The sequence below is a fragment of the Taudactylus pleione genome, unplaced genomic scaffold (genome assembly GCF_031769625.1).
Source record: "Taudactylus pleione unplaced genomic scaffold, aTauple2 ptg000027l, whole genome shotgun sequence".
In the NCBI taxonomy this organism is placed as follows: Eukaryota; Metazoa; Chordata; class Amphibia; order Anura; family Myobatrachidae; genus Taudactylus; species Taudactylus pleione.
The window spans coordinates 3,002,915-3,425,000 of record NW_028284429.1 but is presented as its reverse complement, the minus strand read 5'-3'; the positions used below and the strand labels follow the sequence as shown (position 1 = coordinate 3,425,000).

The 422,086-nt window shown below is 48.0% G+C and overlaps 2 protein-coding genes, 2 non-coding genes and 1 pseudogene across 7 annotated transcripts in view; 1 reads left to right on the top strand and 4 right to left on the bottom strand.

Moving 5' to 3' along the window:
* The window catches only part of OSBPL5 (oxysterol binding protein like 5), a 130,238-nt gene extending 28,438 nt beyond the window's left edge, over positions 1-101,800 (bottom strand). The window contains exons 1-14 of one of the 4 annotated variants that reach the window (XM_088451799.1): positions 101,411-101,798; positions 55,131-55,251; positions 54,044-54,200; positions 45,133-45,206; positions 28,558-28,638; positions 24,081-24,182; positions 19,795-19,998; positions 17,773-17,857; positions 16,163-16,334; positions 14,089-14,275; positions 13,698-13,882; positions 5,945-6,026; positions 5,109-5,207; positions 3,714-3,810 (exon numbers count right to left, since the gene is read on the bottom strand). In XM_088451799.1, coding sequence (XP_088307925.1) covers positions 3,714-3,810; positions 5,109-5,207; positions 5,945-6,026; positions 13,698-13,882; positions 14,089-14,275; positions 16,163-16,334; positions 17,773-17,857; positions 19,795-19,998; positions 24,081-24,182; positions 28,558-28,638; positions 45,133-45,206; positions 54,044-54,179 — 1,504 coding nt within the window. In that variant the 5' untranslated portion in view covers positions 54,180-54,200; positions 55,131-55,251; positions 101,411-101,798. Of the gene's footprint in view, positions 1-3,713; positions 3,811-5,108; positions 5,208-5,944; positions 6,027-13,697; positions 13,883-14,088; positions 14,276-16,162; positions 16,335-17,772; positions 17,858-19,794; positions 19,999-24,080; positions 24,183-28,557; positions 28,639-45,132; positions 45,207-54,043; positions 54,201-55,130; positions 55,252-86,534; positions 86,884-101,410 lie in introns of those variants that run through there. The other 3 variants (XM_088451801.1, XM_088451798.1, XM_088451800.1) reach the window with 3 other exon arrangements.
* On the bottom strand, positions 36,577-36,730 carry LOC148539153 (5.8S ribosomal RNA). Its single transcript, XR_015871191.1, has one exon. It is a non-coding gene; the product is annotated as a 5.8S ribosomal RNA (ribosomal RNA).
* Positions 37,552-38,289, bottom strand: LOC148539152 (18S ribosomal RNA; annotated as a pseudogene; the record flags this gene model as incomplete).
* Positions 101,801-122,630: 20,830 nt separating the features above from the next.
* On the bottom strand, positions 122,631-417,021 carry LOC148539149 (receptor-type tyrosine-protein phosphatase eta-like). The gene is made up of 35 exons (XM_088451820.1): positions 416,757-417,021; positions 412,411-412,677; positions 411,966-412,241; positions 395,433-395,693; positions 394,992-395,243; positions 394,050-394,325; positions 390,145-390,405; positions 388,649-388,915; positions 387,717-387,992; positions 382,046-382,306; positions 381,426-381,692; positions 373,386-373,661; positions 362,200-362,460; positions 343,610-343,876; positions 343,164-343,439; positions 331,747-332,010; positions 329,343-329,618; positions 320,861-321,127; positions 320,416-320,691; positions 313,685-313,951; positions 308,457-308,738; positions 287,572-287,832; positions 260,668-260,805; positions 258,514-258,724; positions 246,149-246,267; positions 207,358-207,442; positions 199,047-199,091; positions 198,500-198,590; positions 198,211-198,301; positions 196,556-196,629; positions 196,328-196,462; positions 147,385-147,504; positions 136,908-137,071; positions 135,929-136,064; positions 122,631-124,073 (listed from the first exon to the last, which is right to left on the bottom strand). The coding sequence occupies exons 1-35, from the start codon at positions 417,019-417,021 to the stop codon at positions 123,933-123,935; spliced, it is 7,452 nt and encodes a 2,483-aa protein (XP_088307946.1). The 3' UTR covers positions 122,631-123,932.
* On the top strand, positions 338,566-338,673 carry LOC148539150 (U6 spliceosomal RNA). Its single transcript, XR_015871193.1, has one exon. It is a non-coding gene; the product is annotated as a U6 spliceosomal RNA (small nuclear RNA).
* Positions 417,022-422,086: the final 5,065 nt, after the last annotated feature.

Sequence of the window (422,086 nt, the reverse complement as noted above, 5' to 3'; positions counted from 1 at the left end):
ACAATTATTTTTATTTTCTGAATAAGATATTTTGTTCTATTGGTAAAATTTCCGACTTCCTCCCTTAGTAACATAGCAGCGGATTTAATGGAGAGAGTGATACAAGGTAACCTGACCGAGAAGGTCTGAGAGAGGAGAATAAATGTTCCTAACTGGGTTTTCATCTTTGCAGTTTTCCCACCACAGTCAGAGGATGTGAGCGGAGGCTGTCAGCCGGCAAACCACAGAGACATGGAGTGACAGCACCTCCCGACTGATCTCACATCCAGGAGGTCAGCGAGTCTACAGTCCTATAAATATCTACAGTATATCTGGGTATAGGCTGTCACACGTGTGTATGAACAGGGACGTAACTAGGTATTTGAAGGCCCCATAGCAAACGTTTGTAAGGGCGCTGTATATAACTCTGACAAGGAAGATGGGCCTCATAGCAGCTGTACCCCTTGTACCTATGGTAGTTACACCCATGGGCATGAAAGAGTCACATACAACATAGGGGCCTCTGCAAGCCCAAATAAATTGGCAACATTTGGCTCTCAGTAATGGGAGAGTCTGCACTTCTAAAGCTGCATACACATACACACACACACACACACACACACACACAACGATTTTGTTACCAACAATTTTATGAACGATTATCTGTCAGATTTTTTTAAAGTGTAATGAACGATTTTTTTGAACTACAAACGATTTTTGCATATTCCCTTAATGAAAATAGTTCAGTTGACAAGTCTGACTGAACTACAAACGTGAACGCGCATGAACGATAATCTGAACGCGCATGAACGATAATCGTTCATTGTTTGAATCAGAAAGTGAACGATTTTCCAAACGGTTATCATTAAACGATATTGTTTAACAAGAGTCGTTCAAAAAAATCGTTGTGTGTGCTGCATACACACACACAACGATTTTGTTACCAACGATTTTATGAACGATTTTCTGTCAGATTATCTGTCAGATTTTTTAAAGTGTAATGAACGATTTTTTTGAACTACAACGATTTTTGCATATTCTCTTAATGAAAATCGTTCATTTGACAAGTCTGACTGAACTACAAACGTGACCGCGCATGAACGATTATCGTTCATCGTTTGACTCAGAAAGTAAACGATTTTTTCAAACGATTATCATTAAACTATATCATTTAACGATAATCGTTCAAAAAAATCGTGTGTGTATGCAGCTTTATACTTCTAATCTCCCAAATGATAAGAGGATTTTTAAAGTTAATTAACTTTTCTATCGCCTTCTGGTGCAAAAAGAAGGATGCTGTACAGCTGATTCCAAACTATCTACTTGTGAGGTGGAGATTTCAGCGGAGATCTATCAAGGGCGTTTGAAAAGAAAGTGGTCTGAGCTTTACTACAAGAGACCACAGCAGGCAGCCGGGGCTCTTGTTAGCTTGTATGCACATGGAGACCAATGTGCCGCTGCTCCCTGCAGAACATCAACCAAAGTGCTCTGCAGGAAAGCTGATAACGGTCAGAAATAACTGCGGACATTTCCTTAAACCTCTTTATTTTTTTCAGCAATGCCAGCCGGGGCCTCGTGAATCTTACGGCTTATATATTTATTTCCTTTGCAGGAAAGCCTGTGCGGCTTATGTGACCTTCGCATCCTACTCTGCAGCATTAATATATATATGAAAGCGCGCAGAAATGCAAACACGGCCTGCGCACTTATGTGACGGATTGCGCTAATCCTACCGAATGCACATTCACTTTCTAATTTATAGCAAATATACATTTCCATTATTACTCTGTTCCCTTCCTGTGTATTTCCGGCAGAAAGTCCCAGAGTCAGCTGGAAATATTTCTGCACAAAACGGAGTTAATGGGAATCGCTGCCATTGTGTACAGTGTGAATAGATCCGGTAACATACACACAATTAGCGGTTATACTAACAGGACGGTTATCTGCTCTGTGCTGCTGACAGGACAGTTCCTCTATGAATGTCTGCACTCCTGTATATAGTAACATTCTCAGTGTATCTGTACAGCCAGGTAAGGCCAAATGCGCAAAGTCAGAGATGTCTACTATGAGCGTTCGTGCGCGCTGTAATACCGAATGGTGCGCCCTTATACGCCATTATGGAAAATTGCCTATGGCAGGGGCAGTTTCTCTGTCTATGGCCTCCTATGCATCTGGTAATGCAGCCGCTTAAATGGACACTCCCATAATATGCGCACTGAATGGACCATTTCTGCGTGCACTACCAGCCACCGCCCAGGAATGCCCGTCACTTTTTTGATACCGTGTGAATTGATCTCAACAGCCCATTTGCGCCTACTCTCTGTAACGCATGCGCCGCAGAGGTTTATACAATATTCGCCATTGGATGTGAATCAGCCCCACAGTGTACAAAGTCAGCCTTTTTCTTTTTATTAACTCTTTACCACCTGGTGCAAACATACAAATAGTTATTTTACTGGTAAGGTTTTTTTCATTAAATGTACGAAAAGGGTGAGAAATATTTAGGTGTCTCATAGCCCAGTAACATCAATAACAGCTCAATTGTCTGATACCCTTTATTTCTAATTATTCATTCAGTAAGTGGATGGTTTATAAATACATGGAAACAATGATCTGCCCTGATAAAGTGTCTGGTCGCCTAAGCACAGAGCAGGCAGCCAATAGTCAGGAGAACGCAGCCTATCCAGTCTCTAGGAACCACAGACGTCTCATCACTAACCCAGCCAGCAAGATAAACAGGCTTTTGAAATATTTATACTGTCTGTCGGCAAGTGCTTGTATAAATGAACTGTTAACGCTTCTTGCTGTTCAATAAAGTTCCCGTATTTGCACCAGTCATCATTTTGTTGGAAATGATGTGTGTGCGGGTGTTGATATTGCAGTGTTATATAGGCACACACCAGCAGATGACTCACACTATGAACAGCCCAGTTACTTAACCAGTGGTGTCGGTTTATTGAAGTATAGTAGGTACAGTCGTACTCACTGTTGCAAGCACACTGGTGATGGAGTGGAGCTGGGTTCTATCCAGGTCACCAGCCTGTGAGAGTGTATGCTGCTCGCAGGTAGCGGTACAGGATGCTGGAACAGCTTTACAGCAGGTAATGGCAAGGTTCTCTCATGGGGCTAAGTAGGAGAATTCTGTCTCCCACCATGACACTCTTCACACTAAAAACAAGATGGCCCCTGCATGTGCTCAATAGTGATCACAGTGGCCATCTTGGGATAGGGCATGAAGCCTCCCTGGAGAATAGGAAGACCAGAGTCTGCACAGTAGCTCGCTCTTCTTTCAACACATTTACTTAGTACAGTGTATAAAATGATAGCTGGAAGCTGATTGGTTGCTTTGGCCAACGCCCCCTCTTTCCTCTTTAGAAGGGTTGATAAATCTCCCCCTGAAAGTGTGTGACAGTCAGCAAATATTGGTACACTGGCTGACTCCGGTTATCATTTGGGAACCTAATCAGGTCTTTCCATTCAGCCAATTATAACTTAGACCTAACCACACTGAGAAATGCAGTCCTGGGGCAAACAGAGAATTCTTTGTTGTAACCCTTATCAGCCAATCACATAATTGCTTTTCCGGAGCCCTGATGAAAGCAGCAATACGATTGGCTGACAGGGAATTACAAAAGGTGGAGCTATTTTCTCCTGCATAACTGGAATCTGTGTTTTCTTAGCTGCCCTGCGAGAGCCAATAATAAAGATCAGGCTGACGGCCATCTTGTTCATACCATAAAACCTGGATCTGGCCAAAATGCTCCCAGTGATGCAAAATCCGTCCTTCCGGTTGCTGACGTGAAACGCCGACACTGGAGGGTGGTGACTTACCTGCAAAAGATGCATGTTTTAATACGAATACATTTCGCATGCACTCTGTATGACATGGAGGCAGGATTATGGCGGGATGGGAGGGGACATGCAGTGAGGTATAATTCCACATGACGGGGGTGACATGGGGCCAGGAGTGTAACGCAGTGATGGGCGGCCCAATACTCTTCATGGGTCACCCCCTACCCTTATTCTCAGTAATATGTTATTACAGATAGAGGCCTCTTATTTTGCTTGAGGTATTTTTATAACCTATCAGCAGCCATTGCACACACGTTACAAATGTTCCCAGAAATAATGCTACTACGCATGCACAAAATGGCCGCCGCACCCTTTCTGGTCATTTGTACAGCACTGCTGATATGGGACTCCGGAGAGCTGAGGTAAGTATTTAAGAATATGGGTGAAGGATGTGAGGTGCCCCCCGCCTGTGTCCTCCTCACACCCTGCACCCACTATAGAGGAGCCACTGCACTCATGGGGGGGGGAGGGGTAATTGGTTGGCAATGATGGTCGTGAGGTGCTGGTGTTTCATAGTTTTCTGCGGCACATCGCAACCACCAACATAGTACAATATATATATATATTTTTCTTTTTTCATAGTGGTGGGATGTTGTGTTGGTGCAACAAACATCCTCGCTAACTCGATACTGCCCATGTTATTGTTCTGAACCCATCACACCAGCTCTACAACCTGTACACGCAGATGCTGGTGGCTCCCTGGGAGATAGGGGCGGCCATTATGGCCATGTACATACAATATAGCAGGGAATGAGCGTCAAACTTAGCTGCACAGATTTCCTGAAAATGGGCAACAGGCAATAACATTCCAATATAACATCACTAACATCATACATTCAAAGGGTACATAAAGCAAACTATGCCACCACCAATATAACATCACTAACATCATACATTCAAAGGGTACATAAAGCAAACTATGCCACCACCAATATAACATCACTAACATCATACATTCAAAGGGTACATAAAGCAAACTATGCCACCACCAATATAACATCACTAACATCATACATTCAAAGGGTACATAAAGCAAACTATGCCACCACCAATATAACATCACTAACATCATACATTCAAAGGGTTCTTAAAGCAAACTATGCCACCAATGTGCAAATATAGCACTTAAAATGCTTCCAAATTCATGTGCTACAAGGTAGGTCTGCCTCAGTCTATGGGTAAATGGCGCAGTGACGGGCGGTGACTGTGCCCAGTGCCCACTGAATGAAGAAGTGATGCAGCTGCGGGTCAGGGGATCGATGCCTGGAAACATTTACCTGCTCTGCTATGTAAAATGTGTGACTATTGGTCTGTGGGTGAAACCAGCAGCAGCGGAATTTCTCTCCCAGTATGGAGTTGTACGGCTTTTTTATTCCCTGTAAGATAGAGACATTAGGGAGGAAGGTACAGGAAGGACACGGTCAATAGCTTTGTATTCCTCGTTACAGTGCCTGGAGTCCCCATTCCCTTTACATTAGAGAGGTTTGTAACAACTAATCAATTTACCTTTGTACTGCTCACTTTATCATGAGCCATTTGTGGCTTTTGTTTTACCATGAACAAGATACCTATCTACTTATTGCCCCAATACTGAACAAATATGTATGTCTGCAGTTGTGAGCAGAATACAATGTACATGTTAGAATATGGTATAAGAGCGCACAACTGTAGCACACAGGAGTCTTGTGGGCATGTGGTAAGAACATTGTTTTTCTGTATATAGATAACTATAACTGTACTGCAGAGGTGGGCTATCAAATAGGCCACTAGGCTCCTGCCTATGGGGTAGATGTACTAAGCTATGGAGAAAGATGAAGTACCAGCCGATCAGTTCCTGTCATTTTTCAAAAACAGCTTGTAAACTGACAGTTTGCAGCTGATTGGTTGGTACTTTCTCTCTCGCCAAGGCTTAGCACATGGACCCCTATATCCCTGATTGCTCCAATGTGCGCTTTATTTCAGCAAATATATGTGGGAGTGGGGTTGGGGGGATGGACCCCTCTCCCCCCCTTTGGTAAAGTGATATTTATTTTCCAGATAAAAATATCAGTTATTATGATACATTTACATCTACTTTCAAATATTGTGATTAAATAAGGAAATGTTTTCTCACCTTTGGTTTCTTGTAAAATCCTGATAAATACCATTTCAGAACTTGCTTCATACGACAATAAGGGTCGTCCTCAACAGCCGCCCTGTAACCAGACCAGATTTACTGTCTAAGCCGCGGGTGCAATGTCACACAGGGCGAAGGTCAATCTGCACAGTCAGCGCAACAATACTAGCCTACCGTGTATCTATGGCAACAGCAGTAATCTATATTATTACACACACACAGTTACCGTATATATCGCGGTCAGAATGCCGGCACCAGAATCCCAAAGGTAAGTAGCAGGGTTAGGGTTTAGGCTTTGGCACTAAAGGAGGAGGGTTAGGTTACGGGTGCAGGGAGGGGGGAGGTCGTATTTGCCGACGGGCTGCCAGGTCAGTGCAGAAGAGAGGATGGGGTGGCTTCAGTGGGTGGAGCGGGGGCGTGCCGAGGCGAACGCATCATCGTGTCCCCGTCCCCTGCTTTATAATGCCGATATTACTGGCATTGGGCGGGGCTACGATGATGCGATTCAGTGCAAATTGCGTCCGTTCACCGAACCGCCCACTTTCACATGCGGGCGTGGGGGGTCGGCGGCTATTCCGGGGGACTCGCCTACTCCTGTGGGGTGCTGGGAGCAGTACCCGATTTTCGGGAGACTCCCGGCAGGTGTCGGTAGCCTAACCCTGTCGGGATTCTTACCGCCGGCATCCCGTACCCATCCCGTTTGCAAGCTGTCGGATCCTAAGTTGGGACCAAAGAAATAAAAGTAAGTACATGTATGATATGTGCATGCAGGGTAAATACTGGCTGCTTCTGCATGTAGCCCGCAAATCGCGGACAACTTTAGTCTTACACTCCTATTTAAATTTGCGTTAGGACACGCCCCTCCCAAATCCAACTCTGCGCCCGTTACATCTGCCCCACCTGCAGCGATACATGGTTTTATCAAGGTGCAAATGTGCCCCCAGCTGTGAAACAGCCCCCAGGGGTACGACGTCCTTACATAACCCGCTGTGCGCTAGGATTATCATTATGCAGCAATAAAAGACCAAAAAAATTATTCTTCTGCATTCCTGCTATTTCCTGATGACTCCATACAAAACCTATTTGTGCTCTAATTAATAGAAGTTGGCTGCTCTGCAAAGTTTTACTCCATATAACTAAATGGAAAGGCGTCTCAGGTATACATTATAAGTAGTAATACATTCCTAGCTATGTGCGTCTTACCAGGCAAGCAGAAAAACTGCAAGACTTGTACTTTCCCTGCCAGGATTGTCAGTCTGTTCTGGAAAGTGCTAATTGCAGGGCCAGAACGCAACACAGCTAGTTTATATAAAATATCCTGTATATAAAACGTATGACGGTGCCCGGCGGGAATAGATGGGGTACGTGCGTTCTGGCTGTTCTCGTGGCATAGTGTATAAATAAGCTTTTCCTGCTCTGCAAACCTGTCAGGAAAATGCCTGTTTGATAGATTACCATTAATAAAACATACACACTAGGATAAATACCAACTACGAATGGTGACAAGACATATATGTATACACAAATAACATCTGGGCCACAGAGGGCAGGTTACTCTACTATAAAAGGAAAACAAAATATTACATTATTAAAGGCTGGAATGTATTTCATTAGTATAAGTGCAATAGTCCAGATTTAATTTAGCAGAAAGCTATGGCCCAAAGTCAGACGTATATTGTAGAGTCTTGTAACGGATATGATCCAAAGCTGCATTTAGTTTGGTTTATTACCAATTTTATATATACAGCGTTTGACTTTCTCTAACCTATTATGTATGTAGCCATTTATTTTATATCTTGCTGGAAATGTGATCATTGTTTTATTTTATTAACTGTACTTATGGAATTATTATTGGCCTGTTAAGCATATAAACATACTGTACTGGTAGAGCTGGAAGGAGGAGGGGGGAACATTTAGGTGAGAAATAATGGAAACAATAGATATATACACATGATACTTCCCCCCTTCTGGTGTAATGACAGATATTGGACTGCAATTAATTAAAAAAAAAAAAGGAGCAAGCAGCATGGAGGAAGGTGACATACGACCTGCTCGCTACGCCAAATGCGTCCTCTCCCCTATGGAGTACGGCAACGGCTTCCATATTTCACACAGCCCAATGGGCATTATGCCAAGAGAAAAACTGCATTATGCTCTCACGAAGACAGATCACAAGACTCGGAGAGTAAACAGAGACCCGCGTTACCTTCTGTACATTAATGCGCAAAAATGAGGCGAGAGACATAGATCCACTTTACCCAGATTTCTCAAACTTTCTCTTACCAATTACCCATTATAATTTCATTATTTATTACTAATATTTAGTTTTGGTTACATCTGACAGATTTATGCGCCCATTGAATCTGCATGAGGCGTCGTTTGGATGTCACATGCTACAGATTGAAAAGCCCAGCGCTACATAAAATAAACTATTAATTTATTTCATAATCCACTTAAATCATCCAACACAGAGAACTACAAAAATGGCTTCAAAATAGATTTATCCTGACCGCTCTCTTGAATGCATCTAAATTGCTCTCCTATCTCCTGCCTCTCATTTACATACTAGAGCCGCAAAGCGTATGTAAGAAGTGATGGGTTTACATACATACATACATACATACATACATACATACATACAATATGCCGGTGGCACTCAAGGGACCTAACAAATGGTTAAGAAAACGCAATGACATAAACAATAACTGTGCAGGTAGATTAACATATTCAATTGTATCAAAAAGTGTCACTTCATGCTCACACCTGTCCTTTCCTAATTTGAGAGGTACAGGAATTTTTTTTTTACAGAACCTAAAAACGTAACAAGAACAATGGGGGGCAAAGGTCAGATATCCAGCATTGGCACACGTGTGCGTCCTCTTTGTGAGTGTACAGTGCATCTGCCCAATTCATGCTATATCAACTGGCAGAGATTCAGGGCCTGATTCAGAGCCGCTCGTAAGCGGCCGCTCGTTCGCTCCGAGCGATGTTTGCACATCTGCGCATGCGTATGGGTCGTAATGCGCATGCGCCAACCAGTCAGTACGGTCGGAAATCGTGTGCTGGCAAAATAGCAAGGGCCTGCTAATTTGAGTGACAGGATGAGGCGTATGTGGGTGGTAACAGGGGAAGGTGCTTGAAAACGGGGAGTGGAGATCCGAACGCAGGCGTGCCAAATGGTCAAAACGGGCGGTTTAAGGGTGTGCATAATTAACAAAGCAGCGTCATCGACCACGTCACTTGGTTGTCTCTTAGCCTGAACTGTTCGCATGATTACAGTAGGAAAATGCTACCACAAGAATAGCGAGCAGTTCATACGCCTTTCGATGTACTCGATTAATCTAATAAATAGCGGAGATGACGTATGATGCGAGCGGCCAAGGGGCGTCTTTACAAAATAGCGAGCACATGTTTCGGACGCTCGCTCAGACATAGAGGAGTCAACAGACCGCAAAGAGCGAGCGCTCAATTTAAATATCCGGCCCCTTTTTCTGAACGAGCGTCCGCAAATAGCGTCCGGCTCTGAATGAGGCAGTATCCAGGGACCAGGCCAGCGTGTGCATACAGTCTGTCTGTACACAGGCTTTAGCTATATAGAGGTTTTATAGCGGAGGAAGATAAAATAAAGGGTCAGTGTACTGCTGAGTGCCACTTATGAGGATGAGCACAGATTGGATTCACCTCCCTGGCAGGACGGAGCCAGACCCCGGACAGACCTGTATTTCCATTCATAGTGTAATCATACAGAGCAGAGACAATGCAGTAAGACATCTGCTGTTAGTCATCAGTCTATAATGGACTGGTGGACTGTGTAATCCTGACAAGCCTTAGATAGCCGCCGCTTCTATCTGTATGAGGTCGGGCATTAATGAGAAACTCCGGCTGTGCTCACCTAGAGGCGCACAATCCCTCCAACTACAAATACACAATTATATATATCACAGAGCTGGCGGCAAATGTGCAGAGAGCGGATACAAAGCAATAACCCAACCATAATGCAGAAAGTACATTTACTGTATGAGGAATTGGAAGACTAGGTTATAGGTTTCTTATGGTGATATAGGGGCTATTTATCAATAATCACATACTCAATGCAATGCGAGTGTGATCTTAGTACCCACGATACAGTATGCGATAATGCCGCCTGAACCATACTTAGCAACTCTCCCCGATTGTTAGGGAGACTCCCTGAAGAGTCTAGTAATCTCCCTGTCTCCCTGAAGAGTCTAGTAATCTCCCTGAGTACACCATACTCCCATTATATAGCTGTTATATATAACCCCCCCCCTTAATGGGATCATTAGTACAAATTTCCCTGCATTGGGTATAAGGCACAATGATTCCTATGGCTACATGCATTGTCTGAAAAGTATCAGTCTGTTTTCCCAACACATAGATCTTACTGACTGCTTCGGGGCTCGGTTACATGTGGATGTAAGTCAGGCTTAGGACACGCCTCTCAGATGTAGCAGTACACGCCTATCACATGTATGGCACACCTCTCAGATGTAGCAGTACACGCCTATCACATGTATGACACGCCTCTCAGATGTAGCAGTACACGCCTATCACATGTATGACACGCTTCTCAGATGTAGCAGTACACGCCCATCACATGTATGACACGCCTCAAGGTGCCCACACATATAGCGACATTTTACACGATCTGGCCGATTCCGACACATTGGAATGACAGATCGTGTAAAATATGGCCAAATCCTGAGTAAATCGTGATTCCCCACTCACGATTACGATGCGATGCGCGTCCCCGCTGGTCGCACATCGCATCGTCAGATCTGCCGTGCAGTAGAGCAGATCTGACAATCTAGGACATGATGCACTGTAAAAAGTCTGACTGCAGGAGAGATCGTTTGAAGATTGGACACCAAATCCTGTGCAGAGCTGCCGGGGAGAGTTTCAAGGGAAATCAAATTGTACACATCGGCTGACCGTGAGCACATCGGTATATGTGTGGGCACCTTCAGATGTAGCAGTACCCGCCTATCACATCTATGACACGCCTCTCAGATGTAGCAGTACACGCCTATCACATGTATGACGCGCCTCTCAGATGTAGCAGTACACTCCTATCACGACACGCCTCTCAGATGTAGCAGTACACGCCCATCACATGTATGACACACCTCTCAGATGTAGCAGGACACGCCCACTTTACCGCAGCGCTCATAGGTGCTGTTTTCCCAATCTCCCCGACATGCTTTTTCAGAAGTGGGCAAGTATGTTCTATGCTATATGTCCTGCGGAATTAGGGGCTCGGAAAAGAGACAGTCCCTGCGCAGGGCTAGGAGTGAAGAGACTGCATCAGTGGTCTCCTCCAATTCTATCAGGACGCCTGTACATGCATACTCTACAGGCCACGCATGTGCATAATCTACAGGCCACGCATGTGCATAATATACAGGCCACGCATGTGCATAATCTACAGGCCACGCATGTGCGGCGGCAAATTTTGCGAAGTGTAGCCCATAGTGTTTTCGGGGAATATTCTGCAAATATTTAATGATACATAGGCCCCATAGTGTCATGATACATAGGCCCCATAGTGTCATGATACATAGGCCCCATAGTGTCATGATACATAGGCCCCATAGTGTCATGATACATAGGCCCCATAGTGTCATGATACATAGGCCCCATAGTGTCATGATACATAGGCCCCATAGTGTCATGATACATACGGCCCATAGTGTAATGATAAATACGCCCCATAGTGTAATGATAAATACGCCCCATAGTGTAATGATAAATACGCCCCATAGTGTAATGATAAATACGCCCCATCGTGTTATTTGTTCATTAGGACGCGGTTTGTTGGTAGATGCGCAGAATACATGTCGCTAGGTCATTAGCGTTCTCTGTAACCTTATGTTTATGGTGCGGAGTCTGTAGGAGTTTATGGTGAATGATCCGATAGGAAAACATAAAATGCGCTATTAGATCTCACTCTCTCCAGCAGTATATGTAGCCGATGATAAATATCACATATCATGCTACATTGTCTATTGTTGTATAATATAACATGTTTGTTGTATAGTATTAGTCTGTATATGGTTTAATGTATGTATGTATACCGTATGTATGTATGTACCGTATGTATGTATGTATGTAATATTGTCTGATGTGACTGTATAACAATGGCAGCAGCACCGCTCGTGGCACATGGTGGTGATAAGAACTTCAGGACTTTTCGCTGGTTGGGCGCGGTGACAGTAGAGGGGGCTCTGATCTGTACCACAAAGTGCATATAAACCTTATTATTCTGGTTACTAGCTGCGGTCTCATTCCCGTACATCGCAGTATTGCTTCATCCATTATTATAGGTTTATGACGGGCACTGTACAAGCAGGAGCAGCCCATGTTTAGCTCTCCAATGAGCGGGCAACTACAAGTAGCAGCATGTCCGACAGTCTAGCAATCCGGTTTGTCCCAGAAAATCATTAACCATTAGTACACGTTCCACAATCCCAGCATGCACTGGCTGGAAGCTGCAATAATGGTGACAAAGGGGAAGGGACTGAGGGCCTGATTCAGAGCAGAACGCTCTGACCAGAGCGCTCGCTCTGAATCAGGGCCCTCCTCCCTAAAAATGGAGCGGCCTCTTGGACGCTCGCATAGCTGTGGGTTACCACCCACAGCTATGCGAGCGTCCATGATGATGGTCGCGATGGTCAAGACCATCGCGACCATTGGGCTTGCGACGAGACCCTGTGGTAGGGTCTCGCTGCCGCAAGCCCAGGAGTGATTTTGGCTCTATCAGAGCCAAAATCACTCCCACTGACATCATTACTGATGTCAGTGGGGCCGGACTCAGACGGTAGGCGTTCCCATGGGAACGCCTCCGTCTGGCAGCCACACCCCCGGCACGCCCACCAAAGGGGGCATGCTGTCATTCACCATCGACAGCACGCCCCCTTTGGTGCGAGACCCCGAGCGACGAATTCCTTGTCGCTCGCCGGGTCTCGCGCATGTGCACGACGGAGCTCCCTCCGTAGTGCGCATGCACATTCGCCCACCATCGACCCGCTTGCGAGCGTCCTTCGCTCGCGAGCGGGTCTGCATCAGGCCCTGAGACGTATATACTAAGAGCAACCATAATGCAATGAGAACTAATATACATTGTATAGCTTTACCTTCATACACTGCATAAACGCATAAAGGGGGCGATACGTATTACCGGCTGTAGCTCACTTTGCCGCTAAAAACACTCAGGTTATTAATATTCTATATACTTCAGCACAGACATTTACACACAATGGGGCTGGCGTGGAGCTGTATGCAAGTCTGTCGTAATCAATGCACATTGCGTCCACGGGACTAAATGCAGAAATTCCCCCCGTATGCCAGTGTGCGTGTATCTCTGCGTCCAAACATGTGGTTTTATAGCCATCATTACGATCACTGCGCATTTGCACCAGCGTCCTGCACCTGGTGCAAAAGATCTGTTGAAGGAAAAGGTGGAATTAACGCTGCAGATGCCGCAATTCCAGCGATGCGTCTGCTATTAACTTAGCCTATGCGCATACGCCCCATTACCACCCAGTTACTGAGCTGCGTACGGTTGCGTATAGCCCCCTACTTGCGTTCGCTCTGCGCCAGAGCTTGCGTGGTGAGAAAACACGCATGATACATTTCCGCAACTGACTTGCGTTCACCTCGGCGCCAGCCTCAGTACGTGCCAATTGGCGGGGCGTTTTATTATAAACGGTTACCCACTGGGGGGCGCACTCACTGGGAGAGGATGTCTGCGTGATAGTAATAGTCGGACAGTTTGTTCAGGAATGAGCGCGGTTCCAGGATAAAGGTCGGCAGGACGACCCTGGACAGGTCCATCCCGGGTCTCATCTGCTTCAGCAGCGTCCACATCAGACTTTTGTTTTCATCAGAAACCATCTCCGTCTGCGACGCTTCTCCGATCTAACGGAACAAGAGGAAGACAAAGGAACAGCGGCTGCATTTTCTGAGTAATGGCGGTAGGGCAGGGGCAGAATCCCTGGCGCACCCACCGGTTGTTGCCCTGCGGTATCCAGAATACTACAATGGAATTACAGGGGACACAGCATGTATAACACCTGTCCAAAATATTTATGGGGGTTTTATTATCCCAGAGCGCCCCGCCATACCTCCCCAAATTCCTCGTACAGCTCCTCCATGTATGTGGTCCCCTCCCTGTCCAGCGAGATCTCTCCGTGCAAGTCGGACTGGTCGCTCTCGCTAGTTTTCCGGTTGTGCTCATTTTCCGACTCCTCCACATTATCTTTTTCCGACTTGTCAGAAAAGGCGTCGTTTTCCTGCGCAGATTCATTAAGCCTAAAGAGGGTTTGTATAAATAAAAAAAAAAAAAGATCTGATAACATTTAGATATAATTGTATACAACCACCCGAAAAACACCCGTGCGCCCAAAAACTGCATCCACAGTTAAAGTGCGTATCCACTTGCTGATAGAGGAACAACATTGTAATCGTACAGTCGTTCCTCATCCTGTAATGAGCCCACAGTGAACGATATGTCGCTCAGTGCAGACACCCTCCCTCATCCCCAAACATGCCCAACCGGTTGTTATCGGCAGATTGACCCGCATGTTCAGGCGATGATTGATGTCGAAAACGACCAGCGTGAGCGCGCATCGCTGGTCGTTTTCGACATAAAACTGAACCATCATTAAGTGTTTGAACGATAACGATGTCATTATTGTTCAATCGCTCATTTTAATCAGCAAGTGGATGTGCGGAATAAGGTTTCAAAGATTCTAAACTCTTTAATGATCTCTTGTGTTGGGAATCTTTTAATTAAAAATCAGGCAATTTCAGAACAATGTGCCCTAGCGAGTGAGGAGGGTGGAACTAGAAACTAATGGCAACAAAACACTACACGGTCTGTGTGACCGAAGCCCTCTCAACATCCGCCCCATAGAGAAGTTATTTATGGAAAGTGGCGCTTTGCTAACACAGGGGCTGATTCTCAGTCGCATGAAAGCGGGCACAAGTGCGGAAGTCTGCAGCAGCCAGACTAGCCTGCTCATTTATCAACGAGTTTATCACTAAAACTAGTGATAAATGTCACTGTGTATGATAAATGGTGCTCCAGCCAATCAGCTCCCAACTGTCAACTGTTAGAAAAGTGGGAGCTGATTGGCTGGAGCACCATTTATCACACGAAGAGACATTTATCACTAGTTTTGAGTTATAAACTCGTTGATAAATGAGGCTGTAACTGCCCTATGCTAAGGAGAGGGGCCGCACGGCTTCATGCATCTAGTCACACTGCCCAATGGTTTTCCCTAACCGTCATCATCATTATTACCGTCACTTACACCTACCACATGCCAGGTTCAAAAGATCAGAAAATGGCATCTCAACGGCAGGACTCCTAGCAGCACAGAAATCTGGCTACAGTCCCACATCGGTATACGGTCAGAAGATCAACAGTATCCGTGTTGACACCATAATGTCGAAATGATTCAAACTGTTGACAGGCACCATGTCGAGTTCCTCAAAATGTCAACATGTAAACTGTTGTAATGTGAAGTGTCGACAGTCTGAAGATGCTGACGGTTAGGGTTAGGCTGCGCGCGGGGGGGGAATTTCTCGAGATCTCCTCTAGAACTCATCCTCATGTGAACACCAGGACCCCAAAAAAGATGCTGGAGCCACTGCCACTGTAAGGGAGGTTAAGACACCACTAGACCACCAGGGACCGTCAAAATGTCACCCATGTAGACATGATGAATGTACCCAATCCCCCTCGAAAAGGTAGCTGCCCAGTTGACAAGTAAGCAAGGAGCCACTGTCAGTAAGTAGGCTTCTGTGTGTGTGGTTGGGCTCACACCTTGTTGACCGTTGTGGTCAGTACTGGGGAGTAGGTGGCAGAGAGAGACCTTCATTGGCCTTCTAGGCCTCCGGTCCATATATCATCAGCTTGGGCCTCTATATCTACACCACTGGGCAGTGAAAGCTTATAGACTATCATCTACCCAAATTCGCCTAAAGCTTCTACTGCAGACGTGTGGCGGGGAGCAGCATTTAGATCACATTAGAGAGCAGGAAGAAAGAAACCAACAATGACTAACTGTTGCTATAACCTGGGCTATACCTTAACTTAGAAAATGGGCAGAGATTTATATTTGAAGTTGTAATGGCTTAGCTAGGCGTGACCCCCTCGGCCGTTACTGGGGCTGGTAAGAGCTGGGACCTTACTGGAAGAGCTCTTGCTCGGAGACGGTGGAGGCCTGCAGCAGCGTGTAGAGGCCGGTGTGGTTGATATCGGATGCGATGATCAGGTCACCGTCCTTTCCTTGCTTGGGCAAATTGATCTTGAAGAGACTGGAGCAGCGGAGGGCTAATTCCAGAGCATCCATCCAGCATCGGCCTGAAACAGAAGACACCTGAATGATGTGGTGGGGCTCAGTAATCTGATATACGCTTATACACTGTAAGATTGGCTCTGGCGGTTATCCCCGTATGGTATAATGATTAGTTCTCTCTCTACATAGTGTTATAAAGCTTCTCAAAGGGTATATTACACTGTGAAATGTGTCTGGAATATAACCTGAAAGATTGCAGAACAATAACCCCAACCAGGTCTACCCACAACCCCCAACTAGACTACCTGCAAGTATCCGCTGTCTGACAACATGTCGTATGTACACGCTTCCAAAAACTTAAACAATGAATAACTCAGTATACTAGGTGTCGTGTATTCAGTGGACAAGAACAGTGAGCCTACAGGGAAACAGATAAGCAGGATAGTAGGTGCATGCATGCAGAAATACATGTCAGGAAGAAGCCAGGAGGACAGACATAGGACAGAAGGCCCTGCTCGTCACAGGTCACATTTTAGAAGGAGAGGGTAATAAGAGACAATAGGCGCTAAAGGGTTATTAAGCTTAGCGATCCAGGCAGCTGGCTGTGGTTAGTAAACTGCTGACGTGGCAGGAGGGTGGGCTGAAGCTGTGAGAGGGGAGGATGACGTAGGTAAGGGCAGTGGAGACGGGGAAATAAGGGGGGGGGGGCAGGGATGAGAGGGAGGAGAGCAAGATGGGCAGAGTGGAGGGACATGAATAGCAGTCAGGGACCAGGGTAGTGCGGTTAGAGGTCCCTGGTGATACAGATTAATAACACGGTGATACAGATGAATGACTGAGAGGACATCTGAAAAACAGAAGTAGAGACAATATTGGGGCAGATGTACTAAGCTCTGGATAATGTGTTAAAGTGGAGAGAGTGATAAATGACCAGCCTATCAACTCCTAACTGTCACTTTTCAAACACACCCTGTAACATGACAGTTAGGAGCTGAGTGGCTGGTAGTTTATCACTCTCCAATTTATCACTTTTCAGAGCTTAGTACATCTCCCCCAATGTCTTTGTATTAGATTATTAGCTAATAACAATATTTCCTATGTACGTCTTTGTAAAATGATTGATTTCAGCAAACATGGCAGAAGCCCTAGTGTGCGATACTGATCGATCGATACCAGCTTTCATTGCCATAGATAGGAGATCTACTTTCAGGAAACTTTTTTTTTCTCTTTCTTTTCTTTTTAGTGGGTGGTGGGATGGGGGGTTGCACCGGCTTCATAAACTCAGGGTCCATGACACGTCTATGTTTTATATAATGTGTTACTTTCCTAAAGTCCTTGTGGAACAGATTTAATGGATTTTGGTGTCTATGAAATCATTTACAATCAGTAAAGATGGCGCAAATCTAAAGGAGCCTCCGTAACTGCGCAGAATTCCGGTGTGTAATATACCGGGACCCACGTCCGTGCAGCCACCGTTACTGAATGTAGGAGACACAAGCTTACCGTCCGACTCTGAGGCGGCTCTGAATATTAAGTGGCTGCTGGGTAGAGGTAGAGTGATGGAGCCAACGTTCTCCCCTTTAGGACCCTGAAACACAGGAATCATACAGGAACAGCGTCAGATGTACGGCAGGTGTAACGAAACGCTTCCGTCTCTATAGTGTTACATCGTCATCTGTCAGGTGCTGCGCTGGGTTATCACTTCCAATACAAAAGGTTCTTCAAAAGTAAACCCCAGTTCATACAGTAGCCGCCAAGTTACCGGGAACAGCCCCAGGTTTAAGTTTTATTTTTTCTTTCCCCAAAAATATTTGTTTTTCAGTATTGGCCAAATGTTCGGCTCAATTTCTCTTTTTTGGATATTAGATGCAGCTTTCGCACTAGTGTTATTCCATGGACTGTCTGCACTAATACATAATGGAGTGCGATATTTAAAGTGCAAATATATTATGTTATAATAACCATGTACAGATATAAATAACCAGCAAATATATAATTCTGGCTATTATAATGCTTCCAAGTCATACCAGGCCCGGCTTTGTGCGATGCGCTTAGATTCACCTCTCCAGGCGTCTAATATCCCTGAAACTGGTTTCAAATTGCCGGCACCTGTAGATTTGGGGCTGATAGGCAGGGCCCTGTTTCCCAGCATTACATGGTCACGTAATCTTATTTCACTCCATGCAATGTGCTTTAAGCAACATTATTTTTGATTTCTGTCTATTTATGGTACAGGCAGCGTTGGAGTGGGGTACAAAGGGTGTGAGATCGACCCTCCAAATAAACAGTTGCAGAATTGTAGTTTATCTGTGTTTTTATTGTATTATTTCTGCTGTTCTTATTATAATCCCATGTTATATCTGTTGGAATAAAAAGCCGCCCTCTCATACCTGGGTTCACAGCACCCATGGGGCAACTACCACGGAAAACGCACGTACATTTAAAGTGAATCCAGAATTTGTGTTGTCACAATACCATTATTACCATTATTACATGTGGTTCTTGCTACACTATAATAGTTTTAGATGCAAATCATAAAATATTAATCATAGCAACGTTAGCCCCAACCCAGCCCTCGTCCTTAAAAAACTAGACTAGTGTTATATAGTAGCACCCTATAGTCTGCTGATTAAGTGGGTATGATCAGCTGGCATTTAGTAACAGCCACGACAGGGTTTGACCACAAGAATAAAAGAATAGGGTGAGAAAGTTGAGAGATAAACCACCAACCAATCAGCTTCTTTTATTCTACAGGCTCTGGGACTCGTTTATCAATGAGTTTAATCATTTACAACGAGTGATAAAACTTGTTGCGTATGATAAATGCTGCTCCAGCCAATCAGCTCCCAACTGTCATCTGTTTAAAAAAGTGACAGTTGGGAGCCCTGCCCCCAAAACATCCTGACATCACATGGAGGAGGCGGGGCTACCAGGAATAAGAGGAGTGACTGGAACGTTGTAACGAAGCTCTGGACAGCTCTGCAGTGGTTCTACAGGCTGCAGGGTGCCGCTCTCTAGGCCTTGCACCCATGACGGCGGCACCACTTGCAAACCCCTAGTGGGACCCAGGCATGAGGACCAAACAGACGGACCACTCCTGGCTTTACTGGGACCGTCCGTGCGATCGGAAGACGGGCGCACTCACTGACCGACAAGTATCGGTTGTTACAACACCTATTGCAGTAGTTTTCAAACATTTTAAACCAAACAAAATGTCACATTGTAAAAGGAACAAAACTACACATTTACAGTAAACATAACAATTGTTTGAATCACCAACACAGACTGAGGAATAAATAGATTTCTTTCATGTTAAAGCACCCCATTATGGGTTTGCCCATGAGGTTTGCGGCTACGGTTAGGGGCAGCACGCGGCACACCTGAGCAATATTACCGATCAACTGAGGATTCCTATTAAAAAACAAATGCTGTGAATTTTCATGTGGTAGAAGCATCCAATGGGGACTGGCCCACAAATCCCATTCCCTCTATAAGCCGGAAAGACGCAAAATGTACCAAAATTACCTTAACCGCCCAAATAGACTGATCCAGCGGGTGATAGAGCTTAAAGCAGAAGCCATCTTTCTTGGTAGGTCTCTCAATCAGCTCGCAGGAGTGGAGCAGTAACGTCCCCACCCACTGCCCAACCTTTGGCGTTTTATATATGAGGAGCAGTCCTGGCTTCAGAACGCACCACAGCTTCGTCCAGCTCTTCAATGTGCCGCGGATCTGTAACAGAACATAGACATAAGCTGGCCACACGGATCAATGTATCTGGTTTCCAAGCAACTGGGTGCATTTCCCCATCACAACATCAAGTACTAAGCCTTGGGGAGCGATAAAGTTATGAGAGATAAAGTGACAGGAGGTGATTAGTTGGTACTTTAAGTGACAATTAGGAGCTGATTGGTTGGTACTTTATCTCCGTCCACTTTATCACTCTTCAGAGCTTAGTACATAGACCCCTAACAGAGCAAATGATACAGGTTAAGGTTACAATATATTTTAACACCAATAGATAGGAAATTATATAAATCAGATTTGTAGGTTTTGTGGAAAATTTAGGGAAGGACAAATCATGAAAGAGCCGATTGTAAAAGACTTAGGGCCTGATTCGGACCCACTCGCAAGCGGGTCGATGGTGGGGCAATGCGTGTGCGCGAGCCCCGGAGCGAGTGAGAAATTCACTCGCTCCAGAGCTCGCTACAAACGGGGCGGCTGTCGATGTTGATCGACAGCTCGCCCCGTTTTGTAGGAGGGGAGGGGGGGTGGCTGGTCAAACGGAGGCGTTCCTGAAGGAACGCCTGCCGTTTGTGGGCGGCCCTACTGACATCACTCGTGATGTCAGTAGTGAGCTTCCTGCTCTATTAGAGCAGGAAGCTCACTGGGGCTTGCGGGAACGAGACCCTACCAACAAGGGTCTCGTTGCAAGCCCAATGGTCGCGACCATCACCTGGCCACTCGCAAAAGCTGTGGGTGGTCACCCACAGCTTAGCGAGCGGCCAGGAGGCCGGGTAAAAAAAAAAAGCGTCCACCTGATTCAGAGCGAGCGCTCGCTTTTTGCGAGCGCCTCTGAATCAGGCCCTTAAAGCACTTGGACAATGTAACCACTGTGACTGGGCGACGAGTTACATAGAATAAATAATATCAACAAAACAAAAAGTCTTAAAATCCTGCAGGGTGCAGTCATAGTAATCCCTGAGACTTGTAAAATGTTACTTTCGACAGATAATAATTAGATTGATCAATTCGAATCGCACCATAATGGTCACAGATTTACAAAGATATAGATGTGTCCTGTTACTTAAATCGCATAACGCATGGCGCGAGACTTGTGCCCGCAAGCGGATACGCGCACTGGGTTCGCACCCGCACCACCATAGGAATGCATGGTGTGCTCACAGTGCGTGCCATAGCGTAGCATATGCTGCTGCGGGTAATCGCAAAACAGTAAAATATGGGCCTAATTCAGCAGCGGACACAAAAGCAATCGCAGCTGCAATCGCCAACGGATCGCAGTTGCTAAAATATACGATATGATTTCCAAAGCACATGGACGCCCGCGGCTGCCATCTCATACCCGTACGATGATGTGCAGACACAGCGTAAACATCGGTACCATTTACACACAGCAGGCAGCCATGCTTCATCGACACATCTCCTGACAAACCGTGACCTCTCGTGCTGCTTAGAGGCCGCAGTGCCTGATTTATGCGCGCCCACGTAACGGTGTTTAAGCGGTCTGACACGCCTGCGTTTTTCTAACCACCCCACCCCCGTTACCATCCTCCAACGCTGACTACCCGTCACTCACTTTGGTCCCTCGGTATGAACATAATTGTAATATAATTGCTGCGCGTGCACGGTGCGACTTACATGCATGCACAATGTCAAATAGTCGCTTGAACCACGTCGACATAGTCATTGTGTCCGCTCCTGAATCAGGCACTATGGACCTGATGCAGCAGGGATCGCAGTTGGTAATACGCACACAATCGACCAATTGTTGCGTACTGTAACATGCGTCGCAGTGCACCTGCACGAACCAGCCACTGCGATCGGGACTCATCGCAGAGTGATTGTCAGGAATTGGCGTTTATGGGTGGTGATGGGGGAGTGGTCGGGGAAACGCAGGCGTGTCAGTACGTGTGAACGCCGTTGCAGGGGCGTGCATAAATTATCCACTGTGATGCCTCATAGCGCGCTGGATTCCCTCTGCCCATTTTTCAGGTTGAGCTTTTACTATTGAGACCATTCAGCGCTACAGGGGCCTATTCATCAACACTAAAATAACGTTTTTAAGGACATTTTCCTTAAATAACGTTATTTTGGTATTCATGAACAGACTTAGCACAGGAGATATCACAGATATCTCCTTGCTAAGTCCCCCTGCGTTAATTTCCACACTCCCCATACATTAGTACATTAGTATTAGTACATTAGTTAGTATATTAGTACATTAGTATGGGGACATTAGTACATTAGTATATTAGTACATTAGTATGGGGACATTAGTACATTAGTATATTAGTACATTAGTATGGGGACATTAGTACATTAGTACATTAGTATGGGGACATTAGTACATTAGTATATTAGTACATTAGTATGGGGACATTAGTACATTAGTATATTAGTACATTAGTATGGGGACATTAGTATTAGTACATTAGTATATTAGTACATTAGTATGGGGACATTAGTACATTAGTATATTAGTACATTAGTATGGGGACATTAGTACATTAGTATATTAGTACATTAGTATGGGGACATTAGTACATTAGTATATTAGTACATTAGTATGGGGACATTAGTACATTAGTACATTAGTACATTAGTATGGGGACATTAGTACATTAGTATATTAGTACATTAGTATGGGGACATTAGTATTAGTACATTAGTATATTAGTACATTAGTATGGGGACATTAGTACATTAGTATATTAGTACATTAGTATGAGGACATTAGTACATTAGTATATTAGTACATTAGTATGGGGACATTAGTACATTAGTATATTAGTACATTAGTATGGGGACATTAGTATTAGTACATTAGTATATTAGTACATTAGTATGGGGACATTAGTACATTAGTATATTAGTACATTAGTATGGGGACATTAGTACATTAGTATATTAGTACATTAGTATGGGGACATTAGTACATTAGTATATTAGTACATTAGTATGGGGACATTAGTACATTAGTATATTAGTACATTAGTATGGGGACATTAGTACATTAGTATATTAGTACATTAGTATGGGGACATTAGTACATTAGTACATTAGTACATTAGTATGGGGACATTAGTACATTAGTATATTAGTACATTAGTATGGGGACATTAGTATTAGTACATTAGTATATTAGTACATTAGTATGGGGACATTAGTACATTAGTATATTAGTACATTAGTATGAGGACATTAGTACATTAGTATGAGGACATTAGTACATTAGTATGGGGGCATTAGTACATTAGTATTAGTACATTAGTATGAGGACATTAGTACATTAGTATATTAGTACATTAGTATGGGTACATTAGTACATTAGTATATTAGTACATTAGTATGGGTGCATTAGTACATTAGTATATTAGTACATTAGTATGGGTACATTAGTACATTAGTATGGGGATGTGGAAATTGTGGTATTCATCAAATTCCGAAAATGATCAATTTTCGGAATTTGATGCAGTTACTATGCGCCACTGTGAGGTGGCGAATAGCAGGTGAAACTTACCTGTATCAGCGTGTGCAGGTCCCCCGACGAGTCCCCGGTGCTCTACTCCATCCTCAGGCTCCGTCCTGCTGGTCTGTCATGTGCTCCCCAGCAGAGCACAAGAAAGTGTGGGGGGGGGGGGGGGGGGAGGACGGGGGGGAAGGTGATTGTAGGGGGGAGGGGGTGGGGAGGGTCAGGGGGGGCGGTATGAAACTTACCGCATCTGTAGGCAGTGCTGCGCATGCGCTGGTTTTACAGATGTAACAGCGCATGCGCAGCACTGTTTCCAGATGCGATAAGGTAGTGTAGGCAGGAAAAGTATCTATTTCCCGAAAAGCTGTCATCGCAAAAATGACAGCTACCGGAATAGATACTTATGGAGAGGTGGAATGATGAATTCCACCTATAATTAGCTAGAACTCCATGAGAGTTCTAAAGCTAATTATCTCCATTGAAATTTTACGTTTAATGAATAGGCCCCACAATCTGTTAGGATGGAGGGGCGCGGGCCTGGTTTTACAAATATAGGCCTGTATGCTTGGAGAGGATGAGACAGAATATACATCAGTAATACCTTTAGCCAGTCTGCCACAATGACCACACTGGGGTCTTTCAGGGCACTAAATAGCTGCTTCGTGGCCCTTTTCTTCTCCTGTCTGTAATTCTGTTTTTGCACCTGTATAATAGAAGCGAGACAGAAGATTAATCACAGATTAGCAACTCTGAGCCCTGGGAGTATGGAATCTGTGTGCACTGCTGTGCCCTGGGAGTATGGAATCTGTGTGCACTGCTGTGCCCTGGGAGTATGGAATCTGTGTGCTCCGCTGTGCCCTGGGAGTATGGAATCTGTGTGCTCCGCTGTACCCTGGGAGTATGGAATCTGTGTGCTCCGCTGTGCCCTGGGAGTATGGAATCTGTGTGCTCCGCTGTGCCCTGGGAGTATGGAATCTGTGGCTGTGCCCTGGGAGTATGGAATCTGTGTGCGCTGCTGTGCCCTGGGAGTATGGAATCTGTGTGCTCCGCTGTGCCCTGGAAGTATGGAATCTGTGGCTGTGCCCTGGGAGTATGGAATCTGTGTGCTCCGCTGTGCCCTGGGAGTATGGAATCTGTGTGCTCCACTGTGCCCTGGGAGTATGGAATCTGTGTGCTCCACTGTGCCCTGGGAGTATGGAATCTGTGTGCTCCACTGTGCCCTGGGAGTATGGAATCTGTGTGCTCCGCTGTGCCCTGGGAGTATGGAATCTGTGTGCTCCGCTGTGCCCTGGGAGTATGGAATCTGTGTGCGCTGCTGTGCCCTGGGAGTATGGAATCTGTGTGCTCCGCTGTGCCCTGGGAGTATGGAATCTGTGGGCTCCGCTGTGCCCTGGGAGTATGGAATCTGTGGGCTCCGCTGTGCCCTGGGAGTATGGAATCTGTGGGCTCCGCTGTGCCCTGGGAGTATGGAATCTGTGGGCTCCGCTGTGCCCTGGGAGTATGGAATCTGTGGGCTCCGCTGTGCCCTGGGAGTATGGAATCTGTGGGCTCCGCTGTGCCCTGGGAGTATGGAATCTGTGGGCTCCGCTGTGCCCTGGGAGTATGGAATCTGTGGGCTCCGCTGTGCCCTGGGAGTATGGAATCTGTGCGCTCCGCTGTGCCCTGGGAGTATGGAATCTGTGCGCTCCGCTGTGCCCTGGGAGTATGGAATCTGTGCGCTCCGCTGTGCCCTGGGAGTATGGAATCTGTGGCTGTGCCCTGGGAGTATGGAATCTGTGGCTGTGCCCTGGGAGTATGGAATCTGTGTGCTCCGCTGTGCCCTGGGAGTATGGAATCTGTGCGCTCCGCTGTGCCCTGGGAGTATGGAATCTGTGGCTGTGCCCTGGGAGTATGGAATCTGTGCGCTCCGCTGTGCCCTGGGAGTATGGAATCTGTGGCTGTGCCCTGGGAGTATGGAATCTGTGGCTGTGCCCTGGGAGTATGGAATCTGTGGCTGTGCCCTGGGAGTATGGAATCTGTGGCTGTGCCCTGGGAGCATGGAATCTGTGTGCTCCGCTGTGCCCTGGGAGTATGGAATCTGTAGGTCATTATATACACCTTATACACACAGCCTGCAGGTCATTATATACACCTTATACACACACAGCCTGCAGCTCATTATATACACCTTATACACACAGCCTGCAGCTCATTATATACACCTTATACACACACAGCCTGCAGCTCATTATATACACACAGCCTGCAGCTCATTATATACACCTTATACACACAGCCTGCAGGTCATTCTATACACCTTACACACACAGCCTGCAGGTCATTATATACACCTTATACACACAGCCTGCAGGTCATTGTATACACCTTATACACACAGCCTGCAGGTCATTCTATACACCTTATACACACACAGCCTGCAGCTCATTCTATACACCTTATACACACACAGCCTGCAGGTCATTCTATACACCTTATACACACAGCCTGCAGGTCATTCTATACACCTTATACACACACAGCCTGCAGCTCATTCTATACACCTTATACACACACAGCCTGCAGGTCATTCTATACACCTTATACACACAGCCTGCAGGTCATTCTATACACCTTATACTAGGGATGTGCAGGCTCGGATAGGTTCGAGTTTGCACGTGGAGTTCGGATTTTTCCCTCCAAAAAAACGGAACTCAGAACGAGGCAAAACGTCATCTTACATGGACGAACATCATCATTCCTGGTCTTTTGTCCAGGAATGATGATGTTCGTCCATGTAAGATGACGTTTTGCCTCGTTCTGAGTTCCGTTTTTTTGGAGGGAAAAATCCGAACTCCACGTGCAAACTCGAACCTATCCGAGCCTGCACATCCCTACCTTATACACACACAGCCTGCAGCTCATTCTATACACCTTATACACACAGCCTGCAGCTCATTCTATACACCTTATACACACAGCCTGCAGCTCATTCTATACACCTTATACACACAGCCTGCAGGTCATTCTATACACCTTATACACACAGCCTGCAGGTCATTCTATACACCTTATACACACACAGCCTGCAGCTCATCCTATACACCTTATACACACAGCCTGCAGCTCATCCTATACACCTTATACACACACAGCCTGCAGCTCATTGTATACACCTTATACACACACAGCCTGCAGCTCATTCTATACACCTTATACACACACAGCCTGCAGCTCATTCTATACACCTTATACACACACAGCCTGCAGCTCATTCTATACACCTTATACACACACAGCCTGCAGCTCATTCTATACACCTTATACACACACAGCCTGCATGTCATTCTATACACCTTATACACACAGCCTGCAGCTCATTCTATACACCTTATACACACAGCCTGCAGCTCATTCTATACACCTTATACACACAGCCTGCAGCTCATTCTATACACCTTATACACACAGCCTGCAGCTCATCCTATACACCTTATACACACAGCCTGAAGGTAATGTTATACTTTATTTTTTAGAATAGTGTGCCTTAAACATATATTGTGTACATTGAGCCATCAAAAAGCAAAAAGTGTCACTATCTCAGTTATGCAAAAAAATAAATAAATCTGTATTTCTTAATATTTGAATATGGGAGACTCAACCTGTAATACAGTCACCTATGCTGTAATAATACAGTCACCTATGCTGTAATAATACAGTCACCTATGCTGTAATAATACAGTCACCTATGCTGTAATAATACAGTCACCTATGCTGTAATAATACAGTTACTGGGCCTATTCCCGGCACAGGAAGAGCGACACCGCCGAGTCCGAATAATAAAAAAGTGACAGAGATAACACCTGCAGCAGCAGCAATGTATGTATCATTTATGTACCTTCCTTAAATATATGATTGCAAAATGAGTGTAAAATATTTATATTTATTCTCAAAGACAAATATCCACAACATCCACATTGGAGACTCAGTTGACTGTAATAGTGAAATCGTTAACTTTGTATTATGACCAACATATTAATGAATACATTTTACATGCTATACCATATAAATATGGAAAGTAGCGGCTTGTTCCTAAGTAAACCAATAAATCACTGGAAATTGTGGAATGGCAACAGAGGTTGTGCGACAATAACTGGCAGCGTCCTTTATTTAGGCTCAAAGCAGGTTAACACTCAGCAGTTCTGAATGGAAGCTCAGGACATGTAATTACCGTATGTCCTTCTCATCTCCTTCTCTCCCCCAGCACATCTCCTCCCAGGCTGGTGTATGGCAGTGCCCCATTATCTCCCCCAGCACCAATCTGTACATCTCCCAGGCTGGTGTGTGGCAGTGCCCAATTCTCTCCCCCAGCACCAATCTATCCGCACATCTCCTCCCAGGCTGGTGTGTGGCAGTGCCCCATTCTCTCCCCCAGCACCAATCTATCCACACATCTCCCAGGCTGGTGTGTGGCAGTGCCCCATTCTCTCCCCCAGCACCAATCTATCCGCACATCTCCTCCCAGCCTGGTGTGTGGCAGTGCCCCATCCGCTCCCCCAGCACCAATCTATCTGCACATCTCCTCCCAGGCTGGTGTGTGGCAGTGCCCCATTCGCTCCCCCAGCACCAATCTATCCGCACATCTCCTCCCAGCCTGGTGTGTGGCAGTGCCCCATCCGCTCCCCCAGCACCAATCTATACGCACATCTCCTCCCAGGCTGGTGTGTGGCAGTGCCCCATCCACTCCCCCAGCACCAATCTATCCGCACATCTCCTCCCAGGCTGGTGTGTGGCAATGCCCCATTCTCTCCCCCAGCACCAATCTATCTGTACATCTCCCAGGCTGGTGTGTGGCAGTGCCCCATTCTCTCCCCCAGCACTAATCTATCCGCATATCTCCTCCCAAGCTGGTGTGTGGCAGTGCCCCATCCTCTCCTCCAGCACCAATCTATCTGCACATCCCCAACAGACTGATCTAAGTACGGGCAGAGCTCTCAGATATCTGAGACAATACGGAGGATCAGGGATTATCTGGCGCTGTGCAGCACAATACAGCTCTGTAAGAAGCTCTGCAGGGATGCGGCCTATATAAAGGCATTTACCTTGAGTGTGTCCATTTTGACAGTTTTAGATGTGGGCGATAAACATTCCTTGTCTGTTCCATTGCAAAGTTTATTATCGACCTGGAAAACAGAGCACAACGATCGGGTTATTCTAAGCACGGACAACTCACGTTGTAAAATGGAGACTCCGGAAGTCTTTTCCAGTTACATTTTCAGACACTTAAACGTAGTAAGCGCAGAGCTACACAAAACAGGTATCATGCCCAACACCACATAACGGGGCCCATTTATCAAGAAATATTTGCAGATTATGCCCCGAAAATACCCGGAACCGCAAATATTTAATATCCCCCGAATGTATGACAGAGGGACCACAGCATAGATCTCAGATACCTCCATTCCCGCCGGCAGCTGCAGCCCACATAGGTTTCTATGGGGGATGCAATGCTGCCATATTTACCAGCTCCCGGAATGCGATGCATTGTGGCGATTGGCCCCCGCAGCTACCGCCATCTGAAGACGCCGCCACTTCGCCGGCACATCGCAGGGGCGGGATTCTTTCGGAGCCACTGTCCCTCCAAGTGCATTTTGTTACATCTGGGCGGTATGATGGAATCTGCAATGTGATCATGGGTGTTAATATCGCGCCCAGATCGCATTGCGAATACGATCATTAATGAATGGGCCCCAACATACGCTAAAGATGACAGCCTTGGTTAGTACGGTGCCGGCAGCTGCAAGTGCTGAGACTCTGACATCAGGATCATCTGTCTGCGCACTTCCCTCCATACAGCCCGGACGCGGTCGGCAGACGCATTGTACCCTGCACAGAGGCCACGATTACCGCACACACCATGGTGCCCCAATGTATACAGATGGATCATACTGGTAAAGTGGACCCTGCTTAATCCGTGAATACTATATACATTAATTACCGGGACTTTCCATTCTTCATATTTCATTAATTCATTTACCACGCTACAGCTGGGTACACACTGACAGATATATTGGGCGATCAATTGATCGGCCAATATATCTGCTGCCCGTCGGCCAGTGTGCACCCACGATATGTCTGCCTGTTTTTCACAGACATATCGCACTGGCTGCGCTGCACAGCCGATGGACAGCTATGTCTGCAGACCGTCCGTACACACATAACGGCAGCCATGGGGAGGGGGGCGGGAAACGCCCCCACCAGCCGCCGGGTCCCGCCCCCCTGGGGTTCAAGCAGATGATGGCCGTTTAGTGTGTATGAACATCATCTGCAGATATATCTGTCAGGTGTGTACCCACCATTAGGGGTCTATTTACTAAGCAGTGTTAGGAGATAAAGTGAATGGCGATAAGATACCAGCCAATCAGCTCCTAACATGGCAGTTAGGAGCTGATTGGCTGGTACCTTATCACCGTTCACTTCATCTCCTAACACTGCTTAATAAATAGACCTCTTAGTGCCGTACAGTACGTGCCATTTCCGCTATACATGCGTAATTGCAAAAAGAGTTATATATCAATTTAAATTCCATCCTGGGACTTGTAGTGTGCCATCAAATTTTTTAATACTTGCATTTCAGGTCTTTTTCTCTGCTACTTTTTATATTTAAAAGGAGAGACATCCTGTGTCTATGCCTGAGCCGGTCTAGGTGCTTAATTATTGGGAGATATATATATATATATATATATATATATTGGGAGAGAGAGAGAGATTATCTATATATATATATATATATATATATATAGATAGATAGATAGATAGATAGATAGATAGATAGATATAGATATACACACACACACACACACACACACACGTACGTACATAAATACATACACAAACACATATATATTATCATTTATATATATGGCGCCACAAGTGTTCCGCAGCGCCTTACAAACTACATGAACAAATAAGTAACCAGTGACTTACAAATACAATACAAAGCAGGACATGAATAAACATTGTTATATTAGCGACCTTTACGCCCACATAAGCAGCCAAGTGTTAGTTGCCCTAGTGGGGAGTAAGAGATAAATTAAATTACAGTAGGGAGAAGCACAAGAGTATATATGAAGATATTATCTATATCTAATTATTTTGATGTGACTTGATTTTGTTCTGCCACATCATTATACATCAGTTTATATACATATGTGCGTCTCCACTAGTGGTTATATGTTTCGCTAATTGTTTTACAAGTACGAGTGCAGCTATAATAGTTTTAAATATCCAATTTAGTTAAGGGGCACATCCACTAGCAGACCAAAAAACGACTGCACAATTACGACATTGTAATCATGCAGTCGTTTCAGTCTGTGCTGTGCTGTGCTGTGCTGTGCTGTGCCTACACTGACCGAGTAGTCATTATCAGTGTGGGCTCATCAATCATCCCCTAACATGGTCTATCTGTCGTTATCGTCAGGTTGTACAGCATGTTCAGCCGATGATTGATGTTGGAAACGACCAGCGGGAGAGCGCATCGCTGGTCGTTTACGACATTAATGTGCATGATTCATGCGTGATTGAACGATAACGGTATCGTTCAATCGCGCATAAAAATCGCCAAGTGGATGTGCGCCCTTACACTCATTTTTATGAAGTCTATTTCTTTTTCTCTCCTATACTATTATATTATCAGCGCCTGGTCACTAATTGTTCTCTTTGTTTTTATAGGGGTCTGATAAATACGCCACCGACAGTTCCATGATTTAAAATAAGACAACAAATTACGGACGGTGCTAGCGCGGTTCTCTGGATCTGCCGCCATCTCCCTGGGCTGTAATGGGCCCAGCCCTTCTCTGCACTATGGACGCTCGATTTCACCAATTGGGAATTTTCACCGTGATGGGGCATTGGCACACAGTAGGTGGTACACGCGGGGAGAGTAGAGCAGGGTTGGACCATTACTGCCGCCATCAGGGATTCCAGCAGATCAGGGTGATGGCGCAAACAGCTGGAGAATACTTTCATTATTCATATTCGCTCTCTGAACACAACCCATCACAAGTTGACAGTGTTTAACAATATTTCTGCCTTTATTTCAGTATATTCATAATTGTATTTTTATTTATTATAGTTTTTTTTAAGTTCATTTTTTATCATTTGCATAGATTCGCATGAATAGCAAAAAAAAAATCCCGTATTACTACATTGGTTGTCCTGTATTATATAGTATTGTAGATTGCGAGTTATGCTCAGTTTGTAGTTGTCTCGATTGCTTTACATCTCTTGTTGCGGCTTTCCGTGCGTTTTATGAATGTTATAATTTACCTTTTCACATTGTATTCGCCTGGTCTTTGTATTGTCCCTTGGCCGGTAGACGCAGGAAGTTTAGAAGAACGGGTCTCTTACGTTCAGGTAGCCCCAGACGGTATGTTCTGTTATCCTGACAAACGGCAGGATCACAGAACAGACCCCAATCTCCACCTGATAAAGACTCAGGCCCTGATTCAGAGATGGACCCTGAAAGAGCGCTCGCTCTGAATCTGGGCGTTTTTTTTTTTTTTGGTGCAGCCTCCTGGCCGCTCGCATAGCTAAGGGTGACCACCCACAGCTATAGCGAAAGGCCAGGATGATGGTCGCGATGGTCAAGACCATCGCGACCATCGGGCTTGCGACGAGACCCTTGTGGTAGGGTCTTGTGACTGCAAGCCCCAGAGAGCTTCTGGCTCTAATAGAGCCGGAAGCTCTCCCACCGACATCACTGGTGATGTCACTGGGGCCGCCCCCAAACGGCAGGCATTCCTTCGGGAACGCCTCAGTTTGGCCAACCACCTCTCCTGCCCGCCTACCAAACAGAGCGAGCTGTCAATCACCATCGACAGCTTGCCCCCTTTGGTGCGAGACCCGGAGCGACGGAGCACCCGTCACTAGCCGGGTCTGTCGTGCGCATGCCCTGTGGGCAAACATCGACCAGGTTGCGAGCGCTCAGCGCTTGCGACCTGATCTGAATCAGGCCCTCAGCCCCATAAAAGTCCCTATTTTTCAATATTGACCAACTGCACAACAGAGACCCATGAATAGAATCTGCGCTCTCCCTGGTACGCTGCTGCCATCTTGCGTGTCGTCTGCGTGAATGCACCGGACAGCAGCAAAGTATCCTTGGCAGCTACACGGTGGTCAGAAAGTCTTTGAGTCCACTTAAACTTTAATAACTCTGGATGTGCCGATGATATTATCAGCACAGTGTCCCTGGCAAGTCGTTTATATATATGTTTACGTTTGGATTCACTTTTATTTCTTCAATGGATTGAAATTGCCGACGTTCGGAGAAAAGCACAAGTGTGTGGTTGGATAGATTTGTCACATTTGATAGTGGAGATGCTGACGGTTAAAATCATGTATATTAGGGTATCCCGGAGGTAACCGTCTTCAGTATGGAGGATAGTATGGAGATAATGAGTCCATAATGTGAGGGTAGTTGTCATAAAGAGTTCAGCTAAATATGGTGGAACAACCACATTGTGACAGCAGCATGAAAAATGGCCGCTAATCTCCGCTACCAAGAAGTGTAGGACACCAGAGGTCGCATATTGCTCGTCCATAGTACCCAGTGTAGTATTGTGGTAAATAGATTGTAAGCTTGCGAGCAGGGCCTTCCTACCTATATATCTGCCTGTTATTACCCTATTTTGTTCTATAAATGTTTCCAATTGTAAAGCGCAACGGAATATGCTGCGCTATATAAGAAACTGTTAATAAATAAATAAATAGGTCACGTCCAATGCAAGCAGCGTATTAGTTGATCTTGTTACATATTATTTGTGACGATAATATTCTTGATTGTAAGATATCTGAACTGTGCGCTCTGGGCGACCTGTAAGGGTTCCACCACGTCGGTGTCCTCGAGGCCGGCCTTTAGGCATGTTTGATGTAAACAAAGCATGGAGAAGTGAATAATGAAATAACACAGCAGTCGGTGATTGAGGTCCACGCAAGACGCGGTGATATTTGTGGCTGTAAATAACCATCACAGTTTCCAGAGCACCCAGCAGGTCACATGTTCCAGGTCACCCAACAGGTGCACAGGGAGAGTTCGCCAACGGTCACGATGCACTGTAAATGGCGGGCAGACGTCTTGCCACATAACTCCGTAACAAAGCAGCAAATTCAAACGCCAATATTTTTCTGCAAATCTACGGACCAAGACCTTTAATTGGGTTTGTGCCCTGCTCAGACAACGGCATCATAGAAATAGGTCACTCATTAAACAGGTATTTCTGCTATTAGTATATAGATAATGCAAATGTATTAGAGTTTCAGAACCATCCTGTATTCCAAAATGTTAGGAAATATGTGCAAACACTTCTGGGACGTTCATTCACCGGTCCCCAGTCGAACCAGCTACATTCGGTGTCCATCGTCACCTTCTCAGGACAGTCGGACAGAGATGAAGTACAAAGCGCCAGTGTTGCAGAGCCCTTGGGCTTCTCAATGTTTTATATTCACTAATTAACTATGTGCTGCCTGCTTGTGTCATATGTCTGAATTAACAAGTGTTTCTCAGTGTACTGGAGAATATTCAGTGAGGACAAGTCAGTCAATCCAATGACCATCCAGCGGGCAGGGTCTTCCATCCAGTTTGGCATGAGGTGTAAGGTACCTGATAAATGTAGACTGAAGGAGTATCTATAGATTGCTAGCAGTACAGGCGAGGGTTGTTTGTGCAGTGGAATGGCTGAGGTACAATACGGCTATGTCCACAATTTTGTGCTAGGTGACACCTGTGAGACTGGACCAGTCAGTCACCAACACATAACAAGGGGCAGCCATTTTGTTAGACTATATTCTCTTACATGTTGGTTAGTCTATCGAGTCAAGAGGAACCAGGCGCGCCAATGAGACACAGGTTTGGAATCGATGGTCTGTATTGGTCACCCTACAAAAGTAGCTGCCTCAACTGCATTTAGACGACGCGGGAGTCGGACCTTTAGATATTTCGAGCTCTTGAATCGACATCCGGGCAGCCACCCTGACATAGACAAAGAAGACTTTATAACATGTAACCCAGGGATGAAACACAAGTGCTGAGAATCACCCGGCTTGTATAATGCAGCAAATTCACGTCATGATTTAGCTCTTCGGGTCTATTGTTCTACTGCCGTCATCGGGGATAACGAAATTAACTGCAGCTCGGTCCCTGCTGTCTAAATGTCACTGGGGATTTTTAGTCCCAGCTTTCCCCAGCAGAATACACTCTGCATTACCGCGCTCACAGGCAAACAAACAAAACACACACAGGATGATAAGTATCTTCTTAAAAGTGCTGCTGGCTATGTCGGCTTGGGGGGGTCATCCATTGTTTTTGTTCCTGCTCCCCAAGTTCCTATTGAGGCTGTAAGCACAAACCTCTATCTTGTGTGTGCGCAGTATTTATCAGGGGTGGGATATGAAATGTCGCCAATCAGCGTTTAGTGCCTGATTCAGCAGAGGATGGAACTGCAGAGCCGCACACCAGCAGCTTTACAAATCCGTCCTTGCTAAAATGCAAATGTAGCAGGAGGTGTCTGACCTCCTCCTGCTGCATCTGCGGTCACAGCACTGCGACCGAAGTCTCAGCCTGGAATCATTATCGGTCGCAATATTGCACGGCACCAGCTAACTGAGTAAGCCTCAGCTTATGCAGGCTGGCCGGCATGGGAGGTCAGGTATCTACGGCCACAGACGCAAATCCTGGCCTTGCCAGTCCCGGAAAACAGGGGAGACATGCCCCCGTTTCCTGGAACGCAGGCCATCCCTGCCCATCATGCAGAGGCTGCGAGCGATCTCGCAGAACCAGTTCTGCGCAGGCTCCCGATAATCAGGAATCTGCGTCCAACAACGGTTTAGCGTCTTCTGTTAAATCAGGCCGTTCGTGTATTTCAGGCCTACCAATAACATGGACGGTCATCATTGTGCCTTTCGCCAGTCACATTCATAAATTAATGCCTACATATCTCTCAGATAGTCTCTCGGCCGCTGGAGGGCAGTGTCTTAGTTTTGGGGTAATTACCAATGTATAGAGGAGCGCAGATGAGGTTCAGGTTACTTTAGCATCGCATTAAGCACAGGGCCTGATTCAGACGCACTCGCAAGCAAGTTGATGGCCTGGCAGTGCGTACGCGTGGCGTGCGTGAGCCCCGGAGTGAGCGTGAAATCACTCGCTCCGGCGCTCGCATCCAAAAGGGGCGGCTGTCTATGTTGATCGACAGCTCACCTCGTTTGGTAGGCGGGTCGGGGGGGGTGGCTGGCCAAACGGAGGCGTTCCCGAAGTAACGCGAGGGGGACGGACGGAGCGGGCAAGGGGGGGTCCGACGACCCGGGGCGGCCGGCGCGTCAGCCCGCCGAGTTGAATCCTCCGGGCGGACCGCACGGACCCCACCAGTTTACCTCTCATCGGTTTCGCGCCCTCTTGCACTCTCTCTTCAAAGTTGTTTTCAACTTTCCCTTACGGTACTTGTCCGCTATCGGTCTAGCGCCGGTATTTAGCCTTAGATGGAGTTTACCACCCGCTTTGGGCTGCATTCCCAAACAACCCGACTCCGGGGAGAACGGGTCCCGCCGCGCCGGGGGCCGCCACCGGCCTAACACCGTCCGCGGGCTGGGCCTTGATCAGAAGGACTTGGGCCCCCGAGCGACGCCGGGGTGGGTCCGGTCTCCCGTACGCCACATCTCCCGCGCCCGCCGGGCGGGGATTCGGCGCTGGGCTCTTCCCTCTTCACTCGCCGTTACTGGGGGAATCCTGGTTAGTTTCTTTTCCTCCGCTTAGTAATATGCTTAAATTCAGCGGGTCGCCACGTCTGATCTGAGGTCTCAGTCGGGAGAGCGGACAGGCGGGTGGACGGGGATCCCCGCCGCCGCCGCCTCGCTGCCTCCCGCCCTCGCTTTCTCGGCCCACCCGGGCCGGCGGCAGCCCTGCGTCGGTCACAGGCAACCGCGCGGCGCTCTCGGAGGGTTGGCGCGCGCTGGGGTTCGCCGAGGGGAAGGCGGGGTCTGCTCTTGGGGGGACGAAGGCTGGCTGCGCGCTCCGGGGAGGGGGGGACGGAGGCGGGACGGCCTGCGCGGGCGGGCGATCGATGGGGGAGCAACCCTCAGACAGGCGTAGCCCCGGGAGGAACCCGGGGCCGCAAGGTGCGTTCGAAGTGTCGATGATCAATGTGTCCTGCAATTCACACTAATTCTCGCAGCTCGCTGCGTTCTTCATCGACGCGCGAGCCGAGTGATCCACCGCTGAGAGTCTTGGCTTTTTCTCTCTCTCTCTTTCTCGGTCGGCAGGGGTACTCTGCGTTCCGGTGGGGGGGGAGAAACCGACGCCCTGGGGCCCTGGTGTCCGGGCGCCCGGCCGCCGCATCCCTCCGGGGTCCGGGGGGACGGCGCGCGGGTCGAGGGGACACGGCCGCGGAACCAGTCCCCCGCCCGTGTCCGGCCCCCGCGGCTCCTGCCGGCGGGAGGCGCGACGTCTCGGGTCTTCTCGACCTACCGCCTCCTCCCCCCCTCTCCGGGGTGGGCGAGGAGGCGAGCGGTACCCGGATCGGCCTGGAGGGGACCTGTTGCTTCTGGGAAATCGGCTCGCCCGCCGGCAGCGGGGCGGCCCCGGGAGGCCGGCGCAGAGGGGAGGACGGGCCCCGCGGCCATTCCTCCGCCATCCGCCGTGGCCTCTGTCCCGGCGCCACTCCGCCCGCCCGGCCCCTTGGGTCGCGGGGAGGGGCGCGGAGGCCCCCGTCCGTCGGGAGCGTCCGGGGAACGCGGGTGCAGGGCCTACTCCGGGGCGGCCGTCCGGGGTCCCCGTCGCCCCCGGCCGCGGCTGTCCCCTCCGTGCGACGGAGGCTGCGGCGGGGGCGGCGGGTTCCCGCTCCTGTCACTCCGCGCCGCCTCGTCTTTCTCTCGTCTCTGGGCCCGGCCGCGGGGACCGGGTGGAGGGGGCGGCTGCCGGGATGGCGAGCCTGAGCCTGTCGCCCTGGCCTGCCACTCCCCTCGCCCCGTCCTCGCACCCTGCCGGGCCCCCCTCTCTCTCGGTGCTGCTTCCAGCCGGCGGACCCCGCGGTCCCGGGCCTGGCTGTTAATGATCCTTCCGCAGGTTCACCTACGGAAACCTTGTTACGACTTTTACTTCCTCTAGATAGTCAAGTTTGATCGTCTTCTCGGCGCTCCGCCAGGGCCGTTTCCGACCCCGGCGGGGCCGATCCGAGGACCTCACTAAACCATCCAATCGGTAGTAGCGACGGGCGGTGTGTACAAAGGGCAGGGACTTAATCAACGCAAACTTATGACCCGCACTTACTGGGAATTCCTTGTTCATGGGGAATAATTGCAATTCCCGATCCCTATCACGAACAGGGTTCAGCGGGTTACCCGCACCTGTCGGCGAAGGGTAGACACACGCTGGTCCGTTCAGTGTAGTGCGCGTGCAGCCCTGGACATCTAAGGGCATCACACACCTGTTATTGCTCGATCTCGTGTGGCTGAACGCCACTTGTCCCTCTAAGAAGCTGGACGCGGACCGCCGGGGGTCGCGTAGCTAGTTAGCATGCGGGAGTCTCGTTCGTTATCGGAATTAACCAGACAAATCGCTCCACCAACTAAGAACGGCCATGCACCACCACCCACAGAATCGAGAAAGAGCTATCGATCTGTCAATCCTTTCCGTGTCCGGGCCGGGTGAGGTTTCCCGTGTTGAGTCAAATTAAGCCGTAGGCTCCACTCCTGGTGGTGCCCTTCCGTCAATTCCTTTAAGTTTAAGCTTTGCAACCTTTGCAACCCCTCACGAGTGATGTCAGTGGTGAGCTTCCGGCTCTATTAGCTCACTGGGGCTTGCGGCAGACGAGACCCTACCACAAGGGTCTCGTCGCAAGCCCGATGATCGTGACCATCACCTGGCCACTCGCAAAAGCTGTGGGTGGTCACCCACAGCTTAGCGAGCGGCCAGAAGGCCGGGCACACAAAAACCCAAAACGCCCTGATTCAGAGCGAGCGCTATGAAAGAGCGTCCGGCTCTGAATCAGGGCCACAGTACACGGATTATAGGCTTTATTACAATAGTGATTGGGTTATGGACTGGACAGATAAAGGTTCCCTTTCATTCTAGCAGCTGGCTTAAAATATACTGTAATATCTGAAAGCGATAATCCCAACGTAGAGGCGACAGGAGGCGTTTGTGAATGTGACGTGTCTGAAAGACGAGAGAGTATAGGAGCCTAATTAGTTGTATGTGACACACAAGGTCGGTACTCCCACTGAATGTAAAGGTTACATATGATGGAGGTTCTCCTCATATCCTTACACCACTAAAGCAATGACTCATTTATCAACACAAACGTGAGTCATATTATCTGTGTATGGAAGCATGGTCACCGCACATACATAGCTACATGCTAATGAAGGATGGTCACCGCACATACATAGCTACACGCTAATGAAGCATGGTCACCGCACGTACATAGCTACACGCTAATGAAGCATGGTCACCACACATACAGAGCTACGCGCTAATGAAGGTTGATCACCGCACATACAGAGCTACATGCTAATGAAGGATGGTCACCGCACATACAGAGCTACACGCTAATGAAGCATGGTCACTGCACATACAGAGGTACACGCTAATGAAGGTTGATCACCGCACATACAGAGCTACACGCTAATGAAGGATGGTCACCGCACATACAGAGCTACACGCTAATGAAGCATGGTCACTGCACATACAGAGCTACACGCTAATGAAGGTTGATCACCGCACATACAGAGCTACATGCTAATGAAGGATGGTCACCGCACATACAGAGCTACACGCTAATGAAGCATGGTCACCACACATACAGAGCTACGCGCTAATGAAGCATGGTCACCGCACATACATAGCTACACGCTAATGAAGGATGGTCACCGCACATACATAGCTACACGCTAATGAAGCATGGTCACCGCACATACAGAGCTACACGCTAATGAAGCATGGTCACTGCACATACAGAGCTACACGCTAATGAAGGTTGATCACCGCACATACAGAGCTACACGCTAATGAAGCATGGTCACCGCACATACAGAGCTACACGCTAATGAAGCATGGTTTGGCGGCATTTTGTGGGACAGCCGCCGGCCTTTACCGCAGCCTGAAATTTGCACATTGTAATATTTTGATTGGTACTTTCCCGTAAGTGGTTTCTTCACTACTGTGCCGAGGGTCCTGCGCATGCGTGGTCTACTGATCACATGACCTACTGACCACGAATGCATGGCACCCATTGTCGGGGAAGTTCTTATGGTAAAAAAATAAAATAAAAAATAAAAGCATCCCCAAAATTTACATTTGTAATATCTACAAACAGGACTCCAGGACTTATACAGTCAAATAAACTACATTGTTAAATTAGATGTGTGTCTTGTTTACTTGGTTTACTTTATTTCATTGCACCATACACTCCCAAGGAAAAATTATATAAAAAAAAATATATATATTAACCCACAATCACTGTCCAGGAGCTGTAAGAGTAGCCATAGGGTCTACATTCTTGTTATCATTGGCCCGATACCACCTTGGGACTATAGTCCTGTACTGATCAGCGGAGGGATGTTTGGGACCAGGACTGGGGACGGTAATGCTGCAATCCCTACAATTACAATAGTAGTGCCATCAGTTAGCGGATAAAGGGCTCTATTTATTAACATTATTTTTACTAAAATAAAGTGAAAAAGGCTGTTTTGTGTTTTCACTTTATTTTAGTATCACCTATAGTTATTATAGGGCAATTGGAGAAGAATTCGTGAAATTCTACTCCAACCCCTAAGTAGCACTTACTTTTAGTAATCAGATCGCATTTCCCATAACTGTAATGGGAAATGTGATCCGACCAAAGTTACTAAAAATAAATGTGAAAAAATACCTAGGGAGGCCCTGTGATAATAACGTCACCTGAAGATGGCGTTATCCAAGGTCTCCCCCGGTTACCGGACTCCTACTCCGCTCTAACAGGCAGAGCTGAGCCCGGAGCCGGCCCAAGTGATCAGCTGTGTGTTCGAAACAGACCACACGCTGATACACTGTAAAAAAAAAAAAAAAACGGGGGCCGGTGATCCAGCGATGTCCTCCCCCCGGTCAGCTGGTCTTCCATCCTGCACTGGGGCTCGGTCATCACCTGATCAGGGCCCAGTGCAGGATGGGATGTCAGCTGACCGGAGCCACGGAGGACATCACCGGAGGGAAGTGTAATTAAGGGAGGGGTCGCAATTGTGGGGGTGGGGCTTAGCAGTGACCGGTCAGCGCATGCGTGGGCACTTGTCACAGTATTTTTTGCGAAAATACCGTGATAAGGCTGCAGAGGGAATTCTCAGGGACAGAGCTTTATCGCAAGCTCTGTCCCTGCCAGGGATTTTTAGTAAATCCCTGTGATATTACCTGAATTCAATCTGCATTCAAAATGCAGATTGTAGTAAATAGAGCCCAAAGTGCCCTCAGTGCTTCAAAGAAGAAGTTCAAGTGTTGGATATCAGCAATAAGTCTCATTACCCACTGGAGCCGCATTAAATGCCGGTGACTCTGCAAGTTACACACGATCACTTTTATCATGCGGTGACAATTTGCGCTTGTGGTCACTGGTGTAGACAGCAGCAGAAAAACTGCACAGTGCAAATACTCCCAGCTGAAAGGGCACTTCCATTAATAAACGCTAGTTAACGTATTTCAGCGCCCAGGCCCTAAAGCTGGGTACGCACTGGAGCGATGTCAGCCTGATTTGCTATTTCGTAACGACAAATCGATCAGTGTGTTCACTCAATATGTGCGCTCCCGCAGTCGATTGAGGCGTCGTCAGGTTTGATGTGTTTGGATAATGGGCTGTACAGTTGGCTGTGCTGTAAAAGAGGACGCAGCTTTTTTCCGTACACTCTGTACGGGGCCAGCATACAGAGAAATGGCGGAGGGCAGCGGGAGGACGTCAAATCAGTCCGACATATCGTTTGTCATCCGGTTTGCCGTACACACTGCACGATAGGCACAAAATCGCTAGGTATGATGTGCAGTATGGACTAGCGACCAGCGGGAGCGTGCAATCATGCATACGCACTGAGCGGTGTAGGCGATATCTCGTTACGAAACTTCATATCGGTCAGCCATTGCTCCAGTGTGTACCCAGCTTTAATGAAGGAAGGAACAGTGATCGTTCATCAACTCGTTGGATGGGCAATCCCCGTCCGATGTCGGAACGAATGCCCGCCATCTCAGTGGGTACCCAGCTTAAGAGAGCAGAAAATAAGGAATATATGTATTTATAAAAAATAAAAAAATGCAGACGTTGTAAACACAATAAGATGTGGCAACATTTATACTGGTAGAATATGTACTGTATAAAGATCACCGCAATGTCGGCCATTGTTATCAGCGATTTATTCTTATGAGTGAAGCGCAATGATTTCTAATTTTTACTGACAATCTGGCTAATTAGCATAAAATTTCCCAAGCTGGAGTATCAGGCCATGAATAATGCATTGCTCATTGTTTTATGTATCGTACGTTACTGCAGAGACGGTGAGATGAATTATTTACACGCAGGATCCGGAACAGTCAGTACTAGGTCAGCGCCGTTGTCTGCAGGACTAGGCCGCTGTTTACAGTAACCAGCTTTAAATACAGTTATTACATGAAAACTCTATTATACGTTGCTGAACAAAGCATCTCTGAGAGGACCTAACAATGTGCACTTCTCAATGGGCCACATCGCAGGGTGCACTTAGGCCCTGATTCAGAGCCAGACGCTCTGACAGAGTGCTCGCTCTGAATCAGGGCCGGTCTTTTTTTTTTTTTATTTAGAACGGCCTCCTGGCCGCTCGCATAGCTGCGGGTGACCACCCACAGCTATAGCGAACGGCCAGGAAGATGGTCGCGATGGTCAAGACCATCGTGACCATCGGGCTTGCGACGAGATCCTTGTGGTAGGGTCTCGTGGCCGCAAGCCCCAGAGAGATTTCAGCTCTAACAGAGCCGAAATCTCTCCCACTGGCATCACTCGTGATGTCAGTGGGGCCGCCCCCAAACGGAGGCGTTCACACGGAAACGCCTCAGTTTGGGCATCCACTCCCCCAGCCCGCCCTCCAAAGGGGGCGAGCTGTCACTCAACATTGACAGCTCGCCCCCTTTGTTGCGAGACCCGGAGCGACGAAGTGCACGGCGCTATCCGGGTCTCGCGCCTGCGCACTGGCCCACCATCGACCCGGTTGCAAGCGCACTGTGCTTGCGACCGGGTCTGAATCAGGCCCTTAGAACGGAACCCGGAAATTAACATTCTAACTCGCCACGGAATCCGGAGCAATTCATCATTGCTCCGGCGCTGTAACTGCTGATGCGAAATCAGGCATTCCCGCGAGCGGCTCCACTGCTCCTTTTCCGAGCAGTGACGGGAGTGTGCATAAGCAACCTACAGGTCACGCATGCGCATAAGAGCCCAGATGTCCGGCAGAAGGATCCGAAAGGATCCCTTTTCGCAACCCGACCCTCCTTTGAATAAGGGAAGGAGTGGATCGCAACCCACAAGCAGGAAAGATGATGAATAGGCCCCTTCGTGAGCTGAAACTGTATTCTGCAAGGTCACAACCTACTTCAGGGCAGAGGTAGAACACTGTGGCAATGACAACAAACAAAAGATCCCTAAATTTGGGAGCATGTCCCCTTCTGCGTTTTCCTCCTCCCCATCATAATGGATGCCAGACCGCTCGCCAATGCTTTTTCCAGGGCCATGAGGGGTGTTTTCTGGTGCTTTCAGGCAAAGGAGGTGAACTAGAGGGAATGGACTTCAATAATATATATTTGGATAATTATATACTGCTCACGGTTATGCTGGGTACACACGGACAACGGATCGGTCAGCAGACCTGTCCACGGTCAGAGTGTCAGATCGTTAAGCTATACAAACAAACCAATCGTCCGGTCTGTGTGTCTGGGCTGACAACACAATTGGCCGGGCAGTTACATTTGCCAGCCTAGCTGAGAGGTCAGTGTCTGGGCGTCAGATATATCTGTGCTGCAGGGCCGACCTGATATGTCTGAACGACTTCATTGACAGACATCGTGTGTACACACCCGCCGATGCACTCACGATATATCATTAGTCGATAAAACTAGCGATAAATCGCCAAGTGTGTACAAAGCATTAGGTAGGTGGTAGCATTACATTATAAATCACATTACACATAAAAGGCCAGGTTTGCACGGGGTCTTTTTTATTTACTTACAACAAAATATATTGCAATTAGCAGTTTTTTAAGCTTATTTCTCCTTGGTGCACTACAAGTTCCAGCGTTGGTCACAGAACTGGTCCAAGATGCCAGTGAAAAATGGTTGTGAGCTGCGCCCCTTTTCTGCCTTGTGTAATGTACAGTATGTAGGTGGTGATGACACTGCTGGGGGTTTCCAGGTCCCTTAATATGGATATGATCTGGGTGATTACAATAGGTGCCAGTGGAATGTGAATTGGAGGTTAGTCCACACAATGGGCCCTTACCCAGGCTTGCAGGTTTATTGGTAACAGCAGTAACACTCACAGTGGTGGCAGCTGTGACTATTTCAGGTAGTATATTACCTATACAGTGGTATAGCAGCATGACACACGCAGGGTCATTCGTGTGCCTTGACGTTACACTGCCAGGGTCTCAGCACAGAGGAGTAGGGATGGCCATCAGTGGGGTTTCCGTAGATGGTTACCATCGATGGGCCCATCAGTGATTACCATTGATGGCACAAAAACCATCTATGGTGAACCATCGACGGTTTGCACCCCTCGATGGCCACCGCTACTTGGTCCACAGCCCGCCGTGTGCCCATCAAAAACGGGAGCAGGGCTAAGCTCCTCATGAAAAAAAAAATTAAAAAATTAAAAATAACCATCGGCTCCCACTTGTCTATCAATGAAGAACCATTGGCTCTTGCCATCGATGGCTAACTCTCGATGGCTATCCCTACAGAGGAGTCTGAGGGCCTGATTTGGCAAGGAATGCAAAGGAGAAAATGCACGCACTTGGCCAATGTTTTGCACTGCGCGTGCACGAACTAGCCAGTGCGATCGGGTTATGGTACTCAGACTACACGCAGTCAACCACTATTGTGCGTATGGGTCCGGTGGTTCTCGATGTTACCGCTATCTTGAGTACTGTGGTCTCCGCGCGTATGCATTGATTAGCATATTCTCGCGGCGGACGGCTGCGTGCGTTCGTTGTTGAATCAGGCCCTGAGACAGTGAAGGAGCGCACTCCTCTCCAACGCAAACAGGTAAATACCTGGGCGCCTACAGATCCCTTTTGAGATATTTATAAGCGAAAATAATTTGGAACGGGATGTGCCTGATAATTTATTTAAAAGTAGAAAATAAAAGTAATGACAAGTTCAGCACTATAGCGCCGCGTGCACGCCACCACCAGGAAAGCATCTCCGGGTGCGAATGCCCACAGCTACCTTCCTCCTGCACATCTCAGGTTGCCAGTGGAACATGTGACATCACAGAGGATGGGGGAAATTACAGAATGTTGGCGCATATCACAAATGCCCGGCTTGTACCGTGTCTGGGTAATGGGTACACTTCAATAGGAAGATGTTAGATTATACCCAGGATATATAGACTATCCATTATAAATTCAGCAATATTCCAGCCTGATACCTTGTTAGCTGAGTTTGTGGTGAATGGGTCGTCATCCTTCACAAGAGGTAAGTTGCTGGGTTCCACATCTTTCCCTGTAAGAGAAAAAAACCCAACAATTACAATGTGCCAGCAGCAGGCGCAGCCCGGACGGCACTGTCGAAGCTGGATAATTGGCTGAGACAAGACCAGCTTAGATTAGATCGTAACGACGCCATCTTGCGACTGGCCGCAAGACGCCATTTTAGAAAATGAGATCGCAAGACGCCATTTTGCGAATGGCCGCCCAAGCGCCATTTTAGATAAACTCACACTTAAGTACATATGGCGATGTTACTATTAACACCATGCGATTGCATCTTTCACCATTTCTCATTTACACACAAATACGCAAAATTGCGCTGTTAACATGTTGCATTTTAGCAAATGCATAGGGCTCAGTATGAAAACGCTGTTTATTAGCTTCATGCGCACGCAACTGCCCCAAGTTAACTAGCGTCTTTATATGAAAACCCAAATACTCACATATTACATATTCACATGAAAGGTTCCATAAGCTTTAAAGTATAAGATTCAAGTTTGTTAATTTATTATAATTGCTGTGAAATAAAGGTTATTTGGTAGCTAAGGTTTAATACATGATAAGTAAGCCATGTTTGGTATTATATTGATCTGCACTCTTTCAACAGCATTCCGATATCATCGGTGTGAACATCGCAAAATGCATTCTCAACTTATGGACCGCAGAGACTTAAAGCACCGAAATGTACATTGTATGACCAACTGTTAGGATGTGCATGAGGCAGGAAAACAGAGACCACCAGCTGTCGGAGACTGGACTGTGTCTATTTGAATCAACCTGTTAAATGCTCTGCAACAGATGCATCCTCCTTGGGAACCAATGGCATCAGCGACAAGCCTCTCTATTGTGTTGTCTGTTTCTGTGAGAGTATAAATGTGTGTTTTGTGACCCCAGTCTGGAGTCTTCTTGCTGAATGCTGATTGATGGAGGTTTCTTGCTGAATGCCGGTATCTGGTCCAGAGCGCTTGCGTATGTATAACTGTACTTGGGTCTGTATAATTTCTTTGCGCTAAATTGTACTTAGATCATAGCGTGTAACTGACTGTACTTTTACTTGAATAATACTTTGTGCTTCGGAAACACATGTTCCAGGTCTAAGGTTTTTATTTACTGTATGACTGCGTACGCAAATAAGCGTCAATCTTAGAGGTTTATAGGCAGGCTTTAGAAGGTATAGGTAGAAGCGTATAGAGGTTCAAATTCAGTATCGTTAGCGCACAGCGCACAATTGTGTTTTTTCAGATTGTTTTTTTTATTCTAATTTTTACCGTTGCAGAGTGTTACAAATATCATAGTAAATTCCAGGCTTTAACAATTTTGTCCCTGGAGGTTTATTGTGTAAAAAAAATGGCGCTTATTCATATATTTGCAAATGTATGTAACTAATACCTCTGAATCGCTATTATCATGTATCATATCTCTTTTTTTTTCTGTGTTCAGAGTAAACCCCGCCCTTTACAAGCACCTGTGTTATGCAATTAAGCTGATCGGAGCAACTACCATTTTTTTTGCAAGTTTGGAGAGGCATGAAGGCAGTCAGCATTAGGAGGAGGTGCTGATGCTTATAGTGCCATGTGGAGGTTTTTTGGGGTACCTCCAAGGTAAGTTAGCTCTCAGCTTATATATGTACTGTTATCATGCAGTACATCAATTGTAATTATATGACCCAGAGTGGGTGCTACCATTATATAGCAATAATTATTTTGGGGGGAGCGTTTGGGAGTGGGGCCCCCGGGGGGGGGGTTCTGACTGGGCCTTTCTCATGGCATCACCACTTAATTCACAAAGAATACCTTTATCACTTCTCTATTTGTTTGTATATTATTTGTGTCATTTTAATTCTCTCTCATTTCATTAACACTTATTGATTTATACTTACACATCTTTTCTTTATACTTCACTATCACCTTTTTCGTGTGATGCCCTGGGGATGGCCCTTGGTTGGAATTTTTTTGGGGTGCGTTGCTTCTCGGACGTGAACTCATTAATGCTAGGGACGCCAGTATAGAGGAGCCTTGACGATTGGCCTGGCGCTTATTCATATATTTGCAAATGTATGTAACTAATACCTCTGAATCGCTGTTATCATGTAGGATTTAAGTATTGTTTTTGCTGCAGTGTGCTGGGGGACAAATCTCTTGTTTTTTCTGTGTTCAGGTTTATTGTGTACCCAGAATTGTCCCTAGAACTCAATACTGACTAACAAAATGGCACAAATTTCTCTTATTTTGTATTTAAAGAGCAATTGTCAATGTCCGCTCTCACACTGGGTGCCAGGCGTGGCCCCGCGTCTCACACTGGACACCAGGCGCGGCCCCGCGTCTCACACTGGGCGCCAGGCGCGGCCCCGCGTCTCACACTGGGCGCCAGGCGCGGCCCCATGAGTGGCTTCACTGCTCCTTTTCGGAGCAGTGACGGGACTTTGCAGGCACAACCTACAGGTCATGCATGCGCACAAGAGCCCCGACGTCCGGTGGAAGGAGCCGGACAGGGGCAGAGGGATCCAAAAGGAGCGGGTTGCGACTCAAGCAGCAGTAGGGCCATCCTGTCTGAGCTGAATGTCTTTATGTCAGTTGTGGGCAACATCCAGAGCATGGGAGCAAGTCCTGGAGTCTGGGGGAGCAGCGGAAGAACCTAGCACTCCCTGGTCATAGATGTACATATTGGGCTCCTTATGCACTGGATAGTGTATTACACAGGTTCTCAAACTTGGTCTTCAGGACCCCAAACATTACATGTTTTCCATGTCTCCTCACAGGATCACAAGTGAAATATTTATCTCCACCTGTGGATCTTGTAAAATGTGTGAGTGATGAATACACCTGTGCACCTGCTGGGTGACCTGGAGAACGTGACCTCTGTGGGGTCCTGAGGACAGAGTTTGAGAACTACTGGTGTATTATACAGTAATAATTAAGCCTATAGATGGTCTATAGCAGTGCACTCCTAACAGTGCATGTTTTCCAGATCTCCTAGTCGGTGCACAGGTATATTTATTACTGGCTGACATGTTAATTAAAAGATCCACAGGTGGTGCTAATTATTTCATTTGTGATACTGAGAAGAACATGCAGCACTAGAAAAGTTCTATTATATTACTATTTCTATTGTGGTCATGGTGTGGGTCGAGGAGGGGGGTTTCCGGTTGGGCTTCCAGGCAACTGGAAACCCCCCTGCATTTGCCTATGGCGAAGAAAACAGAGTCAAACAAAACACCATTCTCTAAAATGAAGCAGTAGAAGTCACAGTCTAAAAAAAATGCACCCAGCTTATGGTAAAACCTGCATGAAGTGTGGTGAAGCAAACACAGCGCACACTGAAGTTTGCAGTACAGATAATAAGGAATGGATTGTTCCTTTAAAAAGGTGCCTATCCATTAGGCGACCTGAAAGTCTGAACGTCAAGCGTTCAGTCCTTCAGGTCGCCGGGTGCGGTACCCGTACCAAACAGCATTCACTGAACGTCATTCAGTGCAGGAGCCCGACCTCCTATCTCTAAGCATGCCGAATGTCGTCAGGTTGACGGGCATGTTCAATAGACAGTCGGGGTCAGCAAGGACTCAGCGTGCACGCGCATCGCTGGTCCTTGCCGACTATCCATTACCCGACTTTGTGAACAATGCAACCAAAACCTCCTGGTTTTGATCGGATTGCTCTCAGAGTCAGGTAATGGATAGGCCCCTTTACAGTGAACGAGAAGGTCATTCCCTTTAAGCTTGATACAGGCATGCAGGTAAATTTAATATCTTTTCAAGACTATTCATCCAGCCAATGTGAAAGATGCATGCTATACTGGTGAGAAAATTCCTGTAAAAAGGTACATGCCTGGTGACACTGAACAAAAGTTTAAAATCTCTCTACTGATTGCGGATAAAGATGTGCAACCAATTTTAGGACTAAGGACCTCATTCAGACCCGGTCGCAAGCACTGAGCACTCGCAACCGGGTCGATGTTAAGGCCCTGCGCACGCGCAGCGGCCGCACTGCGAGTGCGCAAGCCCCGAAGCGAGAGAGAAACTCTCTCGCTCCGGAGCTCACTACAAAAGGGCCGGCTGTCTATGTTGATCGACAGCTCGGCCCGTTTTGTAGGTGGGGTGTGGGGGGGGTGGGTTCACAAACGGAGGCGTTCCTTAACGCCTACCATTTTGTGGGCGACCACACTGACATCAGCAGTGATGTCAATGGGGAGTTTCCTGCTCTGTACTGTGGTCTGCTGGGAGACTACGTGTCAGACCAGCAGGATGGAGCCGGAGGCTGCTGCGCGGCAGGTAAGTGCAGGACGGGGGGGGCACACAAACTTACCGCAGCTGTAGGTAGTGCTGCGCATGCGCTGCGTTTACAGATGTAACAGCGCATGCGCAGCACGGATTACAGCTGCGGTAACTTAGTGTAGACAGGGATAACTATCTATTTCCCAAAGAGCTGTCATCGCAAAAATGTCAGCTTTTCGGAATAGATAGTTATAGGGAGGAGGAATGATGAATTCCACCTATAATTAGGTAGATCTCCATGCCAGTTCTAAACCTAATTACCTCCATCGATTTTTTTGTGTTAATGAATAGGCCCCTAAGGGTTTTATTCATCATACGATAAATGGCCCGGTACCCATGCGGAAACGCTAGCATATTTAAGTTACCGGGCCATTCATCATCAGGGGTTCTTTGGTATTTCAGAGTTTACTGCTGAGAACAAGTGCCATCTTCAGACGGCGCTTGTTCTCGGATCCCTGCTCCTTTCTATGGGAAGGAGTTCTGGGGATGCGAAGAGGGATCAGAGAGGATCCCTCAGCCGCCTCCTCACTACCTCCCCGGCGACTGTGCACATGCGTGACCCAAGGTCATGCATGCGTAGCCGGGATGACAGGGAGCAGGTAAGTAATGCAGCTACAGAAGTAACTGCGATACTAACCACAGGGACAACTGCTTTTCGGAGCATCTGTCCCCTCACCGGAGCAATGATGAATTGCTCCGGTGTCAGGCTTCCCCCGCTGCGAGTTGGATCCTTAAGGATCCCTCACAGTGAGTTCAATACTTCATCATTGGAGGCCATACGGCCTTCGATGATGAATAGGCCCCTAAAATTGTTACATGACTGTCCCATGAGAATTCAACAAATGCTCATAAGACTACAGAAGTATGATGTACAATTGCTGTACTGTCCCGGTAAATACATGTACATTGCTGACACACTTTCTCATGCTGTGGACAAAAGTGAAGGTTCTGGAAGTCTGATGGACAAAGAGATAGAAGCATATGTGGATTTGATTGTTCTCGTCTTGCAAGAGACACTGGGAGAGAAGCTACAGATTAGAAATAAACAGACAGATGACACAATGAAATAGTTAAAAATACATCATTCTGAAAGGATGGCCAGGAGAAAATAATGCTTCTCCGCTGCCTATTCATGATTATTGGATGTACCGCAGTGACCTTACTGTTGTCAATGACATCATATACAAAGGCGATAGGTTTGTCATACCTGCACGACTAAGAAAAACTCTGCTGTGCAAGATACATGAAGGCCACTTAGGAGAAGAAAAATGTAAGCGGAGGGCACGTGAAGTGATGTATTGGTCAAGAATGAACCAAGACATAGCACAGACAACAGCTACATGTGAGTTATGTCTTATGTACAGACCAAAGCAACAAGTCGCATCGCTGAGTCCTCATGCAGTGTCAGAGAGACCATACCAGAAGGTAGGCGCAAATTTGTTTGTTTGTAATGGGAAGACGTACATTGTCGTGACTGATTATTATTCTAATTATCCTGAGGTGATGACACTACAGACAACTAGTAGTAAAGCTGTAACTGCATGAAGTCACTCTTTGCCAGGCATGGTGTTCCTATGGAGATGATCACTGACAATGGTCCTCAGTTTTCCTGTGCTGAATTTAGACAATTAGCTGATGAGTGGGAATTTGTCCATATTACATCAAGTCCCCACTACCCACGGTCAAATGGATTGGTGGAAAGTTCAGTAAAAACTGTTAAGAGTCTCAGGAAACAAGCGCAGGATGGTAAAGAAGATTTCTACAAAAGTCTCTTAATCTCCCGCAGTACCCCTCTGCAGAATGGATTCTCTCCAGCACAAATGCTGATGGGAATTGGGAAGGAGAATTAGAGCAAATCTTCTAATACATGAAGAACTGCTTAAAATGCATAATTCAACATTAGTCAGACTGAGTAAGGAACGACAACAGGTGAAACAAAAACTGTTCCATGATAGACGAGCAAAAAGCCTGTCTGATCCTAGATCGGGTGACCAAGTCCATCTCAGAGACCATGAGAAAGGCACAAGTAGCACCAAGATCTTATACTATACGCACAGAGCGTGGAACAGAAGTAAGAAGAAATCAGGTGGATTTAAGATCCCAACCAGTATTAAGACAACATGACTGAAGAATATCCTTCATCTGACATGTATGATAATCTGGATAACGGTGAACAAACCATGATTGAAAAAAAGTCCAACATGGTTGATGAAACATAGACTGAGGGGTCTATTTACTAAGCAGTGTTAGGAGACAGAGTGAAAAGTGATAAGAAAGTGATAAGGTGCCAGCCAATCAGCTCCCAACTGTCATCTCACAGCCTGTGTTTGAAAAATGACAGTTGGGAGCTGATTGGCTGGCAGCTTGGGGCCTATTCATCATACCTTAAAAATCGATGGAGGTAATTAGGTTTAGAACTCACATGGAGTTCTACCTAATTACCGGAGGATTCATCATTCCTCCTCTCCATCAGTATCTATTCCAAAAAGCTGTCATTTTTGCGATGACAGCTCTTTGGGAAATAGATACTTTTCCCTCTCTACTCTAAGTTACCGCAGCTGGAAACAGTGCTGCGCATTGCGCTGTTATATTCGTAAACCCAGCGCATGCGCAGTACTACCTGCAGCGGCGGTAAGCTTGTGCACCCCCCCTCCTCCGCTCACCTCCCCCCATCCCGCACTTATCTGCCGCGCAGCAGCCTCCGGCTCCATCCTGCTGGTCTGACACGTGGTCTCCCAGCACACCACAGTACAGTTTAGAGAAAAAAAAAATGTTTTTATTTTTTTTTCTAAACTTTATTATGTTCTGCTGGGAGAACACAGTGTGCGAGTAACCACCGGAGCCAGAGGAGGGACCAGAGCGCCGGAGGGAGCTGCGGGGGACCTGTCCAGCTGTCCACAGGTAAGTGTTACCTGCTATTCGCCACCTCACAGTGGCGGATAGTACCTCCATCAAATGCCGAAAATACATAATTTTTGGAATTTGATGAATACCATAATTTCCATATCCCCATACTAATGTACTAATGTATGTGGAGTTTTTTAAATTAACGCAGAGGGACTTAGCAAGGAGATATCAGTGTTATCTCCTATGCCAAGTGTCATCATGAATACTAAAATAACATTAAAGGAAAATGTCCTTAAAAAAACGTTATTTTAGTGTTGATGAATAGGCCCCCTTATCACTTTTCGCTCTGTCTCATATCACTGCTTAGTAAATAGACCCCTGTGTATGAAAGATCCAAAAAAAGAGAAATTCACAGACCTGAGAGACTCATTGAAACATGTTAGATGATGTTCTTAACCACTTAACTGACGAATTCTCTCTCCAAAAACCGCTCCGAAATTGTCGGTTTTTTTTATGATTGAATTAGGTCAGGAACAGCTTTTTAAAACTTATCCAACACGATTTTCTAAAAATCAAAAAAAAATTTTAAGCGCTGCATACCATAAAAATGGCAATTTTTATGCTATATAGTACAGTTGGTCATCGATAGTAACATCGATTGTGGCCACAGCTACCGATGTTTCCTTAACATCGTTTGGGGGCTGTCATCTATATACGTGTGTCTGTGTAAATATATATATATATATATATATATACATATATATATATATACACACACAGATAGATAGATATGTGTGTGTGTATATATATATATATATATATATATATATATATATATATATATATACACACACACACACACACAGATAGATAGATATGTGTGTGTGTGTGTATATATATATATATATATATATACACACACACACACACACACACATATCTATCTATCTGTGTGTGTGTATATATATATATATATATATATATATATATATATATATATATATATATATATATATATATTATGGGCAGGGCTTTGATTTATTTATGGGGGTGGGGTTATCATCAATGGGGAGAGGCTGCCGATAGCGGGGGTGGAGTGAGGGAAGGACAGTGCTGTCTTCTCTACCCTGTCCTCCTGGCAGCCGCCAAGGGGGGGTGGGTTCGCCGGCGCTGGGCTGGCCGATCACTGCAGTGATCGGCCCACGGGGAGGGGCAAAGTGTGCAGAGGGACCAGGAGGTCCCTCTGTGATTGGCGGCTGCTAGAAAATGATTTTCCAGCAGCCGCCCATAGAGCTTTTCTGACTGGCCGTATCTGATATGACCATGCCAGGCAAGTGGTTAACATATTACATTGTTGCACTGTAGGATACAGGGTACAGAAAAGAGGATGTGATGTTACTGAATTATATATGCTTAATGTGTGCAGACACTCCCTTATTGTATGTGAAAGCCTGAACCTTCAGTGACGGTCCCTAGGACCATGGAGAATGCTGGGAAGTGGGCGAGGTCTGGGGTACAGGGTGTCTATAGTTTGCTGTGCTTCTTTATTCAGCCATTTGCAGTGATTACCCATGCTTCAGTGTCCTTGTGAATGCATATACAAGCATACAAACAATACATTCTGCAATGTGTTAATGGGCGCGGATATAGCACCCAAATTGCATTGCAATGTGATCATTGATAAATGGGCCCCTAAGGGTTAATGCTATATCCTGGTACCAGACTAAACGCACCTGTGCTAAGAGCATGGATATCATGGTCAGCCCCAAATGACAAGTTCCGAGTCAGCTTGCTGTCGTCCGTCTTCTGAGGGGTGACGGTGGTGGGACACAATGAGAACCTGCGCCGAAGGAAGTTCTCCTCCTTCATTCTGTGCGCTGGGGAGGTTTTCTGAAAAAAGAAAATAGTACAAATTATCAGAGGATTCAGTAATGGCCGATACAGACACAGACAGGACCATAGGATCAGCAGTAAGAGAATTCCTTACACTGCTGGGGAACCTGGCTATAGTGTGCGAATGGTACAATTCTCATAATGCTCTGATAGAGCCTATTAGTGTAACAACAGGGCGCAGCGTGCGTGACGCCGGCATAGAGGAGCTGTTCTTCTCTGTATAATACAGACACCGCTATATACTGTATTTTCCTGGCTCCTGGCTGATGAATAATCATTACTGTTCCCTAGTGACGGTAAAACACTCATATTATTTTGTTGTATAGAGAAGAGATTTGCACGCAGAGTAATTATATAATTGCTGAGTCCTGACACCAATTATCACGTATATAAACATACAGCCGTCTTATAGGACATGTATTATATAAGGGAGGATCCCAGCCTTACTGTAAGTTATAGGGATATTAGTAGTCATCAGGTTCTGGAACCATAATACACAGGGCAGGGGTCCGAGCTGACGTCTTGTATCTAATAATTTACAGGAGGAGGGAGCTATTCATTATTATAACGCACACGTTTCCCCAACACTGAAGTGAAGCCATCAGAACGCAATCATTATATAGGAGGACACCAGCAGTCACCATGTATACATCTATTACCCTCATTATATAGGAGGACACCAGCAGCCACCGTGTATACATCTATTACCCTCATTATATACACCAGCAGTCACCGTGTATACATCTATTACCCTCATTATATAGGAGGACACCAGCAGTCACCATGTATACATCTATTACCCTCATTATATAGGAGGACACCAGCAGTCACCGTGTATATACATCTATTACCCTCATTATATAGGAGGACACCAGCAGTCACCGTGTATACATCTATTACCCTCATTATAAAACCGGTTTAATTCACCTCAGATTATCACGACTAAGTGATGTGGCGTTGCGCACTTCTTGTGGCGCCATAGAAGTAACAGCTAATAATAATCCTATGTGGACACGGAAGGTCTCAGGGAACAGAACGTCTCACCTTCCTGCAAACAATACACAGAATTACAATATTTTCAGTCAATGTTTGAGCCTAAAACACCAGTAACAGAGACATTAGTCAGCAGATTAAATATACGAACACGTTGTCCTTCCACTCCCATGGGACTAATTCAGAGGTGGACATAGCGGCGATGTCAGCCGCAAGTGCCGACCGAAATTGCACACAGATCCCTGCAATTCCGTTGGGTGTTTAAGGGAGTTACCGGGGGGGTGGTTACCCAGAGAAGTGTCATCATAAATACTAAAATAACGCTATTTAAGGAAAATGTCCTTAAAAACGTTATTTTAGTGTTGATGAATAGGCCCCTATGTGAGCTTAACCATTTGCGGAGAACATTTATAATTTAGTGCTGAATATAGTAACAATCCCCATCGCTGTGTGTATGACTAATAAATGACTATACACTGCCTGACACAGGATTATAAAGGATCTATATATAGAAGAGGCAGCAGCCGGTGGTTCCTGAAAGGGTTTTTAGCCAAACATAGAATTCAGGTTAGTGATCATTATTATATGTCCAACTATCCTGCAACGCTGCGCAGAGTTCAGTCCGTGCGTAATCCATATGTGACGCCATCTAACGTATACCTCACCCTGATAGTGTAATAAAACGCCCGGGGAGCCTGCATTCATTCTCGGGGAGGCCGTACGTCGTCTGGGCGCTACGGGGAAGGATTTGATTGGTCAGTCTTCAAATAACCTCCATCTATCTAAGGACCCGGATTCAGAGTTGTACAGAAGCCCGATGATTTCCATATATGTGTGATGGCGGGCTGATACAAGCTGCGTACATGGACGCAGCATCGGAACATCTGCGCGATCCTCTGCCGGCTGAGGGACCATGGGATCACACAAGCTGGCGACCGCAGTTGCTCAAAAAAAGGCCAGGAAATCCCAGTCATCCGATAGGAACCCGGCTTCATCCCTCCCCCTCCCCCCTTACCACCCCCCCCCCCCCCAACAGCAGCGACACGTCTCTTTCTGGGATAGAGGAGGCCTTCAAAGCCCCCTCCCCGCCTAGAAATGGCAGCAGGCAGAGCAGCATAATCGGAGATGTGCCCTACGTGCGGAAACCATCACTTATTAAACGTATTTGCTACAAGTAATTGCCGTAACCGAACACATCTGTATTTCATCAAATCGCCCACTAGAAGACAAAGAGAAAAAAAAAACAAAAACGTTTATCGCTATGGAGGCCGGTTATTTTCTCGGAATCGGTATGACATACCGCCGGCTGCATGACCCTAAGTCTCCACCAGGTGCGCTAAACCTAACCCTCCCTCCCGCGGCTGTCAGCTCGCGGCGCCCGGCAGCCCTTCGATCGTGATGCCGGGCGTCTGTCTCCCGGCGTCGGGAAAATGACAGGCATCTAGATATAGACGCCTGTCATTTAACCCACGTCGAGATAAAGCAGTCGGGAAGCCGGCTGTCGGGGTCACGTGAACCGGTTTCCCCGATTACATCCCATTTTCTCAGTCTTTTTCCCTGAAGTTATCTGAACAGAGAAGATGAAGATAAACCAGTGTGAGCTTTGCGCCATCTAACTGGGACAACCATGTAGAATTGGGGAGGGGCTCAGCCTGCTACTTTTTGCCTTACATAACTATAGATGGACACAATTTATTGGCTATTGTTATTTTCATTGATCGACCCATTTTCATTTATATCTTATTTCATATTACATACTATATTGTACTGGGCGCCTGTGTTCCCATAATGACTTTGGGCATATTCAATTCCTGGCGAAAAGTTCCGTACTCTTCGCATGCTGGACTTTGATTACTTCGCCTGTTTTCAATGTGGAAAAGTATCATGCGCGTGGCCTTTCGCCATATTTAATTAGAAACAGTCGAAAACTGGAGCCGGCAAAACTAATATGAGAAAAGTGCTGTCAGATTTGGGGAAATCAGCCTGACACCCCCCAAAAGATGCTCTGACATTGGGGATCACTATAAATACCCCCGAATAGCCCTGCTGAAGGTATTTGAGGTACTTAAATGCTCTCAATAGCTGCTATTTAGCGTCTTTGCAGAAGTGGTGAAGAAAATCATTTAGCAGTTTTTTATGCAGAAAATAAGTTGTCCCAGCAAATTTGGGGTACCTGAAAATCAGCGCTAGCATATTTTTAAGTTGCTAAAGTGAAGTTTTAAAAATAGTTAAAAATCCACCTGCCGCAAGCACCTGCAATCTTATATATAGTTGGGGACCCCCTTGGACTCTATTTCGCTAGTTTTTAAGTTTGTCCCCAAAAACTTTGGACTTTTTTGCCCCCAAAACGAAAGTACTTTTTTTGGTTGATTTAAGGAGTTTAAATCTTTTTTTTAACGCAATTTTCCTTTGGGGGACTCTCCCAAAGGTGTAGGGGGTCCCGCAGCTTTGTACCCCAAAAGCTCAATTCTGCACTTTTTTTCGACACCTATTCATAGGCGAAAACTTATCGCAGGTCCCGTTGCATTGAGTTTCCGCACCGGTGATAAGTCTTTGGAATTGAAAACAGAGGAAACTTCTCGCATGGCGAAATGACATCACCGGCGATACTTTTCCGCAGAAACAGACTTATCGCGGCTAATTGAATACGGCCCTTTGTATTAGTGTGGCTGTAATAGATCTCCCTGTGTCTATGGGTCAGTATATGCCCACGTGCTGAGACAGGGGGGATATTACTGTGGGGGCTGGTCTACACCTACTGAACAAGAACATATGAGAATTGCATCCACTATACAGAAGGAGAGAAGTGTTACTGGGTGCAGTGTCAGATCTATAATGTAGTGCGCACAATAACTTAGGGGTAGGTGGGGGGGGCACTTTCTACACCCTGCAGGGTCTTATATGGTTACTAGGTGCAGGCGGCACAAATTTGTGGCGATTTCTTTGGAAATTTAGCACCGGAACAGAAGTCTCTTGTACTGTGCCAGCCGCTTCCCTCCGTCTTGCTCTGGTGCCACATCTGCAAAGGAGTCGGTGAAAATATGGTGACGCTGGCAGCTTGCAAGCGGGACCCCTTACATGTCCCCGACTTGTTATATTATTATAGTATTGTAAATATAAAAACAATCACATACACGTTATCCAAACATTTGCGCAGCTGTACATTTCTCCAGATGTGCCGTGCACCGCTGGGCGTGCAGCATATGCCCGTTGTTTGCTACACGTCATCATCAGGGTGTACATAGTCTGGGACAAAGGACACGCCTCCTAACAGGCGTATATATGCCAGGACGCATTTTGCATGAAATCGCCTTTTCTGAACCTCGTTGATGTGAGAACGCCCGGTTACCCTTATTGGACATGATTCTGTATAGCAGCGTTTAATACGCACCCACATTCTGAGCCAGAGCAGCGCAAATCTACGCAATATACGAGCCACACACAAGCGCGCGTTCAGCTCTGCACCAATGACACTAAGGGGCCCATTTATTAATGCTCACATTTGCAATGCGGTCTAGGCATGGTATCACCGCCCATAGCGCCGGAATGCCTCATCCGTTACCTGCAGGGACAGAGGCTCCGGAAGAAGCCTGTCCCTGCGATGTGCCTGGAGAACTGTCGGGCAACTACACATGCGCGGCCGCCATTGTCGGGGGGAGGGTTCTTATAGACCCTCTCCTGGTAAGTTTTGCAATGTGTAGCCCATTGCCCATTGGCTGGGACCAGTATTAGGAACGTATCACATTCCAGATGTTGGTAGATCCCATGGGGGATGTAACTGCCTGCAGGAATGGAGGGATCGGAGAAATATGCTGCGGCCCCTCCTTCATACATGGGGGTGATACAATATTTGTGGTTACCCCCCACCCCGAAAACACCCAAATAAGCCACAAATATTTAATGATAAATGGGCCCCTAAAATGATTTTTATTTGCAATGAGAAAAAAAAAACAAAAACGCTCAGATAGATAGATATGAGAGAGATAGATAGATATGAGAGATAGATAGATATGAGAGAGATAGATATGAGATACATAGATAGATATGAGATAGATAGATAGATAGATAGATAGATAGGTATGAGATAGATAGATATGAGATAGATAGATAGATAGATAGATAGATATGAGATAGATATGAGATAGATATGAGATAGATAGATAGATATGAGATCTAGATATATATGAGATATAGGGGCCTATTCATCATAACTAAAGTTTCCCAGGAGGTAATTAGGTTTAGAACTCGCATGGAGTTCTACCTAATTACCAGAGGAATTCATCATTCCTCCTCTCTATAACTATCTATTCCGGTAGCTGTCATTTTTGCGATGACAGCTTATCGGGAAATAGATAGTTATCCCTCTCTACACGAACTTACCGCAGCTTGAATCCGTGCTGCACATGCGCTGTTACATTCGTTAACCCAGTGCATGCGCAGCACTGCCTACACATGCGGTAAGTTTGTGTCCCCCCCTCCGCGCAGCAGCCTCCGGCTCCGTCCTGCTGGTCTGTCACATGGTCTCCCAGCACACCACAGTACAGATTAGAAAAGAAAAATAAAAGGTTTTTTTTTTCTAATCTTTATTGTGTTCTGCTGGGAGAACACAGTGTCTGGCCAGCCTCCGGAGCCAGAGGACGCATCAGAGCGCCGGAGGGAGACGTCGGGGGACCTGTCCAGCTGTAAGCGGGTAAGTCTCATCTGCTATTCGCCACCTCACAGTGGCGGATAGTACCTCCATCCAATTCCAAAAATACATAATTTTCGGAATTTTATGAATACCATAATTTCCATATCCCCATACTAATGTACTAATGTATGGGGAGTGTGCAAATCAACGCAGGGGGACTTAGCAAGGAGATATCAGTGATATCTCCTGTGCTAAGAGGCTACATGAATACTAAAATAACGTTATTTAAGGAAAATGTCCTTAAAAACGTTAATTTAGTGTTGATGAATAGTCCAGATAGATAGATAGATAGATAGATAGATAGATAGATAGATAGGATAACTTGTAAACTGCATCCTGCACATGAGAATGTTGCGATGTTACTGTGCCGCCAATCCCCCAGCATAATAATCAGATTTATTTTAGTTGGCTGATTCTCATCCTGACACATAACTAGAAGATGATAGACGTGCGCTCCCATATGTATGACTGATCCAACCAAGAAGGAGCCGTCTCATCAATCCCTGACATATGGTCTGTTCTACTAATTACACTATTTTTACTACTGCACCAAATAAAGAATTCCAGCATCTGCGGAGACCGCGGGCAGAGAGCGGCGGAGAGCGCGGGCAGGTTCGTCCTTCTCAAAACAAATGAAGCTTCTGCCCAAAGATGTAAGAAGTCGGGTAAATAAAATATTTGTAAGATACATCTGTGATCAGCACATGATAACTCTGCCCCTCTATGTATTAACACACGTCTCACCCTGGGATATACTGATACCGCTTCTCATTATCGGCGCTGCTATCTACAAGACAACAGCGCCGATAGCCTGGGTCATGTATGAAAGGTCAGATCGCCTGACTTTTCGGCCCGCTGTAGCTGCCGCTATCGATTGTCACCCCCCGCGATTGAGGACCCCCCCTTAATTACACTTACCTGCAGTCATCGGTGCTCCGGTGATTAACTCCATAGCTCCGGTCAGTTGACATCCCATACTGCACTGGGACTCAGGTGACGACCGGGCCCCAGTGCAGGCTGGGAGACCAGCTGACCGGAGAGAGGACATCACCGGAGTCCCGACCACCGGTCCCTGGTAAAAATTTTTTTTATATTTTTCTTTTTTTTTTTGCAGTGTATCAGTGTGTGATCTGTTTAGACCACACAGCTGATCACTGGGGCCGGCTCCAGGCTCTGCACGTTAGAGCGGAGCAGGAGTCCATTAACCGGGGGAGACCCTGGATAACGCCACCTCCAGGTGGCGTTATTATCACAGGGCTTTCCCCGGTATTTTTTCACATTTTATTTTTAGTAACTTTGGTCGGATCACATTTCCCATTACCGTTATGGGAAATGCGATCTGCTTACTAAAATAAGGGGTCTATTTATTAACATTATTTTTACTAAAATAAAGTTAAAAAGGTTGTTTTGTGTTGTCACACCCTTTTCACATTATTTTAATATTACCTAAAGTTACTACAGGGCAATTGGAGTAGAATTCATAAAAATCTACTCCAAGCCCTAATTATCACTTATTTTTAGTAAGCAGATTGCATTTCCCATTACAATTACATGGTAAATGTGATCTTGCTTTGTAAGCAAAAAATAAAAAAAGTAGAGGTAAAAAAACAAAATCAGAGGCTTTTCCCATTAGTGTAGAAAGCAGTGAGGGGGTACGGAGGGTGAGGGGGTACGGAGGGTGAGGGGGCCACATGGGGAGGTCAGACAGGACAGAGTACAATCCGAGAGCAGAAACAGAGGCTGTGTACAGATTACCGGAGACAGCAGCACAGACCCTGTATTCCATAACACAGAAACACTACAGGGAGGACAGATCATCCCCCTCCCCTCCTGTATAATACAATCAGAGGCACCGCTGGAGGAGGGAGACCTCACATATTACCAGTACAGGCATGGACCAGTCTCTGGCTCAGACTGGCATTACCAGAATACCACTACACACGATGAGAGAGAGCAGCACTCTGCCAGCGCGATGTACACAGGTTCCGTTACTCAGAGACATATAACCTACATAGTCAGTGGAGTGAGATAATAGCGTGTACTGGCTGACTACACGGCCACAGGGGAATGGTGACAGCTACATGCAGGGGACCAGCACCGTGACCGTGTTTCCTGCACAAGGAGCTCTGAGAACAGGGCAGGTGGGTTATACTAACCTCATACACTGCAATAGGACACACAGGCCCCAGCGGCGTTATAACATGACGACATAGAACTGCAACCAGGCAGCGCGCCTAAGGTGGCTCTCATCCTCTGCAATAACGTAAAGGGCTTCCAGTCCTATTGGGAGAAAGGCGCTATATACTGTGGTGATTAATAAATAAGCCCCACAATGCATTAGGTGCAGCTTGGTGGATACAGATTCTTTAGTTTTCCAAAAATGGGCAAAGAATTCAATTTACTCGTTTTGGACCCCTGATGAAGAAAGGCCGGTAACTAGCGTTTCTGTTTGATGAATAGGCCCCTGTGTTTGAAAAAATTACAGTTAGGAGCTATTTGGTTGGTACTTTATCCCTCTCCAATTTATCACTTTCCAGAGCTTAGTACATCTGCCCCAACTGATGGGAAAAATCTAAATTGCTTATTTAGAGATTCAGAATAAAGAAACTATACTTACTGTAGAACATCCATAAAACCTCTTGGGACAAAATGGTTGCAGGTCAGTGTTTTTGGCGTGCTGCCGCAACGGCGAACTAACCACGTTCTGACCAAACCCTGCATCATCCCCGGTATATTTACCTGATCCCATGGCAGCTGTTTAAGGACTGATACAATGATATTCTGGGAACACAGATCCTGTAAGTGTAACAAGAAGTAATTGCACCCCTGGGAGACAGATCCTTGCCCGGGCAGGTTTACCATGTTCCAGATCTTTAGAGACCAGAGATAAAGTAATTAGCGCATCAACAACTTAACAAGTAACCGGCGCAGCTGAGTAAACAGCCGGGTGTAATACGTTTTATATACCTGGCCCATGCATATCCTAAAAGCATTTTTACCCCGGCATATTATTTAATGGACAGAAGATCTGGGCCATCTGTAACCACCTATTCATTACAGTCACCCAGAATTTGCACCAGGTCTCTCAATTGGACCTTTTGCACAGATTCTTGAAAAGCGCGGTCGTGCGTCACTCTACAGAGCGCTCGCAGCTTCCCAAGGGGCTCATACACCATTAACTAAATGCACAATCTATTTGCTTTCAACTAAAGACACCAGGGATGTGGTCAGGTGCAGGATGCGTATAGATTTATGGCCTGTGACGCACATTACCGCCATGTCTGGGCGCTCGGCAGAGAGGTTACATTATTCCAACTTGTGGACGTCATTTGTCAAATTAATGAACCAGGGCGATAGAACAGACAGGGGCTGCGCTCCAGCATCTCAGGCCCAATTATTATGACATTGGCAGAGGAATCTAGAGCCTGTTAAGTCTCTCTACGCCCCAGCCAGTATCTAGACAGCGGAGAAAAGATTAAACATTAATCCTGTGAGCATCAGGGACCAGCGGGGATAGGATCTAGAAAGCTTTTTAAAACCTGTTTGCAGCTCGCCAGCAACTCTTCAGCCTTCTCAGTATAGGAATTAGAGCAAAAAAAAACAATATATAGATGGACGTGCATTCAGTCACATTGCTGTATTATACAGGGACGCTGTGGTGAAAAAAAAAAAAAAGGACATTTTAGGATTTTTGAAATCTAGCTGCTAGCACATGGTCTGTCAGGGTGCTTACGCTATAGATTGTAAATATATTGTTATTATATATATATGGCGGTTACTACAGTGATGAGCAGCAGGGGCCCTCCGAGCAATCACTGACACCCCCCAGCTCCTCTCGGTTTGGTTGTGAGAGGTTTGGTACATCTGTAACACTTGTTTTATCTATGATAATAGGGTTTATAAGGCCTGCTGATCGGTTATTATTACACATAGGTGCCTCTTCCATTTATCAAATGTATTAATTTAACTTACCACTGGGGTAATGTGTGGCCCTTTTGAGGGTTAGAGGTATTTACTAAGCTTTGGATGGAGATAAAATGAACGGGGACAAGGTACCAGCCAACCAGCTCCTAACTGTCATGTCACAGACGGAGTTCTTTGAAATGATAATTGGCTCTTTATTAGTATGTTTACATGTTCTAATTTTATGTAATAAAATATCGTTTGTGTTTTTATATGTGTCTACAATTTTTAAGCGCCCCCAATGTTATGATGTGTTTACAGGTCTAGCATTTGTTTTTTTCTTACAGTAACAAATGGTAATTCAGATTTACTTATTGGGAGGCTGCTCTAAATTTCCTATAAAACTAGGCGCAACCCTATATAAAATGTAACCAATTATAATTAATTGTGTTTGAAAAATGACAGTTAGGAGCTGGTTGGCTGGTACTTTATCTCCATCCAAGGCTTAGTAAATAGACCCCTTAGTGATGATATCAAGTTTGCAGCACAGTGAAATGTGGAAGGAGAGATGATAAAGGCAGCAGCACAGTGAAATGTGGGCCTAATTTAGACCCGCTCGCGAGCGCTGTGCGCTCGCAAGCGGGTTGATGTTGGCCAAGTGCGCATGAGGAAGCCAGCTCCGTCGTGCGCATGTGCGTGACCCGGATAGCGACGGCCCAGCCGTCGCTATGGGTCTCGCTACAAAGGGGATGTGCTGTCGATGAGTGACAGCACGCCCCCTTTGGTGGGCATGCCTGGGGGCGTGGCTGACTAGACGGAGGCGTTCCCATGGGAACGCCTACCATCTGGGGCCGGCCCCACTGACATCACAAATGATGTCAGTGGGAGTGCTCTCGGCTCTGATAGAGCCGAAAGCACTCCAGGGCTTGCGGCCACGAGACCCTACTACAAGGGTCTCGTCGCAAGCCTGATGGTCGCGATGGTCTTGACCATCTTTTTGGCCGCTCGCTATAGCTGTGGGTGGTTACCCACAGCTATGCGAGCGGCCGGGAGGCCGCTCTAAAAAAAAAAAAAAAAAGAAGAGAGAGGGAGGGCACTGATTCAGAGCGAGCGCTCTGAAAGAGCGTCCGGCTCTGAATCAGGCCCTGTGGTCACTGAGGAAGGAGAGCTGATAAAGGCAGCAGTATAGGGTAATGTGGTCACTGAGGAAGGAGAGCTGATAAAGGCAGCAGCACAGTGTAATGTGGTCACTGAGGAAGAGGAGCTGATAAAGGCAGCAGCACAGTGTAATGTGGTCACTGAGGAAGAGGAGCTGATAAAGGCAGCAGCACAGTGTGTGTAATGTGGTCACTGAGGAAGGAGAGCTGATAAAGGCGGCAGCACAGTGTAATGTGGTCACTGAGGAAGGAGAGCTGATAAAGGCGGCAGCACAGTGTAATGTGGTCACTGAGGAAGGGGAGCTGATAAAGGCAGCAGCACAGTGTAATGTGGTCACTGAGGAAGGAGAGCTGATAAGGCAGCAGCACAGGACAGTTTTCCGCATTCAAGGTAGAGAGTTTCCCAATTTTACTTTTGGCAAATCTCAATGGCAATACAGATCTTATAGAGAATTACAGATTAGGGCGGTATTCAATTAGTTTTGCGTTTGCGATAAAGTTTCGCCTGCATCACACATTTTGGACGCGGAAACTTTTCGTGAGTATCCCCGCTATTCGCCCTATTCAATTCCAAACCACGCGAAAATGGCAAGCGGCGATGTCGGAACAGGCGGAAAGTGCTATCAGAAATGGGGAAATCAGCCTGAAGCCCCCAAAAGATGCACTAACATTGGGGATCAACGTAGATGTGTAATAATAGCCCTAATAAAGCTATTTGGGGTACTTAAGCTGTTACAATAGCTTCTTATTAGCGTCTTTGCACAAGTGGTGAAGAATGGCATAAAGCAGTATTTTTTGGTGAAAATAAGTAGTCTTGTCAAATTTGGGGTACTTGAAAATGGGTGCAAGCATATTTTAAAGTCAAGTTTAAAAAAAAAAAAAAAAAGTGAAAAACGCACTTGCTGCATGCACCTGCAATCATAAAACACAAAACACCTTACCAATCCTTGCAGCCCCCCAAAAAGTCTATTTCGCTAGTTTTTATGCTTTGCCCCAAAAATTAAAGTACTTTTTTTGGGGTGTTAACTTTTCTTATTTTCAGAATTTGACAGTTGTCCTTTGGGGGGTGTAATCAGTGGGTTAAATAGTTAATTTCTACATAGGCATATAAGTAACACACCTATACCCCTTGCTAGGCCTCTTGAGGTTTAGAATGAGATTGTCTTAATACAGTTACTGTTTTTCCATAGAATGGTCAAATGACCTTTTGGGGTCAAAGAAGCCATAAATATTGAGGCCTAGCTCTACCTGTCATTTCTATTGCAACTATAAGTATAATGAGCCATTCATAGCTTCTATGTTCTTATCAGTTAGCTACATTCCATCGTAAGCTATGTAGAGATGCTAAGCATTATGGGTAATTAACAGTGATGTCCAGACTATTACAAAGGAGCCTTGAAATAGAGTTCATCTCCAGACATTAGGATACGTCATTACTGTATGTCTTTGTCTGGTAATATCTTAGTGCTTACAGAGCATGTGCAAGAGAGATAAGTTTGGTCAATGCTACGCTGGACCAATGAGTGCTTGATACCTAGCACTGTATGTAATTGATATGGGCTTAATATCCGGAAAGCCAACACCCCATACTAAGGTATATAAACCAGAGGTACACAAAGGACCCATTAGCTCGTGGTAGATCTGAGACTGCAGTAGGATGCTGCCAATGTATATTATATATTATCTGGGCGTTGGAAAACGAGGGCTCCCCAGAGAAGATAAGATGAAGTACATCTTATGCTGAAGATGATGAATTACCGGTGTCATCTGAATACATAGACAAAAGTTGAGTATACTGTATACTTTGTATGGTGTTTGTTTATTGTTTGTTACTTGTAAATAAAGTGTGTTCATTTGTACTCACTCATATTGGTCACATGTGGGTACTATTTCATTTCCATCAGAACGAAACCCACCGTTATGCAGGGGGCTGTCCCAGGGGTTCTGAGTGATTTCCCCACCTTTGCACCCCAAAATAATCATTTTACACTTCTTTTTCCTGCTATTTGGAGGCAAATCTTTTTTGCCTATTACATTGCATTGAATTTCCGCATACGCAAAAAGCGGGTGGAATTGAATGCGGAGATAAGTTTCCGCCACGCGAAAAAGCAGAGATCGGCGATACTTTTCCGCGGATCTCAGCTTTTCGCGTCTAATTCAATACAGCCCTTAATGTTTTATTTCTCTTTCAGGGGTATATACTGTAACTCAATATGTCCCACCTGACCCCCTTTAGTCATTTATCAGTTTCGGCGGCGGATACAATAGTTCTGGAGCAATTCAATATTGCTCCTGTGAGCAACTGCTGCCCCGATCCCTAACACTACTGATACCGTGCGAAGTACTAGCCGAGGATCCCTCTTCCTAACCCGGATCTGAAGATGGAGCAGGGTCCCGCAGTCAAACGACGGAAACTTTCAGCTGTTTTCAGAATTTGATGAATAAGACGGTCCCCACACTCGTGCATGGGAACTGCGGACAGTTGGGCCAGATTCAGAGATGTACGGAAATTTCCGATGTTTAATGATTGGCGATTGCGCAGGTTCCTTTTCGAGCCCTCTCCAGGTACGCGTCATGTAAAGAAACCCATAGGCGTCTATTGCCAACACCTATCTGGTTCAATCTCCGGAAAGTTTCGCCATCTGGAACTTGATACATACTGGCCTACTGCAGCCCCCTAGTATTTTATGCAGCAAACTGTTTTCAGAGGCTTGAGCCCATTTTTAAAGGTTGAAACCTCCTGCCCCCAGAGAGCTCTCTCCATAGGAATGAGCGCGTAAACGCCACCTGGAGAGGACGTTTGCTGTCGGAGTCACACTTTCCGAGCTTAATAAATAGAACACTCTACTGAGTAAGGACCATAATAAACAGGCCCTTTACCTAGAACTATGTGAACCATGTAGAAACTATTGATGCAGCATTATGGGCTATGGAACCTTCATAAATAGACCCCAAATGTCTTATTTAAATTTAAAATAATCACTGCTTAAAAAAAAAAAAAAAATGTTTATACATACATACATACACACACACACACACACACACACAATTTATATTCTTTTGTATCAGCAAATGCATTAAATCATAAAAAGTTGCGTTTGTAAAATTGCATGGCTGAAAATCCTTTAATCTCCTTATATATTGTAAAAAGTGGATGTTATAATCCGGCAGGCATGATTTATAGGAGAAAATCCTTTAATCTTCTGATATACTATAAAGGAGATAGTTCTACTTTCACAATATACAAATCCACAGCTACACGCAACAAGTTGGGATTGGTCTGATCTATACGGTTACAGGAAGTGCCCACAGATCGGCGCAGAGATGGTAATTGGAAATAAACGCATCTAATCAGAGTCTGCAACCAAATAGAAAAGGAGGAGGAACGTCTGTGGGGGAGATGGAGATCCCGCACATTGCAGAGTGCTAAGGGGATGGGTACGGGGGTGCCGTAGCTCAGGATCTCTGCGGTTAGTATTGCAGCTACAGAATTCGCAGCGTTACGTACCTCTCCCCCGTCGGCTTGGCTACGCATGTGTGACCCGAGGTCAGGCGTGTGCAAACCCGCCGGGAAGGTAGTGAGAAGGCGGCGGAAGGATCCCTCTTCACATCCCCGGAACTTCTTCCCATAGGAATGAGCAGGGATCCGAGAACAAGCGCCATCTGAAAATGGTGCTTGTTCTTACAATCAAACTGCGAAAGCTTTAATTTTTCTAGGTTTGCTGAATATCAGGTGATCCTATGTGGACCCCAGATGATGAATGGCCCGGTAGCGTTTCCTCATGGTTACTGGGACATTATTTGATGAATAGGTCCCATAGTGAGTAAGAAGATAGACAGTCAGACATCAGTTAATCGACAGACAAAATGATGACAGTGCAAAATGTCGACAGGTTCAAATGGTCGACACATATGGTCAACTTTAACTCTAAATTGTACTTGTCAACCTTCCAACACCATATGGTGTCGACCTATTAATTGTTGATCTTTCATCTGGATCCCATTTTTCCCTGTAATTAGTTTTGACCAACACCAGCTAACTAGACATTCACGTACCACACGCAAAACAGTCTCATCCTGTACATGTCAGTCTAGGAATATTGTACTGCCTGTCATTGTAACCCTTGATTTGAAAAAATAACCATACGGTTATGGTTATGTGGCCCGCCTCATATGGTGAGGTGGGCCACAAGGGACCAAACATCCCTCCACTGTTCATAAATAGCTACAATTGCCTATTGAGAACAGAAGGTATTTACATAGATCTCCCCTCACACCCCCCCCCCTTACTACTCTCAATGTCACCAGACCATTATGCAGCACCCCCCATCCGCAACTGATCTGGCTTGCTCACTCCCATATTTTGGGTGTGTTAGAGTATAGAACTAACAAGATGCTGGGGGTCTGGGCTCTCACGGAATGGCCCGCTGTCCCCATACACTAGTATCACAGATATCTCCTGCTTACCTTTCTCTCACAGAATTGCCCGCTGTCCCCATACACTAGTATCACAGATATCTCCTGCTTACCTTTCTCTCACGGAATTGCCCGCTGTCCCCATACACTAGTATCACAGATATCTCCTGCTTACCTTTCTCTCACGGAATTGCCCGCTGTCCCCATACACTAGTATCACAGATATCTCCTGCTTACCTTCCTCTCCCGGAATGGCCCGCTGTCCCCATACACTAGTATCACATATCTCCTGCTTACCTTCCTCTCCCGGAATGGCCGCTGTCCCCATACACTAGTATCACAGATATCTCCTGCTTACCTTCCTCTCCCGGAATGGCCCGCTGTCCCCATACACTAGTATCACATATCTCCTGCTTACCTTCCTCTCCCGGAATGGCCGCTGTCCCCATACACTAGTATCACAGATATCTCCTGCTTACCTTTCTCTCCCGGAATGGCCCGCTGTCCCCATACACTAGTATCACAGATATCTCCTGCTTACCTTCCTCTCCCGGAATGGCCCGCTGTCCCCATACACTAGTATCACAGATATCTCCTGCTTACCTTTCTTTCCCGGAATGGCCGCTGTCCCCATACACTAGTATCACAGATATCTCCTGCTTACCTTTCTCTCCCGGAATGGCCCGCTGTCCCCATACACTAGTATCACAGATATCTCCTGCTTACCTTCCTCTCACGGAATTGCCCGCTGTCCCCATACACTAGTATCACAGATATCTCCTGCTTACCTTCCTCTACAGGAATGGCCGCTGTCCCCATACACCAGTATCACAGATATCTCCTGCTTACCTTCCTCTCCCGGAATGGCTCACTGTCCCCAAACACTAGTATGACAGATATCTCCTACTTACCTTCCTCTCCCGGAATGGCCGCTGTTCCCATACACTAGTATTACAGATATCTCCTGCTTACCTATCTCTCCCGGCATGGCCTGCTGTCCCCATACACTAGTATCACAGATATCTCCTACTTGCCTTCCTCTCCCGGAATGTCCGCTGTCCCCATACACTAGTATCACAGATATCTCCTGCTTACCTTTCTCTCCCGGAATGGCCCGCTGTCCCCATACACTAGTATCACAGATATCTCCTGCTTACCTTTCTTTCCCGGAATGGCCGCTGTCCCCATACACTAGTATCACAGATATCTCCTGCTTACCTTTCTCTCCCGGAATGGCCCGCTGTCCCCATACACTAGTATCACAGATATCTCCTGCTTACCTTTCTCTCCTGGCATGGCCCGCTGTCCCCATACACTAGTATCACAGATATCTCCTGCTTACCTTTCTCTCCTGGCATGGCCCGCTGTGCCAATACACTGGTATGGGGACAGAATTAATCAAGCTCCGAAAATACAATATTTTCTAAACTTGACTGCGGGAGCATTCGGCATCTTCAAGCTGCAATTTCCCTATGGGAAGAAGTCCCGGGTTGCGAAGCGGCATCCTTTCGAATCCCTCCGCCCCTGTCAGACTCCTTCAGCCAGACGTCGGGCCTTTTGCGTTCCTGCGTGATCTGTACGTCACGCAGGCGTAATAGTTTCAGTGCTCGGAAAGGTGAAGCGCTTCGGGCAGACAGCTTATTTTCGGATCAGCTGTATCCGGCTGGAGCAATGATGAATTTCAACGGCGCCTGTGTCAAATTATACAAATTATAATGCTAATTAACGGTTCTGAGAGAGAGTAATGTCATGGCAGGGGCGTAGGGAGGACGAAGCACCCGTGCTCCAGGCGTCAGCAGCAATGTAAGGCGCTGTCCAGAGTCTGTCCGGGTGGGCGGCCGCGAACCGCTCACATACTGACCACCGAGATCACCACAGTACTTTTGAGTGAAATGACACATACTGGCAGCAGCAGTCAGTGTGTGGTCACCTAGAGGAGAGAGTGCCGGATCATTTCACATAACAATTCAAGAGATTCTGGCACTTGGAGGACTGAGGAGACACCAGGAAAGTTCTGCTGGCAGAAACGGGGCACCCAGCTGAGTGGGTGCCGAGAGTTCTCCTGAGTGACCTGCACATTCCATCCTCCTCCAAACTGAGCGTACCCTGCCTCTCACCCTGGGGACCCAAATCAACTACACCTTGGAGGTGACAGAGGGGTTCTGCTAGTGGGGAGTGACCTCATCTCCCTTATGGGTGCAGATGAGCCCACCTCAATGTTACGGTTACCTAGGGTAACCAGTGTGAACCCCCATAGAACCCAATTAACAAGGTCCAGTGGCACAGAGAGCCACACCGGGCCCGGGGGGCATCCTTAGGGAAATAAAAAAAAAAAAACAAGCGCTGCGCACACTGGGGAGGATGGCGCGGTGGGACCCTCAGCCCGGTGCATAGACAGTGGGGAGCGCTCCCCACAGGCATCGGAGACTGCGGTGGCTGCTGCTTAGCAGGCGCGAGCAGTCCCCCAGTGCAGACCAGCACACAGCAGTGTGTACTGGGCTGCTGTGATGTAAGAGGCAGGGGGGGGGGTGGGGCGGCGCCAGGCCCCTCAAGCAAGCCCGGGTAAATAGTACCCACTCCAGCCCTTTAGGTGCCCCTGACTAGGTCTTTCACCACTAACAACCGCCCGCTGTTCACCGGTACTTAGGCGGCCGACTCGGGGTAGTAGAGGTTTACACAGATCCCCTAGGAGGACCGGAGTAAAGTGTGACAGCTAAAGAACCGGTGACTGAAGCACAGCTAGTCCATCAGAAGGTTAGGATGCAGGTTTGAGAGCCGAAGGTGCGGCTAAGTGCCGGTAGTGTGGCTGGAGAGCCGGTGGTGAAAGCAATGTGGAAGTTGGAAAGAGGGGAACCACTTGAAACAACTGGTCCGGGGAAACACACGAACCGCGCAGCAAAGCTGGGAGTACTCACAGGAAACGCTGAGTCTAGCACAGGAACCGGAAGGGCATGTACGGAGACGCTATACCCAGCAAAGCCATGAGGACGCTGCCTGGTATAAAAAGGGTGAGGAACCAATCAGATTAATGGACGATCATCCTGCGTTCCCAGTAACCCGTGACGTCGCCCGGCATCTAGGTTGCCTAGAAACCGGTAGTGCAGTTCGCACACGGGAGGCGGAAGTGGATGCGATGTCCGTAGTGTCGGAGAGTGACAAGTCTTGGGGGAGTTAGTACCAGTAGTAGGGCGGTAGCAGTAGTGACAGATGACAGCTGGGTGGTGGTCAGTGGGGTAGAAGGACACAGATGATAGTTGGAGGGGTAGTAGCAGGGGCCCATCACAGCTGGATGGGCGCAGTATTATGGACACATGACAGCTGGAAGGAGGTATCAGTAGTAAGGCCACCGGAGCTGGCTAGGAGTAGTAGGAAGGACACAGGTGGGGTGTAGTAATAGTAGGGACACATGACAGCTGGGGAGGGGGATATCAGTAGTAGAAACACATGATAGATGCTTGGGGATAATGGAAGTATTGATGCAGATGACAGCTGGGGGTAGTAGTACGGATGGCATGACAGACCAGGGAGGATACAGAGACAGTACAGATTTAGATTATAAACTTTCTATCATCAGATGATAGATGTGACCCATAAACTTAAACCATACGTGCCAACTCTCTCTGATTGTCAGGGAGACTCCCTGAAATAGCAGCAATCTCCCCGTCTCCCTGAAGAGTCTAGCAATCTCCCTCATTGCATCTTACAGACATTATGAAGCATTTATTTACAAAAAAAAACCCAGAGATATTTACTTTTAAATAGGATCATTAGTATTATTTCCCTGCATTGGTTATAAGGCACAATGATCCCTATGGTTACATGCATTTTCTGAGAAGTATCAGTGTGTTTTCATCAACAAGTAGATCTTACTAACTGCTTTGCGGATCATTTACATTTGGATGCAAGTCATTTTTATGACACGCCCCTCAGATGTAGCAGTACACGCCCACTTAACCGCACGCTCATAGGTGTTGCTTTCGCAATCTCCCTGAAATGCTTTTTCAAAAGTAGGCAAGTATGACTTAAGTTTAGTTTAACTAAAATAAAGACAGGAGACCAAGTTATGCCGTTTAAATTAATTGGTCAGCTTTATTTGGTTACAAGGTAGACATGGTGGCAGGAGAAAGAACGGCAAATAACCAGCGTCCACTTGTCTTAGGCCGGAAGTATATCACAACTTGTGAGGGCCAACTATCCCAGACAAGTGTAGGGCTGATCGTAAAACTTGCAAGGGCCAACTATCCCTTTCAGAGCAAGTGATGCGGCCCCAACACCCATGCCAATGCACCATTCATCCTGCTCGGTCGAGAGGTGCCGCTGACCCCAATAGGGTGAAATCAGCCTATCAGTGCATTGAAGGGGTGCGCTTCGCTATTACTGCTGCAAGATGGACGCTTCAATATTGCCGGTCTTTCCCTGCTAATGAAATAAAGCCGACACAAGACACAAGGGGAAGCAATCGGGAAGCCGACTGCCTATATACCGGCAGCCGGCTTCCCGACTGTCTTATCCCGGCAAGGGTGAAATGCCGGGCGTCTAGATGTAGACGCCCGCATTTCCCCGACGCCGGGAGACCGGCTCCCGGCATCACGATCGTAGTGATGCCGGGCGCCGCGAGCGGACAGCCGCAAAGGGGGAGGGATAGGTTTAGGGCTCCCGGGGGGGGACTTAGGGTTAGGCACCCCCCCGGGAGGGTTAGGGTTAGGCTAGGGGGAGGGAGGGTTAGGGTTAGGCACCCCCAGGGGGGACTTAGGTTTAGGCAACGGGGAAGGGGGTGGTTAGGGTTAGGCACTTGGGGGGGAAGTTAGGGTTAGGCAGCCCTAAGGCTGTCGGTATATATCATACCCATTCCGACACAAGAGGGTAGGGAGGGAGGGAGATCAATTCAAAGAGGCAGATTTTACCACAGCAGATTCTCTACACCCTCTCACTAAACCCGCCCCTTAACCTAACGTCCTATCACATCTGCCTACATACTGTCAACAAACATTTTTAACTTTATTAACCCCTCTATCCCTGACTAGAAGTTTATGTGCCGTCGGCTCTATTCCTAACCTCTGTTATATTAATACAGAATGACATCCCAAACACTCCCTTAAATGCTCAGGTGTAGTATTATTATCCTTTATTTATAAAGCACCAACATAGGACATACAGTAACATACAGTACATCTAGGGCATCAGGATACCAACAACATACACTGGCATAAAAGGAAGAGATGGCCCTGCCCAAATGAGCTTACAATCCAAGAGGTCTCTAATTCCCTGGTTCAGACTTCGTTCCCTTTATAAAGGCTGACACTGACCCGGTAATCAGGGACTGCGTAATCGCAAGAGATTGCGGTCTCCCAGTTACCTAGTTTCCTATACTACACGCCAAAGGCAGTCACCTCTTCCAGGAGCTTGGTCCATCTAACCCGGGGTGTATACAGGTCTGGGAGGCTGACACTTCTATGGACAAAGCCACCAGCGGTTTATTCAACGGATCTCATTTTCTGGGTGTGCCGAAACTGGCGCAGCGTCACTGGCCCCGACAGTGCGATTTTCCTGCCCATCCCGGAGTAACCTGGGGATTACTCAGAGGACCAATGGTCACGCAGTTCATCCATTGGTTGCATCCCCGTACGCAGCAGTGGATCAGAGACGCTGACGGTTGGCGGCTTTTGCATATTTTAGCACAAACACAGCGTCCGTGCTACAGCGCCATCTCCGAATCAAATCGCTCTTATTTCCATTGTGCCTTTTCCGTCAAGCCTAGTTTTTAGGAGATACCTTTGTCTACAGCTAAAGATTACTTTATTTTAGGTAAAGTGCAATGATCGGAGACAGATCACTACTGTACGCCTCAGATTACTCCCCCGGACAACTTCCCTCATTAATAGCTGCACAGATAGAACAGGCAGGGTGGGGGGTGGGGGGCTTCCAATCTGACACCTCAGAATTAGTGTTATTACAGATCCGCAGCCTCCTATCCGTCTGTCAGGTGTCTCTGGTCTAGTTTGCACCAATTTACAACTAATCTGTCGCCGTCAGGAAAATGGGAACTGTCAGATAAGGACACTTCCCGGATTATAGAATAGCGCACAGGGCTGTCACAAGCTCACATCAAACCGATAATGAGATATACTGTGTGTGATATATATACACCCATCTCCACACACACACATTATATATATATATATATATATATATATATATATATACACACACACACACACACATATTTTTGTTGGGACCCCATTAACCTTCCAGTATATTTTTGGAGTGCGGGAGGAAACCCACGCAAGCACAGGGAGAATATACAAACTCCACACAGTTAGGACCGCAGTTGGAATCCACCATCTAGCATTAGAAGAGAACGGTGCACAAAGACAGTAATGCATACAGGCAGGAGCAGCTCTAGTTACGAGTAGAAATCAGAGGAGAACATCCAGACGGGTTCATGCGGACAGGAAGGCAACAGAACCTCAAATAACTGTGATAAGTGGATGGGCTGCAGCAGTAGCAGAGCACACCAGAGGACAGGACCCCGAGGCTGCAGTGGGCACAGAACCACCAACACTGGGCAGGGAAGACTGGAAAAGAGTCTCCTGGCATGTCCAGTACTGACACTAAAGTGGTCATGTGACACCATACTACGGCTGCTGCATTCTTGGACTTTGTATTCAGTTAGAGCTTCATAAATCAGTCTTGTGTGTGCCGAACATAATCTTTTATGGCAAAACAGTGTCCATGGAAGTGTAACTTTATATCGGGATCGGTATGCAATGCCTAACCCTCCCCATGGGGTGCCTAACCCTAACCTCCCCCCCCCCTCTCCCTAGCCTAACCCTACCCTGGGGGTGACTAACCCCCCTTTTCCCTAGCCTAACCCCCCCATGGAGTGCCTAACCCTAACCCTCCCCATGGGGTGCATAACCCTAACCTCCCCCCCGGTGGTGCTTACTCTTAACCCCCTCATTTCCCTGGCCTAACCCTAACCTCCCCTTTCCCTGGCCTAACCCCAACCTCCCCCCTTTCCCTAGCCTAAACCTCCCCGGGGGAGGCCTAACCCTAACCCCCCTATTCCATAGCCTAACCCTCCCCATGGGGTGCCTAACCCTAACCTCCCCCCCGGTACTGCCATACATACATAAGATGGCATAAGTGCTGAGTGAGCAGGTGAGTGCCCAATATTCTGCACAAAGCATTTTTAATGCGCTGCACCAAATAGCATCGTACTCGCCCAGCGTCAGGCAAAGTAAAAATAAGCCGCCCGTACTGGTATATTAACGAGTTTCATCCATTTTATCCTAGAAAATTACTGACATTTGCCCATGCCAGCTCCTGTCTCGCTATCCGTGATCTGGAACGCGTTGCTGAACTGTACAGGGGAATTGGCTGCAGCCGCTGCAGATTTGTCACCGAGGACCATAAGTCAGTCATCTTGTTACTGCCACTTGTTATTAAAGGATCTCAGCGCTAAACTGGAGATTAGTCCTAAAGGAGAAACTCAATTATGTCCCCAATGGGAAGTCTCCATGATCAATCAAAAATAGGAAACGCACTCTGATAATAAGAGAAGTGTCTACAGTCCAGCAGCAGCTGAGAGAGCAGCACGTTATGGCCCCAGATATGTCCTAGGCAGGGAAGAGTTATTATTACATGGAGCAGACATTGGGGATCATTTGTGAATACAGAAACCCACGCACATGAGACAAACTGGATCCATCAATCAGGTGCGCCCATTGGAGCGTGGCCCATCCTGATGTCTGTCTGACAGCGCCCGATGCAGCCTCTCTGCAGACCTGGAGTTTGTTACAGATGTCATTATGTTACCAAGAGATAGAAAAACAAAAAGGAATCAAATTAAAGGCCATGAACCATAACTCCCAATAGCCCTGATTTACGTAGGGCAGAATGGATTGCTGGGCTGTCCCGCTGGTGCATGGTGTGGAAATTGGGAAGTATGGTCCATGTCCTGCTTACCGCACAGAGGGGCATTTCATGGGTACGGCGTGCACGAATATTGGCCAGTAGCAGGTGCATGCGGCAATGAATGGAATTCGGAGGAGTGGGCACACGGCTAAGGTGAAGCCTAGCACTTGACGAGCATTAACATACCCCCGACATACACAGGGGGCCCACAACACATATCTACTTCACCAGCACGGGGGGCACTGTGATATAATGTGACCTGGGATTTCCGTGTGGCATGATGTGACCTGGGGGCACTACAGTGTATTTTACCAACATATAACATCAACAACATGTATGTGCTGGGAATGTCTGTGCAGTCCTGAGGATCAGCAGAATACGGTGCACACTAGCGGTCAACTGTGTCGGCGATGACCACTCCGGTAGCTTCACCAGGCTCTGCAGGTTGTCTATAGAAAGTGAATGTACAGCCATACTCACTGATAGAGATTATACATAGGCTAGATGTACAGTATGAGGACACATCTATATGCACAAACCCATCTGGACAGCTTCATTTACTGCAACTTCTACCTAAGATGCTTCTTGTTGGAGCCTCATTCTTCATTAAGGTCCTAATTCTTCTGGACTCTGGAGTATTATACTGTATGTACATTTACATTTTAAATTTGCACTGCTGTAAATGCAATCAGTAATGTGCTTCCACTGGGAAATATGGGTAGGGGATGTGATAGGCTTCGATTATAATGGCTTAGTGGTCAAGGACAGGTTATGGACCACTCAGAGGGCGTAGGAGTCCATTATTCCCTACCAAGGACATAACTACCATAGGTGCAGGATCTATTGGACCCACAGCTGTGGGGTTTTGGGGGCCTCTGTGTGAAAGTTACATGTGTTATATACACTTTGCACCATTGGATGGTACATAGGGGCCCTTACTAACTTTTGCTGTGGGGCCTACAGGCATCTAGTTACACCCCAGCCCCCAACTAAACAGGCTCTGCAGGATATTCTCCCTGTGCTTTCATGGGTCTCCTACCACATTCCAAAAAATATACTGTTGGGTTAATGTTTGTTGGGAGCCAATTAACCTTAGTGTCTGTGTGTGAGCATGTGATATGGAATATAGGACCTGATTCAGACCCGCTCGCTTAGGCGCGATTGCTCGCTCTGAGCGATTTTCGCCCATCTGCGCATGCGTATAATTCACAGTGCACAAGCCATTCTTTGCGATCTGATTTTGGAAGCTCGTAAGCAACTATCAGGTCGCTGCTCTGAGTGACAGATTGCACAGTTTGTGGGTGGTAACAGGGGAAGGTGCTTGTGAACGGGGGAGTGGTGTTGCGAACGCAGGCGTGTCTGGCCACCAAAATGACGTTTAAAGGGTGTGCATAATTAGCAAAGTAGCGTCATTGTACACGTCACTGGCATGTATTTCAGCCAGCGCTGATCGCAGTGCTTGCGGAAGGTTAAAGCAACCCCAAGGGCTGCGAGCAGCTCCGATGGCTCACGATGGTCCCGATTAATCCTTCATTTCCCGGAGATGACGTGTGTTGCGAGTGGCAAGGGGGCGTCTTCAGACATTTGCAAGCTCACGTACCTCGCTAAAACATAGTGGGTGTCCTTACGCGACGCAGTGAGAGCACTTAATTTAAATATCCGTCCCCTTTTTGCCAGCAAGCGATCGCATCTTGCGAGCGGGTCTGAATGAGCTCCATAGGGTATAAGCTGTACTGGGGCAGTGACTAATGTGAATTGCCAAATACTCTGTAAAGCGCCGTGGAATACGTGTGCACTATGTATAAATAACTGGAAATAAATTATAATATTAAATTAGGATTTCTTGCCTGGCTAAAGTAAATCTAACTTAGCATTTGTACAGAGAAACCGATGGACCATCCCCATCTTACCAGTGTCCAGACAAATCTTACGTCTCCATTGTACGTACACACACACACACACACACACACACACACACACACACACACACGGCCATATTGCTGCTCTAGACGTTATGTGGGTATGGTGTGTTAGAAGAAGGCACCTGCAGTAGCCTAACCAATAGAGCGCCTCGGCGCTGCTCCCCCGCAATTCAACGGGAGGAAAGGTCTGCAGACCTCCAACATTCCTAAACACAAACATTCTGGCAAACAAAGCCAGACTAGAGCCTTACACGCCGTGCCCCTGCCATAAAAGCGGATGTGCCCGTTCACAGTGACATAAATAAGAGGATATTGGGCCTGATTCAGACCCACTCGCGAGCGGCTGTCCGCTCGCAAGTGGGTCGATGTTCTGGACTGAGCATGCGCACGACGGAGGGAGCTCCGTCGTGCGCATGCGCCAGACGCGACGAGCGAAGGAAAGTCCTTCGCTCGTTGTGTCCGATCAAAGGGGGCGTGCTGTCAATGTTGATTGACAGCACGCCCCCTTTGGTAGGCGTGCCTCCCTGACGGGGGCGTTCCCACGGGAACGCCTCCCGTCAAAAGCCGGCCCACTGACATCACTAGTGATGTCAGTGGGAGTGATTTTGGCTCTGATAGAGCCAAAATCACTCCAGAGCTTGCGGTTGAAAACCTCAACCGCAGGCTCCGGCTCGCAGTTTCGATGGTCGCGATGGTCACGACCATCGCGGCCATCAAAATGCACGCTCGTATAGCCTGTGGGTGGTGACCCACAGCTATACGAGCGTCCAGGAGGACGCTCCATTTTCATGGAGACCGGCCCTCATTCAGAGCGTGCGCTCTGCTCAGAGCGTACGGCTCTGAATGAGGGCCATTGTTTTTATTATTATGTGCTGGTTGGAAACAGATTTTCCTGGTAGATATTTAAACGTACTGTATCTTAGTATCAGACCATCTGCTATACTGGGCATACGTCCGTCTCACCGCAATGTGGCACAGGGAGAGAGCTGGGGAAGGGTATTGATCTATGCTACACATGAGGAAATCCTGGTAGGAGGCAGAAAGGTCAGTGGAGCCCAGAGGCCTTTATACTGAATGGCCATAATAAAGCGTGGGGGTATCTCTTCTGTGTTCATTGATCCTTGTGCTAAATCAATAGTCTGTGCGCAAATAGTGACAGAGAATGGACAGAGGCAGATGCAGCGATTGTGAGCGTTACATGAGGCACTTTCTCCAAACTCAGGGGTCTATTTACTAAGCAGTGTTAGGAGACAGAGTGAAAAGTGATAAGGTACCAGCCAATCAGCTCCTAACTGCCATCTCACAGGATGTGTTTGAAAAATGACAGTTGGGAGCGGATTGGCTGGCACCTTATCACTCTGTCTCCTAACACTGCTTAGTAACTAGACCCCTTCATCTGCATACTGCATGGAAGAGATTTATGCACAGGACACTCAGGGTCTAAAATGTAGCCTGGTATGTGCCCAGCCATTCTGCCACCCGAGGCGCCAATAACACGGGCTCCCATACATACTGCATTTCCCAATAGTCCTGTGTTTGGCGGAAGAGTCCGCAGATTGCAACGAAGGTGCGGCATCATTATATAGTGGGTTGTAGCCCGTTTTAGGGTAACTGGGGCTAAGCTGGTTTTGTCTGGATAAACGATGGGAGGGACGCTCATACAGACAGCAGTGTAGGAGTCGTGGACACTAAGGGCAAATATTGTCACTTCCATCATTAGAGAGTCTGCCAGCAAAGTGGAAAGGAGCTCGGAGCAGATGCCAAGTGGTGCAGTACCCAGCAGGACAGCCCATGACGTAGATACCGGGGAAGCCGTGCGCTGCACTCAGCTCCGCGACACCACTGGCTGGTAGAGTTATCGCGCCGCCCTTCAGGCCAGTCAGTCGTCAGCCAGCAGAAGTGCACGGAAACTGGAAATCTGGACTTGGGCTTAAGACCCAGATTAACCAGTCACTACGAGGAGCAGAGCTTTGCTACATAGGCATAAACTCAAAACTCCAATTTCCTCAGGATATTAGGACTTATTTTAATAAAATAGACCCGAGAGGTCAGGTATAATCAGTGCTCAAGGATGGTGAAAATGTCGATTCGAAAAAAGTGGAAACTCATGGACAGGACCCCATGCTCCAATTAGCGCTACCCATGCCCACCGTGAACCTTGTCGTCAAGTCCCATTTAGCAACAGATACTGTACGCTCGCCCCCTTACAGGTTCTGAGTGTGAACTGCCTCCCCACAAGCAAGACGTACCATTGCTTCCCAAACTGGTTGCCCTTCCCAGAGACGTGCCATCGCTTCAGATTCTCTACCTTCACCCGCATTCTACCTACAGTGAATAATAATCATCATCATCCAGTTGCCACATGTCAGGGTCATTGTAGAGCAGTGTTGCAGTGTCTCTCAACCTTGGTCCTCAAGGCTCACAAACAATCCAGGTTTTAAAGTTAGCCAAACTTGAACACATGTAACTATGTACGGCGCTGCGGACCACTTGTGGCGCCCTATAAATAAAATGTAATAATAATAATAATAACTTAAGTACTTCAGTTATCCACCACTGAGTGCCATCCTCTGCCCTGTGTGCTGCCTCTCATTCCCAAACCATGGCCCATAACGTGTCTGTTCAGCATCAGGAGACTTGTGCTACACAGAAGCCTCTGCCCCCTCCTCCAGACTATACTGTGGTCTTATTACGCTCAGCGTGTCTCCATGTCAGCGAGACCTGGAGGTGGTCACCCTGTGCTCATCAGGAGATGATTAGCAGCAGCCTGATAGGAAGAATAGAGAGAGGGGGGGGGGGGGGGATTAATCTCACACCACTGTTACATCACATCTTATATCCAGCACAGCTACTGCCAGTGCCCAGCCCATGGTGCCATACACAGCACAGCTACTGCCAGTGCCCAGCCCATGGTGCCATACACAGCACAGCTACTGCCAGTGCCCAGCCCATGGTACCATACACAGCACAGCTACTGCCAGTGCCCAGCCCATGGTACCATACACAGCACAGCTACTGCCAGTGCCCAGCCCATGGTACCATACACAGCACAGCTACTGCCAGTGCCCAGCCCATGGTACCATACACAGCACAGCTACTGCCAGTGCCCAGCCCATGGTGCCATACACAGCACAGCTACTGCCAGTGCCCAGCCCATGGTGCCATACACAGCACAGCTACTGCCAGTGCCCAGCCCATGGTGCCATACACAGCACAGCTACTGCCAGTGCCCAGCTCATGGTACCATACACAGCACAGCTACTGCCAGTGCCCAGCCCATGGTACCATACACAGCACAGCTACTGCCAGTGCCCAGCCCATGGTACCATACACAGCTACTGCCAGTGTCCAGCCCATGGTACCATACACAGCTACTGCCAGTGTCCAGCCCATGGTACCATACATAGTTACTGCCAGTGCCCAGCCCATGGTACCATGCACAGCCAGTGCCCAGCCCAAGGTACCATACATAGCTACTGCCAGTGCCCAGCTCATGGTACCATGCACAGCTACTGCCAGTGCCCAGTCCATGGTACCATACACAGCTACTGCCAGTCCATGGTACCGTACACAGCACAGCTACTGCAAGTGTCCAGCCCATGGTACCATACATAGCTACTGCCAGTGCCCAGCCCATGGTACCATGCACAGCCAGTGCCCAGCCCATGGTACCATACACAGCACAGCTACTGCCAGTGCCCAGCCCATTGTACCATGCACAGCCAGTGCCCAGCCCAAGGTACCATGCACAGCTACTGCCAGTGCCCAGCCCACGGTACTATACACAGCTACTGCCAGTGCCCAGTCCATGGTACCATACACAGCTACTGCCAGTGCCCAGCCCATGGTACCATACACAGCACAGCTACTGCCAGTGCCCGGCCCATGGTACCATACACAGCACAGCTACTGCCAGTGCTCGGCCCATGGTACCATACACAGCACAGCTACTACCAGTGCCCAGCCCATGGTACCATACACAGCTACTGCCAGTGCCCAGCCCATGGTACCATACACAGCTACTGCCAGCACCAAGCCCATGGTACCATACACAGCTACTGCCAGCACCAAGCCCATGGTACCATACACAGCTACTGCCAGCACCAAGCCCATGGTACCATACACAGCACAGCTACTGCCAGTGCCCAGCCCATGGTACCATACACAGCTACTGCCAGCACCCAGCCCATGGTACTATACACAGCACAGCTACTGCCAGTGCCCAGCCCATGGTACCATGCACAGCCAGTGCCCAGCCCAAGGTACCATACATAGCTACTGCCAGTGCCCAGCTCATGGTACCATGCACAGCTACTGTCAGTGCCCAGCCCATGGTACTATACACAGCACAGCTACTGCCAGTGCCCGGCCCATGGTACCATACACAGCACAGCTACTGCCAGTGCTCAGCCCATGGTACCATACACAGCACAGCTACTGCCAGCACCCAGCCCATGGTACTATACACATCACAGCTACTGCCAGTGCCCAGCCCATTGTACCATACACAGCCAGTGCCCAACCCATGGTACCATACACAGCACAGCTGAGCTCACTGATTACAGGTAGGCAGCAAGTACTATAGTCAACAAGTGCATATATGCAAAATCCAAGCATGGCAGAGTTTGCTGGGACTTAGTTTCTCAACTCCTGGGCAGACAGAATGGCATATATTTATTAAAAGTCCTAAATCCTGCCAAAACAGCGCTCCCCGGCACCTAGCTGAGATAACATGGTGTTACCATCATAAAACAGTATCCTAGCGAAATTCCGGACCTTGTATAAAGACGAAACCATAACTAGAGAACAGTAAAACTCCCAGTGTGTAATGGGATGGAAGACTTGTTTTTTTGGCTAATCCATTCCTTGAATTTTTTTTTTAACCGCTATTACAAAAAAAAAAAGTTGACAGCTAATTACTACATTCAGTAAATTACCCTTAATTCTCAATGAGGACTACAATCATCACCAAATGTTCAGGCTTCGGAGAGCTGGACACCCTTTGGTGTAAGCCATTATTAGACGGCGTTCGCCACTGCAGCCTTCTCACCAGTCAGCCTTTATTGGCACCTGTTGTGCGGATGGTGCAGTATATAAAGAGAGGTCGGAACCTGGCAGTAATGTTATAGCGGAAGCAATCACCTGGCTCTAACCAGAGCCACTCTACTGGCAAGAGAGGTTTGATAATAGGCACACAAATAGTCTCCTATACCACAGTATACGGCAATAAGAAGAGATAGCTTGCCGGGCCCCATTGCCACCGATGATACATAGGCCCCGTAATTCACATGAGTGTGCTGGAATGTAATTAGTTTGGAAACCAACTTCTCAAATGGCCAAAGAACTACACTTATGAATTGTATAATGATACCTTGGCCGTGCTCAGATTGTGTAGGAAATAACCAATGTTTTTCTGTACGGTGTGGCCGGCGGAAGTGGGACCATCTACAAGAAGAGAGGCCGTGGTGCTGCCTGTCTGCAATAAATACAGCTATGTATCAGGTGTGTATTCTACGTGTTCTTAGCTTGAAACCTAAAGGAGTCATATGTAACTTGTCACAGACATCACTATATGTATATGCCACCCAGCATGACCGTTCCATCGGCACAATGGCTTACATTTTTCCCACTCATCCTCAGACTGCCGAATGTAGGGCCGTAACTAGGGTGGTGCGACCAGCGCCAGGGCACCGCAGGGCAGGGGGCACTGTTTGGGCCGGTCAATGTTCCTGTTTATTATCATTCTCACTTGTAGCTTCATCTTCTTTTATCCCCGGCATCTCCTGGCCTCCCCTATCTCTTCCCTGGCCCTTCCCCATGAGGCCATGGCCCTCTCTCAGGTGCTCTATATTATGTCGCTATTTATCCCCAGCATCTCCTGGTCTCCCCTATCTCTTCCCTGGCTCTTCCCCATGAGGCCATGGCCCTCTCTCAGGTGCACTATATTATGTCCCTATTTATCCCCAGCATCTCCTGGCCTCCCCTATCTCTACCCTGGCCCTTCCCCATGACGCCATGGCCCTCTCTCAGGTGCACTATATTATGTCCCTATTTATCCCCAGCATCTCCTGGCCTCCCCTATCCCTTCCCCATGAGGCCATGGCCCTCTCTCAGGTGCACTATATTATGTCCCTATTTATCCCCAGTATCTCCTGGCCTCTCCTATCTCTTCCCTGGCCCTTCCCCATGAGGCCATGGCCCTCTCCCAGGTGCACTATATTATGTCCCTATTTATCCCCAGCATCTCCTGGCCTCCCCTATCTCTTCCCTGGCCCTTCCCCATGAGGCCATGGCCCTCTCTCAGGTGCACTATATTATGTCCCTATTTAAAAAACCAGGGGGGGGGGGTGCCAATGCTCTCTCTGGCATAGGGCACCAAAAAGTCTAGTTATTACAGCTGCGGCTGAATGTGTCCGGATTTCTGTGTACACATTCACATCACAGCCAGGGACACTGTGTAAGAGGATCATGGCCGAGTTTGTGCATCCAATCAACAGAGCAATTAACATAGTACCATTAGCCGATAACAAATACATTTCATATTCCACGTACAGTAGCTTAACTTTTCCTTCAATTATGGGCATAGAAAACAAGGAGGCCAATGGGGATTTAGGCGACATGAGTTCTCTTAATCACTGAGCCAGTGTTAGCCTCGGTTCTAATGAGGAAGAGATTTTCCTGGCTTGCTAGAGGAATTTAGCAGCGTCCTTGCGCCAGAGTGAAAGGAACAGTTACTCCCAAATCCTTGTGGCTGAATCCGCATTTACCAAAGCAGAGAACAGAATGTGCAATAATCCCAGGAAGCTGCAGGACACGGGGCAGACCAGGAAGGCTGGCAACCGGTGCATGGTGCGGGGTTATTATTATGGGTTTAGGCCTGGACGAGAAATGCTTGAAACAAGGAGGTAGTTAACCCATGACTGCCCAGATGGTGTGGAAGTGCAAGGTGACAACCTCAGGAGAGCCCAGGGCTGCCTCGCACTACTATAAATCACAGGAACTGTTTGTTTATGGCAATAAAACAGGTGGCACAACATTTGCAACATAGTAACTGTGCTGCAATCCAATACATACATGCACACGTACAGGGTTAGTGTAGCAGGGAGACTGTCACTTTCTGTATCACTGCGATAAGCGGCAACAGAAAATCTGTGTGATCTCTGCATAATAGTAAATAGGGGCCTCATTGCGTTTCCATGCAGCTACGACTGAGATAAAAGTCTCCCAACCTTCAGCACAAAATACTCAGCGACAGTTAACGTGACCACAAACACAATGGTCTGCGTCTATTTACAGGATCACTCAGACATGGAAGAAAAGCACTGGTGCTTACCGTCTCAGCCAGGGAGAGGGTCTAACGGCATGTGGGGGCAACGGGTCTCTGCCCTAAATGTGCCCAGCCTGATGATGCTGAATCACCACAGCAGAAACTTGGTAGCAAACCATCGCACTGCCCCCCCTGTGCCCACCTCCGTGCTGTGGCTGGTCTGGGATCTGCTCTCCCAGAGGATTGCAGCCTGGTAGTACCACAGCCCAGCTCTCGCCTTCCCTTTGCTGTGCAATCTCCCTTTTCCTTCCCAGCTGCAGAATTAGCAGATGCTGCTTCTATGGCAGACAAGTTGCAGTGTGTGTGTGTGCGAGGATGTGGTGGGGAGACAGCAGCACAGAGAGATCCACAGGGAGAGGATACAGCTAAGGAGGAGGACGAATGATGCTGCTGCTGTACCACAAGTGTGATGCAAGCGGAGGGGACCGGATTCATCCAGCTCTGTGCTCTCCTTTATATCAGCGCCCTCATTATCTCACACACAGGTGATGTTAGCTTATAGTGTACAAACTTCTGATGTCATCACTTCAGTGTTCATTAGGAAAACGTGTGTATTATAAAGAATGAGGCACCTCCTTATGCACATTATATAAATAGATGTGGTCCCCGTCTGCCCAGGTCACATACTCCTGCCAAAAAGTCCCAAAACACCATTGGCTAGCCTGAGAACTTAGGTAACGGACTACAAGTCTCAGACGTTTGCTGATAAGCAATGTTATTTAGCATATCACTGCATAGTATATTAGTTTGATGTTTTTTGTTTCTTTGTTGTTAGCTCATTGAGGGGCCTATTCATCATTACTAAACTTTCCCTGGAGGTAATTAGGTTTAGAACTGGGTTCTACCTAATTACCGGAGGAATTCATCATTCCTCCTCCCTATAACTATCTATTACGGTAGCTGTCATTTTTGCGATGACAGCTTTTCAGGAAATAGATACTTTTCCCTGCCTGCTCTAACTTACCGCAGCTGGAAATAGTGCTGCGCATGCGGTAAGTTTGTGTCTCCCCCCCTCCGCTCAACTCCCCCCCTCCCCCGTGCTCACTTCCCCCCCATCCCGCACTTACCTGTCTGCGCAGCAGCCTCTGGCTCCATCCTGCTGGTCTGTCACCCAGAAGACCACAGTACAGATTAGAAAAATTTTTTAAAAAAAGTTTTTTGTATTTTTTCTAATCTTTATTGTGTTCTGCTGGGAGAACACAGTGTCCGACCAGCCTCCGGAGCCAGAGGACGCACCAGACCGCCGGAGGAAGACACCGGGGGACCTGTCCAGCTGAAAGCTGGTCAGTTTCACCTGATATTCGCCACCTCACAGTGGCAGATAGTACCTCTAACAAATTCTGAAAATTCATAATTTTCGGAATTTCATGAATACCAAAATTTCCACATCCCCATACTAATGTGTGGGGAGTGTGGAAATGAACGCAGGGGGACTTAGCAAGGAGATATCAGTGTTATCTCCTGTGCTAAGTGGCTTCATGAATACTAAAATAACGTTATTGAAGGAAAATGTCCTTAAAAACGGTAATTTAGTGTTGATGAATAGGCCCCTGAGCCTGATATTAACCTAGTGTTATGCGCGGTTTGTTTGTTTTACTCAATTTATTGCTAGCCATATTAGTGGGAGGCTGCTGGGCTTGTAAGCAATCAGTAATTTAACATGCCAGGTCTTCTACATATGGGTCATTAGTCGGCTGGAAGTGCCCTGTATCAGAAGTGCTCAAATCAAAAGTGCAATTTAAGATTAATACTGGCGTTAGACCGGCATTGAACAGAAGGGAAACAACCGATCTACACTTCTAACAACCTGATCTAGATTTAAAGAAAACAACATCAACAAAGGTGAATCCACAGTCTCACTGCTACATGAGCCTGTTGACTGCATAGCCTGGAGGTTCATCACTGGACTCGGTTTGGGTTTGGTTGCTACAAAAACTCTGGCCATTACTTGCAACTATTTGTGCTGCCTCTGTGCTTAACAGATAATCTTACTGAACACTGTTAATATCAGCTTACCTCTCTAATAATGTCTTTTTACCTTACCTCTTTGGCCTAGTCTTACATGATCTAGCTACTACTACTCTCTACTCTAATATTCAATTTCTGCTCCCATCTTATCTCCACTTTTTAGAAACTCCATAATATATTTTTGTTGTGCTGACACTGTACCTCATCCTTACCATGACCATGTTGTCTTCAACTCCTCCCTTCACTCAGTTTCTAACTAATCTTTTGTTCTGCCCTGACTCCACCTCTATCCTTTCCCCCTGGTCTCCTCCACCTCCTCCTATCTCCCCTTCTCTCTCTGCCTCCATTTTCTTTATCTTATACTCCCAAGGATCGTACTACCCCACTGATAATCTCTCCTCCCTCACTTCTCTCCCTGTCACTTTACCCCCACCTTCATCCATGTCCCCTTAATTTCCCTCCCTGCCCACCTCCTACAGGGTCCCCCCCTAGCACAGGAGCCCCGAATGATCCCTACACTCTATTCATCTCGGTCTCCCAAAGTAATCTGATCTCCACGCTATAGCAACCCTGACAATGTCATTCACATCTCTCCTATCACCTCTGTCCCTCTATCCTGTGCCCTCTGGAATGCCAGATCAGTCTGTAACAAACTGGCCCCCACCCATGACCTTTTCATCTCCAACTCCCTGAATCTCCTGGCCACTGAAACCTGGATTTTACCCTCTGACACCACTTCTCCTGCAGCTCTCTCCTATGGAGGCCTCACCTCCCACACCCCCAGGCCTGGGGGTCGCCATGGGGGTGGTGTTGGTGTCCTTATATCCCCTGGTTACTCATACCAACAATCCCTTACATTCTCCACATTTGAAGTTCATGCTATACCTCTTCCAACTAGTACACCTCAGAGTAGCGGTCATCTAACGTCCCCCCAGCCCTCCCTCCAAGTTCCTTGACAACTTTGCTTCCTGGCTCACTCACCTTCTCTCCTCAGACCTTCTCTCTATTATCCTAGGTGACTCAATATTGCAATTGATATCCCCACAGATTCCGCTGCCTCCAAACTACTCACCCTCACTTCCTCATTTGGCCTCTCCCAATGGACCTCCTCACTCTCCCATGCAAGTGGGCATTTGCTCTAGTATTCACTCACCATTGTGATATTTCTGCCTACTCCAATTCCCCATTCCCCCTCTCTGACCATCACCTTCTCTCTTTTAACCTATCCCTCTCTCCTTCCCCTCCACTACCTCCAAAAGCCACCATCACTAAGCATAACATTGAAGCTATCGACGCTGCTTTCTTTTCTTCCCTACTTGACTCACTTCTCTCCCCTATCCTCTCTTTCTCCTGCGCTGAACAAGCTGCTTCCCTATACAATGCCTCCCTTACTTCTGCTCTTGACTCTGGGCTTGATTCAGACCCGCTCGCGAGCACTGAGCGCTCGCAAGCGGGTCGATGTTGGCCCAGTGCACATGCGCACAACGGAGGCGGCTCTGTCGTGCACATGCGCGAGACCCGGATAGCGTTGGGCAAGCCGTCCCTTCCGGGTCTCGCTACAAAGGGGGCGTGCTGTCGATGTCACTCAACATCGACAGCACGCCCCCTTTGGTGGGTGGGCCAGGGCTGCCCAGACGGAGGTGTTCCCATGGGAACGCCTACCATCTAGGGCCGGCCCCACTGACATCACAAGTGATGTCAGTGGGAGTGCTTTTGGCTCGGTCAGAGCCAAAAGCACTCCAGGGCTTGCGGCAACGAGACACTACCACAAGGGTCTCATCGCAAGCCCGATGGTCGCATGCTCTTGTCTCCTCCATTCTTAAAAAACCTAACCTTGATCCTCGAACTACCAACCAATCTCTCTCCTCCCTTTTGCCTCCAAACTCCTTGAGCGTATTGTTTACAACCGCCTCACCACATTTCTTTCCTCCCACTCCCTCCTTGACCCTTTTCAGTCTGGCTTCCATTCTCTCCACTCGATCTCCTTGCTGCCAAATCCAAGGGCTACTACTCCCTGCTCATTCTCCTTGACCTCTCTGCTGCTTTTGACACTGTGGACCACCCTCTCCTGCTGCATATCCTTCACTCCCTTGGTCTACCTGACACTGCTCTCTCCTGGCTGTCCTCTTACCTCTCTGACTGCTCCTTCTCTGTCTCCTCTCATGACAACTTCTCCCCACCACAGCCTCTTACAGTAGGTGTTCCCCAAGGTTCTGTTCTTGGACCTCTCCTATTCTCTCTCTATACGTCCTCTTTAGGTAAACTCATCAGCTCTTTTGACCTCCATTATCATCTCTAGGCTTATGACACTGAAATCTTTCCCCCGCTCTACTGACTCAGATCTCTAACTTTCTCTCGGCTATCTCTTCCTGGATGTCCCAGCGATTTCTCAAACTTAATATGTCTAAGACTGAGCTGATTGTCTTCCCACCCTCCCACATAACATCATGTCCCACTATTTCTTTATCAATAGATAGCATAACTATCTCATCTAGTCCCAAAGTGCATTGTCTTGGAGTCATCTTGGACTCTTCCCTCTCCTTCAAACCACATATTCAGAACCTCTCACAGTCCTGTCGTTTCCATCTCAAGAATATTTCCAAGATTAGACCCTTTCTCACCCAGGATGCCACTAAAACCCTCATACACTAATTGGTCATCTCCAGATTGGACTACTGTAACCTCCTTTTATCTGGCCTCCCCAAATCCCATCTCTCTCCTCTCCAGTCTGTGCTCAATGCTGCTTCTCGGCTTATCTTACTCTCCAAACACTCTACATCTGCCTCCCCTCTCTTACAAGCCCTCCACTGGCTCCCATCCCCTTTCAGAACCCAATTCAAGGCTCTCACACTCACTTACAAAGCCCTCACCCATTCCTCTGCCATTTACACCTCTGATCTCCTCTCCCCTCACTCTTCTGTCCGCCCTCCTCGTTCGCTTAATACACACCGCCTTTCATGCAGATTACTTCCTCCCACTCCCAAGATTTTGCCCGTGCTGCTCCCTACCTTTGGAACTCCCTTCCTCTCCCCATCAGACTCTGCACCTCTCTACAATCTTTCAAATGAGGTATTAGGACCCACTACTTCATTCAAGCCTTCCAACTCTCATCCTAACTTGCTGCTACATGCTCATTCCTCCCCGCCTACCCCATCTGTGTCACTCCTGTTCGTCTGCCCCTCCCTTAAAGAATGTAAGCTCTTTTGAGGGCCCTCTACCCTCTTGTGCTTCTCCCTACTGTAATTTAATTTATCTCTTACTCCCCACTAGGGCAACTAACACTTGGCTGCTTATGTGGGCGTAAAGGTCGCTAATATAGCAATGTTTATTATCCATGTCCTGTATTGTATTGTATTGCAATTCACTGGTTACTTATTTGTTAATGTACTTTGCAAGGCGCTGCAGAACACTTGTGGCACAATAATAATAATAATAATAATAATAATAATAATAATAATAATAATAATAATAATAAAAGGCAGAGAGAGTTCTGGGGACTGTTGTTCACTTGGCTGCTACATTTTTGCACATTTCGCAGAACTTGGCCTCAGGTGTTCTCAGACCCAAACCCACTGCTCAGCTGAGCAGATAGGGCCATCGCGTCTCTATTTAGGTCTGCAAACACAGGGCCAGGCAGGCGTGCAAATCCCGGGAAGCACACAGGCGGGCAAATCCCGACAGTGACGGGCCGACAGAGGTGGAAATCCCAATCGTCCATTAAGGTAAGTATGCTAACCTAATTCCTCCCCCTAAGTTAGGGGTGCCTAACCCTAACCTCCCCCCCAAGTGCCTAACCTTAATCCCCCCTCTAAGTGCCTAAACCTAACCCCCCCTTCCCTGCCACCTAAACCTAAGTCCCCCTGGGGGGTGCCTAACCCTAACCCCCCCCCCCAGGGGTGCCTAACCCTAACCCCCCCTTCCCCTAGCCTAACCTCCCGGGGGGTGCCTAACCCCAAGTCCCCCGCCAGGAGCCCTAAACCTCCCCCGCGGCTGTTGGCGCCCGGCTTACCTTCGAACGGTAAACCGGGTGTTGGGCTCCCGGCATAGGTCTAATGACAGGCGTCGGGATTTCGACGCCTGTCATTAGACACTTGCCGGGATTAGACAGTCGGGAAGCCGGCGGTCGGGATTCCGTCCGTCAGCTTCCTGACTGCTTCCCGACCAAACAGGTGTGCAAAGCTAGGGGACAAAACAGAAAGGTCTTGTCTCGGTTTTGGGCACGACTTTTTTGATTTTTGCATGTTTTGGATGGCTGGCGCAACGGTGTGTGGTATACTAGGCCTGTATTTACCATGTCAGATTTGGGTTTTTTTTGTAATTGGTTCCCCATAAGGAAAAAATAAAAAAAAGTTTAATCAAAGACCAAGGGGTGGGGTGGGATTCAATTAGCCCCTATAGTGCGAAAAAAGTATAGTAAGTATAATAAGTGTATGTTTTTTGCTTCTATGCCTCAGAGACAGTCATCGTGGATTGCCGACAAACCGTCCCTAGGTCCCTAGTGGTCTAGCGGAGTCTTACTTGGTCCCAGCAGCAATGGCATCTTCAGCTACCCCTGCCCCCACAGCCTAACCCTAATGTCGACATTCTAAGAACATCAGTATTTCACATTGTCACATTCCGAGGATGTCGATATGTTGCCTGCCGACATTTAAACAATGTTGACATAGCTTTCGGCATTAGAACTGGACTGCATCCTGGTGTAACAATAAGCAGTGACACTCTCTCCTGATTGCCCTCATCAGCTCATGCACAATCCGTTAGCGTTGCCGCTAGATTATATAGATTCACTGCTCTCTAATCAGATTACTAAATTCCTATTTCCATTTGGACTAATCCAGGAAGGAAAATTCCTGTTGGATTAGTTAAAGGGAACAATGGAGAAGTTCGTATTTAACGTCTTTTTAATTTCAAATTGTTACTAATTGTATCTTGTATCTAAAATTCATTGGTCTATTTGTTTGTTTTCTGGTTATGCATTCGGACACCCCTGCGCTTATTAGGATGAAGCCAACGCAAGGCGGTCCAGTTGGATCCTGGCCAGATTTTAGGGGTGTTAGGTTCAGGTCAGACCTCTCATTGGTGTACACTGGGAAGAACTTTGATCCGGGGAGCCGGTTCTGAGCTGTCCACTGGATGCATTTTGACAACATCACGCAATGAAAAAAAAACCATGTTGAACATTTAAACCCGGGCAATGCCGGGTACTTCATCTACTTTATTAATAACTGTGAATACACTATTCCCTCTTGTGTACAAATATGGTAATGATATTTTAGATTTACTACTAAAACAGTCAAGCTGCATCTGTACTGGGTAAGGTCTTTGACGGCTAAAACATCCGATGGTTAATGGTTTACGCTGTCTTTGCTCTATGACGGTCAGTAGTGGTCTTGTTTTTTTCCCAGATGGAGGGGGCACAGAGCTTTGCCCCACTCACCGTGGCACATAGATAAGCCCCAGCCCAAACGGGATTGTCCAGAGGAATGCCATGCCCTCCAGCAGGGAAAGCCAGTGATGGGTACAAAATCGATTGTTCACCATCGATAGTTTCATGCCACCAATGTTATTCACCATGTTATTCGATGGCCTTCGCCAATGTCTACATTATGGTGGCGGTATACACAAGATGCACGTCCGGTGTAAATATGACTGTTCTTTGACCTGGATACATCTTGAGACGCATCCAACAACGTATACACGCAAGTATGTTTTTTTCAGTTTGCAAATGCATCTGAGTGTAAATATAATCCCACTCTTTACTATTTGCTCACGGTGATAATAAGGGATAAATACTTTTTGTTATCTGTCAAGACTTGAAGGCATCAGGTTTGCATAATCAATACATAATTATATGTTATATCGATCACGGCAGCCCCTACAGCCTGTAGGATCACATCCCTGCAGTATTTTCCATTCTCTCCATTATATTATCCACAGCAAAAGAAAGCGCAATCCACCACATTGCTGTAATGCCAACAGCAGCCTTCAGCCCTGATAGCGTCATGTATTCACCCTGCAGTTTTCCAGTATCACACAGACACACAGTATTATGCAGGCGTTCCCCCTGTATAATCCGTGGTAGCGTGTACAGGGGCCCGGACGCTTACTGTACACTTATCCTTCCAGAAAAAAAAGAGACTATTAACAAAGCTATATATCTATTACCTTTAAAAAAAGGTAACAAATAATGCTTTAAAGCATTTACATTTCATTAAATGAAATACAGATAAGCAGGTGTGTCATTATATATATATATATATATATATATATATATATTATATATGTAGCACCGTGAGACAGGGGTTACCAATGCAGTCTCAGTGCGGAAGCCTTGGATTTAATACTAAATGCTTCGGGACAATTGTAATGTCAGATAAATAGGAACATTGTAACGAAATTTGCTATAACAGAGTTTGGTTACGGTCATGAGACATTCGCTGTATGTGGCCTATGATTCAATTCCTCTGGTCTATTCTTCTCCCCTAACTGTAACGGAGAGGACATGATCCTTGGCTATACCTCACCAAAATATCTGTTTGTGGATCGCGTCACAACACACGCAAGAGAAGGCAGCGTGATCGCACATCATGGCGGTGTGTTCATCACTTCCATAAAACCACCCTTTTAATGATTCTATGAATGGGGATAAACCACCCAAAATGCAGTCCTGCCCAATCAGCATAAATGCCTTGGGTACAATGTAATGTTATATATATATATATATATATATATATATATAGCAGATAATAACACATAGCCCCTATGTAATAATTGACCTCAGTCCCTACTTCACTGGAGATTATAGTCTAAATTACCTATACTTACTGTAATGGCATGGGACTCCCAAATTTCCAGGTGTTCCCCTGGGCTCCCTAGTTTTCCAGCGCAGTGGGTGGGGCATAGCACTGATCACCATCATGGTTTTGTTTATTAAAATCAGATTGCAACAATATTACACAAATATAAATTAAAATACATATATACATTGCACATTGTTGCATAATAAACAATATCACCATCATGGTAGTGCCCCCACTGTGTAAAGTCAGGTTTACCCTCTGACTCGGAGTGACCTAGGAGGCTCACAAAAATTTGTTTTCATAAGAAACTAAACAATTTACCAGTTTTTTTTATTCGAGAGAAGGGATAAGCCCATGCAAGCAGAATATATAAACTACACTGATGTGGGCCCAGTTGGATTCCAACTCATAACCCCAGTGCTGTGAGTTAGCAATGCTAACTACTGTGCTACGATGCTGCCCATGATTCCTCTGCATGGGGATAGTTCAGCCACTGAGTGCTGGCGTTATGGTGTACTCCCTTTTTGAATCTCTGTATAGATGTATGACAGGGATGACACTTAAACTCGGTGTAAAAAAAAAATAAAAAAATCTTGATGTCTACTACATCCGTTTCCATGACCCATATTTGGTGGCAATGAGTCAACATTGTGTTACTGAAAGAACATTCGCCTTTATAAGCCACCTGAAACAAATCTGATACCCTCAGGAGGCATGAGAAATATTTAGATCAGAGATGTACACGGACCCCCGTGTGTGTCTTTTGGACCTGGATTCATCTTCGTGTTTTGGTTTTGCAAAACCACCCTGACGTGTTTTGATCTGCATTTTATTTTAATTTATAAAAACATGTAATTTGGGCCCGATTTTGTTACTACAGTATTGTTAACATCAGTAACATTAATTTCCCCTAATTTCCAATTAATTTTGACCACTCACAGTTCACAATATTGCTCACCAATATTGTCCCAAGGCTGGCTGGGTAAACTAAGGAACAGATCAGCGGCACAAACACACAGCAGTTTAAAATACCATGGGCTTTATTTATTAACATTATTTTTAATAAAATAAAGTGATAAAGGCTGTTTTGTGTTTTCACACCCTTTTCACATTATTTTAGTATCACCTATAGTTATTACAGGGCAATTGGAGTAGAATTTGTAAAATTCTACCCCAACACCTAATTATCACTTATTTTTAGTAATCAGATCGCATTTCCCATAATTGTAATGGGAAATGTGATCTGGCCAAAGTTACTAAAAATAAATTGTGAAAAAATACCGGGGAAAGCCCTGCGATAATATCGCCACCTGGTGGTGGCAGCGTTATCCAGAGTCTCCCCCGGTTACCGGACTCCTGCTCTGCTCTAACGGGTAGAGCAGAGCCCGGAGCCAGCCCCAGTGATCAGCTGTGTGGTCTAAACAGACCACACGCTGATCACTGCCAAAAAAAAAATTAAAAATAAAAATAACTTACCCGAGTCCAGAGACCGGTGATCGGTGCTCCCATGATGTCCTCCCTCTGGTCAGCTGGTCTCCCAGCCTGCACTGGTGCCCGGTCGTCACCTGACTGAGTCCCAGTGCAGTCTGGGATGTCAGCTGACCAGAGCCACAGAGGACAACACCGGAGCACCGATGACTGCAGGCAAGTGTAATTAAGGGAGGGGGGGAGGGGTTCCACGATCATGGGTCGGGAGTTAGCACCGGGGGCAGGGCTTAGCGACGGTCGGCGCATGCGTCGACACTTGTCACGGTATTTTTTGCGAAAATACCATGATGTGTGCAGAGGGGATTCGCAGGGACAGAGCTTTATCGCAAGCTCTGTCCCTGCAAGGGATTTGTAGTAAATCCCTGTGATATTGCCTGAATTCGCAATGCAAATTCAGTCGGTAATATCACACTACAATCTGCATTACAAATGCGGATTGTAGTAAATAGAGCCCTAAAGCACCTCTATGAAACATTGCCAGATAGCAGTGGCAGACAGGATGGCAGTTTAATAGACATACAACCGCATAGAAACCAAGAAAGTTTTCATTAATAAAGAACTAGATCAAAGGCCCAAGAGCAGTACAGGGAAATAGAGGTGAAGCATGTATGTAGTTGAAGGCAGGTTACTGAAGGTAGGATGGATTAGTTAGTTAAATTTCTTTGTGAATCAAACAAATTAAATTATGAGGAAGGAGGGGGGGGGGGGGGGAGAGCATAGGCAAACGCAGGGAGGGGGGGTTCCGGTTCTCTGGAAAGCTCCCTCCCCAGCCCACATCATGACAACATTAGAAATAGTAATAGAATAGAATTTTACTAGTGCTGCATGTTCTTAGTATCACAAATTAAATAATAGTACATCCTCTACATCTTTTCACATGTGTCAGTCAGTAATAACTGCACCTGTGCTCCAATTAAGAGATCTGGAAAACATGCACAGTTAGGGGTACACTGCTATAGACTAGGGCTAATTAGTAATATCATATAATACACTATCCAGTGCATAACAAGACCAATATGTACATATATGTCCAGGGCAGTGCTAGGTTCTTCTTCTGCTGCTCCCCCAGACTCCCGGACTTGCTCCAGTGCTCTGGAATGGTGCCCATGTCTGATATAAAAACATTCAGCTCAGGCAGAATGGCCCTACTTCCACATTTAATGGCTTACTGTGATCACTGGTCTTGTATAAACACAGTGCTAGTTATGCCCTCCTCATGAACTGGACACACTTGCTCTAAAATCAAGCATTTGGAACCCCCCCCCTCTAAACATCCTGCGTTAGCCACTGGGGATGGGCGGGATGTAGGCTCCTAATATCACCTAATGTGACGTGTTCTTTAACCCTTGTTGGGAATCCTTGGCTATTAACATTGCATTATTATTAATTTTTAAATGTTTAGAAATGTATTAGAGCAATAACCAATAAAAAAATGTTTGTCTATGCAAAATATACGGTCCCCAATGCCCCCCCAAAATACAGCCCATTATGAAAAGAAAAGTGGTGCAAGATGGAATTGTCCTTGGGCTCTCCCACTCACCCTTATTTTGGACATTAAGAAGGACATGCACAGTGTAACAAACCAAGCACTTCAGCGACAGGGACTGACAATTTTTTGGCTGAAGTCCTTGGTTTGTTAGGGCTCCCACAAAACAATTTTTTGGAAGGACTACCTTCGATCATTATTGACGAGGTTGAGAAGAAGGGTGTGGCAGTGGAGATTGCATATGCTGGTCCAAACTGCTGGAAGTTGATACTGGACTGCTTGTTATCATTTTATACTTGCTGCAAATGATGTAACAGGGAGAAGGTCCCTAGATGATCAACGTCCCTACCTCTACTTTCTTTGGCCTCACAAATGTTACAAATCCATTCATAATGTGTCAGTAATTTATATTAGAAGTTGGTTTATTATACATTTTCTGATATACTGAACCCCTTTGCAGGATCATCTTAATATATCTGGCCTTCACAAACGTCAGGATTTGGGTAAAAATAATTCCACACCCAAGTGATGGCTTTTCTGGTCTTATGCCCAGGCATGACAATGGCTTTCTTTTTATCACAAACAAGAACTTTTGTCACTGGTGACTGACTTACACAAACATCCTCAGAGTCCACAAATATGTCCTCATCCTCCTGTTGCACTTGAACAATAGCATCCTGAATTTGTATTATGTCACCATCTTTATTTGTGCTGCTCATCCCCACATTGGCAGAGAGCAGACATGAAGAAAGAAAGCTTCTCTAAGAGTACAGTGGCAGAAATGTCAGCCTCACACAAAGCACTCATGGACACCCTAAAGCTGTATACACAGGTAAAAGATATTCTGTCCAACCATCCAACTAGTTGATTGGTTGGAATGAAAGTCTGGTAAGGTATGAAAGCAAATAACAATCAGCAATTTGCTCCCAAATCCCGGAAAATGGACAAAAACTGTTTGTTAAATGTTTGATCTAAACAATTTGTTCAAACTTGTCTGATGACCATTTTCATCTGTTTTCTGGCATTTAGGAGCAAATTGCTGATCATCAGTTACTCCCATATGTTACCAGATTTTCATTCCAACCAATCAACTTGTTGGATGGTTGGACAGAAAATCATTACGTGTGTATGCAGCTTTAGACTCTCCTCAGGGATTTGTGAGGTTTCTAAACACGCAAATTGTTTTTCAGCCTTAGTGTTTTTGTTTTTTTTCTGCAGCGATTTGACACCTCTTCTAGAAGCGGAGTGAGAAGGTGTTACATCATCATGGGAGGTTACAGAAGAAGATGCCAGACAGACAGCTGTTCTAGAACCACCATTCGCAGATAATGGCCAAGTCCTGAGCCTTTCCTTGCCACTGCGTGTGGTGTATGGCATGCTGGTAATTTTATGTTATTCGGCAGGAAACTTTCCCTTTATTATTATAGAGGTGATGTTTTTTTCGTTTACCATTGTGAAATATTGTTTTGATTTCAGATGCCCTATCTTAGACACTCTACGCCCTTGAGCACCAGCTTTAGAAGATGAAGTACTTGGTCGCTGCTCCTGCTCTTCTATCAACTGATCGTGATCCATATCGAGTCACATTGCTTATATTATTAACGTGGTGGCACGACACCTACTGAGAGTTATTATTTAGCAAAGTACCACTGCCTGGCCTGCCAGGACACACAAGTTTTATAAAAAAGTTTTCTTCTTTAAAAAAACAGAACAAAAAAAACAGACAACTTCACAGTGCGACTCACAGCGCTGATATTAACACGGCACCCACTCAGCGTAGTTTAACTGTACCAGTGTCTGGCCTGCCTGAACATACACAAGTTAAAAAATAAATATATATTTATTTCTTTAACAAATGACCACAAGATCACTGCTCCTAAAAGGGTTTTTTTTTTTTTAAATGAACACAGTGTCCCTTTAAAAAGAAAACATTGCTAAAGGTGTTTTCCTTAATTGCACACAGTGCCCCTGGATTGATCACAATGCTCCCAGAGTCCCTGATGGCGTTTCATCAATGAATGATACAGTGTCCCTGTCTTTACTGGCTTTAGATACACTGTAGTAATTTTTTAGCTGCTGCTGCATAACCACAGGTCGGGACTCTGATCCTGTTGGAAAGCTGAAATTCCGGTGGGTTTAACCCACTTATCTCGAATTTAGATTTAATGTGCTGACCTGAGTCCTGGAACAAATTGCAGAGGGGAACAACCGGATATTATGAATCTTACAGATGTTTGTCAGTGGCAGCCACAATATATACACAATATCTCCGAATGCTTGTCAATAACATGTCAGATATTCACTGTAACATTCCAGCTCACTTTCTAATAATAACCCCATTTCACATAATAACACAACACCGTAATCTCCTGGAACTCCAGAAATTGCAACAATTACACCAAACCTACAAGTTATAAGTGAATGCGCTGGGCACTGACATCTCTACAATAAACAGGCTGAGAAAGCCATAAAACACTGTAATACCACAATGTAAAATACATGTACATTTTATTTCCTCCTGGTGTCTCCAGCATTCAGAAATTGAAAAGAAAAACAAATAAAACCCAAACAATAAAATATATATTCATACATCAATATATTGCAATACTGTATGTGTCAGATGACTGTATGGCCACATCCTATAATGGAGACCTGGAGTTATATTAAACTGTACACATTAGCAAAGTATTCTTGGCTGGCTATGCTGCAATATGCTCACACTGTCCCCCATGTAATGTACAATGGGAACAATTCTAGAACGGGAAACTTTAGTCTAGGAATTAATCATCAGCTTTGCAACTAAATTGGGTGCAATGCAGCACCAGCCCACACTGCTATCCCCACGTGGGCCAAAAGTGAATTATCCAAGGGTCACTTTATAAACACATCATTCACTTTCATTTCAGGCATCAGGCAATATCATATTGGATGGAAGTGATACATTTCCCTGCATTCATGCATCTGCACTGACTGTACTGCAGGGAGAGAAAAGCCCCAGCTGGGGAGAGGATTTTCCTTTCCAGGATATATAGGCACCAATTCAACATAAGAGGGAAGGATTTGCAGCACAAGTCGGTGGCATTCGCTGCAAATGGTGGAATATATATTATAAGCAGGTTAATATTTAGCAGTATACTTACAGTACAGCAAGGCATGAGCGATGGCTTCCAGCACAGGTCCCCTACAGCCACAGGCGGATGCTCTCTCCTCGCTCATTCTCCTTACAAGATTGCCATACAGTGAGATGGGAAGACTGCCAACTCCAAGAGAGCGACTGAGCAGCCAATCGGATCGTGCGAAGCTGTCACCGCACACAGGGCCATCTATCCATCAGTTTCACTTGCAGGCCTGTCATGTGCTCAGGGCCCAGAGGTACAGCCTGCTGAGAACACCTGATATTTAAAACTATCAATTGCAGAAGTAATTTCAGATGTGCAATACAAGTGATTCCAGCAGGGAGAGAGCTGCACAGCTGTGTTACAGCAGACAGGCAGCCCAGCAATATGCTAATGGTGCTAGCACATCAATAGCAGGGACAAGCACTCTCTCTCTATTAGAGATAAGGCCGGTCTTATGGTCCTGTCCTTTCACTGAAGCCATTTATCCTGTCTGTACCGGGATGGTGACAGCTAAGCTCTCTCCCCTTCCCCTCCTTCATTTACTTAAGTGATTACTAGAACGTAATCATTTTAAAACCCTCTCCATTCTCTAAGAGCACTGATTGCTATTTTATATACATCGTGGGACTGACGCTATTATTACTCTGACAATGCAGAGAATAAATCTGCCCAGCATGTGTGGGCTACATGCAGAAGCAGCCGGTATTATTTACCCTGCATGCAGACATAATACATGTATTTGCCCCCCAGCATTGCAGGTGCACAGTAAAGGCCCCCATACATTAGCAATTGATTGCAGCAATCGTGTAATTTGCAATCGATTGTGTATAAAAATCTTTCCCTTTTTCAATCGATTTTGGCAATTCTGCAATCGATTGAAAAAGGGAAAGATTTTTATACACAATCGATTGCAAATTGCATGATTGCTGCAATCAATTGCTAATGTATGGGGGCCTTTACTCGCTTTACTTCCTAATTATTTCTCTAGATTGTAAGCTCTTGCGAGCAGGTTGCTTTCTGCCTGTTATATCAGCCTTCCTCATCATCCAACATTACTATTATACTATCCCTTTAAACCGAAACACACATGTTCAGTATTACACAGGTTCTGTGGCTCATTAAAACCAGGTGAAATCCAGGCTTGAAGTCAGCCAGACACAGAATGTGTAATTCCTGAGTGTCCCAATATAAAGGGATAGTATGGTACGCCTAATTATATGAAACCTACTGGCCCTATAGCATTCCTCCCAACATGACCCTCTCCAGGGACACACTGCTCTATTCCTGGACTTCCCTGGTAATGTATGATTGCCATCACCTGTGTTGAACTAGTTAAGTGATAAGAAAGGTGTTTCGCCACAGCTGATGGCAATCATAAACTAGGAGGGAAGTCCGGGGGCAGAGCATCTAGTCCCTCCTGGAATGGGTCACATTGGGAGGTATGCTATTGTGAACATTCCAACATGACCCTCTCCAGGAGGGACACAATGCTCTGTTCCTGGACTTCCCTGGTAATGTATGATTGCCATCACCTGTGTTGAACTAGTTGGGCGGAATTCAATTCATTTCATCCCCTATCGCGCCCGACGGAGCTATTCTATTCTTGCTCCTGTCGGGCGCGATGAGAGCTGAAATGTGCGAAAAGTGACATGTTTGGGCGCCCAAACATCACTTTTCGCGATCGCGCCCAGCACTTCGGTCGGGGTTAGCCAATCTACGCGGCTAAACCCGATCACTTTGGGTGCGATCAGCGTGAAAAGCTGGCACAATTGAATAGCGGCCCGCGATCTCCTGTCACTTTAGACGGGAGATGCGGGCCGCGAAAACAATTTAATTCCGCCCGTTAAGTGAGAAGAAAGGTGTTTCACCACAGATGACGGCAATCATACATTACCAGGGAAGTCCAGGAACAGAGCATTGTGTCCCTCCTGGAGAGGGTCATGTTGGAATGTTCACAATAGCATACCTCCCAATGTGACCCATTCCAGGAGGGACTAGATGCTCTGCCCCTGGACTTCCCTCCTAGTTTATGATTGCCATCACCTGTGGCGAAACACCTTTCTTATCACTTAACTAGTTCAACACAGGTGATGGCAATTGTAAATTAGGAACAGAGCATTTTGTCCTCCCTGGAATGAGTCATGTTGGGAGGTTTGTTATACAAATAAATTATTGCACATCTGATATTTTTTTTTGTATTCAAAGGCACCTTTGCCTCCTGTACGCAGGGCTTGTGCTGCCATGAGGTGACTGGCGACGGCTGCATAAAGAGAAAACATTTTAGGGGTACCTGAAACGGTATACATTCAGGAAGCCGGCGGACGCAATGCCGACCGCCAGCTTCCCGACTACTTAATCCCGGGGAGGGGTAAATGACAGGCGTCTAAATCTAGACGCCTGTCATTTTACCGATGCCAGGAGACCGGCGCCCGGCATTCCGAACGAAGGGATGCCAGGCGCCGAGCGCGGACAGCTGCAGGGGGGGAGGGTTAGGCTTAGGGCTCCTGGGGGGGACTTAGGGTTAGGCACCCCCGCGGGAGGGTTAGGGTAAGGCTAGGGGAAGGGGGGGTTAGGGTTAGGCACCCCCGGGTGGAGGTTAGGGTTAGGCACCCCCCGAGGGACTTAGGTTTAGGTGGCGGGGAAGGGGGGGTTAGGTTTAGGCACAGGGGAGGGAGGTTAGGGTTAGGCACCCTAAAGGAGGGTTAGGGGGTAGAATTAGGTTAGTTTATACTTACCCTTAGGACGATCGGGATTTCCTCCTCTGTCGGGCTGCCGCTACCAGGATTTGAACCGCCTTGAAACACTGAATGGGTGATGTCATTATATCCATTTAAGGTGTTTAATTTGTCCCAGTGCCCTCATAGCGCAGGGAGCTAAGCCAAACACAGCTTCCTTATATTCACCCGAGTGCCCTGCTAGATTCCTGCCTGGTGTTGCTGGCATAGGATTTTATGGTTTGGATGCTCGCTACCATTGCTCTGTCTGATGATTGTGGGATGACTTTAACTTGCTAGGTAGGACAATCTTGCAGACTGTGAATTGAGTCCTCATTAAATTAGGCTTACCATACTATCCCTTTATATCTAGGCTTACCATACTATCCCTTTATATCTAGGCTTACCATACTATCCCTTTATATCTAGGCTTACCATACTATCCCTTTATATCTAGGCTTACCATACTATCCCTTTATATCTAGGCTTACCATACTATCCCTTTATATCTAGGCTTACCATACTATCCCTTTATATCTAGGCTTACCATACTATCCCTTTATATCTAGGCTTACCATACTATCCCTTTATATTTAGGCTTACCATACTATCCCTTTATATCTAGGCTTACCATACTATCCCTTTATATCTAGGCTTACCCTACTATCCCTTTATATCTAGACTTACCCTACTATCCCTTTATATCTAGGCTTACCTTACTATCCCTTTATATCAAGGCTTACCCTACTATCCCTTTATAACTAGGCTTACCCTACTATCCCTTTATATCAAGGCTTACCATACTATCCCTTTATATCTAGTCTTACCCTACTATCCCTTTATATCTAGGCTTACCCTACTATCCCTTTATATCTAGGCTTATCCTACTATCCCTTTATATCTAGGCTTACCCCACTATCCTTTATATCTAGGCTTACCATACTATCATTTATATCTAGGCTTACCATACTATCCCTTTATATCTAGGCTTACCATACTATCCCTTTATAAATAGGCTTACCATACTATCCCTTTATATCTAGTCTTACCCTACTATCCCTTTATATCTAGGCTTACCATACTATCCCTTTATATACAGGCTTATCCTACTATCCTTTTATATCTAGGCTTACCCTACTATCCCTTTATATCTAGGCTTACCCTACTATCCCTTTATATCTAGGCTTACCTTACTATCCCTTTATATCTAGGCTTATCCTTCTATCCTTTTATATCTAGGCTTACCCTACTATCCCTTTATATATATAGGCTTACCCTACTATCCCTTTATATCTAGGCTTATCCTACTATCCCTTTATATCTAGGCTTACCCTACTATCCCTTTATATGTATGCTTTCCCTACTATCCCTTTATATCTAGGCTTACCCTACTATCCCTTTATATCTATGCTTACCCTACTATCCCTTTATATCTAGGCTTACCCTACTATCCCTTTATATCTATCCCTTTATATATAGGCTTACCCTACTATCCCTTTATATCAAGGCTTACCCTACTATCCCTTTATATCTAGTGTTACCATACTATCCCTTTATATCTAGGCTTACCCTACTATCCCTTTATATCTAGGCTTACCCTACTATCCCTTTATATCTAGGCTTACCATACTATCCCTTTATATCTAGGCTTACCCTACTATCCCTTTATATCTAGGCTTACTGTACTATCCCTTTATATCTAGGCTTACCCTACTACAGAGGCGGGCTGGGCCGGGGGGCAGGGTGCCATGTGCCCCCCGGGCCACAGCGCCATGCGGACCCCGGGCAGTCTGTGTCTCTATGACACAGCTGCCTGCACCCCGCGTGTAGTGCTGACCGGACGGAGTTCGGTCAGCACTACACAGTGACTGACAAACACACAGCCGCCGGCGCTGGCAGCTGTGTGTTTGTTTTAATTAGCAGCCAATGAGAGTCTGTTAGACTCTCACTGACTGCTGCTGCACCCACTGCCGGAGCCGCTCCATCTTCCGGCTCCTGCAGTGGGTAATGGGAGAGACGTCATGGCATCTCTCCCATAATGCAGAGCGGGCCGACCTGAGAGTACAGACGGAGGAGCGGATGGCGGCGGCGGGAGTGGGGATTCAGGTAAGTGTTTATTGTTTTTTTTTAATTACATATGTCTACCTCACTACAAGGGGGAGAGCACTACTGGGGGCACTACAAGGGGGAGACCACTACTGGGGGCACTACAAGGGGGAAACCACTACTGGGGGCACTACAAGGGGAAGACCACTACTGGGGACACTACAAGGGGGAGACCACTACTGGGGACACTACAAGGGGGAGACCACTACTGGGGGAACTGCAGGGGGGAGTCCACTACTGGGGGCACTTCAAGGGGGGCACTACTACTGGGGGAACTACAAGGGGGGATCACTACTGGGGACTACTACTGGGGGCACTTCAAGGGGGGGACTACAACTGGTTGGACTACTACTGGGGGAACTACAAGGGGGGGGACTACTATTACTGGGGGCACTACAAGGGGGGACTACTACTAGGGGCACTACATGGGGGGGACTACTACTAGGGGCACTACAAGGGGAGGGGACTACTACTGGGGGCACTTTATCGGGGGACCACTGCTGGGGGCTCTATATAAAGGACAATACTGGGGGTACTGCATAGGGGGGAGACTACAACTGGGGCCACTATTTAAGGGGCACTGCATAAGGGTTACCACTATTGGGGGCACTGCATGGGGGGTGGCTTGCTACTGGGGGCACTGCATAGGGGTACCACTACTGGGGGCACTGCATAGGGGGTACCACTACTGGGAGCACTATATAAGGGGCTTACTACTGGGGGCACAAGGGGCACTGCACAGGGGGGACCACTACTGGGGGCACTATATAAAGGGCACTGCATAGGGGGGATCACTACTGGGGGCACTGCTGGAGGCCTACATAAGGGGGTCCTCTACTGGGGCACAACGGGGCACTGCATATGGGCACCACTACAGGGGGCTGCCCCTAATCTTTATTTTTACTTTACATTAATCCCATATGGACCCGCCTCCTCCTTGGAATACTTGAGGGGGGGGGCGCCATAGCATGCACGTGCTCTGTGCACCCTGGCTACACGCTACTCCTCTGCCAGGGCCGCCTGCATACATTTGCCCCCCAGGCTAAAAGTTGCCAGCCAGCCCCTGTCCTACTATCCCTTTATATATACTGTAGGCTTACCAAATCATCCCTTTATATATAGGCTTACCATACTATCCCTTTAAACTGGGACACTCAGGAATTACACAGGTTCTGTGTCTGTCTGACTTCAAGTCTGCATTTCACCTGGTTTTAATGAGCCACAGAACCTGTGTAATTCATGAGTGTCCTGGTTTAAAGGGATGATATGGTAAGCTTATGTATATAAAGGGATGATATGGTAAGCCTAGGTATATAAAGGGATAGTATGGTAAGCCTACGTATATAAAGGGATAGTATGGTAAGCCTACGTATATAAAGGGATGATATGGTAAGCCTACGTATATAAAGGGATGATATGGTAAGCCTAGGTATATAAAGGGATGATATGGTAAGCCTAGGTATATAAAGGGATGATATGGTAAGCCTAGGTATATAAAGGGATGATATGGTAAGCCTAGGTATATAAAGGGATGATATGGTAAGCCTAGGTATATAAAGGGATGATATGGTAAGCCTATGTATATAAACGGATGATATGGTAAGCCTAGGTATACAAAGGGATGATATGGTAAGCCTACGTATATAAAGGGATGATATGGTAAACCTACATATATAAAGGGATGATATGGTAAGCCTACATATATAAAAGGATGATATGGTAAGCCTACGTATATAAAGGGATGATATGGTAAGCCTACGTATATAAAGGGATGATATGGTAAGCCTACGTATATAAAGGGATGATATGGTAAGCCTACGTATATAAAGGGATGATATGGTAAGCCTACGTATATAAAGGGATGATATGGCAAGCCTACGTATATAAAGGGATGATATGGTAAGCCTACGTATATAAAGGGATGATATGGTAAGCCTACGTATATAAAGGGATGATATGGTAAGCCTACGTATATAAAGGGATGATATAGTAAGCCTACGTATATAAAGGGATGATATGGTAAGCCTACGTATATAAAGGGATGATATGGTAAGCCTACGTATATAAAGGGATGATATGGTAAGCCTACGTATATAAAGGGATGATATGGTAAGCCTACGTATATAAAGGGATGATATGGTAAGCCTACGTATATAAAGGGATGATATAGTAAGCCTACGTATATAAAGGGATGATATGGTAAGCCTACGTATATAAAGGGATGATATGGTAAGTCTACGTATATAAAGGGATGATATGGTAAGCCTACGTATATAAAGGGATTATATGGTAAGCCTACGTATATAAAGGGATGATATGGTAAGCCTAGGTATATAAAGGGATGATATGGTAAGCCTACGTGTATAAAGGGATGATATGGTAAGCCTATGTATATAAAGGGATGATATGGTAAGTCTACGTATATAAAGGGATGATATGGTAAGCCTACGTATATAAAGGGATGATATGGTAAGCCTACGTATATAAAGGGATGATATGGTAAGCCTATGTATATAAAGGGATGATATGGTAAGCCTAGGTATATAAAGGGATGATATGGTAAGTCTACGTATATAAATGGATGATATGGTAAGCCTACGTATATTGTCGAAGTCAAATAATTGGTTATGATCGTTTGTAATTATTATCTGACGATCTAGTCGTCTGTGTCTGATAAAGAGTAAATCGGACGCTACTCTGCATCGGCGAAATCCGATTTGCACAAATGCGTATATGTATATTTATATCTATGCAAGGTTTAGTCAGTGATGAAACACAGGTTCTGTATACATGTCTGTGACTAGTAATTAAAATACACAAAGATGCTATAAAGTGTTTAGGAATATTTTAATTGCAAAGTTAGAAACAATTGTCAGAAGTTTGACTATCATTCGCAATTGTATGCCTTGTGTTCAATGCTAATGTGGTTAAGAAGAAATGACAATTTTACTCTAAATAAGCATAGGGAAGCCTTTGTTGAGTTATCAGACTTCTTGACTCCTGCATAAGCTTGCAATGTCACCTGTGAGCAGAACAACTTCATTGTATAGGACTCCTTGGAATTAGATTCAGACAGATATAATCTAAAAAATGGCAGTTAATGGAAAAAGCTATATATATATATATATATATATATATATATATATATATTAATCCATGACACATACAATGATGCACATTTGCACACACATATATTCATGCATACACAAAGACGTTTACATGCATATTCACATATATATATACATAGTTGCTATTTCAATATACAGACGCTCAACGTATACTGATGAATTCCTGTAAATATCTCACATTCACTTATGCAAGCACATATATAAAAGGTTCCCTAGCATGAGCATAATATTAGAGGTTTTGTTAGCTAATCATTATGGAGTAAAATGTACATATATGATATGTAAGGTATAGAACTTAGTAGACATGTCGTGTTTGGTATCATACTGACACCCTGTTTAATTCCAGATATCCGAATCTATCGGCGAAGGAGTCGCATCTTGCGTTCGGTGGTTATGGATTATGGGGAATTATTGGTTAGAATGTGTACTCTGTATGTAGTGTCTTAACCAGTTTTAACTCGTTTGGAGGGATGGACCATATCCCTGTTGTCACCATATGAACTGTCCTATGACCTGCATCGTACCAGAATGACAAGAATCAAGAACCAATGAAATCACGTATGCTTGTCTCTATTGTTGGTGTAACACTCTGGAGGGTATATAGGCTTGTGCTTTTGGGGCTAGATCTCAGTCATACCCATTTGATGACCACAGACATCAGGATTGATGACTGGGACGTGGATCTGGGGCGCATGCGTATGTATTGGTTGCACCTCTTTGTATTTAATTGTCTTTGCGCTAATTGTGATAGATCAAAGCGTGTAACTTACTTTTTTATTACAATAAGAACTTTTTGTGCTTTGGAACCACAATCAAAGTCTGGAAAGCAATTATTTCATGTTTAGCGATATTGGGGTATTCATAATATAAAGGGATGATATGGTAAGCCTACGTATATACAGGGATGATATGGTAAGCCTACGTATATATAAAGGGATGATATGGTAAGCCTACGTATATATAAAGGGATGATATGGTAAGCCTACGTATATATAAAGGGATGATATGGTAAGCCTACGTATATACAGGGATGATATGGTAAGCCTACGTATATATAAAGGGATGATATGGTAAGCCTCCGTATATAAAGGGATGATATGGTAAGCCTACGTATATAAAGGGATGATATGGTAAGCCTATGTATATAAAGGGATTATATGGTAAGCCTACATATATAAAGGGATGATATGGTAAGCCTAGGTCTATAAAGGGATGATATGGAAAGCCTACGTATATAAAGGGATGATATGGTAAGCCTAGGTCTATAAAGGGATGATATGGAAAGCCTAGGTATATAAAGGGATGATATGGTAAGCCTAGGTCTACAAAGGGATGATATGGTAAGCCTACGTGTATATAAAGGGATGATATGGTAAGCCTACGTGTATATAAAGGGATGATATGGTAAGCCTACGTATATAAAGGGATGATATGGTAAGCCTACGTATATAAAGGGATGATATGGTAAGCCTATGTATATAAAGGGATGATATGGTAAGCCTATGTATATAAAGGGATGATATGGTAAGCCTAGGTATATAAAGGGATGATATGGTAAGTCTACGTATATAAATGGATGATATGGTAAGCCTACGTATATTGTCGAAGTCAAATAATTGGTTATGATCATTTGTAATTATTATCTGACGATCTAGTCGTCTGTGTCTGATAAAGAGTAAATCGGACGCTACTCTGCATCGGCGAAATCCGATTTGCACAAATGCGTATATGTATATTTATATCTATGCAAGGTTTAGTCAGTGATGAAACACAGGTTCTGTATACATGTCTGTGACTAGTAATTAAAATACACAAAGATGCTATAAAGTGTTTAGGAATATTTTAATTGCAAAGTTAGAAACAATTGTCAGAAGTTTGACTATCATTCGCAATTGTATGCCTTGTGTTCAATGCTAATGTGGTTAAGAAGAAATGACAATTTTACTCTAAATAAGCATAGGGAAGCCTTTGTTGAGTTATCAGACTTCTTGACTCCTGCATAAGCTTGCAATGTCACCTGTGAGCAGAACAACTTCATTGTATAGGACTCCTTGGAATTAGATTCAGACAGATATAATCTAAAAAATGGCAGTTAATGGAAAAAGCTATATATATATATATATATATATATATTAATCCATGACACATACAATGATGCACATTTGCACACACATATATTCATGCATACACAAAGACGTTTACATGCATATTCACATATATATATATACATAGTTGCTATTTCAATATACAGACGCTCAAAGTATACTGATGAATTCCTGTAAATATCTCACATTCACTTATGCAAGCACATATATAAAAGGTTCCCTAGCATGAGCATAATATTAGAGGTTTTGTTAGCTAATCATTATGGAGTAAAATGTACATATATGATATGTAAGGTATAGAACTTAGTAGACATGTCGTGTTTGGTATCATACTGACACCCTGTTTAATTCCAGATATCCGAATCTATCGGCGAAGGAGTCGCATCTTGCGTTCGGTGGTTATGGATTATGGGGAATTATTGGTTAGAATGTGTACTCTGTATGTAGTGTCTTAACCAGTTTTAACTCGTTTGGAGGGATGGACCATATCCCTGTTGTCACCATATGAACTGTCCTATGACCTGCATCGTACCAGAATGACAAGAATCAAGAACCAATGAAATCACGTATGCTTGTCTCTATTGTTGGTGTAACACTCTGGAGGGTATATAGGCTTGTGCTTTTGGGGCTAGATCTCAGTCATACCCATTTGATGACCACAGACATCAGGATTGATGACTGGGACGTGGATCTGGGGCGCATGCGTATGTATTGGTTGCACCTCTTTGTATTTAATTGTCTTTGCGCTAATTGTGATAGATCAAAGCGTGTAACTTACTTTTTTATTACAATAAGAACTTTTTGTGCTTTGGAACCACAATCAAAGTCTGGAAAGCAATTATTTCATGTTTAGCGATATTGGGGTATTCATAATATAAAGGGATGATATGGTAAGCCTACGTATATACAGGGATGATATGGTAAGCCTACGTATATATAAAGGGATGATATGGTAAGCCTACGTATATATAAAGGGATGATATGGTAAGCCTACGTATATATAAAGGGATGATATGGTAAGCCTACGTATATACAGGGATGATATGGTAAGCCTACGTATATATAAAGGGATGATATGGTAAGCCTCCGTATATAAAGGGATGATATGGTAAGCCTACGTATATAAAGGGATGATATGGTAAGCCTATGTATATAAAGGGATTATATGGTAAACCTACATATATAAAGGGATGATATGGTAAGCCTAGGTCTATAAAGGGATGATATGGAAAGCCTACGTATATAAAGGGATGATATGGTAAGCCTAGGTCTATAAAGGGATGATATGGAAAGCCTAGGTATATAAAGGGATGATATGGTAAGCCTAGGTCTACAAAGGGATGATATGGTAAGCCTACGTGTATATAAAGGGATGATATGGTAAGCCTACGTGTATATAAAGGGATGATATGGTAAGCCTACGTATATAAAGGGATGATATGGTAAGCCTACGTATATAAAGGGATGATATGGTAAGCCTATGTATATAAAGGGATGATATGGTAAGCCTATGTATATAAAGGGATGATATGGTAAGCCTAGGTATATAAAGGGATGATATGGTAAGTCTACGTATATAAATGGATGATATGGTAAGCCTACGTATATTGTCGAAGTCAAATAATTGGTTATGATCATTTGTAATTATTATCTGACGATCTAGTCGTCTGTGTCTGATAAAGAGTAAATCGGACGCTACTCTGCATCGGCGAAATCCGATTTGCACAAATGCGTATATGTATATTTATATCTATGCAAGGTTTAGTCAGTGATGAAACACAGGTTCTGTATACATGTCTGTGACTAGTAATTAAAATACACAAAGATGCTATAAAGTGTTTAGGAATATTTTAATTGCAAAGTTAGAAACAATTGTCAGAAGTTTGACTATCATTCGCAATTGTATGCCTTGTGTTCAATGCTAATGTGGTTAAGAAGAAATGACAATTTTACTCTAAATAAGCATAGGGAAGCCTTTGTTGAGTTATCAGACTTCTTGACTCCTGCATAAGCTTGCAATGTCACCTGTGAGCAGAACAACTTCATTGTATAGGACTCCTTGGAATTAGATTCAGACAGATATAATCTAAAAAATGGCAGTTAATGGAAAAAGCTATATATATATATATATATATATATATATATATATATATATATATATATATTAATCCATGACACATACAATGATGCACATTTGCACACACATATATTCATGCATACACAAAGACGTTTACATGCATATTCACATATATATATATACATAGTTGCTATTTCAATATACAGACGCTCAACGTATACTGATGAATTCCTGTAAATATCTCACATTCACTTATGCAAGCACATATATAAAAGGTTCCCTAGCATGAGCATAATATTAGAGGTTTTGTTAGCTAATCATTATGGAGTAAAATGTACATATATGATATGTAAGGTATAGAACTTAGTAGACATGTCGTGTTTGGTATCATACTGACACCCTGTTTAATTCCAGATATCCGAATCTATCGGCGAAGGAGTCGCATCTTGCGTTCGGTGGTTATGGATTATGGGGAATTATTGGTTAGAATGTGTACTCTGTATGTAGTGTCTTAACCAGTTTTAACTCGTTTGGAGGGATGGACCATATCCCTGTTGTCACCATATGAACTGTCCTATGACCTGCATCGTACCAGAATGACAAGAATCAAGAACCAATGAAATCACGTATGCTTGTCTCTATTGTTGGTGTAACACTCTGGAGGGTATATAGGCTTGTGCTTTTGGGGCTAGATCTCAGTCATACCCATTTGATGACCACAGACATCAGGATTGATGACTGGGACGTGGATCTGGGGCGCATGCGTATGTATTGGTTGCACCTCTTTGTATTTAATTGTCTTTGCGCTAATTGTGATAGATCAAAGCGTGTAACTTACTTTTTTATTACAATAAGAACTTTTTGTGCTTTGGAACCACAATCAAAGTCTGGAAAGCAATTATTTCATGTTTAGCGATATTGGGGTATTCATAATATAAAGGGATGATATGGTAAGCCTACGTATATACAGGGATGATATGGTAAGCCTACGTATATATAAAGGGATGATATGGTAAGCATACGTATATATAAAGGGATGATATGGTAAGCCTACGTATATATAAAGGGATGATATGGTAAGCCTACGTATATACAGGGATGATATGGTAAGCCTACGTATATATAAAGGGATGATATGGTAAGCCTCCGTATATAAAGGGATGATATGGTAAGCCTACGTATATAAAGGGATGATATGGTAAGCCTATGTATATAAAGGGATTATATGGTAAGCCTACATATATAAAGGGATGATATGGTAAGCCTAGGTCTATAAAGGGATGATATGGAAAGCCTACGTATATAAAGGGATGATATGGTAAGCCTAGGTCTATAAAGGGATGATATGGAAAGCCTAGGTATATAAAGGGATGATATGGTAAGCCTAGGTCTACAAAGGGATGATATGGTAAGCCTACGTGTATATAAAGGGATGATATGGTAAGCCTACGTGTATATAAAGGGATGATATGGTAAGCCTACGTATATAAAGGGATGATATGGTAAGCCTACGTATATAAAGGGATGATATGGTAAGCCTATGTATATAAAGGGATGATATGGTAAGCCTATGTATATAAAGGGATGATATGGTAAGCCTAGGTATATAAAGGGATGATATGGTAAGTCTACGTATATAAATGGATGATATGGTAAGCCTACGTATATTGTCGAAGTCAAATAATTGGTTATGATCATTTGTAATTATTATCTGACGATCTAGTCGTCTGTGTCTGATAAAGAGTAAATCGGACGCTACTCTGCATCGGCGAAATCCGATTTGCACAAATGCGTATATGTATATTTATATCTATGCAAGGTTTAGTCAGTGATGAAACACAGGTTCTGTATACATGTCTGTGACTAGTAATTAAAATACACAAAGATGCTATAAAGTGTTTAGGAATATTTTAATTGCAAAGTTAGAAACAATTGTCAGAAGTTTGACTATCATTCGCAATTGTATGCCTTGTGTTCAATGCTAATGTGGTTAAGAAGAAATGACAATTTTACTCTAAATAAGCATAGGGAAGCCTTTGTTGAGTTATCAGACTTCTTGACTCCTGCATAAGCTTGCAATGTCACCTGTGAGCAGAACAACTTCATTGTATAGGACTCCTTGGAATTAGATTCAGACAGATATAATCTAAAAAATGGCAGTTAATGGAAAAAGCTATATATATATATATATATATATATATATATATATATATATATATTAATCCATGACACATACAATGATGCACATTTGCACACACATATATTCATGCATACACAAAGACGTTTACATGCATATTCACATATATATATATACATAGTTGCTATTTCAATATACAGACGCTCAACATATACTGATGAATTCCTGTAAATATCTCACATTCACTTATGCAAGCACATATATAAAAGGTTCCCTAGCATTGAGCATAATATTAGAGGTTTTGTTAGCTAATCATTATGGTGTAAAATGTACATATATGATATGTAAGGTATAGAACTTAGTAGACATGTCGTGTTTGGTATCATACTGACACCCTGTTTAATTCCAGATATCCGAATCTATCGGCGAAGGAGTCGCATCTTGCGTTCGGTGGTTATGGATTATGGGGAATTATTGGTTAGAATGTGTACTCTGTATGTAGTGTCTTAACCAGTTTTAACTCGTTTGGAGGGATGGACCATATCCCTGTTGTCACCATATGAACTGTCCTATGACCTGCATCGTACCAGAATGACAAGAATCAAGAACCAATGAAATCACGTATGCTTGTCTCTATTGTTGGTGTAACACTCTGGAGGGTATATAGGCTTGTGCTTTTGGGGCTAGAACTCAGTCATACCCATTTGATGACCACAGACATCAGGATTGATGACTGGGACGTGGATCTGGGGCGCATGCGTATGTATTGGTTGCACCTCTTTGTATTTAATTGTCTTTGCGCTAATTGTGATAGATCAAAGCGTGTAACTTACTTTTTTATTACAATAAGAACTTTTTGTGCTTTGGAACCACAATCAAAGTCTGGAAAGCAATTATTTCATGTTTAGCGATATTGGGGTATTCATAATATAAAGGGATGATATGGTAAGCCTACGTATATAAAGGGATGATATGGTAAGCCTACGTATATACAGGGATGATATGGTAAGCCTACATATATAAAGGGATGATATGGTAAGCCTACGTATATATAAAGGGATGATATGGTAAGCCTACGTATATATAAAGGGATGATATGGTAAGCCTACGTATATATACAGGGATGATATGGTAAGCCTACGTATATAAAGGGATGATATGGTAAGCCTACGTATATAAAGGGATGATATGGTAAGCCTACGTATATACAGGGATGATATGGTAAGCCTACGTATATAAAGGGATGATATGGTAAGCCTACGTATATACAGGGATGATATGGTAAGCCTATGTATATAAAGGGATGATATGGTAAGGCTACATATATAAAGGGATGATATGGTAAGCCTACGTATATACAGGGATGATATGGTAAGCCTATGTATATAAAGGGATGATATGGTAAGCCTACATATATAAAGGGATGATATGGTAAGCCTACGTGTAAATATACTTGTGTTACACAGCAGCTTCTTCTCTTCTTTGGTGCCATACTGTACAAGTATTAAAGCACTTACACACCCTCCAACATGACCCCTTACACCAGGTACAAGATGCTCCGCTCCTGGACATCCCTTTTAATTTATAAATTGCTGTCATCTGTGTTGAACTAATAAATTGATGAGAAGAGTGTTATAACACTGGTGACTGAAATCATATATAGAGTGGTAAATCCAGGAGCAGAGAGCTCTGTACCTGGTGGAACGGGTCATGTTGAAGGGTCTGCATTCATTGTTGGTAAATTGGGGTTACTGTTCAGAAAGTTATTGTCTTCACAGCAGAAATGTCAAAAGTAACATATGAGGGATTTGGGCTGAGATGACAGTTGTTTTATTGACATAGTGAATCATGTCATTATAGCAAATCACTGGAGGTGAGATTACCTACTGTACATGACATGTAGCAAGGACCAGAGCTGAAGTTACACACTTTGAGCCTCCAGGCAGATCTTGGGTGTTATGGCATGCTAAACCTGGCAAGGCACGCTGGCATATGTCCACATACATCTTACCTCCGTGCGCTACAAGTCGCGTTAAACATAACGGGTGAGCGCTGTACTGCGCTGTACTGCTCTGTAGCGCCAAGCGTCTTTTCCTGCAACTTTTTCCCTTTACATGTGTCTTATTCATAGGCTTACCATATCATCCCTTTATATACATAGGCTTACCATATCATCCCTTTATATACATAGGCTTACCATATCATCCCTTTACATACATAGGCTTACCATACCATCCCTTTATATACATAGGCTTACCATACCATCCCTTTATATACATAGGCTTACCATATCATCCCTTTACATACATAGGCTAACCATATCATCCCTTTACATACATAGGCTTACCATACCATCCCTTTATACATAGGCTTACCATATCATCCCTTTACATACATAGGCTAACCATATCATCCCTTTACATACATAGGCTTACCATACCATCCCTTTATATACATAGGCTTACCATATCATCCCTTTACATACATAGGCTAACCATATCATCCCTTTACATACATAGGCTAACCATATCATCCCTTTATATACATAGGCTTACCATATCATCCATTTATATACATAGGCTTACCATATCATCCATTTATATACATAGGCTTACCATATCATCACTCTATATCTAGGCTTACCATACTATCCCTTTAAACCGGGACACTTATTGATTACACAGGTTCTGTGGCTCATTACAATCAGGTGAAATCCAGGCTTGAAGTCAGCCAGTCACAGAATCTGTGTAATTCATGAGTGTCCCAGTTTAAAGTGATAGTAGGGTAAGCCTAGATATAAAGGGATAGTACAGTAAGCCTAGATATAAAGGGATAGTATGGTAAGCCTAGATATAAAGGGATAGTAGGGTAAGCCTAGATATAAAGGGATAGTATGGTAAGCCTAGACATAAAGGGATAGTACGGTAAGCCTATATATAAAGGGATAGTACGGTAAGCCTATGTATAAAGGGATAGTATGGTAAGCCTAGGTATAAAGGGATAGTACGGTAAGCCTAGATATAAAGTGATAGTAGGGTAAGCCTAGATATAAAGGGATAGTATGGTAAGCCTATATATAAAGGAATAGTATGGTAAGCCTATATATAAAGGGATAGTATGTTAAGCCTATGTATATATAAGGGGATAGTAGGGTATGCCTAGATATGAAGGGATAGTATGGTAAGCATAGATATGAAGGGATAGTATGGTAAGCCTAGATATGAAGGGATAGTATTGTAAGCCTATATATAAAGGGGTAGTATGGTTAGCCTACTAATTTGCAAAGTTATGCCAATAGGTCGGACATGCAGCTTCTGCTGATTAAAATGATATGCGGCATGTATAGATTGCTAGGTACAGGCAGCTTGCCCAGTACAGAGCAGTGTGGAGCAAGACATACCTCCCAACTGTCCTTGAGGTGGGGACAAAGTTCTGAGTGTGGCAGTCACCCAAAATTGGGACTACCGCACCAGGATCAGGACAGTTGACTGTCCTATTCTCTCCTACCTGTTTTTCCAGCTATCACTACCTGTTTCCACTGCTTGTGTAATAGACTCACGGACTTCTTTTTGGATTTCTGGAATGTTGTTGCTGTCTTGAGAGAAAAGGATAGGTACTTGAAATATGGAAAAACGAGGCCTCCCTACCCCAAACCAGCCTCAACGTTAAATCAGCAGCACCTGCGTTTTTTAAGTAGGCCTCCCCTCCCTCCCTGCAAACAACACTTAAATTAACAGCATTCACATTTAATAAATACATTTTCCGCCAAACAGTCCCACATGTAACAATTAGTATTCACATTTCACATATAATATATAGCCCTCTTTCTCCATTATGCCTCTCATTCAATTATTAGACCCGAAGCAATCAAATAAACATCCCCCACCATCACATCACAATAAATTAATATCTTGTATTAGCTCTCACCATTACATTAATTGCCCACACCCCAGCCAGGTATAAACAGTCCTCCATCCACAGAACTTACCTTCGTTCACCCCCTATAGGTTCTCTTGCCTATTTTCCCAGTGAATACAGGTTGAGTCTCCCATATCCAAAATGCTTGGGACCAGGGGTATTTTGGATATCGGAATATTCCGTATTTTGGAATAATAGCATATTATAATGAAATTTCTTGGAAATGGGACCCAAATATACACACAGAATGCATTTATGTGTTATGTACACCTTATACACACAGCCTGCAGGTCATTTTAGACAATATTTTTTATAATTTTGTGAATCAAATAAAGTTTGAGTACATACATGAAATTCATTTATGTTTCATATACACCTTATACACACAGCCTGAAGGTTATTTTATACAATCTTTTTAATAATTTGTGCCTTAGACAAAGTTTATGTACATTAAACCATCAAAAATCAAAGGTTTCATTATCTCAGTCATGCTGAAAATATTCCGTATTTCGGAATATTCCATATTTCGGAATATTTGGATATGGGAGACTCAACCTGTACTACAGTAGGCCAGTGGGCAACTGGTGATAGTTACAGTATAAGGCGTAACCATTGGATACACATGATGGACTCATTAGCTATCATGTATTCTAAACTAGGAACTTGTAAAATTACTATAGCTGCATACACACACAACGATTTAGTAAATTAACGATTTTAGTAAACAATTTTGGTTCATTTTTTAAAAGGAAAAATAAACGAAAATCGTTTACTAAAATCGTTCATTTACTAAATGTAATGAACGATTTTTTTGAACTACAAACGATTTTTGCATATTCCCTTACTGAAAATCGTTGAGTTGGTCAGTCTGACTGAACTACAAACGTGAACGCGCATGAACGATAATCATTCATCGTTTTAACTCAGAAAGTGAACGATTTTTTCAACGATTGAACGATAAACAAAATCGTTATCGATAATCGTTCAAAAAAATCGTTGTGTGTGTATGCACCTTAAGTCATAAGCGATGTCACTAGTTTTCCAGCTCTGTTGATATACCATATACAATCTGCTCTTCTCACCTTCTCTCTTTGAGCGCTGCCTTCACCCGAGTTGTTGATTCAGCTTGTGGGCCATGGATGGTGTTCCCAACACCAGGATTTGACTTGGACTCCTTGAACCCAATGATTTGTTGGGGGTGTGTGAGGACTGGATTTGGGATAAACTGATCAGGTTTTAGCTGAAGAAAAAGTTTGGCTGTGTGAAGCCATCATGCCCAGTGGACATCTTCCAGGACTCTGGTGGATCACGCTGACCATTCACCAGAGTTTTGTAAGTTGCCTCCATACTGACTGGTGAATGGTCAGCACTAGTTGTGTGGGGAGCTGTCTATTGGTTATGACTGGTTGCCAAAGTTCATCTCCAGTTTGTATAGGTGAGACCGAGCAGGACCCCAGAAGGGAGCATTTCAATTTGGGTCTGCTACATCAAGACTGGGCCATTTTCTCCCTGTGTGCCCTCCTGGTCAAGGGTTGCAATCTTCCGCCTCTGCACATTAGTGCTAACCACTCTAAGAAGCAGTCAGGGCTGCCAGGAGACAGTTTCCGGTACTGGTACTGAGGGCATGGGCAAGTAAATGAGGGTGTGGCCACACCCCATTGTGAATACCAAGGCCTTCCTTGTGCTGCAAGGACTTCATCATATTATCTTGATGGTGGGGCTGCCAGGCCCAGGTTGCCAGACAGGACCGGGCACTCTGTACCCATCCCACCCACTACTGCCCGCCTGCACCCCTGGAACTATGAAACAGTAATGTACAAAGTTATAAAGGATATATTTATTGGTAAACAATCACAGTGCACAGCATAAAGAACCAGTGCATGGATTACAGAACACAACACAGTGTGAGGAACATACTTCATGCTTCTCCCTGCTTCAGTATTATCTTTGGTACTTTTAATAATATTAAAGGCCTTCACTGCATTAGTAAAAACCTATATATAGCTCTGTGCACATAATCACAACATGGAGTCATTATATATTAAATTACAAATACAACAAATTTCAAGTATTCCAACACCATTGTGCATAATTAGCAAAATTAATTTCTATTTACCCCTCTGTCATATAAAAATCCATTTTCATGATCACAAATACAGCAGAAACAAGTGCAGTCAATGTAAAACTTCCGTCCAGTCATCATAGGTCTGTGTTATCGCGTACAGAACAAGACTTCGCAATTACAATGTAACAGACGAAGATGAAAGTGTTTTTATTATAGAATGATAATCTGAATGCTCAACATGACAATATATAATATCATCAACCCTTCTACTGGCACAGGTTACAGACTCCTGACATCGCTTCATATGGTCATACTCCTATATATACTCCTCCTATATATACTCCTCCTATATATACTCCTCCTATATATACTCCCCCTATATATACTCCTATATAGCATGTTGCTAACAACATGAATGAAACAACAACCCCAGCAATGAATTGGAATGCAGCTACATTTGGTCCCTTTGTATCAGTGACGTGCGGTGAGGTGAATGGCTGGGGAGGCACACATGGATATGGGTCTGTGTGCTGGGAGCCTGTCTCACCCCTTACTCACTGTAACTCTCCCCTCACTACACTAAGCTTCAGTGTCCATTGATTCTTCTACCTGCATCACTGTGTCTTCGTTTGGTGCTGCTGACTGAGCTCTGGCCTCTAAACACTGAAGTGCACTTCCTGATCATATGACAGATCCAAGGCAGGGGCATATCTATAATGGGTGCAGGGTGTGCGTGGAATACGGGTCCCTGGGTCCAGGGGGGCCCCGCGCCGCACACCCTGCACCGCGGCCATTTTCCTGTCGTATGCGCATGCGCAGTACAGGGTAAATGGCCGCCGCAGCCATTTTCCCGGTGAACAGCACATCCTCTATAGACTCTGGGCGCACTCTAGTGCCCAGAGTCTATAACTCCGGCGCTGGTTGCGGACAGCTCAGTGCGCTGCCGGCCGCCAGACAGAGAGGAGGGGGCCTGTGTCGGAAACTGCACACGAGCCCCCTCCTCTCTAGAAACGCCCCTGATCCAAGGTGTCCATCAGTGCTGAAAGCACGCCCCCATACTCAGAGGCATGCCTCTATTAGCTCTCTTTCTGTGCAGCTTACTGCCCGTGGTGTGGCCCCGCCCCCAGCTCTGCAAGCAGCGTCTGACTATACAGAAGTGAGGCTGAGCTGTTGCTGCCTCATCTCCCGTCTCCCTGCAGTCCCAGGGAGCTCCACAAAGCTGGTGAGTGTTACCTATAAAAATGATTACAATAAACAAAGATGTTTCTAAGTTATAAATATCTTCTTTGTATTATTCTAATCATTTTTATAACAGATCTCAGGAGTATGACAGGGGAGGCTCCCCTGAATGCACGTCCCAGCTTTGTATAACAGCCTATACATAACAATTTTGCACTCAAGACAAAGAAATAATCCATTCTCAATTGCATTCAGTGTGTTCATCAAGTCCCGATCTGAGGAGATGGTATTGCCATCCTGACAGTCGCCACCTTTGTGCCAGCGCCCAGGAATGTTGGGAGTATATGTACAAACAGCGCAAATCATTCTGTGGTCGGTATGTACATACTGTATACAGTAGCTTGCATAATTTCATTTCACCCATAAATACGATTTTCAGTTTAAGAACACAGAATAAGTTATCTACAAACATGTATTGTTATAAATCAGCACCTTTCTCTGTTAACAGGTCTCTACAATGAATTGAAATATATATCTATATAGATTGATATAGATATATATTTTATCAGTATCAAAACTAGAACTTCTGCAATGATTGAAACAATTTTAAAAATATATAAAATATATTTATGGCATTCAGTGCACAATATGTTTGTATACTGTATACAGTATATGGGATTTTGTAACAGTGATAACTATATCCTGCCTTCTATAGGTCAGTGCACAATATGTTTGTATACAGTATATGGGATTTTGTAACAGTGATAACTATATCCTGCCTTCTATAGGTCAGTGCACAATATGTTTGTATAATATATATATATATATATATAATTCATATAATATATATATATATATATATATATGGGATCCTGTAACAGTGACCACTATACCCTGTATTCTATAGGTCAGTGTTATATTGGCACATCATCACTGAGATACATTATTATTACAATACAACATTGTACTATATCTTTCCAGCAGATTAATAGTACGTCTATAAGAAAACCCGCATATTTAGCAATTCTCCTTAGAAATAAAGTGCAGTTCCCCTTTTGGCTCTGTGATTTGCCGGGTAATCCAGCAGCCTGTGGTCTGATAGGAGGTGGAGTGATCAGATTCTTGTGTTTCGCATGGGAACCATATTGAAGTTCTCATAGACGGCTTCTGAATTTTGGTAAATGGGATCAGTATTTGCATTTTTCAGACTATTGATGAAATCCAGTACACACTGGTTCAGGAACAAGTACTGGCTCTATATGGTAAAGGAACACACAGATGAAATAATCACAGTGCTGCAGAAGAAAATGTAATGTTCTTTATAAAAGCTCCAACGTATATATACACATGTATATCCCTGCTTCAGTATAACATGCTACACGCTAGGTGACGTTACTTATTGGGCTGCTGCACATTCATGCTGCTTGTGACCCTGACTTATGGTGCGTACACACGGTACGATAAAAATAAACGATATTAACGATAACGATATTGTTCAACCCTCAAACGACCAGCGAAGCGAGGGCACATATGGACAATAATGATATCGTCCATCGCCCGTGCATGCAGGCCAACCTGGGCGATATCGTCCAGGCTACATAGGGACTCGTGATCGTTGATCGCGGGTTGCTGGCCCGTCGTTGGTGGGTTGATGGTGTGCTGGATGAACGATATCAATCATCCAGCACAACGGGAAGGTGCGGGACGACCAGTCAGCGATATCGTTATCGCTGACTGATGTGCGCGCCATTAAATCTAGTATTCTGGCCTGGAGTCCTTTAGTGACCATGTCCGTGTTTAGTCCTATTGTCCATTTAGTGCATGCATATTCAGCTGCTGCCTGGTAGAGTATACCTGAGTCTCACAGTGAATACAATTATTTCCTTGCGGACGTTCCTAAGTTCCTAGTGAAGACTGGTCACCCTTTTGAAACTGCATCCCAGGTGAGTCACCCTCAACCGTAGCAGCTCAGTGGGTCCGGAGCCACATGTGACAATAAGTAAAGTCTGTGACAGTTTGGTGATGCCATGTATCCTGCTGAGATCCCATACACACAGGTCTTCAAGCTCAGGAATGTAGGGATTTATTATCTTGGGGTATTGCAGAAAGGAACTTGATGGACAGAATAATGATTCAGGCAGACAAACAGCAATAGTACATGTGGTATTGGCATGGAGGCGCCAGGTGCTGGATTCAGACGGACTGAGTACAGGGCTGACTGTGATACAGCTAGCAGGCCAAGGTCAGGGCAGGCATTGGGCAAGAGCAGAATCCCCTCAACGAGCTTAGATCAGGGCAGGTGGCAGAAGCAGAATCCAAATGCAAACCTGGGCACAACAAAGTCATGCTCACAATACGGCATACTCGGCACACTGGGTCAGCAGAAGCTTAAGATGCACAGATGGAGCCTTAAAAAAGACTGGAGATCAAATAAGAGAAGGCCAGGAGGTCTTCACCTATAGCGGCCAATCAGCTTTGAGGTAGCAATTATCAAATACATTCTAAAAAATGATAGGTAGAAAGCTGATTGGTTGCTATTGGTAACTTCTCCACTATTTGGAGGTTTGATACATAACGGCACCCCCCCCGTGCCTCAAAATGTGTCACGTTGGTATATAACATATATCTGACCAACCTCTCATAGGAAAGGAATAATCATCTACTATATATATATATATATATATATATATATATGTTTGTTTGCTGGCGAATATCTTCCACAGCTCTCAAGGTAAAGCTGCCAAATGTTACATAGTTATTTAGTATAAAAAAGTAAGTTATGGCCACATAGCGACAACACAACAAATCTTATATATAAAAGTCATTGGTCTGTTTGTTTGTCTGGTTATGCATTCAGACACCCCTGCACCGATTGGGGTGAAACCAATGCGAGGTGGTCCAGTTGGATCCTGGACAGGTTTTAGGGGATTAAACTTAATAACTTGACAGTAATGCTTTTGTTTTTGCATATAATGTTTTGAAGAATTATGAAGCATTGATAACCAACTCTTTCAATGTCTCTTAGATACAGTCAAGGAGGAGATGGAAAGGTCAATATATTTATCATGACACTAGAATTACATGGATTCTTGTGTCAATCTACTCTGACTTTGCACTGCTAGTCGAGCTACCTGGTGTTCACAAAGAATTGCCACAAGGCAGGATACACTTCACGGCAAAGAGCTTACAGGTAGCGCCACCCAGACTAGCACAAGATGGAATTTGTGAGAGATGTAGGAACACTTGAAAACTTGAGAGAGTAGCTAAAGGTACAGTAGTATTGGAGAGGAACTGCAAATCAGAGTGAAGGTTAATGTACAGGTGCAGCTGGAGGACTGCAGGAGCAGTGTGAGAGGCTGTGCACTGGAGATGAGGCAGGACTGCAGGAGCAGTGTGAGAGGTTGTGCACTGAAGATGAGGCAGGACTGCAGGAGCAGTGTGAGAGGTTGTGCACTGAGGATGATGCAGGACTGCAGGAGCAGTGTGAGAGGCTGTGCACTGAAGATGAGGCAGGACTGCTGGAGCAGTGTGAGAGGCTGTGCACTGAGGATGATGTAGGACTGCAGGAGCAGTGTGAGAGGCTGTGCACTGAAGATGAGGCAGGACTGCTGGAGCAGTGTGAGAGGCTGTGCACTGGAGATGAGGCAGGACTGCAGGAGCAGTGTGAGAGGCTGTGCACTGGAGATGATGCAGGACTGCAGGAGCAGTGTGAGAGGCTGTGCACTGAAGATGAGGCAGGACTGCAGGAGCAGTGTGAGAGGTTGTGCACTGAGGATGATGCAGGACTGCAGGAGCAGTGTGAGAGGCTGTGCACTGAGGATGATGCAGGACTGCAGGAGCAGTGTGAGAGGCTGTGCACTGAGGATGATGCAGGACTGCAGGAGCAGTGTGAGAGGCTGTGCACTGAAGATGAGGCAGGACTGCAGGAGCAGTGTGAGAGGTTGTGCACTGAGGATGATGCAGGACTGCAGGAGCAGTGTGAGAGGCTGTGCACTGAGGATGATGTAGGACTGCAGGAGCAGTGTGAGAGGCTGTGCACTGAAGATGAGGCAGGACTGCTGGAGCAGTGTGAGAGGCTGTGCACTGGAGATGAGGCAGGACTGCAGGAGCAGTGTGAGAGGCTGTGCACTGGAGATGATGCAGGACTGCAGGAGCAGTGTGAGGCTGTGCACTGAAGATGAGGCAGGACTGCAGGAGCAGTGTGAGAGGCAGTGCACTGAAGATGAGGCAGGACTGCTGGAGCAGTGTGAGAGGCTGTGCACTGAGGATGATGTAGGACTGCAGGAGCAGTGTGAGAGGCTGTGCACTGAAGATGAGGCAGGACTGCTGGAGCAGTGTGAGAGGCTGTGCACTGGAGATGAGGCAGGACTGCAGGAGCAGTGTGAGAGGCTGTGCACTGGAGATGATGCAGGACTGCAGGAGCAGTGTGAGAGGCTGTGCACTGAAGATGAGGCAGGACTGCAGGAGCAGTGTGAGAGGCTGTGCACTGGAGATGATGCAGGACTGCAGGAGCAGTGTGAGAGGCAGTGCACTGAGGATGATGCAGGACTGCAGGAGCAGTGTGAGAGGCTGTGCACTGAAGATGAGGCAGGACTGCAGGAGCAGTGTGAGAGGCAGTGCACTGAAGATGAGGCAGGACTGCTGGAGCAGTGTGAGAGGCTGTGCACTGAGGATGATGCAGGACTGCAGGAGCAGTGTGAGAGGCTGTGCACTGAGGATGATGCAGGACTGCAGGAGCAGTGTGAGAGGCTGTGCACTGAGGATGATGCAGGACTGCAGGAGCAGTGTGAGAGGCTGTGCACTGAAGATGAGGCAGAACTGCAGGAGCAGTGTGAGAGGCTGTGCACTGAGGATGATGCAGAACTGCAGGAGCAGTGTGAGAGGTTGTGCACTGAAGATGAGGCAGAACTGCAGGAGCAGTGTGAGAGGCTGTGCACTGAAGATGAGGCAGAACTGCAGGAGCAGTGTGAGAGGTTGTGCACTGAGGATGATGCAGGACTGCAGGAGCAGTGTGAGAGGCTGTGCACTGAAGATGAGGCAGGACTGCAGGAGCAGTGTGAGAGGCTGTACACTGAGGATGATGCAGGACTGCAGGAGCAGTGTGAGAGGCTGTGCACTGAGGATGATGCAGGACTGCAGGAGCAGTGTGAGGCTGTGCACTGAAGATGAGGCAGAACTGCAGGAGCAGTGTGAGAGGCTGTGCACTGAAGATGAGGCAGAACTGCAGGAGCAGTGTGAGAGGCTGTGCACTGAAGATGAGGCAGAACTGCGGGAGTAGTATGAGAGGCTGTGCACTGAAGATGATGCAGGACTGCAGGAGCAGTGTGAGAGGCTGTGCACTGAAGATGAGGCAGAACTGCAGGAGCAGTGTGAGAGGCTGTGCACTGAGGATGATGCAGGACTGCAGGAGCAGTGTGAGAGGTTGTGCACTGAAGATGATGCAGGACTGCAGGAGCAGTGTGAGAGGGCTGTGCACTGAAGATGAGGCAGGACTGCAGGAGCAGTGTGAGAGGCTGTGCACTGAAGATGATGCAGGACTGCAGGAGCAGTGTGAGAGGCTGTGCACTGAAGATGAGGCAGAACTGCAGGAGCAGTGTGAGAGGCTGTGCACTGAGGATGATGCAGGACTGCAGGAGCAGTGTGAGAGGTTGTGCACTGAAGATGATGCAGGACTGCAGGAGCAGTGTGAGAGGGCTGTGCACTGAAGATGAGGCAGGACTGCAGGAGCAGTGTGAGAGGCTGTGCACTGAAGATGATGCAGGACTGCAGGAGCAGTGTAAGAGGCTGTGCACTGAAGATGAGGCAGGACTGCAGGAGCAGTGTGAGAGGCTGTGCACTGAAGATGAGGCAGGACTGCAAGAGCAGTGTGAGAGGCTGTGCACTGAAGATGAGGCAGGACTGCAGGAGCAGTGTGAGAGGCTGTGCACTGAAGATGAGGCAGGACTGCAGGAGCAGTGTGAGAGGTTGTGCACTGAAGATGAGGCAGGACTGCAGGAGCAGTGTGAGAGGCTGTGCACTGAAGATGATGCAGGACTGCAGGAACAGCGTGAGAGGCTGTGCACTGAGGATGATGCAGGACTGCAGGAGTAGTGTGAGAGGCTGTGCACTAAAGATGAGGCAGGACTGCAGGAGCAGTGTGAGAGGTTGTGCACTGAAGATGAGGCAGGACTGCAGGAGCAGTGTGAGAGGCTGTGCACTGAAGATGAGGCAGGACTGCAGGAGCAGTGTGAGAGGCAGTGCACTGAAGATGAGGCAGAACTGCAGGAGCAGTGTGAGAGGCTGTGCACTGGAGATGAGGCAGGACTGCAGGAGCAGTGTGAGAGGTTGTGCACCATGACTGCAGGAGCAGTGTGAGAGGCTGTGCACTGAAGATGAGGTAGGACTGCAGGAGCAGTGTGAGAGGCTGTGCACTGGAGATGAGGCAGGACTGCAGGAGCAGTGTGAGGGTTAATACACAAGTGTAGCTGCAGGACCACCCATTGGTCTGAAAGCTTCATATGTCCTGACGTTTTTAAATGATTCTCATCTATTTCAAGAACTGGGCATAAAAGGAAATGTTCTGACATCGCCTGTTGTAAAAGCGCAGCACAAGGACACAGAAAGGGTTAAACCATGATTGGCTCACACTGCTCATGGCTCTATAAGAGCAATTGTAGCCAACTCCCCCTCCTGCACCATGTGCAAAACAATAGCTGCTACAGCACCGGGAGCGTTGAATGTGTTAAATCCTGGTGCAGTGCGGTGTGTGAAAATCAATAAAAAATAAATAAATCTATTCTACATAAATGTACTGCAGCAATTACGGGGTTCTCCTAAATGTAGCAGCAGTGGTTAGCTTTACAAAATCATAGCTCTGGGCTCATGGATTGCAACCAGGGCCTTAAGTTGTGTGGAGTTTATATGTTCCCTATGTGGTTGTGCGAGTTTCCTCTGGGTACTCCACAGTAGCCTCCCACAATCCAAAAACATACTTGTAGGTTAATTGGGTTCTGACAAAAAAAACAAACAAACTTACTCCTAGTGTGTAGGTGTGTGTCCATGTAGTAGGGAATGTAGATTATAAGCGCCACTGGGGCAGGGACTGATGTAAATGACCAAATATTCTCTGTAAAGCGCTGCAGGGTATGTTTGCACTATGGGCCCGATTCAGACCCGCTCGCTAGGAAGCGTTCGCACACGGACTGCCGATGTTTGCGTTGTGCGCATGTGTACGCAATGCAGTGTGTGAACCAGTCCGTGCGATCGGGAAGCCTTCGCTTGCTGCGCATAGACAGCCCGGCTGAATGAGTGAAAGGACAAGCCGTTTGTGGGTGGTGACAGGGGTTGGTCGACGAAAACGGGGGAGTGGTGGTGCGAACGCAAGCGTGCCCGAGCATCTTAACGTCATTTCAGAGGCCTGCATAATTAAGATGCAGCGTCAGAGTACACGTCACTTGGCTGATTTTTACACTGAAGTGCTCGCAGTGCTTGCGGTAGGGTATGGTCAACCACAAGCGATGCGTTCGCTTCCGATGGTACTCAATGTTACCGATGGTTGCATACACATCCTGGAGATGACGTGCATTAATCTTAAGACAGGCTGGTGGGCGTCTGCATACACAATGCAATCGCATGCCAAGACATAGTGGGCGTGCTAATGCCTTGCCGTGCGATCGCCTGCCTTTCTGTGGATTGAACGGATTTGCATACGCTGGCTGCATGCAAACGCATCTAGCGAGCAGGTCTGAATCGAGCCCTATATACGTAACCAGGGCCGATGCAAGGTTTCCTGGCACCCTAGGCAGGAATTCAGCTTACGCCCCTCACCCCATTACACTTACTGATACTTAAAATACATGTGTTGCTAATATACTTACCCTGGTGGCCTTAGGAAAACTGGCCACCAGGGTTAGTATGGGAGTGGTGGGGGAATGTAGTTTTAAGACGGAGCTGTAATGGGGTGGGGGCTGGAATGTGGCCGCTACGATTTTGGAGGGTGGAGGAGGACAGCATAAAGGAGGTGGGACCAGCCATAGAAAAGATTGAGCAAAGCAAAGGGGTGTGTCAGAGACTCTGAGGTGGCCAAGCATGTAAAACTATATACAGAGGGAGACAGAGAGACACCTGTACAGAAGTATATCTATCTATCTATATATATATATATATATATATATATATATACATACAACTGTACAGTGTATATATATATATATATATTATATAATATTGATATAGATATAAAAGAGCTTGCATACTTTGTGCAGATTAGTAGCAGAAGCCAGCAGGGAACGATACCTCGATCAATATCATTGAAGGATTGACTGGAGTCAGGATCAGTCACCTGACTGGTCAGACAGCCTTTACGGAGCTGAGGCTGAGCTCCTTGGCTACACTGATAATAATGCGTTGGTGGGGGCGTCACCTATTTGACATCACACGGAGGCACCGAGATACACAAGCTGCACAGTGAAGGCTAATGTAGCCTTCCACTTCACTGCACCGATATTTGATGCCTGGTGTTTGAACTGCGGGTGGGTGAGTGGGCGGTCAGGAGGGAGGGCACCACCAGGGTTTTAGTGGGCGGGGCCTTGGACAGACGCTGGTGAGGCAGCCAGAGCCCAGCCCCCGGGTGGACATAGCGGACAGATGCTGCGGGAAGTGAGAAGACATTGTGCAGCACTGCCAGTGCACACTGTCTCAGTTTGATCAAGGGAAAAGGGAATCTGGGAAGACTTCTGCACCAGTAGGTTTATTTTTCTTTAACTCATATATAAACCCCAAATTGAAAATTCACAAATTATATTATTTATGGAATAACTGGGGGTGCTTCCGGGGACAATATTAAATCACTGTCAACAAAAAAAGAAAAAGAAATGTCCTCTTTGTTGGCGCACTGTTTGATAATAATATAATTTAACTGTTATTAATTGTATTTAAAATAAAAAAAACTTTCAGAAAGTGAAATCTAATGAAAACAATTAAGTTGTGAATTACAAATATATTAAATAAATGATGATTGTGTCTTGTGTCTCTATTTGAATTGTTATATAAATAAATTAATTAGTTGGTCATATTTTAACCACACTGAAATTCGGCATCTAGTTAACCCTATGAACCTAAAATGGGTTCTTATTAAATTGATATATACACCACTATCATTTTGTATAGTAAGGAAACTGGTTGCATCTCCTACTGATACAATAATGTCTGTTTGGTAACAGATCCTCTATAAATAAACAAAGTAGCAAATTTAATTACAAGTGTATCGATGTGATTGTGTATACACCACTAGATGGCGCTGTTGTTCTAATTACATTCCTGGAAGTGTATAGGAAAGATTCCCGGACTGCACACCTTGAATATATATATATATATATATATATATATATATATATATATATATATAATGGGAGGTGCTACCTGTTGAGACCAATTGCAGGCACAGAAACAGACAAATCACAGGTGCACAACTCCAAATTACTAATTGTATATCAATGCAATAAAATGGTGGGTAGGCCCATAACCTTGGCCATGATTGTGCTAAAAACCTCTATTGATTGCAAAATTTTATTGCATTGATATATAATTAGAAATTTGGAGTTGTGCACCTGTGATTTGTCTGTTTACATTCCTGGAAGTGCCTGAAATAAAACAGCACCTTGCTTGTGATAAATAGATTATGCTTTGGGTGCTGACTATGCTCTAATACAGACGATATATTTGGGCATATATATTATTAGTGTGTGTATGTAACACATAACAGTTAGCATCCAAATGGAGTTTATTTGGTATTACACCCAGCACTGCACTGATCACATAAATTAATCAGTAATTTAATGTTATGGATATATTAGAGCCCACACAAGTTTCTGAATAATGATCTTTATATCAAATCAGGGGTCATTAACGTACTGTATGTAAAAAAATTTCTTTGAAAAAATTCAATAGAAAAGAAATGCTAAAAATGACAAAGCTAAATTCAAAACTCCCACCCCCGTGGCCAAGCATTTTTTACGATTCCATGAAGGGAACCCAAAGGGCTTACAAGCTTTTTTATTTCAGGTGCTGTTTTATTTCAGGCACTTCCAGGAATGTAAACAGACAAATCACAGGTGCACAACTCCAAATTTCTAATTATATATCAATGCAATAAAATTTTGCAATCAATGGAGGTTTTTAGTATAATCATGGCCAAGGTTATGGGCCTACCCACAATTTTATTGCATTGATATATAATTAGTAATTTGGAGTTGTGCACCTGAGATTTGTCTGTTTTTGTGCCTGCAATTAGTCTCATCAGGTAGCATCTCCCATTATATATATATATTTAGGGTGTGCAGTCCAGAAATCCTTCCCATATACTCCATTTAATGTGCTTTATTGCACATCTGAGGGAAAGGAGACACCCTCAGTCTGGATTAGCACCCCTACCTTATTGGTTTAAAAGCATGGAGTCTTGTAATGAATATGCACACTGGTATTAGGCACAATTCTAGGTAAGTCCTACAAGTTTTATATACTGTAGTGCAACTTTGGTTCATTTTTTGGGGCGTGGGTCCCCCTGGATTGGCTTTGTTGATCTGTTTCAGGGCACCGCATTATAACACATTTTTCTTTTAGAATGCATTTTAACCCCTCACTGTTTGTTTATTATATATGTACCTCACTTTTTATTTTCATTCTTTATATGCAGCAGTAGCTGCTCCTAACTATCTCTTTACACTGCACTTTTCTTACTATGGTGGTGCCCTGGAGCAGCTTAGCTGGGCTAGTTTGGGGGTGTCCTGAGCTCTGGATTTGAACCCTAGTATGTTAGGGACCTACCCTACAGAGGTTACCTGGATATGGTGGGTAGGCCCATAACCTTGGCCAAGATTATGCTAAAAACCTCTATTGATTGCTAAATTTTATTCCATTGATATATTATTAATAATTTGGAGTTGTGCACCTGAGATTTGTCTGTTTTTGTGCCTGCAATTAGTCTCATGAGGTAGCACCTCCCATTATATATATATTTAGGGTGTGCAGTCCAGAAATCCTTCCCATATACGCTGTTTTATTTCAGCCACTTCCATGAATGTAACTGAACCATAGTGATAATTAGAACAACAGCGCCATCTAGTGGTGTATACACAATCACATCGATACACTTGCGATTAAACTTGCTACTTTGTTTATTTATAGAGGAACTGTTATTGTATCAGTAGGAGATACAACCAGTTTCCTTACTATACAAAATGATAGTGGTGTATATATCAATTTAATAAGAACCCATTTTAGGTTCATAGGGTTAACTAGATGCCGAATACCAGTGTGGCTAAAAGATGACCGACTAATTAATTTATTTATATAACAATTCAAATAGAGACACAAGACACAATCATCATTTATTTAATATATTTTTAATTCACAACTTAATTGTTTTCATTATATTTCACTTTATGAAAGTTTTTTTATTTGAAATACAATTAATAAAAGCTAAATTATATTATTATCAAACAGTGCGCCAACAAAGAGGACATTTCTTTTTCTTTCTTTTGTTCACACTGTCTCAGTCACTGACAGAGCGGTGGCTGTGGCTGGCTACACCAGTGCCGCGGCCGCCACGGAGACTTCACACAGGCAGCCATGCACTATATAGCACAATACACAACACCATTTATGGACGGTACACGGCACCCTCCAGTGGCTGGCGCCCCAAGGCAGCTGCCTAATGCTGCCTAATGGTGGCGCTGGCCCTGTACGTAACTGTTAGTTAATAAACTGTTCTTTGTTAATGCGCTCCCCATTTTTTTTTTTTTAAATGGACCATGGAAGGTGACAGCTCTTACCTTGCTTCAGTCACTGGTATGAAACAGTATATTTCCTGGGATTTGGAATTTACTATCACCTATTTATTCAAACGTATTGTTCAGTCATTGTTCCTATTATAGATCTTACTAGAAATGGGAGAATGCTATTAGGAAGTCTGGGAAGCATCATCCATGCAGCCTCCTTTGTACACTATGGAACATATCCAATTTTGTGCACCTCGCGCCCAATTTTTGATCACCGCGAGTACGCACGCTCCCGAGATGTGTAGTTTCCATTAAAAAAAATTGTCACACATTTTTGTTTTGCTTGTAAAATCCTGCGGGGGAGAAAAAAAGACATTGCACGGAACACAGGGCACTCGCCGATGTATTTGGGCCGCTCCTGGTCTCTCACTCTCCCTGTCAGGAGGGGGCTTGTGGAATATGTATTTCCTGGCTGCTGCTGACTCCGACACACGGGGGGGGGGTGAGGGGGTCACACACACTCACCAGGGGTCACACACACTCACACGATCTCACATACATGTGAGTCAGGGCCTTCAGCTTCCCTAGTAATGCAGTGGTGTTACCACATTATTTGGTGATTTGCCATCTCCGAGTCACTGCTGGAATGGAGAGCGGGATGGTCATTTCCAATAGCCAAGATAAGGTGGTCATGTACAGTGCATCCGGAAAGTATTCACAGCACTTCACTTTTTCCACATTGTTATGATACAGCCTTATTCCAAAATGGAATAAATTCATTTTTGTCCTCAAAATTCTACACACAATACCCCATAATGACAAAGTGTAAAAAATTTTTTTTGAGATTTTTGCAAATTCAATAAAAAACCCCCCGAATTTATTCAATTTTGGAATAAGGCTGTAACATAACAAAATGTGGAAAAAGTGAAACGTTGTGAATACTTTTTGGATGCACAGTAAAATGGATGCCAACAGACCTGTCAGTAACCATTGGCTGAATCTCCTAGTTCCTTTTTGGTATGTACTAAGGATGCTACACTGAAATCATGTATAAATGATGGATATCTTTTCTGGTGACTGTCTCGGTGCTCTGCTCGTCCTCCTACAGCTAAGCAGATCTTACAGCACTGCCGTCTTGGGCCGTTGGCGCTGAAATTGTCAGTATCAGCCCTTGAAGCTGCGTTTTTATACTCGGGAGCCAGATGTCTGTCCCCTGGGTATAGGAGCTGGGTAGAAGCCGTTATCTCACCAGGAAAGCGGGAGCTACTGTATTCTAATCTGCATCAGTCACCATGGGACACTTTTATGTTACAGTCTCTAAAACTATTTCATTGATTGGATTTCAGGAACCTACCTCAGTTTGCACCATTAATCCTCGATGCATCCGTAGGTCATGTACAGCTGCATACACATCGACCTTATCTTCCGCTTCAATTTGCTTCATGATGCGATCGAGTGCCATCAAAGTGCCCGTTCTGCCCACTCCAGCGCTGTGGAGAAATCAGTCTTGTATTAGCAGAGATTATGCATAGAAATTAAACATGCGTGTCCGTTTTCTGTCTAAAATGTCTTTAAACACTTTCCGGAACTTGCTTTAGCAACTAGAATATGTTAGGGGGAAATCGTCTTGGGATTCGTTCATTGAGAACATGTGACAAAGCCTATGATGTCACTTACCCTATATGTCTCTGTATTAAGAGCATTTGTTCATTGAGAACATGTGACAAAGCCTATGATGTCACTTACCCTATATGTCTCTGGATTAAGGGCATTTGTTCATTGAGAACATGTGACAAAGCCTATGATGTCACTTACCCTATATGTCTCTGTATTAAGAGCATTTGTTCATTGAGAACATGTGACAAAGCCTATGATGTCACTTACCCTATATGTCTCTGGATTAAGGGCATTTGTTCATTGAGAACATGTGACAAAGCCTATGATGTCACTTACTATATATGTCTCTGTATTAAGAGCATTTGTTCATTGAGAACATGTGACAAAGCCTATGATGTCACTTACCCTATATGTCTCTGGATTAAGGGCACAGGGGAGATTACATTTCCAAGTCTGTGGCTACTAGAGCTGTTACTAACCATGACCCCAAATCCTTCATAGCTCAAGTAAAGATCACTGTCTGTCAATGCCCAAAGTGTACGGGTACGTTTTTCACCATTAGGTGGTATATAAGGGCCCTTACAAAATGTTGCTTCTAGAGCCCACAAATGTCTGTATGTTTAGGTCACGCCTTGTGTGAATCTAACCCTACTAACCATTATATATTTAATATGTGAGAGCTCGGCAGGAGCCAGCATGCACTGCACATACAGTACCTGCAGTGAATCAGTATAGGTGAACTTGGCGGGCAGGATCTTGCTGTATATTCACGGAGTAAATTCCTGAACTGTATCAGGTCGTTGGTCGCCTTGGGCACGCCATGATCCGGCCAGGCAGTAAAATGGAAGTGGCGTACTTGTGTAGACTTCCTGCTCTGCATCTGAGACAGTGAGAGGAAGACACCGTTAGCCTGGTGGGGCAGCATGTAAGGTTCACCCCTCAGGAGCTAGGGCTTTGTGTTCCTGTAAAGCACATATTTTGTTTGCTAGCTGTATAGAGCATCACAACCATCTGACAGACTGACAGCCGTGTCTTTCACATTGCAAACCACTAAATAAAACTTTTTAACATTACAGGACATACCCTGACGACAGCCATATTTAAAACTAAGCCAATAGTCTTGAAAATACAATCCATTAACTTTTTTCCTACATATAATATGTTTTTTGGATACTTGGGCAGCCTGTAAAATAGACAAACACACTGTGTGTAGCAGACCGGTACACGTTACAGTAAAAGTGCATGGGTAGCGTAAATATTTTTGTAGTTGGTGATTTTAATCACAGACAATGATGAAAGGTCCCAGGAGCTGACTCCCCAGATCAGCGCTACAGTTTGTAGATGAGAACTTTACAACAGAGACTTAGGGGTATATTTACTAAAGTGCGGGATTTTTGAAGTGGCATACCTCCTAACTGTTCCGCATTCAGCAGGACAGTCCCGTTTTTTTGGGACTGTCCCGCTATCCCACCCGGGGGCCGCAGTGTTCCGCGGTGGGGGGGAAGTTCGGGGAAGCATACATATGTATACCTATGCAGAGCAGCGGGTATGAAGAGCGAGAATAGATGCTGTGCGCACAGCATCTATTCATAGTACTGGGGAAAGCCCAGGGGCAGCCCAACATCTCGGATATGCTGGGCACGCCTCTTACTGATGTAATTGGGGGTGTGCCACTAGGCCACGCCCCTTCTCAGGAACGTGCGCACTGAGGGCGCGCGGATGTCCCGATTGGAGCTCTTCAAATGTTGGGAGGTATGAAGTGGAGATATTGCCCATAGCAACCAATCGGATTCTAGCTGTTATCTTCTATAAGGTGCTAGATAACTATTAAGTAGAATCCGATTGGTTGCTATGGGCGTCACTTTTAAAAACCTGCACTTTAGTAAAATATATATATGGGTTGGCGCCAGCGGTCAAAATACCGACAGCGGCATTCCAACAGCCAGAATCCTGAGGCCTGCAGGCAAGTTCCCCTACCCTAACCCAAGCCGAATACTTACCGTCGGGATTGTGGAGCCGGGATCCCGACCACATGTTTACTGTACCAAAGACTTTATATGTATATATATCAGTAAAAATTCCTGCTAATTAATCAGCACATTCCTTGAGCACCCAGAATATCGTCTATAATGGGTGCAGGGCAGTATCCTCTATAATGGGTGCAGGGTGTATCCTCTATAATGGGGGCAGGGTGTATCCTCTATAATGGGGGCAGGGTGTATCCTCTATAATGGGGGCAGGGTGTATCCTGTATAATGGGTGCAGGGCAGTATCCTCTATAATGGGGGCAGGGTGTATCCTCTATAATGGGTGCAGGGCAGTATCCTCTATAATGGGGGCAGGGTGTATCCTCTATAATGGGGGCAGGGTGTATCCTCTATAATGGGGGCAGGGTGTATCCTCTATAATGGGGGCAGGGTGTATCCTCTATAATGGGGGCAGGGTGTATCCTCTATAATGGGTGCAGGGCAGTATCCTCTATAATGGGGGCAGGGTGTATCCTCTATAATGGGTGCAGGGCAGTATCCTCTATAATGGGGGCAGGGTGTATCCTCTATAATGGGTGCAGGGCAGTATCCTCTATAATGGGGGCAGGGTGTATCCTCTATAATGGGGGCAGGGTGTATCCTCTATAATGGGGGCAGGGTGTATCCTCTATAATGGGGGCAGGGTGTATCCTCTATAATGGGGGCAGGGTGTATCCTCTATAATGGGTGCAGGGCAGTATCCTCTATAATGGGTGCAGGGCAGTATCCTCTATAATGGGTGCAGGGCAGTATCCTCTATAATGGGGGTAGGGTGTATCCTCTATAATGGGTGCAGGGTGTATCCTCTATAATGGGTGCAGGGTGTATCCTCTAAAATGGGGGCAGGGTGTATCCTCTATAATGGGTGCAGGGTGTATCCTCTATAATGGGTGCAGGGTGTATCCTCTAAAATGGGGGCAGGGTGTATCCTCTATAATGGGGGCAGGGTGTATCCTCTATAATGGGGGCAGGGTATATCCTCTATAATGGGGGCAGGGTGTATCCTTTATAATGGGTGCAGGGCAGTATCCTCTATAATAGGTGCAGGGTGTATCCTCTATAATGGGGGCAGGGTGTATCCTCTATAATGGGTGCAGGGTGTATCCTCTATAATGGGGGCAGGGCAGTATCCTCTATAATGGGGGCAGGGTGTATCCTCTATAATGGGGGAGGGTGTATCCTCTATAATGGGGGAGGGTGTATCCTCTATAATGGGGGCAGGGTGTATCCTCTATAATGGGTGCAGGGTGTATCCTCTATAATGGGGGCAGGGTGTATCCTCTATAATGGGGGCAGGGCAGTATCCTCTATAATGGGTGCAGGGTGTATCCTCTATAATGGGTGCAGGGTGCATCCTCTATAATGGGTGCAGGGTGCATCCTCTATAATGGGTGCAGGGTGTATCCTCTATAATGGGGGCAGGGTGTATCCTCTATAATGGGGGCAGGGCAGTATCCTCTATAATGGGGGCAGGGTGTATCCTCTATAATGGGGGCAGGGTGTATCCTCTATAATGGGGGCAGGGCAGTATCCTCTATAATGGGGGCAGGGTGTATCCTCTATAATGGAGGCAGGGTGTATCCTCTATAATGGGGGCAGGGTGTATCCTCTATAATGGGGGCAGGGTGTATCCTCTATAATGGGGGCAGGGTGTATCCTCTATAATGGGGGCAGGGTGTATCCTCTATAATGGGGGCAGGGTGTATACTCTATAATGGGTGCAGGGTGTATCCTCTATAATGGGGGAAGGGTGTATCCTCTGTAATGGGGGAAGGGTGTATCCTCTATAATGGGTGCAGGGCAGTATCCTCTATAATGGGTGCAGGGTGTATCCTCTATAATGGGTGCAGGGTGTATCCTCTATAATGGGGGCAGGGTGTATCCTCTATAATGGGGGCAGGGTGTATCCTCTATAATGGGGGTAGGGTGTATCCTCTATAATGGGTGCAGGGTGTATCCTCTATAATGGGTGCAGGGTGTATCCTCTAAAATGGGGGCAGGGTGTATCCTCTATAATGGGTGCAGGGTGTATCCTCTATAATGGGTGCAGGGTATATCCTCTATAATGGGGGCAGGGTGTATCCTCTATAATGGGGGCAGGGTGTATCCTCTATAATGGGGGAGGGTGTATCCTCTATAATGGGGGAGGGTGTATCCTCTATAATGGGGGCAGGGTGTATCCTTTATAATGGGTGCAGGGCAGTATCCTCTATAATAGGTGCAGGGTGTATCCTCTATAATGGGGGCAGGGTGTATCCTCTATAATGGGTGCAGGGTGTATCCTCTATAATGGGGGCAGGGCAGTATCCTCTATAATGGGGGCAGGGTGTATGCTCTATAATGGGGGAGGGTGTATCCTCTATAATGGGGGAGGGTGTATCCTCTATAATGGGGGCAGGGTGTATCCTCTATAATGGGTGCAGGGTGTATCCTCTATAATGGGGGCAGGGTGTATCCTCTATAATGGGGGCAGGGCAGTATCCTCTATAATGGGTGCAGGGTGTATCCTCTATAATGGGTGCAGGGTGCATCCTCTATAATGGGTGCAGGGTGTATCCTCTATAATGGGTGCAGGGTGTATCCTCTATAATGGGGGCAGGGTGTATCCTCTATAATGGGGGCAGGGCAGTATCCTCTATAATGGGGGCAGGGTGTATCCTCTATAATGGGGGCAGGGTGTATCCTCTATAATGGGGGCAGGGCAGTATCCTCTATAATGGGGGCAGGGTGTATCCTCTATAATGGAGGCAGGGTGTATCCTCTATAATGGGGGCAGGGTGTATCCTCTATAATGGGGGCAGGGTGTATCCTCTATAATGGGGGCAGGGTGTATCCTCTATAATGGGGGCAGGGTGTATCCTCTATAATGGGGGCAGGGTGTATACTCTATAATGGGTGCAGGGTGTATCCTCTATAATGGGGGAAGGGTGTATCCTCTGTAATGGGGGAAGGGTGTATCCTCTATAATGGGTGCAGGGCAGTATCCTCTATAATGGGTGCAGGGTGTATCCTCTATAATGGGTGCAGGGTGTATCCTCTATAATGGGGGCAGGGTGTATCCTCTATAATGGGGGCAGGGTGTATCCTCTATAATGGGGGTAGGGTGTATCCTCTATAATGGGTGCAGGGTGTATCCTCTATAATGGGTGCAGGGTGTATCCTCTAAAATGGGGGCAGGGTGTATCCTCTATAATGGGTGCAGGGTGTATCCTCTATAATGGGTGCAGGGTATATCCTCTATAATGGGGGCAGGGTGTATCCTCTATAATGGGGGCAGGGTGTATCCTCTATAATGGGTGCAGGGCAGTATTCTCTATAATAGGTGCAGGGTGTATCCTCTATAATGGGGGCAGGGTGTATCCTCTATAATGGGGGCAGGGTGTATCCTCTATAATGGGGGCAGGGCAGTATCCTCTATAGTGGGGGCAGGGTGTATCCTCTATAATTGGTGCATGGCAGTATCCTCTATAATGGGGGCAGGGCAGTATCCTCTATAATGGGGGCAGGGTGTATCCTCTATAATGGGTGCAGGGTGTATCCTCTATAATGGGTGCAGGGTGTATCCTCTATATGGGGGCAGGGTGTATCCTCTATAATGGGGGCAGGGTGTGTCCTCTATAATGGGGGCAGGGTGTGTCCTCTATAATGGGGGCAGGGTGTATCCTCTATAATGGGGGCAGGGTGTATCCTCTACAATGGGTGCAGGGCAATATCCTCTACAATGGGGGCAGGGCAGTATCCTCTATAATGGGTGCAGGGTGTATCCTCTATAATGGGTGCAGGGTGTATCCTCTATAATGGGTGCAGGGCAGTATCCTCTATAATGGGGGCAGAGCGTATCCTCTATAATGGGGGCAGGGTGTATCCTCTATAACGGGTGCAGGGTGTATCCTCTATAATGGGGGCAGGGCAGTATCCTCTATAATGGGTGCAGGGTGTATCCTCTATAATGGGGGCACCGTGTGTGGTTACAGGGTGGCCCACAACACATATCCTGCACCCACTCACTAAACGTACCATCTGCAGTGACTGCCTCCCACTCAGGAGAAATCTATGGGAAAATGGCAATGGCACAATAGTAAAACCAGCTGAAAAATGGCGCCAGGCCACACTGTGCATGCGGCGGCACAAGGGGGCCACTCGTACACTGGACACAGACCCTCTCCCCTCATAAGACACCCCCGCATTGGGCCTGGTGCTCTTGTGGCATTTACTCTATTCAGTGGCGTAACTATAAATTTTGCTCCCCTATGCCAAAAAAGTTTCAGGCGCCCCCCCCCCCCCCGCCCAAAGATCAAACACACCCAAAGACTACGTTTAAGGTGTGTGGTTACATGATACAGCAACGTGCCTTACACATTATGACACACTAAGTAATGCCACTTATAACACAGTGTGCCACACCGGAATGCCCCTTACAACACATTATGCCACACCGGAGTGCCCCTTACAACACATTATGCCACACAGCAATGCCCCTTACACATCCCACACAATAATGCCACATATAACACATAATGACATACAGTAAAGCGCTTATAACAAATTTATGCCATGCTGTAATGCCCCTATTTCACATTATGCCACACTGTAATGCCACATACAACAGATTATGCCACATACAACACATTATGCCACACAGTAATGCCCCTTACACATATGCCACACAGTAATGCCCCTAATAGCACATTGTGCACACAGTAATGCCAAATACACATTATGCCAAACAGTAATGCCCATTACATCCCACCCTGACAGATCTACTTCACCAACCCTCCTTTCTGCTCCTGCCAGTCCGTCACCTCAGATCAAGACAGGTTGCACAGTTTTTATGTCCGTATAGAACCAGATTATTGGGAACATAGTTTATAACCTGTAAACTGTGTATTAAATTAGTGCCCCTTATACAGTGCCCCCTGTAGTTGTGCCCCAAAATGCAATGCCCCCTATACTAGTGCCCCTTATGCAATGCCCCCTGTAGTAGTGCCCCTTATGCAATGCCCCCTGTAGTAGTGCCCCTTTTGCAATGTCCCCTGAAGTAGTGCCCATTATGCAATGTCCCTGTAGTAGTGCCCATTATGCAATGTCCCCTGTAGTAGTGCCCATTATGCAATGCCCCTGTAGTAGTGCCCATTATGCAATGTCCCCGTAGTAGTGCCCATTATGCAATGTCCCCTGTAGTAGTGCCCCTTATGCAATGTCCCCTGTAGTAGTGCCCATTATGCAATGCCCCCTGTAGTAGTGCCCCTTATGCAATGCCCCCTGTAGTAGTGCCCATTATGCAATGTCCCCTGTAGTAGTGCCCATTATGCAATGCCCCCTGTAGTAGTGCCCCTTATGCAATGCCCCCTGTAGTAGTGCCCCTTATGCAATGCTTCCTGTAGTAGTGCCCATTATGCAGGGCCCCCTGTAGTAGTGCCCATTATGCAGGGTCCCCTGTAGTGCCCCTTCTAGTAGTTAGCCGCCTGTAGTTAGCCCCCTGTAGTGCCCCTTCTAGTAGTTAGCCGCCTGTAGTTAGCCCCCTGTAGTTAGCCCCCTGTAGTGCCCCTTCTAGTAGTTAGCCCCCTGTAGTTAGCCCCCTGTAGTGCCCCTTCTAGTAGTTAGCCCCCTGTAGTTAGCCCCCTGTAGTTGCTCCCCCCCTCCGCGCGCACACAAACAAACAAACACACACAAAAGAAAAAAACACAAACACTTACCTTTATCCCCGCTCCAGTGCTGCTGCCGTCCATACCCCGGCGTCCGCTCCTCGGCACTATGGGAGTGACGTCATTAAGTCACTCCCATAGTGCTCTGCGGGACCCGGAAGACAGAGCTCACTCCTGAGCTCCGTCCCCGGCGTCCGCTCCTCGGCACTATGGGAGTGGTCATGACGTCGCTCCCATAGTGCCCTGCGGGACCCGGAAGACGGAGGGAGCTCCGTCCTCCGGCCGCCGCCGGGGGTTTGCATAGGAGCCGGGCGCCCGCTGGTAACACACTCAGCGGGTGCCCGGCAGATGGAGGGTGCAGGGGGTGCGATCGCACCCCCTGCACCCTCCGTAGTTACTACTACCCTTCCTGGTACCTGACCCTACCTTCCCCCCCTAGTGCCTAAACCTAACCTCCCCCTCCTCCCCGCAACCTAAACCTAACACTCCCCCTCCTCCCTGCAACCTTCCAGGTACCAGGAAGGGAGGGTTAGGGTTTGGCGTAGGGATAGGGGGAGGGTTAGCATACCGAACAACAACTGTAGGTATGCTAACCCTGTCGGGATGTGGGAGTCGGGATTCTGACTGCCTGGATCCCGAGCGCTGGCATCCCGTACCCAACCTGCATAGAGAGGATCGTTCCTTGTTACCTTTGTGCATGAAAGCCAAAGCATGCCGATGCCTAGACAATAGCCAAGGCCGAACTTAAAGTAAAGGGTTAAAAATAGGAATATTCTGCAAAACTAGAGGAATATTTTCATAATAATAAACATTTGAGGCCTTTGTGGCAGGGGACCCGATCCATCCCTGGTTATAGGTGTAAACTCTCCTGTGCTTGTAGAGGAAGACAGGGAGAATATAACACTATGGCCCGTATACAATTTGAAGCGTTAAGTCCGGATCCGCGTTAAGTTTCCGCCGATGACGTCATTATCGCCTGTTTTGGTTTTACCCCGTATTCAATTTGAAAGACTTTCCGCCTAGGCGGAAAGTCAATGCAATGTAATAGGCGGTAAAGTTTTGCCTATGAATGGTAGGCGGAAAAAAGTGCAGAATTGGGGTTTGGTGGTGCAACATTGCGGGAACCCCCGTGCAGCCTTCAGACAGTCCCCCAAAGGTGATCTGTGTCAATTTTTTTTTAAAAACAACTTAAGGACCCCCCAAAAATTGAGTTTGAAAAAGGGGTGAAAAAAAAATGTTGGAGTACAAACTTAAAAACTAGCTAACTTGACTCTGGGGGGTCCTCAAGTATGCCCCAAGTGTTTTTTTGACTGCAGGTGCTTGCGGCAGGTGGATTTGTCATGATTTTTCAACTTTAAATATGCTGACCCCCATTTTCAAGTACCCCAAGTTTGCTGGGATAAGTTATTTTCTGGAAAAAATACTCCTAAATACTATTCTGCATCAGGTATAGAAAAACGCTATTTAGCAGCTATTGAGCCCATTTAAAAACACCAAATTCCTTCAGCAAGCCAAATCGGGGGGTACCATAGTGAACCCCCATGTCAGAGCATCATTTGGGGGGTGTCAGGCTGATTTCCCTAAAACTGACAGTACTTTCCGCTTGTTAAAGTATCGCCGGGTCCCATTTACGCGTACTTTCAAATTGAATACGGGGTAAAACGTGCAACCTAAACCTAACCTCTCCTTCCTCCCCGCTAGTACCTAAACCTAACCTCCCCCTCCTCCCTGCAACCTAAACCTAACCTCCCCCTCCTCCCTGCAACCTAAACCTAACCTCCCCCTCCTCCCTGCAACCTAAACCTAACCTCCCCCTCCTCCCTGCAACCTAAACCTAACCTCCCCCTCCTCCCCGCAACCTAAACCTAACCTCCCCCTCCTCCCCGCAACCTAAACCTAACACTCCCCCTCCTCCCTGCAACCTAACCTCCCCCTCCTCCCCACAACCTAAACCTAACCTCCCCCTCCTCCCCTAGTGTCTAAACCTAACCTCCCCCTCCTCCCCACAACCTAAGCATCCCGGCCGCTTCCCGTCTATGCATCTGTGGTTCATCATTAGGGAATATTAGTTCTCGACTCTCTACACTACAATTAATATAGAGAACAGTGGATGGAAATGATGTGGCATTCATACTAATTTCCCCAATCAGGGAGAGCGGGGAGACAGGACGTTGTAGCTAGAGGAACGCAGCGCTCAGTATAATAACGTAGGGAGAGTACTGTGACGGAAGTCATTAGTGCTAAACATAGTAAGGGAAATAGAAGGTGCATCGGACACATTGGGCCTGATACTGAGTAGGACACAGTCGCATCTGCGACGTAACCACTTACCTGACAATTTTTCTTCTAAAAAACGCTCAAATTCTTTTTTTTTTTCTCCAATGGTGAATTAGGTGAAGAGCGTGCATTTTACCGTAACCAAAACGATTTAATAAAAAAAAATAAAAAAAATAAAAAAATTTGTCAAAAAAAATAATAGTTTTTTCAAACATCAGACCAGGTACACACTAGGGGGCTGAGGAGGGTTCATTTACTTTTCCCCAGCGGCTGCTAATCTCTTCAACTGCTGAGTGGGGGGTCCTGCAGTGATCGGCAGCACGACAGACACTGGGGGAGGGTGCAGGGAAGCGGAAAGTCCCTCTAGGAGCAGCAGCTGCGTTAAGCTTCTCTTCCTGCAGCCGCCCCCACACTGTGCATCGTTTGCGACCAGATCAGATAACGGACAGCCTATGTAACATTATTATGTAACATTTTCGATTCCTCACCATTGGTGACCTGCTGTCTTATGTAAACGCAATAATACATTTGTTGAAAAAAAAATTTTTTTTAATTTAAAAAGTTAAAATAGTAATTTTTATGACAAAATTATAATTAAATGGTAAAAAAAAAATTGTACAAACAAATGCATCAAGCTGATCGCAACCAATGTTGGGATAATTCACCATCGCTCCTACGAACGCTAACGCACAGTCTGCTTTATTTCTGCTGTAATTTTTAATTGATTTAGTAAAATAAATGTATGGATGATGTGCCATTTGCAGTTTACATAAACGGATTGATTTGCGATTGTGCCTTGCAGTAGGAGTGACATATTACCTTCTGCTTTACACACCTGTGACAGAGACAACACTGGAGAGTCACTATAAACCAGACCCAGAATGGTCCTATGGTGCCTGTTATACGCAGGCTTTTCTGTGGTACAGTATCTCACTGCATACTATTGGATGGCTTCTCATGCCAGCACTTAATATTGTACACAACAGTGTGTCAACCGTAGGCTGCTGATGGCAGTTACTGTACATTTCTACACCCATGTTATACAGATGGAGCAGCCTTTAGTGTGGCATTGTCTGATCCCGCTCGCCATATAGATATCACCATCTCTACTTTCCTATTGAAGTGAGAGGATGTAGCGGTGCAGTACCAGCACGATCTTTCAGCACGTTCACATAAAGGCAGTTGTGGAATTGACACTAAAGTCTGCTCCATCGGCACATCCAAAACAGAGTTCGAAAACTCACATCTGTCACTGTGAAGTCTCTGGTTGTCCAGTCTGGCAGAACACGCTCATTGGTCATAGCCACTGATAAGTTCCCATAAGTCCTGCTGCTTTTTGAGGGCCAATATTCTTCACATTTTACCTGTAACAAAAATTGTCATGTAAATGAACAGTCACTGTAGGTATAATTATTTAAGGCAGGGGTGAGGAACCTTTTTCTGCCGAGGGCCATTTTGATATATATACCATTATTCGCGGGCCCAGAGCAGGCCACGCCCCCTCCATGTGATATCACACAGGGGTGGGGCCACAATCGCCGGTGATTACAACAATGCCCGGAGCATCCTGAGGATGCTCCAGGGAACTGTAGGGGCAGCGATGTGACCGCCTGATGCGTCCTAAGGATGCCCCAGACGGCACTGCTGCATAGATTCTGGCTGCAGGGGGACATTCTAGGCACCCTTCTAGCCAGATGAGGCTAGCAAACAAAAGCTCTAAGGGCCAGACCAAATTATTCCGAGGGCCTTATACGGCCCCCGGGCCTGAGGTTCCCCATCCCTGACTTAAGGTATAAACAAAGCCCACATACAGTAGACAGAACAGTTCTTGTGGGCAGTACATAGATTCTGTGATGACGTTCTGAGACTACTTGTATTCTAATTGTATGTTGGAGACTGTTCTTGAAAAAAGTCTGTTTAGGGCCCAAACATCATTCGCTATCATTGCAACGTAACAATAAATTGACTTGGAGACATTAATGCAGTAAAACTTTGAATGCCTGGTGTGTGCCTTCTCGTTGATGAACACATATGCGCCCTCATTCAGAGCCACTCGCTAGCGGCAGTACGCTCGTTCCAAGCGATGTTCGCACATCTGCGCATGCGTATGGTTTTTAGTACGCATGCGCGAACCAGTCAGTGCGGCTGAAAATCGTTGGTACGCAATATAGCGAGTGCCTGCTATTTTGAGTGACAGAATGAGGCGTATGTGGGTGGTAACAGGGGAAGGTGCTTGAAAACGGGGAGGGGAGATCAGAACGCAGGCGTGCTTAAAGGTCAAAACGGGCGTTTAACGGGAGTGCATAATTAATATAGCAGCGTCATTGACCACGTCAATTGTTTTTTTTTTAACTCAGAACTGCTCGCAAAATAGCGGTTGAAAAAACCAACCACAAGAATAGCGAGCAGTTCATACGCTGGTCGATGTACTCGATTAATCTAATAAATAGCGGACATGACGTATGGTGCGAGCGGCCAGGGGGCGTTTTTAACAAAAAAACGAGCGTATGTTTTGCTCGCTCGTTCAGACTTAGAGGTGTGAACAGACTGCAATGTGCGAACGGATCATTTGAATAGCCACCCCTTGTTTTTGAACGAACTAATGCAAATAGCGAACGGCTCTGAATGAGGGCCATGGTGTATTGTATTGAGAGTGATACCACCAACATGATTGGACACGCTAGAACACATGACTATGCAACGACCACACACCTCAGGCCTGATCTACTTCCTACTGTAATCGGGATCTCATCACAAAACAACAGCTGTTACACTCCACATGTGTAAACAATAAAATCTCTCACAGAGACACTGCTCACAGAAAAGTAGCTAATCACTACCTCACTGACAGACACACGCATCACTGCCTCCCTGACAGACATACACATCACTGCCTCACTGACAGACATACACATCACTGCCTCACTGACAGACATACACATCACTGCCTCACTGACAGACATACACATCACTGCCTCACTGACATACACATCACTGCCTCCCTGACATACACATCACTGCCTCCCTGACAGACACACACATCACTGCCTCACTGACAGGCATACACATCACTGCCTCACTGACAGGCATACACATCACTGCCTCACTGACAGACACGCACCTCACTGCCTCACTGACAGACATACACATCACTGCCTCACTGACAGACGCGCACATCACTGACACATACATCACTGCCTCACTGACAGACATGCACATCACTGCCACACAGACAGAAACACACATCACTGCCTCCCTGACAGACATACACATCACTGCTTCACTGACATACACATCACTGCCTCACTGACAGACATACACATCACTGCCTCACTGGCGGACATAAATATCACTGCCTCACTGACATACACATCACTGCCTCACTTTCAGACACACACATCACTGCCTCACTGACATACACATCACTGCCTCACTGACAGACATACAAATCAATGCCTCACTGACAGACATACACATCACTAGCTCCCTGACAGGAATACACATCACAGCCTCACTGACATACACACACATCACTGCCTCACTGACATACATACACATCACTGCCTCACTGACATACACATCACTGCCTCACTGACATACACACACATCACTGCCTCACTGACATACACACACATCACTGCCTCACTGACATACACACACATCACTGCCTCACTGACAGACATACACATAACTGCCTCACTGACAGACATACACATAACTGCCTCACTGACAGACATACACATCACTGCCTCACTGACATACACATCACTGCCTCACTGACAAACACATCACTGCCTCACTGACATACACATCACTGCCTCACTGACATACACACATCACTGCCTTACTGACAGACACACACATCACTGCCTCACTGACATACACACACATCACTGCCTCACTGACAAACACACACATCACTGCCTCACTGACAGAAATACACATCACTGCCTCACTGACATACACATCACTGCCTAACTGACATACACATCACTGCCTCCCTGACAGACACACACATCACTGCCTCACTGACAGGCATACACATCACTGCCTCACTGACAGCCATACACATCACTGCCTCACTGACAGACACGCACATCACTGCTTCACTGACAGACACACACATCACTGACACATACATCACTGCCTCACTGACAGACATGCACATCACTGCCTCACAGACAGAAACACACATCACTGCCTCCCTGACAGACATACACATCACTGCTTCACTGACATACACATCACTGCCTCACTGACAGACATACACATCACTGCCTCACTGGCGGACATACATATCACTGCCTCACTGACATACACATCACTGCCTCACTTTCAGACACACACATCACTGCCTCACTGACATACACATCACTGCCTCACTGACAGACATACAAATCACTGCCTCACTGACAGACATACACATCACTGCCTCCCTGACATACACACACATCACTGCCTCACTGACAGACATACACATCACTGTATCACTGACAGGAATACACATCACTGCCTCACTGACATACACACACATCACTGCCTCACTGACATACATACACATCACTGCCTCACTGACATACACACACATCACTGCCTCACTGACAAACACACACATCACTGCCTCACTGACATACACACACATCACTGCCTCACTGACATACACACACATAACTGCCTCACTGACAGACATACACATCACTGCCTCACTGACAGACATACACATAACTGCCTCACTGACAGACATACACATAACTGCCTCACTGACAGACATACACATCACTGCCTCACTGACATACACATCACTGCCTCACTGACATACACACACATCACTGTCTCACTGACAGACATACACAGCACTGCCTCACTGACAGACATACACATCACTGCCTTACTGACAGACATACATATCACTGCCTCACTGACATACATATACATCAGTGCCTCACTGACATACATATACATCAGTGCCTCACTGACATACACATCACTGCCTCACTGACAGACATACACATCACTGCCTCCTTAACAGATACACATCACTGCCTCGCTGACATACACACCACTGCCTCACTGACACACACACACATCACTGCCTCACTGACATACACACACCACTGCCTCACTGACATACACACACATCACTGCCTCACTGACAGACATACACATAACTGCCTCACTGACAGACATACACATCACTGCCTCACTGACATACACACACATCACTGCCTCACTGACAGACATATACATCACTGCCTCACTGACAGACATACATATCACTGCCTCACTGACATACATACACATCACTGCCTCACTGACATACATATCACTGCCTCACTGACATACATATCACTGCCTCCCTGACAGATATACACATCACTGCCTCACTGACATACACATCACTGCCTCACTGACAGCAGCACATCACTGCCTCACAGACATACACATCACTGCCTCACTGACAGCAGCACATCACTGCCTCACTGATATACACATCACTGCCTCACTGACAGACATGCACATCACTGCCTCACTGACATACATAAACATCACTACCTCACTGACAGAAACACACATCACTGCCTCACTGACATACACATCACTGCCACACTGACATACACATCACTGCCTCACTGACATACACATCACTGCCTCACTGACATACACACACATCACTGCCTCAATGACATACATACACATCACTGCCTCACTGACATGACTATGCAACGACCACACACCTCAGGCCTGATCTACTTCCTACTGTAATCGGGATCTCATCACAAAACAACAGCTGTTACACTCCACATGTGTAAACAATAAAATCTCTCACAGAGACACTGCTCACAGAAAAGTAGCTAATCACTACCTCACTGACAGACACACGCATCACTGCCTCCCTGACAGACATACACATCACTGCCTCACTGACAGACATACACATCACTGCCTCACTGACAGACATACACATCACTGCCTCACTGACAGACATACACATCACTGCCTCACTGACATACACATCACTGCCTCCCTGACATACACATCACTGCCTCCCTGACAGACACACACATCACTGCCTCACTGACAGGCATACACATCACTGCCTCACTGACAGCCATACACCTCACTGCCTCACTGACAGACACGCACCTCACTGCCTCACTGACAGACATACACATCACTGCCTCACTGACAGACGCGCACATCACTGACACATACATCACTGCCTTACTGACAGACATGCACATCAATGCCTCACAGACAGAAACACACATCACTGCCTCCCTGACAGACATACACATCACTGCTTCACTGACATACACATCACTGCCTCACTGACAGACATACACATCACTGCCTCACTGGCGGACATACATATCACTGCCTCACTTTCAGACACACACATCACTGCCTCACTGACATACACATCACTGCCTCACTGACAGACATACAAATCACTGACATACACATCACTGCCTCACTGACAGACATACACATCACTGCCTCACTGGCGGACATACATATCACTGCCTCACTGACATACACATCACTGCCTCACTTTCAGACACACACATCACTGCCTCACTGACATACACATCACTGCCTCACTGACAGACATACAAATCACTGCCTCACTGACAGACATACACATCACTGCCTCCCTGACATACACACACATCACTGCCTCACTGACAGACATACACATCACTGCCTCACTGACAGGAATACACATCACAGCCTCACTGACATACACACACATCACTGCCTCACTGACAGACACATCACTGCCTCACTGACATACACACACATCACTGCCTCACTGACATACACACACATCACTGCCTCACTGACATACACACACATAACTGCCTCACTGACAGACATACACATAACTGCCTCACTGACAGACATACACATCACTGCCTCACTGACATACACATCACTGCCTCACTGACATACACACATCACTGCCTTACTGACAGACACACACATCACTGCCTAACTGACATACACACACATCACTGCCTCACTGACAAACACTCACATCACTGCCTCACTGACAGAAATACACATCACTGCCACACTGACAGACACACACATCACTGCCTCACTGACAGACACGCACATCACTGACACATACATCACTGCCTCACTGACAGACATGCACATCACTGCCTCACAGACAGAAACACACATCACTGCCTCCCTGACAGACATACACATCACTGCTTCACTGACATACACATCACTGCCTCACTGACAGACATACACATCACTGCCTCACTGGCGGACATACATATCACTGCCTCACTGACATACACATCACTGCCTCACTTTCAGACACACACATCACTGCCTCACTGACAGACATACAAATCACTGCCTCACTGACAGACATACACATCACTGCCTCCCTGACATACACACACATCACTGCCTCACTGACAGACATACACATCACTGTATCAAAGACAGGAATACACATCACTGCCTCACTGACATACACACACATCACTGCCTCACTGACATACATACACATCACTGCCTCACTGACATACACATCACTGCCTCACTGGCAAACACACACATCACTGCCTCCCTGACATACACACACATCACTGCCTCACTGACATACACACACATAACTGCCTTCCTGACAGACATACACATAACTGCCTCACTGACATACACATCACTGCCTCACTGACATACACACACAACACTGTCTCACTGACAGACATACACAGCACTGCCTCACTGACAGACATACACATCACTGCCTTACTGACAGACATACATATCACTGCCTCACTGACATACATATACATCACTGCCTCACTGACATACACATCACTGCCTCACTGACAGACATACACATCACTGCCTCCCTGACAGATACACATCACTGCCTCGCTGACATACACACCACTGCCTCACTGACACACACACACATCACTGCCTCACTGACATACACACACCACTGCCTCACTGACATACACACACATCACTGCCTCACTGACAGACATACACATAACTGCCTCACTGACAGACATACACATCACTGCCTCACTGACATACACACACATCACTGCCTCACTGACAGACACACACATCACTGCCTCACTGACAGACATACACATCACTGCCTCACTGACAGACATATACATCACTGCCTCACTGACAGACATACATATCACTGCCTCACTGACATACATACACATCACTGCCTCACTGACATACATATCACTGCCTCACTGACATACATATCACTGCCTCCCTGACAGATATACACATCACTGCCTCACTGACATACACATCACTGCCTCACTGACAGCAGCACATCACTGCCTCACAGACATACACATCACTGCCTCACTGACAGCAGCACATCACTGCCTCACTGATATACACATCACTGCCTCACTGACAGACATGCACATCACTGCCTCACTGACATACATACACAACACTGCCTCACTTGCAGACATACACATCAATGCCTCACTAACAGACATAAACATCACTACCTCACTGACAGAAACACACATCACTGCCTCACTGACATACACATCACTGCCACACTGACATACACATCACTGCCTCACTGACAGACATACACATCACTGCCTCACTGACATACATACATATCACTGCCTCACTGACATACATACACATCACTGCCACACTGACATACACATCACTGCCTCACTGACATACACATCACTGCCACACTGACATACACATCACTGCCTCACTGACAGACATACACATCACCGCCTCACTGACAGCAGCACATCACTGCCTCACTGACAGCAGCACATCACTGCCTCACTGACAGACATACACATCACTGCCACACTGACAGACACACACATCACTGCCTCACTGACAGACACGCACATCACTGACACATACATCACTGCCTCACTGACAGACATGCACATCACTGCCTCACAGACAGAAACACACATCACTGCCTCCCTGACAGACATACACATCACTGCTTCACTGACATACACATCACTGCCTCACTGACAGACATACACATCACTGCCTCACTGGCGGACATACATATCACTGCCTCACTGACATACACATCACTGCCTCACTTTCAGACACACACATCACTGCCTCACTGACAGACATACAAATCACTGCCTCACTGACAGACATACACATCACTGCCTCCCTGACATACACACACATCACTGCCTCACTGACAGGAATACACATCACAGCCTCACTGACATACACACACATCACTGCCTCACTGACAGACACATCACTGCCTCACTGACATACACACACATCACTGCCTCACTGACATACACACACATCACTGCCTCACTGACATACACACACATAACTGCCTCACTGACAGACATACACATAACTGCCTCACTGACAGACATACACATCACTGCCTCACTGACATACACATTACTGCTTCACTGACGTACACATCACTGCCTCACTGACATACACACACATCACTGTCTCACTGACAGACACACACATTACTGCCTCACTGACATACACACACATCACTGCCTCACTGACAGACATACACATCACTGCTTCACTGACAGACATACACATCACTGCCTTACTGACAGACATACATATCACTGCCTCACTGACATACATATACATCAGTGCCTCACTGACATACACATCACTGCCTCACTGACAGACATACACATCTCTGCCTCCCTGACAGATACACATCACTGCCTCACTGACATACACATCACTGCCTCACTGACACACACACACATCACTGCCTCACTGACATACACACACATCACTGCCTCACTGACATACACACACATCATTGTCTCACTGACACACACACACATCACTGCCTCACTGACAGACATACACATCACTGCCTCACTGACAGACATACATATCACTGCCTCACTGACATACATACACATCACTGCCTCACTGACATACATATCACTGCCTCACTGACATACATATCACTGCCTCCCTGACAGATATACACATCACTGCCTCACTGACATACACATCACTGCCTCACTGACAGCAGCACATCACTGTCTCACTGACATACACATCACTGCCTCACTGACAGCAGCACATCACTGCCTCACTGATATACCCATCACTGCCTCACTGACAGACACACACATCACTGCCTCACTGACAGACATGCACATCACTGCCTCACTGACACACACACAACACTGTCTCACTGACATAAACATCACTGCCTCACTGACATACACACACATCACTACCTCACTGACATACACACACATCACTGCCTCATTGACATACATACACATCACTGCATCACTGACATACACATCACTGCCTCACTGACATACACACACATCAGTGCCTCCCTGACAGACATACACATCACTGCCTCACTGACATACACACACATCACTACCTCACTGACAGACGCACACATCACTGCCTCACTGACATACACACACATCACTGCCTCACTGACATACATACACATCACTGCCTCACTTGCAGACATACACATCACTGCCTCACTAACAGACATAAACATCACTACCTCACTGACAGAAACACACATCACTGCCTCACTGACATACACATCACTGCCACACTGACATACACATCACTGCCTCACTGACAGACATACACATCACTGCCTCACTGACATACATACATATCACTGCCTCACTGACATACATACACATCACTGCCTCACTGACATACACATCGCTGCCTCACTGACAGACATACACATCACTGCCTCACTGACATACACATCACTGCCTCACTGACATACACACACATCACTGCCTCACTGACAGACATACACATCACTGTATCACTGACAGGAATACACATCACTGCCTCACTGACATACACACACATCACTGCCTCACTGACATACATACACATCACTGCCTCACTGACATACACACACATCACTGCCTCACTGACAAACACACACATCACTGCCTCACTGACATACACACACATCACTGCCTCACTGACATACACACACATAACTGCCTCACTGACAGACATACACAGCACTGCCTCACTGACAGACATACACATCACTGCCTTACTGACAGACATACATATCACTGCCTCACTGACATACATATACATCAGTGCCTCACTGACATACACATCACTGCCTCACTGACAGACATACACATCACTGCCTCCCTAACAGATACACATCACTGCCTCGCTGACATACACACCACTGCCTCACTGACACACACACACATCACTGCCTCACTGACATACACACACCACTGCCTCACTGACATACACACACATCACTGCCTCACTGACAGACATACACATAACTGCCTCACTGACAGACATACACATCACTGCCTCACTGACATACACACACATCACTGCCTCACTGACAGACACACACATCACTGCCTCACTGACAGACATATACATCACTGCCTCACTGACAGACATACATATCACTGCCTCACTGACATACATACACATCACTGCCTCACTGACATACATATCACTGCCTCACTGACATACATATCACTGCCTCCCTGACAGATATACACATCACTGCCTCACTGACATACACATCACTGCCTCACTGACAGCAGCACATCACTGCCTCACAGACATACACATCACTGCCACACTGACAGCAGCACATCACTGCCTCACTGATATACACATCACTGCCTCACTGACAGACATGCACATCACTGCCTCACTGACATACATAAACATCACTACCTCACTGACAGAAACACACATCACTGCCTCACTGACATACACATCACTGCCACACTGACATACACATCACTGCCTCACTGACATACACATCACTGCCTCACTGACATACACACACATCACTGCCTCAATGACATACATACACATCACTGCATCACTGACATGACTATGCAACGACCACACACCTCAGGCCTGATCTACTTCCTACTGTAATCGGGATCTCATCACAAAACAACAGCTGTTACACTCCACATGTGTAAACAATAAAATCTCTCACAGAGACACTGCTCACAGAAAAGTAGCTAATCACTACCTCACTGACAGACACACGCATCACTGCCTCCCTGACAGACATACACATCACTGCCTCACTGACAGACATACACATCACTGCCTCACTGACAGACATACACATCACTGCCTCACTGACATACACATCACTGCCTCCCTGACATACACATCACTGCCTCCCTGACAGACACACACATCACTGCCTCACTGACAGGCATACACATCACTGCCTAACTGACAGCCATACACATCACTGCCTCACTGACAGACACGCACCTCAATGCCTCACTGACAGACATACACATCACTGCCTCACTGACAGACGCGCACATCACTGACACATACATCACTGCCTCACTGACAGACATGCACATCAATGCCTCACAGACAGAAACACACATCACTGCCTCCCTGACAGACATACACATCACTGCTTCACTGACATACACATCACTGCCTCACTGACAGACATACCCATCACTGCCTCACTGGCGGACATACATATCACTGCCTCACTTTCAGACACACACATCACTGCCTCACTGACATACACATCACTGCCTCACTGACAGACATACAAATCACTGACATACATACACATCACTGCCTCACTGGCGGACATACATATCACTGCCTCACTGACATACACATCACTGCCTCACTTTCAGACACACACATCACTGCCTCACTGACATACACATCACTGCCTCACTGACAGACATACAAATCACTGCCTCACTGACAGACATACACATCACTGCCTCCCTGACATACACACACATCACTGCCTCACTGACAGACACATCACTGCCTCACTGACATACACACACATCACTGCCTCACTGACATACACACACATCACTGCCTCACTGACATACACACACATAACTGCCTCACTGACAGACATACACATCACTGCCTCACTGACAGACATACACATCACTGCCTCACTGACATACACATCACTGCCTCACTGACATACACACATCACTGCCTTACTGACAGACACACATCACTGCCTCACTGACATACACACACATCACTGCCTCACTGACAAACACACACATCACTGCCTCACTGACAGAAATACACATCACTGCCACACTGACAGACACACACATCACTGCCTCACTGACAGACACACACATCACTGCCTCACTGACAGACATGCACATCACTGCCTCACAGACAGAAACACACATCACTGCCTCCCTGACAGACATACACATCACTGCTTCACTGACATACACATCACTGCCTCACTGACAGACATACACATCACTGCCTCACTGGCGGATATCCATATCACTGCCTCACTGACATACACATCACTGCCTCACTTTCAGACACACACATCACTGCCTCACTGACAGACATACAAATCACTGCCTCACTGACAGACATACACATCACTGCCTCCCTGACATACACACACATCACTGCCTCACTGACAGACATACACATCACTGTATCAATGACAGGAATACACATCACTGCCTCACTGACATACACACACATCACTGCCTCACTGACATACATACACATCACTGCCTCACTGACATACACATCACTGCCTCACTGACAAACACACACATCACTGCCTCACTGACATACACACACATCACTGCCTCACTGACATACACACACATAACTGCCTCACTGACAGACATACACATAACTGCCTCACTGACATACACATCACTGCCTCACTGATATACACACACATCACTGTCTCACTGACAGACATACACAGCACTGCCTCACTGACAGACATACACATCACTGCCTCCCTGACAGATACACATCACTGCCTCGCTGACATACACACCACTGCCTCACTGACACACACACACATCACTGCCTCACTGACATACACACACATAACTGCCTCACTGACAGACATACACATAACTGCCTCACTGACATACACATCACTGCCTCACTGATATACACACACATCACTGTCTCACTGACAGACATACACATCACTGCCTCACTGACAGACATACACATCACTGCCTCCCTGACAGATACACAAAACTGCCTCGCTGACATACACACCACTGCCTCACTGACACACACACACATCACTGCCTCACTGACATACACACACCACTGCCTCACTGACATACACACACATCACTGCCTCACTGACAGACATACACATAACTGCCTCACTGACAGACATACACATCACTGCCTCACTGACATACACACACATCACTGCCTCACTGACAGACACATACATCACTGCCTCACTGACAGACATACACATCACTGCCTCACTGACAGACATATACATCACTGCCTCACTGACAGACATACATATCACTGCCTCACTGACATACATACACATCACTGCCTCACTGACATACATATCACTGCCTCACTGACATACATATCACTGCCTCCCTGACAGATATACACATCACTGCCTCACTGACATACACATCACTGCCTCACTGACAGCAGCACATCACTGCCTCACAGACATACACATCACTGCCTCACTGACAGCAGCACATCACTGCCTCACTGATATACACATCACTGCCTCACTGACAGACATGCACATCACTGTCTCACTGACATACATACACAACACTGCCTCACTTGCAGACATACACATCACTGCCTCACTAACAGACATAAACATCACTACCTCACTGACAGAAACACACATCACTGCCTCACTGACATACACATCACTGCCACACTGACATACACATCACTGCCTCACTGACAGACATACACATCACTGCCTCACTGACATACATACATATCACTGCCTCACTGACATACATACACATCACTGCCACACTGACATACACATCACTACCTCACTGACAGAAACACACATCACTGCCTCACTGACATACACATCACTGCCACACTGACATACACATCACTGCCTCACTGACAGACATACACATCACTGCCTCACTGACAGCAGCACATCACTGCCTCACTGACAGCAGCACATCACTGCCTCACTGACAGACATACACATCACTGCCACACTGACAGACACACACATCACTGCCTCACTGACAGACACGCACATCACTGACACATACATCACTGCCTCACTGACAGACATGCACATCACTGCCTCACAGACAGAAACACACATCACTGCCTCACTGACATACACATCACTGCCTCCCTGACAGACATACACATCACTGCTTCACTGACATACACATCACTGCCTCACTGACAGACATACACATCACTGCCTCACTGGCGGACATACATATCACTGCCTCACTGACATACACATCACTGCCTCACTTTCACACACACATCACTGCCTCACTGACATACACATCACTGCCTCACTGACAGACATACAAATCACTGCCTCACTGACAGACATACACATCACTGCCTCCCTGACATACACACACATCACTGCCTCACTGACAGACATACACATCACTGCCTCACTGACAGGAATACACATCACAGCCTCACTGACATACACAAACATCACTGCCTCACTGACAGACACATCACTGCCTCACTGACATACACACACATCACTGCCTCACTGACATACACACACATCACTGCCTCACTGACATACACACACATAACTGCCTCACTGACAGACATACACATAACTGCCTCACTGACAGACATACACATCACTGCCTCACTGACATACACATTACTGCTTCACTGACGTACACATCACTGCCTCACTGACATACACACACATCACTGTCTCACTGACAGACACACACATTACTGCCTCACTGACATACACACACATCACTGCCTCACTGACAGACATACACATCACTGCTTCACTGACAGACATACACATCACTGCCTTACTGACAGACATACATATCACTGCCTCACTGACATACATATACATCAGTGCCTCACTGACATACACATCACTGCCTCACTGACAGACATACACATCTCTGCCTCCCTGACAGATACACATCACTGCATCACTGACATACACATCACTGCCTCACTGACACACACACACATCACTGCCTCACTGACATACACACACATCACTGCCTCACTGACATACACACACATCACTGTCTCACTGTCAGACATACACATCACTGCCTCACTGACATACACACACATCACTGCCTCACTGACAGACACACACATCACTGCCTCACTGACAGACATACACATCACTGCCTCACTGACAGACATAAACATCACTGCCTCACTGACAGACATACATATCACTGCCTCACTGACATACATACACATCACTGCCTCACTGACATACATATCACTGCCTCCCTGACAGATATACACATCACTGCCTCACTGACATACACATCACTGCCTCACTGACAGCAGCACATCACTGCCTCACTGACATACACATCACTGCCTCACTGACAGCAGCACATCACTGCCTCACTGATATACCCATCACTGCCTCACTGACAGACACACACATCACTGCCTCACTGACAGACATGCACATCACTGCCTCACTGACAGACATACACATCACTGCCTCACTGACAGACATACACAACACTGTCTCACTGACATAAACATCACTGCCTCACTGACATACACACACATCACTACCTCACTGACATACACACACATCACTGCCTCATTGACATACATACACATCACTGCATCACTGACATACACATCACTGCCTCACTGACATACACACACATCAGTGCCTCCCTGACAGACATACACATCACTGCCTCACTGACATACACACACATCACTACCTCACTGACAGATGCACACATCACTGCCTCACTGACATACACACACATCACTGCCTCACTGACATACATACACATCACTGCCTCACTTGCAGACATACACATCACTGCCTCACTAACAGACATAAACATCACTACCTCACTGACAGAAACACACATCACTGCCTCACTGACATACACATCACTGCCACACTGACATACACATCACTGCCTCACTGACAGACATACACATCACTGCCTCACTGACATACATACATATCACTGCCTCACTGACATACATACACATCACTGCCTCACTGACATACACATCACTGCCACACTGACAGACATACACATCACTGCCTCACTGACATACACATCACTGCCTCACTGACAGCAGCACATCACTGCCTCACTGACAGCAGCACATCACTGCCTCACTGACATACACATCACTGCCTCACTGACATACACACACATCACTACCTCACTGACATACACACACATCACTGCCTCACTGACATACACACACATCACTGCCTCACTGACATACACATCACTGCCTCACTGACAGACATACACATCACTGCCTCCCTGACAGCAGCACATCACTGCCTCACTGACATACACATCACTGCCTCACTGACAGACATACACATCACTGCCTCACTGACAGACACACACATCACTGCCTCACTGACAGACATGCACATCACTGCCTCACTGACAGACACACACATCACTACCTCACTGACAGACGCACACGTCACTGCCTCACTGACATACACACACATCACTGCCTCACTGACATACATACACATCACTGCCTCACTTGCAGACATACACATCACTGCCTCACTAACAGACATAAACATCACTACCTCACTGACAGAAACACACATCACTGCCTCACTGACATACACATCACTGCCACACTGACATACACATCACTGCCTCACTGACAGACATACACATCACTGCCTCACTGACATACATACATATCACTGCCTCACTGACATACATACACATCACTGCCTCACTGACATACACATCACTGCCTCACTGACAGACATACACATCACTGCCTCACAGACATACACATCACTGCCTCACTGACAGCAGCACATCACTGCCTCACTGACAGCAGCACATCACTGCCTCACTGACATACACATCACTGCCTCACTGACATACACACACATCACTACCTCACTGACATACACACACATCACTGCCTCACTGACATACACACACATCACTGCCTCACTGACATACACATCACTGCCTCACTGACAGACATACACATCACTGCCTCCCTGACAGCAGCACATCACTGCCTCACTGACATACACATCACTGCCTCACTGACAGACATACACATCACTTCCTCACTGACAGACACACACATCACTGCCTCACTGACAGACATGCACATCACTGCCTCACTGACAGACACACACATCACTGCCTCACTGACAGGAATACACATCACTGCCTCACTGACATACACACACATCACTGCCTCACTGACATACATACACATCACTGCCTCACTGACATACACATCACTGCCTCACTGACATACACATCACTGCCTCACTGACATACACACACATCACTGCCTCAATGACATACATACACATCACTGCCTCACTAACATACACATCACTGCCTCACTGACATACACACACATCACTGCCTCACTGACATACATACACATCACTGCCTCACTGACAAACATCGCTGCCTCACTGACATACACACACATCACTACCTCACTGACATACACACACATCACTGCCTCACTGACATACACACACATCACTGCCTCACTGACATACACATCACTGCCTCACTGACAGACATACACATCACTGCCTCCCTGACAGCAGCACATCACTGCCTCACTGACATACGCATCACTACCTCACTGACAGACACACACATCACTGCCTCATTGACAGACATACACATCACTGCCTCATTGACATACACATCACTGCCTCACTGACATACATACACATCACTGCCTCACTGACATAAACATCACTGCCTCACTGACATACACACACATCACTACCTCACTGACATACACACACATCACTGCCTCACTGACATACACACACATCACTGCCTCACTGACAGACATACACATAACTGCCTCACTGACATACACATCACTGCATCACTGACAAACATACACATCACTGCCTCACAGACAGACATACACATCACTGCCTCACTGACATACATACACATCACTGCCTCACTGACATACACACACATCACTGCCTCACTGACATACATACACATAACTGCCTCACTGACAGACATACACATCACTGCCTCACTGACATACACATCACTGCCTCACTGACATACACATCACTGCCTCACTGACATACACACACATCACTGCCTCACTGACAGACACACACATCACTGCCTCACTGACATACACACACATCACTGCCTCACTGACAGACATACACATCACTGCCTCACTGACATACACATCACTGCCTCACTGACAAACATACACATCACTGCCTCACAGACAGACATACATATCACTGCCTCACTGACATACATACACATCACTGCCTCACTGACATACACATCACTGCCTCACTGACAGACATACACATCACTGCCTCCCTGACAGACATACACATCACTGCCTTACTGACATACACATCACTGCCTCACTGACAAACACATCACTGTCTCACTGACAGCAGCACATCACTGCCTCACTGACAGCAGCACATCACTGCCTCACTGACAGACATACACATCACTGCCTCACTGACAGCAGCACATCACTGCCTCACTGACATAATGTGCCTCACTGACATACACATCACTCCCTCACTGACAGACATACACATCACTGCCTTACTGACAGACATACACATCACTGCCTCACTTGCAGACATACACATCACTGCCTCACTAACAGACATAAACATCACTGCCTCACTGACAGATACACACATCACTGCCTCACTGACATACACATCACTGCCTCACTGACAGGAATACACATCACTGCCTCACTGACATACACACACATCACTGCCTCACTGACATACATACACATCACTGCCTCACTGACATACACATCACTGCCTCACTGACATACACATCACTGCCTCACTGACATACACACACATCACTGCCTCAATGACATACATACACATCACTGCCTCACTAACATACACATCACTGCCTCACTGACATACACACACATCACTGCCTCACCGACATACATACACATCACTGCCTCACTGACAAACATCGCTGCCTCACTGACATACACACTCATCACTACCTCACTGACATACACACACATCACTGCCTCACTGACATACACACACATCACTGCCTCACTGACATACACATCACTGCCTCACTGACAGACATACACATCACTGCCTCCCTGACAGCAGCACATCACTGCCTCACTGACATACGCATCACTACCTCACTGACAGACACACACATCACTGCCTCATTGACAGACATACACATCACTGCCTCATTGACATACACATCACTGCCTCACTGACATACATACACATCACTGCCTCACTGACATAAACATCACTGCCTCACTGACATACACACACATCACTACCTCACTGACATACACACACATCACTGCCTCACTGACATACACACACATCACTGCCTCACTGACAGACATACACATAACTGCCTCACTGACATACACATCACTGCATCACTGACAAACATACACATCACTGCCTCACAGACAGACATACACATCACTGCCTCACTGACATACATACACATCACTGCCTCACTGACATACACACACATCACTGCCTCACTGACATACATACACATAACTACCTCACTGACAGACATACACATCACTGCCTCACTGACATACACATCACTGTCTCACTGACATACACATCACTGCCTCACTGACATACACACACATCACTGCCTCACTGACAGACACACACATCACTGCCTCACTGACATACACACACATCACTGCCTCACTGACAGACATACACATCACTGCCTCACTGACATACACATCACTGCCTCACTGACAAACATACACATCACTGCCTCACAGACAGACATACATATCACTGCCTCACTGACATACATACACATCACTGCCTCACTGACATACACATCACTGCCTCACTGACAGACATACACATCACTGCCTCCCTGACAGACATACACATCACTGCCTTACTGACATACACATCACTGCCTCACTGACAAACACATCACTGTCTCACTGACAGCAGCACATCACTGCCTCACTGACAGCAGCACATCACTGCCTCACTGACAGACATACACATCACTGCCTCACTGACAGCAGCACATCACTGCCTCACTGACATAATGTGCCTCACTGACATACACATCACTCCCTCACTGACAGACATACACATCACTGCCTTACTGACAGACATACACATCACTGCCTCACTTGCAGACATACACATCACTGCCTCACTAACAGACATAAACATCACTGCCTCACTGACAGACACACACATCACTGCCTCACTGACATACACATCACTGCCTCACTGACAGACATACACATCACTGCCTCACTGACATACATACATATCACTGCCTCACTGACATACATACACATCACTGCCTCACTGACATACACATCACTGCCTCACTGACAGACATACACATCACTGCCTTACTGACAGACATACACATCACTGCCTCACTGACAGACACACACATGACTGCCTCACTGACAGACATGCACATCACTGCCTCACTGACAGACACACACATCACTGCCTCACTGACAGGAATACACATCACTGCCTCACTGACATACACACACATCACTGCCTCACTGACATACATACACATCACTGCCTCACTGATATACACATCACTGCCTCACTGACATACACACACATCACTGCCTCAATGACATACATACACATCACTGCCTCACTGACATACACATCACTGCCTCACTGACATACACACACATCACTGCCTCACTGACATACATACACATCACTGCCTCACTGACATAAACATCGCTGCCTCACTGACATACACACACATCACTACCTCACTGACATACACACACATCACTGCCTCACTGACACACACACACATCACTGCCTCACTGACATACACATCACTGCCTCACTGACAGACATACACATCACTGCCTCCCTGACAGCAGCACATCACTGCCTCACTGACATACGCATCGCTATCTCACTGACAGACACACACATCACTGCCTCATTGACAGACATACACATCACTGCCTCACAAACATACACATCACTGCCTCACTGACATACATACACATCACTGCCTCACTGACATAAACATCACTGCCTCACTGACATACACACACATCACTACCTCACTGACATACACACACATCACTGCCTCACTGACATACACACACATCACTGCCTCACTGACAGACATACACATAACAGCCTCACTGACATATACATCACTGCATCACTGACAAACATACACATCACTGCCTCACAGACAGACATACATATCACTGCCTCACTGACATACATACACATCACTGCCTCACTGACATACACACACATCACTGCCTCACTGACATACATACACATAACTGCCTCACTGACAGACATACACATAACTGCCTCACTGACATACACATCACTGCCTCACTGACATACACATCACTGCCTCACTGACATACACACACATCACTGCCTCACTGACAGACACACACATCACTGCCTAACTGACATACACACACATCACTGCCTCACTGACAGACATACACATCACTGCCTCACTGACATACACATCACTGCCTCACTGACAAACATACACATCACTGCCTCACAGACAGACATACATATCACTGTCTCACTGACATACATACACATCACTGCCTCACTGACATACACATCACTGCCTCACTGACAGACATACACATCACTGCCTCCCTGACAGACATACACATCACTGCCTTACTGACATACACATCACTGCCTCACTGACATACACATCACTGTCTCACTGACAGCAGCACATCACTGCCTCACTGACAGCAGCACATCACTGCCTCACTGACAGACATACACATCACTGCCTCACTGACAGCAGCACATCACTGCCTCACTGACATACACATCACTCCCTCACTGACAGACATACACATCACTGCCTTACTGACAGACATACACATCACTGCCTCACTTGCAGACATACACATCACTGCCTCACTAACAGACATAAACATCACTGCCTCACTGACAGACACACACATCACTGCCTCACTGACATACACATCACTGCCTCACTGACAGACATACACATCACTGCCTCACTGACATACATACATATCACTGCCTCACTGACATACATACACATCACTGCCTCACTGACATACACATCACTGCCTCACTGACAGACATACACATCACTGCCTTACTGACAGACATACACATCACTGCCTCACTCACAGCAGCACATCACTGCCTCACTGACAGCAGCACATCACTGCCTCACTGACATACACATCACTGCCTCACTGACAGCAGCACATCACTGCCTCACTGACAGCAGCACATCACTGCCTCACTGACATACACATCACTGCCTCACTGACAGACATACACATCACTGCCTCACTCACAGCAGCACATCACTGCCTCACTGACAGCAGCACATCACTGCCTCACTGACATACACATCACTGCCTCACTGACAGCAGCACATCACTGCCTCACTGACAGCAGCGCATCACTGCCTCACTGACATACACATCACTGCCTCACTGACAGACATACACATCACTGCCTCACTGACAGCAGCACATCACTGCCTCACTGACAGCAGCACATCACTGCCTCACTGACATACACATCACTGCCTCACTGACAGACATACACATCACTGCCTCACTCACAGCAGCACATCACTGCCTCACTGACAGCAGCACATCACTGCCTCACTGACATACACATCACTGCCTCACTGATAGCAGCACATCACTGCCTCACTGACAGCAGCACATCACTGCCTCACTGACAGACACACACATCACTGCCTCACTGACAGACACACATATCACTGCCTCACTGACATACACATCACTGCCTCACTGACATACACACACATCACTGCCTCACTGACATACATACACATCACTGCCTCACTGACATACACATCACTGCCTCACTGACATACACACACATCACTGCCTCAATGACATACATACACATCACTGCCTCATTGACATACACATCACTGCCTCACTGACATACACACACATCACTGCCTCACTGACATACATACACATCACTGCCTCACTGACATACACACACATCACTGCCTCACTGACATACATATCACTGCCTCCCTGACAGATATACACATCACTGCCTCACTGACATACACATCACTGCCTCACTGACAGCAGCACATCACTGCCTCACTGACATACACATCACTGCCTCACTGACAGCAGCACATCACTGCCTCACTGATATACACATCACTGTCTCACTGACAGACACACACATCACTGCCTCACTGACAGACATGCACATCACTGCCTCACTGACAGACATACACATCACTGCCTCACTGACATACATACACAACACTGCCTCACTGACATAAACATCACTGCCTCACTGACATACACACACATCACTACCTCACTGACATACACACACATTACTGCCTCATTGACATACATACACATCACTGCCTCACTGACATACACATCACTGCCTCACTGACATACACACACATCACTGCCTCCCTGACAGACATACACATCACTGCCTCACTGACATACACACACATCACTACCTCACTGACAGACGCACACATCACTGCCTCACTGACATACACACACATCACTGCCTCACTTGCAGACATACACATCACTGCCTCACTAACAGACATAAACATCACTACCTCACTGACAGAAACACACATCACTGCCTCACTGACATACACATCACTGCCACACTGACATACACATCACTACCTCACTGACAGACATACACATCACTGCCTCACTGACATACATACATATCACTGCCTCACTGACATACATACACATCACTGCCTCACTGACATACACATCACTGCCTCACTGACAGACATACACATCACTGCCTCACTGACATACACATCACTGCCTCACTGACAGCAGCACATCACTGCCTCACTGACATACACATCACTGCCTCACTGACAGACATACACATCACTGCCTCACTGACAGCAGCACATCACTGCCTCACTGACATACACATCCCTGCCTCACTGACAGCAGCACATCACTGCCTCACTGAAAGCAGCACATCACTGCCTCACTGACATACACATCACTGCCTCACTGAAAGACATACACATCACTGCCTCCCTGACAGCAGCACATCACTGCCTCACTGACATACGCATCACTACCTCACTGACAGACACACACATCACTGCCTCACTGACAGACATGCACATCACTGCCTCACTGACAGGAATACACATCACTGCCTCACTGACATACACACACATCACTGCCTCACTGACATACATACACATCACTGCCTCACTGACATACACATCACTGCCTCAATGACAAACACATCACTGCCTCACTGACATACACACACATCACTGCCTCAATGACATACATACACATCACTGCCTCACTGACATACACATCACTGCCTCACTGACATACACACACATCACTGCCTCACTGACATACATACACATCACTGCCTCACTGACATAAACATCGCTGCCTCACTGACATACACACACATCACTACCTCACTGACATACACACACATCACTGCCTCACTGACATACACACACATCACTGCCTCACTGACAGACATACACATCACTGCCTCCCTGACAGCAGCACATCACTGCCTCACTGACATACGCATCACTACCTCACTGACAGACACACACATCACTGCCTCATTGACAGACAAACACATCACTGCCTTACTGACATACACATCACTGCCTCACTGACATACATACACATCACTGCCTCACTGACATAAACATCACTGCCTCACTGACATACACACACATCACTACCTCACTGACATACACACACATCACTGCCTCACTGACATACACACACATCACTGCCTCACTGACAGACATACACATAACTGCCTCACTGACATACACATCACTGCATCACTGACAAACATACACATCACTGCCTCACAGACAGACATACATATCACTGCCTCACTGACATACATACACATCACTGCCTCAGTGACATACACACACATCACTGCCTCACTGACATACATACACATAACTGCCTCACTGACAGACATACACATAACTGCCTCACTGACATACACATCACTGCCTCACTGACATACACATCACTGCCTCACTGACATACACACACATCACTGCCTCACTGACAGACACACACATCACTGCCTCACTGACAAACACACACATCACTGCCTCACTGACAGACATACACATCACTGCCTCACTGACATACACATCACTGCCTCACTGACAAACATACACATCACTGCCTCACAGACAGACATACATATCACTGCCTCACTGACATACATACACATCACTGCCTCACTGACATACATACACATCACTGCCTCACTGACATACACATCACTGCCTCACTGACAGACATACACATCACTGCCTCCCTGACAGACATACACATCACTGCCTTACTGACATACACATCACTGCCTCACTGACATACACATCACTGTCCGACTGACAGCAGCACATCACTGCCTCACTGACAGCAGCACATCACTGCCTCACTGACAGACATACACATCACTGCCTCACTGACATACACATCACTCCCTCACTGACAGACATACACATCACTGCCTTACTGACAGACATACACATCACTGCCTCACTTGCAGACATACACATCACTGCCTCACTGACAGACACACACATCACTGCCTCACTGACATACACATCACTGCCTCACTGACAGACATACACATTACTGCCTCACTGACAGACATACATATCACTGCCTCACTGACATACATACACATCACTGCCTCACTGACATACATACACATCACTGCCTCACTGACAGACATACACATCACTGCCTTGCTGACAGACATACACATCACTGCCTCACTGACAGACACACACATGACTGCCTCACTGACAGACACGCACATCACTGCCTCACTGACAGACACACACATCACTGCCTCACTGACAGGAATACACATCACTGCCTCACTGACATACACACACATCACTGCCTCACTGACATACATAAACATCACTGCCTCACTGATATACACATCACTGCCTCACTGACATACACATCACTGCCTCACTGACATACACACACATCACTGCCTCAATGACATACATACACATCACTGCCTCACTGACATACACATCACTGCCTCACTGACATACACACACATCACTGCCTCACTGACAAACATACACATCACTGCCTCACAGACAGACATACATATCACTGCCTCACTGACATACATACACATCACTGCCTCACTGACATACACATCACTGCCTCACTGACAGACATACACATCACTGCCTCCCTGACAGACATACACATCACTGCCTTACTGATATACACATCACTGCCTCACTGACAAACACATCACTGTCTCACTGACAGCAGCACATCACTGCCTCACTGACAGCAGCACATCACTGCCTCACTGACAGACATACACATCACTGCCTCACTGACAGCAGCACATCACTGCCTCACTGACATAATGTGCCTCACTGACATACACATCACTCCCTCACTGACAGACATACACATCACTGCCTTACTGACAGACATACACATCACTGCCTCACTTGCAGACATACACATCACTGCCTCACTAACAGACATAAACATCACTGCCTCACTGACAGACACACACATCACTGCCTCACTGACATACACATCACTGCCTCACTGACAGACATACACATCACTGCCTCACTGACATACATACATATCACTGCCTCACTGACATACATACACATCACTGCCTCACTGACATACACATCACTGCCTCACTGACAGACATACACATCACTGCCTTACTGACAGACATACACATCACTGCCTCACTGACAGACACACACATGACTGCCTCACTGACAGACATGCACATCACTGCCTCACTGACAGACACACACATCACTGCCTCACTGACAGGAATACACATCACTGCCTCACTGACATACACACACATCACTGCCTCACTGACATACATACACATCACTGCCTCACTGATATACACATCACTGCCTCACTGACATACACACACATCACTGCCTCAATGACATACATACACATCACTGCCTCACTGACATACACATCACTGCCTCACTGACATACACACACATCACTGCCTCACTGACATACATACACATCACTGCCTCACTGACATAAACATCGCTGCCTCACTGACATACACACACATCACTACCTCACTGACATACACACACATCACTGCCTCACTGACACACACACACATCACTGCCTCACTGACATACACATCACTGCCTCACTGACAGACATACACATCACTGCCTCCCTGACAGCAGCACATCACTGCCTCACTGACATACGCATCGCTACCTCACTGACAGACACACACATCACTGCCTCACAGACATACACATCACTGCCTCACTGACATACATACACATCACTGCCTCACTGACATAAACATCACTGCCTCACTGACATACACACACATCACTACCTCACTGACATACACACACATCACTGCCTCACTGACAGACATACACATAACAGCCTCACTGACATACACATCACTGCATCACTGACAAACATACACATCACTGCCTCACAGACAGACATACATATCACTGCCTCACTGACATACATACACATCACTGCCTCACTGACATACACACACATCACTGCCTCACTGACATACATACACATAACTGCCTCACTGACAGACATACACATAACTGCCTCACTGACATACACATCACTGCCTCACTGACATACACATCACTGCCTCACTGACATACACACACATCACTGCCTCACTGACAGACACACACATCACTGCCTCACTGACATACACACACATCACTGCCTCACTGACAGACATACACATAACTGCCTCACTGACATACACATCACTGCCTCACTGACAAACATACACATCACTGCCTCACAGACAGACATACATATCACTGCCTCACTGACATAAACATCACTGCCTCACTGACAGACATACACATCACTGCCTCCCTGACAGACATACACATCACTGCCTTACTGACATACACATCACTGCCTCACTGACATACACATCACTGTCTCACTGACAGCAGCACATCACTGCCTCACTGACAGCAGCACATCACTGCCTCTCTGACAGACATACACATCACTGCCTCACTGACAGCAGCACATCACTGCCTCACTGACATACACATCACTCCCTCACTGACAGACATACACATCACTGCCTTACTGACAGACATACACATCACTGCCTCACTTGCAGACATACACATCACTGCCTCACTAACAGACATAAACATCACTGCCTCACTGACAGACACACACATCACTGCCTCACTGACATACACATCACTGCCTCACTGACAGACATACACATCACTGCCTCACTGACATACATACATATCACTGCCTCACTGACATACATACACATCACTTCCTCACTGACATACACATCACTGCCTCACTGACAGACATACACATCACTGCCTTACTGACAGACATACACATCACTGCCTCACTGACAGACACACACATGACTGCCTCACTGACATACACATCACTGCCTCACTGACAGCAGCACATCACTGCCTCACTGACAGCAGCACATCACTGACTCACTGACATACACATCACTGCCTCACTGACAGACATACACATCACTGCCTCACTCACAGCAGCACATCACTGCCTCACTGACAGCAGCACATCACTGCCTCACTGACATACACATCACTGCCTCACTGACAGCAGCACATCACTGCCTCACTGACAGCAGCACATCACTGCCTCACTGACATACACATCACTGCCTCACTGACAGACATACACATCACTGCCTCACTGACAGCAGCACATCACTGCCTCACTGACAGCAGCACATCACTGCCTCACTGACAGCAGCACATCACTGCCTCACTGACATACACATCACTGCCTCACTGACAGACATACACATCACTGCCTCACTCACAGCAGCACATCACTGCCTCACTGACAGCAGCACATCACTGCCTCACTGACATACACACACATCACTGCCTCACTGACATACATACACATCACTGCCTCACTGATATACACATCACTGCCTCACTGACATACACACACATCACTGCCTCAATGACATACATACACATCACTGCCTCACTGACATACACATCACTGCCTCTCTGACATACACACACATCACTGCCTCACTGACATACATACACATCACTGCCTCACTGACATAAACATCGCTGCCTCACTGACATACACACACATCACTACCTCACTGACATACACACACATCACTGCCTCACTGACACACACACACATCACTGCCTCACTGACATACACATCACTGCCTCACTGACAGACATACACATCACTGCCTCCCTGACAGCAGCACATCACTGCCTCACTGACATACGCATCGCTACCTCACTGACAGACACACACATCACTGCCTCATTGACAGACATGCACATCACTGCCTCACAGACATACACATCACTGCCTCACTGACATACATACACATCACTGCCTCACTGACATAAACATCACTGCCTCACTGACATACACACACATCACTACCTCACTGACATACACACACATCACTGCCTCACTGACATACACACACATCACTGCCTCACTGACAGACATACACATAACAGCCTCACTGACATACACATCACTGCATTACTGACAAACATACACATCACTGCCTCACAGACAGACATACATATCACTGCCTCACTGACATACATACACATCACTGCCTCACTGACATACACACACATCACTGCCTCACTGACATACATACACATAACTGCCTCACTGACAGACATACACATAACTGCCTCACTGACATACACATCACTGCCTCACTGACATACACATCACTGCCTCACTGACATACACACTTCACTGCCTCACTGACAGACACACACATCACTGCCTCACTGACATACACACACATCACTGCCTCACTGACAGACATACACATCACTGCCTCACTGACATACACATCACTGCATCACTGACAAACATACACATCACTGCCTCACAGACAGACATACATATCACTGCCTCACTGACATAAACATCACTGCCTCACTGACAGACATACACATCACTGCCTCCCTGACAGACATACACATCACTGCCTTACTGACATACACATCACTGCCTCACTGACATACACATCACTGTCTCACTGACAGCAGCACATCACTGCCTCACTGACAGCAGCACATCACTGCCTCACTGACAGACATACACATCACTGCCTCACTGACAGCAGCACATCACTGCCTCACTGACATACACATCACTCCCTCACTGACAGACATACACATCACTGCCTTACTGACAGACATACACATCACTGCCTCACTTGCAGACATACACATCACTGCCTCACTAACAGACATAAACATCACTGCCTCACTGACAGACACACACATCACTGCCTCACTGACATACACATCACTGCCTCACTGACAGACATACACATCACTGCCTCACTGACATACATACATATCACTGCCTCACTGACATACATACACATCACTGCCTCACTGACAGACACACACATCACTGCCTCACTGACATACACATCACTGCCTCATTGACAGACATACACATCACTGCCTCACTGACATACACATCACTGCCTCACTGACATACATACACATCACTGCCTCACTGACATAAACATCACTGCCTCACTGACATACACACACATCACTACCTCACTGACATACACACACATCACTGCCTCACTGACATACACACACATCACTGCCTCACTGACAGACATACACATAACTGCCTCACTGACATACACATCACTGCATCACTGACAAACATACACATCACTGCCTCACAGACAGACATACATATCACTGCCTCACTGACATACATACACATCACTGCCTCACTGACATACACACACATCACTGCCTCACTGACATACATACACATAACTGCCTCACTGACAGACATACACATCACTGCCTCACTGACATACACATCACTGCCTCACTGACATACACACACATCACTGCCTCAATGACATACATACACATCACTGCCTCATTGACATACACATCACTGCCTCACTGACATACACACACATCACTGCCTCACTGACATACATACACATCACTGCCTCACTGACATACACACACATCACTGCCTCACTGACATACATATCACTGCCTCCCTGACAGATATACACATCACTGCCTCACTGACATACACATCACTGCCTCACTGACAGCAGCACATCACTGCCTCACTGACATACACATCACTGCCTCACTGACAGCAGCACATCACTGCCTCACTGATATACACATCACTGTCTCACTGACAGACACACACATCACTGCCTCACTGACAGACATGCACATCACTGCCTCACTGACAGACATACACATCACTGCCTCACTGACATACATACACAACACTGCCTCACTGACATAAACATCACTGCCTCACTGACATACACACACATCACTACCTCACTGACATACACACACATCACTGCCTCACTGACATACATACACATCACTGCCTCACTGACATACACATCACTGCCTCACTGACAGACATACACATCACTGCCTTACTGACAGACATACACATCACTGCCTCACTGACAGACACACACATGACTGCCTCACTGACATACACATCACTGCCTCACTGACAGCAGCACATCACTGCCTCACTGACATACACATCACTGCCTCACTGACAGACATACACATCACTGCCTCACTCACAGCAGCACATCACTGCCTCACTGACAGAAGCACATCACTGCCTCACTGACATACACATCACTGCCTCACTGACAGCAGCACATCACTGCCTCACTGACAGCAGCACATCACTGCCTCACTGACAGACATACACATCACTGCCTCACTGACAGCAGCACATCACTGCCTCACTGACAGCAGCACATCACTGCCTCACTGACAGGAATACACATCACTGCCTCACTGACATACACACACATCACTGCCTCACTGACATACATACACATCACTGCCTCACTGACATACACATCACTGCCTCACTGACATACACATCACTGCCTCACTGACATACACACACATCACTGCCTCAATGACATACATACACATCACTGCCTCACTGACATACACATCACTGCCTCACTGACATACACACACATCACTGCCTCACTGACATACATACACATCACTGCCTCACTGACATAAACATCGCTGCCTCACTGACATACACACACATCACTACCTCACTGACATACACACACATCACTGCCTCACTGATATACACACACATCACTGCCTCACTGACAGACATACACATCACTGCCTCCCTGACAGCAGCACATCACTGCCTCACTGACATACGCATCACTACCTCACTGACAGACACACACATCACTGCCTCATTGACAGACATACACATCACTGCCTCACTGACATACACATCACTGCCTCACTGACATACATACACATCACTGCCTCACTGACATAAACATCACTGCCTCACTGACATACACACACATCACTACCTCACTGACATACACACACATCACTGCCTCACTGACATACACACACATCACTGCCTCACTGACAGACATACACATAACTGCCTCACTGACATACACATCACTGCATCACTGACAAACATACACATCACTGCCTCACAGACAGACATACATATCACTGCCTCACTGACATACATACACATCACTGCCTCACTGACATACACACATATCACTGCCTCACTGACATACATACACATAACTGCCTCACTGACAGACATACACATCACTGCCTCACTGACATACACATCACTGCCTCACTGACATACACACACATCACTGCCTCAATGACATACATACACATCACTGCCTCATTGACATACACATCACTGCCTCACTGACATACACACACATCACTGCCTCACTGACATACATACACATCACTGCCTCACTGACATACACACACATCACTGCCTCACTGACATACATATCACTGCCTCCCTGACAGATATACACATCACTGCCTCACTGACATACACATCACTGCCTCACTGACAGCAGCACATCACTGCCTCACTGACATACACATCACTGCCTCACTGACAGCAGCACATCACTGCCTCACTGATATACACATCACTGTCTCACTGACAGACACACACATCACTGCCTCACTGACAGACATGCACATCACTGCCTCACTGACAGACATACACATCACTGCCTCACTGACATACATACACAACACTGCCTCACTGATATAAACATCACTGCCTCACTGACATACACACACATCACTACCTCACTGACATACACACACATCACTGCCTCATTGACATACATACACATCACTGCATCACTGACATACACATCACTGCCTCACTGACATACACACACATCACTGCCTCCCTGACAGACATACACATCACTGCCTCACTGACATACACACACATCACTACCTCACTGACAGACGCACACATCACTGCCTCACTGACATACACACACATCACTGCCTCACTTGCAGACATACACATCACTGCCTCACTAACAGACATAAACATCACTACCTCACTGACAGAAACACACATCACTGCCTCACTGACATACACATCACTGCCACACTGACATACACATCACTACCTCACTGACAGACATACACATCACTGCCTCACTGACATACATACATATCACTGCCTCACTGAAATACATACACATCACTGCCTCACTGACATACACATCACTGCCTCACTGACAGACATACACATCACTGCCTCACTGACATACACATCAATGCCTCACTGACAGCAGCACATCACTGCCTCACTGACATACACATCACTGCCTCACTGACAGACATACACATCACTGCCTCACTGACAGCAGCACATCACTGCCTCACTGACAGCAGCACATCACTGCCTCACTGACATACACATCACTGCCTCACTGACAGCAGCACATCACTGCCTCACTCAAAGCAGCACATCACTGCCTCACTGACATACACATCACTGCCTCACTGAAAGACATACACATCACTGCCTCCCTGACAGCAGCACATCACTGCCTCACTGACATACGCATCACTACCTCACTGACAGACACACACATCACTGCCTCACTGACAGACATGCACATCACTGCCTCACTGACAGGAATACACATCACTGCCTCACTGACATACACACACATCACTGCCTCACTGACATACATACACATCACTGCCTCACTGACATACACATCACTGCCTCACTGAGATACACATCACTGCCTCACTGACATACACACACATCACTGCCTCAATGACATACATACACATCACTGCCTCACTGACATACACATCACTGCCTCACTGACATACACACACATCACTGCCTCACTGACATACATACACATCACTGCCTCACTGACATAAACATTGCTGCCTCACTGACATACACACACATCACTACCTCACTGACATACACACACATCACTGCCTCACTGACATACACACACATCACTGCCTCACTGACAGACATACACATCACTGCCTCCCTGACAGCAGCACATCACTGCCTCACTGACATACGCATCACTACCTCACTGACAGACACACACATCACTGCCTCATTGACAGACATACACATCACTGCCTCACTGACATACACATCACTGCCTCACTGACATACATACACATCACTGCCTCACTGACATAAACATCACTGCCTCACTGACATACACACACATCACTACCTCACTGACATACACACACATCACTGCCTCACTGACATACACACACATCACTGCCTCACTGACAGACATACACATAACTGCCTCACTGACATACACATCACTGCATCACTGACAAACATACACATCACTGCCTCACAGACAGACATACATATCACTGCCTCACTGACATACATACACATCACTGCCTCACTGACATACACATACATCACTGCCTCACTGACATACATACACATAACTGCCTCACTGACAGACATACACATAACTGCCTCACTGACATACACATCACTGCCTCACTGACATACACACACATCACTGCCTCACTGACATACACACACATCACTGCCTCACTGACAGACACACACATCACTGCCTCACTGACATACACACACATCACTGCCTCACTGACAGACATACACATCACTGCCTCACTGACATACACATCACTGCCTCACTGACAAACATACACATCACTGCCTCACAGACAGACATACATATCACTGCCTCACTGACATACATACACATCACTGCCTCACTGACATACACATCACTGCCTCACTGACAGACATACACATCACTGCCTCCCTGACAGACATACACATCACTGCGTTACTGACATACACATCACTGCCTCACTGACATACACATCACTGTCCGACTGACAGCAGCACATCACTGCCTCACTGACAGCAGCACATCACTGCCTCACTGACAGACATACACATCACTGCCTCACTGACAGCAGCACATCACTGCCTCACTGACATACACATCACTCCCTCACTGACAGACATACACATCACTGCCTTACTGACAGACATACACATCACTGCCTCACTTGCAGACATACACATCACTGCCTCACTGACAGACACACACATCACTGCCTCACTGACATACACATCACTGCCTCACTGACAGACATACACATTACTGCCTCACTGACAGACATACATATCACTGCCTCACTGACATACATACACATCACTGCCTCACTGACATACATACACATCACTGCCTCACTGACAGACATACACATCACTGCCTTGCTGACAGACACACACATCACTGCCTCACTGACAGACACACACATGACTGCCTCACTGACAGACACGCACATCACTGCCTCACTGACAGACACACACATCACTGCCTCACTGACAGGAATACACATCACTGCCTCACTGACATACACACACATCACTGCCTCACTGACATACATACACATCACTGCCTCACTGATATACACATCACTGCATCACTGACATACACATCACTGCCTCACTGACATACACACACATCACTGCCTCAATGACATACATACACATCACTGCCTCACTGACATACACATCACTGCCTCACTGACATACACACACATCACTGCCTCACTGACAAACATACACATCACTGCCTCACAGACAGACATACATATCACTGCCTCACTGACATACATACACATCACTGCCTCACTGACATACACATCACTGCCTCACTGACAGACATACACATCACTGCCTCCCTGACAGACATACACATCACTGCCTTACTGACATACACATCACTGCCTCACTGACAAACACATCACTGTCTCACTGACAGCAGCACATCACTGCCTCACTGACAGCAGCACATCACTGCCTCACTGACAGACATACACATCACTGCCTCACTGACAGCAGCACGTCACTGCCTCACTGACATAATGTGCCTCACTGACATACACATCACTCCCTCACTGACAGACATACACATCACTGCCTTACTGACAGACATACACATCACTGCCTCACTTGCAGACATACACATCACTGCCTCACTAACAGACATAAACATCACTGCCTCACTGACAGACACACACATCACCGCCTCACTGACATACACATCACTGCCTCACTGACAGACATACACATCACTGCCTCACTGACATACATACATATCACTGCCTCACTGACATACATACACATCACTGCCTCACTGACATACACATCACTGCCTCACTGACAGACATACACATCACTGCCTTACTGACAGACATACACATCACTGCCTCACTGACAGACACACACATGACTGCCTCACTGACAGACATGCACATCACTGCCTCACTGACAGACACACACATCACTGCCTCACTGACAGGAATACACATCACTGCCTCACTGACATACACACACATCACTGCCTCACTGACATACATACACATCACTGCCTCACTGATATACACATCACTGCCTCACTGACATACACACACATCACTGCCTCAATGACATACATACACATCACTGCCTCACTGACATACACATCACTGCCTCACTGACATACACACACATCACTGCCTCACTGACATACATACACATCACTGCCTCACTGACATAAACATCGCTGCCTCACTGACATACACACACATCACTACCTCACTGACATACACACACATCACTGCCTCACTGACACACACACACATCACTGCCTCACTGACACAACACATCACTGCCTCACTGACAGACATACACATCACTGCCTCCCTGACAGCAGCACATCACTGCCTCACTGACATACGCATCGCTACCTCACTGACAGACACACACATCACTGCCTCATTGACAGACATACACATCACTGCCTCACAGACATACACATCACTGCCTCACTGACATACATAAACATCACTGCCTCACTGACATAAACATCACTGCCTCACTGACATACACACACATCACTACCTCACTGACATACACACACATCACTGCCTCACTGACAGACATACACATAACAGCCTCACTGACATACACATCACTGCATCACTGACAAACATACACATCACTGCCTCACAGACAGACATACATATCACTGCCTCACTGACATACATACACATCACTGCCTCACTGACATACACACACATCACTGCCTCACTGACATACATACACATAACTGCCTCACTGACAGACATACACATAACTGCCTCACTGACATACACATCACTGCCTCACTGACATACACATCACTGCCTCACTGACATACACACACATCACTGCCTCACTGACAGACACACACATCACTGCCTCACTGACAGACACACACATCACTGCCTCACTGACAGACATACACATCACTGCCTCACTGACATACACATCACTGCCTCACTGACAAACATACACATCACTGCCTCACAGACAGACATACATATCACTGCCTCACTGACATAAACATCACTGCCTCACTGACAGACATACACATCACTGCCTCCCTGACAGACATACACATCACTGCCTTACTGACATACACATCACTGCCTCACTGACATACACATCACTGTCTCACTGACAGCAGCACATCACTGCCTCACTGACAGCAGCATATCACTGCCTCACTGACAGACATACACATCACTGCCTCACTGACAGCAGCACATCACTGCCTCACTGACATACACATCACTCCCTCACTGACAGACATACACATCACTGCCTTACTGACAGACATACACATCACTGCCTCACTTGCAGACATACACATCACTGCCTCACTAACAGACATAAACATCACTGCCTCACTGACAGACACACACATCACTGCCTCACTGACATACACATCACTGCCTCACTGACAGACATACACATCACTGCCTCACTGACATACATACATATCACTGCCTCACTGACATACATACACATCACTGCCTCACTGACATACACATCACTGCCTCACTGACAGACATACACATCACTGCCTTACTGACAGACATACACATCACTGCCTCACTGAGAGACACACACATGACTGCCTCACTGACATACACATCACTGCCTCACTGACAGCAGCACATCACTGCCTCACTGACAGCAGCACATCACTGCCTCACTGACATACACATCACTGCCTCACTGACAGACATACACATCACTGCCTCACTCACAGCAGCACATCACTGCCTCACTGACAGCAGCACATCACTGCCTCACTGACATACACATCACTGCCTCACTGACAGCAGCACATCACTGCCTCACTGACAGCAGCACATCACTGCCTCACTGACATACACATCACTGCCTCACTGACAGACATACACATCACTGCCTCACTGACAGCAGCACATCACTGCCTCACTGACAGCAGCACATCACTGCCTCACTGACAGCAGCACATCACTGCCTCACTGACATACACATCACTGCCTCACTGACAGACATACACATCACTGCCTCACTCACAGCAGCACATCACTGCCTCACTGACAGCAGCACATCACTGCCTCACTGACATACACATCACTGCCTCACTGATAGCAGCACATCACTGCCTCACTGACAGCAGCACATCACTGCCTCACTGACAGACACACACATCACTGCCTCACTGACAGACACACATATCACTGCCTCACTGACATACACATCACTGCCTCACTGACATACACACACATCACTGCCTCACTGACATACATACACATCACTGCCTCACTGACATACACATCACTGCCTCACTGACATACACACACATCACTGCCTCAATGACATACATACACATCACTGCCTCATTGACATACACATCACTGCCTCACTGACATACACACACATCACTGCCTCACTGACATACATACACATCACTGCCTCACTGACATACACACACATCACTGCCTCACTGACATACATATCACTGCCTCCCTGACAGATATACACATCACTGCCTCACTGACATACACATCACTGCCTCACTGACAGCAGCACATCACTGCCTCACTGACATACACATCACTGCCTCACTGACAGCAGCACATCACTGCCTCACTGACATACACACACATCACTGCCTCCCTGACAGACATACACATCACTGCCTCACTGACATACACACACATCACTACCTCACTGACATACACACACATCACTGCCTCACTTGCAGACATACACATCACTGCCTCACTAACAGACATAAACATCACTACCTCACTGACAGAAACACACATCACTGCCTCACTGACATACACATCACTGCCACACTGACATACACATCACTGCCTCACTGACAGACATACACATCACTGCCTCACTGACATACATACATATCACTGCCTCACTGACATACATACACATCACTGCCTCACTGACATACACATCACTGCCTCACTGACAGACATACACATCACTGCCTCACTGACATACACATCACTGCCTCACTGACAGCAGCACATCACTGCCTCACTGACATACACATCACTGCCTCAGTGACAGACATACACATCACTGCCTCACTGACAGCAGCACATCACTGCCTCACTGACAGCAGCACATCACTGCCTCACTGACATACACATCACTGCCTCACTGACAGCAGCACATCACTGCCTCACTGACAGCAGCACATCACTGCCTCACTGACATACACATCACTGCCTCACTGAAAGACATACACATCACTGCCTCCCTGACAGCAGCACATCACTGCCTCACTGACATACGCATCACTACCTCACTGACAGACACACACATCACTGCCTCACTGACAGACATGCACATCACTGCCTCACTGACAGGAATACACATCACTGCCTCACTGACATACACACACATCACTGCCTCACTGACATACATACACATCACTGCCTCACTGACATACACATCACTGCCTCACTGACATACACATCACTGCCTCACTGACATACACACACATCACTGCCTCAATGACATACATACACATCACTGCCTCACTGACATACACATCACTGCCTCACTGACATACACACACATCACTGCCTCACTGACATACATACCCATCACTGCCTCACTGACATAAACATCGCTGCCTCACTGACATACACACACATCACTACCTCACTGACATACACACACATCACTGCCTCACTGACATACACACACATCACTGCCTCACTGACAGACATACACATCACTGCCTCCCTGACAGCAGCACATCACTGCCTCACTGACATACGCATCACTACCTCACTGACAGACACACACATCACTGCCTCATTGACAGACATACACATCACTGCCTCACTGACATACACATCACTGCCTCACTGACATACATACACATCACTGCCTCACTGACATAAACATCACTGCCTCAATGACATACACACACATCACTACCTCACTGACATACACACACATCACTGCCTCACTGACATACACACACATCACTGCCTCACTGACAGACATACACATAACTGCCTCACTGACATACACATCACTGCATCACTGACAAACATACACATCACTGCCTCACAGACAGACATACATATCACTGCCTCACTGACATACATACACATCACTGCCTCACTGACATACACACACATCACTGCCTCACTGACATACATACACATAACTGCCTCACTGACAGACATACACATAACTGCCTCACTGACATACACATCACTGCCTCACTGACATACACATCACTGCCTCACTGACATACACACACATCACTGCCTCACTGACAGACACACACATCACTGCCTCACTGACATACACACACATCACTGCCTCACTGACAGACATACACATCACTGCCTCACTGACATACACATCACTGCCTCACTGACAAACATACACATCACTGCCTCACAGACAGACATACATATCACTGCCTCACTGACATACATACACATCACTGCCTCACTGACATACACATCACTGCCTCACTGACAGACATACACATCACTGCCTCCCTGACAGACATACACATCACTGCCTTACTGACATACACATCACTGCCTCACTGACATACACATCACTGTCCGACTGACAGCAGCACATCACTGCCTCACTGACAGCAGCACATCACTGCCTCACTGACAGACATACACATCACTGCCTCACTGACAGCAGCACATCACTGCCTCACTGACATACACATCACTCCCTCACTGACAGACATACACATCACTGCCTTACTGACAGACATACACATCACTGCCTCACTTGCAGACATACACATCACTGCCTCACTGACAGACACACACATCACTGCCTCACTGACATACACATCACTGCCTCACTGACAGACATACACATTACTGCCTCACTGACAGACATACATATCACTGCCTCACTGACATACATACACATCACTGCCTCACTGACATACATACACATCACTGCCTCACTGACATACATACACATCACTGCCTCACTGACAGACATACACATCACTGCCTTGCTGACAGACATACACATCACTGCCTCACTGACAGACACACACATGACTGCCTCACTGACAGACATGCACATCACTGCCTCACTGACAGACACACACATCACTGCCTCACTGACAGGAATACACATCACTGCCTCACTGACATACACACACATCACTGCCTCAATGACATACATACACATCACTGCCTCACTGACATACACATCACTGCCTCACTGACATACACACACATCACTGCCTCACTGACATACATACACATCACTGCCTCACTGACATAAACATCGCTGCCTCACTGACAGACATACACATCACTGCCTCCCTGACAGCAGCACATCACTGCCTCACTGACATACGCATCACTACCTCACTGACAGACACACACATCACTGCCTCATTGACAGACATACACATCACTGCCTCACTGACATACATACACATCACTGCCTCACTGACGTAAACATCACTGCCTCACTGACATACACACACATCACTACCTCACTGAAATACACACACATCACTGCCTCACTGACATACACACACATCACTGCCTCACTGACAGACATACACATAACTGCCTCACTGACATACACATCACTGCATCACTGACAAACATACACATCACTGCCTCACAGACAGACATACATATCACTGCCTCACTGACATACATACACATCACTGCCTCACTGACATACACACACATCACTGCCTCACTGACATACACATCACTGCCTCTCTGACATACACACACATCACTGCCTCACTGACAGACACACACATCACTGCCTCACTGACATACATACACATCACTGCCTCACTGACATACACATCACTGCCTCACTGACATACACACACATCACTGCCTCACTGACATACATACACATCACTGCCTCACTGACATACACACACATCACTGCCTCACTGACAGACATACACATAACTGCCTCACTGACAGACATACACATAACTGCCTCACTGACAGACATATACATCACTGCCTCCCTGACATACACACAAATCACTGCCTCACTGACAGACACACACATCACTGCCTCACTGACATACACACACATCACTGCCTCACTGACAGACATACACATCACTGCCTCACTGACATACACATCACTGCCTCACTGACAAACATACACATCACTGCCTCACAGACAGACATACATATCACTGCCTCACTGACATACATACACATCACTGCCTCACTGACATACACATCACTGCCTCCCTGACAGACATACACATCACTGCCTCACTGACATACACATCACTGCCTCACTGACATACACTTCACTGTCTCACTGACAGCAGCACATCACTGCCTCACTGACAGCAGCACATCACTGCCTCACTGACAGACATACACATCACTGCCTCACTGACAGCAGCACATCACTGCCTCACTGACATACACATCACTCCCTCACTGACAGACATACACATCACTGCCTTACTGACAGACATACACATCACTGCCTCACTGACAGACACACACATCACTGCCTCACTGACATACACATCACTGCCTCACTTGCAGACATACACATCACTGCCTCACTAACAGACATAAACATCACTACCTCACTGACAGACACACACATCACTGCCTCACTGACATACACATCACTGCCACACTGACATACACATCACTGCCTCACTGACAGACATACACATCACTGCCTCACTGACATACATACATATCACTGCCTCACTGACATACATACACATCACTGCCTCACTGACATACACATCACTGCCTCACTGACAGACATACACATCACTGCCTCACTGACAGCAGCACATCACTGCCTCACTGACATACACATCACTGCCTCACTTGCAGACATACACATCACTGCCTCACTAACAGACATAAACATCACTACCTCACTGACAGACACACACATCACTGCCTCACTGACATACACATCACTGCTACACTGACATACACATCACTGCCTCACTGACAGACATACACATCACTGCCTCACTGACATACATACATATCACTGCCTCACTGACCTACATACACATCACTGCCTCACTGACATACACATCACTGCCTCACTGACAGACATACACATCACTGCCTCACTGACAGACAAACACATCACTGCCTTACTGACAGACATACACATCACTGCCTCACTGACAGACACACACATCACTGCCTCACTGACATACACATCACTGCCTCACTTGGAGACATACACATCACTGCCTCACTAACAGACATAAACATCACTACCTCTCTGACAGACACACACATCACTGCCTCACTGACATACACACACATCACTGCCTCACTGACATACACATCACTGCCTCTCTGACATACACATCACTGCATCACTGACAAACATACACATCACTGCCTCACTGACATACACATCACTGCATCACTGACAAACATACACATCACTGCCTCACAGACAGACATACATATCACTGCCTCACTGACATACATACACATCACTGCCTCACTGACATACACACACATCACTGCCTCACTGACATACACATCACTGCCTCTCTGACATACACACACATCACTGCCTCACTGACAGACACACACATCACTGCCTCACTGACATACATATACATCACTGCCTCACTGACATACACATCACTGCCTCACTGACATACACACACATCACTGCCTCACTGACATACATACACATCACTGCCTCACTGACATACACACACATCACTGCCTCACTGACAGACATACACATAACTGCCTCACTGACAGACATACACATAACTGCCTCACTGACAGACATATACATCACTGCCTCCCTGACATACACACAAATCACTGCCTCACTGACAGACACACACATCACTGCCTCACTGACATACACACACATCACTGCCTCACTGACAGACATACACATCACTGCCTCACTGACATACACATCACTGCCTCACTGACAAACATACACATCACTGCCTCACAGACAGACATACATATCACTGCCTCACTGACATACATACACATCACTGCCTCACTGACATACACATCACTGCCTCCCTGACAGACATACACATCACTGCCTCACTGACATACACATCACTGCCTCACTGACATACACTTCACTGTCTCACTGACAGCAGCACATCACTGCCTCACTGACAGCAGCACATCACTGCCTCACTGACAGACATACACATCACTGCCTCACTGACAGCAGCACATCACTGCCTCACTGACATACACATCACTCCCTCACTGACAGACATACACATCACTGCCTTACTGACAGACATACACATCACTGCCTCACTGACAGACACACACATCACTGCCTCACTGACATACACATCACTGCCTCACTTGCAGACATACACATCACTGCCTCACTAACAGACATAAACATCACTACCTCACTGACAGACACACACATCACTGCCTCACTGACATACACATCACTGCCACACTGACATACACATCACTGCCTCACTGACAGACATACACATCACTGCCTCACTGACATACATACATATCACTGCCTCACTGACATACATACACATCACTGCCTCACTGACATACACATCACTGCCTCACTGACAGACATACACATCACTGCCTCACTGACAGCAGCACATCACTGCCTCACTGACATACACATCACTGCCTCACTTGCAGACATACACATCACTGCCTCACTAACAGACATAAACATCACTACCTCACTGACAGACACACACACATCACTGCCTCACTGACATACACATCACTGCTACACTGACATACACATCACTGCCTCACTGACAGACATACACATCACTGCCTCACTGACATACATACATATCACTGCCTCACTGACCTACATACACATCACTGCCTCACTGACATACACATCACTGCCTCACTGACAGACATACACATCACTGCCTCACTGACAGACAAACACATCACTGCCTTACTGACAGACATACACATCACTGCCTCACTGACAGACACACACATCACTGCCTCACTGACATACACATCACTGCCTCACTTGGAGACATACACATCACTGCCTCACTAACAGACATAAACATCACTACCTCTCTGACAGACACACACATCACTGCCTCACTGACATACACATCACTGCCACACTGAGACATACACATCACTGTCTCACTGACATACATACATATCACTGCCTCACTGACATACATACACATCACTGCCTCACTGACATACATACACATCACTGCCTCACTGACATACACATCACTGCCTCACTGACATACACATCACTGTCTCACTGACAGCAGCACATCACTGCCTCACTGACAGCAGCACATCACTGCCTCACTGACATACACATCATTGCCTCACTGACAGACATACACATCACTGCCTCACTGACAGCAGCACAACACTGCCTCACTGACATACACATCACTGCCTCACTGACATACACATCACTGCCTCACTGACAGACACACACATCACTGCCTCACTGACAGACACACACATCACTGCCTCACTGACAGCAGCACATCACTGCCTCACTGACATACACATCACTGCCTCTCTGACATACACACACATCACTGCCTCACTGACAGACACACACATCACTGCCTCACTGACATACATACACATCACTGCCTCTCTGACATACACATCACTGCCTCACTGACAGACACACACATCACTGCCTCACTGACAGACACACACATCACTGCCTCACTGCCAGACACACACATCACTGCCTCCCTGACAGACATACACATCACTGCCTCCCTGACAGACATACACATCACTGCCTCACTGACATACACATCACTGCCTCACTGACATACACATCACTGCCTCACTGACATAAACATCACTGCCTCACTGACATACACACACATCACTGCCTCACTGACATACACACACATCACTGTCTCTCTGACAGACACACACATCACTGCCTCACTAACATACACCTAACTGCCTCACTGACAGACATACACATCACTACCACACTGACATACACATCACTGCCTCACTGACATACACATCACTGCCTCACTGACAGACATACACATCACTACTTCACTGACATACACACACACACACACACACACACACACAGCACTGCCTCACTGACAGACATACACATCACTGCCACACTGACATACACATCACTGCCTCACTGACAGACATACACATCACTGCCTCACTGACATACACACACACACACACACACACACACACACACACACACACACACACACACACACACACAGCACTGCCTCACTGACATACACATCACTGCCTCACTGACAGACATACACATCACTGCCTCACTGATGTACACACACATCACTGCCTCACTGACATACACACACATCACTGCCTCACTGACAGACATACACATCACTGCCTCACTGACAGACTTACACATCACTGCCTCACTGACAGACATATACATCACTGCCTCCCTGACATACACACACATCACTGCCTCACTGACAGACATACACATCACTGCCTCACTGACATACATACACATCACTGCCTCTCTGACATACACATCACTGCCTCACTGACAGACACACACATCACTGCCTCACTGACAGACACACACATCACTGCCTCACTGACAGACACACACATCACTGCCTCCCTGACAGACATACACATCACTGCCTCCCTGACAGACATACACATCACTGCCTCACTGACATACACATCACTGCCTCACTGACATACACATCACTGCCTCACTGACATAAACATCACTGCCTCACTAACATACACACACATCACTGCCTCACTGACATACACACACATCACTGTCTCTCTGACAGACACACACATCACTGCCTCACTAACATACACCTAACTGCCTCACTGACAGACATACACATCACTACCACACTGACATACACATCACTGCCTCACTGACATACACATCACTGCCTCACTGACAGACATACACATCACTACTTCACTGACATACACACACACACACACAGCACTGCCTCACTGACAGACATACACATCACTGCCACACTGACATACACATCACTGCCTCACTGACAGACATACACATCACTGCCTCACTGACATACACACACACACACACACACACACACACACACACACACACACACACACACACACACACACACACAGCACTGCCTCACTGACATACACATCACTGCCTCACTGACAGACATACACATCACTGCCTCACTGACGTACACACACATCACTGCCTCACTGACATACACACACATCACTGCCTCACTGACAGACATACACATCACTGCCTCACTGATAGACTTACACATCACTGCCTCACTGACAGACATATACATCACTGCCTCCCTGACATACACACACATCACTGCCTCACTGACAGACATACACATCACTGCCTCACTGACAGACTTACACATCACTGCCTCTCTGACAGACATATACATCACTGCCTCCCTGACATACATACACATCACTGCCTCCCTGACATACATACACATCACTGCCTCCCTGACATACACATCACTGCCTCACTGACATACATACACATCACTGCCTCTCTGACATACACATCACTGCCTCACTGACACACACATCACTGCCTCACTGACAGCAGCACATCACTGCCTCACTGACATACACATCACTGCCTCACTGACATATATACACATCACTGCCTCTCTGACATACACATCACTGCCTCACTGACATACACATCACGGCTTCATAGAAATACACATTTCTGATAGAAAAATGTTAAGAAATGTCAATTTGCTTCATTACTTAATGGACCGGATATCAGTCCTTAGCAAATAATAGTTCCACGTGAAGCTATTTTGTCACAATAGGGACCATGTTATAAGATAGATATACACCACTCTTGAGTGTGCGGTCGCGCTCTAATATATGCACGCCTTGGGTGGTTGAACCAAAGCGAAACATGACTATAAAGTGCCTTGTGCCTCTTTTACTGTATGTCACTGTTGTGTAGTGAACTGACAAACTCACAAAATGGCCGCCAGCACTGCGGTACACATAGCGGTAAACATAAATGAATCAATATGACGTAAAAGATGCCGGTCAGGTTGCTTGCTGCCAGCCTCCCATTACATAAAATGATCACCAATAATTCGTACAATTACATTGTGGCCAGAGAAGGAAGCATGAAACCATTTAGTACCTTTCCGAGTTCAACGCATCGTGTCAGCATGACGACGGCACGGACATCTTTCTCCCTGATCATGCGCCAGAAGTCATTGACGGTTTTAGGTAGTGGCCCCTGTGCTGCTATATACTCTTCTGAATAGCTGTAGCCCTGAAAAGCAGAGTAATATAATCATGTATAGTAAAAACTTCAGAGTTACCGAGTCACATACTGTATGTGTAATATTCTACTAAAGATACTTACAGGAATAAAGTTTGCATTAATAAAATCGTCTGTGTTGTTCCTCGTATTGGACAGTTTAACTCGAGAAGCATCATCTAATAGAAAAACAAATGATTAGAATTATCTGCTAATTAACAGCATACTATAGTACAACACACATTTAGATGTGTCCATTAGAATTTAATTTGTTAAAGTTAAGAGGCCTTTTTATGATGTATCTGGATTTTTCCCTGTTTGGCCTTGATTTATCGGAGCTATTTACCTACCCTCCAACATGACCCGTTCCACTAGTTACAAAATGCTCTGCTTCTGGACTTACCCCTCATTTATGATTGCAGTCACCTGTGCTGAACTCGGTAATTGGTGAGACGGGAGCTTCAACACAATCGTAAATTAGGTGGGAAATCCCGGAGCAGAGCATTTTGCACCTGGTGGAACGGGTCATGTTGGAGGGTCCGTATTTATCAATGCTTGCATGCCGGGATAGCGCTTTCGAAAACAGTCTGTCCCGGAGAAGAACGTTTCCGATGAAAAGTCTTTCGCTGCAAGCTTATCACAGCGGCGAAAGCTTCCTGATAGAAACTACTGCACATGCGCAAATGTCGCAGCTCACTGTCACCGCAGCTTTACCAATGGGAAACGGTAGCTAACGGCATCTGATGAGAACATCAGCTTGGGGAAAGATCATCTTTTCTGAGCTTGATAGATTCGAGATCTGCGAGGACTGCAGCGCCCGGAGTTGACCGAGTAAACGTTGGACAAATCCGTTATTCCCCCTGCGTTAGGGGTTTAATAAATAGCTCCCATCTTAAAATTGACGCTTTTGCGGTGGAATCTGACAAATGGCCCCAAAGATCTATAGCAAGGAAATTCCTTTATTCACCCCTCTAAATTTACAGGAGACAAACAAAAAGGAAAACGCACATACACATACTGTACATTGCATGATGTACTAAACTTACAGAAATGTTATTATACATTATGGTAAAAGGTTGTAACTGCAATTTGGTAACAAATTCATCTTCAGGGGGAGGAGTACTAAGCCTTGAAGAGAGATAAAGTACCAACCAATCAGCTCCTAACTGTCATGTTACAGGCTGTGTTTGAAAAATGACAGGAGCTGATTGGTTGGTACTTTATCTCTCTTCAAGGCTTAGTACATAGATCCCTCAGTCTCTACAGAAAGCTCCATATGCTAACGTGGAGCGTCATCCGATCAGACATCTGCTGTAAATCGATCAAAGCTAATTGCTGTTTGGTTGTTGCAGCACATGTGCACCCCCCCCCTGGTTCTATCCGGCACTACAGTTAGTAAATGGTGAATTATGCGGTAGGAAATGCACTTACTGTATATTACTTTCCATCTAATAACACATTCAGAGCACAGGATTTAACAGTGAGCGTAGTGTCATTCATTGCTCATTACATGAAATTAGCCAAGCACAAACTTCCTGCTTAAATGCTTTAAATGTACAGTAGGGGGTATATTTACTAAAGTGAGAGATTTTAGAAGTGGAGATGTTGCCCATAGCAACCAATCAGATTCTACTTATCATTTAACTAGCACCTTTCTAGAAGATATTAGCTAGAATCTGATTGGTTGCTATGGGCAACATCTCCACTTCTAAAAACGCTCACTTTAGTAAAATATACCCCTAGGCCGGGGTGATACTTACATGGCAACACGTTGTTGTATCTGTTCTTGTCTTTATTGTCTGGATTCTCAGCTGCTGACTTAGATTGTTTTATACCGACATGTCCCAATTTCTACATTTAAAAATAAAACAAAAAAAATGTGTTGACCAATATAATGAGCAGCTTTCAACCCACAAACCACAAGATCCCCCAGTAAAATGGTAGTAACGTGCCTTCATGAGTATGAAAAAGTTACATGGAACATTAAATATCTACAGAGGTCACAGCACAAGCTCCCTATAGGGGGCGCCGTCATTAGGAACAACGTACCTCATACTCCTGGCTAAATCCCAGGTTGGAGTCAGCGCTTTGCTTCTTGAAGTGGCTGGCGAAGCTGGCGCTGCTCACGAGTTGAGACCTGCTGTGGTATTTAAAATGTGTCAGTTACGTTCGGTCATAACGCAGTAACACAATAACACAATAGCTTTACAGTAAGCGCCTGCAGGAAGGCTGATTACTTTTTCCCAGGTCTTGGCGGGAAAAGAGAGAGACTCTCCGATTATTAAATAAATTGATGTAAAAAACAAAAACATTTATGTATGTCTAAAACAATGCTTTGTCTGAATATCAGAATTGCTGTGCCTATAGTAAGACAGGAAAGGAAATACATTACAGACACACAAGATATATTATTTCTACTTCAATACGAATATTTATTTGAACTCATTTTTCGTTGTATAATTTTGATTTTGGAAGGAGAGTGTAGAAAATGATCACTACAGCCTGCAATGTTCTTGCATATTGTTAAACTTCCCATTTTGACTTTTTTCTCTATAAAAGTTTTGCTGTGAAACCCCGACTATAAAAAGATACTTACAATATTCCTGGACTAGGGACATCTCTTTTCTCCGATTTACCACGCCTATAGAATAAAAAAACTAATAAAAAATACATATGTGCTTATGTACAGAATATAATATATGTCTATGTAGACGTGATGTATGGTGAAATTCTATGCACTTGTGTATAAATACACCACAATGGTCTGCTTCCGATTAAGGCACACGAGATGTTAATTAATCAATTAATTTTAATGTATACTAAAAATCTATTACACTGTCAAATGAATAGGCCCATTCACGTATCTATGACACACTATATCAATAAATAGAAACAATGTAACATCGGTATATATAAAATTACAGTGTTACTAAATGTTCATAATAAGCATTTAGAATCAATTAAATCGTTCAAGTAAAATATTCAAGGCTTAAGGTGCATACACACGTAACGATTTTTTTAACGATTTAACTATAACGACATCGTTATCGTTCAATCGTTGAAAAAATTGTCCAGTTTCTGAGTTATAACGATGAACGATTATCGTTCATGCGTGTTCCCGTTTGTAGTTCAGTCTGACCGACCAACTGAACGATTTTCATTAAGGGAAGTTACAAAAATCGTTTGTAATTCAATAAATCGTTCATTACACTTTAAAAGATCTGACAGATAATCTGACAGAAAATCGTTCAGAAAATCGTTGGTAACAAAATCGTTACATGTGTATGCAGCTTAATTGGTGAAACAGGGAAGTTTAGCTGATGATAAAAATGTCCAATGTTTATATCGCTTTTACACTGGCGTCCCAGTGTAATATAAAATGTAAATGAGTTATCAACGCCTTTCGTTCCCTGTTAACTGGGAACTTTTTCAAGATTGCTGAAAAAGTTCCCAGTTAACAAGGAACGAAACGCGTTGATAACTCATTTACAGGAGCTCCATTTATGTTGACAAGGTAACTACACAGCGGACCATCACGTTATACCCGAAAGAGATAGAATTTAAGTGTTTCAAATCACTGGAATTACTGGAATCAATCCCGTAAGGAGGACTGCTATTATTTAGAGCGACGGCTATCCCCAGCACTCCCAACAGCGTACATACAGAGTTGCTTCCTGTAGTGTGTCCCCGTCCACAGGCGCGGACCTATTTGCCAGGTGCCCGCTGACACACAGTGGCCGGCTAGTTAAGATTGCAATTAAGCAGTGGTAGCCCAAGACACCGAGCACAACCTTACTGTTTGTCCAGGACTGTACACCAGTTTACCTGGAAGGTGTGTCTCTGTTCACGGGTACAGACCGAGCTTTTGGGAACCTGCTAACACACAGAGCCTAGCTCAGCCCCGATGCGACCTGAGAAGCCTCAACCCCCCCACCTCTGTTTGGCCCACTGGCCAGTTAATATTAGAGTAGGGATGACCATCGGTGGGTGAAACCATTGCTGGTCCACCTGTTGATGATTTCCTGTAATCAAGGTAAACCATCCATGGGGATCATCAATGGCTAACCACCGATGGCCATTCCTACTTTATACTAATTGATCCTGATTTTATGGCTACTTGCATTGCTTACAGGTAGGTCCAATATTAGCAACAGCACAGTGGCCACCATAGCAGTCCCCAGCCATGATTTAACCTGCGGATATGACCTACGTGCATCACTCGCAGGTATACCCAATCTGTGGCCTACAGTAGTATTGGTAGCACAGGAGAGGATAAGGATTTGTAGAGAGGATAAGGATGGGAGAAGGAGGGAGGTGGGAGAGAAGTTTAGACTACGGAGATAGGAGGCCTACAGCGTGTGAGGGTATTGGAGGAGTATCTGCAAGTGAGTGGTGTATTGCGATTGGTGAACATGTTTTGGGAAGGTCTGTGCACATGATCCAAGGCTATGTCCATCACACGGCATGTTTTCACCTTTTGCCCTTTGCTTAAGTGTCATGAAATTATTACCAAAGGTCAATTGCATTATGTGACCTGGAATACATAAATGCTTACCATCAATGTAGTGGGTAAAAGCCACTATGAAGAATAGGTGTTTATACTGTGCAGAAGCCTGGTGCTGCTGATTAATGGAGGGATGCCTTAAGGTGCATACACACGAGATGATATCTATGAACGATAACGTTCAACAATATATCGTTCATATCATTCCGTGTGTATGCAATGAACGACCAATGATGCGCGCTCCGGCTGGACAAAAACGATATTGTCCATCGTCCATGCATGCAGGCCAACCTGGACGATATCGTTCATTTTCCATATGGGAGAACGATCGTTGGTCGTGTGGATGAATCTTTGGTGTGCGGATGAACAATGTCGATCATCCAGCACACTGGGAATTTCAGGGAAGATCTTTCAGCGACATCTCTTGCTGGGCAAAGCCTTGTAGAATGGTGGCCTACATATAGTTGTGTTACATAGGAGAAAAATATTGTGCAACCCACATTGTATTCTCTGCAACACAGCAGCCAATGAGATAAAGCAGTGGTTCCCAAACTGCACCCCTTGGCACCCTGGGGTGACTCGAGACACTTGCAGGGGTGCATCTGGTTGGTGGTCCAGCACCAAATCAAATTCTTTATGGTCAATGTAATTTAAATATACGGACAAAAAGAAGTGGAACCCTGCCCCCACCACATAACTGACCCTAAGGATGACAGGTAGCACATCCCTGTCCCCACCACATAACTGACCCTAAGGATGACAGATCAGCACATCCCTGTCCTCACCACATAACTGACCCTAAGGATGACAGGTCAGCACATCCCTGTCCCCACCACATAACTGATCCTAAGGGTGACAGGACAGCACATCCCTGTCCCCACCACATAACTGACCCTAAGGGTGACAGGTCAGCACATCCCTGCCCCCCACCACATAACTGACCCTAAGGGTGACAGGACAGCACATCCCTGTCCCCACCACATAACTGACCCTAAGGATGACAGGTCAGCACATCCCTGTCCCCACCACATAACTGATCCTAAGGGTGACAGGACAGCACATCCCTGTCCCCACCACATAACTGACCCTAAGGGTGACAGGTCAGCACATCCCTGCCCCCCACCACATAACTGACCCTAAGGGTGACAGGTCAGCACATCCCTGTCCCCACCACATAACTGACCCTAAGGATGACAGGTCACCACATCCCTGTCCTCACCACATAACTGACCCTAAGGGTGACAGGTCAGCACATCCCTGTCCTCACCACATAACTGACCCTAATGGTGACAGGTCAGCACATCCCTATCCTCACCACATAACTGACCCTAAGGATGGCAGGTCAGCACATCACTGTCCCCACCACATAACTGACCCTAAGGGTGACAGGTAGCACATCCCTGTCCCCACCACATAACTGACCCTAAGGATGACAGGACAGCACATCCCTGTCCCCACCACATAACTGACCCTAAGGATGACAGGACAGCACATCCCTGTCCCCACCACATAATTGACCCTAAGGATGACCGGTCAGCACATCCCTGACCCCACCACATAACTGACCCTAAGGATGACCGGACAGCACATCCCTGTCCCCACCACATAACTGACCCTAAGGATGACAGGTCAGCACATCCCTGTCCCCATCACATAACTGACCCTAAGGATGACAGGTCAGCACATCCCTGTCCCCACCACATAACTGACCCTAAGGATGACAGGTAGCACATCCCTGTCCCCACCACATAACTGACCCTAAGGATGACAGGTCAGCGCATCCCTGTCCCCACCACATAACTGACCCTAAGGATGACAGGTCAGCACATCCCTGTCCCCACCACATAACTGACCCTAAGGATGACAGGACAGCACATCCCTGTCCCCACCACATAACTGACCCTAAGGATGACAGGTCAGCACATCCCTGTCCTCACCACATAACTGAGCCTAAGGATGACAGGTCAGCACATCCCTGTCCTCACCACATAACTGACCCTAAGGATGACAGGTCAGCACATCCCTGTCCCCACCACATAACTGAACCTAAGGATGACAGGTCAGCACATCCCTGTCCCCACCACATAACTGACCCTAAGGATGACAGGTAGCACATCCCTGTCCCCTATCACATAACTGACCCTAAGGATGACAGGTCAGCACATCCCTGTCCTCACCACATAACTGATCCTAAGGGTGACAGGTCAGCACATCCCTGTCCCCACCACATAACCCTAAGGATGACAGGTCAGCACATCCCTGTCCTCACCACATAACTGACCCTAAGGATGACAGGTCAGCACATCTCTGTCCCCACCACATAACTGACCCTAAGGGTGACAGGTCAGCACATCATTGTCCTCACCACATAACTGACCCTAAGGATGACAGGTCAGCACAACCCTGTCCTCACCACATAACTGACCCTAAGGATGACAGGTCAGCACATCCCTGTCCCTACCACATAACTGACCCTAAGGATGACAGGTCAGCACATCCCTGTCCTCACCACATAACTGACCCTAAGGGTGACAGGTCAGCACATCCCTGTCCTCTCCACATAACTGACCCTAAGGATGACAGGTCAGCACATCCCTGTCATCACCACATAACTGACCCTAAGGGTGACAGGTCAGCACATCCCTGTCCTCACCACATAACTGACCCTAAGGATGACAGGTCAGCACATCCCTGTCCTCACCACATAACTGAGCCTAAGGATGACAGGTCAGCACATCCCTGTCCTCACCACATAACTGACCCTAAGGATGACAGGTCAGCACATCCCTGTCCTCACCACATAACTGACCCTAAGGATGACAGGTCAGCACATCTCTGTCCCCACCACATAACTGACCCTAAGGGTGACCGGTCAGCACATCCCTGTCCCACCACATAACTGACCCTAAGGATGACAGGTCAGCACATCCCTGTCCTCACCACATAACTAACCCTAAGGATGACAGCTCAGCACATCCCTGTCCCCACCACATAACTGACCCTAAGGGCGACAGCTCAGCACATCCCTGTCCCCACCACATAACTGACCCTAAGGATGACAGCTCAGCACATCCCTGTCCTCACCACATAACTGACCCTAAGGGTGACAGGTCAGCACATCCCTGTCCTCATCACATAACTGACCCTAAGGATGACAGGTCAGCGCATCCCTGTCCCCACCACATAACTGACCCTAAGGATGACAAGTCAGCACATCCCTGTCCTCACCACATAACTGACCCTAAGGATGACAGGTCAGCACATCCCTGTCCCCACCACATAACTAACCCTAAGGATGACAGGTCAGCACATCCCTGTCCTCACCACATAACTGACCCTAAGGATGACAGGTCAGCACATCCCTGTCCTCACCACATAACTGACCCTAAGGATGACAGGTCAGCACATCCCTGTCCCCACCACATAACTGACCCTACGGATGACAGGTCAGCACATCCCTGTCCCCACCACATAACTGACCCTAAGGATGACAGGTCAGCACATCCCTGTCCTCACCACATAACTGACCCTAAGGATGACAGGTCAGCACATCCCTGTCCTCACCACATAACTGACCCTAAGGATGACAGGTCAGCACATCCCTGTCCCCACCACATAACTGACCCTACGGATGACAGGTCAGCACATCCCTGTCCCCACCACATAACTGACCCTAAGGATGACAGGTCAGCACATCCCTGCCCTCACCACATAACTGACCCTACGGATGACAGGCCAGCACATCCCTGTCCTCACCACATAACTGACCCTAAGGATGACAGGTCAGCACATCCTTGTCCTCACCTCATAACTGACCCTAAGGATGACAGGTCAGCACATCCCTGTCCTCACCACATAACTGACCCTAAGGATGACAGGTCAGCACATCCCTGTCCTCACCACATAACTGAGCCTAAGGATGACAGGTCAGCACATCCCTGTCCTCACCACATAACTGACCCTAAGGATGACAGGTCAGCACATCCCTGTCCCCACCACATAACTGACCCTAAGGATGACAGGTCAGCACATCCCTGTCCTCACCACATAACTGACCCTACGGATGACAGGTCAGCACATCCCTGTCCTCACCACATAACTGACCCTAAGGGTGACAGGTCAGCACATCCCTGTCCCCACCACATAACTGACCCTACGGATGACAGGCCAGCACATCCCTGTCCTCACCACATAACTGACCCTAAGGATGACAGGTCAGCACATCCTTGTCCTCACCTCATAACTGACCCTAAGGATGACAGGTCAGCACATCCCTGTCCTCACCTAATAACTGACCCTAAGGATGACAGGTCAGCACATCCCCGTCCTCACCACATAACTGACCCTAAGGATGACAGGTCAGCACATCCCCGTCCTCACCACATAACTGACCCTAAGGATGACAGGTCAGCACATCCCTGTCCTCACCACATAACTGACCCTAAGGATGACAGCTCATCCCTGTCCTCACCACATAACTGACCCTAAGGATGACAGGCCAGCACAATTTACTTCACTTTACTACTTCACTGCATTTTTTTTCTGAATCTCTCAATAACAAACGTTTGGCTTAGGGGCGCCATGAAAACAATTCTGATGCACTAGGGCACAGTGATTTAAAAAAGTTTGGGAAGCGCTGAGATAAAGCATGTTCACCAGCTGCAAACTATCCCTGTTTCTAACTGTATGACCATTCCCTCTGCACCACAACAGACCACTCACAGTGCTTAACTATTAATAAATTACTGACCAACTGACTGATAATCGGTAAAAGAAAATCAGCAAAAGCATTTTATTTTACCAAATAACTAGGCGCAGTGCAGCGGTATCTAACCTCTTTCCTCCATAGTCACCTATATAGCTAACAATAGGTTTAAGTTATATAAATAATCCCAATGTTTATCACAATGTGTCACTTTGCAACATTGTTTTTTTCATCACAAATTTATGAGTATCAGCCAGAGGTTCAGTGGCGCTATCGGTTAGCGTGCGATACCTATACATATGAATCACGGTTTATAGACCGGCTTGCATGTCCTGTACAAGGATAATTAAGGGCTCTAAGAGGCATATGTATCAAGCCCCTTTTTTTAATTGAAATCATTCAGAAAATGCAGTTTGTGTATGATGTAAGTATTGGGGCGATAAATCTAGCAACGGCCTAATGCAGGAGATCTACAATCTGATCCTATCTACAGGTTCCAAATACGCGCAGCTTTTCAGTGCTTTGCCCCGTAGTTTGGCGCTACCCTAAGATGGCATTTTTGCAGGGGAGGGATCTTGCAATCTAGCGATCCCTCTCCCACAGTCTCCATCCTCTGCCATAGTGTTTCAGTACATGATACCGCGCACATGCATCTTATCTTTGTGACATCTGTAAGATCCCATCAGGATATTGGGGACTACTTGCCAATATTAAACGGTGAAGCTAATTGTCTATGTCCTGAGATACTGATAAGTACCACGACTTTTCTTAAATAGCAGAATGTGGATTTTATAAATATGTATATAATTTATTTATATTTAAATGTAGGTTCAGCATTATTTAGAACCTATATCTTTACTTTTTCTTGTCTCCTGTAAATCTCCTATCTGTCTGTCTGTCTGTCTGTTACCCTCCTGCTTTATAGCTTACAGTTCTGTGATTACAGTATACCAGCATGACACAACACCATACAATGCTGCCACCTGCTGGTGACAAAGATGCATTATGAATATATGCAGGGAGCAACAGATTGCCTAAAGCTACATAATTGCATGGTTATAAGGAAAACACTGACATCCAGTACAGATCTTGTTGAAATCTACTTTATATACTTGCAAACTAGTGAGTAAATATTGGTGGAGGATGTGACCTGGGCAGATAAACGTGTGGATGCTGATACTGTACAGTGTACAGTTATTCATGGGGAAATATATTAACCTACGTGATGCAGGGACCGGAGCAAGTCTGTCAGATTTTTGAAAGTGCCAATCATTTAAAAGGAAAAGCCAAGTCGGCATTACAGAGGCATGAGGCATTTTCAGTTCCTTCTGTTTTTATGGGCTGCAATAGGTTCAGGAGGCATAATGTTTGCTTCCACAGAAGGTCATTTCCTAAGTGCAAAACATCCCACTTTGGACCCATGTGCCTCAGTGTGTGCCAGCATTGTGCCTAGATGTCCATCAGGGCACTGCTCTGCGCACGTAGACCCAATTGGTAATAAAAACAGTCATTTTTATGGTCAATGGAAGCTTGAAATCAGGTGAAATCGGGCAGTGTGTCAGGAGAAACCTCTGACCTGTATAAGGTGCATCACCCAGACCCAGCGGCCCATGACCAAGGTGTCTGACTCTAGATACGCGTACATGACCTATAACATGTAATACGTGTTCACACTCTCACATGTTCCAATTGCTTTACCTTCTTCTCCACCAGATAATAAATCCTATTATGCCGATAACCAGAATGCCCAGTATACTTCCAACCACAGCTCCTATAATCACGTCTGAGAGAAACAAACACAATATCAGCCATGTTGTACCAGTGTAAGGTGGAATCACAGTACTGTACATTGTCACTGGTAATACACCTCAGTGAGGCAATCTAGATGAAACGGAGAGAGAGAGAGAGAGAGAGAGAGAGTGAGAGAGAGAGGGAGAGGGAGGGAGAGAGAGAGAGTCAGAGAGAGGGAGGGGGAGAGAGAAAGAGAGGAAGAGGTAGAGAGAGAGAGAGGGAGGGAGGGGGAGAGAGAGGGAGGGAAGGAAAGTGGGGTAGAGAGAGGGAGGGAAGAAAAAGAGAGGGTGAGGATGAAAGGGAGGGGAGAGAGAGGTATAGGGAGGGTGGAGAAAGAGGGCGAGAGAGGGAGGGGGAAGAGAGCGGACGAGGGAGAGAGAGGGAAGGAAGAAAAAGAGAGATGTTTAGTGAGAGAGAAAGAGAGAGAGAGAGAGATAGGGAAGAAAAGAACAGGACAAGGGAGAGGAGAGAAAAAGAGAGTGTGGGAGAGAGAGAAAGAGGGGGGGAGAGAGAGAGGAGGGGAGAGGAAGAGAGGGAAAGAGGAGAGAAATAGCGGGGTAAAGAAAAAAGGGTGAGAGAGAGGAGGGAAGGAGAGAGGAGGACCGAGAAATAGAGAGAGGGAGGGAGAGAAAGAGGGTGCGGGAGGGAGACAGAAGGAAGGGGGCAGAATGAGCGAGAGAGGGTGCGGGAGGGAGACAGAAGGAAGGGGGGAGAATGAGAGAGAGAGGGTGCGGAAGGGAGACAGAAGGAAGGGGGGAGAATGAGACAGAGGGTGCGGGAGGGAGACAGAAGGAAGGGGGGAGAATGAGAGAGAAAGGGTGCGGGAGGGAGACAGAAGGAAGGGGGGAGAATGAGAGAGAGAGGGTGCGGGAGGGAGACAGAAGGAAGGGGGGAGGGAGAGAGAGAGGGTGCGGGAGGGAGACAGAAGGAAGGGGGGAGAATGAGAGAGAGAGGATGCGGGAGGGAGACAGAAGGAAGGGGGGAGGGAGAGTGAGGGTGCGGGAGGGAGACAGAAGGAAGGGGGGAGAATGAGAGAGAGAGGGTGCGGGAGGGAGACAGAAGGAAGGGGGGAGAATGAGAGAGAGGGGGTGCGGGAGGGAGACAGAAGGAAGGGGGGAGAATGAGAGAGAGGGGGTGCGGGAGGGAGACAGAAGGAAGGGGGGAGAATGAGAGAGAAAGGGTGTGGGAGGGAGACAGAAGGAAGGGGGGAGAATGAGAGAGAGAGGGTGCGGGAGGGAGACAGAAGGAAGGGGGGAGAATGAGAGAAAGAGGGTGCGGGAGGGAGACAGAAGGGGGGAGAATGAGAGAGACAGGGTGCGGGAGGGAGACAGAAGGAAGGGGGGAGAATGAGAGAGAGAGGGTGCGGGAGGGAGACAGAAGGAAGGGGGGAGAATGAGAGAGAGGGTGCGGAAGGGGGACAGAAGGAAGGGGGTAGATTGAGAGAGAGAGGGTGCGGGAGGGAGACAGAAGGAAGGGGGGAGAATGAGAGAGAGAGGGTGTGGGAAGGAGACAGAAGGAAGGGGGGAGGGAGAGAAAGAGGGTGCGGGAGGGAGACAGAAGGAAGGGAGGAGAATGAGAGAGAGAGAGGGTGCGGTAGGGAGACAGAAGGAAGGGGGGAGGGAGAGAGAGAGGGTGCGGGAGGGAGACAGAAGGAAGGGGGGAGGGAGAGAGAGAGAGTGCGGGAGGGAGACAGAAGGAAGGGGGGAGAATGAGAGAGAGGGGGTGCGGGAGGGAGACAAAAGGAAGGGGGGAGAATGAGAGAGAGGGTGCGGGAGGGAGACAGAAGGAAGGGGGGAGAATGAGAGACAGGGTGCGGGAGGGAGACAGAAGGAAGGGGGGAGAATGAGAGAGAGAGAGAGGGTGCGGGAGGGAGACAGAAGGAAGGGGGGAGAATGAGAGAGGGTGCGGGAGGGAGACAGAAGGAAGGGGGGAGAATGAGAGAGAAAGGGTGCGGGAGGGAGACAGAAGGAAGGGGGGAGAATGAGAGAGAGAGGGTGCGGGAGGGAGACAGAAGGAAGGGGGGAGAATGAGAGAGAGAGGGTGTGGGAGGGAGACAGAAGGAAGGGGGGAGAATGAGAGAGAGAGGGTGCGGGAGGGAGACAGAAGGAAGGGGGGAGAATGATAGAGAGAGGGTGCGGGAGGGAGACAGAAGGAAGGGGGGAGAATGAGAGAGAGAGGGTCGCGGGAGGGAGGGCGAAGGAAGAGGGGAGGGAGAGAGAGAGGGTGCGGGAGGGAGACAGAAGGAAGGGGGGAGAATGAGAGAGAGAGGATGCGGGAGGGAGACAGAAGGAAGGGGGGAGGGAGAGAGAGGGTGCGGGAGGGAGACAGAAGGAAGGGGGGAGAATGAGAGAGAGAGGGTGCGGGAGGGAGACAGAAGGAAGGGGGGAGAATGAGAGAGAGGGGGTGCGGGAGGGAGACAGAAGGAAGGGGGGAGAATGAGAGAGAGAGGGTGCGGGAGGGAGACAGAAGGAAGGGGGGAGAATGAGAGAGAGGGGGTGCGGGAGGGAGACAGAAGGAAGGGGGGAGAATGAGAGAGAGAGGGTGCGGGAGGGAGACAGAAGGAAGGGGGGAGAATGAGAGAGAGAGGGTGCAGGAGGGAGACAGAAGGAAGGGGGGAGAATGAGAGAGAGAGGGTGCGGGAGGGAGACAGAAGGAAGGGGGGAGAATGAGAGAGAGAGGGTGCGGGGGGGGAGACAGAAGGAAGGGGGAGAATGAGAGAGAGGGTGCGGGAGGGAGACAGAAGGAAGGGGGGAGAATGGGAGAGAGAGGGTGCGGGAGGGAGACAGAAGGAAGGGGGGAGAATGAGAGAGAGAGGGTGCGGGAGGGAGACAGAAGGAAGGGGGGAGGGAGAGAGAGAGGGTGCTGGAGGGAGACAGAAGGAAGGGGGGAGAATGAGAGAGAGAGGATGCGGGAGGGAGACAGAAGGAAGGGGGGAGGGAGAGAGAGAGGGTGCGGGAGGGAGACAGAAGGAAGGGGGGAGAATGAGAGAGAGAGGGTGTGGGAAGGAGACAGAAGGAAGGGGGGAGGGAGAGAAAGAGGGTGCGGGAGGGAGACAGAAGGAAGGGAGGAGAATGAGAGAGAGAGAGGGTGCGGTAGGGAGACAGAAGGAAGGGGGGGAGGGAGAGAGAGAGGGTGCGGGAGGGAGACAGAAGGAAGGGGGGAGGGAGAGAGAGAGGGTGCGGGAGGGAGACAGAAGGAAGGGGGGAGGGAGAGAGAGAGGGTGCAGGAGGGAGACAGAAGGAAGGGGGGAGAATGAGAGAGAGAGGGTGCGGGAGGGAGACAGAAGGAAGGGGGGAGAATTAGAGAGAGAGGGTGCGGGAGGGAGACAGAAGGAAGGGGTGAGAATGAGAGAGAGGGGGTGCGGGAGGGAGACAGAAGGAAGTGGGGAGAATGAGAGAGAGGGGGTGCGGGAGGGAGACAGATGGAAGGGGGGAGAATGAGAGAGAGGGTGCAGGAGGGAGACAGAAGGAAGGGGGGAGAATGAGAGAGAGAGGGTGCGGGAGGGAGACAGGAGGAAGGGGGAGATAGAAAGAGAGAGGGTGCAGGAGGGAGACAGAAGGAAGGGGGGAGGGAGAGAGGGTGCTGGAGGGAGACAGAAGGAAGGGGGGAGAATGAGAGAAAGAGGGTGCGGGAGGAAGAGAGAAGGAAGGAGGGAGAATGAGAGAGAGAGAGTGCGGGAGGGAGACAGAAGCAAGGGGGGAAAATGAGAGAGAGAGGGTGCGGGAGAGAGACAGAAGGAAGGGGGGAGAATGAGAGAGAGGGGGTGCGGGAGGGAGACAGAAGGAAGGGGGGAGAATGAGAGAGAGGGTGCGGGAGGGAGACAGAAGGAAGGGGGGAGAATGAGAAAGAGAGGGTGCGGGAGGGAGACAGGAGGAAGGGGGAGAATGAGAGAGAGAGGGTGCGGGAGGGAGACAGAAGGAAGGTGGGAGGGAGAGAGGGTGCGGGAGGGAGACAGAAGGAAGGGGGGAGAATGAGAGAGAGAGGGTGCGGGAGGGAGACAGAAGGAAGGGGGGAGGGAGAGAGGGTGCGGGAGGGAGACAGAAGGAAGGGGGGAGAATGAGAGGGTGCGGGAGGGAGACAGAAGGAAGGGGGGAGAATGAGAGAGAGAGTGTGCGGGAGGGAGACAGAAGGAAGGGGGGAGAATGAGAGAGAGAGGGTGCGGGAGGGAGACAGAAGGAAGGGGGGAGGGAGAGAGGGTGCGGGAGTGAGACAGAAGGAAGGGGGGAGAATGAGAGGGTGCGGGAGGGAGACAGAAGGAAGGGGGGAGAATGAGAGAGAGAGGGTGCGGGAGGGAGACAGAAGGAAGGGGGGAGAATGAGAGAGAGAGGGTGCGGGAGGGAGACAGAAGGAAGGGGGGAGAATGAGAGAGAGAGGGTGCGGGAGGGAGACAGAAGGAAGGGGGGAGAATGAGAGAGAGAGGGTGCGGGAGGGAGACAGAAGGAAGGGGGGAGGGAGAGAGAGAGGGTGCAGGAGGGAGACAGAAGGAAGGGGGGAGAAAGAGAGAGAGGATGCGGGAGGGAGACAGAAGGAAGGGGGGAGTGAGAGAGAGGGTGCGGGAGGGAGACAGAAGGAAGGGGGGAGATTGAGAGAGAGGGGGTGCGGGAGGGAGACAGAAGGAAGGGGGGAGAATGAGAGAGAGAGGGTGCGGGAGGGAGACAGAAGGAAGGAGGGAGGGAGAGAGGGTGCGGGAGTGAGACAGAAGGAAGGGGGGAGAATGAGAGGGTGCGGGAGGGAGACAGAAGGAAGGGGGGAGAATGAGAGAGAGGGGGTGCGGGAGGGAGACAGATGGAAGGGGGCAGAATGAGAGAGAGGGTGCGGGAGGGAGACAGAAGGAAGGGGGGAGAATGTGAGAGAGAGGGTGTGGGAGGGAGACAGGAGGAAGGGGGAGAATGAAAGAGAGAGGGTGCCGGAGGGAGACAGAAGGAAGGGGGGGAGGGAGAGAGGGTGCTGGGGGGAGAATGAGAGAAAGAGGGTGCGGGAGGGAGACAGAAGGAAGGAGGGAGAATGAGAGAGAGAGAGTGCGGGAGGGAGACAGAAGGGGGGAAAATGAGAGAGAGAGGGTGCGGGAGAGAGACAGAAGGAAGGGGGGAGAATGAGAGAGAGGGGGAGCGGGAGGGAGACAGAAGGAAGGGGGGAGAATGAGAGAGAGGGTGCGGGAGGGAGACAGAAGGAAGGGGGGAGAATGAGAAAGAGAGGGTGCGGGAGGGAGACAGGAGGAAGGGGGAGAATGAGAGAGAGAGGGTGCGGGAGGGAGACAGAAGGAAGGTGGGAGGGAGAGAGGGTGCGGGAGCGAGACAGAAGGAAGGGGGGAGAATGAGAGAGAGAGGGTGCTGGAGGGAGACAGAAGGAAGGGGGGAGGGAGAGAGGGTGCGGGAGGGAGACAGAAGGAAGGGGGGAGAATGAGAGGGTGCGGGAGGGAGACAGAAGGAAGGGGGGAGAATGAGAGAGAGAGTGTGCGGGAGGGAGACAGAAGGAAGGGGGGAGAATGAGAGAGAGAGGGTGCGGGAGGGAGACAGAAGGAAGGGGGGAGGGAGAGAGGGTGCGGGAGTGAGACAGAAGGAAGGGGGGAGAATGAGAGGGTGCGGGAGTGAGACAGAAGGAAGGGGGGAGAATGAGAGAGAGAGGGTGCGAGAGGGAGACAGAAGGAAGGGGGGAGAATGAGAGAGAGAGGGTGCGGGAGGGAGACAGAAGGAAGGGGGGAGAATGAGAGAGAGAGGGTGCGGGAGGGAGACAGAAGGAAGGGGGGAGAATGAGAGAGAGAGGGTGCGGGAGGGAGACAGAAGAAAGGGGGGAGAATGAGAGAGAGAGGGTGCGGGAGGGAGACAGAAGGAAGGGGGGAGGGAGAGAGAGAGGGTGCAGGAGGAGACAGAAGGAAGGGGGGAGAATGAGAGAGAGGGTGCGGGAGGGAGACAGAAGGAAGGGGGGAGAATGAGAGAGAGAGGGTGCGGGAGGGAGACAGAAGGGGGGAGAATGAGAGAGAGAGGGTGCGGGAGGGAGACAGAAGGAAGGGGGGAGAATGAGAGAGAGGGTGCGGGAGGGAGACAGAAGGAAGTGGGGAGAATGAGAGAAAGAGGGAGCGGGAGGGAGACAGAAGGGGGGAGAATGAGAGAGAGAGGGTGCGGGAGGGAGACAGAAGGAAGGGGGGAGAATGAGAGAGAGGGTGCGGGAGGGAGACAGAAGGAAGGGGGGAGAATGAGAGAGAGAGTGTGCGGGAGGGAGACAGAAGGAAGGGGGGAGAATGAGAGAGAGAGGGTGCGGGAGGGAGACAGAAGGAAGGGGGAAGAATGAGAGAGAGGGTGCGGGAGGGGGACATAAGGAAGGGGGGAGAATGAGAGAGAGAGGGTGCGGGAGGGAGACAGAAGGAAGGGGGGAGAATGAGAGAGAGAGGGTGCGGGAAGGAGACAGAAGGAAGGGGGGAGAATGAGAGAGAGGGTGCGGGAGGGAGACAGAAGGAAGGGGGGAGAATGAGAGAGAGAGGGTGCGGGAGGGAGACAGAAGGAAGGGGGGAGAATGAGAGAGAGAGGGTCGCGGGAGGGAGACAGAAAGAAGGGGGGAGGGAGAGAGAGAGGGTGCGGGAGGGAGACAGAAGGAAGGGGGGAGAATGAGAGAGAGAGGGTGCGGGAGGGAGACAGAAGGAAGGGGGGAGAATGAGAGGGAGGGTGCAGGAGGGAGACAGAAGGAAGGGGGGAGAATGAGAGAGAGGGGGTGCGGGAGGGAGACAGAAGGAAGGGGGGAGAATGAGAGAGAAAGGGTGTGGGAGGGATGTCAGAAGGAAGGGGGGAGAATGAGAGAGAGAGAGTGCGGGAGGGAGACAGAAGGAAGGGGGGAGAACGAGAGAAAGAGGGTGCGGGAGGGAGACAGAAGGAAGGGGGGAGAATGAGAGAGAGTGGGTGCGGGAGGAAGACAGAAGGAAGGGGGCAGAATGAGCGAGAGAGGGTGCGGGAGGGAGACAGAAGGAAGGGGGGAGGAAGAGAGGGTACGGGAGGGAGACAGAAGGAAGGGGGGAGAATGACAGAGAGAGAGAGGGTGCGGGAGGGAGACAGAATGAAGGGGGAGGGAGAGAGGGTGCGGGAGGGAGACAGAAGGAAGGGGGGAGAATGAGAGAGAGAGAGGGTGCGGGAGGGAGACAGAAGGAAGGGGGGAGAATGAGAGAGAGGGTGCGGGAGGGAGACAGAAGGAAGGGAGGAGAATGAGAGAGAGAGAGGGTGCGGTAGGGAGACAGAAGGAAGGGGGGAGGGAGAGAGAGAGGGTGCGGGAGGGAGACAGAAGGAAGGGGGGAGGGAGAGAGAGAGAGTGCGGGAGGGAGACAGAAGGAAGGGGGGAGAATGAGAGAGGGTGCGGGAGGGAGACAAAAGGAAGGGGGGAGAATGAGAGAGAAAGGGTGTGGGAGGGATGTCAGAAGGAAGGGGGGAGAATGAGAGAGAGAGAGTGCGGGAGGGAGACAGAAGGAAGGGGGGAGAATGAGAGAAAGAGGGTGCGGGAGGGAGACAGAAGGGGGGAGAATGAGAGAGAGAGGGTGCGGGAGGGAGACAGAAGGAAGGGGGGAGAATGAGAGAGAGAGGGTGCGGGAGGGAGACAGAAGGAAGGGGGGAGAATGAGAGAGAGGGTGCGGGAGGGGGACAGAAGGAAGGGGGGAGAATGAGAGAGAGAGGGTGCGGGAGGGAGACAGAAGGAAGGGGGGAGAATGAGAGAGAGAGGGTGCGGGAAGGAGACAGAAGGAAGGGGGGAGGGAGAGAAAGAGGGTGCGGGAGGGAGACAGAAGGAAGGGGGCAGAATGAGAGAGAGAGGGTGCGGGAGGGAGACAGAAGGAAGGGGGGAGAATGAGAGAGAGAGGGTGAGGGAGGGAGACAGAAGGAACGGGGGAATAATGAGAGGAGAGAGGGTGCGGGAGGGAAACAGAAGGAAGGGGGAGGGAGAGAGGGTGCGGGAGGGAGACAGAAGGAAGGGGGGAGAATGACAGAGAGAGAGAGGGTGCGGGAGGGAGACAGAAGGAAGGGGGGAGGAAGAGAGGGTACGGGAGGGAGACAGAAGGAAGGGGGGGAGAATGACAGAGAGAGAGAGGGTGCGGGAGGGAGACAGAATGAAGGGGGAGGGAGAGAGGGTGCGGGAGGGAGACAGAAGGAAGGGGGAGAATGAGAGAGAGAGAGGGTGCGGGAGGGAGACAGAAGGAAGGGGGGAGAATGAGAGAGAGGGTGCGGGAGGGAGACAGAAGGAAGGGAGGAGAATGAGAGAGAGGGTGCGGTAGGGAGACAGAAGGAAGGGGGGAGGGAGAGAGAGAGGGTGCGGGAGGGAGACAGAAGGAAGGGGGGAGGGAGAGAGAGAGAGTGCGGGAGGGAGACAGAAGGAAGGGGGGAGAATGAGAGAGGGTGCGGGAGGGAGACAAAAGGAAGGGGGGAGAATGAGAGAGAGGGTGCGGGAGACAGAAGGAAGGGGGGAGAATGAGAGAGAGGGTGCGGGAGGGAGACAGAAGGAAGGGGGGAGAATGAGAGAGAGAGAGAGGGTGCGGGAGGGAGACAGAAGGAAGGGGGGAGAATGAGAGAGGGTGCGGAGGGAGACAGAAGGAAGGGGGGAGAATGAGAAAGGGTGCGGGAGGGAGACAGAAGGAAGGGGGGGAGAATGAGAGAGAGAGGGTGCGGGAGGGAGACAGAAGGAAGGGGGGAGAATGAGAGAGAGAGGGTGTGGGAGGGAGACAGAAGGAAGGGGGGGAGAATGAGAGAGAGAGGGTGCGGGAGGGAGACAGAAGGAAGGGGGGAGAATGAGAGAGAGAGGGTGCGGGAGGGAGACAGAAGGAAGGGGGGGAGAATGAGAGAGAGAGGGTCGCGGGAGGGAGGGCGAAGGAAGAGGGGAGGGAGAGAGAGAGGGTGCGGGAGGGAGACAGAAGGAAGGGGGGAGAATGAGAGAGAGAGGATGCGGGAGGGAGACAGAAGGAAGGGGGGAGGGAGAGAGAGGGTGCGGGAGGGAGACAGAAGGAAGGGGGGAGAATGAGAGAGAGAGGGTGCGGGAGGGAGACAGAAGGAAGGGGGGGAGAATGAGAGAGAGGGGGTGCGGGAGGGAGACAGAAGTAAGGGGGGAGAATGAGAGAGAGAGGGTGCGGGAGGGAGGACAGAAGGAAGGGGGGAGAATGAGAGAGAGGGGGTGCGGGAGGGAGACAGAAGGAAGGGGGGAGAATGAGAGAGAGAGTGCGGGAGGGAGACAGAAGGAAGGGGGGAGAATGAGAGAGAGAGGGTGCGGGAGGGAGACAAGAGGAAGGGGGAGAATGAGAGAGAGAGGGTGCGGGAGGGAGACAGAAGGAAGGGGGGAGGGAGAGAGGGTGCAGGAGGGAGACAGAAGGAAGGGGGGAGAATGAGAGAGAGAAGGTGCGGGAGGGAGACAGAAGGAAGGGGGGAGGGAGAGAGGGTGCGGGAGGGAGATAGAAGGAAGGGGGGAGAATGAGAGGGTGCGGGAGGGAGACAGAAGGAAGGGGGGAGAATGAGAGAGAGAGTGTGCGGGAGGGAGACAGAAGGAAGGGGGGAGAATGAGAGAGAGAGGGTGCGGGAGGGAGACAGAAGGAAGGAGGGAGGGAGAGAGGGTGCGGGAGTGAGACAGAAGGAAGGGGGGGAGAATGAGAGGGTGCGGGAGGGAGACAGAAGGAAGGGGGGAGAATGAGAGAGAGAGGGTGCGGGAGGGAGACAGAAGGAAGGGGGGAGAATGAGAGAGAGAAGGTGCGGGAGGGAGACAGAAGGAAGGGGGGAGAATGAGAGAGAGAGGGTGCGGGAGGGAGACAGAAGGAAGGGGGGAGAATGAGAGAGAGAGGGTGCGGGAGGGAGACAGAAGGAAGGGGGGAGAATGAGAGAGAGAGGGTGCGGGAGGGAGACAGAAGGAAGGGGGGAGGGAGAGAGAGAGGGTGCGGGAGGGAGACAGAAGGAAGGGGGGAGAATGAGAGAGAGAGGGTGCGGGAGGGAGACAGAAGGAAGGTGGGAGAATGAGAGAGAGAGGATGCGGGAGGGAGACAGAAGGAAGGGGGGAGTGAGAGAGAGGGTGCGGGAGGGAGACAGAAGGAAGGGGGGAGAATGAGAGAGAGGGGGTGCGGGAGGGAGACAGAAGGAAGTGGGGAGAATGAGAGAGAGAGGGTGAGGGAGGGAGACAGAAGGAAGGGGGGAGAATGAGAGAGAGGGTGTGGGAGGGAGACAGAAGGAAGTGGGGAGAATGAGAGAAAGAGGGTGTGGGAGGGAGACAGAAAGGGGGAGAATGAGAGAGAGAGGGTGCGGGAGGGAGACAGAAGGAAGGGGGGAGAATGAGAGAGAGGGTGCGGGAGGGAGACAGAAGGAAGGGGGGAGAATGAGAGAGAGAGGGTGCGGGAGGGAGACAGAAGGAAGGGGTGAGAATGAGAGAGAGAAGGTGCGGGAGGGAGACAGAAGGAAGGGGGGAGAATGAGAGAGAGGGTGCGGGAGGGGGACAGAAGGAAGGGGGGAGAATGAGAGAGAGAGGGTGCGGGAGGGAGACAGAAGGAAGGGGGGAGAATGAGAGAGAGAGGGTGCGGGAAGGAGACAGACGGAAGGGGGGAGAATGGAGAGAGAGGGTGCGGGAGGGAGACAGAAGGAAGGGGGGGGGAGAATGAGAGAGAAAGGGTGCGGGAGGGAGAGAGAAGGAAGGGGGGAGAATGAGAGAGAGAGGGTCGCGGGAGGGAGACAGAAGGAAGGGGGGAGGGAGAGAGAGAGGGTGCGGGAGGGAGACAGAAGGAAGGGGGGAGAATGAGAGAGAGAGGATGCGGGAGGGAGACAGAAGGAAGGGGGGAGGGAGAGTGAGGGTGCGGGAGGGAGACAGAAGGAAGGGGGGGAGAATGAGAGAGAGAGGGTGCGGGAGGGAGACAGAAGGAAGGGGGGAGAATGAGAGAGAGGGGGTGCGGGAGGGAGACAGAAGGAAGGGGGGGAGAATGAGAGAGAGGGGGTGCGGGAGGGAGACAGAAGGAAGGGGGGAGAATGAGAGAGAAAGGGTGTGGGAGGGAGACAGAAGGAAGGGGGGAGAATGAGAGAGAGAGGGTGCGGGAGGGAGACAGAAGGAAGGGGGGGAGAATGAGAGAAAGAGGGTGCGGGAGGGAGACAGAAGGGGGGAGAATGAGAGAGACAGGGTGCGGGAGGGAGACAGAAGGAAGGGGGGAGAATGAGAGAGAGAGGGTGCGGGAGGGAGACAGAAGGAAGGGGGGGAGAATGAGAGAGAGGGTGCGGAAGGGGGACAGAAGGAAGGGGGGAGATTGAGAGAGAGAGGGTGCGGGAGGGAGACAGAAGGAAGGGGGGAGAATGAGAGAGAGAGGGTGTGGGAAGGAGACAGAAGGAAGGGGGGAGGGAGAGAGGGTGCGGGAGGGAGACAGAAGGAAGGGGGAGAATGACAGAGAGAGAGGGTGCGGGAGGGAGACAGAAGGAAGGGGGGAGAATGACAGAGAGAGAGAGGGTGCGGGAGGGAGACAGAAGGAAGGGGGGAGGAAAAGAGGGTACGGGAGGGAGAGAGAAGGAAGGGGGGAGAATGACAGAGAGAGAGAGGGTGCGGGAGGGAGACAGAATGAAGGGGGAGGGAGAGAGGGTGCGGGAGGAAGACAGAAGGAAGGGGGGGAGAATGAGAGAGAGAGGGTGCGGGAGGGAGACAGAAGGAAGGGGGGAGAATGAGAGAGAGAGGGTGCGGGAGGGAGACAGAAGGAAGGGGGGAGAATGAGAGAGAGGGGGTGCGGGAGGGAGACAGAAGGAAGGGGGGAGAATGAGAGAGAGAGGGTGCGGGAGGGAGACAGAAGGAAGGGGGGAGAATGAGAGAGAGGGGGTGCGGGAGGGAGACAGAAGGAAGGGGGGAGAATGAGAGAGAGAGGGTGCGGGAGGGAGACAGAAGGAAGGGGGGAGAATGAGAGAGACAGGGTGCGGGAGAGAGACAGAAGGAAGGGGGGAGAATGAGAGAGAGGGTGCGGGAGGGAGACAGAAGGAAGGGGGGAGAATGAGAGAAAGAGGGTGCGGGAGGGAGACAGAAGGGGGAGAATGAGAGAGAGAGGGTGCGGGAGGGAGACAGAAGGAAGGGGCAGAATGAGAGAGAGAGGGTGTGGGAGGGAGACAGAAGGAAGGGGGGAGAATGAGAGAGAGGGTGCGGGAGGGGGACAGAAGGAAGGGGGGAGGGAGAGAAAGAGGGTGCGGGAGGGAGACAGAAGGAAGGGGGCAGAATGAGAGAGAGAGGGTGCGGGAGGGAGACAGAAGGAAGGGGGGGAGAATGAGAGAGAGAGGGTGCGGGAGGGAGACAGAAGGAAGGGGGGATAATGAGAGAGAGACGGTGCGGGAGGGAGACAGAAGGAAGAGGGGAGGAAGAGAGGGTGCGGGAGGGAGACAGAAGGAAGGGGGAGAATGAGAGAGAGAGGGTGCGGGAGGGAGACAGAAGGAAGGGGGAGGGAGAGAGGGTGCGGGAGGAAGACAGAAGGAAGGGGGGAGAATGAGAGAGAGAGAGGGTGCGGGAGGGAGACAGAAGGAAGGGGGGAGAATGAGAGAGAGGGTGCGGGAGGGAGACAGAAGGAAGAGGGGAGAATGAGAGAGAGAGAGGGTGCGGGAGGGAGACAGAATGAAGGGGCGAGGGAGAGAGAGAGGGTGCGGGAGGGAGACAGAAGGAAGGGGGGAGAATGAGAGAGGGTGCGGGAGGGAGACAAAAGGAAGGGGGGAGATTGAGAGAGAGGGTGCGGGAGGGAGACAGAAGGAAGGGGGAAGAATTAGAGAGAGGGTGCGAGGGGAAACAGAAGGAAGGGGGGAGAATGAGAGAGAGGGTGCGGGAGGGAGACAGAAGGAAGGGGGGAGAATGAGAGAGGGGGCGGGAGGGAGACAGAAGGAAGGGGGGAGAATGAGAGAGAGAGGGTGCGGGAGGGAGACAGAAGGAAGGGGTGAGAATGAGAGAGAGGGGGTGCGGGAGGGAGACAGAAGGAAGGGGGGAGAATGAGAGAGAGGGTGCGGGAGGGAGACAGAAGGAAGGGGGGAGAATGAGAGAGAGAGGGTGCGGGAGGGAGACAGGAGAAAGGGGGAGAATGAGAGAGAGAGGGAGCGGGAGGGAGACAGAAGGAAGGGGGGGAGGGAGAGAGGGTGCGGGAGGGAGACAGAAGGAAGGGGGGAGAATGAGAGAGAGAGGGTGCAGGAGGGAGACAGAAGGAAGGGGGGAGGGAGAGAGGGTGCGGGAGGGAGACAGAAGGAAGGGGGGAGAATGAGAGGGTGCGGGAGGGAGACAGAAGGAAGGGGGGAGAATGAGAGAGAGAGTGTGCGGGAGGGAGACAGAAGGAAGGGGGGGAGAATGAGAGAGAGAGGGTGCGGGAGGGTGACAGAAGGAAGGGGGGAGGGAGAGAGGGTGCGGGAGTGAGACAGAAGGAAGGGGGGGAGAATGAGAGGGTGCGGGAGGGAGACAGAAGGAAGGGGGGGAGAATGAGAGAGAGAGGGTGCGGGAGGGAGACAGAAGGAAGGGGGGAGAATGAGAGAGAGAGGGTGCGGGAGGGAGACAGAAGGAAGGGGGGAGAATGAGAGAGAGAGGGTGCGGGACGGAGACAGAAGGAAGGGGGGAGAATGAGAGAGAGAGGGTGCGGGAGGGAGACAGAAGGAAGGGGGGAGAATGAGAGAGAGAGGGTGCGGGAGGGAGACAGAAGGAAGGGGGGAGGGAGAGAGAGAGGGTGCAGGAGGGAGACAGAAGGAAGGGGGGAGAATGAGAGAGAGAGGATGCGGGAGGGAGACAGAAGGAAGGGGGGGAGAATGAGAGAGAGAGGGTGCGGGAGGGAGACAGAAGGAAGGGGGGATAATGAGAGAGAGACGGTGCGGGAGGGAGACAGAAGGAAGAGGGGAGGGAGAGAGGGTGCGGGAGGGAGACAGAAGGAAGGGGGAGAATGACAGAGAGAGAGGGTGCGGGAGGGAGACAGAAGGAAGGGGGGAGAATGACAGAGAGAGAGAGGGTGCGGGAGGGAGACAGAAGGAAGGGGGGAGGAAAAGAGGGTACGGGAGGGAGAGAGAAGGAAGGGGGGAGAATGACAGAGAGAGAGAGGGTGCGGGAGGGAGACAGAATGAAGGGGGAGGGAGAGAGGGTGCGGGAGGAAGACAGAAGGAAGGGGGGAGAATGAGAGAGAGAGGGTGCGGGAGGGAAACAGAAGGAAGGGGGGAGAATGAGAGAGAGAGGGTGCGGGAGGGAGACAGAAGGAAGGGGGGAGAATGAGAGAGAGGGGGTGCGGGAGGGAGACAGAAGGAAGGGGGGAAAATGAGAGAGAGAGGGTGCGGGAGGGAGACAGAAGGAAGGGGGGAGAATGAGAGAGAGGGGGTGCGGGAGGGAGACAGAAGGAAGGGGGGAGAATGAGAGAGAGAGGGTGCGGGAGGGAGACAGAAGGAAGGGGGGAGAATGAGAGAGACAGGGTGCGGGAGAGAGACAGAAGGAAGGGGGGAGAATGAGAGAGAGGGTGCGGGAGGGAGACAGAAGGAAGGGGGGGAGAATGAGAGAAAGAGGGTGCGGGAGGGAGACAGAAGGGGGAGAATGAGAGAGAGAGGGTGCGGGAGGGAGACAGAAGGAAGGGGGGCAGAATGAGAGAGAGAGGGTGTGGGAGGGAGACAGAAGGAAGGGGGGAGAATGAGAGAGAGGGTGCGGGAGGGGGACAGAAGGAAGGGGGGAGGGAGAGAAAGAGGGTGCGGGAGGGAGACAGAAGGAAGGGGGCAGAATGAGAGAGAGAGGGTGCGGGAGGGAGACAGAAGGAAGGGGGGAGAATGAGAGAGAGAGGGTGCGGGAGGGAGACAGAAGGAAGGGGGGATAATGAGAGAGAGACGGTGCGGGAGGGAGACAGAAGGAAGAGGGGAGGAAGAGAGGGTGCGGGAGGGAGACAGAAGGAAGGGGGAGAATGAGAGAGAGAGGGTGCGGGAGGGAGACAGAAGGAAGGGGGAGGGAGAGAGGGTGCGGGAGGAAGACAGAAGGAAGGGGGGGAGAATGAGAGAGAGAGAGGGTGCGGGAGGGAGACAGAAGGAAGGGGGGAGAATGAGAGAGAGGGTGCGGGAGGGAGACAGAAGGAAGAGGGGAGAATGAGAGAGAGAGAGGGTGCGGGAGGGAGACAGAATGAAGGGGCGAGGGAGAGAGAGAGGGTGCGGGAGGGAGACAGAAGGAAGGGGGGGAGAATGAGAGAGGGTGCGGGAGGGAGACAAAAGGAAGGGGGGAGAATGAGAGAGAGGGTGCGGGAGGGAGACAGAAGGAAGGGGGAAGAATTAGAGAGAGGGTGCGAGGGGAAACAGAAGGAAGGGGGGAGAATGAGAGAGAGGGTGCGGGAGGGAGACAGAAGGAAGGGGGGAGAATGAGAGAGGGTGCGGGAGGGAGACAGAAGGAAGGGGGGAGAATGAGAGAGAGAGGGTGCGGGAGGGAGACAGAAGGAAGGGGTGAGAATGAGAGAGAGGGGGTGCGGGAGGGAGACAGAAGGAAGGGGGGAGAATGAGAGAGAGGGTGCGGGAGGGAGACAGAAGGAAGGGGGGAGAATGAGAGAGAGAGGGTGCGGGAGGGAGACAGGAGAAAGGGGGAGAATGAGAGAGAGAGGGAGCGGGAGGGAGACAGAAGGAAGGGGGGAGGGAGAGAGGGTGCGGGAGGGAGACAGAAGGAAGGGGGGGAGAATGAGAGAGAGAGGGTGCAGGAGGGAGACAGAAGGAAGGGGGGAGGGAGAGAGGGTGCGGGAGGGAGACAGAAGGAAGGGGGGGAGAATGAGAGGGTGCGGGAGGGAGACAGAAGGAAGGGGGGAGAATGAGAGAGAGAGTGTGCGGGAGGGAGACAGAAGGAAGGGGGGAGAATGAGAGAGAGAGGGTGCGGGAGGGTGACAGAAGGAAGGGGGGAGGGAGAGAGGGTGCGGGAGTGAGACAGAAGGAAGGGGGGAGAATGAGAGGGTGCGGGAGGGAGACAGAAGGAAGGGGGGAGAATGAGAGAGAGAGGGTGCGGGAGGGAGACAGAAGGAAGGGGGGAGAATGAGAGAGAGAGGGTGCGGGAGGGAGACAGAAGGAAGGGGGGAGAATGAGAGAGAGAGGGTGCGGGAGGGAGACAGAAGGAAGGGGGGAGAATTAGAGAGAGAGGGTGCGGGAGGGAGACAGAAGGAAGGGGGGAGAATGAGAGAGAGAGGGTGCGGGAGGGAGACAGAAGGAAGGGGGGAGGGAGAGAGAGAGGGTGCAGGAGGGAGACAGAAGGAAGGGGGGAGAATGAGAGAGAGAGGATGCGGGAGGGAGACAGAAGGAAGGGGGGAGAATGAGAGAGAGAGGGTGCGGGAGGGAGACAGAAGGAAGGGGGGATAATGAGAGAGAGACGGTGCGGGAGGGAGACAGAAGGAAGAGGGGAGGGAGAGAGGGTGCGGGAGGGAGACAGAAGGAAGGGGGAGAATGACAGAGAGAGAGGGTGCGGGAGGGAGACAGAAGGAAGGGGGGAGATTGACAGAGAGAGAGAGGGTGCGGGAGGGAGACAGAAGGAAGGGGGGAGGAAAAGAGGGTACGGGAGGGAGAGAGAAGGAAGGGGGGAGAATGACAGAGAGAGAGAGGGTGCGGGAGGGAGACAGAATGAAGGGGGAGGGAGAGAGGGTGCGGGAGGAAGACAGAAGGAAGGGGGGAGAATGAGAGAGAGAGAGGGTGCGGGAGGGAGACAGAACGAAGGGGGGAGAATGAGAGAGAGGGTGCGGGAGGGAGACAGAAGGAAGAGGGGAGAATGAGAGAGAGAGAGGGTGCGGGAGGGAGACAGAAGGAAGGGGGGAGGGAGAGAGAGAGGGTGCGGGAGGGAGACAGAAGGAAGGGGGGAGAATGAGAGAGGGTGCGGGAGGGAGACAAAAGGAAGGGGGGAGAATGAGAGAGAGGGTGCGGGAGGGAGACAGAAGAAAGGGGGGAGAATTAGAGAGAGGGTGCGAGGGGAAACAGAAGGAAGGGGGGGAGAATGAGAGAGAGAGAGAGGGTGCGGGAGGGAGACAGAAGGAAGGGGGGAGAATGAGAGAGGGTGCGGGAGGGAGACAGAAGGAAGGGGGGAGAATGAGAGAGAGAGGGTGCGGGAGGGAGACAGAAGGAAGGGGGGAGAATGAGAGAGAGAGGGTGCGGGAGGGATACAGAAGGAAGGGGGGAGAATGAGAGAGAGAGGGTGCGGGAGGGAGACAGAAGGAAGGGGGGAGAATGAGAGAGAGGGGGTGCGGGAGGGAGACAGAAGGAAGGGGGGAGAATGAGAGAAAGAGGGTGCGGGAGGGAGACAGAAGGAAGGGGGGAGAATGAGAGAGAGAGGGTGCGGGAGGGAGACAGAAGGAAGGGGGGAGAATGAGAGAGAGGGTGCGGGAGGGAGACAGAAGGAAGTGGGGAGAATGACAGAAAGAGGGTGCGGGAGGGAGACAGAAGGAAGGGGGGAGAATGAGAGAGAGGGTGCGGGAGGGAGACAGAAGGAAGAGGGGAGAATGAGAGAGAGAGAGGGTGCGGGAGGGAGACAGAAGGAAGGGGGGAGGGAGAGAGAGAGGGTGCGGGAGGGAGACAGAAGGAAGGGGGGAGAATGAGAGAGGGTGCGGGAGGGAGACAAAAGGAAGGGGGGAGAATGAGAGAGAGGGTGCGGGAGGGAGACAGAAGAAAGGGGGGAGAATTAGAGAGAGGGTGCGAGGGGAAACAGAAGGAAGGGGGGAGAATGAGAGAGAGAGAGAGGGTGCGGGAGGGAGACAGAAGGAAGGGGGGAGAATGAGAGAGGGTGCGGGAGGGAGACAGAAGGAAGGGGGGAGAATGAGAGAGAGAGGGTGCGGGAGGGAGACAGAAGGAAGGGGGGAGAATGAGAGAGAGAGGGTGCGGGAGGGATACAGAAGGAAGGGGGGAGAATGAGAGAGAGAGGGTGCGGGAGGGAGACAGAAGGAAGGGGGGAGAATGAGAGAGAGGGGGTGCGGGAGGGAGACAGAAGGAAGGGGGGAGAATGAGAGAGAGAGGGTGCGGGAGGGAGACAGAAGGAAGAGGGGAGAATGAGAGAGAGAGGGTGCGGGAGGGAGACAGAAGGAAGGGGGGAGAATGAGAGAGAGGGTGCGGGAGGGAGACAGAAGGAAGGGGGGAGAATGAGAGAAAGAGGGTGCGGGAGGGAGACAGAAGGGGGGAGAATGAGAGAGAGAGGGTGCGGGAGGGAGACAGAAGGAAGGGGGGAGAATGAGAGAGAGAGGGTGTGGGAGGGAGACAGAAGGAAGGGGGGACAATGAGAGAGAGGGTGCGGGAGGGGGACAGAAGGAAGGGGGGAGAATGAGAGAGAGAGGGTGTGGGAGGGAGACAGAAGGAAGGGGGGAGAATGAGAGAGAGAGGGTGCAGGAAGGAGACAGAAGGAAGGGGGGAGGGAGAGAAAGAGGGTGCGGGAGGGAGACAGAAGGAAGGGGGCAGAATGAGAGAGGGTGCGGGAGGGAGACAGAAGGAAGGGGGGAGAATGAGAGAGAGAGGGTGCGGGAGGGAGACAGAAGGAAGGGGGGAGAATGAGAGAGAGAGGGTGCGGGAGGGATACAGAAGGAAGGGGGGAGAATGAGAGAGAGAGGGTGCGGGAGGGAGACAGAAGGAAGGGGGGAGAATGAGAGAGAGGGGGTGCGGGAGGGAGACAGAAGGAAGGGGGGAGAATGAGAGAGAGAGGGTGCGGAAGGGAGACAGAAGGAAGGGGGGAGAATGAGAGAGAGAGGGTGCGGGAGGGAGACAGAAGGAAGGGGGGAGAATGAGAGAGAGGGTGCGGGAGGGAGACAGAAGGAAGGGGGGAGAATGAGAGAAAGAGGGTGCGGGAGGGAGACAGAAGGAAGGGGGGAGAATGAGAGAGAGGGTGCGGGAGGGAGACAGAAGGAAGAGGGGAGAATGAGAGAGAGAGAGGGTGCGGGAGGGAGACAGAAGGAAGGGGGGAGGGAGAGAGAGAGGGTGCGGGAGGGAGACAGAAGGAAGGGGGGAGAATGAGAGAGGGTGCGGGAGGGAGACAAAAGGAAGGGGGGAGAATGAGAGAGAGGGTGCGGGAGGGAGACAGAAGAAAGGGGGGAGAATTAGAGAGAGGGTGCGAGGGGAAACAGAAGGAAGGGGGGAGAATGAGAGAGAGAGGGAGCGGGAGGGAGACAGAAGGAAGGGGGGAGAATGAGAGAGGGTGCGGGAGGGAGACAGAAGGAAGGGGGGAGAATGAGAGAGAGAGGGTGCGGGAGGGAGACAGAAGGAAGGGGGGAGAATGAGAGAGAGGGTGCGGGAGGGAGACAGAAGGAAGAGGGGAGAATGAGAGAGAGAGAGGGTGCGGGAGGGAGACAGAAGGAAGGGGGGAGGGAGAGAGAGAGGGTGCGGGAGGGAGACAGAAGGAAGGGGGGAGAATGAGAGAGGGTGCGGGAGGGAGACAAAAGGAAGGGGGGAGAATGAGAGAGAGGGTGCGGGAGGGAGACAGAAGAAAGGGGGGAGAATTAGAGAGAGGGTGCGAGGGGAAACAGAAGGAAGGGGGGAGAATGAGAGAGAGAGAGAGGGTGCGGGAGGGAGACAGAAGGAAGGGGGGAGAATGAGAGAGGGTGCGGGAGGGAGACAGAAGGAAGGGGGGAGAATGAGAGAGAGAGGGTGCGGGAGGGAGACAGAAGGAAGGGGGGAGAATGAGAGAGAGAGGGTGCGGGAGGGATACAGAAGGAAGGGGGGAGAATGAGAGAGAGAGGGTGCGGGAGGGAGACAGAAGGAAGGGGGGAGAATGAGAGAGAGGGGGTGCGGGAGGGAGACAGAAGGAAGGGGGGAGAATGAGAGAGAGAGGGTGCGGGAGGGAGACAGAAGGAAGGGGGGAGAATGAGAGAGAGGGTGCGGGAGGGAGACAGAAGGAAGGGGGGAGAATGAGAGAAAGAGGGTGCGGGAGGGAGACAGAAGGGGGGAGAATGAGAGAGAGAGGGTGCGGGAGGGAGACAGAAGGAAGGGGGGAGAATGAGAGAGAGAGGGTGTGGGAGGGAGACAGAAGGAAGGGGGGACAATGAGAGAGAGGGTGCGGGAGGGGGACAGAAGGAAGGGGGGAGAATGAGAGAGAGAGGGTGCGGGAGGGAGACAGAAGGAAGGGGGGAGAATGAGAGAGAGAGGGTGCAGGAAGGAGACAGAAGGAAGGGGGGAGGGAGAGAAAGAGGGTGCGGGAGGGAGACAGAAGGAAGGGGGCAGAATGAGAGAGAGAGGGTGCGGCAGGGAGACAGAAGGAAGGGGGGAGAATGAGAGAGAGAGGGTGCGGGAGGGAGACAGAAGGAAGGGGGGATAATGAGAGAGAGACGGTGCGGGAGGGAGACAGAAGGAAGAGGGGAGGGAGAGAGGGTGCGGGAGGGAGACAGAAGGAAGGGGGAGAATGACAGAGAGAGAGAGGGTGCGGGAGGGAGACAGAAGGAAGGGGGGAGTAAGAGAGGGTACGGGAGGGAGAGAGAAGGAAGGGGGGAGAATGACAGAGAGAGAGAGGGTGCGGGAGGGAGACAGACTGAAGGGGGAGGGAGAGAGGGTGCGGGAGGAAGACAGAAGGAAGGGGGGAGAATGAGAGAGAGAGAGGGTGCGGGAGGGAGACAGAAGGAAGGGGGGAGAATGAGAGAGAGGGTGCGGGAGGGAGACAGAAGGAAGAGGGGAGAATGAGAGAGAGAGAGGGTGCGGGAGGGAGACAGAAGGAAGGGGGGAGGGAGAGAGAGAGGGTGCGGGAGGGAGACAGAAGGAAGGGGGGAGGGAGAGAGAGAGGGTGCGGGAGGGAGACAGAAGGAAGGGGGGAGAATGAGAGAGGGTGCGGGAGGGAGACAGAAGGAAGGGGGGAGAATTAGAGAGAGGGTGCGAGGGGAAACAGAAGGAAGGCGGGAGAATGAGAGAGAGAGAGAGGGTGCGGGAGGGAGACAGAAGGAAGGGGGGAGAATGAGAGAGGGAGCGGAGGGAGACAGAAGGAAGGGGGGAGAATGAGAGAGGGTGCGGGAGGGAGACAGAAGGAAGGGGGGAGAATGAGAGAGAGAGGGTGCGGGAGGGAGACAGAAGGAAGGGGGGAGAATGAGAGAGAGAGGGTGCGGGAGGGAGATAGAAGGAAGGGGGGAGGGAGAGAGAGAGGGTGCGGGAGGGAGACAGAAGGAAGGGGGGAGAATGAGAGAGAGAGGGTGCGGGAGGGAGACAGAAGGAGGGGGGGGGAATGAGAGAGAGAGGGTGCGGGAGGGAGACAGAAGGAAGGGGGGAGAATGAGAGAGAGAGGGTGCGGGGGGGGAGACAGAAGGAAGGGGGGAGAATGAGAGAGAGGGTGCGGGAGGGAGACAGAAGGAAGGGGGGAGAATGAGAGAGAGAGGGTGCGGGAGGGAGACAGAAGGAAGGGGGGAGAATGAGAGAGAGAGGGTGCGGGAGGGAGACAGAAGGAAGGGGGGAGGGAGAGAGAGGGGGTGCGGGAGGGAGACAGAAGGAAGGGGGGAGAATGAGAGAGAGAGGGTGCGGGAGGGAGACAGAAGGAAGGGGGGAGAATGAGAGAGAGAGGGTGCGGGAGGGAGACAGAAGGAAGGGGGGACAATGAGAGAGAGAGGGTGCAGGAGGGAGACAGAAGGAAGGGGTGAGAATGAGAGAGAGGGGGTGCGGGAGGGAGACAGAAGGAAGGGGGGAGAATGAGAGAGAGGGGGTGCGGGAGGGAGACAGAAGGAAGGGGGGAGAATAAGAGAGAGGGTGCAGGAGCGAGACAGAAGGAAGGGGGGAGAATGAAAGAGAGAGGGTGCGGGAGGGAGACAGGAGGAAGGGGGAGAATGAGAGAGAGAGGGTGCGGGAGGGAGACAGAAGGAAGGGGGGAGGGAGAGAGGGTACGGGAGGGAGACAGAAGGAAGGGGGGAGAATGAGAGAGAGAGGGTGCGGGAGGGAGACAGAAGGAAGGGGGAGAATGAGAGAGAGAGGGTGCGGGAGGGAGACAGAAGGAAGGGGGGAGAAAGAGAGAGATAGGGTGCGGGAGGGAGACAGAAGGAAGGGGGGAGAATGAGAGAGAGGGGGTGCGGGAGGGAGACAGAAGGAAGGGGGGAGAATGAGAGAGAGGGTGCGGGAGGGAGACAGAAGGAAGGGGGGAGAATGAGAGAGAGAGGGTGCGGGAGGGAGACAGGAGGAAGGGGGAGAATGAGAGAGAGAGGGTGCGGGAGGGAGACAGAAGGAAGGGGGGAGTGAGAGAGAGGGTGCGGGAGGGAGACAGAAGGAAGGGGGGAGAATGAGAGAGAGGGGGTGCGGGAGGGAGACAGAAGGAAGGGGGGAGAATGAGAGAGAGAGGGTGCGGGAGGGAGACAGAAGGAAGGGGGGATAATGAGAGAGAGACGGTGCGGGAGGGAGACAGAAGGAAGAGGGGAGGGAGAGAGGGTGCGGGAGGGAGACAGAAGGAAGGGGGAGAATGACAGAGAGAGAGGGTGCGGGAGGGAGACAGAAGGAAGGGGGGAGAATGACAGAGAGAGAGAGGGTGCGGGAGGGAGACAGAAGGAAGGGGGGAGGAAGAGAGGGTACGGGAGGGAGAGAGAAGGAAGGGGGGAGAATGACAGAGAGAGAGAGGGTGCGGGAGGGAGACAGAATGAAGGGGGAGGGAGAGAGGGTGCGGGAGGAAGACAGAAGGAAGGGGGGAGAATGAGAGAGAGAGAGGGTGCGGGAGGGAGACAGAGGGAAGGGGGGAGAATGAGAGAGAGGGTGCGGGAGGGAGATAGAAGGAAGAGGGGAGAATGAGAGAGAGAGAGGGCGCGGGAGGGAGACAGAAGGAAGAGGGGAGGGAGAGAGAGAGGGTGCGGGAGGGAGACAGAAGGAAGGGGGGAGAATGAGAGAGGGTGCGGGAGGGAGACAAAAGGAAGGGGGGAGAATGAGAGAGAGGGTGCGGGAGGGAGACAGAAGGAAGGGGGGAGAATTAGAGAGAGGGTGCGAGGGGAAACAGAAGGAAGGGGGGAGAATGAGAGAGAGGGTGCGGGAGGGAGACAGAAGGAAGGGGGGAGAATGAGAGAGGGTGCGGGAGGGAGACAGAAGGAAGGGGGGAGAATGAGAGAGAGAGGGTGCGGGAGGGAGACAGAAGGAAGGGGTGAGAATGAGAGAGAGGGGGTGCGGGAGGGAGACAGAAGGAAGGGGGGAGAATGAGAGAGAGGGTGCGGGAGGGAGACAGAAGGAAGGGGGGAGAATGAGAGAGAGAGGGTGCGGGAGGGAGACAGGAGGAAGGGGGAGAATGAGAGAGAGAGGGAGCGGGAGGGAGACAGAAGGAAGGGGGGAGGGAGAGAGGGTGCGGGAGGGAGACAGAAGGAAGGGGGGAGAATGAGAGAGAGAGGGTGCAGGAGGGAGACAGAAGGAAGGGGGGAGGGAGAGAGGGTGCGGGAGGGAGACAGAAGGAAGGGGGGAGAATGAGAGGGTGCGGGAAGGAGACAGAAGGAAGGGGGGAGAATGAGAGAGAGAGTGTGCGGGAGGGAGACAGAAGGAAGGGGGGAGAATGAGAGAGAGAGGGTGCGGGAGGGTGACAGAAGGAAGGGGGGAGGGAGAGAGGGTGCGGGAGTGAGACAGAAGGAAGGGGGGAGAATGAGAGGGTGCGGGAGGGAGACAGAAGGAAGGGGGGAGAATGAGAGAGAGGGTGCGGGAGGGAGACAGAAGGAAGGGGGGAGAATGAGAGAGAGAGGGTGCGGGAGGGAGACAGAAGGAAGGGGGGAGAATGAGAGAGAGAGGGTGCGGGAGGGAGACAGAAGGAAGGGGGGAGAATGAGAGAGAGAGGGTGCGGGAGGGAGACAGAAGGAAGGGGGGAGAATGAGAGAGAGAGGGTGCGGGAGGGAGACAGAAGGAAGGGGGGAGGGAGAGAGAGAGGGTGCAGGAGGGAGACAGAAGGAAGGGGGGAGAATGAGAGAGAGAGGATGGGGGAGGGAGACAGAAGGAAGGGGGGAGAATGAGAGAGAGAGGGTGCGGGAGGGAGACAGAAGGAAGGGGGGATAACGAGAGAGAGACGGTGCGGGAGGGAGACAGAAGGAAGAGGGGAGGGAGAGAGGGTGCGGGAGGGAGACAGAAGGAAGGGGAGAATGACAGAGAGAGAGGGTGCGGGAGGGAGACAGAAGGAAGGGGGGAGAATGACAGAGAGAGAGAGGGTGCGGGAGGGAGACAGAAGGAAGGGGGGAGGAAAAGAGGGTACGGGAGGGAGAGAGAAGGAAGGGGGGAGAATGACAGAGAGAGAGAGGGTGCGGGAGGGAGACAGAATGAAGGGGGAGGGAGAGAGGGTGCGGGAGGAAGACAGAAGGAAGGGGGGAGAATGAGAGAGAGAGAGGGTGCGGGAGGGAGACAGAACGAAGGGGGGAGAATGAGAGAGAGGGTGCGGGAGGGAGACAGAAGGAAGAAGAGGGGAGAATGAGAGAGAGAGAGGGTGCGGGAGGGAGACAGAAGGAAGGGGGGAGGGAGAGAGAGAGGGTGCGGGAGGGAGACAGAAGGAAGGGGGGAGGGAGAGAGAGAGGGTGCGGGAGGGAGACAGAAGGAAGGGGGGAGAATGAGAGAGGGTGCGGGAGGGAGACAAAAGGAAGGGGGGAGAATGAGAGAGAGGGTGCGAGGGGAAACAGAAGGAAGGGGGGAGAATGAGAGAGAGAGAGAGGGTGCGGGAGGGAGACAGAAGGAAGGGGGGAGAATGAGAGAGGGTGCGGGAGGGAGACAGAAGGAAGGGGGGGAGAATGAGAGAGGGTGCGGGAGGGAGACAGAAGGAAGGGGGGGAGAATGAGAGAGAGAGGGTGCGGGAGGGATACAGAAGGAAGGGGGGAGAATGAGAGAGAGAGGGTGTGGGAGGGAGACAGAAGGAAGGGGGGAGAATGAGAGAGAGGGGGGTGCGGGAGGGAGACAGAAGGAAGGGGGGAGAATGAGAGAGAGAGGGTGCGGGAGGGAGACAGAAGGAAGGGGGGAGAATGAGAGAGAGAGGGTGCGGGAGGGAGACAGAAGGAAGGGGGGAGAATGCTAGAGAGGGTGCGGGAGGGAGACAGAAGGAAGGGGGGAGAATGAGAGAAAGAGGGTGCGGGAGGGAGACAGAAGGGGGGAGAATGAGAGAGAGAGGGTGCGGGAGGGAGACAGAAGGAAGGGGGGAGAATGAGAGAGAGGGTGTGGGAGGGAGACAGAAGGAAGGGGGGACAATGAGAGAGAGGGTGCGGGAGGGGGACAGAAGGAAGGGGGGAGAATGAGAGAGAGAGGGTGCGGGAGGGAGACAGAAGGAAGGGGGGAGAATGAGAGAGAGAGGGTGCAGGAAGGAGACAGAAGGAAGGGGGGAGGGAGAGAAAGAGGGTGCGGGAGGGAGACAGAAGGAAGGGGCAGAATGAGAGAGAGAGGGTGCGGGAGGGAGACAGAAGGAAGGGGGGAGAATGAGAGAGAGAGGGTGCGGGAGGGAGACAGAAGGAAGGGGGGATAATGAGAGAGAGACGGTGCGGGAGGGAGACAGAAGGAAGAGGGGAGGGAGAGAGGGTGCGGGAGGGAGACAGAAGGAAGGGGGGAGAATGACAGAGAGAGAGAGGGTGCGGGAGGGAGACAGAAGGAAGGGGGGAGTAAGAGAGGGTACGGGAGGGAGAGAGAAGGAAGGGGGGAGAATGACAGAGAGAGAGAGGGTGCGGGAGGGAGACAGACTGAAGGGGGAGGGAGAGAGGGTGCGGGAGGAAGACAGAAGGAAGGGGGGAGAATGAGAGAGAGAGAGGGTGCGGGAGGGAGACAGAAGGAAGGGGGGAGAAAGAGAGAGAGGGTGCGGGAGGGAGACAGAAGGAAGAGGGGAGAATGAGAGAGAGGGTGCGGGAGGGAGACAGAAGGAAGGGGGGAGGGAGAGAGAGAGGGTGCGGGAGGGAGACAGAAGGAAGGGGGGAGGGAGAGAGAGAGGGTGCGGGAGGGAGACAGAAGGAAGGGGGGAGAATGAGAGAGGGTGCGGGAGGGAGACAGAAGGAAGGGGGGAGAATTAGAGAGAGGGTGCGGGGGGAAACAGAAGGAAGGGGGGGAGAATGAGAGAGAGAGAGAGGGTGCGGGAGGGAGACAGAAGGAAGGGGGGAGAATGAGAGAGGGAGCGGAGGGAGACAGAAGGAAGGGGGGAGAATGAGAGAGAGAGGGTGCGGGAGGGAGACAGAAGGAAGGGGGGAGAATGGGAGAGAGAGGGTGCGGGAGGGAGACAGAAGGAAGGGGGGAAAATGAGAGAGAGAGGGTGCGGGAGGGAGATAGAAGGAAGGGGGGAGGGAGAGAGAGAGGGTGCGGGAGGGAGACAGAAGGAAGGGGGGAGAATGAGAGAGAGAGGGTGCGGGAGGGAGACAGAAGGAAGGGGGGAGAATGAGAGAGAGAGGGTGCGGGAGGGAGACAGAAGGAAGGGGGGAGAATGAGAGAGAGAGGGTGCGGGGGGGGAGACAGAAGGAAGGGGGGAGAATGAGAGAGAGGGTGCGGGAGGGAGACAGAAGGAAGGGGGGAGAATGAGAGAGAGAGGGTGCGGGAGGGAGACAGAAGGAAGGGGGGAGAATGAGAGAGAGAGGGTGCGGGAGGGAGACAGAAGGAAGGGGGGAGGGAGAGAGAGGGGGTGCGGGAGGGAGACAGAAGGAAGGGGGGAGAATGAGAGAGAGAGGGTGCGGGAGGGAGACAGAAGGAAGGGGGGAGGGAGAGAGAGGGGGTGCGGGAGGGAGACAGAAGGAAGGGGGGAGAATGAGAGAGAGAGGGTGCGGGAGGGAGACAGAAGGAAGGGGGGAGAATGAGAGAGAGAGGGTGCGGGAGGGAGACAGAAGGAAGGGGGGACAATGAGAGAGAGAGGGTGCGGGAGGGAGACAGAAGGAAGGGGTGAGAATGAGAGAGAGGGGGTGCGGGAGGGAGACAGAAGGAAGGGGGGAGAATGAGAGAGAGGGGGTGCGGGAGGGAGACAGAAGGAAGGGGGGAGAATAAGAGAGAGGGTGCAGGAGCGAGACAGAAGGAAGGGGGGAGAATGAAAGAGAGAGGGTGCGGGAGGGAGACAGGAGGAAGGGGGAGAATGAGAGAGAGAGGGTGCGGGAGGGAGACAGAAGGAAGGGGGGAGGGAGAGAGGGTAAGGGAGGGAGACAGAAGGAAGGGGGGAGAATGAGAGAGAGAGGGTGCGGGAGGGAGACAGAAGGAAGGGGGGAGAATGAGAGAGAGAGGGTGCGGGAGGGAGACAGAAGGAAGGGGGGAGAAAGAGAGAGAGAGGGTGCGGGAGGGAGACAGAAGGAAGGGGGGAGAATGAGAGAGAGGGGGTGCGGGAGGGAGACAGAAGGAAGGGGGGAGAATGAGAGAGAGGGTGCGGGAGGGAGACAGAAGGAAGGGGGGAGAATGAGAGAGAGAGGGTGCGGGAGGGAGACAGGAGGAAGGGGGAGAATGAGAGAGAGAGGGTGCGGGAGGGAGACAGAAGGAAGGGGGGAGGGAGAAAGGGTGTGGGAGGGAGACAGAAGGAAGGGGGGAGAATGAGAGAGAGAGGGTGCGGGAGGGAGACAGAAGGAAGGGGGGAGGGAGAGAGGGTGCGGGAGGGAGACAGAAGGAAGGGGGGAGAATGAGAGGGTGCGGGAGGGAGACAGAAGGAAGGGGGGAGAATGAGAGAGAGAGTGTGTGGGAGGGAGACAGAAGGAAGGGGGGAGAATGAGAGAGAGAGGGTGCGGGAGGGAGACAGAAGGAAGGGGGGAGAATGAGAGAGAGGGGGTGCGGGAGGGAGACAGAAGGAAGGGGGGAGAATGAGAGAGAGAGGGTGCGGGAGGGAGACAGAAGGAAGGGGGGAGAATGAGAGAGAGAGGGTGCGGGAGGGAGACAGAAGGAAGGGGGGAGAATGAGAGAGAGGGTGCGGGAGGGAGACAGAAGGAAGGGGGGAGAATGAGAGAAAGAGGGTGCGGGAGGGAGACAGAAGGGGGGAGAATGAGAGAGAGAGGGTGCGGGAGGGAGACAGAAGGAAGGGGGGAGAATGAGAGAGAGAGGGTGTGGGAGGGAGACAGAAGGATGGGGGGAGAATGAGAGAGAGGGTGCGGGAGGGGGACAGAAGGAAGGGGGGAGAATGAGAGAGAGAGGGTGCGGGAGGGAGACAGAAGGAAGGGGGGAGAATGAGAGAGAGAGGGTGCGGGAAGGAGACAGAAGGAAGGGGGGAGAATGAGAGAGAGAGGGTGCGGGAGGGAGACAGAAGGAAGAGGGGAGGGAGAGAGGGTGCGGGAGGGAGACAGAAGGAAGGGGGAGAATGACAGAGAGAGAGGGTGCGGGAGGGAGACAGAAGGAAGGGGGGAGAATGACAGAGAGAGAGAGGGTGCGGGAGGGAGACAGAAGGAAGGGGGGAGGAAGAGAGGGTACGGGAGGGAGAGAGAAGGAAGGGGGGAGAATGACAGAGAGAGAGAGGGTGCGGGAGGGAGACAGACTGAAGGGGGAGGGAGAGAGGGTGCGGGAGGAAGACAGAAGGAAGGGGGGAGAATGAGAGAGAGAGAGGGTGCGGGAGGGAGACAGAAGGAAGGGGGGAGAATGAGAGAGAGGGTGCGGGAGGGAGACAGAAGGAAGGGGGGAGAATGAGAGAGAGAGAGGGTGCGGGAGGGAGACAGAAGGAAGGGGGGAGGGAGAGAGAGAGGGTGCGGGAGGGAGACAGAAGGAAGGGGGGAGAATGAGAGAGGATGCGGGAGGGAGACAAAAGGAAGGGGGGAGAATGAGAGAGAGGGTGCGGGAGGGAGACAGAAGGAAGGGGGGAGAATTAGAGAGAGGGTGCGAGGGGAAACAGAAGGAAGGGGGGAGAATGAGAGAGAGAGAGGGTGCGGGAGGGAGACAGAAGGAAGGGGGGAGAATGAGAGAGGGTGCGGGAGGGAGACAGAAGGAAGGGGGGAGAATGGGAGAGAGAGGGTGCGGGAGGGAGACGGAAGGAAGGGGGGAAAATGAGAGAGAGAGGGTGCAAGAGGGAGATAGAAGGAAGGGGGGAGGGAGAGAGAGAGGGTGCGGGAGGGAGACAGAAGGAAGGGGGGAGAATGAGAGAGAGAGGGTGCGGGAGGGAGACAGAAGGAAGGGGGGAGAATGAGAGAGAGAGGGTGCGGGAGGGAGACAGAAGGAAGGGGGGAGAATGAGAGAGAGAGGGTGCGGGGGGGGAGACAGAAGGAAGGGGGGAGAATGAGAGAGAGGGTGCGGGAGGGAGACAGAAGGAAGGGGGGAGAATGAGAGAGAGAGGGTGCGGGAGGGAGACAGAAGGAAGGGGGGAGAATAAGAGAGAGAGGGTGCGGGAGGGAGACAGAAGGAAGGGGGGAGGGAGAGAGAGGGGGTGCGGGAGGGAGACAGAAGGAAGGGGGGAGAATGAGAGAGAGAGGGTGCGGGAGGGAGACAGAAGGAAGGGGGGAGGGAGAGAGAGGGGGTGCGGGAGGGAGACAGAAGGAAGGGGGGAGAATGAGAGAGAGAGGGTGCGGGAGGGAGACAGAAGGAAGGGGGGAGAATGAGAGAGAGAGGGTGCGGGAGGGAGACAGAAGGAAGGGGGGACAATGAGAGAGAGAGGGCGCGGGAGGGAGACAGAAGGAAGGGGTGAGAATGAGAGAGAGGGGGTGCGGGAGGGAGACAGAAGGAAGGGGGGAGAATGAGAGAGAGGGGGTGCGGGAGGGAGACAGAAGGAAGGGGGGAGAATAAGAGAGAGGGTGCAGGAGCGAGACAGAAGGAAGGGGGGAGAATGAAAGAGAGAGGGTGCGGGAGGGAGACAGGAGGAAGGGGGAGAATGAGAGAGAGAGGGTGCGGGAGGGAGACAGAAGGAAGGGGGGAGGGAGAGAGGGTACGGGAGGGAGACAGAAGGAAGGGGGGAGAATGAGAGAGAGAGGGTGCGGGAGGGAGACAGAAGGAAGGGGGGAGAATGAGAGAGAGAGGGTGCGGGAGGGAGACAGAAGGAAGGGGGGAGAAAGAGAGAGAGAGGGTGCGGGAGGGAGACAGAAGGAAGGGGGGAGAATGAGAGAGAGGGGGTGCGGGAGGGAGACAGAAGGAAGGGGGGAGAATGAGAGAGAGGGTGCGGGAGGGAGACAGAAGGAAGGGGGGAGAATGAGAGAGAGAGGGTGCGGGAGGGAGACAGAAGGAAGGGGGGAGAATGAGAGAGAGAGGGTGTGGGAGGGAGACAGAAGGATGGGGGGAGAATGAGAGAGAGGGTGCGGGAGGGGGACAGAAGGAAGGGGGGAGAATGAGAGAGAGAGGGTGCGGGAGGGAGACAGAAGGAAGGGGGGAGAATGAGAGAGAGAGGGTGCGGGAAGGAGACAGAAGGAAGGGGGGAGAATGAGAGAGAGAGGGTGCGGGAGGGAGACAGAAGGAAGAGGGGAGGGAGAGAGGGTGCGGGAGGGAGACAGAAGGAAGGGGGAGAATGACAGAGAGAGAGGGTGCGGGAGGGAGACAGAAGGAAGGGGGGAGAATGACAGAGAGAGAGAGGGTGCGGGAGGGAGACAGAAGGAAGGGGGGAGGAAGAGAGGGTACGGGAGGGAGAGAGAAGGAAGGGGGGAGAATGACAGAGAGAGAGAGGGTGCGGGAGGGAGACAGACTGAAGGGGGAGGGAGAGAGGGTGCGGGAGGAAGACAGAAGGAAGGGGGGAGAATGAGAGAGAGAGAGGGTGCGGGAGGGAGACAGAAGGAAGGGGGGAGAATGAGAGAGAGGGTGCGGGAGGGAGACAGAAGGAAGAGGGGAGAATGAGAGAGAGAGAGGGTGCGGGAGGGAGACAGAAGGAAGGGGGGAGGGAGAGAGAGAGGGTGCGGGAGGGAGACAGAAGGAAGGGGGGAGAATGAGAGAGGGTGCGGGAGGGAGACAAAAGGAAGGGGGGAGAATGAGAGAGAGGGTGCGGGAGGGAGACAGAAGGAAGGGGGGAGAATTAGAGAGAGGGTGCGAGGGGAAACAGAAGGAAGGGGGGAGAATGAGAGAGAGAGAGGGTGCGGGAGGGAGACAGAAGGAAGGGGGGGAGAATGAGAGAGGGTGCGGGAGGGAGACAGAAGGAAGGGGGGAGAATGAGAGAGAGAGGGTGCGGGAGGGAGACAGAAGGAAGGGGGGAGAATGAGAGAGAGAGGGTGCAGGAGGGAGACAGAAGGAAGGGGGGAGAATGAGAGAGAGAGGGTGCGGGAGGGAGACAGAAGGAAGGGGGGAGAATGAGAGAGAGAGGGTGCGGGAGGGAGATAGAAGGAAGGGGGGAGGGAGAGAGAGAGGGTGCGGGAGGGAGACAGAAGGAAGGGGGGAGAATGAGAGAGAGAGGGTGCGGGAGGGAGACAGAAGGAAGGGGGGAGAATGAGAGAGAGAGGGTGCGGGAGGGAGACAGAAGGAAGGGGGGAGAATGAGAGAGAGAGGGTGCGGGAGGGAGACAGAAGGAAGGGGGGAGAATGAGAGAGAGGGTGCGGGAGGGAGACAGAAGGAAGGGGTGAGAGTGAGAGAGAGAGGGTGCGGGAGGGAGACAGAAGGAAGGGGGGAGAATGAGAGAGAGAGGGTCGCGGGAGGGAGACAGAAGGAAGGGGGGAGGGAGAGAGAGAGGGTGCAGGAGGGAGACAGAAGGAAGGGGGGATAATGAGAGAGAGAGGGTGCGGGAGGGAGACAGAAGGAAGGGGGGAGAATGAGAGAGAGAGGGTGCGGGAGGGAGACAGAAAGAAGGGGGGAGAATGAGAGAGAGGGGGTGCGGGAGGGAGACAGAAGGAAGGGGGGAGAATGAGAGAGAGAGGGTGCGGGAGGGAGACAGAAGGAAGGGGGGAGAATGAGAGAGAGAGGGTGCGGGAGGGAGACAGAAGGAAGGGGGGAGAATGAGAGAGAGAGTGTGCGGGAGGGAGACAGAAGGAAGGGGGGAGAATGAGAGAGAGAGGGTGCGGGAGGGAGACAGAAGGAAGGGGGGAGAATGAGAGAGAGGGTGCGGGAGGGAGACAGAAGGAAGGGGGGAGAATGAGAGAGAGAGGGTTCGGGAGGGAGACAGAAGGAAGGGGGGAGAATGAGAGAAAGAGGGTCGCGGGAGGGAGACAGAAGGAAGGGGGGAGGGAGAGAGAGAGGGTGCGGGAGGGAGACAGAAGGAAGGAGGGATAATGAGAGAGAGAGGATGCGGGAGGGAGACAGAAGGAAGGGGGGAGGGAGAGAGAGGGTGCGGGAGGGAGACAGAAGGAAGGGGGGAGAATGAGAGAGAGAGGGTGCGGGAGGGAGACAGAAGGGGGGAGAATGAGAGAGAGAGGGTGCGGGGGGGGAGACAGAAGGAAGGGGGGAGAATGAGAGAGAGGGTGCGGGAGGGAGACAGAAGGAAGGGGGGAGAATGAGAGAGAGAGTGTGCGGGAGGGAGACAGAAGGAAGGGGGGAGAATGAGAGAGAGGGTGTGGGAGGGAGACAGAAGGAAGGGGGGAGAATGAGAGAGGGTGCGGGAGGGAGACAGAAGGAAGGGGGGAGAATGAGAGAGAGAGGGTGCGGGAGGGAGACAGAAGGAAGGGGGGAGAATGAGAGAGAGAGGGTGCGGGAGGGAGACAGAAGGAAGGGGGGGAGAATGACAGAGAGAGGGTGCGGGAGGGAGACAGAAGGAAGGGGGGAGAATGAGAGAGAGAGGGTGCGGGAGGGAGATAGAAGGAAGGGGGGAGGGAGAGAGAGAGGGTGCGGGAGGGAGACAGAAGGAAGGGGGGAGAATGAGAGAGAGAGAGAGGGTGCGGGAGGGAGACAGAAGGAAGGGGGGAGAATGAGAGAGAGAGGGTGCGGGAGGGAGACAGAAGGAAGGGGGGAGAATGAGAGAGAGGGTGCGGGAGGGAGACAGAAGGAAGGGGGGAGAATGAGAGAGAGAGGGTGCGGGAGGGAGACAGAAGGAAGGGGGGAGAATGAGAGAGAGAGGGTCGCGGGAGGGAGACAGAAGGAAGGGGGGAGGGAGAGAGAGAGGGTGCGGGAGGGAGACAGAAGGAAGGGGGGAGAATGAGAGAGAGAGGGTGCGGGAGGGACACAGAAGGAAGGGGGGAGAATGAGAGAGAGAGGGTGCGGGAGGGAGACAGAAAGAAGGGGGGAGAATGAGAGAGAGGGGGTGCGGGAGGGAGACAGAAGGAAGGGGGGAGAATGAGAGAGAGAGGGTGCGGGAGGGAGACAGAAGGAAGGGGGGAGAATGAGAGAGAGGGGGTGCGGGAGGGAGACAGAAGGAAGGGGGGAGAATGAGAGAGAGAGTGTGCGGGAGGGTGACAGAAGGAAGGGGGGAGAATGAGAGAGAGAGGGTGCGGGAGGGAGACAGAAGGAAGGGGGGAGAATGAGAGAGAGTGTGCAAGAGGGAGACAGAAGGAAGGGGGGAGAATGAGAGAGAGAGGGTGCGGGAGGGAGACAGAAGGAAGGGGGGAGAATGAGAGAGAGAGGGTCGCGGGAGTGAGACAGAAGGAAGGGGGGAGAATGAGAGAGAGAGTGTGCAAGAGGGAGACAGAAGGAAGGGGGGAGAATGAGAGAGAGAGGGTGCGGGAGGGAGACAGAAGGAAGGGGGGAGAATGAGAGAGAGAGGGTCGCGGGAGTGAGACAGAAGGAAGGGGGGAGGGAGAGAGAGAGGGTGCGGGAGGGAGACAGAAGGAAGGGGGGAGAATGAGAGAGAGAGGATGCGGGAGGGAGACAGAAGGAAGGGGGGAGGGAGAGAGAGGGTGCGGGAGGGAGACAGAAGGAAGGGGGGAGAATGAGAGAGAGAGGATGCGGGGGGGAGACAGAAGGAAGGGGGGAGAATGAGAGAGAGGGTGCGGGAGGGAGACAGAAGGAAGGGGGGAGAATGAGAGAGAGAGGGTGTGGGAGGGAGACAGAAGGAAGGGGGGACAATGAGAGAGAGAGGGTGCGGGAGGGAGACAGAAGGAAAGGGTGAGAATGAGAGAGAGGGGGTGCGGGAGGGAGACAGAAGGGGGGAGAATGAGAGAGAGGGGGTGCGGGAGGGAGACAGAAGGAAGGGGGGAGAATAAGAGAGAGGGTGCAGGAGCGAGACAGAAGGAAGGGGGGAGAATGAAAGAGAGAGGGTGCGGGAGGGAGACAGGAGGAAGGGGGAGAATGAGAGAGAGAGGGTGCGGGAGGGAGACAGAAGGAAGGGGGGAGGGAGAGAGGGTGCGGGAGGGAGACAGAAGGAAGGGGGGAGAATGAGAGAGAGAGGGTGCGGGAGGGAGACAGAAGGAAGGGGGGAGAATGAGAGAGAGAGGGTGCGGGAGGGAGACAGAAGGAAGGGGGGAGAAAGAGAGAGAGAGGGTGCAGGAGGGAGACAGAAGGAAGGGGGGAGAATGAGAGAGAGGGGGTGCGGGAGGGAGACAGAAGGAAGGGGGGAGAATGAGAGAGAGGGGGTGCGGGAGGGAGACAGAAGGAAGGGGGGAGAATGGGAGAGAGGGTGCGGGAGGGAGACAGAAGGAAGGGGGGAGAATGAGAGAGAGAGGGTGCGGGAGGGAGACAGGAGGAAGGGGGAGAATGAGAGAGAGAGGGTGCGGGAGGGAGACAGAAGGAAGGGGGGAGGGAGAAAGGGTGCGGGAGGGAGACAGAAGGAAGGGGGGAGAATGAGAGAGAGAGGGTGCGGGAGGGAGACAGAAGGAAGGGGGGAGGGAGAGAGGGTGCGGGAGGGAGACAGAAGGAAGGGGGGAGAATGAGAGGGTGCGGGAGGGAGACAGAAGGAAGGGGGGGAGAATGAGAGAGAGAGTGTGTGGGAGGGAGACAGAAGGAAGGGGGGAGAATGAGAGGGTGCGGGAGGGAGACAGAAGGAAGGGGGAGAATGAGAGAGAGAGGGTGCGGGAGGGAGACAGAAGGAAGGGGGGAGAATGAGAGGGTGCGGGAGGGAGACAGAAGGAAGGGGGAGAATGAGAGAGAGAGGGTGCGGGAGGGAGACAGAAGGAGGGGGGAGAATGAGAGAGAGAGGGTGCGGGAGGGAGACAGAAGGAAGGGGGGAGAATGAGAGAGAGAGGGTGCGGGAGGGAGACAGAAGGAAGGGGGGGGAAAGAGAGAGAGAGGGTGCGGGAGGGAGACAGAAGGAAGGGGGGAGAATGAGAGAGAGGGGGTGCGGGAGGGAGACAGAAGGAAGGGGGGAGAATGAGAGAGAGGGGGTGCGGGAGGGAGACAGAAGGAAGGGGGGAGAATGGGAGAGAGGGTGCGGGAGGGAGACAGAAGGAAGGGGGGGAGAATGAGAGAGAGAGGGTGCGGGAGGGAGACAGGAGGAAGGGGGAGAATGAGAGAGAGAGGGTGCGGGAGGGAGACAGAACGAAGGGGGGAGGGAGAAAGGGTGCGGGAGGGAGACAGAAGGAAGGGGGGAGAATGAGAGAGAGAGGGTGCGGGAGGGAGACAGAAGGAAGGGGGGAGGGAGAGAGGGTGCGGGAGGGAGACAGAAGGAAGGGGGGAGAATGAGAGGGTGCGGGAGGGAGACAGAAGGAAGGGGGGAGAATGAGAGAGAGAGTGTGTGGGAGGGAGACAGAAGGAAGGGGGGAGAATGAGAGAGAGAGGGTGCGGGAGGGAGACAGAAGGAAGGCGGGAGGGAGAGAGGGTGCGGGAGGGAGACAGAAGGAAGGGGGGAGAATGAGAGGGTGCGGGAGGGAGACAGAAGGAAGGGGGGAGAATGAGAGAGAGAGGGTGCGGGAGGGAGACAGAAGGAAGGGGGGAGAATGAGAGAGAGAGGGTGCGGGAGGGAGACAGAAGGAGGGGGGAGAATGAGAGAGAGAGGGTGCGGGAGGGAGACAGAAGGAAGGGGGGAGAATGAGAGAGAGAGGGTGCGGGAGGGAGACAGAAGGAAGGGGGGAGAATGAGAGAGAGAGGGTGCGGGAGGGAGACAGAAGGAAGGGGGGAGAATGAGAGAGAGAGGGTGCGGGAGGGAGACAGAAGGAGGGGGGAGAATGAGAGAGAGAGGGTGCGGGAGGGAGACAGAAGGAAGGGGAGAGAATGAGAGAGAGAGGGTGCGGGAGGGAGACAGAAGGAGGGGGGAGAATGAGAGAGAGAGGGTGCGGGAGGGAGACAGAAGGAAGGGGGGAGGGAGAGAGGGTGCGGGAGGGAGACAGAAGGAAGGGGGGAGAATGAGAGGGTGCGGGAGGGAGACAGAAGGAACGGGGGAGAATGAGAGAGTGTGCGGGAGGGAGACAGAAGGAAGGGGGGAGAATGAGAGAGAGAGGGTGCGGGAGGGAGACAGAAGGAAGGGGGGAGGGAGAGAGGGTGCGGGAGGGAGACAGAAGGAAGGGGGGAGAATGAGAGGGTGCGGGAGGGAGACAGAAGGAAGGGGGGGAGAATGAGAGAGAGAGGGTGCGGGAGGGAGACAGAAGGAAGGGGGGAGAATGAGAGAGAGAGGGTGTGGGAGGGAGACAGAAGGAAGGGGGGAGGGAGAGAGGGTGCGGGAGGGAGACAGAAGGAAGGGGGGAGAATGAGAGAGAGAGTGTGCGGGAGGGAGACAGAAGGAAGGGGGGAGAATGAGAGAGAGAGGGTGCGGGAGGGAGACAGAAGGAGGGGGGAGAATGAGAGAGAGAGGGTGCGGGAGGGAGACAGAAGGAAGGGGGGAGAATGAGAGAGAGAGGGTGCGGGAGCGAGACAGAAGGAGGGGGGAGAATGAGAGAGAGAGGGTGCGGGAGGGAGACAGAAGGAAGGGGGGAGTATGAGAGAGAGGGGGTGCGGGAGGGAGACAGAAGGAAGGGGGGAGAATGAGAGAGTTGTTTTGTTCTGATTAGTACATTTGTCGTCTGACCCATTTTCCAGTTTCAGTTTTTTTTGTTCCCACTAATTTGAAACTTTGAAAAGCAGGAAAAAGCTAGAAAATAAAGACGTAAAGACGAGACTTTCTGCGTCCAAACTGGGACGTGTTTTCTGTTTCAGAAGATTGCCTCAGATAATATGGGTAAATAATGGCCCCCTAAAATAGAACCATATGATTATAACATTAATATTAATAAATTCATATATAATAGCATTATAATGATGATTCTTTCATTAGCTTTCTGTTATCTGGTTGAAAAAGAACATTTAGGGAACATCCACACAGAAATCTCTTTTACCAGTAGTGTGTTTCATTGTAAGGGTGCACATCCACTTGCCGATTTCTATGAGCGATTGAACGATAACGATATCGTTCAATCGGTCATGAATCGTGCATGAATCGGGCACATTAATGTCGGAAACGACCAGCGATGCGCGCTCCCACTGGTAGTTTGCGACATCAATCATCGGCCGAACATGCTGTACAACCTGGCGATAACGTCAGGTTGAGCATATTAGGGGATGATTGATGAGCCTGCACTGATAACGACTGCTCGGTCAGTGTAGGCACAGCACAGACTGCTGGATTACCATGTTATAATCGTGCAGTCGTTTCTTGGTCTGCTAGTGGATGTGCCCTAAGCCGCTTGTTAGCCCTTTTGTAGCATACTGGTGTGTACTGTATCACGGGATAAAGTCACTATTTTCACACTGCAAAGTAGGATTTTCAAACAAGAAATAAATACACTATTTGGTAACTAAGGGCCTGATTCAGACCCACTCGCGAGCGGCTGTCCGCTCGCAAGTGGGTCGATGTTATGGACTGAGCATGCGCACGACGGAGGGAGCTCCGTCGTGCGCATGCGCCAGACGCGACGAGCGAAGGAAAGTCCTTCGCTCGTTGTGTCTGATCAAAGGGGGCGTGCTGTCGATGTTGATTGATAGCACGCCCCCTTTGGTAGGCGTGCCGGGGGCGTGCCTCCCTGACGGGGGCGTTCCCACGGGAACGCCTCCCGTCAGAAGCCGGCCCACTGACATCACTAGTGATGTCAGTGGGAGTGATTTTGGCTCTGATAGAGCCAAAATCACTCCGGAGCTTGCGGTTGAAAACCTCAACCGCAGGCTCCGGCTCGCAATTTCGATGGTCGCGATGGTCTCGACCATCGCGGCCATCAAAACGCACGCTCGTATAGCCTGTGGGTGGTGACCCACAGCTATACGAGCGTCCAGAAGGACGCTCCATTTTCATGGAGCCCGGCCCTCATTCAGAGCGTGCGCTCTGCTCAGAGCGTACGGCTCTGAATGAGGGCCTAAAAGTCACAGATTTGTTAAACCACCATTTGTCTTGTGGGTTGTTTTGCGGTTTGCAAGGTGTTCACTGTATCAAAGACAATTACGCACCTGGTGAAATGATACAGTACAAGCCGCATAATGTGTTAAGTCAAATGTTTTATTCTCAAAGCTACTAGAAGGGCCTAATAAATAATATTCCCGATTCCAGTAATCGGGGTATAATTGGCTTCAGGTCTTCTTTCCCAACTTAAAATTCATGCAGGTGCTGAAAGTAACCTGTATGCCGAGAGGGGGGGATGGATACAAAAGACCCAGTAGTGCAGGGGAGGTGTAACCATGTCTACAGGACACTCCAATGGGGTGTAACCCCTCCAGTGGCCCCTGCAACATTACCGGGGCCCCCCAATGTTTCGGTGGCCCTAGGCATGATCAGTGGTGCATTAATCTGCAGTAACAGCGCTGGTACAGAATGTGCTTTGTCCCCATCAGGAGGCAGCAGAAATAACATAACAATGATTTACAAATCATACTATAAACTGGAGGGTATGAATTGAAAGTACAGCTGAGTTATTATATACTCTGTCGCAGAAATGCCGCCACGGGAGTCAAGATCCGAAGAAAAAAGATATTTGCATATTTTTTATAATTGTATACACTTACGGCTAATTAGTTTCTGTGGAACTATAAGTTCCAGCATAGGTCACATTTTGCAGCATGCATGCTATGACTTGTAGTGCCAGGGCAGCTGGAGAGCCTGCAAGTGTGAGGGCTTTGCGGGAAGAGCTGGACCTGCAGATGGAGAAGCACAGGAATCCTGCCATCGGCAGTCACTAATCATGGTGTTACAGTGAGGAAATGCTGATAAACCAGACCGATCTCTTATTTAATCATATTGCGACAATCTGATTGTGACAACCATAATGGATACATACTTGGGTTCTGAGGTGTTGAGTAAGGTCCGGAATAAGGTGCAAATGCGCATAGACACTTCTCTGGCGAAATTAATTTATTCTCATCATATGTAATCCGTGTAAAACCCACAATGCTGAACCTAGGAATAGATTTTACAACAACATATTAAAAAGATGAAGGGGCTGATTGTATTATCATCAGATCCCCCTGCTATTATTGTATTTTGAAGAGACTAAGAACATCTCTAACAACTAAATAAACTCTTGGGGGCATATTCAATAGGCTGCGAGAATAGCAAAAATCCTGCACCTGCGAGCTTCTTCCTGCTGGTGCGGGTTTTCTGCTATTCTATTAGGTGCGTGTTATTTTAAAAAAATGCGCAGGAGGGTTTTTTTCTCACGCACCTCCCGAGCAAGCGTGATTTTCCCTAAAATTGGTGATTTTAGGAAAAATCACCGGGACTTGCTCTGACACCCCCACGCCCCCCCCCCCCCAAGGACTAATTAAGCAATCGGAAGTATCCAATTAGCTTAATTAGTCCTTAGTTACATCCTGCAGGGCTGTCTTCATTATTCTGTGTCGGAAACCGGCTCTTCTACAGCAGCTGTGAGTATGTCAGTGTGTGTGGTGCTTGTAAGTGTGTATGTGTGTGTCCCACTGTCAGTGTGCCCCCGCAGTGTTTGTGTGGCCCCCCCGGAAGAGGCGCTGGGAAAACTACATCTCCCAGCAGCCCTTGCCCCTCCCACCAGCCCCTGGGACTCCCAGAAGCCCCCTCTCCATTAAGAAGAGAGAGGGGAGGCCACTGGGAGCCGCGGAGACCACTGGAGACCCCAGTTAAGAGTTAATTATAGATCTGGATAATGTAGAAATCAAATATGCTAAACATCAGTATTGAAACTCTAGCTTTAGTTAAATATATATGTGACCTTCTGGTATTTTAAATCATTATATTTATCACAGGGCTTACTATAAACATGACTACATTTCCCAAGAGTCTTGCAACAGCATCAGATGACTCTTCTGACTGTTGATTGGACAGACCTCGGTCACATAACATAGGTCACGTGATCGAAGCTGTGATTGATACTGAAATAAACAAATTATAGTACAGTGTCATCTGAGCTATAGCATACAAGATGTGTCTGTCTTATGGTGTCTATATCTTCATCTTAGATGGAGACATACTATACAGCGAGGATCTGCTGTTTGCAAGTAGATAATTTCTGAATAGGTCTGACTCCTATTATTTTAAATAATGTTTTGAAAATGTTTTAGTAATAAATGTAAGTCAGTTTATTGTATTATATTGCCTTGGTATAGCAAATCTGGATACACAATTGCCATCAGGTGCTAATTAGTAGCCATTTTAAGATGGGTATAAAAATTAGGGATGTGCAGGCTCGGATAGGTTCGAGTTTGCACGTGGAGTTCGGATTTTTTCCTCCAAAAAAACGGAACTCAGAAAGAGGCAAAACGTCATCTTACATGGACGAACATCATCATTCCTTTGTCCAGGAATGATGATGTTCGTCCATGTAAGATGACGTTTTGCCTCTTTCTGAGTTCCGTTTTTTTGGAGGGAAAAATCCGAACTCCACGTGCAAACTCGAACCTATCCGAGCCTGCACATCCCTAATAAAAATCCTTTCAGAGGACTTATGGGGCATACCTTTTGAAAAAGCTGAACTTTGGGGCAGGGAAACGCATTAGGGACACCAAGGTTCATCACCCCAACTTTTCTATACTACATATTGGAGGAACCTTAAAGGACTATTGCATAATCCTAATCATATGGAGCCTTAAAGGACCAGTAAACTGGGAGTGAAAGGCCCCCCTACATCAGCAATTGATTGCAACAATCATGCAATTTGCAATCGATTGTGTATAAAAATCTTCCCCTTTTTCAATCGATTGTGGCAATTCTGCAATCGAGTGAAAAAGGGAAGATTTTTATACACAATCGATTGCAAATTGCACGATTGCTGCAATCAATTGCTGATGTATGGGGGCCTTAAGCCTGCATACTACAATTTGCGACATTACTACATATGAACACGGTATCTTTTGAGGACCCAGACTATTACCAGATGATCAACATCTAAAAGGGCCATCCCTCTATCGGTGAATATTACCATCTTTATACATACTGGGCCTAATTCAGACCCGCTCGCGAGCGCTCGCAAGCGGGTCGATGTTGGCCAAGTGCGCATGCGCACGATGGAGGCGGCTATAGCTGTGGGTGGTAAGATCTAGGAGGGGTGTATCCAAATTGACATCTAAAGTGCAGTGTAAAAATAAAGCTGTCCAGTATTTGTGAGCTACATGCAAAATCTGCCAGTATTCTACTCCACATGTGTGTATGTATGTATGTATATGTGTGTGTGTGTATATATATTAGGGGTGAGCGGGTTCGGATTTCTGAAATCCGAGCCCCCCCGATCCGAGTCCGATCCAAATCAGGCTCGACTTTTCCCGCCTGACTCGGATCTGAAATCGAGGCAAAACGTCATCATCCCGCCTTCCGAGTCTCGCGGGTTTTGGATCCTATATAAGGTACCCGCGTCGGCGCCATTTTCTCACTCGGCTGTGGACAGTGAAGAGGGAGGGTGGGAGTTAGGGCTGGCTGGGCTGTGTAGTGTAGTGTAGTGCAGAGTAGTGTAGTGCTGCTGTTGTCCACTACTTCAAAGTCCATAGGGGCTGGCTGTGTTGTGCTGTGCTGCTGTTGTTAATAGGGGCTGTGTCCACTACTTCAAAGTCCATAGGGGCTGGCTGGACTGTGTTGTGCAGGCAGTTCTCCATAGGGGCTGTGTCCACTCCAAAGTCCTGTGCAGTGTCCCAGTCCTAAAGGGGTGCTGTAGTGTTGTCCAGGGGGTGCTCTGTCCATCAGGGGTGCTCCCCCCAAGTGCTAAAAAAATAATATATTTTCTGTGTTTGTGAATTGTGTGCGCAGTAGCCGCATGTGCATCAACAAAGTAGTGCCAAGCGTGCGCCTGTGTCATAAGTAAAGGGCCGGCTGGCTTGACCGTTAAAGGGTGCTGTAACCCCCAAAGTACACTCCAGTCCAAACCAAAAAAAAAATTATTTTCTGTGCTTGTGAATTGTGTGCGCAGTAGCCGCACGTGCATCAACAAAGTAGTGCCAAGCGTGCGCCTGTGTCATAAGTAAAGGGCCGGCTGGCTTGACCGTTAAAGGGTGCTGTAACCCCCGAAAGTACACTCCAGTCCAAACCAAAAAAAAAAAATATTTTCTGTGTTTGTGAATTGTGTGCGCAGTAGCCGCACGTGCATCAACAAAGTAGTGCCAAGCGTGCGCCTGTGTCATAAGTAAAGGGCCGGCTGGCTTGACCGTTAAAGGGTGCTGTAACCCCCGAAAGTACACTCCAGTCCAAACCAAAAAAAAAATTATTTTCTGTGTTTGTGAATTGTGTGCGCAGTAGCCGCACGTGCATCAACAAAGTAGTGCCAAGCGTGCGCCTGTGTCATAAGTAAAGGGCCGGCTGGCTTGACCGTTAAAGGGTGCTGTAACCCCCAAAGTACACTCCAGTCCAAACCAAAAAAAAAATTATTTTCTGTGTTTGTGAATTGTGTGCGCAGTAGCCGCACGTGCATCAACAAAGTAGTGCCAAGTGTGCGCCTGTGTCATAAGTAAAGGGCCGGCTGGCTTGACCGTTAAGGGTGCTGTAACCCCCGAACGTACACTCCAGTGCAAACCAAACAAAATTTTTTTTTTCTGTGTTTGTGAATTGTGTGCGCAGTAGCCGCACGTGCATCAACAAAGTAGTGCCAAGCGTGAGCCTGTGTCATAAGTAAAGGGCCGGCTGGCTTGACTGTTAAGGGTGCTGTAACCCCCGAAAGTACACTCCAGTCCAAACCAAAAACAAAATTATTTTCTGTGTTTGTGAATTGTGTGCGCAGTAGCCGCACGTGCATCAACAAAGTAGTGCCAAGCGTGCGCCTGTGTCATAAGTAAAGGGCCGGCTGGCTTGACCGTTAAAGGGTGCTGTAACCCCCAAAGTACACTCCAGTCCAAACCAAAAAAAAAATTATTTTCTGTGTTTGTGAATTGTGTGCGCAGTAGCCGCACGTGCATCAACAAAGTAGTGCCAAGCGTGCGCCTGTGTCATAAGTAAAGGGCCGGCTGGCTTGACCGTTAAAGGGTGCTGTAACCCCCGAAAGTACACTCCAGTCCAAACCAAAAAAAAAATTATTTTCTGTGTTTGTGAATTGTGTGCGCAGTAGCCGCACGTGCATCAACAAAGTAGTGCCAAGCGTGCGCCTGTGTCATAAGTAAAGGGCCGGCTGGCTTGACCGTTAAAGGGTGCTGTAACCCCCAAAGTACACTCCAGTCCAAACCAAAAAAAAAATTATTTTCTGTGTTTGTGAATTGTGTGCGCAGTAGCCGCACGTGCATCAACAAAGTAGTGCCAAGCGTGCGCCTGTGTCATAAGTAAAGGGCCGGCTGGCTTGACCGTTAAAGGGTGCTGTAACCCCCGAAAGTACACTCCAGTCCAAACCAAAAAAAAAATTATTTTCTGTGTTTAGCCGCACGTATATATCAAATCGATATAACATAAATGGAGGACCAAACTTTCTCCGATAAAAATAAAATAGAGAAAGATCAAGAACCACTTCCTCCTAGTGCTGAAGCTGCTGCCACTAGTCATGACATAGACGATAACATGCCATCAACGTCGTCTGCCAAGGCCGATGCCCAATGTCATAGTAGAGGGCACATACAATCCCAAATGGCAAAGTTCAGGAAAATGACCTTGAAAAAGACATTTAAATCAGCTGAAGAGAAACGTAAACTTGCCAATATGCCATTTACGACACGGAGTGGCAAGGAACGGCTAAGGTCGATCCCTAGTATGTTCATGACTAGTGGTTCAGCTTCACATGACGATGGAAGCCCTCCTCCCACTAAAAAAATCAAAAGAGTTAAGCTGGCAAAAGCACAGCGAAGAACTGTGCTTTCTAAGAAGATATCACAAATCCCCAAGGAGAGTCCAAGTGTGGTGGTGGTTGCGATGCCTGACCTTCCCAGCACTGGACGGGAAGAGGTGGCTCTTTCCACCATTTGCACGCCCCCTGCAAGTGCTGAAAGGAGCACCCACAGTCCACTTGCTGATATGCAAATTGAAGATGTCACTGTTGAAGTACAACAGGATGAGGATACTGGTGTAGCTGGCGCTGAGGAGGAAGTTGGCGAGGAGGATTCTGATGGTGATGTGGTTTGTTTAAATCAGGCTCCGGGGGAGACAGTTGTTGTCCGTGGGATGAAAAAGCCCATCAAGGTCATGCCTGGGCAGAAGACCAAACATTCCACCTCTTTGGTCTGGCAATATTTCTATCCAAATCCGGACAACAACTGTCTTGCCATATGTACCATATGTAAAGGTGAAATAAGTAGGGGTAGGGACGTCAACCACCTAGGAACATCCTCCCTTATACGGCACCTGCAGCGCGTTCATAAAAAGTTACTGTCAAGTTCAGAAACTTTGGCTAAGACCGTAAGCAGTCCAGGGACACCTAAATCCCGTTGTCCTGTTGTATCCAAGCGCCTGCAAACCACACCGTCAACTCCCTCCTCGTCAATTTCCTCCTTAGTCAGGATCGGAAGTAGTCCTGCAGGCCATGTCACTGGCATGACTGACTCTCCTATCCGGGATTCCTCTGGAGGATCCTGCATTGCTACGCCTACTGCTGCCGCTGCTGCTGTTGCTGCTGCTGGGAGTCGTTCATCATCCCAGAGAGGAAGTAGGAACACCACTACTTTTACTAAACAATTGACCCTCCAACAGTCCTTAGCGAGGAGGATGAAGTACGACAGCAGTCATCCTGAAGCAAAACGTATAACTGAGGCCTTGACTGCTATGTTGGTGTTAGACGTGCGTCCGGTATCCGCCATTAGTGCAGTGGGATTTAGACAATTGATGGAGGTAGTGTGTCCCCGGTTCCAAATCCCGTCTAGATTCCACTTCACTAGGCAGGCGATACCGAGACTGTACAGAAACGTCAGAAAAAGTGTCCTCAGTGTCCTGAAAAATGCCGTTGTACACAATGTCCACTTAACCACGGACATGTGGACAAGTGGAACAGGGCAGACTAAGGACTATATGACTGTGACAGCCCACTGGGTAGATGTATCACCTTACGCAGCAACAGCAGCAGCGTCACCAGTAGCAGCATCTCAGAAACGCCAGCTCGTTACAAGGCAGGCTACGCTGTGTATCACCGGTTTCAGTAAGAGGCACACCGCCGACAACCTCTTAGAGAAACTGAGGGAAATCATCGCCCAGTGGCTTACCCCACTTAGACTCTCCTGGGGATTTGTGATATCTGACAACGCCACCAATATTGTGCGGGCATTACATCTGGGCAAATTCCAGCAAGTCCCATGTTTTGCTCACACAATAAACTTGGTGGTGCAGAATTTTCTGAAAAGCGACAGGGGCGTGCAGGAGACGCTTTGGGTGGCCCGAAAAATTTCTGGCCACTTTCGCCATTCAGCGACTGCGTGCCGAAGACTGGAGCGCCAGCAAACACTCTTGAACCTGCCCCGCCATCACCTGAAGCAAGAGGTTGTGACGCGGTGGAACTCAACCCTCTATATGCTTCAGAGGATGGAGGAGCAGCAAAAGGCCATACAAGCCTATACATCCACCTATGACATAGGCAAAGGAGGGGGTATGCACCTGACTCAAGCGCAGTGGAGAATGATTTCCGTGTTGTGCAAGGTTCTCCAGCCCTTAACTTGCCACACGTGAAGTCAGTTCAGACACAGCCAGCTTGAGTCAGGTCATTCCCCTCATCAGGCTTTTGCAGAAGCAGCTGGAGAAAGTGAAGGAGGAGCTAAGACGGAGCGATTCCGCTCGGCATGTGGGACTTGTGGATGAAGCCCTTCATTCGCTTTGCCAGGATTCCAGGGTGGTCAATCTGTTGAAATCAGACCACTACATTTTGGCCACCGTGCTTGATCCTAGGTTTAAAGCCTATGTGGTGTCTCTCTTTCCGGCCGACACAAGCCTGCAGAGGTGCAAAGACCTGCTGGTGAACACACTGTCAGCTGAAGCGGAACGTGACACGTCAACGGCTCCTTCTTCATTTTCTCCCGCAACTGGGGCTGCCAGGAAAAAACTTAGGTATCCTAAGCAACCCGCTGGCGGTGATGCAGGGCAGGCAGGACCAAGTTTGGACATCTGGTCCGGACTGAAGGACCTGGCAACAATTTCTGACATGTCTACTGTCACTGCATATGATACTGTCACCATTGACAGAATGGTGGAGGATTACATCGGTGACAGCATCCAAGTAGGCATGTCAGACAGTCCATACCTGTACTGGCAGGAAAAAGAGGCAATTTGGAGGCCCCTGTACAAGCTGGCTCTATTTTACCTGAGTTGCCCCCCCTCCAGTGTGTACTCCGAAAGAGTGTTTAGTGCAGCCGGGAACCTTGTCAGCGAAAGGCGTAGGAGGTTGCTTCCACAGAATGTGGAGAAGATGATGTTCATCAAAATGAATTATCAGCTCTTCCAGGGAGACCAGCCTCCAGAAGGTACAGAGGGACCTGTGGTGGTGGATTCAAGTGGGGACGAGTTAATACTTTGTGAGGATGAGGATGTACACACTGAAGAGGGTGAGGAATCGGTGGATGAGGAGGATGAGGATGACATCTTGCCTCCGTAGAGCCAGTTTGTGCAGGGACACATTAATTGCCAGCTTGTTTTGTGGGGGCCCAAACGAACCAATCATTTCAGCCACAGTTGTGTGGCAGACCCTGGCGCTGAAATGATTGATTTGTTAAAGTGTGCATGTCCTGTTTATACAACATAAGGGTGGGTGGGAGGGCCCAAGGACAATTCCATCTTGCACTTCTTTTTTTTCTTTGCATTATGTACAGTTTGGGGCCTAGTTTTTCTAACTGCCATCCTGTCTGCCACTGCAGTGTCACTCCTAGATGGGTCACGTGTTTGTGCCGCCCACTCGTGTCGCTTAGCATAGTCATCCAGCTACCTCGGTGCAACCTTTTGGACATAAAAACACTATTGTGAGGTGTGAGGTGTTCAGAATAGACTGGAAATGAGTGGAAATTAAGGTTATTGAGGTTAATAATAGCATAGGAGCAGAGAAACCAACAAATTCTGTGATTTTAGCTGTTTTTATGCTTTTTTAAAAAAAAATACAGATCCAAAACACAAAACCCAGAACCCAAAACACGGAAGGGTGGTTTTGGCAAAACCAATCCAGATCCAAAACACGAAGAAAGATCCAGATCCAAAACCAAAACACAAAACACGAAAAGTGGCCGGTGCACACCCCTAATATATATATATATATATATATAAATATATATATATATATATATATATATATATATATATACATACACACACATATCTATCCACCACAGGGCGGCACTCTGTTGAAAAAACGACAAACAGGAGGAGGTAACTTCTGCAACATTTCGGCGCTTTTGTCAAGCATAGGATACAAACAGTTTGTATCTTATGCTTGACAAAAGCGCCGATTACAGAGCTGAAACGTTGCAGAAGTTACCTCCGCCTGTTTGTCGTTTTTTTCAACGGAGTGCCGCCCTGTGGTTGTTATGTTCAGTCCGTCCTGGTCACAGAGGCTGACTGTGGAGGGCACCCGGCTAAGTATACTGTGGAACCCGTGAGTGCCGGAGGTTTGGATATATGTATATTTTTTTTAATGTGTTTGCACCCCTTGCATTGGAACATGGGGCCTGATTCAGACCCGGTTGCGAGCGCTGAGCGCTCGCAACCGGGTCGATGTTTGCCCACTTAGCATGTGCACGACGGAGCCGGCTCCGTCGTGCGCGAGACCCGGCTGTCGATGGGTGCTCCGTCGCTCCGGGTCTTGCACCAAAGGGGGCGAGCTGTCGATGGTGAGTGACAGCTCGCCCCGTTTGGTAGGCGTGGCCGGGGGGGGGTGGCTTCACAAACGGAGGCGTTCCCAGGTGAACGCCTGCCATTTGTGGGCGGCCCCACTGACATCACCAGTGATGTCAGTGGGAGAGCTTCCGGCTCTATTAGAGCCAGAAGCTCTCTGGGGCTTGCGGCCACGAGACCCTACCACAAGGGTCTTGTTGCAAGCCCGATGGTCGCGATGGTCTTGACCATCGCGACCATCATTCTGGCCGCTCGCAATAGCTGTGGGTGGTCACCCACAGCTATGCGAGCGGCCAGGAGGCCGCACAAAAAAAACCCCAAAAACCGCCCAGATTCAGAGCGAGTGCTCTTTCAGAGCGTCCGGCTCTGAATCAGGGCCTTGGTTCACAGTTACTTGCTATATCTTACTCTATTCCCAAATCAAGTTCTGAGTTCAGAACCAGAGCAGCAAGGTGCCCGCGGCACTCCCATAACACGCCCATCTCCGTGCTACCTCCCAGTCACCACCCAAGAACTTCCAGTTAACTTCAAAACATTTTGGATACCGTGCGCCTCAATTGCAGCTGCGCCTCTGTGCGTACACACCACGGGAGGCACGCGTTGTTAGGAATTTTCCTGGACATGCAGCCGTGCAAAAATTATCGCACAACTCAGTGACCATCGACCATTTGCACGAATATCGTAATTGCGTGCTACTGAGAATCAGGCCCAAAATGACGCAACCAAATAAAGGACAGAGGACAGTCTATATATCTCTGAAGATAAAGTTATTATTATAGGTCTGCATTTCATAATTCTTCATTTATCCTGCAAGGTCTTTACCAGTAGTTAGCAATATTTATCCACTATCCTCATACTGTACATGCCGCCATTGATGGAAGTATTACTCTCTCTCTCTCTGACGGGGAGATGTACCAAGCCTTGGAGAGAGATACAGTGGAGAAGTTACACAAAACAGCCAATCAGATTCTGTCATGTTAGAGACTGTGCTAGACAAATGAAAGTAATAAGGAGTGAATAGCGGTGATAAGAAATAGTAGGATCTAAAACCCGATAATTGATAAATATGACTCTTTATCTCTCTCCAAGATTTGATACATCTCCTACCAAAGCTTGATACGTCTCCCCCTATGACTTTTATGGTAAGTGACATTCATTTGTTTACCGTACACAGCACAACGTAGGGATAAGTGTACATGATGGCACACTGCAGCGCTGAGAGTGAGTGATGACCTATAGCACCACGTGGGGAGCGGAATACGTCCTCAGCACAGGCTTATTTAGGCACCATTAATAGAGAAGCATTGTCTCTACTCAAATAAAGACGTCTTATCCTGTACATGAGCGCCTGCCTTTCATTTATACACCCCTGCCTCACCAGATACATGTCAGGTACATGGCATATTCACATCATCCACATCGTCCTCCCACATCCAACACTCTGACATCATCCCTCGGCATTGGTGGGCATCGACCCCCAACCCTGCACCCACGCCAGACCTGAGCGCATGTGACTCCCCCGTGTTTCTAATTGGGGAACCCGGCTACGGATTGGCGACTAGAATTAGAAATTGTGGTGAAAGTTTGGGGACCCAGATCAATTGTGCTCATACACTGAGGAACTGAGGGCCTGAATCACTACAGATCGCAACTGCAATCGCCACTGCGATTACGCACGCAGCCTCGCCTTTGATAGTACGCCAATCCATTGCAACCACTATGCCATCGCAGCACTACATAAGGACGTCCACCTTACCTTACACACATCCGTAATGTTTAGCAGGACTGTGAAACCATCGGTACAGTTGAGTACCATCGCAGCCTCACGCACACTGCACAAGGTCAGACCTTACTCAGAAATTGCTAATCTTCCTGTGCGCAGTGAGAGCTCAGGCTGCGTAGGGCGTCGCAGTGGCTAATTTATGCATGCCCCTGCAACGGTGTTCAAACGCACTGACACGTCTGCGTTTCGACGACCACCCCCCGTCAGTAGCTGGTTCGATGACTACGATGCATGCACAGAACGCAACAATCGGCTAATAGCGTGCGTAATCCTGTGATCCTTGCTGAATTAGGCCCAAAAGTTAGTCCTCAGAAATGTAACATAGCTAGATCCATAAGTAACAACTGGAATCTTACAGCATTTTGGGGTAATGGTAAAACAAAGGGGCACACTATAGATGCTGGGGGCACACTATAGATGCTGGGGGCACACTATAGATGCTGGGAGCACACTATAGATGCTGGGAGCACACTATAGATGCTGGGGCACACTATAGATGCTGGGGGCACACTATAGATGCTGGGGGCACACTATAGAGCTGGGGCACACAGCGGTAGATGCTGGGGCACACTATAGATGCTGGGGGCACACAGCGGTAGATGCTGGGGCACATAGCGGTAGATGCTTGGGTGAAAGGTCTAGCAAATGTAGTTGAATAAACAAAAACAAGGGGATTTAAACATGTCTGGGTCACCCTCTCATGTAAAGAAATGCACCGAGTGCCGACTAATTACCGGCTCTACTATTTATGTTGGTAACATTTCTACTTATACAGCAATTTACGGATTATGGGGGTCATTCAGACCCGCTCGCGTGCAAATGACGCTCGCAAGCGGGTCGATGTTTGCAGAATGCGCATGCGCACGACGGAGGGAGCTCTGTCGTGCGCATGCGCGAGACCCGGCGAGCGACGAGAAATACGTCGCTCGGGGTCTCGCACCAAAGGGGGCGTGCTGTCGATGGTGATTGACAGAACGCCCCCTTTGGTGGGCGTTCCGGGGGCGTGGCGGCCAGACGGAGGCGTTCCCATGGGAACGCCTACCGTCTGAAGCCGGCCCCACTGACATCAGTAATGATGTCAGTGGGAGTGATTTTGGCTCTGATAGAGCCAAAATCACTCCTGGGCTTGCGGCAGCGAGACCCTACCGCAGGGTCTCGTCGCAAGCCCGATGGTCGCAGACCATCGCGACCATCTTTTTGGCCGCTCGCATATGCTGTGGGTGGTCACCTACAGCTATGCAAGCGGCCAGGAGGCCGCTCCATTTTCAGGTAGGAGGGCCCTGATTCAGAGCGAGTGTTCTGCTCAGAGCGTTCAGCTCTGAATCATGCCCTATGTCATTAAAGGTAATTATCTTATCCAAAATGATCAACCTATATTGTGCGTGCGTGTGAGTGACAAACTCATAGGCCAGAGGTTCCCAAATGCGGTCCTCAAGGATATCTCTAAAACCTCAACAGTTCACGTATTAGAGATATCCATGGATGAGCACAGGTGGTTACATCAAATTGTCTGAAATACTAATTAAGTCACCTGTGGTCAAGCATGGATATCCTTAAAACCTGGACTGCTAGGGTGCCTTTCGGGCAGAATTTGGGATCCTTTGTCATAGGCCATACCTGCAAGCATACAGGCTCAATTATTATTTGTTGCTGCCCTTGTTTAGTTATATGGAAGGGGCACGTATACTTACCAATATGATGATAATGGTTCCAATGGGCCATTTACATAGGTTTCCGTTGTGCTGCCATCTCCAATTTTAACTGTTAAGGGATCTTCACGAGTCGACCTCCGACGCCTTTCAGGAATGTTGATGATTTTAGCAACGTAAGCGTCGGTGTTCTTACTCTTGTAATCAGCGTAGGTCTTGGACAAGATGCTTTTAGGTGGTTTCTTACCTTCAGCTGTGAGAAGGGAAGTGAATGAAGAAAGAATGATTAGTAATATGTCACATTTACACACTGTGGTGCCGTCTGCATTATCTGCTACATCTGATCTCGTAGGAAAGGCCGACACGCTATAATGACGTGTGATTATTCTTTATTGCCTTCACACAACAGAGGCAACCTTATTGTACAGATGTGTCTAGTCTACATCCATCTAGCCTCCTTGTGCGCTAGACAGCCCTTCTAGTCACACCATGCAGATACAGCCGCTGACCGTGTTACTTTGTGTAGCATTTTGCATGCAGATACAGCCGTTGACAGCGTTACTGTGTGTAGCATTTCGCATACAGGTACAGCCGCTGACCGTGTTACTGTACGTAGCATTTTGCATGCAGATACAGCCGCTGACCGTGTTAGTGTACGTAGCATTTCGCATGCAGATACAGCCGCTGACCGTGTTACTGTACGTAGCATTTCGCATGCAGATACAGCCACTGACCGTGTTACTGGACATAGCATTTCGCATGCAGATACAGCCGCTGACCGTGTTACTGTACGTAGCATTTTGCATGCAGATACAGCCGCTGACCGTGTTACTGTGTGTAGCATTTCGCATGCAGATACAGCCGCTGACCGTGTTACTGTGTGTAGCATTTCGCATGCAGGTACAGCCGCTGACCGTGTTACTGTGTGTAGCATTTTGCATGCAGATACAGCCGCTGACCGTGTTACTGTACGTAGCATTTCGCATGCAGATACAGCCGCTGACCGTGTTACTGTACGTAGCATTTCGCATGCAGGTACAGCCGCTGACCGTGTTACTGTACGTAGCATTTTGCATGCAGATACAGCCGCTGACCGTGTTACTGTACGTAGCATTTCGCATGCAGATACAGCCGCTGACCGTGTTACTGTACGTAGCATTTCGCATGCAGGTACAGCCGCTGACCGTGTTACTGTGTGTAGCATTTCGCATGCAGGTACAGCCGCTGACCGTGTTACTGTACGTAGCATTTCGCATGCAGGTACAGCCCCTGACCGTGTTACTGTACGTAGCATTTCGCATGCAGGTACAGCCCCTGACCGTGTTACTGTACGTAGCATTTCGCATGCAGGTACAGCCCCTGACCGTGTTAGTGTACGTAGCATTTCGCATGCAGGTACAGCCGCTGACCGTGTTACTGTACGTAGCATTCCGCATGCAGATACAGCCGCTGACCATGTTACTGTACGTAGCATTTCGCAAGCAGGTACAGCCGCACTCGCACACAGAATATAGGCATGCCGCATATCATTTTAATCGGTATAAGCTGCTTGTGCGTCCTATTCGCATCACTTTGTGAGTAAGACGCAAGAATTAGATAAATAAAATATAGTCCTAATACCTAACACAGTCGCCGTTTTCGGATTTCTCGTGATAAACGTGTGATATTTCCCCTGCTCAGGGCTGGATTATAGGGAGAGCAACAGGGGCGGTCGTCCAGGGGCCCCCACACATAGGGGGCCCCACACACTGTCCCCGGCCCCAATCCCCTAGATGAACTGTTTTTTTTTTTCAAATTCATCGGAGCCGCCTGCCGCAGCCCGCGATTAAGCCCCGCCCTCGGATTTGGCTCCGCTCCCTTCTGCTGCTGCTGGCCAACATGCCTTTCCCTGCCTCTGAAACAGTAAGTTATGTACAGTATATGTGTACTGTGTCTATATGTGTGTGTGTGTATATAGGGGCCCCCACACGTTTGATGCCCAGGGGCCCCCATAGACCTTGATCCGGCCCTGTCCTCGCTAAGAATGCCCTGCCATTTCCAGGTTGCCTGTACTAAAGTATATATGATCCTATTGTTGTTTTTATTTGTGATTAATTAATTTACATGAGATAGGGGGCCCTGCCTGGGTGCCCTATATGTCCCCAGGCCTGCTTGATACATCTAGGTAATAAAGAACTGGTTATACATAGACCTTACCATTTGTGCCTGATACGATGACTGCATAAGACCTGATGGGTCCATTTGTATCATCAAATGCTGGAAAAGTAAAGTCGATGCTGTTATAGGAAGGAGGATTAAGGGTCACTAATGTTATGTTTGTCGGCTCCACTGGCACTGAAAGAGAGAAATGAAAACATCAGCGTCACTGTAATTATTTTCAAGTATTTCAGCAAGAAAGACGCTCACCTGGCTGTACATGCGCAAAGACCAATGCGTGCAAGGCCGGCGATGAGTTCCGGGTACAGTGACCAGGCACGCCCCCCCTCCCCCCACATGCTGCAGAATGTCAATCATGCTGCGGCCTAGGGGGTCTGCTAGCGAGATCGCAGGACCCATTCTGCACATGCGCACAACGGGTCCTGCACAGGCACAGACCCCTAACAATCGGAGATGTGCATTCACCGTCGGATTAACGTACATCTCTGAATCAGGCCCTCTATGTGCCTGACTTACTACCAGGAGATATGGCTACAAGGAGGAGGAATAAGACTAAAGACAGACAGTGAGTCTTATTTTGGGAGACGAGGTAATAGCAGATTATCTTAATACTTATTTTTGCTCATTAATGTCTACAGAAGGAGATTGGACTGCACCGGGGCCCGCAGCAATATAGGGGTCCACATTGCCATTTGTAAATGGTAGGCTTGCCGGGCAGTCATCAAGACTGTGACAGTGACTGACCCGGCTGGCAGCTACATGCAGAGAGGACCAGGGCACAGTGCAGTCAGGCTCAGCACTGCAGTGCACTACTGGGCAATAAATACCAATATTCTCTGTAGTGTGGTCAGAGGAGCATGTGCTGAGCTCTGATTGGAGGAGCCCATCACATGCTCCTCTTAAGCAGGAGTTTAGCAGCAGCAGCAGCGCAGCCTTATGGGTGTGACTCATTGTGAGGCTGTGACTGCTGCTCTGCCGGCTGCCTGAGGATTCTGCTGGTGAGTACAATGTGTGGGGACTACAGTGTGGCACAATGTGTGGGGACTACAGTGTGGCATAATGTGTGGGGACTACAGTGTGGCATAATGTGTGGGGACTACAGTGTAGCATAATGTGTGGGCACTAGAGATGGCATAATGAGTGGGCACTACAGGTTGCATAATGAGTGGGCACTACAGGTTGCATAATGAGTGGGCACTACAGGTTGCATAATGAGTGGGCATTACAGTGTGGCATAATGTGTGGGGCACTACAGTGTGGCATAATGTGTGGGGCACTAGAGATGGCATAATGTGTGGGCACTAGAGATGGCATAATGTGTGGGGACTACAGTGTAGCATAATGTGTAGGGCACTACAGTGTGGCATAATGTGTGGGGCACTACAGTGTGGCATAATGTGTGGGGCACTACAGTGTGGCATAATGTGTGGGGACTACAGTGTAGCATAATATGTGGGCACTACAGGTGGCATAATGTGTGGGGCACTAGAGATGGCATAATGTGTGGGGCACTAGAGATGGCATAATGTGTGAGCACTATAGATGGCATAATGTGTGGGGCACTACAGGTGGCATAATGTGGGGACTACAGTGTACCATAATGTGTGGGCGTTAGAGGTGGCATGTGTGAGGACTAGTGTCACCTCTCCCTGTCACCCTGTCCATCATCTCTGTCACCCACTGCTTCTCCCTGTCACCTTTCCCCCTCTCCCTATCACCCACTGCCTCTCCCCTCTCCCTGTCACCCACTGCCTCTTCCCTCTCCCTGTCACCCACTGCCTCTTCCCTCTCCCTGTCACCCACTGCCTCTTCCCTCTCCCTGTCACCCACTGCCTCTTCCCTCTCCCTGTCACCCACTGCCTCTTCCCTCTCCCTGTCACCCTCTGCCTCTCCCCTCTCCCTGTCACCCACTGCCTCTCCCCTCTCCCTGTCACCCACTGCCTCTCCCCTCTCTCTGTCACCCACTGCCTCTTGCCTCTCCCTCTCACCCACTGCCTCTTGCCTCTCCCTCTCACCCACTGCCTCTCCCCTCTCTCTGTCCCCCACTGCCTGTAATCTCTCACTGTCACCCTCTACCTCTCCCTGTCACACACTGCACTTTGAACTTAGAGTAGGGGGGCCCAAAGCAAATGTTTGCACATGTTTTTGCACAATTCTTCCACTGCAACTATGTTCATAAAAACGAGGTAGACATAATCACATTTAGGGGCCCATTTATTAAGGATCGCATTTTAATGCGATCAGGGCATGCAGTACCGCCCATGATCGCATTGCAAAATGCGATCATACCGGCCGAATGTATGACCCGGCACATGCAGGGAGACGGGCTCCGAAAAGAGCCCGTCCCTGCGATGTGCCCGGAGCGCATTCCGGGCTGCTGCGCATGCGCAGTCCCGCGGACTGCACATGAGCGGCGCCCATTGCCGGCGGAGGGATCTTCCAGATCCCTCCGCCGGCTGAAATGCGGGTAAGTGCCCATAGGACACAGCGGCTAACGCTATCTTCAGATGGCGTTAGCTGCTGGGGTCAATATCGGGAATGCTTCGCATTCCCGATATTGATACATTTGGCAGCATCGCATCCCCCATAGAAACCTATGGGGGAGGCGGCTGCCGGCGGCAATGGAGGGATCGCAGCAGGTATCGGAGATACCTGCTGCAGTCCCTCCTTCATACATTCGGGGGATACTTAGTATTTGACAAATGGGCCCCTTACAGAGGAGAGGGCTCTAACAGAATTTTCAAAACTGAAAGTGGATAAAAATGGGGCCAGAGGGCATACATCCAAGATACTAAAAGCGCTTAAAGGGGTGCTGGTAACACCATGAACAGAATGAATTGACCAGTCACTAGCTACAGTACAGGAGTAATTCCAGAGGACTGGGAAAGAGCGGAGCTTGTCCCACTGCACTGGAGCAAAGGGAGAGGCCAGTAACTACCTGACATCAGTAGTAGGGAACATAATATAAACACTAGTAAAAGAAAGATTTGTGGAATATCTCAACTCCAACAATTTATATAGGTTGGATTACAAAGAATCGTGTCTGGTCCCAGTTTGTCCGAGTATAAGCTCGATTTGCATCAAGTGTTTTGCTGAAATTGTGTTTTCTGATGTATGTCAGGGGTCTTCAACCCATGGCCCGAACGGGGCACCTTGGAGCTGTTCCCCATGACCCGTAGATAGGCTCGGGCTTCCGCAGTGTGTAGTGCACTATGGGAGAGATGTCATGACGTCTCTCCCATAGTTCAGAGGAGAAGCCAGGCGGACCTGAGGCACCTGACGCAGAAGCGAGGCTAAGGTATTAGTTTATTCTTTTTGTGTAAGCGGCCTCACTACCGGGGCACTACTACTAGGGGGCATTACTACTGGGGACACTACTACTAGGGGACATTACTACTGGGGCACTACTACTAGGGGGCATCACTCAGGGGGGCATTACTATTGGGGGCACTCAGGGCCGGCAACAGAAAATTTGGGGCCCGGTACACTGATATCTCTTAGTCCCCCCTGTTGCCGGACCTGGGGGCACTACTACTAGGGGGCATTACTATTGGGGGTACTACTCCAATCGGTGCAGGACAGAGCAGTCAGGTAGGAGGACCTCACGGAGTAGCAGCCCGGCGTCCTCGTCTCCTAGCAACAGGTGCGAGAGCCGTCTGCAGTACTGATTTCAAACAAGATGTTGCGGCGGCTTGCGACACAGACACAAGGGACATTTACTAGGTGTGACTTATATCCAATTAAGAATAGAAAACAAAAGTGCACTGTACAGATTGAGTCTCCCATATCCAAAATACTTGGAACCAGCTGTATTTTGGATATCGGAATATTCCGTATTTTGGAATATGTGCATACCATAATGAGATCTTGGGAATGGGACCCAAATCTAAACACAGAATGCATTTATGTTTTATATACACCTTATATACACAGCCTGCAGGTCATTATATACATCTTATACACACACAGCCTGCAGGTCATTATATACATCTTATACACACACAGCCTGCAGGTCATTCTATACACCTTACACACACAGCCTGCAGGTCATTATATACACCTTATACACACAGCCTGCAGCTCATCCTATACACCTTATACACACACACAGCCTGCATCTCATTCTATACACCATATACACACACAGCCTGCAGCTCATTCTATACACCTTATACACACACACAGCCTGCAGCTCATTCTATACACCTTATACACACAGCCTGCAGGTCATTATATACACCTTATACACACAGCCTGCATCTCATTCTATACACCTTATACACACACAGCCTGCAGGTCATTCTTTACACCTTATAGTATAAGGTGTAAAGAATGACCTGCAGGCTGTGTGTGTATAAGGTGTATAGAATGAGATGCAGGCTGTGTGTGTATAAGGTGTATAGAATGAGCTGCAGGCTGTGTGTATATAATGAGCTGCAGGCTGTGTGTATAAGGTGTATAGAATGACCTGCAGGCTGTGTGTGTAAGGTGTTTAGAATGAGATGCAGGCTGTGTGTGTATAAGGTGTATAGAATGAGATGCAGGCTGTGTGTGTATAAGGTGTATAGAATGAGCTGCTGGCTGTGTGTATAAGGTGTATAGAATGAGCTGCTGGCTGTGTGTATAAGGTGTATATAATGACCTGCAGGCTGTGTGTATAAGGCTTATACACACAGCCTGCAGGTCATTATATACACCTTATACACACAGCCAGCAGCTCATTCTATACACCTTATACACACAGCCAGCAGCTCATTCTATACACCTTATACACACACAGCCTGCATCTCATTCTATACACCTTACACACACAGCCTGCAGGTCATTCTATACACCTTATACACACAGCCTGCAGCTCATTATATACACACAGCCTGCAGCTCATTCTATACACCTTATACACACACAGCCTGCAGCTCATTCTATACACCTTATACACACACACAGCCTGCAGCTCATCCTATACACCTTATACACACAGCCTGCAGGTCATTATATACACCTTATACACACAGCCTGCAGGTCATTCTATACACCTTATACACACACAGCCTGCAGGTCATTATATACACCTTATACACACCGCCTGCAGGTCACTATATACACCTTATACACACACAGCCTGCAGCTCATTCTATACACCTTATACACACAGCCTGCAGCTCATTCTATACACCTTATACACACACAGCCTGCAGCTCATTCTATACACCTTATACACACAGCCTGCAGGTCATTATATACACCTTATACACACAGCCTGCATCTCATTCTATACACCTTATACACACACAGCCTGCAGGTCATTCTTTACACCTTATAGTATAAGGTGTAAAGAATGACCTGCAGGCTGTGTGTGTATAAGGTGTATAGAATGAGATGCAGGCTGTGTGTGTATAAGGTGTATAGAATGAGCTGCAGGCTGTGTGTATATAATGAGCTGCAGGCTGTGTGTATAAGGTGTATAGAATGACCTGCAGGCTGTGTGTGTAAGGTGTATAGAATGAGATGCAGGCTGTGTGTGTATAAGGTGTATAGAATGAGCTGCTGGCTGTGTGTATAAGGTGTATAGAATGAGCTGCTGGCTGTGTGTATAAGGTGTATAGAATGAGCTGCTGGCTGTGTGTATAAGGTGTATATAATGACCTGCAGGCTGTGTGTATAAGGCTTATACACACAGCCTGCAGGTCATTATATACACCTTATACACACAGCCAGCAGCTCATTCTATACACCTTATACACACAGCCAGCAGCTCATTCTATACACCTTATACACACACAGCCTGCATCTCATTCTATACACCTTACACACACAGCCTGCAGGTCATTCTATACACCTTATACACACAGCCTGCAGCTCATTATATACACACAGCCTGCAGCTCATTCTATACACCTTATACACACACAGCCTGCAGCTCATTCTATACACCTTATACACACACACAGCCTGCAGCTCATCCTATACACCTTATACACACAGCCTGCAGGTCATTATATACACCTTATACACACAGCCTGCAGGTCATTCTATACACCTTATACACACACAGCCTGCAGGTCATTATATACACCTTATACACACCGCCTGCAGGTCACTATATACACCTTATACACACACAGCCTGCAGCTCATTCTATACACCTTATACACACAGCCTGCAGCTCATTCTATACACCTTATACACACACAGCCTGCAGCTCATCCTATACACCTTATACACACAGCATGCAGGTCATTCTATACACCTTATATACACACAGCCTGCAGCTCATTCTATACACCTTATATACACAGCCTGCAAGACATTCTATACACCTTATATACACACACAGCCTGCAGCTCATTATATACACCTTATATACACACACAGCCTGCAGCTCATTCTATACACCTTATATACACACACAGTCTGCAGGTAATTTTATACAATATTATCAATAAATTTGTGGCTCAAACAAAGTTTGTGTACATACATGACATTCATTTAGGTTTCATATGCACCTTATACACACAGCCTGAAGGTAATTTATACAAAATTTTTAATACTTTGTGCCTTAAAACAAAGTTTGTGTACATTGAGCCATCAGAAAGCAAAGGTTTCCCTATCTCAGTCATGCCAAAAGGATTCTGTATTTCGGAATATTTGGATATGGAAGACTCAACCTGTAATACATTCAGATTGCAACCAGGCCTGGCGACAGGGGGGTACAAGGGAGACTTGGGAGTCCTGTGGTTGGCACAATAAAGTTTTTATGTTTTTCTTTTTTCTCCAGTGCAGAAGATGTGACATAATGACGTTGTGCAGCTGGATGGCAGAGGAGCCCTGAAGAGGAGCAGGTAGCAGAAGGTAAGTCAGGGCTGCCGGTGGAGAGTTGAGGGGAAACTGGCTGTTTTTTGCGGGTGCACCACCCAGCAAGAAACAGCCTACTGCCTGGCACTTTGGGAGCCTACAAGTGGGGACAGTATCTGGGAGCTGTATAACCAGATCCTACAGACTTTGCAGATTTTTCATAATGAGACAACTGGGCCTCTAATAAGAAAATAATTGATATATAAAATGTTATTTCAAGTTGAAATCATTATAAGGTAAAACATTTTATTATTGCGAAGGCCCCCACCCGGCTACTTCTTGATGCCATCCGGCTGGAAAAATTTTCTGGGGAGAACACTATGCAGAGTCACAGAGATGGATGGTGCTTAAAGGGGGGTATCCACTAGGCGATATATGCAGGTGATTGCACGATAACGACGTCGTTATCATGCAATTGCTTGCATATCACGCATGCATTGGCCAGGTTTAGGTCGGAAACAACCAGGGATGCGCGTGCCCGCTGGTTGTTTCCGACATCTATCATCGCCCATACATGTCAGGTTCAGCATGTACGGGGATAATGGATGTGCCTGGACTGAACGAGTGAACGTTCAGTCTAGACACATCACTAGACATACAAACAAGAGCACTATTGCAATGTCGTAATCGTGCTCTCGTTTGTATGTCTATAAGTGGATACGCACCTTAAAACAAAGAGCTGGACAGACAGAAGGGGATTGTGCTGAAGAAACAGGTGGGATGTGTTGGAGAGACAGAGGTGGATGTGCTGGGAAGACACAGAGTGATTGTGCTGGAGAGACAGAGGGGGATGTGCTAGAGAGACAGAGGTGGATGTGCTGGAAAGACGGGGATGTGCTGGAGAGACACAGGGGGAGGGGTAATGCTGAGAGACACAGGGGGAGGGGTGATGCTGAAAGACACAGGGGGAGGGGTGATGCTGAAAGACACAGGGGGAGGATGATGTTGAAAGACACAGTAGGGGTGAGGCTGAGAGACATGGGGGGATGAGGCTGGATAGACTGGACGACCGGCCTGTACCTAACTTAGAGGGATGGGAGGGCCCCAAATATTTGGGTGTTGCGGGTCCGAAATTTCTGTTGACGACTCTGATTACAACACTAATATACAGTACAGAAAGTAATATAGCACAAAGTGTGATCAGTTTTTAGATATATTCTAAAGATTTTTCAAAAATATGGCAGAATACATTTAAAGTAAAAGGATTATTACTTACAAAAAATTGAATGACTTAAAACCATATAAAATCTAAATGTTTAAGAGGTACGAGACTTCATATGGGTGCTACTGTGGATAAATAATATGGGGACAAATAGGTCTGACAAATATAAAATTAAGTGCATTGTGATGGTGTAATATGCAGACATTTAGGGGTATATTTACTAAAGTGAGAGTTTTTAGAAGTGGAGATGTTGCCCATAGCAACCAATCAGATTCTACTTAACATTTAACTAGCACCTTCTAGAAGATAATAGCTAGAATCTGATTGGTTGCTATGGGCAACATCTCCACTTCTAACAACCCTCACTTTAGTAAATATACCCCTTAGAGCGCAGTGACATTAGCCTTTTGGTTTTATTTTACTGTAATATGTAGTTTGTTTACATATAACTTTGTGTAACTGTACAATCTTGGAGACCAATAATATGAGATATGGTAAGAACTTACCCTTGTTATCTCTATTTCTACGAAGTCCATAGGGTTCCACAGGATACCTTGGGGTATAGGTGATGACGTCAGTCTTCAGGCACCACAGAGTTAAAGTTTTCAGCCTCCCAGGATGCATCTGGGTCCCTCTCCTATACCCCGCCCCCGGGCCAAGGCATCTCAGTTACGTCACAAGCCATAGGCCGGAGGAGGAGAAGAAAGAGAGAGAAGAAAAAAATCTGGACACTCACAAGAATCACATTCTCACCATAGGGAGACGGAAAAACCGGTGACCAGAATAAAGGCCATCTGCAGTACAGGTGCGACAGGGCGGGAGTCCTGTGGAACCCTATGGACTTCGTAGAAATAGAGATAACAAGGGTAAGTTCTTACCATATCTCATATTTTCTACTTCAGGGTCCATAGGGTATCCACAGGATACCTTGGGGATGTCCCAAAGCAGTATCCTTTAAGGGTGGGGACGCTCCTGTGCTGAGAGGAGAATCCGCCGCCCGAAGGAAGCATCCTGAGAGGCAAAGATGTCAAAAGCGTAATACCTCACAAAGGTATGGACAGAAGACTACGTAGCAGCCTTGCAGATCTGAACTGCAGAGGCACCACGTCTAGCTGCAAACGAAGGACCCACCGACCTAGTGGAATGAGCCCTCACCAAGGAGGGAACTGGAAGACCTTCATGAAGATAAGCTTCTGAAATTGCCATACGAATCCAGCCTGCCAAAGTCTACTTTGAAGCAGGCCAACCCTTTTTACGGAAGCCATAGAGGACAAACAAGGCGTCCGACTTCCTAAAAGAAGAAGTGCGGTCAACATAAATTCTCAATGCCCGCACAACATCCCAAGTGGCGTCACCCACTGAAAGTCCAGGTGAATTGAAAGCCGGCACAACAATTTCTTCATTGATGTGAAAACTGGATACCACTTCGGGAAGGAATCCCGGACGAGTGCGAAGCACCGCCCTATTCCTATGAAAAATCAGAAAAAGGGGTCTACAAGAGAGAACCCCTAAATCCGAAATCCGTCTGGCCGAGGCAATGGCCAGAAGGAATATGGTTTCAGCTGTAAGCCATTTAAAGTCCACTGAGTCCAGTGGTTCAAACGGCGGCCCCTAGAGAACTCTCAGGACCACAGCCCAATTCCAAGGTGCCACCGGTGGAACAAAAGGTGGCTGAATGCGAAGAACACCTCGCATAAAGGTGTGCACATCAGAGAGCGCAGCATTCCTACGATGAAACCAGACTGACAGGGCAGACACCTGCACTTTCAGAGAAGCCAGGCAAAGCCCATGATCCAGTCCAGCCTGTAGGAAAGCCAACACCCTAGACAGGTGGAACTCCCTAAGGGAATACCCTCTAGGTCTACACCACCGGAAGAAAGTATGCCACACACGATGGTAGATTCTTGCCGAGGAAGGTTTACGAGCTCTTAGTATGGTTTGCACCACGGAGCTAGAAAAACCCTCTGGACCTTAGCATGACCGTTTCAACAGCCACACCGAGTCAGGTCCGGGTGAAGACAAGGACCCTATGACAGCAGATTCGGTCGTAATGGTAACCTCAGAGGAACGTCTACTGACAGACTCTGGAGGTCGGAGAACCAGTGCCGTCTGGGCCACTCGGAAGCTATCAACAGTAGCGTACCTCCTTCTTGATTTGAATTTCCGTAATACCCGCGGAAGAAGGGAAAACGGAGGGAAAAGGTAGGCAAACTGGAACGTCTACTAGACGGACAGGGCATACACCAGAGACGCCTTTTCGTCTCATGTTCGAGACCCGTACACCGGCAACTTGTTGTTGTGCCGGGACGCCATGAGGTCTATCTCCGGAAGACCCCACTTGTCCACCAGACTCCGAAAGACGTCCTGGTATAAAGACCACTCTCCCGGTTCCTCCTTGCTGGTTTAAATAGGCCACCGTGGTGGCGTTGTCCGACGGGACCTGCACAGGGTGACCCTGGAGAACCGGCTGTGCCCGCTGGAGAGCTCTTGACACCGCATGGAGCTCCAAAATGTTTATTGGAAGCTCCGCTACCGCCCGAGTCCACCTGCCCTGAAACAAGTGTGGACCGTGACAGCTCCCCAGCACCGGAGACTGGCGTCCATTGTTAACAGGACCCAGTTCGCCACCCAGAACGGGCGACCCTTGTTGAGGTGGGTCGTCTGCAAACACCAGGTTAGAGACAGGCGAACATCCGGAGTGAGCCCCATCGTCTGGGACTTGAGACACTGAGGCAATCCATTCCATCTGGACCGGATCAATAGCAGCAGAGGTTTGGAGTGAAATTGGGCGTACTCCACTATGTCGAATACCGACACCATTGAGCCCAATAACCTCTTTGCCAAGTGTATCGACACTCGACGACACTGCAGACAACTGCGCACCCTCAACTACAAAGCAAGGATCTTTTCCTCCGTCACAAAGATCCACTGCTGCCTGGAGTCCAATAAGGCCCCGAGGTGCAGGATCCTCTGAGACTGGGTGAGAGTGGACCTCTGCCAGTTTGTCAACCATCCGTGACGTTGCAGTACCGCAATCGTCAGATCCAGATGGTGTAAAAGAAGCTCTGGAGACCCCGCTATCAACAGGAGGTCGTCCAGATAAGGCAACAGTCGGACTCCCTGCGTCCGCAGGAGAGCCGCCATGACCTTGGTGAATACCCGTGGAGCAGTCACCAGGCCAAAAGGCAGTGCCCGGAACTGGAAATGTTCGTTGCAGATTGCCAATCTGAGGAACTGCTGATGGCGCAAAAGAATAAGGACATGCAGGTAAGCGTCCTGGATGTCCAATGACACCATGTAGTCCCCAGGTTCCAGTGCCAGAATAATGGACCGCAGGGTCTCCATCCGAAACAGAGGCACCCTCAAGGACTTGCTGAGGGCCTTTAGGTTTAGTATTGAACGGTAAGACCCATTGGGTTTCTGCACCAAAAATAGAATGGAATAGAAACCCAGGCCCCTCTGGGAAATTGGAACATGCACTGCGACCAGCACCGGGCGAACTGAAGCAGGCGCCCCCCACTTTGGGGTCCCCCAAAAGGAGGCCTGGACCGTCAGGCCGCAGGTTTGTTATCTGACCTAGGAGCCGGACGTCTGGTACTCCAGACCTGTTTCTTGGGCTTGGACAATTTCTTGGCCCCAGCCTGCCGTGGAAAGGACTGTACTTTAGGCCTACCTTGGGGCCTGTGAGGCCAAAAGGACGACCCACCAGCACTAGAAGGAATCGTAGCAGACAGAAGACATGCAGATTTTGCTGCTGCCAACGTAACTACAATTTTGTCCAGATCTGGACCAAATAGTACCTGTCCAGACCTTCTAATCCCTTTTTGGAATCCGCGTCCGCTTTCCAAGAACGCAACCATAAGGTGCGACGAGCAGCCACGGCTGCAGAGGAGATCCTAGAGGTGAGCATACAAATATCTAAGGCCGCTTCATTAATGTAAGTGGCCGAGTCTCGGAGATTGCCCACCAATTCGGTCTGTTCAGCCGAACAGTCAGAGTCCAAAGACGCCTCCAAATTATCCGCCCAGCGCTCCATAGCTCTGGCTACCCAACACACGGCCAGAGCCGGTCTGGATGCTTCCCTGCAAGGGAATAAACGGATTTGAGGCAGATCTCCACCTTGCGGTCAGTGACATCCTTCAAGGATGACATCGAAGGCATAGGCAACGTGGCACTTTTGACTAGGCGTGTGACATGTGAATCCACATGCGTAGGGGATTCCCGCTTAGAAAAATAACTGACCGCAAACGGATAAGCCACGGCTAAGCGTCTCTGGGGTTGAAACCGTTTACCTGGATTTTTCCACGCCTCCTCTAAATGATCCACTAATTGATCAGAAAGAGGGAACATCGTAGCCTCACCCTTAATATCCTTAAAAAGGCATATATGAATGTGGCCACCAAAGGATCAATATCCTCAATAACTAAAGCCGAGCGGACCGCTCGAATAAGACCAGGGATATACACCTTGGACTTAGCGTCCGGCTCTTTGGTACGGAGAGGTTCTTGGTCAGATAGATCCAGAATCTCCCCATGATCTGACGTCTCATCGTCATCCCCATAAGGAGCAGATAAAGACGCCACCGGCCGTTATGAGGCCGCAACACAGACTCCCCCTGTAAAACATCGGACAAATGCTGAACCGATGTAGTTAAGAGTATTAACCCACGCAGGCTCCGGAGAAACCTGGGAAGGGACAGGGAGACTGTGGGGTACCATCAATTGTCTCGGGAACTCCCGCATGGGTGACGACACCACTGACTGCTGGGACAAACCCGTCTGAGTAAACGCAGGTGGCGGAGCTAGCTGGCCCACAAGGGTTGTAAGCGCCTTAGCGAAACAAGCCCAGGGAGGTTCCTGTACCGGGACCGTGACCATAATCGGCCGTGACAGTGCCAGGCACTGGGGGCATAACCCCTCCGCGTTACCCTCCCCTCCGCTATTGGTACCTTACATTTAGTACACATGAGCTGGAGAGGAAAATCAGTCTCAGACATGATGGTAAGTATGTGACACTCACACCTATACGTATTGGTATAGTGTGAATAACACCCTGCACACCACGCACCGCAAGGGCTTTGAGCAGAGCAAGATCAGGGACAGTAATAAAGCTGACAGTAGAAAGTGAAAGTACAGACAGCAGGCTAGCAGTTCAGTCACATACAATGCAGAAGAAACAAATCCCTGCACTATTAGCGCTGATTCTCAACTACTCAGACCCTCAGGCTGGTAGGACTCAGCGCTGCATACACTGACCTGTGACAAACAGAGGAGAGGTATGCTGGGGGACCCAGACCGCAATGCCACCGCTCACAGGCTTCCAGCAGTGTTCACCATGCTTTAAAGATGGCCACCGAGGAGCAGAAGATGAAGGAGGCCGGCCTGGGGAGGACAGCTGACACACTGTGGCCAATCAGGCAGAGCAGAGAGGTTGTGTGCAGCAGGGGAGGCGCCGGCTGTGAGACAGGGAAAGCGCGCTCCCCTGGCATGCATTTAACCCCTGGGACGCCGCAGCGCATGCCGCTCAGCAGCGGCCCGCTGTCCCAGGGGGTAGTGGAAGCGCAGGTTGGTCGTCTGGCTCCACACTGCAGCCAGTCCCCAGGGAGCCCCCTGCCTGGGGACTCAGGACCATGTGACCAGCGGGGACCCACCGCGGGACCCCGCTGCTTACCTGCATCCCCTTGGATCCGGCCATGGTCCAAAACATCTGGGGACACCGCTAGCCGTGACCCCAGATGTCTACCAGCATCCCCGGATCAGTACCGGCGTTCTGGTACCGGCGGGGTGTAGGGGAGACGGCATGGACGTCAGTACTGACTGTCCATGCTGTACTCCCAGATGTGCAGCCAGCGCTGCCTTTAAAAGAAACTTCAGGGGCTCTTCATAGCCCCCCTCTGCACAGTGCCTCCGACTCCGGCCAGGCACCGACGAAACTGAGATGCCTTGGCCCGGGGGCGGGGTATAGGAGAGGGACCCAGATGCATCCTGGGAGGCTGAAAACTTTAACTCTGTGGTGCCTGAAGACTGACGTCATCACCTATACCCCAAGGTATCCTGTGGATACCCTATGGACCCTGAAGTAGAAATATCATTTCTGCATTTACCATTGATCTCTATAGTGTACTCAATGTCTCTACACTCTAATAATTTCCTGAGTACATGATAGAGCATAAATGGATGATAGAACAACAGGTGTGATGATCCAGCATGCATTTTTAACAATCTTATCCTGTTCCATACTTGCCTACTTTTGAAAACTAGTTTCAGGGAGATTTTAGATGGTGGTAGGAGCTATACCGAGGGGGCCTAACCAGCTCCGCCCAAAGGGTGTGTCTAGCTACATCTATGGGCGTATCTATTGCCACTCCGGGGTTTGTCCTGCAGTGGAAGATGAAAACTGTAATACTATGAGCAGCTTGCTACCAGAGCAGGTCTGTGTATGGGAAGTAACTAAGGACATATGAAAACATGGAATTTATACATCAAAAACATTGCAATTGCAAATTCCTATAGACAAATTATCCCACTGACTACACCAAAATGTCTGTTTATCTTAGCTCCTATATAATTACCTGCACTGAACCTGCTTTATCCAGAGTCCCACTCCCTACCAGGGGCTGGCTGGCAACTTTTAGCCTGGTGGAAAAATACAAGCACGTGGCCCTGGTTTTCTACAAGTGCTCAACAACAAAAAAAACCCACCAGGAATACTGGATCTGTAGGGAACATAAAAGGAAGGGGCAGTTTTCAAGTCAGCTGTGCCTTGACAAAGACCCGTGGAGGGTGGAAACGTGTCGGCAGCTGACTTGAACGGTGTCCACATTACAAATATACCTCATTATTACCATCTGAGATAAGCAGAAGGAGTGGCAGAACCGACAGGTGGCAGCTGTCGGGAGAGAGCCGGAGCATTTAGGACCTTCACATTATTTGTTGCACACGGAACATCAGCCGCGGGTGAGAACTGCGAGCATTAGTTGTGGGTAAGAGTCACGAGCACATCAGGGCGAGTGCTTGAAGAAGCGGGCCGGTCTCGGGTGGGAGCCTAGTCCTATAAGACATCCACCGCCCAGGAGAAAATACCATCCCGGTTACTACCAGGTGTAATAGGATTTCCTCTGGAACAAGCACTTACCACTCTAGACGAAGCTGATTGCGCCATAAATGTTGGGTCCCTGCAGATTCGGTAAGCCATTTTTTCTCTGCATATCTAGATTTTATATCATTGGATGACCTAGAACAGTGGTTGCGGAACAGGGGTAAATTACCCCAAATGGAGTAAAAATGAAATTCCTGGGGGTAATGGACAGACAGCCGGGCATGCATATGAATCATTGCATGCCCAGCTGTCTGTCCATTTCCCCCAGGAATGGAGGTCACTGGCGCCGGGTGCGGCGCCAGTGACCTCCAGGCCGGCGCCACAGGGAGGCTCTAAGCCGGACACCTGCTGAGATGTTATTACCAGCGGGCGCCCGGCTCCTTCCCTGCAGCGCCGCGTTAGCCGGAGGCTGGAGTTCTCTTCTGAACTCCAGCTTCTGCCTCTTTCCATGCGCACTATTTGAGAGACGTCATGACGTCTCTCCCATAGTTCCGAGGAGCAGCCGGGCGGACAAGACAGTGGCGGATGCAGGAGCGGGGATTAAGGTAGGTGTTTTTTTTTTTTGTACAAGCGGCACTACAGGGGCACTATATGGGGGTACTACTACAGGGGCAGAACTATGGGGGCACTACTACAGGGGCATAACTATGGGGGGCACTACTACAGGGGCATAACTATGGGGGGCACTACTACAGGGGTGATTGGATGCCGAAGACTGTATCCAAATTGCTCTGACATCAAAATGCCCCAATATTGATGCTCTCGTATTTCCTTCCTTTCAAATCACTAATGAGCTCCGTCTTCCGGCTCCCTCTGCAGCAGGTGATTGGAGACGTCACGTCATGACGTCTCCCTCATCCCATGGTGCAGAGCGAGAGCGGGCCGGGAGGAGCATCCGGACCGCGACGGTCGTCGGCAGGAGCGGGGATCAGGTAAGTTGTGTGTTTTTTTTTTTTGTTTGTGTAAGTGGGCACTTGAACAGCATAATGGGAGGGGGTGCTTCTATGGGGGCATTGGCACAGCATATGAGCTACTGGAGGCACTTTATAGGGTGTGGGGCGCTACTATGGCCACTGTATAGGGGGGGGTTGCTACTGGGGGCATTGTATGGGAGGGCTGGCCACTACTGGGGGCACCGTATAGGGGGGACTACTACTGGGGGCACCGCATAGGGGGGATTACAACTGGGGGTACTGCATAGGGGGCTACTACTGGGGGCACTGCATAGGGGGCTACTACTGGGGGCACTGCATAGGGGGGCTACTACTGGGGGAACTGCATAGGGGGGCTACTACTGGGGGCACTGCATAGGGGGGCTACTACTGGGTGAACTGCATAGGGGGGCTACTACTGGGGGCACTGCATAGGGGGGATTACTACTGGGGAACTGCATAGGGGGGATTACTACTGGGGGCACTGCATAGGGGGATTACTACTGGGGGCACTGCACAGGGGGACTACTACTCGGGGCACTGCATAGGGGGGATTACAACTGGGGGCACTGCATAGGGGGATTACAACTGGGTGGACTGCATAGGGGGGACCACTACTGGGGGCAATGCATAGGGGGGACCACTACTGGGGGCAATGCATAGGGGGGACTACTACTGGGGGCAATGCATAGGGAGGATTACTACTGGGGGCACTGCATAGGGGGAACTACAACTGGGGGCACTGCATACGGGGAACTACAACTGGGGGCACTGCATAGGGGGGATTACTACTGGGGAACTGCATAGGGGGGATTACTACTGGGGGCACTGCATAGGGGGGATTACAACTGGGGGACTGCATAGGGGGGACTACAACTGGGGGCACTGCACAGGGGGATTACTACTCGGGGCACTGCATAGGGGGGATTACAACTGGGGGCACTGCATAGGGGGGATTACAACTGGGTGAACTGCATAGGGGGGACCACTACTGGGGGCAATGCATAGGGGGGACTACTACTGGGGGCAATACATAGGGGTGATTACTACTGGGGGCACTGCATAGGGGGAACTACAACTGGGGGCACTGCATAGGGGGAGCCAAAGCATAGTCTTGCACCTAGGCCCACCACTCTCTAGGTCCGCCACTGCTCCCTGCATAAGGATACATTTAAATTCAGACCTCAGATCTATGGGGGCAGCCATCCACCAATGAGGCGGCAGTGAATGCTACTTGGCTTCTGTGATCGTGGCCCCAAATCCTTTACAGTGTATCGGGCAGGCCCGCAACTGCTCGCAGTTCGCCTGGGGTCCCCGACTACAGAGACCACTGTCTTCATATAGGGGGTTCCGCATGCCGCTGCTTGCAGTGCGCATATCGGTCCTCCATTTGTCATACCGCCACCGGCAGCAGAGGCAGCGGCGTGAGTATTCCCTGGCTCCCCGTCTAGCTGGGTAGCCAGGTTAACAGAATGGGCGGTATTTTCAGCAGAAGGCTGCTCCGATTAGCGTGGCAGCCAAGCGGCATTGAATTACATAGCGCGCTTATACTTTTAAGTTCAGCGCCATAGCAAGGGGCGGAGCTTAGCTCCGGAGTCCTGATCCTTCCTCCCAGCGGCCTCAGCGCTTCTCTCGAAGTGTGCTGGCGGCCATTACACAGAGGGTCACTGTCTGCTGCATTTCATCAAAGCTGCTGCATGAAACTGGATAGCCTACCCTGAACTGTAAGTAAACAGTGGGGTTTAGGCTGGTCAGGAGAGCATTTAGGGCATATGATAACTACTTTATCGTCAGTGGTTATTTCCTTCGGAATCAGTATGATTTACCGCCAGCCGCATGGCCGGCGGTTCAAATCCCAACAGTGGCAGCCCGACACAGGAGGAAATCCCGATCGTCCCCAGGTAAGTACTAACCAACCTAATTCCCTCCCCTAACCCTCCCTTAGGGGAGCCTAACCCCAACCTCCCCCCCAAGTGCCTAACCTAATCCCCCTTCCCCGCTGCTTAAACCTAAGTCCCCCAGGGGTGTGCCTAACCCTAACCTCCCCCGGGGGTGCCTAACCCTAACCCCCTTCCCCTAAACCTAACCTCCGGGGGTGGTGCCTAACCCTAAGTCCCCCCGGGAGCCCTAAACCTACCTGCGCGGTTGTCCGCACCCGGCTTAACTTCAATTGGTAAGCCGGGTGTTGGGCTCCCGGCGTAGGTCTAATGACAGGCATCGGGATTTCGACGCCTGTCATTAGTGCCTTGCTGGGATTAAGCAGTCGGGAAGCCAGCGGTCGGGATTATATCCGTCGGCTTCCCGACTGCTTCCCATTTCCTTCTATGTCTAGTGCTTTCTAGCACTGCTAGGTGTGCTATTAGGGCAAGTGTGGCTCTCTCCTGCCTCTCTGTATCTCAGTTTCTTCTTTTGACCATTTTCACTACACTTTACTGTTGTTTGTGTGGGGTCTGTATGTATCATCACTGAAAGGGGCTCTAAGGCGTTCCAAAAGTTATTTACCTGCAAAAAATGTGCAGAAAAGTTTACTCAGGAACAGACATCTAACTCCCTATTGTGTGACAATTGTGATCCTGAACAACACTCTTCAGGAATGTCAGATCCGCCGTCTTGAACGGCGCAGGTTACATCTGTTATGTCCCATCTCTCTGCTGAGCTGGAGGCTTCTCAGAAAGAAAGAGAGACTTCCAAGTCAGTGTCTCTAGAAGAACCAGCATGGGCGAGGTCCTTAGCTAACTCCATGGATCTCAAAAGCCATGGCTCTTTCCCGTACCTCAACAACTGTATCCTCTCCACAAGTCTCAAAAGAGAGACTGTTGCCCTCAGGGCCTGATTCAGAGCCGGACGCTCTGAACGAGCGCTCGCTCTGAATCAGGGCGTTTTGTTTTTTTTGTTCGGCCTCCTAGCCGCTCGCATAGCTGTGGGTGACCACTCACAGCTATTGCGAGCGGCCAGGTTGATGGACACGATGGTCAAGACCATCAGGCTTGCGACGAGACCCTTGTGGTAGGGTCTTGTGGCCACAAGCCCCAGAGAGCTTCTGGCTCTAATAGAGCCGGAAGCTCTCCCACTGACATCACTGGTGATGTCAGTGGGGCCGCCCCCAAATGGCAGGCATTCCTTCGGGAACGCCTCTGTTTGGCCAGCCACCCCCCTTGCCCGCCTACCAAACGGGGCAAGCTGTCAATCACCATCGACAGCTCGCCACCTTTGGTGCGAGACCCGGAGCGACGGAGCACCCGTCGCTAGCCGGGTCTCGCGCATGCGCACGACGGAGCCGGCTCCGTCGTGCGCATGCCCAGTGGGCAAACATCGACCCGGTTGCGAGAGCTCAGCGCTTGCGACCGGGTCTGAATCAGGCCCTCAGTCCTCTAATCGGACGACCCGGAGGAGGATGATATGCCAGTTTTAGAGGAGGGCGAATATGCTCCAGATTCACCTAAAGAACTCCAGGAGGAGCCTGAGCCGGTGTCTGATGGGATAGAGGCTTTCATTTCTGCTATCCGCCAGGTATTGCAGATTCAGGAGGAGGACACGAGTCCTGCATGACAGTCTTTCGTTCTAAAGAAACAAAGACCGGCTATTGCATTTCCAATTTAAGAAGAGCTGGATGTCAGCTTGGGAACATCTGGATAAAAAATTTCAGATGTCCCGGCGGTTGTTATACTTTTATCCTCTCCCTGCAGATAGCAGAAAATGTTGTGAGATGCCGCCTACTGTAGATCCATCGGTATCGCGGCTGTCTAAGAAGACTACACTACCGGTTCCTGGGGCCACGTGTTTGAAAGACACATCTGACAGGAGATTGGAGAATACTCTCAAGTCCATTTATACAGCTGCGTCCTGCGATTGTAAGCTGCTGGACTAACAAAGAAAAAGAGCTTTGGGCAAAACAATTGGTTGACTGGACGAGAGATCAGCTGCCGATGGAGGAGCTTATTCCGTTAGCAGAGCATATAGGTGAGGCTGCGAGTTACCTTGGAGAGGCGTCCAAAGACGTTTGCAATATTGCCTCCATGACTTCAGCTCTGGCGATTTTGGCGCACAGGGCGCTGTGGCTTGAACAATGGCAGGCAGATGCAGAACCAAAGAAAGCTGTGGAATCACTTCCATTCACGGGAAGTGTATTATTTGGAGCGGAACTAGATAAATGGATTTCTCGAGCTACTGTGGGTAAATAATAATAGTAAATACAGCAAACAGTGCTGCAGTTCGGTTATGAGATTTCCGGGTGACTGAAATATTTGAAATATGAAATGCACTGAATGGATAGATCCATGTGTTTGTTCATCCTGCCCAAGAAAGAACCATCCGAGGCAGCCATCTGGGGCGCACTGCGTAGGTTACATCTGGCAGAGTGTGCAAGTAGTGGAAGTATAACGTCCAGGTGGAGAAAAAAATAAAAGAGAATAAATGGTGACCGTATTTTAAGTTAAAACCATGTTAAACTTAATCTGAAATTAAAAAATGAAAAGTGTTCTACAAAAAGCCGTAGCGTCTCCTTCACACGAGTGTGTGGTCTTGTCACATCCAGCAGTTTGTGGAGTTCAATTTGGCTGCAGCATGAGACAGCAGCCGAACCCAGTCTTAGGGGAGTGTAAATGAAAGTCGAGTGGCAGCATGCCTGTGCTGCTGTGTTTGTGAGATGGTTTAAATTTAGGTTAGAAAGTAGTCAAAAGTCCAAATCCAGTTCGAACTCCGGTTCTAACTCCTGCTTCAGATGGCATGCTTAAGGTGCAGGCTAAGGTGGCAGGCCAAGCCTGTGTGTGCAAGCTTTCAAAAATAAAAAAATAAAAAATCCACTTATCTTCCGTCTGCGGCTCCTACCCCTAGATGATCTTACTTGGGACCCTCATTTCGGTCTTTTCGTGCTCTGGGACGTTCACGTGGTTGCTTCAGAGGAGGACCATCAACTTCCCGTGATTCCAGAGGACGTGGCAGTGCCACAGCAACATTTGCTCAACATGAGGTTAAGACCACTACCAAGCCTAGCGCATGACAGGCTTTCCACTCACCTGGGGGACCCCAGAGTGGGAGCGTGTCTTCGGGACTTCAGAGAAGTATGGACAGAATCTTGTACGGATGTTTGGGTCCTGGATCTCATTATTCGAGGATACAAGCTAAACTTTCAGTTTCAACCTCCACCATGGTTCTTTACCACAGGTTTACCAGTTTCCAACGACAGGAGTGTTGTTTTACAAGAAGCAATAGACAAGCTTCTATCCACGAGAGTGGTGGTCCACATTCCCAGAAATCAGACCGGAAACGGGTTTTACTCCAATCTCTTTGTGGTTCCGAAGCCGGGCGGCTCAGTCAGACCTATTCTGAACTTGAAGGATCTCAATCCATACCTAAGGATTTTTAAGTTCAAGATGGAGTCCCTTCAGTCAGTGATTGCGGGCCTGGAGGAAGGCAAATTCATGGTATCTCTAGATGTCAAGGATGCCTACCTTCACATCCCTATCTGGCCGCCTCACCAGGCGTTTCTGAGATTCGCAGTTCGGAACTCACATTTCCAGTTTCAGGCCTTACCCTTTGGCTTATCAGCCCCAGAGTATTCACAAAGGTCATAGCTGTGATGATGAGTCTCCTTTGGAAACAAGGAATCGCAATTATCCCCTACCTGGATGATCTCCTGCTGAAAGCCCATTCCAGGGACCAATTACTGCAGAATATCACAGTGACTCACAGCCTTCTCATTCGTCATGGGTGGATCCTGAACTTTCCCAAGTCTCATCTGCAACCAAAGCAGAAGCTATAGTTTCTGGGAATGATCATGTCAGCGGGTGTTCCTCCCTCAGGAAAAGGCAACTTCCATTCAGGAGATGGTGAGGATGGTCCTTCGACATCATCAGGTATCGGTGCATGTCTGCATTCGACTCCTGGGGAAGATGGTTGCGGCTTTAGAGGCCATTCCTTACGGACGTTTTCACTCCAGGACGTTTCAGCTAGACCTCCTCTTTCAATTGACAGGATCCCATCTTTTCCTTCGCCAATGGTTAAGGTTAAGTCCCAGAACTCGGATATCCCTTCTCTGGTGGTTGAACTCGGTACACCTAATAGAGGGAAAGAGATTTGGAGTGTGGGATTGGACTCTTCTCACCACAGACGTGAGTCTGGGGGTCAGTGATTCAGGAACATCTCTTCCAAGGGCGATGGACATCACAGGAAGCGAGTCTGCCGATAAACATATTGGGCAGTGTTCTACGCTATTCAGACAGCAGATCACCTGTTGTGGGGCCAAGCAGTCCGAGTGCAGTCGGACCATGCCATGCCAGTGGCATACATACACAGACAAGGCGGCACAAGAAGTTGGGCGGCTATGAAAGAAGTAAGCCGGATTCTAATCTGGGCAGAATAGTTCGTGATGGCAATTTCAGCAATCTTCATTCCGGGCATTGAAAATTGGGTGGCAGACTACCTCAGCCGGCAGGACGTGCATCCAGGGGAATGGGCACTACATCCTCTGGTTTTTCACCAGCTTGTACAATGGTGGGGTCTCATGGCATCCAGACAAAATAATCAACTGCCTCTCTACTGCTCTCAGACGAGAGACCCGAAGACAGTGGACGCACAGTTAACGCTGTGGCAGTTCCAATTTGTCTATCTGTTCTCTCCGTTTCCTCATCTCCCTCGGATTCTACAACGCATCAAAGGCCAAGGTTTTATTGGTAGCTCCAGATTGGCCTTGCAGAGCTTGGTATTCCAACCTTCAACTTCTGCTGATCGACGATCCGTGGCTCCTACCTCTGAGAGAAGATCTCTTTTTACAGGGTCCTTTAGTCTATCCAGACTTAAAGTGGCTATGTTTGACGGTGTGGCTGTTGAAAGGGCCATTTTAAAATGTAAAGGGATCCTATCCAGGGTAATCCCTACTATGTTTAGAGCCCGGAAGGAAGTTAGTTCGAAACATTACCACTGTATTTGGCAGGCTTATGTTTCATGGTGTGAACGAAGAGGGTCCTACCCCTACAGAATTCAACCTAGCCAAATTTCTGCTTTTTCTGCAAGCAGGTTTCTCAGCTGGACTGCGTTTGGGCTCTCTGAAAGTTCAAATTTCAGCTCCGATGATTTTCTTCCAGAAGAAGCTGGCCTTGATACCGGAGGTGCAGACTTTTATGCAAGGTATGATATGGTTACAATCACCCTTTGATCCTCCTAGGGCTCCATGGGGTTTTGATGTCATCCTTTCCTTCTTACAGTCTTCTCTGTTCGAACCTTTGGAGTCTGTGGAGTTAAAATACCTTTCGTGGAAGGTAACACTTCTTCTGGGAGCTCTATCCTGTCACCCTCCATACTTGGTATTTCATGAAGATAGGGCGGAACTCCGTACAAGAATTTATTTTCTTCCAAAGGTGGTTTCGGCTTTTCACATCAACCAACCTATTGTGGTACCGGTTCTTCCACAGGATTCACCTTCTTCACCTTCTTCAAGATCCTTGGATGTTGTTAGGGCTCTTCGTATCTATGTAGAGAGGACTGCAGCCATACGTAAAACAGACACTCTGTTTTGTATGATGCTGCTCATTCTGGTTGGCCAGCTTCCAAACAGCCGCTGGCCTGCTGGATTCGTCTGACCATCAGACAGGTATATATGGCCTCATCTAGGGAGCCTCCATCTTCTATTACAGCGCATTCCACTTGCTCAGTGGGTTCCTCGTGGGCGCCTGCTCGCGGGGTTTCGTTTTTATAGGTTTGACACGTTGCGGCCTCTGCAGCGTAGTATGGCCGGTCTGTTTTGCAGGGTTCTCAGCACTCTCCCGTCCATTATGGGAGCTCTGGGACATCCCCGATGTCTTGAAGCCTCCAGTGTCCCCTAGTGGGTGAAGGAGAAAACAGGATTTTGTCCCTTTCTCCATTTCCATAGGGGACACTGGATGCCCACCCAGCGCTGTTCCTTTCTGCCAGGGTTGTGGCCATTTTAGGGCAGCACAAACAGTGTAATGGTAGCATTACTGCCTCACAGCACTGAGGTCATGGGTTCAATTCCCACCACGGCCCTAACTGTGTGGAGTTTGTATATTCTCCCTGTGCTTGCGTGGGTTTCCTCCGGGTACTCCGATTTCCTCCCACACTCCAAAAAATATACTGGTAGGTTAATTGGCTCCCAACAAAAATGAACCCTATTGTGTATGTATGTGTGCATGTGATAGGGAACATAGATTGTAAGCTCCACTGGGGCAGGGACTGATGTGAATGGCCAACTGTAAAGCGCTGCGGATATGTGTGCGCTATATAAATAACTGGTAATAAATACATTTTATGTTATCACTGTTAGAGAACTGTTTGATGTCTCTTGTTGTGTTACTCTTATTTCAACCTTCTAAAATGTTCTGTGTACTTGCTTCGCCTCCTCCTCTTCAGTTTGTTTTTTCTCAGCTCTCCTCGGGCACAGTTTTCTAAGACTGGGCTTGCAGGGTGGTATAGAGGGGGAGGAGCTAGTCACACTTCTAAAAATGTAAAGAGCCAGCTTAGCACATGTCTATACCCCACTGTCTTTAATCCTACAGTCTCCCCTATGGAATTGGAGAAAGGGATTAATCGGTAAGTGCCAAAATCCTGTTTTTCGGGGTAGTGGGAGCTTCCAATTTATAGCGAGAGGCTCCCACGGAATGCGGGAGGGTGGGCAAGTCTGTTCCATTTAGAAATAATTAACATATTTTCACAGCAGTTCAAGTTAGGGTTACCGCAGCTTGAACTGGACACCCAAGACTAGCTGAAAAGAAACGGTTGTAGAGCTGTAAGCTAATGCCATCTCAGATGTCTTTGTGTAAGCAGCTGCAATGCAAAAATATCCAAACATCGCGAGAGCCAACAGATGTACTGAGAAGCCCACTGGCGACTTTGCAAATTCAAGCATTTGCGCCTAAAGATGCAGTGTCTATCTCATAGCATTTAATTATCACAGTCCTGAGTGAGTCTATGGTCCCGCAGAATGGCCGTGGAGACACAGAAGCCATATTTCTAGCGTACGGGGTAGCAGACGCAGGCTGTAACATGCCCCGAAAATAGTCGCTGCATGCCTGCGTTCTTTGCTGCCACTCCGTTACCACCACTAAATGCTCCCTGTCTTTCACACTGTGAGTAAATTGTTGCTGCAATCGACTACGGTAAAGTACTTTGACATATGCGCTGTGCGACTAAGAGGCAAGCGCAGTGTGCTGCTGATTATCGCTCAATGGTGACAAAACTGGCATACCGTACTACTCTAAATTAGGTATCTACAAAACCTCTTTTCAGTTTCCTGCTTGTCACCTCCACATGAGGTTATGTGCCATCAGTCCCCTCCACATGCCACTTATGTGCCATCAGTCCCCTCCGCATGAGCTTATGTGCCACCTCCACATGCTACTTATGTGCCATCAGACCCCTCCACATGCCTATAATGTGCCACCCCCACATGCCCCTTATGTGCCATTAGTTCCCTCCACATGCCCTTATGTGCCATTAGTTCCCTCCACATGCCACTTATGTGCCATCAGTCCCCTCCACATGCCACTTATGTGCCATCAGTCCCCTCCACATGCCACTTATGTGCCATCAGTCCCCTCCACATGACACTTATGTGCCATCAGTCCCCTCCACATGACACTTATGTGCCATCAGTCCCCTCCACATGACACTTATGTGCCATCAGTTCCCTCCACATGACACTTATGTGCCATCAGTGCCCTCCACAAACCCCAGTCTGATTATTACGGTAGCACAGATTATAAAATTATTTTTCACAACAGAGGGAGTGTTTCAGAGATGGATACAGTTGCAGCAGCCACTGCATCTATATCACTCACACACACACACACACATCAAACTTCTCTGAGAACTTCTGTAATGTCCAAAAATATAATGCAGGTCCGACGGGCGATGTCACTGACGATGCATGGGAGCGCGGCATCGTCAGTGACATAGCGGATACAAACTAGACGATGTGCCCGACGTCGTCTGGCTGGATCGGACGACATATCGTCTAGTATGCACCCAGCATAAGACTCTTCTAGCAGAATGATTGGCACTGTCCTGGTGTCTGCTCAAGAGAACCTTGGGTCTCTGGGGAAAGTAACACTCGTATTACGATCGGGCCATACGGTATCAGAAATGTGATGGAAAAGTGATGGCGTCACTGGGCGGTGACTTAGAGGTGGTTACTAATGCATGCATGTACACAAGGGAAGAAGTCTGTAGGACAGTTGCATACACTCGCAGACGGGCGACCACCAATAGACGCTGTTTGCATTTACTATTGAATGAAAACTCAGAATCAGGCCCTTAGTGAGGAAGCAGCCGCCGCCTGGAGCCTGTCCCTGTTTTATAGACGGCCGCGGAGGGTGAAGACTGAACTGACTTTGCTCCCCTCATAGATTACCCATTCCCGCACTGGTGTAAATACAAGATGTAGAGCGGCATACTAAATAAATGTAAACAAAATAAAAGCAATATAAGACATATATGGCAGTAAAAATGGCTGCCATAAGCAGACTGTTGAAATATAGGGGCCCATGTACTGTAAGAACAAATTTATCATACTCAGCGACTTTTAAAAATCATTGCGTATGATAATGGTGCTCCAGCCAATCAGCTCCTAACTGCAATCTGTTTGAAAAATGACAGTTGGGAGCTGATTGACTGGAGCATCATTTATCATATGCAACGAGTTTCAAAACTCATTGCATGTGCTAAAACTTGTTGATAAATGGGTATTAACTCCTTGGGCATTTAGTTGAAACTGGAAAGATCCTATGAGGGGTTAGAGAGGGGAGGAACTCCAGAGGCCAGCTCTAAGCAGCCATTGGAGCAGGGTCCTTTAGATTGGGAGGAAGAGGCATTAACAGGACAAGAAGTGCGGTATCTATGTATGATCACATGCTAAGAAAGTCACGTGACCCCGGTCATACTCACATGTTGCCTCTGTCACTGGGGCGGATGTCTGGCTGCAGTTACCGCTAAGTGTCTGTACAGTGACTGTATATTCTCTGCCCGGTAATAACCCTGTCATATTCCATTGTGTCTGTGTAGAATTAGCTTGTGTTATGATATTTTTGGCTCCTGTTAGACTGACATTATAATAATCCACTTTTCCTGCTGGTATCGTCCATGAGACTCCAATAACATCAACCGAGTTGTAATTGGTGAGTGTGATGGGGACAGCGAGTCCGGGTACTAAAGGGAAATGACACAAAGATATTATGTTTAGTATTTATTTACTTAACACCCTAACACTTATCACTATTTGATTTAACAATGATTTGTAAGTTCCCCCTTCCAGCATCCAGTGCACAAATTACAGTTCTAGTCATGACAAACGTTCTGTGGGTTTGTAGGAATAATGCAAATCAGCATAATCTGTCTGATACATGTTAAATAATGGTAAATCTGCTCGTTCTAATAAATGGCAGCAAATAATTCTGGGCTTTATATCTGTCTAGTAGCATGTAGAAGGGGGGAGAGAACCCCTCATTGCTAGTGCGCATCTGACCGGCAGTATTTAGGCCCATTATAAATTTTATTTTCGGATCAAAAAAATAGGTTATGGTCCATTCAATATAAAGGCAGCCCAGCCCCAGGATGAATGAGGGTAATTTGAGGCGTGAATAGCACGGGCACAATACTTATTATCGTCTTCCTATGTCCTTACAGAAGTGAATGAGCTTTCCTGGTAAAGTGAACCCAGGGAGAGCAAAAGGCCCCCAAACTGGAACTAATGGCTGCGTCTGATCACCCCCACCTCACATGATTACAATTTTATGAAAATGGGTGTCACACTATGCACAAATTTTGTGACTTACCTTGCAATTTGCTGCAGGTCAGGATTTCTGCCTGTCCTTGCTCGAGAACCAGGCACTGACATCACCATCATGCACTATGTCAGCTGCTAGAATTGCACTATGAATCAGTGCCCTCCTACCTAAAAATGGAGCGGCCTCTTGGACGCTCGCATAGCTGTGGGTTACCACCCACAGCTATAGCGAGCGTCCATGATGATGGTCGCGATGGTCAAGACCATCGCGACCATCGGGCTTGCGACGAGACCCTGCAGTAGGGTCTCGCTGCTGCAAGCCCTGGAGTGATTTTGGCTCTATCAGAGCCAAAATCACCCCCACTGACATCACTACTGATGTCAGTGGGACCGGACTCAGACGGTAGGCGTTCCCATGGGAACGCCTCCGTCTGGCAGCCACGCCCCCGGCACGCCCACCAAAGGGGGCGTGCTGTCACTCAACATCGACAACACGCCCCCTTTGGTGCGAGACCCCGAGCGACTGATTCCTCGTCGCTCGCCGGGTCTCGCGCATGCGCACGACGGAGCTCCCTCCGTCGTGCGCATGCGGGCACCATCGACCCGCTTGCGAGCGTCCTGCACTCGCGAGCGGGTCTGAATCAGGCCCTATGTCAGCTGCTAGAATTCTTCCAGAGGGAGTGCTCCTGCCTCAGCTGACCTCAGCAGCCTATCAGGGACTTGCAGCAGGTTCATATCCCCTGTGAGAACTCCCACTGGTGCCAGAGCAAAGAGTCACTTCCTAGTGTTAAGTTCTAACCTGTGGCTCCTTTGTGCAGAAAACCATCACTGCTACCTGGCTCTATATCTACAGTTCCTGTGTCCTGATTTGTGTGCTGCTGTATTCCAGTTTAGGAATCACAAGCTGTTCCAGTGAACTTACTCAGCAAACGTCAGTTGCAGCCTGTTATCCAGCTCAGTGCAATCACCACCTGCACCAATTAGAGGATTCCTACTATCGGTTTCTGCGTCTGTTCCTGACCCTGACTTTGTTTCTGATCTGCTTCTGTCTAATCCCTGGTTCTGACCTTGGCTACCCTCTGTGACCTGCACACGTCTGCTCCCTGGTACCTGGCTGTCCGTTTGGTTCTGACCCGGCCTTTTCACTACGCTGAAAGTCTTCTCTGCTCCATCCAGAGTTCACCAGCTCCTGTATAGGGGATCCTATTCTGAGGGCCGCGACCTGTGTGTCGGATGCAGCCAAGCCCATATCCTCTTGCGAGGGTCCCTGGTGAACACCGCCGGCATATTAGACTCCGTGCCTCAGAAATAGGTCACTCCAATCCCCAAATACGGGTTGCGTCCATTTTCCATCCGAGAGTTGTGACAATGGGATTTTCATATTTATGTTAAATCCATTTTGCGCAGTTTATTGGAGGACACTGGAGTCTGAACATCGGGGTATACAGTGTGGAGCTGGGAGGCCTGTCTGTCTGTGGGCCTGATCAGAGTATCACGGGAAGCAGTAGCAGCTGTGGTGATTGCCGCAGCCGCTACTGCTGAATGATGCTAATGTCTACATGTAGGCCCATAGAGAGCTGGGTCAGGTCCCGGTACTTTCCGGGGTGTGTAGTCTAATCGCGGGTGGCATGGTCCCCTTAGAAAACCAAAATAAAAGCAGCCTCCCTGGCCCCACTGCAGCCTAACACACATCAGCGTGTGCGGGGCTGGGGAGAGGCAGTCGCTTTATAAGATAGGAGGGGGGCCTGTGTGCAAACTCAGTGCGAGCCCCCTCCTCTCTCCAGTGGTACTCCATGCAGTGGATTCTGGCTTAGTACCAGAATTTACTGTGCATGCACAGGTCTCCGGGAAAATGGCGCCTGTGCCGTTTTCCTGAGGACAGCAGTACTGCACATGCATGAGACACGAAGAAAATTTACGTCGCCTACTCAACACTACGGACAGGTAAGTATAAGACTATATGGACCCAGGTGCCTGTGTGCACACACGCGCTGCACCCATTACAAATATGCCCCTGGTAAGAGGCGACGGTGGATCCAGGCCCCGTCGGGCCCCTCCAACAAGTCCAGGTAATTAGTACTCCTCTCTCACTCTGCGTCCCTGCCTGCATGAGGTGTCTGAAGGATAACGAAAGATGCCTCCTGCCGGCATTGCAGGACAGATGCCTGCATCTGAAGACGCAGCATCGGGTCAGCAACGTGGATTGAATATGGGATGCCAGCGCTCATGATTCCGACGCTGGCATCCCAACTGGGTTACATGGTCGACACATGCAGGCAAGTATACCAACACTAACCCTACCCCTAAACCCCATAGCCTAAACCTAATCCCCCCCCCTGCAGGTTAACCCTTGACCCTCCCCCTAGTGCCTAACCCTAACCCTCCCTCTAACCCCAGTACTTACCGTTGGGATGCCACAGGTCGGGATGCCGGTGGTATGGATGCTGGTGCCAGGATTCTGTGGTGCTGGGATTCCGGCACCGGCATTCTGAGTGCCGGCATGCCGACCTTCAGTATATGAACTATATTCCACCAACGCGACCATTCTAAGCTTACTCAGAATGGGTGACAACACTACTCAGCCGCGGCCAGGAAACCTGCGTCAGATGACACAGACCCTAGCCTAGCCACACCTCCAAAACGGGTGGCGACATGCCGCTGTTTTGTAGAATAGTCCCCTACGCATCCCCGCTCCTCCCCTCAAATGGCTGCAGCTAGTCAGTCATGTTGTGGCTGTGGGGCACTGCGAGCGAGATCGCAGATCAGGATCTGTACACGTTCAGGGTGACCTCTGCACAGATGGATATAAAAACATTGCAATACTGTGATACTCTCTGAATCAGGCCCAATCATCCATTGGCTGTCTGGGATACTACAGTTTTGTCTAACATAGCCCAAAGGAGAGACCAGGAGTACAGAACGAGAGGGTAAGCAGAGAAAATAACATTCTTGAGCGAGAACAACAATCCTAACATGGATAACAATATAGAACATAAACAAAGAGGATAAAAGGAGGTGTCCAGTGTTCTCCAATGGACTATGAGAAAAACATTTAATTTAGGGCTTAACAAATGCCGGTCGCCGATCTGGCAACTAGATTTCCCGGAAGTGGGAGGAATCCTAGAATCCTCAGGAGCCCCGGTAGTCCCAGCAGAGAATCATTGGTGTGGCAGTACACTGTGTGCTGCAACCACTAAATGCGGTTACAAGTGTTACTCCTGGCTACATTTACATAGTGCCACTGTCCCCCCAAACATACCCCCAGTTATGTAGTATTTGGTGCCCAATACCAGAGCCAGTCTGCTGTGCTGTGGACTGTTAAAAAAAAAATCCTTCCTCCAGCATGCCACTGACCACCATTGCGTTCCAGAGCATCTCTGCTGGGCCACAAGTTTGTTAGTGAGTAGTTACTATATTGTTTACAGATTACATCAGGGGTGGCCAAAAGCTAAAATCCTTTCAACTACCGAGCCCAAAAACTACGTGTGGCATGCAAAAAGGGTGTGGCCTCACAGCAAGGGGCGTGGTGTCTGTGATGCCAGAATCACATAGTATTTCCAATTCACATTACGCTAAACAGTAACACACATTCACATTACACTACATAGTAGTGTCTCTTGTTCATGTTCCGACACACAGTAGTGTCCCTTATACATAATGTCAACAGTAGTGCCCCTTTTACAATGCCCACTGTAGTAGTGCCTCTTCTGCAATGCCCCTAGTAGCAGTGCCCCTACTGCAATGCCCCCAGTAGTAATGCCCCATATGCAATGCCCCCAGTAGTACTGCCCCTTCTACAATGCTCCCAGTAGTACTGCCCCTTATGCAATGCCCACAGTAGTAGCGCCCCTTATACAATGCTCCCAATAGTAGTGCCCCTTATGAAAATGCCCCCAGTAGTAGTGCCCCTTATGAAATGCCCCCAGTAGTAGTGCCCTTATGCAATGCCCCCAGTAATAGTTCCCCTTATGCAATGCCCCCAGTAGTAGTGCCCCTTATGCAGTGCCCACTGTAGTAGTGCCCCTTATGCAGTGACCCCAGTAGTAGTGTCCCTTATGCAGTGCCCCATACACATAAATACACAGACACATACACTATACTTACCTGATCCTCACTCCTGCGCTCGCTGCCGTCCTACTGCTCCTCCCGCTCAGTACTATGGGAGAGACGTCATGATGTCTTTCCTTCACCCACTGCAGAAGCCGGAAGTCGGACCTCAGGAGTGAGTTCCAGCCTTCCAGCAGCCGCTGCAGGGAAGGAGCTCCCAGGCGCTCGCTGGTAACAAAATTTCAGCAGGAGCCCGGCAAATGGAGTAGGCAGTGGCGCCACTGCATCCTGGCGCTGTCTAATTGAATTGCTTCTGGACGTCCAATGCGATTGACTGGTCGCGTGTCCGCAGTCGACCGCAATTAACATTTTGGCCACCCCTGGATTACATGGTAACTCAAAATGTAAAATGTATATTTTGCAATAAGTTCCTTCCTCTTCCTGTACATCATGGTCTATATCAGAAATGCTGCTATCACATGACAACATTCTGGAGAAAGGGAGGAGGTCTGCCCACTCTTCACCGGCCAATCCATGTGAATTCCAAATTGAGGGCCCTGCAGAGTGGCATACACTGAGTTGGAGGCCCTACTGTGTGGCATACCAATTAGGGGTACCACTATATGGCATACTATGAATTGGGAACACCATGATGTGGCATGCTGTGCATTAGGGGCACTATGCTGTGGCATGCTACGAATTAGGGACCCAGCTGTGTGACTCAGTATTAATTGGGGGCATTATTTGTGGCAAGATGATGTGGCATACTATAAATTGGAGCATCATGATATGGCCCTGCTGTATGACATACTATGAATGGGGCACTGCTTTGTGGCATGCTAGTCACATTGACTAAAATAAACTTGTGGGATACTAAGAACTGTGGGCCCTGCTGTGTTTCATACAATTACTTTGGGAATTTACTTTGTGGCATGTCTTAGATTGGGGGCACTACTGTGTAACATCCTGCTAGAGATGGACATGTGACTGGGTCTGATGACCATTGAAAGGGTATGTGTGGTGGTCTGTTGACATGTGGGGAACTCTGAGGAGCATTTAAGGGGCTAATTTAGTGGCCTATACAAGATATTATATATTTTGGTTGGGGATGATGGTCTGGCTCCTAAACTTTTAATCTGGCTCTTAGAGTTTAGAAAAATGTGTCAACCCCTGATGTAACATAATTGAAAAAAAAAAAAATCTGTTTTATAAAGTAGTCATTGGGGACAATGGAGTCTGATTAATGCTGACTTCCCAAAGCTGTTCCTAAGGGCAGGTACACTCAGAAGTCGTGGTGCATAGCACCTGAGGTACAAAGCCGATATTTTAGGATGGCAAACAGCATAGGTCAGCAGAGGTGCCAGGCCATACTTCCCATTATGCAACAAATTGGTGAAATGCACCCTCACAGAACCGGGAACAGGCCAACATGCCCTCAAGTAAGCCTGGCTATTGATGTAAGTATCCACCTGCAATTGTCTATAGGTACAAAACTAAAAGGCCATCCATTAGCATGAAAGCAGGTTAATTGGACCTAGATCAGGAGAACATCCAAAAAATTAAATCAGCCCTCTCCTTTTGGAGACACCCACAAGAATGCAATGTGGGCTCTACACCCACAAGAATGCAATGTTCTGATGAGTCAGCACCAGGAGGAAATCACAAAGAGTAATAAAAGGGAGGAACGAAGTCTGAACAAGCAGCATAACTTCTCAGAATGGACGTCTTTTCCCACAAGAGACATAATTCTTCATCCCAGAGTTTGGAGGGAACAAACTCTGGGATGAAGGTTATGCAGTGAGAAAATCTGCTCTTCAGAAATCCACCCTGAGAAGGACCATTACATGCGACAGCTTAAATGTGTCACTCCACCCAATGCATGTTCATGCTGATCTCTCTCATGGACAGAGTACTCATGGTGATCCCTCAGAGATTGATGTAGGCCACAGTTGTGGTATAGATAAACTGAACACTGATAGCCCATCCTTTCAAGAACTGGCCTCTGGAGAACAGAGCATTGAAATTCACTCTGAGCTCTGGGAGTAGATCGGGAGCATGGCCACCCCTGGAGATGGAAAACTCTAAACAGGAACTGAATAATGATGATCCCTCCAACCACAGGGCAGCTTTCATCTCACAGTTCATTTCAGAAATGTGTGCATGTGTCTAAGTAGCCAAAAAGTTGCATAGAGCATACATCCCATGATGTACAGTATGCACAGAGTCGCAGTACTGATTGAGACACATGTATTGGGTTTTTCTGGGAAGTGACTGGGAGGTGGCTATTCACAGGGTCGGTGCTAGGTGTCTCAGCACCTAGCGCCGTCAGATGCTCTCCCACCGTCTCTTCCTTCACTGCGCTCTCCCCCTTAGCTTTATAATTACGGCAGCATTAGGAGGAGGGCGGGGATCTTCTACGGCCGGACCCCAGCGCCCTTGTGCAGCTGCACTCACGGAGCGTGACTGGCTATTCAGATGCACAGAGATGCACTGTCTAATTGGACGTGTTATGTGAGTCTCGTGGATGTGACACATAACTTATTACAAACTTATTGTATGTCGATGTGGAATTGGCTATTAGACTTTTTGTCTGATTGACCATGGTCAGTTAGGTTAGGAGACATGACCTCTTTGGAGGTTCTTCTTAGTAGGGGCGATCCCCAAGGGTAAATTTGCTCTATACATACGATTGTGTTTCGACGTCTAAACTAATCTAAAAGTAAAGTTTGCAGACAAATACAGGTGTTGTGGGCTTGGTTACTAGTGGAGATGAAATTACGTAGAGCTTCTTGTGAAATGGGGGGAAACAAACCACTTGTCCCTTAATAACCTAAAGATTAAATAACTTATTATTGATTTACAATATCAAGAAAGTCAAACCTGCTGCCCCTACGCTTGTATGACGAGGAGGTGGGAATGGTGAGTAGCTATAATTTTTTTGGACTTCGCATCTCTTCAGATTTACTGTAACTTCATTGGTTGGAAAGGCGCAGCAAAGCCTTTATATCCTATGAAAATTGGGGGCTATTGGTTTGCCAAGAAATATTCTCCTTTGTATTCTAACATACTCTATGGTAACGCTTTTATGCTTAAATTCCGGGTCTGACCCAGAGGTTGGAACAGGGGGCCTGATTCAGACCCGGTCGCAAGTGCTGAGCGCTCGCAACCGGGTCGATGGTGGTCCACAGCGCATGCGCACGTCGGAGCCGGCTCCGTTGTGTGCATGCGCGAGACCCGGCTAGCGACGGGCAATCCGTCGCTCCGGGTCTCGCACCAAAGAGGGCGAGCTGTCGATGTTGAGTGACAGCTCGCCCGTTAGGGCCCTGATGGGTGTTCAGTGCCCACCCTGAAAGGGGGGGGTACTGTCAGGGCTCAGCCGAGGATCGGCTCCCGCTTACCGCGCCGCCGGCTTCCCCTGTCATCCTGGGTGGTCGGGTAGCTGGCGCGGCGGCGGGGGAGAAGCTGAGTATTCTCCCCGCATGCAGTGGCTTTCTGGTGGGCTGGTGTTTGGCATCGCAATTCCAGACATGGGCGCAGCCATGACAGTCGGCCCATGTGACAGTATCTTCTTTCCAGGATAGGTGAGTGATCAGCTGACGCTGTGCATCTATCAAAGGGTTCCCCTGGGTATATAACTGTTCCACAGGTTCCAGGAAGTTGCCTGAACAACGGTTGTCTCCTAGCGTGCCTTAGTGAGTTCCCGGTCCAGGTTCCTAACCTCCCGTCTCTGGTGAATATCGTGCAGCAGTGTATACCATCTCTACCTGTGTGCCTCCCGTCTCTGGTGAATATCATGCAGCAGTGTATACCATCTCCTCCTGTGTGCCTCCCGTCTCTGGTGAATATCGTGCAGCAGTGTATACCATCTCCACCTGTGTGCCTCCCGTCTCTGGTGAATATCGTGCAGCAGTGTATACCATCTCTACCTGTGTGCCTCCCGTCTCTGGTGAATATCCGTGCAGCAGTGTATACCATCCTTAACTGTGTGCCCTCTCTCTCTGGCGATTTCTTAAGTAACCGTGAGTCTCCACTTGATATGTGAACTATGTGTCAAGGTGTAGTGATTGTACGGTTAGGGTATTATTAGTGCCTATCCAGGCATCACCTCTCTGGGCCATGGGTGGTGTGTCTCTATTCCTGCAGGGCTTGGGTACCTGGTTAAAGGACCGCGACCTGCTCACGGGGTGCAGCTAAGCCCAAATCCCAATTGGGGGGGGGTCACTGGCGAACACCATCCTGTGGGTTAGATTCCGCACCTTTGCCCAGGTCTCGCCAACACTCAAGACCTGTGGATGAGGAGAACATATATCCAGGCCCCTCGTCTCCACTTCCTTCCACAACTTAGGCCCTCCACGTCTTCTACTCCAGTCTCAGACGTGACAGTTTGTTCAGGCCCAATGGAGGTTGCAGGATCTCAAGGTACTGGGTCACTACAAGAGTTGACCTCTCGGATGGACAACCAAGAGGCGGCCCAACAACAAGTGGCTCAGTATTTACAGGCGTTCTCGAGACAACTGGTTTCTATTCAAACCACGTTGGCTTCTATTGTTCCGGCTCCTCCGGCTGCAGCTCCGGCACCTTCTTCACCAGTTCCTCCACTGGTGGTTCCTACCCCCAAACCTCGACTCCAGTTAGCTACTCCGGAAAGGTTTGACGGTGATCCCAGGCGGTGCCGCGGATTCATTGACCAATGTGAGATCCAATTTGAGTGCCTTCCCCAGAATTTTCCCACGTCTCGGGCAAAGGTGGCATATGTTAACAGGAGCAGCACTAGATTGGGTCTCCCCTCTATGGGAACAGGCCGACCCCATCGTATCTACTTACGAGGAATTCGTTTTAGCATTTAAGAGAATTTTTGATGAGCCAGGCCGTTCTGCATCTGCATCTTCTGATCTTCTCCGTGTGCATCAGGGCACACGATCCGTAGGGCAGTATGTAGTCCAGTTTCAGACCCTGGCATCGGAATTAAAATGGAATGAGGAAGCTCTTAAGGCGTCCCTCCTCCATGGACTCTCTGAGAGGATGAAGGATGAACTCGCCTCCAGAGATTTGCCAGAATCCTTCGCTGACGGTATCTCTCTCTGTACCAAAATTGATCTTCGTCACCAGGAAAGGTGGGCTAGTAGGGGAAGAGGTGAACGTCTACCAACTCGTTCTTCTGCTGCCAATCCGCCTATGCCCCCTCCAGCTAGTGAAGAGGAACCGATGCAGGTCAATAGAACCAAACTCACCCCGGCAGAGCGCAATAGATGCTTCCAAAATAAGCTTTGTATTTATTGCGCTGCACCTAACCACATTCTGAAGAATTGTCCTCTACTTGCGGGAAATGCGAGACCCTGACTGAAGTAGGGAGCATTCAGTTGGGGGTCATTCTCAAGCCATCCCAATTATCAGAAAGTCTTCTAGTAGTGTCGCTTTCCTATAAGTCCAGGACAAGAAAGGTCCATGCTTTAATTGATTCTGGAGCCGCTGGTAATTTTATTGCAGAAAAATTGATTCACACTTTGGGTGTTCCAGTCGTCCCCCAACCTAATAAATTGTTACTGTCCGGTTTAGATGGTAAAACCCTGGCAGGGCTACCCATTTCTTCGCTCTCTTATCCTGTGACTGTCCGAGTTGGATGCTTACATCAGGAAACGCTAGAATTTTTTGTATTACCCGAATCCTCCTATGAGCTGGTATTAGGGTTACCCTGGTTGAAAAAACACAATCCTGTCTTTGACTGGGATGCTATGCAAATCCTATCCTGGGGCTCACATTGTTTTCAAAATTGTTTGACCAAGGTCATTCCAGTATGTAACCAAGCAACGGTTTCCAACCCAGCTAAGAAGTTCCTCCGTCCTGAGTCTCCAAGACATCCTTCCCAGCCGGGGTTGCCTGAGGCTTATCAAGACTTTGCTGACGTATTCTGTGAACAAGGCGCAGATAAACTTCCTCCGCATCGACCATGGGATTGCGCTATCGATTTACTTCCCGGGAAAAGTCCTCCACGTGGCCGTGTTTACCCCTTGTCCGTGCCAGAGACTGCGGCCATGGAGGAATACATTAAGAAAAACCTTGCTAAAGGGTTAATTCGGCCCTCTTCTTCTCCTGCAGAGGCAGGTTTCTTTTTTGTAGGGAAAAAGGATGGAGGACTCCATCCTTGTATAGATTACCGAGGCTTAAATCAGATCACCATAAAGAATCGGTACCCCTTACCTTTAATTTCAGAACTTTTTTCACAAAGTCCAAGGGGCTCAGGTCTTCACCAAGCTGGATCTACATGGCGCGTATAAGTTGATTCGAATTAAAGCGGGGGACGAGTGGAAGACCGCGTTCAATACCAGAGATGGGCACTTCGAGTACCTTGTAATGCCCTTCGGTCTTTGCAATGCACCAGCTATTTTTCAAGGTTATGTCAACGAGGTCTTCCGGGATATTCTTCATAAATTTGTTGTGATTTATCTCGATGACATCTTAATTTTTTCCAGAGATTTACAGAGCCATCGTCTTCATGTACGGGAGGTATTGTCCCGCCTTCGTGTTCATCACCTCTTCGGAAAACTATCCAAATGTGTGTTTAATCAAACTTCGGTACCTTGTTTGGGTCATATAATCTCCGGGAGGAGTCTCCAGATGGATCTTGATAAACTAAAAGCAATCTCAGAGTGGCCCCTGCCTACTTCTTTAAAAGGTATTCAGCGCTTCTTAGGATTCGCAAATTATTATAGATTTATTCCACACTTTTCTTCGCTGGTAGCACCCATTACCTCCCTCACAAGGAAAGGAGCCAATCCTGCTAAATGGTCTGTTCCAGCAGTACAAGCCTTTCAAAACCTAAAAAAAGCCTTTTCTAGAGCTCCAATCCTCTGCCAGCCTCGAATAGACAAACCATTCATTGTGGAGGTGGACGCATCCTCTGTTGGAGTACGGGCGGTATTATCTCAGACTGCTGAAGACGGGAAGACTCATCCCTGTGGATTTTTCTCCTGTAAATTTTCTCCTGCGGAAAGGAATTATATTATAGGCGACCAAGAACTTTTAGCTATGCGTTTAGCCTTGGAGGAATGGCGGTATCTTCTTGAAGGGGCTAAATTTCCTGTCACGATTATTACAGACCATAAGAATCTGATCTATCTGCAAACTGCACACCAGTTGAATGCCAGGCAGGCACGATGGTCACTTTTCTTTTCTAGGTTTAATTTAAAACTTCAGTTTCGTCCAGGTGTGTTGAACAAAAAAGCTGATGCATTATCTCGCTCCTTTATGACTAAGTTGGAGAAGGAGGAGTGTTCCCAAGTTCGTTCCATTTTGGACCCAATTGTGTTTGCTCCTACTCAAATAGTGTCTCTACCACCTGAAAAATTTTTGTACCTCCTAATATACGCAAGAAACTACTGGTTTGGGCTCATGCATCCTTGTTCGCAGGTCACACTGGAATCACCAAAACCTACCAGTTCTTACTTCGATCTTACTGGTGGCCTACCATGAAGAAGGATGTCAGAGAGTTTGTCCTGTCCTGTATTAAATGCGCCCAACATAAGACTCCGCGTAGAAAGGTGGTTGGTCCTCTACATCCCTTATCTATTCCAGCTGCTCCATGGACCCACATCTCAATGGATTTCATTTCTGAATTACCTCGGTGCAAAGGGCATAACACGGTATGGGTGGTCGTGGATCGCTTTTCTAAAATGGCACATTTTATCCCGCTGGTTGGCCTTCCTTCAGCCCCTCAATTAGCAAAAATTTTTATTCGAGACATCTTCAGATTACACAGTCTCCCAAAGGAAATAGTCTCTGATCGAGGAGTTCAATTTATAGCCAAATTCTGGAGAGCCCTATGTAATACTTGTGGAATCAAACTGAACTTTTCCTCGGCCTACCACCCACAATCGAATGGTCAAACGGAAAGGGTCAATCAAGAGCTGGAGACCTTCATTAGGCTCTTTGTGTCATCCTCCCAGGATGATTGGGTGGACCTCCTACCCTGGGCAGAGTTTTCTCATAATTTTAAGTACCATTATTCCTCTAAATCCACTCCTTTTTTTTACGGTTTTTGGTAGACACCCACGAGTTCCAGATTTCCAGAAACTTCCATCTATGGATGTTCCAGCTGTGAACCACGATATCCAATCCTTTTCAGTTTTATGGAGTAAAATTCATAAATCATTAAAGCAATCTTCAAAAAATTACAAGAAATTTGCGGACAGGAGACGTTTGGCTGTTCCACTGTTGAGAGTTGGGGACAGGGTTTGGTTGTCCTCCAAGAATATTCGGTTAAGAGTACCGTCCATGAAACTCGCCCCTCGTTGTATTGGGCCATATCGTGTCCTTAAGGTAATCAGTCCAGTAACCTATAAATTGGAACTTCCCCCTCAAATGAAGATTTCAAACACTTTTCACATTTCTCTTTTACGACCTCTGGTGCTCAATCGTTTTCAGAGTTGTTTTCCTAAATTACCTCAAGTTAAGACGTTACAAGGCACTGAATTTGAGGTGGAGAGGATCCTGGATTCTTGGCACAGATTTAACACCCTTCAATATCTCATTGATTGGAAGGGCTATGGCCCTGAGGAAAGGGCCTGGATCAAAGCCTCTGATGTGCACACTCCGCGACTAATCCAGAGTTTTCATAGGAGATTTCCAGATAAACCTGATGGGTTTTCAGTGCCCACCCTGAAAGGGGGGGGTACTGTCAGGGCTCAGCCGAGGATCGGCTCCCACTTACCGCGCCGCCGGCTTCCCCTGTCATCCTGGGTAGTCGGGCAGCTGGCGTGGCGGCGGGGGAGAAGCTGAGTATTCTCCCCGCATGCAGTGGCTTTCTGGAGGGCTGGTGTCTGGCATCGCAATTCCGGACATGGGCGCCGCCATGGCAGTCGGCCCATGTGACAGTATCTTTTTTCCAGGATAGGTGAGTGATCAGCTGATGCTGTATATCTATCAAAGGGTTCCCCTGGGTATATAACTGTTCCACAGGTTCCAGAAAGTTGCCTGAACAACGGTTGTCTCCTAGCGTGCCTTAGTGAGTTCCCGGTCCAGGTTCCTAACCTCCTGTCTCTGGTGAATATCGTGCAGCAGTGTATACCATCTCCACCTGTGTGCCTCCCGTCTCTGGTGAATATCGTGCAGCAGTGTATACCATCTCCACCTGTGTGCCTCCTGTCTCTGGTGAATATCGTGCAGCAGTGTATACCATCTCCACCTGTGTGCCTCCCGTCTCTGGTGAATATCGTGCAGCAGTGTATACCATCTCTACCTGTGGGCCTCCCGTCTCTGGTGAATATCCGTGCAGCAGTGTATACCATCCCTACCTGTGTGCCCTCTCTCTCTGGCGATTTCTCAAGTAACCGTGAGTCTCCACTTGATATGTGAACTATGTGTCAAGGTGTAGTGATTGTACGGTTAGGGTATTATTAGTGCCTATACAGGCATCACCTCTCTGGGCCATGGGTGGTGTGTCTCTATTCCTGCAGGGCTTGGGTACATGGTCAAAGGACCGCGACCTGCTCACGGGGTGCAGCTAAGCCCAAATCCCAATTGGGGGGGTCACTGGCGAACACCATCCTGTGGGTTAGATTCCGCACCTTTGCCCAGGTCTCGCCAACACTCAAGACCTGTGGATGAGGAGAACATATATCCAGGCCCCTCGTCTCCGCTTCCTTCCACAACTTAGGCCCTCCACGTCTTCTACTCCAGTCTCAGACGTGACAGCCCCCTTTGGTGGGCAGGCCGGAGGGGGTGGCTGCCCAAACGGAAGGCGTTCCCGAGGGAACGCTTGCCGTTTGGGGGCGGCCCCTCTGACATCACGAGTGATGTCAGTGGAGAGCTTCCGGCTCTATTAGAGCCGAAAGCTCTCTGGGGCTTGCGATGAACGAGACCCTACCACAAGGGTCTTGTCGCAAGCCCAATGGTCGCGATGGTCTTGACCATCACAACCATCATCATGGCCGCTCGCTATAGCTGTGGGTGGTCACTCCGAAAATAAAAACGCCCTGATTCTGAACCGGTTTGGAACCCAGGCCCTGATTCAGAGCGTCCGGCTCTGAATCAGGGCCTGGGTTCCAAACCGGTTCAGAACCGGAATTTAGCTTGCGCCGACCCAGGATATTCTCGGAGCCGGGTCTGCTAAGACCCGGCTCTTCCAGCGTGGAAGTGGACTCTTGGAGATGAAGTAATCTCCAAGCGCCACTGAAGCTGGCCAAGTGGCCGTCATATGGCGCGCTCCAGGTCATCGTGATCCGTATCGCGTCGTTTACACTGCAGGGTTTCACAGGTCATTCCCGTGTTAAACCCTGCATGTTATCTGGTTGGATTGCCGGGTCACTTGACCCAGGAATCCAACCCTGTCCCCTTTTACACCAAGGAGCAACCCTGGTTTTAGCTCTGGTGTAAAAGGGGTATGATAGTGTGGTATTGTAAGAGAACCAAAGTAAACATCAGTCTATTGACAGGGTGCTTAAAGCAGCCAAGTGTGTTACCGGTTAAAATGCTTCCTTGGTCAGAAGTCTTTGATATTAGGAGATGTCATTGCCAGTCATGCTTTATCTAAACTATTGCCACCCAATAAAAGGTTTAGGACTACTATGCCTCATAATAATTGGTTGAAAATGTAGATTTTTCCTTCTGTGATTACTAGGGTTAATGCGGAATTGTCTTGTTTGCAGACTGTGTGTATTCTCTTTTATCCTGGATCTCCTGTGAGTACAGATTTTCACTTTGCATTTTTTTATGTTTTGTAGTAACAATAAACAAATTGATTGGTTAATCAGCAAACCAAGAATGATGACGGAGCAGGAAAATCAAAGCCAAAAGGGATAAGCAGCAGGAAGGTGACATGTCAAGGTCAAAACGTTCAGGAAGGAATGATGCCAAAGGTTAATGCAGGAGATGCAGGCCACGCCATACACAATAGTAAGGATCTGGAACACCGATAGGGAGGGAAGTCTAATACCCCTTTTACTCTAGAGCAAAAACCTGGGTTTTTGCTGGGTCTACCCGGGTCACAGCTCAGTGTAAAAGGATCCCTCAAAAATAACCCAGGTCAAGTGACCCGGCAATCCAACCCAGGTAACTATCAAGGTATGACCCAGGGTGGACCTGGGTAATGGTGTAGTGTAAACGGCGCAACCTGGGTTATTTGACCTGGGTCATGCCTAAAATCAGCTGATTGGTGGTTGTGGAGCAGTCACCTCCCATGTTTTGTAACCTCACAAGTTTAGCAGAGCAGATCCGGGTTCAGTGTGAACGGGGCTGACTTGAGAATAACCCAGATCGATGGTGCTGTGTAAATGGTGTCTGACCTGGGTTGGAACCATGTCTGAAAACCCAGGTCGGACCCGGGTTTTTGGTGGAAAAGAGGTATAATACTCTGGCAACCGCTCTTACCAACAACTGCAAAGTTATGGGTGGCCTCTGAGAGGTGTTCAGTATAAAGTGCTGCACAGATCCCCATCTTCCCCCAAGTAAGAATCAATCCCAGGCTCATAGCATTAGGGTTATGCCCCACTCGTTGGTGTAATGGGTAAGGGGTTAATATAAGGAATCTGTATGATTTACCGCCCGGACGCATGTCCGGCGGTTGGAATCCCGACACCAGCAGCCCGGCAGCAGTGGAAATCCCGATCGTCTAAAGGTAAGTACCAACTAACCTACCCCCTAACCGTCCATTTGGGGTGCCTAACCCTAACCTCCCCCCAGTACCTAACCCTAATCCCCCCTCTAAGTGCCTAAACCTAACCCCCCCTTCCCCGCTGCCTAAACCTAAGTCCCCCGGGGGGTGCCTAACCCTAACCTCCCCCTGGGGGTGCCTAACCCTAACCCCCCCTTCCCCTAGCCTAAACCTAACCTCCCGGGGGGGTGCCTAACCCTAAGTCCCCCCGGGAGCCCTAAAACTAACCCTCCCTCCCCCCCCACACGTCTGTCAGCGGCCGGCGGCCGGCATTCCTTCGATCGGGATGCCGGGCGTTGGTCTCCCAGCGTATGTCTAATGACAGGCGTCGGCATATCGACACCTGTCTTTAGACCCTAGCCGGGATATTACAGTCGGGAAGCCGGCTGTCGGGATTAGGTCCGCCGGCTTCCCGACTGCATACCTAATATAACTATTGCTAAAGGAATACAAAATAATTTTGTTCTTTATTAGCACACTACAGGTCCCAGCTAGCCTGGTCATGCCCAGTTTAAAACGTTGTCAATGTGATTTCCCATAAGAGTGAGCCAGATAGTGCAACAGGCCTCCAGCTCCTCACTGTTCCCCCACACTCCCCATAACCTGTATTCTCTCTCTCCTGTCCTAGCAGTCACTCCTCTCTGTGTCCCCACATTCCCCATACCCTGTATTCTCTCTCTCTCTCTCCCATCCTAGCAGTCGCTCCTCTCTGTGTCCCCATACTCCCCATACCCTGTATTCTCTCTCTCTCCCATAGTAGCAGTCACTCCTCTCTGTGTCCCCGCACTCTCCATACCCTGTATTCTCTCTCTCTCCTGTCCTAGCAGTCACTCCTCTCTGTGTCCCCACACTCCCCATACCCTGTATTCTCTCTCTCTCTCCCATCCTAGCAGTCACTCCTCTCTGTGTCCCCATACTCCCCATACCCTGTATTCTCTCTCTCTCTCTCTCTTCCCCATACTAGCAGTCACTCCTCTCTGTGTCCCCACACTCCCCTACCCTGTATTCTCTCTCTCTCTCCCATACTAGCAGTCACTCCACTGTGTCCCCACACTCCCCATACCCTGTATTCTCTCTCTCCGTCACTCCACTGTGTCCCCACACTCCCCATACCCTGTATTCTCTCTCTCTCTCTCTCTCTCCTGTCCTAGCAATCACTCCTCTCTGTGTCCCCACACTCCCTATACCCTGTATTCTCTCTCTCCTGTCCTAGCAGTCACTCCTCTGTGTCCCCACACTCCCCATACCCTGTATTCTCTCTCTCTCTCCTGTCCTAGCAGTCACTCCTCTCTGTGTCCCCACACTCCCCATACCCTGTATTCTCTCTCTCCTGTCCTAGCAGTCACTCCTCTCTGTGTCCCCACACTCCCCATACCCTGTATTCTCTCTCTCTCCTGTCCTAGCAGTCACTCCTCTCTGTGTCCCCACACTCCCCATACCCTGTACTCTCTCTCTCTCTCTCTCCCATCCTAGCAGTCACTCCTCTCTGTGTCCCCACACTCCCCATACCCTGTATTCTCTCTCTCTCCTGTCCTAGCAGTCACTCCTCTCTGTGTCCCCACACTCCCCATACCCTGTATTCTCTCTCTCCTGTCCTAGCAGTCACTCCTCTCTGTGTCCCCACACTCCCCATACCCTGTATTCTCTCTCTCTCCTGTCCTAGCAGTCACTCCTCTCTGTGTCCCCACACTCCCCATACCCTGTACTCTCTCTCTCTCTCTCTCCCATCCTAGCAGTCACTCCTCTCTGTGTCCCCACACTCCCCATACCCTGTATTCTCTCTCTCTCCTGTCCTAGCAGTCACTCCTCTCTGTGTCCCCACACTCCCCATACCCTGTATTCTCTCTCTCCTGTCCTAGCAGTCACTCCTCTCTGTGTCCCCACACTCCCCATACCCTATATTCTCTCTCTCTCTCCTGTCCTAGCAGTCACTCCTCTCTGTGTCCCCACACTCCCCATACCCTGTATTCTCTCTCTCTCTCGCCTGTTCTAGCAGTCACTCCTCTCTGTGTCCCCACACTCCCCATACCCTGTATTCTCTCTCTCTCTCGCCTGTTCTAGCAGTCACTCCTCTCTGTGTCCCCACACTCCCCATACCCTGTATTCTCTCTCTCTCTCCTGTCCTAGGAGTCACTCCTCTCTGTGTTCCCCACACTCCCCATACCCTGTATTCTCTCTCTCCTGTCCTAGCAGTCACTCCACTCTGTGTCCTCACACTCCATATACCCTGTATTCTCTCTCTCTCCCATAGTAGCAGTCACTCCTCTCTGTGTCCCCGCACTCTCCATACCCTGTATTCTCTCTCTCTCCTGTCCTAGCAGTCACTCCTCTCTGTGTCCCCATACTCCCCATACCCTGTATTCTCTCTCTCTCTCTCTCTCTCTCTCTCTCTCTCTCTCTCTCTTCCCCATACTAGCAGTCACTCCTCTCTGTGTCCCCACACTCCCCTACCCTGTATTCTCTCTCTCTCTCCCATACTAGCAGTCACTCCACTGTGTCCCCACACTCCCCATACCCTGTATTCTCTCTCTCCGTCACTCCACTGTGTCCCCACACTCCCCATACCCTGTATTCTCTCTCTCTCTCCCACACTAGCAGTCACTCCACTCTGTGTCCCCACACTCCCCATACCCTGTATTCTCTCTCTCTCTCTCTCTCTCTCTCTCTCTCTCTCTCCTGTCCTAGCAATCACTCCTCTCTGTGTCCCCACACTCCCTATACCCTGTATTCTCTCTCTCCTGTCCTAGCAGTCACTCCTCTGTGTCCCCACACTCCCCATACCCTGTATTCTCTCTCTCTCTCCTGTCCTAGCAGTCACTCCTCTCTGTGTCCCCACACTCCCCATACCCTGTATTCTCTCTCTCCTGTCCTAGCAGTCACTCCTCTCTGTGTCCCCACACTCCCCATACCCTGTATTCTCTCTCTCTCCTGTCCTAGCAGTCACTCCTCTCTGTGTCCCCACACTCCCCATACCCTGTACTCTCTCTCTCTCTCTCTCTCTCTCTCTCTCTCTCTCTCTCTCTCTCCCATCCTAGCAGTCACTCCTCTCTGTGTCCCCACACTCCCCATACCCTGTATTCTCTCTCTCTCCTGTCCTAGCAGTCACTCCTCTCTGTGTCCCCACACTCCCCATACCCTGTATTCTCTCTCTCCTGTCCTAGCAGTCACTCCTCTCTGTGTCCCCACACTCCCCATACCCTGTATTCTCTCTCTCTCCTGTCCTAGCAGTCACTCCTCTCTGTGTCCCCACACTCCCCATACCCTGTACTCTCTCTCTCTCTCTCCCATCCTAGCAGTCACTCCTCTCTGTGTCCCCACACTCCCCATACCCTGTATTCTCTCTCTCTCCTGTCCTAGCAGTCACTCCTCTCTGTGTCCCCACACTCCCCATACCCTGTATTCTCTCTCTCCTGTCCTAGCAGTCACTCCTCTCTGTGTCCCCACACTCCCCATACCCTATATTCTCTCTCTCTCTCCTGTCCTAGCAGTCACTCCTCTCTGTGTCCCCACACTCCCCATACCCTGTATTCTCTCTCTCTCTCGCCTGTTCTAGCAGTCACTCCTCTCTGTGTCCCCACACTCCCCATACCCTGTATTCTCTCTCTCTCTCCTGTCCTAGGAGTCACTCCTCTCTGTGTTCCCCACACTCCCCATACCCTGTATTCTCTCTCTCCTGTCCTAGCAGTCACTCCACTCTGTGTCCTCACACTCCATATACCCTGTATTCTCTCTCTCTCCTGTCCTATCAGTCACTTCTCTCTGTGTCCCCACACTCCCCATACCCTGTATTCTCTCTCTCTCTACTGTCCTAGCAGTCACTCCTCTCTGTGTCCCCACACTCCCCATACCCTGTATTCTCTCTCTCCCATCCTAGCAGTCACTCCTCTCTGTGTCACCTCATTAATCTCTATCAGCCGCTCCCCAATTCCATACTGTGGATTCTCCCTCTCGTCTCCTAACAGTAGCCTATTATTAAATGCATTCGCTCAAACTCTCTGCGCATACTTCATTCAATTAGTGGCTGGCCTGGAAGAAGCAGCAGTTGTTGGGAGACACTCAGGGCCCATCTGCTAATCAACAACAGTAATTTGCCATTTGCATGGGGGATAGACATTAGGGCACAGAATGAGGCGCATTACTCCAGACAGACTGCACTCAGCCAGGAGCTTCCAGGTCCTCTGGTGTTTAGTCAGCACCTTATAAAATGATGCTACATGTTGCTCGTCATGCTGGGGTTTCAGTCATAACATGCTAACCAACACGTGTGCCCATAAAAATACATACATCACATCACAAGAACTATTTGTTCTGCAAAGTACCGGACCTTGTTTTCATGTTTAGGATTGTACTCACATGTGCAGGTAGTTACTGACACAGGGTCAGACTCAGTGACATTATCACCAGCTCTTGTATATACCATGAATGTATATGTTTCTCCTGGTGTTAGACTCATTATTGTAGCTGATTCCTTTGTCACTGGTGGATTACCGGTATTTATCATTGTAGCTGATGATGTGACATATGTCTGGACTCTGTAGGTGTAAGATGCCTGATACTCATTGGGTTTACTCCAGGACAGAGCAACAGAGACCGTGGAAGGTGATCTGTTTATCGGTGGTGTCACCGGCATCGGTTCTATGATGAGAGAAATCACACACAGGATCAGTGAGGACAGAGGTTATAGATATATACATTTATTTATTTATTACCAGTTATTTATATAGTGCATACATATTCTGCAGTGCTCTACAGAGAATATTTGGCCATTCATTCCATGCCCAGTAGAGCTTACAATCTATATTCCCTACCACATGCTCACACACTAGGGTTAATTTTAGTTCGGAGTCAATTAACCTACCAGTATATTCATGGAGTGTGAGAGGAAACCCACACAAGCACAGGGAGAATATACAATCTCCACACAGGGCCAAAGTGGGAATCGGAACCACAAGCTCAGTGCTGTGAGGCAGTAATGCTAACCATTACACCGTCTGTGCTGCCCATAACTAATATTACTTTCATAACTTCTCTGAGAACTAATTTCCAAAAATATGATGCATCATAACAGGAGCATAGCAAAAAAATTTCCACAGGCCATTTAGAATCATATGGTTATTTGTCAAAATAATTTGCATATATGTAATTATTTAGCAATTTATGCATTATGGTTATAAATTATATAATGTTTGCACTCTCTACCTATTTAGTTGATATACAAGGTTAAAATGTATGGTGATTAGCATATAGTAAATATAGTATAGTAAAAAATTATTAGTCTCTCTAATTCTAGTTGTGTATGATATAATGTGGTATATAAGAAGACTAAAGCCAAATGATATATATGTAGATCAGTCGATACATCTGCAGATGATGTTTGTTCATAGACACTGAATAACTGTCATCTGGCCGTGGGCCAATCTGAGCATGTGGGTGGGGCTTCATGGATGGCAGGGGTGGAGCTATGTTCCCACCATATTGTGTTTCTATCAAATATTGTCATCAAGTTTGCCTATCTTGTGTTGTACACACATGATAGGCAAACTTGATTGATAGAAACACACAGTGGGAATTATTCTTTCTTTTTTTTTTTTTTTAAATCACATTCTTTACTTATTAAGTAAAGTTATATTATAAAGTATTTGTCTGTTTATGTAGGTTTTTAAAATATTTTGCTATATACACTTACTGTAAAGAAAGAAGTTATATTTTAACAGAAACTAGTGTGCCACAAGATAGGCAACTCCATTTTGTCCTTTCAATTTGAATGTTCCCATTAGTTGTCAGTAGGCGGCACCCCCAATATTATATTTATATTTTGGCCATACGTGTAAGATCTGATCATATGGGGTTTTCTTTCATGTAACAATAAGTATCGATATAAAGACTGGTGCAGTAGTCATCTTCTTTCTTGATTGTGCCAGAGTCTACTGCACATGCGCAGGTCTCCAGGAATTTCCCGTGACATATATACTGCGTATGCGCGATTCTCCGAAAAATGGGCATGATGGCCATTTTCCCGGAGATTTCTGCAGCTCAGCAGACAGAGCCAACCGACAGAGCAGGGAAGTATATTTATACGTGTGCAAGGTGTGCAGTGTGTGGGCTCCCCTGGACCCAGGGGCCTGTGTGCACCACACACCTTGCACCCATTATAGATACACCCCTGCATACACACAGCACAATGTACAGCTATATCTGCAGATCTATATCTACCCAGAGCTTAGGGGGGGGGCCATATTCTTTGTCAAAGTTACATGTGTTATATACATTTATCACCATTAGTGGTACATAGGGGCCCTTACAAACTTTTGCTATGGGGCCTTCAACTACCTAGTTACACCTCTGCTTGTAGCCACACCACCTCCTAGTGAGGAGCAGGGCCGTTTCTAGGGGCGGGCGACCAGTGCAAACGCACGGGCACTCCGCCCTGACCCCTTCAGACAGAGCTGGATTATCCACAATTTAGGCATCATAGGTAGGTGCCTAGGGTCTGGTGGGTCCTAGGGGCCCACCTGACACCAGCATAATGATTTTTTTTATTTTAATGGTCAGGCCGGTATTGTGGAGGGATTAGGCTCCGGCTGGGTTAGGTGGGCGGTGTCGTCCCTTCCCCGCCCCCATGCATCCGATCTGATCACCAAGATGATCCAGGGCTCGGCTCACAGTGTGTTGCATAGAAGCCTGCGCAGGCGTCTAACACTGGTCGAGCAGGCTGTAGGAAAGGAGTGACAGGCCGGCGTGATATTCCGAGGGAGGAGCCTCTACTGCTGCGTATGGTGGGACCGTCTTTCTCCTGGTCCCTACTGCTGGAGCTTTCATCAAGCTGCAGTGCTGAGGGTGAGCCCAGTTTGTCTCCAGTGTTCCGTGTCTTGGGAGAAGGGAGCCGTGATGCCCAAGCATGCACAGAGCGAGATGGACAGGTCCTTTTTTCACAGGAAAGGCAAAAGTTGTTACAGTACGTAAAACTTGGGATACATACAGTATATGTTGGCAGCAGAGAGCTTACAAGCAGGTGGCCCTGCTGTAAAGAATAGAATTACAGAGTAAATGCAGGGATATTTATAACTGGATAACAGATGGAGTATATGGCAGATTGATGCTGGCATCAGGCAATAGAGGGCTGGAGTAAGCATGTAATACCCCTTTCAAACTGCGAACCCGGTTCACACACAGGATTTTGTACACGCTCCGTCCCAGGTCAGACCCCTTTCAGACTGGCGGCCCGACCTGGCTTGTTGCTGGGTCGATGACGTCACCGCCATCACATGCCAAGCAGGCACTTGGAGATGAGAGAATCTCCAAGCACTGGTTATTGCTATGCTGTGAACGGGACTTGGATTACCCATTCACACTGCACCGCAAGCTGGGTTATTTCATCTTACCCCTTTCACACTGCACAACACCCCGGTTTATTGCTGGCAATGTGGCAGAGGTATAACACATAAGGGCATCAAGGGGAGAAATGCGGAGAGAAATGCGGTCAAACCCCAAAAATATTATCATATGCACCAATCCCCGGGCTTGGTTGCGGTGGGTAACGCCATCTTCCTGATGGTTTTATCCATAGAAGCCTATGGGCTTCTCTCAGCATAGTGCTGATAGACGGATCCGATCGGATCCCTCCCAGCAACCCCCACGGCACGTGCGTCCTTGATGGGCTCCGGACCATAGACCCGGAAGTCCCTCCATCGCAAAGGGCCGCTCCTACCGACAGAGCGGTCCTTTGCGGTGATCGTCATGCATACCGACCAGAAAATGAATGTGACAGAAATGCTGTGATAGCTGTGGAATTGGATGTGCCAGATGAGATTGTGGTGATGGATAAGAAGGGATAGCTGGGTGTACTAGTAGGAAGGAGGCATTGGGTACATAAGTAAAGAGTGACACACAGATGTGGAGGCAGAGTATGGGCTTTATTTACAAAGCAGCAGCTTCTGTAAGTCGGGTTGTAGGTGAAAATTGAATACGGCACCCGAGTCAGTGTAAAGCCTGATGTGCATTACACCGACTGCTGGTGCCATCTTAAATTTTCACCAGCAAACCGCTGAAATGCATTGTCTTACAAAAGTAAAAAATATAGCCCAAAGTGTTATTTTTGTTCCACTGTATATCTATATGTATCTTATTGCTAATACAGTGGATGCCTTGATGGGTGTGCATTTAAGAAAGTACCCTGGACCTGATTCTGAGTCGGATGCAATTGAAAATGCAGATAGAGCTCGTGATTTTCAGCATACTGCGCATGTCCTGAATCAGGCGTACGCACACTGATGATAATTAGGACACCTGTTTCCGACCAATCTTTTGCATACAGCATGGGGTGGACGAAAGTCCAGATAGTAATGATGACGATTGCAGTTATGATCGTAAATGGGCGGAATGGGCTTGCACATGCAGACGCACGATGTTCAGCATATATGGCCAGATTCTCGTATTAGCATAAAGAAGGAGTCTGCCGCGGATGTACAGAAAATAGGCAGCAAATGCATTTAATTCAAAACCAGGCAGTCTGTCTGCAGTTGAAGAGTGTTCTCAATCACAATAGGGTAGATGTGGTAATTGTATAATTAACCCTGAATACATTTGACTGTAGATATCCATTTATGTACATTTATATGTATAAAGGTACCGGGAAACTGGTGTATTTTGTCTCAGTAACAAATTTATGTACAGTATGTATATTGTATATATATGGATGGATCTGATTAGGGGGTCCCAAACTGGTGTTTTGCCTAGGGCCCAATGGGGTCTTAATCCGGCTCTGCCTTCAGACAGTCTGACTCACTGACACAAGCAAGCTGCGAGTGGCAGCAGCAGCAACCATTGCCCAGCACTCGCCAGCGCCCCTCCCCTACCTCCAGTGTCATGGATGTGCGGTGACGCGACGAACAGGGAGAGAATGGAGTCCATTCTCTCCCTGTTCATCACGTCCCCGCCCACCCATGATGTGGCAGTGTCATGACATGAAAGCCGCGCAGAGGAGCAGCCTATTTAAGCCATGGTCGGACGCCGAGGAGCCCGGGCGGGCGCCATTTCATGAGGGGATGCCGGCCCGCCAGGACATTGTGTGTGACTGCCTGGGCTGGACTGCAGTGGTGATGACAGATGCTGGAGAACGGAGCACGGCACGCAGGCAGCACAGAGAGGATTCCAGTTCCTCAGATAGAAAAATTATAGGGGGCAAGATTCAGTATGTATAACATATTTTCTGTGACCCCCACCTCCAGTCCCAATCCACAGGAAGCTTATAGAACACTGCAATTTAAAAGAGGCAAAATTGTAATCAAATCTGGTTTTCTATGTTATTATTAAAAACTAAATTTTATAACTCATTATTTGGTAATATAATGTACCTTTAAAGGAAGTATTTCATATAGTTAAAATATGATTGCATTGTTATAAATGGGGGGGGGGGGGGGGGGAGATTGGCTAGTAACTGCCCTGGTGAGAAGAGACAGACGGACCATAGTGCAGGGTGAGGGACCCTGCGGTGTCCTGTAGAAGCTGCACTCCCTATAGGTACGTCCTTGTATCTTCAGGAACAGACTGTTTGTAGCTAAAACAATATGAGAAATACTTACTAGTGTACACAGATGCACTAACAGGTAAACTCTGATACTTGCAGCCTCCGACTGTTACCACAGTAATGGTGTAATTAGTCCCAGATGTCAGGCTCTGAAGGATGATATTTGTTGTGTTACTTGGTACAGTCCAAGTGCTGGAAGAATTCCCATAAGTTATGTTATATGACTTTATTACACCTGTCATAGTGACTGGCTCTCCCCAAGATAGTATGATGTTGTTTACTCCAACTGTGATAAAGGTTATGTCTCCTGGTTGTGTTGGATCTGTGTAAAAACATAGAAATACACATAAGTGAGGACATATACAGGCTGGGGCTGATTCTCAGTTGGTAACAAAGCAGAATAACAAAAGTTTATTTTCACCTGGACAATCATGCTGTAATGTAAGTGGTACAAATACATTTATTTATAGTGCATGCAGGGCAATTACTGGCTGCTTTTACATATAGAGCCTGATACAGAGATGGGTGCAGTAGCTACAGCCATTGTGTCTTAGTACATAGAGGCTGTGATAAAATATGATAACACCACAGGAGGCATCTTGTATAAATAGACACCTCCTGCCAGCTTCTCTGATCCGCTGCTGTATCCTAAGATGCAGCATCAGAGATCATCTGCATGACCATCGGCTATCTCAGAAACCCTCAGGTTACTAAGGATGGCCGGTATTTTTATGCTGATCTAATTCCCTCTGCACATCACTGCTCCCAGATCTAAATCCCTCTGCACATCTCTGCTCCCAAATCTAAATCCCTCTACACATCTCTGCTCCCAAATCTAAATCTCTCTGCACATCACTGCTCCCAAATCTAAATCCTTCTGCATAGCACTGCTCCCAAATCTAAATCCATCTGCACATCTCTGCTCCCAAATCTAAATCCTTCTGCACATCACTTTTCCCAAATCTAAATCCTTCTGCACATCACTTTTCGCAATCTAAATCCTTCTGCACATCGCTTTTCCCAAATCTAAAACCCTCTGCACTTCACTGCTCCCAAAGCTAAATCCTTCTGCACATCACTTTTCCCAAATCTAAATCCTTCTGGACATCACTTTTCCCAAATATAAATACTTCTGCCCATCACTTTTCCCAAATCTAATCCTTCTGCACATTGCTTTTCCCAAATTTAAATCCTTCTCCACATCACTTTTCCCAAAGCAGAATAACAAAAGTATCTAATCACCTGGACAAACCATGCTGTAATGTATGTGGTACAAATACATTTATTTATATTGCATGCAGGGTAATAACTGGCTGCTTTTACATATAGAGCCTGATACAGAGATGGGTGCAGTAGTTACAGCCATTGTGTCTTAGTACATAGAGGCTGTGGTAAAATATGATAACACCAATGGAGGTTTCTTGTGTAAATAGACACCTCCTGTCAGCTTCTCTGATTCGCTGCTGTGTCCTAAGACATACCATGGGATCATCTGAGTGACCATAAGCTATCTGAGTAACTCGGTTAACAAAAAGTTGATGATTCCGCACAAGATGTCATATAGGTCCTAAAAAGGATTAATTTAACATTTTAGAAAAACCTATGATATATAGATGACAGATTCTTAGATTATGAGCAAAGGATATCACTCTGGTTGGTGGTGCAACCAAAGTCAATTGTAGTATAGAAGCAAATCCAAGAGGAAAATAGACTCTTTTGTGAGGCTCTCCTAGTAATATAGATAGCTTTAACACATAACCTTTTTTTATTCATTAAAATATTTCACCAATTTCCCAAAATTATCAAGTTTACTTGAATCCCATTTTTAGTGCCAACTATGCACTTTAATATGGACACATCACTGCTCCCAAAGATAAATCCCTCTGTACATCGCTGCTCCCAAAGCTAAATCCCTCTGCACATCTCTGCTCCCAAAGCTAAATCCCTCTGCACATCTCTGCTCCCAAATCTAAATCCCTCTGCACATCTCTGCTCCCAAATCTAAATCCCTCTGCACATCTCTGCTCCCAAATCTAAATCTCTCTGCACATCGCTGCTCCCAAATTTAAATCTCTTTGCACATCGCTGCTTCCAAATCTAAATCCCTCTGCACATATCTGCTCCCAAATCTAAATCCCTCTGCACATCTCTGCTCCCAAATCTAAATCCCTCTGCACATCTCTGCTCCCAAATCTAAATCCCTCTGCACATCTCTGCTCCCAAATCTAAATCCCTCTGCACATCTCTGCTTCCAAATCTAAATCTCTCTGCACATAAATGCTCCCAAATTTAAATCTCTCTGCACATCGCTGCTCCCAACTTTAAATCTCTTTGCACATTGCTGCTGCCAAATCTAAATCTCTCTGCACATCGCTGCTCCCAAATCTAAATCTCTCTGCACATCTTACCTCTGTCCCACCTGCAGTACAACATGGTTTTAAAAGGGGTGCAAAGTTACTTCTTTTTTTGGCTTTGCTCTCAACTCTGAATAAGCCCCTCTGTGTTCAAATAATGAAAAATTAAAAAAATAAACAGGGACTGAATGTAAATACATGAGTTATAAAGAGTCATTCCATGAAATATAGGACACAATAGAAATTAAATTGTATCACAGCAGATGCCAAGACATTTTCAACTTCTACTGATGAACTTAATGTAACTGTCACAGCGACTTCAGGTGATGTAGTGAGCGTTGGTGACTGGTTCTATGTTGAATATGATAGAAATAGTTACCGAGATGAGATCAAGGACATCAGAGATGGTGAATACTTAGTGAGCACAATGGAGCAAGCTGGCAGGAACTGGAAATTGCCATCATCACCAGATGAAATATTTTATACATCTTCACAGTTAATCAGGGAAGAAACAGGCCTACACTAATTAATTCATCTGGATTCTACAGGTTTGAGTAATCAGAGTCCGTTGACTGGGGACAGAAATGTAACATGAGTCACATTTGTATGTAACATGAGACACATTTCAAAATTGATTTTAAGTATAGTTTGGTTAACATGAATTTTTTGTTTGTGTGTCAATCATAAGTTTAGGGTCTTATAAGTGGATAATATAACAATTATATTGTAAAAATAATTAGGAGAGGGGGTTTAAATAAATATATAAGTCACCTCAGTTCCTATGTCCATTCTGTTGTAACATGAGTCACGCATATAAACAATTAAATTTAACTACCACGAGTGCTTTTTCTGCTTCTAAGCATTAATTATGACTACCTACCCCATACAGTATTGTCATATTTTTAAAATGTTGAGTATTAGCTTCATTTTTGTGTGTGGTGCATTGAAACTGCTACAAATTAACATGAAATGTAACATGAGTCACATGGAATGACACAACGAGTCATTAAGTAGACAAGAGCTACAGAGTTTACTTATGATAGTAATAAAGTCATGTGACCCTGATCATACTCAGACATTACCTCACTGGAGAAGATGTCTGATTGCAGGTACCACTAAAGCTGGCCACACACTAGACCAACTTTCATCCAACCATCCAACTAGATGATTGGTTGGAATGAAAATCTGGTAAGGAATGGGAGTAAATGATGATCAGCAATTTGCTCCTAAATGCCAGACAACAGATGAAAATGACGTCAGACAAGTTTGTTAAATGTTTGATCTAAACAATTTGTTCAAACAACAGTTTTTGTCCATTTTCCGGTGTTTGGGAGCAAATTCCTGATTGTCATTTGCTTTCATACCTTACCAGATTTTCATTCCAACCAATCAACTAGTTGGCTGGTTGGATGTAAGTTGGTCTAGTGTGTGGCCAGCTTTAGAGTCTTTATAGTGAGTGTACTAATAAGGAATCAAACCAGGACACACATCCTCACAATGGGCCTGATTCAGAGACGGACACCAATGCGAGTTTCATGCAGATGCAGCAATTGCTTGCCATTGCGCATGCATATAAGCTGTACTGCGTGTGTGCTGCATTTTCATTGCGATTACGGACATACAAAGGAATCCATCGCAAAGTGACTGACAGGTTGTCACTGTTTGGACGTAGTAACGGGGGTTGTTCAGAAAAATGCAGGCGCGTCTTTCCATTTAAACACCATTACACAGGCGTGCATAGATTAGCCGTTGTGATATCCTATGCAGCATGAGAGCCCTCTGCATGTCAGGAGAGCTGCAGTGTCTGCGGCTGGTCAGACCTGCGGCAAGGGCAAGATGTCCGCTCGATATGCATCGATGTTACTGATATTTAAGCAGGTAAACGATGTCATACGCAACTAAGAAGGCAGCATTGGGCCTCCCTATACTCGGGTGATTTTTGGAACCATTAGCATATTTTCTCAGCTACGTTCCGTACGAAATCACAGCTGCGATCACATTAGCGTTTGCCTCTGAATCACACCCCAATGTACATACCAATGAGAGCCACTTGCTGTACAGGAGTCCTCTCAGAGACAACAATGAATAAAAGTGCAGACACAGAGCACTCAATACGTTTTCCTCATAGACTGATAGAGCAATCTGTCACCCCTTGTAATAATAGGAAACAGAGGTGCTTGTGGTGTAAGTTATAAAGGGCATTTTTTGTACTTACCTTTTCTCCGATTCCTTGGGCAATAGTTGAGACTCTGGGTTACAGCAAGAGGTGAGGGAGCCTGGGGACTTTTTAAATCAAGATCTTCCCATGCTATGACTCTACTGAATATCACTAATGTCAGTTCTTTTACTAATAGAGCCCAAAGGACAGAGAAAGGTATATAAGGGAGAGAGCAGCAATGTCCAAAGAGAAGCAAACTAGGACAGAACAAGAAACCAGAACCAAACATTCATAACAGAACAAAACAATGATGCATGATGGAGGGAGTCCAGTGTTCCCCAATCAGAGAAAAGGAAAATCATGTAATTATAACATGTTTACTCCTTATCCTGTGTGACACTAGATACATCTGGAACATCCGAAAGCTGTCACTGAGGGTCAGAGTGATCCTCGGCAGTTTGCAGCATTTTATATTCAAACCTGGCAACCTAAAACACCAAGGGGGCAAATCTATCCAATTGTCTTGCCTGCCCCAATGTAAGGCTGGCGGATGACTGATGTAATCTACCAGAAGATGGGTCACTTCTATGCTGCTCAGACCAGTTTGTGAGAATCGTAAACAACAGAAATGTATCTCCTTAGTCCTTGGACATAAAACTGAAGAGCTTGTGCAATATCCAATGGATGTGGAGAGCCCTCCTCTTCCAAAGGGCGATGCACAGTCGGAACCACAATCTCCTTATTCCTGTGGAACGTGGCAAACACTTTGAGATGAAGTAAGGGTTTTGTCCTAAAGACTATCTTATCCTTGTGGAAAATCAAGAGAGAGTCCCAATTGTAACACACTTCTTACTGATGATACCCTAATCTCCCTAGTGGGTGCCTAACCCTAACCTCCCCCCGGTGGTGCTTAAGCCTAAGCCCCCTTCCAGCACATTGTCATTTGCTTTCATACCTTACCAGATTTTCATTCCAACCAATCAACTAGTTGGATGGTTGGACAGAAAATCTTTAGGTGTGTATAAGCCTTGCAGCAAAAGTATCTTCACCTCTGGGAATAACACCAGTTGTTGTGTGTCCATGAGCTGACCCAGGAAAAGCATTCCATGGGGTGGAATCAGATTGGATTTAGCATGGCTGCTTATTCAACTATGTGACTTGTACAGCTTGTGGTGACTACCATATAAGAGATAACACTAATAATAATGATGTATCAAGCAAAATATTCCACTATTTTCACTCACACACATGGAATTCGGATCTGGATCTGTGCTAGATGTACTGTAATTGCTAGTTCATAAATAATGATTCTGACAAACAGGGTAGTTTGTCCCAGTCTCTTATGAAAGAGACTAAGGAGTATATTTACTGAAGTGCAGGTTTTTAGAAGTGGAGTTATTGCCCATAGCAACCAATAAGATTCTAGCTACTGGTATTATATTCTAGAAGGTGTTAGATAAATGTTAAGTAAAATCTGATTGGTTGCTATAGGCAACATCTCCACTTCTAAAAACCCACATTTTAGTAAATATACCCCTAATGTTTTCTGCGGGAGTCTGCAGACTCATGCTAAATACAGGGTTAGTTCCTCACACATCCCTGCACACAGGACACAGCTACACAGGGGGATCACAGGAGTTTGATTGTTCGGCCAGTTAGTGCTTGTGAAGAAGCATAAGTAGCTGGTCTTGTGTTTGGGGCATGGCGACCGATGTAGAGTAAAGCTGGCCACACACTAGACCAACTTACATCCAACCACCCAACTAGTTGATTGGTTGGAATGAAAATCTGGTAACGTATGGGAGTAACTGACAATCAGCAATTTGCTCCCAAACGCCGGAAAATGGACAAAAACTGTTGTTTGAACAAATTGTTTAGATCAAACATTTAACAAACTTGTCTGACGCCATTTTCATCTGTTTTCTGGCATTTAGGAGCAAATTGCTGATCATCAGTTACTCCCATATGTTACCAGATTTTCATTCCAAACAATCAACTAGTTGGCTGGTTGGATGAAAGTTGGTCTAGTGTGTGGCCGGCTGTATTTGGCCAGTGACTAGAGAGGAACAACAGTGTGTAGTCATTCACAGGGTTGCAGGAATACTTTTGCTGGTGTGATGCTAGAACTGATGCTGTCTGTACCATCCTGACAATCCAAACATTCCTGAATAAACTACAACTACAACAAGCAGGTTCAGCAAGATACACTATGTGTGGACAATCAATTAATACGTTGCTTGAAACAACAATCTGCATGATCAGGATTGTACTCACATGTGCAGGTAGTTACTGACACAGGGACAGACTCAGTGACATTATCACCAGCTCTTGTATATACCATGAATGTATATGTTTGTCCTGGTGTTAGATTCATTATTGTAGCTGATTCATTTGTCACTATTGTATTATTTATCATTGTAGCTGATGATGTGACATTTGTCTGGACTCTGTAGGTGTAAGATGCCTGATACTCATTGGGTTTACTCCAGGACAGTGCAACAGAGACCGTGGAAGATGAAGTGTTTATCAGTGATGTCACCGGCATCGGTTCTATGATGAGAGAAATAACACACAGGATCAGTGAGGACAGAGGCTACAGTAAGGACATATATATACATCTAATATTACTTTTACATCTACTCTGAGAACTAATTTCCACAACTATGATACAGCTTCTGTAACTGACTGCTAGTAGCTAAAAGATATGAGACATACTTACTAGTGTACACAGATGCGCTAACAGGTAAACTCTGATACTTGCAGCCTCCGACTGTTACCACAGTAATGGTGTAATTAGTCCCAGATGTCAGGCTCTGAAGGGTGATATTTGTTGTGTTACTTGATACAGTCCAAGTGCTGGAAGAATTCCCATAAGTTATATTATATGACTTTATTACACCTGTCATAGTGACTGGCTCTCCCCAAGATAGTGTGATGTTGTTTACTCCGACTGTGATAAAGGTTATGTTTCCTGGTTGTGTTGGATCTGTGTAAAAACATAGAAATATATATAATTAATAAGGACATATACAGGCAGCGGTTTGTCAAACTGAGCATGCGTCCTGAGAGTACTTCTCCATATTTGCAAATCTATGGCCAATTTAGAGTCAGCTGCATCTCTGCTTTCATCTGAACTTGGCGACATCTGGGTATTTGCAGGTAGGCACAGAGCCGGGCATAGGCATAATAAGCACATGCCTAGGGGGCATTCCAGGGCTCTGTAGCTACTGCACCTCACCCCCCGCCTGCCACTACCACTGCCCCCTTAGACACTTTAACAACCACCCACCCACTACCCTCCACCGGTGGCAGCTGCCCCTCCCCCGCCGCTGCCGCAATCGAGCAGCGCAGGCTGCGCAGCAGTCAGTTGGCTGACCATGAGCCAGGTTAGAAATGAGCATCTGCACAGAAGCTCATTCTGGCTAGGCTACAGGAGGAGACAACAAGATGGCCGTGGTAGAGCATGCCAAGCCGCGGCCACTCCTCCCATGGGCCTTTGCGGAGCAGAGACGTGAGTGAAAACTCATGTCTCTGCCTGCATTCCATAAGCCATAGTAGCCGCCCGGCCCAACGCCCAGCATCGGAGACCGGACCAGCCTGTTAACATCCAGCCAGCATTAGCTGCAAGTACCAGCCGAGAGAGGGGCAGGCACTCACTGAGGGCAGATGTGTGTGTCTCTCTCTCTCTCTCTCATTTATATATATATGTGTGTGTTTATGTGTGAAGATATATATATAATATATAAAATCACCTTTAGATATATGTAAATAAGGGCTTGGGAGTGTTGGTATTTGAATATTGTGGCAAATCCCGTGTCAATTTTTTTTCTCTTTATTATGAATGCTAATACTATAACCATTATCTTTTATATAGTTATATTTATAATTGCCATTAGTGTATTGAATGTATTTTTTGTATGTTTATAGATCCGCTGCTCCATTGGTTTCCAGGGCAACGGGGACGCCGGTTCTGAGCGGCTTCCATCCTTCCTGCACTGACGCGTCTATGAGAGATGCCCACATGATGGTCGGGTGGTGTGACGTCATCATATTGTGATCCGTACCGGGGACCTCTGGAGGCGCGAATCTCACCAGGTGCTATGCGAGTATAAATTTGCTGTCTGTTTGTATGACCTTGTTAATGGGGCAATAAAGGGCCCCGAAACGTCGGTGGTGATTTAATCACATTCCTGTGTGGTTTTTACTTGTGTGGAGTGCCGCCTATCTGGATTTTACATTGGGAGACAGTCATGATTGTCTTTCTTTGGAAGGCACCTGCTATATTACTTTACTATTGTTGGGAGTGCCACCCGTGGACATTCTCATATATATATGTGTACATATATATATATATATATATATATATATATTTTTTTTTTTTTAATGTTTTACTATCCTTATATACTAATGGTATATTGCCATATTCTGGATTGTTTATATATCAATGTGTAGTTACTATGGTGCTTGTTCACCTTTTATTGTTGCTATAATTAATGTACTCACCTAGGTGCTTCCTGGCTGTTTGGGCGGTGGAATTTTGAATGGATGGGCGGGCCGGCGCGTTCCACTTGTAGGAAGTGGCGGGAGGCGGTCGCACTCTCTGCTGTGTTGGTTATGGAACGCATGGCGCTGCTGATTGGCTGTTGTGACCTGTGCTCTCCATACAGGGGAATTAGAATTATACAGTAGTTCCAATTCGGGTAATACGTGCACTACACGTGGGGGAGGTACCCTGACTCGCTGTGGAACGCACGCTGTTGATCGGCATGTGTGAGTAGCCAAGTTAGTTATTTATTTTTATATTTATTTAGTTTTGCCATAGAACACACAATAATAGATTTTTTTAATATGTATTTTATAGCCATATGTCATCAGCGACATCCTCCATCACCCTGCATGAAGGGCCGACGGGGGATATTGTTAGCGAGAGCCATGCTGCCGAATGCAGTATGGCCCCAACCGTTGCTGCCGGCATCTGCAAGTGTGTATTGCACTTGGCGATGCGGTCTCCCCTACCGGGTCCAGTCGTTGACGAGGTCGGGTACACTAGACATCGTCTAGTGTGTACCCGACATATAAGATTGCTGGTGGGATTATCTGCTAGGGGGCACCAGTCCAAATTTTGAGTAGGGCACCAAATTGTCTGGGGCCGGCTCTGGGTCGGCTAAGCAATACAGGGGTGTGCCATGGGCACATCATTAGTGTTTCGCTTATTCAGACTTGTGTGCACGCAGAAACACATTTGCTTTCAGCACCGGTATAGGAGAAGGAATAACTATTTTCCTGCTTAGGATGGAACCCAGATATCAATCTGGGTTGGAAAGAAGGCATGGCATATAAGACCGCCCCGTACTCATAAAATAATTAGAAATGAAGATTTACAGAAAAGTGCTCCCAAGTCTTAAGGCTGGTACACTCTACTCGATGCCTAGTGTGTGCCGACATCATGCACGATGGCATGGACAAGTGCGTACACACTGAACACAGCAAGGCCCTCGCTAACTATGTCGCCTGTTGGACCTGCGACGTGCGGGAGCGCGGCATCGTCAGTGACACAGCAGGTACACACTAGATGATGTGCCCGACATGTCGTCTGATCTGGCTGGATCGGGCGACATATCGTCTAGTGTGCACCCGGCATAAGACTCTTCTAGCAGTAGAGTTGGCAAGCAGATGATTGGCACTGTCCTGGTGTCTGGAACCTTGGATCTCTGGGGTAAGAAACACTCGTATTACAATCGGGTCACATGGTATCAGAAATGTGATGGAAAAGTGATGGTGATCCTGGGCGGTGACTTAGAGGTGGTTACTAATGCACGCTAAAATGGTGCATTTTGTGGGAGTGATGCAAGCGTGACAATGCAAACTGCGGCGTTCACAGGCGCACAGCCACAAGCATAGGAGGCTGTGGTTAGACGGAGAACCTGCATCTGCCCCAGGGATGGGGCAAGTTTCGATGGTGCGACCGATGGCGGTGTATTAGGACGCACCAATCAGTATTACAGTGTGCAGGGGCGCTAAACATGGGCGTCTCATTCCTTGTATATTCAGCTGCATGCATGTACACAAGGGAAAGAGTCTGTAGGACATTTGCATACACTGGGCTAAAGGTGTACAGCGCTATTGTGAGGATATCAATGTATTAAAACCACAATCATATGGAGTTTAGTACATATTTTAATAAAATGTATTATCTGAAATAATTCAAACAATATTTTAGGCTTTGCATAGTATAGACATGAGTTGTAGTAAAACACGTGATATGAGTCCCTTAACTCTGAATGTGGAAATGATAGCTGTATGAATAATAAAGTTCCTATATGACTCCTGTCAATGTAATTTCCCATAAGAGTGACCCTAGATAGTACAAAAGGCCTCCAGCTCCTCACTGTTCCCCCACACTCCCCATATCCTGTATTCTCTCTCTATCCTGTCCTAGCAGTCACTCCTCTCTGAGCGCCCACACTCCCCATAACCTGTATTCTCTCTCTCTATCCTGTCCTAGCAGTCACTCCTCTCTGTGCCCCCACACTCCCCATACCCTGTATTCTCTCTCTCTCCTGTCCTAGCAGTCACTTCTCTCTGTATCCCCACACTCCCCATACCATGTATTCTCTCTCTCTCTCCCGTCCTAGCAGTCACTTCTCTCTGTGTCCCCCACACTCCCCATGCCCTGTATTCTCTCTCTCTCTCCTGTCCTAGCAGTCACACCTCTCTGCGTCCCCACACTCCCCATACCCTGTATTCTCTCTCTCTCTCCTGTCCTAGCAGTCACTTCTCTCTGTATCCCCACACTCCCCATACCCTGTATTCTCTCTCTCTCTCCTGTCCTAGCAGTCACACCTCTCTGTGTCCCCACACTCCCCATACCCTGTATTCTCTCTCTCTCCTGTCCTAGCAGCCACTCCTCTCTGTGTCCCCACACTCCCCATACCCTGTATTCTCTCTCTCTCTCCCATCCTAGCAGTCACTCCTCTCTGTGTCCCCACACTCCCCATACCCTGTATTCTCTCTCTCTCCTGTCCTAGCATTCACTCCTCTCTGTGTCCCCACACTCCCCATACCCTGTATTCTCTCTCTCTCTCTCTCTCTCTCTCTCACTCCAGTCCTAGCAGTCACTCCTCTCTGTGTCCACACACTCCCCATACCCTGTATTATCTCTCTCCTGTCTTAGCAGTCACTCCTCTCTGTGTCCCCACACTCCCCATACCCTGTATTCTCTCTCTCCTGTCCTAGCAGTCTCTCCTCTCTGTGTCCCCACACCCTGTATTCTCTCTCTCTCTCTCTCCTGTCCTAGCAGTCACTCCTCTCTGTGTCCCCACACTCCCCATACCCTGCATTCTCTCTCTCTCTCTCCTGTCCTAGCAGTCACTCCTCTGTGTCCCCACACTCCCCATACCCTGTTTTCTCTCTCTCCTGTCCTAGCAGTCTCTCCTCTCTGTGTCCCCACACCCTGTATTATCTCTCCCATCCTAGCAGTCACTCCTCTCTGTGTCCCCACACTCCCCACACCCTGTATTCTCTCTCTCTCTCTCCTGCCCTAGCAGTCACTCCTCTCTGTGTCCCCACACTCCCCATACCCTTTATTCTCTCTCTCTCCTGTCCTAGCAGTCACTCCTCTCTGTGTCCCCACACTCCCCATACCCTGTATTCTCTCTCTCTCCTATACTAGCAGTCATTCCTCTGTGTCCCCACACTCCCCATACCCTGTATTCTCTCTCTCCTATACTAGCAGTCACTCCTCTCTGTGTCCCCACACTCCCCATACCCTGTATTCTCTCTCTCCTGTCCTAGCAGTCACTCCTCTCTGTGTCCCCACACTCCCCATACCCTGTATTCTCTCTCTCTCTCCTGTCCTAGCAGTCACTCCTCTCTGTGTCCCCACACTCCCCATACCCTGTATTCTCTCTCTCTCCTATACTAGCAGTCATTCCTCTGTGTCCCCACACTCCCCATACCCTGTATTCTCTCTCTCCTATACTAGCAGTCACTCCTCTCTGTGTCCCCACACTCCCCATACCCTGTATTCTCTCTCTCCTGTCCTAGCAGTCACTCCTCTCTGTGTCCCCACACTCCCCATACCCTGTATTCTCTCTCTCTCTCTCCTGTCCTAGCAGTCACTCCTCTCTGTGTCCCCACACTCCCCATACCCTGTATTCTCTCTCTCTCTGCCGTCCTAGCAGTCACTTCTCTTTGTGTCCCCCACACTCCCCATACCCTGTATTCTCTCTCTCTCCTGTCCTAGCAGTCACTCCTCTGTGTCCCCACACTCCCCATACCCTGTATTCTCTCTCTCTCCTGTCCTAGCAGTCACTCCTCTCTGTGTCCCCACACTCCCCATACCCTGTATTCTCTCTCTCCTGTCCTAGCAGCCACTCCTCTCTGTGTCCCCACACTCCCCATACCCTGTATTCTCTCTCTCCTGTCCTAGCAGTCACTCCTCTCTGTGTCCCCACACTACCCATACCCTGTATTCTCTCTCTCTCCTGTCCTAGCAGTCTCTCCTCTCTGTGTCCCCACACCCTGTATACTCTCTCTCTCTCCTGTCCTAGCAGTCTCTCCTCTCTGTGTCTCCAAACCCTGTATTCTCTCTCTCTCTCCCATCCTAGCAGTCACTCCTCTCTGTGTCCCCACACTACCCATACCCTGTATTCTTTCTCTCTCCTGTCCTAGCAGTCTCTCCTCTCTTTGTCCCCACACCCTGTATTCTCTCTCTCTCTCTGTCCTAGCAGTCACTCCTCTCTGTGTCCCCACACTCCCCATACCCTGTATTCTCTCTCTCTCTCTCCTGTCCTAGCAGTCACTCCTCTCTGTGTCCCCACACTCCCCATACCCTGTATTCTCTCTCTCCTGTCCTAGCAGTCACTCCTCTCTGTGTCCCCACACTCCCCATACCCTGTATTCTCTCTCTCCTGTCCTAGCAGTCACTCCTCTCTGTGTCCCCACACTCCCCATACCCTGTATTCTGTCTCTCTCTCTCCTGTCCTAGCAGTCACTCCTCTCTGTGTCCCCACACTCCCCATACCCTGTATTCTGTCTCTCTCTCTCCTTTCCTAGCAGTCACTCCTCACTGTGTCCCCACACTCCCCATACCCTGTATTCTCTCTCTCTATCTCCTGTCCTAGCAGTCACTCCTCTCTGTGTCCCCACACTCCCCATACCCTGTATTCTCTCTCTCTCTCCTGTCCTAGCAGTCACTCCTCTCTGTGTCCCCACACTCCCCATACCCTGTACTCTCTCTATCCTGTCCTAGCAGTCACTCCTATCTGTGTCCCCACACTCCCCATACCCTGTATTCTCTCTCTCTCCTGTCCTAGCAGTCACTCCTCTGTGTCCCCACACTCTCCATACCCTGTATTCTCTCTCTCTCTCCTGTCCTAGTAGTCACTCCTCACTGTGTCCCCACACTCCCCATACCCTGTATTCTCTCTCTCCTGTCCTAGCAGTCACTCCTCTCTGTGTCCCCCACACTCCCCATACCCTGTATTCTCTCTCTCCTGTCCTAGCAGTCACTCCTCTCTGTGTCCCCACACTCCCCATACCCTGTATTCTCTCTCTCTCCTGTCCTAGCATTCACTCCTCTCTGTGTCCCCCACACTCCCCATATCCTGTATTCTCTCTCTCCTGTCCTAGCAGTCACTCCTGTCTGTGTCCCCACACTCCCCATACCCTTTATTCTGTCTCTCTCCCATCCTAGCAGTCACTCCTCTCTGTGTCACCTCATTTATCTCTCTCAGCCGCTCCCCAATTCCATACTGTGGATCCTTCCTGTCGTCATCTAACTGCAGCCTATTATTAAATGCATTCGCTCAAACTCTCTGGCCCTCATTCAGAGCTGCTCGTTGGCGGCCGTTCGCTCGTTCCGAGCGATGTTCGCACATCTGCGCATGCGTACGGTTTGTAATACGCATGCGCGAAACAGTCAGTGCGGCCGAAAATCGTTTGTTCGCTAAATAGCGAATGCCTGCTATTTTGAGTGACAGAATGAGGTGTATGTGGGTGGTAACAGGGGAAGGTGCTTGAAAACGGGGAGTGGAATTCAGAACACAGGCGTGCTTAAAGGTCAAAACGGACGTTTTATGGGTGTGCATAATTAATACAGCAAGATAGCGGTAGGAAAAACCAACCACAAGAATAGCGAGCAGTTCATACGCTGTTCGATGTACTCAATTAATCTAATAAATAGCGGACATGACTTTTGGTGCGAGCGGCCAGGGGGCGTATTTTTCAAAATTACGACCGCAAGTTTTGTTCGCTCGTTTAGACTTAGAGGCGTCAACAGACCGCAAAGAGCGAACGGTTCATTTGAATAGCCACCCCTTTTTTGTGAACGAACGACCGCAAATAGCGTCTGGCTCTGAATGAGGGCCTCTGTGCATATTCCATTCAATTAGTGGCTGGCCTGGAAGAAGCAGCAGTTGTTGGGAGACAATCAGGGTCTAATTCAGACCCGCTCGCGAGCGCTCGCAAGCGGGTCGATGGTGCCCAAGTGCGCATGCTTGCGCGAGACCCGAATAACGACGGCCAAACTGTCGCTATGGGTCTCGCACCAAAGGGGACGTGCTGTCGATGGTGAGTGACAGCACGCCCCCTTTGGTGGGCGTACTGGGGGCGTGGCTACCCAGACGGAGGCGTCCCCATGGGAAAGCCTACCGTCTGGGTACGGTCCCACTGACATCTCTAGTGATGTCAGTGGGAGTGTTTTTGGCTCTGATAGAGCCAAAAGCACTCCGGGGCTAGCGGCCAACGAGACCCTACCACAAGGGTCTCATCGCAAGCCCGATGGTCGCGATGGTCTTGACCATCGCGACCATCTTTTTGGCCGTTCGCATAAGCTGTGGGTGGTCACCCACAGCTATGCAAGCGGCCAGGAGGCCGCTCCATTGTCAGCTAGGACGGCCCTGATTCAGAGCGAGCTAATCAACAACAGTCATTTGCCATTTGCATTTGGGGATCGACATTTGGGCACAGAATGAGGCGCATTACTCCAGACAATACTACACTCAGCCAGGAGCTTCCAGGTCCTCCTGTATCTAGTCAGCACCTTATCAAATGATGCTACATGTTGCTCGTCATGCTGGAGTTTCTGGCACAACATGCTAATCCACACGTGCGCCGATAAAAACACATACATCACATCACAATAAATATTTGTTCTGCAGATCCCCAGACCTTGTTGTCATGATCAGGATTGTACTCACATGTGCAGGTAGTTACTGACACAGGGTCAGACTCAGTGACATTATCACCAGCTCTTGTATATACCATGAATGTATATGTTTCTCCTGGTGTTAGACTCATTATTGTAGCTGATTCATTTGTCACTAATGTATTATTTATCATTGTAGCTGATGATGTGGCATTTGTCTGGACTCTGTAGGTGTAAGATGCCTGATACTCATTGGGTTTACTCCAGGACAGAGCAACAGAGACCGTGGAAGATGAAGTGTTTATCAGTGATGTCACCGGCATCGGTTCTATGATGAGAGAAATAACACACAGGAGCAGTGAGAACAGAGGTTACAGATATATACATTTATTATCAGTTATTTATATAGCACACACATATTCTGCAGCGCTTTACAGTGAATATTTGGCCATTCATTCCCTGCCCAGTAGAGCTTACAATCTACTGTATATTCCCTACCACATGCTCACAGACACACTAGGGTTAATTTTAGTTGGGAGCCAATTAACCTACCAGTATATATTTGGAGTGTGGGAGGAAACTGGAGCACCCGGAGGAAACCCATGCAAGCACAGGGAGAATATACAAACTCCACACAGTTAAGGCCGTAGTGGGAATCAAACCTATTACCTGAGTGGTGTGAGGCAGTAATTCTAACCATTACACCGTCTGTGCTGCCCACAACTAATATTACTTTCTTCATTTGAGAGCTAATTTCCAAAAATATGATGCATCATAACAGGAGCATAGCAAGACTTATGGAGGCCCCATAGCAAAAAAAAATTCCACAGGCCAATTATAATCATATGGTTATTTGGCAAAGTAATTGGCATATATGTAATTATTTAGCAATTTATGCAATATGGTTATAAATTATATAATGTTTGCACTACCTATTAGTTGATATACAATGTTAAAATGTATGGTGATTAGCATATAGTAAATATAGTATAGTGAAAAATTATTAGACTCCCTAATTCTAGTTGTGTATGATATAATGTGATATATAAGAAGACTAAAGCGAAAGGATATATTTGCAGATCAGTCGATACATCTGCAGATGATGGTTGTTCATACACACCGAATAACCGTCACCTGGCCAGGGGTCCCGCTGGCCGGGTGTCACGTTGAGCCCCCTTCCCCATGGTAGGGATGGCCATCGATGGTTACCATTGATGGAAAAATAGCAAGTAGCCATTGGTTACCAACTATGCAATGGTTAACCATCGATGGTTTCACCAACCGATGGTCTTCCCTGTTTCTTACCTGACTGGCACGTGGGCCAATTAGAACATGTGGGCGGGGCTTCATGGGTGCCAGGGCTGGCGCTATGTTTCGTGTTCCGCCATATTGTGTTTCTATCAAATATTGTCATCAAGTTTGCCTATCATGTGTGTTGTACACACATGATTATAGGCAAACTTGTTTGATAGAAACACACAGTGGGACTTTTTTTTTGGTTTTTTAATCACATTCTTTATTTGTATTATATAGTATTTGTCTGTTTATGTAGGTTTTTAAAATATTTTGCGCTATACATTTACACTTTTACTGTAAATAAATAAAAGTTATATTTTAACAGAAACTAGTGCGCCACAACTCCTGTTTGTCCTTTCATTTTGAATGTTCCCATTAGTTGTCAGTAGACGACACCCCTAATATTATATATTTATATTTTGGCCATACGTGTAAGTTATGATCGTATGGGGTTTTCTTTTATGTAACAATAAGTATCAATATAAAGACTGGTGCAGTAGTCATCTTCTTCTTTCTTGATTGTGCCAGAGTCTACTGCACATGCGCAGGTCTCCAGGAACATGGCGCTATCGGCGCATTCCCGGGACATATCTACTGCACATACGCGATTCTCCAAAAAACGGCCATTATCCCAGAGATATCTGCAGCTCAGCAGACAGAGCCGGCCTACAGAGCAGGGAAGTATATTTATATGTGTGCACGGTGTGCTGTGTGTGGGCCCCCCTGGACCCAGGGGCCCGTGTGCACCGCACACCTTGCACCCATTATTGATATACCCCTGCATACACACAGCACAATGTACAGTTATATCTGCAGATATATATCTACCCAGAGCTTAGGGGGGCCCATATTCTTTGTCAAAGTTACATGTGTTATATACATTTATCACCATTGGTGGTACATAGGGGCCCTTACAAACGTTTGCTATGGGGCCTTCAAATACATAGTTACACCCCTGCTTGTAGCCACACCACCTCCTAGTGAGAAGAGACAGACGGACAGCAGATGTACTCTGAAGAAGCACATTGCTGAGGAGCCACTGGCAGTGGTGCAGGGAGAGGGCCCCTGCGGTGTCCTGTAGCAGCTGCACTCCCTATAGGTACGACCTTGTATATTCAGGAACTGATTGTTTGTAGCAAAATAATATGAGAAATACTTACTAGTGTACACAGATGTGATAACAGGTAAACTCTGATACTTGCAGCCTCCGACTGTTACCACAGTAATGGTGTAATTAGTCCCAGATGTCAGGCTCTGAAGGGCGATATTTGTTGTGTTACTTGATACAGGCCAAGTGCTAGAATTCCCATAAGTTATATTATATGACTTTATTACACCTATCATAGTGACTGGCTCTCCCCAAGATAGTGTGATGTTGTTTACTCCAACTGTGATAAAGGTTATGTTTCCTGGTTGTGTTGGATCTGTGTAAAAACATAGAAATACACATAAGTGAGGACATATACAGGCTGGGGCTGATTCTCAGTTGGTAACAAAGCAGAATAACAAAAGTATCTTTTCACCTGGACAAATCATGCTGTAATGTAAGTGGTACAAATACATGTATTTATATTGCATGCAGGGTAATTACTGGCTGCTTTTACATATAGAGCCTGATGCAGAGATGGGTGCAGTAGTTACAGCCATTGTGTCTTAGTACATAGAGGCTGTGATAAAATATGATAACACCACAGGAGGCATCTTGTGTAAATAGACACCTCCTGTCAGCTTCTCTGATCAGCTGCTGTGTCCTAAGATGCGGCATCAGATCATCTACATGACCATCGGCTATCTCAGTAACCCTCAGGTTACTCAGGATGGTCGGTATTTTCATGCTGATCTAAATCACTCTGCACATTGCTGCTTCATTCAGAGTCGGTCGTTGCGGCCGCACAGTCGTATAGGAAAAGGGTCCGGATATGCAAATGATGCACACGCATGTTGCGTCCCTAAGGTCGGATCGTTAGCTGGCCGACCAAGGGGTGGATGTGGTCGGATCGCTAAAAATACGCCCACATCTCGTACGCATAACACGTCATCTCCGGCTACATAAGGATTAAGCGCAAGCATCGTAAACCATCGGAACTGGTCGTAGAGCTAAAGGTTGACCATACCCTCTCTTAGGCTCTACGATCATGTCAGTGTAAAACCTCCCATGTCACGTGTGCCATGACACTACTTTGTTAATTATGCACTCCCTTAAAACGCCGTTCGCATAATGAGGCACGCCTGCGTTCGGATCTCCACACCCCCGTTTTCAAGCACCTTCCCCTGTTACCACCCACAAACGCTGCAATCTGTCACTCAAACTGCCGACCTGGCGGTGTTCAAGGAGAGAGAAATTTCTGATCGTAGCCGCTAGTTTGCGCACGCGCATTGCAAACTGTACGCATGCGCAGTTTAGCGAACATCGGCTGCGTACGACCGTGCGGCCGCTTCGACCGACTCTGAATGAGGTCCTAAATCCCTCTGCACATCGCTGCTCCCAAATCTAAATCCCTCTGCACATCTCTGCTCCCAAATCTAAATCCCTCTGCATATCACTTTTCCCACATCTAAATCTCTCTGCACATCGTTGCTCCCAAATCTAAATCCCTCTGAACATCACTGCTCACAAACCTAAATCTCTCTGAACATCGCTACTCCCAAATCTAAATCCCTCTGCATATCATTTTCCCAAATCTAAATCTCTCTGCACATCGTTGCTCCCAAATCTAAATCCCTCTGCACATCACTGCTCACAAACCTAAATCTCTCTGAACATCGCTACTCCCAAATCTAAATCCCTCTGCATATTGATTTTCCCAAAACTAAATCCCTCTGCACATCACTGCTCTCAAATCTAAATCCCTCTGCACATCCCTGCTCCCAAATCTAAATCTCTCTGCACACCTCTGCTCCCAAATCTAAATCCCTCTGCACATCACTGCTCCCAAATCTAAATCCCTCTGCACATCACTGCTCCCAAATCTAAATCCCTCTGCACATCTCTGCTCCCAAATCTAAATCCCTCTGCACATCACTGCTCCCAAATCTAAATCCCTCTGCACATCACTGCTCCCAAATCTAAATCCCTCTGCACATCACTGCTCCCAAATCTAAATCCCTCTGCACATCACTGCTCCCAAATCTAAATCCCTCTGCACATCTTACATCTGTCCTACCTGCAGTGCAACATGTGTTTTTTTTATAGGGTTGCAAAGGTAAGTAATTTTTTGGCTTTGCTCCCAACTCTGAATTAGCCCCTCTGTGTTCAAATAATGAAAAAATTAGAACAATAAACAGGGACTGAATGAGTAAACACGAGTTATAAAGAGTTATTCCATGAAATATAGGAGGACACAATACATGGAAATTAAATTGTATCACAGTAGATGCCAAGATATTTTCAAATTCATTTCTTTCTACTGATAAACTTAATATAACTGTCACAGGGGCCTATTCATCAAATGATAAATGGCCCGGTAACCATGCGGAATTGCTTTTAAGTTACTGGGCCATTCATCATTAGGGGTCTGATAGGACCCCCTTGGTATTCAGCAAACTCCGAAACGGAAAGTTTTCGGAATTTGCTGCCGAGAACAAGCGCCATCTTCAGACGGCGCTTGTTCTCGGATCCACGCTCCTTCCTATGGGAAGGAGTTCCGGGGATGCGAAGAGGTCACGCATGCGTAGCCGGGATGACGGGGAGCAGGTAAGTAACGCAGCTACATCCTTTGATACATTTATCGCACAGTGTCAAAAATATCTATGTAGAGTAACCAGCAACAGTATTCGCTTTCGTCTCCTGCAATATTCAGGAAATCATAAATTAAACAAACACTTTTCTCCCCAAAAGTGCAAATACCCAAGAGAGAATCTCAATGACATATCACAGGAAGACTTGGCCATTTGCCTCTCTTCACACCACACGGAAACCAGGTCTAATCTGGAATGCACTTCAAAGAAAGCTTTGTTACAGAAAGGGTCTGACCACTAGCATAGGTCAGGATGATTAACATGTCACTTCCTATGTCAGGAGGTGAAAATGTCTCATAACCATTTGACTTAAATGTTACAGCCTTCGAAAACAAAACAACTTATACATTCCTTATAAGTGCATAGGCTAAACATTTTAAAAGTACATTTCCACAACTGCGCACAGCACATTGAATGACATGTTCAAACAAACTACTTATACATTCGCAGTACGTGGCACACTGCGCCTAGAGGCCCTATTAAAAATGGTGCCGCGGCATGAGGGTTAATCTCTTCAGTGTCGTGGTAGCCATTTTAATCGCGTGTGGTTGGTCTCCGGCCACAGTGTCCATCTCTGAACCAGGCTCAATGTACATACCAATGAAAGCCACATGCTGTACAGGACTCCTCTCAGAGACAACAATGAATAAAAGTGCAGACACAGAGCCCTCATTACTTTTCCCACATAGACTGTTATAGCAATCTGTCACCCCTTGTAATAATAGGAAACAGAGGTGCTTGTGGTGTAAGTTATAAAGGGCATTTTTTACTTACCTTAAATTCTTTTCTCCGATTCCTTGGGGAATAGTTGAGACTCTGGGTTACAGCAAGAGGTGCAGGAGCCTGGGCACTTTTTAAATCAAGATCTTCCCATGCTATGACTCTACTGAATATCACTAATGTCAGTTTTTTTACTAATAGAGCCCAAAGGACAGAGAAAGGTATATAAGGGAGAGAGCAGCAATGTCCAAAGAGAAGCAAACTAGGACAGAACAAGAAACCAGAACCAAACATTCATAACAGAACAAAACAATGATGCATGATGGAGGGAGTCCAGTGTTCCCCAATCAGAGAAAAGGAAAATCATGTAATTACAAAAAAAACTTTTACTCCTTATCCTCGAAAGCTGTCTCTGAGAGTCAGAGTGATCCTCGGCAGTTTGCAGCATTTTATATCCAAAACTGGCAAACTAAAACACCAAGTCTATCCAATTGTCTTGCCTGCCCCAATGTAAGGCTGGCGGATGACTGATGTAATCTACCAGGAGATGGGTCACTTCTATGCTGCTCAGACCAGTTTGTGAGAATCATAAACAACAGAAATGTATCTCCTTAGTCCTTGGACATAAAACTGAAGAGCTTGTGCAATATCCAATGGATGTGGAGAGCCCTCCTCTTCCAAAGGGCGATGCACAGTCGGAACCACAATCTCCTTATTCCTGTGGAACGTGGCAAACACTTTGAGATGCAGTAAGGGTTTTGTCCTAAAGACTATCTTATCCTTGTGGAAAATCAAGAGAGAGTCCCAATTGTGACACACTTCTTGCTGATGATACCCTAATCTCCCTAGTGGGTGCCTAACCCTAACCTCCCCCCAGTGGTGCTTAAGCCTAATGCCCCCCTTCCCGCACACTGAACCTAACCTTCTCAGGGGGGGTGCCTAACCCTAACCTCCCCGCAGTGGTGCCTAACCCTAACCCCCCTTCCCCTAGCCTAACCCTCCCCTTCTCCCCCGGGGGGGTTGCCTAAATCTAACCCCCCCTTCCCAGGGACAAAGCAGTTATTTACCTGTCTGGACGATCAGGATTACAGTGCTTCGAGATGCCGACGTCGGTATCCTGTTCACCTTCGGGATATCGTTCGCCGGCAATATGACTACATCTCATTGAAAAGACCTAAGTTGCAGAGCAATAGAAAACAAATGTAGGCTCCAACGAACGTAACAGATATCAAGGTGACCATGCAGTATTCCCTGCAAAAACAGCTGGACATCTGGGATCAATGACAGCCTTTTTTTGAAAGAATGTGGATAATGCAGAGATCTTGACTTTTAACTACTCGAGGTCTTCCTGCAAGAAGAGCAGTAACCTTGTCAAGCAAAAAGACGACATAGGAAATACTAGGAAGTGCACCAACATAAACTTCTGCATTAGGTTCACTGTTTGCGAGCGCATGCTCTGAATCAGGGTGGGGAGTATTTTTTTTTTATTCCTGTCCACTTGCTAAGCTGTGGGCGCCGGCATTTCCCATCGCATCGCCGGATCGTGACAAACCGTCGCTGATGTATGGCCACCTTCAGTTGGCCGGTGACTAGAGAGGAACAACAGTGTCTGGTCAGTCACAGGGTTGCAGGAATACTTTCTCCTTCATCCACTAGGGCAGTGTTGGCTAACCTTGACACTCCAGCTGTTATGGAACTACATAACCCAGCATGCACTGCTACAGTTTTGCTATTAGGGCATGCTAAAACTGTGGCAGGGCATGCTGGGATATATAGTTCCACAACAGCTGGAGTGTCAAGGTTAGCCAACACTGGAGTTCAAGACAGTGGGGTATAGACGGTGGTAGAGTAGAGCCTTGGCACTTTAAATAAATTTAGAAGTGTGACTGGCTCCTCCCCATCAGCCCCAGTTTAGAAAATGTGTCCGAGAGAGCCAGTAGCACATCAGGCTGTCTCCAGCCTTTTCATATATTTTTTATCTTTAATTTTTTTCATACACATGAGGACAGGCAGATTGCTAGCTGTGGCAGTCTGCCTGCTACGGGGGAGCCACCGGGAAGGCACCGCCACGGCTACTGCAGCTTGTGTCCGGTGACCCTATGGAGGGGGCAAACAACATGGAGTCATCGGACCCTGCAAGGACCCGCCACAGCTGACACCGGCTCGTGTCCGGGTTTCCTTGCTGCCCCCTCAGCCCAGCATCCCGGCCGCAGCAGCCTGTAAGTATACCACTGCTCCTGGTTAAGCAGGAGCAGTGGAGACATAGCTGGGCTCAGTGACCTGCCACGGCTGTTACTGTTAGGAGAGACACGACCATCCTCCTCCCGCATCCCCCGCACCACCTTTCACAGAGTCCCTCCTCGTGGTACTTGGAACTCAGTAGCGGTGCTAAGGGGGCAGACAGCTAGCGGGGGCGGTGCTCATTATCGGCGGCCATAGCTCAGCCTGCCGCCCATAGCAGCCGGTGTTTGGCGTGTCCTGCACACCAGCGGCGCCATCAGTATTCGGGCTCTCCGCGGGCGTGCTCGGCTCTGCAGCGCAGCCCTCAGAAATTGCAGCCGCGCCGAGACATACGGCTACTAGCAGCTGTCGGTATTACACTCCCTGTTGGCTTTCCCTCCGCCGGGAGTTGTATTATAAAAGCCCCACTGTCCACTACCCCCGCAGTTGGCACACGCTGCTGGGGGTAAGTTCTTCACCGCTGTAAATATGGTGGGCTCCTCGCCCTCGTGTTTCTTTTACAATGGAAAGCCGCGTCCTTCTGCTCCTAGAAAGGCAGTGCAGTATGGGGAGCTTCAATGCTAGACGCTGTGCTGATAGGAGGTGGGCTGCCACATATCGCTGTCTAGAATGGATTTAATCCGGCGCGCACCTTCACGTCCCTGCGGGTCCTTCATTTAATTTTATGTTGGGGAGGCACCGCAGGCGGCTACTGCTAGTAGCACCGCTATTATTTGGGCACGAAGCATAGGCGTTTAAAATTAGAATCCTCCCTTTATAATTGGTTGTATGCATATGTCTATGCCTGCTCTCCTCACCACTCTGAGAAGCACTGTAGTGGCTATAAATGTAGCAAAGTACCATAGGAGCGCTCACATTTTGAGTATAGATATAGCTACACCACTGTGAACTGGAGTTAGTAACAGTATCACAGTTTTTGCACTAAACTGACAGGGGAGATACAATAATCAGTAATATTATATATTATGTGCTCACTTCGGCAGCACATAGAATATTACAAATCTACCCTACTCGGGAATGAGACTGTGCGCACTGCAGCAACACGTGCTGTTTTTGTCTCCCAGTATACAATCGTTCAGTATATGCACTAAAGCCTATGTTCTACAACCCGGTAGAATCCCGGTGTTGATAGCACTACAGGAACATAGTTTGCGCTGTGGTTAGCCTTGCTAGCCTCATACTGTGTGGGATTAAACACCAACTTGTTTGCTATTTATATGTCACAGGTTGGCATGGTGGAAAAACACGTGCCCATATCCTGCGTATGGTGAAGCCTCAAAGTGCTTGCATTTGGCAGCTCATATACTAAATTTGGAACGATACAGATTAGATTAGCATGGTCCCTGCGCAAGGATGACATGCAAATTTGTGAAGTGCTCCATATTCAAACGTAGCAGAAAGATCATGCCCCTATGCCGTAGCTGACAGCCGTCCATACACGGCACATGAGCAGTCTCCCTGTGTGGAGGTAAGCCGTGTGTATGTATATATATATATATATATATATAAAATATGTGTGTGTGTGTATTTTATACTAAGCTCTGCTTTATAACATATACATGTCCAGAGTGAACTCTGTCATTGCCTCAACCAGGATCTTGGGTCAGTTCCTTACATGGCTAGCTAACTATTGCTCATGGTCTACTGTAAAGTATTATCGTCACCTATTATTGTTATGTAGGTACGTGTATGCATGTATAGATATATATGTACAATGTATCGCCTCTTGTCCTTACTTTAAAGACAAGGGCAGGATCTGTTATCAGTTTTATGTCTGATATCTAGCATATTTAAAAGGTAAGATGCTGCGATTGGAGGCTGGAATGACCCGATGCGATTGTTTGGAACAATAACGGCTTTACAGAATTGAATGTTATATATGTCGGTGTATGTATAAATATATGTATAAAATAGGTATACCTACAATGCCACAGCCTTTAGGTGTATCTATAATTCCAAAATTCATTATAACAGGGTAGCCTATGGACCCGGTTAGTACCCAGAGGGGATGCCACCTGGGACCAGGAATTCTAGGCTATATATTTATTCTTGGGTGCTCACTTCGGCAGCACGCAAAAAAAAATTTAAATAATTTCTTTGGAAAGCTGGGTTCTAAAGTCCAGTATACAATTTATTAGGTGACTCTATAGACTAGAGTCCTGTTATAACACTTAAATTGTGACTTCTAGTTCGGGACCCTATATATATGTCCTGTGGCCTTCTGACCACACATGTATAAAATAATATGTACTTGCATTAATGTTCCTGGGGCATTAGGTGTCTAGTTTCAGCTGATGTTGTTCTAGGGAGGCATTCTGTCTTGCCACAATATCTAAGGCACCCCTTTTCGGGGGGGCATATTATTTATACCTACACTCCAGTGGCGCACTTGACAGTGCCCGTTAAGTACTTCAAGAACCGATGCACAAATTATAAGACATTAAGAATGCAATATGTTAAGTTCTATGTCAGTTCTTATCTCCTGGTGCAGGAGTCTGACAAGTAAACTTAATCTGTTGGGACTTAAGCTGGCCACACATCTAAAGATTATCTGTCCAACCAGCCAACTAGTTGATTGGTTGGAATGAAAACCTGGTAAGGTATGAAAGCAAATGACAATCAGCAATTTGCTCCCAAACGCCGTAAAATGGACCAAAAATGTTGTTTGAACAAATAGTTTAGATCAAACATTTGACAAACTTGTCTGACGCCATTTTCATCTGTTTTCTTGCATTTAGGAGCAAATTGCTGATCATCAGTTACTCCCATACGTTACCAGATTTTCATTCCAACCAATCAACTAGTTGGCTGGTTGGATGTAAGTTGGTCTAGTGTGTGGCCAGCTTAACTCTTCCTTTCAGAGAGATTGACTTCCCATGCAACTATGTTTATGCAGTGTGTATGTGGCTGTCTATACTAATATATTCCCATTCTTTGTATGAATATTTCCTAATAAGCGGGAAACCTGTTTCCACCCCAACTGAGGTTATGACTACAGATATATCCCTTCTTTTATTGGGATAACATACACATTCTATGTCTATGTACAGGTACCTTCTCAGTATAAATTCCGGTATCACTTGTCGCAGAGTGACTAAGCTATTTCAGTAAGATGAGTCTCTGAAGCAGTGGGCCCTAGGTACATTTCCTATCAGAACATAGGAAATCCAGGTTTTATTCCAACCTTGGGGCTTATTTGGTTAATTTCCAACAGACTGCAGTTACTGCTCCTATGACTGAAGGCAGGAGGGCTGCCCACTGATATAGACACGGTCAGGCCTGGGTTGTATTATCTTGGTGGGCATTAAGTAAATCCTTGACCCTGTGGTTCAGTTTTATTGTTTGTTTCAAAATATCCCTATCGTTGTGACTTATAATGTCAGGGGTCGCTGGTGGTGATCCATCATCACATATGTGATATTCTATGTGCACCTTGACCGGTACAGGGATTCTGTCTCTTTGGCTAATACGCGCTGCTCCATTATAAGTGTTTATGTCAAGATAATTACACTAGCAGACTGTTTTTTGGGGGTATGTTTTCTATATAGGTACATATCCCTAATGGAACTAGCATGTGGTCTTGTTGAAGGACCTTCATATCTCCACTAACACTCTGGAGATGTTGCAGTAGAAAATACTGTAAATACTAGCAGACTGACGTCCACGCTGTAGAACATTGGTTCTTAGTCCACCGATTCTATTCTCTATACCTGACAAGGCTGGTTGCGGTGAGATGGAAAAGGTCAGTGCAATTCTGCATATAGTCCAGAGGGTTTCTGGTCGCTCACAGGTAAGCGGGCTTACTCCACTACAGCTTCGGAAGATGCTCCTATTAATGCAACCTGACATTACATAGGCGTTATTCTCCCTTTCGCACCCAAGCTGCTGTCCTAGCAGCCATCTGCTCTTTTTTGGTACCTGTTCCTATCAGTTGACCCTACACTTTAGAGCTTTCCTGACGTGTGGATTCATAGTTCCAACATAGAGATTAGTGACAATATTCTACTAAAATATGTTGGGGTTCTGGACTGTGGTGCATCTATGGGCTAGTGTACACCCTTACATTAAGATGTTACAGTCATTATTCCATGCAGGAGACCTGGTTGGTTTTCCTGTTCACTATCTATTGATACTTTAATTACACTTTCAGGTACTTACGGGTACCTTCAGGGTTGACCTAGTGCTCTAGCCTTGCCTTTAGGAGGCTTCCCCATATTGGTAGCTCGCTCTCCCTGTATGGCTGTTGCATCCGTGATTTTTTAACTGCTAGGGTATCCCGGTTGTTTTCCGACTATGTTCGAGCCAATAGCTGTACTGACTACAAACTTCCATCACGTTGGAAGTTGTTGTTTGGGGTTTGTTACTATGGTTTTCTTTTCAGCAGCAGGGTTCCAGTTGCTGTTTTATCCCTGTTTACAGAATGGGTTATCCCGATGTTTAAACCTCTGAAAGGAGTTGTATTCTCTCAACGCCACATCTGCCTCATGCCCAGTGGGATCTCCACCCGTTGGAGACTTTTATGATTTTACCCTTCCACTGGTTGACAACCCTGTAATTAGTGGGACCTCCAGAATGGTCTGGGTTGACTGTTCGGCCGTGGCTAGGCCTCAATGTATACTCTTGTTAGAGAAGTCTGTGGACAGCTCAGCTCTGTATCTGTAGATTAGTATCATTATACATATATCTATATGATTTTGCTTTTGTCCGGCAGTGCAGAGATTCTGATGTCTGAGACTGTTGCATCCTCCTGTTTTAGACTCTGTTACGGGTTTCTCAAGTTTGTTCTCGTGTTACCGCCCTTCTCCTATTTTTGGGACTCTCTGCTACCAACGGCCCTGGTTGGTCTGTTTTCAGCTGAGATTACGGTGTTCTGACGATTCTTGTCTGCTGTTGTCCACTAGATTGCTGTTTTGTTCCATTCGACATACGTTGTATGTGGGGAAATTCTGTGGCTGTTTAGCGAGGAGTTTTGATTGTCTCCTCTGCTCTACGTCGCTTGTCCTCAGCCCTTGCTTTTCACTTGGGCCTCCGGTTCTTGGCAGTCGCTGTTTCAGTTGCCCGCTGGGTCGGCATGTTCTCAGCGCTTCCCACCCGGGAGGTTGGCTTTGGGACGTCCCCACTGTCTTGAACTCCAGTGTCCCCTAGTGGATGAAGGAGAAAACAGGATTTTGGTACTTACCGATAAATCCCTTTCTCCGATTCCACAGGGAACACTGGACGCCCACCCAGCGCTGCGTTCCTGACGTTTTGTTTGGTTTATTATATGGTTGTGTGACTGCATGGGTTACCTGCAGTGGGTTCCACTGTGCTCCTTCAGTCGGTCTTGTTACTTTCTGTGGATTCTCCTCCTCGTTTCCTGTTGTCCTCCGTCTCCTCTCGGGCTCAGTTTCCTAAACTGGGGCTGATGGGGCATAGAGGGGGAGGAGCCAGTCACACTTCTAAATTTATTTAAAGTGCCAAGGCTCTACTCTGCCACCGTCTATACCCCACTGTCTTGAACTCCAGTGTCCCCTGTGGATTCGGGATTTATCGGTAAGTACCAAAATCCTGTTTTTGCTGGTGTGATGCTGGAACCAATGCTGATGCTGTCTGTACCATCCTGACAATCCAAACATTCCTGAATAAACTACAACTACAACAAGCAGGTTCAGCAAGATACAGTATGTGTGGACAATCAATAAATACGTTGTTTGAAACAACATTCTGCAGATTCCCAGACCGTGATAGTAATGATGCTACATGTTGCTCGTCATGCATGGGTTTCTGGCACAACATGCTAATCCACACGTGTGCCCATAAGAACACATACATCACATCACAAGAAATATTTGTTCTGCAGATCCCCAGACCTTGTTTTCATGATCAGGATTGTACTCACATGTGCAGGTAGTTACTGACACAGGGTCAGACTCAGTGACATTATCACCAGCTCTTGTATATACCATGAATGTATATGTTTCTCCTGGTGTTAGACTCATTATTGTAGCGGATTCATTTGTCACTAATGTATTATTTATCATTGTAGCTGATGATGTGACATTTGTCTGGACTCTGTAGGTGTAAGATGCCTGATACTCATTGGGTTTACTCCAGGACAGAGCAACAGAGACCGTGGAAGATGAAGTGTTTATCGGTGATGTCACCGGCATCGGTTCTATGATGAGAGAAATAACACACAGGATCAGTGAGGACAGAGGTTACAGTAAGGAGATATATATACATCTAATATTACTCTTACATCTACTCTGAGAACTAATTTCCAAATATATGATACATCTTAAAAATAATTTGTAGCTAAAAGATATGAGAAATACTTATACTTACTTGTGTACACAGAACCTCTCTCGGGTAAACTCTGATAGCCCCGGGCTCCGACTGTTACCACAGTAATGGTGTAATTAGTCCCAGATGTCAGGCTCTGAAGGGTGATATTTGTTGTGTTACTTGATACAGTCCAAGTGCTAGAAGACTTCCCATAAGTTATATTATATGACTTTATTACACCTGTCATAGTGACTGGCTCTCCCCAAGATAGTGTGATGTTGTTTACTCCAACTGTGATAAAGGTTATGTTTCCTGGTTGTGTTGGATCTGTTTAAAAACATAGAAATATATATAATTAATAAGGACATATACAGGCAGCGGTTTGTCACACTGAGCGTGCGTCCTGAAAGTACTTCTCCATATTTGCAAATCTACGGCCAATTTAGAGTCGGCTGCATCTCCGCTTTCATCTGAACTTGGCGACATCTGGGTATTTGCAGGTAGGCACAGAGCCGGGCATAGGCATAATAAGCACATGCCTAGGGGGCATTCCAGGGCTCTGCAGCTACTGTACCTCGCCCCCTGCCTGCCACTACCACTGCCCCCTTAGACGCTTTAACAACCACCCACCCACTCCCTCCACCGGTGGCAGCTGCCCCTCCCCCGCCGCTGCCGCGATCGAGCAGCGCAGGCTGCACAGCAGTCAGTTGGCTGACCGTGAGCCAGGTTAGAAATTAGCTTCTGCACAGAAGCGCATTCTGGCTAGGCTACAGGAGGAGACAACAAGATGGCATCGGTAAGGCATGCCCAGCCGCGGCCACTCCTCCCATGGGCCTTTGCGGAGCAGAGACGTGAGTGACCACTCATGTCTCTGCCTGCAGTCCATAAGCCATAGTAGCAGCCCAGCATCGGAGACCGGACCAGCCTGTTAACATCCAGCCAGCATTAGCTGCAAGTACCAGCTGAGAGAGGGGCAGGCACTGACTGAGGGCAGATGTGTGCGTGTGTGTGTGTGTGTATATATATATATATAATATGTGTGTGTTTCTCTATATCTCTCTCTCAGAAGTCACACACAGAAGTTGCTTCAGAACTCATTGGACAGCTCTTCACAGTGCAGATGGACAATGACCCAAAGCATACTGCAAAAGCAACCAAAGAGTTTTTAAGGCTAAAAAGTGGAATGTTATGCAATGGCCAAGTCAATCCTCTGACCTGAATCAGATTGAGCATGCATTTCACTTGATGAAGACAAAACTGAAGGTAAAATGCCCCAAGAACAAGCAGGAACTGAAGACATTTGCAGTAGAGGCCTGGCAGAGCATCACCAGGGATGAAACCCAGCGTCTGGTGATGTCTGTGCGTTCCAGACTTCAGGCTGTAATTGCCTGCAAAGGATTTGCAACAAAGTATTAAAAAGTGAAAGTTAGATTTAGGATTGTTTAGTTTGTCCCATTACTTTTGGCCCCTTAAAAAGTGGGAGACACATATTGAAACTGTTGTAATTCCTACACCGTTCACCTGATTTGGATGTAATTACCCTCAAATTAAATCTGAAAGTCTGCAGTTAAAGCACATCTTGTTTGTTTCATTTCAAAGCCATTGTGGTGGTGAATAGAGGCCAAAATCTGAAAATTCTGTCAATGTCCCAATATTTATGGACCTGACTGTATATATATATATATATATATATATATATATATGTGTATATCTATAAACAAAGTGTGTGTATATATATATATATATAAATATAATGTGTGTGAATATGTGTGTATGTATATATATATATATATATATATATATATATATATATATATATATAATATCCAGATAGGCGGCACTCCACACAAGTAAAAACCATTCAAATACCAACGCTCCCAAGCCCTTATGTTTACATATATCTAAAAGTGTCAAAAAAAAAAAATCACCTTTAGATATATGTAAATAAGGGCTTGGGAGCGTTGGTATTTGAATATTGTGGCAAATCCCGTGTCAATTTTTTTTCTCTTTATTATGAATGCTAATACTATAACCATTATCTTTTATATAGTTATATTTATAATTGCCATTAGTGTATTGAATGTATTTTTTGTATGTTTATAGATCCGCTGCTCCATTGGTTTCCAGGGCAGTGGGGACGCCGGTTATGAGCGGCATCCATCCTTCCTGCACTGACGCGTCTACGAGAGATGCCCACATGATGGTCGGGTGGTGTGACGTCATCATATCGTATAATGCCACACACTGTATTGCCCTTCACCTAGGCTATTATTCCACCCCACCCAGTAGCGGACTGGTACATGAGGGGCCCACAGGGGGAAAACAATACTTGGGACCCACCACGAAGGGGTGTGGATAGTCATCAGAGGGCCAACTACCACAGAGAATTAGCCAGCTTCTCCCCACTCTCTTTTTCTGTTTATATTTTAACTAGCTAAAAATGCTTTGGTATACATGTACTAAAAAAAAAAATATATATATATACTATAAAACTCCATTTAAGATGCTAGGAGAGAAGGAGGGTTCCAGGAGTAGGATTCAAAAAGGAGCACTGGGGAGAAAGATTACCACACCACCAGCTAAGTGGTCAGCAGGTTGATTGATGGGTGATACAGCGATGCACGGCAACTTGAAAACTGACAAATAGGAGACAGGTAAGAGTGTAGAATATCAGTTGTATGAGTTGGGTGGAGAGCCACAATGTGAGGAAGCATGGCATGGACTATCGTAACAAGGAAATGGAGGGGAATGATGAATGGGAAGAAGAGGGCGGATATGCCCGCTAATATGGTGGGGTTAACATAACAGCGGTTTGGAGGTAATAAGTACAATGACACAGACACACACTGACATATGCAAACCCTCACTGATACAGACAGATACAGGCACACACCCTCACTGACAGAGACACACAGGCACCCCCCATTGTGCCCACCCTCCTGAATCCACCTATACACATACACAGACACACTGACACAGGCACACAACCTCACTGACACACACAACCTCACTGATACAGCCACACACTGTCCCTCACTGATACAGACACACAGCCCCCCCTCCTGAATCCACCTATGCACAGACACACTGACACAGACACACAATCTCACTGGCACACACAACCTCACTGATACAGATACAGCCACACACTGTCCCTAACTGATACAGACACACAGCCCCCCCCCCTTGTGCCCCTCCTCCTGAATCCACCTATGCACAGACACACTGACACAGGCACACAACCTCACTGACACACACAACCTCACTGATACAGCCACACACTGTCCCTCACTGATACAGACACACAGCCCCCCCTCCTGAATCCACCTATGCACAGACACACTGACACAGACACACAATCTCACTGGCACACACAACCTCACTGGCACACACAACCTCACTGATACAGATACAGCCACACACTGTCCCTAACTGATACAGACACACAGCCCCCCCCCTTGTGCCCCTCCTCCTGAATCCACCTATGCACAGACATACTGACACAGACACACAATCTCACTGACACACACAACCTCACTGGCACACACAGCCTCACTGATACAGATACAGCCACACACTGTCCCTAACTGATACAGACACACAGCCCCCCCCCCCCTTGTGCCCCTCCTCCTGAATCCACCTATGCACAGACACACTGACACAGACACACAATCTCACTGACACACACAACCTCACTGGCACACACAGCCTCACTGATACAGATACAGCCACACACTGTCCCTAACTGATACAGACACACAGCCCCCCCCCTTGTGCCCCTCCTCCTGAATCCACCTATGCACAGACACACTGACACAGACACACAATCTCACTGACACACACAACCTCACTGGCACACACAGCCTCACTGATACAGATACAGCCACACACTGTCCCTAACTGATACAGACACACAGCCCCCCCCCCTTGTGCCCCTCCTCCTGAATCCACCTATGCACAGACACACTGACACAGGCACACAACCTCACTGACACACACAACCTCACTGATACAGCCACACACTGTCCCTCACTGATACAGACACACAGCCCCCCCTCCTGAATCCACCTATGCACAGACACACTGACACAGACACACAATCTCACTGGCACACACAACCTCACTGGCACACACAGCCTCACTGATACAGATACAGCCACACACTGTCCCTAACTGATACAGACACACAGCCCCCCCCCCTTGTGCCCCTCCTCCTGAATCCACCTATGCACAGACACACTGACACAGACACACAATCTCACTGACACACACAACCTCACTGGCACACACAGCCTCACTGATACAGATACAGCCACACACTGTCCCTAACTGATACAGACACACAGCCCCCCCCCCTTGTGCCCCTCCTCCTGAATCCACCTATGCACAGACACACTGACACAGACACACAATCTCACTGACACACACAACCTCACTGGCACACACAGCCTCACTGATACAGATACAGCCACACACTGTCCCTAACTGATACAGACACACAGCCCCCCCCCCTTGTGCCCCTCCTCCTGAATCCACCTATACACAGACACACTGACACAGACACACAATCTCACTGACACACACAACCTCACTGGCACACACAGCCTCACTGATACAGATACAGCCACACACTGTCCCTAACTGATACAGACACACAGCCCCCCCCCCTTGTGCCCCTCCTCCTGAATCCACCTATACACAGACACACTGACACAGACACACAATCTCACTGACACACACAATCTCACTGACACACACAACCTCACTGATACAGCCACACACTGTCCCTAACTGATACACACACACAGCCCCCCCCCCCCTTGTGCCCCTCCTCCTGAATCCACCTATGCACAGACACACTGACACAGACACACAATCTCACTGACACACACAACCTCACTGGCACACACAGCCTCACTGATACAGATACAGCCACACACTGTCCCTAACTGATACAGACACACAGCCCCCCCCCCTTGTGCCCCTCCTCCTGAATCCACCTATACACAGACACACTGACACAGACACACAATCTCACTGACACACACAACCTCACTGGCACACACAGCCTCACTGATACAGATACAGCCACACACTGTCCCTAACTGATACAGACACACAGCCCCCCCCCCTTGTGCCCCTCCTCCTGAATCCACCTATGCACAGACACACTGACACAGACACACAATCTCACTGACACACACAACCTCACTGGCACACACAGCCTCACTGATACAGATACAGCCACACACTGTCCCTAACTGATACAGACACACAGCCCCCCCCCCCCTTGTGCCCCTCCTCCTGAATCCACCTATGCACAGACACACTGACACAGGCACACAACCTCACTGACACACACAACCTCACTGATACAGCCACACACTGTCCCTCACTGATACAGACACACAGCCCCCCCTCCTGAATCCACCTATGCACAGACACACTGACACAGACACACAATCTCACTGGCACACACAACCTCACTGGCACACACAGCCTCACTGATACAGATACAGCCACACACTGTCCCTAACTGATACAGACACACAGCCCCCCCCCCCTTGTGCCCCTCCTCCTGAATCCACCTATGCACAGACACACTGACACAGACACACAATCTCACTGACACACACAACCTCACTGGCACACACAGCCTCACTGATACAGATACAGCCACACACTGTCCCTAACTGATACAGACACACAGCCCCCCCCCCTTGTGCCCCTCCTCCTGAATCCACCTATGCACAGACACACTGACACAGACACACAATCTCACTGACACACACAACCTCACTGGCACACACAGCCTCACTGATACAGATACAGCCACACACTGTCCCTAACTGATACAGACACACAGCCCCCCCCCCTTGTGCCCCTCCTCCTGAATCCACCTATGCACAGACACACTGACACAGACACACAATCTCACTGACACACACAACCTCACTGGCACACACAGCCTCACTGATACAGATACAGCCACACACTGTCCCTAACTGATACAGACACACAGCCCCCCCCCCTTGTGCCCCTCCTCCTGAATCCACCTATGCACAGACACACTGACACAGACACACAATCTCACTGACACACACAACCTCACTGGCACACACAGCCTCACTGATACAGATACAGCCACACACTGTCCCTAACTGATACAGACACACAGCCCCCCCCCTTGTGCCCCTCCTCCTGAATCCACCTATGCACAGACACACTGACACAGGCACACAACCTCACTGACACACACAACCTCACTGATACAGCCACACACTGTCCCTCACTGATACAGACACACAGCCCCCCCTCCTGAATCCACCTATGCACAGACACACTGACACAGACACACAATCTCACTGGCACACACAACCTCACTGGCACACACAGCCTCACTGATACAGATACAGTCACACACTGTCCATAACTGATACAGACACACAGCCCCCCCCCCCTTGTGCCCCTCCTCCTGAATCCACCTATGCACAGACACACTGACACAGACACACAATCTCACTGACACACACAACCTCACTGGCACACACAGCCTCACTGATACAGATACAGCCACACACTGTCCCTAACTGATACAGACACACAGCCCCCCCCCCTTGTGCCCCTCCTCCTGAATCCACCTATGCACAGACACACTGACACAGACACACAATCTCACTGACACACACAACCTCACTGGCACACACAGCCTCACTGATACAGATACAGCCACACACTGTCCCTAACTGATACAGACACACAGCCCCCCCCCCCTTGTGCCCCTCCTCCTGAATCCACCTATGCACAGACACACTGACACAGACACACAATCTCACTGACACACACAACCTCACTGGCACACACAGCCTCACTGATACAGATACAGCCACACACTGTCCCTAACTGATACAGACACACAGCCCCCCCCCCTTGTGGCCCTCCTCCTGAATCCACCTATACACAGACACACTGACACAGACACACAATCTCACTGACACACACAACCTCACTGGCACACACAGCCTCACTGATACAGATACAGCCACACACTGTCCCTAACTGATACAGACACACAGCCCCCCCCCCTTGTGCCCCTCCTCCTGAATCCACCTATGCACAGACACACTGACACAGGCACACAACCTCACTGACACACACAACCTCACTGATACAGCCACACACTGTCCCTCACTGATACAGACACACAGCCCCCCCTCCTGAATCCACCTATGCACAGACACACTGACACAGACACACAATCTCACTGGCACACACAACCTCACTGGCACACACAGCCTCACTGATACAGATACAGCCACACACTGTCCCTAACTGATACAGACACACAGCCCCCCCCCCTTGTGCCCCTCCTCCTGAATCCACCTATGCACAGACACACTGACACAGACACACAATCTCACTGACACACACAACCTCACTGGCACACACAGCCTCACTGATACAGATACAGCCACACACTGTCCCTAACTGATACAGACACACAGCCCCCCCCCTTGTGCCCCTCCTCCTGAATCCACCTATGCACAGACACACTGACACAGACACACAATCTCACTGACACACACAACCTCACTGGCACACACAGCCTCACTGATACAGATACAGCCACACACTGTCCCTAACTGATACAGACACACAGCCCCCCCCCTTGTGCCCCTCCTCCTGAATCCACCTATGCACAGACACACTGACACAGACACACAATCTCACTGACACACACAACCTCACTGGCACACACAGCCTCACTGATACAGATACAGCCACACACTGTCCCTAACTGATACAGACACACAGCCCCCCCCCCCTTGTGCCCCTCCTCCTGAATCCACCTATGCACAGACACACTGACACAGACACACAATCTCACTGACACACACAACCTCACTGGCACACACAGCCTCACTGATACAGATACAGCCACACACTGTCCCTAACTGATACAGACACACAGCCCCCCCCCCTTGTGCCCCTCCTCCTGAATCCACCTATACACAGACACACTGACACAGACACACAATCTCACTGACACACACAACCTCACTGGCACACACAGCCTCACTGATACAGATACAGCCACACACTGTCCCTAACTGATACAGACACACAGCCCCCCCCCCTTGTGCCCCTCCTCCTGAATCCACCTATACACAGACACACTGACACAGACACACAATCTCACTGACACACACAACCTCACTGGCACACACAGCCTCACTGATACAGATACAGCCACACACTGTCCCTAACTGATACAGACACACAGCCCCCCCCCTTGTGCCCCTCCTCCTGAATCCACCTATACACAGACACACTGACACAGACACACAATCTCACTGACACACACAACCTCACTGGCACACACAGCCTCACTGATACAGATACAGCCACACACTGTCCCTAACTGATACAGACACACAGCCCCCCCCCCCCCTTGTGCCCCTCCTCCTGAATCCACCTATGCACAGACACACTGACACAGACACACAATCTCACTGACACACACAACCTCACTGGCACACACAGCCTCACTGATACAGATACAGCCACACACTGTCCCTAACTGATACAGACACACAGCCCCCCCCCCTTGTGCCCCTCCTCCTGAATCCACCTATACACAGACACACTGACACAGACACACAATCTCACTGACACACACAACCTCACTGGCACACACAGCCTCACTGATACAGATACAGCCACACACTGTCCCTAACTGATACAGACACACAGCCCCCCCCCCTTGTGCCCCTCCTCCTGAATCCACCTATACACAGACACACTGACACAGACACACAATCTCACTGACACACACAACCTCACTGGCACACACAGCCTCACTGATACAGATACAGCCACACACTGTCCCTAACTGATACAGACACACAGCCCCCCCCCCTTGTGCCCCTCCTCCTGAATCCACCTATACACAGACACACTGACACAGACACACAATCTCACTGACACACACAACCTCAATGACACACACAACCTCACTGATAAAGACAGATACAGGCACACACTGTCCCTAACTGATACAGACACACAGCCCCCCCCCCCCTTGTGCCCCTCCTCCTGAATCCACCTATACACAGACACACTGACACAGACACACAATCTCACTGACACACACAACCTCAATGACACACACAACCTCACTGATAAAGACAGATACAGGCACACACTGTCCCTAACTGATACAGACACACAGCCCCCCCCCCCCCCTTGTGCCCCTCCTCCTGAATCCACCTATGCACAGACACACTGACACAGATACAGCCACACACTGTCCCTAACTGATACAGACACACAGCCCCCCCCCCTTGTGCCCCTCCTCCTGAATCCACCTATACACAGACACACTGACACAGACACACAATCTCACTGACACACACAACCTCACTGGCACACACAGCCTCACTGATACAGATACAGCCACACACTGTCCCTAACTGATACAGACACACAGCCCCCCCCCCTTGTGCCCCTCCTCCTGAATCCACCTATACACAGACACACTGACACAGACACACAATCTCACTGACACACACAACCTCACTGGCACACACAGCCTCACTGATACAGATACAGCCACACACTGTCCCTAACTGATACAGACACACAGCCCCCCCCCCTTGTGCCCCTCCTCCTGAATCCACCTATACACAGACACACTGACACAGACACACAATCTCACTGACACACACAACCTCAATGACACACACAACCTCACTGATAAAGACAGATACAGGCACACACTGTCCCTAACTGATACAGACACACAGCCCCCCCCCCCTTGTGCCCCTCCTCCTGAATCCACCTATACACAGACACACTGACACAGACACACAATCTCACTGACACACACAACCTCAATGACACACACAACCTCACTGATAAAGACAGATACAGGCACACACTGTCCCTCACTGATACAGACACACAGCCCCCCCCCCCCTTGTGCCCCTCCTCCTGAATCCACCTATGCACAGACACACTGACACAGACACACAATCTCACTGACACACACAACCTCACTGGCACACACAGCCTCACTGATACAGATACAGCCACACACTGTCCCTAACTGATACAGACACACAGCCCCCCCCCCTTGTGCCCCTCCTCCTGAATCCACCTATACACAGACACACTGACACAGACACACAATCTCACTGACACACACAACCTCACTGGCACACACAGCCTCACTGATACAGATACAGCCACACACTGTCCCTAACTGATACAGACACACAGCCCCCCCCCTTGTGCCCCTCCTCCTGAATCCACCTATACACAGACACACTGACACAGACACACAATCTCACTGACACACACAACCTCACTAACACACACAGCCTCACTGATACAGATACAGCCACACACTGTCCCTAACTGATACAGACACACAGCCCCCCCCCCCCTTGTGCCCCTCCTCCTGAATCCACCTATGCACAGACACACTGACACAGACACACAATCTCACTGACACACACAACCTCACTGGCACACACAGCCTCACTGATACAGATACAGCCACACACTGTCCCTAACTGATACAGACACACAGCCCCCCCCCCTTGTGCCCCTCCTCCTGAATCCACCTATGCACAGACACACTGACACAGACACACAATCTCACTGACACACACAACCTCACTGGCACACACAGCCTCACTGATACAGATACAGCCACACACTGTCCCTAACTGATACAGACACACAGCCCCCCCCCCTTGTGCCCCTCCTCCTGAATCCACCTATGCACAGACACACTGACACAGACACACAATCTCACTGACACACACAACCTCACTGGCACACACAGCCTCACTGATACAGATACAGCCACACACTGTCCCTAACTGATACAGACACACAGCCCCCCCCCCCTTGTGCCCCTCCTCCTGAATCCACCTATGCACAGACACACTGACACAGACACACAATCTCACTGACACACACAACCTCACTGGCACACACAGCCTCACTGATACAGATACAGCCACACACTGTCCCTAACTGATACAGACACACAGCCCCCCCCCCTTGTGCCCCTCCTCCTGAATCCACCTATACACAGACACACTGACACAGACACACAATCTCACTGACACACACAACCTCACTGGCACACACAGCCTACTGATACAGATACAGCCACACACTGTCCCTAACTGATACAGACACACAGCCCCCCCCCCTTGTGCCCCTCCTCCTGAATCCACCTATACACAGACACACTGACACAGACACACAATCTCACTGACACACACAACCTCACTGGCACACACAGCCTCACTGATACAGATACAGCCACACACTGTCCCTAACTGATACAGACACACAGCCCCCCCCCCCTTGTGCCCCTCCTCCTGAATCCACCTATACACAGACACACTGACACAGACACACAATCTCACTGACACACACAACCTCACTGGCACACACAGCCTCACTGATACAGATACAGCCACACACTGTCCCTAACTGATACAGACACACAGCCCCCCCCCCCCCTTGTGCCCCTCCTCCTGAATCCACCTATGCACAGACACACTGACACAGACACACAATCTCACTGACACACACAACCTCACTGGCACACACAGCCTCACTGATACAGATACAGCCACACACTGTCCCTAACTGATACAGACACACAGCCCCCCCCCCCTTGTGCCCCTCCTCCTGAATCCACCTATACACAGACACACTGACACAGACACACAATCTCACTGACACACACAACCTCACTGGCACACACAGCCTCACTGATACAGATACAGCCACACACTGTCCCTAACTGATACAGACACACAGCCCCCCCCCCTTGTGCCCCTCCTCCTGAATCCACCTATACACAGACACACTGACACAGACACACAATCTCACTGACACACACAACCTCACTGGCACACACAGCCTCACTGATACAGATACAGCCACACACTGTCCCTAACTGATACAGACACACAGCCCCCCCCCTTGTGCCCCTCCTCCTGAATCCACCTATACACAGACACACTGACACAGACACACAATCTCACTGACACACACAACCTCAATGACACACACAACCTCACTGATAAAGACAGATACAGGCACACACTGTCCCTAACTGATACAGACACACAGCCCCCCCCCCCCTTGTGCCCCTCCTCCTGAATCCACCTATACACAGACACACTGACACAGACACACAATCTCACTGACACACACAACCTCAATGACACACACAACCTCACTGATAAAGACAGATACAGGCACACACTGTCCCTAACTGATACAGACACACAGCCCCCCCCCCCCCTTGTGCCCCTCCTCCTGAATCCACCTATGCACAGACACACTGACACAGACACACAATCTCACTGACACACACAACCTCACTGGCACACACAGCCTCACTGATACAGATACAGCCACACACTGTCCCTAACTGATACAGACACACAGCCCCCCCCCCTTGTGCCCCTCCTCCTGAATCCACCTATACACAGACACACTGACACAGACACACAATCTCACTGACACACACAACCTCACTGGCACACACAGCCTCACTGATACAGATACAGCCACACACTGTCCCTAACTGATACAGACACACAGCCCCCCCCCCTTGTGCCCCTCCTCCTGAATCCACCTATACACAGACACACTGACACAGACACACAATCTCACTGACACACACAACCTCACTGGCACACACAGCCTCACTGATACAGATACAGCCACACACTGTCCCTAACTGATACAGACACACAGCCCCCCCCCCCCTTGTGCCCCTCCTCCTGAATCCACCTATACACAGACACACTGACACAGACACACAATCTCACTGACACACACAACCTCAATGACACACACAACCTCACTGATAAAGACAGATACAGGCACACACTGTCCCTAACTGATACAGACACACAGCCCCCCCCCCCTTGTGCCCCTCCTCCTGAATCCACCTATACACAGACACACTGACACAGACACACAATCTCACTGACACACACAACCTCACTGATAAAGACAGATACAGGCACACACTGTCCCTAACTGATACAGACACACAGCCCCCCCCCCCCCTTGTGCCCCTCCTCCTGAATCCACCTATGCACAGACACACTGACACAGACACACAATCTCACTGACACACACAACCTCACTGGCACACACAGCCTCACTGATACAGATACAGCCACACACTGTCCCTAACTGATACAGACACACAGCCCCCCCCCCTTGTGCCCCTCCTCCTGAATCCACCTATACACAGACACACTGACACAGACACACAATCTCACTGACACACACAACCTCACTGGCACACACAGCCTCACTGATACAGATACAGCCACACACTGTCCCTAACTGATACAGACACACAGCCCCCCCCCCTTGTGCCCCTCCTCCTGAATCCACCTATACACAGACACACTGACACAGACACACAATCTCACTGACACACACAACCTCAATGACACACACAACCTCACTGATAAAGACAGATACAGGCACACACTGTCCCTAACTGATACAGACACACAGCCCCCCCCCCCCCCCTTGTGCCCCTCCTCCTGAATCCACCTATGCACAGACACACTGACACAGACACACAATCTCACTGACACACACAACCTCACTGGCACACACAGCCTCACTGATACAGATACAGCCACACACTGTCCCTAACTGATACAGACACACAGCCCCCCCCCCTTGTGCCCCTCCTCCTGAATCCACCTATACACAGACACACTGACACAGACACACAATCTCACTGACACACACAACCTCAATGACACACACAACCTCACTGATAAAGACAGATACAGCCACACACTGTCCCTAACTGATACAGACACACAGCCCCCCCCCCCCTTGTGCCCCTCCTCCTGAATCCACCTATGCACAGACACACTGACACAGACACACAATCTCACTGACACACACAACCTCACTGGCACACACAGCCTCACTGATACAGATACAGCCACACACTGTCCCTAACTGATACAGACACACAGCCCCCCCCCCTTGTGCCCCTCCTCCTGAATCCACCTATACACAGACACACTGACACAGACACACAATCTCACTGACACACACAACCTCAATGACACACACAACCTCACTGATAAAGACAGATACAGGCACACACTGTCCCTCACTGATACAGACACACAGCCCCCCCCCCCTTGTGCCCCTCCTCCTGAATCCACCTATACACAGACACACTGACACAGACACACAATCTCACTGACACACACAACCTCACTGATAAAGACAGATACAGGCACACACTGTCCCTAACTGATACAGACACACAGCCCCCCCCCCCCCCTTGTGCCCCTCCTCCTGAATCCACCTATGCACAGACACACTGACACAGACACACAATCTCACTGACACACACAACCTCACTGGCACACACAGCCTCACTGATACAGATACAGCCACACACTGTCCCTAACTGATACAGACACACAGCCCCCCCCCCTTGTGCCCCTCCTCCTGAATCCACCTATACACAGACACACTGACACAGACACACAATCTCACTGACACACACAACCTCACTGGCACACACAGCCTCACTGATACAGATACAGCCACACACTGTCCCTAACTGATACAGACACACAGCCCCCCCCCCTTGTGCCCCTCCTCCTGAATCCACCTATACACAGACACACTGACACAGACACACAATCTCACTGACACACACAACCTCAATGACACACACAACCTCACTGATAAAGACAGATACAGGCACACACTGTCCCTAACTGATACAGACACACAGCCCCCCCCCCCCCTTGTGCCCCTCCTCCTGAATCCACCTATGCACAGACACACTGACACAGACACACAATCTCACTGACACACACAACCTCACTGGCACACACAGCCTCACTGATACAGATACAGCCACACACTGTCCCTAACTGATACAGACACACAGCCCCCCCCCCTTGTGCCCCTCCTCCTGAATCCACCTATACACAGACACACTGACACAGACACACAATCTCACTGACACACACAACCTCAATGACACACACAACCTCACTGATAAAGACAGATACAGCCACACACTGTCCCTAACTGATACAGACACACAGCCCCCCCCCCCTTGTGCCCCTCCTCCTGAATCCACCTATGCACAGACACACTGACACAGACACACAATCTCACTGACACACACAACCTCACTGGCACACACAGCCTCACTGATACAGATACAGCCACACACTGTCCCTAACTGATACAGACACACAGCCCCCCCCCTTGTGCCCCTCCTCCTGAATCCACCTATACACAGACACACTGACACAGACACACAATCTCACTGACACACACAACCTCAATGACACACACAACCTCACTGATAAAGACAGATACAGGCACACACTGTCCCTCACTGATACAAACACACAGCCCCCCCTCCTGAATCCACCTATGCACAGACACACAGCCTCACTGACACACACAGACACACATACTGACAGACCTTCCCTCCCCCCAACATGAGAAACACACACCTGCGGCTTTGGAATACAGCACAAACACTACAGTCAGTGAGTCATCATCCAGAGGCTCTCACTCAGTGCTCTATTGGAACTGCCTGGGAGGGGCGTGGATAAGAGGCAGAGCAGGCCAGGCAGCAGTAGTCAACCATGCCATGCTGGTGATGGATCGGCTGGCAGGGGAGGTACGATAGCGTCATAAGCCCCCCTCCCCTAATGGTTGAGTGGGGCCCACCGGGGAACGGCCAAAAAAGTAATAAAAAAGACTTGTCAGGGTGCAGGGGCGGGGTTGCTTGCTGGGCCACCGGGCCCCCTAAGCCGCCGGGCCCCATAGCAACCGCACCCCTTGCACCCTCCATAGTTATGCCACTGTGTATATATATATATATATATATATATTATAATTTTTTTTTTTTTTTTTACTATCCTTATATACTAATGGTATATTACCATATTCTGGATTGTTTATATATCAATGTGTAGTTACTATGGTGCTTGTTCACCTTTTATTGTTGTTATAATTAATGTACTCACCTAGGTGCTTCCTGGCTGTTTGGGCGGTGGAATTTTGAATGGATGGGCGGGCCGGCGCGTTCCACTTGTAGAAAGTGGCGGGAGGCGGTCGCACTCTCTGCTGTGTTGGTTATGGAACGCATGGCGCTGCTGATTGGCTGTTGTGACCTGTGCTCTCCATACAGGGGAATTAGAATTATACAGTAGTTCCAATTCGGGTAATACGTCACTACACGTGGGGGAGGTACCCTGACTCGCTGTGGAACGCACGCTGTTGATCGGCATGTGTGAGTAGCCAAGTTAGTTATTTATTTTTATATTTATTTAGTTTTGCCATAGAACACACAATAATAGATTTTTTTAATATGTATTTTATAGCCATATGTCATCAGCGACATCCTCCATCACCCTGCATGAAGGGCTATCGGGGGATATTGTTAGCGAGAGCCATGCTGCCGAATGCAGTGTGGCCCCCACCGTCGCTGCCGCATCTGCAAGTGTGTATTGCACTTGGCGATGCCGTCTCCCCTACCGGGTCCAGTCGTTGACGAGGTCGGGTACACTAGACATCGTCTAGTGTGTACCCAACATAAGATTGCTGGTGGGATTATCTGCTAGGGGACACCGGTCCAAATTTTGCCTAGGGCACCAAATTATTGTCTGGGGCTGGCTCTGGGTAGGATAAGCAATACAGGGGTGTGCCATGGGCACGTCATTAGTGTTTCGCTTATTCAGACTTGTGCGCATGCAGAAACACATTTGCTTTCAGCACCGGTATAGGAGAAGGAAGAACTATGTTCCTGCTTAAGATGGGACCCAGATATCAATTTGGGTTGGAAAGAAGGCATGGCGTATAAGACCGCCCTGTACTGCCAGTACACACTACTCGATGCCTAGTGTGTGCCGACGTCGTGCACAATGGCATGGACAAGTGCTTACACACTGAACACAGCAAGGCCCTCGCTAACTATGTCGCCCATCGGACCTGCATGCGGGAGCGCGCATCGTCAGTGACATAGCAGGTACACACTAGACGATGTGCCTGACATGTCGTCTTATGCCGGGTGTCGTCTGCACCCGGCATAAGACTCTTCTAGCAGAATGATTGGCACTGTCCCGGTGTCTGCTCAAGAGAACCTTGGGTCTCTGGGGTAAGTAACACTCGTATTGTGATCGGGACATACGGTATCAGAAATGTGATGGAAAAGTGATGGCGTCCCTGGGCGGTGACTTAGAGGTGGTTACTAATGCATGCATGTACACAAGAGAAGAAGTCTGTAGGACATTTGCATACACTCGCAGACGGGCGACCAATAGACGCTGTTTGCATTCACTATTGAATGAAACTCAGAATCAGGCCCAGGGTGAGGAAGTAGCCGCCGCCTGGAGCCTGTCCCTGTTTTATAGACGGCCGCGGAGGGTGAAGACTGAACTGACTTTGCTCCCCTCATAGATTACCCATTCCCGCACTGGAGTAATTACAAGATGCAAAGAAGCATACTAAAAAATGTAATCAAAATAAAAGCAATATAAGACATATATGGCAGTAAAATTAGCTGCCATAAGAAGACTGTTGAAATATTGGGGCCCATGTTTTAAAAAAATCATTGCGTATGATTGATAATGGTGCTCCAGCCAATGAGCTCACAACTGTAATCTGTTTGAAAAATGACATTTGGGAGCTGATTGGCTGGAGCACCATTCATCATACGCAACGAGTTTCAAAACTCATTGCGTATGCTAAAACTCATTGATAAATGGGACCCATAGTATTAACTCCTTGGGCATTTAGTTGAAACTGGAAAGATCCCATGAAGAGGGGTTAGAGGGGAGGAACTCCAGAGACCAGCTCTAAGCAGCCAATGGGACAGTGGGGTCGATTCAGACCCGGACGCTAAGCTGCGCTCTCTCGCAGCCAAAACGGGCCGGGTATGCAAATTATGCGATAGCACTGTCTGGTGTAAGGACGCCCTCTATGTCTTAGAGAGTGACGGCAGAGCGAACGCACACCAGTCTAAAGACGCCCACTTTTCTTTCTTAACACACGTCATCTCCAGGAAGTGTATGATTAATCAGAACCATCGAGAGCCATCGGAGCTGCACGCAGCACTTGAGGTTGACCCTACCCCGCCGCAAGCACTGCGATCACTGTAGGCTGAAATACAACCAAGTGATGTGTACAATGACACTTCCATGCTAATTATGCACACCCATAACACTCCGTTTTGATGCCCTGACACGCCTGCGTTCGCAGCACTACTCCCCCGTTCACAAGCACATTCCTGTTACCACCCAAAAACGGCGCTATCTGTCACTCAAAGTAGCGTCCAGTCTGTGTACTACGAGCACACGATTCCTGGACGCAGTGACTGGTTCGCGTATGCGTATTTTGCAGCATACGCATGCGCAGACGGGCGACAACTGCCCATAGCGTGCGTCTGCGGCTTAGCGACCGGGTCTGAATCAGGCCCAGTGTCCTCTAGATTGGGAGAAAGAGGAAGAGGCATTTACAGGACAAGAAGTGCGGTATCTATGTATGATCACATGATAAGAAGGTCACGTGACCCCGGTCATACTCACATGTTGCCTCTGTCACTGGGGCGGATGTCTGGCTGCAGTTACCGCTAAGTGTCTGTACAGTGACTGTATATTCTCTGCCCGGTAATAACCCTGTCATATTCCATTGTGTCTGTGTAGAATTAGCTTGTTCTGTCTTATTTATGGCTCCTGTTAGACTGACAATATAATGATCCACTTTTCCTGCTGGTGTCGTCCATGAGACTCCAATAACATCAACTGACTTGTAATTGGTGAGTGTGATCGAGGCAGCGAGTCCGGGAACTAAAGGGAAATGACACAAAGATATTATGTTTAGTATTTATTTACTTAACACCATAACACTTATCACTATTTGATCTACCAATTATTTGTAAGTTCCCCCTTCCAGCATCCAGTGCACAAATTACAGTTCTAGTCATGACAAACGTTCTGTGGGTTTGTAGGAATAATGCAAATCAGCATAATCTGTCTGATACATGGTAAACTTGCTCGTTCTAATAAATGGCAGCAAATTATTCTCGGCTTTATATCTGTCTAGTAGTACGAAGGTGGGGGGGGGGGGAACCCCTCATTGCTAGTGCGCATCTGACAGGCAGAATTTAACCCCAATAAGTTATGGTCCAATCAATATAAAGGCAGCCCAGCACCGGGATGAATGAGGGTAATCTGAGGCGTGAATAGCACGGGCACAATACTTACTATCGTCTTCCTATGTCCTTACAGAAGTGAATGAGCTTTCCTGGTAAAGTGAACCCAGGGAGAGCAAAAGGCCCCCAAACTGGAACTAATGGCTGCATCTGATCACCCCCACCTCACATGATTACAATTTTATGAAAATGAGATTTTCATATTTATGTTAAATCAATTTTACGCAGTTTATTGGTGGACACTGGAGTCTGAACATCGGGGTATACAGTGTGGAGCTGGGAGGTCTGTCTCTGGGTCAGAGTATCACGGGAAGCAGTAACAGCTGTGGTGATTGTCGCAGCCGCTACTGCTGAATGATGCTAATGTCTACATGCAGGCCCATAGAGAGCTGGGTCAGGTCCTGGTACTTTCCGGGGTGTGTAGCCTAATCGCAGGTGGCATGGTCCCCTTAGAAAATCAAAATATTTATAAAAGTAAGCAGCCTCCCTGGCCCCACAGCAGCCTAACACACATCAGCGTGTTCGGGGCTGGGGAGGCTGCTGGTACGTAAGAGGCAGGGGCGCTTTAAGATAGGAGAGGGCCTGTGTGCAGACTCAGTGTGGGCCCCATCCTCTCTTAAAACGCCCCTAATTTGTTGGTTAATTTGGTCACTCCTTACAATCCCAGGATACCGGTGGATATATTATAATACATATTTAAATGTGGATTAGTACATTTTGCTTCTACAGGATTATGATCTATGTATCTCTTTTTCAGTTTCTGATTATCATTTCTGCAGTGCAGTGATATTATTAATGATCATTGTGGTATTATATGCTCTTCCTTATAATATGTATGGATCTCTCTTCCTGTGCTTCAGTGTATGATTGGTACCTTAGCAGCGCAGTGACACCATCAATGACTCTTGCAGTACTTTATTACATGTGTATCAGATGTTTTGGTATACACATATACTTTGTATATCATCTACTCACTACCCCTTTGCTTATATTGTTTTGATTACTTGTTCTTGCTAATAGGGATCCAGTGATTACTTATATCTAAACTAGGGGTGAGCGGGTTCGGATTTCTGAAATCCGAACCCCCCGAGCCTCCCCGATCCGAGGCCGATCAGAATCAGGCTCGACTTTTCCCGTCTGACTCGGATCTGAAATCGAGGCAAAACGTCATCATCCCGCCTTCCGGGTCTCGCGGGTTTTGGATCCTATATAAGGTACCCGCGTCGGCGCCATTTGGGAGTTAGGGCTGGCTGGGCTGTGTAGTGCAGAGTAGTGTTGTGCTGTACTGTGCTGCGCTGTGCTGCTGTTGTCCATAGGGGCTGTGTCCACTACTTCAAAGTCCATAGGGGCTGGCTGTGTTGTGCTGTGCTGCTGTTGTTAATAGGGGCTGTGTCCACTACTTCAAAGTCCATAGGGGCTGGCTGGACTGTGTTGTGCAGTCAGTTGTCCATAGGGGCTGTGTCCACTCCAAAGTCCTGTGCAGTGTCCCAGTCCTAAAGGGGTCCTGTAGTGTTGTCCAGGGGGTGCTCTGTCCGTCAGGGGTGCTCCCCCAAGTGCTAAAAAAAAATAATATTTTTTCTGTGTTTGTGAATTGTGTGCGCAGTAGCCGCACGTGCATCAACAAAGTAGTGCCAAGCGTGCGCCTGTGTCATAAGTAAAGGGCCGGCTGGCTTGACCGTTAAAGGGTGCTGTAACCCCCAAAGTACACTCCAAACCAAATAAAAAATTATTTTCTGTGTTTGTGAATTGTGTGTGCAGTAGCCGCACGTGCATCAACAAAGTAGTGCCAAGCGTGCGCCTGTGTCATAAGTAAAGGGCCGGCTGGCTTGACCGTTAAAGGGTGCTGTAACCCCCAAAGTACACTCCAGTCCAAACCAAATAAAAAAATATTTTCTGTGTTTGTGAATTGTGTGCGCAGTAGCCGCACGTGCATCAACAAAGTAGTGCCAAGCGTGCGCCTGTGTCATAAGTAAAGGGCCGGCTGGCTTGACCGTTAAAGGGTGCTGTAACCCCCAAAGTACACTCCAGTCCAAACCAAAAAAATATATATTTTCTGTGTTTGTGAATTGTGTGCGCAGTAGCCGCACGTGCATCAACAAAGTCGTGCCAAGCGTGCGCCTGTGTCATAAGTAAAGGGCCGGCTGGCTTGACCGTTAAAGGGTGCTGTAACCCCCAAAGTACACTCCAGTCCAAACCAAATAAAAAAATATTTTCTGTGTTTGTGAATTGTGTGCGCAGTAGCCGCACGTACATCAACAAAGTCGTGCCAAGCGTGCGCCTGTGTCATAAGTAAAGGGCCGGCTGGCTTGACCATTAAAGGGTGCTGTAACCCCCAAAGTACACTCCAAACCAAATAAAAAAATATTTTCTGTGCTTGTGAATTGTGTGCGCAGTAGCCGCATGTGCATCAACAAAGGAGCAGCGCCAAGCGTGCGCCTGTTTCCCATAAGTAAAGAGCCGGCTGGCTCATTTCTTAAAGGGTGGTGTAACCCACAAAGTGCACTACTCTCCAGCAAAAAAAAAAAATATTTTCTGTGTTTGTGTGCGCCTTAGCCGCACGTATATATCAATATAACATAAATGGAGGACCAAACTTTCTCCGATAAAAATAAAATAGGGAAAGATCAAGAACCACTTCCTCCTAGTGCTGTTGCTGCTGCTGGGAGTTGTTCATCATCCCAGAGAGGAAGTAGGAACACCACTACTTTTACTAAACAATTGACCCTCCAACAGTCCCTAGCGATGAGGATGAAGTACGACAGCAGTCATCCTGAAGCAAAACGTATAACTGAGGCCTTGACTGCTATGTTGGTGTTAGACGTGCATCCGGTATCCGCCATTAGTGCAGTGGGATTTAGACAATTGATGGAGGTAGTGTGTCCCCGGTTCCAAATCCCATCTAGATTCCACCTGCATCCTCAAAGCAGCAGCGACAAGCGTGCGTCTGTCTGTTAAAGGGTGGTGTAACCCTCAAAGTGCGCTCCACAAACAATAAAAAAATTCTTCTTTTTTTTTCTATTTGTGAAATGTGTGGGCTGTAGCCGCACCTGCATCCTTAAAGCAGCAGCGACAAGCGTGCGTCTGTCTGTTAAAGGGTGGTGACACCCTCAAAGTGTGCTCCACAAACAATAAAAATATTCTTCTTTTTTTTCTGTCTTTGTGAATTGTGTGGGCTGTAGCCGCACTTGCATCCTTAAAGCAGCAGCGACAAGCGTGCGTCTGTCTGTTAAAGGGTGGTGACACCCTCAAAGTGTGCTCCACAAACAATAAAAATATTCTTTTTTTTTCTGTCTTTGTGAATTGTGTGGGCTGTAGCTGCACCTGCATCCTTAAAGCAGCAGCGACAAGCGTGCGTCTGTCTGTTAAAGGATTACATCGGCGACAGCATCCAAGTAGGCATGTCAGACAGTCCGTACCTGTACTGGCAGGAAAAAGAAGCAATTTGGAGGTCCCTGTACAAACTGGCTCTATTTTACCTGAGTTGCCCCCCCTCCAGTGTGTACTCCGAAAGAGTGTTTAGTGCAGCCGGGAACCTTGTCAGCGAAAGGCGTAGGAGGTTGCTTCCACAAAATGTGGAGAAGATGATGTTCATAAAATGAATTATCAACTCTTCCAGAGAGACCAGCCTCCAGAACGTACAAAGGGACCTGTGGTTGTGGATTCCAGCGGGGACGAATTAATACTCTGTGAGGATGAGGATGTACACAACACTGAAGAGGGTGAGGAATCGGTGGATAAGGAGGATGAGGACGACATCTTGCCTCCGTAGAGCCAGTTTGTGCAGGGACAGATTAATTGCCAGCTTGTTTTGTGGGGGCCCAAACGAACCAATCATTTCAGCCACAGTCGTGTGGCAGACCATGGCGCTGAAATGTTTGGTTTGTTAAAGTGTGCATGTCCTGTTTATACAACATAAGGGTGGGTGGGAAGGCCCAAGGACAATTCCATCTTGCACCTCTTTTTTTTCTTTGAATTATGTACTGTTTGGGGCCTAGTTTTTCAAACTGCCATCCTGTCTGCCACTGCAGTGTCACTCCTAGATGGACCACGTGTTTGTGCCGCCCACTCGTATCTCTTAGCATAGTCATCCAGCTGCCTCGGTGCAACCTTTTGGATATAAAAACACTATTGTGAGGTGTGAGGTGTTCAGAATAGACTGGAAATGAGTGGAAATTAAGGTTATTGAGGTTAATAATAGCATAGGAGCAGAAAAACCCACAAATTCTGTGATTTTAGCTGTTTTTATGCTTTTTTTAAAAAAAAATACAGATCCAAAACACAAAACCCAGAACCCAAAACACGGAAGGGTGGTTTTGGCAAAACCAATCCAGATCCAAAACACGAAGAAAGATCTAGATCCAAAACCAAAACACAAAACACGAAAAGTGGCCGGTGCACACCCCTAATCTAAACCATAACAATTAACAGAAGTACAAGGGGGACTATTGCACAAACGTTTTGTGCTATTATTAAGAACTGGGATACATTTTCTCCTGCCATTCTCTCACTTACATATGACCTGTGAGAACATATACATACATACTAAAGCTGGCTACACATGGTGTGACAAAACTGGTCGATTTGAGAGATAACGATATCGTTCATATTGCTATCGCTGAAATCGTTCAGTTTTTGGCCCCTTCCAGCCCACCAACGACCTGCAATGCGCGGGCACGTATGGAGAATAACGATATCGTCCATCGGCCATGCATGTAGGCCAACTTGTTCGATATCGAGCAGGTTACTATAGGGACCCGCGATCGTTGATCGCTGGTCGCTGTAATCGTTAGTAAGTTGGTGGTGTTCTGGATGATCGATATCGATCATCCAGCACACCAGGGAGGGCGCAGGACGATCAGACAGCGATATCGTTATCGTTGTCTGATCGCTCCGTGTGTATGCACCTTAAGAAACACCAACCAATATTTATAAACACTGTTGTTGTTTCATTAATTGTTCTTATCTCGTTTATTTACCTATAATGACTATGGGGTCTATGTACTAAGCAGTGTTAGGAGACAGAGTGAAAAGTGATGTCTGTGATAAGTGCCAGCCAATCAGCTCCCAACTGTCATTTTTCAAACACAGCCTGTGAGATGACAGTTGGAAGCTGATTGGCTGGTACCTGATCACAGACTTATCACTTTTCACTCTGTCTCCTAGCACTGCTAAGTACATTGACCCCTATATCCACAGTGACTCTTACTAGAGATATATTAAAAGTTATGTTTTATTCAATCACTATTCATGTACAGTACATGAATGACTGTATCCAAAGGAAAGTGCTCACTAGGCTATACGTGCCAATGTGATTTCCTATAAGAGTGAGCCTAGATAGTAGTGTGCTAGTAAAGAACAAAATTATTATTTTTTCCTTTAGCAATATTTATAACCCCTTACCCATTACACCAGCGAGTGGGGCATAACCCTAATACTATGAGCCGGGATTGATTCTTTCTGGGGAGGGGGGAGTAAAATGTGCAGCACTTTATACTGAACGCCTTGCAGAGGCTACTCATTGTTTTGCAGTTGTTGTTTAGAGCTATTGCCAGAGTATTAGACTTCTCCGATGTTCCAGAACATTACTGTTGTGTATGTCGCGGTTGTTCCTGCATCTCCTACATTAATCTTTGGCATCATTCCATCCTGAACGTTTTGACCTTGGCCTGTCACCCCACCTTCCTGCTACTTATCCCTTTGGCTTTGACTTTCCTGCGCCGTCATCATTCCTGGTTAGCTGATTAATCAATCAGTTTGTTTATTGTTACTACAAAACATAAAAAAATGCATTCAAAGTGAAAATCTGTACTGTGAAAAAAGCCATTTCTGCAATGCGCGGGCACGTATGGAGGATAACGATATTGGCCGTGCATGCAAGCCAACTTGTTCGATATCGAGCAGGTTACTATAGGGACCCGCGATCGTTGATCGCTGGTCGCTGTAATCGTTAGTAAGTTGGTGGTGTTCTGGTTGATCGATATCGTATTTTTGTGCTATTATTAACAACTGGGATACATTTTCTCCTGCCATTCTCTCACTTATGTTAGGATGCGGCCTGGGATCGGCCGCTACTCACCTCTGCACCAGCGTGCTTGGTCTTAGGTGTTCAGCTGCTGGAAGTGGAGGTGAGTGGCAACTGAGTATTCTCCCTGGGGTCTGCTAGGGCTTCCGTGCGTGCGTCCTGGTTCCTGGGGTGCCGGGCATGGGCGCAGCAATGTTGGTCCAAATCACCTGACTAGTCTCTCCCAAGGGTAGTCCTGCGGTCACTCAGTTGATCCTCTGATCCAATGACCAGCTACCTAAGTGTATTTAAGTCTGACTCCAGGAACAGGAAGCTGCTGTTCAACTTCGCTGTTCCAGTGACTGTGATACTCACCAGTGTTTCTCCATGTAGAATCCTCAGTGTGTTTCTTCAGCCTTCTCGCTCGCTGTCCTCCAGTGTTATTTGTATCAGCTCCCTTGCAGAGTCCCAGCATGTCACTTCAGTTCTCTCACTGAACTCCAGTTTTTCAGCTCTTGTGTTGTTTATTAGTGTGTTGTTCAGCTCCCCAGCTGCCTCCCTGTCTTACAGGTGTCAGCTTTCATGCTGATTACTAGTTTAGCTCTCAGGTTGCATCCCTGTGCTTCTCAGAGCAAGCTTGCAACTGGATGCCTAACAGTTCTCAGTGGATTCATGTGTCTACATTTCCATGTGTTTCTCAGAGCAAGCCTGTGACTGGATTTCCAACAATTCTCAGTGCACTCCTGTGTTTCTCAGAGCAAGTCTGTGAGTGGATCTCTATTCTATCTTCCTAGTGTTATTACGTTTCTAGGGTTCCCAGTGCAAACTCTCTCTAATATAGTTTTCAGTCTACCTGCAACTCCCAGGTACCTGTCCAGAGGGCCGCGACCTGCTCACTTGGTGCAGTGAAACCCAAATCCCAACTGGAGGGGTCACTGGTGAAGACCACCAAGTGAGTTAGACTCCGCACCTCTGTTTCCATTTAGGATATGGGAGACTCAACCTGTATTTTATTACATGTGTATCAGATGTTTTGGTATACACATATACTTTGTATATCATTTACTCACTACCCCTTTACTTTTTTGTTTTGATTACTTTTTCTTGCTAATAGGGATCCAGTGATTACTTATATCTAGAACAGAGATTTTCAACCTTATTGAACTCGCGGCACACCGAACAAATTTTTAAAAGTACCAGGGCACACCATCTGTCCCCCATGAAGAAAAACATGCACATTGGTCCCCACGGGGGAAAATAAAGCGCATATATTGGCCTCCACGGAAACCAACAAAGCACATTGGATTCCACATAAAACAAAAATAAAACACATTGGCCCCCATTTAAAAAAACAATTACACTGGCCCCCACAGAAGGCAAAATAATACACATGGTCCCCACATAAAAACACAATTACACTGGTACCTCTAGAAAGCAAAATAAAACAAACTGCCCACAAATGAAAAAAAAAAAAAATCACACTATCCAGAAAGCATAATAATATAAATTTCCCCCACATAAAAAAACACACATTTACACTGGCCCCCACAAACAGCAACATAATACACATTGCCCTCACATAAAAAACACACATTTACACTGGCCCCCACAGACAGCAACATAATACACATTGTCCCCACATAAAAAAACGCATTTACACTGGCCCCCACAGACAGCAACATAATACATATAGACCCCATACCTGGAGCTCCCTGTCCCTCGGTAGCATTACTGGGCAGATCCTTCAGTCCCTCAGCGCCGGTTGGTGCAGGCTTGCAGCAGTCACATTCACTGCTCATCAGCAATGTGAAGTACTGTGCAGGCGGGACAGCGACGCGGCGTGCGTGACCTATGATGTCACGACGGCGCGTCTCAATTGGTATGGCCCGGGCAGCGGATGAGCAACGCGGAAGAGCTCAGCGCTGCCCCGACACAAAGTTAGGGAAATAAATAGATACAGGTAAGCTGTGAGGGACATCTCCCGGCGGCACACTTGGGAACCGCTCGCGGCACAGTGGTTGAAAATCACTGATCTAGAACATAACAATTACCAGAAGTACAAGGGGACTATTGCACAAATGTTTTGTGCCATTATTAACAACTGGGATACATTTTCTCCTGCCACTCTCTCACTTATGTCAGGATGCGGCCTGGGGTTTTGCCGCTACTCACCTCTGTGCCGGCGTGCTTGGGCTTAGGTGTTCAGTTGCTGGGAGTGGAGGTGAGTGGTGACTGAGTATTCTCCCTGGGGTCTGCTAGGACTTCCATGCATGCATCCTGGTTCCCGGGGTGCAGGGCATAGGCACAGGTCCATATCACTTGACTAGTCTCTCCCAATGGTAGTCCTGCAGTCACTCAGCTGATCCAATGACCAGCTACTTAAGGGTATTTAAGTCTGACTCCAGGAACAGGAAGCTGCTGTTCAACTTCGCTGTTCCAGTGACTGTGATACTCACCAGGGTTTCTCCATGTAGAATCCTCAGTGTATTGCTTCAGCCTTCTCGTTGTCTTCCAGTGTTATTTGTATCAGCTCCCATGCTGACTCCCAGCGTGTCACTTCAGTTCTCTCACTGAACTCCAGTTTTTCATGTAGCAGCTCTTGTGTTGTTTATTAGTGTGCTGTTCAGCTCCCCAGCTGCCTCCCTGTGTTACAGGTGTCAGCTTTCATGCTGATTACTAGTTTAGCTCTCTGTATAAATCCCTGTATTTCTCAGAGCAAGCCTGCAACTGGATCCCTAACAATTCTCAGTACATTCCTGTATCTACATTTCCCTGTGTTTCTCAGAGCAAGCCTGCGACTGGATTTCCAACAATTCTCAGTGCATTCCTGTGTTTACATCTTCCTGTGTTCTCAGAGCAAGTCTGTGAGTCGATCTCCTATTCTAGTGTTTCCTAGTGTTATTACATTTCAAGGGTTCCCACTGCAACTCTCTCTAATATAGTTTCCGGTCTTCCTGCAACTCCCAGGTACCTGTCCGGAGGGCCGCGACCTCACCTGAGGAACTTCCTGTACGGATTGTGACAACTTATATATGAGCTGTGAGAACGTACTGTGTATATATATATATATATATATATATATATATATATATATACTGTATATATTTTGCTTTAAAACTTTCACCTAGCTGGGAATTTATATCTCAAAAGCCTATATATAATAAATATTTTTACAAGAAACACCAACCAGTATTTATGAATGACTATATCCAAAGGTGTGTTTTTTTATTTAATGTGCTCACTAGGCTATACGTGCCAAGGTGATTTCCTATAAGAGTGAGCCTAGCTAGCACAACTGGCCTCCACCCCCTCACTGTTCCCCCACACTACCCTGTTTCTGTAGTCTCTCTCTCCAATCCTAGCAGTCACTCCTCTCTGTGTAATCTCTCTCTCCTGTCCTAGCAGTCACTCCTCTCTGTGTCCCCACACTCCCCTGTCTCTGTAGTCTCTCTCTCTCTCCTGTCCTAGCAGTCACTCCTCTCTGTGTCCCCACACTTTCCATACCCTGTATTCTCTCTCTCTCTTGTCCTAGCAGTCACTCCTCTCTGTGTCACCTCGTTCATCTTTCTCAGCCGCTCCCCAATTCCATCCTCACTTTTCCTCAGTGCTTCCTGTCTTCTCCTAAAAGCAGCCTGTTATTAACAGCCATTCGCTCAAACTCTCTGCACATACTCCATTCGTTTGGTGGCTGGCCTGGAAGAAGCAGCGGGTTTTGGGTGACACTCAGGGCCCATCTGTTAATCAATAACAGTCCATTTCCATTTGCATTGGGGATAGACACTTGGGTATAGAATGAGGCGCATGAGGCGCATTTCTCCAGACAGGAGCTTCCAGGTCCTCCGGTGGGATACGTTTAGGAAGCCGGCGGCCGCAATCCCTACCGCCAGTACTCCGAATCCTCTATCCCGCCTAGGGTTAAATGACAGGCGCCCGGCATTCCGATCAAAGGGATGCCGTGCGCTGCGAGCGGACAGCCGCAGGGGGGAGGGTTAGGTTTAGGGCACCCGAGGGGACTTAGGGTTAGGCACCCCCCCGGGAGGGTTAGGCTAGAGGGAGGGAGGGTTAGGGTTAGGCACCCCTGGGGGGACTTAGGGTTAGGCACCCCCCTGGGGGACTTAGGTTTAGGCAGCGGGGAAGGGGGGGTTAGGGTTAGGCACGTACAGGGGGGAGGGGGGAGGTTAGGGTTAGGCACTTGGGGGGGAGGTTAGGGTTAGGCACCCCTAAGGAGGGTTAGGGTGGTTGGTTAGGTTAGTAAGTACTTACCTTAGGGACGATCGGGATTTCCAGCGCTGTCGGGCCTCCGCTGCCGGGCTCTGCTCTATTGTCGGGCTGCCGCAGCCGGGAATCGAACTGACGGTCATGCGGCAGCCGGCTTTTCATACTGAATGCCCTCTGGTGTCTGGCCAGCACTTCTCATTGCTACAATTTACTCACCAGGCTGGTGTTTTTGTCACAACATGCTAACCAACACATGTGGCCATAAAAATACATACATCACATCACAATAACTATTTGTTCTGCAGATCCCCAGACCTTATCATGATCAGGATTGTACTCACATGTGCAGGTAGTTACTGACACAGGGTCAGACTCAGTAACATTATCACCAGCTCTTGTATATACCATGAATGTATATGTTTCTCCTGGTGTTAGATTCATTATTGTAGCTGATACATTAGTCACTATTGTATTATTTATCATTGTAGCTGATGATGTGACATTTGTCTGGACTCTGTAGGTGTAAGATGCCTGATACTCATTGGGTTTACTCCAGGACAGAGCAACAGAGACCGTGGAAGATGAAGTGTTTATCAGTGATGTCACCGGCATCGGTTCTATGATGAGAGAAATAACACACAGGATCAGTGAGGACAGAGGTTACAGTAAGGAGATATATATACACCTAAGATTACAGCACTAATGCAACACTTATACTACAGTACACTACTCTGAGAGTTCCAGTAAGGATATATATATATATATATATATATATATATGTCACGTTACATTTCATGTTAATCTTTAAAAATATGAGATATGGTAAGAACTTACCCTTGTTATCTCTATTTCTACGAAGTCCATAGGGTTCCACAGGATACCTTGGGGTATAGGTGTGACGTCAGTCGCAGGGCACCAAAGAGTTAAGCTTTCAGCCTCCCAGGATGCACTAGGTCCCCCTCCTATACCCCGCCCCCGGGCCAAGGCACCTCAGTTAGTTACCAAGCCATAGGCCGGAGGAGGAGAAGGAAGAGAGAGAACAAAGATCTGGACACATACAAGAATCACATTCTCACCAGAGGGAGACGGAAAACCGGTGACCAGAGCAAAGCCCATCTGCAGCACAGGTGCGACAGGGCGGGAGTCCTGTGGAACCCTATGGACTTCGTAGAAATAGAGATAACAAGGGTAAGTTCTTACCATATCTCATATTTTCTACTTCAGGGTCCATAGGGTATCCACAGGATACCTTGGGGATGTCCCAAAGCAGTATCCTTTAAGGGTGGGGACGCTCCTGTGCAGAAAGGAGAATCCGCCGCCCGAAGGAAGCATCCTGAGAGGCGAAGGTGTCAAACCTGTAATACCTCACAAAGGTATGGACAGAAGACCACGTAGCAGCCTTACAGATCTGAACTGCCGAGGCACCACGTCGAGCTGCCCACGAAGGACCCACAGACCTAGTGGAATGAGCCTTCAGAGAAGGAGGGACCGGTAGGCCTTCATGAAGATAAGCTTCAGAAATAGCCATACGGATCCAGGCTGCCAAAGTTTGCTTTGAAGCAGCCCAACCCTTTTTACGGAAGCCATAGAGGACAAACAAAGCGTCCGACTTCGTAAACGAAGAAGTGCGGTCAACATAAGTCCTTAAGGCCCGCACAACATCCAAAGAGGCCTCACCCACGGAAAGACCCGGTGAGTTAAAGGCCGGAACAACTATTTCCTCGTTAACATGAAACTGGGAAACAACTTTGGGAAGAAACTCGGGCCGAGTGCGGAGCACTGCCCTGTTCCCATGAAAAACCAAGAAAGGGGGTCTACAAGAAAGAGCCCCTAACTCAGAAACACGTCTGGCCGAAGCAATGGCCAGAAGGAAAACAGTCTTAGCTGTTAGCCATTTAATATCCACTGAGCCCAGTGGTTCAAACGGCGGTCCTTGGAGAGCCCTCAGGACCACAGCCAAATCCCAAGGTGCCACAGGTGGAACAAAGGGCGGCTGAATACGGAGGACACCTTGCATAAAGCTGCGCACATCCGGGATTGTAGCAATCCTACGGTGAAACCAGACAGATAGGGCCGAAACCTGTACCTTCAAAGAAGCAAGGCGAAGCCCATGATCTAGTCCCGCTTGCAGGAAGGCGAGAATCCGAGACAGACGAAACTCCCGCGGTGCATAACCTCTCGGTCGTCACCACTGGAAGAACGTATGCCACACGCGATGGTATATCCTCGCGGAAGACGGTTTCCGAGCTCGTAACATGGTACGCACCACAGAGCTGGAAAACCCCCGGGACCTCAGCATGGCCGTCTCAACAGCCACGCCGTCAAAGACAGCCGAGTCAGGTCCGGGTGAAGGCAAGGACCCTGAGACAGAAGGTCCGGTTGTAGCGGCAACCGCAGAGGACTGTCCACGGACAGACCCTGAAGGTCTGAGAACCAGTGCCGTCTGGGCCACGCGGGAGCTATCAACAGGAGCGTCCCTCCTTCCTGTTTGAATTTCCGGATTACCCGTGGAAGAAGGGAGACCGGAGGGAACAGGTATGCGAACGTCCACCGGACGGACAGAGCATCCACCAGAGACGCCCCTTCGTCTATTGTGCGAGACCCATACACCAGCAACTTGTTGTTGTGCCGGGACGCCATGAGGTCGATTTCTGGAAGACCCCACCTGTCCACCAGTAGTTGAAAAACGTCCGGGTGCAGGGACCATTCCCCTGGATGAACGTCCTGGCGACTTAGAAAGTCCGCCTCCCAATTTAGCACTCCCGGGATGAAGACCGCTGATATGGCCGGAAGATTGCGCTCCGCCCAAACCAGGATCCGAGAGACCTCTACGAGAGCCGCCCGACTGCGAGTTCCTCCTTGCCTGTTTATGTAGGCCACGGTGGTAGCGTTGTCCGACTGGACCTGCACCGGGTGACCCTGGAGAAACCTCTGTGCCTGCAGGAGAGCATTGAAGACCGCACGGAGTTCCAAGATATTTATTGGAAGCTCCGCTTCTGTCGGCGTCCACCTGCCCTGGAACAAGTGTGGACCCGAAACTGCTCCCCAGCCCCGAAGACTGGCATCCGTTGTCAACAGGACCCAATTTGGAACCCAGAACGGACGTCCCTTGTTGAGGTGGGTCGTCTTTAACCACCACGCAAGGGACAGGCGAACCTCCGGGGTGAGCACAATCGTCTGGAACTTCAGAGACTGAGGCAGCCCGTTCCACTTGGACAGGATCAGGTGCTGCAGAGGTCTGGAGTGAAACTGGGCGTATTCCACATTGTCGAACACCGACACCATGGAGCCCAGTAACCTCATCGCCGAGTGTAAGGACACCCGGCGGCTGTGCAGACAACTGCGCACCCTTGACTGTAAAGCAGAGATCTTGTCCTCCGTCACGAAGATCCTTTGCTGTCCCGAGTCCAATAAGGCTCCAAGATGCAGAATCCTCCGAGACGGGATTAGAGTGGACTTCTGCCAGTTGATTAGCCAGCCGTGCCGTTGCAGCAGTGCAATGGTCAGGTCCAAGTGGTGTAACAGGAGCTCTGGAGATCCTGCCACCAATAACAGGTCGTCCAAGTACGGCAACATGCGGACTCCTTGCAGCCGCAGAGAAGCCGCCATGACCGCCATCACCTTGGTGAAAACACGTGGTGCTGTCGCCAGGCCAAAAGGTAACGCCCGAAACTGGAAGTGGTCGCTGCGGATTGCAAACCGAAGGAACTCTTGATGGCGCAAAAGAATAGGGACATGCAGGTAAGCGTCCTGTATGTCCAATGACACCATGTAGTCCCCAGGTTCCAGCGCCAGAATGATGGACCGTAGGGTCTCCATCCGAAACTTCGGGACCCGCAAAGACTTGTTGAGTGCTCTGAGGTTGAGAATCGGACGATATGACCCATTGGGTTTCTGTACCAAAAATAGATTTGAATAGAAACCCTGGCCCCTCTGGGAGAATGGAACAGGCACTATAACTCCAGCCTGGAGCATAGTGTGCAATACCTTCAGCAGCTCCGTAGCCTTGTTCCGGTCTGATGGTAGACCCGTGGTGAAGAATCGAGCCGGGGGTCTGTGCCGGAAGGAGAGGGCGTACCCATGGGAGACCACCTCCAGAACCCAAGTGTCTGTCGTAGTGAACGACCAACACCGGGAGAACTGCAGCGGGCGGCCTCCCACCCTGGGATCCCCCAAAGGGAGGCCCGGACCGGCAGGCCGCAGGCTTGTCATCTGGCTTGGGGGCCGGACGTCTGGTACTCCATGCCTGTTTCCGGGGCTTGACTGATTTCTTAGGGCCAGCCTGTCGAGGAAACGACTGTGGTTTGGGCCTGCCCTGGACCCTAGATGACCGAAAGGACGATGGTCCAGAACCAGAAGGAGCAGCGGCCGACGGGAGACAAGCAGATTTGGCTGCCGCCAGCGTGGCCACAATCTTATCCAGATCCGGACCGAAGAGAACTTCTCCGGTAAACGGCAACGCTTCCAGACCTTTCTTGGAATCTGCGTCCGCCTTCCAGGATCGCAGCCACAAGGTGCGACGAGCAGCTACCGCTGCTGAAGGAATTCTAGACACCAGAGTACTAATGTCTAGAGCCGCCTCATTGATGTAGGTGGCCGAATCACGGAGATTGCCAATCAACTCCGCCTGTTCGGCCGGACAGTCGGATTCAAAAGAAGCCTCTAATGAATCCGCCCAGCGCTCCATCGTTCTGGCAACCCAGCAAATGGCCATAGCCGGCCGTGCTGCCCCCCCCTGCAAGGGAATAAGCGGACTTCAGGCAGATTTCTACCTTGCGGTCCGTAGCATCCTTAAGGGAGGACATGGATGGCATCGGCAATGTGGCACTACGGACAAGACGGGTCACGTGAGAATCCACCTGTGGAGGGGATTCACACTTAGCAAAATAATTATCCGCGAACGGATAAGCCACCGCCAGGCGTCTCTGCGGCTGGTATCTTTTGCCAGGTTGTTTCCACGCCTCCTCTAAATGGTCCACCAACTGACCCGAAAGAGGAAAGACTGTGGCATCGCCCTTCACATCTTTGAAAAAGGCATACTTAGATTTAGCCGCTGGGGGAACTTCGTCCTCAATCACCAAGGCTGTGCGGACCGCCCGAATAAGTCCAGGAATATATACTTTGGACTTAGCATCAGCGTCCTTAGTATGGAGAGGTTCCTGATCGTAAGGATCCAGAATCTCCCCATCATCAGACGTCCCTTCGTAATCCTCATAAGGAGCGGACAGAGACGCCACCGGCCTTTTATGAGGCCGCATCACAGACTCCCCTTGCAACACATCCGACAAGTGCTGTACAGAACTCGTCAGGGAGTTAACCCACGCTGGCTCCTGAGAACCCGGGAGCGGGGAAATAGGGAGACTGTGGGGTACCACCAATTGTCGTGGGAACCCCTGCATGGGTGACGACACCACAGACTGCTGGGACAAACCCATCGGAGTAAACGCGGGCTGCGGAGCTAACTGGCCCACTAAAGCTGTTAACGCCTGAGCGAAACAAGCCCAGGGCGGCTCCTGTACCGGTGCTGTAACCGTAATGGGCCGCGCCATGGACAAACACTGCCTGCAAAGGCCCTCCACGCTACCCTCCCCCTCCGCTAACGGTACTTTGCACGTGGTACACTGTAGCCGGAGGGGAAAATCACTTTCAGACATGATGGCACCACGTATGTGACCTCTCTCACCAATTAAGTATTAAATAGGCGAGAGACCACCCTGCAGCACCGCACCGCAAGGGCTTTAGCAGAAAGAACAGGGACAGTAATAAAGCTGACAGTTTAGAGAAGAAAAGTTACAGGCAGCGCTAGCACAGTCACATACAATGCAGAGAAATAACAATTCCTGCACTAACAGCGCTGATCACTCAACTACACAGACACAGGGCCTGGTAGGACACAGCGCTGCATACACAGACCTGAGCCACAGCGGAGGAGAGGTATGCGGGGGGACCCAGACCACGATGCTTCCGTCCAGCGCTTCCAGCAGCGTTCACCATGCGTTCTGGAGAAGATGGCCGCCGAGGAGCAGATAGGAGGCTGGCCTGGGGGAGGAGCGCTGCCACAGGACCAGTCGGCAGCATGCAGAGAGGGCTGTGTGCAGCGGGGGAGGTGCCGGCTGTGAGACAGGGAAGGCGCGCTCCCCTGGCATGCATTTAACCCCTGGGACGCCGCAGCGCTACCGCTCTGCTGCGGTCCGCTGTCCCAGGGGGTAGTGGAAAGCGCAGGTTGGTCGCCTGGCTCCACGCTGCAGCCAGTCCCCAGGGAGCCCCCTGCCTGGGGACTTAGGACCGTGTGACCAGCGGGGACCCACCGCGGGACCCCGCTGCTTACCTTTGTCCCCCTTGGATCCGGCCATGGTCCGGAACATCTGGGGTCACCGCTAGCTGTGACCCCAGATGCTCACCAGCATCCCCGGATCGGTACCGGCGTTCTGGTACCGGCGGGGGTGTAGGGAAGACAGCATGGACGTCAGGACTGACTGTCCATGCTGTACATCCAGATGTGCAGCCACAGCTGCACTGAAGAAAGCTTCAGGGGCTCTTCTAGCCCCCACTCCGACAGGTGCACCCGACGCCGGCCGGGCACCAAACTAAACTGAGGTGCCTTGGCCCGGGGGCGGGGTATAGGAGGGGGACCTACTGCATCCTGGGAGGCTGAAAGCTTAACTCTTTGGTGCCCTGCGACTGACGTCACACCTATACCCCAAGGTATCCTGTGGATACCCTATGGACCCTGAAGTAGAAAGATTAAATGCACCACACACAAAAATGAAGAACGTTTTAAAAATATGACAATAATTTATGGGGTAGGTAGTCATAAATAATACTTAGAAGTAGGGATGTGCAGGCTCGGATAGGCTCGAGTTTGCACGTGGAGTTCGGATTTTTCCCTCCAAAAAAACGGAACTCAGAACGAGGCAAAACGTCATCTTACATGGACGAACATCATCATTCCTGGTCTTTTGTCCAGGAATGATGATGTTCGTCCATGTAAGATGACGTTTTGCCTCGTTCTGAGTTCCGTTTTTTTGGAGGGAAAAATCCGAACTCCACGTGCAAACTCGAACCTATCCGAGCCTGCACATCCCTACTTAGAAGCAGAAAACAATGTACACTCTTAGTAATTACATTTTATTGTATATATTTGTGACTAATGTTATGACAGAATAGATATAGAAACTGAGAGGACTTATATATTTATTTAAACCTGCTCTCCGAATTATATTTACAATATGATTGTTATACTATACACCTATAAAACCCTAAACTTATGATTGACACACAAACAAAAAACTGAATGTAACCCAAACTTAAAATAATTTTTCACATGTGACTTGTGTTACATATGATTGTGATTGTAGATTCCACGTGAATAAATCAATGTAGGCCTGTATGTCTTCCTGATTAATGAGGGGTATCCACTTAGCGATATACAAACGAGAGCACGATCGCGACATTGCAATCGTGCTGTCGTTTGTATAGCTAGTGATGTGCCTAGGACTGAACGTTCACTCGTTCAGTCCCGGCACATCCCTCATCCCCGCACATGCTGAACCTGACGAGATCGTCAGGTTGACCTGCATGTACGGGCGATGTCGGAAGCAACCCGCGGGCATGCGCATCGCGGGTCGCTTCCGTCCAAAACATACACGATGCATGCGCGATTTGCAAGCAATTGCACGATAACGACATCGTTATCGTGTAATCGCTTGTTTAAATCGTTAAGTGGATACTCCCCATAACTGTGAAGATGTATAAAGTATTTCATCTGGTGATGATGGCAATTTCCAGTTCCTGCCAGCTTGCTCCATTGTGCTCACTAAGTATTCACCATCTCTGATGCCCTTGATCTCACCTGGGTAACTCTCTCCATCATATTCAACATCGACCCAGTCACCAACGTTCACTACATCATCTGAGGTCACTGTGACAGTTACTTACCTCCCAACTCCTGCTTTGGGCGATACAGTCCCATTTTTATGGGACTGTCCTGTTGTCCCACACGTGGGTCGCAGTGTCCCATGATGTGAGGGAGAAGCTGGGGGGAGAACATGCCACTGCTCTGCATAACTGAGCAGCTGGTGAGTATCTATACTGTGTCTCTGGGTGCAGCACAGCATCTCCGGGAGTGCTAGGCACGCCCCCAGAGAGATGAAACAGGGATTCTCGGCGAGGTCATGCCACCTCCGCATTAGGCCACAGACCCTTTTCCACAATATGTCTATATACAGTATGTATGTATGTGTTTATATATATATATATATATATATATATATATATACTATTACAGTACTAATGCAGCCCTTTATCTATAGTACACTACTCTGAGAGCTAATTTCCAAAAATTGGACTGACTGTAGATAACAGATATGACAAATACTTACTAGTATACACAGATGCGCTAACAGGTAAACTCTTATACCCCCGGACTCCGACTGTTACCACAGTAATGGTGTAATTAGTCCCAGATGTCAGGCTCTGAAGGGCGATATTTGTTGTGTTACTTGTTACAGTCCAAGTGCTGGAAGAATTCCCATAAGTTATATTATATGACTTTATTACACCTGTCATATTGACTGGCTCTCCCCAAGATAGTGTGATGTTGTTTACTCCAACTGTGATAAAGGTTATGTTTCCTGGTTGTGTTGGATCTGTGTAAAAACATAGAATACACATAAGTGAGGACATATACAGTCTATGTTCAAATAATGCAAAGCAGAAACGATAAGCAGGAGATGAATGAGAATCCACATGTTATATAGATATTGGGGTATATTTACTAAGCATTGGATGGAGATAAAGTGGACAGAGATAAAGTCCCAAACAATCAGCTCCTACCTGCCATGTCACAGGCTGTGTATGAAAAGTGACAGTTAGGATCTGATTGGTTGGAACTTTATCTCTATCCAAGGCTTAGTGAATAGACCCCATTAACAGGACAAGAAGTGCGGTATCTATGTATGATCACATGATAAGAAAGTCACGTGACCCCGGTCATACTCACATGTTGCCTCTGTCACTGGGGCGGATGTCTGGCTGCAGTTACCGCTAAGTGTCTGTACAGTGACTGTATATTCTCTGCCCGGTAATAACCCTGTCATATTCCATTGTGTCTGTGTAGAATTAGCTTGTTCTGTCTTATTTATGGCTCCTGTTAGACTGACATTATAATAATCCACTTTTCCTGCTGGTGTCATCCATGAGACTCCAATAACATCAACCGACTTGTAATTGGTGAGTGTGATCGAGGCAGCGAGTCCGGGAACTAAAGGGAAATGACACAAAGATATTATACAGTCACACATACATTCCCCAGCGTTGTGATTAGTATTATATATGTAACATCTCCCATTACCAGCATTTTATTCATCAGTAACTTAGATCTAGAACATGTAATTATCCCCCCCCCCCAGCAGTCAGATTACTAGTAACGTCTCCTCATATAATTAGTCTGAGGCTCATGTACAGCTGGACGTATGTTTATGTTTGTGTAAAATAATCCTTTCTGTGCTGCGTCGTGTCCCCTCCCACTGACAGTATATACATTATTCCTGCAGCTACTATATTACATGCAGCCCCTGCAGTCTGTATACACTACTTACAGTAATATTAGCAGAGTCCTGTGTTACATTAATGGGGAAGATAACGGATGTTTGTATTTATTTTATTAGTAACTTATGTGCACTTTTTTTTTGTATTTCTGCCAGGATTTAATTGTATTTTTCATGCTAAATGTAACTTTTACATTTATTAATAACAGAGTCCATACGTTATTCTCTCATGTATATAACACCTCATTACACTATTATATGGTGGGTACACTATACATATAGGGGTCATGTAAACTTTAGCGATTGCCAATAACACTGTCACATCACATCTCTGCGCTATTGTCTCTCCTGCTGTAACCTGAGTGCATGCGTTGCTGCTTACTCCTGGCCTAAGCCATGCGCATCTCCTGCTGTAACCTGAGTGCATGCGTTGCTGCTTACTCCTGGCCTAAGCCATGCGCATCTCCTGCTGTAACCTGAGTGCATGCGTTGCTGCTTACTCCTGGCCTAAGCCATGCGCATCTCCTGCTGTAACCTGAGTGCATGCGTTGCTGCTTACTCCTGGCCTAAGCCATGCGCATCTCCTGCTGTTACAGAGATAGAACCATCTTGATATGCGTCAGACGCAGAATACACGCGCTATGTACCCTTATTGTGTCCAATTCTACGTGAGCCCCTCTATGGGTCTGTAACACTAATACTAATCATTATCACTAGGCAGATAGAAATAAAATAATGTTGAACCAGAACTTTCCACAAAATGGCAGAAATTATACTAGTTACAGTACATACTTCTCCTTTTATATATGACATATTACATTGTCGAAGCTGGATTAGTGGCTGAGACAGAATCCGCGTAAAAATTAGCGTACGCGACGCCATCTTGCGAATGGCAGCTAGACTCCATCTTAAAAATAAGAATCTGCAAGACGTCATTTTGCGACCAGCGCCATTTTAAGTTACAACTCACGAGCTAAGTACAGATGGCAATGTTTTTGATAATCTTTTTAGAAGCCATTACAGGCCCATTCTGGGGACCACCTTGCATAGAGAAATACAAAAAAAAAAACAACTAGAAAAACAGACTCCTGAGAAAAGTAAATAGAATAGACAATACACCAGAATGCTGTGAGTGTTTTACATACAAATTGGGAATCCCTGTATATAGACAAGTATAGTTGTGGCAAGTGTAATATAACCCAGACATTGATCTACACAATTGAATTTGTCTGAATCCTAAACAGGTTTTAGTCTCACTCCCAGACAGAATGGCCCCAGCTTCACAGCTGGGGGTCTCCACCTTGTTTGAGAAATGAAGCTCACTGCCCATAACACATTTGCATTGCAGTTTGAAACTGTTCGTAAGGAATGAGATATGTGTGTGTATATATGTGTATATATATATATATACATATATATATATATGCCATCATAAATAGAATCTCATGCGTAAACACCGCACATTACGCACAGTAGCGAATGCACAATATCCTGCATGCGAATGCTGTTTATTAGCTGCATGTGTGCACATCTGCCCCAAATCAGATAAACCTAACCCATATCCCTAATACTTACATAATGCACACTTACACAAAAGGTTCCATAGCTATAAAGTAAAAGATCCAAGTTTTATTCATTTATTACAAATGCTGTGAAATAAATGCTATTTTTCTATCTAAGGTTTAATAATAAGTAAGCCGTGTTTGATATTATACTGATCCGCACTTTCTCAACAGCTTCCCAGTATCATCGGTGTGAAGATCGCAACATGCATTCTCAACTTATGGACCGTAGAGATATAAAGCACCAAAATGTAGTTTGTGAAACCAACAGCCTAGATTTGCATGCAGGGGAAATAGAGGAGGCAACAAGCTGTTAGAAGCTGTTCTGTGTCCATATGAACCAACCTGTTAAATGCCCTGTAACAAATGCACCCGCACTGGGAACCAATGGGATCAGCAACAAACTCCTCTATTGTGTTGTCTATTTCTGGGGGGGTATAAATATGTGTGCTCTGACCCTGGGTTTCTAGTCTATTCTGCTGATTGCTGATTGACGGAGGTCTCTTGCTGATGCCGGAATCTGGTCCCAGAGCGCTTGCGTATATATGACTGTATCTTGGGTCTGTATAATTCTTTGCGCTAAATTGTACTTAGATCACAGCGTGTAACTGACTGTACTTTACTTGAATAATACTTTGTGCTTTGGAACACATGTTCAAGGTCTAAGGTTTTTATTTACTGTATGACTGTGTACGCAAATAGCGTAAATTTTAGAGGTTTATAGGCAGGGTTTAGAAGGTATAGGTAGGTGCGTATAGAGGTTGAAATCCTGTATCCTTATACTACATGGGTTTTCTGATACTGGCAGCATTTACATTGGAATACTCGTGTTCTGCACCACAGCTATGCTCTTGCCCTTGTTACATTCAGAAGTATATTTATTACCTAAGGAGCTCTGTTGTGAGTTACCTTATTAACTTTAAGAATTAATTAAAAGAAAGAACCTGGCTCTAATACTATAATAAATAAAAAGTAAATTGATGTGAAAATATAATAATTCAAGCAGCAAAGACTCAGTGTGCTTGGGGTTACACACAAACAAACACCTATAGGCCAGGTGTTCCACAATGACAACATAAAAGATACCCTTGCGCTAATTGATAAAAGGAAGAACTAGTATAGAAAATGTCATAAGTTTCAAAATATATTAACACATTTATTATCATATGTACATTAAAATATGTTTTTCATTGACCGGTCAACAAACAGCACGTTTAACACTAAAATAGCACATATAGGCCCTCATTCAGAGCCGTACGCTCTGCATGAGGGCCGGGCTCCATTTTCATGGAGCGTCCTCCTGGACGCTCGTATAGCTGTGGGTCACCACCCACAGGCTATACGAGCGTGCTTTGTGATGGCCGCGATGGTCGTGACCATCGCGACCATCGAAATTGCGAGCCGGAGCCTGCGGTTGAGGTTTTCAACCGCAAGCTCCGGAGTGATTTTGGCTCTATCAGAGCCAAAATCACTCCCACTGACATCACTAGTGATGTCAGTGGGCCGGCTTCTGACGGGAGGCGTTCCCGTGGGAACGCCCCCGTCAGGGAGGCACGCCCCCGGCACGCCCACCAAAGGGGGCGTGCTGTCAATCAACATTGACAGCACGCCCCCTTTGATCGGACACAACGAGCGAAGGAAAGTCCTTCGCTCGTCGTGTCTGGCGCATGCGCACGACGGAGCTCCCTCCGTCGTGCGCATGCTCAGTGCAGACCATCGACCCACTTGCGAGCGGACAGCCGCTCTCGAGTGGGTCTGAATCAGGCCCATAGATCAATCTCTCAATAATATGGAAAATAATTAATATGTTTGAAGAAACAATATAAATTCAGGATCCAAATATTCTAAATCATAAAATTGTAGGAGGTGGATATATATAAAAAGCAAAAACATTAATAGCAAATGATCACTGTGCCCACACTAAGGACTTCATTCAGAGTCGGTCATTGCGGCCGCACGGTCGTAAGGGAAAAGGGGCCGGATATGCAAATGAAGCGCTCGCAAGTTGCGCCGTTAGGAAGGGATCGTTAGCTGGACGAGCTAGGGGAGGATGCGGCCGCAAGACTAAATCACGCCCCCTTCTCATTCACAATACACGTCATCTCCGGGCATATAAGGATTAATCTACACCATCGGGAACCATCGGAGCTGGTCGTAGAGCTTAAGGTTGACCATACCCTCTCTTAAGCACTACGATCAAGTCAGTGTAAAAACCTCCCATGTCACATGTGCCATGACACTATTTTGTTAATTATGCACTTCCATTAAAAGCCGTTCGCATAATCAGGCACATCTGCGTTCGGATCTCCACTCCCCCGTTTTCAAGCACCTTCCCCTGTTACCACCCACAAACGGTTCATTCTGTCACTCAAACTAACAACCTGGCTGTGTTTAAGGAGAGAGAAATTTCTGATCGTAACAGCTAGTTTGCGCACTGCGAATTTTACGCATGCGCAGTTTAGCGAACATCGTCTGCGTACGACCGTGCGGCCGCAACGACCGACTCTGAATGAGGTCCTAAAAATCATGTGTTAATTGTGAACATCCTATACACCACAATCCCCTGACTTACATGTGTGTTATAGCCTTCATTTATCATCATTTATTGTGTTCCATGGTTTTAATTAGTAAATACTTATTTTAATCAGCTAATACATACATTTGTTTTACATTGTTATTATCTCCATGATTGCTATCAATTTAACATTGATCAATCATCAAGATCTAGTATATAGACCAAATTAGACATCTCACATAATATACACTGAGTGCTGGACGCACCATATCCTTTCATTTTAATGCTAATATCTTGCAGAGGGGCAAGTAGGACACCCCTCACCCAGCTGCTGATTACATTTACAGCTAAAGACGTCAGATAGGTAACTTTTGCTTTGATTGAATATATTGATTTAACTGAAGACTAAAATAAGGGGTAATGTGTGACCCTGTTGAAGGCTAGAGGGCAGCCAAACGCAGCACTGCGAGTGTGCCAGGCTGCCTATCACTGGGCTAGACAAACAGACTAGGAAGAGATTGATAAAATTATTCAGCTGGATATAACTGAGGAGTCCTCAAGAGAATGGTGTAGCCCCATAGTTTTGGTCCAAAAACCACAAGGTCTCATCATTTGATGCATACCCTATGCCCATGGTGGATGAACTAGTTATGAATCTAGTCAAAAAACACAGTAGACCTGACAAAAGACCTGGAAGAAGCAGTCTGAGACTCACTCCGGCCAGCTGGTCAAAACAGGGGAGAAACACTCAGGGCTCCTTGCACTGATTAACAACAATCCATTGCCATATGCATGGGGGCCAGCACTTGGGCACAGAATGAGTCACATTACTCCGGACAGACTACATTCAGCCAGGGGCTTCCAGGTCCACCTGTGTCTGGCCAGCACCTCTTATCAAATGATGCTACATGTTGCTTGTCATGCTGGGGTTTCTGTCACAACATGCTAGCCAACACGTGTGCCCATATAAACACATACATCACATCACAAGAACATTTTTGTCTGCAGATTCCCAGACCTTGTTGTCATGATCAGGATTGTACTCACATGTGCAGGTAGTTACTGACACAGGGTCAGACTCAGTGACATTATCCCCAGCTCTTGTATATACCATGAATGTATATGTTTGTCCTGGTGTTAGACTCATTATTGTAGCTGATACATTTGTCACTATTGTATTATTTATCATTGTAGCTGATGATGTGACATTTGTCTGGACTCTGTAGGTGTAAGATGCCTGATACTCATTGGGTTTACTCCAGGACAGAGCAACAGAGACCGTGGAAGATGAAGTGTTTATCAGTGATGTCACCGGCATCGGTTCTATGATGAGAGAAATAACACAAAGGATCAGTGAGGACAGACGTTACAATAAGGAGATATATACAGATGTGTCCTGCTAAAACTTTGCTCCGTACGCCGTGTAGCGCGTCCTGCTAGTTGCCCTGTACCATGGTGTATTTAGTCGCATCGTAACATACTGAAGCGCAGGCAAAGCCTGAGAGTGTAATACAACTTTCTGTCCACTAGATGTCACTTTTCCTAAACTGCACTGCGCATGCGTACAAAAAAAAAAGAATGCAATGTCTGTAATACCGCCGCTGATTGGCTGACTGAACCTGTCATTAGGTACGCCATAGTTGTCATGAATCGAGTGCTGTAATTGAGTGTGTGAAAAAGGATAAATTAATTCGGTCTGTGAGTCCAGAGTACACTTTTGAAAAACATTTTATAAATACAACATGTTGCTAATCGGTACACAATACTGCAGCACTGCAGAAAGTGGTGTGCGGTGCTCACACAGTGATGGCATGTCTTAGAATTAGTATTGGGGTCTGAACAGTGGTGTATAAAACCATCACTGAACAACAAAGTCTCAGTCCAGAAAGAGGTGTCTCCGGATTACAAACTGACTGTGCACAGTCACTTCTAGTTAATTTCTAAAAATATCACTGATTTTAGATATGAGACATACTTACTAGTATACACAGATGCGCTAACAGGTAAACTCTGATACCCCCGGGCTCCGACTGTTACCACAGTAATGGTGTAATTAGTCCCAGATGTCAGGCTCTGAAGGGTGATATTTGTTGTGTTACTTGTTACAGTCCAAGTGCTAGAAGAATTCCCATAAGTTATATTATATGACTTTATTACACCTGTCATAGTGACTGGCTCTCCCCAGGATAGTGTGATGCTGTTTACTCCAACTGTGATAAAGGTTATGTTTCCTGGTTGTGTTGGATCTGTATAAAAACATAGAAATACACATAAGTGAGGACATATAGAGGTAAATTTACTAAGAATCGAGTTTGGTTGAGTTGAGGCATGTTTTTCATCTCGAAAATTTACTAAAGGCAAACTCGGGTTGAGTTTGGGAGAGTTCATTAATCTCACTTGTAAAACTCAGCTGAGATCGCAAACTCGAATCGTCTCACCATCGGCCAAACTCAGAAGTACTTTTCATGAAAAAGATGCAGTTTGCAAATTTACTAAGATTCGAGATTTAAATTTCGGGTGAGATTAGAGCAAACTCGAGTACCGGCTGCCTGCTGGCACTTGTAGTTCCACAAGTGTCAAAGGGCAGACATGCTGGCACCTGTAGTTCCACTGTAAAATACAATAGTTTTATTTGATTTTGCACTTTATTACCCCCGTAACCACAGCCCCGGGCTTCAGACCAAGTCTGGGGATTTGGGGGTCCCCACTTCCCCTGAGATCCCCGGCTGCTTTGGCCACGGAGCCCCGGTAATAGGGTCTCTAGGCTGTGGCATTACAGCCTGCCGTTCTGGGTCCGGTGCTGGTTTTAAATATAGGGGGTACCCTACGCATTTTTTTTCCTCCTATATTTAAAACCAGGACTGGCCCTGCAGCCTGGTGCTGGTTCCTAAATTACGGTGGAACCCTACTCATTTTGTTCCCCGTCATTTTTGGAACCAGGACCGGCTGACAATTCCGGGGCTGGTTATGGCTTTTGGTGGGGGGGGGATCCCACGTCATTTTATTTATAGAGTTTAACCTGTTTTTTACAGGTCTAAGACACAAGCAGCCAGCACATGTCTCACTGATATGTGCAGGCTGCTTGCTCGGGAGAGATTTGCAGAGAGAAAACACTGCAATCTCAGGTGAGTAATCTCATCTTTACTTGCAACTCGGGGGAGATATCCCGATCTGCTTCACCATCGGCCAACTCACTTTCAGCTAAACTCACTTCTTAGTAAATTTGAAAGATGAAAAACTGGAAAATCACCCGAGATTCGGCGATGCAACTCGAGATTAAAAAAACTAAACTCGACCATTCTTGATTCTTAGTAAATTTACCCCCTACAGTCTATCTTCAAATAATGCAAAACAGAAACAATAAGCAGGAGATGAATGAGAATCCACATGTTATAGATAGATTAACTGGACAAGAAGTGCGGTATCTATGTATGATCACATGATAAGAAAGTCACGTGACCCCGGTCATACTCACATGTTGCCTCTGTCACTGGGGCGGTTGTCTGGCTGCAGTTACCGCTAAGTGTCTGTACAGTGACTGTATATTCTCTGCCCGGTAATAACCCTGTCATATTCCATTGTGTCTGTGTAGAATTAGCTTGTTCTGTCTTATTTATGTCTCCTGTTAGACTGACATTATAATAATCCACTTTTGCTGATGGTTTTGTCCATGAGACTCCAATAACATTAACCGACTTGTAATTGGTGAGTGTGATCGAGGCAGCGAGTCCGGGAACTAAAGGGAAATTACACAAAGATATTAGATCAGGGGTTCCCAACCAAGGTCCTCAAGGCACACTAACAGTCCAGGTTTTAAGGATAGCCATAGTTGAGCACAGGTGACTTAATTAGTACCTTAGTTATTTTGATTTAACCATCTGTGCTTAAGCATGGATATCACTAAAACCAGGACTGTTAGGGTGCCTTGAGGACCGAGGTTGGGAATCACTGTATTAGACAGTCACACATACATTCCCCAGCGTTGTGATTAGTATTATATATGTAATATCTCCCATTACTAGCATTTTATTCATCAGTAACTTAGATCTAGAACATGTAATTATCCCCCTCCAGCAGTCAGATTACTAGTAACGTCTCCTCATATAATTAGTCTGAGGCTCATGTACAGCTGGACGTATGTTTATGTTTGTGTAAAATAATCCTTTCTGTGCTGCGTCGTGTCCCCTCCCACTGACAGTATATACATTATTCCTGCAGCTACTATATTACATGCAGCCCCTGCAGTCTGTATACACTACTTACAGTAATATTAGTACTCAGAACGCCGCAGGAAAGCAGAGTCCTGTGTTACATTAATGGGGAAGACAACGGATGTTTGTATTTATTAGTAATTTATGTGCACTTTTATTTTGTATTTCTGCCAGGATTTAATTGTATTTTTCATGCTAAATGTGACTTTTACATTTATTAGTAACAGGGTCCATACATTATTCTCTCAAGTATATAGCACGTCCAAATCCATCCAGTGGAAGGCCCAGACCAGGCTCCCTGGGTCAAAGTTTTGCCCGGATTCACTACGTCGTGAGGTCCGACTGGGACCACAACCACTCCATTAGACATCCCAGACCAATTGCCACCCCTCCAAATCCATCCAGTGGAAGGCCCAGAACAGACTCCCCGGACGATCCTGGGAACGTTTACATTTACTGCTATAAACTCAGGCTCCCCCACCCCCCTTTGCTGTCTCTCACATCAGTTATATCTCTAAGACAGACCATAAGTACAGAGGCAGAGAAAAACTCTGTCCCAACAAGGAACAAACCAGGACAGGACTACAATGATAGGACAGTGGTCGTCCGGTCATTTCTCCCAGAGACAGAGTATTGATGTTACTTCCCACACAAGAAAGAAAGCTTTTACATCACTGCCAATGGCATTATTGGGACAATAGAGCCTGTAACACCAGTAAATTATAAGCTCACTCAGCCTAGGAGAAGAAATAAGGTGCAAGTACATTACTGTAATCACCTTAGACCCTGGGAAGAGGAAAACCATTAACCACTATGGTTGAAACTGAGAATAAAGAACATAAAATTCCTAAAAGGTCCGGATTGACCTCAACATAAATTAAATTTGTATAAGTTCCAGATTGGTCCCAACAAAACACATTTGTTATTACACCTGTCATATATCCTGTCATTGAAGACTCACCTGTCACTGACACCACTGCTAGTATTGACACAGCACATATGGACTTGCATACACTATACGTAACCTCATTACTACAGGAGATACTCTACACCCCATTACCAGCTCAGACAACCCAACCCGGGACACTACCAAGGTAGAGATGGGGAATGGGACGAGGGACAACTACCCTCACTCAGTGAGTGTGTCAGGTTGCGGCCTAAGATCGGCCATAACTCACCTCAGCGCCGGCTTCCCCTGATCTCTAGAGTAGTCAGACGCCAGGTGTGGCGGCGAGTGACGCGCTGAGGATTATACCTGGGGTCTGCTTGGACGTCCATGTGCTCGCTCCGTGATGTAGTTTCTGTGGTTACCGACATGGACGCAGCCATGACAGTCTGTTTTCACCTGACTAACCCTTTACCCAGTGGTAGCATTGGGTGCTGTCAGCTGACAGTGTCCTCCAATGGACTGCTACCTTAGGGTATATAACCGGCCTCTGGACAACAGGAAGTTGCCTGTACAACATTGTTACTTCCAGTGTAAGATTGCTGTTGCAGCGTTCTAAGTTCCAAGCTCCGTTCTCTCTAGTAATGTGCTCCTAGTGTGTTCCGCGGTGTTTTCTGAGTACAATCTATTCAGAGTTATCTCCTCTACTAACTCTGCGTCTAAAGCCACAGCGGGTGTACTTAGTACATTCATCAAGTACCATCTCATGATACCATTCTTTTTTGACAGTGCTGCGTCTAAAGCCACAGCGTATGTACTTAATACATTCATCAAGTACTATCTCGTGATACCAATCTCCTGTGCTAGTTCTGCGTCTGAAGCCGCAATGGGTGTATTTAAGTCCAATCTCATCACATCATCCTCCAGTGCCGGCTCTATGTCTGAAAACCATTTAGTGTGTATTCTATACATCACTTTATTCTAAACCTCCAATATCTATCCCCTATGTTTCCCTGTGATAGTGTTCTTTCATTTGTTACCGCTTATGCCGGATACCTGACCAAAGTGCCGCGATCTGCTTACTGAGTGCAGCTTAAGCCTAAAAGCCGCTTGGTGGGGTACTGGTGAACACCTCCCAGTAAGTTAGACTCCTTGCCTTTGGTCAGGTCTCGCCAACATCCGGTACTTGTGGATGAGGAAGACACTGATCCAGGCCCCTCGCCTCCTGCTCCCTCCTCAAGCTGGATCCACGTCTTCCAACTCCGTGGCAGAGAAACACCCTATGCTGATAGTGACAGAGTGCTTTGGGAGCTCCTACATCAGTTTTCCATTACTGGCATCATTTAACTTTAAGAACTGCGAGTAAATATATGTGTTTTGCACGGCTGTGGGTTACAGCTTTTTATAATTCAGAAGAACATTTATATTATTTTGAACTATTGATGTTACAGTGTTTGATCTTCTCTTTGGCCAAATGTCAGTCAGTGATGCGGCTACGCCAGGAAGATCCTATACACCACAGTCCCCTGACTTACATGTGTGTTATAGCCTTAATTTATCATCATTTATTGTTTTCCATGGTTTTGATTAGTAAATACTTATTTTAATCGGCTACATTTGTCTTGCCTTGTTATTATATCCACGATTACTATCCATTTAACATTGATCAATCATCAAGATCTAGTAAATTACACACCTCACATAATATACACTTAGCGATGGACACACCAAATCCTTTCATTTTAAGGCTAATACCTTACAGAGGAGCAAGTAGGACACCCCTCACCCAGCTGCTGATTATATTTATGTTTTTGCAACAGCTTAGATGCTTGAATAGCGTCTCACAATTTAATGCATACCCCATGCCCATGGTGGATGAACTAGTTCCGAATCTAGTCAATAAACACAATAGATCTGACAAAAGACCTGGAAGAAGCAGTGAGAGACTCACTCCAACTAGCTGGTCAACACAGGGGAGGGACACTCAGGGCTCCTTGCGCTGTTCAACAAAAGTCCATTGCCATTTGCATGGGGGCCAACACTTGGGCACAGAATGAGGCACATTACTCTGGACAGACTACACTCAGCCAGGGGCTTCCAGGTCCGCTTGTGTCTGGTCAGCACCTCTTATCAAATGATGCTACATGTTACTCGTCATACTGGTGTTTCTGTCACAACATGCTAACCTACATGTGTGCCCATAAAAGCACATACATCACATCACATGAACTCTTTGTTATGCAGATCCCCAGACCTTGTTGTCATGATCAGGATTGTACTCACCTGTGCAGGTAGTTACTGACACAGGGTCAGACTCAGTGACATTATCACCAGCTCTTGTATATACCATGAATGTATATGTTTCTCCTGCTGTTAGATTCATTATTGTAGCTGATTCATTTGTCACTATTGTATTATTTATCATTGTAGCTGATGTTTTGACATTTGTCTGGACTCTGTAGGTGTAAGATGCCTGATACTCATTGGGTTTACTCCAGGACAGAGCAACAGAGACCGTGGAAGATGAAGTGTTTATCGGTGGTGTCACCGGCATCGGTTCTATGATGAGAGAAATAACACACAGGATCAGTGAGGACAGACGTAAGGATTTATATACAGATGTGTCCTGCTAAATCTTTGCTCCATACGCCGAGTAGCGCGCCCTGCTAGTCACGCTGTGCTATGGTGTATTGAGTCACATTGTAACTTACTGAAGCGCAGAAAAGCTGGAGAGTGTAATACAATTTTCTGTCCACCAGATGTCGCTTTTCCTAAACTGCACTGCGCATGCATAAGAAAAAGACAATGCAATGTCTGTAGTACCGCCGCTGATTGGCTGACTGAACCTGTCATGTATTGAGAGCTATAACTGAGTGTGTAATAAAGGACTAAATAATTCAGTGTGCGAGTCCTGAGTACACTTTTAAAAAACAAATTATAAATACAACATGTTACTAATCGGTACACAGCCGTAAGTGCCATCACTGCGGCACTGCAGAAAGTGGTGTGCGGCGCTCACACAGTGATGGCATGTCTTAGAATTTAGTATTAATTTAGTATTGGGGTTTGAACAGTGTTGTATAAAACCATCACTGAACTACAAGTCTCAGCCCAGAAAAATGTGTCTCTCAATTACAAACTGACTTTGTGTTCTATGCACAGTCACTACTAGTTAATTTAAAAAAATATGACTAATTGTAGATAAAAGATATGAGAAATACTTACTAGTATACACCCATGCCATAACCGGAAAACTCTGATAGCCCCGGTCTCCGACTGTTACCACAGTAATGGTGTAATTAGTCCCAGATGTCAGGCTCTGAAGGGTGATATTTGTTGTGTTACTTGTGCTGTAAGAATTCCCATAAGTTATATTATATGTTATTACACCTGTCATAGTGACCGGCTGTCCCCAGGATAGTGTGATGCTGTTTACTCCAACTGTGATAAAGGTTATGTTTCCTGGTTGGGTTGGATCTGTATAAAAACATAGAAATACACATAAGTGAGGACATATACAGATCATCTTCAAATAATGCAAAACAGAAACAATAAACTGGAGATCATTGAGAATCCACATGTTATAGAGAGATTAACTGGACAAGAAGTGCGGTATCTATGTATGATCACATGATAAGAAAGTCACATGACCCCGGTCATACTCACATGTTGCCTCTGTCACTGGGGCGGATGTCTGGCTGCAGTTACCGCTAAGTGTCTGTACAGTGACTGTATATTCTCTGCCCGGTAATAACCCTGTCATATTCCATTGTGTCTGTGTAGAATTAGGTTGTGCTGTGATATTTTTGGCTCCTGTTAGACTGATTTGATAACGATCCACTTTTCCGTCTGGTTTTGTCCACGAGACTCCAATAACATTAACCGAGTTGTAATTGGTGAGTGTGATGGGGACAGCGAGTCCGGGCACTAAAGGGAAATCACACAAAGATATTAGATAGTCACACAAACATTCCCCAGCATTGTGATTAGTATTATATATGTAACATCTCCCTATACCAGCATTTTATTCACCAGTAACTTAGATCTAGAACACATAGGTGTCTTTATAATGGGTGCAAGATGCACACGGGCCCCTGGACCCACACCGCACACCCTGCATCCATAGTTAATAAACACTTACCTCTCTGCAGATTCCGATGTGCTGCTCCGCAGAGCCGGACAGGTGCTCCAGTGCAGCAAGAACTCGTTGGGAAAGTGGCAGTGCAAGCGCAGCAGAGATGTCTCAGGAAAATAGGCGTAGGTGTCATTTTCCCGGAGACCCACGCATTCGCAGTAGATTCTGGCATGAAGCTAGAATCTACAGCGCTCAGTGCCCTGACTGAGAGGAGGGGGCCAAATGGAGGCTGCACACGGGCCCGCTTCTCTCATAAAACTGCCTCAATACAGTATAATATGGTGGGTAATACTATACATATAGGGTCATGGAAACTTTAGCAATTGCTACTAACACTGTCACATCACATCTCTGCGCTATTGTCTCTCCTGCTGTAACCTGAGTGCATGCGCTACTGCTTACTCCTGGCCTAAGCCATGCGCATTTCCTGCTGTTACAGAGATAGAACCATCTTGATATGCGTCAGATGCAGTGATTTCTACTAACATTGTGGGGTGTAAAACAAAGGGCTGTCTGCCTGCAACGGTATTCAGACATAAGCAGAGATTAATGAGTCTTACATGTGGTTTTGGATGTCAAATTAATATTTCTATAATCACTAGTAGTGTCCAAATTTCCATAAAGAAATATCACATCCATTCGCAGGCCGGGTGTGATTTTCACACAGTAGTATTGTTTCCAAGATATGAAACATCTTAACAATCGCACATCACAAACACATGATATTTACAGTCATATTGTAGAGAAATAGAAGATATTAATGTAAACACCGCATATCTTAGATAATCATTCCACAGGGAAAGTTATGAAGAAGTATTTGGTTTTAATTTAAATGTAACGAAGCACTATAATGAAGGTCACAGATTTAATTAGCTGGTCAGCCAGTCAGCAATGACATGGTTATGACATTACAAGGGGGGAGCACAGGGGATAAAAAGTTGTGTTCTTTGTTCTGGGTTCAAACTGAGGGATCAATGTCGAGTTAATCTGCATTTCTTGCATGTTAATTTGTAAGCTTTTCCTTTTTATTTTAAATAGTAATACATGTATGTACCTTTGTAATCATTCCCTTTGTTCATTTTTTTTATATCTAAGCATTGTACTCTTTTTGTAAATAAAGTATTAATAGTTTCTTTCATATATATGCTCCAAAACCCAGTCTTGAATAGAATATTACACTGCTAGGGCTACGCTATATCTATTTTTAATTGCTAGAAGCAGGGGGCGTTCAAATTAACTGACTGGAAATTTGAGCCGCTAAGCCTGTGCAAATGTGATATAGGCTACTTTATAACTGTTATTAATTGTTTGAGGCTGGTGGAGACTAAGTAACTGAGTGGGAATCATGTCGCCAAACCTGGGCAATTGTATTATAGAAAACTTATACAAAAGAATACTGCGCTGGTGTATCTCAGTCAAAACACTGTACGTTAATAACCTCAGTTTATTAAAACTAAAAAATGAAATAATAACATACACGAATAAGGATAATAAATTATCTCATACTGTAAATAGTAGCAGCTCGATGAATTCACATGCAACATATAGTCACTAATTACACAATATTGCTACAATGTTCTATCGGATACACAATTTCATATTCCAATAGTAACTTGAGTACTAGCAAACACATACGCAATAGAGCGGTTATAGAAATATATACTGCAAACAGTCAATTTACTTGAATCCAGCACATGAGAATGGTAGTCCCATATACTCAATAGTTAAACAGCCCAGATAACCATAGCTTTTGTCCAACTAATTGAAAAATCTCCTGGATCGCAGTGGATAAAGGGCCTGATTCAGAGCCGAACGCTCTGAGCAGAGTGCTCGCTCTGAATCAGGGCCCTCCTCCATTAAAATGGAGCGTCCTCCTGGACACTTGTATAGCTGTGGGTCACCACCCACAGCATATATGAGCGTCCTAAAAGATGGTTGCGATGGTCGTGACCATCGCGACCATCGGACTTGCGAAGGAGACCCTGCGGTCGGGTCTCCCAGCCACAAGCCCAGGAGTGATTTTGCCTCTATCAGAGCCAAAATCACTCCCACTGACATCACTAGTGATGTCAGTGGGGCTGGCTCCAGACGGTAGGCGTTCCCTTGGGAACGCCTCCGTCTGGCAGGCACGCCCCCGCCACGCCCACCAAAGGGGGTGTGCTGTCAATCAACATCGACAGCACGCCCCCTTTGGTGCGAGACCCCGAGCGATGGAAAGCCTGACGCTCGTTGGGTCTCGCGCATGCGCACGACGGAGCTCCCTCCATCGTGCGCATGCGCAGTGGGGAACATCGACCCGCTTGCGAGCGTACTGCCGCTCGCGAGTGGGTCTGAATGACCCGCAAAGTCAATAGTGGTTAGCTAAAGAATATATGTATATATATCCGGCTGTGAAACAATATACGAATATATATATATATCCAACTTGATAAAGGCCATTGCCGAAACGCGTTGCTGCTGCTCCTGCCTATTGTATCCAGCACAAAGTATTGAGGCACTTTTATCACCTCAGCCTGCTCTGTTTGTCCAAAGGAAGTTGAATCATCCGTCCCTCACAACCTGGTCATGGCCGAGGCTGAAACAGTGTCCGCACTACCAGAGATATCCGGTCAGTGGACCTCACTTGTATGTTATTATTTAATTTTTTGGTTTTAATAAACTGAGGTTATTAACTTACTTGCAGTGTTATGACTGAGCCTGAGACACACCAGCGCAGTATCCTTTTGTAATTTTTGTATTATAATGAGGTTGGCATATCTCTTTTATGCTGCTACAGGGTGCCTTCAACTAATCAGTTCCACAATGGTCTCGGTTATATACTTTTTGCTTTAACTTGCCAATTGTATTATAGAGTGATGAAATCTGTGGATCCTTAATAATCATAGGTGGTGGCAGTTCAAGAAAGTATGTTATCATCTAGATATTCAACTTATGGACCTCCGGGCCCGATTCAGACCCGCTCGCTAGGATGCGTTCGCACGCAGCCTGCCGATGTTTGCATTCTGCGCATGCGTACGAATCGCAGTGCGCGAACCAGTCCGTGCGATTATGGACTGGTGGTGCGAACGCAGGCGTGCCTGAGCGTCTTAACGCTGTTTCAGAGGCGTGCATAATTAAGACGCAGCGTCATAGTACACGTCACATGGCTGAATTACACACTGAAGTGCTCGCAGTGCTTGCGGTAGGGTATGGTCAGCCACAAGTGCTGTGTTTGCTTCCGATGTTACGGATGGTTGCATACACTTCCTGGAGATGACGTGTATAAGTGGGCGTTTTAAGACAGGCTGGTGGGCGTCTGTATACACAGCGCGATCACATGCCAAAACATAGTGGGAGTGCTAATGCCTTACCGTACGATAGCGGATTTGCTTACAAATGCATCTAGTGAGCAGGTCTGAATCGGGCCCTTGGTCCATAGTCAGAGTGCAACCCACATCAGGGATTGTTACTGAAGTCCCCGACAAGGATCCTGGGAACTTTTACATCTACCTCTGAACCCCGTATTGCTGCCTCTCAAATCAGTTAAAGTTCTAATAAACGCCAAAAGAGTGTTGGTTTCAGTTTCCACCATAGTCATATTTAAAATGAGTGCAGGGACTTCTGGTGGGTGGGCCATCCAGCATGGCTGCTTTTTAGACCTGCTTCCTCTTCAACCATTCTCCTTTATTTCTACGTTTACTGGCTCACTGGGCATCCCTCTGTGTACCTTGGGAATCTGGAGCTACTTCCACAGCCTTGGAGTTTAGTTTTGCAAGATGTTGATTGACCAGAATCAGTGGCTTTGCACTTCTCTGTCCAGCAAAGTTGAGGATGATGATTAATGGTCTTCCCATGATCTCGGCAGACTCTCAGAGGGCAAAGGATCACTTTCAAAGAGGTCGCTCACCCTCTCATGCTAATTCTGTAGCCGAATCGGTAGATCTATCCTAACCATGATATCCTAAACTGTCATGATATTTTCAATTGAAAATTTTCAATTGAATTTCTCTTCTGTTGGTATTTATACCCCCCATTTCTCACATGTTAGATTATACTATTGACATACACATGGGTGGGTTATAGACTTCTTTGAATTTAGCTTACACTTAAAGTATTAGCCCTAGATTATATAGTTCCTCCTACACATAGGTTAGAGACCCTTTATCTTTTCTTATTACTAATTGATTTACAATGTGTTATATTTTTTCTGTTTCCCTTTTTGTTATTTGGTTATTTGTCTGGAGCATCCCCCGTCTCCAAAGGTGGATCCTCTAGTCATATGGGTGGAGGAATACGTTGCCTTCCACTATTATTTTTCTGCTGCTAAGAAGTGTTGCTCGTAGCTGGCCCGATGTTCACATTCTGTGCATGCATCGCAGATCAAGAAGCGTTCGCTCGATGCACATAGACAGCCCAGCAGAGTGAGTGAGAGGATAGGCCGTTTCTGGGTGGTAACAGGGGCTGGCCACTAGAAACGGGGGAGTGGAGGTGCGAACGCAGGTGTGCTTGAGCGTCCCAACGCCGTTACAGAGGCATGCATAATTTAAAAGGTAGCGTCATTGTACATGTCACCCAGTGTCGGATTGGGGCATGAAGGGCCCCCCAGGGGATTGCAATAGTAGGGTCCCGCTGAAGGGGTGTAACCATCTGCCAAAGTGGGTGTACCCAGTGAATAGAAAGGCATGGCAATAATATGTGCAAATAGATGAAGAAGGAGTTAACTAGTGATAAACAGCTAAAAAGCCAGAGAAATAGTTGTCATAGCACCAGATTAAGGTTCACATGGGTCTGGAGCTGAAATTTATTAAGGGCCTATTGTGTGCCACTACAAGGGGTGTGACTAGTGATGTGGTAGCGTCACCAGTGCTGTGTGGGTGTGGTCAGAACAGGGTGTGTGGTTGTTCCATGGGGTGTGGCTAGTTCCAAGGGTGCGACTGCAGCCAGCTGTGCTTCAGCTGGCAAGGTCGCATCACATGCGAAAACTCCTCCCTGCTGCTTTCCCCGGCTGATACCCTGGGCCACCAGAAGTGATGCGTGCAGTCTGTGACCACCGACATCCGGGATCGCTACCCAGTATCGCTCCCCCTTAGTTCCCCTCCAAGCACTATTTTGCTGATCTCTGCAAGTGCAGAAATCAGCTTCAGCAGGGAGGACTGATCATCAGTCCCTTCTGACATACACTCCACTACGCTTTGCATATGGGCGAGTGGGAGTGTATGCCTATGGGAGTTTGGGTGTAAACAGGGGGGCGGGATATAGCACAAGTGGGGGAGAGGTAATTTATAGAAATATGATGCTGGAAGAGGGAGGGGGGTAAAATAATAAAAAAAATCTTATTAGTCTAGGAGGAGGAAGGGGGCAAAGAAAAAGGGGGAGGGTTGGTTTACAGAACAGATTTTTTTTACTACTAACGGGGTGTGGGATTTATGTCCACTGTGGGGATCTACTGCCAAAAGGGGGTGAGAAGTTGCTTTAGAATGGCGGCCTATAGACACGGGGGGATGGGGGTGTTGCAAAACACACCCCTAGATATAAATAGATTTTTTTTTTTTAAATAAAATATTTAAATATATTATTAAAAATACATTTTAAACTTGATTGAATAATAGAAAAACCCGACCACTGCTGAACGGTTTTGTGGTGAAATGGTTAAGGGGCCTAATTGTCATATAATATTTGTGGCATATCCCCCGTAAACACCCGCTTTCGTAGAATGCCTGCAAATATTAAGTATCAGCCATATGTGAAAAGTAGGGACAGCAGCAGATATCTCAGACAGAAGCCGCAACCCCCATAGGTGTCTATAACTGTCAGGTTTACCATTCCAGAGTTTGGTCCCAGCAGCTAACACCATCTGAAGATGGCACTAGCCGCTGTAACCTTTGGGCTACAATTTATAAAATTTACTGGAAGAGGATTCCTCACCGCACATGCGCAGTAGCGTGCCGGGGGTCCCGATATAGTAATGAGGTAACTGCTAATGCGATCACATCATTGCTAATACAGTGCAAGGATGGCTCCTTTCAGCCTCCCTGTCCCTGTATGTGTTTATTTTTTATACATTCAGGCGGTAAACAATTTCTTATTACCATGAATAGCAATGATAATAGGTTTTAATTATCAGGTCTAAAACCTGATAATTGATAAATATGTCTCTAAACATTCTCAAAGTGCTAATGTAGGTGTCGGTCGGTATCCTAACACTCCCACTATCCCTAACCCTATTCCTCCCTCCCCAGTGCATAAACTTAACCTCCCCTCCCCGCACCCTAACCCAACCCGTAGTGCCTAATCCTAACCCCGCTACTTACCTTCGGGATGCCAGCGGTCGGGATGCCTGCACCGGGATTCTGACGTGTCGTGATTCCGGCGCTGGCATGATGACCGTCGGCACCCCTATTTTCAGGATACTGAATATATCCCTATTAAAACAATTATAATACAAATCAATATTTCCCAGCATTTGTTTCAAATATATATATATACATAATAATAATAATAACAACAATAAATACAGCAGAATAGGATGTCACAGCATTAAAATGCTGGTAATGGGACGGCATCTCGCACCCCTGGCAGCCCGCTCCAAGCCCAAAAATGCATCATTTTGCTAGGAGCTCTATGGAGCTGCGAGCACTTTTATGCAAATCCGGGCTGCGGTTGTCGTTAAGACTCGCAACAATATATATATATATATATACACATACACACATATAATATAAATATGCATATATACATACAGAGAGGGAGTCTCTGCGTGCTCCTTAGGCGCGCTCCCGAAAAAGGGGATGTATATATATGTGTGTGTGTGTGTGATATGTAACACACATACACATATTTAGATATATCTATGTATATACAGTATATTATATGTTATGTATATAATACACAAGGATGGATCCATTTATTATATTTATAATTTAAAAATATACAAACTGCAGCACCGTCACACTCAGTCACCGGCGCATCACCCAGCCCAGCCTTCCTCTCTGTGTTGTCTCCCCCAGACTGTCCCCTCCCGCTTCCTGGGACCTGCCCTGGTGAAGAGTGAGAGCCTCACGAGATGATGTCATTATCTTGCGAGGCTCTCACTCTTCAACAGGCTCGGGCACGATTCGCTCCGTAGAGGTTCGGCGGCTGTGAGATACACATAGTCCGGTGGCCAAGACATCCCCCCACACACTCCCCCCACCCGAACTGCCGCCCGCGGAGGTTTTAATAAAAGTGATTTTTTTTCTTAAAATAAAAAGGTTAAAAACAAAATGCAATTGGTTACTGCTGTGTTGCAGACCGGGCCTCCTGGCATGGCCGGGCCATCAATACCCTCCCTCTCGGTGCCCCTGTATGTGTATATATATTATACACAAACACACATACATATATATATATATATCTATATACACACCTGTATGTGTATGTGTGATGCAGCTACAGATATAACACTGACCTGTGGAGATGCTTATAGTAATCCTCAGTATGTCCCTTGACTGTTCATCATTCTGTAGGCATTCCCCGGCAGCCCAGTCCAAGCCTGACGTCACCTGGCTGTTTTTTACACTCAAGTGATCGCAGTGCTTGCGGTAGGGTATAGTCAACCTCAAGCGCTGCGTTCGCTTCCGATGATACCCGATGGTTGCATACACTTCCTGGAGATGACGTTCGCTAGTGGGTGTCTTAATACACAAAGTGATCACACGGCAGGACATAGTGGGCGTGCTTATGCCTTGCCTTGCAAACGCCTGCCGTGCCATGACTTTAGTTGAATTTGCATATGCTGGGTGCGAAAGAACGCATCTAGCGATCAGGTCTGAATTAGCTCCATAATTCTCTATCGGGTATAAATTATTTTTTATTGGCTACTTCACTTTTGCCTCAGGTCAAATCAACAGACATAGGAGATATTATAGTTTTTGATCATCCCCCAAAACGATTTTTGTGTTTCCCAGATTACCTTGCCCAATTGTAAGACTTCAAACGTTTTCTTACATCTGTTTCATTTGTAACACAAATTAACAAAATATATGCAGCGGGTACACTGTTACAGAGATTGTTTCTCTTTTACATGGTAGATACTTTATTATAGGTGCCCTAGCATTTGGATATTATCAGGGATCTTGTGATTGTGTTACAAATGAAACAGATATAAGGGTAGACAATAGTTTTATGGACTTTTAGTGAACAATCAAAAATCAACATAATTTTCAAGTATTAAAATCCATAGTGTGGTAATTTATTGAACAATTAATATGTATGTTTAATTGATTACACTACCTTTCAAAAGTTTGGGGTCACTTAGAAATGTCCTTAATTTTGAAAGAAAGCGCTGTTTTTTTCAATGAAGATAACATTAAAATAATCATAAATACACTCTATACATTGCTAATGTGGTAAATGACTGTACTAGCTGCAAACGTCTGGTTTTTAAAGGTATAACTACATAGGTGTATAGAGGCCCATTTCCAGCAACCATCACTCCAGTGTTTTAATGGTACATTGTGTTTGCTAAGCTCGTTAGAAGTCTAATGGCTGATTAGAAAGCCCTTGAAAACCCTTGTGCAATTATGTTGGCACAACTGAAAATGGGTTTGCTCGTTAGAGAAGCTATAAAACTGGCCTTCCTTTTCAGCTAGTTGAGTATCTGGAGAATCACATTTGTGGGTTTGATTATACTCTCCAAATGGCCAGAAAAAGAGAACTTTCATGTGAAACTCGACAGTCTATTCTTGTTCTTAGAAATGAAGGCTATTCCATGCGAGATATTGCCAAGAAACTGAACATTTCCTACAACGGTGTGTACTACTCCCTTCAGAGAACAGCACAAACAGGCTCTAACCAGAGTAGAAAGAGAAGTGGGAGGCCCCGGTGCACAACTGTGCAAGAAGACAAGTACATTAGAGTCTCTAGTTTGAGAAATAGACGCCTCACAAATCCTCAACTGGCAGCTCCATTAAATGGTACCCGCAAAACGCCAGTGTCAACGTCTACAGTGAAGAGGTGACTCCGGGATGCTGGCCTTCTAGGCAGAGTGGCCAAGAAAAAGTCATATCTGAGACTGGCCAATAAAAGGAAAAGATGAATATGGGCAAAAGGACACAGACATTGGACAGAGGAAGATTGGAAAAAAGTGTTATGGACAGACAAATCAAAGTTTGAGGTGTTTGGATCACACAGAAGAACATTTGTGAGACGCAGAACAAGTGAAAAGATGCAGGAAGAGTGCCTGACGCCATCTGTCAAGCATGATGGAGGTAATGTGATGGTATCTGGGGCTGCTTTGGTGCTTGTAAAGTGGGAGATTTGTACAAGGTAAAAGGGATTTTGAATAAGGAAGGCTATCACTCAATTTTGCAACGCCATGCCATACCCTGTGGACAGCGCTTGATTGGAGCCAATTTCCACCTCCAACAGGACAATGACCCAAAGCACACCTCCAAATTATGCAAGAACTATTTAGGGAAGAAGCAGGCAGCTGGTATTCTGTCTGTAATGGAGTGGCCAGCGCAGTCACCAGATCTCAACCCCATTGAGCTGTTGTGGGAGCAGTTTGACCGTATGGTACGCAAGAAGTGCCCATCAAGCCAATCCAACTTGTGGGAGGTGCTTCAGGAAGCGTGGGGTGAAATTGATTACCTCAACAAATTAACAGCTAGAATGCCAAAGGTCTGCAATGCTGTAATTGCTGCAAAAGGAGCATTCTTTGACGAAAGCAAAGTTTGAAGGACAAAATTATTATTTCAAATAAAAATCATTATTCCTAACCTTGCCAATGTCTTGACTATGGGCCTGATTCAGAGCCGCTCGCAATTTGCGGTCGTTCGTTCATGAAAAGGGGGTGGCTATTCAAATGAACCGTTCGCTCTTTGCGGTCTGTTCACACCTCCATGTCTGAACGAGCGAACAAACCCTGCGGCCGCTATTTGGTAAAAAACGCCCCCTGGCCGCTAGCATCATACGTCATGTCCGCTATTTAATAGATTAATCGAGTACATCGAACAGCGTATGAACTGCTCGCTATTCTTGTGGTTGGTTTTTGCTACCACAATATTGCGAGCAGTTTTGACTATAAAACACCCAGGTGACGTGGTCAATGACGCTGCTGTTTTAATTATGCACACCCATAAAACGCCCGTTTTGACCTTTAAGCACGCCTGTGTTCGGATCTCCACTCCCCGTTTTCAAGCACCTTCCCCTGTTACCACCCACATACGCCTCATCCTGTCACTCAAAATAGCAGGCACTCACTATATAGCGAACAAACGATTTCTGTCCGCACTGACTGGTTCGCGCATGCGTATTAAAAACCGAACGCATGCGCAGAAGTTAAAACATCGCTCCGAACGAACGAGCGGCCGCTTACGAGCGGCTCTGAATCATGCCCTATATGTTCTATTCATTTTGCAACTCATTTGATAAATAAAATTCAGTTTTCATGTAAAGCACGAAATTGTCTGGGTGACCCCAAACTTTTGAATGGTAGTGTATATAAGTACCCCTATGTTGTATTTTGTGACGTCATATATTGTATATGTGTTCTTATTAAATAAAATATTAATTAGTGTAACCAGAGCTGCAATGTGCTATTAGTGTTTTTCATATAATTGGATACAATTTTTGACATTTTCTTTTGATATTTGTAGGGTAGAGGTGTTTCTGCGCTGGACAAGATAAATTTACCAGTGATTAGTGAGTGCACCTACTCACTAATCACTGTTAAATTTATCTTAAAGTAAAAAGTTGTATGTTTTAACATACACTATAGAACTGCGCCTGTGTGGATTGTAGTATAAATCACGGTGTCTCTATAAAGTATGATGTAGTGTGATATTTACATAACTTTCGAAAGCAGATAATACTATAATAAAGACAAAACAACCTAAGGGTATATTTTATCTGCTTTTGAAAGTTATGTAAATTAATACAAAAAAAGGCAACAACCTTTCACCAGTATAGATCTGGACTATCATTTCCTTTTCTTTTATATACTTGTGAAGTAGCTACATCATACTTTATAGAGACACCGTGATTTATACTACAATCCACACAAGCGCATGGTGTATGTTAAAACATACAACTTTTTACTTTACGATTAAGCAGTGAGAACAAGGGATTCTCTCTTTAGAACTTTGCTGCCCCACCAGATAAATTAAGTAGCATTCGAGTGAGCTCCAGGCAGAAAATTCTCTTTTGCCATACCGGTAAATGTATCTTGTCCAGCTCAGAAACACCTCTCTTTTCCTTTTCAAACGTGTTCTGTCATGCCCCTGGACTAATTTCTTTTATGACAACATAGAACACTGGGATAATACAATTATTTTCTGGGAAACGTCTGGAGCGTTGATGAGGGGTCACATCATAGGTTATGTTGCGAAATTGAAAAGGCATAACATTAGAAAATATCAGTTGCTGTAAGAGGCTGCATCACGTAGTTTCCGTGATTATATCAACAGTCCTTCTGATTTAACCTTAGAACAATATTTACAAAACAAAACGTTATTAGAGTCGTTTTCAACATCTCAAGCAAGTCAGCGATTGGATTACACAAGACACTACTATTACAGATGGGACAATAGGGCAGGCAAATTGCTCTCTATGATGTCAAAGCCTTGGATAAAACATTGGTTTATTTCTACAATTAAGGATCCGACCTCTAGTACAACCCTTCCTAAGACTACTGAAATTTTATCGCAGTTTAGTCAGTTTTACACTGACTTGTATGCTGCAAAAAATATTGATACGACTTTGCACGCTAGATTATTGGAGGACTCAAATATCCCTAAGCTTACTCAGGCTCACAAGGACCTTTTGTCGGCAGATATAGCAGAATAGGAATAGGAACTGGTATTGAAAAACGTACCACCGCATAAATCTCCCTGCCCTGATGGTTATACTGGGGTATACTTTAAGCTACTCCAGAGAGAAATCACCCTGACCTTACTTGAGCTATATGGTAAACTCTTTAGTGATAACCCTGCATATCCCTCATTCACTAATGCCCATACAACTCTGATTCTTAAACCAGGCAAGGATCCGACTTTGGAAGATGCATATAGATCCATTTCTCTATTAAATAATGACTAAGTTATTTTCTGAATTTATGCCCAGTAGGTTTCAATACATACCCCCTGCCCTGATAACTCATCATCAGGTGGGTTTTGTTCGAGGTCATCAGTCAGTGAAGGCGATACAAACTGCCCTTGCGGCTGTGATTGCTGCCTTCCACCCAGGGGCGTAACTAGACCTAGGGGGGCCCTTTAGCAACATTTTCACGGCCCTCCCATCTGCACTCCTCCCCTCTCTTCGACTTACCTCTGGTGGTTGCATCCTCCAGCTGTATGCTGCGCAGGGCAGGCACACTCCCAGTCAGCTTTATCTCTCCTCACTGGATGATGCTGGGAGGTGGCGGCTCACTGCTGGGGGATGCGGCCACGGCTGGCCTGGCACCGTAGGTGCAGGGGGAGGGTCAGACCCCGGAGGCAGTCCGGGCCCCATAGCAGCCGCACCCCCTACACCTATGCAAGGCCGGATTATAGACAGGATGACAGGGGCGGTTGTCCCGGAGCCTCCACACATAGGAGGCCCCCATACACTGTGCACTATACATTTCTTTTTGCAAGTTTCAATGAGAACAGTGCTGCTGTTGGTGGAGGCGTGGCTTCAGTGCAGAGCGTGGAAGCTACGTGCTGCGTGACAATCACAATCTCACTCAGCCTCAGCCACGCTCTGGACTCCTGCTGACAGTCTGCCTTCACACTGCGGAGCCCTGCAGTATTCCGCCGCCCCCCTGTTAGTATGTGCCTGTCAGAGCCCGGTGGTCATAGGGGGCCCGGCACCCACTGCCACTTGTCTGCCACGTGGGGAGATGATTCACGGGGTGGATTGCCCCTCCAGGAGCATGGGCCGATGGGCCGGCTCAGAAGCACCCTGGACGGGCCAAGGCCATGACAATGGGTGGGCAAGCTGGGCCAGGGGTGCATCCGCGGGCTGATGATAGCGGGAGGGGCAAGCAGATTCCAGGGCGTAGACAACCTGCCTGCGATCTTCCGTTTGAGTCAGCAGAATTGCTGATTGGAGCTGAGCTGCGGCTGTGTTAACTGCCAGGTATGAGTCAAAAACACAGCGTGCAGCCACGCGGCTCAGTCTCTTAGCTGTAGCAGAAGTGTTCCTTGGCTGACTCTGCCTCCTCCGGCTCCTTCACATTTGGCACAACTGAGAGAGTTGCACTGTACAGTCAAAGAAACCCCCTCTCTTACCTCCCGGTTGGAGGGTGGGCTGCCACTGGAGACACCAGGGCTAGTATTATTGGGCTTATATTGTCAGACATTCCTGTAACACACAGATTGGAATTTGGCTCCAACCCTCTGCTTCTCACAGCTGCCATTATTTATATGGCGCCACAAAGAGGTTCCATCAATATCTGAATGAACGGCGTGAGTGTGGTAGACCCTTTTGTGTATATATATATATATATATATATATTCAACTTTTATCGATAGGGGCCCCCACGCGTTTGTTGCCCAGGGGCCCCCACAGACCTTAATTCGGCCCTGCACCTACGCTAGTTACACCAGTGCTCCACCCTTCGAATCTTGACTGTATGCTGTTGAGCTTAGACACTCACATGGCATTCGACACTGTAGAATGGCCCCATTTGTTTCAGGTTCTTGAGAAATGCGACTTTGACCCTTCATTTATATGACTTATTTGCTATTTTTATTCCTTTACCACCGAGGGCCATATTCTATTTGGGCCATATTCAATTTGATGTCATTTTCGCCTATTGTCATTATCCCCGTATTCAATTACATTGACTTTTTGCCGTTGTGAAAAGTCAATGTAAAAAAAAGGGATAATTTTCCGCCAGCCTTTAGAAGGCGCAAAAAAGTGCAGAATTGGGGTTGAGGGGGAGGGGCAAAAAAATAGCCTGCACCCCTGGGAATGACCCCTAAAAGTAATTTATGTAAAAAAAAGTAAAAAAAAAATAGGGACACCCCAAAAAATTAACTTTAATTTTGGGGGTAAAAATAAATAAATTAGGGAATACACTTTTAAAACAGCAATAATAAATGCAGAGGGGTTCCCTTATATGCGGCAGGTGTTGTCTTCATTGCGGAAAGTAGCGGCAAGCGCATTTTTGAAGAATTTTTAAAAATCATTTTAGGCACTTAAAAAATGCTTGCACCCATTTTCATGTACCCCAAATTTGATGGGCATAAGTATTTCCCCCCCCTAAAATTGCTAAATGCTCTTCTGCATCACCTTCTTCAAAGCCACATTTATGCACCTTGCACGACTATTTAAAAACCAGACTTCTCTTCTGCATGCAAAACGGGGGTACCCATAGTGATCCCCCATGTCTGGACATCTTTAGGGGGGTCCCAAGATGATTTCCCGAAAATCCCCTTTTTTTTTGGACGATCCAAGTTTTGCCAGGTCACGTTTTCGCATCCTTTTAAATTGAATACGGGGTATATCGGGCACGTGCGCGATACTTTTCCGCCTGGAAAACAGGCAAAGGAGGCGAAAAGACCAGCAGGCGAAAAGTCTGGACTTTTCACCTCAAATTGAATACGGGCCCATATCTTTATCGTTAACGTCTCACATGGTTTTCCCTTTGAACTATTTCCCTTTTCATAACACCAAAACTACACCCTCCATCCTGTTTTTTTCATCACTTCTTACAACTGAGAAATGGATTGAAAGATAGAATATTCTGATACATCGGAGATTATGACCACTAGGGGTTAAAGGGAGATCCAACCCCTAATTAGACTCAATTCAGAGCGCCATAAAAAACCCTAGACAACGGATGTAACAATAATTGTCCCTGACGAAGCCCGACTGGGAGAAATGCGTAGGGAAACACCCAACACATCCTGCACTCATTGCTGAACCCGGAATAAGCAGCATACACCGGGACATCGTGAAAGCTCAGCTCTGCACGCACAAGCTCTGCCGGCAGGGCTGACTAGTGTACGCATGCAGCCCGGACCCCGTACATGCACCACTACCCAGAGACGGAACCCCTGCCAGCACACAAGACTGAGCACTAATCAGCACACACACAGCAGGAGCATCAACAACAGGGCTCCGACCCCCACTCGCACCGTAACAGACTATCGGTTCCTGCTCACACCGGCTCACAGGAAGAGGTAAGTGGTGCGCGCACTTTAAGGACTTACCTTTTTTTCTGACAACACATTATTTTCTGCATTTGTGCATTATATGGACTATGTACATTTTTAAGTAGATTCTTCATTGACTATTAAGCACATCTTTGATACGAAAAACAACGGTTATAAGGCAGCAGATTGTGTATACTTAATACAAGCTGGGAACAAACATTAACCTTCCTCTACTATATATACATATTGCTGGACAGTTTTCTAAGTCTTATTTTTTATTTTTAGTTCTATTTTGAATTTTTATCTACTTTTTCATTTTTAATATTCTATTCTCTAGATATATTGCACAAGGAATCGTTCTATCATAAATATTGTTTTTAATGTGTGTATATATACATTGATTCTGCTGAAAAAAAAACGTATATTTATCTACAATACATTTGGATCTTACTATCAGAACTGCATGAATTTTACTCACAATTTGTCAATAGGTTTCACATACAGTACATATGCTTAAACATACTATCCATTCACACTCCTTTCCCCCCTCTTTATTTAGTGTGCGTCCTTTAAGACCAACCCACTTATTTTTGTAAAAAATAGTATTTAACCGCCTTAGACCTGGAAGAAGCAGTGTGAGACTCACTCCGGCCAGCTGGTTATAACAGGGGACGGACACTCAGGGCTCCTTGCGCTGGTCAACAACAGTCCATTGCCATTTGCATGGGGGCCAACAACACTGAGGCACATTACCCTGGACAGACTGCACTCAGCCAGGAGCTTCCAGGTCCTCCTGTGTCTGGCCAGCACCTCTCATCAAATGATGCTACATGTTACTCGTCATGCTGGTGTCACAACATGGTAACCAACACGTGCGCCCATAAAAGCAAATGCATCCCATCACATGAACTATTTGTTATGCAGATTCCCAGATCTTGTTTTCATGTTCAGGATTGTACTCACATGTGCAGGTAGTTACTGACACATTGTCAGACTCAGTGACATTATCACCAGCTCTTGTATATACCATGAATGTATATGTTTCTCCTGGTGTTAGATTCATTATTGTAGCGGATTCATTTGTCACTATTGTATTATTTATCATTGTAGCTGATGATGTGACATTTGTCTGGACTCTGTAGGTGTAAGATGCCTGATACTCATTGGGTTTACTCCAGGACAGAGACACAGAGACCGTGGAAGATGAAGTGTTTATCAGTGATGTCACCGGCATCGGTTCTATGATGAGAGAAATAACACACAGGATCAGTGAGGACAGAGGTTACAGTAAGGAGATATATATACATCTAATATTACTTTTACATCTACTCTGAGAACTAATTTCCACATCTATGATACAGCTTATGTAACTGACTGCTAGTAGCTAAAAGGTATGAGAAATACTTACTAGTGTACACAGATGCGCTAACAGGTAAACTCTGATACTTGCAGCCTCCGACTGTTACCACAGTAATGGTGTAATTAGTCCCAGATGTCAGGCTCTGAAGGGTGATATTTGTTGTGTTACTTGATACAGTCCAAGTGCTGGAAGAATTCCCATAAGTTATATTATATGACTTTATTACACCTGTCATAGTGACTGGCTCTCCCCAAGATAGTGTGATGTTGTTTACTCCAACTGTGATAAAGGTTATGTTTCCTGGTTGTGTTGGATCTGTGTAAAAACATAGAAATATACATAAGTGAGGACATCAGCTGGGGCTGATTCTCAGTTGGTAGCAAAGCAGAATAACAAAAGTATCTTTACACCTGGACAAATCATGCTGTAATGTAAGTGGTACAAATACATTTATTTATAGTGCATGCAGGGTAATTACTGGCTGCTTTTACTTATAGAGCCTGATACAGAGATGGGTGCAGTAGTTACAGCCATTGTGTCTTAGTACATAGAGGCTGTGATAAAATATGATAACACCACAGGAGGCATCTTGTGTAAATAGTCACCTCCTGTCAGCTTCTCTGATCAGCTGCTGTGTCCCAAGACATAGCATGGGATCATCTGTGTGACCATCAGCTATCTGAGTAACCCTTAGGTCGGTATGTTTATGCTGCCTGGGCCAGTGACGCTGAGTACAAGGACGCAGCCACTGGCCTCAGCACGCCCAGAAAATGGGGCAGACACCCCCCTGTATTATGAGATGCCGGCAGTCACTCACCAGGATGCAGCCTGTGCTGCTGAGGTAGTTGGTGTCACACCTAGGATGAATATTGCTGTGATATTTGGTATGTTCCACTCAGCCAAAGATGTGTCAGGTCTCTGTCATGTCTCCCTTGGCAGGTCATATATAACATGGCTGTGGAATTGTCTAATTGGACTTTTATTATCCGTCCTCACAACAGAGACTGAGCCCAATCACAATTGCCCTGTCATGTACTGAAGGATACATAGTGTGGATGGTGACTGGTACATGTGGAGAGACTAATACCCAGCACAGAGGTGCGGAGTCTAATAGAATAAGTAAACATCTTAGGAAGCAGGAACGCTGGAGCTAGGAATGAGATCTAATACTCTAACACTTGTCTGTGCTCAGAGTTTCCCATTCATAGGGAGGTGATTTGAATTTGGCACCGAACGCGATGTCACATTTGGCGTGCTATTCACATTTACATTTTAATCAGGTCAGCACATGCTCCTATAGAAGCCTTGGCTGCCTTCACTACACAGTGGGGGGAAAAAGGAGGTAGAAGGAACCAGCCACTTGCATGGCATTGCAGCTGGTGGCGCCCCCAGAGACCAAGCTGCTGTGGGGACATGCCAGCCCAGTGGAGACCAGCACTGCTGGACCCAGTAAGTGAGCTCAGGGCTCCGATGCAATGCAACATTACCATCCCTTCTAAAGGTGGTCACCGAACACCCCAAAAATAGTTTTTTGGGAAACTTCTCGTGAAACTCGCATAGAAGCTTTGGAGCATAGACAGGTGATGCCTTAACTCAACAGTGCTCCTCGGGGGCAACCTCCTTTCAATCAACCAGATATTGGACAGATCTTCAAGAAATTCTGGAATCCAAGATCTACTTTTGCTCATACTCCTCTTGATGATCAGCTGATATGGAGGATGGTGGGTTGCAAGGCTTGGAATATCAGTTAATAACCAAATGTTTGAGGAGAGAGACATGGAATACATTAGGTATTCTGAGTGTATCTGGAAGTTTCAATCAAAAAATCACTGGGTTATTTATCTGAAGAACTTGGAAAAGACCGATATATCTTGGAACGAGTAACCATAACTGATTTAATGAGCCATTCGCAGTTTCACTGTGCACTTTTAATTGCAGGTGTCGAGTTAAAAGCCAAACTTTATCACCGGTTTTTAGTAGCAGAGCTTTCCTCCTCTTCCTGTCAGAGAAGAACTTGTACCTAGCAGAGGCTTTATTTAAATTATATTTTACTTCATTCCAAATAAAACGTTTCACAGTACCATGAATGGCTGGTAGAGATACTGACTGGCAAGTTGGTAGTTAAGACAATCTAGGATGAAAGCTATATAGAATACAGAATGTATAATGTCCAGAGGTCTTATGGTAGAGGTTGTTATGAGCAAATTCAGCCCATGGCAACAAGGAGACCCAGTCATCTTGGTTTGGTGGAAATGTAAATTCTATTGAGTTTCTCCAGATACTGATTTACTCATTCCATTTTACCACTGCTCTGGGGGTGGTAAGCCAAAGAGAAACTCAGGTTGATGTTAAAGCATTTATACAGCACACTCCAGAATTTTGAGGTAAACTGTACCCATCGGTCAGAAACAAACCCATGCTGCCTTACATTTATTTTACATACTTCTCAACCAACCTTGGAGCTGAGGGAAAACCCTTTAGCGGAATGAAATGAGCAGATTTAGTGAATCTATCCAACACAAACTAGACTGTATTAAAACCTTGATAGGAAGTTAGCCTAGCCATGAGCCTATCTTTAAGTTAGACATAGAAAATACATCCGAGAAATCGGATAGCAAGGAGCCACACTGTGACACAATATTAAATAGTCGTGTAAGGCGTCTCACCAAACAGAAATTCATAACACCAATGCAGGCTTCAGAAAGAATATCAAATAAGTGAATAAGCACATAATCACATAAAAAACTGAAATATCAACAGCACACAAAGATAAATGTATAGAATGACTATGAGAGATCTTGAGTCATTTAATCTGGAACAGCTGGGGATAAATCCTCCGCCGATATGTCCCTCTCCAAGGCCTCCTCATCCAAATAGGCAGCAGCGTCAGGGGCGTTCATGAAATCTTTGAAGGAGTCCCCATCAAAGTGACGTAGCCTTGTCAGCAACAGGAAAGCAAATTTTCATTTATCTTTAACAAGATGAGAACATAGTGGAGCAAATTCTTTACGTGCTCATGTTACTTCAGGAGAATAATCCTGAAATAGGAAAAAAATAAGAGTTATGGTATAACATACCTTCGTTAACTCTTTTTGTTCGGGTCTGCCTCATCTATCTTTCATTTTTCATCGGGATAGAGCGGTACTTTGGGCCTGATTCAGAGCCACTCGTAAGTGGCCACTCGTTCGTTCCGAGCGATGTTTGCCCAACTGCGCATGCGTACGGATCATAATACGCATGCACGAACCAGTCAGTGCGGCCGAAAATCGTTTGTTCGCTAAATAGCGAATGCCTGCTATTTTGAGTGACAGGAGGAGGCGTATGTGGGTGGTAACAGGGGAAGGTGCTTGAAAACGGGGAGTGCAGATCCGACCGCAGGCGTGCTTAAAGGTCAAAACGGGCGTTTTATGGGTGTGCATAATTAATACAGCAGCGTCATTGACCACGTCACTGGGTTATTTTATAGTCAGAACTGCTCGCAAGATTGTGGTAGGAAAAACCAACCACAAGAATAGCGAGCAGTTCATACGCTGGTCGATGTACTCGATTAATCTAATAAATAGAGGACATGACGTAGGATGCGAGCGGCCAGGGGGCGTATTTATCCAAAAACCGACCGCATGTTTTGTTCGCTCGTTCAGACATGGAGGCGTCAACAGACCGCAAAGAGCGAACGGTTCATTTGAATAGCCACCCCCTTTTCCTGAACGACCGTCCGCAAATAGCGTCCGGCTCTGAATCAGGCCCTTTGTACTAAGGCGGGATACCTTCCAAAAGTGGTATCCAGGTTCCATATGAATGAAGAAATTGTGGTCTCAGCTTTTCAGAATACAAGCTTCTCGGTAGGTGAGTCTTCCTTGGATGTTGTCCGTGCACTACGAATTTATGTGGATAGCACATAAACATGAGGAAGTCTGATTCCCTTTTTGTACTGTATGACTGTCATAAGCGTGGCTGTCCAGCCAATAAGCAGACGCTGGCCAGATGGATTCGGATGGCAATTTCTTAGGCATACACACAGGCTAGTCTGGTGGTGCCGGACTCAGTAATGGCGCATTGTACACGGTCAGTGGGTGGCCCGCCGGGCGCCTCTGCTGAACAATTGTGCAGGGCAGACACATGGTCTTCCGTCCATACTTTTGTCAAGTTCTACGTATGTGACACTTTTGCCTCTCAGGATGCCTCCTTCGGGCGTAGGATTCTCCTCTCTTCCGAGACACAGGATGGAGCCCTTAGAGGTTATTGCTTTGGGATATCCCCAACGTATTGGCTGTGGACCCCATGGACCCCGAAGAAGAAAATAAGAGTTATGGTATAACATACCTTCAACATACCTTCATTAACTCTTTTTCTTCGAGGTCCATGGGGTCTACAGGACACCCCCCCTAATGCACCTGTGGTTTTGGGTATCTCTATAAATTTCCCTCCTCTATGAGATATTAGTCTAGAGAACACGGGTTCTTCTTTCTTGTCTTTTTTCTGCGACTGCTTGAGCTTGGTAACACACTGGCTACCTATGGCCGGGGGCGGGGTATATGAGTGGAGGACCTGCTGCATCCTGAGAGCAGAGAGCTCCTTTAACTGTTTGTTGACTGGATCATATACCCCAACGTATTGGCAGTGGACCCCATGGATCCCGAAGAAGAAATCGGGAATCATTCCAACGGCGGTCATAAATCTTTCTAGAGGCCGACCACATAGCTTCCTTATGAAGGAAATAGAGGCATCGAAAGATTACAACTCGGGGGCGAACAACTAGAGAGTCACCAGACCACTGGGGGCCAAATCTGTGAGCTCGTTTGATTAAAATATACGTGTAAGCTTCAGAGATGTTTATTAGTTCTGGCAACGTAGTATTAATAAAATCATGCAGCTGAGTCCCTCTTACAGATTGCGGCAACCCTATAATTCATAGGTTGTTCCTGCGGGAACGGTTCACCAAATCATCCAATTTGGACCAAATTTAATTATGAGACTTTTGGAGCTTGGCTGTATGAGATTTGAGAGAGGCCATATCTTGAAACATACCTCCCACTTTCTGTTCATTGAACTCTAGAAGTGATTTGATGTATCTGCCCCTTTATATCTTTAATAGCTTGGGTGAAGGAAGCTGACGAGTTGCAAACATGGGCTCAATAGTTTCTTTAATAGCCTGACAACTGCTTCATAAGTAAGTGGGAGAGAGGTACCTTGTGGAGCCCCCACAGAGGGAAGTGATGCAGCAGAAGATGTGCTGGGACCAGCAGAGAAAGGCAGCTCCATAGCGTTTGTGATATCAGCGCTGTCTGCAGCCGTGGCCATGCTTGAATGCCTGTGCTGTCGGTCAGCCTTCAGTTTCTGCATTTTAGATGGCATGGAGGAGGGGAAATACCTCTCCATGAAGCAGGGAGAGATGCTGGACAGCCTGGCAGAGACTTGGGCGGATCGAAGAGGTGCAGTGTGGACTGTGCGAGGTGATAGAGCTGGGCGGGCAGTGGAAGTCAGGGCTCACGCGGCTGTCTGCATCGGCGCCGGAAGCAGAAGTCTCAGTCCACCATCCCTTTTAACTGGATTGAAGTATGACAGCTCCTCGCACTCTGAGATTGGCAGTCCCAAATGGCGAATGATAAACCCGTTCAAACTGTCGCTCTGCATCTAACAGTGAAATGAATGATGAGCACTTGGGTAGAAGCTCATGCATTGAGATGACAGGTGTAGATGTGATTTGTTCTTCATTGAAAGGCGTTTGATCTGAAACTACGTCTAAGGTTGATGTTATTTCTGCCAATACTCCAAGGTAAAAGTGCACCAACACAGACTTCTGCATTAGGAGGGACCTGACTAAGCCTTGCAGCAAAAGTATCTTCTCCTCTGGGAATAGCACCAGTTGTTGTGTGTCACAGAGCTGACCCAGGAAAGGGAATTCCCTGGGGTGGAATCAGATGGGATTTAGCATGGCTGCTTATTCAACCATAAGACTTGTACAGCTTGTGGTGACTACCATATAAGAGATAACACTAATAATAATAATAATGTAGAAAAGCACAATTTTCTGTTATTTTCACTCACACATATGGAATTTGTATCTGTGATAGATGTAGTTGCTAGTTCATAAATATCTATGTATGTGTTATTATAAGTGTATTAATGTATCTGTTATGTTTATTATATACCTGTATGTTTTATCTGGAAGATTATTGTCCTGCCCTATAAATAAACAGTGATCATTGCTGTAATTTATCCTAATATATGTCTTGTCTCAATCTGTGACACTGTTAGTATACATATTTCTTTATCTCTACTGAGTGTGATATTTCCCTTACAGAATTCTGTTCTTTAATAACTGACCCATTTGTCCTCTGTCCAATTCCGCTTAGTGATGAACGTCCTTATATATATAATGAGATTTCCCATAAGAGTGACCCTATATAGTGCAAAATGCCTCCAACTCCTCTCTGTGTCCCCACACTCCCCATACCCTGTATTCTCTCTCTCTCCTGTCCTAGCAGTCACTCCTCTCTGTGTCCCCACACTCCCCATACCCTGTATTCTCTCTCTCTCCTGTCCTAGCAGTCACTCCTCTCTGTGTCCCCACACTCCCCATACCCTGTATTCTCTCTCTCTCCTGTCCTAGCAGTCATTCCTTTCTGTGTCCCCACACTCCCCATACCCTGTATTCTCTCTCTCTCTCTCCTGTCCTATCAGTCATTCCTCTCTGTGTCCCCACACTCCCCATACCCTGTATTCTCTCTCCTGTCCTAGCAGTCACTTCTCTCTGTGTCCCCACACTCCCCATACCCTGTATTCTCTCTCTCTCCTGTCCTAGCAGTCACTCCTCTCTGTGTCCCCACACTCCCCATACCCTGTATTCTCTCTCTCTCCTGTCCCAGCAGTCACTCCTCTCTGTGTCCCCACACTCCCCATATCCTGTATTCTCTCTCTCCTGTCCTAGCAGTCATTCCTCTCTGTGTCCCCACACTCCCCTTACCCTGTATTCTCTCTCTCTCCTGTCCTAGCAGTCACTTCTCTCTGTGTCCCCACACTCCCCATACCCTGTATTCTCTCTCTCCTGTCCTAGCAGTCACTCCTCTCTGTATCCCCACACTCCCCATACCCTGTATTCTCTCTCTCTCTCTCCTGTCCTAGCAGTCACTCCTCTCTGTGTCCCCACACTCCCATTACACTGTATTCTCTCTCTCCTGTCCTAGCAGTCACTCCTCTCTGTGTCCCCACACTCCCCATACTCTGTATTCTCTCTCTTTCTCCTATCCTAGTAGTCACTCCTCTCTGTGTCCCGACACTCCCCATACCCTGTATTCTCTCTCTCTCCTGTCCTAGCAGTCATTCCTCTCTGTGTCCCCACACTCCCCATACCCTGTATTCTCTCTCTCCTGTCCTAGCAGACACTTCTCTCTGTGTCCCCACACTCCCCATACCCTGTATTCTCTCTCTCTCCTGTCCTAGCAGTCATTCCTCTCTGTGTCCCCACACTCCCCATACCCTGTATTCTCTCTCTCTCCTGTCCTAGCAGTCACTTCTCTCTGTGTCCCGACACTCTCCATACCCTATATTCTCTCTCTCCTGTCCTAGCAGTCACTCATCTCTGTGTCCCCACACTCCCCATACCCTGTATTCTCTCTCTCTCCTGTCCTAGCAGTCACTCCTCTCTGTGTCTCCACACTCCCCATACCCTGTATTCTCTCTCTCTCCTGTCCTAGCAGTCACTCCTCTCTGTGTCTCCACACTCCCCATACCCTGTATTCTCTCTCTCTCCTGTCTTAGCAGTCACTCCTCTCTGTGTCCCCACACTCCCCATACCCTGTATTCTCTCTCTCTCCTGTCCTAGCAGTCACTCCTCTCTGTGTCCCCACACTCCCCATACCCTGTATTCTCTCTCTCTCTCCTGTCCTAGCAGCCACTCCTCTCTGTGTCCCCACACTCCCCATACCCTGTATTCTCTCTCTCTCTCTGCTATCCTAGCAGCCACTACTCTCTGTGTCCCCACACTCCCCATACCCTGTATTCTCTCTCTCTCTCCTGTCCTAGCAGCCACTACTCTCTGTGACCCCACACTCCCCATACCCTGTATTCTCTCTCTCTCCTGTCCTAACAGCCACTACTCTCTGTGTCCCCACACTCCCCATACCCTGTATTCTCTCTCTCCTGTCCTAGCAGTCACTCCTCTCTGTGTCCCCCACACTCCCCATACCCTGTATTCTCTCTCTCTCCTGTCCTAGCAGTCACTCCTCTCTGTGTCCCCACACTCCCCATACCCTGTATTCTCTCTCTCTCCTGTCCTAGCAGCCACTCCTCTCTGTGTCCCCACACTCCCCATACCCTGTATTCTCTCTCTCTCTCCTGTCCTAGCAGCCACTCCTCTCTGTGTCCCCACACTCCCCATACCCTGTATTCTCTCTCTCTCTCCTGTCCTAGCAGCCACTCTTCTCTGTGTCCCCACACTCCCCATACCCTGTATTCTCTCTCTCTCTCCTGTCCTAGCAGCCACTACTCTCTGTGTCCCCACACTCCCCATACCCTGTATTCTCTCTCTCTCCTGTCCTAGCAGTCACTCCTCTCTGTGTCCGCACACTCCCCATAACCTGTATTCTCTCTCTCTCCTGTCCTAGCAGTCACTCCTCTCTGTGTCCCCACACTCCCCATACCCTGTATTCTCTCTCTCTCCTGTCCTAGCAGGCACTCCTCTCTGTGTCCCCACACTCCCCATACCCTGTATTCTCTCTCTCTCCTGTCCTAGCAGTCACTCCTCTCTGTGTCCCCACACTCCCCATACCCTGTATTCTCTCTCTCTATCCTGTCCTAGCAGTCACTCCTCTCTGTGTCCCCACACTCCCCATACCCTATATTCTCTCTCTCTTCTGTCCTAGCAGTCACTCCTCCCTGTGTCCCCACACTCCCCATACCCTGTATTCTCCCTCTCTCCTGTCCTAGCAGTCACTCCTCTCTGTGTCCCCACACTCCCCATACCCTGTATTCTCTCCAGGGGCGCCGAGAGGGGGGGGGAGCAGGTACAAATTACCCGTGGCCAGGCTTGCTGGAGGGGCCCGGCGGGGGCCCTGGTCCGGCACCGCCCCCCCCCCTCCCTCCTACATCACAGCAGCCCAGCACACGCTGCTGTGTGCTGGGCTGCAGTGGGATACTGCTCGCAGCAGCTGGAGTAGTCTCCTATGCCTATGGGGGGAGTGATCATGCTGATCGTGAACCCCATTGGCTGTGCGCCAGGCTGAGGGTCTCACAGTGCCCCCCTCCCAGTGAAGCGGCGCTGCTAAAATGTTTTTTTATTCTGTGTTTTTTTCTTAAGGGGACGTGGCCACGCCTCCCCTGATTAGGCCACGCCCCCTGTCACCCGGGCCCGCCGCGGCTCTTGGCTGCCCTGATTCTCTCTCTCTCTCCTGTCCTAGCAGTCACTCCTCTGTGTCCCCACACTCCCCATACCCTGTATTGTCTCTCTCTCTCCTGTCCTAGCAGCCACTACTCTCTGTGTCCCCACACTCCCCATACCCTGTATTCTCTCTCTCTCCTGTCCTAGCAGTCACTTCTCTCTGTGTCCCCACACTCCCTATACCCTGTATTCTCTCTCTCTCCTGTCCTAGCAGTCACTCCCCTCTGTGTCCCCACACTCCCCATACCCTGTATTCTCTCTCTCTCCTGTCCTAGCAGTCACTCCTCTCTGTGTCCCCACACTCCCCATACCCTGTATTCTCTCTCTCCTGTCCTAGCAGTCACT

Coding starts and splice junctions, on each gene's coding strand:
- LOC148539149 (XM_088451820.1), bottom strand. CDS start 417,021: ATGATTCCCGATTTCTTCTTCGGGATCCATGGGGTCCACTGCCAATAC. Junction 395,244..395,432: donor CCCAGTGACAGAGGCAACAT/GTGAGTATGACC, acceptor GTTTTTATACAG/ATCCAACCCAACCAGGAAAC. Junction 308,739..313,684: donor TAGTGCATCTGTGTACACTA/GTAAGTATTTCT, acceptor CTCTCATCATAG/AACCGATGCCGGTGACACCA.